General features: G+C 59.7%; 3 protein-coding genes and 4 long non-coding RNA genes across 11 annotated transcripts; 3 read left to right on the forward strand and 4 right to left on the reverse strand.

Annotated features, from left to right (window-relative positions):
- Positions 1 to 6,446: 6,446 nt before the first annotated feature.
- Positions 6,447 to 28,835, reverse strand: ARHGEF16 (Rho guanine nucleotide exchange factor 16). 2 transcript variants are annotated; one of them, XM_067018938.1, is made up of 15 exons: positions 26,991 to 28,835; positions 19,757 to 20,360; positions 17,912 to 17,954; positions 16,618 to 16,787; positions 14,929 to 14,985; positions 14,314 to 14,474; positions 13,113 to 13,265; positions 12,818 to 12,947; positions 12,096 to 12,170; positions 11,680 to 11,772; positions 9,658 to 9,809; positions 9,288 to 9,476; positions 8,362 to 8,435; positions 7,695 to 7,796; positions 6,447 to 7,138 (listed from the first exon to the last, which is right to left on the reverse strand). In XM_067018938.1, exons 2-15 carry the CDS (start codon positions 20,339 to 20,341, stop codon positions 6,999 to 7,001), a joined length of 2,124 nt encoding a protein of 707 aa, XP_066875039.1. In that variant the 5' UTR covers positions 20,342 to 20,360; positions 26,991 to 28,835; the 3' UTR covers positions 6,447 to 6,998. The 2 variants fall into 2 exon arrangements, with proteins under 2 accessions (XP_066875039.1, XP_058917901.1); XM_059061918.2 differs by having other exon boundaries at positions 17,912 to 17,957.
- On the forward strand, positions 13,059 to 15,480 carry LOC136793017 (uncharacterized). The gene is made up of 3 exons (XR_010837728.1): positions 13,059 to 13,279; positions 14,195 to 14,563; positions 14,959 to 15,480. It is a non-coding gene; the product is annotated as an uncharacterized lncRNA (long non-coding RNA).
- An 11,102-nt stretch (positions 28,836 to 39,937) lies between the features above and the next one.
- On the reverse strand, positions 39,938 to 368,150 carry PRDM16 (PR/SET domain 16). 2 transcript variants are annotated; one of them, XM_067018953.1, is made up of 17 exons: positions 367,848 to 368,150; positions 258,523 to 258,872; positions 205,978 to 206,028; positions 88,772 to 88,906; positions 78,955 to 79,057; positions 72,741 to 72,954; positions 70,824 to 70,971; positions 70,240 to 70,393; positions 64,026 to 65,439; positions 60,590 to 60,674; positions 57,644 to 57,813; positions 56,909 to 56,986; positions 51,380 to 51,549; positions 50,936 to 51,110; positions 46,865 to 47,101; positions 45,865 to 46,039; positions 39,938 to 44,679 (listed from the first exon to the last, which is right to left on the reverse strand). In XM_067018953.1, exons 1-17 carry the CDS (start codon positions 367,882 to 367,884, stop codon positions 44,545 to 44,547), a joined length of 3,831 nt encoding a protein of 1,276 aa, XP_066875054.1. In that variant the 5' UTR covers positions 367,885 to 368,150; the 3' UTR covers positions 39,938 to 44,544. The 2 variants fall into 2 exon arrangements, with proteins under 2 accessions (XP_066875054.1, XP_066875062.1); XM_067018961.1 differs by lacking the exon at positions 45,865 to 46,039 and having other exon boundaries at positions 60,590 to 60,677.
- A 698-nt stretch (positions 368,151 to 368,848) lies between these two features.
- Positions 368,849 to 378,018, forward strand: LOC136793019 (uncharacterized). 2 transcript variants are annotated; one of them, XR_010837731.1, is made up of 3 exons: positions 368,931 to 369,020; positions 369,104 to 369,811; positions 377,439 to 378,018. It is a non-coding gene; the product is annotated as an uncharacterized lncRNA (long non-coding RNA). The 2 variants fall into 2 exon arrangements; XR_010837730.1 differs by lacking the exons at positions 368,931 to 369,020; positions 369,104 to 369,811 and adding an exon at positions 368,849 to 368,930.
- A 274-nt stretch (positions 378,019 to 378,292) lies between these two features.
- Positions 378,293 to 386,779, forward strand: LOC136793020 (uncharacterized). Its single transcript, XR_010837732.1, has 2 exons — positions 378,293 to 378,367; positions 386,097 to 386,779. It is a non-coding gene; the product is annotated as an uncharacterized lncRNA (long non-coding RNA).
- Positions 386,780 to 413,326: 26,547 nt separating this feature from the next.
- Positions 413,327 to 414,460, reverse strand: ACTRT2 (actin related protein T2). Its single transcript, XM_059065527.2, has one exon. The coding sequence runs from the start codon at positions 414,458 to 414,460 to the stop codon at positions 413,327 to 413,329; it is 1,134 nt and encodes a 377-aa protein (XP_058921510.1).
- Positions 414,461 to 509,451: 94,991 nt separating this feature from the next.
- Positions 509,452 to 516,976, reverse strand: LOC136793340 (uncharacterized). Of its 2 annotated transcripts, none has more exons than XR_010838532.1 (3): positions 516,902 to 516,976; positions 516,815 to 516,870; positions 509,452 to 509,602 (listed from the first exon to the last, which is right to left on the reverse strand). It is a non-coding gene; the product is annotated as an uncharacterized lncRNA (long non-coding RNA). The 2 variants fall into 2 exon arrangements; XR_010838535.1 differs by lacking the exon at positions 509,452 to 509,602 and adding an exon at positions 516,466 to 516,506.
- Positions 516,977 to 563,658: the final 46,682 nt, after the last annotated feature.

Genomic DNA, 563,658 nt, shown 5'->3' on the forward strand with positions numbered 1-563,658 from the left:
CCCTCCCCTCCAGCACCAGCCCAGGTAGCTGAAGCCTCCAAGGGCGAAGGATCTCACGGGGCAAAACAGGGTGGGTTCTAGAAAGCCCTGTCCCCTTAGACAACTAGTGAACAGCCAGTAGCAGAGGAAACCGAATTAATGGGCCACCGTGTTAAGACTCTGAGGTACATAAATATAATCCATGCCCTGGAAGGGGTTAGGGATGGTGCTGGTAACGTGACGCAGGAAGAAGCAGGCCGAGAAGGACGAGAGTCAGGACTGGGCAGGAGCGTGTGGGAGCTGGAGTCGGAGGGAGGGCGGCAGGAATCAGGCTGAATGATGGGTTTTCCAGCCCAGGACACTCCCAGGAGGCAGCATGGAGGCTGAGAGAGAGAAGATACAAAGGAAAGATCGGTAGAAATGGACAAGGGAAGTGTTAACACCCGTGTGTCTGAAGTCCTAGAAAAAGAAGGTAAAAACCATTGACACAAAGCAGCAAGTTCTCAGGTCCAAAGCTGGATGATCTCAGATGGAAAGCACTCAAAGTGCAAATAAAACAAAATAAAAAAGCCCTAGTCCAAAGAACTCAAAGAATACTAGTGGCAAGGAGAAATTCTACAGTGCCCAGAAAAAAACAAACAGGAGTCAAGAGTGACACCTGACTCCACAGCAGAAACAATGAAAGCGAGAAGATGGTGATGTTGATTTCAAAATGTTGAAGAAAAGATGTCGAAATTTGAATTTCATGGCCTTGAATCATGTATCCCGCTAAACTTGTCATTGAGAAGCAAAGTGGATGTTTATTCTCAGGTGTCCAGGGCCTCGGTGGGCACCACGCGAGAACCAGACATGAAAAAACACTCGAGAAATTTCCCAGCAAGAAGGGAAAGGGTGAGGTAGTCACTGCATTTCCCATATGGCCTAGTGATTAAGAGAATCAAAACAATCACGACGGAAGCCAGGTGTGAGGTGGGAGCTGAGGCAGGTGGGGAAGAGAAAGACACTGATAAGAGAAAGCCAAACCGTAGTGCAGTTGGAGCTGAATAAGAAACTGACCTCCGCAAAAATGCTGGCAGGATGTTTAACTTTCACATGGGAGGGAATTTCACTTCTCCAATGGAAGGCAGGCAGGAAGGAAAAGTCAAGCAGAATAAGAAAGTAGATTAAAGCCTGATTGAAGTTGTTACAGATGATCAAAAATCATATCCCTAGACTTCATTAAACATTCTTCGACAGCGTTTTATTTACGAAAGACATACCTGGAAGGACAGAAGTATAAGTGTACAAAGTAAACAGAAAGAAAGCTGGGCCGTGAGTTTTGCTATTTCAGGGTGAAAAGCATTGTATGTGACTGTATGTAGATATACACACATACGTGCACCAACAGTCGGGGCTCAGATTCGTAAAGCTGTGGTGGGTATAACAGGCAGAAATGATTAAACTGGTAATTTTAATATGCTATTTATAAAAGCCCATACAAAAGCAAGACACAGTAACGAAAACGTTTTAATCATCTTTACACACGTGCTGTGTATACCTATGCCTATTTTCATTTATTTATATTCAGATATGTACACATCTGTGTTTGTCTATGAACTTCACACTCAAAGGATGGAGAATAACGGAACATTTAACAAACCTAAAATTCCGTCTTTGAAGAGTAATAAAGAAGAATATTCTAACAAGATTGATGATTTTTTTCAACATGAAGCAAGAAAAAAAAATACAGAAGATGGGAGGGTTAACTACAGACACAGAGAATAAGACATAAAAGAGAATATTATGAACAACTACGTACTAGTAACTTTGAACACTTAGAAGAATGGATATGTTTTGGGAAAGTATAAAATGCCAGGACCAGTGTGGGTAGAAATTAAAAACGTGAATAAACTAGTAACTTAAGTAAATGCAAATAGTAGTCACAGCTCCGCCCCCCCCTCTCTCACCAGGAACGCCTGGGACAGGTGTCGGTAAAGGGGGCTGGGCCAGACTTCTGAGACACAGAAACTTGTCTGATGCGAGATGTTCCAGAAACATTAAATAGAGGAAATGTGACTCATTTCAGGAGGCCAGTCCCAACTGGGTTCTACAACCAGGTGAGGGCAGTATGAGAAAAGAAAGTTACAGACCTACAACATGTATGCAGAAAGCCTGAGTGAAATATGCCAGCTTCTCAAAAATATTTACAAAGGGCTTCCCTGGTGGCGCAGTGGTTGAGAATCCGCCTGCCGGTGCAGGGGACACGGGTTCGTGCCCCGGTCTGAGAAGATCCCACGTGCCGCGGAGCGGCTGGGCCCGTGAGCCATGGCCGCGTCCGGAGCCTGCGCGAACGGAGCCTGTGCTCCGCAACGGGAGAGGCCACGACAGTGAGAGGCCCGTGTACCAGACACACACACACACACACACACACACACACACACACACACACACACACACACAAAATATATATATTTAGAAAAAACCCAGTTGATCCAATGGGGCTTGGACCTGATTAAAATGAGAGGACAGTTTAACATCAGAAAATGTGTCCATGTGTTTGGGTGACACTAAAAATCACGATGGTCTTGCTAGAAGTAGCATTCGATAAAGTTCAGCTCTCTTTCGGTTGTAAGTTCTTGGAAAACGGTACAGAAAGGCGCTTTCTTGGCAATGGTCATGTGCTAAGAATGTACTAGTTGAGCAGGGAAAGTGATGGATTCCAGCAAGCGGCCCAGGCCTCCTTGCCCCCCACCTGGGCTCCTGCCTCCCCTCCCCCGCGTTGCTGGTCTCCTCAGCCCTGATGTGACAGCCTGTATTTCTGGCCGTCCTTCCACACTAGAACTGGGGGCATGGGCTCGGCTTGTGTCATGCCGGGCCACCTGGACAGGACCTGGGTTGGGCCCTGTAAACCTCGTGGGAAGAATGAACAAGTTCCCTTAAAGATGGAGAATCAGATCATCACTCACTCGTCCTGACCCCAGCAGAGCTTGGAAGACCACAGGCCATACCATCAGGTGAGCAAAAGAAGTAAGAGGTGTTCAGACCTGCGGGGAAGGGACAGACCAGCCTGTCGCTATAGGAAAGCTGAGAGGGCCAGAGACAGATTAGCACTATTATAAGAATTTGGCAAAGTGGGCCATAAAATCATATCGATGGGCTTCCCCAGTGGCACAGTGGTTGAGAGTCCGCCTGCCGATGCAGGGGATGCGGGTTCGTGCCCCGGTCCGGGAAGATCCCACGTGCCGCGGAGCGGCTGGGCCCGTAAGATGTGGCCGCCGAGCCTGCGGGTCTGGAGCCTGTGCTCCGCGACGGGAGGGGCCGCGACAGTGAGAGGCCCGCGCACCGCAAAAAAGAAAAAAAAAATCATATCGATGATAGGAAATGTATAAAACCTATAAAAATCTGTAGTTCTAAAATACTGCCAATGGCCCACTAGAAAACAGAGTACAAAATAAGATCCTGTTCAACGTGGCGACAAAGGCCGGAAATACCGGAATTTATGGCAAGAAGACGGGTGAAGCCCTTCACAGTTTCAGATCTTAAGGGCCAGAAAGTGAGGATGCCGGCCCCGGCCAGCCCTCAGATGGACTTGGTTCCAGTGACGGGGTAGGTGGGTGACAACTGGGGAGGGGGCGGTTTGGGGTCAGGAATGGTGACAATAACAGAGAGCCGGGAGGAGGTGAGTGGGGTTCGCGGAAACCCAGGTGCTCGCCGGGGTGTGGGTGAAGCGGGATCTGCACGTCCAAACACTGGTGCACAGCGTTGCTCCCAAGCGGCAGAAACGGCGGTCCAAGGGCTCTAAGTGAGGCCTGGGGATTGAGGTCCACCAGGCACCGTTGGGTCCCAGGGGCCTTGGAGGCCTTTGGATGCAGTGTAGGCCGAGGGCTGGGCCGCAGTGCCTGTGCCGGCCACCAGGGGCGATAGAGGGCAGCGCGGGGGTGGGTGGGTGTGGGGGTCTCCCAGCAGGAGGGACCCGTCAGGGATGTTCCCTAGTGGTCGGGAGCAGCCAGATGTGCAGAGAGATCCTAAAACTCATGTTGAGTGCGGTGAGAATGAGGTCACAGGAACATACACCCGTTGTGTAAATTATGTCCCCCTCTCCATAGAGGGGAAACTGATTTACAAGGACATGCAGCACATGGGAGGGGGGCCTCCAGGTCCTGGGGTGATGAGCTCAACTCAGCCCCTGATGCTCCCCCCAACAGAGGGCTGGGGGGCCGTCCAGCTGTGTGACCGCCCACCCTGGCCTCTGTGCTCCCACCTCTCTGGGCGGGCGGAGCGTGCCCACTGCCCCTCCGGGCTGGGCACTGAGGTGCCCAGGCAGCTCTGGGGAAGGGGCGCAAAGCCCCCGCTCCTCGCGGCTGCACAGTCACATCCACCCTGGTGCCCCGAGGCGAGAGGCCCCTGTGGAAGGGCTGGGACACCACAGGGTCGTTCCCACTGGACCCCATCTGGACATAGGCTTTGCTGGAGTCGGCTGGGGTCCTAGGAAGCCTCAGTGGCCCTCCGCAAACCCGCTGACCCCACCAGTAGGCGGAGGGCCCTTGGGCCTCTATCTCCCCACTTTGTAACAGGAGGGGCCGGGTTAGGTCCATTCCTGGTGTCGCCCCCTCCCCAGTGGAGCAGGTGTGCCAGGCTCCTCCCTGGGATCCCCCGTTATCTGGACGGGGCCGTGTCACTAGGCACCAACACCGAGGACGTCTGTGGGCCTACGAGGCACAGCTCGGCAAGAAGGCAGGTCCAGCTGGGCGTGGGGAGGGTCCCGGCTGGCCCTGCCCTGGGAGGGGGTCATGATGATGGGGTCATGACACCAGGGCCCGCAGGGCTGGACCCGACGCTGAGCAGAGATGCCCCTCGGAGGGGCCCCAGCAGGCACAGGTGCTGGGGGGAGCCTGGGCGTTCCTCTCACTGCCCGCAACCCACCCTTCTAGGCCCCTCCAGGCCTCACCGCAGCTGGGGCCCTGTGCTTCCCGATTCTGCTGGGAGGGTTTGTGTCCCGAGCTGGCCTGGCCTGGCCCTCCCCAGGTGGGCCCAGCCACCAGCAGTCCCCGTCTCGTGACAGCCCCTCCCCGGGCTCCCAGGATGCCCTTCCTCCAGGCTAAGCATTCTTAATCTCTGCCTCCGAGGTAGAGGGCCTGCATCCACTTTGCAGAAGGAAACTGAACTGAGGTCGTTGACCCCAGGTCACTAAAGCAAGGACGTGGCCCAGGGCTTTCCCTCCAATTAACTGAAAACGTACCTGGCAACCGATGGGCGCTGGGCGGTGGGCTGGCCTGCCCTCCCCGAGAGTCAGGGGTCAGTGGTGAGAAGGAACAGGCAGGATGCAGGCAGCTGGGCCTACACATCGGTGCTGCCCACCTGCTCCTGCCCAGGACACGCACACACATGCACACACACATATGCACACACACACACACACACACACATGCACACACACACACACCTACCTGCACCTCACCCTGGTCACTAGCTTGCCCCACAGCAGCTCCAGGAAAAGAGCAGGAGTTAGCTCACAGGTGGGAAAATGCAGGCCCCAGATTTCCACGTGTCCAGGAAGGAGGAGCTGGGCCTGATCTCTGGTGACCCCACCCCCCAGATCATGCCTCTTTCACTGAGCCTGGCCCTGCACCATCCCCCCACCCTGCAGAGCCCCAGCCAGGAGGTTCCTTCCAGCTGCCCCAGGCCATGGAGGTCACCTTAGAGGTTAAAGGGAGGAGCTGCCCCTCCCTTCTGGTGCTGAACCCCTCCGCCACCTGGTTCAGTGGGCGGGGCTGGGATAAGCTCCACCCCTACCCAGTCCCCTCCCCCTGGCCCAGCGCACTCCTCCACTTCCTCCTGCAGCCAGCCCCAGGGATGGAAGGGACAGAGGGCTGGCCTCCCCGAGTCACCCAATTCTGGTCAGTGGGTGGGGATCCACACCCCAGCTTTCAAAGGAAGACAGGGCCCCAGCAGATTGTCAGGAGAACGCTGGGAGCCCCACCCCAAGGACAGCACTGCCTGAGCGAGAAGGGCAACAAGTATGGTTGTGGGAATTGGGAGGGCTGGCAGGGGCTTCCTGGGGGAGCAGACCCGTCCTCCTCACACCTGGCCCAGCAGCGCCCGGCCACCCAGGTGGCCATCACCCTCTCCTGGGAAGCAGGACCCTTCCTCCCCAGCCCAGAGGCCAGGCCAGCCTGCCTCTCCCTACCTGTGTGTCCCAGGGGATCCTCAGGGAGCAGACCAGCTGGGAGGTGAGGCATGAGAGGACACCCCACAGGGGTTCCCACAGCCTCTGCCACGTCCCCGAGTCCCCCAGACCCACTGGCCAGGCTCAGCCTCAAGGGGTTTCATGGGGACGGCCCGTGACGCTCCAGGTGGACAGATGGGGCAGGGCCAAGGACCAACACAGGGTGACCACACAGAGGGGACCAGTCCCGCCCAGAGCGCGCTGGGAATTTCTCAGGGACTTGTATGGCCTTCACTGGGGCTCACAGATGTGCAAATCCCGGTGTTAAAGAAATACTTTAATGTCTCAAAGTCACAATTCCAGTGCTGGCACTGCAGGGTCACCTGCCGGCAGCTGGCCCTCCTCTGGGAACATGGGGCAGCCCTGGGTACTCACGGCCGGGGCAGGAGGGGCGCAGGAGGGAGAGCCCTCCAGGTCATCCCCGATCTTCTCAGGGCCATCCGCCTCGATCACACGCCCATGACATAACTGCCCTGTGGGTGCACCAGGAGCAGGGCAGGGCAGCCAGGAGCTGGGGAAGGGCGTAGCCAGCAAGCAGGCCTGGCTGGGATCCTCCCAGGGACGCAGCCTGGGGTCAGGGCCGGCATGGCTCCTGAGCTTGCCAGGAGGATGCTCCCCCTGAGGGTGTGTGACCTTCCTCCTTGGAAGTGACCGGAGCCTGCGCTGCAGCCCATGGGGCCTTTTGGGAGGCCAGGGACCTTTCAGGCCCTGAGGGTGAGCCCACTGCGCTGCCTGGAGATGGACTCCACTTGCTGGAGTGTGGGCCAAAGGTGCACGGCCGCAGCGTGGCCTGGCAAGGTGCCAGCAGATCCGGCTACACGTCCGTCTCCACCCGCAGCCGCTCCATCCTGCGCATGTTGCCCTCCACGGCCACGCGGCTGGTGATGCTCCGGGCTAAGTCCTCAGGGAACCAGCCCGTCTCTCCATCCCGCAGCCTCTCGCCATAGAACCATCCTGGACCCGGACACGGGGAAGGTGAGAGCAGGGTCCTGGGCACCAGGCAGGGGCCCCCTGTGTCGGCTCCCTGTCGGAGCTGCTGGTCCAGAAGACACCAGGGCCAGGCATCCCTTGGAGCAGACCCGCCCCCACGTCTTGCCCAAGGTCACGTGGGCACCTGGCCTTCCATCAGGTGCTCGGCCCCAACACGGGACTCAGGGCCTGAGCTCACTCCAACCAGCCTGGTCCGTCCTGTGCAGGTACTTGCAGGGACCACCCTCCCGCTTAGGATACAGAGTGACCAAGAACCCACTCTTGATCCTGCAACTCGGGGACATTTGAGATGTCCCTGAGGGAGGGTACTGAAGGGGGCCCTGGAATCAGGCCCACTGTGAGTACATGCAGTGCCTACTTCTGAGGCGGGGGCACTCAGGGCAGCTGCCCATGCCAGTGTGCTCTGGACCCTTGCTGGGGCCCCCAGACTCTCACTCAGCACCAGCCTGCCCGGCCCCTCCCACCTGCCCCACGTGCATCCCCCAGGACCATCCCCCCACGCCCATTCCCCTGTGCTCACCGTCCTCTTGCTCCAGGATCAGGACCACATCGGCCTGCTGCAGAGTGATCTCGTCCACCTGCTTGGCCAAGTAGGCCTTGGTGATCTCCACCTGGAGCAGGTCTGGCAGGGAGGGAAGGCATCAGGAGCAGGACTATTCCAGGGAGGGGGTGGGCCGGGAGACTTGCAGCCCCAAGAGGGCAGGGCTCCAGTCCCAACACACCCCCTGTGGCTTGGTCTCGGTGGGGCCCAGGGGCCCCCACGTGTCCCAGCAGACGGTCACGTGGCAGCTTCCCTCCCGCTAAAGCTGGGACCCCTCCAGAGGCTGCAGGACCTGCTGCTCCCACTTTCAGGGCCCCAATGCCCGGCACCAGCAGAGGGTGCACCCAGCTTCTAAGGGGCCAGGCAGGGCCCGAGCGGGGTGACAGCTCTACGGGCCAGCCCACTCCAGCTCCTTGGCCTCAGTTTCCCCAGCTACTGAGCAGCAGGGAGGATGAGGCCCTGAGACAGCACTGGGCCTGTGTGTGCAGATGGACACACATGTACCTGGGGCTGGGGCCCCTCACCTGGCAGGTCACCCTGGGGGCAGGCTGTGGGGTGGACAGAACCTCTCCACTCCAGGCCCAACCCCCAACCCCAGGGCCGGTAAGGGGCTGTGAGCCCTGCTGTGTTCAGGGCAGGCGCTTACCTCCTTTGTTAGTGGGGCCCGGCCGCTGCCTCTCCCAGTGCGTGAGTGCTGTGATCCACCGTGCGCAGTCACTCCTGGGGGCAGAGCGCACGTGAGCGAGGCCCGAGGCCGATCCTACCAGCTGACGACCTTTGCTTCACACTCCCCACCCAGTGTGGCGTGGTGGGAGGGTCGGGGTGTCCCTGAGCCCCAGCCTTCGAGGTGGGAAGGCAGTGGGATGAAAGATTATGCTGCCCCAGTGCACTTAGGTGAGCCAGCTGGGAGCTGGAGGTGTTAAGTGGGCGGCTCCTCTGGTCTCCCTGACCCACTGCGCTGGGGGCCGAGGCTCAGGAAGTCACAGGCTCGGGAAGGAGTGGCAGGCAGGCCTGCCCCAGGCAGGCTGACCCTGAGCCACATCTGGCCGGGGACACGGAGTCGGGCAGCGGCTGCACCCACAGGACCCAGGCTGCCCTGTTTCCTGGTGCTGGACCCCAAGCGTCCTGCCCTGTCAGTTTGCTGTTAGGAACACTCAGCCTCAGCTTCCCACATGGAAAGGGGGCCGTCCTGGAGGACGCGTAGAGACCCAGCCAGCACCTTTCTGTGCGCTGGTCCCCCCACCGCCTGACCTCACTGCCCTGCATGGCCCCCACCCTGTGCTCCAGCCCCACTGTCCTCCTGGCAGGGGCCTCCTGCCTCAGGGTCTTTTCACGGCCGTGCCTCTGCCGCAGGCCCCTCCCCAGGGTCCCCATCCGGTGCTCCTCCCCTGCCTTGTTTCTCCTTAGTCCTCTCCCCTTGGACACACAGGACAGTTCAGCCGCGCATTTTGCAGCTGGCGTGTCCCCCTCCCGGGAGTGTGAACTGCTTGAGGACCAGGCCGTCCCTGGCACAGCGCAGTGCCCGGAACCCTGGATCAGGCATCCCGCCCCCACGGAGCCCTCCCATCTTACGCGGAGTCGGAGGATAGCAGGATCTTGCCCTGGCGGCCCTCGCTGTTGTGCAGCAGGGTCAGCTGGAAAGCGTGCGGCACGAAGGAGCTGCGGTTGCCGCCCCCCGGCAGAGAGGCCTCCGAGGGCTCCATCTTCTGGACCTGGATGTGGTCCAGCTGGGCGTAGTCCTGGACCAAGAAGCTGTCCTCGCTGCAGGGAGATAGGCGGTTGGCCAGATGCTGCAGAGGTCTGTGGGCGGCCTGAGGGCCAGCCAGCCGGAAGGATGCTCCCAAGAGCTGGCCCCAGCCCACCTCCCCGGCTCCAAGGCCACGGCTGCTGCCTGCTCCCCATCGCAAGGCCATGTAGCCTGGCGACCACGGGCGGGGCCCACCTCTTCTTCTTGGTGACCACGAGGACGTCGTTGAACAGGAACAGGTAGCATGTCGGCCGGCTGGCGAGTTTTCGGAAAAGCCCGGTTTCTTCCACCACAAAGAGCTCCCCGCGCTTCAGCAGCCAGCGGGAAGCAGAGATCAGTGGGAGGGACTGGGGGCAGAGCGGGGGGACAGGGTTGAGTCCCGGGGGCGTGGCAGGGATGTGCAGCCATGGGGACTGAGCCCTGCCTCTGGGAATGGGGTGACCAGGCCTCCCTGGGCTGCACCGAGGAAGGGAGTGGGGCTGTCCGGGCCTCAGACACAGGGCTGTTCAGGCCGTGGACAGGAGCTCAGGGGGCGGCTGCTCTGTGCCTGGCCTGGGCCCAGACCCTGCGCAAGCCAGGACAGGCCTGTCCTGCTTCCAGCCAGGCCCAGGGGCACACAGGGCACCTACCGAGGGCTCCCCTCAAACCAGGGGGCGAAGGCTGCTCTGGGGAAGCCTCCTGGCCCACCTCACACCAAGCAGGGGGCTCGGCTCGGCTGCTTCTACGCAGAGTGTGAGGAACCCCTGATGTGCAGGGCCACCTCTGGCATCCAGGGGCCTTTGCTGCAAACGGAGCTCCCTCCCCTTCCGCGGCTGAGAGAACAGGCCCGGCTAAGGCAGACACCCCAGCCCCCGCCACGTGGGTCACAAGTCGCCATGGCCCGTGCTCAGACAGCCTCCCGCCAGCAAGGCTGGTGCTCTGGCGTGTCAAGCCGGAAGGGGAGGGGCAGGCAGGGCAGGCTTGGTGGGGACAGAGCCAGGAGGCCCTGACCACCAGCCTCTGCTCCCCTGACACGCCCCACCGGACACCCCACCGCTCCTGGGGCTCTGAGTTCCCTCATCCCGACCTGGGCCAGCTGCTCTCCTGTCCTCATGCCCTCCAGTTTCGAGACACGGGGGTAGAGGGGTGAGAGGCCCGCTCAGGGGTCAGCCAGGCCCAGGGTTGGGTCTTTGCTCTGGTCGGGGGCGTATTTCACCCCAAATGTGACATCTGCTGCCCGGCCGAGGAGAGGCTCAAGACCCCGGCCAAGGGTGTGGGCTCAGTGGGTCCGTGGCCGTCATCACCCAAATGCCTCCTCTGTGAAGCCACCCTGACTCACCCCAAGGAGCCTGCTGCCCTTGTCCGAGCCTCTGTGCCCTCCCTGCTCGGCCCTCCGGCCCCGCCCATGGCACTGGCTCCCATCAGCTCCGGCCTGCCGGGCGGGCCGCCTCTGAGGGCCAGGGGTCAGCAGCTCAGCCTGACGATAAGCTGAGGCCGGGCCCACAGAGCTGCCCCAGGGACCCTCCGAGTCTCCTGCCCCCCCGCACGCCCGCAGGGCTCTGCTGCAGCCGCGCCAGTGGGGGGAGGGGAAAGCAAGGGCAGCGGGGCGGGGCAGAGGCTGCCTCCAGGCCCCGATTCCAGAGAGCAGCTCCCACGTTGCCGGAAGGCCCGAGCTGCTGCTGGGGCAGCCCCTGGACAGCACAAGGACGGGCTAGTCTGTGGGATGGTGGGGGAGCCGTGTCGGCAGGGGTCTGAGCTCTGCCCGCTTGGGAGGAGCTGTAGGCTGCCTAGACCTCCGTCTCCAGAACTGACAGACCCATCCTGGCCCCAGCGGGAAGCCTGAGCTGGCCCTGAGGTCATCCAGCCCCTGCTCCCAGCACAGCTGACAAGGAGCCCGGGCCCAGGCTGAGCCCTGCCCCTGGGCCTGCTGCTGGCTCCCCCTCACTGGCCCCGGGGTCTGCCCTCTGCCGCGACCGCTCTAGGGGTGGGGGCAGAAGCCAGAGAGAGACCCACGGCAGGCCAGGGGGCAGTGGCGCTGAGACCTGAGGCCAAGGGGCACGCTCTCAGGTGGGAAGAGGCCTGGAGAGATCGAGGCGGAGGCCCAGCTCGGGCTTCACCGGCGGGGGGAGGGGCACCCCCAGAGGCCTCTCTCCAGCCTGCACGCCGGGGGGCGGTGACCCCTGACCGCATACAGAGCCGGGCCTGGGGACAGGTCGGGGGCCGGTGGGGACCGCCTACCTTAACCTTACTGAAGTCCAGCTGTGTGTGCAGCGTGTACATCTGTTCCATGCGCTCCATCTTGTGGGCCCCCTCGTTGCACTGCTTCACCAGCTACAGGGCACGCACACGAGAGCACGTGCTGAGGGCCGGCCCACAGCCTGGCGCCAGAGCCCGCCCCACCCCGTCCAGCCCAGCCTGGCCACCCGCGGCCCCGGGTGTCCTGGTCCCTGCCCCGAACCCGGGCTCACCGACTGTGTGAGCGGCCCTCTCTCTGAGCCTCAGTTTCCCCACCGGCACCATGAGGAGCTTGGGAGGGACCGTCTGGAAACCCTCTCTGCCCCGCCCTCAGGGTCTCTGCCGACGGGCGGGCGTGGGGACAGAGCTGTGCGCTGAGCTGGGGCTCGGCGCCGCCTCCCCTACCCTGGACCCCTCACCTTGCTCATGGCCTTGAGCGCACGGCTGGCGGCCTTGTATCTCTCTGGGTGGCCCTGAGTCTTGAGGCAGAGTGTCTGCAAGAAGAGACCAGACGTGAGAAGCCACAAGTAGCCTTCTGCAGCCTGGCTCAGGGGCCTGCCCGGGGCAGGGGCTCCCCTACCAACGCCAGACCCAGGGGGGCACCCAGGCCCCACCCCTTCAGTCTTTGGCTGTGCTGCTCCAGCCTGGGAGGCCCCTGAAGCCTCTATTTCTCCAGCCCTCTGCCCCATGAGCTGGCATCTCAGAGCATGAGCCACTCCAGGAAGCCCCTTGGAGCCCCCCGTCCACAAAACGGGGCCGGTGCCGGTGCCTGGGTCACCCCAGGCCCACGCACAGGACAACTGGCCGAGGATAGGAGGAAGCAACAACCCTTACTGATGCTCGGCAGGGGTCTGGGCGACACCGGATCAGACTCAGGACATGAATGAACCCCATAACCATCAAGTAAGAGAACAAAATCCACCAAGTGCTGGAACAGCTCCCAGCAGAGAGAGTTCTGCGGGCAGTGCCGCTGCTGTCAGTGGCCACGGTCGTTGTGGCGACGAAAGCCGTATTGTAATTGTCCCCATAACCGCACATAACAGACGGAGCTGGCGGGGAGAAAGCCAGGAGGGAGCAATGCCCTGCCTGCAGGTGGACCCCAGGCCACCTCCCCGCCGGGGCGGGGGGGCTGCGCACTCACGTCCGTCAGGAGGGGCAGCCGGGTCACCCTCTGCATGGGCAGGATCAGGAAGGAGATCATGGGCAGACCCCCGCACGCGGGCCGCTGCTCGATCTCCCTCAGGGCCTCGCGGAAGGCAGCGCTGCTGCTTCTGCAACAGAGAAAGGGGTTCTCGGCTGCGGCGGGAGGCGTGGCCAGCCCATCAAGAGAAATCGGGCGGAAGCTGGGCTGCGAGCAGCCACGTGCCCCACGGCAAGGGGCGGAGCCTCCCGAGGCCACACCCCCGCCGGCCCCTTCCCGGCCCGGGGCGGCTCACGTCAGCTGCTGCAGGGCGCGCTGCTGGTAGACCTCGTTGGAACAGTAGGAGACGTAGGGGTGGAAGTGCCGCTCGGCGTGCTCCTCCAGGATGTCACTGATGTCCTCCACGCACACCTGCACCTTGAGCCGCTGCTCTAGGTCCTCGAAGAACCTGTGGGAGCGAAGGTGAGGCCCAAGGGCTGCTGGTCTGTCCATGGCCCTGCACGTGTGAACGCAACACACGCACGCACACTCGCACACACTCAGCAAGGCTCCCAGATGCACCCACACCAGGTGCTGGGTGGGTCAGCTGCTAGGGCCCTCCCGGGAAAACCCCAGGACAGACCGATCAGCTCCTTAAACCTGAAACAACTGGGCACATACCCATGGCCAAATCCAAGGCCACTTCCTGCTAGAGTCTCGCAGATTCTAGCCAGCGTCATGGGGGGCGGGCAGGTAGGACAAAAAATGTGCCACTTCGACTGGATTCCCTGGGACTTGGCTCAGAACTGCCTGGAGCCCCGGGACCCTCTGCCCAGCGCGAGGCAGGGGCAGGGGCTCTGCTCCTGGCAGGTGATTGGGGTCTGACACCTGATCATCTCCCATGCCTCACCCCAGTCTGCAAGGGGACAGGTATGGGACCCACCCCCTCAGGTTAGGGAGGGGACGCTGAGGCTCAGGGCGATGCCAGAGGGTGTTATGGGGTCGCCTAGGGTGCAGGGGAGTGAGGGGCTGGACCCGCAGAGGTGCTACCTGGACCTCGCCCTCCATGGGAGTAAACACACACACACACACACACACACACACACTTGCTGCCACACACGCATGCACACGCACACACACACAGAGGCCCTGGCAGGCCTGCAGCTACACACCCGGCCCCTCCTCCACCTCCTGGCCCTGCAACCAGAGCCCTGGGCCAGGCACCAAACACCTCGGCGCGGAACACGACCCGGGGCTGCAACTCAAGGCCGCCTCCAGCCTGCTCCGTCCCGCGGGCACCTCACGCCTCGTCGTTGGCCCTCTGCGCTTGCATGTCCCCAGGGCCAGCTCTTGGTGGCCGCAGGGCCCGTGAGGTTCTCACGCTCCCTGCCCACCCAGGGCTGCTCCAGACCGTCCATCCGCACTCGCAGACCAGGGTCACCCAGAGCCCCAGCCTTCCCGCCCTCGAGAGCCTGCGCCGTCGGGTGCCGGGCCGATGGGCTGGGCCCGGGCCTGACCTCCGGCTGGCGCTCAGGACGTCCGTGATGTTGGAGAAGAGGTGGTGGTGCTCTGTCTGGGTCATGGTCGCCCGCAGCTCACGGGACTGCAGGAACTCGGCCACCAGGATGCCGAGGCTGTGCTGGTACGAGAACTCGGATGTGAGGATCTCGAAGATGGCCTGGGGCGAGAGCAGAGCGGATGTTGGGGCAGCCGTGCCCTCCAGGTCCTGCCAGGAGCTGCCCTGCCACACAGGGGGCCTGGCCCAGGGTGCGCGGGTGACAAGTGCTCAGGCCGCGGGGATATGATCGGGGGGCAGGGGGCAGGCTGGGACTCAGGCCCCCTGGATAGGACGCTGGCTGGGGCTGTCAGCACGGCTGTGGGGACGTGAGCCCAAGTCCTGGGCTTGCACTCTGGCTCGGCCACTGATGAGCTGTGGCGCCGGCAAGGACTCCCACCCTCGCCCGGAAAGTGGGTAGCGGTAGCCCCCCTAGCCCACAGCCCGGCCGGGGCGTCAGCCGTCGCCGGGTACCAGGAGGCAGCTAATGGGTGAGCGGGCGACGTCCCCATGGCTGTGGCCCCCGCCCCCCACCAGGGTGTCAGAAGCAGGGCCGCGCCCCCCGCCCACCCCTCACCTCCTGCCTCTTATGTTCCTCGGGGGGCAGCTTGTCCAGGATGCCCGACTCCACCACCTGAGGACGGCACGGGCTCGAGTCACGGGAAGCTCGTCCTGTCACCGGACCAGAGCCAGCACGGAGCCAGAGACGCCGGGCTGGCCGGACGGAGCCGCCCCTCGTGGGACACCTGGGACCGCCGAGCTGGCCTGTCCCTGCTCGGTCCCCTCACCCAGGTCTCTCTTCTCCATGGACGCCTCCCCCCTCAGAGGGGCCCTGGGGCAGCCAAGGAAGGTCATGGGCGTCCAGAGGGAAAGGCCTCTCCAGGGGTGAGAAGGGGGCTGTGTCCCACAGAGCTGCCGGGGGCTGGGAGGTGGTGGAGAGACTCAGGACCACCCGGGAAAGCCGAGGGGTGTGCTGAGCACAGGGCCACGACTCGGGCACACCTGGGCCAGGTGAGTGGGCACCCTGCCCGGAGGTGGGGGTGACACTGTTCCAGCATGGCGCACTGCACCGCTCTCCATACCCCAGGCCCCCTGGCCCCCGGCTTCCCCGGCTAGAGGGTGGGTCGCTCAGCCACGGCATGCCCCCCGAGTGCCTGCAGAGCCTGCCGGGGGCGACGCTCTGCAGGACCAGGGCCACCCCAGTTCGTGCTCCCCTGCCCACCGGGCTGGGTGGAGGCTGCCGGCAGCGCTTGAGCTGGGAAGGTAAATCCTACGCCTCCTCGGACCCAGAGGCTTGGCCGAGACACCTGAGCTCAGGTGACGGGAGCAGACCTCCGGTGGCGTTTCTAGGATAAACTATCCTGGATCCCACCCCGCCCCGACCCGGGAGGCCGCGCACATGCACCTCCGGGCACGCAGCTGGCACCCGGCAGGTGGGAGCACACGTGCACTTCCGGAACTTTTCATCTGCCAGCCCTAAGCCCGCCCCGTCTTGGGCCCTCCCTGGCCGGCGGCCCCATGGCATGCAGTGTCCCGGAGCTCGGTGGGCGGTCACGGTGCCTCGACCCCTCTCCTGCCCCACGGGAGGCAAATGAGGAGGCCTGTTGTACCGCAGACAGAAGGAACAGCCAGATGCCCCTCCCTGCTGCCCACCGCGCCCACAGCCCGCACTGCAGCTCCGTCCCTCGGCTGCCAGGGGATGGGGTCAGGAGTCTATCTGCCCCATGGCCAGCTGCGCCCTCCTGGGGTAGCAAGAGCTGCCTCCCTGGGCACCTGCTTGGAGCCCCGGCGCCTCTGTCCCGAGAACCCACAGCCCTGCGGGGCGGGGACCAGCCCCATGTTCAGACGTGGAAGGTGAGGGGGCGCCGGGCAGCGGCCCGCAGCTCCGGCCAGGCCTCTCCCCTCCCCTCTGGCCTCCTCACTTGGACCCTCCTGGCACTTTCTGGGCACAGCGCCCTGGAAGGAGGTCCCCTGTGCCCCCAGCCCCCTACAGGTCAGCCTGAGCAGGGAGCTGAGGGAGGGTGAGGGGCTCCCCCGTGGGACGACCGTCACACACACACGCAGATGACACACATGCCCCAACCCCTCTCCCCCGGCCCCAGCGACCACCCCCACGGGGCCCCGCAGGGCAGGGCCGCTCTGAGGCACCAGGACGATCCCCTGCCAGCTGGGCGCAGACGGGGCGGTCCCAGGAGGCCCCTCCCCTCACCGGGAGGACCACCCACGGGCTCGGGAGAAGGGCCTCTCCCCGCCATCGCAGCCCCACCTCTGGGAGCTGGCTCCAGGTGACCTGGGGGGGCCGGTAGCTCTTGACCACGATGTGCGCATCCGCCTTCTGGGCGCCCTCGGGGCTGGAGGGCTCATCGAGCAAGTCTTCATCGGACTCGTGGCTGGTGTTCAGGCCTCGCTCGCAGATCTCCTGGTAGAACCGGGGATCTGGGGAGAGGGGGTGTGCGTCACCTGCAGGCCTGGGGGCTCTGAGCGGTCCTGGCCCCCCCGGGAACCCACACGCTGAGTCCTCCCGAGGAGGCCCTGAGAGCGTCAGGTGGTACAGGACCCCCCGGAGCAGGCCCCCCGCGGGCCGGCTGGCTCCCATGGCTGAGTCGGCCAAGCCCAGGGCGAGGGGGGGTCATGCCTGCGCAGAATGTGGCGCCGCCTTCAGACCAGGGCTGAGCCAGCACATCAGAGAGTGGCACGGGCCAGAGTGCATGGCCTTGGGGAGGGGGAGCGGGCAGGGGCCGTGCCCAGGTCTCCCGAGGGCGCCGGAGACCGGCTCCTGAGAGCCCCCGAACCCGAGCTGAGGTTTCCCGCTCTCCGGCTCTGCAGCGGCCACGTGCTCAGCAGCCCCCCTGGGTGGGTGCGTGGCACGGGAGGGCTCTGAGGCAACCCCTCCTTGCCGCTCCTTCCCGCCCTGGCTCCGAGACCTGGGCCATCGCTGCTGCCGCCCCGGGGGACGAGGCCCGATCCTGAGGCCTCCCCACGCCCACACCTGTGGCTGTCCACAGAGGCTGGGGCTGGCAGGGAGGGGGCCCTTTCTGGCTGGGGCCCCTTACACCCACTGGCTGCTCCATCCAGGCTGGGCGGGCACCTACCCTCCAATTCCATGGGGTCCTGCTGGCATTCCCCCCACCCCCGCCCCCGGCAGGCTGAAGGCACTGCTCTGGGCCCTGCCACGGCCCAGGTGTCACCCACGGCCCCTGAGCCTTTAACACTGGGTCCCTGCGGCCTGTATGTCTGCACCCCAGGCCCAGGGCCCCCTGCCTGGCCTTGGTCCCACGGGCAGGGCCTGGTGCACACAGTGTGCTTGACAAACATCTGCTGAGGGAGAGTGTGGAGGCTCCGTCTGCCCGCTGCCCCTGGGACAGCACAGAGTCCGAGGGAACTTTCTAGGCCCATCAGAGCTGCAGGGTCAGACGGGCCACCGGGCCGTGCAGTCCCCGGAGGGAACCCATCCAGCACGTAGTTCTCCGCCTCCCCCAGGATGCCCAAGTGAGACCAGCCTCCCCGGGGGCCCGGCCCGGCCGCAGTGCCGCCCGACGGCGCCCCCTGGCCACACTCACCATCCTTGAAGGAGCCCTTGTGCGCGCGTTTCCGCCCCAGCGTCTTCTGTGCAGAGAGACCCAGAGACACGGGCAGTCAGCAGGGAGGAGGGGCTGCAGTCCCGGCACCTGGGCCCAGAGACCAGACCCTCCACGTGTGACGCCACGCCCAACACGAGGGGCCTCCGCCGGGCACGCGGAAGGTGCTTAATAAGCGTCAGCTCCCCGAGGAGGCAGAGGCCAGGGCAGGTAGGACGGGGTGGGATGGAGCTCAGAGCAGGCAGGGCAGGTGAGCAAGGGCTGGGCAGGCCCAGGCGGGCTGCCGAGACGGGATGCTCAGGAAGCTGGGCCTGGAGGGAAGCCGAGGCAGCACAGGTGTGGCTGGGAGATGGCCTAGAAGGGACCCTGGGGTGGGAGCCGGGGCCGCACGAGGGCCCCACGAGCCCGGGACCTGGGGTGGCAGGCAGAGCAGAGCCTGGCAGGTTGGTGTCCAGCCCCAGCACAAGCCTGGGGTCCCAGCAGCTGCTGGTGGGGCTGTAGGGGTGAATTGGGGGCGGGCAGGGCTCTCAGGGCCCCATACCCGGGTCCTTCCAGTTGCCACTAAGAGCCCGCCTCCTTGGCTGGGACACCATTTCCCCTGACCCACAGGTGCACTGGTTCCGGGAAAGCGGGAGCTGGTTTCTCAAAACGAGTTGGAGCCTGAAACTCCCCATGTGCTGGCCTGGAATGTGTGGTGCTCCCAGGCGCACCCGGCTGCTTCCCCGGCTGCTTCCCCGGCTGCCCGGCAGCCCCAGCGTCCCACCCCCTTCCAGCGCCAGGCCCGGGCACCTGCCGTCTCCGCAGCCCGGCCTCTAGCTGGTTCCCACCCTGTGTCCACGCCTCTACTTTAACCCTCTCCTTTCCGGGACCCCTGCCCTCCCCAGACCCTGAGCTCCTGGGGAGCCCCACCCCTGTGCTCTCTCAGCACCCTGAGCACCCCCAGTCCAGCCCACGGGGCCCCGCCACCCTGGGAGCTCTCCCGGGGCCCGCTCACTGGGTGCGTGAGGCCTCAGGAAACGTTGGCTGGCTGCATGAATCAAGCGTGAATGAACAATGGACCCTGCAGGCCCGGCCCTGGGTGGGCGTGGAGGTGCCGGGGTCCAGGCTCTCCCGCGTGCACGCGGGGGCTGTGCCCTGCCTCGCAGGCCACGGGTGTCTCTAGCCCAAGGACAGTGGTCCTCCCCGCCCTGCCCCTCTGCACGCTGGGTCACCAGCATTCTGACAGGTGGTCTGGGCTTCTCCCCAGATCAGGGCCAGGGCTCATGGTCTGGGCAGAAGCCCGTGGCGGAGGAGGCCACCGGGACGGCACCTGCGGGCACAGAGAGCCCTGAGCCGGCGGTCAGGCAAGGCAGGGAGGGAGTGCGTGCAGGGGAGCATCCGACTTCTGAGCTGCCACAAGCCCTCCTGAGTCCCCGACGGGAGCCCCTCGGGCAGACAGACCCCAGGCCAGTCCATATGCTGCAAAGCCACGATTGAAATCTGTCCTTCAGATGGGCTGGCTCCCCCTCGGTGCTCAGAGGGACTTGGAGAGAAGGGCTGGTTCCTCCCCGGGCTCTGCTCCCCGCTGTGGCTGAGAGCCGGGGTCCTGGGTAAAACCTCCAATCTTCCTGAGCCTCAGCTGCCTCATCTATAAAATGGGGACATTCACACTCTGCTCACGGCCTGGCTGTGGAGCTTAACTGAAATAAACCCTCCCGGGAGCCTGCACAAGGTGCGCGGCCGCATGATGATGTGAAGGTGTTTTCGGGCCCCTTCCCTGCCCACAAGCTCCCGAGGCCCCTTGAGGCACGGCCCCCGCCCCGTTGCCCAGGCAGACGAGCCCCCTACCTTATTTTTGGCTGCGGACCGAACAGGAGGCTGGCTGGGCTCCTCGGCCAGAGGTGGGATCTTGGGGCTGAGCTGGACGGGGCCGCCCTCACCGCCGGGGGTCCCCAGCCCCTTCATGGCCGCCCGGTAGGACTGGTTCCTCAGATTTCGTCCCAGCATCCCCCCAGGACCCGTGTCCACATCCATGTCATCCAGGGAGAAGCTGGGGGCCGAGAGGAGCCGGGGGTCCCGCCGGGCAGCCTCTTTGCTGAGCATGGCCGCCCCGAAGCTCTGATGGCGGGCCGGGGTCTTCGTCTTGCTGGACACGGCCAGGCTCCGGGGGATCAGCTGCTGAGTGCCCATCTTGAGGGCCGCCGGGCTCTGTGTGCTCAAGACGATGGTCCTCAGCTCCTGGGCCTCAGGGGATGGCGACGGGGGCACCGGGGTGTCGGGCTGGAAGGCGGCATTGCTCCTGCTTTGCAGGGAGCCCCGGACCATCGGGAGCCCGGACGCTGGGTTTCCCTCGGTGTCGAGCTGCAGCTCCGAGTGGAAGCGGTATTCCAGGAGCTTCTCCTCCAAGGAGCTGTCCGAGTGCTGCTGGGACATGCTGAGTGGCCGCGGGGACCTGGGGGAAAGGACAGAGGTGAGGGCAGCCCTGCTGCAGCCGGAGCCCGAGGTACGGCTGCCAGGATGCGGTGCTCAAAGGTTGGCTTCGCAGCCAGGAGCTGAGCTGCTATGCCCTGTGCCTCACTTTAAAAATCTGTAAAATGGGTACAATAGTAAGCACCCAGCTTCCTGAGGATGCTGGGAAAGGTGGGGAGCTCATACATGTAGCGCTTGAACAGGGACCTGGCCGCCGAGGGGCTATGGTGTCACCAGTGCCAAATAGGTTATCTGTGAGCCTCAAGAGGAGCGGCTGAAGGTTTAGAACCTCATAGGATCAAAACGTATCATGGAGAGAACTCACTCCTTTAATTCTTTCCCATTTACTTTAAATGAGAACAAGGATAGCCACCACTCATACGCTTCCGAACATTAAAATCACAAGGGCCGGGTAAGGGTGGAAGCCTTTTTCAGATGGAAAACTAAGATTCTAAGTCACCCGCCCAGGTGGCCCTGCTGGGAGGGAACCTCAGCTCAGAGCTTCACCACGGCGGCGTCCTGTGCCACTTCCCCTGCGGACCTGGGGAGGACCGCTGACCGAGGAGTTTATCCAGCAAGCTCTGTAGGGGGGAGGGCACGCCCTGCTCTCTCCCACCTGGGTGCACGCAGCTGTAGCCGGAGGGGGCCAGGCCTGGGATGGTGGGCGCCACCAGGGACCCACTGTCTGTCCCTGGACCCAGCCGGCGGGTTCCAGCCCGAGCACACCTCACACACACAGCCTTGGCTCCAGGTGCTTCCCCCTGGAGGCCGGGAAGGTCTGGCCACATGTGGTGGCCTGAATCACGGCACAGTGGGAGCGACTCAGGGGCCCCCAGAGGCCTGGCTCTCCGCCTGCTCTGCTGCCCCAGCTCCCAGGTTCTCGGCTCAAAGCATCCCAGGAAGGTGTGTGCAGCTCAGCCTCCCGGGCCGCAGGGAGGGGCTGCGGCTGGAGCCCTGGCCACGCCCACAGCGGGAGGGTGGCCCACGCATTCCTGAGGACATTCTGAGTCCCCAGGCCGAGGATGGCAGCGGCCACCCCAGGCCTCCCTGGGCGCTGGCAGCCGTGGGTGGGCCCGCACCTCCTTCCTGGGTCACCCTCCCCGTGTTACCTGGGCTGCCCCGTACCCAGGCCTGGCCGAGAAATGGGTTTCTTACGGGTTTCCATCTGTGCAGCCCAAGCAAATGCACCCCCGTGGGCATCCAGGAGACGTCCAGCTCCTGAGTCCTTTTTTCTAGCCACCGTGTATTTCCCACGGGGGTGGTTTACATTGTACAACACGCAGGCGGCACTTGGAGGCCCACACGGAGACTGTGGTGCCCGGGAGCCCTGCCCGCCCCACCCCCTCATTCTTCCTCCTTCCTCTCCGTCCTCCCCATCTCAGGCCCCAGGCCTGAGTCCCCTCCTCTGAGCCCAGGCCCCAGACCCAGCCAGTGGCACACGTCCTCTCCCAGGAGAGGGCAAAGGCTCTTCCGGAGCCAGAGGTGCCAGACGGAGCCTGTGAGGCCAGCCCTTGCTAGGTGTGATCTCGGTTCCAAACAAGGCAGCCACACCCACAGGCCTGGAGTGCCAGCAGCCGGGGACACAGGCCTGAAGGAGGGGGGCACCGTGCCAGGGGCGTGGGCCACTGCCCTGCTCTTGCACGAGATCCAGGACCCGGGCCGGCTGGAGCCGACTCCTGGGGCTGCAGCCGTCGCAGGACCCGTCTTCTTCCTCCCGTTGCCTAGCTGATCACAGAGCTACCTGGGCATAGGTTCAAAGGTCAAACAGCACCGAGAGGCTTATCACCCAAGATAGGCGTCCCCTCCTCCGCGCCACCCTGTCCCCTACAAACCACCACTCCTGGCTTTTCAGCTTTCCCCCAATTTCTAAACAAGGCCCCACTTGCTATTTTGAGATCTAGCTGTGAGCGCGTCACTCGCCCTCCCCGGGCTGTGTGAACGAGGCTCCGGCCCGGCTCGGGCTGGGCCCCGTGGGTGTTTGTGTTAGCCTGGCCCGCCTGGCCGCCCTCTCGTTAATAATTCTCTCTTGTTTACTGGCTGGCTTTCTTCCTGTTAATTTTCCCCCGTGCATTCCAGCGTCCCTGCCCTGGGCGTCTGGATCCTGTGCTCCGTGGGGTCCAAGCATCAGCCCTTTCTCCCCAGGCCCTCCCTTCCCAGCTCTCAGGGCAGGATCTCGGTCCCCTGACCCCCACCCCATATCCTGGTCCTCGCCTTTCCTTCCTCCCTCCCCACTGAGCTGGGGCCCACCCCCTGGCACCTTCCCAAGGCGGTGTCACGGGAGGGAGACCTCTGAAAATGTCTTCTTTATGCCTTTAGAGTTCCACTGGAGATTATCTTCTTCCAGAATGGAGAAGCCTTCTTCCCTTGCCTTCCAGCTTTCACTGCCAACGAGACATCCGACGCCAGTCTGACTTCACCTCCTTGGTCAGGACAGGAGGCTATCTTTCCCCCTGCTCCGCTTTACCACCTGCGGGGACAGGCACGGCGACGGATCCACATTCACTCCCTGAGCCACACTTGTGCATCCTTCCCACCTGTTTTAGGTCCGCATGTTTTCCAGTGCTATTTCTTTGATAATTTCTCCCACCTCCGTTTGCTCTGGCCTCTTTCTGGAACAGCCTTGAGTGAGAGCCCCTCATTTCCGACCTCTTTTCTGCTTCTCCTTCATCTCTTGTTCTCCTTGGTGGGAGATTCCCACCTTTCCACCAAACGATTGTTGTTTTCATGGTCCCACAAAGAGCTCTCTCTTGCTCTTTATGCAGAGCAGCCTGTTCTTGTTTCACGGATGCCACATCCTCTTTCAATGTCCCAGTCAGCTGTCGGCTCCTATTTAGGAGACTGGCATGTTCTGGTGGGAGACCCGTGTGCCCTGTGAGCACACACACGTGAGCGCACACACATGAGCACATGCTTCTGCCTGGCAGGCTCTTTGGAACTCCCCACGGGGTCCGTGTCTGGAGGCTTCTCCTCCAGCCAGCTGGCTCTAAGAGCATCTCTTTCAGCGTCCTCACAGGATGCTGGCCCTTGCCTGGTGTCTGGAGCCAGTGCAGGGGAGGGCCGAGAGCACAGACTCAATGGTGGCCATGTTCTGTGGGCAGCAATGCCACTGAGAGAGAGACCAGACACCCTGCAGTGACCACTCGAGCCACAGAGGCAGGTCTGCTCCCCGGCAAAAGCAGCCCTGGGAAGATCCCCCACCGATGCCCACGGCAGCGAGGCCCGCGTGCTGTCCGCATGTCCCTCTGTCTCCCCGACGAGCCTGTGCGTCCTTCAGGAGCAGGGATGATTTCCTGTTTATGTCCCCACAAACAGCTGGGCTCAATTTGCAAACTGACGTGTGAACGCTGATATCGTGGGCACCTGCCTGGCTCTGCTCTCCCTGGAACCATGCCTTCCTGAAGAGGCCTGGGTGTTCCTTGTGGAGAACTAGCCCACTTGGTACTTTGCTTCAGGCAAGCCGAATCCACCTGGGCAGCTCCACAGTCTTCTAGCCCCATGTGTGCCCCCTCCTGGGTGATGCCCTGATGTTTCTGCTCAGGGTGGGCTGGGGAGGGCCCCCTACGGCTGAGCCCTGGGAACCACAGCTTCTCCCTTTGCCGCTCAGCGGCCCTTCCTGGTGTCCCCAACACATGTGCAGGGGTGGGTAAGGGACACGTGGGGCTTGGGTGGGAGGAGTGGGGGCTGGGAGTCCACAGGTGGAGGTGGGGGAGGGTCTCTGGCAGCCTCAGGTGACCCGACCCAGCCTGTCCGGTCCTATGTTGCACTTGGACCTGCCCTGGCTCTGCATTTCACGCTGGCCTGGCCCAGAGGGCCCCTTGCAGCCCAGCACCCCCGGAGCCCTCGTTCTTCCTGACAGATGGGCTTCCCAGGACCCCGGCAGGCTCAGCACCGTCCCTCCTGCTGCCCTGAAGAACACAGCCCTCCTGGCCCGGGCCCAGGGCTCTGGTCACGGCAGCTCTCACAGCCACCAGGACCCAAACCGCACCGAGCTTGGGACCTGCCACCCCTTGGGTGACGCCACCACAACACCTCCATCTGTGGGACGTCTGTCCCTCTAGGTCCAGCTGACGGGACCCTGCCTGGTGGGGCTCGGCCTCCCTGGCACCGTGCACACGACCCCGTCTTTGCTCAGACAAATGACCCACAATGATGGCCTTGTGTTTGGGTAACTCTGGCCGGCCAGGTTCCAGACTTGGAGTCACATGGAATTTGGGGCAGGATTTGGCTTCGTCAACCATGCAGCGCGTAGCCAACAGTTCTGTGTGCAGGTGGCCAGGGGCGGCTGGGGGCTCTCAACCAGAGCAGCGTGGTCCCCCAGGGGACACTTTGCCGTGTCCGGAGACATTCTTGGTGGCCACAGCTGGGTCTGAGCTACCAGCCTCTTGTGGGCAGAGCCCAGGGACACTGCTCAATACCCCACAGGGCCCAGGACCGCCCACGACACGGAATCATCTGGAACAAATGTCTGCAGTGCTGAGGGAGAGAAACCTCGGTTCAGCTAACTGGAGACTCACCCGCCTCCCTGGGGGTTGGGAAGACCCACCTGGCCGCCCTCAGCCCCGGACACAGCCTGGCAGTGGGTGGGCGCAGTAGCAGGCCTCGAGCTCTGCCCACGCTGAGCAAAAGCCTCCTGCTGTCTCTTTCCTATGATGCCTCGGGGCACCGGCAGGCTCAGCCCGCAGTGCCCACCCAGACAGGCCCACCTGTGGCTCCCACTCCCGGCTCTGAATCCAACCGCCCCATAAACCCAGCCCCCGTGCCAGGCTTGGCTGGCACACACAGTGTTTCCCCAGAGGAGCTCCGGATAAGAAATCAGAGCCCCGACTCCAACAGGTAGCCTGGACAGGTGACCCACGGGTGTCCTCTAAACACCTTCTCTCCCGGTGTGTCTAGCCCCTCAGGGATCTCCTGGAAGGCAGGCATTTCCCTGCTCTGCTAGGTGAGGAAACCAGGGGCAGAGGAAATGTGACCTGCTGAGGTCAGGCTGCCGGTCAGCGGAGAGCTGGGCAAGGAGCCAGGCCCTGTCCTGACCCAGATCACTGCCCCAGTGGGCCAGGTGAGTGAGTGACAACTCATTGGAAATAAAGATGCTGGCAGAGGTGGCCGGTCGCCCGAGCGCGGCAACTGCCACAGGCGAAAGAGAAGGGCAGCTGAGATCCATTCAAGAACTGAAACTAGAATTCCAGGACCCAGGCGCGGGGAGTGGCCGTGCCCTTCGGGTCACGCACAGACCGGCATCTCAGGGGCCCCGACGGCAAAGCCACATCACGCCACCGCCCTCTGCCCCTGGTTTCCCCTCGTGTAGGTGAAGAGCGTCTCCCGTGTAGGGTGAGAGACACCCCCCTGCCCCGAGCCCCTGGGGAACCAGGGCCCTTGTGGAACAGAGATGCCCCTGCCCTGCACAGATTCCTCTCCTGCAGGTGCCCAGGTAGGAGCGGGCGGGGCCTCCGCCAGCTCACTGCCCCCTGCCGGGAGAGCTTGGGAAAGCCCTGGGCAGTGCCCGTGATGTGATGCTGGCTTCTGCGGCCCATGGGCATCGGCAGGGCGGTGAGCGGAAGAGGATCCAGGTGCAGCTGAGTCAGCACCCCCGACCTGCTCCCATTTCACGGAGCAGGAAACTGAGGCCCAGAGGGCTTAAGTAACTTAGGTTACACAGAGCCGGGATGTGGACCTGGGGTCCCTGCCCTTAAGCACCGGGCAGCAGGGGTGCAGGGTACACTGGTCGGCCTGACAAGCACCCACTGGGCCGCCACACCAGGAGGTGCAGACTGTCCACCTCCAGGTCGGATGCCGAGCTCCCGGCCGCCCCCTGACCCCGTGCCCGCTGCTGGGCTGAGGTCCACCCAAATCTCCAAAAGGATCCTTGCTTCCCGGATGCAGAAACGGAGGGTGGGCAGCTAAGCCAGGTGTCCTGGCAGTAAGCGGGACCCACAGCTTTGGGAGCCTAGCCCCGCCCTCCTCCCTTCCCCCTCGTTCTGAGCGGGAAGGAACGCACACCAGGCACACCAGGACCCCTCCCGGCCTCCGGGTCTGCCTACCAGAGTGGGGGAGGAGTTTGTTCCCAGTTTGATGTGGGGAGGGGGGTCCTCATTCTTGGGGCTGCTACTCCTGGTGCCAAAGCAGGTTTGGGCTGCAGATTCTCCAGAGTCGCTGGGGAGGGTCGTTTTGTGTGCACCCTGCCCCACCTTTTCAAAGGTCCTGGGGCTCCCTGGGGTCTCTCAGCCCTGATGCCCCAGTGGGAGCTCTGGCTGTGAGTCCTGTCCAGGGCGAGGGAGTGTCCCCTAGGGCTCAAAGGAGGGGAGGGGGCAGGGAGCTGGGATGCCGAAGCCCAGGGGAGGGGGGTGGGGGGTCAGAGGTCAGGGGCTCTAGGTCCAGCAAAGCTCTGTCCCCTCCCACAGCCCCCGCTGGGCAGCCACCGCGAAGGCAGGTAGCTGCAGAGTGACGCGGCCCCCAGGGCAGGTCTTGCGGGAAAAGGGAAGGGGAGGAAGGGCGCCCTCGGCCTTGCCAGCCCCTCTCCAAGCTTCCTCCCCGCCGCCTCGCCCACCGGTCCCTTCCCAGGCCCACCTCTCTCCCAGGTTCACCTGTTCCCCCCTCACCTGTCCCCCAGGCTTACCTGCGCCGAGGGGCGGAGGACGGAGCTACGAGCTCGGCGGCCGACGTGGGGCCGCTCCACCTCCAGGCTCTGCAGGCCCCGAGCTCTGTCCCGGCCTCCGGGTCCCTCCCTGTCCCCGCCCCCCCACTTCCTGTGCGGCCCTGCGGGAGGCGGCAGCGCTCCGGCCCCGCCAGGTGGGCGGCCAGGTGGGCAGGGCGCGCGCCAGGCGGCTCCGGCGCCGGCTTCCGGGCGGGAGGGGCGCGCCCCAGGTACCTGGCTGCGCAGCCTGCGTCACTGTCCCCACCTGGCCAGCCGGCGCCCACGTGACCTGCAGCCGAGCTGGTTCGTGGAGTCGCCCTTCTGGGACCGCCCTCCGCCCTGCGCCCTCCACGCCCACCACCTCGGGCCTGGCGTCGCCTGCCTGCGTGACACCGGGGCTACCGGGCTTCACCCCGCCGCGACCCTGCATTTCTCCTTACAGGCCGGGCTCTGCTGCCCCCTCCTCCAGGAAGCCCTCCTAGAAGCCGACCAGCCCAGCGGGGAATCGGAGGTTTGCAAGCCCTCCACGGCTGCAGAAATGGCCCCACCTTCTGGATTCTTTGCAGAATGGCGGCCAGAGGGCAGCCCAGGAGCTCTCGGAGAACTCGAACTCTGGCCGCCTTCAAGGTGTCTGGTTTGTTTCCATCACCCCCGTTTTACAGACGAGGTTCCTGAGACCTGCAAATTAAGGCGCTTGCCAGCCGGCACAAAGCTGAGTCTGGACTCCAAGCCTGCCCTTTCCAGGCCTTGTTCAGGGTGGGTCCCCTGGGCAGAGGCTGCAAAAGCCCCCCAGCTGGGGTTTCAGGAATCAGTCTTCCTGGCGCTGCAGGAGATGCTGTGGGCGGGGACAGGTGGGTGTCCACTCTGAGCTTGGGCTGACCTGCCAGTCAGCCTGGCAGGGAACACCCCTGCCATCTGACCTGCCCTATGTCACCCACCACCCCAAATCCCAGCTCACACCAGCCCAGGGTGGCAACAGTGGAGCCGGCTCTCAGCATACTCAGGGACTGCCCGTGACTTCCTCCATCAAGGGCAGAGGCCTCAACTTCCCCATGAGGCCCACCCCATTGCCCACACTCTGCCTATGCAGCCCCCAACTTCCCAGCATTCCCTTCTCTGCAGGGGGAGAAGGCAGCCCAACCCAGGAGACCTGCAGCACCACCTCCCTGTTCAAGGAGCATCCTTCCTGCCCCACGGAGCCAGGTGATGAGCTTTGGCCCAGGAACCTGGAGCAGAAACTTCTAGAGCCATTGCCTGTGCCTGCTGTGTCCCCCGGCCTTTGCTTCCTCCAGGAGAGGGTCTCCAGCCCCAGAATGAGGAGTCAAGTGGAGCAGAGCCACTGCCACTGTTGGAAGCTCCGGGCATGGGGGGCGTGTTTGTTACAGGAGCACAACCTGGTGGAAGCTGGCTGTTGTTGATGCCTTCATCTGGGGCCAGCCCAAGGTCCATCTCCAGCAAGCCTCCTCCTCCTTCCTGCTTTCCTCCTACTTTACTCTTAGGTATTTATTGAGCAGCTACTATATGCTGACTACTATGCAGGGCATCAGAGATACAGCCATGAGCAGAAGTGCCATAATCTCTGTCCTCATGGAGCTCACTGTGGGGAAGGACAGACAAATATAAAATGACAGCCACTTGGGGTTCCAGCAAAGACACAGTGATCAGATCTGGTGGAAAGACCCCTCTAGTAATTGAGGAGAGTGGAGGGTGGAGGGGCCAAGACAGATACCCTGACCCCCATCCCAGACCAAGGAAGCTGATATCGTGCCTCTGCTTGAATACTTCCAGGACGGGGAGCTCACTACCTATCAAGACCAATTATTACATCATCCCTGGTTATCATGTTCTTTAGTCATTCTTTTTAAAATTTATTTTATTTATTTATTTTTGGCTGTGTTGGGTCTTCGTTGCTGAGCGCAGGCTTTCTCTAATTGCGGCAAGCGGGGGCTATTCTTCATTTCACTGCGTGTGCTTCTCATTGCAGCGGCTTCTCTTGCTGCAGAGCACAAGCTCCAGGCGCGTGGGCTTCAGTAGTTGTGGCTCACGGGCTCAGTAGTTGTGGCTCGCGGGCTCTAGAGTGCAGGCTCAGTAGTTATGGCGCATGGGCTTAGTTGCTCCGCGGCATGTGGGATCTTCCCCGGCCAGGGCTCGAACCCCTGCCCCCTGCATTGGCAGGCGGATTCTTCAACACTGTGCCACCAGGGAAGTCCAGTCATTCTTGATATGACATGGAATCCAAATCATTTGTCATCCTGGCATGTTCCCCCAAGACGCTTCAAAATGTGCAAAAATGCCCCTTAAAATGTGCGGGGGGGGACACTCACCTCCTCTCTTCTGGATACTATCCCTCTGTTAATACAGCCCCTTCCTGCCACAGCTCTTGTATGTTCATCCCACGGCACGGAGCCCAGGGCCCTGTATACAGCAGGTGCTCAGCAAGGGCCTGGTGACTCACTGATGTGACCTGAGATCCCAAGACTCAGCCCTGGAGGTGCTGGGTGTCAGCCCCCTTCCCGCCTGTCTTCAGGTCCCTTTTCCAGGAAAGGCCCATGGCCAAATGTGCCACCCCGTGTGATTGCATTTGAGTCCCACACTGGGCTGTGCATTTGGGTGAGCTTCCAGCCTGCCACAGCCCCTTTGCTGAGCCCAGGTGTTGGCAAGGAGGGCAGGGTGCAGGGACATGCCAGCTGGCAGGGCACAGTCTAGCCTGGGCTGCATGCCCACCCTCTCCTGGTGCCGCCTTCCCGGGGCTGATGGCCCTGTGAGCTTGCTGCTCTCTGCAGGGCAAGGGGGCGCTGCAGGCTTGGGGGCCTGGCTGGGCATTTTCTTGGGTGTCGTGGTTTGAAGGGCAGGCCTGCCGGGCACACCTGTGGCCTTCCCAGTCCCTGCCCGACATCAGTGCGCCCACCCCCGAAAGCCTGCCCTGCAGCCGGGGACTGGCTGCCTGTGAGAAGGATGGCGCCCAACAGTCTGCCAGGTGGCAGGGCCCAGGCTGGCCACAGGAAGTGCCCACCAGGGCCGTCGGTCCCGTCTGTGTGTGTGTTGGGTGGCTGAGGGCTAATGGCTGACCCCCTGTGGGCGGAGTCCTGGGCCCTGCGGCCACCTGGGTGGACAGACTGCTTTCAGTCAGCCCTTGGGAAAGGTGGGCACCTGCTGCCCTCCAGAGGCCATAGTGGGTACTACACCCACAAGGCCCAGAAAGCAGGAGGGAGCGGCCGGGAGAGTCCTGGAGGGTCTTGGCTGGTGGGGAGACCCAGGCCCCGTGGGTTCCCCACCCGCACTCGACGCCGTCCTGTGATACCTTCTTTCAGAACCTGGCTTGGTCACTGCAGGGTTAATCCCCGCCCACCCCTCCAGCACCCGAGTCTGGCTCTGCCCCCAAACTGGGAGGCTTTGGGGACCATCTCTCCATCTCCAGCTGGCTCAGTGGGTGGCTGGGGACAGGTGACCCGGAGCACGTGGCTTGGCCTGTCTGGGGCTCTGTATGCTCAGCTGTGAAGTGGAGATTTGATGACATGTGAAATAACCTGCAGTCCACACTCAGGGCTGGTGGCTGCAAGGAAGCAGCTCGAGAGGCCGAAGTGATCTGCGTGGGGAGATGGAGCCGGGGCTGGCCGCACGGCCCTCCTCCTCTTGCTCACCTGCCAGCAGGGGCGAGTCTGTGGAACTCTCCCACCCCGTGGCTGGGACCGAGGGCATGGGGGCCAGGTCAGCCCAGAGCAGATGGCCCTTTGGGACAGCGCCCAGGCCCCTCCTTCCCTGCCTTGGGCCTCTAGGCCGGCTGTGGCCCTCGCTGAGAGCCGAATGGTGCCGTGAGGTACCGTTATTTGGAAATAGGGTCTTTGCAGATGTAATTTAGACAAGAGCATACCAGATTAGGCCAGGCCCTAAATCCAATAAAAAGAGGGAGATCTGGATGTACAGACAGAAGGGAGAGGGTCAGGTGTCGTCGATGGAGACAGGTCGGAGTGATGCGTCTGCAGGCTCAGGACTCAGGGGAGGCCGGCAGCCTCCAGAAGTCGGAAGAGGCAGGTAGAATCCCGTGCTAGAGCCTTCAGAGAGAGCACGGCCCTGCCCACACTTTGATCTCAGACGTCCGGCCTCTAGAACTGGGAGAGGATGCATTTCTGTCATTTGAAGTCCCCTGTCGGTGGTCATTTGTTGCGGTGGCCCCAGGAAGATGGCCGACCCCCTTCCGTCTTGTCTTTCTTCAGGGCTCCTCTGCCTCTGACGAGCCTCCTGCTTTGCTGACTTGTTTCGGTCTTCTTCTCCGCCTGCTGGAAAGCACACTCCACGGGGTGGGGGATGGAGCGCATCTGCTTGTCGTCTCCCGTGTGCAGGGGTGTGTCTGTACCTGGCCTCGCTGAGCACCGTCCAGCAGGCTGGGAGGAGGAGGCCAGGCGGCACAGCCCAGGCTTCACCTGTGTAGCCGGCCGGAGCTCACCCCGCACGTCCAGGCCTCCCCACCAGCCGGGGGAGATTTTCAGCTTTGAGAACTGAAAGGTAGAGGCCTTGCGAGGGTGGCTGCCACGTGGCCCTCCCTCCCCCTCCCCCATGGGAGCCTTGGCGGGGACATCACCGTCCCATCATGGGCTGGGGGCCTTAGCTCCTAGCGCCAGGGACCCGGGGGCGGAGCCTGCACTGACTCCATGTAAGACGTGGGTCCGCGGCGTGCCTGGCCTGCCCAGCACTCATGAAATGAGGGCTCTTTCCCCTCTGGGGTCCCTGACAGGGGAGAGGATGTGGACCCCTGACCCCCATGGCTATCGGGATTTCCTACAAAGAAGCTGACTGTGGCTCCAGGGCTACCTATGGCCCAGGAGGTCTCGCTCTGAGTCTTCCAAGCTTTTGCTCAGCTGCTGGGGCCGCGGCCCAGAGAGGCAGTATCCTGGGGCCAGTAGCCCCCCAGGAGGCCTTTGGGTCTGACTGTTCCTGTGCCCAGGGCTGAGGACGAGCCAGGCTGCCAGGGACGAGTGGGCAGTGCCCGCTGCCTGCCCTTCCCTCCTGGAGCCGCAGGGAATGTGGGGGTGGAGGGAAGGGGTACACAGCTCTCCTTTCTTCTCCGGCCCTGGCATCCGGCTGACCCATCACTCACTGCAGGGTCCCACGGGTGCCCAGTCCAGCCGGCGGGCAGCTGGGAAAGGTCTCGCTGACCTCGGATGGTGCAGCGGCTGTGAGTGGGCCTGAGGACAGAGGCTCCTCTGTGCCGGGGGCCTGGAGGCCCAGGCCGGGTGGGGTCCGCAGATGGGCACGGGGGCGGCTTGGGGGCCAGGGTGCCGGGCGGAGCTGGCTGTCTCTCTGGCCCATGGGGATGGCTTTGCTGAGCAGGACGCTCAGTTCAGGGAGCACACGGTCACTCCTCTGGTGCCCCAGGTAGCAAATGGTTGTTACCTCCTATTAAGCACCTACTGTGTGCTGGAACCCTGCCTCACCTTCTTGAATTCTTAGAGAAATTCCCTAAGGTGTCAATGTCATCATCCCCATGTAATCCAGAGGTCAAGTGTTTGTGCTTTGTCACCTGGCTCGTGAGTGGCCTGGCCAAGATGAGAGCCCAGGTCTGTCTGACTCCAAAGCCCAGGACCCTCTCATAATTAGGGACTTTTTCAGGTTTCCAAATAGGTAAATAATTTTTTAAAATGCATATATCTGCTCCAATTGAGAAGTAAAAACATTATAGACATTTTGGCATTGATACACCTCCCACCATAATCAATAGAAAACTGGACAAAACTACTAGAAACAACCATTTTAAGCTTTGGACAACTGGTGGCTGAGAAGAGTCAGGGAAAAGGAGACAATGAAGTGAGCCCCAAGCCTGCCCAGCTTTCTTCTAAAAGGCAGAACCAAGCAGAGCACAGTGGCCTTACTGAGCTGAGGGGACAGAGATGGGCTTCGGGGAGACCCAGGGGACTGGGACTTGTGGACAGAGCCATGGAGGGGAGGCAGTGACGCTGAGAAGGATCTCCAGCCGAGTCTGGTCAAATGCTATGCTGTGCGTGTGTAGAGTGGGATCCGGGAAGCCAGGCAAAGAACAGCTCCTAACATCCACATGGGCTGAGAGATGCTTGAAAGCCGACTACCAGGATGACAAGGCCTCGTGGACCCCATGGCATTAGATGGAGATCAAAGAAGGCTACTTCTTGGGTGTAGGGTAATCTAACCCTGGGGTGAAGGCTCTTCTACACCTGACATGTCAGAGCTTTGAAACAAGACTCGCAAAGACCAGGCTGGCCTCCAAGTTGTTAACTGCCCATTAGCACGAAACTCAAGATTCTTAAAAGAAGGCCAACAAGATCTAGGGTCTCAACAATTTTGCATTTATAGCCTCCAGCACACAATTAAACATTACTAGACATGTGAGGAAGCAGGACCATGTGACCAAGCAGAAAAGGCAGCCAACAGAAAGAGACCCAGAAATGACATAGACAGTGGAATTAGCAGATAAGCATTTAAAACAGATACTATGATATTTAAAATGGATAACAAACAAGGACCTACTGTAGAGCACAGGGAACTCTGCTCAATATTATGGAACAGCCTAAATGGGAAAAGAATTTGAAAAAGAATAGGTACATATATATGTATAACTGAATCACTTTGCTGTACACCTGAAACTATCACAACACTGTTAATCAACTATACTCCATATAAAATAAAAAGTTTAAAAAAACCCCCAGATTTTATAACTATTCCGAGGATATAAAAGGAGCCTTGACCATAGTCAAAAGAGAAAGTGTAATACTGAATCAAATGACAATTCTAAAGACAAAAATATACAAAATATGAAAATTTTCAAATGTACTGGATGGAATTAACAGCAGATTAGACACTACAGAAGGAAAGATCAGGGAACTTGAAGACAGGACAACATATGCTATCCAAACTAAAGCACAGAGAGAAAAAAGCCTGCGAAAAATAAGCAGAGACTGGCTGATCTGTGAACTGATATCAAGAAGTCTAACTGTATGTGTGACCAGAGGCCCAAACTGGTGAGGGGGAGAACATTTGTTAATTTAAAAAATGGCTGAAAATTTTCCCAATGGGATAAACCCTCAAGTCCACAGATCCAAGAGCCTCAATGATCTCAAAACAGCATGAATCAAAGAAAACCACACCAGGACACACAACAGTCAAAGGGCTAAAAACCAATAATAGAAAAGCTTGAGAATAAAGATGAGAATAACTGCTGATCCATATCAGAAACACCGCAAGCTGAGAACACTGGGACATCTTTAAAGTGACGAAGGAAAACAAAACTGTCAGCCAAGATGTCCATTTCTAGCAAAGTGTCTTTCAAAAATGAAAGTGACATCAAGACACTTTAGGACAAAAGCTGGGAGAATTCATCACTAACAGACCTGCACTACCATAAATGTCAAAGGAAGTTTTTTGGGCCATAAGAAAACGATAAGAGATGTAAATTCAGGTCTGTACAAGGCATAGAAGCCCACTGGAAATTGTAAATATGTGGATAAATATGACAGATTTTTTTTTTTTTCTGTGTGTGTGGTTTTTTTTTTAAAGAATTTTTTGGGATGTGGACCATTTTTAAAACATCTTTATTAAATTTGTTACAGGGCTTCCCTGGTGGCGCAGTGGTTGAGAGTCCGCCTGCCGATGCAGGAGACACGGGTTCGTGCCCGGGTCCGGGAAGATCCCACATGCCGCGGAGCAACTAAGCCCGTGAGCCATGGCCGCTGGGCCTGCGCGTCTGGAGCCTGTGCTCCGCAACGGGAGAGGCCACAACAGTGAGAGGCCCACATACAGCAGAAAAAAAAAAAAAAAAAATTTGTTACAATATTGCATCTGTTTATTTATTTATTTATTTTGACCCTGAGGCATGTGGGATCTTAGCTCCCTGGCCAGGGATCAAACCCACACCTCCTGCATTGGAAGGTGAAGCCTTAACCACTGGGCCATCAGGGAAGTCCTTCTATGTGTTTTAAACAGATTCTTTTCAAGATAATAGACTATTTAAAGCAAAAATAATGACAATGCACTATGGAGTTTTTAACATATGTAGAAGTAAAATATAATAAAAACCCAAAAGACAGGAAGAGAGCATAGAAATATACAGTTGTAAAGTTCATATATTTTACATGAAGTGCTATACTGTCACTTGAAGGTAGATACTGATAAATTGAAGATAAAGCCCAATCCAATACTTAATAATAAAAATCTCAGCCGTATAGGAATAGAAGGAACTTGCTCCTGCCGGTAAAGGCCATCTACAGCTGACATCATACCTGATGGTGAAAAACTGAGACTTTCTCCTCCGTCTCTAGAACTAGGCAAAGGTGTTCACTTTCACCACTGCTATTCAGTGTTGCTCCTCGCCGGAGCAATGAGGCAAGAAAAAGCAATAAAAGGCATACATTTTGGAAAGGAAGAAGTCTAACTGTTTCTCTCTCTGTCTCTCTGTCTTTGTCTCTGTCTCTCTGTCTCTCCCCCATCCCCCCCCTGCCTCCCTTGCTTCCCAGAGGAAACCACTACCTAGAATGTGGTGTTTATCCAACTCTTGCATGTTTTTGCTCTTTTCCTACACATGTGTGTCACCATAAATAGTCTACAATGTGTTTCCTTGAACTTGTAAACTCTGTGAAGTGTAGCAGGCAGAAGGCCTGTACCCACGGGCTCCATGCTGGAAGGGTCCTGGCAGGGCTCGGGCAGCGGAGTGTTGGAGGATGGGCCCACCCCAGATGCCTGCAGCAAGGCCAGGCTGGGGGCCCCGAGCTCGCCCTGGGCTAGGCCACAGGCCCCCCTGCTCCTTCCACCCCCTGATTCCAGCCCGGACACCATGGGCGAAGGGCTCCTCCAAGGGCAGGCTGGATGGCCTGGGGGCGGGCACAGTGGCGGTGGGCACCAGCCTCGCCAGCCTGGGCAGAAAGTGCGTGAAGGTGGGCCAGGGCCTGCAAGACTTTGAGCTTCGTGATGGACCCTTTCCTCAAGGCGCGGGTGGGCGGGATACACCGTTTTCGAAAAATCACTGAACTGAGCTGTAATGTACATAAAACAAGACTGCCCCATTCACATGTACAACTAGACGAGTTTTCGACAAATGCATCGTTGCGTAAACACGATCAGGTAGGGAAACACTACGTCACCCCAGGCGGCTTCCTCAGGCCCTTGGCAGTCACGCCGCTCTCCCCAGCGCCAGGCCCGGGCACTCACCGGCCGCTCCTCCTTCTCGCTCAGGGATCCCGGGCGCACGCAGCCTCCTCCACGGCGCCTGGTGGTGAGCGCTGGCTGCCGGTTTTGTTGGGTGCGAAACCCAACGAAAGGAGCCACGTTGGGTGGCTCCTTTACTGAGGAGTGGAATTCCTTCCTCGGGTGCCCCCCACAGAAGGACTTTGGAGACCGACTATACAGACGACGGCCGACCAGACGTGAACGAGGACTTAGACCTCTGCCCCGCGATGGACGGGAAACAGCTCAGGCAGCTAAACCAGAAGCCCCCAACCGCTCGGCCAGATCGGCCAGGACCTGGTCAGGGCAGGCAGCTCAGTTCGGTCCCTGCTTCCAAGTCAGGACCAGCCAGAGAAAGCCAGGTGTGACCCCAACCAATCCCGTGGGGCGCCCCCATTATAGTCAGTGCCTGCAGATCCCCCAGGCCCTCAGCCCCCAACAGGGCACATCCAGAACCCCCCCTTTCCGCCATGAAGCCCCCCAACTCCTCTGCCCACCTTTGAGTCTCTGCCAATGCAGGTCTGGCCACATCAAGCTCTGAGTAAATGGCCTTGGGCTCTTTTCATGGTGGTGGGGTGTCTTCCTTTATTTCCACGGTTTACATACTCACTCACCAGTGCATAACCTTCAGGTTCTGTCCAGCTCAGCCTATGATGAATAAAGCTGCTGAGAACAGGGACACACGGAGGTTTGTGTGGTGGCATGTTTTCAGTTCAGTGCCTTTTAGAGGCCGGCTCCTGCTCTGCATCGACTCTAAGGTCTGGTGGGCTCAGGAGTCCGGGGGCCACAGCTGGATCCCCGGAGAGAAGAGCTGACCCCCTCCCTTGGGGTTTCGGGTGGGCCCCAGGCCCTCTGCGGGGCCTCAGCTGGTGCCCGGGCTTCCCCATCTTGTAACCTCGGAATTCCGTCCTCTCTGCCCTGGAACTCTGGAGCAAAGCCCGCTTCCCTTTCCTGAATTGGGTGTGAGTTTTGGGGAGGACGCTGCCAGGCGGTGCTGAGCATAAGCTCTTCCCTTCATGGGGACCGCAGTCCGGGCTGTGGCTGGAAGCCTCCTCCCACCCCAGAATCCCCCTCTGAGCATCTTCTCCTGGGCACCTCTCTCTGGTCCCTTTGTCCCCCCACAAAAGCCAGCCTGCGTCTGGCCATTTTACCCTGAGTTAGGACACTTCTCAATTTGGGGGAGACTTTTGCTGTCCCGAGACATGAAGTTACGGATTCTCAGAATAGCTTCTCTGCAAATAACTGACCGTCTCACTTGGCCCAAAATGAATCTGAAGGGGAATTCAAAAGCATCTCTTTTCCCAGAAAACAGATTTCTCATTGACACATTTTTCTCCTGTTGAGTTTTTCCCCTTTGTTTCCAAAATGGAGCTTTTTCCTCGATCCTTTGTGCCAGGAGCTGGGCTTCAGGGAGACAGAGTCTGCTTGTCAGCCTGTTGTGTGTATCTCTGCTCTCTTTTCCTCTAGGGTCTCCCTGACAATAGGGCTCTTATCAGACAGGCTCGTGTCCCGGGAGGCTCCTCTCCCCTCAGCGGAATACGGAGAAAGGCTGCCGGGCTGAACAAAGATGGGAGGGCTGGTCCCCTACGGCAGCCCAGCTGGGAGCTCGGGAGGGTGTGACGGGGTGTGCTGGAGACCAGCACTCAAGCTTTGGGAGGTGTGGCCATGCAGCTGTTCTGTGCTTTACCTCATTTGTCCTCCGAGAACGGAAGTGTGTTTCCCAAAGGGTCTCTGTGCCCGGAGCTCTGGGGTGCGAACCCCACATCTGAACACGGGCTACAGATTGCGGGGTGTCAGTCGCACCAGGGAGGAAATCACCTTGAAATGTTTAACCGATTCCCCCAACCAATCCGTCCCTGGGAACATGCACTTACTTGACTGTGTGAAGAAAGTAAAAAGACTCAGTGCCCAGATTCAGGTCCAGGAATCCTGTTCCAAGATCGACTGCAGTTCCTTCCCTTTGGCGGCTCCTGGCACTGCTGTTTAGGGACACGAGGCCTTTCTCCCTCCCGTTACCTCCTCAGGGTATGTTCAGAGCCCTCCGGAGGCACTGGAGGTCCCAGAATCCATGCTGAGTGAGGGTCTTTACAGCAAACCATCCATCCATCCACCCATCCATCCATCACACACAAATCCATCCATCCATCCATCATCCATTCATTCCTTCATTTCTTTGTGCAAGTTGCCTTCTACTGGGTGTTTGAAGCCAGGCTTTGGGGATGGAGAAATCAATCAGGTCACTTTCCATCTTCACAGTACCCACACCCAGTGCATGTAATAGTTTCTGACTCTGTGAACTGAGAGAGAGGCTAAGGGGCTCCTGCATGTTCTGGGAGCCTGAGATGTCATCTGTTGGGGAGACTCCGGACCCCAGGCGCTTGAAAGCCACAGGAGGAGGGTGCCGCCCCCCTCAGCCCGCGCTCTGGGGAGGATCGGCCACTGGTGTGAGAGTCCTCGGAATTTGGGAACCGTCTCCTGTGGCTTGAGTGGGTGAGGGTGGTGTGTAAAGGGGGGACGAGGAGCTCTGGGGGTGGAGAGGCCGGGACTGTGGGATCAGGCGAGTCAGCAGTGGAGGTCTTGCTTGTGAGCAGGTGTCAGGCAGCATAAATGTCACCTATGGAAGCCCCACCTGGAGATGCTGGAAGGCCAGCCTCCGGCGTCGACCCTCCGGGGAAGCTGCCTTTGCCGTGCCGACCCTCCACCACCCAAGACTCCCAGCCGAGGGGTTTCCAGACATGCCACCTCCGGCCTGGCACCCTCCGGGTGTGTCCACCTCCAGGCACGGCTGCCTCTGAACATGCCTGTGTTGGAGGAGCGGGGCGGGGGGGGTGCAGGGAGTCTGCCAGCAGTGGGTGGCAGGGAGGAGTCCGGGAGAAGTACAGGGACCCGGGCCAGGGTGGGGGCTACTTGTATGCGGCAGGCGAGGCTGGCCAGAGGCTTCAGGCCTAGAGGACCCCTGAGTGGCTCTAATTAACCTCTGGGTCACCAGAAAGTAGAGTGGAGACACCCGTGGGTGAGAGGGTGTGGGGACCCCCTCAGGCGGTCCCACAAGGCCTAATTCGGCACGGAGCATTCACCCTTTGCGGTTTAACGATTCAAGGCCTCTCGGTCAGAGCAGAATCAGGTTGGAGGGTCCCTGTGAAGAAGGTCCCCAAGAGGGAGTACTCAGAAGGATGGGTGCCCTGAGGGCTGGGTCGGCTCCCCCTGCCGCCTGGGCATTTGCTCAGCCTCTGTCCTTCTGGCGACCGCCCGCGGGGCAGGCTCAGGTCTCGCCTGGGGGCAGCGTGAGGGGGGCAGGCCCAGCCGCTGGGGAGGGCTGGCTGGAGTGGAGGTCCCACGCTCAGGAGAGGCAGATTCGAGACTGGCCTCCCCGATGAGCTCCTCCACCACCGACAGGCCCTGGACAAGAGTTCATGGGCGCAGCCTCTGGGGGCGGGCGCACCGGGAGGAGGACACACCTGCAGACCACCACCCTCACTGCAAGGCCATCCAGGGTGGGTGGTGCCCTCTCCGAACTCGTTCTTTTCTGGAAAACGGGAACAGCAAGGGGACCTGCCCTGGCGGTGGTGTCGGGAAGATGGCACGGCGGGGTCTCCATCAGGACTGGTAGAGGACCCCACCACGCCCCAGCTCTCAAGTCCGTCGTCCCCCGCCCTCCCCAGAGGCCTCTGTTGTCCCTGAATGAAGCACGAGGGCACGGAGGCTTAGAAAAGCACACAGATTTATTGCATATCAATCTCATGTATAAATTCATTGTAGCATCGGAAAGATTACATTTGGTATACAGTCCTAGACTACAGCATCAACCTCAAAATCAGCTTCTCCTAGGCTTCATCTTAAAGACATTTCTCTACACAAGTACGTTTTTGTCTTTATCACAAGCATCAGAATGAAATCTGCAGAACCGCTCTCTGAATGATTCCTACCCTTGGTGTCTTTTTTATTTCCTTCTCCCACAGCGATTTCCGTATGAATTAAGAACTGCCTCTTCCACGTGGGCAGTTCGGGACTTCTAGTCTTGAGGATGTAGACCTAATCGCATATTCAATAAGCGCATCTACGGGATTTTCCTTTTTGTAAAAATTTCACGAACAGACACGATAATGACTGCTACACACGAGCCATGCACAGTTTACTTAGAACAGAAGCAATTTACAATCGGGGGACGTGGGACACACACCAGCCTCCTTCTCAATGGTTTTAAAAAAAAACATTATATGAGAACCAGACATTTACATTTGATTTCGTTTTCAACATTATATAGCTCTAAAAGAAAAAAAAAAAAAAAAAAAAGAAACCGAATCTGTAATGTAACAACGGCGAAGGATGACATGGGCTCACAGGTTCGGAGCGTCACCGGCGTGTACACATACAGGTGCTTTCAGTGCCGTATTCTGACACGGGGCTCAGCTTCCCTCGTCCAGAACAGAACAGAGGATGCAAAATGCACGGAAAGGAACTTTTAGGGTTACTTTGTTCACAAGTGAATTGCACATTTGGAAACTCAAGCTGCCTTTTCATTTCATCTTCTTTTATTTTTTTCCCAAAGTGGTCATATGAATCAGCGACAGAAAAGAAATGAAACAAAAACACTGGAATGGCGGGAGAAAAGGGTCGCTCCTTGGAATAACGCGAGGGCGTCTTAGTCACAGCATCACTCATTGCTACAGAGACACAGTTTCATGGCTTTTGAGACCCGGCTGGCCTCCACCGACCAGGAACAGCTGTATCTTCGCATCCCCAGCCGGGAGGGGAGCGAGGTGCCGGCTCCCTGTCCGTCCCCCTACCCCGGGCAGCGGTGTGGGGTGCTCTCCCGGCGGGGTGCTGCCCCCCGCCCCTCCCCCAGGACAGCACAGTGAATACAGCTCAGTAGATTTCAGTCGCTTGGCCGGGGGGGCCGGGGCACGGGGGCTCCGTAATCCAGTGCTTCGAGGCTTCGGGGCTAACACGAGGGATGTGTATTCAGGCAAGTGCTTTGCGAACTGAGGGAACAGACGGGACAGAGAAGGCCAAGGGCCCCCAGGGTTTCCAGGGCCGATCAGTCAGGGTCTGGACACACTGGCTGCAGCCTTGGCTTTGTGCGGGAAGGCCACGCCGGCCGGGCAGTCTCTCAGGCTCACCCCGCCCACTCATCCACACCCCAGGGTCCCAGGCCGGATGCAGGAACGCACACCCCCGGGTTCAGGTCGGGGGGCTTCTGGGTCCCACTCGTGAAGGGCTGGCTGGCCAAAGCGTTGGCAGCCCTGGGATCCTAGCCGACGGTCCTGGGAATGAGAGGGTGTGGGTCCTCGGGGGACTGGGGTTTGAGGGGCGGAGGAGGGAAAGGTGAGGGGGCTTCCTTTCGAATTTCCATTTGGGGGTAACTGTCCACAGTCCAGAGAGGGAAGCAGTAGAGGCTGGACCGAAGGGCCCTGGCCCCGGGCACACCTGGCCCAGTGGGACACCTAGTCCACAGCCCTGACCCTGGCCACCGGCCCACGGACGCAGCGGTCAGCCAGCCAGCTGCTTTGCCGCGTCTGCGCTCCGAAGCTGGGATCTCGGAATTCTCCAGCCCGGGCTCCCTGGCTCCCAGACCCCCACCCCAGAGGGTCCCCCGGCGGCACGTGGAGGCATCTGGGCCCGAGCAAGCAGCTGGTGCTGGAGCCCGGGGGGCAGAGAAGGACCGGAGGGGGGGCCGCTCGCCATGGTGGGGGGCAAAACGCTAAGCTTTGAAACCGGGCTTCACGGATACACCGGCCATAGGAAGTAAGTGCTGTATTTGCTCAGGGGTACAAGGACAGACCCTCCACCCCCACCCCAGGCCGGCCAAGTGCTCAGACCAGAGGAGAAATCATTTTCCGAGGGACAAGAAAGGAGGACTTAAAATGTGCAACTGGGGTTCTTGGGGGAGGAAGAGATAACGTCGACGATCTCACCCACAGGAGTCCGACCGTGACGGTCACAGACAGCGCAGAGCTGAGAGGCAGGGCCGGCCCGCGGGGAACAGCCCCTCGGTCTCCCCCAGCCCAAACGTCCATATCGCAAGAAAGAGCACACACCTTATGCTTTAGCAGAAGAAATCATATAATTTGGGTTTACAGAAATGGGGAGTTGGTATCTGAGGTTGACTTTTCAAAGGGGTCCCATCTCGGCGGAGGGGAAGTTGGAAATTCCTCCACGCCGGGCGGGTCTGGCCGAGGCGGGTCGAGTCTGCCTCCGAGCAGCAGGCGGGAGCCGCCGAGTCTGCAGGTCCTCATGGGCGTGGCCACGGCCCGCTTCCTCCGCCAGCAGCTCCTCCGGCTGCCCCGGGGCGACCTGCCAGCCGGCGCCCACGTGCCAGGTGCTCTGAGCCCGCCACCTCGACTGGCTCTGGGAGAGGCCAAAGCCCTTTCACCGGGACCCGCAGGTCTGTGCGCCCCCGGGGACTCCCCACCGCAGGCCTCCAGCGCGAGGCTGCACCCCCAGCGCCCAGGTGGACGATTGTCTGGGCCTGGAGCGGCCGGACGGTTGGCCACTCCACAGCCGCTTGTATTTTCACACTTTTGTTAGGGCAACTTGGGAGATTTCTTTTTTTTTTTTTTTTTCCTCTTCTTCTCAGGATGCTATTCTTCTTTTTATCTTCCAAACAAGAAAAGAAATAAATAGAGCACTTGTCTTAAATGCAGCTGAAACTCAAATTTAACAGAAACACATGATTGTCTGGAAAACAGGCAGCAGGATTTGTTGGGCGGGGGACGCGGGGTATTTGGCACATTCAAAACCGCCCCACTCCCTGGTTATTGACCACACATCACACGACCTTATTACACGGTTTTGGTCCTTCACTAGATACTTATATTAACATTATTTCTTCACAATAAGAATGTCTAATGCCAAAAATACTGTTAAGGAAGAAATAAAATAAGAAAAGAAATGAATTAGAAAAAATTACAAGTTATATACAGATTAAGGTCAATTCCATCAGGGAAAACAAACGATTACTCGAAATTGGCCCCTATGGGAATAATTTAAAGCCCCTCCGAGTGGAGAAGTAGCCCGGTCCCCGGGGAGGCGCCGTCCCCACGGGGCTGTGCCGTCTTTGCTCTTTGCGGGAGGTCGCGTCTGGACGCCCTTCGTTCTGGAGCCGGGTCCCGCCCGCCAGGAGCCCACACAAAGAGCGAAGTGGCAGTCACGTCCTGGGGTGTCAGGTGCACGTGGAGCTTGGCGGCCTGGAGCGAGGGAGCCTTGGAGCGCGGCCCCCGGCGGCCCCCGAGGAGGCCCGCTTCCTTCCCCTTGTCCGTCTGACCGGGGGTGGGTGAGGGCGAGGGCTGGAGATCCGCACGGGACCGGCAGGCCCTGCCTTCTCAAGGACGGTGGCGGGCGGGCCAGCGCGGGGTGGCCGAGGCGCAGCCCCTGCGGGGAGAACATCGGGGGCCCAGCCACCGCTCCGACCTCCCCCACACAACTGGGAGTCTGGGTGGGCGCCACGGGCGTCACACGGCACGCGACGACAGGCACGTCTCCGGAGTCCCAGCCTTGGGCCAGCCCAGGACACCGTTTCTGATTCCCGGGCATAGTCTAAAACCGCTCACGGGGCTCGGCCCCCCCAACTCAGTGCTGCCCGAGGTGGGGACCCCACAATCACCTTGGCTTTACAAATACGGTCAGAGACAGAAAATGTCTCCGCATCTACAGTATAAAGAACACCCCCAAACGCAGCGCTGGTTCCCAGGCAGGTTTGGGTTTGCAAATAAGCTGAGAATTCAAAGCAATGCAAAATTACTTTTAAAAAACAATCGGCAAGTCACTTTTTGATTTTTTCCTCTTAAAAAATACTGTCTATTTTTAAAACCACATGCTTAAATAGACTCCGTCGTCAATAAGATTACCAAAAGGGTCATCCTTGTAATCTTCATTATAAAAATCATCTGGGCGATTCCCTCTTTAGAGCACACCCAGCTGTCCGTTCCCTCTCGAGACACCACGCGGGCGCCTGGGGGCGGCCCGCCGGCCTCAGTCTGGGGTTCAAATTCCGCCCTCGCCCACGGGCTTGACTCTGCGAAGCAGCCCCCTGCGCTGTGCCTGGACCCTGTGAGCTGAATCATCTCGGACGCCGTCCTCAAGACCAATTCTTAGCGCCGGTGAAACCCGACGACGGATCCAAGGACTCCGGGTTCCGAGTTCTCGTTGGAAAAGTTAAAGTTGGAGCGTGGCGGGGGGCACAGGCGCTGAGGAGAGGTCAGACGCAGGTGACGAGGGGTCTCCTCGGCCCCGGGCCGCTCCGGCTCCCCGAGGCCCTGGCCTCCATCTTCCGCAGCTGGGATTTCTGTTGGGATGCCGGGGGCCCGTGGTGGCCTCGCCTGGACTCTGACCCCAGCCCTTCGGGGGGCGGTCAGAGGTGGTTGATGGGGTTGAAGGCTCCGGACTCTGGCGTGGCTCCCGCGACGTTGAACCAGGCGTCCAGAGGGCTCTGGGAGGAGGCGTGGAGAGGAGCGTCCTCGGAGAGGGACAGCATCATTGCATACGCCTGGCGGGAGAGAGGGCGGGGCGCACACGGGACGGGCAGGTGAGCGGTGTGGGTGGCGGTCCTGCAGACCCCAGGCCGGCCCCGTCCTCTCCCGGCCTCCCGCCCGCTCTGGCTGGCTCAGCTCCGGAGGTAGATGAGGGCAGAGGCGCGGGGGGCCGGCCCACAGGGGAGGAAGGCGCGGTGGGAGGGGCTCCGTCAGGCGCTTGTGCAGAGGGCCACCAGGACCCTCAGCCTCTTGGGGGCACATCCCCCCTTGCAGTCGCCTCCACATCCGCTGGTGATTGGCACGCGTTCCCAGGCAAGCGTGCTCTTTGGGAGGGACTGGGAATGCTGGTAGTTACGGCTGAGACCCTGTCAAAGAGGCTCGGGCCCCACCCGGTGGGGCCTGTCCCCTGCGGACGACCATGGTGGCAGCACAGAGGTATTCTGCGGAAACGACGTGCAGCGTTTCTGAGACGTGCCTCTGGCCTGGAGCCTGGCTTAGCGCACAGGGCCTAAGTAGGCGGGACTGGGGGCCGCTCAGAGCAGGCGGGCTGGGGGGGGTGTCCACCCGAGTTCACGCTCCGGACAGCATTAGTAAAAAGACGAAGACAGACACGCAAACGGCTTTTGCTGAGGCTCAGGTGGGCTGCAGAGAGCTGAGTGAAACCCCGAGCCCCCCAGACTGGAGAGAAGCAGGAGGCGGGCTCCTGCGACACCTATGCTGAGGAACGAGACGCGCCCGGCCAGCCGGGTGCCCGCGGAGCCCGTCACAGCTGCAGCCTGCAATCCTGACCCCCGACGGGGCAGCGTCCCTCGAGAAGAGCCTGGGCTATCATCATCCCTGCTCGGGTAGAGGCGGGGGGAGGCCAGTGCAGCCACGAGGGCAAGGCACCTGCCGTGGACGCCTCCCTCCGGGGACGTGAGGACGGGGACGCACGTGTCCGCGAGCACGGTGCGAGGGAGCGCCCCCGTGACGGTGCCGCTTGCGTTCTACCCCCCACCTCTCCCTGCCCCACCCCACTTGCGGGCCAGGGCAGTCATTTGGGGTCTCTCTAGCCGATGCAGTGGGCACGGGAGGTGTGCCCCAGGCAGACGTGGGATGGCCACAGCGAGAGGCAAGGCTGTCCCTGGTGGAGGGGGCGCGGCTGCCGCCTGCCGTCCAGCCTGGGGAAGGCGGGGGGGTGGGCTCTGGCGGGTACCTACCTGGTTCTTAGCCTGCCTGTACAGGGTCTGTTTTAAAGTCTCAGAATCTAAGGTGGAATTAAGCACATCTTTAACTTCAAATGCTTCCTCAGCTGCTCTGCGGAGATCCAGCCCCTTCCCAAAAGTTGGCATGGGCTCCAAAGCCAACAGACCGCCTGGCCGCTCCTCAACACACCTGCACCAATGACCGGAGAGGGGCCCCCGTTAGCCGGCCTGGCCTCTCGCCACCTCTCTGATGCCCCACGGCTGGCTCCGTGCCCGCATGCGCGCCACGGCATCTCCACGAGCCACATGCACGAGGAGACAGACACACGGACACACGGACACCCGGACGGAAGCCACACGGACGCAGGAGAGCGACGCAGGAGGGAGGTGAGTGTACGTGCACACGCTGCAAGCAGCAGGCAGGGCGCCTGGGTCTCAGGGATGGGGGGCAGCCGGGGACGCCTCGGTTCCCGAGAATCCGGGCGGCTCTGGAGAGGCCCGGGAGGAAACGGGCCGTCTCGGAAAGGCCTCCGGGATCTGCGGGCCTCCCCGGGGAGGATCTCGGGACGCCGGCAGCATCACCGGTGCCGAAAGTAGGCGGCGAGCAGTCGGGACCTGGGGAACGTGGCTGTGGTCCACCTGCTTCCAGAACTGTGGGCGCTCAGCCCCGCCCCTCACAGCCCGCCGGAGGCCAGATGTCACCCTCCGGGTTCTTCCGCAGGGCCGGACACGGCCCGTGGGTCCAGGACCAGCTCCCTCTCAGCCGTCCCCTCCCCCACGCTGCCTCCGGGCCTGGGGAAGCGTGTGTGTGCGCGCGTGCGAGTCTGGGGGGCTGGGGCCCGGCCTCACCCTTGCCTGCACACAGAAGTCCCTGCAGTGGGAACGCCTGCTGGGAAGGAGGGTGAACCCCACTGGGCGGGTGGCAGGTGTGGGAATGAGGCGCCCCCGCGCGGTGCTCGGCCCGGCCCTGCCCGGGTCTCCCGCCGTGCGGGGCCCCCGGGGGGCTGGTGCCCACCTTCGGGTGCGGTCGAAGCCCACGGCCAGGGAGGCGGGCGGCTCCCCGTCCTCCTCGTCCTCGAAGGCGCCCTGGGGCTCCGGCGCGGGGGACACGGTGTCGTCCGGGGACTTCCCCGCCAGGCTGTCGCCGTCCTCCTCCGGCTCCTCCTCCTCCTCCTCCTCCTCCACGTCCTCTGGCTTCCCGCCGGGCAGGCCCGGGCCCTGGGAGGCGCCGTCCAGCTCCTGGACTTCCGGCCTGAAATGACCCGGACAGACTTGGCCACAGATGCCCAGAGGCCGGCGGGTCGGCTCCAGTTGCTTCAGCTCCTCCGCCGTCCCTGACGGCCCCCCGCCCCCTTCGAAGGCAGCCTGGGCCCCGCGGTCACTGAGCCCTCAGAGCCGGGGTCCTGGGTGGCTCTTCCGCACCCTCGGCCCCGGCTGCCATCCTTGCGGAGTGAGGGACTCAGGCAGAGAAGGGAGACTGCTGAGGGCTGGGCGGGGACCGCTGGGCGGCGGGGCTCCTGTTACGCCAGCGTGGACAGCGGGCCACTCAGGGGCTCCGGGAAGGGAGCCACGGCCGGCCCGGTGGGGAAGGGGGCTCTGGGCTTGAGCACCGCACAAGGGGTGCCCTCGGAGAGGCTCAGACACGGGAGGTTTGCTGGCCCAGCCCTGATGGATGCTTTGCTTCTCCCCACCCGCCGTGAGGACACGAGGACGGGGTGGCCCCTCAGCAGACGGAGCGTCTGGGATCCAGGGTCCCAGACCACGTGGACCGGGCTGTTGTCAGCGACGGAAACCCGCCAGGGGGGGTCTCTCCTGCAACCCGGACCCCACCTCGTCTCCCTCAGGGTCCCTGCAGCCGGGAGAGCCTTTCCCACCCTGGGTCCTCATCACTGAAAACAGAAAACAAGCAGCGAGGGAGAGGGTGCTCATTCTCTTTGGAAAATGTCACCAGCTTTGTCTGGTTCGTCTGCAAGTCTGTGACCAGGGGCTGTGGCCACAGGTGGGCTGGGCCCAAGGCCATCTGGGCAGGGGTCCGACACGTGGGCAGAAGGGGTTGGCGAGGGAGAGACACGCACTTCCTGAGCCCGAGTTCGGAGCCCCCGGTCCCCACTCCTCCTGGACCTCACACGGCCCACGGCAGTCTGTCCACTGCTGTCAGGGGAGACTTGGGGTCCCGCTCGGGGCACCAAGGCGAGAAGATACGTCCCCCCCGAGTGGTCACCACCTCCAAATGCCGAGAGGGTAGGGGGCCGGGCTGGGCTGGGGGAGACCCCGATGGCCCTGCTCTCGGCCGTTCCTGTCTTCACTTCTTCTCTTTCCACAGGGAAGCATGTGGATGCTGAGAGCTGACCTGCCCTCCAGGACGGGCAGGAACCCAGCACGTTTCCCTTGTCGCCAGGTGCACGCCCGTCCACCGCGGTGAGGACCCCGGAGCCAGGTCCTGCCTCCCACTCTGGGTCTTGGCAGGGTCCCCTTGGACTGGGCTTGCCGTCTCGGAGCCCACACCCTCGCAGGGACGTGAGAACAGGCCCCACGCTGAGCGCTGATGCAAGCACTGGTGGGGAGCCCTGGGCCCCGGGGCTCAGATCAGCGCGAAGCCCTGTGTGTCAGTTAAGCAAACCTGAGCTCTCTGTGCAGGTTTATACACGAGCCCCTCTGTAGGAGCAGCAACCTTGAACGCTTTGTCTCTGCGTCCCCAAACCCGCCCTGCATAGAGGGTCTGCTCATTGGTGGGAGGTCTGCATCAAGCACCAGAGCTCATTGGGTGGGTACGGGGGCGGATACGGCGGGGACAGAGCGGACAGTCTGGCTGGAGACGGCTTCAGACAGAGAGGACACCAGGAGGAGTGTCCAGGCCTCCACACAGCTGCCTGGGGCGGGGGAGTCTCCCCGAGGCCACCGTACCAGAGCAGCACGGCTGTGACTCAAACGGCGGGGCTCCATCCCTCCCTGTCCTGGAGTCTAGACGTCCCAGATCCCGGTGTCACAGGGCTGCTTCTGCTGCCGGCCCCTCCCCTGTACTCCAGGGGTCCTGCTGGCGATGCTGGGACTCCGTGGCTGGTCGGCACATCACCCGATCTCTGCGGTGTCCTCACACGGTACCTCCCTGTTGCGTGTGCGTGCGTCCCAATCTCCCCCTTTTCTAAGGACACCAGTCCTATCGGATATGGGCCGCCCGACTCCAGTAAGACCTTATCTTAACTAATTACAACTTAAGACCCTATCTCCAAATAAGGCCACACTCTGAGGTGCTGGAGATTAGGATTTCAACATAGGAATTTCGGGGGAGACAGGATTCAGCCCCGGAGTTTCTGGGATCGTAGGGTCAGGAAGCCTGGCAGGCCCTGAATTCTCACTGACGGTCAAGAGAAAGATGCTGGTTCTGGGTGACGTTAGTATCGGCCCCTGATAGGACTGTCAACATCCCACCGCTTTCCACACATTAGCCAACAAACGTCAACCGTGACCACGGTCTCCATTTCCAACGACGTGCGGGCACCTCCAGTGGCTCCCAGCTCCCGGGATGCAGCCTCAGCGGGAGGGGCCAGCCGAGGGCCTGGGTGGGCACGGTGGCTCTGCCCTGGTTTTCTGAGGGACGTGAGGCCGGCCTCCTCTGAGCCCCACTGACCCCCCTCCCCGGGGGCCCCGGTTGAAACGTTCTGCTTCGTGGGGTTAGGACGGTGCCGTCCCCTCTTCCCTCTGGGGACGACCCCTCTGTCTGGTGGCTCTCCTGGAGTGTCCTCCTCGTGGCTGAGAGCTGGGCCTGTCACCCAAGCCTGAGGTGTGGGAGCCGCCCGGCACGGCCGCCCACCCCAGGGAGGGAGGATGCCCCGGGCATATCCTTGTCAGTTCTCATCTGGCTTTGCCCTGGGCACAAAGGGAGAGTCTTTCACAGCCAGGACGTGCCTCGAGGCCTGGCCCCTGGGTGCGCAGGTCCTTGACTTTCTCTGAAGGCGGAGATCACAGAGCTTGGACTCCGGACAGCTCTCAGAGCCGTGGGGTGCTGTCTGAACACAACTCCTCACCCCGCACGCCGGGAGCAGATGCGGGGGGCTGGGTTCCCGTGGGACCGTAGCGTGCGCCCAGAGCCAAGGACGGACACGGGCACTTCGTTGGCTGTAGAGCGGGCAGGGCTGCCCCCAGGAGCGAGGTCTCCACTGCCAGCCAGGGCTCTGGGATGCACAGCCCACGGCCGGCCTCTCCCACGTCCCCTCCTCTGAGCCCGCCCAGGCGCCAGGCGAGATCACCTTCCCGGGCGTGGATTCAGGACTTAGCAGAGCCAGAAACAGTCCAAGTGTCGCGTCGTGCCCACTTGTAGATTTGACAGGCCTTTTTGGTGCCCCTGCTCTGCCCCCAGGGGCACCAGTGATGTGGGGACAGGCCCTTGGGGGGCTGGGTGTCCTGGGGGACCCACGTCACCTCGCTGGGGGTGGGTGGGGAGGGACCCGGGCCCTGGGGCCGCAGAGCCACAGCCCACCCACCCCTCTGGGCCTCTGCAGGACTAGGGGAGCACATCCCTGCGGACCCTTGGAGTTTGGGCATCTCCGATTCGCCAGCAGCTGAGCCGTGGGACGGAGGTGATGCAGAATAGCCTCCGTGCCCTTGAATTCTCAATTCTGCCATTCTTCTGCCTCCGCGTGTGTGTGTGTGTGTGTGTGTGTGTGTGTGTGTGTGTATTTAAAGGGGCAGCACTCTTGCTCAGAAACCTCCTGTGCCTCGGATTAAATAAGAATGTCCTGGAGTTTCAGAGACGTGGCAGACGTCATGGCGGGAGCCGTCACCTGGCCCGTGTCTGGCTGCAAATCTCTTAGCCGTGAGGCCACACTGTGCCACCTAGGCCTGCATGCTGGCACTGCACTGAGAGTGTGACACACGCCATCAGGCCAGGGTGCTCCTTCTAATCACCCCGTGCAGGTGGAGAAACCGAGGCAGAGAGGGGGCGGGGATGGGCGTTGGCTGCGGAGCCCACGGGCCTCGCCCTCTGCGGTGGGCCTGGGGTCCCTGGTGCTGGGACGGGGGACCCTGCTGGGGGCGTGACTGTGCAGAGTCCAGACCTCCCCGGGGGCCCCCGGGACGGGCTTCTTACCGGTTGTCCGTTCGCGTTGCCGCTTGGTTCGTCTCACTGTTGGCAATAAAGTTTCTGATTTCTGAGAAATAGGAGTCTTCCTTCTCATCTAAAAGTGCGTGGTGGTCCGACTCGGAGGCGGGGGAGGAGGTGCTGGTCCCCAGGTGGTTCGTGAGGACCCCCGAATGCTGGCTCGCTGCAGTGAGGGGAGCGTCAGAGGAGGGCGTCCCTCAGCTGAGCCCCTCCCTCCGGGGCGCACCAGTGACGGGGCGGGCGGCCAAGGAGCGTGCGCATTTGAGGTGCTCTTAGGGAACCCACTTCTTAGGAAAACCCAAGAGTACAAGATTCTACGTAGTGAAAAGGGTTTGAGGGGTGACTGCAAGCCTTCCCACAGAACTAGCTTGCGTCCCCTCCCCCTCCCCTCCCCCTCCCCCTCCCACCCCTCCCCACCCGACGGACCCCCACCTGGTCCCTGCTCGTGCTCGTGCTTCTTCAGGTGTCTGTCCAGGTTGGTCTGCTGCCCAAAGCAGCGGTTGCACAGGTGGCATTTGAAGGGCTTCTCCTTGTTGTGGATGTTCCGGACATGCCGCTGGAGGTTGGAGGAGATGCTGAAGGACCGGTCGCAGTACTTACACCTGTAAGACACGGCGCCTCAGCGGAGCCCCTGGCCTTGAGGAGACCCCCGAGGCCACCGGGAGGCGGTCCTGGCAAAGCTGCCCCTGGAAGCGGGTGCTCCCCCCCAGACCCGGGGCCGTGGATGGTGTCGGACTGTGCCCCGAGCAGGTGTGGGGGGGAACCCTCTGGGGCCTGTGCCCCTGGCTGGCCAGCACCGGGACCCTCTGGCGTCTCCCCGCATCTCTCGCCCTCTCTGCTGTCGGGGTCCGCCCCGCGCGCACGCCGGGGCCTGGCGGTCCACGGGGGAGGGCGGCGTGCTCCTGGCGGCCTCAAGGGGGCACCCGCGCACCAGGAAAGATGCTCCTGGCAGGTTTTCCAGGGAAGGAGCCCAGACCCGCTGCCTGCGACCTTCCTCCCTGGAGGAGAACCCCACCCTGGCCTGGTCCGGCCCCTCTCCGCAGGTCCTTGGGCTACCGCATCTCCCTTGGGGCCTCACCTGGCCAGTCCATTAACAGGGCGCGGGGGCTGCCCCAACTCTCCCAAGCATCCCTCAGTGCCCTGAGGTGAACAGGGCTCCCAGCCTCCCCCGGTCAGGTGGCCTCCGTCCACGGACCCCCTTCAGTGGGGGGCGCCCTCCACCCCTCTGCAGGGGCACCCGCTGCCAGGCTGCACGGCACACTTGGGAAATTAGAAAAAGACGCTCTTTCCTCCAGATGCTTCTGTTGTCAGAATATTGTCGTGACCCCCCCCCCCAAGTTCACCAGAGCAAAGCGCTTTACCGACGGGAAGCTGCCATGAGGCACGATTTGAGACACCGGCCACGTGCAGGTCCCCGTGGGTGTGGGGCCTCGTGCGGGCACAGCCTTCACGACCACCCTCGGAGGCCCCGAGGGCGGGGAGAGGGAGGGTGATCACCCACGGGAACTGACAGCGAGGGCCTGAGCAAGGCGGGCGCTGAGAAGCAAGAAACAGAGGGAATGAGAGGGGGAGAGAGAGAGCCGGGGCCGGGGGCCGGAGGGCCCACAGCCGCCCGCTCAGCAACCAGTGCCACCTCCTCCCGGCGGCAGGAGTCCGGGCCAAGGCCGCCCACCGCTCCCACCCGCTCTGCACGTCCAGCTGGGCCTCGGCAGAGGGACTCCGGCTCAGGGGTCTCCAGTCGCACACGTGTGCGCGCGCCTCAGAGCGCCCTTGCACGCACGTGGGGCTCTGTGCACGCTCGCGGGTGCGTGCACACGTGCTGGTGGGCACGCTCGTGTGCACCTGGCCTCAGGGCTCCTCCTGCTTTGGACACGAGCTCCCAGGGAGCGACGAGCAGAGAGGCCGGCACGGCAGAACGCCGACCGGCCGAGCCCTTCGGGAGGCGGAGTCTGGGCAGCCAGTGCAGCGGGGCGTGGGCTCAGGACATCAGGTCCACCCAGAGGGCGTGGCTGGAAGGCGTGGGCACCTGTCCTGAGGACGCGGCCTGGCACCCCTACAGGGGCCGGTGGCCTTGCCCCAGCCTAGCGTACTGGTCACGAGCACTCGGTCATGCGCACGGGGACGCGCCCGAGGACACTCCGGGGCCCCGGCCTCCCATCTGGGGCCGGGCTGGCGGGGGCCTCCTCGGTGCCGCCCGCCCAGAGCCCGAGGCGCCCGCCTGACACTTGACATTCAGCGGCTGGCCCTGCCCGGGGGGTCTGGGCCACCTCAGTGCTCCCAGGGCCCCCGAGGAAGGAAGCCTGAGGCCCCCACTAGCCGCCGCCGGGGCCTGGGAGCTGAGCTTTCCCTGCTCGAAGGGGTGGCAGCTTTATGAAGCTCTGTCCTGGTAGGTTGAGAGGCTCCGAGTTACCCCCACCTCTCCTCCCGCGGGATAACCCCTGGGGAGAGGGGCCCAGCTAGAGGGAGCCCCTACGGCTCCCCTGCTGTGATTCTGGGGCTTCGTTTACTCAGTTCCCGAAGCTTCCACATGCTGCCTGAGGCCAGGCTGACGCTGGCTCCCTCCGCGGCAGATGGGCTAAGAGCCATCCGTGATCTGCACGCTAAGCCCCTGGGCTCCCCCTGGCCACCCTCAGCCTTCTCCGCTCCTAGGTGCCAGGCTGGCCTGTTGGGCCAGCTGAGCTGCCTCCGGGCCCCTGGGTGTCCCTGGAACGTGGGGCCTTGGTTCTCCCACAGCCTCGTGACTTGGAGCCACGTCCTGGCTGCCAGCGCCGGGAAGGTGGCTATCTTGTCTTTCTCAGCCTGCGCTGCCAGAGCAGTTGGGCTGGGGCTTTGAGCCCTCTCCCTGGCTGAGCTGAGCAGAGGTCCTCGGGTGTCCCCTGACCTGGCGCTTCCCTCTCGACGGTCCAGAAAGGAGGGTTTTTACATCCCAGCCTGCACCGTCTCGCTCCCCCACTCTGACCCCGGCACCCCACAAAGTTACAGAAACCCTCCACCCCCAGTGGCACCAGGCTCACCCGTAGGGCGAGTGCCAGGCCAAGCTGGCCCCAGTCCGGGTCTGGGCATTCGCCCCCTGCCTGTCCAACAGGCTTCACACGGGCTGCGTGGTGTGCCCGCCTTGGTCTACACAGGTGCCTGCACACTTAGCCTTCCTTCCCTGTATCTTTGGAAATTCAGGGACCCTCTGCAAGCTCCACGAGCGGCCGTGAATTACCCCAGAGCAGTGGGAGCCCTGAGTACGAAACAGGACTGGACGGGGGGCTCATCACAGACCTGAGACCTCCCACCCCCAACCTCTGCAGGGCTGGGAGGGCCTGGGGGGGCAGCGACGCATTTAATTCGGTCACAGAGTCCTGAATCTGGCCCTCTCCTGGTCCTAATCTAAATAAATGGCCCAGAGAAGTACATTTGAAATTTAGGGGACTGGTGAGCCCAGGGCTGAGGGAGCAGGCTCTCAGAGCAGCTGGGGTTTGCATCGTAAATAAGCTGACAAGTGGCTAGTGAAATTTATGGCCGCGCTGTATAAAATAACACACCGTCGCGCTCCAGCAGGAATGGGAGAGCAGAGACCCGCTGGCCACGGTGGCGGGCAGGAAGGGCCCGCAAGGGGACCTTGCTGTGACCGCATCTGCCGCCGCCCTGGGAAAGCCAGCCGTGGTAGAGACCCAGCACCACGTGGGGAGGGTGAAATGGCCCTCGGGGGGCTGGCAGCGTCCTTCCCGGGACCCGGTGGGGCCACACCAGCCATCACAGGGAGAAACGCCTTTGGTCTTTGTAAAAACCAGGAAAGGAAAGAAAGAAGAGATTTTGAAACCCAGCCCTAACAATAAAACGAGCAAAGGACGGACACCTACGGGCCACCCGTAGCCCCGACGGAAATGGTAACAGGACCTTGCCGGGTGCTTCGACTTAACACACAGTTAGCGAGACGGGGAGCCAGGGAGGAAACGCACCGCACATGGGGAGGTGAGCATCCTTAAAGCCGCGATCCCAGGTCCCTCCAGGAGCCCGTGGCCAGTCCACGAGCGCTCGCATCCAGAGCGTGACTCGAGGCCCCCCACCCCTGGGCAGCAGCTGGGGGGACCCCTGACACGGCGGCTGCCAGGACAGATGAAGGAAGCGGGCCCCCCCACCGCCCCGGTTCCCAATCCAATTTTCATATCTCTCCTCCCACATCTCAATAAGCCCTCCGTGCTGGAGCCTGAAGGAATGTGTCATCAACTGCCCCTCGCCCCGCAGCTTCCCCCGAAGATCTCTAAGCCAGGACACGGGCTGGGCCGGGCAGAGGTGTGACCTCCTCTCCAGCAAACGTATCAGTCACGCTAAGGGGTCTGTTGCTCTCTTGCTTGTGAGGGGCCCCCGCCAGCTGGGCCTGTCCGGGCACACACGCAGCGCACACACGTGGGCTCCGGGCAGGCGGCCGGCGGTTTTCATCAGACCTGGCCTGGGCCGGCAACGGGCTTCTGTGGACAGACCCGCATGTTTTCCTTCTCCAATTCACAGAGTGAGCCCAGAAGCCTCTGTGATGTCACAGGCACAGTCCCACACCCGAAACTCCTCATTGTAGGCTGCCTTGAACCAGAAGTGGTCAGGATTTGCAGCGCAAACTTTCAAAGCAATCATTGTTACCCACGTCGAAACTCACAGATTGGAAAGAGCAAAAGAAATCTATGATAATTAAATCCTTCTAGAAACACGGCCCCGACCCCCCAGGGGCTCTTACACACAACACTGTCCAGCAGTTGGTTCTCCTTACAGGAAACACACGTGGCTCCTTTTCAGGGAGGGAGCCAGGCCAAACCAGCCTCTGTTAAGTTGTAGGTCACTTTTTGAGGGGAACGGGGGGCTGTGGGTTGTGGGCAGGCCGAGGGCACGGAACAGATGACGTCAGCTGATGCTCACCCGGCCAGGGCAGGGCATGGGGACTGTGACACTTGCAGGGGTCCCTGTGTGGCCGCCCGGCCGGGGGATGGGGACACGCCCCCAGTCTCCAGGGCCAGTGGGTGACTCCCAGCTCTGTGCGGTGGCCAGAGGACAGGAATCTCATGTCGCCAACTTAAAACCACACCAAACCCCTTATTCCCGAAGGCTGCTGTTCACCAGACGGCCCAGAACATCGTCCTGGCATTGGGACCAGCATTTCCCCAATTTGCCTCACGGTCACCATCCCCTGGGACTCCCAGGGTTCCCCTGGGTGGGTTCCCCCAAAGCCAGGGCACTACCCTCAGCTCGTTTCCGGCCCGACAAATGCCCCAGGGACCCAGGGGAAAGGCCAGAACGGTAAACTACCATGGCCGTGATCTCGGACCCCTGGCAGGTCAGGGCTGTCTCCAAGCCTGGGGCTCCAAGTCTCTGAAACGGGCTGACGCCTCCACTAGCTGTGAACACGAAGTGCACTGGCTCTCACACCCCCCATGCGCTGTGGCCACACCTCTGCAGGCAGGAGCCCAGGCACCGAGGGGCGAGGTTGAGGGCAGAGGCGGCGTCCGTCCAGGGCGGTCGGGGGGGTGTACGGAATCCCTCAGGACGCCCCACGCTTGGGTGGGACCCGACTTTGCATGGAGCTCCTTTTCCTCTGAGACCAGCCCACCCCGCCTTAGGCGCTTGCCCTGGTCCCCTGCCCAGGGCTGGGTCAGCGATGGCTGCCGGCCATGGTGAGGTGAGCGGAGGGGGTCTGGGTGGTGGTGAGGCTGAGGCGCCCCCCGCCGGACCACCCCTGGGCCTGGCTTCTCCACTCCAGTCGACACCCCAGCGGCAGGTGGGAGGGCTGCTCCTGGGCACCCTTCTGGGTCGGTAGATGGGAACCTTCCGGTAGCCTAACCTTCATAACGCCCCTGGGCGCGGGATGGCCGAGGGGCCAGGAGGGAGGGGCGCAGGAAGCGAGCTGGTGCAAGCATGCTGGCTCCCACCCGCTGCCCGTCCCGTCCGCCAGGAGCCTGCACCCCCCACCGGGCGGGCTCCTACCTGTACGGCTGCTCCCCGGTGTGTGTCCTCAGGTGTCTCGTGAGGTTTGCTGATCGGGGGAAGATCTTGCCACAGTACCTGGAGCGGAGGGGAGGGTGAGGGATGCGTGACGCAGATGCACCGCCGGAGACTCGGGCGCCCAGGTGCTTTCCTGGTGCTGTTTCTCCCACACCTGGGGGCAGGTGGCCTGGCAGCACACGCTGGATTTCAGTCTCTCCTCTGCCCCGGGGCCCAGCTGAGCCTCACAGAGAAGCTGGCCTCGCACCACTGGGCAGACGGCACTGGCCCACCCTGGCCCGCCGGGGCCGTTCCCCCCGCGACTCCGCCGCCGCCAAGCAGTTTCTCAGCCCCGGAGCCCAGCCTCGGCCGAGCTGGCAAGGACCGGCCTGCACCAGCCCGTGCACCTGGGGACGGACCATCTCTCCCCAGCACTGGGCTCCCCGCCGGCTCCCAGAGCTGTGGTTCAACACTGACCGCGGCGCCTCAGCCCCTGGCCTTGCGAATTCCGACCGGCTGGCCAAGGTTGCACTTTCTTGTGCTCACGGGAGCACAGCTTGGTGGGGGTACGTGCATATCTCTGGGGAGTGGCGTCAAGGGGACAACGGGCCATCGGTTGCTACCACGCTGTACCCTGGCTGAGACTGAGCGCTTTCTCCTGGAAGTGCAGGCGCACGGGCCGGCGCGGCACCCGGGGCCACTTTGCCGGGGCCGACCCAGGGGCTCTCAGCGTCTCACCTGCACGTGTAGCGCTCCTTGCCCTTCCTGAGGATGGGGTCCGAGAGCGTCGGGGGCGGGGACCGGAAGTTGAAGGGGTGGGGGGGGAGGGGCTGCAGGGAGCTGCCGGATTCCGCCTTCATGGCCGCGAAGCTCTCCAGCTTCTCAGTCATGGTCTCGATGGCTGACATCTGTTGGCAGGAGAGCGGGAGAGACTGTGGGGCGCCCCCGAGACGCCCCCTCTCTTGACGCGCGGGAACCCGCCCCCACGGGCACCTGGGGGTCCTGGATGAGCGAGAACGTCATGGGCCCCCGGGACAAGGAGGTCGTCGCTGGAACCCGTGGTCTCCTCCTTCTTCCTGACCACTGGGCTGGGTTCTTTCACTTTCTGCGGCCAGCCCTGCTCCTGTCCTTGCCTGGAACCCCGTCACAGTCCAGGGTCTGGGCTGGGGGAGCTGCAACTGACCTTCCCCCGCCAACCTGTGCTGGTTGAGATGTGGGTGATGCAGGCTGCCGACACTTGCAATTACACAGCCCTTTACTTTGAAACAAGCCAGCAAGCCCTGCTGGCTCGACCCCCGGCCAGCACTCCTGATGGCTAGCTTGGGTTAAAGACAGAATTACATCCAATTTTTTTTTTTTTTTCCTTTTTGGAGTGGTGACAAATTGATAGCTACCTGAATCTATCTCAGGTTAAAACATGAATCACGAGCCTGAGGCACTATCAGCACCTAGTGGCAGCAGGCCATAATTGCAGGCAAAGTGCTAAAAGGAAATTCAACAGCCTAAGGTTGGATTCCACTAACTAAATGTTCGGAATGATATAACTGCAACGTGACACGGCACGGGACACGGTGACGCGGGCAAGAGGGGCTGCCTCTCTGCTCCTTGGAGATGCCAAGGTGTTGCCTGGGGGGGAGAAGGGCGTCACCTCCTCCTGGCATTGGTCATTTCCAGCCGGCGGGCCGGGTTCTGAGCAGAATCGCAGGCTGCGGCTGCCCCGAGGCCCTGGGGCTGGCGGACAGCAGAGGGGCGGGGGCTGCACAGGCCTCAGCAGCACTTCTCACCCGGAGAGTGCCCGCTGCAGGCCAGCGAGGCCGGGACGAGACCAGAAAAGGAAGAGCTTTCATTATGCCCCGAGCCCCTCCAGGTTTAGGCTGGTTACAATAAAACACCAGAAAGGGGTTTACAGACAGAAAATGGGGTCCATCCTAGTGGCTGAGGCCTCCCTTGACCCTGGGCTGCCGTCTGGGCCCTGGCCAGATCCGCCCAGTTGCAGGGCTTTGGGCCTCGCCATCCTGTGGGGCAGGCACGCTCCCCGTCAGATGCACACGATGCTGCCAGCCATGGGTGGCCCCACCCATCCCCACTGATGGACAGATGGACACGGCCTTGCCCCTCAGCTGCCATCCAGCCTCTCATCAGCCCCTCCACGGCCTGGACGATGGGACCTGGGCGTACAGACTGCTGTTCATCTGCTTGTGGGTCTCAGTTTTAGCCACAGCCGTGGGAGGCTCTGGGACTCTCCACCAGCCCAGACTCCCCAGGACCCCAGACGTGGTGGGGAGTAGTGGGCTGGCAGGACTGCCTCACCCTGCAGCCCATACACCTGCACGTCGGGCCTCGGCAATGAAAGGCCCCGGCAAGGTCCTGCCAGGCAGCTGACCGATGCAGGCTGGCGTCTTCGTGCAGTGGTGACCCCTAGACTTTGTAGAGGCCACGAGTTCTCCTGTCCGAGTGATGGTCTGACCTCAGACCATTTAATCAGGTGACTTAACTAGTCCTCTCTCCCGCCCCCACCCCTGGCCCTGGGCCCGCGGGCAGGCAGCAGGGGTGGCAGGTGGGGGAAGCGGGCAGCAGGGACAATGGGCAGCCGGGCCCCCGCCAGGCCCCTCTTCCTCAGGCCTGGGAGGGTCTGGCCCGCCTGGCCCGCTCCGCCTGATCAGATATTCCCGGCCTAGCTCCCGCACAAACACAAACACAGGATGTGCCTGGCTGGCCTGCCGGCTTTTTCCAGACAGTCCCGAGGAAATCAGGGGAAGTTCTTAACCAAACTCCGAGGCCCCAGCAAGACAATGGGAGGCTCTAAGTTTAGCTGTGAACCCCGGCAGGGCGCAGGTTCCACAAACCGCGGGGTTTGTCCCAGGCGGGGAACTCGCAGTGAGACAACAATGCCTGGGTCTGGAGTCTGGGTCCAGGCCTGCCCCACAGCTCAGCCCCTGGCCCCCCCGGCTGAGACAGGGGAGGCCCGTGGCTCTGGGGAGTGGGCTGGGCCCCAAGCCGTGAGGACAGGTGGGCACCGGGCCAGGGACTCAGGGGGGCTCCGCCGGCCCTGTCGCTCACCCCGACTGCTGCCACCTCTCTGCTCGCACCCCTTGGGAGGACGCGGCCAGGGGGACACAGGAGTGCCCGTAGGCTTGGTGGGGTCTGCAGCCACTGCCCAGACTTGGGGGCTCTCTTTCCCAGACCCCGGATTCTAGTCTCGACAGGCGGCCTCTCTACCCTCTGCATCCCCGGGTGAGAACGGTCACCCTGCCCACTACGCCCCTGAACCCAGGCCCTGCTTCTCCTGCTCTTTTCCCTTAAGGATCCCCAAGTCCCTCGTACCAGAGAGTCTGCTGGCGTCCACACCTCCCCGGCTCTCTCGTGTCTATTCTCCCTACGTTCAAAATTCTTGCGTTTGCTGCATCCAAGCTGCTGCCCACCGCCCCATGAAAGTTCACTCCCCCTCCTAGAGCTTGAGCCACAGGTCAATGGGGCCCCTTGTGGACCGGGGTCCTTGGCTGCCTCTGAGGGACCCACAGGGTGCCCCCACAGGGGACCACCTTCCTTCCTCACCTGTCCTGGCCCTTCCCCTCCTCCCCAGCCTCAAAGGGACCTGTGGGTCTGCAGGGACGGGAAGCGGAGACCCGCCTGGGGTGTGCGCCTTGGCCCGTACGGACCTTGTGGCTCCCGGCTGGGTCTTACCTGGGGGTGGAAGAGCAGCGGGGACGGCCGCAGGTACTTCTCCTTAAGGGCTCCCACCGGGTCGGTCACCTTCCGCTTCTCCACCCTGCTGGACAGCAACACAGAGGGTTACGGACCCCACCGAGCAGCCCAGCGCTGGGCGGGGAGGGGCTGTGGCCCCCGCCCCTCTGGGTGCCCACCCTTGCCCCGCCGGTCACGAGGTGGGGGGCCACGACAGCGGCCCGGCTTCCATGTGCCCTGTGGCCACACCTCACCTGACGCTGTGGGGACACCTGTGACCCAGCCTCACAGTCGCCTGCCGGAGCACAAGCTCCCCATCACCGCGCCCCTCCCCCGCCAGCTGCTGGCACCCAGGCATGTGATGAATGCTTGATGCTGTGGCCAGGAACCTTCTGAAGGGCCCGTGTGCACCGGCCTCTGCCAACGGGCCCGTCAGCCCGGCGAGGGCTCCCCGAAGCAGAATGTGGAGCGCACGGGGGCTGCCACCCACACCCCACACATCCCTCTCCCTCCCGGCCCGTGGCACGGGCGCTCGGCCCGACTGGGCGGATACACGTGAGTGACCGGTAGGTCTCTATCCTGGGGAGGCTGCAGGGCCTCCCCACGGCAGCCAGGCAGCGTCTGCCTCAAACCTCAAGACAGCTGCTGGAGGTGACAATTCTAGAACATTCCCCAAATGCCAGGACAGCTGTCAGCCACAAGCGGAGGAGGTGGCCATCCCCCCTCTCCCCGCCCCTCCTCTTCTGTGTCCCCAGGGCGCCTCCCTCAGTCTCCCCTGGGGGAGGGGGTCGAGATTGACGAAGTGGGAAGTGGGGAGGCCCGCCGCCTCCCCACAGGCAGCCACAGCTGCGGTGACCCGCCACCTCGCTTGCCCAGGGCCACGCTCCCATCCCTCTTAGGCTCAGCTCTGCCCCCAGGGGACTGGCTGGGACCTTGACCAGAGCAGGACGGGGATGGCCACAAGGGCAGGGGCCCAGAGGCGGGAGCCGCCCGCGGAGCGCAGGCGGCCACAGGTGACCCCACCGAGACCCCAAGCCGGCTCCAAGGGGAGGCGGTGGTCTCCACGTGGGAAGTTGGCTTGAGGGGCACCTTGCTTTGCAGGGCTTAGCAGAGGCCCTGTTCAAAGCTGGACTGAGTTGGCCTTTCAACAAGGCCCCCTGGGGGGCGAGGCGTGGGCCGAGAGGAAGGGGGCCCACGTCGGGGGGGGGGTTGTTAAAGGTCTTCTTCTGCCTTTTCCCGACTTCCGTGTCCAGCGGCAGCCCAGCGGGCTGCTCCGAGTGACCCCCGCCAGCTGACCCCACAGACCCCAGCGGACACGTGCTCTTCCGAGGCGCGTGGCGTTTGTTACCACACCGTCCCCAGCCCATCTTGCAGAGACGGCGGCACGTGGCAGGGAGAGGGGCTGGAGGGCTGGGGGGTTGCCAGCCTGGCGGTGTTAGGGTTCCTGCAACCTGGGGGAGGGAGGATTGTGGGTATACGTCCACAGTCGCTGCCGGGGCGTGGCCTGTGGGGGGTTTCTCTGGAGTCACCCCAGAACCATCCAGGAGCCGAGGGGACCCTGTCCCCTAGCCCTGGGCCAGCCTGTTAACAGGCAGTGACAGTCACCCACACCTTCACTTGGAGGGGAACCTTCCCGACACCATGAGTGTTTATCTTGACTGGGCTTGGGGGGCGGTGGGGAGACAATTTGGAACTAATTCACTCTCGGGCATTTTGCGGGTGCCTGTGTACAAAGTTGGGGGCCAGGCAGCCCCTCCACCAGCCACTGTACTCTAAATCCTGAGGGCAAGAGCCTAGCACACGCCGGGTGTCGGAGGAGCTCGGACAGGACCCGCGTTGGGGGAGCCTGTGGCCAGTTCCTGCCTCGCGGCCTGACTGGCTCCTCCCCCAGCTTCCAGGAAAAGGCCCAAGGCCCTAAACCAGGCCTGGAAGTGGGAGGAGAGGGGCACAGGAGGGTTGGGGTCCAGGAGGAGAGCTGGGATGGGGTGGACAAGGAGGCCGGGGACTGAGCAGGGACAGTTAACCGAGAGCCTCTTGCAGGCCTGCTGGCTCCAACTCCGGAGGCCGGACTGGAAGAGTCCCTCCCTAGGTCTCCAATCCTGCCCCCATCCTCTGCACAAGGGCGGCTCCTCCCGGGGGGCGGGCATCCTCCCTCAAGCCCCAGGTGTCTCCCGGCTCCCCGTGGGTCCCGGGGATCCTTATTCTAACGGCAGGTGCTCCCCGGGCCTTCGGTGGCCACGTTCACCCCAGAGACCCGGTGAGCCGCTGTCAGCAAACCATCTATGGATGGCGTGTTCTTAAAGAAAGACCCAAGGGGGGCATTTTTCATGTTTCCTGTGATGACGCCAGCAGGACCTGGCAGGAAACAGGACGGCAGCAGACACAGGCCGGCCAGGGCCCCGGGTGAGCGCCGGAGGGCGGGGCCCCGAGTCGGCGCCAGAGGGCGGAGCAGGAGGCTGGCCCGTCACCCTCGCCGGCAGCTCTGCCATCATTTCTTTCCAGTGCACCTTTAGCAGAGGCGACCTCGCCTGCACACCCATCCCCGGGCCCTGCCTGGCCCCTGGGGAATAGCAGGCACGCGAGCCAGCCCTCAAGGCGGCCACACGCTCCCGGAATGCCCGTGTGCACACACGCGTACGTGTGCGCACACGGGCCCCTCCCACGCAGAGCCGTGGGCCTGTATCAGGGGCTGAGCCGACACGCCTTCCTGCCTGCCCCTCCGGGCCCCCTCCCAGGCCCGTCCACGGGCACAGCCTGCCCAGAACCCCCAGGACACATGTGGTGGGAGGTCAGATCCCGCTCACCTAACAAACCCGCCTGATCAAACCGTGTCCAGAAGCCGGGGAGGGGGATTCAATTGGCCCCCCACTGGGAAGGTACCAGAGGAATGGGACACTGGTTGGGGGCAAACCTCCCAAAGCGTCCTCCTTCCTCCCGCTCCTGCCACTGGGGACCAGCAGCTCCTCCTCTGGTCTCCCCTGGGCCACCAGGAGCCACAGGGAAGCAGGGATGCTGAAGCAGAGGGAAGAGCCAGGAGGCTCATGGGCGGAGTCTGTGCAGAGAAGGTGGCTGGAGCCTCCAGCCGGTGGATGTCTGGGGTGCAGTCCGAGGGCAGGCTGCCGGGGGTGGCGGGGTGGGGGAGGCAAGGGCTCGAGGGAGGACGGCGGGGGTCTCCCAGCAGCTGTCAGCGAAAGGGAGCCGGGGGTGCCCAGGAGAGCCCACTAGCTGCCCACCCCAGGAAAGGGCCGAGCCGGGCACGGGCCCCAAGCGGCACGGACACCCCAGAGCCGAGGCGCCTGCTGAAGCCGCGAAGGCAGAGGAACGAAGCCCGGTGGGGGGCAGGCGAGAGCCTCCCCTCCCGCCGCCGCGCCCGCCTGGCGGCCCACCTGGGTGGCGGCCCCTCTGCAGAGCGGGTGAGGGCGGGGCATGTTAATACCTGTAGATGGGGTCCATGAAGAAGGGCGACGGCCTGGCGTAGTGCAGGGGCGGCTGCTGGGGCAGCTGCGCCGGGCACGCCTTGGGCGGCCCCTCGCCGGCCCCCAGCCTGCACTCGCCGTACACGTGGTTCTTGCGGGGCTCCCGGGCCCCTCCGTTCTGGCTGGCCCGCACGCGGCTGCCGATGCTCAGGTCCAGCGGCTGCTCTTCGCCCGACGCCGGGGCCGGGGGCGCCTTGGGCGCCGGCAGGACGGGCTTGGCCTCTTTGGGTTTGGTGGTGAGGTCGAAGGGTGACTCGGCGCTGGGGCCACCGGCCTTGAGGGCGTCCCGGGGCGACTTTGGCTCGGCCTTGACCAGCAGGCTGTGCGCGAGGGCGCGGTCTGTGAAGGGGTACAGGGAGTGGGGGAAGTTGGGCAGGAGCTGAAAGGGGAACACGGAGTGGTAGGGCAGCGCGCCCAGCTTCTTCTCCTGCACGCCCATGAAGCCGGGCCCGAAGTACTTCTCGGCGATGGACGCGATGGCCTTGATGGAGTCGCCCGCGGCGCCCGACGCCGTCAGCGGCTGCTCCTCGGGCGGCGGGAAGAAGTGCTGGGAGTAGAAGACGGGCACCTCGCCCACGCTATTCGGGGCGCCGGGCGCAGCCGCGCCGCCCCCGGGCTCGGGCTTGCCCTCGGCCGCCTTGCTCCTGTCCTTGGTCTTGTCGCGATCGCTGTCCACGTCGCTGTCCAGGTCGGAGCCCGTGCCCGTGGTTGTGTCCAGGTCGGTCCCGGTCGTGGTGTTGATGTCCTCGAAGTCGCTGCCGTCTGACAGGTCGCTGCCCCGGGGCTTGAGCTTGGCGGCGAACGCGTCCTCCAGGTGGCTCTCCGGCTTCTCCTCGGGCCCCGCGGCCGCCGTGGCGCCCTGCCCGCTGCTGCCGATGGCGGAGACCAGGGCCAGGGCCGGGTTGCCCATGGGGCTGGGGAGCTTGGCGTCCTGCGTGTGGTTCCGGGGGCTCTTGAGCAGCGGCATGGGAGGTAGCAGGGGCGGCCGGGGGTACAGGGACGGAGGGAAGACGCCCGGGAAGCCGGGTGTTAGCGTGGGGAAGGCGGGGGGCGCCGCCGAGAAGGGCAGGCTCCCCGGGTGCGGCCTGGAGGGGAAGTACTCGCTGAAGCCCAGGCCGGCATGGTTGAGGCTGGGGGGTGGCTTGGCCTTGTCCATCATGGGGCTGGGGGTCAGGGGCAGGCCCGGAGCGAAGAGGCCGCCCGGCGTGTAATGGTTCTTGCCCTCGCAGAAGCGCCGGTGCTTGTTGAGGGAAGAGGTAGTGCTGAACATCTGCCCGCAGTCCTTGCACTTGATCTGCGTGCGGCAGTCGGCGTGCATGCGCTTGTGGCGGCACAGGTTGGAGAACTGCGTGTAGGACTTGTGGCAGACCTCACCTGAAACGTCAGCAGAAGCGAGAAGACCGGCAGCTGTGAAACAATGGGGACCCTGCGCTACGGGGTCCTGGGGGCGGGGCCGGGGCCCTCTGGCCTCGGCGACCGGGGGCAGCGTGTGCTTAGGTACGTGAGCATCTGTGTGTGTGTGTGTGTGTGTGTGAGTGCGCACGTGCGCGGGCATATGTCACAGCGTGTGAGTACCTACATACGCGCTCACATGTATGCGTGCATGCACGCGCGCACACGCGCCGTGGGCACGTGTGTGCTCGTGTACACACGTGTTTACACACGAGTGTGCGTGTTCACACACGTGTGTACATCATACTTCACGTGTGTATGTCATGCGCGTGTGCTCATACGTACAGGTGCACGTGCACCCTACCTGGGACTGGCCTCTGGTGACCAGCACGGATTGGCGAGGACACTCCCGTGCCTTCCCTGGGGTCCCTGGGCCAGCCTGGGTAGGTCTCCAGCTGCCTCAACCTTCTCTGCTGGAGAAAGGGGCCCTGCCGCTCTTTGTGCCCTCCTAGCCCCCGTGAGTTTGCCATGTGGCGCCAAGGCCTTCAGAATCGTTCCCAGAGACAGACAAAGTCGTGGCACGCCATCACATCTGCAGCTGCACCAGCCGCCCAGAACGCGCATCCACCCTGCCTGCCACGTCAGCCACGCTGTTCCAGCAGGGCCGGGGGAAACACCGACCCCCGGGCTAGGTCTCCCTCTTCGTAAAGTTTAAAATGCTCTCAGCTTTCCACCCTCTTTCTGTCCCAGGCCCTGTGACCTGCACCCAGGACAGGAAGGCCTCAGGAGGGACCAGCCCCATGGGGTTCTTAGTCCTGGAGGTTGGGCTTTGGGAGCAGGGGTCCTGGCTGTGTGAGGTCTCCGTCTGGGGGTGGCCTGAAGGTGGAGATGGGAGGGGAGCCATGTGGAGAGGGCTAGTTCCACGTTTGAGAACATCGAAACCTCTCCAAACTGGGATGGAGAGGCCGCACCAGATCTGCTTGCCAGACGCCGGCCTCTGCTCTTAACAGGAGAGGGTGGTGGCGGCCGAGGCCAAACGCCAGGACCCAGAGGCCCTGGGGACCCAGTCTCGGCCATTTTCCCAACGGCCTGTGAGCTGAGTGTCGGCTAACTGCCAGTTTTTCTTTCTGCTCTTGTTTTTGTAACCAGCAAGGGAGGAATGAACACACACACACACACACACGCACACACGCACACACGCACACACGCATGCCCACATGCTGTGTGTGTCTCTCTCTGCAGGACAATTTGCTTCTTAAATGCAGCCCCAGTGGAAACAAGGATTTCAGTGCGTTTCTTGCTCACTGCACACTCTCCGCTGCCTGAAGTCACACGATTCTAGCTGGGAGCGCTGGCCCTCAGATGATCGTGTTCTTTAATCACAACATCTGTTTATATTAACGGCTCGGCCTTCCTGGTCGTCTGGCTTGGCGGGACGTTTTCAAGGCTGGGGGGGAGGAGCGCTACCTCATTTCATCAAATCTGCCCATTTTGGGAGGCGGCTGGTGCAGAGAGGCTGCTCCACGGATGGTCTATAAATACCCACAGGCCTCTGCCAGCCCGAGGGGGAGAAAGGCCGCTCCCCAGCTCAGGGCACCTGGCCAGACGAGTGATACCTTGCTGTATCCCCGGGCCCCGGAGAGGCTCCGTGACACCCTCTGCGCCCCGTAGCAGGCCTCTGTGGCACCTCGTTAGCGGCTGCTGCCATCCTGAGCTTGGAAACTGGCCTTGAGCAGGCTCCCACCCAAGGCAGCTCCCAGGAGGGGCCCCTGGGGCCAGTGGCCATGCCTGGGCACAGGGAGCCTGGGACCCTTGCCTCCCACCCATCCACTCACACAATAAAGGGGTCCTGCAGAGATGCTGGGGCTACAGAGAGGCCTCTGGGAGACTGAGGTCCTTGGAGAGGCAGGTCCTGGCCCTGGGATGGCTGACCGCCGGCTCAGAGCCGGTGACGGGAGGTGGCTGCCTGCAGGGGCTGGAAAAGGCCTGGGCGGCCCACAGTGAACTGGACGTGGGACCAGTGCCTGGTGGATGGTGGCCCGGGCCCTGCTGGGATGCAGAGGGGCCCTGGCCAGTACTTATTCTGATCAGCAGTTTCTTCTCCGGTAGGGTATGTGCCGGGATGCACACACACACACGCACACGCACACACATGCACACGTACACACTCACTCCTGAGAAGGTCCTTTCTAAAAAGAGCCCACAGGAGCCTGCCTGTGTGCACGGGTACACCCTCGCCCTGACCGCTCACACTTGAGTTTCCCGATGCAAGACACCCCACCGGGAGGTCATGCTGCCTTGGGCTGTGTGGTCAGTGAGGCTGGGACCTGGGGCAGGCTTCGGTGCCCATCATGTGCGTTGTGTGGGGGCGCCCAGGGGCCGCCTGGCGGGGGATGCATACCCTTGTGCCTGAGTGACCGGCTGCCGTGAGCCCTTGCTCCCCCAGGGGCCCATCTTTTCTCAGAAGCGCTGCATCGTTTACCCTCTGCTCGCTTGTTAGCAGTGTCTTTTCCAAACCTGACCCCCTTAACCATGGGCCAAAGGATGCTCTGCCCTGGTCGAGAGGACGTGCAGGCTGGCGTTCACGTCTAACCTAACCTCTAACGTTTGCACCTCCCTCTCATACACGGCACCGGGCCACGTCTGGGGTTTTCTCTTTCGCTTTACCCCCTTGGCCAAAAGCCAAGGCCCAAGGTGGGCACGGGGCGCGGACGAGAGGCGGAGGGCCGCTGATAGCCAGCGGGGCCCGTCCGGGCCGCCCCGTGTCCCCCCCATCTGCACACAGAGTCCGTGCAGGCAGCGGAAGCAGTGGGCTCGGACCCTTCCCGACTGCTGAGGTAGGTTCCCAGAACTTACGTTATGACTATAATCCAACAAGACTTCACGAAGCCCGTTTGCACGCCCGGAGAGGCAATGACTTGTAAGCCTGTGGGCAAGTTTCCTTTCCAAGCTTTGCCGAAAAGCTTAGAAACCTATGATAGATGCACTCACGTGCGCTTCTTCCCACAGGCGGACTTGCTGGGCTGCTCATCCTGGAAGCAGGACACGCACCAGTCCCAAAGTCCCAGGCGCCGGCCTCCAATCCCACCCAGCTCACTCCTTCCCGGCCCCTCCCAGAGGGAATGGGCCCTGCTCCCCCCGAGACTCGGATGCCCTCTCCAGGGTCTGCAGGTGAAAGGGGAGGCGGGTAAGAGGAAGATGGCCCCAGTGAGGTGGCCGCCAGGCACAGTGCCCTCTCCCTTTGCTTCCTCGCCCGAGGGAGCCGGTGACCCAGGCAGGCTGGGGGCTCAGTCACCTCTAGCAGGATAGCTGGAAGCTTGGGCTCAAGGCAGTGGGCAGGAGGGGGGCACAGCCTCAGATATTCAACAAAGGCCCGAGAAGCCAGTCAGCATGGCCTCTGTGGGGCAAGAGTTCGGCCCTGCACAGCCCCCAAGTCGGTGAAAACACCCAGAGCCAAGTCTTCAAGCTCCCAGAGTTACCCCCCGACACACACTGACGTGCTGGAGCCCAAGAGGCCCCAGGCCGCCCAGTCTGGGGTCAAGAGCCACAGGCCCCTCGAGCTGGAATCCAGGCTCCGCAGCCGAGCCTCGAGGGCCTGGTCATTTAATGTTTCTACGCGTTTCCTCCTCTGTCAGTTCCCTTCGGCTGGACATAGTGTGGCCCCTGCTCCATAAGATTTTGTAAGGATGCCGTGAGGTCATGTGTGTGAAATGATGGCTCAGCACAATCTCGTGTGGGCAATGAGTCAGCACGATGCTGGTGTGAATGATGAGTTGGTGCTGTGTTGGCATGAACAGTGACTCAGCAAAACCTCGTGTGAAATGAGCCTTGGTGCAAGGCTAGGCAGAGGAGAACCTTCGACATCTTCCAAAGTCCGAGAACCAGGGCCATGCCCCCGCGGTGGCCCACCAGAGCCCCAGGCCCAACCCCCGTGACCTCTGAGCCCTCTCTCCCCAAACGCACCCCAACCTCAAGGCCTCTGTGCTCACAGCCCCCTGTCGCAAGCCCTCTCCCCAGGCACCCCCTTGGTTCACCCCCTTGCCTCCTCCAGCCCTCTGCTAGGACGCCTCTCACCCAACAGACCGCCTGACCTCCCAGCACGGGGACAGGACAGCACCCACCCGGACACCTGGAGAGCCTCCTGACCCTGCACTCCCGCTGCCCCCGCACCCCCCCTCCCCGTGATGTGGCTGTCACGTGTGCCGTTATGATCCGTATGGCTTAGCCTCTGTCTCCTCCACTGGCAGGTAAGCTCCACGAGAACAGGGGTCCAGTTATTTACGCTGGCCCCTGCTGCCCGGGTCGGGGCAGGCACACAGCCCGGGCTCCCCAAAGGCTGCTGGGGGGTGAACAGCAGATCTTGGGGGGCAGCACTGGGGCTGTGATACCTGCTGGAGCTCAGGGCGGCACGTGCGTGCAGGGAGGAGGAGGGGAAGTGGGGGACGGTGGGCTGCTGGGCCCCTCTGCAGGACCCGGGTTTCCTCACCGCCCACCTCTGGCCACTGGAGGGGCGGGCGACGGGGAGGAACCAAGGAGGGCAGAGCAAGGACAGGCGAATCACGGGATGAGAGGGTGCGAGGGGGGCAAAGCGATGGGGAAGCGGTGCCAGGAGGGCAGCCGGGCCGGGGCTTCTCGCAGCAGAGGTGTCAGCAGCTGCCACGAGTGTTTTCTGGACAAACGGGATCCCGCGAGTGGGGAAGAGCCTGGGGGTTTCACGCCTTGGCCTGACCCCCAAACTCCCCCACCTCCCGGGCCGGCAGCCCAGGCTGGGGGGCCACTCACATATGAAAGGTTTGACGGTGCTGTGGATGTGTTTGTGCTGCTTGAGGCCCGAGGACGTGGCGAACGTCTTCCCGCAGTCGGGGCAGGCGTGGGCCCGGGCGCCCACGTGCTGGGAGCGGATGTGCCGCTGCAGGTTGCTGGGGTCCGTGAACACCTGGCGACACAGACACCGTCGAGTTACTCCCCTCCTGTTGCTCCCCTGCGGGCCTGGGTCTGGCCACGGGATGGGGGTCTCCCTGGCTGCTCTGCCCCCGCACTGAGCCTGGCCTGGTGGGTCTCTGCTGCAGCGGAGGCCCCCTGCGCGGCTTTCAGTGGAGCCGCCAGGCCTCCCTTGGCTGCGCTTCTTCAGCAATAATTCTCGAGGGAACTGTGGCCCTGAGGATGCTTGAGACAGGCGCTCAGAAGCGTTCTTAAGCTCCAGTACTTTGACCCATGACGGCCTGTCCTGCCACGCTGGCAGGAACCCTGAGAGCACCCAGGTCTGGCCCTGGGCCCTCCCCAGCCGTGCTACCCGGCCCACTTCCTCTCTTCCCCTCACCCGCATCCCGACGGTGGGGGCGGGGCCGGGCTCGCGACCACGTTACCTTCACACAGTTTTCACACTCGAAGCGCTTGCCGCTGTCGTGGGACATCTGGTGGCGGATGAGGTTGGACTTCCAGTTGAAGGCCTTGGGGCACTGGTCGCACCTGTACTCTCGCTCCTCTGTGTGGATGACCATGTGCTGCTCCAAGCTGCGCACAGTGCACGGGGGTCACCGTGGCCCCCCCGCTCGCCCACCGCCCGGGAGGGAAGGGCCTCGGCCCCGCACGGCCCGCTCCCGGCAGCCCCTTGGAGGCCCTGCCACTGCCGCCTGCTCAGAGCGCAGAGTGAGGTCTGGCAGCCGGTCTGTCTGTCTCCCGCCCGGACGGGGCAAAAGGGGGTGGGCGGGAAGGCACGGCCTTCCCATGTGGGATGGGGGGGGAGCCAGTGCGTGGACACAGCTCGGGCCCTCACCCAAGACCACCCCCCAGGCACCCAGTGGCAGGAGGGGTCCCAGCTCAAGACAGCTTTCACCTTGACGCTAACCTTGGGCCTAAGAAAAACGGGGTCTGGAAACTTCCAACACTGCCACGAGCCCCAGAGTGGGGACGAGGCCCAGGGGACCCAAGGCCACCCCTCTGAGTGACCTGGGGCTGCTCGCCGGCCAAGCCAGACGGAGAGGCTGCCCGCCACGCACACACCACGGAGGTCAGCGGGGAGTGAGGGCGGGGGGCCTCCCAGCTGCTGGGAAGGGGCTGCTGCACTTGGACGAACCAGCAGCTTCGAGCCCCCTCCTCTCGGGGGACATCCTGCTTCTCCTCCTGTCCCAGGTATGACCGTTAATCTTCATGAGCAAGGCAGCAATACATCATGGCCCGTTAATTATGGGGCCCAGCCATCCATTTAGATCAGAAACGCTTGGTTCTCGAGCACCCGGCAGATTGTAGCTTTTCCCCTGTTGTTAATTGTGATTTATGTGTTTATGTAAAGAAAACGCGGACCCTCTTGAGCGGCGCTTACCGCCAAGGGCCTCAGTCGGGATTTGCCCAAACTTTTATTCTCTCAGTCATCCGTTCAGGGTGGAGGGTTTCCCGTCCCCAGGGGGCCACGACAGGATTGGCATTCAATTCTCCGCAATCCCACAGCCAGTTAGCGAGCTGATGGGGTTTTGCTCTGACTCTGCAGGGCTGCCCTGGAGGGTATTCCCAGAGGCAGAGGAGGGGCGCACGTGGGGAAGGTCTGCACTGCTCCCTGGAACACCAGGACTGCCCGGCCTGCTTCTCCCCACGTGGGTCCCCGGGGCTGGGGAGGGCCCCTCCGGCCGTCACACAGCCGGCCTGGCATCTGTGCCCACGTCTGTGAAGTCTCCGGGACAGGAGGGGGGCCCCATGGGAAGCCGAGGCTGGAGCCTGGGGTGGGGGGGTGAGGGGACCCCTGGGTGGCCCCTTCCCGCTCCTGTCCACGGTCTGAGGGCCAGGCACTCCAGGAAGCCCCTGGGCGGCATCTCCCAGCCTGGCCCTGGACCTCACCGCGGAAGTGGCCCCGGGGCCTGACCCCTGCACGTCTGGGCACCTGGCCTGTGTTCCTGACTTCCTCCAAGTCTGTCCCCACAACTCGGCCCTGTCCCCAGGATGGTGGGGCCGGTGGTGGCTTGACCCGGTGACTCGCGGCTCCTTTGTGGACGGGAGGCTCTGACCGGGGGCCTGGCCTTTACGGTCAGAACAGTGACCGCCGCTGGCCTCCAACCGCCAGCTGGCGGGCCTGCTCTGTCCCCAGGGGTGGATGAGCAGGCCAGGGCACCTGCCCCTGAGATATGTCTCCACCTGTCCTTGGAGCTTTGGGCCTGTCAGCCTGGGCAGGCCTGAGGGGTCAGGGGTGACCTCCCCCCTTCTCAGGGCTCCCTCTCTGCCCCCAGGGCAGGCCGACCCTGCGGTCCTTGACTGGCTCCTGGGGGCGGGGCGGGGCAGGGGCGGGGCGGCACCTGTACTTGGTGGGGAACATCCGCTCGCAGTCCTTGCACTCGTGGGCCTGCCCGTCGCTGCCCCCGCCGCCCAGGCCCTCGGGTTTGAGCTCGTCGGCCAGGCCCTCGTAGAGCACGGCCCCCACCGAGCTGCACGCATACTTCTTGTGGCGCCGTAGGTCCAGCTTGGACGGGAAGAGTTCGTCACACGCCTCGCAGCGGAACGTGGGGTCCTCTGCGAGGGAGAGAGGGCGGGCGGTGGGCAGGCGGCCCTGGACCTGCCCCAGGCCCTTGCCAGGCCCGGGGCTGCAGGGGGTGCCTCCTTCACCGGCTGCGCCCCCTCCCACATCCTCCCTGCCCTCCTCCTGGACCTGGGAGAGGCTGCCCCCGGGGACACGGAGGCGGCAGGGACCTGTGTCTGCCCCACAAGAAACACCGAGAAGCGCTGGGCCCCTCCCCGCGCCTCGGGAGCAGAGAAGGAAGCCTGGCCAAGCGCTTTGTGTATGAATCAGAAGAAAGACGGCACGGCTCCAGTGCGTATCATAAACGATTGTCGTCAAGGTCAAACAAATAAAAGGGAGGCGGCTACTATGAAGTTTACGAGGCAGCATCCTGAGGACCCTGCCAAGCCAAACAGCTCAGAGCATGAGTCCCCGGGGAAGGACCTCCGGGCCCATCCCCAGCCCGTGGCTGCCCCGAGATGCCGCTTTTCCCTGGAGCAGGGGTCCCCCTCCCCGCCGAGGACCACCTGTGTTCCCCGCAGGTCTGAACAGAGAACCTGCACGAAAAGCTCCAGCACAAATGAATCGAAAGGTGTGCTGGTGAGTGGCTGTGTGAACACGTGTGCGCGCCTTGTGCACAGCCGTGCAGCTATGTGTGTGCACGGGCGTGCACGTGGGTGGATACCTGAGCACGTCTGCCCCCTTATCGAGGCACCTTCGCATGGATGTGCAGGCATTTCTGTGCATTTGCACTCGTGTTTGTGCTGGCATCGTATGTATTCCTGTGCACGTGTGCATGTGTTTCTGTCTGCCGCCACAGGTGTGCAAATGTGCGTGTCTGTATATCTGCACGCTTACGCGCAGGTGCGTGCAAGTGTGCCTGAGCGGGCACCTCTGCATCTGTGCGCGTTTGTGTTTCCCTGTGCGCGATCACTTGGCACACGTGAGTGGAGATGTCTCTGTGCACGCATGTGTGTCATGTGTACACACGCACATGCATATTAAGTACACAAATTCGTTTGCATGATTGACCATGCGTTAAGTGTGTTTGTTGGGTGTGCACGTGTATACGTGAGTGCAGGCACATGTGTGTGTGAATATGCACTTGTGTGCCTTCGCGTGTCTATAAATGTGTGTGCAGTTGTGTGTGTGAATACGTGTGCATGGGTTTGTGTGTGAATGTTATGTGATTGTACTTGTGCACATGAGTTAGTGTGTTTGTGTGAACGTGGGTGTGTGTATGTGCATTTTTGCGCGAGTGTGTGTGTGTGTGTGTGTGTGCACACATGAACAAGGACCTCTGGGCCTGGCAGTGAGCAGAGCCTTAACCTTGGGCTGGATGCTGACTGAAAGGGCCTGACCCTAAGGGGTGCAGAGGCCAGGGAGCGGGGAGAGATGGGGGCAGGCAGAAGGGGTGGTGCCCCCTCCTTGTGGCAGAAGGGCCACCATCAGCTTCTCAAGACAGGGGCAGCTCTGCAACCTGGGCCTGTGGGCTGGGGGGGGGAGCACTGGGGGGAAGACGGGGGCATGGGAGGACTCCCCGAGACTGGAAGCTTCCCTGAGCCTGAGGGCGAAGGTACCGCTCCTGGCGTCTGGTCACACCCGGTGCCCCCACTGGTGGGCACCCAGAGCCCCCCACGCCCAAGGGGGACACTCCTGTGGGATCCATCTCTGAGATGCCCCCGGGCCTTGGATGACGCCCTTGGACACACACAGAGGCAGCTGTCACCTTCCCTGGGTGACAGGGGAGAGCTGTGGGGAGGAGAGGAGCCCAGGGGACGCGTGCGCGTGGGGCAGGCCAGGCGGGCCCGGTGCTGGTCAGACACAGCCGAGTCCCAGCGTCCTGGCCTGCTCGCCGGCCTGAGGCTGCTGTCAAGAAAGTGCTTGAGCAAGAAGGGGAAGAAACAGCTCGCGCTCAGAGTCTGGGGAATCCAGTTACCACCCCCGGCCCTGCTCTGGGTACGGGGACCTGAGCTTAACTCGGGGCTTAGAAGGCTCTGCTCCCACCCAGTATCCCAGAAAGGCCATCCCTGGACCTGGCCCTGACACGTGCTGAGCCACAGAACAGACTGGAAGGAGGCAAGAGGGCCAGCCGGTCCTCAGCAACCACAGAAGCCCAGGACGGAGGGCGTCCGCGCCAGCGATCCTTGAGCCAGCGCTTGCGAACACAAGGCCGGCAGGACCCTGGCGTCCCCGCCAGCGGACAGCACCACTGGTAACAAGGCACAGGAGGCGGTGGGCGAAGTCGGAGAAGGTTCCAAAACAAAGCCCACTGAGGCCCTGGCCGGTCCTCGGGTGCCGGGGTGGAGCCCCAAACACAACCCCGGGAGGGGGCAGGCGGGCAAGGCGGACGCCCATCACAAGCTGGTCACCTGGCACGTCTGCAAGACGCTGCCTCTAAAACAGGAGGGAGCCTGAACACCGCTTTCAGGGAAATGGCCACTGTGACATGGAGGCGGGGACCCCCCACGTGGCAGGCTCCTCCTGGGAACTTTATACGGTGTCCCCGCCCCCCAGCCCCGCCTCAGTCCGCATGCTTTGTCACTGGTAAACGGAGGAGGCTGGGGGAGGCTGCCTGGGGAGGCTGCCTGGCTCCCCCAGGGACACCAAGAGGGGAGGCGGCAGGGCCGTGTCCCAGCTTCCCGCTGAGGGCATAAGAAAGGCACCCCACGTGGCGTGCGTGTGGGCACGCACTGTCGTCCAGCCGCCCCCCAGGCCTTCCCTGTCCTTAGAAACATGGATTCCTTTCCACTGGGTCTGAGCACCAAGAACAGCATTTTAGAACAGAACCGGATGCACAGACCCCACAAAATTGCTCTCGTGGGCGTGTTCGGACTTCCTGGGCTGGAACGAGGCTGAGGGGGGTCCCTCCCACCAGCATCAAGATGAAGTTAGAAATGCCCGTTTGTATCTTACTCTTCGGGACCCACCTAAGAACCGTCACCAAAGTGGAAATTTGCAAACAAAGACAAGACGAAGGGCCAGCCCCACCCATCCATAGCACTGACCAACTTAGTTTTCCAGTTTGGATCTGGAATTTGGATTTACAATGAAAATTCAGCCTGTTTCTCACTCTGAAGGCGTTTGAGGGCGTCCTGGAGGCAGTGGAGCCAACCGTGGAGGGCACTGTCTCCTCCACACCCCCATCCCATCAGCAGCCCAAGTTTGCTCCTGTCGAAGGACACAGCCGAGGACAGGACACGTCCACGTCTCGCTCACCTGTGCCGTGGTGTGGACAGGTGTCCCAACGACTTCCACGCAGGTAAAGTGGACATTGAATACACACCCAGGGCAAGCTGGACAGGGCAAGAAGGAGGTGCCCAGTCCACGTGGTTTTCACTTTCCCAGCACAAGCAACTCCATTCTAAAGAAACGCTAGAGTATGTTACGCTCTGGTTACATTGTTTATTGTGTTGTATTGCTATATTATATTATATTATGCCTGTCTCATACTTTATACACAATACGATGCATCCTCTTGATCTTTTTTGGTGAGGGGGAAAAGTTAATAAATTTGAGCCTTTCTCAAAAGAAAGGCATACTTGAAAGGAAATGATTGTCTTTATTTTCTCCCAAGAGCAAGAAGTTCTCCTGAAAGAGAAATCTTTCCCCTCTCCATTGAAAGAGTAAAAACAAAATAAAAAGTCCCTGGAACTAATGAATCTGAAAGTGGCTTTTCCTCTGCTCTGAATCACTTGTAGGTAAACGGGAACTGAATTTCTTTACAAAGCTGCAGCTTTGAAAGAGCACTGCCAGCCCCAGGTCTGCAGGGCTGGTGCTGTTTCCCCCAGCGAACTGGCAAAGCAGCCCCCACCCCCATTTCTTCCATGACACCTGGACGTTGTCCTGGCAGAGCCCCTGACCCCAACAAGAGCACGCAGAATCGTGATTCAGAACTGAAGTCTCTTCATCTAAATCCGGGGAGGCCGTGGACCGGGGCTGAAGCTCTATCTTCTACCCAAACCAAAGTAAACCAAGGCCATGGTGGCCTGATGTTTTGTTTGTCAAGTCTCAGCCTCACGTCTATCTGAAGTTCTATCAGCAACTTTTCAAGGCAAAGCAGGAATGTAACAGAAAAATACATCAGTGCCTAATGGCTTCAGGGAACCCAGGGGGACACAATTATGTGGCATCTACATGCTAATCTACCAGACTGGAGTCTCAAAAGCCCTCAAGAGCACACTCCAAATTCCTGCCGTGATAAGGGGCCTTAGCTGGGGCTGGGATAAAAGATTTTTTTATGATAATTATCTTAGTGAGGAACACTTTTACATTCTCTTTCTGTGTGATTCAGAGTTAACTGGGTGTGTGGGGGGGTGGGCGGGGGGGGGCTGTTGAGAGGTGAAGGAGTGATCTTGACAGCAAAGGGTATGGAAAGTCAAATATTTGATGTCGGACTATTATGTGTGGAAAGCAATTAGCCCACAAACGTTTGATAAATTATTAGGAAAATGTCGACCCAGGTTATTTAAGAGTGGGCGTTGGAAGGGGGACAGGAATCAAGGTTTTTAAAACCTTTTGGAAGAAAGACATGTCATCATACAAACGAAACCCCATCACCGAGCGCACTCGTTGGGTTAAGTGGATTTATCTCTGTGCGTTCTGGTGCATTATCTAAGATTCACAGGTCTTTTCAACAATTATTTTAAGTAAAATGAGACCACCCCCCCGCTACCCAGAGCTCAGCCATTCTTTTCTCGATGGCCTAACTAAAACCAAAGTCTAGAGGAGAGCATGCGTAGGGCCGTCTTGCAGAATTGTCCTTCTGTGGAGACAGCCCTTGGAACAACTCAGGCACAAAGTGCTGCCCACAAAGGTGGGCCACGCTCGGGACCAAAAAGGTCGCTCTGCGTCCTGCTAATTCCAACGCCCAGCTCCCTGGCCTAGCCAACCGCACCCCCGGGGCCATGACACTGGAGCCGTCCCTTAGAGAAACTTGCAGTAAGTGGCATTAGTCCTTAACCCTTGGAGTGTTTGGAGGGGAGGGGAAGAAAGACAGGAAGGGAAAGACCAGCCTCCCCCCTTTCTCTAGGAATGGAATCATGAGCTCTGGAGATGGCCAGAAGGCGAGGCTGCCTTTCTGCTCATTTGCGGGATCTCATTCAAGGAAGAGACAAGGTCTACTCAGCAGCTGCACTTAGGGAGTTAACGGACCAGCTGGTCCTCCGCTGCCAACGCAGCTTCCTCCAACCGGACTTCTCCTCTGCGGCTTAAAAACTATTCCAGAATCCCAAGGCTTAACAATGTGGATGAAGGAAAAGCAATCTGGGTTTCAGAAATCCGAGCTTATACGAGACTGTGATTTTCTCAAGCGTCCTCTGGGATGTGCCGGAGCATGGATGAACAAGGAAGGCGAGTATGTCTACTGGACAAATGCCAAGTGACCAACGGAGAAGAAAGGACATTTGGGACGCTTCCCGCAGTCCTGCTGAAAGAGCTCAGTGGCCACCGTACCACCGCGGAGCCCACCGAAGCCCTAAATTTTCCCTCTCACCGAATAAATTTTCCCTTAACCAGTCTCTGGGACTTTTTGCTTTTCACTGCAGATGGGCGTTACTTTCAAAGACACTTATGGCATCAGTGCCCTCTCTTAAATGAGACCGAAACTTTCCCCTGGCACAGACTCTGGAGGAAAAGATTTCCAAGCTGCAAAACGGTTTTGTTTGTTTTTAAGTCATGTAGAAAACAGGCAATGCTGCTGCTGCTAATACTAATTATACAGTTTTTAGAAATCCCCTAGGACTCTACCACTACAGAGCTGTAGGGCAGCACGATACCCATTCACACGTACTGTCAGAAGTCTGAAGTTGTCTGGAATTCAGGGTGTGGCCCATGTAACCCAAGGAAGGAGAAAGCAAAGCGCTTAGGTTGAGAAGTTGTTAGGAAGAGGCTGGTTCTCTCATTTGGGGTCCGGGTGGTGGGCCTTGGGCAGCAGCCGGGGGACCCCCAGCCCCTGTCATGTGGCCCAAAGTGATGGGAGCTCCAGGCCTCTGCTCCTGTAGGTGGGGGCTTACCATCCAGGCTGGGGGGCACCGTCCCCAGGGAGTAGGAGCCTTCTTTCATGTGGACCAGCAGCTCTTCTCCTGGTTCGATGTCCTTAATGACTTTGTAATAAATCTATGATGGAGAAACCAGAGAGAAAGGGTCAGCACTGCCGGCCTTGCTGCTTGAAAAGCTGCATCGTGCACACCCAGCCCGCACGCCATTGACACTGCTCATTGGGGAGGCTGGCCCGCTGGGCACTTGACCTGCCTTCTAATTGCTGCTAAGAGGTTCCCCTTTGGAACGTGACAGAATTCACTGAGAAGGGCTAGAGTCTATTTTTAACTTGTTTGATCCAGATTTTGGATGTTGACAGAAGGGGTGCAGAAGGAAATAGGTGAGGATTAGCCCCAAAGTTCCCAAGCAGGGCGGGTCCTAGAGGGACATATTAGGAAAAGTGGATCTTTTCATCAGGAGTGGAGCCTGGGTTGATTCCCAGGTTCCTTTTGTCGGTATGTATGTAAGACACCCTTTGCCGTCTGGGGGCGGGGCGGGGTCTTCAGGGGGCTCGAGAGTGAATTTGGATGTTTATGAAAGTGACTATGAACGCAGACGGAGGCCCGATCAGCAGGTGTGAGTCTCAGGGGAGCGTGGACGCCACCTGTGCCTGCAGCCAGCTCAGTGCCAGCAGCCGTTGGCGGTCTGAGATGGGGGACACCTCTGAAAACAGAGATGGGTCGGGTGGGGCTCAGGGTAGAGTCTGCAGCCTGGAGCGGGCTCTGAGGGACATCCAGCCTCAGAACTCTGAGCAGCCCCGTACCTTGCCAAGGTGTCCCCTGAAAAGACACCGTCCGCGTGGGAGGCGGCAGCCACGATCTGGAGAACTCCAGCAACTCAGAAGGGGCCTTCGGGGACAGAGCCCAGGGACCAGGCTCCAACAGCCTGGGGGGCTTTGGGAGAGGATGGGGCCTTCCTTGCCTTTGCCAGACCCTACCTGGGAGCCCCTTCCCTCCCTGGAGACCAGGGACACAGCTCCTCTGGGTGGGGGCACCCACTCCTCACGTGAGCAGGGCTGACACCAGGAACCCTGCATCTTAAATGTCAGGCAGCAGGGTGCATTTCTCGCAGGCCAGTCCACCGCCTAGCGTGCCGGCACGTGCTGTTTGGGTCTTTCTTCAGATAACAGTAACCAAGGAGCTTCCAGGAGCCCGAAAGCTCAGCCACGGGACTGGCTGGGGGGCCAGAGGAGGACCCGAGACGAAGTGCCTCTGCCCTGGGAGACCTGGGGGCTGAGGCTCCTCCAGGCCATTTCCATCCGAGGTCCTCCAGCAACGCCCTCCCCATGGAGGACCTGGCGGTTAGGTGTCAGGCCAGGCTTCCCAGAAGCAGCTGGCCTGGTTGTGACCCCAGGGACTGAGCTGGGCACCGGCCTGCCGGTCTCCCCCCCCCACCCCGCCCCCGGGTCCCGCCCTGGGGAAACATCTGGAAGGCTGAGCTTCCTCATCTCTGGTGGGGCCCCTTTCCCCCTTTCCCCCCCTCTCCCCAGGCCAAGTCCAGCTTGGACGCCCTCACAAACTGCCAGTCTCGACTAACTGCAGAATGACACCAATGTGCTCTCAAAGGGACAGCAGAGCCACACTGCGTCCCCAAACGCCCAGCCGGAACACTAGGACGGCGGAACTGCACCCACTAGAAGAATATGCGCATGCGCAGATGGCTTATCAACGTGCAGAGTTCCTTTCCCTGTACACTCGTTAGTAATTTCATTTGGCAACTATTCCGCGGCACGTCCCTAAAATAATGATGAGATTTTGAAAATGGAGACTAGAAACTGTACCATGTTACCTTCTGTAATTAAATCAATTGTTATTAAGCTCCCAGTTTTGTATTATTTTATCTACAAATTACACCGTGGCTGAATCATTGTTTTAAAAACATCAGACTCGAGTCACTGTATTTTAAAATCGGACCCAGAGTGCACCCCACGCTTCAACAAAGCTCGGAGGAGCCCCTGAGCCCTCCCGGGGAGGTGAGTCAGGGCTTGTTAATGCGCAGGAACAATCGCACTTTCATCCCGGCGCGGGGGAGTGAGCGCATCCAGCAAGTGCAGGCTTAATGCGCCCGCCGGCCGCTGAGCTCCCGCGCGCACGCTGGGGCGGGCGCCGCAGCGCGGTGTCTTCTCGAGGGTCCCCGTTAGAGGGCAATGTGGACCCGCCCGCAGCATCTTACCCGGCCGCGCCCCCACCCCCACCCCCCGCCAGCCCGCGAGGGCCAGGGACGCGCGAGACCGGCGGCGCTCTCAGACCCGGTCCCGGCTCTGCGGCGGCCGCATCCTCCCGCGGCCGGGATGCTGGGCTCCTGCTCCCGCCGGGCTGCCGGGGCTGGCGCGGCCCGCCTCCCTCCTCCGCCTCCCCCTCCGACCCCCTCTGTGGGCCACCCAGCCTTCCAGGACCCCCGCCCCACCTCTCCGAGGGCCCTCGGACCTCCAGAACCCCGCCCACCCCTCCCTGGGAGGCTGCCCGGGTCCCCTCCCCCACACCCCTCCCAGCTCCGAGGGCTGCACGACCTCCCGCGCCCCTCCTCCCACGCCCCACTCCGCTCCGACCCCCTCGGAGGCCGCCTGGCCTCGGGGGGAACCGACCCTCCCCAGTCGCCGCCGGAGGGTCTAGCGCGCTGGCCGTGGGATGCAGTTTTGTGCGCAGCGGGCGCCCCCTCCCTGGCCTGGGACCCTCGGGGCAGCCGCCCGGGCGCCTAGCAGGGGCCGCCTCGACTTTGAGCCGCAGTCGGAATTAATCGCTATTATGCTGATCGCAGAGCCTGGGGCGGGGCTGGGGACGGTGGGCGTCCCCGACCTGCCTCCACCCTGAGGACCGGGCGCGGCGGCGGACCGGAGACCACTCGAACTTTCCCAAGCTCAGCCGGTCCGCCTTTGCCAAGGGCGCCGGGGTGCGCGGGCCGCCCTGGTCCCCACAAAGGCCGCCGGCGCTTTTACGACCTGTTGCCAGTGGCACCAAGGTCTTATCAGCCAGACGCGCAGAGAAAGACCCGGTTCCTGGTCTGCGGGGTCGGGCGACTTCCCGGGACAAAGGCCGGGCTTAGGTGGGACTGAGGCCTGGGCGGTCTCCTGGCTTCTAGGGCACCATTACAAATTGCGCGTTTACTGTACCGGCCGGCCCCTTCCGTTCGGGGCCCGTAATAAATTATTATTGCAGCCCCTTAAACATTCCTAAGTCGGTTTATAACCTGCCTTTCACTGTGTGCCCCTCCATGGGTCATATTCAGACCCCAGGGCCAAGTGGGCATCACGGACGGGCTGAGTCCTAAGGCTTTGCACAACAAGAGGGAAGACAGAAGCCTGTTCTCCAGGGAGGAAGGAGCCCTGGCCTCGGATGCCCTTTCGTTCCCAGGCTCAGCGCAGACCTGCCTTTGTCGGCATCTGAGTACCCAGGCCTGTCTCTAAACAGCAGCATCCCTGACACTGTTTAAACTCGCCTCAGTCCTTGGGCTGTGTGGCGAGGCAGAGCTGGAATTTTCTCTCGTTTCAGGATCTGAGGGCGGGGGACCCCACAGCAACAGCTGAGTTTACTAGCGCCAATAAATGTCTGCTCTAAACGGCTTTAAAAAATAACAATGCTAAACAGACCTGATCCCAAGTTAAGTCCTTGTTCAGCGTTTCAGTTCTCTTTGGAACAGCGAGACCTGATTGAACACGGGCGGGCGACACCAGCAAGGGGGCCTCGGGATTCTAACTGTATTTAGTCTGACCCGGCCTAGTTTCTTCCCCTTTTACAATCTCTAGACACAAAGAGACGGCTTCTTGTAGGTGAACGGAGCTGGGAAAAATAAGTGGCCACATTCTCAACAAAAGACGGAGAAACTGCCTGAGAAAAGTTGGGTTTCGTACCGGCCACATTCAGCGAGACCCAGCCTTTTAAGAAAATGAACATCATTTTCTTTTCCCCCAGCAACATTCTTCAAGACAAAGAAATATTTCAAATTGATGATGGCTGACACTTCGGGATATTTTCTCCTTAGAGTTCCTTAAGTTTGTTTCTGTTTTTAATACCAAGTCAGTTTCACAAGGATAGATACTATTTCCAAACATGAGGACTTACGTTCCACAATTTTTATTCCTCCTTAATCTTAGAATTTTAAAATTCAAATAGGTGAAAAACTCCATCCAACCTACACTGGGTAGAAATGACTAGACTGCAGACTTCCAGCCTGTAGGTTGAATTCAGGCCAAAGCCGTGCTCTCCCCTCCCTGGAGCAAACGGTTTTCTTAAAAAACATGAAAGTGGTAAGTGAACTGGACCATGTTTCCCCGCCACCCCCACCCACCCACCCACCCCGGCCAGTTTGAGAAATTTTAAAGGCGTATTTGAGTAAAATAGGTGAAATCTCTTTCACAGTGCTTATCTTAAAAAAAAAAAAAAAAAAATGAAACCTCTCTCCATCCTGGATTTCAGAATTCACTTGTGCTTGAATTTGTGAAGGCTTTCGGTGTGGTGCACAAGGGGCTTTTCACGGAAGAGAAGCACACAGCGAGGGGAATTTGCATTGCTCGAAGATCCTGATGAAAAGCAAATTCGCCCAGTGGCCAGTCTGCCTTCGGAGAGAGGAGGCCGGCCCGAGGGTTATCCCTGGGCATTTTTGGTCTCTCAGGATCCCCGAAGTGGCGAGGTGGGTCCTAGCGCCGCCTCATCGCTTCAAGACCTTTGGAAGTGTCACCATGTTTCTTCATTACTTGCCGTCCCCAAACGTGGACCATCCCTCTCTGGGAAAGTTGTGGACACTGGAGTCCTGAGGCTGGTGGAGGGGTTGAGCATTTGGAGTTTCAAAAAACAGCCCAGGTGATGCTCCAGGATGAAGCAGGGAAGCAAAAGCGTTTGGAGCTGCCGAGGGTCGGGGCAGGTCTTTATTTCCCTTGGACCTTCCCTGTGGGAACCTTTCCCTGGCTGTTTCCGAGCAAGGGGACGGCCAGCCACTCTGGGTTCATTCGGCACCACCCGCAGGCCCCAGGGTCGAGCAGACAATTCTTTCCTTAGGCCGAGAGAGGGGAGAGAGCTCGTCATCTTTGGGATTTGCCACTTTCCTCTCTTCCCAAGTGTGGCTGAAGCCGTTTGCGCCGAAATCTTTACTTTTTGCTGTTATATATTCTGTCACCTTCCCAGAAAGTCAACATTAAAAAACATCTCTCTCTATATCTCTTCTTAGTTGTACAGTTTGTACCTGGATGTTACAATTATATTTGTTATCTACGAATTATTATAGTTCTATATAATATAAAAATGTATAGTATACAGTTTGTACCTAGATTTTTAAATATATATATATATATACATCTAGTATAAATTATTGGTCACAGTTAAACTGTCTTCATCATTCTCAAGTGCCTTCTTCTAATAAAGTATCCCACTTGATTAAGAAGAAAAAAATATACATTCTGGTAAATGATGATAGCCAGTATCGGGAATTGATACCTTGCTCTTTGCCCCAAAGGGGGTCAGTTTGCTCCAAAGAGTAAAATGCAACAGCTGTCTGACTCAAAGCAAATCTGCTATATTTTTTAAGTCTTTTGTAAATTGGTTAAGAAGCGCTAAAATGAATTCCCCATCCTTCTCATTTTCAAACGGAAAATTGTATCTAATTGTTTGGAAGCTACCATTTGAACCGGCCCATCCATTTACGATTTTGAATTTGAAAAAACTGTGGAGGGAGTGATGGGCTGTCCGGCAACAGGGCAGAGCGGGGCGGTGGACGTTGCCTGCCTGTCGCTTAGAATCCCGGGCAGATCGCTCGCCCTGACGCGGGGGTGGGCGGTGGGGGAGGGGAGGTGGTCCACACTGGAGCAGAGGAAATGAAAGCAAAAGAAAATGCCCTGAGCTTTGGCCCGGGAACAGCAGGTTCTCATTAGAAACAAGTGTTGCCTCTCAAAGACAGGGTGCTGCCTGGTTAGCCGTTGGCTCATCTGCTAATGAAATTCCTTTGTTGAACACACTCTGCGAAGGAGATTAGCCTTTGTCTGCTTCCACTTTGGGGAGACTCGGCCCCTCTGCTCAGGCTGAGCCCCTCACTCGCCCTCGGAAGAGGTGCTGGCAGTGGTGGGTTTTCCTCCTGCCCGGCCAGCTCCGGCAGTGGGGGTGCAGTGCGGGCCTCGCAGCCCCTCCGAGGTGCGCTGGGGGCTCCGACCCCCAAGTCGCGCTCCCCAGCATGTGTGTGTGTGTGTGTGTGAGACCCCAGCATCACGTGGTACCATCTTCAGCCCCACCGGCCACCGACATCCTTGCCCTGCTGAGGCAACGCGGCAACAGGACAGGGAGCTGGGCCCCGCGCCGGCCTCTTTGTGCCTGTGCTTTCTCGGGGGGGCACTCTATTTCCAAGCTCTTGTTTTCTTTCTTACCATTAAAACAGATCCAAGAACAGACCCTGTCTGTGTCTTCTGAAACATCTCAAACCGACTTGTTTGCTCATAATGGTGGGAGAAAGAACCACCAGGGGTGATCTGAGGGTCTCGCGTTTTCCAGAAAGAAAAGTGGGAGTTGGAGGATGCTGGGGGAACGGTCGAGCCTCCAGGGTTAACCAAGGCTCCCATGGGCTCTTTGCCTTCTCTTCCTGCTAAGCTGGGAAAGTAAATCAAAGCACCCCAGGCTCTACAGCTATGGTCTGACCACCCCCCAAAAATCCCAGAGGATGACATGTTCCGCCACAGCTGTCTGCTGTGGATGTTTTGTTCCTAGCACCTGGGCCGCCCTAAAGCTTGTGTGGCCTCAGGACCACCTGTGGGTTCTATGCAGTAGCAAACCACAAGTCACCTTTAGGTGATGCTCTGGGTGCAGGGGGACATTCATGGGCCCCCTGGCCTTTGCTGCCCGGGGCTCACCCCTCCAGAGCTGCACAGAGGAGGGCTGAGGCTGGTGCTGAAGCTGGTGCCCAAGGAGCAGGAGTGACGGGCTGGTCACCTCTCCCCGAGGTCCACTGGGGCAGCGACCACTTAGAGCCACAGGGCTCCAAGAGGGGCACAGATGAGGACCTGGGGGCGGGGCCCTGAGCACGGCCCTGCAGTCCCACGGCTGGGCGGGGGGCACGTGGTCAGTGGCCTGAGTGGCTCCAGGGAGAACGAGGCCCGACCGGATGGAAGGAGGCCATCCTGGGGGGCTGCACTGCCCAGTGCCTGGTCTCCCCGAGCGCCCACGGTGCAGCTGGAGGGCTACTAGCTGCTCAGAACCTCACGGGGCATGGGGGGTACGTCTGTCCCCACGGCCCGTCTGGCCACCGGCAGAGGCCGTGCTGGGCTGAGGGGGATGAGACCCCCTGACCTCAGCTCGCCGCCCTACGTGGGTCTCTCCGGAGGACTCGGGACCATCCAGGAGGCCCGTCCAGAGCTGCCTCAAATCCTCTGGCCGCTGTGGCTTCTGGAACGTTCTCTGTAAGACACCCTCTCCTGCCTGGTCTCCTTTGTTCTCTGGACATTGGGGCTCAGGTCACAGTTACGAACTTCAAGTTAGTGGTCTTCTGATGGAAGTCACTTCTCTACAGAATACCATCTGGAAACACTGTTTCCAGAAGCCGTTTTTATGGATCTGAGATCGTCAACCCGGTTCCTTCCCTGTGTCTGTGCTGTGTTGGGAGGAGGTGGTGTGTGTGTGTGTGTGTGTGTGTGTGTGTGTGTGTGGTGGGGAGCAGAGAGAGAGAAAGGGAAATTGTTCACTTAAGTGTGTTTGTGTGTTTGTATGAGTGTGTGTCGTCGGTGAGGGCGGGAGGGGGAGTTCCCTAAGTGCCAGGAAATCCGGGTGGAAACTCTTGGGATTATGGAAATCTGAGACACCCCATTAATATCGTGTAATGTTTCCTTCTCAAAGAGAGGCCTGTCTTCAAAAATCTTTGTTTTATTATTAATATTTCAGGGACGTTTTTCTTCCAGCTCTACACAGGCTCAAGTCGGCCGCTTTGCAGCAAACTGAGTTGCCAACGGTCGGGACTGGGGATGGAAGGAAAGACTTTCCCTGGGCTGCGTGGCCATCCGAGAGAGAGCACGTCAGGTTCTGAGAGACTGTCTACAAAATAGTTCGAAATCTAGCCTACCCCTTTCAAAAAGGTATTTCTAAAATTCACTTCATTCAAACCAACAAATACTGAGAATCTATGTGTATTTCAGAGCAGTTTTCCTATTATTATTAGAGTTTAAAATTGTGTTATTTCTCAAAGGAAAATACATCCCACAAATTGCCCATCTTCCTCTGAGATCTGAGAGGCGGCCATCTCCTCACACCTCTTGGCTCCTGCTTTCCGAGTGTTTGGAGGCCACTGCCAGGCCATTAAGTTAGGAGATGGGGACATTGGTGGGAATCTCGGTTGCCCTGTGCCAGCAGGAATCACCCACCGTGGCCCCAGGAGGCAGGGCAGAGGGTCCTCTCTCCCTCGGAGGATGCAGGGTTTGAAAGGCCCTGGGTGGAGAAATTTTACTGCTTCTGGCCATTTCATTTTTTTAAAAAATAACTTTTTTATAGATTTGTTTATTTTTATTTATTTTTGGCTGCGTTGGGTCTTGGTTGCTGCGCGTGGGCTTTCTCTAGCTACAGTGAACGGGGGCTACTCTTCATCGCGGTGGCTTCTCTTGTTGCGGAGCGGGGGCTCTAGGCACGCAGGCTTCAGTAGTTGTGGCATGTGGGCTCAGTAGTTGTGGCTCGCAGGCTCAGTAGTTGTGGCGCATGGGCTTAGTTGCTCCACGGCATGTCGGATATTCCCGGACCAGGGCTTGAACCCGTGTCCCCTGCATCGGCAGGCGGATTCATAACCACTGTGCCACCAGGGAAGTCCCCAGGCCGTTTCATTGTTGCTTTTGCTTAAATATGCACCGAAGTCCTCTCCGAGCCTGTGAACTAAGACGGGGATAATAAACCCCCATTTTTAGGCTGTTAGAAACACCCAGCAGGCCAGGATGACGTTTGGATGTTACATTGGGTTTAAGCATTCGAGCCAGGTATGGTTCCGAACGCAGGATGGAGCTTGGTAAGCACTGGGGCATAAAAGTGGGGTTAAAGGAAAGGGAACCCATGAGTTTAGGGTATTCCTGTCCACTGGTCCTGAAGAATGAAAGAGTTTGCTACGAAGTAGTTAATTCCATTTGGACCCTGTGTGGAGCTGAAATAAAAGCTAACCTGAAATGGTAATAAAACAAAGATGTCAGAAGACAGGCTTCTCTTTGAGAAGATGCTACGGCTGCAGTTTCAAAAGCTTGCCACATAAAGGCACCTACCAAACATTTCTTTTTTCAATAAAAAATCTGGATCCTTCATTATTTTATGCCGCATCTCACGAAAGTGCAGTCCTAGATACCTGGAACTACTTTTTGTGCCCAAACAGGGCTGGTCACCTCCGCAGGCTAGCTAGGCTGCCACAGCTATTCTTGGGGGCTCTGGGCAGCTGGGGCCTCACCTCAGCCTTCCGGACGGCCAGTGCGGACCCTTCCGGGCCGCTTGAATAAACAGCCATTTAGACACGATCCTCAAGGAGAGGGGTCCGGTTCTCCACTTCTCTCACGGGGGTGGTGTTTGTCGGAACGTGGACCCTGAAGTTTCAGACCCTGCCTGCTCGCGGCCTCGTTTCTTCCCATAAGCCATCATCTTGTGGCTCTCGAGCCCCATCAGCCCCGGGGCAAAGGCTCTGATGGAGCATTCGGGGGTGTCGCTGAGTTCCCGGAAACTCAGCACTGGCCAAGTGTCAGCTAGCCCCCCGCTGCAAGACGGGCGTGGTAGAGACGTGGCTAAGCCTTCATGTTGGCGGCTCCGCTCGATCCATCCTGGTGCCGGGGCCCCAAGGTCAAGGCTCTGCGAGCCCCGGACCTACCTGCTCGTTGATCTGACACATGGTGAGGTTCTGGTCATCACAGGAGCACGCCACGCGGATGTACTTGAGCCAGCTGCCGGCCCCGGCCTGATTAGCGTCCACGCAGAACTTCCTGCTGCCCAGGTCTTCGGAGATCTGCCCGGCAAGAAGGAAAACCAAGAAGGGTCAGCGGCACCCTGTGCGCTAGAGCCGACACACTCTACGTTTGCCGAGCCACGGAGTCTGCTGTCTGGGTGCAGAGTAAGAAGGCAGGCCGGCCGCTGGGCACCGGCCGAGCCTGCGGGCGTCGGCCAGGCCCGCAGCCCACCAAGCCCGCTGACGCCCAGGAGTCTCCGGGAGGGAGCCCGACGCAGAGGTATGAGGACTGCCCTGTCTATTCTCACCGAGCAGATCGCTGCCTTGGCACAGCCATAGAAGTGCCACCGGCGTTGTGAAAACTGCCCAGCAAGCGGCCCCCCGTGTGAGAGAGCGGAGGCCGCTGTGTCCGAGGGCAGAGCCCTCTGCTGAGAGCGCTGGGCTGGGCCGGGGGCGAGCGGTCCCGAAGGTGAAGCTGTGGTCGGGGTGTGGCTGCGTGCGAATCTGGACGCGCGTGCGCCTGTGCGTGCGCGAGTGCCGGCCTGCGCGCTCACGGCGGCGTGCACGTCGCCCTGCAAGAGGGAAAATCATTTGGTTTTCTTAAAAGTGGAAGTTTCTATCTGACTCTGGGTGTTTGCAGCCGGCCAGCCGGCAGAGGCCCCGCAGGCCCGACTGGCATCAGGTACTTTGCTGCTGCTCTTGTTTTCGGAACGCCCTTCTGACAGGCAGAGGCCCGGAGCTTCTCCGGCGCGCGCGCCTCTGAGCAGGTCGTTTCCCAGAAGACCGACCTGACCGCTGTCCCTGCTGAGAGCGCGACGCCCCCAAAGCCGCCGGGCACCGAGGTGGACGCTGCAGGCAGAGCCCCTCCCTCCTGCTCTGATCAGTGCCTGCTCAGGGGCCCGAATCCAGCGCCGTGGAGGCCAGCGGCATGGCGGGCAAGCTTCCTGCGCGGCTGAGCTGGGAGGCTGGGAGGGAAGGAGGGAGGGGCTGAGGCCACCACCACACTGAGGACTGCAAGTACGTGTCCAGGGGGGCAGGAGTGTCCGGAACAGGGTGTCAGAAGGACTCAGTGAAGTCAGGGCGGGGGTAGTGACATGTCTTGGCACAGACAGAGGAGGCCGACCCCAGGCGCACGGCCCCTATTCCCCCCCGGGGGGTGGTCTCTCCAGTGCGGCCTGATGAACAGGTAAGGACCCGAGAAGGGAGGGAGGCTGCCCCTGAGGCCTGGAGAAGAGCCCACTTCTGGCCAGAGAACCAGGATGCTTTGTAAATAGCTCAGGTGCCTCCCAAACGTCCGCGGACACTTTCTAAACGGCTCGGGGTCCCTCCTGGCCTGTGAGTCAGGGAGGTTTCGGGAAGCTGCCGCCTGGCTGTGGGAGGGCCTAGAACCCACCTCTAGTGCACATCCAAACCCCTCGGGCCCCCGGAGCCCACGGCAGCGCCCCCTGTCATGACGAGTCTCTGAGTGGCCGCTGAGCTGACCTGGAAGGGGCCGTGAGCCCAGAGGCCTCCATTCTGACGATTCTGCATTTGGGGGGCTTCAACCAAATGGCCCTAGTTCTGAAAGAGCGCCTGGGACGGTGCGGCCACAGGGAGGCTGCCCGGCCCAGCCTCTGGTCCTCGGCTGCCGGGGTGAAGGGACACGGCCGCTCTGGGACCCATCGGGAGGCCCCTGTGGGCCTGTGGGGGGCCGGCCACACGGGAGAGGCACCTTTCCTGACGCCAACGCCTCTCACGGGCCCCTCCTCTTACCTCCCACCCCCAATGCAGGAAACCCGCAAGAAAGACCCTCCAAGCAAAGCTGTGGGTGGTGGCTGTCACTCGGCGAGGCACCCGGCCGCCTGGCTCCATCACAGGGAGGAAGAGGGGCTGGCCGGCCAAGACCCAGGGACCCCCCAACCTCCCGACCCCATCCCTGTACCTCCCACCCAGCATCTTCACAAGTGGGTGTAGGCGGGCAGCCTCTCTGTCTCTGTCTCTTTGCCTGTGTCTCTCGGTCTCCTCCCCCGACCCATGGTCCAGTCTGGACTAGCAGAGACCGTCAGGGAGGCTGTGAGCCGTCACAACAAGCGCAGGGGGGCCCCGCATCTCCTGTCCCCCCAGAGAGCGTGCTTGACCCTGCGGCTCTCAAAGGACGTGTGGGGTTGGCCAGAAAAGCGTGGGAGGCCGGATGCAGGCATGGCCCGTTGCCTCTCAGTTCCGGTAGATTCTGGGACACTGCAGGGCTGCTGGAAGACCCCAGGCGCATCCCCCAGCCGCACACCCGAGCCCTGCCTGACCTGGGAGCAAACCCACACTTCTGCCGGCACACCCGTGGGCACACGCACAGACCCACCATGGCAGCGCTGCCTCACGGAGAGTAACTTCTGCACGGCCGGGCCCTCCTTCCTGAGCGTCCCCGCTCGGCCCTCTGGGAACAGGCCTCTCTCTCCCCCACGTGACGGCCCTGCAGGTATCTGGACATGGCCCTCGTTCAGCAAACAGCTCCAGGCCTCTCAAGTGCGTCTGAACGTGGACACGGCCGGTGGCCATCCTGCACGGACGCTGCTCTGGGGCCTCCGGCCTGTGTCCGTCCTTCTCGGGGTGCAGGGCCCAGAGTTCAGAGGCAAAACATCCTCCAGGGCCCCCCCTGCCCAGCTCCAGGGGATGTCTTCCCTCTCTGGTGAGCAGCCCCTCCCGGGAAACGTCCCTCCTCCTCAACCCGGAGGACCTGGTCCCCCGGGCCCGACCATCTGGACCACCGCAGGGTGGCAGTTACTTCCTGAAGGTCCCTAAGGGTCCGGGGGCCCCTTCTCCCTCATGGGCACCCTGGCCAGCTTTCTGGGGTGGCAGAGGAGGCCTTGGTTAATGCCTTCCACCCAAAGAGACTAAAACTCTCCCTCTGAGAGGTAGCAGGGAACAGCTGACCTTTCCTCCAGGGAAGGCACAAGAAGCCCTGCCCTTGGGGCCCTGAACCGGCCATGCGGGGCCAGGTTAGGCAGTGGGCCTCACCCCAATGCCAGGACCACGTCTCACTCCCGTCTTTGTGTAGAGAGTCCAGCCCTGTGGGCCACACTTGGGCAGACCTGGATGATGGGGCCGGGGCGGGGGGCGCAGGCGGGAGCCTGGCCTGGAAGCCGCTGCTCTTCTGCTTCAGATCAGAGAAACGCTCCGAGGAGTGGCCCTGGGCCTGGGCCTCGGGCCATGTGGACAGGGTGCTGTAGGCTTGGCTTCTCGTTTGGGGCGTGGATGGGCCGTGCCGTTTCTGATTACAGAAGGGAAGAAATGGGAGTGACGTTTGTCTCTCTCTGGCCTCCTTTCCCTCTGTCTCTGGCCTTCTCTCCAGGGTCTCCGCCGTGGCCAAGCTGGGGCCTCTGGGGTGCTCACACCACGAGCCGCGTGGGCTCGGGTCTCTCTTGGTACCAGCACTGCCCGTTCTTCGTCACTGCGGACCTCCCAGGCAGGGGCTGTTATTGCGCATTTTCAGGACACGAGATGGAGGCTCCAGGAGAAGGGCTGGCCCCGGCCCAGGCCCCCCCACACACTGTCTGAGCCGGATCGAGGACCAGAGAGAGGGTCTCCGTGCCGACTCCAGCACCCACAGGACCCGGCACGCCCTGGGATCCAGAAAGCAGGCCCGGGCCATCACAGGTACCCCCTCCCGCCTCTCTTGGAATGAGACTTTCCGGGGCCCATCTGGACAGGTCATGTCGCTCTCTGCCCAGCTCAGCGGGGCCTGAGGCCTGGCTCGGGCTGTGCTCAGAGCCGCGCCCCGGGAGGCCAGCACAGGTAGACGTGGACGGGGCGGGTGGCTGCAGAGCCCCCGCCCCGGCTACGAGCCCGGTTCTGTTCCCGCACAAGGCGTGAGCCAGGGCGGGTGAGACGGACGGAAGGAGTTGGCCCGGTTGCCCCCTAGGCAACCTCCTAGGGCAACGTCAGCAGGCAGCGGCCTGGAGGCGGCCACGGCCTTGGGGCTGGGTCTCTCTGCACCTCTGAGGTCCAGCTCTGAGCAGTTTGGGGCTGAGCCTTGGGGGTCCCGGAGCCTCCAGAGGAAGCTGCCCTCCTGCCCACTCTCCCCCACTTGGGCTTCCAGGCCTGTCCGCCCCTCGTCCCCCCACCAGCTTCCCCAGCTCACAAATCACCCCCACCAGAAAGGCCGAGTTATGAAGCAAAGGCATGGAAAAACTCTCTTCACCTTGACAATTTTTTTTGCACATCATTTGAGGTTTCCTGCACCTTGGATTTCTGGGCTCACCACTGGGCTGCTGTCTCACGTTTAATGGACACGGCCAGCCTCTGGCCATCTGGGGTGTGCGTGCTGGCGGGAATGCCAACGCATCTGTCATCGGCTGCCTAATGGGTTCCGAGTGGGCGGGAAGGAACGGGCCTGGGAGTCCCGGCCCTCGGCCCTGTGTCCTGCCTCAGCAGCCCGGCTCCGTGGAGGCCTGGGCCTAGCGTCCGCTTCCAGCTCGGCGAGGACCCAGGGGTCAGGTCTCATCCTTATCGCCCTGACCCCTTCTTTAAGTTGATCCGGAGCCACGAGCTCAGCCACCAAGCCGTGTGGGGCTGTCCTACCCACATGCACCCGCAGGTGCGTAACACACACACACACACACACACACACACACACACACGCCAAGATTTATGGCGTCCACGAGTAGCTGAAACAGAAAGTCCATTCTTGTGATGGAAGGAGGTGGGGGAGAGGCTTTCTGGAAACACCTCTGCTGGGTGCAGATGCGGAGCCTGGATGAGCTCGTAAATCCTCTGTCCTGACCCTCATTATAGGGCTTGGTGGCGACATGAACAGCACCAAGGAGAAATGTGGCCGGTGGTAACGGGTCGCACGGCTGCCCAGCAGACAGGAGTGCTGGCGGGAGGGTCATGGGGCCCCACCTGCTCAGGCTGCGAGGAAGGTCGGGGGTGGGGGAGGAAGGGGGGGGGAGGGAGGGGGCTGCTTCGAGGAGGAGCTCATGGACGCTGTTCCTCCGAGATGGAGGCCAGTCTGTCCCCGAAGCTCACGGCGGGGGCTGGGTAGAGAGAGCCAGTGTCCATGCGGCTTGTGCCCAAAGGAGCCGCGTGGGGTCCCTAGGACACCCTGCTGACCTCGATCTCCGTGGGACAGTTCCAGGGCATTGTGGAGGGATGAGGGCCGGGGTCCCTCGGTCTCAGGGACCCAAGAGCACGGCCCAGGGTGGGGATTCTGCAGACGAAGCTGGGGTGCCCGACAGGCTATAGCTGACGGTGCAGCCAGGCCGTGGCCCCAAGCCCCTGCCCGGGGGAATCCACCCATGTTAGCGACGGGCAGGATCTCTCAGCTTAGAGCCCGACCCCAGCAACCACACTCTACGTGTTCGGGGGCCCCAGATGCCTTCAAAGGTCAGACCAGAAACCACTTACACCCCAAGTGCTACGTAAACACCCCCAGCGTTCTCAGACCCTCTCCCCTCAAAATCCTGACACCCAGGTGCCCCGGCGCTCCCTGGGGTTCACAGACCGTCTCCCACAAAACACCCAGATATTCGATGCTGCTACGTTCCCCGGGTGCACGGCGCTGGGGGCCCAGCCTGGAGCCCAGGAAGCGGAGCTCACCGCCGCTGGACTCTCCTCTTCCCTCCCCATCTCCTTCCCCGGCCCCTCCTCCCCTTCCATCGGATTCTTATTGTACTTCCTCCCTTTTCCTTCTTTTCCTCGTCAGGCCGGGGGCTACACGGGAGGGACCAACTCTCCCAGCAGCGTCTGTGCAGTTTGCAGAAAACCAGAGGGTGAGACGGCGGCAAAGCGGAGAGGTTTGGTCCGCTCCGTGCGTCGCCTGGGCTGCAGCAGGACTTAACGTGCCTCATCTCGCCCACAGCACCAGGGGACAAGAGGAGGGGCTTCGGTGAACGCGGGGCTGCGTGGGCTGTTCCGAGGGTCCCTGGCCCTTGGTGTGGCCTGAGCACAGCCCTGCTCGTGGCCCGAGTCGGGTGTTTGGGGGCTCGGCTTCCTCCCAGCCTGTCCCGTCCATCACGGCAAGTTTGCAGGCTGTCTCACCGGCCGTGCGCCACAGCTCTGACCCACCAGAAATAAACGGGCAAATTGGTGACAGAAACTAGTGCCCTTAAGTCTGCAGGGAAATAAATGAATGAGAAGCTTGCTCGGACACAGAAACCCCTCGGGATGCTCGGGGCCAGAGGGGTCTGCTGAAACCTCAGGGCCGGCAGCTGAGACGTCCCTACAGGCAGCCCGTGGCGTGGGTGAGAAGCCTTGCAAAGGCATGAGCGCCCCATCGCCGTGGGGATTCAAGGACCATCCCTCCAGGGTGCTCCAAAGGAAGACCGGACCTCTGACCATAGGTGCCATTACGGATTCCGAATCTGATAACGTGGGCATTTTCTGGGCTCCAGCCTCAGTTTCCCCTTTGGAACTAGAAAGCCTCTTTCCTGCTTTCCATCTGCGTGGAGGCCTGTGGCTCCTCGCAGGGACAGCACACTGTAGGGAACACTTGGTTTGTTCTTGGTAGCTCCTCGAAGACATCCCGAACAGAGCCCCACTCCCACAGCTCTGCCGGGTTCAAGGGCACGTGTGCTGCGGGGACATATTTGTGGCCACGGATGGCTGTGGGCATCTGCTGCTTCCCTGGCTGTCTGTACCTGCTCGTCTGCTCTTCAGAAATGTGCCAGGCTGGGGCTGGGCTGTGCCCACTACAGGATGAAGAGGGTGCTCAGGTCAGAAGCAGGGTCTGCCGGGTAGGTAAGAAGCCCCGACTCCTGGCCAGTCGGGAATCTTCCGTGGGCTGCCCGGGGCCCCGGAGAGACAAACCAGCCCCGGCAGTGAGTAGGAGACGGCCCCCAGCAAACAGGCTCCATCCTGTGCCTCCTCCTTCAAGAATCCTCTGCCCTCAATGTTCACAGCAGCACTACTTACAATACCCGGGATGTGGAAGCAACCTGAGTGCCCATTGACGGAGGAATGGATAAAGAAGATGTGGCGCGTATGTACCAGGGAATATTACTAGGCCATGAAAAAGAATGAAATCGTGCCATTTGCAGTGACGTGGATGGACCTAGAGATTGTCATACTGAGTGAAGTAAGTCAGACAGAGAAAGACAAATATACGATATCGCTTACATATGGAATCTAAAAAAATGGTACCAATGAACCTATTTATAAAACAGAAATAGAGTCACAGATGTAGAAAACAAGCTTATGGTTACCAGGGGAGGAAAGGTCGGGGGTGGGAAGGGATAAATTGGGAGCTTGGGGCTGACATGTACACATGACTATATGTAAACTAGATCACTAATGAGAACCTGCTGTAGAGCACAGGGAAGTCTACTCAACACTCTGTAATGACCTGCATGGGAATAGAATCTAAAACAAAGTGGATATGTGTCTGTGTATAACTGACTCACTTTGCTGTACAGCAGAAACTAACGCAACATTGTAGATCAAGTATATACTCCAGTAACAATTAATTTAAAAAAAAAAGAATCCCTCGGGCCCACCTGTGTGGGGGGCTCTCGCATCATAGTCCGGAGGTTCTTGGGGTGTCCCCAGGGAGAAAGCCCCTGGTCCCCGCAGAGAGCCTGGGCCCGGCCTCAGCCCCCAGCAGGACGGGGCCCTCCTCGCAGACCCAAGCGAGCAGCCGAGCCCCAGGGGCTGCCGCGCGGAAGTGCCTGGCCCCTCTCTCAGTGGGGTGGTGGGCGGCTTTGGCCACCCCCCGAGGGCACTGGTGCCCGGAGGCTCCGTCTTCAGCATAATGCTGGTGGCATATGCTGGTACAAGACCTCTGTGGCCTTTCGGGGGCATTTCTCACAAGCACTGAGGTGGGATTTCAGTTGCTGTGTGGACACCAGGGTCAAAGCAAGAATTTCAGGCTGAACTTGGACCTGCCAAGGAGGGCAAACAACTGCAGGCCCCAGACCTGGTCCCAGATCCCTGGCCTCCCTTTTACTCAACCTTGAGGAGATGGCTGGTGTCGCCAGGGCAGCTCCCTGCCAGATGGGTTCTTGCAGAAGTTTCCATCCCCAAGTAATACAGGTGCAAACCCTGTCCCTCTCTGTCCCCCTGCCCTGGCACTGCCGTGGGGGACCCACGAATGTCTTATGGAGGCCCCTGTGTAACCATGCAGCAGGGGCTCCCAACACACACCAGCACAGACGGCCCAGCCCTGCTCAGCTCCAGCCTCAAAGGTGTCCTTCTCCTGCGGGGGGAAAATGCCCACATCTGGTCCAGCCAACAGCGGCTGGACCTGGGGGCTGACCAGAGAGATTGATACTCAGGGAAGGGTGGAATCATGCGAAGCCATCCACGTGCCAACACCTGGGATGGTTTGGACAGGTAAAGGCTATTGGTGCAGAGAAGCCTCCCCAAATCCTGGCCCGGCTTGTAAAGTGCCCCCCAGCTAGAAAGTTCCTGGCCTCACCACAGGCTGCAGGCCTGCCCCGCTCCCTGGACTGCCATGGTTAAATCGCTAACAACCTGAACACATTTTCAAACCCTGATCTGATTTGAATTTGGGTCCGGAGCAGAAGTCTCTGAGCCTAAAGTCTGCACATAAACGCAGACTCAGCTCTGACATTCTGAAGTGTCACACTTGTGTTGGTTTCTTGATCATAAAAAAGATTGGACCGAAAAAAAGCCCAAACACCCCGAACCAAAGGTTTGTGGCAGCACCCTTGGGAGGGCCGAGGCGGGAACCTGGGCGCTGCCCACAGGAAGCCGTTTCTCTGTTGCTGAGTTAATGCGAGGCCGCCGGGAGGTGTCACGTCCACAACCTTTTTCTGTCCACATTGATGGTCACAAACTGCAGAGCTTGTGACGGGGCACCCCCCCCGCCCCGCCCCCTAGCAGGTGCAGGAGGAATTCCCACAATGGCTTGGCTGCTGTAGACTGAGGGGTGGGAGTTTCCAAAGAGAGCAAAAGCATATGCTCCCAGAGGCCAGGCGTAGGGGGCTGCCCGCACCTTCTCTTGGCCGGACAGAAGCCCCAAGCGTGGGAGCTGAACGCCAGGCTGAGGAGGCCACCAAGGGTGCCCTGGGCTTCCTCACCCACCTCTCTGCCCCTTGGCTGGGATTCTGCTCCCTCCGGCCCACGACCTCAGCCCGGGGCCTTGTGACCCTCAGACTCTCTCAGACGACCCCGTCACTGTGGACAACGGCCAACACAGGCTGCACCTAGGAGTGGCGTCCAGATGCAGCCCTCAGAGAAGCAGACACATTTCGGCGGAGGAAGCCTCAGTCTTCCCCCCCTGCCTTCCTCTTAGACATCCTCTTGTTCTCTGGAGGGCAGAGATGTGCAGAGCCTGCCCTGGGGCTCTTTCCACCCCACCCTTGGTCAGGAGGAGGCAACTACAGACCACTGACGTTGCCTCACTGCTGGCCACCGCTGAGTCTCATTACCGGGTCCCTAGATGCTCCCCTCCCTGAGGGGGAGCCTCTGTTGTAGTCACATTTGTAGATGAGGAAACTGAGAACAGAGGAGTGAAGTAACTGGGCTAATGTTGCACAGCTGGAAAGGAGCAGATCAGCTGGACACTGTGCACTGGCTGCCTGTCTTGCCCCTTTTAGGACCTGTGGGGACCACGTATCCTGGCCAGTCCTGCCCTTCTCACCTCTGTTCTTCCTGAGGATGGTGGCCAAGAGCAGCTGGAACTTCCCTAGAGCCTCACCAAGGACAAGTGTTCGCGCAGGGCTCACTGAACAAGTCCGTGGAAGGATGGATGGTGGATGGATGAGTGGATGCTTGGATGGATGGATGGATGGATGGTGGTTGGATGGATGGATAGATGGGTGGATGGATGGATGGTTGGATGGATGGTTGGATGGATGGATGGGTGGATGGTGGATGGATGGATGGATAGATGGGTGGATGGATAGATGGATGGATAGATGGGTGGATGGATGGATGATGGATGGATAGATGGGTGGATGGTGGATGGATGGATGGATAGGTGGGTGGATGGATGGATGGGTGGATGGATGGATGGGTGGGTGGGTGGATGGATAGATGGATGGATGGATGGATGGATGGATGGATGGATGGATGGATAGATGGATGGATGGGTGGATGGGTGGATGGTTGGATGGATGGATGGGTGGATGGACGGTTGGACGGTTGGACGGTTGGACGGATGGATGGATGGATGGATGGATGGTGGATGGATGGATGGATGGTGGATGGATGGGTGGGTGGGTGGGTGGGTGGATGGGTGGATGGATGGATGGATAGATGATGGATGGATGGGTGGGTGGGTGGATGGATGGATGGGTGGTGGATGGATGGATGGATAGATGGGTGGATGGATGAGGCTCAGAATTCCCCCAACCTGCCTGGACACTTCTGGCTTTTTCTCCAGCTCCCAAGGTGAGATATAAGGATACATTCTACCAAGAGTTGTAAAGGTGGCAGAACACAGGGACACCTCTCCCAAGAGGACTGCCCTGACCCCACACATTGGGGTGGGACCCTCTGAGGGGCTCTCACCGCCCCTGCCCCATCACAGTAAGGACGGTGGTAGACCGTGGTTGTCCTGTCCACATAATTTCTTTCTCCTCCCCTGCATGATGAGGGCTTCGAAGGTTTCATCTGGCCAATGGCCAGGCTACAGAGGGTGCTCAATAAATGTTTGGGCGACCAATAATGAGTAGCTGCCTCAAGACAATGGAGAACTTCCCTCAATGTTCCACAGGCCTTTGCCCAAGGGTCTTTCTTTCCTCCCGTCCCTTGTCGCAGTCTGGACCCTTTTCCTTCTCATTCTCCCACAGATTCCGCTGAGGGACATACAAACCCTCCTTTTAGTCGCTCTCCCTTTCTGGAAATCAGAGTCGCCATTTTCCTTGGATCCAGTGTTACAGTATTTCTCTCCTGTGCACAGTGTTGCAGTGTAATTTTCCCCGAAGTCACTGTGGCGACATCCTCTTTCCAGGACAGAGGCCAGGCTGGCTTGTCCACCTCAGCACCCCGTGGGATCTGGCGCACAGTAGGTGCTCGTAGAAGGTCTGCCGGTGGCCAGGACGCATGCAGCAGGGTTATATTCAGTGCCTCCCCTGCCACTGACTCAGACCCTCTGGGCCCATCCTTCTTCCTTCTCTGGGGGACACATCAGTCTGGAGAAGCTCCGTGACTCATCGCCTCTGTATCAGGCCTCATGTTTTGAAATCAGCTCCTGCAAATAGCTCCAGCCTCAGAGGGACGAATTTAAGCCCCATCACGAGCATTTTGCTCATCGGTCTTTGATGGGCAAAAATGGCCATGGGAAGAGCTCCTGGTGCGGACGGCGTCTGAATGCCTGGCTAGAGGCCAGCTCCGGTTTCCTCCCCCAGCACCCGGGTGCCACATGTGAGAGTGCTGGCCGGGGTCTGGGCTTTGGTTTTGGCTCTGCAGAGAGAGGAGGCATGTTTCTCTCTGAACAGTTGGTGGTAATCGCTCCACCTCCTAGGACTCAGCCGTCATCTAGTGGCTGAGTGGGGAGGGGTCCCGGGGTCCTGGAACTCTAACCCAGTGGGCTCATCCTTTCTCTTGCCCTCAACCCTCCCGGCACATTGGACGTGGAGTCTTAGGAGTCTGGGGTCGTGCTATGCCATTTTTCTGGAGCCTCTGGTCTCCTTCTGGATTCCTCCATTCTCGGGAGCTGTCATCCCGGCCAGAGGTCATTGAGTTGCTCACTGATGGACCTTGACCCTCACGCCAGGCCTGCTCTTGGATGTGAGCTCAGCCTGAGATGTTGTCCTGGGAACCCAAAGCCAGCTTCCTTCCCAAGCTGTGGGCATGTTGGGTCAGACCAGCAAGTTTGAAAATGATTCATAGGCAGAGGTGAGGCAAAGTCAGTCTTGAATGACAAATGGAACCAATTAAATTCAATCGCTCTCCTTCTCTCCCCGTGTTCCAGCCAGTTCCTACAGCCAGTCACCTTTGACGAAATATATTAAAGGAATTAAGAGTATGTCCCCCACAATGATATTACCTGGACCCCTTTCAAGTCCACACCAGTCAAGTGCAAACATCTATTCAAGCCCAGGAAATAGAATTGAAACGGTTTATTAAAAATCTAATCACCAGCATTTATATGACACAAATGGTTCTGAACAGCACCCACCAACCCCACAGCCTCTTCAGGGGCAGCACAATATGCAGCCGATTACCCAGAATTCAAATGGGGGTGTTTAAGAGCCTTGGAACATTTTAATCGGGATCTTTCTTTGTGGATTCTGCTATTGTATTTTTCTCTTTGGAAAAATGCAAAGGATGGGAGGACACATTTTCTTTCCTCCTTTGAGTGAGCTGCATATGACTTATTCTGGCAGATCTGTTTCTATTGATGTTGTCAGGACGTGAATAAAACCCATGGGAAAAGGGAACACCCCGCTTTGCTTAATTAAAGCAGCGTGGCTTGCCCGGCTGCTGTCCTGAGTCGGGACACCTCCCAGGTGACAGGATTGGAGCTCTCTCAAGATGCGGGGCTGCCTGCGTGCAGAGATGCTTCCCTTCGTCCCCAGGGTGAAGGCGGCTGGGGCCTCTGTCTCTGGGGGAGGGGCGGTTGGTGGTCTCCTTTGCATCTTGGCTTCCTGGGTCTCTGGCTCCCACACAGACAGTCAGAACAGCTGTGGGTACAGAAGGGTTTGCTCTGAAGCCTTCCTGGCCAGCCGCAGGCACCCAGAGCTTGATCACAGCGTCTCCAGGGGCCGAGACCCCCCAGACTTCGTCCAGATGGACGTGCTGCAGACCTGGTCTTTGGTGTGACTTCTGAGCTGGGGACTATGTCCTGGAGACTCTTGGCCAGAGCTGCCCCATGTGGTGACTGGCCTCCAGCCCCACGTGGCAAGGTTTGGGGCCACTCTGGGCAGGCAGGCGGTCCTCAGCGATCCCTGGGAGGTTAAGAATGCTCACCGAGCTGGTGGTTTCCCTAAGTGGCACACGGCTCCTCCCCTCTGTCAGGGCCTGGGCTCTTTTCTAGAAGGTTCCCTGCCTCTGTGAGGAGATTCAGCCCTTAGGGATGTCAGATGGAAAATGTCCCTCAACCCCCTTTTCCTTCACCTCTCACTCTCTAAACATACATTCCTTTACTTTTATTTTAAGTTCTTTTTGTTTAGTCTTCCTCTCCACATGATGACTATTTTAAAATTATCTTTTAAGGAAAAATAATCACTTTGATTCTTTCCCAAGTGTTCTTTTTTTTGAAGACGTGTGGGTTTTTTTCCTATGTAATGCCTAATTTCATTTTTTAAAAAGTAATGGACAATATAACAGAATCAAAACATTTAAAATAAGTACACTGACTTCCTACTCCACTAGTTCTTTGTCATATCAACTATGAATTACGAAAAATAAGTTCGTAAATGTAACTACTTTAAAATGCGTCAGTACTTCCACTTTTGTCAATATTTTACATTTATGTCTATATTCTATGGTGGAAATTCTCTCTGAAGACACTACCTCCTTAAAATCTTGAGGGGCACCTCAGAGACACAGTCAATAGCTGACATATAAAGTTGGAGTCCAGGCCTTTGGAATTTCGCATCTCGCTGGTACAGTACAAGGACCAAGGGGTATTTGCAAATGCATCTCCAGCTGGGTGGGCCCCATGCTATAGCATCATGGTGATTTTCTTTAGACTCATCTTTACAGAGGGGCCTGATTCTTGGGGCAGTCCAGGGCGGCTGCCCTGCATAACAGCCTGTGGGGGCTGAGAGGGCATCAGATGCGTTTCTTATGCGTTGCCTTTGTGACTGAGGACACTGGGGCTGATCCTGGCAGGGCTGGGGGGCAGGTCCCGCTCGGGGTCCTGGGCTGTGACCCCTTGGACGCCATCTCTGGGAAAGGCACACCCTGCCAGGTCCGGGCCTCTGCCAGCTGCACCTTGGGAAGGGTAGGGCAGGAGGCGGTGGCACGTGGAGATGCGGCCTTAGGGTGACCGGTTGCTTTGCCGGGTCCACTGCTGCTGCCGCCCCAAGGCACGTGGGTGTGACCCCGCACAGAGGCAGGTCCGAGTCCCACACCCAGGACCAGGCCCCAAAACGACGGCTGGGGAGAAAATCCACCACGCGAGGGTTTTCTGTAGAGGCTGGATTTGGGGATTCACATGGAGCTCAGACGCTAGGCTGTTTTCATGACCAGCTCCCTTGCAGACAGTAACTGGGTTTCATTTGGGGGGTGGGGGTGTGTCTCTCCCACTTTGCCAAGGCCCCTCTCACTCGAGGTCGGCTCTTTCTCCTCCAGTGACTTGAAGAGGATGAGCTTTTTTCCTTTTCGTGTGTTTGGGTGGAAGAGGATCAAATTGGGTTTGATCTTCATCTCGCGCAGCTTCTGGAGGGCCGTCCGTTCACGGGAACCTCAGAGAGTAAGCAGTCGCTTTGGAGAGCCCGTAAGTGGAGACATGGCCCCAAGACCAGGGCGCCTCAGGGCTGCATGAGTTTTTGGGCAACGGACACGTGGGTGCAGCTCTCAGGGAGGTGCTGGGCTGGTGGCCCCGTCAGGTCCCTGCGTGTCCCCAAAAGCCACGTGGCTGTTGGGGAGCTGGGCTGGTGGTCAGCCGAAAAGGAGCTTCTCCCATTGTCCCCACCCTCCTGGCAACAGCTTGCAGTCTCTGCTGGTGGAGACCTGTCCAAATCACGCCCCGCCGTGCAACGCACACGCACAACCTCCTGCCACTGGAAAAGGAGAGGCGACCCCCTCCCCACGACAGCTAGATCCCCAAGCCGCAGGGGCCCCTCTGCTCAACGAAGGGCAAACACCAGAGAAGCCTGCTTCTTCTTAAACGGGTCGACATCTCGAAAACAAAGCAGACGAAAATAAAACACGCCGGTGCCACCCCTCACTCTCCTCCCCCTTGCCACAAAGTTCCCTTTGTGCCCCGGGAGGCTGGGTTGGACCCGACTGGGTGTTCGAAGACACACTTACAGCCTGATATTATGCAACAGGATGGTAACCGCACATTCTAATAAAAAAAATAAACTAAATAATAATAAACATTTGACCTAGAGTAAAGATCTTTCACGAGACGCCCTAATCACTTTGCTGCCCCGACCTCAAGTTTTTTCTGGACCGGCTCCAGGGAGCCCGGGGTGGTGCGACAGCCTTTTTCTTGGAGGGAACAAAAGGTCTTTTTTAGTCCTAAGGGCTGTCAAGTTTATCCAAATATTCTCAGCTTACTACTAGCCCCTTTCTGAATTGATATTTCCAATAAAAGGACACTTTGTATCTTTAAGCCACTCGGCCCGCTGAGCGAGGATGCCGAGGGCAGGGAAGCCCGCTGCACAGCCCCTTCGGCCACCTCCTCGGAGACACAGGCGGGAAAAAGGCGGCCCCAGTGTGATGGGGGGGAGTGGGCCGAGCGCAGGGGTCCAGGCTGTGGGCCGACGGACGGAGAGGACGGAACCCACGGAAGGCACCCCCTGCACGGCACCCTGAGCCAAGGCGTGGCCACGGCCCTGCGTCCCCGGCATCTGTTCCTGTTTTGGCCACGGGCCGGTCTAGACTGAGATCAGCTGCCAAGCATGTTAAGTCGTGAGCACGCTCGGTGATGGAGGGAGAGTTCGTTTCAGCCAGGCTGAGCTGTGCTGTGCCAGGCCTGTGTTCCTGGCAGGCGGTTCCCCGGCCTCACTGGAGCCCACCTTTCACGAAAGGCAAGCGCTGTTCTTAACACCGACCGGCTCCACCCCATCTGCCAGACCGCCTTCCACTAGCCAGCCCCGGGGCCCAGTCCTGCGTGTGCGTGTGCATTCGACTGCGTGTGTACAGAGGCTGTGTGCATGTGTGTGCCTTCGAGTGCGTGTGTACCGTGCATGTGTTCGTGTGCACACGTGTGCATTCCATTGCACGTGCATGTGTGCGTGCGTGTGCACGCGAGTGCACGTGTGAGCACGTGAGCGCGTGTGCACAGTGCACGTGCGTGCATTCCATGGCATGTGTACCGTGCATGTGTGTGTGCACGCGTGTGCATTCCATTGCATGTGCACCGTGCATGTGTGCGTGTGCATGCGTGTGCACACGAGTGCACGCGTGAGCATGTGTGTGTGCACAGTGCACGTGTGCACCCCCACGCGTGCACTCACCCTTCAGAGCGGCCTCCGCGGCCCCACAAAAGGGCACTTCCTTCCCCCCCAGCCTCCTCCAAACGGCTCTGATTAGCGTTAATGATAATTCTCATTAATCACCTTTGGCTGCCGCAGATGGAAGCAAGGCTGCGGCGAGGTGATAGGAGCCACTTAGGCGGTATTTACGACTTGCGAGCACAGTGGCAGCACGGGGCCCTGACACCTCTGGCCCGCGGCTGACATCAGGGCTGACATTTGGGGCTGCCGGCTGCCCGGCACAGGGCCTCAGTGTTTCTTCTTTGTGCCCAACATCAGGGATGCCGCCAGCCCCAGGCCCCTCCTGCTGCACAGGGTGGCAGCTCCTTCAGGGCCGATGGCGGGGGGAGGGGGCCTTGGGGAGTGGGCAGCCTGCCCCCGGGCCGAGGAGGAAGAAGCAGGAGGGGCACGCATATCTGCCAGAAGCCCCCTCCTTCCTTCCCGACGACAGCCGCCCCCCTTCCTCTCCCTGACCCCAGGGGATGGTCAACTGCTCCGGTTTGCACTCCCTTGGACCCCGGCACAGACTCCCCCGCGCAGGGGTGGGACTGCGTCTGCTCCACTTGGGACCCTCGACAGCACACAGCAGGCGCTTGGGGGCTGAGCGTGCAGTGGGAGGGGCTACACTGCCCTCCCGGGAACCTGACCGGAGCCTGCACCCCCCACCCTGGAGCTGCCATCCCGTGCCCTCAGTCACTGCCGAGCCCGGGGGACCTTGCAACTCAAATCACTCGTTCCCAGACAGACCACAGAGAACCCTCCCTCCTGTGACTCAGGGTTGCCTCCAGGGGACCCCCTCCTCGTACAGCCCCTTCCACCGCGTCACCCCCCACTGAGATGCACCCGGTTTATTCTGGGGACCCCTGCACGTTTCCTGTTATCTCCCTTTTAAGTCCACTCGCAGCCCTGCCCTGGGGACGCTCCCTGCGGGATCAGACAGCAGTGGCACAGGTGTGGGAAGAACGGTGCTGGTATAGGATCGGGCTGCCCTAAACCACTACACTTCGCTCAGAAGCAATAAAAGTGTCTTTCTCGGGGCTCTGGGGGCAGAGGGGGATCGGCCCTACTTGTCAGCTTCTGGTCCCCCGGCTGGACCATGATAATTAAAACTGTGCTCCGGCTCTGGTTTCTATAAGGCCCACCTGTCCCCCTGGGCAGCTGGGGGCAGGGGTGGGGGGGATAATTGCCCCGGCAGCAAATAACTATGTTGCCATCAGCGGGGTTTAATTTTGCCCTGGCACCAGGGGGCCACATGCAGGGGCACAGGGTCATTACTAGGCTGTTGCTGGGGGAAGGGGTGGGCAGCAGTGGCCCCAGGCGGTGACATTTTGGATGTAGACATTTTCGTTAAGGTCTGGGTTGAAATGGAAAAGGAGCCATTGCCGAGACCTCTCCAGAAAGTGCTGGATGGGTGGGTGTGGCTGACAGATGAGCAGCTCTGATCCACTGTGCAAACCTGGGCTCTTCGAGGCTGCAGCATCGCCAGACCCGTCTGTGTCCCTGTTACAAGGTCAAGATGAGCTCTGTGGAAGCTGCTCTGCAGGGCTGTCCGGGGTCCACTTAATGACAAACCAGGAACCCCCGAAGAGCCATTAAACCGCCTCCACCCCAGACCTCACACCGGGAGGAAAAACTTCTAAAGCATATGAACTCCCACGCCACGGAGAGAACACGGTGGGTTTGACAGCTGTGCCCTTCCAGAAGCCCACCTGAAGATCTCGGAGAGCTGAACCCATATAGCAGCCTGGTGGGAGCGGACGGCTAGGAGAGCATCACTTAGACCGTCATCTGGGAGCTTCTATGCCCACGGCCACGTGCAGCCTAAACCATGCCTCGAACCCATGGAGAAGATAAAGGGATTCATTCACATTTCCAAAGACCTCCAGGGCTGACTCCAGTGGACGGTGCTGATTCGGGCCCTTCTGGTCCCTAATCCAGTAGCATCTGCTTTCAGTTGAGTGGTTTTTACTGGCGGTAGGGACGGCATGGACCTGGGTTTTGTTTTGTTTCGGGTTTTTTTCCTCCCTCTCCTCCTCCCCTCCCCCTCCTCCTCCCCTCCCCCTCCTCCCCTCCCCCCCCTCCTCCCCTCCCCCTCCTCCTTCTCCTCCCCTCCCCCTCCTCCTTCTCCTCCCCTCCCCCTCCTCCTTCTCCTCCCCTCCCCCTCCTCCTTCCCCGCTTCTCGTCCTTTCTCTTCCTCAGGAGTTTGGTCCCAACATGGAGCTTCAGGAACGTCTCCTCGGGGAGTCTGCAATCACTTCCTGCCACGTGCAGGCCGCCGTGGGAGCTTGTTGGAAGGTGGCCTTTTGCGGGGGTATAGGGGAGCTTATTACGGATTTTTTTCTTATGCAATCCGTGGTGGGTCACACTCTCAGGAATGAAGGCGTCTGCGAATGACACTCAGGCCCCCTGGGAAAATCCAGTGGCTTCACCGAGGGGCAAAGCAGCCCCGTGTGAGGCCTGGGGTGGGTTTGGAAGCCGTGGCTGCCTGGCCTCGCCTGGATTCCTTGGCTCTGAGCTTTCCTGGGCCGTCCACCCAGCGATTCCTTCCGCAGCGGGAGGGATTCCCCTCGAAATGAGGCCCCGCCCCCCTCGGATGTTTAATTAAGGACCGTGTAGCGTGTCCATTTCACGTGGGTGGTTAAACTAGTTGTCAAAGGAGAACAAGAGTGGACCGACCGCAGTTAAGTGGACACCAGCCCATCGCCCACGGGCTGGGCAGCCCCTCTGACACGGACGGTGCAGCCACGCACCTCGGGGTGGGCGGCAGGTCTGAGGCACCTGCCTTTGGCGCCTGACTTGTGAGGCTCAGGGCCCCCTGTCTTCCCTCGGGGGAGCGGGGTCACGAGGGGGCCCTTCACTGGTCCCTGAATAATGCGGCTACAAGTTTGGGGATCTTCAAGGGCTGCTTTCCAGAGAGCTCTGAAGACACACAGCCCTGTGCTTTAGAAAGATCTCTGTATGTTTACATCTATCTAACCGTCTACCTACCCACCTAGCTATCTATCTATACTTTAAATCATGTTCTCAACGCCCTTCGCAACCCAAGGTGAGGCTGTGTTCGTAGCTCCATTTCCGTAAGTGACCGGGGGCTGGTCTTCTGGTGACCGTCCAGCCCCCACCCTACGTCCCTGCCTCCCTGCCAGCCCCCATCTCCTCCGCTCCAGGGAGGCCCCGCCCACCTGCAGAGCCACGCCTCCCGTTGAACTCCTTCCCTCTTGCAGCAGGACCCACGACTTGCGCTGATGCACACCTGTGTCCTCTTCCTGGTTCTCAGGGGAAGGGCTCCCGGGGCGCTCCGTGCACAGGGTGGGCGAGCCCTATGTCACCACATCCCCTCTGGGTCACGGCGTTTTCCGACAAGATTGAGATCAGCACTATAGACGCCCAGAGAGGGACTGAGGCTTTTCCTAGGAGAGGGCGGCCAAGCTCACCAGAGCCAAAAGGAGGCCACTCCAGAGGGGGTGCCTTCCTTCACCTTTCCGTCGGTGTCCCGGGGCTCGCTGGCCACCATTTGGGCCCATTTCCCAAAGTCCAGGACACACCCGCCTTGTTCCTGCCTCCGAGGAAGTTGGGGTTTGGCAGATGTTCTGCCCGGATGAATGTCAGGGTGGCACCCGGTGAGATTTGGACGCCCCACAGACCAGTGCGTGGCTATGCTCCACGAACCCCCCCCCCCCCTCTCTCTCTCTCTCTCAGCATTTTTCTTTCCTTAACCAAACAATGATTTTCCTGGGCGACGCACAACCTGGGCGGGGTTGTTCTGTGTGCTTGAAGCAAGGGCTCCCCACTGCCCGCAACATGGAGAAGTGCTGGGTAGCTAACATCCCGTGCTGGCTCTGGTCCCACAAGGCGTCACCGGCTGCAGAGACCCAGTCTCGGTCCACTCACGCTGGTCTCCCGCTCCCTTGGGGCGATGGGTGCGGATGAGGCGTGTGGGCTGAGGTGGGGCCCTGCGGCGTGAAGCGGATTGTGCTTCAAAGGCAGGGGCTTCTGAATGGGCATCCGTGGCCCTGTCCACCCACCGGGTCAGAGCTGAAATGTGGGGCGAGGGACGCTCTCTTCAAACCGTCCGCACTTGAAAAAGGCTTTTCACGCGGCTCAGCGGCACACGGTTCGGCAGACACTGCCCTGATTGTTGTCAGCGTCTTGGCGCAATCGTCCACAAGTGGCTGGTGGAGAAAAGGAAAGTGCCCAGAAGCCCCGGCCCGCAGCCCTTGGGGGACAGTGCCAGCATGTCTAGCACCGCTTGGGGGAATTTCCAGGGATGTTCCACTTTGGAAAAGCGGAGCAGTTTTGTCCACAGGGGAACTGGGAGGCGCGGGGCGCTGGGGCCGTCACCTCTTGTCACCCTGGGGCAGTCTCTCCTCCCATCGTGGCCCCTGCCCTGGCGGCCCCGTCGGACGCAGCGTGGCCCCTCTGAGCTCTTCCTCCTTCCCTTCCCCCGGAACCCAGAGAGGGTGCCCGAGCGGCGCCTCGTGCAGACAGCCAAACCTCCAGACGTCAAAGTGGGCGCATGGCAGGGCGCCCTCTCCGGCCCCTCATCCCGGAGCCCACGCTCAGGGCAGACCCACCTCTGCGGGGGCTGATTCTCAGTCCAGGACCCCAAAGGCCAGGGCGGTGGGGGCCACTGCGACCCAGGTGAATGCCCCCCACTCGGCCGTCCTTGGCCTCTGCTTCCCTCCGGGGACCCGTGCCCGCTGGAGAGGGGCCTGCCCGCCACAGGGCACGACGACCCGGTCCCAGAACAAAGAGCAGCTCAGGGTCTGGAAGGATCGGCTGCTTGCAGAGGTGACCGGCCACCCTTGCCTGCAAATCCTGTCCACCACGTTTGGGCAGCAGTGGAAACATCCCCCTGGACTCACGTGCCCGGTCCACCCACATCTGGTCATCAGTACAACGCGGTGTCCTGGACGACGAGATGAAAGACGCGTTTGATTCAAATATGTGACACTTAGGGACAGGGGACCGTGGCCCTGCCGACAGGAATGCATGGCGTTAACTACGTTCGTTCGCCGGTTGCTTCTCGCTGGCCCTGGAGCCACCGAAGGGGCCCCGCTGCACCCGGAGGGCTGGCAGCCTTCTCGACTGAGTCATCTGCGTCTTCAGGGGCTGCCTGGCCGCATGAGGTCATGGCCCCTACAAAGGCACATGCTCACGGCCTCAGGTTTCTGAGAGACCTTCCACATCCCACATCCAAGGCCCCTGTCTGATGCCAGCTTCTCAATAAACACACCTTCTTGCAAGGGTGGTGCTTCGAATGGGGGCTGGTTTCCAGGTTTCTGGCTGTCCCTGTTCCCTTCAGTTACACGGAGGACACGGTTTCTTTTTCTTTTTTTTCCCTCTGGGGGAAAACCGTTAAGATTGCCAACAATTTTCTCAAGACCCTTTAAAGGAAGACCCGGGGAGATGGAGCCGTGAAAGTTGGTGAGGGTAAACCATGACGACAGGTGGAGTCGGGGGTGAAACTCGAGCCCCAGAGTAAGTGCAAGGAGAGACCCCTTGCAGGTGGCGCGGACCGCCCCGCATCAGGGAGGTGGTGGCGGCTCCGACGGGGCGGGCCACGGGAGGCTGGCTGTTTGTGCCTCTTCCGGGGATCCTGTCTCCAGCCCTGAGACCCTCAGGGGACGGCGAGGAGACCCTCATGGCCTTGAGATCCACGTGGTCAGGGTGGCCGTGTTCGTGAACTTTAACACCTGGGATAAAGGAGTCCTCCTTCCCGGGACGCCGGCCTCCGCCGCGCGAGGGTTTGCCTCGTGCCCCCGATTCTCTGAACTTCGAAAATGATTCTGAGTTCAAAAAAATGTGTGCATAATTAAAGACTCCAGTGGGCAGACGGAGGCCGCACGCGTAGCTGAAAGAGGACCCCGACGACGGTATTCGCTGCAATCGTGGTAACCTTCTCCTGCTGACAGTTCACGGGGCGCTGGCCCTTGTTCAAGTCTCCACGATCCTCTATTCTAGCACCAAGGGATGTCCACTCCCCTCAAAATGGTCTGAGCTGGGAGCGAGCCCACCTCCTCGCTTGTCGCGAATCGTCACGCACGAGACTCTGCAGAGTCTCGGAATGCGGCGGAAATCAGACCTAACGTCCACTCGTCGGGTCCTGTTACCTTTGGAACCACCTGCACAAGCGCGGTGGTGTCTGTTTCTGGGCGCCGCACCTGGTCTGCAGCCCCTTGGGGACCATTTATCCCTGTTGTCACACTTGTAAAGATGTTCGAGGGCTTTCAGCAAAGGTTGGGGGCGGCGAGGGGGGGTCGCTCCCTGCCTCTTCCCAGGGCTCCGCCCTCACGCCCGCAGCTCTCTGAGGCCACAGCCGGCCATTTCCTACGGCCTCCAAGGTCTTCTGCCTTTGAGCCCCTGGCTGCCGCCCTGCCCAGGCTGAGCCTGTGAGAGGCGGGACCCGGAGTTTTACGGGGACTTTTACCCTCGTTCAGAGACGTGGGACAAACTGCCCTTCAAGGTGGAAAGCGGCCCCGCTGCACTGTGTTCCTGTGTTGTCCACACTGACCCAGGCAAGGGGCCCTGTCCCTGTCCTGGCCCTGGGGACAGACTTGTGCACGAGGGCGGGACATGGGGACCATGGGTACTACTGTCACCTCTTCCTTCAGGTGAAACAGCTTCTGTATCCTCGGCTACGGGCGTCATCTGAAGAGCACAGCGAGATTTACCCGCCCCGCACCTTTCTGCAGCGGCGTTAATACGCGTTAGCGGTTTTGTTCCACGAGGATCACAGCCTCAGCAGGTTTCTCCACCTCACCACTGTGGACTTCGGGGTGCCATCTCTCTCTGCTGGGGGCGGGGTGCATCCCTGGGCTCTACCCACCAGCTCCCAGCGGTGACAGACAGAAATGTCTCCAGATACCGTCGATGTCCCCTGGAAGGCAGGGTGGCCCGCGGTGGAGAACCACTGCGGGGAGAGGCACAGTTGTTGAGGCAGGAGGAACTCTGCCATCGCTGTCAGGCTTCCGGGAGCACGCGGCTGCCTCGGCAGAGAAGCGGCTGCATCATCAGAACGGGTCTGGGTGAGATACCCCCGTGAAAGGCGCCTGCAGCTCTCCTAGGGGCACCGGGCCAGGGCCCACGGGGACAACTGCTTCCTGGACCCAGAGAAGGGAGAAGGCGGTCTGGGCGGGGCCTGGGGCTCTAGAAGGCTCTGCAGGTGAGCTGCGTGGAGGACATCCGCCCAGGCACCTGGTGGGTTTTCTCGGTCCTGCCACACCGGCTGCATCCGGTTGCCCGCGGCTGATGCCTGGGGCCCAGGATGGGGAGAAGAGGCTGCGGAAGCTTCTCCAGCCCAGCCTGGGCTGGCGTCTTAGGAAGACAAGACATGGCCTCCGTCCGGTGCGTGCGGTGCTGAGGGTCCTTGGAAGGATGTGTCTTATCCGTTCAGAAAGCGCAGGCCCCAGACGGAGAGAGAACACCGCCGCCTCTCTTCTGGGCCGTGGGCTGAGCGGGGGCCCGGGGATGGCTGGGCACCGGATCTGCCTGCCAGGTGTCTGGCCTTCCTCCTGGGCCCGGGCTGCTTCTGGAGCACAGGCCGCTCCTCTGTGCCCAGTGCCCAGCTAAGGATGGTGGCGGATCTCGCTGGGTGGGGTGAGGGTCCCCTGGTGTCCCCACGCTGGCCCTGTGTGGGCAAAAGCTGCAGCCAAGACGCAGCCTCTGTATCCGGGCCAGGCGCCGGCCGGCGCATCCGCTCCAAGCGCGGAGGGACGGGAAGTGGAGCCGCCCCACCTGTTTGGAGACCCAGCAGCCCAGCCTCCTGGACCCAGGGTGGTGGCACCGCCTCAGTTCCCTGAGCACCCCTGCGGTGTGGGGACTTTCTCCGCGGGGGGGCGGCCCAGCTTCCGGGACCGTGCCTCCGAATCTGGGCATCAGGGAGAGTGGCCGACACCGTCCCCGGCAGTTGGGGCAGCGCCCCCCGGAGCTCCTGGCTCCACCCCATCCAGCTGCCGATCTGCCCACGTGACTCCACTTCCCTTGCCATCAGTGAGCTCGTCTGTAAAATGGGTATAAGGGCAGTGCCTTCCTCGGGGGCTAAACTGAACCTTAACCAAGAGCACACATGGCACCTGGACATAGCCAGCGTTCAGAGGGCTGGCTCCGCTGCCGCTGTTTCTATTTCTAAATGCCCCGCAAGCGGTCACGGGGCAGGGGCAGGGGTCATCGTCCTCTGGGTTTCTCTCCGCAGTGTTGCCCTGCCGGAGAGCGAGGACTTCAGACGCCTCCTGCCCCTCCCGTCTCCTCGGAGAGGCTGGGGGTGAGCCCTGGCGCAGGCCCCCCTCCGGCTGACCGGACGGCGGCCGCACATCCTAAAGTGGACAGTCACGCGCGCCTGCCCAGAGCTGCTCCCCTGGCAGGGGGCTCGTCGCCGTCAGCGTCTTGGCTGAGAGACGACGGCTCGGCGGAGAGGGGCTGGGGGCTTTGGAGCGATTCCACAAATACCAGACACGCTGGGCCTGCTCAGGGCTGGTGCAACGATCGATCTGCCTGCGGCATGCTGATTTGGGCAAGGAGGTTATTTGCTTAAGATTAGGGAAGTTTTGCTAATGCCACCATGGGCGTCATGGGAAGAGCATACGACTCTGTTTCCAGAAGAGCATGGAGGGGTCTTGGGCCCTGAAAATTGCACTTGATTCAAGGCGTAGGTGGCAGCTGTCACTTTGTCACCGACAGGCCAGTTGTTCTTGTCAGGAGGTGCCCGGAGGAGCTGGTACCCTGTGTCTCTGGCCACGTTATCCTCTGATCTCATGGCCGGGGTGATGGGGGAGAGGAGAATCAGGGATCGCAGGCGCCCTGATCTCCAGAGGCGGCTCATGGCCTGGAGTTTGGGAGGTCAGCCGGGCACCCTGTCCAGCTCTGTCCACGGGGCCAGGGGCTTAGCTTCCTCCTGTTCCAGGCTCTCCTCTGCGTGATCCAAGAGGCACTCAGGCTCCGCAGTAGAGTGAATGCCACCCTCATTTTATGGCCGTGGCCGCATCCTCCCTAATCGGGGTCCCTCCCAGCCACCCCTTCAAGCAAGAGCTGCTGCCGGAAAAGCCTCTGAAACCGATTTCCTGCGAGGAAAGAGCAAGAGCCGTGACGTCCTCTCTCCCGGGCCTCCTGCATATCCCAGCCACTGGGAGCAGTCTCTGTGTGGCCTGTGGGGTGCGGAGGGGGCTGCCCGGGGCTCTGGGCGCCGGCAGGGCTCCGGCCCCCAGACCCTGGGGCACTCGCGGCCTCACACGCACCCCGGGGAGGCTCCGCTGGATGGGGCACTTGAGCCCTCGTTTGCCGGGCACGGAAGGGAGACCAAGCTGCTCCCACCCAGCTGAAGGGGTGGAAATGAAGGTGTGGGGTGCTGGAGCTCTGTTTATGATCGGAGGACTGCGGCGAGACCGGGGGCAGAGCTGGCTGAGGCGAGGCGCTGGGTTCAGAGGAGAGCCCGCGTGCTGTCTCCCCGCCACAGTTCAGCCCTGTCGCTCTGGGCCCACCCCTGCGCGTCTCCCACCAGTGCCCCCCCCCACCTCAGCCCCGCCCCCCGCCTCGGGACCGCTGACCCCAGGGCTCGGCGTGCCCCTCCCACACCTGCGGGTCCGGGTGTTCTGAGGCCCCTGCTCCCATCCCCCACAGCCGGCCCCCCAGCTGGCCCACTGCAGGACGCCCTTTGCTCCTGGTGATGGTCCCCGCAAGCCACCGCCCCTCTGGCCTGCCTGTCCGGGGCTGGGCATCAGAGGCCCCCGTGCCCTTCTCCCTCCGGTCAGGCCTCCCCGGGCTGTGGGATGCCCGCTCTAGCCGGCCCAGACCCGGCCGTGCAGACCTTCCTCCCGCCTTGGCACACGCGCTGCTGGCCTCCTGGGGCCCCACCCGCACATTGGACGCGTGGCCTTGGCCACTGAGAGGTCCCCGCGCTGCCCAGCCCGTCTGGGTATCAGACACGCGACCTCTTGCCTTCTCTATCCCGAACAGTCCTTGCTGGCAGGTGGGTCTGGATCTCGGAGGCCCTGGTCCCAGCAAGCAGTGTGACAGGCAAAGTCGCTTTCCCCTTAGGGTCCCTCCCACGTCCTGTAATTCGGAATACCTGGTCACCTGACTTCGCGTTAATTCTTAACCATTTACGGTGTCGACCGGAACAGTCTCTGGAGACAAGCACCTCAACTAGGAACCAGCTCCATGAGCGTGGAGAGCCCCTGAGAGTCTGGAACTCCCTGGGCTCCACATCTCTCGGGACCCGGTGGCCAGGCCAGTGGGCCGAGCAGCCCAGGCCTCAGCTGCGTGTGGTCGCCAGGCCTCTTTGGCCTCTGGAAAGGCCACTGGGCTTGCGGGGCTGCCCTCGGCTGCCCCGGGCAGTGCAGCTGGCTCAGCTGGGAGCCGGGAGAACTTTTGGGGAGGGGGTCCACGGTTCGGGGCAGCACAGAAAGATGCGGACCCTGGAGGCTGGAGGCCTGGCCTCAGTGGCCACCAGCTCAGCTGTTCTCTGGCCGTCCCCAGACCCCCAGCAGCCTGAGCTTTGGTCATCTACGGCTCTGCAGAGCTCACGGGAGGCCACGAGGGTGAACCGAGGAGGGAGGGTGAGCAGCTTTGCGACCAGAGTGTTCCGCCCACGCGGTCCAGGTCACAACCCCCAGGACAAACGCAGGAGGCCGCCGGAGGGCCTCACGATAGGCACCCCTGGACCAGGTCCACGTCCAAGGCGTGGCCGGAGGTGCCCTGGGCCTGCCCCTTCTGCTGTGCGGGCACCCTGGACGCTGCTGTGCAGGTGAGCGGAGCCCGTGCGCTAAGTGGATCGTCACAACAGATTACCCACCGTCGTAAACTTCTAGCACACCCCACTCGGCGGCATTTCACACGCGGTTAACTTTTACGACAAACTCCAGGAGGAGTGAGGGCTGCGGAGCGGAGGAAGGCGGGCGGGTCCCAGCCTGGGGGCGAGGGCGGCTGGTTGGGGGCCCGTTTGCGAGCTCCCGGGGCACAGGGTGGCTGCCTCTCCCGCCTCCCTCTGGTTCCTCCTCGGGGGCTGCCCAGGTACAGCCCTGAGCCCGGCCCCGCACCGCCCCCAAGGAGCCCCCCCGCCAGTCCTGGGGATCAGCCTGCAGGCTGAGCGCCCCAAAGCCCGCCCTCTGCCTGCACTCAGGTCCCGCCGGGGACGCTGCTGTCCCCTCCCCTCCCTTCCATCCCTCTGCACGGGACGCGGAACTTTCATGCCTACCGACTGCGGCCCGACCTCCACCCTGAGCTGTCCATTGTTCATTAAACTGGGCAGAGGCCCTGGTGGGGACCCTGAAACTGGGGGGGTGGGGAGTGGGGACGGGGGCTAATGTCTGTTTTCAATATGCGGCCAATCACGGCCTCTTTTTTTCTGTTTAGTATAATTTTATACTGGGTGGATGTATTTAGGGCCTGAATGGCTTGACAGTGATGATTAATACCATGCATTAGGAGATTCCAGAGCAAGTATTCGGGAGCTGGCTGAGCAGCTCCGTTCTCATCAGATGGCCGAGCCCGCAGGCTATTAAAAGCAGCAGGAGACCTTGAGGCTTAATCACAGAGGCTGGGCCCGTGGAGGGAGAAGAAAGGGAAAGGAAAAGAGAACAAATGAAATGATAGAAGGAGAGGGAGGAAATGCTACTGGAATCCCGTCCCCCCCACGCGCAGCCAGCGGGCAGGGGGGCGGGGGGCGGCAGTGAAGGGGAAAGGACTCAGGAGGGCATTTAGGGGGAGAAAAACAATTAAAAACTGCAGCCACCGCCAGAGACCGCAACTCTGTGATGGGAAGTCTGCAAGGGGCAGGCGGCGCTGGGCGGGGGGGGCGGGGGGGGCAGAAATAAATCAGCCGGTGAGCGCGAGGCACACAGCCCCGAGCCCGTGGGGGGAGAGGGCACCGGAGGAGGTGGGCCCTCCACTCGCCGGGTCCCCCCCTCCAGAGGATGTGGCCACGTGCAATTCCCTCCCAAGAGCGGCCCCTTTGGATGTGAAGTGGGGTCATCCTGCTCTCGGGATCTGGAAGGGGGGCCAGGGCATGGCTGACGCTGGCACATCTGGGCCACCCTCGGGCACCAGCTCCTCCCGCCCCAGGAGGCTGGATACCAGGTCACAGCACCGTCGGGGGCCTGCTCAGGGAGAGTGCGTGCCTGAGTCTCCACCAGGGACCAGAGCCCCACATAGTGGGCTGGGGGGTGGCAGGGAGCACGGCCCAAGCGGGGTGCTACGGTGCAAAGCAGGACACGGCGTGGCCTAGCGATGGGAGAGCTGTGGTGTGGAGACAGCAGCCAGGGCTGAGGAGCCCTCATGTGCCTCCCGTCTGGGAAGAAACCCTTCCTGATTGGAAAAGGCCAAGTTCCAGGCAGAGAGAGGGTTGGTTTTGTCCGAAAACGAAGCTCGCAGGACCGTTTTCAGAGCCCCTCTGTTTGGCGGGGGAGGAAAGAATCAGTTTGGAGCCAGAGGAGCCCCACCTAGCAGGGACCTGCTCCCCTCGCTGGCATGGGAGCTTGATGGGCCCAGACCCTCCAGGGCCGGGGCGGGAAAAGATGAATACAAGACAATGACAGTCCTCTGAATTTTTACATCAAAAATGCGGGCCACCGGCCTAACTGAGGTCGGAGGTCAGGGAGCTCCTTGGGGACTGTGTGCTGGCCAGCGGCGGCGGCGGGAAGGAGGGCAACCAGCAGCCCTGGACCTCGCCAAGCCCCGTGGGCCTGCACAGCCCCAGGCACCCGGCTTCAGGATGGGGGCGGGGAGGTGCCCTGGGACCCCGAGCGGCCCCCGCACACAGTTTTCTCCCGAAACCCAGCCCAGGCGAATGTGCTTTCGGGTCCAAATCTCCAGGTGGCCCTTCAGACTACCTGTGTCCTGGGCGGGGTCTCTTCCACCTGAGAGGCCGGGGCAGGGGGCCCGCGTGCCGGTCCCTTTTGTGGGTTCCCTCTGTGTGTCTGCCCGCTGCCTGCTGCGCTAGCCTGTGCCCGGCATGCGAGCAGCTGCCGGTTAGGGCCGTCGTGGACCCGGGGGGGGGGGGGGGGAGGGGGGGCACGACTCTGCTCGGACCCTCCCCCCAAGCCAGTGGACACGCTCCTCCCCCGCACGACGCTCCTCCCCCACATGAAGCTCCTCCCCCGCAACACGCTCCTCCCCCGCATGACGCTCCTCCCCCACATGAAGCTCCTCCCCCGCATGACGCTCCTCCCCCACATGAAGCTCCTCCCCCACAACACGCTCCTCCCCCGCATGACGCTCCTCCCCCACATGAAGCTCCTCCCCCGCAACACGCTCCTCCCCCGCGTGAGGCCACACCTACCCAGAGAAGGACGACCGCCCCAGCGCTCAGGGCCCCTCGGTCCGTCTGGTCTGGGAGACCTGCCGCAGCAGCTCCACGGTCCCCAGGGGGCAGCCTGCCCCCCACCAGGTGCAGGGGGCCGTGCGCACGTGCAATGGCACAGACAGTTCCCGCTCCCTGCTAGCTATTTTTGGCAATGGTTTTCTGATTTGTTTTTCTCCCGGGCTTCAGAATAAAAAGAGCTGAAGTGGAGCCCTGACACCTCCTTCAGAGATGGTCCTACAAGGACTGGGGCCGCGGGACCCGGAAGGGCCGGGCGTGGCCGAGCACCACCCAGCTGGGTACAAAAGGCGTGTGAGGCCCAGAAAGAGAACACTGGGCGCTACATCGGGAAGACAGCCGCACGCCCAGAGCTCTTGCCAGGGAGCGAGTAACGGGTCTGGGCTGCCTGACTCTGCTTCCGTGTTGGAGAGGCCCACGGACCCCCAGGCCTACGAACCCGCAGGCCTACGACATGGGCCCTGCCCGAGGGCGCTACCGGCGCAGCCATCCCGAGGCCCTGGACGAAGCCCAGCTGTGCCTGAGACCCACCAGGGCCGGGCCGGCTCCTCCGCTTCCTCTGCCCGTTCACTCTCCCGACGGAAGCCCCCTCCATCCGCAGCCCAGTGTGAGGGGCCCCGGAGCAGCCTCGGCTGCTGGCGTCCCGTGGGCCTCGCCAGACCCTTGGTGCTTTGCCCTTGCAGAGACACACACCTCGCCTGGGCTGGAGCTTTACACTCAAACGCTCAGTGAGCCCGGACCCTGGCCGCAGCCTCTGGCTGCACAGACGAGGAAACGGAGATGGAAGAGGGGGTGGGGGTCAATCAAAGGGCACCCAGCTCCAGAGTGGCGGAGCCTGGCACCCTCGTCCTCGTCTCTGGAGGACGAGCATCTCAGGGTGGAGGCAGGCCCCTACCTTCTGTTCTCCCTTGGCGCTCAGCGCTCGGCACTTGGGGCTCAGGGCCGGGCCGGGCAGAGAGTGAGCCCTGGGCTGGACTGAGCCGAGCCAAATGTTCATGGCAGAGGGCAGCTGAGCAGCCCCAGACCCAGGCCACTGGGGCCGCTGGGCTTCAGGCCCCTCACTCCCCATGCCCATGATAGCACCTGGCAGCGCCGGGGCCCCACGGGCGTTCTGAAGAGCAGAGAACACCCCCCCCCCAGGACAGATCCTGATGGCGCGTCGAAGACCCCCTGAGACCGGGGAGCTACCCTTGACCCGGGAGGCTGGAGAAGGCAGAGCCTGACCCTGACAGCTGCCCTTCCCCAGCAGCAAGCCGGCTGAGGGTTCCCCTTGGCTACGCTGCGACAGGGAGGCCCGCTACGTTCTGGATGTGACTGGCTGACAGGAGTGGGTACTGGGCACCGTCGGGCGGCGACAGACGGCTTGCTTCCCGCGGCTGCCACTTGCTGGGGCCTGACCTCCAGGTTATCAGGGGCCGCAGCCCGGGCGATGACCTCATTAAGCGCGGTGGCCACGTCAGCACCTTTCTGAAGCCTCTTTTATCACTCACAGCGTGCCGGGGCGGCCCCGTCGGCACCTCCTCTCTGACACGGCTCTATCTTATCTCCCTCGGGCGAGGGACCCTCGCTGGGAGCCAGCGAGCAGGTCTGGGAACGCCACGTCCAGACAGCCCGGCCATTGGCCCCCTTACAGGCGGGGGCAGGGCAGCGCCTGTGGACTGCGGGTTTCTGGCCGACAGGATTGTGCAGAAACGCATTGACTTCTGGCTCCTGAGATTCAATAATCATTACGGCGGTTATGCGTGCGACGCCCCAGGCTTTTCCTGCGCACACGGTGCAGGCCCCCTTCGCTCTGCGGCTCACCTGGGCCCGGGCCTGGCGGAGAGGAGGGTGACCGTCCCCGGGAAGAGCCCGGTGGCTGGTGTCAGGAGTCCTGCCTGGGGCGCGGGGGCACCCAGCGTTCAAGGTCACCTCTCAGGAGGGACTTCTTGAGTTCCAGGAGGAGGGCTTGCAGAGCTGGCCCGTGTGCCCCCACCGCCCCTCTCCGCCCTGCCCTCCGCACACATTAGGGCTGCCTCTGCGAGGGCAGCCGTGCCACAGCTCTGATGAAGGGGCTCTTTGTCCCCTGCCCTTGGCCCGAGAGTGGAGGCACGGCGCTGAGGGCGCCCCTCCTGCCGGCCTCTCTTCACTTTCCTTTTGCTTCTCCCGAGGCCTCCGTTCGAATACTAACAAGGGGCCCAAGCGGGCAGCGAACGTTTGCCCCAGAAAGCTCAGGCCTGGGCCCGTGTTGATGGAGGGCCCTGGGGGCCGGGCGGCAGGGAGAGCCCAAGCCAGCGGGTGGCTCCCCGCGCAGCCAAAACCAGCCCGGAAAAGCCTGGGGGCCCCTCAGTGCTCCACTGGTACCCACTCCGTGGAGCTGGGAGGGGGCCTTTTCTCCACCCAGCAGTCCTGCAAGAACCCTGAGTGGCCTAGCCTTCAGCTCGGCTCCAGTCTAGGCGGGATGAGCCACTGAGATACTCAGCCCAGGGTCCAGACCCTCAGGGGAGCCCGGGGCCTGGCACAGAGGACCTTGCGGCCACAGGGGATGGGCCCAGGAGAGGCTGCTGTGCAGGACGGGGCGCTGCCCTCCCTGCAGGGGGTCCGCGGGGCCGGTGCTTGACCACAGAAAGTGTTGGGGCATTTGGGGTGGTGGCCAGGCCCGGGTCTGGGCTGGGGCAGGCTGCAGCTTGCTCACACTGGGGCCCTGCTCCTCTGCCCGGGACCTGCCTGTCCACAGTGGGGACACCCGGTGTCCGAGAGGCACCAACTGCCCATGGAATGGTCAGTGACCCTTCCCCGTGACTCAGGCTCAGCAACTGAGCTCCTGCCTGCATTCACTCCACAGGCACTAGATGAGCACCCACTGTATGCAGGGCTCAGCCCAGGGTGCCAAAGGGGGAGGAGTGGACCTCCCAGAAGCAGGAGGACAGCACTCATCAGTGGGACTTCGGTCACGTCCCCAGAACCAGGTCCACACGTGCACAGCCTCTAAGGGTCTCTCCCTCCTTGGCCTTGTTTCCCACCTGGAATACGGCCCAAGGTCCTTCCAGCATCTGGGCTCACTCCTGGCTGCCTGGTGCCTCCCTGCACGTGCCCTTGGGGTGGAACCTCGTGTAAGATGATAATTCTAGGGTCAGTGGCATGGGAGCTGTCCCCAGCCCCTCCTGCTTTTCCGGGGCCATCGTCTTGAGCCCCCTCCATGCTCCCGGGATGAGATTTGGAAACTGGATCTTTTGAGGTCCTCGAGGAGATCACAGGGAGGCTGTGAGACCTTTCCCCAGGCCCCCCAGAGCCCAGGGCTCCCGGCCAGTGCCGAACTCTTTGGGAGGATCCGGTTGCAGCCCAAACCCCTGAGACAGAAGTCACGGGCGTCTCAGATGAAAACACGGATGCCCCGGGAGAGGGTGGCAGAGCCACACAGAGACGACTGGCAGGACTTGAGCCAATCCAACGGACCGATCAAACGTTCTGTCCGTCCAGCCGCTCCCCACACGTGTGCACGGCGCTCGCTGGACACCAGGGTCGGGCGTGTGTCTGAGCCACCAACCCACGCCTCAAAGCAGAGGGGGCGCTGTGCACAGGAACGAGGAGAGAGCCCCGGCCTGGTGCAGCTGGGGCAAGAGAGGACACTGGACACCGTTTCGAACGTGCTTGGAGGACAGGGAGAGTGGACCTGCTGGCCATCAAGACCGATCTCAGGGAGGAGATGGCTTTGGCATGGCTGCTGGGAGACCGGGGTGGGTGGAGGTGAGAGAAGGAGACCCCGGGACAGAGTGGCAGCGGGGAGGGTCACGCAGGACCCCCGGGCGTCCTCGAAGGAGCACGGGCTCCCCAAGGAGAATGCCGGGGAATCCAGCGGGGGGCACGCGGGGGGAACAGCAGCCCCTCCTGAACGTCTGACTGCCATGCAGATGGTTGCCACCTTCAGTGGGGCAGGCCCCAGCGTCCCGCCCAGGACCCGGGACTCTCCTCGGCCCCCTTCGCCGTGACGGCCACATCAGCCATCCGAGGCTCACCCGCTGGAAAAGCCAACGCCCCCCACGCACTTCACACAGAACTCGTAGCACAGACACCTCCGCTGACGTGCCGGGGGAGGGCACCACCCCTCACCACCGTGGGGCAGAGCCAAAGGGAGAAACAAAAAAGGAAACCTGATAAACAGTTTCCATATCCAACATTTTCCACATTCAATTATTTTTAAATTAAATAATCTCTCCCTAGGAGAAAAAGGAAAGTTCCCGTATGCTCAGCCCTGCCAGGCCTCACAAAGCCCACATTGTGGGCCCTGGTGGAGAATGAGTCTCCTCGGAGCCCGCCCCTCAATGCCCCCTTTCATATTCATGCTTACAGGCAGCCCCTCATACTGCCCCTGCACGGTGGAGACCCTGGACCACAGCCACACGGCCTCTGTGGGGCTCTTGTCAGCCCCCGGGAGCCCGGGGGGTGGGCACCGAGCAGCTCTGGGTGGAGCGAGAAAGCCGCCAAGAAAAACCAAGCTACAGGAGGCAGCACGGAGAGGTGGCCGGGACAGGGGGTCCCGCTGTACCCGAGTGACTCACTCAGAAGCAACAGCTGGAAGGGCAGGGGTTTTGCAAAAGCAGCCCATTGGCATTCATGGCCCGAGTGATCTTGCTACCAGTTGGGGGTCCTTAGGTGCTTAACCAGTTTGAGCCTCACCGCTGCCAGCCGTAAAATGGGAAGGATGTGTCCCCGGGCTGTGGCGAGGATAACGGAGCAAGGGCACCCGGACATGCATGCGGGGGCCCTGGAGGCTCCGGTTTCAGGGATGGCAGAGTAGCTTGTGTTAGACTCACCCCTCCTGCAGACACAAATATACACTGTGGACAAAAGAGTAAAAAAAAAAAAAAAAAAAAAAAAAAGATTCGAAGGCATTAGAGATGGAGTAAAAGCCTTGAAAGAAGTCTGCAATTGACTGGCTTTTCCCTTGAGGCCCCCACCCAGTCCACTTGGCACAGGGCAGCTAGAACTCCAGCAGAAAGCTTCAGTCTTATTGAATTTGGGTGTCAGAAGCTGGGGTTGGCGGCTGCCAGAGCAGCTGGACATCCAGAGAGGAATTCCCGGAGAGGACCTGTAGCATAGACAGGCGGTCCTCAGTGTGCATCTAACCCTCCAAAGCCTGGACTCACCCATGAGCTGCCCACACGCGAGGCATACTGTAGGCACGACAGGGAAAAGCAACAGCTGGAAGGCCAAGAGGGCTGAGCAAAGCCCTCAGCTGCTGCCCACCACAGCAGGGGAGGGAGAATAGGAATTTGGGTCTCGTCAGATTGGAGTGGCTTGGCGAACACTTTTGATTTTTCATTAAAATTCTGAGAGGGCTATGCTTTAAGAGTAAAGCCTGCATCCTGAAGCGAAGAGCAAAATTGAAACAGACACACCGTAACCAAGTGTTAGTCAAGCTTCTGCAAAATGAGCTCAAGGTGAGCAGCTGGTAACTGAAAGTGCTGTTAGAAGGAAAACCAACACTCTTTGGAGAAAGATCACAGAATCTAAAGTTTCTACAATGTATCATCTACAGTACCCAATTCAATAAAAATTTTAAAATTACTAAGTGTACAAAGAAATAGGAAAATGTGACCCTTAATCAAAGGAAAAATTAGTCAAGACAAACCATCTCTGATATGACCCAGATGTTGGAATTAGCAGACAAAAATTTCAAAGCTGCTACTGTAAGTATGTCCAAAGACTTAAAGGAAAATATGACCAGAAGGAATGAGTAGATAGGAAATGCCAAATGGAAACTATAAAGAACCAAATGGAAATTCTAGAACTGACAAGTCCCTGGATGGGCTTTTGATAGCAAGTTGGAGATGGCAGAAGAAAAGGTAAGTGAACTTAAAGACAGACCCATAAAAATTATCTAATCTAAATAAAAAGAAAACAATTGAAACCAAATGAACAGAGCCACAGTGACCTGTGGGACAATATTTGGTATATGTGTAACAGGTCCCAGAAGGAGAGAGGAGATAGGAGATGGAGCAGAAAAATAACAAAAGAAAAGCCTGAAAAAGCACTGAATGCACAGAAATTTAAAACATCCACTAATCGAACAACTCAGCTAAGGAAATAAAAAGGCAAGCCAAACACTGGGAGAAAATATTTGCAATACATATAAATAACTAAGGAATTGTATCCAGAATATATAAAGATCTCCTAAAAACTAATCAACAAAAAGACAAAAAATCCAGCAAAAACGTGGACAAAAGACTTGAACAAACATTTCGCAAAAGCAGTGACACCCAAGGCTAATAGGTGCGTGACATGAAAATATGCTCAAATATCCTTCGTCATCAGGGAAATGCCTCCTGAAACCACAGTGAAATGCTTCTTCATACCTGCTAAAATGGTTAAAATTTAAAAGATTGACAACACTAAACATCAATGAGAATTGGAGCAACTGGAACACTCCACCATCGCTGGAGGGAAAGCGAAATAGTTCAGCACTTTGGAAAACGGCTTTGGCATGTCTTACGCATTTAGTCATACATTTACCCTGTGACCCAACAATTTTTACTCCTGGGTAACTTACACAAGAGAAATGAAAACTTAGGCCCAGAAAATGGTTTGTACATGAATGTTCATAGCAACTATACTCGAAACAGCCCAAATCTGGAGACGACCCAGAAGGCCCACCCACAGGAGAATGGATACACCTGTGATCTATCCATACCATGGGATACCATTCTGTGATCACGAAGAATGAACTTCTGACAAATGCAGCAACATGGATGAATTTCAAACACTATTACGTTGAGCAGAAGAAGCTACCCAAGAGTACAGACTGTGTCGGCCTCCTTTTAGGAAGTTCAAAGACATTTAAAACTAGTCTGAGGGGCTTCCCTGGTGACGCAGTAGCTAAGAATCCGCCTGCCAGTGCAGGGCACATGCGTTCGAGCCCTGGTCGGGGAAGATCCCACATGCTGCGCAGCAACTCAGCCCATGTGCCACAACTACCGAGCCTGCGCTCTAGAGCCCGTGAGCCACAACTACTGAGCCCTCGTGCCACAACTACTGAAGACCGCGCACCTAGAGCCCGTGGCTCCACAACAAGAGAAGCCACCGCAATGAGGAGCTGAGCACCACGACGAAAAGTAGCCCCCGCTCGCCGCAACTAGCGAAAGCCCACGTGCAGCAACGAAGACCCAACACAGCCAAAAATAAAAATAAAATAAATAAATTTATTTTTAAAAAAATTTAAAAAGTAAAACTAGTCTAAGGTGAGAGAAATCAGAAGGGTGGCTGTCGGTCTGCCCTTGGGGAGTATTGACAGGGAGGGGCTGAGCGTGACGGTAATACACGCTACCTCGGTCCTGGTGGCGGTTACATCAAAGTCATCCAAGTGTACACTTGTGACTCGGGCAGTTTATCATCGTACACCCCACACGCGGGGGGCTGTGAGGCCGGGCCACCCGGCTTTGAGTCTCGGCTCTGCCATGGGCTCCGTGGGAGACCGTGCGAGTCTTAGACTCTCTGAGGGCCTCAGGTCTCCCATCAGCAGCACGGGGACAGAGTCAACAGTGAGGATTGTGTTACAGTTGAATGAGATGCTCAGGTCAACCCCTAGAACAGAGTTGGCACCGAAGAAAATGCGCTTGTTTGCTCTTGCTGCTTTTTGTATAGGGTGGGCTGGAGGCCCGTTTAGCACTCAGAGAGTTTTCAGCGTGTTCAGGAGCCGTGGACGCTTCACCCCACAAGCTGCCTTCAGGAGCGGGGAGGGGACTCTCTTCGGAAACACTCGTGAACTCCCCAAGGATGAGGACGGTGTGCACTGTGGATTCCAAGGGTATCTCTGGCGTTGTGGGGGAGGGTGTCAGGGACCTGGGGAGCCATGCTGACCAGGACGGCCCTCGGAGACGCCTGGGTGTGCCGCTCTGGTGGTCTCTTCCCTGCTGAGCAAAGAGGCCGCAAAACATCATAGTAATTTTGGCTGGAAGTGGGGCTCACTCTGGCTTTGAATTGTGAAACTTCCGATCTCTAAGTTAAGAAAGTGTGTGTGTTTTCTGACATCCTGGCTCCTCCGTTTTTGTCTGCTCCACCTGGTGGGCTGCACTGCCCAGGCCAGCCTGACACACTGATGGGGACCGTTGGGCTCCCTGGCCTCCCCGGCGACTCTCCCCTAGAGGCGGCCTCCAGGGCCACGCGCGCCTCCCTAGTTGGACTGGATGCTCCCCGAGTCTCCAGCCCCGGCTGGGCTCGCGGGGGCCGAGTGAGTGCCCGTCGCTGCCTCTGTGCTGCCACGCAACCTAGCCCTTGCTCCTGATGGCTGGTTCAGGCCTCACGACGTCCTCATGCCCCCAGATGCTCGTCTCCTTATAGCGAAGGGGAAGCGAGGCTCAGATGGGGTCACTTGGTTCACGAGAACGTCAGATCGGACGTGACCTGCTCCCCAGACTGGGGCCTCTGGCCCCGCCCCGCCCGGCCCGGTGTGAGGGGGGCCTGACGGGGTCCCGTCGGGCACAGGCTCGCTCACCCCAGCACGGCTGGGTGGTTTCGTCCTGCGGCTGCACGTCCCCGGGGCTGGGCTCTGCTCCTCTGCTCATCCGGAGGGCACAGGGGCACCGCCCTTCGGCCACCGTGCCCCTCTGCCCCAGTGCCTTCGGCCCCTTTGGCCGTTAGCTCCATAAAGAGGCCATTGTTCATCTAGATGGTCTTTACAGACGCACGTCCCCGGCGAGTGGAAACATTTAGTTAATAATTTAACACTGTGCTGTCTGCTGAATTTTCAGGCCCCCGAATAAGATCGATGGAGCTAACAATCGGCTTATTGAGTTTGCCGGTCGTTTCCTGAAGACACAGGCCGGCGTAGAGGGCGAGTCACGGGGAGGGGAGCGGGGGGAGTACCGGGCAGGGAAACAAATGTAGATGGTATTGATGCAAGTTGTCAAAAATAATTGTTTTATTTTCCCTGGGAATGTTCCAGATACCCCCGGACGCGCTGATCCGTGCCGCTGGCTCTCGAGAAGCGGGCGGCGGGTGTTTGCCGGCATTTGGCTGCCCCTCCCGAGATGTTCATCACATAAATGATCGTATGTTACCATCCGTCTCCAAACTGTTTCAGGAGGGGGCAAAGGGAAGGAGAGGCAGTGACCCGCACCCCCTTCTGATGGCCTTTCAGGGCGCTTCCAAGGGGCAGGCTTGGGGGCCTTGCCTCAGAGGGTTGGGGTGTCCGAGTCTGTCCGGAGCTTTGGGGGGAGACTCTGGGACGAATGGAGCCAGGGCAGCCTCGTGGGCGTGTCTGCAGCCTGGAGACATGGGAGACCGTGAGGCTCGGGCAGCGCGGGCAAGACCCCAGTAAGAGCACAGCCGCTGCAGCTCTGCCCAGGACCCGAGGGAGGCCCCAGCCCAGAGCCCCCCCAGCCTTTTACTAGAAGAAAAGGGGGATCACGCTCTGTCCACGAGGACCCTGGATGGCAGATTGCAGAGCATCTCCGTGGAGCACAGCTGTCTGCCCTGGGGACCGTCCCGCAGCCCCGGAGAACGAGGGATGCTTGGGGAGCATAGGGTCCCCAGTCCAGAGCCTTGCCTAGCACTTTTTCCAGCTCCAGCCTGCTGCCCGGAAGAACCACATCTTCCCACAGAACGAACAGGGGAGACTGTCTGCTCCCGGGACCCAGCCCCCTGGCTGGGAGGGTTCCTCCTTCTGGGAGTGGACAGCTCTCGGTTGCTCCGGGCAGTAGGGGGAACAGGCTGGGCGGGCGGGGGGGGGGGGCGCCCAGCCGCATCTCGCACAGCTCTTCGGGGGGCGGGGGCAGGAGGCATCAGCTGAGCCCGACGAGGCTGTCACCTTCACTGTCACTTCGGGAGGCGGTGGGGTCTCGTGAGAGCAAGGTGATGGTCTCTCTGAAGCCCCGCCACCGCCTGCCTGGCCTCCTTGCCCGTGTCCCTTTGCCAGAACAAAACCTTATGGTCCTCTAAGTCCCAGCCCAAGCAGCACCTCCTCCAGGGATCCCTCGAGGATCTGCCAGGTGGAGGTGGACACCCTCTCCACCGTGCTAAGCCCTTTCTAGGGTCCTGCTGACCACCTAGGATGGTCACCACTTGTCCATCCATCTGTCCATTCATGTTTCCACGGCACCGATGCACCAAGGCCTGCCGTGTCTCCCCCCAGGCAGGAGCCAGCGATGCAAAGAAGGGTGGGACACCTCCTGTCCCTGGGAAGGCTGTTTCCGCTGGGGGCAGTGTCCCGCAGAACACGGCTCGACTATCAGCGGCTGGAGGAGAGCATGGCCAGGAAACTGTGCTCCGGGAGGAGAAAGATCAGGGGACACCTCTGAGTGCCTGGAAAGGCAGGGCCTGGGAAGGGCAGAGAGGGGTAAACAGTTCAGAAGCCACCTGTTAACAGCCTTCAAGCTGCAAATCTCCCCAGACAGAGAAGGGCTCCAAGGCTAACAGTCACCCTCAGAATTGGGGTCTTCCCCCTCTCTGGTGTTTGGGGGAGCTCCGCACAGTCCCAGAAGAGGGGCAGAAATGTTTCAGTGGCTGCCCTCGGATGGGGCTCCACACTGCCGCCCGCCCTGTGGACTCCGTCGACCCTCGCTGGCTCCAGACGCACCCCTCAGCTCCCAGCTGGTGCATGCATGCATGTTTACATGCAGGTGTGTACAGGTGTGCCTGTGTGTGCATGCGTATGTGTACAGCTGGTGCATGCATGCATGTTTACATGCAGGTGTGTACAGGTGTGCCTGTGTGTGCATGCATATGTGTACAGCTGGTGCATGCATGCATGTTTACATGCAGGTGTGTACAGGTGTGCCTGTGTGTGCATGCGTATGTGTACAGCTGGTGCATGCATGCATGTTTACATGCAGGTGTGTACAGGTGTGCCTGTGTGTACATGTGTATGTGTACAGGTGTGTGTGTGCCCGTAGGCCTGTGTGTATGAATATGTGTGCCTCTGTGCGTGCATGTGTATGTTCAGTTGCATGTGTGCTTGCGGGGCTGTGTGAATGTGCACGCGTGTGCGCACACACACACGTCTTACGCATGCGGGTGTGTATGTGTGCCTGCACGTGTCTGTGCGTGCACGTGTCACGTGTCTACAAGGTTGTATGTGCAGGCACTCCTGCATGTACGCATGTGTGTGCACATGTATCTGGTGTGTGCTCGTGGACATGTGTGTGTGTTTTGTCTCTTCCCCTCCTCCTTCCTTTCCAGCACCAAAGCTCAGGGTCTCAGGCTCTAGATCCCCAGGTGAGAGCGGGTGGAAATGCAAATCTGTGAGAAACGCTACGTCCTAGGCCACCTGGCATCCTCAGGCAGAGGGCAAATTCATCAGCTGGAACCCAGAGGGCTGTGTGGTGTGTGTCCACAACGTCCACTGCCCCGGCCCAGCAGCGCCCAGCGCCCAGGACTCTGGGTTCTCGGCCCCAGAGTGGACACTTAGCCATCCTCTGGCCTGTCCACTGGGAGGGCCTCCAGCTGAGAGGTCCCTGCCCTCAGAATCAAGGACCCTGCGGGGGATGTCTTGGGAACCCAGCTTGGTCTGGAGGTTTGCTCTGCCCCAAGACTGCAGCTTCAGAAATCAAAGTCCTAAGAACTCAAATGAGGACTGTTCTCCTGAAAAGAAGGGAGGCTGCAGGCTCAGAGAGGCAGAAACCGGATGCTTTCAGCGCAGGCGGTGCTGGGCGCACTCAGAACGTCGGGGGGAGCACACGCCCGCTCCCAGGCAGCCCCCGCCTCTCCTTCCTTCCCCATTAGACTTCCCAGCGGCTGTGCACATGTGCGCGCATACACGCATGTGTATACACACATGTGCGCACATACACGTGTAGATGCACACACATATGTGGGTCCACAGGCACACAGATGTACACCCCCCGCCCAAGCACACGTGCCCTCGTGTACGTGCCTGTATACACATGTACACACACATGAACACCACCCCCCACCATGACCTGCATGTGTCCGGAAGCCCCCATGCAGCAGTTCAGCCTGGTGTCGGACCCTCTGTCCGCCTTTTCCTGCCGCCGTCCTCCAGAGCACAGCTGGTGTGTAACTGGTTTAGTAACACTTGGGGGTACCTGAGTGTAGACCTGTCACAGCTTCCTCTGCCTGCTGCCCTACGGGATCAGGGAATCGGGAATTCCGCGAGGGAGAGTCACAAGGATGTAGGTCCTGACGCGGCCAAAACGAGATTGGGGCTGGCCTGGCTCAGCAAGACCAGACCCAGCCTCCGCCACCCCGAGCCCTCGGTGGCCTGGCCCGCGCGGCCCCTGTGAGTCTGTGAACCTGGCAGGGGCTGCAGGGGCACCTGGGGCAGGGCGGGCAGGCAGGGCCCAACGCGGGCCACGCTGGCGCCTTCTACCGGGACGTGGCACGGAACACGGGATAACGGTGGATTTTGAAAGGAGATGTTTTACTTTGGAAAGTTTATTTGCAGATTTATGTCCGAGGGTGTGTTTTTTTTTAAACCTTAGCCAGAGGTTAGATTTCAGATGTCCTCGGACTTCTCAGCTTCTTTGAAGTCCTATTTATTTGTTTGGATTGGCCAGCCAGCAGCTCAAACACACACACCCTGCTTGGTTTAAGGCCTTGTTGAGTGCGCTTTCGGACCCGCGCCGCGCTGGTTGTGACTGGGTGGAGATCGCGCCCTCGACGGATGGCTTTCCCGCGTCCTCTGAGGTCTCACGTCGTCCCTCACTCTCAAGAACATTCTTTCATCCACTTTCCAAAGCGGAAGCTCTGAGAACGGGCTGCCTGGGAAGCGAGCTTCCTCCTGGGGGACCGGCCCGGCGCAGGCACGTGCCCGCCACCTGCCTTTGCAGAAAGATGCTCGGTCCCCACAACGCAGCCTCCGCTCCAGCCTCTGCACAGGGCGCCGGGGGCTTCCTGCAGCGTGGCTGCTTCTGGTCGGGGCTGCAGCTTGGCGTGAGCCCGTGGGCCTCTCCGGGGAAACGGCCGGCGCCCCTCCGCCGGCCTGGGCTCGTGGCACGGTGGGGCCAGGTCTCCGGCCCTGAGCGCACGGGGCAACTTGCTGCTGTTGGCGGCCACACTGTTTTCCGGGGCTGGGCACGGAAGCTGTGGGCGGAGGGCACAGGTCTCGGCGGCCCTCGTCTGTGGAGTGGGTCTGGGTAGAGTTCGCTGGGGGTGACGAGCTGGCGGCCCACTTCCCTGTGATCCCCGCGGGATTATCGTCCACGGCAGAGCACGCAGTGGGGCTGTGGAGCCCTTGGGTGAAGCTGGAAGTGCCCAAGGTGGCGGTGGGCAGGGGGTGGGGGCACTGAGTCCAGGCAGCTCTCAGCCATCTCCTCCCACGCTGGAGCCTCGCGGCCTCGGCTTCGTGGGCCTGGTGGACTTGGTGGGCCCATCCTGTGTCCGTCCTTCTTTCCTAAGCACAGGAGCTGACAGAGGCTCCAGCAAGCCGAAGGGGTGAGGTTGGACGGGCTAATATTTGATGGTGAGCCTGGGAACCTCAGAGACACCGCGGTGACCAGAACTGGAGGGCCTGGCCTGGCCACCCCGACTTCAGGAATGACCTGAGTGATGTCTAAGTGCCCTTCAGAGAAGGGGAGGGCCGGCTTTGGGGCTGACCCGCTGCCCTTGGCATCCCTCTTGGGCTCCGTGGCCTTGTGATGGGAACCCCTGGGCCCGGGGCTGGGACCTGGGACCGGGGCTCTTCATGGGGGAACTTCCGGGCCTTGAGATGCTCCCTGCTGTCCCTGTGACCTGAGCTTCACGTCGTGTCGGACATGGAACCACAGAGACTCCCATCCTCACGTGTAGGATGGCTCTGCGAACCTGTGTCCATCCATCCAACAGCTGAGGAAGCAGACCCTCGGGGCTGCGGGCAGCCTAGTCACACAGCTTGTAAACAAAATGTGCACCAAGCCAGTTAGACTCTGCGCCTGGGACCTGGACCGCGATGGCTTCCGGCAGAGAGCAGATTCCAGAAGATTCCTTTGGAGGAAGGCACTCCAGGGGCAGGTCTCTCATCCTTAATCTTGTGGCTCAGGTCTGAACCCCCCATTCCCATAATCCCAAAGTGAGCTGGGGAAGCAGGAAGTGCTCCAGAGTCTGTGTTCTGGGGTGCACCTGTACAGATGTAGCCCTGAGACCCATCCTTCTCCATCCAGGCTGCTGCACCTGGTCCTGTGAGCCTTCCTCTGGGGAGACCAGCCCCTCCACTGCACACAGGGTCCTGGGCCTCCCAAGTCAGAACCCTACGCTGCCCTGGGGGGACCCTGATGCTCCTGCCTCACTTGCTCTGGCCCCCACCCCAAGGGTCTACCAGCATCCCCGGAAGGACAGGCGCTCACCTCCTCAGGACACCTTAGCCCTCCTACCCACCACCCCTGCTGCCAGCCTGCTGACACTTTGTCACTATAAGACTACAGATCTTCCTTGACTTATGATGGGGTTATGGTCTGATAAACCCATCAGAAGTTGAAAATATGCTAAGTCAAAAATGCGTGTAGTTCACCTAACCTACCAAACATCCCAGCTTAGCCTCGCCTACCTTAACCATGCGCAGAATATACTCACGCTAGCCTACAGTTGGGCAAAATCGTCTTACACAAAAAAGCCTATTTTATAATGAAGTGTTGAATATCTCTTGCACTTCACTGGCTATTGTACTGACAGCAAAAAACATCATGGCCGACTGGGTATAGAACGGTCATAAGCGTATCCATCGTTACCCTCGTGTCTCAGGGCTGACCAGGAACTTTGGCACTGCCCAGCATCACAAGAGAGTATATACCGCCCCCCCCACCGCTGCCGGGGAAAAGATCACAGTTCAAAATGCAAAGTACAGTTTCTACTGAATGCATATCGCTTCCACACCATCAGAGAGTCAAAAAATGGGAAGTCGAACCATCATAAGCAGGGGACCATCTGTAGTAGGTAGATCATAAGACCCAGCAATTCCATCTCTAGACACACACCCTAGAGAACTGAAAACGGGTATTCAAACCGAAACTTGAACACAGATGTTCACAGCAGCATTTTTCACAATAACCCGCATGTCTAGCAAATGCACAGATAATCCAAATGTGATCTATCACACAATGGAATATTATTCAGCCACGAAAAGGAATGCGTTCCCGACACGTGCCGCAACGAAAGTGAGCCTCAGAGACACTGTGCTGAGAGAACGTCAGCCAGACACTAAAGGCGGCATAATGTGTGATTCCATTCACAGGAAACGCCTAGAAGAGGGAAATCCATAGACAGGAAGTAGATTCGTGGTTGCCAGGGGCTGGGCAGTGGGTAGGGGAAGGGACTCTAGTGGGTACGGGGTTTCCTTTTGGGGGGATGAAATATTCTGGAATTAGAGGTGATAGTTGCACAGCCCTGTGGATGGACTAAATGTCTCTGAACTGTGCACTTTAAAACGGTTAAAATGGTAAATTAATGTAATGTGTAATTTGCAAGAATAAAAAGCCCAATTCTTAACACTTTGGACCGATTTAGGAAAAAATGAAAAACACGAAATTGAGCCTCATAAACAGCTCCAGGACCCCATCCTCTTCAGCCCGCCTTTCTCCCCCTCTCGTGGACATGTCACACCACTGGACCCTCCCAGGCTGGGGTGTGAGTAGCCTGGGGGCCCCCGGGAGCCTGTTTTCCTCCCAGGGCCCCGAGGGGAAGGACAGGGCTCCAGCTCGGCTCGGCTCACGGGCGCGAGGGCTGGCCTTGCTGCACCCAGCGGCCCGCGCCCCTCTGTGGGCTCCTCCTGCAGCCCCGCCAGCAGAGGCGCCATGGCTGCTGGTCTAAGCCGCGCTCCGCCTGTAACCACGGGGCCGCCTAATTGAAATGTATGAGAAACAATTAAGAGTAATTGGAATCAATTAATAGATGATTTTCTTGGGAACTAGTACACAATGTGAGGCAGAATCTAATTACAATTTCCAAGTGCACACATCTCCCCAATCAGGAGCGAGCGTGCTCCCTCGGCGGGCGGGAGAGGCCACCTCTGCACGAGGACCGCTGAGGCGGCGGGGGGGGGGGGGGTGGGCAGCCAAGGCTGGACAGAGGCGGATGGCCCCTCCCGAGCAGGTGGGTCTCCAGCCTGCCCACTGTCCAGGGGGCGCCCGCCCAGCCCCACGGCCAGGCTTTATTTTTCAGGGATGCAGTTGAGCCACTGCCCGGGCGGGGAGGCCACCCCTCCCCTCGTCCTCTGAGACCTGGGGACGTCCCTGTCAAGTGAAAAACGACCCCAGGCCTGGAGTCCCAGAGCCCCTCTGCAGGGGAGCTGGGGTGACAGCTCGCCGCCGTTCCACGGAGCAGGGAGACGGCAATGAGGGGCCAGTTAGCCCAGATCAGAGCCTCCGGGAGCCCAGGACGGGGGACCCAGGGGTGGCGGCCCTCAGCCTGTGCCAGAGCCTCTGCCCAGGGTGCCGGGCAACAGAGAAAGGCTGTCTCTGCCCGTTCCCACCACGGGGTGTCCGGGCACCACGATCCCGCTCGGCAGCTAATTAGGGGATTTGGACAAATGTGTTTTTCCTTCGGGATCTGGCTTACTTCTTAAAGAAGAGGCCCAGAGGAGCCCTTCCCCCACCGCCCTCCCCAATTTTTGTCATCTTTTCAGCCGTCTCTGAGCCTGGACACAAAGCCTGGAGTATTCCTTCGTTCCTTCCTTCCTTCCTTCCTTCCTTCAACAAAGGTGTCTGCGCGCGCACCTCTGGGCGGGCGGCTCCGGGTTGGGGGGTCCCGCCGACGGGCCATGTCCTCTGAGGACGTACTAAGCAACAGACGGGGTACGAAGGGGTTCACAGGACCCCCGCGAGCTCCTTGCTCTGGGGGGGTGCGGAGAAGCAGCCCCATCAGGCCAGCCTGGGGGTTGCTTGGTTCACAGGGCTGAAGCCCACCCAGGCGGGGGTGGAGGCCAGGGCGGGAGAGAGCCCGTCCCCGGAGAAGGGTCCCCACGCTGGGCCCGTTCCAGGCTGGCAGGCAGAAGCTCCCTCCTCCTCCTCGTCCAGGCTGGAGCCCGGGGAGGCGGTGGGCGGCGGCGCCTGTCAGCGAGGGTTCAGAGTCCTCCTTATCAGATGGAACCGGGCGCTGCTCGCCCCCCTCCCCCTCCAGCGCTATTCTCCCGCATTCAGGCCCACTTCCTGTGAGCTGAAAGCCAAGCTCTGGGCACAGAGGGCTGGCTCTTATCTCCTCACCCCCTGACCCCAGGTGGGCACACGAGGCAGCTCTGATTTCTGCCCAGAGCCGCAGGTGACAAAGTCTCTGGAGTGGGGTGCGTGCGGCGGGGGGCGCGGGGGGGGGTGGTGCTCTCAGCTGCTCCTTCTTCAGCCCCACCTGCAAAGCAGGTGCTCTGTTCTGGCCAAAGATCTGTGGGTCTTGCGAGGTCGCACCCTTCCTTAGGGTCTGAACGCGGGTTGGAAAAGAATTTGCAGACACAGGGCAGAATGTAAAGGAGACAGAATCTATTAGAGGGAAGGGTCGCTGCCCCAAACTCACGTGCTCCTCAAACGACCCCCCTCCCCCTCCAAAACCCTCCTGGTTGTTGGCTTTCTCATCGGACCCTTGTGCCCCAGGCAGCCAAGTGACCCTCTCTCTGCTCCGCTGTGGAAGGCGGGAAGAGTGCGTGCTGGGGAGGGGGCTTAGACCGGGGGTTTGGGGCTGGGGGTGGCTGGGGACAAGGCCGAGCCTGAGACCCCAAGATCAGGAGAGCGACCACCAAGCGGGTGGATAGAGACAAAGAAAGCTGCACGCTTTTTAGAGTTAAAGGGCGTCGGGGCTGGAGGGGCTGCTGGGAAGCAAGAGGCCGATGAAAGTAAGGGATGAGAAGAGACAGGGCCCGGCGGAGGGTCGGGCTGGGCGCCTGCAAGGTGGATGTGTGCCCTCAAGGTCACCACCGCTGGCGTTCGGGATACTGAGGTCTGCAGTTCTGGCCAGGCAAGGGTTAAGCACTGCAGTGTGACTTGACAAGTCCAAGGTGAAGTGGGTGGCCAGAGTCTCAAAGGCATCCTTAACCCCTCTTGGCTGAGAATTCTAGCTGTTGTTCTCCGGATAGACCCTCCCATGTCACTTGTCTGGGGAACCAGAGATGCTGGCAGCCAGGCGGGCTCGTGCTCTTAAAGGGACAGTGAGCCCTAACCCTTCCTACCCCGGGAACTTTTGTGGTTCCCCCAACTCAGCGCCTGGTGCATTGCTTCTCAGCTGGGGGAGCCCCACTCAGCCCAGTGCAGATCCCAAGGACTGCCTGCTGGGTGGCTGCAGGGTGGGAGCAGGAAGAATGGCTGCCATTACGGGGGGGGGGGGCGGCGGGGGGGGAGGGGACTTGGATGCTTCGCCACGAGGCGCCTCTCCAGGGTCCCACACAGACTAGTGCTTCCCCGTGGATGCTTGTTTTCCTACAGCCAGAACAACTGCCAACCGGGGCTGGCAGTGGACTGAGAGGGCCCGCCTGGGCTGGTGAGCCTCTGTCCTCCCTGGGGGCCTCCCAAAGACGGGAGGCTGTGCCGGCTGGTGGCCGCCTGCCCTGGGTCCTCCCCAGCCTCCTTGGGTCTTAGCAGCATCTGGCAAACAGGGCTCCTGCAAGGGCCCCCTCCTGGCCAGCCCCTTCCTTGCTCTGCTTTTCCTTTTTGAGGTCAGATAATGCTATAGACAGGCTGCTCAGTGCCTCACCCGCCCCAAGTCCCAAGGGTCAAGGGGGAGCCCTCTGCTCCCTGCCGGGCCCTGTGAAGGTGCAGCCTTGACAAGCCAGCAAGGTCCCTGCCCTCCCAGCCCACCTTCCAGGGCATCACTGACCCCACTCCCCCCGAACCAGATGCCCAAATCCAGACAGGGAGATGCGGTGGAGGGGCAGGGGGGGAGGTGGGTTGCTGGGTCAGAGGGCTTGTGCCCTGATGCTTAGCCCTTCAGATGAAGAAGCAGGAGGAAAGCCCCCCGCCCCCAGTCCCTCATCGCATCTGCTTCCAACCCCAGAGCCCTGAGCCCAGGACTTCCCCATCGCCGAGGACGTGGCTCCCTGCCTTACACACAGACCCCCAAGCCCCCGCCTCCCTTAAGGTACAGCTGGAGTCCAGCCCCAAAGCCACATACTACTCCCCCGCCCCGCCCCAGCCCACGGCCACCAGGAATAAAAACACTGGGCTCCAGAACGGGCCCTGGGTGAGGACGAACGGGCGAGCCGTCTCCCAGGCTGTGCCATGTGGGCTCCTTAGAGCCTGAGGCTGCAGCCACGCCCACAAGTGCACCCCGGTCCCCTCCAGGCAGACCAGCCACATCCAACCTGGGGTCCCTCCTTGCGTCAGCTCCGCCCAAGCCTGCACCCACACCTGACTTGAAGGAAATGCATTTAGGTGCCTTGGTGGACAGCTTGGGACGAGGGGAGCCAGCTGATGGGGGTGGGGTGCACGCTCAACCTGACTTTCCCACCAGAAAATGGGCACAGGAAGCAGCGCTGGAGGAAGGGGGGCTGGGGGCTCAGTCCGCCTCCACGCCTCCCTCCGCCGCCTCCGCAGGTCTCAGCGTGAAGCTGGGGGACAAGCTCTGTGCTTCTTGCCTTTTCGCAGGAGGGAAAGGGGGACACAGAGGCTCAGGTAAAGTGCCCGTGAGCCCGCCTGGCTGCAGAGCCAGCCCACAGGTTCCGGGGCCTCTGGAGTCCTCACCGGGCTCTGACGCCTGAGCCCGGTTCCAGGGTCTGGTAAAGCCCACTCCCAGCAAGAAAGCCTCTCTGCCTGGGACCCTCTTTGTCCCCGAGGAGGGGCTGTACAGTCTGGGGGGGCCCTTGTGACACGGGCACCCACCGTGTCCCGTTGGCACCAGGCAGGACCCCGGGGCTGCTGCCCTTTGAAGCGAGAGGGTGTCTGCATGTTCCCTACCAGCCTTTGCAAGAACCCTGCTGCCGGGCGAGTGATGAAACCTCCAGGCAGGCCGTCAGCCCCCCAGGGAGGCAGGGTGGAGACAGGGGCTTCGGTGCTTTTGTCCTCCTTCCCCCACCGTGACACTTGGCGCCGCAGGGGACAGTTTTGGTTGTCACTCTCATCTGGCGGGCAGAGGCCAGGGATGCTGCCAACACCCGACCCTGCAAAGGACAGCCCCCCAGGACAGACGATCTGAGCCCAATGTCAACGGTTTCCAGGTTGAGAAACCCTGACAAGGAGGCAGAGTCCCATAGCAGGTATGGGGGTGGGGCTGAGCTGGGGAGTTTCTTGGAGTCTCTCCGGGACCGGTCAGGTCAATGCCTAGCCCACACAGATAACCAGCCCCCCAAGGCTGGAGGTGTGGACCCAGAGGCAGCCCCCAGGCTCTCCTGTTGGGGTCCCATTTCCAGAGCCCCTGTTCCTGTTTCCTAGGAGTGCCCAGGAACCCCCAGAGGCTTCCAGCTTGTTTTCTCCCATGAAATGTCTTCTCTGCTCAGTGGACTAAGGGACCCTGTGCCCTGGGCCTGAGTCTCACCCCCACCCCTGCCTTCCTTGAAATGGGGAGACCGGACCATCTGCTGGGACCTGGGTTGCGAGAAAGGCCTGCCAGGAAGCAGGGTTCCCTCTTGAAGCTTGGAGGCCCCCACGCGGGGCTGCCCTGACCCTCTCACGGCCCTTCGCTCTGGGGCAAGTGGGCGATGGTGCCCAGGCAGTGCATCTGGGGACCTCGGCGCCACCCCCAGCACACATGCCCCCCCAAGGAGGACCCCTGTGTCCTCCTTGCTACCGTGACGTGGCTTCTCCAACGCAGCCGGGCTCCAGGCCCCAGATGCCTGCGAGTGGTAGCCGTGTGCAGCCGCGAGAGCCGACCCGAGGTATCAGTAACCAGATCAGCGCCCGGGTCAGATAACTTATTGTCGGGATAAACAGAATTCCTGCCGGGGCCCGCCGCGCCGCGATTCTCCGTCCCGTGTGTGCATGTGGGGACGGGGCGGGGGCTAGAAAGATGACTCCAGGTGTGCGATTCTGGGGGTGGGGTGAGGGGACCGAGGGGATGGATGTCCGAGGAGACAGGAAGGCACACAGGTGGCTGGGGCCCAGGCAGAGGCCGGAGGCCGGAATCCCACGTTGTCCTCGAGAACGACCTCCCTGACCTGGATTGGGGCTATTTTACCCCTGAAATCTCAGGAGGCTCTGGGACGTGGCTTTTAGGGGGCTCTGCTGAGTCAGAAAGAAAAAGAAGGAGGATAGAGACAAAAAGGATTTCAAATTCCCAGCGTCAGCTTTGCAGAGCCTCCCGGGGCCTGCCTGCAGCACCCTCAGACCGTGTCTTCCCTCTGGACTCAGGGGCGTCTGGTCCCGGCCCTCCCAGGCCCCCAGCCCAGTCCGAGAGGCCCTCTCCTGCCAGGGTGGGTGTCTACAGAGGCCCACAGCAGCCTGGGAGGCCGGAGAGCAATTTTCTCTGAGACTAAGGAGGCGTTAGGCCCAGAGAGGCCGAGTGTGTCCTGGTGGGAGCAGGAGACCCCCTTCTCTGTCCCATTCCCAGAGCCCAAGCGGCCTCCCCTGCAGTCTGGCACTCCGGGAGCCCGGCGGGAGGTGTTGGAGCAGAGGATGCTGGGAGAGACAGGCGCCAAGGGCCTGCCTGGTGTGTGATGGGACAGGCGGCCACGTCCCCTTCCTCTGCCCTGGGCTCTGGCTCCCAGGCAGCGCAGAGACCTTTCTGCTCCTCCGATGAGCCCTCGGGGGGCTGCACTCGTGTTTGGAGATGGGGTGACGACGGAGCCTGGGGGCTGCACCCGGGGAGGGATGCCTGGCCTGGCCATCAGCCGTGGTCAGCGGGCCTCCGGGCAGGGCCGCGACTCCAGCGCCAACCCGGCAGCACCCACCCTCCCCGAGAGCTGACCGTGGTCCCTGCAGTGGGTTCAACAGTGTCCCCCTAAAACCCACATCCCCCCAGAACCTCAGAATCTGCCTTATTTGGAAATAGTGTCCTTTATTCTGGGGGCACAGTAGGGGCCTCCAGCTCCACGCAGGGACACTGCCCTCCACCCCCAAGGGGCGTCCCTGCTTTTGTCCACCAGGGAGAGTGCTGGCCCAGTCGGACTGGGCCGGCCCTTCAGCTGCGCCTGCCACGTGGCCTGAGCCTGTCCCGAGAGCCAGGGGCCACCACGGCCGGTGTCCTCTTAGTTGCCTCGTCCTGCTCTGAGCTCCGGGCTGGGGGGCTGGCCACTCCCAGAGCCGGGGCTCCCTTCTGCATGTGTGCCGGAGTGTTCAGAGGCCAGGCTCTGGGGAGGGGCGTAAAGTGGCCCCCCACCCCCGGCTGGCCGGGGGCTTGGCCCAGACCTCTGGAGCATCCGTCCCTGGGGGCACTTTCCCAGGAACTGGGGTCCAGGCCCAGGGGACAGCTGACTGCCAGGCCTGGACTTGGTGTCACGCCGGGTGAAGTCACATGTGGCCCCAGGATCCCTCATGGGGTTGAGAGCAGAGGATGTGGGGGTGACAACAGATTCAAGGGGACAAGCCCCGTGGATTCAGACCCACCCACTCCCGGTGCCAGGTCCGAGGGCCCCGCTAAGGCCTCAGTGCTTGGGAGGGGTCTTCCTGCCCGGCTGAGAGGCCATGCCCGGGAGGGACAGGACGGCCTGGGAGAGACTGTCTGGCTTCTGGCCTGGGCGATGAGGTCCTCTCAGTCTTTCCCCAGGGAATGAAGGAAGGAAGGAAAGAATGACCTGTCAGCTTTGCGTCTCACCACCCGCCCCTGCCGCGCCAGGCAGCAGCAATGTGGGACGTGCGTGGGGAGCTCGGAGGTCATAGAAAGAGGGTGGGAAGGTGACCGTGAGGGTTCGGGCTGGTAACAGGGCGTGGGAGGATGTGGCAGGGGTGACCTCAGAGAGGGGACGCCGGGCGGGTGGGTGTGGGGGCAGCCCTGCAAAGCACGTCCCCTTCCTTGCGGTTCAGAGCTCCCCCCAGGCCCTGCTGGGAAGTCCTGCCCTGTACCCACTTTGTAGAGTGGCCGGGGGGACCTCCGTGGCCTGTCCTGTTGGCACGGGGTCCCCACCAGGCCTTGCTTCTCTGGCCGAGTGTCCGGGCGTGGCCACCCCCTTCGGGCTTCTGACTCGAGGGTCATCCTTCAGCTACAGACCCTCTGCCCTCCCCAAGATAAGGTGGGGGAGGGGATGGAGACCCTCCACACACCTGCACCCCTCTCCCCCCTCCCCACCAGCAGGCCCTTTCCTTTCCATTTCCTGAGAAGAGAAGAGGCTGGTCCTGCAGTCCCTCGCCCGGCCCTGCCTGCGGCCCCAGCCATCAGGAGCTCTCGAAGCTGAAAAGGCTCTTTGACATCATTACATAAGCCATCACATTGTTACAGCCATGCCAGAAGTTGTAAATACTAGCGGAAAAAGCCCTCTTTGTTGACGAAGTTCTGGGGTGTGGGGCCTTGCAGTTTTTACTGCTTTGGATTAAGGGCAATCAGGCCTGATAGAAAGTGCGTGGCCCCAGCCCGGGCACTTCTGTGCCCCTGATGGGGCTTTTTATGACCGCACGATCAGCTTCCAGCGCTGGCAGCGGGGCTCCAGGGATTCCCTGTCCCAGGGCTCACAGGCTCCCCCGGTAGCTGGTGGCAGGTGGGGCCGCCCCGGTCCATACGAGCTTCCTTCTCCCTGGGGCCCTGGGGGATCCCAAGACAGAAGCCCGCAGCAGGAGGGAGATGCTTTCTCAGGACGTGGGCAGGTACAGCTCCCATTCACTCGCAGCCCAGCTTACGCCCCAGCTCCGGCTGTGTGTGTGGCTTGGAGGTCAGAAGCCCGCAGACACCCTGCCCAGCTCGCCTGAACTTTCTGAATTTCCCCGACTTCTTCCAAGTCCAGGTGGCCCAGCTTTCAAAGTTGCCTTGGGGACGGCAGCTATCTTGTCGCCCCCAAACTCACGACTTCCCGCAGCCGGTACCAGTGAGGGACAGGGCTGCTGGCGAGTGCGGATATCTATATCAGACTTCTTAACCTCTGGAATATTTATTAGCTCTTCATGCCTACAAATTACTATCTATCTATCTATATATATATATATGACAGCAGACACCTCACGGAATCCCAAGCTTGAAAAGATGACGGTAGCATCTCATTTCCCTCCAAAGGCACACAGCGCTCTGGCAAGAAGCTCACGGACAACCACGGACCGGCCCCGTACGATGCCGGGATGCCCCGAAGCCAGCACACGAGCCCCTGCCCGCAAGCCTGACAGCGGGTCACAGTCCAGTTTCCCATGAGGCGGGGGCGACCCAGCCCCCCGCACGCCAGCCCTGCCCTCGGCACCCACAGGCCCGCTCGACCCCGCCGCCGCTTGGAACACGGTTTGTTTCTCAGAATCGTTGGAGACGCAGGAGAACCACTGCTAGGTAAACCGAACCACAGCCAGAAAGGAGAAAGTCCAGAACAGAAGCTGCCCCCACTTTAAAAAATACGGTGGAATTTTCTTTTGTTTCTCCGCAGGTCCTCAGCAGGGGGGAGGTTCTGACTGAGGAAGGCAGATGAGCGGACACGGTGCCAAGGGACTGACGTCTGGGGAACGAGACACGGTGCCCATCCAAGTAGGCCGCCGGGGGAGGGGCCCTGGCCCGGGACCTGGCCTGTGGGGCTGGAGGCCACGGGCCGCCAGCCTGTGACATCTGGGCCCGCCCAGGTCTATACAGCAGGAAGGAGCCCAGAAATCAGCAAGGGCCTTGGGGTGTGGCACGGTGCCCTCCCCACCCCCGCCCCAGCTCCAAGGTGGGGACCCACCCACAGGCCGCAGGGGCTGGAGCCGGCTTTGCCCAGGAGTCTCAGTTGTTTTGTTTTGTTTTGTTTTGTTGAACATCTTTATTGGGGTATAATTGCTTTACAGTGGTGTGTTAGTTTCTGCTTTACAGCAAAGTGAATCAGCTATACGTATACACATGTCCCCATATCTCCTCCCTCAGTTGTTTTTTTTTTTTTTTTGTGCGGTACGCGGGCCTCTCACTGCTGTGGCCTCTCCCGTTGCGGAGCACAGGCTCCGGACGCGCAGGCTCAGCGGCCACGGCTCACGGGCCCAGCCGCTCCGCGGCACGTAGGATCCTCCCGGACCGGGGCAGGAACCCCTGTCCCCTGCAGCGACAGGCGGATTACCAACCACTGCGCCACCAGGGAAGCCCCCTCAGCTGTTTTTAAATTCTGCTTTTTACAAGGTGCATGAGATTTATAGGCTCCTGAAGGGAAGAAGGTGATGTAACTTGAGTCAATCAACAGAGCGCTTATCCCAGGCCCGCTTCCTCTGTCTCTGAGCTCTGGAGCCGGCCCGTGAGCACGTGACCTTCACAGAGGCCCCCCCCCCCCCCACACCGCACACGGCCACACGTGTACCACTCACTCCTGCTTCACACCCACAGCCAGGGTCGCGGGCACAGGCTCCCGGCCCGCCACGTGCCCGTGCGGGTGCAGACCCACGCGGAGTCCCCCGGCCGCTGGGGCAGGCCTCGCGGAGGAGGCTTCCACACGCTTCAACAGGCTTCTGCCCCCTCCCCGCTCCCCTCCCCTGATTTCCCCCATTCTCTTCCTCTGTGACCCCCCAAGTGGCCCCTGCAGTGCTTGACTTCGCCCCCTTGGAGCAGAGAGTGGCCCCCCGGGCAATGATGCACATGGTTACTCTGCGGGGTCCTGCCTAGCTGGCGGGGTGGGTGGATGCCCCGTGCGGGGGGGCAGCCGGCTCCGTCCCCTGCGAACTGTGACTCTCCCTGGGGCCTGGCTGGTAGCTAGAAGCTCTTCCTGTCACAGCCAGGGCTGGGCTGGGCTGGGCAGGGCCCCTGAGTCCCCTGGGCTTGGGGAGAAACCTTTGGAGGGATGGATGGAGATCAAAGCACTGGGTTTTATCTCAGCAGGACCTTTGTGCAGAGCTGGGGAGCGTGGCTGCCGCGGGGCGGGGCGGGGTGCTCACGTGTGAGGTTTCCTCTGGATGGCAGGTCCGCACCCTCGCTGCCCGCCTCTGCCCCATTCACGGTCAGATGCAGACTTTGTGTCCTGAGGTGACAACAGCCGTGACCCGGGCCCCCTGGGAGACGAGCCTGTTCCCCGAGAACTCGGGTGCCCAGCAGCCCGCAGGCCCCGCACCCTCCCGGGAGGCAGCCCCAGCTTGACGCTCAACCCGCACACACGTGGGTGGCCACCCGCACAGCCCCGTGTACCTTTGGGTCGGCCCAGGCAAAGGCCACTGCCTCAACGTCCCAGGGCCCTGTAGCGTCTGGTCCCTCACAGGCAGCAACGTATTTTCCCATCTTGGCCCAGTTTAGGTTTCTTTTAACTTGGCACACTTGTGCATTTCATTAAGGCACTGCAGTGCAGCTAACTGACAGTAGAGGGGGTGAGCGTACACTTTGCATTGCTCCGCATCCAGGAAGAAGGAAGTAGGTCTCTCAAGAGATGGTACCTGGCTGTCGTGGCAGTGAGCGCTGAGCACCTTCCTCTAAGGGCGGCCTCGCTACTCCCTCCCTTCCTGGTCACCTGTCACGCGCGGCCAGCGTGTCGCTGACTGACTGGGGCGCTCAGCTGTGCTGTCCGTAGGCCAGAAGGCCCGTCAGTCTAACCCAGCTGGTCCCGCCTTGCTTTCCTGCAAGTGTGGGCAGAAGAGGCCAAAGCTCAGCGGAGAAGCCATGGAAAGCCATAGGAGGAAAAAGTCCCTTCTCAAGGACAATGGCTTCTAGTGCCATGTGGGTGAGCTGGGGTGGCCCTGAGGAAAGACCCGCCCCCCCCGAGCAGCAGCAGGTTCTGCCCCCACTTTGGGGAAGCCAGTAGTACACCGCGGCCTCAGTTTCCCCACCTGCCATTGAGAGTGGAGGTCAGACAGGTGCTCAGAGCCCTCCCTACCCTCCTCCCATCCCTGGAGCCAAGGGCCAGCCAGCAAGACGCCCGTCCCCCCCCCACACACCCTGGGGGGCTTCTCTCCCGCTTGCCCCACGGTCTCCCTCGGTCTCGTTCTTCTCCCTCAGCTCGGCTGGGACCAGGAGGTCAGCCATCCACCCCTGCCCCAGAGGCCGACACCCCCAGGCTGGAGGAGGCTGCACCGTCGGGGAAAAATGCCCACACGCTCGTCAGAAGAAAACAGTGGCTGCCTCTGACTCCCCTTCAAAGGTCGAGGCTCCTTGCCGGCTCCTGCACAGGGAGGAGGACCCCTCCCCCCGTACGCTGGACCTGAAGGGGCCACACAGCCCAGCCTCCGCCCAGCTGCCCTCCCGCTGGGCCTTGGGACCAGCTAGACCCCCGACGGCCGCAGTCCCGCTCGCTGGACACCACCCTGCATGGGTCCCGAAGGAACAATCTCCTCCCAGCTTCCCCGACAGACATCAAAGCGGGACTCGCGGGTCAGAATTCCCGGTGTCGCTTCAAATGTCACGGCATGTTTGTAGCCATTTACTGCATTAAAAATGTAAATGAATTAATTATAGAGCTCGGGGGGCCTTTATTTTTCATTCACAGCTGCATTTTTCTAAGGAAAGTGGGGAGAGAGCTGGCAGCCACTGCAACTCTGTTGGCGTTTTGATTACTTTTTATTGTTACAGATCTTTCAATAAGCGGGGGAAAAACACCCTCTATTGCTTTTTGGCCTGAAATATCCAGATGATGCTCGGAATTTATACGTTTACTTTGTTACTTGCAATTTGGAAATGCGGTTATTGAGATTCCCCATCCTTCGGGGAGTTCAAGGCCATGAGCGTCTGTCTGGCAAGGATGGAACTCAGAAGCCCGAGTTGGAAAAGAAATTAGACACATGGCCCTCCCCCCATACACACCACATACACACACATGCACATGTGCACATACATACACATACACACGTATTGTCTTGACACTTTCTTCCTCACATTTTCTGGTTTAAAATTGTAGAAGAATAAGAAGAAAAGTGACATGGAAAAAAGTGAATTTGAGCCAGATAATTTTCTTAAAACACACACACACACACACACACACACACACACACACACACACACCCCGCCCCAAATCCTCAAGAATAGAAACAAGTTTGCGCAAGCTGTAGGTGAATAGCTCGATAAGACGAAGCAGAGAAGAGCTCGAAAGACGTTCTTACTGCAGTTATTAGAACTCCTATATGTGTCTTCCCTTGTAATTGAATTTCACCGCATAATTTAAGAAAAGCCACACACAAAAAAACTTGTAGCGAAAAACTGGGGTATAATTTTCTTCAATCAACTCTGGCTCATGACTGCAATTACCCCAACCCTTTGCAAGCTTTGCTGTGATGCTCCGGGGACGGGCCTTGGAGCCGCCGTGGGTGGTGTCCTTTCATGTGCCTCTCAAACCGTTCTTTATTGTAAGGTTTCAAATTAGCGCTAGCAGCAATGAGCAAATTTGATAATTCGATCTCAAATTAGTTAATGTAATGTGCCAGTAACCACTAACTAGTGTATTACAAAGAGGAAAATGTATCTTTTTGGAGTTGGGATATAAAGTTAACCAGCCTGTCATTTTGCCTTTGGAAACTTTTTTGGGTCTTTATTAAAAGGAAATAATCCTATAAGCAATGTGCATCTGTCTCGGCACTGGCGGTGTACAGAGGGGCCGGGGAGGGTGTGTGGGGGCGGCTCGGGGCCGCGATGCCCACCCCCCCCCAGGGCCTCTCTGCCCTCAGAGGGCTTCCCCAGTGTGCTGGGCCTGAAGGTCAAGGCCATCAGCCGTCCTGGGGAGGAGCTGAAAGGCAGGAGCGAGATCCGCTTCCACCGCAGCTCCACTGTAGGAAGTCCGGCCCTGACGGGAAATTCCGGTCAGGACCAAAGCAGGATGCTGTGGGGAGCCCAGGGACACCTAGCCCTGGAGACTTCCCGCGGTCCCACACCTTGATCCCAGGACCCCATCTACCCAGGCCTACACCCAGCCCAGGAATGGAGCCAGCACCAAGAAAAGGGCGCCCTTGGCGATCATGGCTCTGGGTGGTCCATCCTGGTCAGCTGGGATTCCCCCCGGGGTCGGTGAGGGTCTCGCTAGGAACATCCTTCTCCTCATCTCATCCCTGTTGCTCCCAGGGCAGGGTCTGCAACATCACAGGATCAGGCAGCCTAGGGGCAAGCACCCTTTGCAAGTGGCCAGAGAGATAGTCTACCCAATGGTCACGCTGTCAAAGCAGACGGGATCAGGAGTGCACGCTTATCCAGCGCATCAGGCGCTTTCTGTGCACCAGGCTGTGGAGAGCCTCCTCTCTGTGTCTGGGCTATTATATACGTCACCGCTTCCTGGCTACACTGTATCCCTCCTTCCCCGTGACGCTGCGTCCCTGCTTCCCGCGACACCGCATCCCTGCTTCCTGCTATACTGTGTCCCTGTTTCTGCTACACTGTCAGCTATAGCTCCCTTCCTCTTCCCAGTTCCCCACTCTCCTGGTTTCCTCCCAGAACTTGGTGTATATCGTTGATATTTAGAAAAGCACCTCTTCTTCCCTGGAAGCTGGATTGATGTGAGTTGAGACATGAGGGATATGAGCTCTTTCAGGCTGGACCCGATCCCTGCCTTGGGAAACGCAGGTTTCTTTGGAATGAGAGGCTAGCTGCCCCCTCACCACCCACCCCCCGCCACGGCACGGGGTAAGCCCAGTAAGTGAAGTGGGAAGGAAGGGCTGGAAAGACTTTCGAAAGCTCCACCATGGCCCTGAACTTGCTACTTTAATCAGACCTGAAAGGTCCCTCCCACCCCCACCCGCCCTCAGTCAGTGACAGACGACTCCGGCCTGAAACGGTTTAAAAAGGAACAGGAGACGCTCTTTATCTGTGTGGCCTGAGCCCACGTACTCCAGGAGAGCCCCAGCCCCTGTCCGGCTGAAAGCCACGGCTTGTTCTCTCATCTGATGGATGAAAGGAATTTGGAAGCCTGATACTGTCCCTGGAGATGTCATTCAAATCCTCGGATACCTTCTCCAGGCAGGGCCACCACCACCAGCCTACGCATCCCTTCCCCTGCCCCCCAAGCATCCTGGACCCTCACCTCTGAGCCGGGCTCTAATCAATAGAAACTAGAATGACGGGGGGTGGGGGCGCTGGGGGGAGGGAGGTGTCTCCGATTGGTAGCCAGGAAAGTAAAAACATGATTAGGAATAAAGTCGCTGGGGATGCTCTAAATTGGGGCTCTTTGAAACCAGCCTGGGCAGATCAGCTTTCCTTCAGGGGGGGATTTCTTGTCAGTTCTCATATAAAGGAAAAGGATGAAAAATGCAAAAGACAAAGCTTGTGGCCCCTCCTCTCCAGGCTGCATGGGGGACAGCGGCAATGTTCTCTTGGCTCATTAAAAAAGTACAACAAAGAACGACAACTGCTAAGTGTTTCCTCTTAAAAAGAACAAAGAGAAAAGCCACAGGTCTTAATGGTTCTTATTGATGGCTTATAAATGTGCCCATGTCCTTCAGCTAGAAGCTCTTCTTTGCCAGTCCTCCTTGGTTTTATTCCAAACTCCCCTTCCACCGCATTCCCCCCCCCCCAATAATAATTCAAACAAACTTTAAAATCTATAGATGCAGCATTCCAGAGTGATGGATTTGCCCCTCTTCCTGAAATTCAAATATAAATCCCCCAGTCTTCTGCAGAGTAACCATGGCAGCTTGATTTATTTGGGCTGCTGCAGAGTTGCCCTGTAGACTTTCAAAAACTTGGAAAGGCAAAGAATGCAGGGAGAGGGAGAGGGGAGAGAGAGCGCGAGGGGGAGAGAGGTGCTACAGTGAGGTCCCCGCCTGCCCTGCTGGAGCTGCCATCCCGCCTGAGAAGCAGGGGAGGGAGGGGACTTTGTTCAGAGCAATCCCATGCACTCAGTCAATCCGTCTTTCCCCGGATATCGCTAATCTGCACATTTCTCTTCTTGTGTGATGTTACCATCGCTTTATCACAAATGGGCTATGAAGACATTTAGAGCTGCTACTGTTGTGATCTACCCAAGATGAATAGGGGCAGAGGCTGAAATGAACTCCCCGCTTCCTGTCCCATCTGTCTGCCAGACTGCGGCTGCAGGTCAGGGCTCTCCTCCCTCCAGGCTGGTAATTGCAAAAAAACGAAACAACTGAACCCAAACCAGAAGATCAAAGAGCTCAGGAGGAGAGGAGGAGGGGGCGCTTTGCTGAGAACACACTGGCTCCGGGGGCGAAGGCGATTAGGGGAAACAACAGCACAAACCCCAACCTTCCTTCCTCAACAAAGCGAGGGACAGAAGGAGAGCTGGCCGACGCGAGTTTGCTCCCGGGAGGGGCAGACTCTCGCTCCCTCCTCATCCTCGCCACCTCTGGCCCACAGGCTCTCGGTCATCTGGTCATCAGATCAGCCACACGTGCAAGTAACTCCTTCAGCCTCCGTGGAGAGACATGATCTCCCCGCCCTCCGCCCCACCCCACCTCTGCCGCCTTCTCTCCGGGGCCAATTTTAAAACCATCTTGGCACACCACGCAGGGCCCAGACGCCCCGTCCTCCTGGCCCCAAACACCCATCCCCTCCCACCACCTAGGACGTGCCCACCACTGCCCTGGCCACCCCGGGACCCAGGTTTTCTGTCCTTAGATTTAAGCGACGGAGGGGCGGCCAGGTCTGTTTTGCGGCCCCCAGCACCCCCGTGGAGGGAGGGTGTGTTCCTGCCAGAGGGTCACGTGCCCCTGAAAACTGTGGTTGCTGGACCTTGTTTCTGGGGTCCCCCACTTGGTGACTCATTAATTACATTTGATATTCAAGTGGACGAAACTCCACAACCAACCAACGTCTCCCCACCACCAGGGGCAATAAATCGTAGCTGGGAGTGCTAACAGCGTTCACATTTATTCCTATTAATTCTTCCTGTTTCTGAATGCTGGGTCGGGTCCAGATTCGCTGCATTACAAGCTTTCCTGCTGGAGAAGCGAGGCCTCTAGGCTGTGTTCCAGTTATAACTGGCAGCTAATACCTTCACACATTCGCAAATCCCAGACCCGCCGGGGCAGGAGGGAGCTCGGGGTTTGCTGGGGGTCAGCAGATTGCCGTGCTCGCAGCCCCTGGGAGGCGATTCCAGCCCTGGGGGCGGAGGGGGCCCCATGCAGCTCCGGGCCAGGGTGGGGGGCTTTGCCAGTGCAGCAGGCCCAAATCAATGATTTCTAACTTGGGGAAAGAAAGTTTCCGTTCCCATTTTCATTTTTCTTCCCACTTCCTTCCTCTCACCTGGATTCTGGGAGGGGGTGGGGCGCGGCCAGCAGGGCAGAGGGCAGTGCGCTCTGAACCACTGAAATGCTCCGCCCTTCCTGACCTACCCGGAGCCATTTCAAATGTCACAGGTACCCAGGCTCTTGCCTCACAAGGGTTTCTTGTAAATTCAGCGCCGAGCGCCTGGATGTTCTGCTTCCCCTTCTGACTCAGGGCTTCAGTGATGATGAATCGTTACGGAGAATGTGGTCCAGCTCCGGCGGCTCCGTGGGCAGAGCGGGTCTCCCTGAGTGTCTCGGAGGCGGCTAGCAGTTAAATTCCTTTCCAACGACTGCTCCCGCCTTAGGGTCGAACCCCTGGTGGGCAGAAAGCCAAGGATGAGGCAGCGGAAACCACATCCCCTGCATATTCGGAAAGGCAGCCATGGCGCTGGAGCAGAGGGCAGAGATCCGCTGGGTCCCCCGGCAGACCCAGCGTGGCCCCCTCACAGGAAGGCGCGGGCCTCCCCAGAGCCCTACGCTTGACAAACGCACACAGCGCCCTTAGGCTGCAGGCCCGAGGTACGTGGGTGCGTGGGTGCCCACGCGTGGGTGCCTGTGTGTTCTGCAAAGCGTTTCTCCCCGGATGTCAGGATCACACGTGTTCAAAATCCAGGCGCACTGTTCAGAAGTTATTTCTGGAAAAATGTTGAATCTCATAGCAGCAATAAAAAGAAAATACTGCCTCAGCCAACATAAATGTCTATTTGGAACAGGCTTGAAAAGCATTGGAATATTTGTGTAAGTTTGAAATTCCAGCCTTCGGAGGGGAGCAGCTTGGCTGTCAGTGGGCTTCGAGGAGGAGGATGGAGGGTCCGTTTCCGAAAGCCCCGTACTGAGCTGGTCCATTTGGTGGCCTGGACCCGCTGGCTCTGGGCTCCCGGACGGGCTCCTGGTGCTTTCCACCGAGGGGGTGACGCCGACGCGGGACACGACTAAGGCGGGGAAGTGGAGCTTCAGGCACCATTAGCGAGGGCAGGGTCCAGCCTCTGGGACCGGCCTCGGAGGAGGAGGGGACAGCGGCCTCTTGCCCTCGGGGCCCTGTGGTCCCCGCGGCCCAGTGCCTGTGCTGCTCTGCTCGTCATGCTGCCTAATCAGACGCACACCTGCCCGTCCCCACGCTGACGGCTTCCTCGCTGGGGCCCCGCACTGACCCCTCGTCTGGCACCGGGGGGGCACGGGAATAAGCAGAGAAGAGCCCGATGGGGGCAAAGGACGCTGGTGGCACTGCCGCTGCCTGCTGAGGGACTGAGATGGGCCAGGCTGAGCACAGGCCCTTTTGCACGTGATCTCATTCAGCCCCCGTAGAACCAGGGGTCCTGAGGGTGGTCCCAATTCACACAAGGGGAGACGGAAGTCAAGATCGGAGCCCAAGTCATCTCTCCAGGGACAGGCAAGCTCCCAGCCTCCTAGGTCTGGACATTGCTGGCCAGCAGCTGCCCTGTGAATCTAGGGAGGGGCCGGCAGAACAGACGCTGGTTGGTGGCTCGGGCAGCCTCTCTGGACCCAGGGGCAAGGGTGGCTCTGTCTGCAAGGCAGACATGGGGCCATGTTGGAAAGAGAGTGAACCCAACTTCCCTGACAGGAGGTGGGACAGAACCTGGGATGAGAGACACCAGCGTCAGGGCTGCCTCTGGGGTCAGGCAGACCTGGGCTCCCACTCTCGCCCTTCCCGGCTGCGCCACCTGGGGGAGCCTCTGGACCTCTCTGTGCCTCAGTTTACCCATGCATTAGGCGGTCAGGTGCGGGTTAAATGAAGACAAATCTGCCATGCTTGGCCCGGTCTTGACCTATGAGTGGTCCTTGCCGATTCCTTGTCTCTCCCCCACGGCACCTCTGACTTCCCTGGGACCTGCCCGCTGGGCCCAGGGATCTCAGCCCAGAAGGTTCCCCGGAGCCAGAGTCGTGCCTTGGAGCCAAGGGCACGAGCGAGGTGGACACCATCGGAGGGGCAGCCTTCCAGGCAATTTGGGGAAGAAATAAAGAATCTCCCTCTCGGCCTGGCTCCTCCTGTTTGTTTCCAAAAGTGAAAGAAAGCAAGAGAGAAAATGTAGACATACCGCGCCTACTTTTTGGGAAAAACAACAAAGATGCGTCCCTGGGGGGAGTGGGGCTGACACTGCAGGACTGTTGCAGGAGGTCTGGTTCTCATTAGCGGGAATGACTGCCCAGTCCCTGCACGGTTTGTGGCGCCTGCAGTGCGGGTTAACCCTTCCCGCCTCGCCACCCTCCGCCACGCGAGCGCGGTGGGCATCTCAGGCTGGGGGAGGGGGTCTCGGGCCAGGTGCAGCCGAGGACCCTGCCGCCAATGAGAGCTCACACTGGAGCTTGCGCGCTCACGCACGCACGCGCGCACACACTGGGACGCTTCTCCCTAGGGCTATAGCTCTTCTGAGGTTCTGCAAAGAGTCGCCAAAATAATTGAAGGGCAGGAGGGAGTGGGAGAGAGGAGGGGAAAGATCGAGGGTGGCGATGACGGGGCCGAGGGAGTCCAGCTGGGGTCCCACCATGACCCTCGGGTGAGAAGAGCTTGCTGTCCGGGCTTGTAGAGCAGGGGCAGCCATGGACTTTGGGGACCGAGCGACTCAACCGATCGTGGCTCTGTCCCTGGGGAGCCTGGACCTCACAGCCGGGCTTGGCCAGGACCCCTTGGCATCCCAGAGGCCCCGGAGGCTGTGATGCCAGGGGTGGCCAGAGCTGCGAGGAGGAGGGCGGGTGCCGGGACTCCACCAGGCTGCCGTCGCCTCACTTAGCCAGGGCGAGGGCGTGTGGCAGTACTGCCGGGGGCTGGGGTCTTCCCGGCTCACTGTGGGCTCCTGCCTTTGGGTTCACCGCTGAGCAGCCTTCTCCTGTATCATCTCAGTCAAGCTGTCCCAGGGCCATGATGGAGGGATCATTCTTGGTGACAGTCACTTTACAGATGAGGGTGTGACTGTCTCATACCCTCAGCTGGGCAGGGGCATGGACAGGGGCAGAGCCCCAGCCTGCGGCCCTGGTGCCTGAGTGTCTAGGCGCCGAGCTGTGCTGTAAAGTTTCAAACCAACAAGGACCTGCACGTGTGACAGTATCCTGGCTTCCTGTTTTAAAATGTGCTTTCCAAGAGGAAAATGATTAAAATACAGTAAAATCCACTTGATGCACAAACGTGCCCACACACTCAGTGAGATCGGGGTCTGGGGGTCCTCGCACTGGGGTCAGGCTTGCTCCACCCCCGTCCCTGCGAGGATACCGTGGTCGGCGGGGGAGAGGCTGCTCTCAGGCTTTCCTTGGAATATGTGGTCTGAACGTGGTGCTGGGTGCCCCTTGCAGTTGCTCTGAGGGGCCCGTGGTAGAGGCGCCCACACTGGGCTCCCTCGGCCCCTACGGTGGGGGTCGCTGAGGGGGACAGTGTGCATCCAGAGCCGTCGGCTTCAGCCCGGTGGGGCCTCAGGCTCGAGAGTCACAGCAAGCTCACTTCAGGCACTCGGTCCCCGAGGGATATGGGAAGGGAATGATGATGATGCTGATGCTGGTGATGATGGTGATGGTGATGATAGTGATGGTGATGATGGTGGTGATGGTGATGACGGTGAAGATGGTGATGGTGGTGATGGTGATGATGACGGTGATGGTGATGACGGTGATGATGGTGATGGTGATGGTGATGGTGATGATGGTGATGATGGTGATGTTGATGGTGATGAAGGTGATGATGATGGTGACGGTGATGATGGTGGTGATGGTGATGACGGTGAAGATGGTGATGATGGTGATGATGATGGTGATGGTGGTGATGTTGATGATGGTGATGGTGATGATGATGGTGATGGTGATGGTGATTGTGGTGATGGTGATGATGGTGATGGTGATGGTGGTGATGATGGTGATGGTGATGGTGATGGTGATGATGATGGTGATAGTGATGGTGATGGTGATGGTGATTGTGGTGATGGTGATGATGGTGATGATGATGGTGATGATGATGGTGATAGTGATGGTGATGGTGATGGTGATGGTGATGATGGTGATGATGGTGATGGTGATGGTGATGGTGATGATGGTGATGGTGATGGTGATGATGGTGATGATGGTGATGGTGATGGTGATGATGATGGTGATGATGGTGATGGTGATGGTGATGATGGTAATGATGGTGATGATGATGGTGATGGTGATGGTGATGGTGATGATGATGGTGATGGTGATGGTGATGGTGATGGTGAAAATAATAATGATAATCATTCTGGCCTCCATTTATTAGGCATCTTCTCCATGCTGAGTGCTGCTGCTGTCTTTTTACTTTCAGCCCTCATTGCTTCCCTAAGATATTTTCTAAGATGTGACGTACATCCACATAGAAGTCAAAAACATTGCCCAAGGCCACAGACCTGGGACAGTGGGTGACACTGAGAAGCCATGAAAATGCTCCCCATGTCTGGGAACATGTGGCCGGACCACGCCCCGCCCTGAGTTGGGAGGGGAGGGGCCGGGCTTGGGTCTCGCACGCGGAGCAGAACTGCACATCCGTGCAGCAGGGGACATTTCTGATGATCTGCATCAGGGCTCCTCCCGTGACCCTTCCACCGTCACTGCTCCAAGGAAGCAGAGGGCAGACGCCCAGGGGACAAAAGAGGGTGCACCCGGGGGAGCTCCTGTCACAGGATGGCAAGTAAAAGGCCTTCCGAAAGGGAGCCAGGTGCTGGGCAGGGGGGCGGGGAAGGGCAGAGCCAGGTTTCCTCAGGTTCTCCCCGTCCTTGGGGTGAAAACCTGGGGTGGGGACAAGTAGGGGCCTGGAGATGGCACAGATGGGATTTGGGGAATCGAGGTGGGGTCGGGGCATTGCTTGGTATTTCCCAGGAAGGAGCCATGGAAAATTAAACCCGCAGAGAATGTCCAGGCCACCTGGCACTAGCCCCTCCTGGACCACAGAGGGAGGCCAGCTCCACATTATCTCCCGCACTGCGTTATCTCTCGTGGATCCCGCCGTCACCCCGCAGCATCACTGTGTGTCATGCCGCATGGCATCCCAGGTGCACTCTTACCACCGTTTGCAAGAGAGGAAACCGAGCCACAGAGACGTTACGTCACCTGCCACCATCACGCAGCCAGGAGGCAGCAAAGCCAGAAGACAAGCCAGCAGTCTGGCAGGAGCTCAGATCTGCAGCCGACCCCTCAATGGGCGGCATCCGGGCCTGAGTTCGCTTCTTCCTCCGTGTAGTGAGGGGATACAGCAAACCCCCGCCCTGAGCTGGGGGCTTGGCAGTTATGGGCGAGCTGCTCTCTAAGAAAACCAGGCAGCAGGACCCACACCGCAAACTCGAGAAGGGGCCGTGGTGATTCGTACCCAGAATGGAGTCCCTCCCCCGGGACAGGGAGGAGTGGAAAAGCAACCCCCACCTCACCCCAGCATATACTGTACCCCCAGTTATGATCTCCTGGTGGGGAGCAGGGCCCTGCACCCACCACTGGGGCCTGATCCACGGATGCCACCCATCCGTGTGGTGTCCCACGTCCTGGTTTGCAGGAGGCTGAGGGGTCTCCTGGGACGTGGGACTTCCAGTGCTAAAACCGCCGCAGTCCTGCGCAGACAGGATGGCTGATTGCCTCCCGAGGCCACGCAGCAGCGTGCCGTCAGAACTGCAGCGCTGGGAGGAGGAGGAAAGACACCGCGGGGCTAGGGACGGGGCGGACTGCCCAGCGCTCAGCGAGGGGCGCACAGGGCCACACGACGTGGTCCCCAGGACCGGAGACGGACGGGGATCAGGGAAGCGAGGCTGGAGCCCCCGGGACTGCTCGGGACTGTATCTGAGGTCGAGAGGTGCTCTCCTCTCCGTTCCCGGGGTTGGGGGGGTATTTGCAGGTGACCCTGCCCTCGGAGAAGGTCACCCCACAGAACACAGAGCAAGACACTTGTATAAGGCCGAGAGATGCCAACACAAGACGGCACCCCAAGAACTATACCTTTTAATCGGTGTATCGTTTGGTATGTGAGTTGTACCTCGATAAAGCCATTTAAAACACGCAGTTTTTGCACAGGGCAATCATTTTTCTGTGAAATCTTTAAAACCTCTCCGAAAAATCCCACACCTGTGTGCAGTGGATTTTCACAGAAACGACCTCCATCTGTGACATTCCTCTGTCTCCGCGTGGCCCCGTCCAGGTGTAAATGAAGTCCAGCCTTTCAGAACCATCAGGGCCTGAGGCGTCTGAGGCTTTCCAGGTAAGAGAGGGTGTGTCCCTTTCAACCCCTCGGCTCTTTTATATGGAAGATTTCTAAAGCAGGTGCCCTGTTCCTGGCCTTCCTGCGTCGTCGTGTGGCTCTCGTTCTACCTTGGATGTGATGCTGAGTTGCCCCGCTCCAAGTGCACCCCTGCGGTCCTAGGATGGAAGACGTCTGCAGTCTGACCACCGGGGCGAGCGCTTCCCTTCTTCCACTTCTGATTGGCGGGAGGCGCAGACCTCGGGAAACCAAGCCGCCTGGAAGTGTGGGAATCTGAGGGAATCTGTTCTGAGCGGGCCCCTCCTGCAGCAAAGGAGCGCCATGGCAGGGACACCTCTGCCCCGAGACTTGGACACTTGGCGGAGTCTGCAGTGACCCGGGCCTTACTCAGCATCCAGCACGTGGACTTGAAGAGAATGGAAAGGGAATCTCCCCAAGCTTAACCCAGTGCCCAGCGCAGGTGGGAGAGCAGCTAAGTGCTCTGTCCATGCATGAATAAATAAACGGCTGGGAAAGCTGGAAAACAGGCTGGCGACTGCATTTTCTTACCCAGAAGGGTTTTCTTCTCCGTCTTGGAACCCAGCCCTGCTCTAAGAGGTGAGGTCACTGGCTGCGTGGCTTCTGCAGGGATGAGGCACCTGTGTGCTGTGGGCCTGCGAAGCTCGAGGGGGCACCCCTCCCCGTCTCCAGCCATGCGTCCTGCCCGCACAGCGGGCTCCGGTGCCTGCTGTCACGCTGCTTTGCTGCCACGACGGTCGGCCACACCAAAGGCTTGTATTGCCTGGCGAACTTCAGCCAAAGTTAGGAGCTACAGGTAAGAGGCCGCGAGCAAGGGAGCAAATAGATAGAAAGAAAGAAGGAACTGAAGATCCACTTACATCTAAGTCGGCCACCGGCCAGGCCCTGGACCCTTCAAACCGGACACCAGCCGGCGGCGCCGAGGGCAAAAGGTGCTCCTTCCTTCCGGCCAGCCGGGGGCCCAGCTCTCCTGGGGTCCTGCCATGCGTGTGCTCTGCACGCGGTTTCCTGCAGCCCCTCGGCTGGAATTGGGCTGTTGCAGCGTCTGTGGGAAGCTCTTCTGGGTGGGCTCTTTGTGGGTATTAATGGAGGTATTCTTGCACAAAAGGACCAAAGTGCTTAACTGCTGCTTGGAAGGTGGGCAGCCTTCCGCGTCCAAAAGTCTTTCCAGCTCAGAGCATCTCAGATGTGCGTTTATTTACCGTCCATCCTGGACAAACCTTTCTCAATAGGGCCCATTCTGGGGGGGTCAGAGTGCAGAGGTCCGGAGGGTACCTGTGCTCTGAGGCCACCCTTCCTTCTCTGGAGGATTCAGGGCCTTGCTGGAAGGCTGGAGGAGGGCGGGTGTGCAGGAGGGTTTATCCAGCTCCATCAGACCAGCTCCCGGGGCAGCCGTGTCCTTTGTGTCGTCCTGAAGGCATGCAGGAGCCTACCTGGGGTTTGGCGAGGACCGGGCTCCGTGTCGTCCTCCTGGCCTGGAGAGCAAGGCCAGGGCCATGGCACTGCAGCTCGAAGGTGAAACGCAAGGCTTGCTGGCACAAAATGAGTAGGCATTTCTATTGGTGTCAACAGGTTAAGGCCTGACAAGAGAAAGTTCCATGGGAAACGGCCTTCCTCCCTTCCTGCTCTCTCAGAGGCAACAATGCTCACACAGACATGCCACCTCCACCCAAGTCCTCGGCCGGGCTCCAGCCACACTGCCCCGAGACATCTAAAAGTTGGCCTCCTGCACTCCCGAGCGCTTCATAAGCAGCCCACACAGGATACACGTCACGCCCGTGGAGATGCTGCCATCAAAGACGGTGACGCCAAGCGTCAGCGCGCGTGTGGGGACACAGCACCCGGTGCACCGTCTTCGGGAAAGTAATACGTGATGCCGCCGTGGAAAACAGATGACGGTCCCTCAAAAAGTTAAACATAAAGTCCCCATATGACCCAACGAGTCCACGCGTCGGTAGACGCCCAAGAGAAATGAAACCACAGGTCCACACAAACGTGTGCACGCGCACATCCATAGCAGTACCATATTCACAATCACCCCAAAGTGGAGACACAACCCAAATGTCCATCGATAGTGCGATGGATAAACAACATGTGGCCTGTCCCTACCGTGGGATATTACGCTACCATAACCAGAACGAAGTCCTGACACATACACGCTACAGCGTACACGGACTCAAAACATTACACTCAGGGAAAGAAGCCGGTCACAAAAAAGCCACATATTGTAGGATCCCATTTATCTGAATGTCCCAGATAGGCAAACCCATGGAGACAGAAAGTGGATTAGTGGTTTCCAGGGGCTGGGGAGAGGGGGGATGGGCAGTGACTGCTAAGGGGTGTGGAACCTCCTTTGGGGGTGATGGAAATTTTCTGAGATTAGATGGTGGTGACGGTCCCACCACTCTATTCTCAATATACTAAAGCCCAGCAAATTGTGTCATTCAAAAGGGCTAAGTTTATGGTATGTGACTTACATGTCAATAAACCTGGTCTATACACGTCGCGAGCCGATCTATACACACGTATACATGTTTACATTTACACAGCTGATTCTCATTATTCACAGATTCCGTATTTGCAGATTCATCTACTTTTGCCAAAATGCATCCGTGAACCCAGACCGACCATCGCGGGGCTTCCTGCCACCCTGAATGTGCGCGGAGGGGAGGACACGCGGCTTCTGCGTCACGCACGTTCCCAGCTGCGGCTGCGTGAGAGACGCTCTGCCTTCTTGTTTTGGCTCAGACTGTTATCAAGCTTCCTCTTCGCAGCCTATTTGGTGCCATGTGTTTGGCATTTTGTGCGTTTCGCTGCTGATTCTCTATGTAAAGTGACCCCAGCCCGGAGCTGAAGTGTGTCTAGCGTTTCTGTGCACGGAAGGCTGCAGTGCGCCCGACAGAGGAAATGTGTGTTGGATGAGCTTCCTTCAGGCGTGAGGGACACAGCACTGCTGGCCGCGAGTGCAAAGTGAGTCCACGTTATAAACTCTGGTCTCTAAACAGAAACACGTAACGCAAGTTATGTATTGACTGGCTGATGAAAAGGTAGCGACCAGAGCTGGCAGGAACCTAGCCCCCAAAGTTCGCTAGGAGCGCTGGGTCCGCGTTCTCAGAGACAGTGCTGGTGGCACTTTGTAGAACTTGACACAGATAAAGAAAGTCGGCTGTATATACATGGGTGCCACCTGCGTTCTCATTTACCGGGAGGGCTCCCCAAATCTGACCTGAGCTATGCCTGTGTGCACCCAACGGCCAGGCACGTGCTGAATGTCAGCTAATAAGGCCACCGGGAAACATGGGGCACGCGTGGTTCAGGTGTGACATGAAGGTCGGGAGGGGGTGCCCTGGACGCTGGGCCAGTTTGGGACGTGGCTTTGCTTTGGGGGGAAGTAATAACCCCCCAGACAGTCTGGTGGAGCCCATTCTCTGGCTGGGCGCCTGTGTGTCTTTGCTGATTGGCAAACGTGCCTGTCCTGACCTGAGTTAACTTTGCCAGCCTCGGGCAGCATCGCAGCTGAGGCTTGAAGAAACCCTTGTTGCAGGGGGCCGTGACCTGCCATCCCATCGGGCTACGCACTGGTCACCGAGATGCTGTCCTTTGAAAATACAAAGACCACGGAGGGCTTGATAATCGAGGGGCCGCTGAAAGTGACCGGAGCCAAACTTCCCTCTGTCTCTAGAGCACGTGTCCCCAACCGTGAAAGCATCATTATTATGTTTTCATGTGCTCGTTCATCGGCAGGTATTCCTCGAACCCTGTGAGGGTTCAGGCTCTGGGGTCAGTGCTGTAGCCTCGTCCCCGAGAAACCTGCTCTGTGGAAGCGGGCTGGGAACAGGGAGAAGCAGTTAGTCGTAGGGATAAGGGCAGAGAGCAGACAGAGGCACCAGGAAGAGGCTGCCAGCAGAAACTGGAAGACACGCTGAGGACCAGGTACAGGACTCGGCGGAGCCGGACCTGAGGGACAGAACCTCACCCGGTGATCCGTGTGCCCCAGGTACAGGGCACCCCGCGGGCACCAGTGAGTGGGTCATTGCTGGAAGAGGAAAGGTGTTCACGGAACTAGAAGGGGATGAGGGGTCTACAGCGTGAGCACCCACAGGCGCTATGTCCCCAGCAGCAGAGTCAACGCCTCGCTGGGGGTGGCGGGGGTCAGGGCAGGAGTTTCAGGAGGACAGAATGGGGCCCTTCATCCCAGGCGGCCCCAGCTGGGCTGCAAGCAGAGCCGGCAGCCCGTCACATGTGTGGTATGAGGGTTCCGTTGGGTACAGACACGTTGAAGCTGCAGGAAAGGCTTGCAGGAAAGTGAAAGGGGAAAGGACGAGAGTGGCCCAAATGTGGCCACAGCAGCACGAGAGTGCGTGTCCTCAGTGCCCCTGACAGCTCCAGAACCGGCACATCTGCAAGACCCCTTCAGTTCTACACGAGCCCCCAGAACTGGGTCCCGGGGTCCAGGCAGGACCCCTGGACCTCCGTGAACTTCTGGGCTGGAAGAACGAGAGTTTCCCATGGGAACCCATCTCTCCCAGAGGAGCCCTCCCACTGCCTCTCCAGCTCACGTGGAGAGAGCTGCCGTGTGTGAACGCGGGCGCTGAGGACAGGGGTGCCACATGGCCAGGCCACTGCCAAAACCATTTGTCGACAGCCTGTGACGTATTAGGAAACAAAGGTCCGTCGTCCAGAGCTGCCCTATCCAATGGGCTCACCGTTTACAGTGAAGACAATGAAGGGAAATCAGATGAAAACTTCAGAGCCCCAGCTGTGCCGGCCACATTCTGCGACTCGGGGGCCACGTTTGGTTCACGGCTACCATCTTGGCCAGCGAGGCTCTAGACCACGTCCATCATCCTATACAGCCCCCTTGCTCCGAGGCCCTGCCGCTGGGGTTATGCCTTCGAGGAGACGGGACAATGGATGCTGTGAGCCACGCGAGCAGGATGCTGGGGGGGGACGTGGGGCTCGGACGGGAGGGGACGTGCCTCCTGCAGCTCAGGGGCTGCTCAACAGCTAATGTGAACCCACTTAAAGGACACGAGATGCTCGATCGCTTTACACTCACGCCCGAGCCTTGGAAGGTGACGGGCTCCCCGGGTCCTGCCCCACCTGCTTCCTTCCTCTCTTGGCTCCTGCAGGCCCCCTCGTGTGAGCTGGTGACACGGGAGCTGCTGGTGGCCTTTGGACGCCATTTGGCCGTGGTTCCCTCTGGGCCCTGTTCCATCCTGGAGTGCTGGAGCCTGGACCGACTTCCTCCCTCGTCTCACCTGCTGGCGCACGTCTTCCCGCTCCCTTCCTGCCTGGGGCAGCCTGCCTCTGACGCCGTCCGCTTCCCTGCTGCCCGTCAGGGGTCCTAAGGGCAGGAGTCTGGCTCTGGTTTGATGCCGAGAGCCTTGCCCCCCCCCATCCTTTCTGCCTGCCTGCCCTCACGCCACCCCCAGCCCTCAACCCCCCCCCCCCACAACCACACGCACGTGGATAGGGCTCCCCGGGTCCAGGACACGGCCCCAGGCAGCGGGATGGGCCACGAAGAGGAGAGGGACACAGTCCCATAGACCCCGGCGCCCATGAAGGCAGGGTGGGGGGGGTCTGTCCCGGCGGGGCCAGCGCCTGGAGCACAGCTGCTGGGCAGGGAGTGGACGCGTCAGGACGTTCAGAGTTGGGGGGCCGTCGTGTCCTCAGTCCCAGATCTGCCCCCCACACTCGGCTCTTCCCCTTCCTTCGGCTTAAAGATGGTGCTTGAGGGATACGTGAAAAGATTCCTCCTAAAAAATCAGTGACCCTCCTTCCCAAGCGCTAGCGTTTAACGCTCTGGCCCTTGCCCCCCTCAGGCCGCCCGTCGGCCCGCGGTCCCTGCACCCGGCACCGCGAACGCCCAGCCCGCCCGCCTCTGCCCTCAGTCACCCTTTACGCGTTCCTCTCAGCCCTGCCTCGACCACAGGTTCCCCGGGGGCAAGGCCACCGCTTGGACGAATCCCTCCGTTTGCGAGGGCCACGCTGGGCAGCAGGAGGCCACCCCCTGGGCTCCTTCGAGGTCCCTCTCGGACCATCAGGACCTGGGGCCCGTCTGCACGGGGCCCGATGGCATCTCGGTGGGGGCCTCAGGCCAGAGCCTTGAGACCACCGGAGCTAGACAGCCGGCCTGAGCGCTGTGTCCCCCGCAGACGGCACTCGGCCCCGACGCCGCGGGCCCGTTTTGACACAGAACTCGAGGGAGTGAGGCCAGGGGCTAGGATTCGCGCAGCCCGTTGTCCGGTATGGTTTGAAGAAGGCCCCCCGCGCTTCGGGGGAGAGCCCGGGCTCAGCATCACAGTGGAGCCGCCCGAGTACCTCCTCACTCCCCACCCTCCACTGTCCCCGGACGCGGACGCGCTCCTGCCGCCCGGCCTTCCTGTGGGCCGAGGGCCACGCTCCAGTTACGCCAGGTCCCTGCAAGCACCGTCGCCCTTGGGAGAGACAGGAACCTCTCCATCGAGGAGGGTGATTTACTCTCCCCTGGGGCTGCATGAGTGGTGCCTTCAGCCTACAGAATTTCGGAAGAATTTGGAGAAAAAAGAGCCCAACGCCCAGAAACCCAGACTAAACAAAGCCTCCAGTGGGCGAGCTGCGGTGCGGGCCTGGGAGCCGCCGCGCGGAGGCCGGGGCCGCTGGTTCCAGGCGGGGCGGTGCCCCAGCCCCAGAGGTGAGGGTGAAGGGGCCCTTTGTTCCTCGGGCACACGTGCAGGGCTACCTCTAATGAGAGTGGGAGCTGCACACCTGCATCAAAGGATGCCCCCTTCCCCTCCCCCGCGGTGGCCACGCCCCCCCGGGGGTCCGAGCAGGGGGCACTGGGGGTCAGCGAGGGTCCCAGATTCGAGCGTGCCCTCCATGAGCCCCTCATGCGAAGTCAGAGGCACCGGTGACGGGAGGAGCCCAACGGGAACTTGCCGCCTTTTCTGGTCCCTGTGACACCCTCCCCCCCTGCTCTCAGAGCAGCTGCCCTCGTGGGGAGACGGGAGTAGAGGTCAGAAGGCAGCAGGCCCTCTTGCCCGCTGTCCCACGTTCACCGTGGGTTCCATCTTAGAAGTGTCTTACCCACAGCAGTCAGGGCTGTCCTACACTGGGGCCCAGGCCTCCCGCATCAGTGGCTCTATAGAGGCAATGACGGCGGACGCAGGGCTTCTGGTGGGGTCGGCCAGAGCTGGGGTCCCTAGAGAGGCAGCTTCCTAAAAGCCAGTCCCCGCCCCACAGGCAAGAAAGTGCCTCAGATAAGCCCAGCAACACCACTGAGGTCAGAGCAGGAGGGCTGGGCACTGGCCCCATGGGCTTAATTGGCTGTTTGGGGACAACCTAGAGGCCTCCGGGGGCCCTGTCCACCGTGATCCTGCAGGCAAGCTGGGAGGGAAAGCCCTGAGTTGTAGCATGGACACCTCTGGGCGTCTTCTGAACCTGCCAGAGGTGGAGCAGAGATGGCGATGGAGAGAAGGTCCAGTCTGCCAGCTGCTTCCTCCACGTGGAAGCAGCCCCTCAGGGCCCTCGTGGAAAAGGCCCGGGGGCATACAGCCCTCTCCATCTTGGGACCCCCCCCACGTCACAGGGCCTCCGAGCCAGGCTCTGCCCCGACACGGAAGCTCTTTCCACCCGCAGCGATGAACCTCTTTACCCGGATCTCGTCACCCGCTGCCTCCCTCAGGTGGGCACACAGGTGGGCTGCCTGGGCCCGAGGGAAGCAGGGAAATGGTCCAGCCCTGGCTCTTGCAGGGAAGCCAGAAGCCCACACCCTATCACAGGAGCACGCGCACACGTGTGCGCTCACACACACACATACGCTCACACTTTCTGAGCTCGGAGCCGTGGGTGGTGCCCTTCAGAGACTCCGGCACCTGCAGGGCCAACGTCAACCGGGAGATGACGCGAAACCCACTAGAGACGGAGCAACGGCCGTACTGACTCCCCACCGCCCGGTGACCGCGGAGCGCCCCGCACAGACGGCGTGCAGGACTCTTCCATAAATCCTGTTCAACAAGCTCTCTTCACAATGAAACACCCTACTATTAGCCCAGACAACCACTTACTCAAAACAAATACTAGTCGTGAGCTGAGCGCAGACGCGGTCCCCGATGATCACCGGTTCCTGGCCTGGGCACTTCCATCTCTCTGTTTATGAAACAATAATGGAATTCTATTTAACGGCATGGCGCCCGGGTTCGCCGCCTCTGATGAGTTCGCATTCCAACTTTGCCCCCGGCGATCAGCTCCTTCCTATTACCGCCTCGTCCTGCTTCACAGATGGATGAATCGGCGCTCAGATAGCAAAATGCAACCTTCACCCGCGTATTATTATCAAAACCAGGGGCCATGGCGATTTTCAAAGGTTTCATTGGGACACAGTGGATGGGCTGGGATGGAGATGCAAATGCGGGCCTGATTACCAGCCCCAGCCCCAGAAGCTGGCGGTGTGACTCTGGGCTTCTGGGCGGCGAGGGAGGCCCCCCGGGACACTGGGCTTTCTGGAGTGCTTGGCTGAGGCCTCTCCCTCCCCGGATGGGACCCTTCCCTCCCCCTCCAGTGAACGCCTCTGGGCCCTGGCCCCATGTCAGGCGTTAGGGTGGGGTAGGGGCTCGACGGGATCTGGCCCCCATCTTCTTGGGGTCACCGGTTCCTGTGAAAACCCAGGCATTAGATCATGCCCCGTGCTGGTAATTAACTGCAGAAAGACCAAGTCCACGTCCATGCGCCAGAGCTGAACGCTTCCATTTGGGACAATTTAAGCGAGGTGAGCTGGAACCCTCCACGCCTCTCCCCTGTAGCGCTCACCACCCCTTCAGCGACCTGGTCCACTGGGCAGCCTGAAGATACTCGATGTGCTGGCGGAGGGTGTCAGCCGGGGCTGCATCTTTGCCTCCGCACAGATGCCCGGACACCTGTCTCTGGGGGTCGCCCCGGCCCCGCGGGAAGCCCGGCAGCCTTGTTCCCGCCTCATCTTTCTTTTAGGGGAGCAGGCAGCTTGTTTCGCTTTCCTTTCTCTCTCAACTCCACCCCCCCCCCTTCTTATCTCCCACCAGACCGCGCGGTCAAGGGTGAAGGTTACGTGTGTGCTACTCGCCAAGAGAGCTCTTTTCAACACTCGGGGAAGCAGATAGCAGTGCAGCCCGGGCGGACTCAACTTGCTCAAGTGCTGTTTATCTTTTCGTGCCCTCTGCATCCCGCGGGTGGAGACTCTGCAGGCCGGGGTGGAGGATCAAAGGCTCCCCGGATGTAGCTGGACGCGGCTTTGATTCCCAGGGGCTAAAAATGCACGGGATTAGAAAGGCCGGTCACCCCCATCACCTCCTCGCCTGCTCAGTCTGGCTCTGCGGGGCAATAATGTGGGTGTTGATTAACAGGCCTAAAGCTCGGCCACAAGATTCCTTCTGGCACTGCCCTTGGACAGAACAACTCCACATGTTTTCCCCTCAATAAATCTATCATGTGTGGAAGGTCATTAGCACGACCTTGAAAGGCAAGTGTCCCGCCAAGACCTCTTCAGCCCAGAGACTCTGGTCTCCAAACCGGCCCTTCTGGAACGCTCACGTGCCTCGTCGCTGGGCTCCTGTCACCGTGTCCGGCTTCGGGCCCCCCGGGAGCCCCTGTGCCGGCCGCGGAGGGAGATACGGGCCCAGGAGGGGCGAAAGCTCCAGGGGCGTCCGGGTGTGTGCCCGGCAGCAGGAGGCGTCTGTTACCTTCCCACAGGGAAGAACTCGGGAGAGCAGGGGTTGGCACCGGGCTCGTCCTCTGCATCCCGCCCATGGGGTCTCGTCCTGGAATCAGGATCACCCGCAGGGCTGATTCGCAGCCCCAGCTGCACCCCGGGCCCCACTCAGCGGGTCTGGGCTGGACCCCGAGAACCTGTCTTTCTAACGAGGTCTCAGGTGATGCTGAGAGCTATAGGCTCCACGTACCCCACGTGTGGCACTTATTTGGAACTTATTTAAAATGGGCCCTGATTGGCCGTAGGTAGCTGGGGAGGTCCTGCCCCATGCTGCCCGCTAGTCAGTTTGCGTGAGGAAATGGGGCACCAAGGGAAAGCCTGGGAGCCGCGGGCTGGGATAAGCACAAACGCGCACGATATCGACTGGACGTCCCCCGGGGGCCCGAAGCCGTCCCTTTACCTCCTTTAACCTGCACAGGTTCCCCAGATGTAGAGGAAGAAACTGACGCTCAGGGAAGTGGGGCCCCCCCAGGGGTCGGCAGTGGGCTGGCGCCGCGGGCGGGTGAGCGTGACGCGGGGCCTCTCCAGGGCCCCGTGTGGCATTTGGCTGGCCCTTCCACGGGGACCCCTGGCCGCTAGGGCTATCTCCACCCAGGCCGTCCTCCACCCTGGTACGCTGTGTTATCGCCGCCCCAAAAGGAGGCCGCGTGGGTCCCGTCGTGCTGCAGAGCTGCGTCCTCCACGCCTGCCTTGCGACACGCCGCGAGGTCCCCACGCTTGCCGGGTGTCCCTCCTGCCTGTCTCCGCGTGGCTGGGGATGGGGACGGCCTCTCCCAGGCCCTGAAGTCAAGAGGCCAGGCTGCTCCTGTCACACCGTGGGACAGTTAATAAGGCCCCTGATGAAGGATGGGGGTGCGTTTCTGCACCACTAATTTCCGTAACTATCGCTCTTTGAAAGACAGCTTGGGGCCTGGGCGCTCGCGGCCCTTCCAGACAGAGCCGTATTATGTGGCCAAGTTCAGGTTTCGTATCCCGTTTCAGGGATCTAATGGGGCTGCCTCGGAAAATTTTGCAACATTTTGCGATCCACAGCCCCTGTCTTGAGTTTCTTCCTCTGCTGAGCGTCCTCCTGGAGCCCAGTTCTCTCCTGGGTGGTGGGGATGGCGTTCCCTCCCCGGCACGGAGCCGACTCGGGCCAGCGGTTACCATTGGAAGGGCCAGCGTTCGGGGAAAGGTGCGGGATCACCCCAGACCGGTCCCCACTGCCGGAGGGGCTGCCAGACTCGTTGGGTCCAGGCCCAGAATGGTGTGAAGAGCACGAGGGAGGAAGGGTGGAGCAGAGCCACCTCTGGGGTAACTGGGCTCTGGCTGCCCGCGTTCCATCCCGGCCCGGTGGGAACCAGAGCACGTTCCAGCTCTCCGTGCCTTGGTTTCCTCATCTGAGAAATGGGTATGCTGAGGCCCCCCCGCCCATCATGAGGAAGAAAGGGGTGACACGTATGTGCCGGGGCTTCAGGGTCTGCAGCGTTGGCAGGCACGCTCTTTTATTAGTCTTTCCCAGTCTCTACTCCCAAATGCCAGGACCCTGCATTCTCGGGGACCCTGCCCAGGAGTCCAGTGTCCTGGTCAGTATCGTCAGGATGCTGGCTGTCGGCTCCGGGGACAGGCTTCCTTCACACCCGGCCTGGCGCCGCGTGGATGGGGCGGGCTGGGTTCGGGAAGTACTGGACACGGAGATGGCCTGGGGGCCAGGGGCCAGGAGTCAGGGCCGGGTCCCGTGAGCTTGCGAACAAGCGTCTGCTCGGCACTTGCACGGCGGGAGCACAGGGTTTGTCCACTTCACCGGCCGCGTGGGATCTGTGCCATCCTCCAGACTCCTACATCCGGGCCTGGGGCTGACCGTCCAGGCTGGGTCTCCTCAGGGTCTGTCTGCCCGCAGCAGCCTTGCCATCGTTGCTGGGTCCCTAGACGGTGGGGGCTTGTAGACCTGCAGGTTCCCCACTGACCCCCTTCCCCACACACGTAGTGTGTAGGACGCAGTGTGTCTGGTGCATACCCCTGTGTCCTGAGACCACATGTCCAAGAGCCTGGCTCCCTCCCACCTGTGGTCCCCTGTTCGGGTGCCTCCCCATAACTGCACAGACGGCCTCCCCTCCCCTTAGTGGGTCTCCACCTGAGCCCTGCAGCCGGTGACCAGCGAGAGCGGGAGAAGGAACCCCCGAGCCCCAGACGCAGCACCCACCCCCTCCTCCCCGGGGATGGGGGTCTTCTCCCAGGGGTGCTGGAGTCCAGGCCGAGGGCCAGCTCAGTGTCCTGCCACAAGCCCTGGAAAGAGGTGGCCCCAGGCTCTCCCCGTCAGGCCCTCCCCACTTTGGAATTGCAAAATCCCAAATCTCCCGGGCAGTGGCCAAAAGCAGGAAGAGAACACCTGTCTTCCCCCTGTGGCATCGGCTGAGAAGGGGCGTCCTGGACCCTGCCCGCCAGCCCGGCCCCTGCCCCTTCCTACAACACGGGCCCTGCGCAGGGAGACAGGGGAGGCTCCCGACCGGCCTAGGCCTCGGGGGGGGTGTCTCATCCACACGCGGAGACCTCAGTCACTAAACGCCCTGCAGCAGCAGCTGCGGGAGGCCGAGGGGACCCAGAGACAGCAGGTGGGCGGCTCAGTCCCACGTCCCTATGGCCGCCGCTGGGCTCCAGAGGCGGCACCCGCTCTGGGCCCTCGCTGGGCTCAGCCCCAACCCCGGTGCTTGGGGCCGTGACCTGCACTTCCCAGGGAGGACGCTGGGTTCGGAAAGCAGACAGGGGGCCACTTTCCCGGCGGTCCAGTGGTTAAGACTCTGCACCTCCACTGCAGGGGGTGCGGGCTCCGTCCTTATTCAGGGAACTAAGATCCCACACGCTGCACGGAGCGGCCAAAAACACAAAAACAGAACCAGAACAGAGAGAAAAGTGCTGGTCAGAAAGCAGACAGGGGACGCCCGGGGTGGGCTTTCCCTTCTCCTGGAAGCCAGCACGGTGGTGAAGAGTAGACAAGGCGGGAGAGAGGGGGTCCGAGCTGCCCCTCAGCCCCGCCCCAGAGCGGGAGGTGCTGGGGACCTGCTGGAAGCTGACCCCGGGGCTCTGCTCAGGGCACCGGACTGGGGGCCTGAGGGTCACAGGTCAGTCCTGGACAGCCGGTCCCCCGCAATGCCAGAAAGTTCACCATGTTCTCCCCGAGGTGAGGCCGGCTGGTCCCCCGGGGATTCGCGCCATCGCGGCCCAGGGTGGACACTGGGGGCCTTGCGGGCAGCCTGCTGGCTGTGAGGGCTTCGCCTCTTTGCCCGTGTGGCTCCGTACAGCCCTGGGCAGACGGCTTTGGGTCCTAGCCCTTCCCGCTTGCTAGCAGGCCAGCCGGGCAGCCCTTGGTTTCCCTCTCCGGAGCGGGGCCTCATGAGAGCGAGCAGGCAGCACGCGAGACGGCGCCGACGCGGAGGCGGATCGGACGGCACCCCCGGCATCGTCGCCGGCGTGGGAGGGACCGGGGGCGTGGAGGCGCGCGCACTCCCTGGAGATCCCCAGGCCCTGCGGTGGACGCGATGCCCGGGAGCCCCGAGGGTCGGCCAGCACAGAGCAGGCGAGAACGCCCACCGAGAGGAAGGAGGGGAGCAGCAGGGGCTGATGGGAAACTGGCACCCCTCTCCGGAACGTTCCGGAAGGCTCACGTGTCGCCAACCCCGGGCTCGCTTCCGTAGGGGGGTGCCCCTGCCGGGCCTGCGGGTGGGGTGGGGTGAGGTCGGGCCATCGCGGGGTGGGCTGCAGATCCTGCCCCCGGACCCGCACACACCGGCCGCTTTATCAGCACGTGCTTTTCATTACTCACAGGACGGAGGGTATTTTGGTGTCTGTATCCACTTGATTCAATTACGGGGACCACGGTGAGGGATATTCCCTGCAGGGGACCGGCGCACGCTCCAGTGCCCGTGGTCGGGGAGAGGGAGCCGGCAGCAGGGGAGGCGTGGGGAGAATGCTGACTCCGTCCCTTCCAAACCCCCGTAATTGACTTTTTAAAAAATGACATTAGCATTTAAATGGTCCCATCGTCGTGAGGGTGAAGGTTCACTGGAATATGATCAATTTATTGAGCTCTTCAAATGTTCTTTGATATTTATTTTCGGATGTGTCACGCACGCCGCAGGGCCTTTCCACCCGCTCTTTGATTCGGCTCGGCTCCCAGTCCCGCACGGAGAGGCTGCCAAGTCCGCCTGCAGGGGGTCTGAGCTCTTCCCGCCGAGGTGTGCCTGCCTCGCCCCCCTCCCCGTGTCTGGGGGGCACCATGCTCTAGCGGTCAGCTGCCCGGCCTCCCCTGCCCCTCTGCCCACGCGCCAGCTGCCCTGGGAGCACTGAGGAGGGCGGTTGGGTGCCCCTGGGCTTGGGGCCGTGACACACCGGATGCGGACGTGGGGTGGGTGCAGGACAGAGCCCTGTCCCACCCTGGGGGCTAGAGCCCTGCCCGAGCCCGGGGCCGGTGCTGGAGCTGAGATTTCTGCCCCGAGCTTTGTGAGTGGGGACCAGACAGCAGCTGCGGGAGGGTCGCTTTGTGGCCTGGGAATGTTTTGCCAGAATTACAGAGATCAGGTGAAAATGTAAAACGACCTAAAGGAGAGCCTGCGGAACAATGGGACGCGGGCAGGAGGGCAGAGCAGCTTTCCCAAAGACACCTGGACAGGTAATCAGAACGTCCAGCTGGCCAGCTGGAGGGGAGAGGCGCTTGCCCTCTGTGGCGTCGGGGCCAGGGGGACAGGTGCCCTGCGCCAGACTTGGCGGGATGGCTGCAGTTCACACACCCACATCCTGGGTTCCCCAAGCCGTCCCGGGGGGGCCCTGAAAAACCTCACCAAGACATGCTCCGGGCTGGCCAGAACTTGGGGGGCGCCCAGAGCGCCCGCTGGCCCCCCTCCCACACCGTCCAAGGTACCCTCCGCCCCCGAGGCTCCGAGCTCTGCCTGTAATGACTGCGCTGGCTGGAGGAAGCTGCCAGCATCCGCCTCCCAAAGCCCAGGGTCTCTGCAAGAGCACACTGCTCTGGGGCTCATGGCAGGCAAGGGGCCACGTGCCACCCGGGCACACTGGGCTTCCTTCAGAGGCTGCAGCCTGCACTGCATATGCCAAGTCTGCTTTGGTCCTTTCCTCGCTTCGCCCTTGGCCCTGGGCAGGACACTGCATCTCCGTGGCTCCCGTGTGGTCTCTGAAGTTCTCTAGATAAAATCTCCTTTCAAGGAGCTGAACTGCAGGCACGGAATCCCCCCCGCCCTGGCCCCAGGCGGGCCGACCGTGTCCCATCATAAGGCCGCGATCTTGCTCTAAAGACCATTGTCTGTGTCAGGACTGTGTCCCCATTCTCCCAGGGTGAGGGTCTCTCTGGGGAACCCAAGCTGTCCCGACTGCTTGACACCAGAAGAGGACAGGGACCCACATGCCAACAGACCGCAGCACCTGACAACAATCCCAGCAGCCTCTCCAGGGCTCCGGTGGCGGGGGCGGGGGGGGGGGCGGTGGTTGGCTGGAGTGGGTGGGTGGGATCTACTCTCTGGGCTGGGTTACACGCCCCCATCGCCGAGGCTGTGTCCGGCCTCTGCAAATTGATTCCCAAGCGTGTGACTTGTAAAATCTCAGCCGACAGCACTGATCCCACGTGCCTTGATGCTTCCAGGGAGGTTACAAATCGAAACAGTCTGAGTTGTGTGTAGCCCGATTTTGTCAGCCCAGGGCCCTGTGCTGGTGTGGCCCGGAGGTTAGCGGGACCGGAGCAGCTCGGAAACGAGGTTCAGTTTGCTCCGAGGCTCCCACGAATGCAGAGCTTGTCTGTCCAGGTCTTGACATCCCTGGAACCTGGAAGGCCGCCCACAGTCTCTCCAGAACCCAGTCTAATATTTCAGGAGAGCGTCCTTGTCCTGAGCACGGGTTGGTTCGTGACTGCGTAGCCCCGCTCCCCGCCCCGGCCCCCAGCCAGTCTGCACCTCCCACGCTGTCCTGCTGCTGGGGGGCCTTGGTGCCCCCCACCCTCGGGAGGAGCCTTCGCTGTGAATCCTGCCCTGGCAAACGGCCCTCCGCCTCCGGAGCCCCCAGGGCCCCCGTGCTACCCACACGGCTGGTCCGCCCAGTGAGGCCCACGTGTGGCGCTGGCATCCACTTGTCCAGCCGGGAAGACCAAACTGTCGCTCCAGGTCATAACTGTCCCTGCAGTGAGTCACTAGAACGATAAACAAATTGCTTCGGAGGGGAAAAAAAATCATCCATTTGCCTCCAGGTGGAAAACTGACATTTTAGAAACCCAAAGAAAAAAACCAACAACAACCCCAAAACCCTCCATAAAGCATCTAAAGATGCTTATCGAATATGATGTCTGAACACACAAAGGCAGTTTCGAACCTAGAGAGGAAATGTGGTCTCCCCAAGCTGGACAGGAAAGCTTTATGGGCTGTTTGTCCGGTCCCTGCTTGGCCTCTGGGCCACCACGGAAGAGCCCGAGGACCCCAGCCCCACAAAATGCTGCACCGAGAGATGTGAGGGTAAAAGCCCGCTCCCATCTCTCACATCCAGAGATGGAGGCGTGCCCCCATCTCTGCTGCTTCCAGAGCTTTCTGAAGTGCTTTCGCTCTCGACAGAATTCCAGGCCACTGGGAAACCAGCTCATCATTTTGGCCGTATCTTCAATTGCTTTTCTACGAAAACTGGCTTAACAGAAGGTCCATATGCCTCTCCCTCCCGCCCATCCCCAGGTAAACACAACCATTTAAATGCTCTGAAAAACACTCATGCTGCAAGAACCACACGGTTTATATTAAAAGTCAGATGGGAGCTGGAAACGCTTGACTCTTTATTTTAAAGGTTCCCCAAAGGCAGATCACGTCTGGGGAAGCCAGGGCATTTGATGCTGGTTTGCAAAGGCTTTCGGGGCTGCCGGGCTTTGGAGACAAGACGTCCCCCAAGCCGGCGATAGAGGGCGCCTTCACCCCAGCGGCTGGCAGCCTGGTAGCACCCCGGCCCCTGCGGACCCGGGCCCCAGCTGCGAGAGGACCACCCCTCGGGTCTCCCCAGGCCTCCTGCTGCCTGCCACACGGAGCAACTGGGTCCCACCAGCCGGGCCCCGCGAGCTTGGGGTCTTGAGGTGCTCCTGCACCCCCAGGCAGGGAGCTGGGTTCTCACCGGAGTGTCACCCCTCAGAACTTGAGCTGTGCGCCCCCTGCCCTGGCACCTCCCTGGCGGGGAAGTCCCCCTGTGGCGGCATCTCGGGGCTAATGTGCACCCACGCCCAGACCACTGGGCCAGATGCCTCCAAAATACAGTGTAGGGAAGAACAGGGGGAAACGCACACGTGCTGATAGCTTCTCCCCTCCACTTGGTCCCCCAGGGCTTCCCCTTTTCTCCAGCAGAGGATGTTACACAGACCTGGGCTATGCTCACCGAGAGATGACCCACTATCGAGGGAAATGCAGGAAAATGCAGGGAAATGCACCGCCACAAGCTGCCCTGATAGGACCTCGACCCTCACCCGGGCCTTGGGGGAAAGATGTCCCCATCTCGGCGCGCCCCGGCTCCTCCCATGCTTCAGACAAATAAAATGTGGCCTGGGGGGACACCAGGGGCGGTCAGTCCACCTGGGGAGGGAACGAATCCAGGTTTACCAAGAATTACACACGCAGCGACTCAAGCCGTGATAACCAAGCTTCAAATCGGCAGACTTCCCAGCCCCATGTGGACACAGGCCGCTGGCTTTCTCTGCAGGTGTTTTCCAGACACAAGGCTGGGCTCCAGGGGGACCTCAGGGACCTTTACTCCTAAGACCCTCCCCCATCTCATAGGAGGCGACCTTCCTCCCCCAGGGTGGACAGCCTGCCGTGGTTGCTGGGAGGGGCAGGGCCGAGGGAGGGGCCTCCCGAAACAGAGGCCCTGGCAGAGCAGGCCCGGCCGACAAGGCATGCCAGGGTCCAGGGTCCCCCAGACTACCAGGGGTGGCCAGTCACCAGCCTGAGCGCCAGAGCTGGGGGCCGCGTCTCTGGGTCAGGGAGCCGGGAGCCTCTGCCCGCCTCACAGACGGCGCCCCCGCCCCGCCCACAGCCTGCGTCCCCGGGGAAGTGCCAGAGCCTGGCACTTACCGACCTCTCCATGGAAATGTCCGCGTGCCAAAGCCAGCCCCAAACACATTCCTCGTCTAGAACATTCTGAGAATACACGGAGCAGCCTGTTTATAGGTAGGAGAGGAGAGCCAAGTTGGATACTAGTTTCAGATGCTTTCCGTTTGCAAGTCCAAAGGGGCTTCCTTGGTAAGAGAGAGAGTGGGTGGTTCCCTGCCGGGGGTGAGGCCCGGGACCTGGGCAAGTGCGGGGTCGATGAATGCATGTGAGGAGGTGATGGTTAGAAAATGGGGCCCTCTGCTGAAGGCCACATCCGAGGACCTCTGGCCGCACGGAAGGCCTAAAAGATGCGTAAACCCCGTGGGAGGTTCGGGCCTGCGTCTCAAGGGGCCTCCGGAGTCTCTGACAATGTCCTGCCACAGAACTTGCACCGGGATCGCGTTCCCACGGTACCCACCCTGCTCCTGGCTCCGTGCATTCATTCAGAAAGTATCCACTGCACACCTACTACGTTCAGGCTGGGCTCTGGGGGCCTGGGACTAGCAGTGACAGAAGAAGATTCCGCCACGTCTGAATCACCAGGCTCTCGGGGGACCCTGCACGTGCCACGGCTCTGGGTTCGTGGCTGACTTGGCCGCAGTCTGAGACACCTCGTCTACACCGGCAGGCCCCACAGGCGTGTCCTCAGGTGGAGACGGAGGGGAACCAGCGGGACAGACGGCAAAATTCACAGTTAAAGGGAACACCTGGGTACCTGGCAGCGTCATTCTGGAGACCGGAGGCCGAACACGCCGGTTCCGCATCCAGTGCCCCCCTCCCCAGCCCGTGCCCAGGGCCGTACCTCAGCACACCCGTACCTCCTCGGCAGCCCGGGGGGCTGATGGCATTGTCCCCACTTCACAGGCGAGTGACTTAGACTTGGAGATTTCGGGGACTTGCCCGGTGCAGAGCTGCTATAGCATGTGAAGAGCTGGGGAAGGTGTGTGGCAGTGCCCCCCACCCCCCGCCTCCGGCCGGAGCAAGTCTCCCTGCTCTGCTCCTGGAATTTCGGAAGGGACCACCTTGGTGACTTCAACTGCACCTCAAAATCCTCCCCTTTGTTTCCAAGTGATTCATCCAAATCCTGCCTGAGTCCCTGAGAGATTTTCCTGCCCTCCCGGCGTGCCGAGGGAACCCGGCCCTGGTTCCTCCTGGACTTCTGCTTCTAAGAGTGAGCACACGACCCCAGGGAAGGCCGTCCACCCTGCTTCCTACTTGCCCCAGGAGCTGGTCCTGCCCAAGCTTCCTTGTTCTTAGCATTGATTTTTTTCAAAGCTAAACGCTTGTTTCAGACCTCAGCAAAGGTTTTAGTTGGTGCCAGCGAGCACTGAAGAAACAGCCCTTGGTGGGAGTTGGGGAGCGGCTGCCCCTGCACCCCATCACATCAAGACGGAGGGGGTGATGGGAGCCCTGAGGTCCTAACGTGGATGCTCCCAGATGTGGGGCCGGACGCTGGTAGTGGGGGGCTGCGGGGAACGGGGGGAGACTGAGAGAAAACCACTTCCTCTGCACGCAAGAGATGAGTCTGCTACGGAGCACTTCCCACCCTCCCAGGTTCCCCCTGCCCAGGTGAGACGGGGGCCCCTGAGTGATAAGTGACATCCTCTGAGAAGGTCAGCGGTCTAGCTGGCTTTCCAGTGATGCTACACCATCCCCCCCGACAGCCACTGCAGAATCTAAAGTGCAAGAGCGCTAAAGCCATAGGGCAACACCCCACGGCAATACCCCAGGGTAAGCGGAAGAGGGGAAGGTCTGAGGTCGATCTCGGCTGCGAGCGTGCAGACTTGACGAGTACGTGTGTACACGCCCGCACTGCCCTTGCCCACACATGCACACGCAAACACCTGTGCGCACAGGTAGGCACGCACCTGGCCACGGACACGCATTCAGCTACTGCCGGCGGCCACTCACTGGCTTAGTGAAACTGAGCTTCTCTTCCTAGAGCTTGGGTGTTTGTCTTTATAGATTAGCAGAGGAATCATGGGTAGTTTTGATTTCCTTATTTAAACGATCTCTGTTTTCTTTCCCCTGCTTGCTTCACAAAGCATATATGTTATTATCACGATTGGGAGATAAGTCAATATTCCTCTTAAGAGATTCGGGATTCCACAAGGTTTTGTCCTAACGGGGCTCATGCTTTCCCGGTGACGTAATGGAGAAAACATCCACCCCCTCGGTGGTGGGCGCCTGGTGGCTCTGCGCTGGCTGGCCCTCTGGGGACACTGCTCTGGGGACGTGCTAGGCACAGGCTGGCTTCCCTGTCACCTCCCCCGGTGGTCCCCGGCCTGCCCTCAGCTCCAGGCCATGCATGGGCCTTTGGGCGGGCTTCCCTCTGTGGGAGCCTGGGCAGAGCCCCCTCGTCCTGCCTCCCTCCTTGTTCCTGACCCCACCGCCTGCCCGTCCTTTCACTCTGCCCTCCCGGGCCTCCTGCAGGACCCACCTCCCCAGCTGCCCCATCTCCTCGGCCGGAAGGGCCCAGCCGGCAGACTTCAGGCCTCTTTCTCAGAGGTTCTTACTTTCCACTGTCTTTTCCCTCCGCTGGCCAGAGACAGAGCTCCGGCCAGAGCAGGTGGGGAGAAAGCCAGCCCAGGGCAGGGGTTGAGGTGCGCGGAGCCAAGGCACCCGGCTGGTGGGCGGGAGCAGCTCCGCCGAGGCCGCCCGCACAGCCACTTGGGCGGGAGGCTGAGACCCGTCCAGCTCGGGCCCTCTGAATGCCCTGCTCTTCGCCTCTCTATAAGGGTCTGACACGAGTGCATTTACCCCCATTCCAGCCGGGCCCCGGGCCTGGCCTCAGGCTGCACTAACCCCTGCTCTGGTCACCCTGCACCTGCCGGACAGAGGGCCCTGCCCTGCCGCTTGGACCCAGGTCGAGACACCACCGCCCTTCTGGGCGGACAAGCAGGGCTGCGGGGCCCCGGTGACCACAGGCCCTTGGGCAGGGGCGGTTCCCACCGCAGCCTCCCCATGCCCACGCTTCAGGAGCCCAGAGCCGCCGCGGAGGTCACTGGTGCAGCTTCCACACCTGCTTTCTTTGCAAAGACGGCACAGAGGGAATGCACAGCCCGGCCCTGACAGCAGCGAGAGGCTGAGGGAGACACACAGAAAGCACACTGTATGCCCAGGTCTCCCCAAGACCAGCTGCAGCTCTGACAGCTGCGGCGGGAAATACAGGGGCGGGGCTGGAGAGCCTATGGGAGGCTTTGAACAGTTCGCGCCCGGGGGCTCTGGGGAGCCCGGCCATCGGGAAATGGGGGTGCCTGGGTAGTTTGTGCTGGGTTTCACCCTCCCTTCCTAGATCTCTGTTTCTAGACCAGCGGAGGTTTTCTGGATTGAGATGCATCTCCCGAAACACACCATCGGTCAATTGACTGATGCATTTGGAAGAGCTCCCGGGGGTCAGTATTCTACGGGTCGCTGAGGACGCAGACCTCAAGGGTGGGCCTTGCACTGAGATGCCCCGGGCAACATCCAGCCGCAGCTCCACAGCCGGTGGTCCGTGCGCGGCCGCGGGGCGTCCTGGCTCACTGTGGTCGCCAACGTGACCCCCGGGCTGTGGGCAGGGGTCTCGTGTCAGCACAGGGACGTCCCAGATGCGTCAAGCTTGCTGACCGTTGCGCCCTGTGCGGTGCACGGCGGGGGCCTCCAAACGCCACCAGGGTTGCGGTGGTCAGTTAAGTGCTGCTGCGGGGACGTCCCGCGTAGACGTGGAATCACACTGGCCAGCTGGGCTCTGCAGGCTGCTGGTGGGGTCCGACCTGCGGCAGGTCTTTATCTCGTCCCCCGTGTGGCATCCAAACGGCAGGGGGCTTGCGGTGCTCGTCCTAAGAGGCGGCGCCAGGCCATCCCTGGGAAAGGACGTCGCGCTGGGAGGTGGTCCACGGGAGGCACCACGGGCTGCTGGGGGAGACGCAGCGAGGCCTCGGAAGATTCTCTCCGCCACGCGGCAGGGACGGGTCGAGAGCCAGGCAAGGACGGAGAGGCCGGCTCTGCCGGGGTCTCGGGGCCGCCGGATGGCGGGGGGCGGGGGGCCGTGATGATCTAGAGGGCCACCTTGATGAGAGTCAGGAAGTCCCCAGACACACAGTTCCCGAGGCCCCCGGAGTCTGCACCCCCAAACGCCCGCTCTGGCCTCTCTCCTTTTTGGGTTACAGGACTCCCCGGCCTGACGGCAGCATCGGCTCACGTACAGCTCCCAGAGCACGGGGCTCACGATCGTAGGAGGGTGAGCGCCTGTGTGTCTGAGTGTGTGCACATGCGTGTGTGAAGGGACTCACCCCCCAGCTCCGGGGGTCTCCCGATACGCCCAGGCCCCAGCGTTGGAGACATCTGCACCCACCCCGTCCCTAAGCCAGTCAGAGGCGTCCCTTCACCGTGCCCCTTCGTCTCTGCAGACAGGCCCAGGGAACAGCATGCCTAGGAGGAGCCTCAGGGGCGTGCACTGCAGGGGGGAGGGGGGGCGGGACCTGCGCAGGGCCCCCGGGGGCCCGTGCCGCTGGTCTGCCCTCTGGCCTCCCAGCCGCCCTCCCAGGTATGCAGGGCGGATGCCAGTGCCCCCGTGGGGAGGGCCAAGCCCACGGTGCTGCGTGGCGTCCCCAGGGGCACCTGGTCCGGGGCAGCCGGCCCCGAGGATGGGGCCCTGTCCCACCTCCCGGCGGGTCCGACGGAAGGCGGACACATCCGTCCGGCCCGTGCCACCCCGGCTGTGGGCCAGCCCCTCCTGAAGCCTGGTTCCTGTCTGTCTGCCGGCCGTCGTGTACAGTGACCACAGGCAGCAGGTGACGAATGGCCGATGTCAAGGCCTGTCATGCCAACGGGGCCCGGAGGAAACGCGAGAGGCTCTCAGAGTGGCTTTATGACCAACCTATGGCCGCCGAGACGATCAATCACGTTGATCGGGGCAGACACGGGAGACGAGAGGCAGATGGCGGCCTGGGGGCCGGGGTCAGTGCTGGGCGGGCGGCCGGCGGCCTGGGGAGGAGGGCGTGCTGCATGCTGAGCCTGAAGGCTGTGCAGGCCCCGCTCCTCCCGGGACCAGGCTGGCCTCGGGGCCCTGGCAGGGCGGCCCCGGGGACGGGAAAGGCCGGATCAGCACGGCGGAGGGATAGTTTGGGTGTGGGGGGCGGTTCCCTCCCCAGGGAGGAATCAGAGCCCCGGGAGTTCCTCCGCGATGGCTTTGTTCACAGACCTGGAGCTGGCGGTGGAGACGGGGGTGGGGGCCAAGCCACTGACCCCCTGGAGGAGGCCCCGCTGCTTCTCTGGGAGCCAAGTCCTGAGCTACCTGAAGGCCGGGTACCCGAGACAGCACGGGGATAGACGTCGCAAGAGTCGGGGCAGCTGGCCTTCCTGCCAAGGTGAGGCAGGGCTGCTGCCCTGGTGTCCGCTTTGCACGGCCAGCTCCCCGGGCAGGGCCAGCTGCTGAGTTTCCAGATCTTCGCAGTTGCCCCCTTCTCGGACGGGTCCCGGAGAGCCCTGTGCGGGCAGGCGCTCTCTCCACCGAAGCGTGGTTTCTGGGCCGTCCCGGGGTGGCTGCTCTGGGCCCGGGGCTCCCGTCGTGGGCGAGTGCGGAGAGCCCCTGGCTAGGAGCTTGGGGCCCGAGGCGGGTGGGAACGGGGGCCGCCACTCTCGCCGTCCAGGCCAGGATGAATCAGACCTTTCTTGGGGAAGTGCCTCCCGCTCAAGGACATTTTAGTCAGACATAATTGCTAGGAAAAATAAACCTGCCTTAACAGAAAACAGCTTTCCAGTTGTTTTTTTCCTCCTTGAAGCCTTTCAACTCCAGGTTTTGGCAAGTCCTGGCTGTGGGTAATTGTCAACACCGTGCAGTGTCCAGAGACCAAAACCAGGGGAGCGGAAATGGCACCCGCAGCTGAGAGCGACCCGGGCCGCAGCCCTGCAGGCACGCGTGTGCTCACGTGTGTGCACACACCCTCGCCGAGCGCGCTGACCGCAGGCAAAGGGGAACTTTGTCTCGGCCACAGAGCAGGTGGCTCGGTGTGCCTTGGAGGCTCTGGTCCCGAGCAGGGAAGCTGGCGGGCCTCCCTGGGAGCGGCCGGAAGGGCCGCTATGGTGCGCAGGGCTCCCCCGGTTTGGGGTGGCTTCCTGGCTCTGCTTCCCTGTTCTCCCGCCCCCCCCCCGCCCCCCCGGTGAAGGTCACCCAGAGTACGGGAGGAGCCCCAGCAGCATCCCTCCTCAAGGAAACTGGATGGAGTCCCCGAGGAACTTGGAAAGAGGGCAGGGCTGGCGCAGCATTTGCTCCACAGCTGCGTCCCAAACTGTCCCCGGAAAGAGCCCTTCCAGTGGCAGGACGGGGTGATGGGGCCGTCGTCAGGAGCAGACAAGCCGTCCGCTGGCACATGTACTGACCGCCGGTCTGTAACTGCCCCCCTGGACGGGCCCAGCCTGACCCTCCTCCTTCCTCCAGCTCTGTCATGCTTCAGGGGTCCTACCGAAGGGGCACGGGGGCGACGGGGGGCCAGGAACACGCAGCTGTGGGGAGGGGTACGGGCCGGGGCCGGGGCCGGGGGGCCCGGGGGACAGGACGCCCATCACTTTGTCATCACTGATGTCCCTTGTTCATTTCCAGGAACTTGTTAGAGGCGCCGTCAAGCCCACGGCTGACAGGTTGACGGTACTCATTGGCTGGGTTCTGGAAAACTCGGGCTCGTTTGCCAGGCAAAATTAATGAGCAAAGAAAGACTTTAACGAGATAATAGTCTATGGCTTCCACGGGGCCAGTCTCCCCATGCGTCGCGGAGCGTTTCATGTGAAATAACGCTGCACCCAAGGAAGCTGAGACGGGGCGCTGCTGGGTGGGTGGGCCCTCCCGGCCCTCCCTGGCCCCCGGCCGGGACGTGCGGTTCCCCTCACCAGAACGCCCATTTCTAAATCTCAAGCCCAAAGGAGCAAATGCACAGCATTTGCGTGAGTCCTGCACCCGAGCCCCGACCCAGGCCCAAGGCCCCTTCTCTTTCCTCCCTGCCCCCCAAAAACACAAAGGAGAAGAATGGAATGGAAAAGCCAGCAATGCGGCAGCAACATAAACCTTTCCTAATGGCCACCAAACTTGCTGAGTATCAGTTAGTTTCTCTGTGCAGAGTCTGTAATAATCACACAGCTCGGAGACAAGGCCGCTCTCTGGCAGGAGCCCCTGTGACAGGGCCTGGAAGGCAGGTGTTACTGTAATTAGCTATTGTTTGACTATGAAAAGTCAGGGCTGATTAAAGCCACTAAGCACAAGTGCACTATTTTGTTTCAAAGAATATTATGAACTGCACGCTGGGGCCCTTTCAGAGAGGGCCTCCCTTCCGCAGCCGGCAGTAATCAAACACGAAATCTGCATAAACCTTCAGGGTTTAATTCAAGCAGAGACCTTTCATTAGAAATATGTTACTTTATGAAATCTGGTCGCCAGCGAGGGGAGAAAAATGTGACTTCTTAAGAAGACTGAATGGCACCTCTTTAGTGATTAACCCCAGATTAATGGGTCCCCACTGCTCGGCCTAAGTCCACTTTATTGCTAATTCATTTAGGTACCATTTCAGATATGCGTGATGAGAGTTACCTGCCAGGGCGACAGGTCTTGGCAAAGCAAGGAGAGCCATTACGGTCAAATCCCAAATCACTCTTTATTAAAGACACTTTAACAAAAGTGTCCTGTATTAGTCTTTCCCCCCCCATCCTTCTGGGGGACTTTCTATTTAATGTACTCAATTAGTTAAAAATTTGGATTCTAATTCGTTAATCAGAGATGGATGTGACTGCTTCACTTTTGGCGGCTCCTCCCTTCCTTCCTCCCTCCCTTCCTTCCTCCCTCCCTTCCTCCCTCCCTCCCTTCCTTCCTTCCTTCCTTCCTTCCTCCCTTCCTTCCTTCCTCCCTCCCTTCCTTCCTCCCTTCCTTCCTCCCTCCCTTCCTTCCTTTCCTCCCTCCCTTCCTTCCTCCCTCCCTTCCTTCCTCCCTCCCTTCCTCCCTCCCTCCCTCCCTTCCTTCCTCCCTTCCTTCCTCCCTCCCTTCCTTCCTTTCCTCCCTCCCTTCCTTCCTCCCTCCCTTCCTTCCTCCCTCCCTTCCTCCCTCCCTCCCTTCCTTCCTTCCTTCCTTCCTTCCTCCCTTCCTTCCTTCCTCCCTCCCTTCCTTCCTCCCTTCCTTCCTCCCTCCCTTCCTTCCTCCCTTCCTTCCTTCCTTCCTCCCTCCCTCCCTTCCTTCCTTCCTTCCTCCCTTCCTTCCTTCCTTCCTTCCTTCCTCCCTCTCTTCCTCCCTTCCTTCCTCCCTCCCTCTCTTCCTCCCTTCCTTCCTTCCTCCCTCCCTCCCTTCCGTCCTTCCTTCCTCCTTCTCTTCCTTCCTCCCTCCCTTGCTTCCTCCCTTCCTTCCTCCCTCCCTTCCTTCCTCCCTTCCTTCCTCCCTCCCTCCCTTCCTCTCTTCCTCCCTTCCTCCCTTCCTCCCTTCCTTCCTTCCTCCCTCTCTTCCTTCCTCCCTTCCTTCCTTCCCCAGCACTGAGTCCATGGCGAGGGCATTGCACTTGGGACGCACACCACCACACATGTGCACATGCTCAGGCACACCCACCCATGTGCGCGTGAGTACACGGGGCACACACGTGTGCACACGCACAGTCTGTCCACCCACACTCACGGACAAATGCCCCCTCCGTCCACACAGGCACACACGTGCCCACCCTTAACCACCACCCACACATGTGCACACACACGTGCGTGCACACACTCACACTTGAACACACGGGGATCAGAGAGCTCTCAGGGCATCCTGGGTAGGATCACGGTAGACGTGGAAGGGGGTCCCCCCCACTCACCACTTCTGCCCCCAAAGCCCCCTCCCACGGCAGAGCATCCATTGTTCTTCTGGCCACTGGGACACCCGGGAGGCAGCCCCCACCCCTCTGTGAGCCCCTTTCACCTGGTTCAGAAGAAACAAGGGATCAGATGGGTGTGAACAGGGTCAGGACCTGCTAAGCCACGGTGCCCCCGCAAGTCCTGCCCTTGGCCTCCTTTCTGCTTCTGGGGAGGGCGCTTTGCCTTGTCTTGCCGTTCCAAAGGCGTCCCCTCCCAGGAAGGCCCTGGCTGCCCCTCTGGCAGCAGCGGACACCGGCTACCTGGCCAGGCTCAGGCGATGGCCCGCCCTCTCCCTCCACAAAAGCCCATTCTGACCCAAGGGACACCCCCGCCCCACTCCCGGGGGTTGGGGAGGGGGAGTCACGGCCCCAAGAAAGAGGGCGAATCAGTGTACACGGGCTTCTCTCCTGCTCTAATCGCTTCCCCAGATTTGATTGCAGTCTTGGTTTACATCAAAAGGGAATCAAATAATACAGCAAGGAACATGGAATCACGGAAAACACCGCTGTCGACGATTGTTGACATTGTTTCCTGTTTGCCTGGAGTCTTTCTTTTCCGTGGAAGAGACAGAGCTCCCCACGTAAGCGGGTGTCCTACTTCGGCTGGGACTCTTGGAGGCCTGAGGGTTTGCCCGGCCCATGTGTCGTCACGCCGCCCCTGGAGCGGGTCCCAGGGACCAACGAGGCTCTCCGCACTCCAGGCCCCGGAGGCTGCTGGGAGAGTGGCCACAGGCTCGTCACAGTGCTCCGTGCTCCCACCTCCATCAGCGGCTGCCTGACGTGGGGTCGGGGCCCTGCTGCCCCTCCCGTCACTCTGTCCTTCCCCGTGTCCCGGACAGGCTGGCGGGAGGGCCTGAGACCTCCTACGCGCTGCTCCCACGCCCTTCCAGACGGCCGGCCTTCGCATACTCTGTTCCCCTCGGGAACGCCCTTCCTGATGGTCTCTACTCCACCCTTCGGGTCCTGCCCAAGCTGCCTCCACCTGGAAGCTTCCGCAGCACCGCCCACACCTCCCTTCAAACGGCCTGGCTGCCCCTCTGCCCCCAGCACCGTGAACTCCGGCTCCGTCCACTGATTTAGGTGAACCCAGACTGAGGACAGGGCCACATAGGCCCCGCGGGTGCACAGAGACGTGGCCAGTGAACAAGCAGATGGACGGATGGATGCAGGGAGACCCCACCCCACCTTGGACCCGGCCCAGAGGCTGGGCCCACAAGGCTCGTCCCAGGAACGCTGTGGGCCTCGCCTCCCGGTGCTGAGGGCACCCTGTGGACGGTAGGCCTGTCTCACTCCACGTGTGGGGTCCCCCGGGTCGGCGGCGGGCTCACTCTGTCCCTGCAGATCCAGTGAGGGGGACAAGGCATGGGGGAGGGACCCCCGACCCTCTCAGAGGAAATGTAGGTCCTGGCCACGCCGTCGGGGCCTCGTGTTGGTGGGGCTCTGGCTGGGGGCCCTGCTCAGGCCTCAGTGCAAGACCAGGAGGTGATGTGACACGACCCATGACCACAGTCCCCGCTATTGGGCCGGCGAGACTCCTGAGGCCTGGCGTGCCCACCCCCCTCCCAGGGCCCAGGTCTGGTCCCACTCTGCCCCTTCATGGGCACAGCTCACGCAGCCACTGCCCCAGAGGGCACGGGGCTGGGGCCGCAGGGCAAGGAGGAGGCCGTGGCCTTGCCCACCGGGTCCAGGCCTGGAACACCGGTCCCACAGCCATGTTAAGGCAGCAGCCCCGGAGCCGGCTTAGTGCCTCCCAGAAACCCGGCATCACATCAAGAGCTTCTGAGTCGCCCTCAACTAATGCACAACTAAGGACACGCAGCCAATACACCAGTTAGTCTAAAATCCGCACCTGTGTCCCAGGGAGACCATGACGATCGGTGGGCCACGGGGGACTGAGCCCCCAGAGTTGGCGTGTCCTGAGCGCCTTCCAGGATCCCAGCCTTCCGCCAGCTCCCTGGAGGCCAGACCCCGCGTGGATGGAGCGGCAGGGTCCCAGGGGAGATCAACAGCTCGGGCTGCATGACGCCGGCTATGCATGCGCTCAGGGGAGAGCCCAGCACCTCTTCCTGCTGAGGTTTTTATTCCTGAGTCCTGAGAACTGCAGGTGAAAATGCATCCAGCCCCTGATCAGAGACGGGGGTTGCGGGGACCCGAGATGCACAGGCTCCAGTCGCACAGACCCCCTGCAGATGAGAGCTGACGACGCGTTCCCGGGCCACGGACAACAGTCCCTGTAGAACCTGCCCTGAAGGAAACTGCGAGCCAGATACCCCAAGGCTGGAGCACTTCCTGGGCTCCGGCCGTCTCTGGAAGCTTCCAGAATCTGCCACCCTCCTGCAGCCCACGAGGGCACTGGGTCCCAACCTGACCAGCCCTGGTCAGACAGCTGCCCCCAAGAGAGCTAACAGGCAAGCGGGGGCACCTTCGTGGGGACTTGGTCTCCTTACAGGGGCCTCGGCTGTCATGTGACGGGGGTAGGGGGGGGGAGCGAGGAGGTGATTGTCCAGCCCATCCCACCTGCAGGACAGGGAGTTGAGGGTGAAGTGTGTGTGGAGGGGGCAGAGAAGAGAAGGAGACTCCTTAATGTCCCCGAAGGCAGGGACGGGCAGGGTCACTCGGCCTCTGAAGCGGGAGCACCCTTTCCCTGCCACCCAGGCCCACCTCCAGCTGCCCGTGACGGACGGCCTGGCGTCGCCCCAGGACCGGAGCTGAGAGGCGCGGCCCAGGCTCCGTGCAGTCCTGGAGGCCGGCTCCGCCCGCTGGCCTCCGTCTCCGGCCGCGGCTCATCGAGTGGTAAGTTGATTTACGGCCACAGGCAGCTCTGAGGCCAAGGCTGAGCCTGGCCCTGGCCCCGGCCGGCTGCAGGACCTGGGTGACCACAGCCTCTCTCTGGGCGGAGCTCCCAAGGGCTACCGTCTCGCTGTCGTTCTTGGATTTGGTCGGCGGTGACTTGAGAGCGACTTCTTTACCCCAGACTTTTGCCGTTTGCTGTCCTCCGAGGCCAGTCAGCCGTCAGGGAGAGTCCCCGCCTGCTGGCACCTCTAGGGTCTGTGAGGACCACAGAAGAGCCCTCCCACCGGGGGCTAAGATGTGGGGGGCGTCCTCCATAATTTGGGGGGATGCTTTCGGTTCCTTCCTCTCAGATATCTGGCCCAGGGGGATTGGGCTTTTGATTCTGACCTTGAGACTTGCGGGACCCCAGATGGGCCTGGCTGCCCGGCCACTGCCCTTAAAAATTAGGAGGACTTCCCCTGCACTGGCGGGGCTGGTGGGGCAGGGAGGAAGCCACACGTCCCCAGGCCTGTCTATCAAGGCTCTCCACCACTACCAGCTGCTCTGCTCCCGTGAGTCCGAAACCTGTACCCGTGTGTCTCTGCTCTCCCCCCTGAAAAAGCGAGAAACATGCCCAAGACCCCCATCTCTGAGACCCCTGTCTCCGAAGTGTCTGGCAGGGTCTGGTGGGCCTGCTTGCCAGAAAAGGCTCGTAGTGGGTGGGAGCCTTCAGTGGGTCACGGGGCCTCTGCACCTCACAGGGCGGGTCTCCGGCCCCAGGGCCTTTGCACCTCTGGAGGAGGTCCAGGTAGTCAGTGGTTTTCCCCCAGCGGGAGGCAACACCGCCCCCCGCCAGCCCCCCAGCCAGCCTCGGAAGCAGGGTGAGGCTGGAGAAGGAAGCAGAGCAGGTGGCTCTGTATGGGGAAGGCAGACGTCTCCCCTCCCGCAAGGCACTGGGGGACCTGGGGGCTGGGGTCCCGGACCCTTCCATATTCTAGGAAGACTAGACTCTCCTAGTGGCCCCAGGGAACTCTTGGGCTGGGCTGGGAGGTGGAAGGCCCACCGTGGAGGACCCTCCAGTGCCCATACCCTTTCCCCACCCTGTTCATGCTCACCGGGAAGCTGAGCGCCGTGGAGGCTGTGGTTTCTGCTCAGGACCATGGAGTTTGCTTTACGAAGGGACGGGCTTGCTCCGACCTGCCCCAGGTAGCTGGGGCCTTGGGGCCGCCCACCGGCCAGGGCTGCCCACCACAGGCTGTAAGTCTCCAGTGGGGCTCCCTCACCCTCAGAGCCCGCCCTGCACAGCCGGATGTCCTGTCCTCTGATACCCCATCTCAGGGCTCTCTTTTAAATGCACGTGTTAATTATCTTGCCGCTGTTGTAATTTCTCCCTGAAGTCCATTAATTAAGGGGTCACGATCTGAGAGCATGTTTACCCAATAAGCTTTCTTTTTAAATTATCCTAATTGCTTGGCGACTGACAAAGACTCCACTCTTCCCCTCTGCCGGTGCATTAGCGAGTGACAAACACACGTGCACACGCGCACCCCACCTGACGCTTGCCGAGGGGCTGGGCCTGCGTCCACAGTGAGGTGAGGGGCTCTGGGAGGCCCTGTTCAAGCCCCAGGGCTGCTGGGAACGTGGGGCCGTGGGGCTGGCAGGTTCGCACCCAAGGCCTGCTCACCACGCGCTCACACACGTGCACGAATGGGAGCCACGGCGGGTCGCGGTCAGGGGGCCTGGGATCCAGGCCAGCAGGGGTGTGGGCGCCTGCTGGCCGCGTCCTAGGGTCAGGGCTGGTCAGCTTGCTCTCGTGGACGTTGTCTGTAAGCTGTAGGCAAACCCGGCCCTGATCTAAGCAGGACCTGAAAAGACAGCTTGGTCTCCCTGTAGGACTTGCTTAGAACCAGCGTCAACGTCCTTCATCCTATGAGCGGGGTTCCCTGTGGGCCGGGCCAGGCCTCGCGTCCCTGCTGGAAGGGCTGGTACCCGCCTCTGCCCCCTCCTCCCTGCTGGAGGGGCTGGTACCTGCTCTACCCCGTCGCAGAAGGGGGAACCGGAGCTCCGGTCCCCCAGGGGTCAGTGGATCGGCCCTGCAGCCCCTCTGCGGAGCCCCTCTCTCCTTCTCAGGGCAGCTCTGGGTCCAAAGAGTGTGGACACCGGAATGTAAAATGGGGCAGCCACTGGGGATGCAGTCTTGCGGTTCCCCCCGCAGAGCTACCCAGAGTCACCACAGGATCCAGCAGCCCAGTCCAGCTATTTACCCAAGAGAATGGAAATCAGGGGCTCAAACCCTGGACCCTGGGTCCCGGACCCCGGAACAAGCACATCCACCGCAGCCCTAGTCACGGCGGCAAAGCGGGGGCAGCTCAGATGGCCATCCGCGGACGAACGGGCAGAGATGGGGCGGTCCACCCGCGCAGCGGACTCTCTCTCAGCCACAAAAAGGAACGAAGGACTGACGCAGGCTGCGACGCAGGTGAACCCCGGAAACGTGACGCCGCGTGAAAACCTTCAGACGCGAGGGCCACGTCTGTGACTCCACTTATACATACGAAGGGTCCGGAACAGGCAAACCACAGACAGAGACAGAGGTGGGCTGGTGCGGGGGGAGTGGGGGTGGGGGACGGGGTCCCCTCGAGGCCAAAATGAGTGCCTGGAACTAGGTAGGGGTGGGGCCTACACGGCCTCACAGATGCACTGAGCGCCACAAAACTGTTCACTTTAAAGAACGGAGTTGTATGTTTTGTGAATTTCACTTCAACAGAAAAGAAAAAGAGAGACGAGGAGATGGCAGCCCCCCGCCCCCCACTCTTTCACTTCTTCCACAGGGGGCTGTCCAGCTCCCGGGGCAATGATGGATCTGCGTCTGCCGAGGTGAGCGCAGGAACCCAGGGCAGAGGGGCTCGGTGCACTTGTTCTGCGGCGGATACGGCGGAGGGGTGTGCGGTGCTGGCGTCCTCTCCGGGCATCCGGCTGTGCCGGGCAAGCCCGCCCATTCCTTGCAAGTTTACGTCTCTTTAATAAAGATTAAGATGTCAGAGGGCCAGCCTTGCACAAAATCCACTTTTATTAACTTCTCATTACCAGCTGAAGGGTGAAGCCCATTTCTGAGCCTCTGAAGCAGCAAGAAGAAAATAGTTATTAAATGTGCGTTTGGGACGACCGGAGCTTACGGCCATTCTTGCTGACTCAGCGCGTGCGCCCAGGCCTCCACGGCTGGACTCCAGTTGACGGGGACCTGGTGAAAAAGTGACCTCGCGGCCTGACCTGGGCTGGAGCCACCGGGCTCGGGATGCAGAGGGAGGAGGCCGGAGCTCGGCTGGCCAAGCTGGGTGGGCTCACAGAGGGGATCACAGAGATGAGGGGCCCGGGGCCCGGGGCCCTGACTGGAGACGGGTCCTGGGGGGGCTCAGGGGGCACTGAGTTCGTGGTGCTCTGCGCTGGCTGGGCCTCGGGTCCCCCTCCAGCTGGGGTCTCCGTCATCTCCCCACCAACCACCCGCAGTTGCCACCCTTGCCTCTCGGGACGAACCCCGCCGGCCTCCTTCTCCGGGCGGCCCCCGGGCAAGGCTGTCACAGAGCCGCTGTCACGCCTGTCATTTCAGGGCCCCCGGACCAGGAAGCCGGTCCTGTTGACTTCACCGCCTCTCTCCAAGGCGACTCAGCGCCCCTTTCCCAGGACCTCAGGTGGGTCCCCTGCACCACAGGTCCCTGGCATCCCAGCTCAGGGGACAATGCTCTGGTCCGGGCTGTTGGCCACACTGTCCCGAGACCAGAGTCGGTCTGGCTCCATCTTTTCCTGTCACTCTCGGCACCAGGGTTCTCCCCACTCTCCTGCCCCTGCTCTCAGAGCTCCAGAGCCACCCAGCTCCCTCCCAGACCAGCGGGGTTCCCATTTCCCGGATGGCCGCCCAAGCCCCAGGCTCCCCCGTACTCAGATGTCCTCTGGGATGTTCCCGGCGCATCTCAGGCGTCAGGGGCACCAAGTGCCAAGCTAACGTCCCCACCTCCGCCCGCCCCACCCCTTGCCCAGGCTCCCCCCGCCAACGGCGCCCCCCAGCTACCCCCGCGGGTGCCTTGGCCCCCTCGTGCCCATATACTGATGCTTCGCCCTCAGAAACACCCCGAATACGTCACTTTTGTCACCTCCCTGGTCCCTCCCAGACGCCCAGCCACCCGCACCCTGGAATCCCTGCAGCCCCCTCCCCTCGGAGCACGGCTTGACCCTCCAGTGCCCGGGACGCCCAGCCTGGCCTGTGGTACTTTTGTTACAACACCCCAAGCAGAACGAGACAGACGGGAGAGGGCCCCCCGGGTAGGGGCCTGACAATCACAGCTGCAGGCTCAGCGCCCAGCTCCAGCCCCGTGCGCAGTGCGTCCTCAATAAACACGTGCAGCGGGAACAGCTGGGGGGCCGTGGGGACGGGGGGCGCCGTGTGCTAGATGGCCACTTGGGAGCTTTGGGCAAAGTCTCACCACCGTGTGCCCGGAACCCTGGTCTGCAGAGGGGGCTGACCCGTCCTGCGGGTGAAGCTGTGTGCTGGGGACAGTGCCGGTGCAGAGGAGGCTCTGCAGATGGGTCCCCCGAACCAGTGAATGAACGGACGGGTGTTGACTTGAGGTCCCGCCAGGCTCTGCCATCTGACCATCCGTTGCTCTTCCAAAGGATGTTGAAGACTTCTCCGCGTTTCTTCCTTAAACTATTTAAGGAGCTGTTTCCCCCAGTATCAGTCGGGCCCGGGCAGGCTCTCGGCGGGGCGAAGCAAGAGGTCTGCCGGGGAAACGGCGGCTGCACCCAGAGGGACCTCGAGCCGTGTTTTCAGGGAGCCGTGGCAGGACACAAGGTGGGGACCCACTGTTGTTGGCACTCTGGCTGGATTTCGGGGGGGTCCCATTGGCGGGAGCCAGGTGAGGAGGTGCCTGGCCTCAGGCCCAGGGGACGGAGGCCCAGTGGCCGGCAGCGGCCTTGCTCTAAGCCTGTAGCGGGACGGCGGGAGCAGCCTTCCCACCACCCGACAGGTGGTCCCGTCTGGCCTGGATGCCCCGCAGCAGAGCAGCGTCGTTCCCTATATATTTGGGATTGTCCCGGAATTGCGGCCTGGGCCTCATCTTCGCACACCCGCGGTAAGGGTGCAACAAAGCCTGGCGAGAGGGGAGACCGGGCCTCGGGGCGATGAGATCGTCGCACCGGTCGGGGGCAACCAACCGTGCTCTCGGAATGGCCTTCCAGCCCTGGGCCTTCGACGCAACTGAAACCCAGGCAGAAGCAGCTCCGGGGCCGGCGACACAGCCGGGGGCAGAGCGCGGCCAGGCTCCAAGCGGATGCTTGAGCGTGTGCTGATGGCGCCGGAGCAGAGGCCGCGCCCAGAGGAGCCGCCGCGCGGGCAGGGCCCCCCGGCCTGGGAGCGTTCCCGCCGCAGACAGACCCTCCCGCCCGCGGGCAGGCAGGCCCCACTGGGACCGCGGTCCATTTTCAAGGAGGGCAGCCGGCTTCAAGGCCTTTTTCCACGGCTGGCGGCAACTCGGAGGGTGTGGACAGACTCTGAGCCGCCGTGCACTGAGGACCGAGCGCAGCACGCACTCCTGTGTCTGTTGTTGTTATTATTATGACTGCTGTCACCGTGAGCGCTTTAGGGCTTCCCTGCAAAGAGCACTCATGGAGGCTGGGGGCTTGTCTCTGGGGGTTCTCTGCAAGCTCTCCTCTTCCTCATGACCCCCTGTCAGGGAGGCCAGCCCCCGACATTATCCTCCAGTTTTGGGGAGAGGGCGGCCGGGGGCAGCCGTGAGGGAGCAGAGGCAGGTGGAGGCAGTGGGGAGGCTCCGACGCAGACTTTCGGGCCCGCGTCACCTCTGTGGTCCTGTCAGGGCCTTGCGAGACAGGCTCCTTCTGGCTCCGCCTCGATGGGCTCCGTCAATCCACAAACGGTGCTGAACCCCTACCCCGGGTTCCCAAGTGCCGACAGAGGGGAGTCCTGGGTCTTCAGGGTCTAGGGACCACCCCCCCAACCCCGCCCCAGGTCAGCCATACACACTGATGGTGCAAACAGACCCTTCCTCGTCTGTCAAGGAGGGGCACGGGATATTGCTAAGAGCACAGAGCCAGATGACCTGAGCTCAGACCCCGGCTCTAACCTCACAGCTGTGTGACACTGCACAGGTTACTGACCCTCTCTGGGCCTCGTTTCCTCGTCTGCAGAACGGGTTCTAGGTGATCTCGAGTGTCGGTCCCACAGCCACCCTTTGGCAGCAGGTGTTAAGTGCCCGAGCTCACTTAGTTCTCTCTTTCCCCGGAAAAAAACCCGCACAGAGCCTTCGGTTCAGCTTTGGGCAGCAGGGCGGGTGGCTTGGAAAGGAAAGGGGACAGAGGGGTGGACAGCACTGTCCCTTGCCATCCTGCCGCCCCGTGGCCCAGAACGGCAGCACGACGCGCTCCCTTTGACCAAGAAGCCAAGCGGGCCGCGGCCCAGGCCCACCGTCAGCTGAGCAAACCCGCGCCACGGGGACACTTCTGAGTTGGGGCCAGGGGGGCCGTGAAGGCAACGCCAGCTCTCCCAGACTCTGCCTCGACCACCAGGCCAGCCAGACCGTCACAGCTCCAGCCTCAGTGCGTCTGTCACCTGCAGAGGCAGGCAGGTCACCTGGGAATCTGGCTCCAGGACAGCCCCGGGCAGTCCCCCCCCCCCCGCCCCACAACCCTGAGGGCCCGGCTGGGTGCGGAGTGTGGCTGGGCGGGCACTGTCCTGTGCCCCGTCCCCGCCCAGCAGGCACTCAATACCCGGCGCTCCAGGCCCTGTTTACCAGAGTGGGGGAGAGGGCCTTTCGCTGCTGTGTAAATAGACTTTCCAAAGGCCTCTGCTTTCTCACCCGTCCAGCTTTCCAAAGGCACATTATGAATCGGCGGGCTTATCAGAAGGGCCGTCTGGCAGTTAAAGGATGTTTCCATGCATTGTGAGGCTGCATGGAAACCGAGTCATGTCAGCCCCAAGGACAAAGGAACTCAAGTGTTTGAGACGCAAAAATATTTTGACCCGACTACATCATTTTTCAAAGGAATCAAGTAATTCGCAGCTCACAATTCACTTGCTATCTCACAGGAAGTCCTGTATTTCTTATTAACTCCCCAAGGCCTGCTTCTCTGGGTGAGAGGTCACCTCGGAGGGCCAGCGTGTGAGGAGCATTTACGAGTTTTCTTTCCGTCGCTTCCTGTTGTTTTTTTCTTCTAGGGCTGCCTCCTGTTTGCGGGGGACTAGCCTCCACGCTGCTCCGAGCCTTATCTCCAGGGCTCTCCCGGACCAGGCACTGGAGCTGGGCACAGAATGTCTGCCCTGAGTTGCGAGGTCGGAAACCAAGGCCCCGAGAGGTTAAGTGACTTGCCCCAGGTCACGCCCACGATGGCGGAGCCAGTACAGGAGGCCCTGGCGCCCTCTGTGGACATCTTCTCCTGGCTCCTCGGTCCCCTCGTGGAGTGACGGTGTCTGGTGGCACCTCGAGGGTTCGTCACCACCATCAGCACCATTAGCATCGTTACCGACGTCTCCGTCACCGGCCTCACCGTCCATCTCCTTGGTCTCACTCTGAGCCCTAAGCTTGTGCCATGCGCTATTTTAAGTGCGCTTTGCACACAGTAACTCGTGTAATCACGGAACACGACTTTGGGGTAGGAACTATTATCAGCCCCGTTTTACAGGAGAGGAAATTGAGGTCCTGAGGTGATAACGAAGTCCTCTGACAGTCTTTTGCCCTCCGAGAGGTTCTGGCCACCGCCGAACCCCCGCAGCCCCCAGAAAGTGCCGTGGACAAGCCTTCGTGTAGGCTGCAGGAGCCGCTCGGGACGTGCTGAGCGGAGCCCCCACTGCCTCTGAAGCTGGGTCTGGGGCCCCAGAGGCACGGGCGTCGGGGCAGTTCAGGAAGTGGTCCCCGTGGCAGCGCAGGGCACCCGACTGGGCTCCCAAGACAAAGGCTGTACCCCGGCCCCCGAGCGTGAGGGGACAGAAAGGGGGCCAGGAGACGCAAAGCTCCCCTCCCACCACGTCCTGGGGGCTCCCAAGGAGGCAAATGATGTGTCGTGTTGGGAAACCACGGGCTCAGAGAGGGCTGAGGGCTCTGAGGAGTATTACAGTGACACTCGGGGGTCCAAAGGTGATTCTGAAAGGAGAATCACGGGTGTTTAGTAAGGAAGCCGGGGTGAGGGACACACGCGTAGCGTCTGCTGTGCTAAGGGGAAGGAAGACGGGATGTGGCAGCAAGACAGGTGGATCCCACCAGGAGAGGTAGCGGAGCTATAGCCCAGGCCGAGCGCCTGCCCTTGGTGCCTGGTTCTGGGGACACGCGCTCTCCCATCAGACACCAGGGACGGCCCAGAGGGTGGCCGGCGGGCTGTCCCTGTCCCGCACGATGCCTCGCGGGGTCCCCCCGGGCTCTCGGTGGGAGCAAGTGTGCCGCCTACTGTCTGCGTGGCCCTGGGGGGGATTTGCCTGTCTGAACCCCAGGAAGACGAGCAGCTGCTTCACAGCGTTGCCGCGAGGGCCCCACACTCTCCAGATGTGACCGGAGCTCGTCACCTCTGCCAGGTTCGGGGACACTGCGGTAAGCACGCAGATGTGGCCTCTGTCTCCCCGGGTCCTGGCCCCAACGTGGCCTGACTTTGCTCACGGGAGACGCGGTCGCTGCACCCCGGGCAGGGGCCCGTCCTCCTCGCCTGCTGAGAACCTGGCATTAAGCCCCATCCTGCGACCTTCCGGTCAGCGCCCACCCAGACCCTCCTCCTGGGTGAGCTTCGCAAGAGGCAGCCCTCCCCCGGGGCCGGTGCTACCTCCCAGGGGCCGCGCGTGGGCGACACGGTACAAAGATGCCCACCGGCCCCCAGTGTACCCACTGGTCCAGACCTTTCTGAGGGCTAATTTGATGTTTTGCTCTCCCTTGCCAGTCCCCTTTTATTGTACCTCTGCATTTCTCGTCCAAAACAGAAATACAAAGGGAGGAAATCTATTCAAAATTCCTCCTCCTCATTTTATTTTTGTAGCTCTCCAGGGTGCCCATGCTTCAGATTCCCTTCCGATAATTATCTGCCCTTTCGGGGCCTTGGTAACCCAGAGCCTCAGGTTTGAGCAGCAAGAAGCAAAAGCGCTGGCCTGGCCGCGGCACACAGGACATCCTCGGTGACGCTGACACCCGCAAGCTTGGCCCGTCCCCTCGGCACCCAGCGCGAGTCGGGAGAAGCAGATTTTTATTATTCATTTTTGTCTTTGAATACCTCTCCTTACTCTCAGCTGATCTATGACGAACAGCACGTCAGACTCTTTCTATGCAATAATTTTCCATCCCCGGCAACACACACATTTCTGTGGCTAATACTCTGAATCTTGGCCATTGCTCAGAAATAACAGAGGCAAGGTTCCAACAGAAAATAATAAGTCTTGCCTTTTATGACTTAATTTATCAACACTAAACTGGAGAAACATCTTGTTAACTGGGTAAGAAGAAACCGTTCGCCAACACGGCCCCGGCTGATGGGAGTGTGGCGTCAGACGGAAATGATGCGTCCCGTCAGCAAACGGAGAGCCAGTGCCGAAGGAGGGATCATTCAAAGAAGGAAACGTTAAGTGAGAAAATGATACCCTCCCGCCAAATCTGTTAGATTAAGAACCCCGCTCCTTCTGGCGCGGATCAACTTGTTATCCTCACAATTTCCCCCTTTCTACAACAGAGAACGCAAAGGAGAATTGCCCAGAAATACGACTCCTTAGAATCGATCGCCAACCTACAGGGGTAGGGCCAAGGCCATGTGGCAAGATGGGGGCATTTCTACCCAAAATGCACAGAGCAAACAGCACAAGAAGCTCTTGGAAGCTTGCCCACCCCTAGGAGGAGTGTCTGACCTGGGACATTGCCGCTGGGCATCACCAGGGGACCAGGGGCACCAAGAACAAAGGCTGTGGCAAACTGTCTGCGCGGGTGATGGGTCTCAGCCGTGAGGGCAGAGACCTGGTGGGACTCAGCCTGGTGTCTCCAGCACCTGGGACAGCGTCCTGCACACAGTAGGTGTTTGAAGGGGTGAGTGAGTGAGTGAGTGAGTGAATGAATGAAGGGTGTTTCGAGACGATGCAGAACCAGACAAAGCACCAGGAATTCCCTAAACGAATCAGTCAGGGTGAGTGAGGTTATGCCCCAATAACAAACAGTCTCCAAAACACAGAGGCCTGACAAAAGCTGCATTTCTGCTGCATGCCTGGCGAACTCACAGGGTGGCTCTGCTTCATCACCTCAGGATCTATCTTTCTGGCTACCGTTTCCGAGGGCACAGAGCGCTGGAGGGTATGATACCAGCTAGAAGTGACCTGCATCTCTCACAGCCATTGGCCTGACAGCTCATCCAACCGCAGGGCAAGCAGAGGGTCCATCCTACCTCGGTCCCAGAAGGTTCAGGCAGACCTGTGGGGGAGCAGCATTGAGGGCGCCCACACAAAGGCCCGGGGAGGAACCCTGGACCGCAAGGAGTTTATAACCTAACTAACGGGAATGCTCCCTGTGGACTGACCATGGTCGCCTCAGCGTTAAGCCCTTCGCCACTTAGAGTGTTGCTATAGGACAGGAACTGTATATGCACTTTATGTGGCTTAACATATTTAATAACGAAAATACCCCATATAGATATTAATTTTAAAAGTCAGGACTTCCCTGGTGGCTCAGTGGTTAAGAATCCGCCTGCCAGTGCAGGGGACACGGGTTCGAGCCCTGGTCCGGGAAGATTCCACATGCCGCGGTGCAACTAAGTTCATGAGCCACAACTGCTGAGCCCGCGTGCCAAAAAAAAAAAAGAAAAAACAAACAAAAAAACAAACAAACAAACAAAAAATAAAAAAAATAAAAGTCACCCATTACATCACTGCAAAGAATGACAGTATTTTTGGATATTTCCTTCCAGACTTTTCATATTACGTAGTCCTTAAATGTGAGTATATATCTTATGTAAGATGTGTGTGTGTGTGTGTGTGTATAATATGCCACTTTCTGAAAAGCCTTTTTTTAAAGAAGTAATAGCCCTCATTTTTTAGAGCAGTTTTGGGTTTATAGGAAAATGAGTGGAAAGTATAGAGAGTTCCCATGTACCCCCCACCCCCCGTCTCCCCCGCCAACAGCTTCCCCTGTTATTATCATCTTGTATTAGTGTGGCCACTTGTTACAGTTGATGAGTCAATAGTGATACATCATCATTAAAGCCCCTGATTGACACTAGGGTTCACTCTTGGTGTTGTGTATTCACTGGTCTGGATAAATATATGATAACATGTATCCACCAGTACAGTATCTTACAGGGTAGTTTCTCTGCCCTAAAAATCCTCTGTGCTCCCACATTCACCACCCCACCCCCAACCCCAGGCAACCACGATCTTTTTACTGTCTCCATAGTTTTGCCTTTTCCAGAATTTCACAGAGTTGGAATCACAGCAAGTGTAGCCTTTTCAGACTGGCTTCTTTCACTTAATCATATGTATTTAAAGTTCCTCCATGTCTTTCTGTGGCCTAAGGGCAATGATGATTATGTGTGTCACCTCCCCCTCCTCTCCTGCCGTCACCACCAGAGCAACACACCCCACGTACCACGCTGGATAAGGAAGAAACTGGACCCAACCATCAGCTTGGAATGAAGCCCAGCTGAGCCCAGACTAGATCAGCCAGCTTGCAGACAGGTGACGATCGATGAGTGTTGTTTTAAGTGTTAAGGGTTTGGGGTGATTTGTTACACAGCGTCATTGTGTAATAGCTGACTGATACACCAACTTCAATTACTCCAGCCCAACCCCCTCTTGCTTTTCTCTGAGTTCAATCATATTTATTGTTCAATCATATTTACCCCAATTCTTGAAGGGTCTGGAGGGCAATACACGGTACAACATGAGACTTAGGAACACTTGCTTTGGAGTCTTGTGGCTGTGGCCCTGGAAAATTCCCGGCCTCCCCGCTGAATCGTGTGGCCTTAGGCAACTGACAAACTGTCTGTTCCTTAATTTTCTCTGCAGTAAAGTGGGAGTAATAGTGCCTGGGGGTGATTGGGGGTAAATGAGCCGATGTATATAAAGAGGCTGGCAGGCTTTCTGTAATGACAACGGTGACCATGGCAGCGGTAGGAACAGCAGCAGCGCCCGGCTCCCAGGGGTTGGGCTCAGGAGGGGACACAGCCTCGTTGCGGGCGAGAGAGGCCCAATTCCACTTCCCCACATGCCCACCCACCCGTGTCTGCTGTCCCTCCTCCCCAACACCCACTCCCCCTGCCTCCCAGGCATCGATCGGGAAAAGGCACAGTCAGCCTGCAGCAACATGAGCCCAGAAGCTGCCTTGGGGGCTGGGGCAGAGGCTGGGGGCTCAGGGCCAGGCTCTGACAGGCCCCACGGGACCCTACCCCCACGCACCCACCTGTGCTACACACACCTGTGCCTCACACACCTGTTGTACACACATGCAGGGAGCCACCCCGCATCTCAGAGAAGTCATGAGCAGAAGTGAGCTGAGAGGCGGGTGGACCTTCCGCATCCCCGAGCCCGGGGCAGGTGCCTGTCGGGACAGCAGGCAGCTTCTCAGGAGGGCTGGGGAGGACACAGACTTCCCCAAGAGTTTCCACCTGCCAGGCAGGCCTCGGAGACCCCCAGACGCTGGAAGGATGAGGCCCTCCCCGCTCTAGCTCAGGCCTGGGCCGAGAGAAGCAGTGGAAGGTTCTTTTCCCCACTCTCGGGACTGGGGGCCGCCCAGGGCCCTGCCTAGAGACCACGTGCCCATGGCCCCCCTAGATCTTCATGGGTGACCATCAAAGGCACAGGGGGACCTCAGGAAGCCGGCTCTCTCTGGAGGCCTGGATGTTCCGCCTGCACCCTGAGAGGGAAGTGACACACAGCTTGAGGTGGCCAGCCGTGGGAGGGGCCCTGAGGGTCCACAGCACCTGCCCGCTGCCGCCCTTGACCCTGGAGAGGGTCGGGCCACCTCGACACCGCGTGTGTGTAAAACCAGAAGTCAGCCTTACACTCAGAACAATAATAATCGCACTGATGACCCAACGGCGACGATGGCAGGTTTTGTAGAGCAAAGGTGAGCGCTGTGGTTTTCCCTGCGCCGCAGGCGGAGGACGCACCCACGAGCCAGCAATGCTGCCGAGGAAGCTTGTGTCTGCTTTCAAAGCAGAAGGCGCTGAGTAGGCCTCAAGCTGATAGAGTTTTCTCTCTTAATAGTGCGGCACGATTTAATTAACTCACCATTGCGCCCACCTGAAGGTGACAGAGTCTGTTGACACCACCGTCTGGCTCCTATAGAGCCGGTAAAATGTAGGCAGTACGTCCTCTTCGCCACCCGCTGCCGGTGGAGGCCACCTCTCCCCAGCGCCGTCCCGCGAGGGCCGCCTGGACACCCCAAGGTGCTGGCGCGGTTTCCAGGAGAGCGAGGCAGGCGCCACGCCTGTAACCTCTGACCCGCTGCAGGTGGTGTAGGGCCTGGCCCACTGGTCCCCTGGCCACGTGGGCCCCCTTGTCCCACACCAGTAACGATAACGGTGACAGCGGCCACAGGCCCCAAGGTCCCTTCAGCTGGCCTGGCGACCAGAGCTGTGCCCAGTTTATCGCTATCCTCCTGATGCCCGGGCCATGCAGGGTTCGGGATTATCATTTCCCCGTTCGCAGGGGAGGAAACAGAAATGCAGAAGTTCAAGTTCAGGGCCTAGAGCCACACCATCCAGGACAGAGTCAGGTTCAGAGGGCCAGGGGTGGGCTGGGCGGAGGCGATGGACCCAGCATGGCCTCCCGACCCGGGTCTCCAGTGAGAAGGAAAGGGTCCTTTGTCTACTTTCCGGGTAATGTACATTTTCAAGTTCTGAATCTGTCCTTTGAAATCAGTGACGTTTTGTCTGCCCTCGCTTGAGGTTTGGGCAGCAAGTGTCAGCAGGGTGGGGGAAGGGCCTGACGACAGAGACGTCACCTGCTCCCCACGCGCCCTGCCAGGAGCTGCGGCTGGACCCCAAGGAGCGGGGGGCCCGCTGCCCGGGCTCTGGCCCCCTCACACCCACCTCCCTCCTCCAGGACCTCCCCCCCAAGCTGCAGCCCAGCAGCCTTTCAGTAGGTTTCACAAGGGATGCTTCACTTATGAGAAAGAAAACCCAGTTCGTTGCTTCCTCAGCAGCAAAAACAGAGGGAAAATTCACCTCTCCCCCGCACCCCCCCCCCACCCCCGGCGAGGTTCTCAGGGTTGGGTGGGTCCCTCTGAACAACCTGCCCGGCTCTGCCTGCTCTGAGCGCCTGCCCCACCCGGTCCTGCTAAGACGAGGCCTTCTTCAGACAGGCGGGTCTGCAGCAGGTAATAAATTACTGTGGAGGAAATTAATTACCTGCATCTCTCCCCAGCTTAATCTGGTGGTTTAGGCTGACTTCAGGGGCCCTTAGGTTGGGCTGGGGGTGGTAAACCCAGCTCAGTTGCTGGGGGAACAAAATGCAAATGCAGTCTGGAGCTGCCTGCGACTTGCCCTGGCCACCCTGCTGCTGTTGGCCCCGTTAATCACCCTTATCTGCCTGGGAGGGGGCCACAGCGCCACGGCCCCCCAGAGGGCAAGTTCAGGTGCCGCGAGGTGGCGAGAGGGCAGAGTCCACCCGGGACGGCTGAGGTGGAGGCGAGGCGGCCAGGGCTTCCAGGCCGCGGCCCCTCCCTCAGGCTGGATTTTCTGCTGGCACCCGAGCCACCAGGGTCACGCCTAAGGGCCTCTTCAGATAAGCGTCTACGGTTGTGAAAAAATGAGGCCTCTGGGAGGAGCAGGGGGAGGGGCGAGAGTTAGACGCGGGGCTGGTCCCCAGCGGCCGAGGGTCCCCAAGGCCACCAGCCCAGAGCTGCTGCAGGAAGGGGACCGGCGGAGGCGGGGCTCTCCGACTTTCTGCGTCTTGGCCCCGTTACACTTCTCCACTCGGCAGCCTTTGATTCAGCAAAATCAAGGATGCAAACTTCTTAGGAGTACTTAGTTTCCATGGCAACCGAAGCTGACCTCAACATTATTGTTCTCGAGAGGGGACTGACTTTACTATATGTTCATTCACTGAATTAATGGACTCCTGGTTCTTTTATCAGCAACCCCGAACAAAGGAAAGGGAAGCATGTCTCCGAAGGGCTTTCAGCCACTGTCCAGCCTTTGTCCGGGGCTTACCGGAACGAAGCAAGTCTATCCAGCCCCAGATTATCAAAATCAACTTGGAGCTGTCTCCTTGGCAGCTAAGCACACTTTGATTTCATAAAGACATAACCGATCCCACATGCAAATTATTAATTGTGAGCCCAGGCCTCTTAGGGCTTGGGACGCTGCTGTGATTTTGATTTTTTTTCAGGAATCAAGCACACTGTAGGTCAACTGCAATTGAATTATAGCACCTGGGTGGCTACTGAGCGTTGCTGGCTGGGGGGTAAAGAGGAAAAGAAAAGGATTTCTGAAACTAACCTCGCTGGCACAGGCAAAGCGTAACAGGGGCAATCAAGCTTGTTCTGGTCCCAGCGAGACCGGCTGACGGCGACGTGTGCTCACTGGCCCTAGTCCGGGGGCCTCGGGGATGGAGCATCTCCCCATCTCTTGCTCCAGCCACAATCCTTCCTTCCCCACCAGGCGGTCCTCACCCTCCAGCCACCTGGAAAATACCTCTGCTTCCTCCAGGGGAAACACAATGCAAAGGAAATAAAACCACGTGAAGCCACACTGATCGCAAATGCCTGGCCCGGAACCCCCGAGGCACAGCCTGGGCTCAGCCTCGCGGAGACCTGGGGCGTGTGATCTTCTCAACTAATTGCTGCACAAAAGACACTTAGCAGCTAGCTGCCTGTCCATCTCCACTCTCACCTTCCCGGGTTTCCTGGCTCCAGGTCATCCTTTATTGGCCTTCAGGTCCCTGGGGAAGGAGCCGGGAGTCCTGGGGCGCCCATTACCGGAGGCGTTTCACCCGGGCCAAGCTGTATAAAACACGCACGTGTAACAGCCCAGCGGGACAGGCCGAGGTCCTCACATCCAAATAATCATTTCACGAATTATCCTAATTATCAATCAATCACCCTATTCGGACGGTGCCAGGTTGGGCTATCGGATGACGTTTATGACCTGTAGCATTTTGTACGGAATAACAGAGAGAGATTTATGGACCTATCATGGTCCCTCTCCAGCAGCAGGGCTTTATTAGCTCAGTTTATTTTTGACTCTCCTTCAAAGCCTCAGGCTCCCCCCCCACCCCCGGCCCGCAGCGCTGGCTGGGACGGCCACAATCTGGGATGCTTCTGAAGACGCACCTTTCTGAGTCTGGTCCAGCCCCAGTGATGCGAATTCCTGATTCATTTATTTATTTTGGAGGGGCGGAGGCAGCGTGGCAGAGAAGTGGGGGAGAGAAGAAAAAATAAAAAGAGAAAAAGAAAAAGGTCACTTCCCTCTTCATTTTCTCCCGGTTGTACTGTATTAACACGTCCTTCCTTTTCAAGACGGTCAAAGAAAACAAGATAAAGCGAGACAATGGGACGGCTGTTGGGGGCCTGGTGTTTCCCCCTTTCATATCACCGGAGAGATTGAATCAAAATTCTTCTCGCTGATACCATCTCCCCGGGTGGACCACACTCTTGTTAACGGATAAATTCAAGCCCTCCAGAAAGTCAAAGAATAAATTTAAGCCTTTTGCCAAATGTCTATCCTATTGGATTTTGATAAGACGGCCATTGAGTCTTAATAATGTCTTCCATCCATTTTCAGCGGGCCCTTAACACGGCTCTTTATTCGTCCCCAAAGCCTCTTTGCCCGGCCTTTTTATTACGGGCTCTGGCGGGCTCTCCAGGGAGCCAGGCGACCCGAGTGATGGATGGACAACTGGCTAGATTATCTCCCGCAGATGTTTGCTCTCCAGGAGCCCCGGGCTTTCCCTCTAAGTAAACAGAGACTAAAGAGAGTCGGGCGGCAGCGAGCAGTCCCCGAGGTCCCAGCCAGAGGCTAGAGAAGGCGACCAGCCCGACCTGCGGCCAGAGTGACTTTTGGGGGGAAGCGCGTGCGCAGCCCAAGCGCACACCTGGGCGGGCGAGCGGCAGCCAGGGCGCCGGCACGGAGCACGAAAGCTCTGGGCTGCGCTGCGCGCACCAGCAGGAGGAGGCAGGAATGCAGAGACGGGGGGTGGGGGGGCGTGAGGTGGGGGCGGGGAGGGGTGGAGACGGATGCGTGGCACTGACGGGGGACCCAGGGGAGACCGGGGAACAGAGGGCCAGGGACGTAGGAGGCCGGCTCCACCGGGTGTGGGGATGGAGGGGACCGGAAGGAGGGGCACAGGAGAGTTGGGTGGAGGGGGATGGAGGGTCCTCAGGGGCGGGGCCAAGCCAGGTGCAGGCTCACAGGCTGCGGTCCCTGTCACTCCAACGCGAGCCCCGCCCTGCGCCGTAGACCCTGGGTTCGAATCCCGCCTCCGCCGCAGAAGTAGGGGCCCAGCTAGCCTCGCTGGGCCTGGATTCTGTCCCCTGTAAACTCTTGACAGGTGGATTCCACAGACCCTTCAGCAACCTGGTTCTTTAATACTGAGAATTTATGACCACCGCTTCCTACAAAACAGCACTGTTTCTGCATGTCTTGTGTCCAGGCACTGATTGAATTAATTAGCCTTCGTTACATTTCACCAATGCACGCCAATAAGGAGCAGGAAGTATGATTCAGTTAATCCTAAAGATGGAATAAGTGATGCTCAGAGGTGTCAGCTGACCAAGCCAAGGCTGCACAGCCTCCAACGCGGCCCCAGCGTCTCTGAAGGGCCCCGGACGTGCGTGTCCCTGGAGGGGCAGAGCCGTGTTCAGCCAGACATGAAAACCCTACACCACAGGACTGATCAATGGGGTCTACATCCCATTACCAGGGAATTCGCTAAATTAGTCCTTAAGAAGCACCCTGAGGCATGTGCGGTCCTCTTACGTCGTAACAAGCCTGTATGTGTCTCCACAGCTGTAAGTGACACACCTTCTATTTGGGAAGAAGGTCAAGGGAACGCTGCGCCGACAGTCCTCCGGCCGCGCGGCGGGACCCCGGCTGCCTCTGCACCCGAGTCTTTCTCAGCCCCTCCCTGCCTCCCTGGGAAGTGACCAGATGGCTCCAGACACCGGGCTTCGTTTTCGATCACCCACCAATGTCACCTGGGTCCCTGGTCCGACGGCCCCTGCACCCACCCCGTGAGTAGCTCTTGGAAGGACGTCTGGACCGCGGTAGCCAAGGCCCGACGGCGCCGCCGCCGTTCGTAAAAGGAAAGGCCGAACAGGAGATGGCCCTGCCTCGGGGGGCAGAGGGTGTGCCAGTTCAAAGGCACGCTTTGCCTCCTCTCGACCTTAACGTTAGACCCGACCTTCCGACCTTCTGCCTTGAACCTCGTCCCCAGGCCATCCCACCTCTCACCTCCGGCCCCGGTGGATGTCAGCCCGTCAGCCACTGCTGTGTGGAGAGGATGACTGTTCCGCATCCTCTCTAGCAGTTAAGACATGAGCTGACTGCAGTCCCTGCTCGAGGGAAGTGGAGATACCACAATTCTCTGAAATGTGGGAAAGCTGCTTCAGCCGCTCTCGCCACCTTATCCTTTAAGAAAATATGAGTTCATTCCCGGAGGCAGGAAGGGGGAAGGGTTGCCCTTGGGATTGACTTCGGAGCCCTCAGATGCGCTTCAAGGCAGAGAGGCCTCAGGCCCCGGGGGCGGCAGGACAGGGAGAGGACACCTTGCCCCAGCTCTGCGCAGACAAAAGGGTCCCCCCCGGGGCCAGACACAGACCACGGTTATGGAGACAGACGAGGCCAGAAGGTCACTGCTGCCAGAGGTCAGCCCTTCACGAGGTCACCGCAGGGTCAGACAACGTCCCCCATTGCACAGTTTTCTCCAAAATCAATATCTCCGGGGTTGACCCTGGCGAGAAGGGCAGGCCCCCGTCCCTTACAGATCGGCCCCCCCAGACGGCGGCTCCCCCCAGAGGCCTCGGCTCTAACCAGCCAGCCAGACACAGGGAGAAAGTTACAAAGTGTGGCAGAACCAGCAAATGGCTTTCTTTTCACTTCCAGACCCGAAAAGGCATTTTCATGATGACGCGAATGAACGCTCCAGCGGTGGCGTCACCTCCCAGAAGAGGTGACGGCACCCCGTGAGCACAGCTCCGCGATTCTGACATTAAGGAAACGGCCCTTGAGGGGAGCTGGGGAGCCCCCGGCTGACTCATCGCCCCGGCCGCCCATGCTGTGCTCTCTGACGCGGTCGGGGTGCCAGGAGAAGACAGACTCTCTCTGCTTTGTCTGGGTGGCGCTTTGAAGCCAAGGTGCCAGGAGAGAGAAGGCTGTAGTAATCCTACCGGAAAACCCAAATATACCGCATCAGCTACCATGTGTGTGTGCGCGCGCGCGCACGTGTGTCTCTGTGTGTGCACGTGTGTGTCTGTGTGTGTCTACGTATGTGCATGTGTACGGATGGCCCGAATTCTATGGACGCTGGACTCCATCTGATGAGCGGCTTCCGGGTTTTGGAGGTGATTTCTGCACCCCACCTCCCTCTGCTGTCCGTCTAACGTGCGGCCCGCGCACGCAGGGACCCGCCTGCCTGGGGATGCCTGCTTTCCTCCGGGGCCGTGTGGCTTTTTCTGGGCCTAGTTCACTCTCTGAACCTTTTGGAACTAATGTTTGTCAACCGGCTGTCACCCATCACCAGGGGACGACGCCCACGTTGACACTTTCTTTCGCTCCATGGTTTTGCTTATTCAGTGCCGTGCCTGAGCCCTCTCTGGAGGCTGAGCGCTACAAAAGGCTTTGTTGAATCTGCAGCCGATTGTGTGTTTTTCCTCTCTATATTCTTTTCACGTGAGTATCCAGTGGAGATGGTTAAATAAACACAACCTTCATTTATTTAATTTCCACACGTCAGCCCGGCCTGAAGCATTCCCACAGGTTCGGGGCTTGTCTCGGTTCTCCGGGACCAGGACGGTTCCGCGAAGTGAGCCCCTACTGCTACACAGTGAAAACAAGCATCCGTCCTAATCACTCGGGAATCACATTCCGCGCACACGCTTGACCGCAGATAACCTCGTACTCGGGTGTACACTGGACGGGAGGGGAGAAGGCGCAGACCAGCTCTCCTACCTTTTGGATGCAGCCCTCCTGGGACGACACCTCTGCGTCCGTCAGCATTTGCTGCAAAACAATTTGGAAAGGGGTTGTTAGTTTCCAACAAAACGCGGTCCTCAAGCTACGGTGGGTTATATATACATCGTGCCAGCAGAGCAAGCGTGCTCTGAAGTCATACGGGTAAGGCGGGTGGCTGCTTCAAGACAAGAAGGAGAACCGGGATCCTCTGTCCCGACAGTGTCTCCGCATTTGTTGCACAGGGATTCGTTGGGATGGAGCCGCCCTGTGGAGCTCAGCCTGGTCCTGTGGCGACTGGGGACAGACTCACACGGAGGGTCCTTGCTGCCCGCCGCACGTGTGAGTAGGAACAGTCCAATGGGGGCACCGAGATGCTTGAAATGTGTCACAGGCTCCCTCCTGGTTTCCTGGGGCGAGCTCCTGCCCCAGCAGTGGGTGGTGGCAGTACCAGGAAGTCCTCCCCCCGCCCATGGGACACAGGCTTGGGACGGCTAGGAGAGACAGTGCCAGCCGCTCTGGGTCTTTCTTCCACCAGACAGCTTTGGCTTGGAGCTTTCCTTGGCTCGGCTCTGAAGAGCTGTAGCATTTTGCCTGGCTGGCATCTCCCTTAACCACCACGTTCCACTCCAGAGGGGTGGCATTTCAGCGACGGGTCCCAGAGCGCTTTCTAAGCTAAGCAAACTGACAAATTAGCTGTATCGATGGGATTTTCCCTTCTGGATCTCAAGTACCCTGCACAGACACGTACATAAATTTGTAATGTCGTTTCCATAAGAATACAAACTAAGATGGAGACTAATATTTGGAAACCAATAAGAGAAATGGGGTCAAATCCAGGGGTTTTATTTCCCCTCCCCTTAAAATGACACTATCGCCTTTTCAAATGACAAGCGTGGAAGAGAGGGCCCGCTGGTGCCCACGCAGGCCAGGTCAGAGGACCAAGATGCTGGCGGATTTGCCCAGGCTCAGCTGTAATAACAATAAGTCATATTTTTAAATGTTGAGAATTCTAACCAAGTGGGGATTTTATGTTTCTTTTAATAGATTCTGAAATTGTGGTTTGGACTGCAACTAGGAGTGAAAACAGAGAATGAGACAGAAGAGGAGGACACGGAGACACCGGGGAGGTCTCCTCAGGAGAGCCAGCTAGAGACCAGGTCACCAGTTACTCTGTCCCCGCTGGCCCGGGCTGGACAGGCCCCGGGGGAGACCTGGCGGCTGAGCTCTGCCAGCAGACGGGCTTGTGTAGCTTCCCTCTCGTCTGTCTGCTTTTCACTCCCAAAGCCAGAGCCTAGAGGGCTGGCTGGAGGCTCGGTCAACGCCGGGACAGGAGGAGAGAGAGGCTGACTGCTTGGATCTCGGGAAAGCCCTGGTGTCCAGGAAGGGACCGCGCTCCCCGGGGAGGGAGATGGACGGCTGTCCGGCCGCAGGCTGCCCGGGCCTGCACCTGGCCCGGAGAGCTTCGTCAGCATCACGCAGAACCGGGGGTGGGAGCGCTGGCCCCGGGCCCTGCGATTCACCAACGCGACCCTTACGAAGGGGCGGCTTGAACCAGAGGGAGAAAAGAATGTGTATTGATCTTTCTAAGCCACGCAGCCTCCGGGGCCTGGGACAAAACCACAGAAGGGGCGCAGCCGTCCGAACGACTCCCCTTCCTGGGGCCGGTCCCCTCATGACGGACAAAGGAGGCCGCTACCCAACGCCCGCCGTCGAGGAACTGGAGCCTCACGACCCAGCAATGCCACTTCTCATCACCCTGCTGCTGTGACTCTTCCCAGAGAAGGGGCCTCAGGGACCCTCCCGGGTGTCACGAAGCCCGGCGAGCGTGCTGACCACCAGGCGACTGTCCTGAGGAAGGTGACAAGCCGGCCTTCGCAGCCGGGCCCAGCGCATCACACGCCCACGCGGGCCGTGCACTCGGGTACGGGCCAGGCTCGCCATTGATTTGGGGGCACCTGGAGAAGCCACCCTTGGGAGACCAGAGAGCCTCCAGGGCTGTACCTGCCCACGGCCCGCAGGCCTGTGCTGGCGGCAAAGCTCTGGTTGGGGGTAGAGAGGCAGACGTTCAAGCCGCACCTTCCTTGAAGGTCAAGACGCCAGCACAACACACCAAGCACAGCACAGAACCCGGTAGGGCCGGGTGGGACCAGGCAGGCCTGGGGTGTGGGCAGTTGAGCTGCAGGACCACAGGTGAGCAGAACGGAGCCCCACCCAATCCAGTGATGCAGGGAGAGCTGGGGCCGTTAAGCCCAACCTGGCCAACAACCGCGTCCAGAGGAAGCCTAACCCTCTGCCGACGACCCTGAAGAAAGAAGCATCCTCCTGACGGGGAGTGGGTTCCAGGACCGCCCCATTCCAGCAGCTTCTCCATGCCCACCCTGATGTAACGGCCCTCCTTGGTAGGTGCGTCCGCGTAACCTCTGCTCTTCACCCGCTGCTGACCTCGGGTGCAAACCCACCCCGCGCACCCCTCCTGGAGCCTGTGCTCCGGCCTTCTCCCCGCCAAGGCCGCCACTTTGTTGAAAAACCTCTTTATTTTGCTCGTTGAGCCCTCGGCACACACGCCGCTGGCCGGCCGGCTGGGCTCTGCTCTCAAGCGCGTCTCCGCACCGGCAGAAGTATTAGGTGTGTTTTGATTCAGCAGTTTAGCCAAAAAAGTGAGGTTTGACCTGGAGCATTTGCTTCTCTTGTGGGTCTCGGTGCCAGGATTGAGCTAAGTGGGGTTTGCTCAAAGCATCTTTTTTGACTCTTAAAATAAATAGCCTCTGTTCTCCAAAAAGTCAGCGCAGAGGAGACACACACACAGACATCCATACGCTCACAGCTCCGGAGTTCTGGCGTGTCCCCCGAGGGGGCTAGGCTTTCTGCTTGGTGTCACAAACGGATCCCAGAAGGCTTCTCTCCCTTCAAAACAGTCTGTTATTAAAGGATCTGAAAACATACCTACAGGAGGAAACCCAGACGGAGCCCCCGACCTCGCGGCTTCCAAAACCAGAGAGAAGTGAATGAATTCCCCACCCCCTGCCCAAGTCTGGCCTGTGGTCCAAGAGGTCACCAAACGCTCTCCTTTACCGACCTCTTCCTCTTGGCCTTGGAGCCCAGGCCTCTCTCTAACCTGTTCCTCTCTGTCCACTGCTGAAGTCGCCTTTTCCACCCAAAGAGGTGGGTGTGTCTGCGTCTAGAAGTGGCTACAAGCTGACTCCAAGGCCCCTCCCCTTGAAGAAGCCTCCACGGGCCGGGCCGGGGCCGTCCACGCAGGTCACTGCTCAGGACTGTCCCAGGAGCAGGGCTGGGGTCGGGTCGATGGGGGACCCCCTCCCACCCGTCCTGGCTCTGAGCCTCACAGTGCAGCCCTCCGGGAAACAGGGGGCCCCAGTCCGAGCAGGCAGGTCAAGACGGGGGCTGCTGCCGCCTCCCCAGCCCCGTGGTCAGCTGCTCTGGACTCTGCATCACCTGCCCTCCGAGGAGGGTTTCGGGCCCAACGAAGCAGTGCCCTCAAATGCACCCAACGGGCTGCCGCTCAGAACTCGTCGAATCCCCCCGTCGCGAGCTCATCTGAATTCCTGCAAAGAACGCCCAAGGCCTCACCGGTGCATCCTCCCTTCCTGGGAAGACAGGCTTTTTAAAGAACGATTCTCATGCTGAGTTTTCTGACCAAATCAAAGTCCTACCATGACAGCCACCTCCCCTGGTAGAAATGCCGCAGTGACCGGTGATGGGCACAGCCCCAGCGTGGTGACAGGAGGACAGCGGGGGCGGCGGCTGCTGTCCAGGCCCCCAAAGGCGGGTCCCCCGTCCTTCTCACAGCTGCCCCACCTGGGTGAGAGCTATCGTTATACTGACTTTTCAGGTAGGAGCTGGAGGCTCAGGAGTTGCAGCGACAGGGCAAAGGTCAAAGAGCTGCTGGGTGCCGGAGGCTGCGTCCAAGCCCCGGCCTCCTGATTCTGGAGGAACCGGGGTGGTGGGGGGGCGGGGAGAAACCACTGGGTGGTGTGTCCGGTGGAAAGGAGCCACACGCCCCGACCCTTCCGACAGGGACTCGCACCTGAACCCCGGCCAGACCATCCCCCCGCCAGGCCGGCCGTGTGGCCTGGGTGGGGTCCCGCTGGCTGCGCCCCCAGGAGCCGTCAGGGCGGTTAGTCACTGGCCAGCCCGCTCTGGCTCCCGAGCAAAGGCTCCAACGGTGTTGACACAAACTCTTGAGCTCTCAACTGGGAGTGGGTCACATTTATTTATTTTTTGCATTAAAAAAAAAAAAAACCCTCAGCTTAGCCGTGTTTGAGCTACAGAAATGATTTTTTTGAAAGGCGCCTTGGACACTGTTTCTCACTTTTATGCCTAAACAGATACTTCTCAGTTCTTTCAAGTGAGATCTCACCCAATGAATGGAGACTCTCTCTTTACTCCTAAGAAAAATATTTACACAGTCAAGTATGGCACGAAAAAGGACCCAGGCTCCTTCAGAGGGCCCGGCCCGAAATGCATCTAGGTCTCCTCTAGGTCTCCGCATGCTGTTTACATTCCCAGCCCGGCATCTCCGCCCTCCCCTCCCCAAAGGCATTTCCCAAGCCTCCCGCTTGGGACCCTGAAGTCCGGGCACTGGGAGCGAGCGGCCTCTCCCCGGGGTGGGACATGAGTGACAGCCAAGTCCCACCTTCCCTACTTTTTCTGTTGGCCAACAAAAAACCTGGGCCCCCTGCAAGGGCTTTATCTAGACTCACCCCAATTCTCCCAGATTCCCCCCCAGACCTCCTCCCCGGAGTGGGGGCCTCTATGTCTCTTGACCTCTGCGGAGTGTTTCGGGGCCTCATTAGCACGAGCTAACGAGGGGCGGACGGCTTTTCCTGGCCCACACTTCCCTGCGTGGCCCCAGCGCTCTGGGCATGGCTTGCCCGCTGTCAGATGTGCTGAGAACACTCTGTGTGCTGGCAGCTCCCGGCCGTGGGCACGCGCCCGTCTGCCGGACACCCTGCCCTGCCCGGGGCTGTCGGGCGCCCATACCTCCCCTCCCGCAGGACAGACGGCTGAGTGAGCGAACGAATCGCGCCCCCTGAGTCCTCCAGGTTGATGGCCTGGGCCGTCCCAGGCCCCCTTCACAGCCTCCTTCCAGAAGCACCCACTGGGCACCTTTGGTCTGCCCTGCCCCATGGAAGGTGCCTTGGAGACATTTAAAGAAATCTTGAAAGCGCGTTGATTCCAGCGTCAGCTCCTCTGGGGAAGAGGCAACGGCTGAAGCCCACCCGCTTCTCCAACAATGCCGACGTGAACAGGGAGCCCCCCCACCCCGAGAAGGCAGGGGCAGAGGCGGGCAGATGAGCTGGCCCAGAGGACAGGAAGGGGCCGCCAGGTTCAGGGAGGCCCTGAGGGCCCCACTGCCTTGGGCGTCCTCAAGTGCCAGGCGGGGTTTCAATTGGCCTCTGAGGGTAAATATGGATGCCGGTGCTGGCCAGGCTGACGGTTGGGGGCCGGGGGGCGCAGGAGAGGAAGGAGGGTCTGCGGGATGCGGGCAGGGAAGGGTGGCCTCGCGTAAGCCCTGGATGCTAAGTGGTGGCAGTTCTTGGGTCCACCCTGCTCCCCGCCTGTTGACACGCCACGGTGGGCTCCGGGGGGAGTGGGCCCACAGCTCAGGCCGCAGGGCCCCGGTTCCCCACCGTCAGCTGGGGGACCTGTCAGAGGCCGCCGGAAGGGACACCAGCGAGATAGCCGGGAACAGAGGGCCGGCCGGGCGCCACGGTGGGCTCACGTCAGGCACTAGAACCGAGAAAAAGCCTCCGAGGGAGAGCTGCCGTCACCCTCTTTACAGATGAGACAGGAGCTCAGAGAGGTAGAGTAACCTTCCCACATGTGCACAGTTGGCGAGGGTGGACACAGATGTCCACCCGCAGGGACCGAAGGCATGGGGCCCGTGGGGCAGGGGCACCGACAGAGGGCCCCTTTGCCAAGGAAAGACCGAAGGCAGCCCAGGTGTGGACCTGCCTGGTCTCTGACCCCCGCTCACCCAGGCATCTGACCGAGCAGGGCTCCCGCTGCAACCGTCTTGCCGATAAAGAGCCCAAAGAAATAAGGGCAGCGCCACCAGCCCCAGCTTCCCCAGCTGCCTTCCAACCCACGAGCCACCTTGTAACAGCCCAGCACCTGAGCCGACCTCACCACAGACACTCCGCCGGCAGACGGCAAGTCCGTGGCCTTTCACTCGGAATCACAGGCCCCTCGGAGCCACCCGGAGGGGGTCCCACCTGTCCCTCCCGCCAGCTCCTGGCCTGGGCAGCAGCCCACCCAGGCCCCCGGGGCTGTGACACATGGCCCCCTTGGCCCGCCACCACTGTGACCTTGCCTTGTCCCCTGCGTCTGATGCCATGGGGACTTGGGCGCACTGGGGGCAGGGCTTGGGCTGGCCACCTTCCCTGGGGGCGGCAGCTGTTCTCGAGGGGACGGGGTGGTTTGCGAGGACTCCTGCTCCCCCAGGACTGCCCCCCAAAGCTATCCCTTTCAAGAGAGGAGAGAGTGCTGGTCACCCCCAGCTCGGGACACCCAGCCTCCGGCTGAGCCGTTCCAACAAGGCTCTGAATTCTCCCCCGGACCACATACAGGTCCCTCACACACTGGGCAGCTCGGGTCCAGGAGCCCAACCCCATAGACACTGCCCAGCCCTTTCTGTCACCACTTGCTGAAGGACGTGGCCGGGGTCCAACCCTGACCTGGCCTAGGAGCCCCTGCCCTCTTGTCCTGGCCCCAGCAGGAGCTCGTTCCCAGAGCTCCTACCTGGGGGCTCGTGTCCGGCTGAGCTCTGGACACAGACAACAGGCTGGGGGCCGGGTCATGAGGGAGCTCAGGCTGGGGCACCGGCTAGGCAGGCGCTGGCAGGAGGAGGGCGCTGGGTCCACGCTTGTGTCAGCAGCCGTGGCACGGGCTCCAGGATCCCCCTCTGCCGGGCAACGGGCTGAGGCCTGAGCCCAGGTCGGCCTCCGCGGGCTCTTGTCCCGAGGAGGTGCGTGTTCGGTGCCCCACCTGGCCTCAGGGGACAGCTTCTCCCTCCTGCTTCTGGAAGATTGATGTCCCCGGAGGAAGTGCACGTAAATCCTAAGAGCTGGGTGATGTGTGGCACATCCGATCAATGGCTCGTGACAGCCATAACTTTCAGCCTTCGGGAACCACCGGTGCTTCCAGGGGCCTCGCGATCGCCAGCTCCAGGAGCTGGACACGCACCCCCGGAAACCTGGAGAAGCAAACAGCTGTTTGTTCCTGGATCTGGTGCCCGAGCTTCCTCCTGAGGGTCTGGGTTCAAGAGGAGAAAGCCAAGAGCTGGAGGGAGCCTGCGGACTCGGGAGGCCTCAGACCCTGCAGGAGAGCCCCAGCTTTTCTAGAACGTTCTTTCACATTCCAAAAGCCCAGTGTCCCTGCGCGGCCGACCCTTCTGCGGCCCCAGAACATTGCTCATCCATCGCGAGTGTCAGGCGCGTGCAGGACCGCCTTCCCGCGGCTTCCCCGCTGTGCTCAATCCCGTTTGCTGAAACCAACACCGGGCTCTGCGCATCGCAAACCAGAGGTGGCTCTGCCCACCCACGCCTGAAAATACATCCTTCCGGGACCCCTGCGGGCCATGCATGACTGGCTTCCGGACCTTCTGATAGCGCTGTACTCCAGCCTCGCCCGGACACCTGGATGACAGCCCATCTGGAGAAGCTGCCTCGGGGACCCTGCAGCCCGGGTGACTTTGCACCTTGGCCTCTCCCAAGGGGGAAAATAAACCGCAGGTCAATTACCAGCTCTACGTGCACGTTTGTCTTTTACTCTCAACCCTTTCTAGTTATAGAAATAACCTGCATATTGACAGAAGCATATTAATGCCCTTCAGCTTGACCCTGCTTATCGATAACTTGTTTGTTAGATGATCCTTAATAATCATAAGTGAAGAAAAAGGGGTCATGGACCTCCAGCAGTGGCTGCTCGACAGATGCAAGTCTGAAAGTTCCGAGACCCAAGGCTGGGATGCGGGTGGGGCCGGGCTGATGCTGAAATGAGGCGACCCTCTCCCACCCCGCCCCGCCCACCGTGGATCCCCTGGGATTTGGGCTCTTCTTGGGCTGTGAATTCCCACGCCTCGTATTGGGGCGTGGGGTCACCTTTAATAACTTGAAGGTGGGCAGGTCAGAGGCGATCACCCCACATTTCAGCACAGAGTTGAATTTCAACTCCCGTCACGACGTCAGGCAGTGCTTTCCAGGGACAGAGAAGTGACACAACGTGAAAAGGCAGCCACCAGTGGTCCCTGTGCTCATGGGGGCAATGACCTGGGGGACAGAAGGCCTTTCCCCATCAAATTCTGGCCGCTTGTCTAATCCTCGCCCTTTAATCATCCCACGGAGTCACTCTGCAAATATTTAAGGACCCTCTCACTCTAGGGATGGCAAACTTCCAAGCCAGAAGTACATTGTTTCGAACCGCGATTATAATACTGTAGCAACGACGGTCATAACAACCCAACTGTCAGCCCTGCGGAAGGCACGGTAATCTCTAATAATCCCCATCTGCCGGCTAAGCTCAGAGAGGTTGAGCTCCTCACCCGGCGTCACACAGCCGGGAAGAGGCCGAGCTGGAATTCCAACCAGGCCGCACCCGAGCCTCTAGGTTGTGCGGCCTCCACAGATCTGGCTCCATCTGGGCAGCGGGTCGGGGGTTAGGGCAGTGAGCAGGAGGGAGGGAAGGATGAGAAAGGGAGCTGGGCTTTCTCTCCCACAAAGGATGTTTCCAATCGGGCGGGGGGGGGGGAGGAGCCAGCTCTGCAGAGCCCGAGTGCCTGGGCTTTGGTCACAGCTGCCGTGCTAACTCGAGGCCACCGTGTGTGGGGTCGGGCAGGAGGTGGGGAGCCGCCCAGCAAGAGCTCACACTTTCCTAATGGAGCCCAATTACAGCAACAGCTGTGCGGAGGAATTCCGCACTGATCCGCTGTGAAAAATGGGCAGCCTTTGGAATCTTAGAGCATCCTTGCAACTGCCATGCAGCCAGGAGCCCCCGGGGCCCGGATCTGCTCTCTGGGGGGCAGGTTGAACCAGCAGAGCTGGGCCAGGCCACCCAGTCCCACCCCGCCTCGAATTTCCACGCAAACCCCGTGCCGCCCCCCACCCCCCGCCCCCACTTCTGCATTTCCAGCTCCGGGTCAGGCACGTCAGGGCGGAGGGAACTCGGAGGGCTTCCCAGACTTGGGCGGGCCCATGGCTCAGGCCGCCGACCCTGGGCACGCCTGTCACGGCTTCCCGGCTGACGTGGGGTGTCTGCTGGACCCTCCTTCCTCAGGGGCCTTGGCAGGGCGGGAGGGGGCACAGGGCAGCACAGAGAACCCCGGCCCAGGGCCGGCTCTTCCGCCCTCCGTACCCGTGTGCCCCCGCTAACCAGCCTTGAATTGCTCACCTGAGAAAAGGGGGGCACACGTGTCGCAGGCTGGCGCTGTCCGCGGCACCCCCTCCTGGGCCGGGGGAAAGGGGAGGAGCCTACAATAAGGGCGCTCAGAAACCACAGCAGGGAGGGAGAGGGCTACCTTGGCCTCTGGCAGGGTCGGCGGGGCAAATCCAGCCTGTGGCCTGCGTCCACGTGGCCTGTGAGCTACGAGGGCCGTTACATGTTTAAAGAGTTGTGAAAATAAAGAATATGCAACAGGGATCGCTTGTGACACAAAAAGCCTGCCACGCTTACTGTCTGGTTCTCTGCAGAAGCAGCATGTGGCCCCCCCCGCCCCCGGGCCCAGGGTGGACACCGTCACCAGAGGACGGAGGTGGGAGGTCTCGTGTCCTTGGAAATGCAGGCGTGATGCTTCCTGAACGCTCTGTGAGCTCAGAGGATGGGGTGGGCAGAGACGGCTCCCCTGTCCCAGGGCAGCTTTGCTCAGTGGCCAAGAGACGGGGCGGCCAGCAAGCCGGGTTCCCAGAACACCTGATCCCGCGAACAGCTGCCGCGCCCGCCTGGCCCCCGCCCAGAGCACATTCTCAGCTGCAGCCTCCTGCCGGGAAGAGATGGTGTGAAATTGGAAGCAGTTTGAGACGGGCTCCGCTCCTTGTCTGTCTTTCCTTTCGCGTTTGTTCTCCAACGAGAAGAGCTCAAAGTCGTCGTGAAGGAAATCTCCAAACACCCACTGGGATGTCCACCTCGAGCCCCTCAGCATCCCGGTCCGATGGGGGCCCCTTCCCAGGGGGGCAGGTCTGGTGGCCGAGAGGCCCTGGTTCACTGAGGTTCCGGCCCGGGGGACTCGGAGCGTGAGGGTGGGGGACACATCTTCACGGCACTGGGGGACCCGGGCGCCCTCGCCCACGCCTTCTGGAGAGCCCCCTGGCTCATCAGGAATGGGCCTCAGGTTGTCACGGAGGCCGTTCTGGCTCTCGAGACCTCAGCTAGGGAGCTGGGTCCCGAAACTGTCCTCTGCCGAGTCCACTTTAGCAGGACGCCGGAGGGACCCAAGCACGTGCCTGCGTCACCTCGGGCCACCGTGACGCCCCAAGAAGTGCAGAGAACGACACACAGACGCCAAAGGCACCCGCTGACCGTCCTGACTTCTGCACAGGGTGTGATCTTACACTGCCTCCCCTCTTCCTAACGCGTCGCCAGCATGTGAGAGGTCACGTCAGTACAGAGAGCACAAGTCACTCCCCTCCGGCCCCCGCGCGAGGTCTGAGATCTGAGGCCTGGGTCACATCTGCCCTCCTGAGGGCCGGCGCCCGGCAGCCAAAAACCTCCGGACACGCGCGCAGCCCTGCCGCCTTCCTTCCTCTTTGCAGTCCTGAAAGCAAAGCACGGGCTTCTGCAGTCCTCCTCTGGTTTGCCTGCAACTGCCAGAGGTAAGAATGGGCAGTGGGAACCCAGTGCACAGACCCCGGAGGAGCGTGGCGTGCGAACAGGCTCCCATCAGGCCGGTAGCAGGAGTGGCCTCAGGCTCGGGCCACGGGGGCGGGGAGGTGGGGTGACACTCCGGTGCTTGCTGTCACGCCTGTCACTTTAACATGACAAGGTCACCCTCCGTCTGCGGGATGGACTCCGAAAACCTATCCCCATTAGCGCCGGAGGTAGAGCGGGCACAGGGGCGTGTGTCCCCAGGGCCGTCTGGGGGGGCCGGGGGGTCGGGAGGGCGCCTGGGGGCCCCGCGGGCTGGGAGCCTCTCCGGTCCTGCCCCACCCCTCTGAGCTGGTCTGCAGGCCGTCGGCGCTGCCAGGGAAGACTGTCCATGCAGCCCGTGCCCGGGACAACATGGCCTCGGGGAAACATTGACCGCGTTCACAGAAATATTCTTGGGGCCAGACGGATTTTTAAAACTCTATTCTTGGAGCTGGGAGATTCTGTTCGGCAGCATAATTGATTTGCTGTTTCCAAAGACTGAGAAGAGAGCTGAGGTGTGCCGGGCTGCGAACCACACAAGGTCTGTGCAAGTACTGCCCGTGGGGGGCGGGGGGGCGGGGGCAGCGTGTCCCACACCTGGAGAGAGACAGGCAGAGATGGGGGAGATAAAGAGTCAGAGGCAGAGAGAGACAGAAGGAGAGAGAGAGGTGGAGGGGACAGAGACAGAGAGAGATGGGGGGAGGGACACAGAGACCCCGCCCTGCAGGGGCCCAGCCGAGGGGGGAGGGCAGGGGGCCCGAGGCCGGGGTCCCGCCGGCAGAGCTCAGCAGGCCTGCGCCGTGCAGGTGGATGGCTCCCGGACAAAGACAGCCTGAGCTCATCAGAGACGAGCATCACAGCTGCACGTGTGCACAGCCTCAGCTGGGCTCGTGGTTTCACCGCTGGGCCAGCCCCCGCCTCTCAGCACTTGGGGCGAAGTGCGAGATGGGCCCCCGTGTTGGGTGGCTCGTTGCCCCTCCTGGAGGGCCCCGCCCCTGCCCCCGGTCCCTGTCCGGCTGGGCAAGCCCTGCACCCTCACGCCTTCCATTTCTGGTTGTTTGGTTTGGTCGAACGGTCTCGATCACGGCACATTCGTGAACGTAAAAGGCAGATCCCTCTGAGCGGAGGCTGCCCGGCTCCGCTGCGTCACCCAGCAGATGGAAGCAGACTTCTGGGCCATTTTCCTCCCCCAGTTCCACACCCGAAGCGGACGTATCTGCGTGGCCCGGTCGGTTCGCTTTCCCTCCCTAGACACCCTGTGCTTCTCCAGGTTTCTGCACCTGCGAGAGGCCCTTGGTCTTGGACAGGTTCCCCGCCTCAGGACTCTTTAGAAGAGGGACGTCCCTGCGGATGGAATCGGTGATGCCAGCTGACGGCGGCAGCCTCGTGGCAGGCGATTCGTTCTCGTCTGGTTTTCCTCTATCAGAAAAAGGGTTTACTTGTATGAAACGATAAAACTTGGGATACAGCAAGGAGGCCCCGTCTCGAAACAGAGGACCGGACAAGTAATAAACCTGACCCCTGGGTGCCTGTGGGGCGGGGGGGGGGGGGCGGGCAGGACGGTGCGCCAGCCCCAAAGCCAACCGCAGACCAGCACCTGCCCCCAGAGCCCCGGGGCGGGCAGCCCGCTGGAGGAAACTCTCCACAGCCAGCAAGGGAATCTGGCCTCTGCGTCTCACCCAGTCGGGTCCCAGAGCTGGGCCCTGAGTCCCCGATCCTGGGGTCCGATGTTGGGCCCACGGGTCCTGATCTCCTTCTGGCGCTGCCCTGAGCTGGCACGGCAGAGCTGGTCACAGCCGTGCCCCTGCTCTCTGGGCCCCTCTGCTCAGCAGCTCATGCCTGACAGACACCACAATCTTTTTACCCAATTTTCCAGCTGAGTTGACTGAGGCCTGGGAAGGTCAAGGAGTTTGCCCGGGGTCACTGGGTAACACGGCTAAGCCTCTGGCCTCGGGACAAGGATGCAGGACTCTGGTTCCCGTTCCCCATCGCTTCACCGAAGACTCTTTCATAAATAATAGAAATAACAGGGCTTCGTTTCTCGCTGGAGGATGAACTCCCCCAACCACCACCAGGGCTGTGGTCAGCACACAGAGCCAAGCCCTCGTGGGGTGCTGGTGGGCTCGAGCAGCAGGTATTAGTTTGTCCCAGCCGCCCAAAGTCCTGGAAAGAGAGTCTGACGCTCGGTACACGCACCAGGGTCTGACGAGTCACCGCTGACAGTTATTAGCCTATTATCAGACGTATGAATTGCCTCTTTCATACCACATGCCTATCCTTCAAGTGCTTTATTAACTAACGTTAACCAACCCAATTAGCAAAAGACACTGTATTTGTGTAATTAGTAACTTGAGGCTTTATTCTGTCTTGCTCTTAAAGAGGAAAGGCACTGGATGCTGATTAGCTTGCACTGTACAATTAGAGAAGAGGTCGGGGCTCCGCCGGGACGTCTGATCCCTGGGGTCCCGTTAAGGTACCCGGCCCTCCAAAGACCCGCGGGGGTTTATGCTTGTGGTGTTTAAGCGTCTCCAATTGCTTCCTTTCGTACCCAAGCTCCTCCCTGCTGTTGGCATGGCCTTCAACGTGAGGAAGGGGAGATATTTATTTTTATTATAAACGTAGAGGCCCGAGCAGTGAGGAACCTTGTTATTAAACCCTCCAAGCCCAGTTTTGCAGAAAAGCTCAAAATCCAACTTTGAGTATTGATTGCAAGGTTTTTTTTTTTTTTCTAATCGGACGCCAGGAGGAACTCAGTGGGGAAAGATGTGTCGGGGCCGGCCCTGGAGGGCAGCTCCTCTGTTTGCGTCTCTGAGCGAACAGGCCGGTTTCAGAGGGGCCAGATGTTCTAGCTAAGAGCTGCAGGCTGCAGGCTGCGTGTGTGCACGCCACACAGGACTTGAGAACCGGGCTCTCATCCCGTCTGAGCGATCGGGCTGCAGGGGGTTCACCAAGAGGGCCCCGTGTTGGAAGTGACCATGGTGCACGGGCCAGGGGTCCCTTTCCCCATGGGAGCCCCAAACTCCATTTTTTTCATTTATTTTCTTTTAAGATTTTTTTTTTTTTGATGGAAACCATTTTTATAGTCTCTACTGAATTTGTTACAATATTGCTTCTGTTTTATGTTTGGGTTCTTTGGTCGCCAGGCACGTGGGGTCTCAGCTCCCTGACCAGGGATCGAATCCACACCCACTGTGTTAGAAGGCGAAGTCTTAACTACCGGACCGCCAAGGAAGTCCCTTCCAACTTTAGCAGTTTGTGAACCTGCAGAGCAAGCTCTGTGGCTCTGAGTAACTGCCCCACTAGCTCTTCTTTCATTTGTATTTCTTTACTATAGGCGCACCGGAAATCTCATAACCGGGGGTGGCTCCCACCATCTTCCTGCTGACCGCCCTTGAGTTCTGGACGGGAAGGAAGGTGGCCTCTGCCTTCCTTCCCGGCACCTGAGTCACCTGAAGGAGGGAGCCGGTGCTTCACCAAAGCATCCTTGAACCTGCCCAGCTGCCCCGCGCCGCCCACACCCCCGGGCCGAGCCATCCTGAACGTAGCTGCCTCCGTGATCCAGGCTGGCTGTCCCCTCACCCCTGGAGCACAGAGAAAGGCCAACCTCCCGCACCAAATTCCATTGTTTGACAGAGGCGACGGTCACCCCGCAGGGCCTGGCGGTGCAGCGCGGCCCGGTGGCTGACTCTGCCCTGCCCACACGTCTGGCTGCCCCAGGAGCTCTGTCTCGGGATCCGGGATCCGACACCTCTGGGGGCGGAGCTGGATTTCCTGCTTTTGCAACCCAGATGCTCGGGCAGGGCAGCGAGCAGACCTCCCTGACTTCATTCCAGGGCCCGTTTTAGAGGGACAGAGCCTTTTTTCAACTCCGTCAAGTAGGATTCTCAGGCTTTTTTTTTTTTTTTTTTCCATTACTTCTCAGAGTGAACTTCAAACGCCTTAAGTCTGAAAGGCTCATCTCTTTTCTGGTCATCCTTGCTTTTATTCCCTGCTGCCTGTTCTCACGCCCTTGCGCGCACACACGCGCTTGCGCTCACACACGCGCACACACACGCGCGCTCACACACGCACACACACGCGCGCGCACACGCGCGAACACACGCGCACACACACGCGCTCACACACACGGACTATGTGCCCATCGTCACAGGCAGGTGGGCACAGGCCCGCCGGGTGTTCACGGAAGGCAGGACAGACGAGGAGACCTGGGTGCAAACACTGCAGAAACCTCTTCAAAATATTTGGGTTTGTCAAAATCCCAAACCGCTGTTGCCAGGCACTTTTCCCGCTAGTGTTTGAGCCCTCGGGTATTTTAAAGGAAATGAAATCCGTGTGTTTCTGATTTATTTATACTTAACTCATCAAAATGCTGTTTTAAAGCACTATTTTGTGTCCAAAATGCCCTTTATGCCTTTTTTCCCTTCCAAACGAAAAGCCGTGTTTTGCCAAGTGTATATGACCTTAAACGCTAACACATTCAAGGCTCTTTCGAAAATCAAGCTCGTGAAGTCCAAACAGACCTGAACTGGAACCGACGCCCACTGCCCCCAGAAACCCAGCACCGGGTGGGCAGGCGATGCCTTTTGCCCGCCTGCTTTCAGCTCTGTGGCTCTGCCCCAAGCAGGGGGTCCACCTGTCCCCACCACTGGAGCCCGCGGGTGCTGTGTCCAGTGGGAAATGAGCAAATTTCCCAGAGACCAGAGTCCCCAGTTCTGGGGTTTTACAGGCCCTCCCAGAGCTCTGGCTGGCCCAGCTCAAGGTCACCTTGAGTGTGGCCCCTGCTTGCCCCGAGGACAAGGGGGCAAATGCTCCTCCCGGGAGAAGCGGGGGCTCCCTGGTCCTGTGGACCCCCAAGTGCCATTTACCCCACTTGTCAGGGCAACTCCTCTGCCTCATCGCCCCCCTCGGACCTGCTGAGAGCAGGCAGCCAGGTGAGCACACAATTCTGATGCCGGTTTAAACCACTTCAGACCAGGACAATATTTTCTCTCCGCTAAGAGAAGGAAACAGTGGCGGTGTCAGCCCTGAGCGAGTGCAGGAGGGGAGGGGACAGAGCCCCGCTTGCCGGCTGGGTCACTTAGAGGGGGACAAGCTCAGGCCTCCGGAGGGATAAACAAGTGCAGCGCTAGCAACGCTGCCCCCTGACCTGTAACACGGGGCTCAAGTGCTATGCTGTGGGTGTGATATTTATTTCTGGCCGATTTCATGCAATGGAGTTCAATTATGAATGTGATTGCTTTTTTTTTGTGCGCGATATCAAATCCTTTATCCTCACAGCATTTAATTGTGTTCCCTGGCAGATTTGTCCCCAGCCCCGAAGATAAACCATCCAAGGGGCAATAAATGTCCCCTCTGATTATTGATGCTTTCAGGGAAATTGACGATCTATTTGAGGGGCAGAGAGCAAGCTGATGTATTACTGCCTCTTTCCCTCACACGAGAGCTTCCCTGAAAGACAAATCTCTTGATTGGTGCAATGGATTTTCTAGTATATTTAACACTTTCCCAAGTGATGCCCTTTTACCTTCATACTTGGAAAAGGGGCTGCAGCTTCCGACGGAGCCGGGAATTCTCCGTCGTCTGCCCGCGGCACTTAAAGTTGAGAAGAGCAATGACGTCACTACTCAGAGCCTGGTGGGGGTGAGAGGGGCCGCTTCCTTTTTCTGGTCGCGCACACCCTCTGTCCCACGGCCGCGGCTGAGCGCCAGGGCCCACGTGACATTCGCATCACGTCTGTGATTTACTGAGAAATGTGTTCGCGGGGTTATGATATTAGTGCGTGGTCCGAATCGTCAGAATTCCTGGGGTCTTTTCCTGCAAACCCCCGGGAAGAAAAGCAGGCCTTGGAAGAGTTTAACTGGGTCCCAAGGAAAAATAACCCAAGCGATTTTATTCTAGATTCAACACCTCGCACTTTGATGGCCAGAACGGCTTTCTCCCTTGGGTCATAATTTTTTCAAATGCGTAGGGGAGGAGAGCGCGGAGCTCACACACCTGTGTGGGGAGGCGCCGCCTCTGGGCTGGGAAGGAGCCGCGTCCAGAGATGAACTTCGGCTCATCAGCATCACTTCTATTAGTCAAAAGATAACAGGTGTTATAAACGCGAGAAACGTTTGCCCCCGCGAAAATCAATAGTGACTCCATAATCAACGTTGTGATTAGCTGTACCCTGGCCACGATTAGCCCAGGCTGTGTTCATGTGATAATTCCCTAACGGCAGAAAGAGGCCTTTATTTTGACAGCGGCAGAGGCGGGGGATGGGGGTCCTTTGGGCCTCATCCTGGCCCTCAGCAGATGCAGCGCACCTGTGGGCAGGCGGTCCCACGGCGCACGCCCGCCTCACACTCGCTTCGGGGGGTCCTGCCGCTGTGCCTTCCATGGCCGATCTGAATGCCCCTCGGGCCTCCCTGGGCCTCTCTGAGAGCAGCCAGCCCCAGGCTTTGCTGGCAGGGTGGGCAAGCTGCATGCACATGTTCTCCAGTCCCCTTTGGATGCAGAATGCCCGATCTTCGGGGTTGGGAAACCACCAGCTGAGGAATCACGGGTGGGTGCACCTGAAGGCACAGAACTGGCCGCGGCCACAGCGCTGAGGGCTGAACTCTGCTTCTCACTACCAACCCAAGGCCCCACCCTGGAAACGTCTGAAGACTCTGCAAAACACCGGTGTCTGGGCCCACCCCCGACTGCTGAATGTCATGGGTGTGGACCAGGAGGGCCCGGGCATGGCGGTTTGTGAAAGCTCCCGGGTGATTCTGGAGCGCGGCCAGGGCGAGAGCAGTTCCAGCCCCGCACGGGGTCTGGGAGCAGAAGGCGGCTTGGCGGGGGTCTAGAACATCCCAGCAGGCTCCACCATCCGAAGCCCACCAAGAAAGGAGGGATGGTGGACGGCGGGCTGAGAGCTCCCACCCCTCGTGGCGGAGGGAAGGAGGGAGAGCTTCCCGGAAGAAAGAGGAACCCAAGCACTGGGCCTGCGTGGAGCCTTGGGAAACGCATCCCAGGCCAGGACCGCCCGAGCAGCGGCCGGCAGGCTGGGGGACAGCTCGCCCCTGCGGGCAGCGAGGTCTGTCGTCCTCGGCTCTTCCACCGGGCTACTTGCTTTGTGGAGGGTGGGCCCCACGGGACCCGAGTGCAAGGTCACGGCGCCTGCCGCTGAGGCCGGCCCTGGGGCTGCATCTTCCCTCCCCGCCTGGGGCGCAGGCCCCTGTCGGGGAGCAGTGAGTTCCCCGCCGTCCACAGCAGACCCCGGGGTCCAGGGAACAGAAGAGTGAGAAGCCAACATCACGAAGCTTCCTGTGCTGTCCTGTCCCCTGACAGGCTCTCCCGCACAGATTTCTCCACACCACGAAAACTCAGAGAGGGGCTCCAGGGTCCTGAGCCTCAGAACAAGGGGAGAGTGATTCTCCACGAGGGATGCACGTGTGCACACACGCGCAGGCATGCGTGCCTGTGCTTGGTGTGCATGTGCACACACGTGTGTCCCCGCTGCACCTGTGAGCACGCGTGTGTGTCCCGTGAGCTCGGGCTCCGGCTCGCTCAGGGCCTGGTGCGAAGGGGCCGGATGCAAAACTCCCATCCTGCCTCTGCTCCTTGGGAACAGTGCTGTGTGCGTTGTGCATCTGAGGCCAGACTTTTTCATGATTGATGGCCTGGGCAGTAACTCTTTATTTTTAGTGAAGAAAATACAGTGCTTATAGACTGGGTCCACTCGGCACAAAGGGGTCCCACAATGCAGGCTCGGGCATTCTTCCCTTATTTGCACAAAGACCATGCATCCAGGCAGCTCTTCGCATCTTGCAAAGAAAAGTCCCACATACATTATCCAGTTTGATTGTCCCTCTTACACTGTGAGGCAGCTCAGCGAGGTTAAGCGACTTGTCTGAGGTCACACAGCAGTAGAATGCACCAGTGCCTGGGGGAACCAAGTCCAGGCCTCTGCTTCCGTCAGCTAGAGGCTGTTTCCCTAAGGTCAGGGTGAGACCGAGGCGGTGGGGCCCTGCTGGCACTCTCTCCAGTGTCTCCTTCTATACTAGTGCTGCACACGGTGGCCTAAAGCAGCGGCCATTCCAGGGCCGGCCCCGGCCTGCGCCATCACCACTGTCCGCCTAATGGACCTCTGGTCTGTAAGATGCTGCCCCCCAGACAGTGTCTTGCCTGCAGGGCTCCAGCATCCTGGTGCAGTGTGGGCGCTCAAACTGCGGAGTGTGGAGCGGCTGCCGGATGCTGGCTTTGCTGGGATCGTGGTGGTTTTCCCAGGGCTGGGCCGGGTCGGGCTAGCTGTCCTCTCTCGCCCAGGCAGCCTGTCTCTCAGAGGTCTCAGCAGGGATCTCCCCCACGCAGGGCAGAGCATCGGCCTCCAGGCCTCCAGACCGCTTGCATCTCTGTGCTCCTGTCTGCCCGGCCGTAGCAGCACTCCGTCCACTGGAACTGCTTCGAGGCTGGGCCCTTCTAGACCATTCCAAAGTTCACCACCCACCTGGCCTTTCGGGTGGAGGAGCACCACGGCAGCCAAGGTGGGCCGCAGGACCTGAGGACGACAGGGCGGCTTTGCTCGGCTAGAGGCAGCTGGCGCTGCTCCAGCGTAGTCCCAGGCCCTGGCGACCTGGTCCAATGCCCACCGAGTGGGCCAGGGGCGGAGGAGCCCACGGGAGGCCTGCTGGCACCCCTGGACTGGCCCTGCAGGTGTGTCTGAGCCAGATCCGGCCCGTGAGCTGCCCCAGCTGATGGCTAAGGTGCCGGGACCCGGCTCCACTTGTGTGAACCGGCGGGGGTGACGGGCAGGATCGAGGGCCCGGGCGCACGGAGGAAGGTCCTCGGAGGGAGAGCCGGCGCAGGCTGGGCTCCGAACAAAGTGCCTGCACCTCCCCCGCCGCCGCTCCGCGGGTACCAGCGACCGCCTGTGCAAGGTGAGGCTCAGGGCTGAGACGCAGGCAAGCTTGTCCTGCAGAGCTCCGCCGCAGGCTCTTAGTGTCCGAGGTTACGTGGTCAATGGTTTTCAGGAGAGGTTCATTATTACCTCGGCGCCGAACATCTGTGGCCAGCACGGCCCCCTCGCCGGTTCCCCAGGGAGCCCCTGTCCCTCCGGACCCTCATTCCACACCGACTCCGTGGACCCCGAGGCCCTCGAGCCCAGAGGTGGGGGCCGGCCGCTCCGGGTCTTAAGGCTCCACCCACGTCGGGGAGACGGTTCCCGAGATCCCAGGGCGGGCCGCCCACCTCCCCACGTCCCACGCCAGTGGCTGAGGGCACGGCCGGGTAAGAGTGGAGGGCGGTGGGTTAGGGTGAGCTCTGCCCGGCAGTGTCGGGCTGGCCCCTCCCCCGGGCCCGTTCAGTTATTAACCCTCGTAGGACATTATCTCGCCCCGAATCTGCCGGGTGCAGAGCTGTGGCCGGGCTCCGGGAGAATGTTATCGTCCTGTTCCCGAGCACCGCAGACAGGCCTGGCTGATCATTAACCGGCCCCTGCTTCTCTCCGTTCTGAAGATGAGCCTGCTGCTCCCGGCCGGCCCCTGCCCTCTCCTCCCACGCTTGGACCCCTTCCCCCGCCCCAGCTCGAGGGGAAAGAATGGGAAAGCAGGTCCTCCGGGAGCTGGCACGGCAGACAATGGGTGTCTTGTGTGAGTAATTTAGCGCTGTGGCCAGTCAATCTGGTTTCTGGGCCCGCTGCCCTGACCCTCTTTAGAGAGGCTCGCTCTCCCCGGCACAGTGTGAAACATTTCCTTTCACGGCACTGACACTCCGCAGATTGAGACGTCAGCCTGGTCCAACTGCAGCAAATTAGCAATTTTTCTTTTGCTAATTGGAAATAAAAATGTTTGCCGAGGGAGCCGTTCGTCGGCATGCGGCTTTCGGTTTCTGTGCACCAGAAGGGCAGCGTTGAAAACGCGTCCCGAGAGGCTGCCCGCCCCGGGGTGCCCCTCGCCGCAAACCCTAAGGGGTCTCAGGGCTGCGGTGTGCGGACACGCCCCTCCCTGGCAGCTCACCTGGGACCCGGGCGTCCCTCGCATCCCGGACCCGTGGCCTGGAGGAGCCGGGCCCCGGGGCCGCTGCCCGCACTTCAGAAAACCATTCGAATTGGGCAGGTGGCAAAGCTGTCGAGGGAGAAAGCCCTTTGCCGGGAGGAGGAAAGCAGAAAATCAGGGGTGAAGAGCCAGGCGGCCTGCACCGTTCCTGAGCACCGGAGCACTCCCCGAGAAAGCCAGCTGGGTTATATCTGATTTCTGAATAAGTGTGCAGAGGACAGCACGCCCTTGCCCCGGCACGCACCCGGGAAGCACCGTCCTTCGGCCTCCAGGGGACCTGTAGCTTCAGCCCCCCTCGGTTCCAAGGGTGGAAAAGAGCCGGGTGCTTAGGTAGAAGGGGACGGAGGCTCCCGCCGGGGTGGAGAGAAAAGGAGGCCTCTTCTGCGGATTGGAACAAAGAAAGAAGAGCCTCAGGGAAGGCCCAGAGCATCCCTTCCCGAGGAAAAGTGGCCCAGGACCCTCAGATCGAGTGAGGCGATTCGGAAATCGGCGTATAAACGGACCCCGACCCCCACCCCCACCCCCGGGCACCCACACGCCTTGTGCCCGGGCACGCGTGTGAGCCTCGGGGAGGCCGCGTGCACGAGTGCATGCTGTGGGCCGGCGTCCGGCCGCTGGGACCCACGGCGACCCCGGCCCCCCCGCTGTCCCCAGGGTCTCCCAGGAATCAGGCTGTAGGGCCAGCGCCTAAAGGGTTACCGTGTTCCCCCTCCCTGTTCTTCTGATAAAGCATTTGACAGCCATGCCTAATAATTCTTTCTGCTGGGTTTTTTTTCTTGATGTCTTTATGTGAATATGAAGCCAGAATGAAAGGCTTTGGGGGACCCCCACGAGAGAGGAAAAGCATGAAACAGGGGGGAAGAAAGACGGTGCGGGGGGCTCCCCGCCGTGAGCCAGGCATCTCCTTTGGCAACCCGCGACTTGGCTTCAGAGGTCCTTTGTAAGTGGAAACGAGTCTTCTTCACTGGGCCACGACAATAGGTGTTTTGTCAGAGGGGGCCGGGTGAGGGAATCGCGGCTGCAAGGGGCTAGCCCCCGGGGCCTGCAGATGTTGGATGAGGGATGATTTATTGCTCCCGTGTCCTCAGTGGCATTTGGCTACCTTCCCAGACCCCAACGTCGGTGACGGAGGAGGGAGGAGGGCGAGGGGGGAGTGGGGACAGGGCGGCACGGCTGAGGGGCCCCCTGACACCTTGTCTTGGGGGGGGGACGGCAGCATGCCGGTACTTCAGGGCAGAGGAGAGGGCAACCCGACCGGTCCCGAACGAGCTTGCAGAGAACTTGACGAAGCCAGGCTGAGGCTCTCAAGAACATTCCCACGTTTTTTTGTTTGTTTGTTTTTTGTTTGTTTTTTTAAGAAAGCTGCACGGGACGCGGCGACAGAGGAGCAGTGACTTGGTGAAAACGGTTTGCTCTCAGAAGCCACCGGCCTGGCCACGGTGGCTGGCGCCCCGTCCACTCCCTGCACCGATGCGGTATCAGCCGCGTCGTCGCCCGGCTCTCCAGTGGCCGCCTGTGTTCCGGCAGCCAACGGCCGGGGTCAGTTTCACCCGAGCAAGGAGCAGAGAGCAGCGGTTCTCCTCGGGTTCTGACCTGGCCCAAACCCGAGAGGCCGTGAACCCACGTCCAACCCGGAGGGCTGTGCCCGTGGCGCCCCCGCTCCCAGCCCAGACCAAGTAAGTCTGGAGGAGGCGGGCACGGTTTCCCGAAGCAGGAGCCTCTGAGCCGTCCCTGTGTCCGCATCGCCACACCCGCCCAAGCCCCATGCCAGACCCCGCTGAGCTGGCACGCCGGACACCGAGCCAAGGAGGTTCTGGGTTGTTGCCAGGGAAAATAAATTGCTGCCGGACAACTCACTCACAACCGAAAACCGCAGCTTCCTCGTGGAATCCCGCGTGGGGGAGAATTCCATCTTGGGCCTCATCCCGTTTTGGAAGGAGTTTTGAAAATACCAAAACTTGGATCGAGGAGCCCTGGCGGGGGGATGTTACATAAAAACAGCATCATCCCTGGTCCAGGGCTGGCTGTTCTATCTCCCTGTGACCTCGCAGCATTCCAGCCAGGGACGGCGCTGCACACCGAGTTGCATCATGGGGAGGAGCCAGCACGGTCCCAGGCGGTGGGTCTGGGCCGCCAGGGGCAGCGGTGGCCCCCGGAAGGGACGGGGAGGGGCCAGGAGGCAGGGTGGGTGGCGGGTGTGGGCGGACGGTGGGCGCCCGTCCCCGGACCGGCCGTCGGCAATCTGTCAGCTCCAGTGTGCTGCTGGCGGCCCCGCGGCCACAGTCGCACCCTCTGCGACATCAAGAACGACTTAAACGTCCCTAGCCTCAGGTTCGGGCCCGGGCCTTCGTTCCACAGGCCAGACCTGGCCGAACGACAGTGTGGCCCACGGCTCCCCGTCCGGGTCCCGGGAGACGCAGAGACTCCCACCCGCACGGTCTGCGACAGGCGTGCAGCCTGCCCGCCTAGGCCGGGTCCAGCAGGGAGAGCCACCCTGGAGCCACGCTGGGCCACACGGCACTCTGAAAGCCACGGGCCCCTGGACGGAGCATATGCCGTGCGTGTCTCCTCCAGGCGGGCTGTCGCTCGGAGAGGCTTCGGTGCTCCTTCCGAGGAGGGGGCCCGGGCCGCAGGGACCCACACGCACGCTCCGAGTGGCCGTCGCCCTCCGGCTCTCAGCCCGTGGCACTGATGTGTCACCGCGCTGGCACGGACGTGAGAACCACTCCTGGGGTTTTTTGTTCGGCGGACAGTATTTGGACACAGCCCGTCCAGCGTCTTGAGGGCCTGGCAACTGCCACATCAGCACAAATATCCCCCCCGACTTTTCCCTGGGATATGCAGACACATTTTTCCCATGGAAAGAGAGTGTGGCCTTTGTGAGGGGGGCACGGCCGGCCCGGATTACAGTAAAGATTAATCCCAAACAAGAGACAAGCAAAATAGACAAAGAGCATCATACACTTTGGTTTTCAATGGATGTTTTCATAAATGTATGAATAATTTAAATTATCATTGCCGAGTATTTATTCGAGTGTTTCAGGGGGAAAAATGCCTCCTCTTTTTTCTCCCTCGATTCTTTTCATTTTTGTCTCATCTCTTTTATGTGCTGCATAGGCTGTTTTCTTGCCATCTGAATCGGTCCGGGACAATGGGATGTATGAGGCTGAAGGGCTGCGGAAGAATGCCGCCCTTGTTGGCGATGCCGTGCTTGACATTGATTAATGAGGGTGCGGACACGGGCAGAATCTCTGAGAGCCAAGGGGAAATCAGAGGGCCCGAGGGCACCCCGAGGCGGAGGGCAGGGCTGGCAGGAGAAGGCCACGGCCATCCCTCCGCGCCCAGTGGGAAAAGGCAGCAGGGGGGAGACCCAGCAGCGGAGCCTCCAGCACCGGAGGGTCCCCTGAGGACAGGGCACCGGGAGGGAGCCCAGGTCCTCCATCCGCTCGGGGAGGGAGACTGAGCCACGACCGACGGTGCTGGGGACAGAGGGCAGTGCAGCCAACCCGCCCTTGCCGGCCGGCTCCCACCCTCCCAGACACGCTGTCCCCCATCTAAGGGGGGCTGGCCCGGAGAGCGCCCCTCCGGAGGGGTCCCAGTGGGCCGCGGCCACGGCGAGGCCTTGATGAGCTTCCACGAGGTACGGTCCACGCATACGTGCCACCCCCAACGGGCCTGGCCTGTTCTGTTCTGTTCTCCTCCACTGGGTCCCAGTCCATCCCCTCCCGCCCTGTTTATCTACTCAGTCTTGTAATAGGAAACAACCCCCGCACCTGACCCCACGGCCGTGAGCTCAGGACGGACCATCAGGACCCATGGAGGTGGCGGTGAGCAGACGGGATGGCGTCACTGAGTGGCCTCGTGAGGACACAGCCCAGTCGGCTGAAATGAATGCCTCCAACGACCAACTGCGTCATCCATCGACGCAGGCCCCGGGGCTTAGTTCTACTGCGGCTGACCTCCCAGGCTGAGGGCCCGAAGGGAAGGTCCGGGAGGCGGACACCCAGGGCGCCACGCCAGGATCTCCGCCCGTGAAAGGGCAGGTCTGCAGCAGAGCTTGGGCTGGGGTCCCCTTGGCCAAGGTCAAGATTGTTGCAACCCTCTCCCCGGCTGTGGCGTTTCTCTTGCCAGGGCCTGACACGCCACGTGGATGAAGAAAGAGTCTGGAGGCAGCGCCCGCCTCTGGAGACGCTCCCGCTTTGGGGGCCACCGCTCTGGCCTCCGCAGGATGGGGTCATGGTGACTCCTGCCACGGCCTCGGGGCCCAGCGAGCCCGACTGGGGCTCCCGCTTTGGGAATGAGCTCCTAAAGCCGCCGTTGCTCTAGGCTCCCTGCGCCGTCCGGCCTGACAGAGGCGCCGTTGCTTAGACGGAGAGAGCTGGGGCTGGGAGCTGCCAGGTGTGGGCCCTCCTCAGGCCTGGAAGTTTCTGGTTTCTGTCCCACAGGAGGATGAAGAAGACGCCCATCTAGTAGGGAAACCACTTCCCCCGCTCATGTTCTCGCTTGGGAAGAAACATTTTCACTGGGTGATGCCGACCCCGCCCCCGGCCCCAGGGCCGGTCGTGCGTCGCGCAGAAACGGGGGCTGCGACGGCATGACCGTGGCTTCCAGACCAACGTGACCAAGTGACCACGAGGCTCAGACACGTGTGCAGGCACAGCTTCCCCGGCCGTTCCGTTTGGTTCGCCGGCCTCGCCCTCTGCTCTGCATGCTTCTGAATTAATGGACCGGCCGAGCGGCCTTGATAATGATCTGGAATCCCAGGATGAATGGGGGGCGGCGAGGTCGTGTGGGAGGGCGCCCGCCTGGCCTTGTGAGTCCTCGGTCTACAGCCTGGCTGTGACCTTGTTTGTGGGTGACCTCGGGTGGACATGGCGTCCCGGAAACCCCGCTTCCCCACCGGGACCCAGTGGATCCGATTGGGAGCTGCTCTGCCTCCTGGCGTCCTGGGGAAACACTAGGTTAGAACACGATGTGCTCAGAGCACGCCACAGACCACGCTCGCGTGTAGCGACCCGCACTCCGGCCCAGGCCGTTCCCCTGACGTTCGGGTGCCCGCTCCCCGAGGGCGGTGAGCACAGACTCCCTACAGGGGACCGCACACCACCACCCTCCGAGCTGAACTGCAGGGCACCGCCGGCCCGCTTGTGGCTTCCCAGCCGGTGACAGTCCTGAGTGGCAAATTACAGCCATCACAATTTTATAATTACAGCGGCTGACGACCGGGGCCCTGCCCCACGCCCCCCAGCAAAGTACGGGGGGCTGTGTCAGCAAATTAAGCAAACATGGTTATATCTACAGCTTGATGGATTTGCCATGTTTAATTCATAAAGATTTGGGTGTTTTTCTTTTTTTTCCCTCCCTATTACCGGCTAATTTGGGGATCCAAAAATCTGTGTTTGTTGGTGCCATTGGCGGTGGTGGCCCCTTTCTGGCAAAGCAGGCGCTGCCAGCGTGGAGGATGGGGCTGGCGGAGGCTTCCGCGAGGCCTCCCGGGGAAGCACGTGGCAAGTGGACAGGGGGAGGGGGGCACCCCTTCCTTCCTCAGGTGACATCGTCCTAGTGCAGGAAGTCCCTCCGGGTCCCCCGCCAGCAGCTCCGTCGATTAGAGCTTTTAAAACAGTGCTGACGGGGGCGGGGGGCGGAGGGCGAGAAATCCAGGGAAGCAAATGCCCGCGAACCCCGTCCCAGGAACGAGGGAGAGGATCCCTGGCAGGGCCGGGTACTTAAAAACGGCCCCCTTTGACGCCGAGCTTCAGGGGGAGGACGGGGAGCCGGGGGGCGGTGACAGAGCCAGGCGTAAGGGCCACGGAACAGCACATGTTGGGTGGGAGCCAAAGGGACACTGCCCGGTTCATTTTAATTTGCGTGGAGCCCATATATTGGGGTAAGGCAGCCGCGACTCGGAGCCAGAGGACAAGCCGCCCTTTGCTCCAACTTTCAAGACTCCGGAAGCGCAGGGATTTGCAGCCAGGACCTCGGGGTGGGGGGAGGGGAACCCCACGAGGATGGAGGGATGGATAGGCTGCGGCCCGCCTAGGGCATCCGCGTCGGGGGCCAGCCCCACCCTGTCCCAGCCTGGACTCCCAGATTCCTGCGGTGTCCCCACTTCAGGCCACCCTGCCCCCACCTTCCACTTGGGCTGGGGCTGGGGTTGGGGGGGGCATCGAGATCACCTGAAAAGGCAGCCCGAGGGTGACCCAAGCCCTGAGCCCCGGCAGGGACAAATGAGAAGCTTAACTAGTGCAAGACGGCATAAAAGGGAGAGGGAAAAGGAAGAACAAAGCTTCCGCCAATTTGCTCTTTTGGGCTTTGTGAAAACTGGCCCCTTTCCCAGCGATCGCCCCCATTGAATGAGGTCGAGCGCGCAGCTCTTCCGCAGCTCTGATGGGTTTTCACGGGGTGGTGAATGGGGTGCAAATTAGCGGAGCCCTCGGGAGGCTTGTTACTGTCACTCCCAAACTGACGTCCAGAGGCAACGTGAGCACTAATCAATCCACAGAGCTCGCCCATTATCGGGGCAAAGGTAGGAAGCTATTTACCGTCTTCCCTTTCACGTGTCGTCCATTTTGCCCACTGCGGCGAGGCGTTCCGAGGGTTCAGAGCAGCGGACGCACACCTTCGCGGCCTGCACGCTCACGCCCAGGCCCTGGCTGCCAGTCCTGGCACGCAAACATGCACACATTCAAGTATGCACATATGCACGAGCACACATGCGTGCGTGCACATGCACACACACCCAAGCACACCCGAGCACACACAAGTTTGCACACGCATGCATGCACGCACGCATGTACACACAAGCACACATGCAAGCACACACATTCAAGTACGCACATGCACAAGCACACATGCATGCACGCAAAGCACACATACAAGTATGCATGCACACACAAGCGCACACACGCCCACATTCAAGTATGCACGCACGCACAAGCACACGTGTGTGAGCACTGCGTGCACACACAAGCTCACACATGCACACACGTGAACATGGATGCACACACAAGCACATACATGGGTTTAAATGCATGCACACACGAGCACATATACAAGCATACACACATTCAAGTACACACGCATGCATAACGACACATGCATGCACGCACATGCATGCATGCACAAGCACACATACAAGCACACACACCCACATTCAAGTATGCACACATGCACAAGCACGTGTGTGTGAGCACATGCGTGCACATGCACAAACGTGGACGCACGTGCATGCACACACAAGCACATGTACAAGCATATACACAGGTTCACATGCATGCACACACAAGCACGTATCCAAGCACGCACAAGTATGAACACACATACACAAGCATACATACAAGTATGCACACACACACACAAGCACACACACCACGGAGGCACCCTGTGCCATTTCCTGCAGGTTCATTGCTCTCCAAGAACCAAGGCTGGCGGGTGGCTGAAATGTGGAGGTAAGCAGCCACGCTGGTGGAGTGGGGCACAGAGGGTGGCCCGCCCTGTCTTCCCACTGCTGTGCTGAATGGCCTCAAGCAGTCCCTGGAAGAGCAAGGACAAGGTTGGCCCTCTCACAGCAGAGAGGGCCACAGTCCCGCCATCTCACAGCAGAAGGACCAGCAGAGCCAAACCAGACTTGTTTTCAATATCGAATCCACTGAAGGTCCCAACTCAACCGAGAGATTTCGCTTTAAGCGAAACCCGTCTTTTCCTAGGGGCCCACCTACTGCTCATTTAAAAATAGATCAAGTCCACGGCTTTTGAAGCTGATAAACTAGGCCTTTCGAAGAGCACAATCAAGCCGACCCTTTATTCATCTCGGGGTTGAGGTGGATGTTTCCAGGGAGGGACTCACACTTATTTCTGATTGTTCTACTTAGAGAGAAATCAGTGCTGACAATGCGACCCAGGGGCTCACGGTGACCAGCCCCGTCCCTGGCAGGCGGCAGCCTCTAAATGATACACACACCTAAGGAGTGACTGAGCCGGCGAACAAACGTCTAATGAACCAATAAAATAAGTAAATGCCTGATGAGTAAGTAAACCAATATACGCTAATAAGTTAATAAACAAGTCTCCACGTGAATAAAGGAGTATACATCTAGTGAGTGAATAAATAAGTACCTAATGAATGACTAGATAAACACATATGTAATTAGACGTCAAGAATAGCCCTTCCCAGAAGATGTGGTGTGTGTATACACACACACACACACACACACACACACACACACACACACACACACTGGAATACTACTTAGCTATAAAAAAGAGTGAAATAATGCCATTTGCAGCAACATGGATGGACCTAGAGATGATCATAGTAAGTGAAGTAAGTCAGAAAGAAATAGACAAGTACCATATGATATCACTTATTTGTGGAATCTAAAATATAACATAAATGAACTCATCTACGAAACAGAAACAGACCCACAGACATGGAGAACAGACTTGTGGTTGCCAAGGCGGGGGGTGGGGGAGGGAGGGACTGGGAGTCTGGGGTCAGCAGATGCAAACTATTATATATAGAATGGATAAACAACAAGGTCCTACTGTAGAGCACAGGGAACTCTATTCAATATCCTGTGATAAACCATCATGGAAAAGGATATGAAAAAGAACGTATATATATGCATAACGGAATCACTTTGCTGTACAGCAGAAATTAATACAACATCGCAACATCGGAAATCAACCATACTTCAATGAAGTAAATTAAAAAAAAAAAAAAAGAATATCCCTTTCCAGCCCCTTGAATCCAGGGCACACATTCAACGGCAAATTCTCTTGGATTTTGATCCCTTAAACTTAGCATATGGTATCTGTTCTTTAGACCATGTCTAGGAAATATTTTATCAGCCTTATCATGTGGCTTAAGCTACTGAAATTGGACCTGAATGTCAAACACACGCACGCGCGCGCGCGCGCACACGCACACACACACACACACACACACCCCTCTGAGAGTCTCCTGTGATGCCCTGGACCAGGCGGCCTGCAGGTCTGGGCTCTGACCTAGATTCTGCGTCTGCCCAGCCTCTTCCTGTGTCTGCAGGATGGCCCACCTCCTGGGCCTCAGTTTCCCCGTCTGTCACAGGAAGAACATTCCTCAGGGCAATAGCTCAGAGCTGAACGGGTCACAGAGACCACGTCACCTGGAAACCTGTCCTACTGCCCTTGCAGTCAGCCAGCCACAAGCCCACAACAACAAAGTTTAACTGCAGAAGTATATGCAGATTATAATGCACTATTTTCTGATAGAATAAATCAATATATTCATCTTCTAGACATTCACACCCGGGTTACTTTTTAAAGTAAGATGATACTAATAATCGCTGATTTTCTGTGGCTGAGAAAGAACAGTAGCCTTAAAGTGTCAGAGGTCCTTCTTGTAAATGTCTCTGGAAAGTGCAACACTATTTCCTGTGCGAAATAAGCCCTTTGCTGCTAATGGGGCGGCGGGAGGATAAATGCTAGAGAACGGTTTGGGACGCCTCACTAGCCAGGGAGGGTAGAAGGCAGCTAGTTGCAGCTACTTTTCTAGAACATCAGCCTTAGCCAGATCCTCTTTTTCTGCCAGTTTGGAAAATTCTGAAGACAGTCCTGGGCCGCGAGACACTCCCGTGGCCCAGAACTCAGGGAGGGTACTAGGCTGGGGTAGGTGGGGCTGAGTCGCCTGCGGTCAGTTGCCAGGGCAAACTCCAAAGCAAAAGGCGCCCCTGCAGTAAACTGGTGTTGCCAGAGGCTCCTGACCTGGGGTCCTGGGAAGCTCACATGGGCACCCTGCTTCCCCGCACCTGGGGTGCCTCCAGCTGAAATGTGTGGCCCCCGAGGGAGCCCTTTGTGGAAGTCACCTCTCCAAACCTCCCCAGGAAAAGGGAGCCTGGGTTGGCTCCAGTCTGTCCAAGGTCCTGACGGGGCAGGTGTGGAGGTCGGGACAAACCCGTCAGCACGCGGGGACGGGCCTCGGTGGAGCTGTAGTCTCTGCTGTTGAACGCACGGTGTTGCCCGGACTCCTGTGGTTTTAAGTGCGACCGTGCTTGGTGAATCCCAACCTAAGGTTTATTTCATGTCCTTAACTTCCTGTCCCTTTCCTCCTCCGGCATATGAGCCTTTCCCAGATCTATGATTCATTTTTCCGGTCACTGGAGCCAAAACGCTCCCATACTTTTGACTAAGACCTTCAAGGCCACGAGATGCCACCCAATGTCCGTCCTTCCCTAGCGACGGTAGCCCCGATCATTCCCTTCTGAGTCGCTTGGATTTCCCAAGATGACCCTGTGTTTGTGGATTCCCCAGAGTTACGTCCAAGGCCACTCCCCAGCCCCCAAGCACAAGGAAGAGGCTGGAATAAGTCACCCCGACTGTGGAGACGCCACCCCGACCCGCATAAGAGCGTGAATGCCCGCTGATGCGAGAGCAAAACGGTTCTGCGAAGAGCACACCAGTTCCTTCCATCACCGAGAGCGTCTGCCTCTGCGTGGGGGTCCTGGCGGGGAAGCCACGGTGGCGTGTGTCCAGGCGACCCAGGCCGGCCACATCCCCTCATGCCATCGGAGCCCCCAGCCCTGCCTCCTGGCCCTGGCACAGCCCTGGGTCTGGATGGGCTGGAGAAGCCTCTCCAGGGCCTGCGGCCTGCTCAGCCATCCAGTGGCTGGATCACAAGCTCATCCGTGTTCAGGACCGGACAGAAGGCTGTAGAAGGGGCAGGAAGAGGCCCCTCCCCTGCTCTCTCTGTGTCTCAGCTGGGGTCTCCTGGATGCCTGCACTGCAGCCTCAGGACAAACGTGGGGGCCCCCACACCGGCCAGACCCTTCGAATAGAGAGCGGGTGATACGCAGGCCAGAGGCCGTGTGGACAAGGCCCCCAGCCTGGCCCCGAGCCCACCGGCTACGCCACCCCCAGATCCCGCCTCCAAGGGGCCGATCGCACACGTTCCTCTCCTGATTCTGGCCGCTGGGCAGGAACACGCACGCGGTAGGAGATCCGAGGAGGGCCAGGGCAGGACGGGGCTTGAGGCGCGGGTCAGGGCAGAGCAGGATGCAGCCGGCACCTGGGCCCCCTGGGAGCCTGTAAGCCTCGCGGGTTCCCTGTGGGCACCTGGTCCTGGCAGAGAGCAGAGGTCTCGGAGGGCAGCACAGGAAACTGCTGCAAAGGACGAAGCCGGAATAGGGGGCTCACGGGCTCCTACTTAAGTCCTGTGATTCTCAACGGGGGGGGGCACGTTGCCCAGGAGACCCCGGCAGTGTCTGGAGACACCTGGTCATCGTGATCGGGCTGGGGGTGCTCCTGGCGTCCAGCCAACTAAACATCCTGTGCTGCCCACTGCAGGGAGTCCCAGGCCCCAAGAGTCAACGGAGCCAGAAACGCCTTTGTGGGGGCCACTCCACTTGCCCCTTCCCCCCCTTGGGCTGGTACCCCTAGGACAGACATCCCGACTACGGGGACCCCCACGGGCTGCAGAGGGACAGGCCCTCTGAACGCGGGACGTGCAGGGCAGACCGTCCCCTCCACGGTCCCGATCGCTGCAACAGCCCGAGGTGCTGGGACCCCTGTACAGACAGGCACGCTGAGGCTGGCGTGACATTTTCAAGGCAGAGCCAGGATCTGAATCCAGGGCTGCGGAAACGGGTCTTGAGGCCACGCAGCCTTAAGGCCAGTGAGTCGGGCAAAGGGCCTTCTGGTTGCTGCTGCCCACAAGCAGGGATCATGACTAAATCTGAAGGCCTTAAAGCAGCGCCCGCTCCTACATTAGCTCTGCCCAGCGACCCCGAGCTTCAAACGCACTTGCTCCCCCCTTGAAACTCTCAATGGAAGCACACTGGCCTCCACGGGAAGCAAACCTTCCGTATCTGCACCGAGAGTGGAGGCCAAAGGCACTGAGATGGTAAAACTAGCTGCTCAAAAGGAAGCTGGTCTTACGTCCATTCTGAGTTTATTTTTGTGTATGGCATTAGGGAGTGTCCTAATTTCATTCTTTTACATGTAGCTGTCCAGCTTTACCAGCACCACTTATCGAAGAGGCTGTCTTTTCTCCATTGTATATTTTTGCCTCCTTTATCAAAGATAAGGTGACCGTATGTGCGTGGGTTTATCTCTGGAAAACATAGGCAGAACACTCTATGACACAAATCACAGCAAGATCCTTTTTGACCCACCTCCTAGAGAAAGGGAAATAAAACCAAAACTAAACAAATGGGACCTAATGAAACTTAAAAGCTTTTGCACAGCAAAGGATACCATAAACAAGACCAAAAGACAACCCTCAGAATGAGAGAAAATATTTGCAAATGAAGCAACTGACAAAGGATTAATTTCCAAAATATACAAGCAGCTCATGCAGCTCAATATCAAAAAAACAAACAACCCAGTCCAAAAATGGGCAGAAGACCTAAATAGACATTTCTCCAAAGAAGATATACAGATTGCCAACAAACACATGAAAGGATGCTCAACATCACTAATCATTAGAGAAATGCAAATCAAAACTACAATGAGGTGTCACCTCACACCGGTCAGATTGGCCATCATCAAAAACTCTAGAAACAATAAATGCTGGAGAGGGTGTGGAGAAAAGGGAACCCTCCTGCACTGCTGGTGGGAATGTAAATTGATACAGCCACTATGGAGAACAGTATGGAGGTTTCTTTAAAAACTACAAATAGAACGACCATACGACCCAGCAATGCCACTACTGGGCATATACCCCGAGAAAACCATAATTCAAAAAGAGTCATGTACCACAATGTTCATTGCAGCATTATTAACAATAGCCAGGACATGGAAGCAACCTAAGTGTCACTTGACAGGTGAATGGATAAAGAAGATGTGGCACATATATACAATGGAATATTACTCAGCCATAAAAAGAAACGAAATTGAGGTATCTGTAGTGAGGTGGATGGACCTAGATCTAGTCTGGCATACAGAGTGAAGTAAGTCAGAAGGAGAAAAATAAATACCGTATGCTAACACATATATATATGAAATCTACAAAAACCACAAAAAGGTTCTGAAGAACCTAGGGCCAGCACAGGAATAAAGATGCAGATGCAGAGAATGGACTTGAGGACACGGGGAGGGGGAAGGGTAAGCTGGGATGAGTGAGAGAGTGGCATGGACGCATAGACACTACCAAATGTAAATTAGATAGCTAGTGGAAAGCAGTGGCGTAGCACAGGGGGATCAGCTCCGGTGCTTTCTGACCACCTAGAGGGGTGGGTAGGGAGGGTGGGAGGGAGATGCAAGAGGGAGGAGATACGGGGATAGATGTATATGTACAGCTGATTCACTTTGTTATACAGCAGAAGCTACCACTACACTGTAAAGCAATTGTACTCCAATAGAGATGTTAAAAAAAAAGAAAAAGAAAAAGAAAACTGGTTGGGCTCCTCCGTCCAGGGCACTCACACAGTAGGGGCACTTGGAGGGGTGGAATTAATGAAATGACCTTGCATTTTGCAATTGCGAATTTCTTTCGCTGTCATAAAAAGGGGATAAATGCGCTCTGCTAGAACTCTCTCTGGGAAGTTCTTTTGGAGACTCAAGCTGGCGGGGCTGGCACCCTGCCCGTGTGTGGACGCGTCCACCTGCCTGAAAGCCTCCTCCACCGAGACCCTCCTTCAGGCTCTGGGTCCCGACTTGGCCGGTGGCTCCTTTGCCTTCTGTGGGCCGTGCCTGCCTTCCTGGGAGCTGGCGTACGGTGGAACACACAGGTGGCGTGGTCTGCTCCGTGCACCCCCGTGTGGGCTGCTCAGCGTCTCAGAAGGGTCCTCGCTTCCTGGACCAGACCCCAGGCTCGAGGGTCCCCTGTGGAGGAGCCCCTGCTGGGGGCTGGAGTCCTCACCTCAGTCACCTCGCCTCCCCTGGGGTTGTTTCCTTACTGTCGCTCCGGAAACAGACTGACGGTCCACAGGAAAGTAAACGGTACACCTGCCATTTCCTACAGCGGCCCGGTCTCCGGGGATCGGGAGCCTCTCGTCTGCTCTGAGGCGGGCAGTGCGGGCTGCCCTGCCGAGGGGCCCTCCCACTCCCCACGCGAGACGTGCAAGTGTCCCCGGGGGCCTCGTTGCCACTACACGTGTGCTTTGCTCAACCCCAAGGGCACAGGTCCAAGCCCACCCAGCGGCCTCTCCTGGAAACAGCCTCGCTCAGCCTGGGACTCGGGCATGGCTGTGGTCTCTCCCCAGCTGCCGGCTAAAGCTACACGGTAGAATCAGAGACCGTCGAAAACGCTCGTGCTCTGCCACAATTCTGTGCTGAGGAGCTCGTGAAGGTTTCCCAGAACAGGGGGTGTGAGGCTAGGCCCTGAGACACCTTGAAAGGGCCAGGACTTGCCATCTACACGGGCATCGTTCTTGCAGGGGCACCTGGCAGCCCCCCCCCAACTCCGTGGCAGGAGGGACACACGGGCTCCAGTTAGCAGGGGCACAGCCAGACTAGCCGTGATACCCCGAGACGAAGCCAGAGCGCCAACAGCCCGATTCCACTCCTAAACACCCACTCTCGGGCGCTGACCCTCGGGGACCCCCTCACGCTCACCGGACAGCCCTTCGGGGCCAACACAGGAGAGGGTGCGGCCGGGCTCGGGTCTGTGGGGGTCAGCGGGCTCTCCGAGGCCACCATCAGCAGCTCTGTGACCCCCGACAAGGTGCCTTGCTGAGAAACGGGGGACAGTGGAGCCGCTTGGTGGCGTCCGGGACACGAGCGAGGTGGGGCGGGCGCTGTGAACCGGTCCACGACTCCAGGAACCCCTGGGGGAAACAAGCACCATCGCGGGCTGGGCAGGGCGCAGCTGGGGCAGGCAGGGGTGGCGGCTGTGCACCTCGCTCCCTGCAAAGCCCCGGAGTCTGGAGTCGGGGCCCTTTGCGTCGCCCGGGCTTTCAGTTCCCCTACGAGAGGGTTAGCTGTGCGGGACCCCGAGGTTCCGGCTGCTAATCCGGCACATGCGGCCTGCACTCCGAGGGTAGCGTGGGCAGGGCGCGGCCGGCTCCCCTCGCCGTGGGGGACCGTGAAGAGCGAATCAGCCTCTCCAAGCGGGCAATTACCAGGGGCCGAGCCAGCCTGTCCTCGGCTCCCCCCGGAGGCACCCCAGCCCCCAAAACCTCACACATGCCACTTTCCTTTCATCTCCTCCAGGCCAGCCTGATAATCAGATCCTGCCTCGTTCCTAATCCTGATTCTTTTTAAAAAATGGATTAGGAAAATCTCATCTGGAAAATTAATTAATGTGTGAATTCAACAAATATTTACTGAGCGTAGCACTTTGTTAAGTATTTATTTTTTACATAACTTGTATGCTCCCCCCTCCCACGTTTGGTTGGCTGGTCAAGTTTCTGGCCGGTCCACGTCTTTAGTTCACGCGTTTAATCGCTACTTCCAATAATATGATTCTCTAATTCAACTATTAAGATATATTCTTGCATACCCAGTCGGCCACCAAAGCACATACTAAACCTCGAAATTTTAAGTGGAGACAGAAATCAGATGGCCTTGCCGGACGACTGGGGTCAGGCGTCCTTGGCGGCCACGGCCCCACTAACCCGGGTGACACAGCCCACGGTCCCCGCGAATCGCAGGAGACGGGGACCCTTTGGAGGCCCTTGATGAGGGCCCAGCAATTGTGTCTGCTGTCATCCCACCGCTGGCACTGGGGGTTATTTTCAATGCCCCATTTTCCCGTCCCCCTAACCCTCCCGTCACTGGCTGTAGGTAAGTACACCCTCCTAGAGCAGCCCCCGCCCCCAGCCAAACAAAAGTGAACTGGCCTCCTCTTTCCCCAAGAAAGGAAGCCGAGCCTTTTCATGGGCTGTGAATGGGGCCCCTCATTTAGGCCGCATTATACCCGGGCCTTCATTTCCCCTTTCCTTCTTTCCCGCATTCAGGGGGGCTCTGACTTCAACTAATTCAATAACAATCCCGCCAGGCCTTCCCAGCTCCCGACTCGGGAGCACATTGTCTGGGATGCAGCCTTCCCCTCGGCCGGGTCCGCTCTCCAATTAGCCAACTGCTGGGCCTTCTGTCCCTCCCCGCTCCGCCCTGCCAGCCGCTCATTTTTAACCATTTCCTTTTGAACCGGACTGCGGAGGGCCTTTGGGGGAGAGCCTGGGGCCGGGTCGGCCGAGCCGGGCTCAGGTCACACTCGTGCTGCAGAACCGGCACCGGCCTCGCAGAAAACGCGAAGACCGGGCGTAAGCGAGCAGCCGGGCTCTGCTGCCCCGACCTCAGCCCACGCCGTCCTCCTGGGCCGGCGGGGTGGCCGAGGCCTGCAGATGCTCCCGCAGCGTCGGCACTGCCTCGGGGCGGGAGGGGCCGGTTTGGGATCTTGTACAGCTTTGGTCCCGACGACCACTTTCTTCTGAAGTGTGCGACACTGCATCTTTGACCCCCAAGCCAACTTCTCCTGCTTGAAGAAAAAGCGCCCCGAGGCCCGCAGGGAGCCGCGTTCCCTCTGGTGTTTTCCGTCGCAGGTTCACGGAGTTCGTACGCACGCGCGCGCGCACACAACGGGGCTCAGCCAAGGCGGGGGGCGGGGAGTGGCCAACCCACTGCCCGTGCTTGTTTCACCGCTGTTACATCTCCGCACGAAAGGCGTCGGAACCGGCTAGAATGTCACCCTGGGCTCCGATTGGGTTATAGCAAAAGGTTGCCATCAACTAAACCCTCCTGGGCCCCCACCGCTCACGCTTCCAATGCAGGCGCCGTCCCTCCTGGTGTCAGGAGGAGACCTGGCCGGGAGGGTTCGGGCACCAGCGTCCACGCGGGGACACGGCACCGGGCGTGTGCCGTCGCTGGTTGCTCTCTCCTACCATACCTGGGAGTGATTCAGCCCAGGGGTTTGCTCTCCGAGGGTCTGTTATGAGCTGAATTGTGTCATCCTCCCCCCAGTTCACAGCTGAAGTCCTGACCCCAGCGCCTCCTAATGTGACCCGATGTGGAAAGAGAACTTACCGATGCAATCAGTTAAGAGGAGGTCATGCCGGGCTGGGTGGGCCCCTGGGACAGATCCTCCCTGAGAGGCCGCAGAGGCACCGTGGCCCTGCCGACATCCTGATCTGGGACCGCCAGCCTCCAGATTCTGAGAGTGGGCGTCTGGGTGAAGCCGCCATCGCTGGCTCTTTGCTGCCACGGCCCTAGGGCCCGGTTGCTGGCAACTCAGGGTGCAGCAGCTACCTCCTCAGTGTCACGCGCCCCAGGCCGTTCAGAAATATTGGCCTTGTGGACAATTGGCCTCAAGTAAAAATAATGGTGATGAAATGGCCTGCAGCCCCGGAGTCCCCGGGGGAGGCCGCTGAGCTCCGGGGCAGCAGCTCACAGGTGGGCGGGAAGAGAGCGGGTGATGGATGAGAGGACGGGGCAGGGGGGGGGATGGGGGGGAGGGGAGGAGGATGACAGGGAGGGACCGAGAGGACACGCTGGGGAGGCACAGCTCCCAGAGCTGCCTGCCCATACTTTGTCCACAAAGTGGCTCATACTTCGTCCACAGGCCGCCCTAGGTGTTCAGAAATACTCAGTATCCAATCGACCAATCGGCCGATTTGAAAACTGCCGTAGAGGGAGAATTCACCAAGGCCACTTTGGCCGTCACATCGTTATTTTCCAAGTCCTCATCATTTGCCAAATCCAGCGTCTGAGGAGCTGGGTGGAGGCGCCTGAGGTATACCTACTGAAGACCCCGCCCGCCCCCCACCCCGCAGCCGCCCCGCTTCTGTGTAACTTCCCGGAGAAACTTGGAGCAAACCAGGGGGCGGCTTTTGTGCAGCATCAGGAGGAGGCCAGCGCGGGGCCGGTACGCATTTGCCTCCGTGCATCTCTGTGGCTTCAAGGCTGGGTAACTCATCAGCGATGAGAAGGCCGTCTAGGGGGGCGGAGCTTCTCTGCGGAAAGACGGTGGCCAGGTGCCGGGGCCGGAGCCGCCAAGGGCCCCAGGCTGACCCTTCAGTCCAGAGGATGCACCAGCCTTGCCCACCCCAGGGAGCAGACTTTACAGAAATACGTAAACGCGACGGTTGCCACGTGGGGCCCACGCATCTCGGCCTGTGCTTTGAATGTATTGAAAATAGGCATTTCTTATTTCCAAGGGGTCCCCTGAAAGGGGCACGTTCGGGTCCTCCAGCGAGGCAGTTCGCAAGGCTGAGAAGACGCGTGTGCATTTCAGCTCACGGTGGAAAGAGAGAGAAAGAGTTCCACGGAAATTTTAACCACCGTGTTGGGGTGGAGGGATGGCCAGGGAAAAATTACCCACTTTTTTTTTCCCCCCGATCCAGCAAAGAAATCTCTCCCCCGCTCTCCACTTCCCCACCTCTTAGAGATCATAGTATTCAAACGACACGTGCCTTCAGGACAATTCACTTCAATCCTTGCTTCACAAGTGGAGAAACCGAGGCCCAGAGATGGGGGTGGCTGCTCGGGCCTCTGTCCGTGGCGCGGCTCCCCCTCGCCTCGTGACACAGACATCTCAGTAACCTGTATGTTTCCTCTTAGAAAACCTCATGAATTTATCTGATGTTTAAAACGAACAACAACAACAAAAGGCTGGACGTGGCCATTCTAACCCTCGTCTACTCAGCGTTAACGGGGCTGATGCCATCTTGATAACAGCATGGTAGGTCCTGGCTGTCCTGGGCTTTTGAAGGCACCTTGAGGTAAAGGATCCAAGAACTGTCCCAGCTCGCACGGGGCCAGGCAGCCAGCAGCCTTGCCAGGTCTCCCTGCATCTCCCCGAGTCTGCCGGATTCTCCCAGCGTGAGGGACGCGTCTGTTTCCTGGAAACGGGTGACAGGAACAAACCCCAGTCCAGGAGCAGGAGTCTGACGTCCTAGGGGGCAGCTGGAAAGCCCTCCCGACCCCCTACCTCCACCCTGGAGGCACAAGGCACTGGCGGGGGTCGGGGGTGGCTTAGGACAGCCGAGCCCTGGAGGGCAGTGGGCCCCTCACTGCAGGGAGCCCTGCCTGGTGGATGTGTGACTTCCGTGGACCTGGAAAGTCACGGCTAAAGCAAGGAAGCCAGAGGCGCTGGGTCGGTGCTCCGGCCTCAACCACCCCAGGGTGCAGAGGTGGGGAACCCTCTGGACCCAGCGCACCAGCTCGGATGGACTGGGAAGCCACACTCAGTAAAGGCGGAGGCACAAGTGGGTAGGAGGTGCTCACCCAGAGCAGGACATGCCCCATCCTAGTGGGTCCAGTTGGAGAATCAGCCTCCCCTGTCCCAGCACAGAGGACCCACCCGAGGGAGCCGCCGCGGGGACCGTGCAGCCCCGGTCCTCGGTGTCCCCAGGCCTCCCTGGGCCTGACCGGCCAGCTGTTTGGGTGAGCCCATCTTCAATGTATTTTATTTTATTTTTAAAATAAATTTTATTTATTTATGGCTGTGTTGGGTCTTCGTTTCTGTGCGAGGGCTTTCTCTAGCTGTGGCAAGCGGAGCCAACGCTTCATCGCAGTGCGCGGGCCTCTCACTATCGCGGCTTCTCTTGTTGCGGAGCACGGGGGCTCCAGACGCGCAGGCTCAGTAATTGTGACTCACAGGCCCAGTTGCTCCGGGGCACGTGGGATCTTCCCAGACCAGGGCTCGAACCCGTGTCCCCTGCATTGGCAGGCGGATTCTCAACCACTGCGCCACCAGGGAAGCCCTTCAATGTATTTTAGATTCCAAGAAGGATTAATAAATACGGAGGTCAATCCAAGAGAGACCTTCAAAAGTTGGGGAATTCTGGTGTTGTCTTCGGGCTGTCAATGGGCCCCGGGTGCCCGCAGGAGCCTCTGCGGTTGGGGCCTGGTGTGGACTGTACGTCTGTCTGGGTGAAGCAAGCGTGGGCGAAGGCAGGGAGTCCGGGCCTGCCGGGGTGTCACCGAGAAACTAGGGGCTCTCCCAGCCTCAGTCCTGCGAGGCCCTTCGAGGGCTTGCTGCCCCAAGGGGCCGTCCCAAGTCCTCAGGGCCGACTCAGAAGCCCCAGTGAGGACCAGAGTCCAGACCTCACCAGGGACTGGTCCCTGAGGGCTACAGGACTGACGGGGGCCGGGCAGCAGAGGCGCCGGAGCTTAGCCGGCCCAGCGGCCCTTGGACAGGCCAGGCCCAGGCTGGGCCACCCTCCTGAACACCAAAGCCGGTTCCTCGTGGGCTGGAGATTGCACCTCTCAGCCCTGGTGCTGCGTGTTCTCCATCCCCAGACGAGCTTTCGAGTCAGTGCCACGAAAGTCTTCCCCATGGCGATGCAGGCTTTATAGACAAGGCATGGCAGCCCCTGTGATAACATCAGTGGTATTTGAAGGCTTTTATCAAAATGCAAAACAGAGCCCTCTTCCGTCTCCCTCCTCAAAGGAAGGCGACGAGGTTCACCTCCCTGAGCTGCCTCCCCGGCGTCCACGTGGTCCCTCCCCGTCATCCTCCCCCCTCCTCCCCCTCCCCCGCTTCCTCCTCTATCCGCCCCCCACCCCGGCCTCTCATCCATCACCCGCTCTCCGCCCGTCCACCTGTGAGCTGCCGCCCCAGAGCTCAACGGCCTCCCCCGGGGGGCTCCGGGGCTGCAGGCCATCTCATCGCCATTATTTTTACTTAAGGCCAGCGTGGCTCACACTTGGTCCACAAGGTTTTACTCCGGCCCTGAAGGAGGCCGGGGCAGGGGGCTTGGCCACCTTGCCCAGGCCCCGCCACCTGCAGGCCTCACCCTCTCTGGCGAGCCCCATCCTTCCCCACGGCAACGCACAGCTCCCGTCCCTGAGGTGCGCCACTGAGAACGAACCAGCCGGGCGTCCTGAGCCCCGTCCACCCCCGCTTGGCAGTGCCCTCCCGGGCCTCCACCGAGTACCGGCTGAAAGGAGGGCTGATAAATTAGTCTAGAGGGAAACAAGGCGGCTTCTACTTGTAAAAGGTCATTGCGACTTTGTTCTGGGTGAGGGTTTATCTCAGCTGCCGCGGGGACAGATAATGCCTTGGGCCTAAATGGCAGAAATCTTAGCTCCACTCCTGAGATGACTGTGCTGATAAGCCAGAATGGACTTTAGAAAGATCTAAATGGGGAAGGAGTGGATGTAGGTATTTTGCAACCTGACTGAACGGGGATGACACAATGGGATGTGCAATTAAACTGGGCATCAGCCCAGAAGGCAGGAACGCAGACTGGAAGCCAGGCAACGGCGCTCCCCGTGGCCCCGCTCGGGGCCGGGGATCCTGGACCCGCCCGGGCCAGCCAGGCGAGGGGCACGGCCGGCATAGAAGGACAGCAGGACGGGAGCCCCGCGTGGCCTGGGCGCTGCTGCGGAGGCCGGTGCCTCTCCTCCAGCCAAGTCCCTGGAAGCACGGTGGCACGTGTCACAGGCGGACAGGCACACAGGCGAGCGGGGCCCGGCGCGCTGACTCCCGCGATCATGACAGGCATCCCGTCTTAGCGCGTTCCCCCGCGGAGGAGCAGACACCACCACCCACACCAATGCGCATCCTGCCGGCTGACTTAAAACAGCGCCTTTCCGACGTTTTCTTCACTGCGCTCTAAACAATATGGGGGCAGGGCGGGACGCTGCCCCAGGACACCGGCTCCGGTGGCCCCCGCGGGGCCTGCTGCCGTGCGCCCAGACTGACCTCTCACCCGGAGAGGCCAACTGGCCTGACCCGGCCTCGATCAGAGCAAACCCAGCCGCATCTCAGTGCCCGGCAGGGCCCCAGAGAGCGGAGGGAGCCCTGCACCAGCGCCGAGCAGAGCAGGAGAGGGTGGCCTGCCGGGGGACCCTCGGCAGCTGCCGGCCCTGGACGGGTGGTGAGTGGCTGCGTCGCCCTGGTTTCTGGCTGAGGCCGAGGTGGCCTGTGACACGCTGAGAGCATTCCTAACGTGGGGATGACCAGCCCACAGAAATTCCCAACTCGAGAGAACCTTTGATAAGCAGGTCTGGCTGCGAGGTCCACACCCTTGTCCCGTGACCCAGGGAGAACTTTTATGGCCTGTGAGGCCTGGGATGCTCATCTGACCCAGCAGGGAGGGAGGCCCGGGGAGGGGTGCACGGCGGGCCAGCCAAGGCCGTGCTGGGTGTCCCCAGGGAGCCTCCCTGGCCAGGAGCTGCCGGCTCCCAGGAGGGGCCACCCTCCCGGCCTGTCCTGCTCCCAGCGAGGCCGCTGCTGGGAAAGTACTTGAAATCATCTGTCCGCGTATATGAGCGACACTGCAGATGCCTCAGGCTCAGCGGGTGGGTCCCACCACTTGCTTCCTGCCTGGGGAAGGCGGGTTCAGCCCAGAGAGGAGGGCGGCCAGAGGCAGCCCGGGCCAAACCTGAGAGCCACCCCCGCTCGGCCGGCGGTATGGGTGCAGACGGAGGAGGCTGAGGGGTACATCTGAGCCACTCCACGCCTTACTGGTCCCCGTTCCCCTGGAGGAGCTGGGGCCCGGGCCATCACCCTCTGGACAGGGTGGTGGGGGTGGAACGCCCGCGTGGGCTGGGGGCTGCTCTAACTGCTGGCAGCTGGCGCGCGGGGCCAGTGCGGCTGGCCCAGTCTCCGTTCTCAGCATGCGTTGGCTGCATGAACTACAGGGGCAAGTGGCGAGGCAGAAGGATGCCGCCTGGGGGTCCCCTGTCTGGTCCCTCGCCCCATGTGACCCTGTGGGACCCCCTTCCCTTTCTAAGGCTCAGGGTTCCCACCTGCACAGTGAGGGGGAGAAATGGTGGTGCCCCAAGTAATCTCCAGGCACGACACAGACGATCGGTGCCCGGGAAGCCCCCCTCCAACCTTGACCATCAGGCCATGCCCTTGGGAGGGGCGTCAGGTCACGGGTCAGTCTCCAGCGGGCTCCCCTGCAGAGGACAGCAGTGCCAGTGGCCAGCTGTCAGGGTGCGGTGGGGTCGCTCCGGAGCTCCGCCAGGAGGACGGTGGGGCCTCCGGGCTGCGCCTGGCTCCGGGGTTGGGGGCAGGGGCGGAGGGGTTGCGGGGGCGGGAGCAGGGAAATCCACGGTAAGCCCCTTTCTTGGGGCTTCCACCCGGGAATGGAGACCTCCCAGTGGCCCCTCTTCCACTGCTAAATAGAATGCAGATTGCTGGGGACCCCCGTCGGAATTCAAATCCACTAGGTAAGGGTGGGGCCCTGAATCTGCATTTTGAAGGTGACTGTGGGATCCTCAGCACCATCGTTTGAGAACCACAGCTCCATGGGACCCAAGCCTGAGGTGAGCAGGTAGAAAAGATTGCCTTTTAGATTCCTGGACTTTGCCCCTCGCAGGCTGATGGCCTAGGCTGGGGACCCCATGCTTCCTGCCTGAACACGTCCCCCACCCCCAGCCAGGTCCCAGGTGCCCTGGGACCAGCTCAGGATCCTGGCTCCAAAGAGGCCGATGGCTGTGTCTGGGGTCCGGAGAATTCCACGGCGGGGCACCCGAGGTGGGGACACTAATGCCTGCCAGGCCCTGCTGAGGTCCATCGGGCTGGGATTTGGGATCTGCTTACGGACAGGACGAGGACCACAGAGTAGAACGCGCCTCGCGTGGCCTCCGTGTTCACACAGCAGGTGCCTGATGAATGCCAGGCCTTCCCCTCTCGCCCACGCTTTTGGGCCACAGAGCAGCTGCCCGGGTAGCCTGCCTCGGCCTCGCCAGCCCTGCCCGGCACAGGGACCCAGGTGCCTTTGTCACAGTCCCTGAACGTGTGAGCCCCATTTCCCTTAAAGAAAAAGGAGGGGGAAGGCAGGAAGAGGTGACAGAGCACCCCCATTCTTGCCAGCTTTCTGGGAGCCAGTGGTCCCCTGGGGAGGCTAAGCTGCCACCCGGAGGAGAAGCCATTTTGCCCTCCTTCCACCTTCCCGCTCACTTCCTTCTGACAAGCCCAAGGCCATTTCCACGTCTCTGGTCCACAGCAGCCCGTTCCAGGGTAAGGGCGGGCTTGTTGTCACTGATGTGAGTGTGTGTGTGTGAGTGTGTGTGTGTGTGTGTGTGTGTCTGTGTGTGTGTCTGTGTGTGTGTGAGAGCGTGTGTGTGAGCGTGTGTGTGTGTGTCTGTGTGTGTTACAGATGGTAAAATACCATTTAAGAAGTTGGTATTCATGGACGTCTCTCGAATATGAAAAGAAAATATTTATTTCCTTTTTCGCTTGTGAATCAGAATATGCTCTATTTAAAGAAAGTACCCTCTGCTGGACTGTGGCTGAGTTATTACCCCTTAAGGAAATAAAGAAGAGCTACCAGGGAGGTATTCTTAGTCAGCTCTCTCCTTTTTCCGAAAATTCCTTATATACCCGTGCCTCGGAGCTGGGCCTAAGATAGTGCAGGATTTCACGGCATTCTTGGGCTAAAAACGTCTGGACCTGATGTCACGGTGCTTGGGAGAGATGGCAGAGGGTCTGCGCTGGGAGCGGCTCCCGAGGAAACGAGAGGGCGTGGCTTTCTGTGTCCCCAGCCCCGCTGCACAGGCGCACCCAGGCCGCCTCCCAGTCGGCCCCGTTCCCACAGGACAGCCCCTCTCGTCGAATCCGGGTTCCTGTTTGACAGCCTGGGAAGAGGTCCCCCAAACCTGTTACCATCCAGCTGTTTCCACGGGGTGTGAACATTCACCGGGCGGCAGCTCACGACTTTGGACGCTTTCTGAATACACACCCCCAAACACATTCAGAAAATCATTCCAGGGGGACAAAAAGGCCCTGCCATGTTGCTCGGTCTAAAATAAAATTCCAGACCACGCAGAAGGAGAGTCAGCGTCAGGGGCGAATTAGCCATCTGGGCAGAGGAAGGCAAAGTAAAGGGAGACTCCGGGATCCCGTGTCCCTGGCGGGGCGGAGTGGGGGAGCGGGATGCTGCCGGGATGGCCCCAGTGTGTATCCTGTGCCACGGAGAGAAAGGACAGAAAAGGTCTGGGACTGAGAATACCAAGCCCTGTGAGTAAGGCCGCCAGACCAGCGAGAGGCCCAGCCTTTACAGCTGAGACCGGTCCTGGCCCCCTTCCCCAACAGGCTTTCCCGCACAGCTGGAATTCCAAGAGCAAACACAGCAAGATGGTCTAAGAGCCAAATACAAAGAAGCAAAGAGGCATGCCTCCGGGCAAGGCCGCAAGAGCACTTGCCGCGGGCTTCAGGGTGAAGAATGCACGGAGGAGGCTGAAGTGTGATCCTTGCACCAGGACGAACGTGGAAGAGAGAGGGTAGGAAGCGTGCTCGTGTGTGTGTGTGCAGCACGGAGCACGGCCACCTGTACTCGGGCCGCAGGGGTGGCTCTGGGACAAGCCGTTCCCTGCAGTAGCATCGCCTGCTGAGTATCTAGATGCCCCCAGCGACCCAACCCAAATCATCTCCCTTGCCTCCTGGGGCCCCTGGCGCAGATGCTGGAGGTCTGGAAGGATTCCCCCCTTCTCTTTCTTTCCAGACTGGCTCTTCTCACCCCCACGGCACATTCTAATTTCCTAGAAGTTTTCACAAACCCAGTGCTCAGGGAGGTTTGTTGGGACTTTTGGTTCAAAACCAGGACAGGGCTGGGCAAAGCAGACACGGCTAGTCCCTCGTCTGGCCAAAGCCTGGCGTCTCTTGGGTGGGATCTGGGCACCTGTTTTTCTGATGCTCCAGGCGATTCCGTGTGAGGCCCTCGGATGGAGACCTCTGCTCTCAGGTCTCAGACACCCGGGAAACATCTGAAGGACAGTCTTGACCTTCAAGCACCAGCTGTCACATTTCGCTCTGCAAACTTGGCAGACGCTGTCTAGAGCCAGGGCTTGCCCCTCCTCCCAGGCTGCGTGGCCCTCCTCTCGGGGCCACCTGGAGCAGCGGGGGGCTGCTGAGCCCAGCTTTCCTCTCTCACCGCCCTGGGGCCACAGGTCCATCCACGGGGTGGGCTGCGGCTGAAAGAGCCGGGGATTCTGTGGCTGTCGGCAGTTCCGGGCCACAGAGGAGGTGCCCGCCGGCTGGACACCAGCTCTGCTTCCACAGAGCTGCTGGCAAATGACATGCCTGCGGGTGCAGACCAGCCGCTGCTGTTGTTGCTGTTTCTCCTGGAGGATGAGCACCTCCTTCCTGAGCGTTGAGGTGCGGCCAGGCCTGGCCGTAGGGGCGCTGGCTGCCTCAGTCCTTTTGAGGCCAGACGGGCGCCCACAGCGCCAGGAGGTCAGTGCAGGGGGCAGGGCGCTGGGAAGCTCAGGCTTCCGGGGCTACCAGGCGCATCCAGGATCTTTCAGGTGACAAAAGTCCAGCACGCGTGTCTGTCTCCAGCTGGACGGGATTTCTCGTTTGGTCCTCATGCGGCAGGGACTAGAGGGAATCGAAGCCCATGCCCCAGAGCCTCGGGAACTCTGTCCCGGGGGTAGGTGGGTGCTTGGTTGTAACAGGAGTCACTGCTGCGTGAGCCCAGGCCTTGGTGGCCTTGGGGACAGGGAGCCCCGGGGTGTTGGTGAGTCGTGGTCGCGTTCAGGGGCGTGGTAAGTTCAGCAGGAAAGAGGACACAGCGTCCTGGCGGCCAGAGCGTGAGGGGATAAATGCAGGAGGGGAAAGAAGTGCAGGCCCGTTCCCCACGGAGACCTGGGGCTCAGATTGCGGCCGGCGCTGAGGTGCCCGCGTGACTGCCCCGGCCAGGCTGGGGCGGGTGCCAGGGCGCAGAGGCCAGCCCCACCCCGGAACTCCTGCCCCTCCCCGTGCCGCATTGCATTCGGTCTCAGCCAATCTTACATTATCAGCAGTGTCTCCGAATCTGAGCGGGCAGGGCTGGGTAGCAGCTTTTGCCTGGAACATCCCCTGCCCTAGCATCTCTGGATGTGCTGGCAGCCCGTGGTCCTCGGGGCTGGCCGGTGGGTCCTGGCCCTCGCCAAAGCCATCCAGGAGGGAGCCCTAGACCCCAGAGGAGCTGGCTTGGGGGCCGTGTGATGGTAGCACCCGAGAGACAGGGCGGCCTGAGGCCTTGGGGCTATTTCCCTGTGACCCTGGAGCTTCCCACAGGCCCAGACACGGCCATTTGTTGATCGAGCAAATGAACATGTATATTAATATTCAGGAACCACAGCCAAAGGGATGAGGTAATCCACTCAAGTAAATTCTTTAGATAATTGAAACCCCATCAATTCACGTTCACGTTTTCCACCAGCTCCTTAAACAGAGGCAGATGCATTTTTTTTCGACAGATGATGCTTGAGTGCCAGCTACAGGCTGGGCAAAGCTCTGGGCACCAGAGAGCCTGCCTTTCGGAGGGAGACAAGTGCTCCACCAAGAAACAAGCAGAACCAGGAGCTTTCGGTGTGAAAATCACTCCTGCCACGTCCCTGTGGAGACCCGCACGGCCTGCCCCAGCCCGGCTGCACAGCCGCGGACCCCGCCTCGGGGCCAGGTGGCACCTCTGAGGAGAGAGGCCTCCACGGCCCGCCTCCCTCTGGGCTGTCACTTGCAGCCACCTCTTAATTAGCAAAATAAACAGCACGGTGATAAATGTCATGATTTACTCCACAAATGACCAAAATCATTGTTTTTCAGACCCCGGGGCAATACAATGCAATCACTGGGTGATTTATTGGGGACAGGGCGAGCGGTGGCCGCCCCAGCGGGCAGGCTGTGTCTGGGGGGAGGGGGCCGGGAGTTCGAGCATCCTCCCGGGCGCGAGGACGGGCGACCTCCCTTTGGGATGGAGCCCATGGGGGCCGTTTCCACACACCCCACGCTCCCATCTGTGTCCAAGGATGCAGCTGCCAGGTCCGGGGAGCGCGCGGAGCCCATCTGTGCTTCCTTCCAGAATGACAGGGAGTCACTTCCTGGTGTCCCCCAAAGCACCCGGTGGGAGTGGGGGAAGGTTTAGACTCCTTGAATGTTCCTGATGCCCGTGTGGGGAGGAAGGCAGATGAACAGCAGGAGGAGGGTTCCAGCCACGGGGCCAACACACACCTTCCCTTTTTTTTTTTTTGGTACGCGGGCCTCTCACTGTCGCGGCCTCTCCCGTCGCGGAGCACAGGCTCCGGACGCGCAGGCTCAGCGGCCACGGCTCACCATCCGCTCCGCGGCACGTGGGATCCTCCCGGACCGGGGCACCAACCCGCCTCCCCTGCAACGGCAGGCGGACTCGCAACCACTGCGCCCCCAGGGAAGCCCGCACCTTCCCATTTTGCTCAAGTAGAATTCCTACTTGAAACAAGGCTGCTGCTGCCACCTTGACCCTGAAGATGCCAGGGCAGTCATGCTGCCCCGGCAGGGACAGAAGCATCGTGTCCCCGGAAACCGTGTGCACCACAAAAAGAGAAAAGGAGATGGGACCCTTGGATTTTAGTTCAATGGAATGGTCCACGATAGGAATTCCGTTCTCTGAGTAGAAGGAAAATTGTTTCCATGGTGTCCCAAAAGGAGGGTAGGAATAATCGGTTTGACCTTGATTTTGAGCCCGTCCTCCGAGGGACACCCACCCTGTGTCTGCGAGGGGCTGTCTCTGGACCCCCCTCTCCTGCTGGACCCCAACTCCAGACCCCACAAGAGCAACCACACCCCGAGCCCGGCCAGGCCACAAAACGCATCCACCACGCTGCACCCCTCGGGGATCCAGATCTATCCAGGCTCCTCCTCAAAGTTCCTTGGCCACCTTCGCTAGAATGTCATTACCTGTTCTGTCTTCTTCAGGAACTAAATGCCGTGTAAACTGTAGTAAAACCGAATCAACCTGATTTATGAAGCTTAATTACCAGCAGGAGGTTGAACATCGACGCACACAAAATTCGGGACCGGACTGTAGGCCCTTGGGTGTTGTCCCCGGGGCCTGCCTCTGACGGGCCTGCGTCTGCCCTGTGGCCTCCCGGGCTGTGACACTTCGGCCCCCACCTTTTCCGAGTGATTGTCTAGGTCCGCAGGCCTGCTTTGGGCCGAGCTGACCGCAGGCCCGGGGACAGCGTCCCGGCAGGAGCATGCGGACGTGGTGAGCTGCCTCGCTTCGGGACTCCGGGGCCCGCTGGAGGCCCTTCTGCGGTCCAGAGCCACAGAAAGATCCAGGCTCTGGAGCCTGGGCTTCCCGCTCCTAATCTCGAGCCCTGTTTGCAGCACAGCAAAGGCGAGGACCACGCCTGCCCTCGAGGGGCCCCTCCTCTGGCCCAGGCGCCGTCACACTCGAGCAGGGCACAGAAACACAGTGAAACATCGGCCGCCTATTTCAGGATGCCAGCGAGTGAGGCTCTTTGACTTCCACCCCAGAGACCCATGGAGCAAACCACCTCGACCTTATGATTTATTTCAAGCAAAATCGGGTTCACCCTGATTTTGGGGGCGCCTGCTTCCTCCTCCCCCTCCTTCCAGCCCGATTCTGCCCTTGGGGCTCGACCACAATGACGGTGACACAAACAGCTGCTCACGACCGCATTGGACGGGACGGGACAGGAGGCCGCGAAGCCCAGAGCAGGTGGTCAGGGCCCGAACTCGGCGAGGAAACAAAGTCAGATCCCGCCGGCGCGTCTGGAACACTACGTGAGGACGTGGACGGAACGATACGTGCTGGTGCCGGGGGGAAAGGTGGCGGTCAGGTCAGGGCCCCGGAATCGAGGCGCTGTCTGGGGGAGGTGCCGTGGAGGGGGGCGTTCCCACACGTACACGGAGGACAAATGATATCGCAAAGTCAACAGGCGCCGGGCAGATAACAGCCACGGCCCGTACCAGGCCCGGCACCCAGGGTGGCGGCGATACGGGCTGTTTCTTTAAAAATAGAGCAAACAGAGGCCTGCATCAGAGCAGACAAGAACCAGGTTGCCTCAAGGTCATCCATCGCACTACCCGTAGGGTCTGTTTACCCTGCAGCGTCTGAAGGCACCTCCTAATTCAATAGTCCAGGCCTTTCTGAGCACGCGACACAACACCCCTAAATTCCTTCCGAACAGCCAGGCGGGAAGGACAGGACGGGCCGTCTGCAAAAAGCCACTGAACAGCCCAAACCTCTCACCTGTCACGTTGTCTGAAGATGCTCTCCTCGGCCCAGTGAGGGCCACCGTGTTGGTCTCTGAAGAGCACACGACCTGCCTCCAGGAGGCCCGCACCTCCCAACTCCTCACCTCCCCCCTCACCTTGCTCCCACCGGGCCGGCCGCTTCTGCAGGTGACCCGACCTTGAGAGGCACACACGGCGTCAGGCGCCTGGGGACAGCAGGGGACGGGCCGGCCTGCACAGTCCAGCTGGCCAAGCTGCGGCCTCCCCAACTCTGGGCTGTTGTGAATTCTGGCTGGCCTCCTCTTCCGTCCATCTGGTCAACCCACTACCCCTCTAAACCTTCAAACTCTACAGAGCTCAGGTTGTCAGCTGGCACCCGGTAGGGGGCTTCTGTGTCCCCTGATGTCTACACTCCATGTGCTGTCACAAGCCACACTCCACCAGCTTGCTGGAGAGTGGGGGCATCCTGCGTTCGGGGCACCCCCATGCCCTTGTGAAGGGCATGGCGTTCTCAGGTCTGCAGCCACTGCCACCGGCACACACACCGACTCAGGCAGCCTCTTTGACCTTTACGGAGGGTTTCCAAAGCTGACGGGCCCGGGGGAGATGCTCAAGGGCTGCTGGGGGTCCAGGAGCCTCCCAGGGGTTAGGAAGAGGCCGTGCACATCTCCAGGGAGCAGCGGAGGCTCCAAGGCAGCCTTCCAAGCTGTAAAGACTCATGAGAGGGGAAAGACAGATCCCAATTCGCCCCTCGCTGTACACAGAACGCCGAGACACACAGTTGGGGAACTCCTCCAAAGCCACGGAGCAGCCGCGGGGAGTCGGCTCCCCTGACCCCCGCTGCCCTGGTCCGCTGTAGGGGGCACGGCTGCACGCCACACAAGGCCCTCCTCCCTCCTTGGACAGCGTGCCCCTTCCTAGAACTGACCTCCATCCAAGCACTTTTAGACGTTGTGAAACACCCAGAAGGAATCTGGGTTGGCATTTGCATTTTCCGTCCAGGCGGGGTCCCTGCCAAAAATACCACCGAACATTGGCCGTGTGGAGCCAGCAGAAAGGCTGCGACCAGAGGGGAGAGCGCTTCTGTGGGGCCCACGGTCCTTATGGGACCACCTTGAAAGCCGCCCCCTCCCACTGGGGCCCGAGCAGGATGCCTCCAGAGGGAGGGCTGCCTTTGGGGGTGTCAGCAGCCGCCCCCGCACCTAACCGGCCTCCCTCTCCTGACCGCACACGGGCTCCAGGACCAGCGAGCCAGGCCCAGATGGTCAGGGAAATGTAAACCACAAGGTGCCCCTCTCTGTGCCCACTCATCTGAGAAGTGAGGGCTGCTCTTAGGGGGCCAGCTGGCCCGGGCAGCCCGGCAGGAGGCCCTCGGCCCGGACGTGCCTGGGGCATCTGTGACAGCGCGGCCACCGGGCGCGTCTCACGAGCCGCCCCCGGCTGCTCCTGCCAGGAGGTGAGCCCCCACCTGAGGGGCTTTCCCGGGAGCAGAGGCTCCTCCGCTGGGAGAGCCCAACCATCTCTGAGGTTCCGCTGAGATTGCAGCCTTAGCACCTAAGATCCAGATGGGAAGCTCGGGGGGTTTAAGACATGAGCTCATTAAAGACACATTTCCGGGAAGCGAGCGGGCACAGAGGACGGGGGCTGCCAGGCAGCTACGAGGCCCTCTGGTGTTTTCGGAGTCGCGTCATGCGAGCCGCGGGATAAACTAAGCCTGGGAAATGTGACATTCGAATGCTCTCTCCTACCCAGTCTCCCGCCCCCGGCGGCTCAGCTCACCCGGCTTTATAAATAGATGGAACACGAGATAAATGGCCGCGATCAATCACCCCGCACGGCAGAGCTCACCTCCCAGCTGAAGTCCACCTCCTTCAGCGCGGCCCGGGGCGCCACCACGTACGGGCCGAACCGCTCCCCGGCCTCCATCTTCTTCTTGGCCCAGATGCCCAGGCCGGCCCCGGGGATGGAGGACTCACGGAGCTCGAAGTCCGGCGGGATGGGGATGTCCTCAGGGATGTAGACGGGGGCCTCGTAGGGCGAGCCTTCCTTGGGAGTGAAGTCCTCGCTGGTGGGGAAAGGGGACGGCGGCCCCATGGGGATGGGGGACATGATGCTGTCCTCGGTCTCGTCCTCGGCACTCTCGCCAGCCAGCAGGTCGGGGTCCGGCCCGTACATGTTATTTACAATGTCGCCGTCACCTGGAGGAGACAAGGCAGCGTCAGGCTCTGCAGCTCGGCTTCCCAGGGTTCAAGGCTCGGGGACCACCCGGGACACGGGCCAGAACAGAACCAAGGGCGCCAGAGGCCCAGGGGTCGCCCAGCCGCCACCCCTGCCTGGGAGGCACGGCCTCTGCTAGGGGCTCCCAGGGGACCGTTCCAGCAGCGTCTCGGGGAGGGGGAGCAACACAGAGCCGGGGGGGGGCTCCCCGAGGCCCCGGTGGCAGCCCGAGGACACACCGGCCCGTTCTGCGTTAGGACAGGGGGGAAGGAGGTGCCCACACTCCACAGGTCGGGGGCAGCGGGGGCAGCCGACACACCAGACACCCAACCGGGGGCTGATGGTGAGGCATTCCTTCCGGAACCGCTTTGTGTCTGCGGCCTTGGAAATTAGGGAACGGGGGCAAGTCCCAAGTTCGTGGGAGGACTCAGAATTTGGGTTACTGTGAAATTGGACCCAATACCTGGGCTGCTCTGGGCAGCTCAGTGGGGTCGGCTGGGCCCCGGGGAGCGTCCCGGAAGTTGCCGATGAACTCACGGCAGCTTAGGACAGAGGCCTGCTGAGGTCGTGAGGACGGGACCCATGGGGTGGCAGGTCATGGGACGGAGCAAAAGGGTCCCCAGCTCGTCTGTCTGCTGCGGGCCTTCCTTCGGGGTCCAGCCCAAGAGGCAGTTGTGCCCAAACAGTGCCACCTAGAAGTTCACCCGAGGGTGGCCCTAGGCACGGAAAAGATAATAAAGAGTGGGCGGGAGAGGGACAGGGAGAGCAAGCGGGTCCAACAGCCAGGAGACCAGCTTCACTCCTCGGTGTCGACCCGAGAGCGGAAAAGAGGGAGGCCGATGGGTGAGGACGCCCAGCAGCCTTAACCCACAGCCCCCCGAGCGAGGAGCAGCCCAAGTGTCCGTCCACAGGGAGGGGGGTCAATGCGTGCGGCCCATCCACACGACAGAAGATTTCTATTCACACAGAAAAGAGAAAAGGATCACCGACACGGGCGGCAACACGGGTGAGCCTTGCAGATATCCCTCAGAGCGAAGGAGGCCAAACACAAAAGGGCACGTGTCCTCCGACTTCATTTATGTGAAACGTCCGGAAAAAGCAAATCCACAGAGACAGGATCCATGTTGGGGGGGAACTGAGAGTGACCGACTGACCGGCAGGTGGTCTCCTTTGGGGGAAGAAAATGTTCTGGAAGCAGGTGGAGGCGGCGGCTGCACATCCCGGTGACCGCGCCCCACGCCCCTGAATTGTGCGCTTGAAAAATGGCTCCTTGTTATATGCTGTGAGTTTCACTCCGTAAAATTAAAGAAGTCAGAGGAGAGTGAGAGGAGGAGAGGGGAGGCCAGGGGTGGGAGGCGCGCGGGCGGATTGCTTGTGGCTCGGAGCCTGCTGACCTCTGATCTAGATGCTTCTGCCCAAGTCCCTCCTTCTGGGACTTGAAAACCTTCGAAAGTGACCCAAACGCCGTGGTCACTTTGGCCCTCGTCTCGCGGCCCCCTCCCTGCTCCTGAAAGGGTCGCCTCCAGGGAGACGGGAACTTTTCAGTACAAGTAAAACGACCTCAGATCCAACGGAGAAGTAACAAAATGTTTTCTTTCAAAAGAAACCAAAGTCTTAAAAAAAAAAAAAGGGTGGGGTAACACATTTAATTTAGCAGTATTCACAGAAGTAATTATTATGCTTTATGTGGCCAACGGTTCCTTTTTTTTTTTTTTTTTTGCAGTACGCGGGCCTCTCACCGTTGTGGCCTCTCCCGTTGCGGAGCACAGGCTCCGGACGCGCAGGCTCAGCGGCCACGGCTCACGGGCCCAGCCGCTCCGCGGCACGTGGGATCTTCCCGGACCGGGGCACGAACCCATGTCTCCTGCATCGGCAGGCGGGCTCTCAACCACTGCCCCACCAGGGAAGCCCCAACGGTTCCTTTTTAATTGACTCGTAGGATCCTTTCAAAAATGCAACAACAGAATGGCACCTATTGCTCCCCCATCATGGGGACCCGAGGCTGTTTAGGTTTGAGAGAGCACCCCAGCCCTTCCTGGGGCTGTGTGCGCACCAAGGTGCATTGCAGGGCTAATTAACATGCCACCTTGTCACGTGACCTGGTGACTGCACAGAGCTCCCAGCAGACTCAGGTAGGCCCCCCCCACAGCGAGCTCCCTGACCCCTCCAGGGTCTGATGCCTTTGCTCCCGGGCCGGCGAGGAGTCCAGCTCTGTTCGTGGGAGGGTGCTGGGCAGAGAGCAGGGACGTGTCCCCATCCCATGCATATCCATCTCAGGGCTCTTTTTGTTTTCCTGGGTTGTTTTTTTTTGTTTTGTTTTCTTTCTGTTCGAATTCGCCTTCCCAAAACTCGTCACCTACTGGAGGAAAATCAACGCTTGAAGGGCACGTTTGACTGACTGGCCAAGCAAACAGCTTAGGAGAGAAAGGTGGTGTTTCCTGCTGATTAAAGGCGTCGCCCACCTCCCACCTTCCGCAGTCACCCAGGTTAAGTGATTGCCGGGAGCCGCCAGGAAAGCCCAGGTCCCGTTCGGCTGCCCCACTGCCGGTGGGGAGGGGGGCCTCTGTTTTCAGACGTGGCTGAGAGGAGGCCTACGGGTGCGCAGAAAACATCTGGAGAAAAGGAGGCGCGCTGAGCGGCCCCCCAGGCCCTGCAAGAAGCAGGAAGCAGCTCGGATGCTGCTGGAGCCCGTGCAGGCAGCACAAACCGTTCCCCTCACGCCGGGTCCCCGAGCAGCTGGGAGGCTGGATGGAAAGAGCATCCTCCCTCGGCCCAGTGCCCCACAGCCAGACGGCCCTCGGGACGGGTGGCCCAGAGGAGCCCCTCAGCCCGGGCTGGCGGGCACTTCCAGGGAGGGGGCATCATTGCCCCCAGCCCCCACCCCTTGCCACCCAGGCCTGTGACCACCGTCACATTCCCAGCCAGTGCTCTCTGGAAGGGCGGAATGCAGTGCCAGGAACATGAGCTTTTTATGACCTTGGGAATGTAGGCTGTACCATGGCATGTTATTTACTCGTCAGGAGACCGAGGTCCTTCACTGGGGTTTGTGGTAGTTTCAGGCTCAGGGTTCATGACTGAGTCCGTCATCCCCAAAGTTTCTCCCGGGAGAGCCACCGAAATAATAAAAACAGGGAGGAGAGGGGAGGGGAGGGTGCAGGCAGCGACAGGAGGAAGAGGAGAGGCACGGAGCGATCCTGAGCCACGGCCACGGCGGTCAGGCCACGGGGCACCTGCCACGGGGGCCGGGGCCCGGCCAGGGCGGCAGGCTCTTGGCGAACTTCCTGCCGAAACCCCGCTGGTGGCTTGTCTGCCCTCTCTCTCACCCAGATCCCTAAAGCCGCCCCTCCACCCCCAGAGAGCCCCATCCAAACATAAAACCCGCGGCCAGGATTTTAGGGTCTGGAGAGAGAGAGAGGAGGTCCCAATAAGCACCACTGTGCCCGACTGGCCGGGGGCAGAGGCTCCCTCCAGTACCGTCCGTGGGGCTGGCAGCCCTGCCATGGCTAAACGAGCAGTATCCCGGGAGGGGGACATAAAGACCCCCGGCCCTTCCCCAGCCCTTCCCTGAAGCTCCAGCTCCTGGTTGCTTGTAACCCTGGAATCAGGCCGATCGAAGCCTGGATCTGCGGCCGGGCGAGTGTGAGGCGGGCTTCTCTGAGTCACTGTGTGTTTTGCTCCGATTCCGCCTTTATTGTGTGGCAGGGTTTGTAGGAGAAGCCCTCGAACCACGCAGGGCACGGGGAAGGCCGTGGGCCGTCGCCAGGAGCCGGGAGTGAGTGGGTGGGTGTGTGGAAGAGGATGCGTGCGTGCATGTGTGTACACGTGAGCGTGTATGAGTGCGTGTACGTGTGTGAGCACGTGTGTGCGCGGTGTGTACGTAAAGAGGGGGCCACGGATCCTGACAGCAGGCTCGAGGTGACCTCAGCCAGCCCCCTGCCTCCGCGCGGCCCTGTAGGTGGCAGGACATGGCTGCTTTTGCCAGGGGGCCGCCCAGGAGGAAAACGCCCCGTGTGGGGGCTGCCCTTCCCCCTCCAGAAGGGGGGCGGCCAGGAGGGTCTCTGCAGGGCGGCGCACTGTAGTCTGCAGAGAGGTCAGGTGTCAGGGTGGACGGAACGTCACGTGCTTCTCAGAAGACTGGCCGTTATCGGAAGAAGATGCTTCAACGTCCCTTCCTAAAAACACCTGCACCCAGCCTCCTGGGCCAGCCCTGTCCTGGGGTGCAGACCCCAGCCTCTGACCTGGCAGGCTGCCCCTCGACACCCCCCTGGTCCAGGTGGAGCGTCTCCTTTGGGGCGGGGGTGCTACACGTCACCCCACAGACACCAGGGTAGAGGCACCAGGACCAGGGGACGGTGTGCTTGGGAGAAGCCGTCTGGGCCCAGAGGCGAGCTCAGCCTGATGCCGGCTGGACCTCGGCCCACAAATGCCACAGAGCTTCCTCCCCTGCACTCCCAGCACGTGCTGTGAGACCCTCCTTTCCTCCCCCGAAAGAGAAACACCCTCCACGCAAACAAAACACACGGGCAGCGCCTTGGGGTAAAACTGAAAAGGCATCCAGGTCCGGGTCTCCTTGCCGGTTCAATTGTGTCTCACCCTCATCGCTGGGTTTAGAAACGTAAGTGGGTGTGTGAATGTCACAAGAAGGCAAAGTGGCTGCAGAGGCTCCGGCGGGGTGACACGTGGCCTGGGGGCCCAGCCTGCGGGACGAGGCAGCTTGACCTGTGGGCCCGAGCACCCCCTCCCCCCAGCAGTAGCCGAGGTGGCAATCGTCTCACGGTCGGTGGGTCAAAAGCAAATTGCCTTCAGCCAACTTGATGCTGACTCTGGATGGGGCGGGGGAGGGGGGACTACCCCCTGCCCCCCGCAACAGGGCAGAAGAGATCCTTACACGAGTGGGAAGAGAGGGACCCCGGGACCCCCATGAGCCGAGCTGCCAAGGAAGGGGACTTGGGGCACTGCTGTCGCACCCGTGCTGGTGGCCGTGCTGGACCCGGAACTCGGTTTTTGCTGACGGAGCTCGGACAGGAGGACAGAGTCCACGGCGGAGTCCACCCAGGTGCTGAGAGGTCACCTCGCCGTCTGCCCTCGGCCTTGGCCTGCTCCCCGTGGACCTGGGATGCTCGGCCCTGCCCCGTGAGGACTCGTGGGCCAGACGGCCGCCTGCTTCCGGGCTGCCGCCTGAGCTCCTCCCTGCCCTCTGCAGCCGGCCCAGTCACCCCACAGACCCCAGCCCCGGAGGCTCTGCCCCCTTCTCAGGCCTCAGAGCCAATGGAACCGCTTCCTGTGTTGGTCCCCAGAGGAGGACCAGGCGGCCTGGCCTGGGCCGGCCGCTGGAGGGGAGCTGGAGGCCAGCCCTGGAAGTGGCTGGGTTCCCGGAGCTGACCCCTCCGCCACGTAAATTAGAATAGACGCACCCGCCCTGGGCAGCGACGGTGACACTCGCGGGAGTGGTGTGACGGCCAGGCCCAGGCTCAGGTCTCCGCTGGCTCCCCCGAAGCCCCTGGCCACCCACATCTCTTTCCAAGGTCACGTTTGGGGCTGAAGTTTGTTACAGACCTCCTCCTCAGTCAAGGACAGGCCCAGGTCGGGTCGGGCCCCCTCGTACATTTTGTGGGCCGCCACCTTCCTGGAGCCCCAGGAGGCCCAGCGCAGGCCCTGGGCCGGGAGCCCCCTTGGCCGTGCTGCATCCCGTGACCTCTGAACCACAGAATCCACAGCCTCACCTCTCGGAGGAGTGGGGTTCTCGTGGGAGACCTGCCTGCCCGGCAAAGACGTAATCCGGGTCCCACAGCGCTGACTCAAGGACACACAGGGACTGGGCACCAAGGGACACTTCTTGAGTCACACAGAGTGAGGTTGACGCTAAGCTGAACTGAGCCGGAAGCTGATCTCAGGCGTGGCCCCTTGTCTGAAGGAGCCCAGGTGCGTTCAGGAGATAATGACAGATCCCAAATGCCCCTGGAGATGGGACCACACGGCGTGGCGTCCAGCCGGGGGTCAGGCCAAGGTCCAGCAAGCTCCACATCCAGAGCTGCCCGCGGGACACAGAGCAGCTGGGGCGGCCGCCAGAGCATTGCCCAGAAGGACGAGTCCGGTCTGAAAGGCAAGTCACCGGCAGAGGGGGGGCGGGTCCTCTGAGCCCCCCCTCTGCCCGCTGAACACCCATGCTGCCCGCTCTCTGCTCCCCAGAGCAGAGAGAGGGGCAGCCGCGGGGCAAACCTGCAGGTTCCTGGCGGGAGCCAGCTGAGCGGGCTGGGCCTGGGGGCCTGGGAAGCAAGACGGACTCCGCCTGCATGTGGGGGCGTTCTGCCCTTCTAGCTCAGGGGTTCTCAGAGCAGGGTCTGGGCTCCTCCCAGACCTGCTGGTCCCGAGCCTGAGCGGGGCTGGAGCAGCCAAGTGTGAAACCACTGAGGGAGCTCAGCAAGGGGGAGGGGCAGCCGCGTCTGAAGTGCCCCGGGATCAGGGTGCATCCAGGGGAACGGGACTCGGAACAGGGGGAGCAAGTCGCCTTAAACCTTCCAGGAGCTCTCCCTGGCGATCTGGATCAGCACCCAACCACACGGCCCCTTTCATTCATCCCTGACCCGTCGCAAGTAGCCGAAAATGTGCCACTTAGCGGGAGAAAAGCAGACCATCACCGCATCGCCCGTAACCCCACCTAGTCTGCGCCTCAGACTGCTTTCCATCAGAAGCACTTGGAGGAAGACGTCTTCGTTAAAGGAGCCACATCCCGGCAGAGCTGGGTCCGGGCCCGGTTCATTCCACCCACCGCACACCCCGCCCAGGCTGGACAGGAAGGAGGGGTTTGCCGAGGGCCTCCCAAGGACAGAGTGAAAGCCTGCCCTTGCCCGGCTTGCAGAGCGGCCTCCAAAGGGTCAGCCGCAGACACGAGGTGCTCACCTCTATTAACGGGTTTTTTGGGGTGAAAGGGGACGAGAGCTGCAGCAGCGTGTCCAAGTGTTCCCCCTTGCCTGGCGTCGCCGGCAGGGACAGGAGCCACAGGCCGCGCGGGACACACTCCGTTGTATCTCAGTGAGACGGGCTGGGCCAGGCCTCTCCGGCCTTTTCAAGGGAAGCCTCGTACACAGAGGCCACCAGACACGGGGCCGAGGACCTTCAGGAAGTGCCCTCTCCAGGATCTGCGGGGGCCCAGCTCTGAAGTCCCTGTCGTATCGATCGACAGCAAGGACCCCAGACCGTGGCCTCTCCCAGGGAGAAGGCAGGCTGGGGCACGGGCACCCCCCATCCCCCAGGCCTGTCAACGCGGTATTTAAAACTGACTGTTCAAAACTATTCTTTTTTCAGAATTAAAGTTACCGTTCAGTTCAACTTATGAAAGGAATATGGTGGTCGAGGCGAAGCCGAGCGGAGAACAGACAACCCCCCCGGTCACAGCCCCGCAACCTCGGGTAGCACGCCCCTGGCTGGCCACAGAACCGTGCAATGCGCGGACCGTCCCAGAGAGGCCACGAAAGCGGACTGGGGGCCACAGGTGGGCCTGGTCAGAGCTCCGTCTGCCTTGGTTCTGCCCACCTGTGTGTGCCAGGTGCCGACGGGGCTCAGGGAGCGCGCAGCCAGCCCCGCGGTTACTCTACTTCCGGCCACGCCCCAGAGGGGAGGCAGAGATAGGGCTTCACCCGTCTCGCACAGCGTGGAAGGGACGCTCGGGGAGGGAGGACTGGCTCAAGGCCACACGGTGAGTCAGGGCCAAGCTGGGAGTGTTTAGACAGTCTTGATCGCAAGCCCTGAGACCCCGTATCACGCAGCTCCAGCGTTCCCACCCCTGTGAGAAAGCACCTTAAAGAGCGCCCGGCCTTTAGTGACGGCCCTCCTCGTGTCCACAGAAGATACACGGGAAACGAACGGGCAAATTTATGGGTGGACGGTTGGGTCGGTAGATGGGTAGATGAGGGGATAAGTCGATGCGCAGACGGATAGATGGGTGAACTCAGGAATAAATACATGGATGAATGGAGGGGAGGGGGGATGGAAAGAGGGATAAGAAGATGGATAAGTGGGTAGATGGATGGTCGAGGGATAAATGGTGGATGGATCGATGGAGTGTGGAATTGTGGTCAATGGATGGTGGATGGATGGATGGGTGGTGAATGGGTAGCGGCATAATGGTGGGTGGTGGGTGGACAGATGGTGATAGAATAATAGTGGATGGATTGTGGATAAATGGATAGATGGTAGATGGATGGGTGGATTGATGGATGGATGGTGGAGAAACGGATGGTGGATAGGTGGTTGGTGGATAGATTGATTAACGGGTAGATAGTGGGTGGATGGGGGTACAGCACATGAATGGATGGATAAATGGATGGGGGAGAGGACAATCTTGACGGCAAGTTTTAATGACGTAGGTGGAAAGCAGGAATCCTCACCACACACCCCACCCCCCCGGACTCTTCTTCCCCGAGATGAAGCCCCGTTAACAGGAGGCTCGAGTCTGAGCGGTTAATCTGAAGACAACACCTGGGCTTGCTAGGCCCAGACCCCACCTCTTGGAAGAGGGCCGGGTGTCTCTCCTGTTGGTTCAGGGCTTCCTTCCCTCCACCCACGCAGGGTGGCATGCCTGGTCCAGCCATGTAGGGGTCGGGGGGCACATCTGTGATGCCGGGGTTCAGCCGCAGGCCTGCCCGGCCCTCTCACCTTCCACCGGAACCTTTTTGGAGAAACAAGATGGGCCTTTGGTTCCCATCCTCTGACTTTTACTACTTGAATCAAGCAGAGAGGAGTGCCGAGTACTGCACCCCTCAGAGACCCCCCCCCCAAACTTCTTCCCCAGAGCCTACGAGTCCCCTTGGTCTGTGAGAGTCGCAAGGACCATCTCAGCTGCTGCTGGAGTGGGAGGGGAGGGACCGAGGGGTGAGCGCGCTCAGATGAGGCGGGTCTGGGGGGAGCCACCGGCTCAGGTGGTGAAATCAGATGCCCTGATTTTGAATCAGGATTTCGGTGCAGCCACCTTCCCGGCCAGCACCACAGGCGGCGAGAAGCCCCCTCCTCGGCGGGAGGGTCCTCGGGCCACAGCCCCACTTCGGAAACTCTTTGCTAGAAAGAGAAACCTGGGGATTGACAGGGTCAGTGTTGCTATTGTTCTCGGGCTTTTAATCAACCGCAGCCACCACGGCGACCCCTCCTGCAGCCCTGGACCTCGGCTTTCGGACGGGAACTGAGAGTCCCCATTCCGCGAATGCCCCTGCCCAGGGCTGCGGCCACCAGGGGTCTCACCGCCTGCCCGAGCTGCCCAGGGCTGCGGCCACCGCGGGCACCGTGGCCCCCGGCCTCGCCCTCGCCTGTCACCGCTGAGCTAAGCCCAGAGCAGAGCGCGGCTGTTATTCACGCGGCCGATGAATAGGGCACCGGGAAAAGACGTTCCTGCAAACATGCTCAATATTAATAACAGTCGGCGGCCGTTTTTATTCCCAAACCCACTCCTGGGACCTTGCCTGCGGGGAGCGGAGGCAACGAGCCCCAGCTGCCGGGCTAATGGAGCTGCACTGTCATCAGGGCCGGAGAGCCCGGGAAGGCGCAGGGCCTGGGGTCTCACCACCCTGTCCCGGCCACTCCTGCGAGGGCCCGAGGGACGGACGCCTCCCCCCAAAAGATGCAAGCTTCCCCCTCCTCTCCCCGTCCTGACAAGATGGCAACCGCTTTCCCAGCTACCGCGGCACACGTGCACTTCCTTTGTCTCAAACCCTGAGCTGGCGGTGGCAGGTCCGGGCCTCCGACTTGGCTGTCACTGCTCCACTGGCCCCCACTGCCTCCGGGCACCTGACGGCAACTGGAGCCGGTGCGACCCCCGAGACGTCACGGCTTGACTTGTGTCCCCCAAAGAGACGCACTGGTGTTCGAACCCCTGGTAGCCGCGAATGTGCCCAGATTTGGAAATAAGGTCTCTGCCCGCGTGGCCAAGTTAAGATGAGGTCATTAAGGTGGCCCCGACCCAATGGCTGGTGTGTCCTGATAAGAAGAAAGAGGGGAAAGAGTCACACAGAGAGACACCCAGGGAAGACGGCCACGTGGTGACCGAGGCCTCCAAAAGGGAGACGGTGAACGTCTGCCGTTGGAAGCCCCCGGTTGCGGGTACCTTGTCGCAGGCACGAACAGCAAGGCTGGGGGGCCCTAACCAGCCACAGTCCGTGGCCCCGGGGCCGCCGTCACCTCCCACAGGGTCCCCCAACAGAAGACCCCCGCCCGCCCCTCTGTTCTTAGTCTACCCGTAGCACCGAGTAGCAGGTCACCGTCTACCCATTTTGCAGATGAAGAAACTGACGCCCAGAGGGTAAAGGAGCAGGTGAGGCCCTTGCCCCGTTCCCCGCACGAGTCTCCAGCTGCTGGCTGGCCACTGCCAAGCTCAGCCGACCTCAAGGTCAGATTCACCTCCCGGGGTCAGCCTCGCACGTCTGGGAGAACCAGAGGTGGTACAGAGGTGAATCCAGAAGGGGACTGCTCCTGCCAGAGCAGGAGGAGCTGCTCCTGCCGCCCTCCCCACCCACGCGCGAGGTCAGCGGGTGGGCCCTGGGCGGGGGTCACAGCCACCCCACATCCCTGGGGCCCCTGCGCCCTCCTCAGCATCCTGCCGGCAGCCTGGCCCCCATGCCGGGGGGCCGCCTCTGAGACAGCTCCGGGAGCCCGCTGCCCTCGGAGGCCCCACCCCAGACCCCCACGGCCCAGCCGAGTGGCCACAGGGCTGTGAGGGGCTCTGCTGGCAGCCCAGACCACCTGGCCTTCCTCAAAGCCGGCGCATGATTCTAAGACGATTATTTCTCCGCGCAATGCTCTGGGGACTCCGGCTCCGGCGTGCCTATTTCAGGCCTCGCATCCACTATTTCCTCCCTGCCTCCGTTGCCCCGGGCAGGCTCTGAATGACTCGCGATGCCACTGTAATTTTGATCAAGGCTTGTTCCCGGTCAAAAGCTTCTTTGTTTCAGAGAGATGTGATTTGGCCTTTTTTCTTCCTCTCCTTTATTCCTCGGTTAATATACCACTTCCCTGAGCCCCGGGGGCAGCGAGGTAGCCCACAGATTGCTCAAATCTCATGTTTTTCTTCCAAATCACCGCCGACTCTCGCTGGCCCCTGTGCTAAGCGCCGTGTGAGCTGGCGGCTCAAGCTGGGGGTGTCCCCTAACCCGTCACCTCTGTACTGTTAATGCACCAGAGGGGCCCCGGGCCCGAAGACGCCCCCAAATATCAAGGGAGGTAGGCTCTACCCACCGACTCTGTAACCTCACATCTGGCAACACCACAGCGGGCTCTTGTAAAAACTGAAATAAACAGGCTCTTGTAAAAACTGAAATAAACGACGCACGGCATAACATTTAGCGCCTTAATTATTTATAAGCACACAGCACAGTGGCGTTAAGCACACGCGCGCTGCTGTACAACCATCACCACCGTCGTCTCCAGAACTTTCTCATCCTCCCAAACCGACACTCTGCCCCCGTGAAACACTCACTGCCCACCCCTTCCCCCAGCCCTGGGCCCCACCCCCCTACTTTCTGTCTCTGTGAGTGTGACTCCTCCAGGGAGCTCACAGAAGCGGGATCACACAGAATGTGTCCTTTTGTGTCTGGTTTATTTCACTCGGCATCGTGTCCTCAGGGTCCCTCCACGTTGGAGCAGGTGTCAGGATCTCCTCCCCCTTTAAAGCAGAATAATCCTCCATTGGATGGATGGACCACAGTTTGTTTCTCTTTCGTCCGACGGTGGACACTTGGGTCGCTTCCACCTCTCTGGTGATGGTGGGTGTGACGCTGCCGTGAACACGGGTGCACAGGGTCTCGTTGGGTCCACAGTGCTGTGAGAATCGCCGTAGCCCACGGCAGAGAAGGTTCTTACAGGCTGTTCCCCCAAAGTGAAGCCCGCTTCTGTCCGTCAGCCCCGCAGCCAGATCCTGGGCTCTCCCTCCCTCACCATCCTGGCTGATTCTCAGGTGCCATGAACACAGACAGGCTCTCCTTCCAATGTGCTTACAGATGCTCTCTGGACCTCAGCCCCCACCCCCCTCAAAGACGGGGGCATCCAACCTGCCCAGAGGTTCAAGGTACCAGCGCACCCCGACGTGAGGACACCGTCATCGCACGATCGCCAGGGGCCCTACGCTGGACAGGGTGCACCAGCTGCCAGCAGGGCCCACGGCCCCGCTGGGCTTCTTCCTCCTCCAGTACCCCTCTGGGCCCCGTGGTGCCCACACGCACTCCTCAGCAAAGGGGGGCCCCGTTCTGCTGGACAGCACGGCCTTGGAGCTCCCCAGTGAATGGGGCTTTGCTCTCTGGGTCTGGGGGGCTGCTCTGGGATTTGGGGTTTGGGGAGGTCCTCATCCAAGCTGGGCTGATTCAGAGGCACCTCCGCCGCTGGAGGGTCCTCGGGCCCCTCCCCTGCTCAGCCAGGTTTTCTGGGGCCTCGAGGCCCAAGGGCTGTGGAGTCCTGGACCCTCCAGACGGAGGAGGGGAGGAGGCACCCAGAAGGGACGTGGCTCAGGTGCCGAGGGCAGCACGTGGCCAGGACGGGCGTGGAGAAGGGACCCCAACAGTCACAGGCGCGCTGAGGGGTGGGCCGGGGTGGGGACGGTCCTCCGGCCCTAGCCAGCCACCTCTGCTGGGGATCTGGGGGGATGAGGCCGAGGTCCCGGCACAGGGGGAGGAGCGGGCCCCCGGCGGTGAGCGTCCTCCGCCGCGTTTCCCCCCGCCTGCACGGCCCCGCCGAGCCAGCACCCCGGCCACGCCACCACACTATTTATAGACACATTTATCTCCTTAGTTCCCACCGACCCAGCCTCGGCGGCTCCGTTCACAGGCCACGCAAGCGGACAAGTGTTGCCCGAAACAGAAACAGCTGAAGAGGGGGTCCCCGTGGCTGGGGTGCCCGTGGGAGGGCAGGTGGGAGGGGCCGGGCTCTGGGCAGGGCGGGTGGGGAGGACACGGCCCCGCTTGGAGACGCCGTCAGCCGGACGCTTGGGAGGCAGAGCCCTTTCCTCCTGGGCTTCTGCTCTGCGGCCTCTGCTGCCATGGGAGCAGGCCTGGCGCTCCCAGCAGCTTGGGGCGCTCACAGTGAGAGCTGGGCCGGAGCAGGGGGCCGCCGTGTCCATTCGCCTGCAGCCCCGGAGCTGGGGCGGCCGGTGGTGGGCGTGGGTTCCCTCCCTTGCTGGCTCCCTGCCCTTCGCTCCCTGCCCCCACCAACCAGGGGTGGGGGGCGTCCTTAGGCTGAGCCCCCCGGAGGTCAGGACTGGGGGCTCAGGGCTTCTCAGCTCCCCCATGGAAAGTGGTACCTTCTTGGGCCTCGGCTCTCAGGGGGCCGGCGAAGACCCTCCCTTTGTCTCGGCCCTGCCCCCAATTCCTCTGCTCTCCTCTCTCAGCTGCCTGGAAGGTAAGGGGCTGCAGACGGGAGGGACGAGGGGTCAGCTGGGGGCGCCCCGTCCTCCGGGCCACGGAGCTAGCGGCAGCCACAGCGCCCCTCCGGCAGCCTCACCCCTTGTAGACCCCGGGGGGGCTGCCCACTTACACACACACACGCACACACACACACACACACACACACACACTCCCACCCCAGACCAGCCTCTAGCTTCGGCAGCCGCCGACACCCACCCTGGCCCTCCGGCCACTTTCTGCCCTAATCAAGACGTTTATAGTTTTAACCATCAAATAAAGTGCTTGACTCCACCAAGCCCAGCCCCCAGCTCAGCGGCTCTGCAGCTTCATTTAGCAGGCCACTGGCGAGAAAAAAAAAGAAAGAGAGAAAAAAATTCATTAATTTTTATTAACAGGGAGAACCATTTGTTCCCTGTGACAATATTTGACTTGTCGAAATGATTTTCACCTCTGCCGTGAGGTGGGCGCCCCCCACATACATCACCCGATTACTCGGAGCGTGCTGGCCGCAGTCATTAGGCAGTGAATTAACGACAGTCCTACCACTATTAATCACCCTGACAAAGGCGTGAGCTCGCTGCTGACCCGAGCGCGGCCGGCCCGGGACCTGCAGCCCGAGCAGAGGCCCGTGCAGCTCCGGGCGGCCCCGGGGGCTGGAGCAGGCACCAGGCCCTTCTGTGCCCGCCCCCCGCGCCCCCGGCATCCTGACACCAGCTTTGCGGGGCGGGGGGCGGGCCGAGAACCGGGGTTTTCTTCCTTGGGGACAGTGTTGTTTTACCGTCACCCTCCTCATCCAGGTGATGACTGACATCCACGTGCCTGCCGGGAAGTTCTCACCGATAACCTGACTTGATCCCCGAGACACAGCCCAGCATTGAGGTCCATCATTACCCCCATTTCATGGATCAGGAAACTGAGGCACCGAGAAGCCAGCACCTGCCCACGGTGCGGCACCGGGACTGAAATCCGGATCTCATGAGCTGCGGCCTCTGCTCTGGCTCTGACCCCCGTGACACGGTCTCCGATGGCCCCAAGACAGCCGCTGCTGGAGGCGGCAATCGGGGAAGCTAGCGGGGGTTTTCTTTGGTTCCCGATAAGCTTTACAAGAATATTTTCGGATTACACGTAGTCAGAGTGGCGGGGCTAACTGGGCAAACCTTAGAAATCTGATGTTCATGAAGTTTACTGGCTCCTAAGGTCCCAAACTATGGGTTTTTTGGAAAAGGATGAGCAGAAAAGTCTCAAGTAGTACAGGAGATGCCCCACTGAGATGAGGGGGAAATAAGGCTGGGAGGGACCTGAACAGGTGGGGCTGGGAGACCCCAAAAGGCAGGGACATCGCAGGCCGGTTCTGGGGATTCCCGTCTCCCGAGAACAGCTCAGCTCTGGGCTCTAGACCCACCGGCAGCAGCCTTGAGCTCCCCTGAAATGGTCCCATGCCAGGTCCTGAACCTGAGGGGTCAGTCCCCAGGGAGGAGGACGGGAAGAGGGTCTGGACAGCACCCTGGGCTCTGCGTTAGCCAGACGGCACACCTGCCTTCGTAGCTTCTCTGCAGAGGGGAGCACTAGGCCCACCTGTCAGAGTCCTGGTGGGACCAGTGACGTGACATCTGCAGAGCACTTGACGAGGGCCGGGCAGGTGGCAGGTGGCCCAGGAAACACCGCCCCTCCCCTCACTCCCTGACACCACTTTTACAATTTTCGCACATTAATCCAATTAATCATCTCTACATCTTAAACCAATGTCTTTCCATTAGCCCAGCCGTCAGATCTGTATTTCAGTCTGGTCTAAACCAGAGTTTGAAAGCCCGGGGGGCGGTGGGGGGGGGGGCGGGGAAGGAGGCACTAACTCCAGACCCATTTGTCTTCTTTCTCTGGACTTCTCATTTTTTATGCTTCAGCAAATTTCCTAATTTTCCTCATTAGCGACTAATTCACAAGTCTCAACAATCTTTCCACCTGTTCCTTTCATCGCGGTGCTTGCGAGATGGGAAATAGCCCCTTGCTCACTTGTGTGATGCTGGGGCCGCTTCCCAGCAGACACGGGGGCGGGGCCGGGCGGCTCCACGGAGGGCGCAGAGGGACCGCAGAGGGGGCACCTTCTGTGCCTCCATCGCATCCCCAGGCGGGCCCGGCCCCCACGGGAGCCCTTGGTGACAAAGCACCTGACCCAGCTCTTCTGCCTCGGGGCCTCTCCCTAAACCCGCCTGCCCCGCGGCCCGCGGCCCAAGCTCCTGGGGCTCCGGGAGCAGTCCACGGGCGGCTGGCTCCGGATGGGGTGTTTCTCAGGAATGCCTTTCTCATAAGGGTGAGTGGAGGCTGCTCATGCAGAACGGAGGCCCGGGGCTCTGGGTGAGTATCCTCCTTATTTTTCTCTTGACAGTATTCTCGGAACACTGCCTCTCAAGCTCGCTGCAGGTAGTAGTAGCCACGCAGTGTAGACCAGCACCGACTGGGCCCCCTCACGTGCCCTCAGCCCCTTCCGAGGCGGCAGGCAGGAGAGGCAGAGAGGGAGTGCTGGTGAGATGGTGTCCGACCCTGCTTACTGCATCCGGCTGTGTGTCCTCGGACAGGCGCCTGCAGGTCTCTGGGCCTCGTGGCAGCATCTAGACAGCACAGTGGTGCCTGCTTCTCCGGGCTGCGGCTGCCCTGAGAGCGAAATGAGCTGACACAGGCAGGGGGGCTTCTGAGCACGCTGGACACCAGAAGAGCTGGCCTGCTGAGCGTCCCACTTCACAGATGAGACCCGAGGTCACTCAGACGGGCCAAGAACCTGGCCCGGGGTGACCTCACGCTTCTACCCGCCTCCCGCCGACGCTCGGGGAGGCTCCGCCCAGCGCACACCACCAGCAGAGCCCCTGGGCCCTGGCGATGCGCAGGGGTTTCCATGGCATCAGCACTTTCTGTTTTAAGGAGAAGCCGCAGGCCACTAGTGACACACGCTCGCGGAGCTGTATCCCCCGCGAAGGTCCCCTTAATGGGACCCTGGGCCCGGTGGCAGCTGGTACATTTGAACTGGGCCCACCGCGGGCCTGGGGACTCACTGTCCTTTTAAGAATTACCCAAAAACACTCTTAGAGCTGCATAATGGCCCATCGCACCTGGAGTGGACCCCAGGGCGTCTGCAAAATAACCCCCGTAATGTCTGCCACCAGCCACGCTGGGAGGGCAGACTGTCTGGATTCTCAGCAGAGTTCTCTGGGAGCTGTTTCTCGTTACTTGCTTGCATCAATTTGATTTTCTCTGCTAAGTGGCAGGCTGTGGAAAAAGCTGGGTTTGGAAATCCATGATTTCCTGGCAGTTAATGAATGTCAGCCAAACGGAAAGCAAGGTGAGGCTCCATTGTAGCCTCAGATCCAGACACAGGAAGGACCAGGGGCTAAGAGGAGGCTCCATCCTGCCACTCTGGCCCCCCTCAAAAGCCCACAGAAGCCCCTCTCCAAGGCGCTTCTCAACTTGCATTTTGCTAAGTGTTCAACAAACCTGTGGGGCAGCCACAGGGAAAAGAAGCTGGGCCCATATTCCCGAGTCCAGGTGAGACCCCATCCCTGGATACAGGTGAGCCCATCCCTGAGTCCAGGTGAATCCATCCCTGAGTCCAGGTGAGCCCATCCCTGAGTCTAGGTGAGGACCCACCCTGGAGTCCAGGTGAGTCCATCTCTGAGTCCAGGTGAGCCCATCCGTGAGTCCAGGTGAATCCCACCCCTCAGTCCAGGCGAGTCCATCCTTGAGTCCAGGTGAGACCATCCCTGAGTCCAGGTGAGTCCATCCCTGAGTCCAGGTGAGCCCACCCCTGAGTCCAGGTGAGCCCATCCCTGAGTCCAGGTGAGTCCATCCCTGAGTCCAGGTGAGCCCATCCGTGAGTCCAGGTGAATCCCACCCCTCAGTCCAGGCGAGTCCATCCCTGAGTCCAGGTGAGACCATCCCTGAGTCCAGGTGAGTCCATCCCTGAGTCCAGGTGAGACCATCCCTGAGTCCAGGTGAGTCCATCCCTGAGTCCAGGTGAGACCCCATCCCTGGATACAGGTGAGTCCATCCCTGAGTCCAGGTGAGCCCATCCCTGAGTCTAGGTGAATCCCACCCCTCATTCCAGGCGAGTCCATCCCTGAGTCCAGGTGAGACCACCCCAGAGTCCAGGTGAGCCCATCCCTGAGTCCAGGTGAGTCCATCCCTGAGTCCAGGTGAGCCCATCCCTGAGTCCAGGTGAGTCCATCCCTGAGTCCAGGTGAGCCCATCCTTGAGTCCAGGTGAGACCATCCCTGAGTCCAGGTGAGCCCACCCCTGAGTCCAGGTGAGACCATCCCTGAGTCCAGGTGAGTCCATCCCTGAGTCCAGGTGAGCCCACCCCTGAGTCCAGGTGAGTCCATCCCTGAGTCCAGGTGAGCCCACCCCTGAGTCCAGGTGAGCCCACCCCTGAGTCCAGGTGAGACCACCCCTGAGTCCAGGTGAGACCACCCCTGAGTCTAGGTGAGACCACCCCTGAGTCCAGGTGAGCCCACCCCTGAGTCCAGGTGAGACCATCCCTGAGTCCAGGTGAGTCCATCCCTGAGTCCAGGTGAGCCCACCCCTGAGTCCAGGTAAGTCCACCCCTGAGTCCAGGTGAGACCATCCCTGAGTCCAGGTGAGTCCATCCCTGAGTCCAGGTGAGACCCCATCCCTGGATACAGGTGAGTCCATCCCTGAGTCCAGGTGAGCCCATCCCTGAGTCTAGGTGAGTCCATCCCTGAGTCCAGGTGAGCCCATCCGTGAGTCCAGGTGAATCCCACCCCTCATTCCAGGCGAGTCCATCCCTGAGTCCAGGTGAGACCACCCCAGAGTCCAGGTGAGTCCATCCCTGAGTCCAGGTGAGCCCATCCCTGAGTCCAGGTGAGTCCATCCCTGAGTCCAGGTGAGCCCATCCTTGAGTCCAGGTGAGACCATCCCTGAGTCCAGGTGAGACCATCCCTGAGTCCAGGTGAGCCCACCCCTGAGTCCAGGTGAGTCCATCCCTGAGTCCAGGTGAGCCCACCCCTGAGTCCAGGTGAGCCCCCCCCTGAGTCCAGGTGAGACCATCCCTGAGTCCAGGTGAGTCCATCCCTGAGTCCAGGTGAGTCCATCCCTGAGTCCAGGTGAGCCCACCCCTGAGTCCAGGTGAGTCCATCCCTGAGTCCAGGTGAGCCCACCCCTGAGTCCAGGTGAGACCATCCCTGAGTCCAGGTGAGCCCATCCCTGAGTCCAGGTGAGACCATCCCTGAGTCCAGGTGAGCCCATCCCTGAGTCCAGGTGAGTCCATCCCTGAGTCCAGGTGAGCCCACCCCTGAGTCCAGGTGAGTCCATCCCTGAGTCCAGGTGAGCCCACCCCTGAGTCCAGGTGAGACCATCCCTGAGTCCAGGTGAGCCCATCCCTGAGTCCAGGTGAGTCCATCCCTGAGTCCAGGTGAGTCCATCCCTGAGTCCAGGTGAGCCCATCCCTGAGTCCAGGTGAGACCATCCCTGAGTCCAGGTGAGCCCATCCCTGAGTCCAGGTGAGACCATCCCTGAGTCCAGGTGAGCCCATCCCTGAGTCTAGGTGAGCCCACCCCTGATTCCAGGTGAGTCCATCCCTGAGTCCAGGTGAGTCCATCCCTGAGTCCAGGTGAGTCCCATCCCTGAGTCCAGGTGAGTCCATCCCTGAGTCCAGGTGAGCCCCATCCCTGAGTCTAGGGAAGCCCAGGTGAACCCCTAAAGCCCAAATGAGCCCAGTCTCTGAGCCCAGGGCATTGCTCACCCCAGGAGATTTCCTGCCTGTGATCAAGCCCTCCCGGGGAAGGGCTGAGCAGAGGAGAAGCCTGCAGCTTCTGCCACCAACCCCAGCAGGCCAAAGCCATGTCTGAGCGTTTCCTCGTGGGCTGGGCCACCTCGCAGAGGCACGACCTTTCCCTGCGGTGTCACGGATACAGGGGCTGGCGGGAGGTGTCTGCAGGGCAGAGACTCCCCCACCTCGCGTGGCTGCGGAGCAAACCTGTGGTCCAAAATACCAGGGTGGGAGAGCAGGTCCGTCAGGGTCCCCCGTGCCCCGGTCCACCCGACTGACCCCCGTGGGATCTGGGCAGCCCCTTGGAGGCTCAAGGCAGTCCCACAGCCCATTTCCCAGTAGCTCCCAACACGGCGCCTCCCTTGGAATTGCTTCCCTGCATCTTCTCCTGTCAACACGGCCAGGCCTGCCTAGGGCGCCACCGACACAGGGCCACGACCTCATTTCTCTTGCAGGTCACCTCGCTCACCCCCGCCCCGTCCAGGCCACCCGCTGCCACCAGCACTTAGCTAGCAATTCCTCACACTTCAGATCCATCCTTTCCAGACATACCTAGCCGACTACACCGCGGAGAAGTTTTCTTTCCGATCAGCAGATCGCTTGCGGGATTACGTCGTGGCCAGACGGAGGCCGAGGGCAGGTTTCCAATTTGCAGAGCGAAAGCCTTTCGCTCACGTGGCACAGCGGCTGCGGCTCCGATGCCCTAACCCGCGAGGCCCCGACGGCCTGTGTGCGTGAAAACCATTCCGGGAAGCTGCCGGCCTCCTCCCCGGCTGACACTGATCGTGTTTCTAAAAATTAAAACACGGCAGCAAAATCCTTCCATTTAAAGAGCTCCGTCTTCTTGAATTGCTGATCACACCGTCTGCCAACACCCCAGGACAACCTACAATTACTCTAAATCACTTTTCAAACCTTAGAAAACCACGAAGCAGAATGATCTCCTGTGTTTATCACACGTTATACTTAAGCTATTGGCCGCCCATCTGAGCGGCATAGGAGTCACGGGGTGGCGGCCTCCGGAGTTTGTAGAAGACATGGGTTGTGGGGTTAGGCAGGCGAGGGCCAGAACCACAGACGAACTGCACCCCCACAATCATGTCCGAGGGGTCGGCGAGGTGGCTGGACAGAGGGTGGGGGCACCCAGGTGCCCGCAGCACCGCCGCGTGGCAGGAGCCACAGCCAGGCCAGGCAGACCTCCCCGCGGAGGCGCCCCGGGGGACACGGTTCCATGCTGGATGAATTGGGCAGCCATTCGTTGTTGTGGGTTGGACAGTGTCCCCCAGATCCACGTGTTGGAGCCCTAACTCCCAGCACCTCAGAGTGTGACCTTGTTTGGAAATAGGATCATTGCAGATGTAATCAGGGAAGTTAAGATGAGGTCATAGGGAGGCCCTAGTCCCATAAGACTGGTGTCCTTATAAAGGCGGAGGTTTGGACAGAGACACACACAGGGAGAGGCCGTGTGAAGGCGAAGCAGAGCTGGGGTGATGTGTCCACAAGCCAAGGAGCCCCAGGGATCACCGGCAAACCACCAGAGTCCAGGGGAGGGGCCGGGAGGAGGAACCAGCCCTGCGACACGTGGATCTTGGACTTCCGGCCTCAAGAACGGGAGAGGCAGATCCCTGCCGTCTGAGCCCCTGGCCTGGGGTACGTGTAGAAACCAACACACCCACTGATCTCACTGATGGATTTCACGTCACACCTTTTAACTGAGCACCCACCGTGCACGGTGGTCCAGGGGCTCGTTCAGGCCGTCGGGAAGGACACGTAGTTTGGACAATCAGGGTTTGCCGAGTGAGCTGCCGGCGTTGCTTAAAAACGCCCTCTGAGGCTCGGTGCTGGGGGCTTCCACGAGCACCCCCTTCCTAAAAAGCATTCTGGACACTGGGTTTGCAGGTCCCCAGGCCCTGCCTCTTGGAATGGTGCCACACTGACCCTCGACGCCCGCTGCTCTGTGTCTGAGACTATAAATCGAGGGCAGCCTCGCCCCCGCCTCATCACCGACTCCGAAGGTTAAGGGACAGCAGAGCTCAGACCCAGGCCGCACGTGTCTACACTTTCCAAATCGCGCATCCTACAGCCGGGTCTCCCCGAACCGCCACCGGGCTTATCCCCTCTTCGGCAGGCGTGCGTCTTCCTGCTCGGCGGGTTCACTGCTGTCAACCCCGAGTTACTCCCTTCCCAGGGGCAGGGTCATTTCTGTCCGAACGGGCTGCTCACGAAACCGGGGTAAACGGACGATGAACAAACGCCCCGGGCAACGGCACGCCACGCTCGGGGGCCCCGCAGCGCTGCACGTTGGGAGTTCAGATGCGCGCCTCGCTTCCCTGCGACACAGCGTTCCATCTTCAACCCGCAAGCCAGCACGTCCATAAAGACAGAAAGTGGGAGAGAGAGTGCCACGCGCTGGGGGAGGGGGTGGCGAGACCGTTTAACGGGACGGAGTTTTTGTTGGAGACGATGAAAAAGTCCTGGGGCAGAGAGCAGAGAGAGGCGGCAGCCGTGCCCACGGGGACGTACTTAATGCGGCGAATCCCACACTCACTGATGGTCGGGATGACATCTCTGTTGTCTATTGCACCAAAATTGGGACGTTCTGGGGAGAAGCTGCTCCCAGAACCCCACCTCCTCCTCCCCATCTCCACCTCCAGCTCCTGCAGAAGAAACCCCACGGCTTCCCCGGGTCACACGCCCGCTCCCCCTCTTCCATCGAGGACACGGTGACTGCACGGGACGGGGAGGGCTCGTAGACCCAGGGCGGCCCCTCCGAGCCCCTCGTGAAGGAGAGAGACCCCTCCACCCACCTCTGGAGAAGCCTGCCGGCCCCGGAGCCTGGCGACAAAGTGCCTTCCGAGCAAGGGGACAAAGGGCACAGCCCAGGAAGCGATTTTAAACCTAATGGTTCCCGTGTCTTTGGTTCAGCATCTTCGGGGCGCCCAGCAGGCCCGCTCACACCGCATCCAGTGAAAATCGCAGGAAGGCCAATGTCGGGGATCTCGTAACAGGGGCAGCACCTGGTCGCGGGATGGGGCGAGCTCCTGTTTTTCTAAGACGCCGAGAAAACTCCCCACGCAGATGTCTGATCGCTGCGGAAAGCAGGCCTGCTGACAACAGCCCCTCCGGGCCGCGCTGGCTGGGCTTTGGGGCCGCCTCTGGCAGCCGGGCGGGCAGGGGACACTTAATTGTGGGCCGTTCGCTGGCAGGGAGCCCTGCCTCTTCCAGGGGCAGCCAGCATGGTAATGAGACAGTTTCTATGGAAATGAGCTTATAACTATTCATTTTCTCCCCATTCCCGACCCATCCACAAAGAGGTTTTCCAAAGTGACCCCCATTTCCCTACCCCCGACATGTCCTCACGCCATCGCCGAGCAGCTAATCAGCCTGAGGAGAAAGGAGAGAGGAAATGCAGGCCTTTGACAAGATGTGGGAAACCCCTCGGTCTGCACTCGCTGTGTCTGTGACCAGCAAACAAAAAGCCCTCGCCGGCCCCGCGGCCAAGTTTCCAGTAAACTTTTCCCTGAGCGCTCTGAGTGCGTTTTGTGTGTGTTCTCTGGTGGGATCTGAAGCACGCCTTTGCCATCTTTTGAGAAACTCTGCAAACCGTCCTGTTCTGCTGGAACGTTCGTGGCTGGCCTCCGTCACCTGTCACCCGGTCCCCGCGAACCCCTGTCCTTCTTGGGACAGAAAAGGGCCCCAAGGGGGAGGGGGGTCAGGGTACCGTCAAGTCCAGTCGCTCACCCCCTTCAGGGTGTCAGGGATGGGGAAGGGGGGGCCACCAATTTCATCGCATTTTCTGTCCCTTTTTAGGGTCTCAGAAACTAGAGGGACAACATCGTCATGGGGAGAGGAAAAGTAAAAGAAGGGAAGCCACCAACCCACAGGGGAGTCTGCCTGAGACGTGGCACAGGGGATCAGACCCGGCCTCTTCCTGGCTGTGTGGTCTCAGGCGGACACTCAATCTCTCTGAGCCCTGCCCCCCACCTGGAAGTGGAGGTGGGCGGGCCTCCTTGGTCATTGCTGACTATTGAGGTCTTGTCATCAGCTGTCCCGGGTACGGCCTGAGGACACTGACCGAGAGGGGTGTCCTGATCCAGGCTCTGTCTGTGCCTTGGGCACGAGGAAGGTGGACCCTATTTGCTCCTTGGGCCCCTGGGGGGGTCCCTGCCTCCTTCCCTTGCGGCCCCCTTACTCCAGGTGGGGATGGGGGGGCATTCCTTGAGGGCCTCTGTACCTTCACGCCTCCGAGATGCCCGCGGGGTGCCTGTGCACAATGGAGGCGCTGCACGGACGCTCGCTGAGCTCATCCCTCCCTCAGGGAGGGAGGGGCGTGACACGGTGTCCCAGGCTGACCCATCAGCAGGTGATTGTGACGCGGGCTGAGCACAGGAGGCCCAGGACTCCGGGCAGGTGGTCTGGCGTCCCACTCCGGCCACTCGCTGCCTCCCCAGCCCCCCCAGATGCCGCACTCTCACCGAGGGCCTGACGCCCGCGGGCCCCCCAGCTCCATGGCAGGGGTGAGACCCCTGGCCACGGGAGGAGGATGCCCGCAGCTGCCCCGGCCAGGCCCTCGGCGAGCACGTGAGGAAGTGCCGAGGTCCCACCCTGCGGAGGGCGTGTGGGTCTCAGCTGATCAAAGTACAGTCCTGAACTGCAGATAAACCACAGGCAAATTTTTAGTCTAAGTGTGTCGCATGCCGGATGGAGGACTCTCTCCCACCCGCTCACCCTGGGCTGTGTCTGGGGCCGCCCCCAGGTACACGTGGGGCCGCAGCCTGGCGCCCAGCTCCCGCAGTCCAGGGGGCTAAATTATTAAAGAAAAGTATCGAACAAACCCTGACACCCAGACTCCTTCCCCCACCCAGAAGCTGGTCGCATCCATTGGATCAACTTCTCCAGGCCTGGGTGTGGGGAGGGCGCCTTCTCAGCTGTTAAAGAAAATGCCAGCTTTAAAATTTAACTGACTCAGCAAAAAACCTAAACTACCAGTGGGTTAGGTACAGGATTAAAACACACACACACACACACACACACACACACACACAATTTTAACTGCCTCTCATTTAAATAATCATAGTACATTTTAAACAGAAAGAAGTTTTCAGATCCGAATTGGGTCGGTTCCCTCTTTGGGAAAGTAGCCCCTTGAGGACAAGACCCAAGTTTTACTTTATCTTGTGTTTCATCTTTGCTGCAGTCAGGGTGCCTCTCAGGGTGCGGCCGAGTCTTTTGATGGAGAACATGGACCATCAAACGGAGAGGAGACCCCCTCCCCGTCCTGAGACGCTGGCCGCTGGCGCTCGTCACTGACGCAGACCAGGAAAGCTTAGACGCCAAACGCGTGGGGGGATGATGATCTCAGGTCGTGCGTCGTGTATATGAAATACTTTATATGTATGACCGAGGGGTTTCCCACATCTTGTCATAATTAATTCAATTTATGTACAACATACAGACACATCATCTACGTAATTTATATATATTATATACATATATCCATCTATAAAAGATAAACACACAAGACTGAAAACGTAAGCCAAGGTTATCTCTGTGGGATGGGATGTGAGATTTTCATGTAAAAAATATGCTTCAGTATTTTCTACAATGAGGGTTCATTATATTTACAATTTCACAATTTTTATAGCAGGTGACAATCTACGTTAAATGTTCAGGTGGGAGAACAGAGTTCCCCGTGCAGAAGCTGCTGGGCCTGCGGCGGCAGAGGGGGCCGGACAGGAGTGGGTGCTGGGTCCCGGGTGGCCCTGGGAGCGTCCTGCAGCACCACCAGCCCGGAAACTGCCCACCTGCCCAGAAACTGCCCACCTCGGTGTCTCCCAGGACCCTCTCCGCTCGCAGACAAGTCTGAGCCACCCACACAGAGCCTCCCGGTACAGCAGCTGACAGGGCGCCCCGTCAAATCCGGGAACTTTTCAGGAGGCATCTCTTCGGGCTATACGGCCCTGCCCACAGAATAGGCCCAAGACTCCCCAAGTTTTCTGTAACACGTGAGCCAGCATTTCTCTGCGATCTCGATCTCTGTCTCTGATCCAGCATCTCTTTTCCGCACAGGTGGACTTGGTCCCTCCAAACTGGACCTAGCTGAGTCTCGTGTCAGTGGGAATCCGTGCCCCCTCCCCACGCCGTTCTAGTTCGGGTGCGCTCAGTGCAGGGCATGGAGCCTGGGGGAAGGGCTGCCAGCTAAAACACAGTAAATACGACCTAAAATGCAATAAATACGATAAAGAGCTTGCTGTACTTGGGGCATACTTCTATTAAAGGTTATGTGCTGCTTATCTGGAATTCAAGGCTAACTGGGCATCCCGGCTTTTCCATCTGCTGATTCCGGCCCCCTTCCCTGGGGATCTGACGTTGGCTTGGGCTCACAGCCACTGCAGAGGGACCTCCCTTTTGTACTTCCTGCTTTGTGAGCCCCCCAGGCTGACCGGGCAGGTGCTGAACCCCCTGTCCTGGAGCCTCAGCCTGGGAGACCGGGTGGCCATGCCAGCCCCAGGTGAGCCTTTGCCTCTCAGACCCCTAGGCTGCCCCCCCTGCCCACCCCAGACCCAGTCGCCGCCTAGAGACTCAGTGACCTGCGGCATATGGTGCCACGTGCAGACCTCACAGCATCGGGCTCCCCGGTAGCATTGGTCCCCTTCTGGACACTGTGGGAACCACTGGTCCCCATCGAGGCTGCTGAGCTCTGTCCCCCCTGGGCTCCCGGAGGCCACGTGGATGCTGCAGAGGTCCCCGCAGGTGCCTGACTCCCAGGAGCAGGTCTGGGGGGAGCCGGGGTGGGGGCCCACCGACCACAGAAGCACCGAGGCTCTGCACGGGTCCGACACTGTCTGCCGCAGAGAAAAATCTCCCCAAACAGGTATCTCTCCCTCTTTCCCACTCCCATCAGTTAAAAGTCATCCAAGTGCGGAGCTCAGGCCCTCAGCGGGAGGAGGGAGACACCGGCAAGCATAACCCTTCAAACCAGAAACACATTCTTGCCTCTTCTGGAGGGGGGTATTGATTTGAATGGGGGCCAGTTCTTCTTGTTAATAACGGTCATCGACCTAAACGGACCCAGCCACAGAAGCAGAAGCAACGGCTACTTGTTTTCTCTGCAGAGAGAGAGATCGGTGAGGATTCTCCGCAGGAATCATCTTTATCACTTCTCCTCCAAGAATAATTTCCCCCAAAGTCACCCCAAATCAAACCGATCACAATTAACATTCAAACCAGCCCCAACCAAACGCGTCGCAACCGTTCCGCCACCCCGGGCCCGGCCCCATCCGTTGCTGGCCAGCAGAGCCCCTCCTTCTGCTGTGACCCACGGAGGTTACGTGAATAAACGGGAGAGGAAGGCAACGAGATATATTAGCTCCGCGGGATACTCGTCGCCCCTCTATCTCTCCTTGTCCAGGAATAGCAGTGATGAATTTGCACATGGCTCTGGATTATGACAGAGCGTTTTCTCTCTTCTTTATTTATCCCTCCTCTGAGCGCCTTGATCAGAGGCCCCAGTGACAAATGCATGAATAAAAGGCAGAGACGGTATTTTAGCAATGTGTTGTAAATCTCCTTCTACGCATTATTAATTTAAGGAAGTCCATTACACCAAACAGCTCTGAGGAGGAAGACGAGGGTAAAAGGCAGGACCGGCCCCGGCGCTTGAGGGTCAGAAAAGGAAAGGAGAAACCCGGCTCTGTCCCCGAACCGAGGTCGGGCTGGTCTCTCACCAAATCCCGAAGCCTTCAACCACCGAGGTTTCACTTAATTGAAAGACGAAACATTTGCTTCCCACAAATGCAAGCACATTTTGCAAAGTGGGAAATGGCACCGTTTGCAATGATCTCATTTCTTCGGGAGCTGGGACGGCGAGGCCCGTGGGCTGCAGACGGCCAGGTGGGTCAGGAAATGCTGGTCTTTTCTGGAGGGAGGAAGGAGGAGAGCAAATGGGGGCGCTCCGGGAGGGAACAGTTCGCTGGCAACAAGGCAGCGCCACCATGAAATCCAGGCACAACCCAAGAGCCGGGCAGGGGTGAAGAGAGCCCGAAGCCAGAGTCCCTCTGAGAGGATGCTAATCGGGGCGGCGGGCACAGCGGTCGCGTCCCCACCCAGCAGCCTGGGTTTTCCTCCCCCATCTTACTTGCTTTTAAAACCCTCCAAGAAAGGAGCCGCGGGCCCCGGCCCATAACCGAACTGTCGCCCAGAGACGCGGGAGCAGCCTCTCCCAGGGACCCTCCTGGGAAATTTGCAGGGAGACCACCAGCCCCGCAACCTGGGGGTCCCTGAAGAAAAGCCAGGACATCCTGGAGGTCGGGGAGGCCACTGCCCGGCTCAGGCCAGGATTCCCACCCCAGAGCTCTGGACCCCACGTCGCAGACCCGTGTGGAGCCGACGGCAGCTCTGGGGTCCGGGAGGAAACAGCGTTTATTTCTAGAAGGGATGAAGGAGGCGGCTCGTGAAGACCCTTCATCCACCCACACAAACAATTCCTTTTGGTGTTTGTGGGATTTTTTAACGACAGAATTTGGGTTCCTTTTTCTTTTGCCAAGATTGATTTTCCAGCAGTTTTCCTAAGTGTTCCTCCCCGGCCCTGCCCGACTGCCCTCACCCACACTCATCCCCCGGGGTTCCAGATGTAAGGGAGTGAGGGCGCCTGGGGTGACGGCCGGGGTGCGGGTCTGCACGTGCTCTGCGTGCCCTCCTCGGCCAAGACTGGCACCAGGGTCCCCCCACGGAGGCGCGAACCGGGATGCTCCGGCAACGAACACGTGCTGAAGGACTTGAGAACCCCGGGCGCCCAGCTGGGACCTTGGGGGACACGGAAGCGGGAAGCGGGGAGAAGCCCCCGGAAGCCCGCTCAACCTGGAGCCCGGGCTCACAGGACGGCCGGGTCCTGGAGCTGGACGGGCCACACCAATGACGGCTGTCCTTCAGCCCCTTCTGACAGCGCCCCACGTGGCATCTGTCTCCCTGAAGCGTCAAGCCAGTTCTGGAGAATGCACAGATGACTCTGTCCCCTCCTGTAAAGGCCCGCCCAGTTGGGACGAGAGCACCCACCAGAAAATGTCCGCCCCTGCTCCCGAGGGAGAGTGCGCCGGCCTGCGGTGACAGCCCCCATCAGCCCATTTGGGGACACGGTGGTGGATGCCGTGCAGATCCTAATGACCCATCCCAGGCAAAGCCCCGGCGGGTCTGCGTGACAGCGCAGCCGCTCGCGGGAAAGCGGTGGCTCTAACGCCAGAAACATACAGACAAAAGGGTTCACGGATCAGGAGAGACGGCACTGGAAGGGGGCAAGAAATCCCAGGTGGATTTGACTTTATGTTTTGTTCACCAGCCTAATTGCGTCGGAAGCTGTGACTTTCTTTAAAGCGGAGCCCGGGGAAGGAAGACTCCCAGCAGCACGTTAAGTCAAAGTGCCCGAGTGCGGATCTCCGTGCAGACGCGCGTGTACTCATTTGAATTTTGCAAGACAAGTGTTGCACGCTATTAATATAATTGCCACTTATAGAAACGGCATATTTACGGAGATTTCTCTATAACCGTGCACGGCGCACCGCCCAACAGTGACAGTTTAATATTCAGCTGGTGTTTACTTAGCATATGACTGTTAATCAGCGTAAATTAAATGTGTACTTGAAACCTCCACTTAAAGCTCTGCTAATTATTTTTTGATCCAAACAGGACGGCCTCTTCCGGAGGGGGAGTCGGGCTCTCCAGGACCAAACATCAGTGAGAGAGACTGTTGCCAGCGCCGAGGACCGAAGGCAGCGGCTCTCGTGGGTGTTTTCCCAGCGGCGAAGGATGGGGGTTTCCCCGTGAACCCCGCTCTGCTCCAGCCCGGTGGCCAGCCCCGTGCCAGGGACCCCAGCCTTCCACCCAGGAGAGCTACCTGCTCGTTGGCTGGGTGAAGGCTGTGCGTTCCATTCCGCCGAACCGCTCAACTGGGACCACGTTCCGGGCACAGGCAGTGTAGCCTGGACACGCGCACGGGCGCACGTGGATACACACGTGGATACACGCGTGCACACACACGTGCGAGCGCAGCCCGGGGCCGCAGGCTCCTCGCCCTGCCCCCCCGCAGCCTCCACCCCACTCAGCACTCACCTCTCCCGTGAACACGAGGATGTGCGGGCCAGGAGGAGGGCAAGGAGGAAAGGGAGGGCAGGCCCGGCAGGAAAGGCCGGGGATGGGGTCTGCTCCCTTCTCCCGCTCAGAAGAGAAGACGCAGGCATGAGCACCGCCTGGGAGCAGCTCTGGCCTGGCCGTCGGCCTCAGGCTATAGCTGGTCAGCCACTCTGGGCTGGTATTTCCTGGACATCTCCCGACTAAAGGCCCTTTAGAAACAGCCTCTGTTGGGGCTCTCCTGGGGCTCAGGAGTCCTCCAGCCCTGGGCTCGGCGGGGAGAGAGGGGCCCCAGCAGGAAAGGGGGGATAACGGAGGGCCAGCCTGAGCCTCTGGGCAAGGCCCATCCTGCCTGAGGACGAGAGCCTCCTGGGGCACTGTCCTTCCTCAGGACGGTGGCCTTGGTGTCCTGGCTGAGTCCTGGCCACCTGGGTGGTGTCTTTGCAGCCCTCTGCAGGGGGCCTGGCCGGGAGGTTAGGACGCACGTGGAGAGCAAACTGCACAATCCTGGAGACCACTGGCCCGTGCTCGCAGAGACCCCAGGGGGAAACACGGCTCCATAAATAAGTGCGTTCAGTGCCGTAGAAGGTGCCACAGTGGACAAGGGCCCGCTGTAGGAAGAGAGGTCACGGCAGGACCCCCACATGCTCCATACCTCCCCTGAGCCTGCTTCTTTGTCAGAGATGGGGATCAAATAATGCCTGTTTAGAGGCCCAACAGGCCGGAGCAGAGACGGCGCCTGGCAGATGAAGGAGCTCAGTACATCTCAGTGGATGGATGGACAGAGAGACAAATGGGTGGACACATGGGTGGACAGAAGGATGGAAGGATGGATGGATGGATGGATGGGTGGATGGATGGGTGGATGGATGGATGGATGGAAGGATGGATGGATGGATGGATGGATGGATGGATGGATGGATGGGTGGATGGGTGGATGGGTGGGTGGATGAGTGGATGGATGGATGGGTGGATGGATGGATGGATGGATGGATGGATGGATGGGTGGATGGATGGGTGGATGGATGGATGGATGGATGGGTGGGTGGATGGATGGGTGGATGGAAGTATGGATGGAAGTATGGATGGAAGGATGGATGGATGGATGGATGGATGGATGGATGGATGGATGGGTGGATGGGTGGGTGGATGGGTGGATGGATGGATGGGTGGATGGATGGATGGGTGGATGGATGGGTGGATGGATGGGTGGATGGATGGGTGGATGGATGGATGGGTGGATGGGTGGGTGGATGTGTGGATGGATGGGTGGATGTGTGGATGGATGGATGGATGGATGGATGGATGGATGGATGGATGGATGGATGGGTGGGTGGATGGATGGGTGGATGGAAGTATGGATGGAAGGAAGGATGGATGGATGGATGGATGGATGGGTGGATGGATGGATGGATGGATGCATGGATGGATGCATGGATGGATGGATGGGTGGGTGGATGGGTGGGTGGATGAGTGGATGGATGGATGGGTGGATGGATGGATGGATGGATGGGTGGATGGATGGGTGGATGGATGGATGGGTGGATGGGTGGGTGGATGTGTGGATGGATGGGTGGATGTGTGGATGGATGGGTGGATGGATGGATGGATGGATGGATGGATGGATGGATGGGTGGGTGGATGGATGGGTGGATGGAAGTATGGATGGAAGGAAGGATGGATGGATGGATGGATGGATGGGTGGATGGATGGATGGATGGATGCATGGATGCATGGATGGATGGATGGATGGGTGGGTGGATGGATGGGTGGATGGATGGATGGATGGATGGATGGATGGATGGATGGATGGGTGGATGGGTGGATGGAAGGATGGATGGATGGATGGGTGGATGGATGGATGGATGGATGGATGGACGGACAAGTGAATGGTTGGATGAGTGGACAGAATCACCCTGAAGCCTCTGGCCCCTTCTTCCCGGACGCCAGGGAGCTGTAGAACACGGCCACCTCTTCTCCAGACCAGACAGGGGGACGGGGTGCCCCAGGGCCCTGAGCCCACCGCCTGGTGAGGGGACACACACCGTGGCTCCGTCTGCTGTGTCCAGAGACAAAGGCAGCGGGACCGCTGGGTGACAACACAGGGGCCTGAGGTTCCGGTGATGATGCCATAACCAGGGGTCAAGGGTGACTCCCACACAGTCACAGCTCCTCATCTGAGGGCTGCCCCTCCCACCTCCCCACACGCCTCGGGGGAGAAAGAGCAGGGTTCTGCTTAGGCTGCAACGCCGTCATTGTGAACCGGCTTCCCCCAAAGTCTTTTTTTTCTCCCATTTGTTTGGAGTTCAAGTCCAGAGGGGACACCCAGATCCCCTGGGGGCAGAGGGCAAGTGTGCACACATGTGCTCGCAGTGGGCATCTGCAGGGGCCGGAGAGTAAACGCCTCCTTCTCGGACAGCCTGGGGCCGCATGTCCACATCAGACGAGGAAACAAGTTCTGGGAGGTGGCCTGGCTCCCCCAAAGCCCCTCCACTAACCAGTGGAAGCCGGGGGTGCAGACTATGCCCGTGTGGTTGGGTGCTGGACTCTGCAGACGTGGGGAGGGATGTCTGTACCCATCCTGGCCGTCTGGGGTGCGTTGTCTCCTTTTAGGAGCTGCCCATCCCCTGGGGACACCACGCCAGCGGATCCCCAGCACTCAGCGTCTAGCATGGACACACCCGGCCACGCAGGCTCCTCGCCAGCATCTCTTGTCCACCAGCGGCAGCATCTTAGGAAACATGTGGGCGCCTGGTCCCACAGAGCACTGAGTGTCAACCCCAAGGACCAACGTCGGCCAGACCCCAGCAGGAGTCTGTCCCAGGCCCAGCGGGAACTGGAATCGGCTTCCAAGGTGACAGCGGCCCGAAGGCGTCTCAGACACTGTGTCTCCCCACACTGGAGTTGGACGGTCAGCCTCACTGCCCCAGGCTGGACTCTCTGTCCTGAGCAATTCAGTTGCCCGAGAAGTTAACTAATATGAACTGTCCGTTTCTCTCTTCCTGGTGAAATAAAATCCGGCAGAGTCTTGGCATAAAAATGGTGTTGCATGCCTGTGGGCCGGTGGCCACTTGAGGTCCCACAGATGCCAGCCTGGCCTTTGAGGCCATTGGCACAAACTCTGGACGGCACGGGACCCCGCCGGCCGGGAGCGTCCACCCACCCTGCAGAGGGGCTACGACGCTGCCTCGGGACCCGTCCCATGTCCCCGACTCGCCAAGGACCCCGCACCGTGGGATCCACAGACACAGACCACCGGCCATGAGTGACACCGCAACCTCAGAACCGTGGGCCAGGACGCAGAACCTCCGGATGGACGGGACCCCGGAGGTTGCTGTGGCCAATGCCCCGGCAGCCTGAAGGGGACGCGGGCATGGAGGGCTTCAGGGACTTCCCAAACTGCGACCGGCTCCTAAGCCGACAATTTTTGCAGATGGGCGAGCCAACGTGGGGGGGGATACGGTGACTCCCCACTGATTGAAAAACAGTCGCGGTTGCCCTGGCTTCCTAGAGGACTTTGGACACGCGCTACATAAAGAGGACGGACTTGGAGATGCTGTGGGCACTGGTGTCTCAGGGGAGCAGGGCAGCAAGTGAGGGGTCACGGTTCCCGTGGGCCGGTGGTACTCAAGCCAAGACCCCTCTGGGCACCAGGGCAGGATGAGTCCGACGGGACAGCGGTGTCGAACGCCAGGGAGGGAGGAGCGGGGGTGGAGCGGGCCTGGAGGTCGGTCCTAGCGCTGCCTTGGGGCAACCCCCAGACCCCCTGCCTTGCCCACCTGGTGTCCAGGTACACCCTGCTCTCAGGTGACTCCCATCTGGATACGCTGATACATAGGGCAGGTCAAGGGGTACAGACTAAGGGACTGGGGGGACTGGGACCGCCGAGATCCCAGGCCCAGCCCCAGAGGACACCCACTCCCCGTGGCTGCTTGGCTCACAGGGCTGAGGACGCGCCGGAGTCGCCCAGGTGATCAGACTCGGTGTGGACCCACTGCCTTAAGGGGTCCAGCCCCAGCGGCGTCGGCTTCTTCTCTTGGTGGCTCTAAACCCAGAGGGAGGCGGTGGAGCACCCTCCCCGGGGGGTTGGGGGGTCGGTCACTTCTTGCTACAAAATCCAGAATCACTCACAGATTCCCTCCCCCATGCCACCCCCCGCCCCCCGGCTCGGCCACAGAAGGGACAGGAAGTTTCTGTGGGCAGAGGCTCTGTTTTCCCTTTTACAGACCAAAATGAAACCGAGGAGCCCTACAAACCACCCAGTGCTCCAGTTCCACTGGGAACAGGACCCGGGGAAGCCGCTACTTGGTGCTTCCGGAGGAAGGGCTGTAGAGAAGCAGGCAGCCGAGGTCAGGAAGCCGTGCAGAGCGGCCTCTCAGCTCTGCCCAGCAGGGAGCCCTCGAGACCCTCGCGGCTCCTTTGCAGCAGTCTGCTCTGCGGCCCGGGGAAGACGCCCTCGGGATTCTCCTGGAAAATTCCATCTCACAGGAGAGGTCTTTGACCCCGACGGTGTGACCTTCCCACTGAAGCCTGGCCCTCTCAAGGTCATTCAAAGTCATTGCACCCAGCAGCCCTGACCACAAACAAACCTTCCTGCTCCAGTCGGAAAGAGGGTTTCTGTCCTCAAAGCTGCCTCTGGGGGCCCGAAGGGCTGCTTTGGACGCTCACAGGTGACCTGAATGTTCCGGCTCATCCGGGGTCATCACAGTGACGCCCCCGCCATGGGTCCCGATTGTCCCAACCCCATGTCACACACTGACCTCACAAGAACGATTTGTCAGAAGAGGAAGCAGGCAGAGAATATTCCATGAATTCAAATCAGTAGAACGTACCTCCTCAAACTGTCCTGAGAGACCCGGCACTTATGATGACCCCAGAGACACTTCTTAAGCTTTCAGAGAATTTTAAGCCTACGAGGTTCTTTCGTCAGATGGCTTAAATCTGAGCAAACTGAGGCTCCGAAGCGGGGGCAGGGACTGCCCAGTGTGGGCTGCGGGCGGTAGAGCCAGGGCTGACCAGGGCATCCCCCATCAGGCGTGCAAGCGTGGGGCACACCTGTGCCGTGGTCCCGATGCCGGTGGAGGCCCCTGGATCCGGCCCGGCCACGCCTGGAGGAAGAACAAGAGAGCAGACGGCGGTGCGCTGGGTCCAGGGAGCGTGTCGCAGACGGCAAACCCGCCCCAGGCCTCCTCCCCGGGCGCTGGGGTCCCAGAGACACGGGCCTCCAATTAGACACAGTCACCCTCCTGTCTGGCTCCTGGGTGGGGACGGCCCAGGATAAGGGGGTGTCGAGGAGGCTGCAGGCTCCTTGGCGTCGCTGGCAAGGGCGGGGTGGGGGACCCAGCAAACACTGAGCCCTTTGCAGAGGACGCTCTGGCCAGAAAGAGACTTCTAGAACTCCGGGGATAGCTCAGCCAGGACACTGCACAGCTCACCTGAGCCTTGAAGACCTGGCATCCACGGGTACCTCAGAGGCCCCGGGAAGGAGCCGACACACAAGAGGGCAAAGCGGGCATCTCCTGGATTCCAGAATCCAGAACACTACTCCCAGGGCAAGGGCTGCCTGCAAAGGGGCAGCCCTGCCCCTCAGAAATGGGAGGGAAGTTCAAGGAGGGGGTGCCAGCGGCTCTGGGGGAGGGGTGACTGACAGCTTCCAACATGTCAGCCCAACGGTGCAGGTCTGGAGGGCCGGCTCCCCTGAAGCCCCGGGCCCCTGGCTTTGCAGGGCTGCCTGGTGATGGTCAACCCTAGAGTGAAAGACCCCGAGGGGCCTCCGCCTGGGACGCTGCTCTGTCCTGGCACCTGGCCTGCTCCCTCCCAGTGGCATGACGTCACCCCCAGTACTCCTTCATTTCCCCGGGATTCCTGCGTGTCCCTCAGCCTGGGGCCCCCCGCGTGAAGCCATGCTGATGCCCCAACCAGCCCCAGCCCCCCACAAGTGCACGAGCTGCAGGCGCCATGCCAGGGCCTGCAGGAGGGCATTCAGAGCAGGGAGGGGCGGGCACGAGGGCCTGGAGAGGAGACTGCCCCCTCGAAGGCCGGAAGCAAATGCTGCCCATGTGGGCCTCTCCGGCGGCGGCTCAGAAGGCCGGCAGAAGAAGTAGCTTCACGGAGCAGAGCCAGCCCGGAATCAGGGCTCCTCGGGGTAGCAGGTGGCCCACGAAGTCAGCATCTGAACGGAGGGATCTTAGGAAGCGAGACAGGAAGCAGACCCTGATGCATGCACGGTGAGCGCGGCGCTGGGTGCGGCTGCAGCAAGTCGGCCCCCCACCACCGGGGGAGCCTGGAACCTCAGGCTTCTGCTTCTGGCCTGAGACCCAGGCTCACGGATGGAAGCCAAGGACGTGCCAGTGACCTGGGACCCAGCGCCCACGCCCGGCACCGCACCGGCGAGCAATGCTGTCATGTGGACCAGAGGCACCTGGGCCTCCCCGAAGAGCCAAAGGTCAGACTGGGGTCCCTTCCTTCACTAGGACACCGCAGGGCCGCGGTGATGGAGGCCAGCCCCTGGAGCCCGCTGCTCAAGGAGGAGAAGACAGGAAAAGAGCAGTAACCGGAGAGGAAGGGGCACACGGGCAGCCCCTGGCCTGTATGGCCTCAGCTCAGCCCTAGCCTCGCCTGGGCCGGCACCGCGGTGCAAAGCGGGGTCACGAAGGCGTCGGCGTTTCCAAGTCTTCCTGAGTCCGACTGCTGGCCAGCAAGCGGGGGGACAGCAGAGACGTGAGTGGGACCGGGGACAGCACGTCGCACACCAAGGCCCACAGCTTGCCCTTCCTTCTCCGGGCCCGGGATTATCCAGCATGAGGAGGCGCCCTCACCTCACTGCTTAGAAGTGACCACGCCACGCACACACAAGTACTCAAGCACATGTATACAGCCCCCCACACGTGCCACCCTTGACCGCAGACTTCACACCAGTTTTAAAGCACGTCATTCGTATAAACCGTTTCCAGTAGGATTCTTAAATGCTTTACATCGTCCCTCAGAAACGGAAGGGGGTTGGTTCCACGACCCCCGCCGATACCCAAATCCTTGGAGGCCCCAGTTCCTTATCTAAAACGGCATAGTATTTACACATAACCCATGCACATCCTCCCGTACACTTTAAATCACTGCTAGGTTACTTCTAATACTTAATAGCAATATGATGTAAATGCCACGGCGACAGGTGCCAGAGCCACAGAGTCCAGTTTTTCCCTTTGGAACTTCCCAGGATCTTGTTCTCAAGTATTTTCAGCCCTTGGCTGGTCGAATCAGCGGATGCAGAAGCTGAGGATACGGTGGGCTGACTGTCCCCCCGATGGTCTGCCCTTCTCAGAGCTTGGGGGGCGCCAGCCGAGAGGCCCTCGCAGTACAAAGTCGATGCTCACTCCCTGGTCAGCGGAGCCCCATCTCTGCCAGAGCACGTGAGGGGGTGTGGTTGATCCCAGGTGCGCGGGAACCGTCAGAATCCTGACGCCGCAGTGCACGTGCCGGGGGCGGGGGGAGGGGGCGTCTGAATGTTTTCCCCACCAACAAACCCTGTCCTGCAGAAGCCCGCATCCCATGGACCTAGAGACCTAGAGATTATCATACCGAGTGAAGTAAGTCAGACAGAGAAAGAGAAATGTCGTATGATATTGCTTATATGAGGAATCTTAAAAACAAAATGATACAAAGGAACTTATTTACAAAACAGAAACAGACCCACAGGCTTGGAGAACCAACTTATGGTTACCAGGGGGGATGGGTGGGGGGAGGGACAGTTAGGGAGTTTGGGACTGACCTGTACACACCGCTATATTTACAATAGATCACCAACAAGGACCTACTACATAGCACGGGGAACTCTGCTCAATATTCTGTAATAACCTAATTGGGAAAAGAATTTGAAAAAGAAAATAAAAAAGAAGCCTGCATCCCCGATCCTCAGAGGCCTTGGGAGGTCCAGTCCCAGCCGGGAGGCCATGGGACCCCCCCGAGGTGGTGGTCCCCTCCTTCCTGACCCAGGGGCTGCCTGACCTCTGGGGGACAGGGCTGCCCACGCGTTGGGCGATAGGGGGCCAGGGCTTGCTCGGACAAAGCAGACCATTAACCGGACCCTGGCTAGACCCGTCGCACTTCCTTAACACAGTGACCGGGAGCCCTGGTGGGTTGGAAGGACCTCGCCACATGGCCGGGACCTGGTCTGGTGAGCTGGAGGCCCCTGCCCGCTGCTTGCAGGCAAGGTCTCTTTCCTGGAGGGTGGGGGTGAGAGATCAGGAGAGGCAGGATGTGCGGGGCGCAGGGGTGCAGCCCCCTCCAGCCTCGGCCCTTGACCACGCAGACACTACCAGTGACACCTGGGGAGGGGCTGGCGAGTGTCGTGCTTTGCGCAGGAGTTTGGATTACTCGACTCTGCTGCCCGGAGGAAGGGAGCCCTGGACGTGGCTGGATTAGGGTGACCTCGGGGAGGGGCGAGGAGACCTGGGGAGGAGCTCCCTGGACGGCGGGCCAGGTGGCATCGGGGTCCCAGGGGTCTGCTCCACGGATGTCTCTGGGGCAGAGGCCTCTGGGTCCCCCCAGGACAAGTGGGAGAGCTTCTCCTTTCTCGAGATGGCAGCCAGGTGAGAGGACTCTCGGGGTCACCTGCCGGCCGTCCCTGCCCCGGACGGGGGTTCATCTGCCTCCACCTGGTGGATGGAGAGAACAGACACCTGACCCAGGTGACTCAGACACGTCCTGCCTTGACCTTCTGGCCCCGGGGCGTCCTGGAACTCACAAAATTTGGGGGAAAGGGGGTGCCCTTTGCTGGGAGCGGCCCCAGGCGGGTCCCGAGTCTTGGCCTCGGACAGGTTGCCAAGCCCCGCTGGGGAAGGGGGCTCGGCTCCCCCGTTTGTCAGCGGGGAGGTCACCGCAGCCGCCTGGGTGGGGTAGGGTACCGATGGAATATTATTCAGCTCTAAAAACTAAGGCCTTAATCCTCACAATCAAAGTCAGCTCTCAGGAAAGAATCCGCAACTCATATTGAGAATAGCTGCATCCCTTCCATTCATTTGCTTATTCGCTCCTTCTTATCGCTCAATAATACATTCGTATTCTACTAAGATGCAAACTATAGGGCAGGGCCTCAGGCCTCCTATAACCATCCTGCTTGGAGCCTCCGTCCCCTGGGCCACCTGCCCGGCTTCCCCCGCAGGCCTCCCCTGGAGGTCTCGGTCTGGCCCGGCCGCCGCTGTGTCTGGCCTCACAGGCTGGAAACGGATGAGCATCTCAAGTGAACGAGAATCGTGGGGCAGGGCTGGTGTCCCTTCTCAGCAACGAGGACCCCAAGACAGGAGAAGCTGGTCCCAGGGCTGCACCCGCCAGGGAGGCCTCGTCGGCCCAGGCTGACCCCACCGACGGCCGGTGCCCGTCTGCAGGCCGGATCTCACGCTCCCTCTCACGGACTCAGCTGCCCACATCCTGGGGCCCCAGCACCTTCCTCTGTGGGCAGTGGCGGCTGGGCCTCGCCTGCTGGTCCCGCGGAGGTAGAACCAGCCTCCAGGGCCCGGGGGCATCCCTCCCACGGTGACGGGGCACAGGCGGTACGAGGGGCCCGTCGCCCGGGAGCGCGGCGGGCACAGAGGCCTGCAGCGCCGAGGGAGGGGCCCTGGCACGCCAGGAGGGGAAGCGGTCGTCTTCGACACCAGCAGGGGAGAACCCCTCCCCCTAGAAAGGCTGCCTGAGTGTCTGCGGTGAGGACCCTGGACTGCCCGACCCTCCCACGCTCCGAGCCGCAGACGCTGCCCCGCACGCTGGTTTCAGACTCAGGGCGCTCAGCCCTTGCCCTGAGCCTCACTGTTCAGAAAAGAGAATCCCAAATGGTTTCAAACACTGTTGTCCTTTTCTTCTATGAGGAGGAGAGACAGGTGGAGAGCCGGGCTCGCACGGGCAGCGGGGAAGCCGGCGCTGCTGCCCGTCCTGACGCCCCGACGGCGGGCAGACCCACGTCCCCTCTGCCCCGCAGCCCGGCACTCCCTGTGAGCCTCGCCTGAACAGCCGGTGAGACCAGGGCGCTCGGGCCGAGGGGTCCCCCTCCGCCCCGTCCTGGAGGGGCCTCGAACCAGCCACGTGGCCTGGCAAGGCCCCGATACAGCGACGCACGCTCTCTTTTGGCTTTTATTTAAAAAGACAGGCGGCCGAAAAGACAGAGTGCAGGCTTCTGCGTGTGGGCGTGTGTCCCCGTGTTCACCAGCCCCCGTGTGATCTAATGAGAAACATAGCCGGAGCCTGCGTCTGAGCAAATGTTTAGGATTCCCTAACGGAAAAGCTGCTACCGATGGATCGGGGTGCCGCCGAGGAAGCCCGGGGGCTGGCCGGGGGCGCGTGATGCCAGGTTACCCCTCGCCCGCGGAGACTCCCCGGGCCCGGCCGACGAAGCGCTTTGCCCGCAAACCTTTGCTGCCGCTCTGCTGGCAGGTAATTATGTGAACGTCCCGGTCCCCCGTGTTGGTGCCGCGTACAGAGGTAAACGCCCACTCTCGGGGGCGCGTGCGGCTCGGGGGCACCGGCTCCGGGAACCCCCCCCCCCCACACACACACACACGACGCACAGGCTGTCTGTCCTGATGCCCAGGCCAGCTGAGGACCACACGAGTTTTAGCTACGGCCTTCGAACGTCTGCTGCTGCTGCTGAGAACACGCCCTCCTCCTGGGCATCCGCGAGACCCAGATGCGATTTTGAAAGTGAGATAAAGGACGTGGGCAGAACTGTGGCCGAAGCTGACCTGGCCGGCACTCACCCCAGCGCCCGGGGCAGGGCTCCCACGCTCAGCCGGGCAGCAAGTCCCGAGCTTGTTCACAGATGTTTTCACTCGATTTTGTAAATGCGCTCCAGGTCTAAGACATCGCTGTTTGTTCTAGAAATCAAAAGGTCTTGCCTGGCTGTGAAAGACGCCTGGCCACCACCCGCCCGAGCCCCTCCCCACCCCTTCCTGGAGGACCAGACCCGTGAATGCGCCGGGGACGCGGGGGCGGGGGATGCCAAGACTTTCGGTTTCTCCCGAGCTTTGTCTTACAATGCGCTCCCCGCTCCTACAGGCTGGAGGTTTGCGTTTGGCTCAAGGCATGGTGTCTGTCCCCACGGCGGCAAATGCACAGTGTGACTCCAAATGTAAGGAGGCACTTGCCCTAGTTGGACGCAAGGGCCACCGGCTCCTGGGGGCCAGGAGAAAAGTCCCCTTCCACAGCGACACAAACCTCCGCCACAGGACGCCTGGGCCAGGCCAGGTCCTTGCTCGGCCACAGCGCGACCAATTTCAAGTGCTGTCACCACCACGAAGCTAAGAGGGTGGCAACGGATCTGAGTCTCAGGAAAGTTCTGATGCGTCCCACCGTCTCTGTCTTCCTCCTTCTCTATTTCTCTGTTTCCCTCCGGCCCTCAAAGATCAGGACTGGCAAAGCACAACAGAATAAGGCTATTTATTTCCACAAAATTTATCATCCCCTGAAAGGGCCGCAGTGGCCAGTGTATTATTTACGCCTTGTCGGGAGCCACCCTCCACTCCCTCACTCACATCCCCGGCAGGCAGCCGGGGGCGGGGGCGGGGGGAGGGCGGGCAGGAGGGTCCGGGGAGAGGCCAGGCCCTGCTTTGATATCTCACTGATAACGTATTGTACAATTAGATCAATTTGACAATTTCCATTATGGCTGATAAAATATTTATCGAGCCTTGGAGATGATGTCTGGTCTCTGCACCATTTGTTCTGCTAATGGGGGGGCCGTGACGAGGCTGCAGACAGAGCTGGGGGCGGGTCCTCATCCCCTCCTCTCCATTAGGTTTGCAAATTGCCAGCACCAGTCGTAAATTACCACCCAGCCCCGCGAGATTGATGCCAGGCTGACAGGGTAGGTAGGTGACTTGTGATGACATTGTTTCATGGAAGCATTAATCATGGCAGAAAGAGGAAATACCCTCAGATTGGCCCATAAGTCTAAATATTAAGGAATGAGAAGCAGGCAGCTGGAGGATGGTTTTAGCAAGAGCTGGAAACTGGGAAATGAAAAACATTTTCTATTATTTAACAAATCATCTTAATAATTCCCAGTGTTTTTGCTTGGAGTTCCGGGGAGCCCAGCCTGCAGGGACCAATCGTGCCGTGCTCTCTCGCCATCCCCGATGGTTCATAAAACGTGCCGGCCTCCGAGGCCGCCTTTGTCGCCGGATTTCCACGTTGGGGGAGAGGGGTGAAAATCGGGAGTAAAAGCCCGTGTGGTGTCGCAGGCTGGGGCCGCCTGCCCGGCCGGTGCCTCCACGGCAGCGAGGCTTTCTCTGAGGTGATGGATGTCGGACGCAGCCTCGCTCAGGCCAAGCCCATCGGAGAGCCGCCCGCGTGCTCCGGAAACTGAGGCGGGGGCACCAGATGGGCTGCGGGGCTCGGGATGCAGGGAGGGGGTGCTCGGCTGTGGTCCCCCCCTACGACCCACCATGCGGGGCAGCCAGCGTGCCCCACGCGCTGCTTCGAGGCCACGAGTGTCCACGCTGGCTCGTTTTTACAGCGCTGAGCTGGGCTGTGCTGGTGAAATATCGCTGCACAAGATAAATGGCCCTTAATGAATTGCCCCTAAGTTAGAGAGCCGACGTGGTTTTAATGGCAAATGAAAAATAAACACACCAATAAGTGAGTGAGAACGGTGGTCGGGGGCCCGTCCTCAGCTGAGACGGGTGGGGGTCGGAGAGATTGGGGTCCGAGCCCAGACCCTTGGCCTGTGCCCTCCCGAGGCTGCTGGGCTCATCCTGAACTGGGGGCCCAGTGGGAGCCCCCGGTAGCCACGTTGCTACTCGGAAGGCCACAGTGCAGAGTAATTAAATTAAATTGATGCTGTCCCTGCTTTGAGGCCACCCTTGATTTAAGGCCAGAAAAGGAAGCAATTAAATTTAATAAAAACCAGGTTCCTAAACAAAGATACAAGGCCGGAGCGCCATCCGGAGACTGGTCCGCCCGAGGGGGACACTTTGGGTGCTGCCGATGTCGGCTTTAAAATAAAAGACATAACCTCCTCCCGAGCCTCTTGCTAACACGCTGCTCTGAACGCCCGTCCCGCTAATGACTTTGTCAAAAGCCAGAACCTACAGTCCTCTTCGGGGGGAGACTCATCAGCAGGCCGAGTGAGGGGACCCGAAGCCCGCGTGTGTCTGGCAGGCGTCATTAAAGGTGGACCGTGGGGGCTCAAGGTCAGGGCGCACGGTCCCCTGGGGGACGTGTGAGGGGACGGCCGAGACGGGGGATGAGGAGTGGGAGGTGCAGGCGTCCTGGCAGGCTTCCTGCTGAGCCCCCGGCGGTGTCCGCGTTCCCGGGCCCCCCACCTCGACCACACTCAGCCCAGGAGCTCTCTCTGTGATGGAGCAGCTCCCGCTCCTGCACTAGCACCAGAGGTGGGGTGGGGGGACCGGAGCGGCAGTTTCTAAAAAAGTTCTCCGCTCTCGCGAGAACGCGAGGAATCACAGCCCAGCAGACAGAGGGTGAACCACAGCAGGACAGCTGACCGCGCCGGCCACTGTCCATGGTGGATTAACGGCGACTGCGGGCTGGCCCTCCCCTGTGCGCCCCCCAGCACGTGGCACTGCGGGACTGCGCCCCGGAGGGGTTCAGTTCAGGCGGGTCTGGGCCCCAGCTGGAGCCCTCCCCCCCATAACCAGCTAACTGCTGTGTCACCTCGCTCTCCTGGCTGGGTGACCGGCATTTGCAAAGCGAGTCGTCTGCTATCAATCTGCTGTCTGCTTTGGGCAAAGGGGCAGGTGATTCATTATTTAAACATCAGTCCCCGCACCCCAGGGTCACCGAGGGCGGCGGCGCAGCCCTGTGCTTCCAGGGTCCTCACGGAAATGCATGGGCTTGGTGCGGGGGGCGGGGGGGTGAGGGGGGCGTGGTGAGGAGTGCCTTGTGCTGAGTTTCCCTGAGGAGGTCAGGACTCAGGATGGGCAGCAACGGTGCCAGGCAGGGCGAGAGCACAGGACATCCCTCTCCCCCGGCCAGTCGGCCGGCCAGCCCCTCCGAAATGGGAAACGCAGAGAAGTGCAAATGCGCTGTGTTTAGATTTACCAGCCAGGATAAGTCACGGGAGACACACTGCATCTCTGGGCAGCGGCTCCGAAGCTGTCCCAAGAACAGAAGCTCCATTATCTCATCCTAAAGGTCAAAGTTGAACGCCCACAGCACCGGGAAAACTAGTCGAGGGGGAGGTAAGAGGGCAGCGCAGGGGATGGCCCTCGTCACTCCTCCTCCCTACAAAAGGACGACGAAAGAGCAGCAAAAGGAGAAAAGTCCCAAATCCACCAGCCAGCCCCAATCCGGGGAGCCAGCTCATCCCCCAAGATTTTCCAACTGAGTAACCAGATGGCCACGTGCCCCACCCCACCCCATGTGTAGCTGGAAGGCCTGTGCCCTGGCACCTGCTGGGCCAGAGCAGAAAAGCCTTCTGGAACTTTCCGGAACTTTCCAGAGCTTTCCGCGCCGAGTCTCTCCCACCTCCCAGGGGCTGATTCCGTTTTCTGAAAGGACGGGTCTGTGACAGGAGGTCAGGCCCTCTTGGTTGCCCCCGACTCCTACGCAGGTCTAAGTGCCAGGGTGACGCACAGCCAGGTCTAAGTGCCAGGGCGACACCCGGCTGGCTGAGCTTCGGCTCGTTGGCTGGATGGGCCCAGGCACCCTAAGGAGACGCTGAAGCTGCCGCCTGCACCTTGAAGAGGACACAGGACAGAGGCTCCAGAACACGCGTGGCTCTGAGGGTGCAGCCTTGACTCGGGGCAGACGCGGGGTCCGAGCCGGCCTTCCTGGGGGACAGGGCAAGCACAGACCCAGACACGACCTCAACCGGGCGGCCCGACTGTCGCCCCAGCACCTAGCATCTCAAGGCTGGCTCAGCAAATCATTCTTGTAGCTAACTGATGGGTTTGGCTTTCAATTCTCTAAGAGATGGATGGAAAAAAGCTTAAATGTCAGATGATGTCGAACTTGCGGCAGGTCCTTTGGATTTTACACAAAGCTCAGGATGGATGCGGCCTCACCCTTTTCCTCCCCGAACTCCCAGATCACAGTTCTCTGACGGGGAAGATGGAATAGGGGTTGGGGGGGGACACACAAAATTACTTGAAAAGAAGTTTAGGGTTTTCCCCCTTTTCCCACTAGGCTCCACCCTCCCTGCTGTCCACGTGACCAGTGGCCCTCGTCCCCCAAGGGGTGTCCTGAGACATCTCAGCCCAGAAGCCACCAGGCCCTGCCCACACTGGACAAGCAGGGGGGGCTTCTGGTGGCTGTGCTCCCAATGGGAAAATTCCAGGGGCTTCTGTGAAGAGCGTTTTCTTCTGCACCTGGGATATTTCCATGAACCCACTTTGTAGGAAAGCTGATTCCCAGCTGCTGTGTGGAGGTGAGAGGGGAACTCAGGGTTCATGTACTCGAGAAGGAAGCCTTCTCGAGTCTTTCTTTGTTCATCACAGGAAGTGTCCACCCTCCTCCACCTACACGAAGCCACCTCCTCCAGGGAGCCCTCCAGGCCTCCACATCCACCCCAACTCGACTCCTAGCACCTCCCTGGCTAGCAGGCCAGGCACCCCGGGAGGAGGCTTCACTGCCAGAACATTCTGGGATCTTTGAGAGAAACATCCTAAGGACTCGGCCTGGGTGGCTGGGGACAGCACCGGTAGCGTCCTCCAGGCAGCCGCCACTGTCCCCAGAACTTATCTCACACATGATGAGGCTTTGCGGGAGGGAGGGGTCAGCTTTGCATTCCTCGCTCCCTTCACGACAGGCTCACGTCTAAATCTGCACCGTGTGACCCATCTCACATGCTGGCTCTCGGGCCAGGTGGCTGCGAGGTCAGAGAGAGGGGAGAGGGGCCCGGGGGCCGCCCGAGGGTGCTGCTGCAGATACGGGCCTGCCCTCGGCCCCTGGAGGCCTGGCCTGGCAGCAGCCGGCAGCAGGGGCCGTCCCAGGTCTGATCTGCACATCCCAGGCCAGGGCTGGACGCCACCTGCCTGCACGGCCCGGTGGCCTCTCTCTGACTCAATTTCCTCATCTGTAAAGTGGGATAAGACTCCTGCCGCCGGCCCTCCCATCCACCCCATTTGCCTGATGACCTAACCCTGCGAAGAACCGTCCCAGGGCTGAGACCTCCCTCTGCCCCGATCCAGAGCTCCCCTCGGTGACTTGGGCCAATGTGAAGGCTGCAAACGAGTCTCCGGCATCCCAAGCACTGGGGCTGCCCCATCACCCATCACAGGACAGGAAGGGGTACGGACTGCAGTCTGCCCCAAAGAGGGGGCTCTCGTGCTGGGTGGCGAGGAGCCTGCAATCATCTACACAGCAGTGTGTTTGCCGGCAGTGGGAGGTGGGGACGAGGGGGGCGCAGGCAACGCCTGCTAGGCCTGTTCCTCTGTCTACACCCAGTACCGGGAGCCGCTGCTCAAAGAAACCAGCATCTACGGCCTGGGACTGCTCGGGGGCCCTCAGAGCTGGCCCATCAGAGCCTTGCGGACACAGGGACACAGCAATCACGGTGCCCAGAACTAGGAACCGGCTTCTGCTCACTCTGCAGCCCATAGAAACAGTGACCATAAGGCACTGGGGGGCAGGGGCCCCGGACACGGCCAGGCCCCGGTTCAAATCCCGGCAGCGAGCGCTCTGGAGACTCTGGTCCCCGGAGAAACGCCCCCTGTCTCCCCGGCCCTCCGCCTCCGGGCTGTAAGATGGGTGACCCCGGGGCTGAGCTCCCTGCACGCTGTGAGGACACTGGATGGTGTGTGATCCCCGGGGGGTGTCGCTCGGGGCCTCCACCTTCCCTGCCGTCTGCCAGCCTGGGTGGAGGGGCAGCCCCTCTGTGCCCAGCCCCGCCCCAGCCAGTGTCCTGTGGCTCTGGGGACAACGCCGGCCAAAGAGGCTCGTTGCACCTGGACGTTTAATTTCAACTGCTGTTAAATGAGAGGCGCCGCCCTGGTGTTCACTGTCCAGGCTCACCACCCAGCACCCCAGGAGGTCCTCCTGGGGCCCCCTCCCCAGGCCCTGCCTTCCCTGGGCCACTGGAGGACACTGAGGAGAGTCCCGGGGGATGGCACCCGGGGGACCCAGCCAGAGAGCCAGGCGAGGGGAGGGGAGGGGAAGGGAAGGGAAGGGGCAGCGGGGGTCTGCCTCAGGGTGGAACAATGCCAATACCTGGTTCTCGGGGTAACCCAACCCTATAATTACGCCGAGCCCCGGGGGTGTGCTGGGGCCACAAGGCCAGCGCTCGGAAGGCGGCCGGGGAAGAGACCCTTCAGTTGTCACTGCCACGCCGGGCACGTTGCGTCAGGCGTGCTCCGGTTACCGGGCTCACAGCTGGCGTGTTACCTGCCCGCGTGGAGGGGGAGGGCGCGGCTGGAGCATAGAGCCTGCCAGGCTGGGCCCCGCTGGCCTTGGCCGTGGCCGCTCGGGCCCCTGGCGCACTGGACGTGCTGTGACAGCCCCTTCCCGGCGGCGCGATCTCATTGTTTGCCCTCAGATAAGAAATGGGGGCTCGTGTTTTCTTTGCTTGAGAAAATGTCGGGCCCGAGGATGGTGTCTGCGAGACAGGAAGAGCTGGGCGCAAGGGAAGGGCCGCACCGGCCCACGCTTCCCCCCGGGTGCCCCTCCCCAGGGTCCCCACCTGCTCCCGGCCCGCCCTGGGGGGACGCAGGCTGGGGGCCCTCGTGTCTGGCGCCCGACCCCCAGGGTCCTCCAGGTCAACGTGGGGCCCACGGGTTCACCCTCCTTCCCGGGCAGAGCAGGGCCCGAGCCCTGGGGGCTCTTCCTCGGTTTCTGGGGTGCTCTGCAGCCCCCCAAACAGATGGGCGGCCCACCTCTGCCAGGACGATGCCCATCCTCCCTCCCACCCTGACCTGGCAGGAGGCCGGTGTGAGGACGTGGGGCCCCAGGCCCCAGCCCATGGGTGGCCGGCAGCTTGGCCGTCTAATCCCCCGCTAATGCGACCCGATTCCCTCCACCAGGGAAGGTGGGTCCCGGGTGCGCCGCGCGGGCTGCGCCGCCGGCCCCTCCACCGAACAAAAGGCCGCCTGTTTGCTGCCTCTGCCCCATCGCGGCTTAAGGACATTTTTGTCATTTTTGACCAGCTAATGTCTTGAAAAAGAAAATAAGTTCTAATCGCTTTAAGTTTAATCTTCACTGTTTTGAACACTCTAGGTGCCGATGCTGACTTTCCTGGACCAATTAGGTCCAGGCGCGGCTGCGTGCAGCTCTTTTCCTGCCCCCCACCCCCGGCCCCCGCGGTGCGGGCAGAGATGCCCTAGTAGTTGGCGTCAGCCGCGGATGAGACCCCCGCCCCCATGCCCTGTCCGGGGGCCCCGTATAGCGCTGCGCTCTCAGGCCCGACCGCCGGTGCGTGGTCCCCGCCTCCCGGCCCTCTGCCTGGCGCGCCTGCCGGCTGCCAGCAGCTCCTCTGCCAGCCAAGTCCTCGTCTTTAAGAATCAAGATGCGTGCCATGTCCCAGGGAACCTTCTGGGCTGCCAATCTCCTCCCCCGCTGCTGGCCTCCTGGCCCTTCCCACACAATTCCCATTATTTGGGCAGAGGCTGTGGATGGGCCTCCCTCCCCATCGGCCGTCAGCTCCAAAGGGCCAGGCCTGGGACACACGCATCTCCCGCCCCTGCACCAGCCCGGGGCCCATCGTGAGGCTGGGTTCTGCATGGCAGATCACTGGCCGAGTGGTTTCGTGGGAGCCGTTACCCTTTCCGCAAAATGGAGCCAACGACTCCGTGTGTTGTGGGTTCTGTAGAAGTCACATGAGATCGAACGCAATGGCCGGGTGTCTCCCGGGGGCACTTGGTAAGGCGAGGGGAGGGCCCGGAGTGGCGGGTGCTGGGGGTAGCAGCTCGGGACCACAGGCGCTCAGTGCGAGGACCCCCATCCCCCAGGTCAGCTCCAGCAAAGCCTTCCTCTGGGGAGGCCCTGGCTACTCCCCCCCGAGGGCCCGGTACCAGGAGCCAAGGAGAGCCAGCCCCGCGAAGCATTCCGGTGTGTTTCATCTCCTCCAACGCCCAGTCAGGACGTCCCCTCTGCTCTGTGTGGGGAGGGGACGAGCGTGGCCACCACGCCAGAGCCTCATACCCACCCGCCCACCCACCAGTCAGACGCACGAGGGCTCGGATCACCGATGAGGCCACACCTGCCGCAGGTCTGAGGGCCCAGCCTCTCCTCCCGGGGCGGTTAAACACTGCTCGGGGCTAATTACAGGCCTGTTTTTCCGTAAATTGGGGGCAGGAGCACAGTATCTGTGTTTGCAAGACGCAGGAGCCACAGGCAGCCTTGCCAAAGCCACCCCGTGTCCCTTCAGGAGGCAAGGAATTCTTAAGCTGGCGCTCCCACCTGTCCCACCAGGCTCTCCTCAGAGAATGCGGGACCAAAGGGTCACTTTGCTTCAAAGATAAGTCCTGTTTCACATGAATCCTCCTCTCTCTCTTAGGAAGTGGTAAGAGTACGGACAGGATGGCTCAGAACGTTCTGGCCTCCTGCTGGCTCCAGGGAAGCCAGATCCGTCAGAAAGACAGGGGGTCGTGATGGGAGTAGGTGGAGAAGCCCCCTCCCACCCTTTCCCAGCATCTGGGGTCTGAGGTGGTGAACTATGCAGGATGCAGCCCATCTGCTTCTTGGAGCATGTGCTCTCCTCCTCTGGAAGGCTCTGGAAAGTTCCAGAAAGGCCTCTGTGGGCTGGACCCTTAGGGCCCAAGGCACTGCTCTGACCAGGCCCAGGCTTCCTGTCCACCCCCCAGCCAGCAGCCTCCTCTCCTTTGTCTCCTGGCCAGAGGAATCTGGGCAGGGACCAGGGCCCGTGTCCAGGTTCTGACGTTTCGTAAGCATCGTCGAAATAATAAGACGCTATAACGACCGCACATTTCTCCCCGCTGTGTGGCCACATCGCCCTTCGTCCCAGTTCCGAAATTGCCCTCGCCCTCCTCGGCGCCCCGCCTTCCAAGCTGCTCACGCTGCAGAGACCCAGCCCCAAACGCTGACAAATAAGTTTAAACCTTTAAAAAGTGCCCTTAATGCCCCATTGTGCCCTGGATTGCTCAATCCCCAACTATATAATTAGCACATAAAGAACTCTCTCCTCCAAATTAAATGGCAGTAATTGGGTTTTTTAAAAAAACTAATTTAAACCCTAAACCCTTTGGAAAAAAAAATTGTCATTGTTTACATATTAAACGGACTAGCATTTTAAGTATTATGGGGCTAATTTAACAGGCTTATCTAGGACGTGGGCCTCCGCTCTCATGAGGAAGGCGGAGGGGCCCAGAACCGCGGGGCAGCCCTGTCACTGGGACAGAGTTCAGGGTCAAGGTCATCTTTCGGCCCTTGCTGAGCTGGGAGCTGCCCCAGCCTGCAGCCACCTCCCCCGGGCGCTCAGATGGGGAGCGGACCTCACGGAGCCGGCACAGACCAAGGGGCAGGGGGCCGGCACTCCCCCAGTGGCACAGAAACATTTGCTTATTGTTTCTAGAATTGCCTCATTACATTTACTTTCTGCATTGGAGTCAGCGGAGGGGGTGTAAGGATTTGAATTAATTTCACTTAGAAACATTTTATTTTCACGCTGAAAAAATCCTTTGAAGTAAACTGAATGAGAAATGGGCTAAGACGGCTATGAGCGAAAAGACAAAATTTTTGTGAAAACCTTTTTTTGAACAAAAACACAAAAACTTGATTAAATGGAGACACATATCATGTTCTTAAATGGGAAGGATTAAAAATCATAAAGTTTTCTATCCCCTGAATGTTAACCTAAAAATGGAATAGATGACAAAATAAATCTCTGTTGTTTAGCTTGAAAAAAATGACTCCAAAGTTTATCTCGCGGTTGCGGGGTGGGAATGTAAACCTTGACAATGACGATAGATGTTTAAAAGAGAAGGGGACCCTCGCTCTTTCACGAATCCAAATATTCGAGATATGGCGCAAAGAGAGTACAAATAAAAATAAGACAGCTGAGAATGTCGAGGTGGGGTGTAGACAGGCGGGAACACAGAGCGGGGTCAACCACGCACTGAACAGGGGGCAGCCTGGAGGGTCACAGCATCTTCGCTGCCTCCCAGCAGGACCAGCCGCCTCCCTCCCTCCGTCCCTCCGTCCCTCGAGCCACGCATCAGAACGGTGACCCACGGGTGCAAGTTCCCAACATACGCTGGGAACCCACGAAAGGGCCGGAAAGAAGCAAACAAGAAGATCTGCATCATCTCACGCGAGGGAGACGGTGTGAAGGGGACCGAGGGGTCCAAGTGCACAACAGTCACGAGTTGACATAACATATACAAAAGTTCTGCGCCACAAGTGAAGAGGTACCCAGCTCCCGACAGACGGAAGGTGAAATCTGTCTGTCATGAGCTCTTGAAAATTCAGAAGCTGAAGCTGAGGGTCCCCAAGGGAAAGGCTGGCCGGGGGGGCGGGCAGAGGAGGGGACGTTGAGTGTCAAGTCCCAGACATGCCCACTAAGTCGGTGGGGGCGTTGGGGTACCGTCCACAGCTGAGGTGGCCGTGAGGAGAGAGGCGCCTCGGTTTCCAAGGCTGACCAAGTGCCCGGGCTCTGACGGCACAAGGACTCCGCCCCGCCCCTCCTGGAGCCCGGAGGCTTGCTGCTGCCTTGGGGGCTCGTCCGTGGCCTGCCAAGGGCGTGTGGGGATGGGGGCACAGGTGGGCGTGGACTGACCCTCGTGGCCTCCAGGGAGAGCCCGGCTGCCCACAGGCCCCAGGGACCCTGGGGTCAGACACACGTCCCGGGACCCAGGGGACCACTTAGCGGTGGGTGTGCGTCTGGGGCCTCAGCGCCTTCAATCTTTCTTCAAATCATTCTGGAGACACTTCTGCCGGAGCAGGTCCTCTGCACGCGAGCGCAGCCGGCCCTCGGTGGGCGCAGATGGCTGTGACCCTCCCGCGGCCCTAAGGTCAGGGGCACCGGGGGCTCCCTGAGGCCAGGCTGGGCTCCGTCCTTCCACAGGCCTGCTTTGTGTTCTCTTCCTTTATCGTCTTCATAGAACGAGGATCCTTATCTCATCAGGAGAAAACTGCCAGTAACTGTGATGTAATGTATTATATTAAATAAATTATATGTAATAGAATAGAATAAACTAAATTTACATGCGTATGCTGTACATGCGTGCGTACATACATGCACATACACGACACACAGAGAGAGGAACAGAGAGAAGAGAATTTGTCAGTTTGGGGCAGGGCAAGTCTAAACCAAATCCTTTTGCTCTTCCAAGAGTTTCTGCTCTGCAGGGTTTGGGACCCAGTGCCTACGGAGCGCCCCACCCCCGCCTGCGGCACAGACACCCTCAGGCCCTGTCCTCAGGCTCTCCCACAGCCACGGGGAGAATGGGAATCTGCCGCAAAGGCCCCTGGGCCCCCATCCGGTCCTGGCTCTGCCCGTGAGCATCAGGATGGGTCCACGTGGGTTTCAAACGCAAGGGCGCTCTGAACCTGCTGCCCTCTGCACTGGTCGCAATACACAAGGGTGCACACGCGTGCGCGTGCACACACCCCAGGTGCCCCCCAGCTGCTCCATCAGGGCGTGCAGACGGCCCCCACGCCAGGAAGGAAGTGGGCAGCGGTGACGACGCCCCCCACCAGCCCCCCCCTTGGTCACCCTCCCCTCATTTCACACGGCCCTCCCACTTTCCAGACAGGACATCAGGCTGGTGACAGTGGTGCCAGGCAGGGGCCAAGCAGACCCTAAATCCCAGCAGGGCACTGGCAGGACTGCAGACAAACATGACATCTGTCTGTCCAGCTCGTTCCCGTGGAGCCCAGCTCGGGAACCTGGGCGGCCCGGTGCTGTCACTGCCCAGAAAACACCAACTGACCGCCCGTGTGATTCACTGCCAGCATAAAGGAGTGAAGGGGCAAATCCCATACTAGTCTCAAGCCCGCTTTACCTACGACAAAACAGGACCCGAAGTGGACTTCATGGCCCCAGAGTTTTCCGGCACAAGGCACCCAGGGTCGAGAGCTGTAAACAGATTGCTGCCTGTCACGCTGGATGCTCTTTGCTTCCCTTTTTTTTTTTTTTTTTTTTATGAATCTTTATTGGAAGTTCGAGGGATTTTTTTTTGTTTTGTTTTGTTTTTGTTTTTGCCGTACGCGGGCCTCTCACTGTCGTGGCCTCTCCCGTTGCGGAGCACAGGCTCCGGACGCACAGGCTCAGCGGCCACGGCTCACGGGCCCAGCCGCTCCGCGGCACGTGGGATCCTCCCGGACCGGGGCACGAACCCGCGTCCCCTGCATCGGCAGGCGGACTTTCAACCACTGCGCCACCAGGGAAGCCCTTTGCTTCCCTTTTGCTAAAGATAATTTTTCTACCAAATGCCAAGTACACGTGGCAGGGAGAGCAATCTTTCTTTCTATGTTCAAGCACTCAGGAGGGCTCTTTCTCAGAGCTGATCCCTCAGCAGAGGGGCTGACCAGGGGGACAGGAGGCTCTGATTCAAGCACCGTCTGAAGTGGATGGAAACATACCGGCCCGTTCAGCAGGAATTAGCCATCTAGGCAGGAAGCCGGGGGGAAGCGTCCCAGATGCCGGGAGCTTCCCGACAAGGGCCAAGTCCAGAGCCTGACTCTCGGCACAGAATCCCGTGACCACCCCATCCAGCTTTCTGGGCTCCTAAGTGAGCCGCCGGGCCTGACAGGCCTCCCCGGACCAGGGTCTGCTGGCCACTTCCCCACTGCTTTCTACTCACAGAGGCAAACCTGCCTGCTTCTGCCCAGGGGAGCCGGCCAGCCCTGACCCAGGTCCCAGCGTCCCCTGCCCTGCGGAGAAAGGGCCGGGTCTCGCACACAGAGGTAGTGCAGTGGCCTGGAGCATCTATATTTGCTTAGCAGCACGTCTTCCAAAACGAAACCAGAAACCGGGCCTAATCATCTGAGCCCGATAAGGATTCCCCAAGTGCCCAGGAATCCGGGCTGCGCTACGCTGGTAACCAGCATCCTTTCTCTGCAGACCCACGGCTCCTGCAAGCAGCAAAATGAAGTGCATTGGCTGCACCCACAGAGTTGAGGGGTGGGGAGGGATATCTATCTCACGAGGGCATCGTCTGGGTAAGATGATATCTGATGTAGCAAACAAGAAAAGCAAAGTTCAAGAAAGCAGCACAGATCAGCTTTTGGCCAAGTTTGTGCACGGCTGTTATGCATTTTAAACCACCCGATGCCAGATCGTAGCAGGCTCCCCTTTGCCAGAAACCGGGAGGGTCAGGCAAGGATCGCAGAGGAGCTCAGAGATTTGTCTTTAAAAAGCACGGTGCTGAAATCTATTTTGAGTTTTGCAAAACAAGAGGCCGTCGGGCCTATCTCCCTCCCTCCATCTCTTCTCTCTGACCTTTCCCTTTTCCTTTAAAGCTGGCCTCCCAGCCGTCGTATCCCCACCACCGGCCTCCAGCCCCAGGCCTGGTTGGGCTGACCAAGGTGTCGGCACAGGATCCCGGCAGCCGTGTCCAGGACCACTCGCTGCCCTGCCCGTTCCGGCTCCAGGGCTTCCCAGGGCTTCCCAGCCGAGCCTGGGTGAAGCAAGCTCCCAGCCCTCCTAAGTCTGCCAGAACACCCGGGGAGGGCATCTGGGGACTGCAAGCAAGTGCTGGGCCTGACATCGGAGAACCTGTGCCCCGCCCCTACCCCATGCGCCAGCCACACAGAATCAGGAGCCTTTCTGGAATGTTCCTCGCACCTCCCTGCCTCTGCACCTTTGCTTGTGCTACTCCCAACACCAGTCTGGGCTGGGAGCCTCCCCTCCTCCCCTCCCTCCGGAAGCATCTTCCCTACAGTATAGGTTCCACGCGAGGCCCCAGGGGCTGGGACCACTGGTCTGCCTGTGCTCCCGCCCCCCGCCCGGCCCTCCATCTCCCACAGAGCATCAGCCAGCGCCCCTGGCCTCCCAAAGCCCACCTGGGGACCTCAAAGCCACACCAGGTGCCAGAACTACTTGTTTCTGAAGGCACCTGCACAAGGGCAAGAGAATCTGGATGCCGCCTGCAGGTCACCGGGCCTGTCACTCACTGGGCAACTGCCATCCGACCCTCAGGCCTCACCATATCCATCTGTACAATGGGTCCACTAGGGCAGGCCCCGCAGCACAGGGAGGAACTGAGCCACTGGGAGCCGGGAGGGACTGGCGGAGGAGGACGCACCCTGGCAGCTGGGCCGTTCCCAGGCACAGCCGGGCTGGCCGGATGAGGCCCCGGGGACCTACCACCACCTCTGCCGGCCGAAGGAGCTGGGCCGGAGAGGGAGGCCACAATGGGCCCCTTTCTCCCCTAGTTGATTGAGACAGTTCAGTTGAGAATATTTAAACAGTTGTACATTCACAGATTGCAGCGAGGGGCGAGGAGACCTAAGGAGGGAGCCGGGGATCAATGCATAATCAGATAACTGCCCGCTCCCCGGGCTTTAAGCGAAGATCAGCCACTCAGACCTCTAATTCCTCCTGCTAATTAAGCAGCCTGTTAATTGCTCTCGGGGCTTGTAATGCCTGTCATTATGCCTGTAAGAGCCCGCTGACAGCAACGGGCCTGAGGCTCGGGGCCCACAAAGGAGCGCGGCCTTTAATGAGCCCCCAGAGCTGGGACCCCGCACCATGGGCCGCGCCTCCCCTGGGTGCCTCGCTCGCTCGAGGGGCCCGGCACGGAGGGGTCAGCGCCCCTCACGCCGACCAGACGGAGCACAGATGCGGGACTCGCCAGGGCGAAGAGCAAAGGAGAGGCGCCCGGAGCCCCGGCTCCTTCCCTTGAGAGCCCTGCCCGGTCCCAGGGACCGCATGACGGCTCCCCCAAAATTCACAGCTCCCCGAAACCTTCTCGAGGGCCAGCCGGCGCAGCGCTGGGTCCGTATCTTCCGAGTGCACGTCCTGCTGCGCCGGCCACGCTGCCCTTTGGAGCCTCCAGGCAGCAGCTGAGCGGCCCGGAGCAAGTGGCCTCACCTCTGAGGCCTCAGTTTCCCGTGTGACCTGGTGCTGATGGTGCTGACCTCGGGGGTCACAGGAGACCTGGGGGGCTGAACAGCTCCCAGCCAGATATAACACAGAGGTGGGCCCACCCCCCGCTTCCGCCCGTGTCAGGGGGCACGGAGCCCGGCCTCCGGGTCAGCTCTGGGGGGCTCTCAGGCCCAGAGCCCCAGGCCTGGGCTATGCAGTAAGAGCCCTGACCTGGCCCGAGAGATTCCAGGCCCCCGAAGCCTGCTGGCAAAGGGAGGACGGGCCTTCCCGAGGAGGTACGCTGCCGGGAAGCTCCCATCACAAGCCCTGCTGCCTTTGGCCGCTGAGGCACGTGAGCAAGGCCGAAATGCCGGAGCCGCCAGGCACAGCGAAACTCGGCCGGGTTGCGTTTGGTTTGGGTCTGCTGAGCGGGGTTTTCCTAGACGCCCACAAAGAGCCACAGAGAACACCAAGGACCCAAGGGACTGGGGGAGGGGACACTGGCAACTCTGAGCACAGGGGTGGGGAGGCTGGGGTGGGGGGCAGGGGTCGGGGTGCAGGGGTGGGGGTGCAGGGGTGGGGGTGCAGGGGTGGGGGTGCAGGGGTGGGGAGGCTGGGGTGGGGTGCAGGGGTCGGGGTGCAGGGGTGGGGGTGCAGGGGTGGGGAGGCTGGGGTGGGGCAGCAGGGGTCGGGGTGCAGGGGTGGGGGGGCAGGGGTCGGGGTGCAGGGGTGGGGGGGCAGGGGTCGGGGTGCAGGGGTGGGGAGGCTGGGGTGGGGGGGCAGGGGTCGGGGTGCAGGGGTGGGGGTGCAGGGGTGGGGCAGCAGGGGTCGGGGTGCAGGGGGGGCAGGGGTGGGGCAGCAGGGGTCGGGGTGCAGGGGTGGGGGGGCAGAGGTGGGGAGGCTGGGGTGGGGGTGCAGGGGTCGGGGTGAAGGGTGGGGAGGCAGGGGTCGGGATGCAGGGGTCGGGGTGAAGGGGGGGCAGGGGTGGGGAGGCTGGGGTGGGGTGGCTGGCCTGCGTGTGGGCGTGGCACTGCCTCCTTCCGGGGCTCCTTCCTTCCTTGCAGGTCTGCCCCGGGGGAGGGGCCGCAGACCCCCGGGCTGGGCACAACAGCCAGCGTGGGTTAGACACCACCATCTTGTTAATGTCCTCCCGAGGTCTAGAGGGTCACTGCGGTGCCAGGAAGCCAGTCAGAGACCCAAGCCCTCACTCCTCCTTCCCCGCCGGGGGGCCAGGCAGGATGGCCCAGTGGCATAGCAGCCAGGCGGGGCCTGGAATGCGGCGGGCGGCTGCTGGTACAGCCAGGGGGTCGGCCTTGGCCCAAGGGCCCTGCTGTGGCCTCTGCCTCTGTCCTGCCTGGTCCACTGTCTGCTAGCGGACAGTGGTCGCTTTAGAGGTCACTCGAGAAGATGGCCCCTGGCGAAGGTCACCACTTGCCCAGCCAGGCCAACAGCAACGCAGAGAAGCTGCAAGGGCTCAGAAGAAATCGGGCTTCCTGCCAGGGCCCCTGCACCAGCTCCACGGGTCTGGGGTCTCACACCTGAGGCTGGGAGACCACTCCCAGCGTGGGCACCAATGGCAGAGACAGAGTCCTGTGGGAAGCCTGAGGAGGCAGAGCCGTGCCCACCCGTGCGGTGGGGGCTCCGCGGCTGGGACTCTGGCTGTGAGCGTCTCCCAGACGCTGCCTCGTTCAGCCTGACAAGGACGTGAGTCCTTTTCTCTCCCCCACACGAGGAGGGGTAGAGCGACTCAATCCACATCTCACCACCCCCTTCTCCCAGATCCCAACTGAACTGACTGGACCCGTGGCCTCCAGGGAGCACACAGCAGGGCCCGGACAGGCTGCCCCCCGGTTCTAGCCGCGTCCACGTCACCTAGGAGCCGGACGCCGCTCTCTGAAGGGAAAGGCAGTAAAGAGGAGGGTGGGAGTTCAAGTCACAGCGTGGCGCCTCCTCCAGGAAGACCCCGTGGGCTCCAGGCGCTCTCCCCCCCCATCTGGGGAAAGCATTTTACCTCGGCCTCCTACCTCGCTCGGGGGTTTACAGACTTGACAGGGGCCTCGAGACACACCGCCCTTAGCTCCCCCATCAACGACGGCCTCCTACAGCCGTCTCGCCAGCTCTCCCGGGCTCCCCTGCAGGTGTAGGCAGACAGGCTCCCAGACACGGCCGGGTGACATTGCGCAGGCCCTGGTCTCACGTGGGAGGGGAGGTGCCCGGCACCTGGGATAGGGTTCCGAGCTGCTTCACGGTAAGCGATTCAGGGCTGGGAATCGCAGAGGGGGAGGCAGCAAAGACGGGGAGCCCCTGACTGTGTCCGGCTATGGCCACAGCCGACACACAAAACCTGAGTGGATCCTCCTCCACGTCTCGGCCGTGGCACCAAAGACGGCAAGTAGCCCAGAGGGACGGATGGCTCCTTCGCGCGGTTCACTGCCGGAGCTCCCGGCCCACCCTGCACCCTCCCGGGCCTCGGACTCCTCTCGCCCCTCCTTCCAGAGGGCCCTCCCTGGCTCAGCGTCTGGGCCACTGGGAGGCTGGGAGCCTGGTTTGAATTTGCGTGGCCGGGGCTGGTTCTCATTGCCGGCAGCCGCCTTCCCAGAGCCCCTACAGGAAGATTCAACCTGTTCAAAGTAGAAATAAAATAAAATACAGCGGCATCTCTCCACCCCTTATTAAATTAAAAATTCTGGCCAGTAAGGGAAACCCCTAAATTTGATTTCCTTTCCTGGACTGTTTTTGGTGGCGGGGGTCAGAGTCTGGAAGAAGGCAGGACTGCGGTATTTGTTGGGTTGAGACGGTTCATTTTTTTCACTCGTATAATGATCCTTTCTTTCCCCAGCCTGCACGTGAGCTACGTTGGCTCTGCCCAAGCCCGGCGCTCCTCCACGAGGTGCACGGCACTGTCAAGGAGCCCGGGGCTGGGCCCGTCCCTCCGAGGGGCGGTCGAGGCTCCTTGAAGGTGTGGGAGAGCCGACTCCTCCTCCGACCGGACACCTGAGCCTCCCGAAAAAACCTGCAGACACTGGATTTTCCCAGATCAGTGCCTTTGGGGGTTCACTCCCCGCAGCAGCCACATTTGACCGCCTCGGGGAGGAAAGGACGGGAGGCTGTGCAATCAGACAAAGAGGATGCTTTGCAAAGAGAGTTTCGGGGCCAAGGTATCGGGAGTCGATGAGGAATAGTCAGATGGCCTGTTTTCCTTTTTCCCGCGTTGGATGGAGAGGTGGGTGGGCAAAAGGTGGGCAGGGGGGAGTCCTGACTGTGCTGCCACCCTCCTGGCCGCCGTGGGGCCCCTGACCTCCTCGGCATGTGCAGGGAAGGGGCCCGCCGTGAGCAGGGCTCCCCTAATAGAATCCATATTCCGCCGGGTGCGCGTTTAATATAAAAGATCTGGCGATACCCACCGTCCGCCCTGCTCTGGTCCCACTGAAAGGCCTTTGTTCGGGGAGATTAGAGAGGGATTTGCTTTCATTTTTCACGATGTTTCACTCACTACATCACCGAGGTTATTGACGTGGCTGCAGCCCCCCCTCCCCTCACAGCCCGCCCGGCCCTCGCATTCCAGGGTCTCCAGAGCCTCGGGGACAGGGTCCTGGCTGAAGGGACGCCTTCCCTGGGCCGGCTGCGTCCGGCCGGGCTGCAGGCGGCCGTCTAGGCCAGGCCACCTTCCCCCCGAGGCTGCATGGCGGCCCTCGGTCCTGCCCCGTGTCCCTAACCAGGCCCATCCTCCCCTCCTGTCCGGACTCACATCTGTTTCTCTGCACGCCCTGGCCATTCTTCACTGCCACCCTTTGTCCCCGACTCCCGGGTCCCGGCCGGGACCTGGGACACACTTGGGCCAAGCATCAGGGCCTGAAGGCTGGCGGCCGCACGATTCCCGCAGGTCTCGACAGAAACGGTTTTGTTCCGGTTGGGGGCCTCTGCGTTACGGCTTGATCTTACTGTGTTTTGTTTTAATTAAGAGCTGATCTTTTTCTGAGCCCATTCCTGAAAATAGCTCCATGTTGCCTTCCTCCAGGACATAAGGCTTTTAAAATAAGAGTCTTTCTTAGAAAACAAATAATGTTGTCTCCCCACCGCTCCCAGGATCATTTTCACGGGCAGATGCTGGTGCCGGAGCTACTGTAACCACCGGGCCCTGCTGGGAGGGTGGGCTTCTGGGGCTCAGGCCAGCTGAATCCAGCACGTGGAGGCCCGAGGCCGCCCTGTGGCCGGCGGGCTTCACCGGGAGGCCGGGCTCCGGGTCCTCCACTGCCCTCTGCTCACAGCCTGCACCCCCTCCCCCAGCCCGGCCTCCAGAGCCCGGGCACTAATTGCAGCATTTTCCTGCACAACAGAAAGAAAGAGGAGAAAACACCCACTTATGTTGTCCCAACATGAGATTCTGACATGTTAACAAGTTTATTATATCCTGTTTCTAATCTAAACACAGAACGAGTTCTCTCTGCAGAAGTGGGAAGTCGGCCCTAACGGTCTCTGGGGCCGCAACCTCCCTTTGCTCCTGGCCCGGGCTCGGCCCGCTGCCCAGGGTCCCCTGCTCTGCCCGCCGGGGTCACTCCCACGGGGCCCTCCGCTCCTGGACCGCCCCCAGCACCTACCTAGGCTCTTCCCACTGGAGGCTTCAGAGGCCCCAGCCCACCCCGTCCTCCCTGGGCTCTGCAGGGCTCGAGGGGAGGGGCCAGCAGTCAGAGGTCGGAGCTTCACCCTGGCCATCCGGGGGGCAACGACCCTTTGAGGTCACCCGCTAGAAGTGAAGGACAAGCATATGCACCAGGGGTGATCTCGGGGAGGAACAAAGCCACCAGCTGCCCTTCAGCTCCCGGCCGTCCCATCCTCCGGCCACACCCCGGGCAGGGTGGGTGCCCCTTAGGCCTGCGGAATTGCACCCCACTCCTCAGCTTTCTTTATGTTTTGTCCATCTCCTGGCCGCTGGGGGTGGACAAGGAAAACGGCCCCCTGAATGCAGCCCAAGCGCATCAGATGCATCCCCGAACCTTCCAGCGCCCGGGGAGGGGGGGGGGTGGCCGCCAGACTGTGAGTGGTGGCGGGGCGGGGGGACACTTGATATTTGTGGAACAACATGATATGAGACCAGTGAGGAGACATCCTACAGATTTAATCCATCCCCTTAATTACTTGGATTTCAAGCTGCGAACTGATAAGAGCCCGGCGGCAGGGGCTGGCCTATCATCGTCTTCCCACAGAGGCTCAGAGAAGCACCTGTGGACCCAAGCCAAGGATGGGCAATGGACGGCTTCAGCCACCGCCGCCCCCCTCCCCAGCATGGGGCCCCACATGCGAGGGGGCCGCGCCCCAGGTCCCCCAGCCCTCGGGGAGAGACTCTACCGCTGTCTGGTGGGGCTCAGATTCCAGGGCAGACAGGCAGAGCTGCCAGCCAGGAAGGTGGGCTCCCCGCTCCCCTCCCCAGAGACCGGACAGCAGCCGAGACCACCAGGCAGGGCAGGGGTCCTTCCTTCCTGCAGCTCTGGGGGCTGCAGGGAGCGGGGTGCACCCCTCCCCCAGCCTTCGCCCTCCCCCACGGCCTGCAGATGGGCCTGTCAGCTGCTAAGTAAGAGACAATCCAGCGTGACCAGAGGGCAGGCCTTTCTCAGCTTCTGGAACAATTTTCAAACACTTAACTCCATGGCTTACATTAAGGAAAAGGATCAGTCATCAAAATCTCATTGTGCAGGCACGAAACCCTGGCACCCCCTCCGTCCCCCGTGTTCCCCAGTCCCGGTGCTCGGGTTCCTGCCAGCCTGGCTGCGCTGCCCCAGAACCCCGGCCGCAGCACGCTGCCCAGCCCCGCCGCCCTGGGGGCTGCAGAAAGGACACAGAGCAGGGGGGCCCCCAGGGAACGTGCCGCCGCAGTCGTAGCCTCCGTGCCGAGGCCTGGGGCCCACTGAGGCCGCACCTCGTCCTGCTTCCCCCAGCCCTGCCCGGACCAGCGGGGAGGCGGGGGCCGGACCCAGAGCCCCCCTCACCATGTGTTTTCAGAGAAATGACTTTCCAAGCCGGTGTCCGCAGGAAGGTAATTAACCAGACCCCAGAGGGCTGAGCCTGCAGTCGGGTCACCTGCCTGGCCACACAAAGAGCCACCACCGGGCCAGGCCGGGCTGGCCACGGCACCCCACATGCACCAAGAGGAGGGGACGGCTTGCGCTCCTCCACTGCACCGCTAAAGGAAGCCCCGCTAGGGTGAGAGAGGCGGCCGGCTGCGGAGAAAGGGCGAGCGGGGCTCAGCCGGGCAGGGCCGGCCACGTGAGCCCCCCGGACCGTGGGCGCCCAGGTGGAGTCACGAGGCCCTCGGCTGAGAGAGGCACTGAAAGCAGCGCGGAGGCGGCCCGGGGCGGCCCGGGGGTGCCCTGGCCACGCCGCTCCCACCCCTCTAGGCCAGCCAAGCCGGTGGTCGAGGCCCTGCCTCGCCTGCCTCACAATCAAGCAATCCTGAGAGCTGAGATCGCGCCGACGCAGTGCCTCCCTCCAGAGACCCGGGCGGGCCGGGCAGGGGCTCTTCAGTGCTCTCTGCGATGGGAGTCCCCAGTGCCACCCGGCCACAGAGACACGGCCCGTGGCCGCCTGTCCACGGGCCTGCACACGCACACCAAAGCACGTGCGTGCACAGACGCTCACATGTGTGTGTGCCCCCAGCAGAGCCCCTGCATGTGGACCTGGTGCTCACGTCCCTTGGGGGCCCCCTCCCCACGTGAAGCCTCCTGCCCAGTGGCTGAGATCACGGCAGCCCTGCGGTCCCCAGGACGGTTCGCTGCCCATGCACGAACGCCATCCTGACACAGGCCAGAAAGCCACGCGGGAAGGTTCCCGTCTCCGAGCGCGGCCGGAAATCTTCTCCAGGAGCGTGGAAGAGTCGGAGGCCCAGGTGCCACAACCCAGGCCCTCCTGTAGGTCAAAGCAAAGCACAGGAGCCTGCTTACAGCTCCGAGAAGAGCAGCGAGTGCTGGGTTTATGGCCCCATTGAGGAGTCAGGGCAAGGGGAGCTCAGACGCCTACAAGGACCACCCGGTCTCCGGTTCCAGTTCCCACGGCCAGCATGAGGCCATCCGTGCCTCGGCCCTGCTCCCCACGCTGGAGATGGCCGAGCAGAGGCCAGAGAAAGCCCCGGGCTTTTCCGTGAGTCACTGGCTGGAAAACAGAAGACAGTAGAACGGGCCTGCATGGCAGCCGGCGGCAAGGTGGCTCTGAGCTCTCCACGCCCACCTGGGCCCCACGCCTCCACCCCCCCGCCCCCCGCCAGCAGCTCTCCCTCGCTGCCCGGGGGCCGGTGATGCTGGGGCAGGACGGGAGAGGGCTCCGCGGCGGACCCCAGTGGGCTCCCAGCGGCCCTGCCCGGGCTCTTGAACCCCTGGTTCCAATCGGCCCCAGCCCTACACGGTCTAAAGAAGGCCAGGGCCATGGCCGCAGGAACACGGGGCTGACACTCCGGGCCACTGCTGCCATTTGTATTTAAAATGGCCTTAAACCTGGCCCACCCGAGGCGGCCCTCACGGAGATGGGTGTGGGGAAGGAAAGCCCAGGAATGAATCATTCCAAGAGGATGTGAGCTGGCAAAGCCATGGCTATAAAAACTCAGAGCAGAAAACCTTGGGGTGGGGAGGGGGCGGGGTCTACCCCACAGAGGACTGGGCTCCCCCGATAGGAGACCCTGGCCAGTGGCGCGGTTCTGGGGGAGACTGTCACCGCCCCCCCCCCCACAAGCGACCGCGGGATGGGCCTCCTCGTCCATGTGGCGTTGGAAACTCGCTCATCCCACACTCAGGACGGGCGCGGGCCCAGAATTCCTGGTGGACCCCAGGTGTGAGTGGTGTCGAGACCGTGGCTGCTGCCTGGGCTGTGGCCAAGTGAACGGCACTTTTCTGGGCTCCGTTACACACACGTCCACGTCCACGTGCTTCTTCTGCAGGGTCTGCTGCGGAGTCGCGTGAGAGCCAACAGAAGCCACGGTGACCTTTCCCTCCCGATAGGGGTGGCCCTCAGGGTCAAAGCCCTAAGCCGAGTCACCTGCCAGGGTGTGATCCATGGGCAGAGCCAGCCTGGGACCCAGGTGTGCCAAACAAGCAGACCAGCGGGAAACTGCTCTGACCCACCTCTTGCCCCAGGTCAGCCCCCTGGCGGGGAGACCCCCATCTTACCCGGCCTCGGCTTGGGACGCCCCGGGCTCGACGGGACCGCGCGCTGCCTGTAATCAGAGCCAGGGCTGGGGGCCTCGTGGGGCAGCCTCTGTCCCAGGCAGGGAGAAAGAGAGGCCTGACGGGGCCTGGCCGGGGAAAACCAGGCTCCACATCCCGGAGTGACCAAGCCCAGACCAGGGCTGCTGCCCGGGAATGAGGTCAGTGGCTCCCAGGCCAAGCTGCCAACTTGGGGGCGAAGAGACCATGGAAACGGGCTAATGGGCCACCCTCCCCGGTCCCCCGGCACCTCCCCCCCCCGCAATGCTCACACGCACTTCTGTCCTCGGCTTTGGTTTTGGTTTTGGATACAGTTAAGTACTCAACGCAGGTGGCGCGAACACCCCGGGGGACGGACACAGCGAGCGAGCCTCTCTTGGGTGACCCTCTAGCAGGCAAGGGCGCCTAGGGGCCTGCGACCATCCTTCTACGGCTCCCGAGGAGGACCCGGCCTGGCGTCCTCCGGGTGGGGGCCCTGGCCACACACCCGCCTGAAGTGTGCACCTGATGTTGAACCCAGCCTCCTGGGGAGCCCCCGGGCAGGGAGGGGCTGCCACAGAGCCCCCCGGGAAGGCAGCCTGGACAGCGGCTCCCAGTACTGGACACAAGGTAGAAAAAGGCCTCACCGCCCAGTCTCTGGGGAGACCAGAGAAGAGACAGGTGGAGCTTTGGGAAGCCCAGATATGGGAGTGGGCATCCGCGGCCTGGGTGCCCCTCCAGCGCGCTCCCCCCGCGGCTGGGAAGGCGGGCAGGGCTGGACCCTCGGGCACCCCCCGCGGCGACATGGGCTTGAGGCGAAGGTGGCGCTGTGGGTGGCGCGCGCGGACTGCCGCCGTCGCCCCTTTGTCCTCGGAGCGCGACTCAGGCGGCCTCTGCCTGATGGAATATTGATTCCCAGAGCGCGGAGGCCGGCGTGCCATCAGTCCAATCTGCTCTCGAGCTGACACAGTCCCATCATTTGTCATTTGCCCTGTCCTGCTGGGTTTGTTTAGGAGCTGGGGGTGTTTGCTTTATCTGCCACTTTCCAAGCCTCCCCCCACTCCTTCCCTGACAGGCGTTTACGGGGCCACCACATTCTCACAGCCCCCCCCGCACCCCGCGGGGACGGTTGTCCGGGCCTCCCCCCCCGCCCCTCCCGTGAGGGTCCTGTTAGCACAGACCCATTTGGCCCCATCATTCCACAGCAAGCGTCTCCCAGTGACTCAACGAAACGAGTCCCACCGTCCTTTTCAACCACCATGGCAATGGCGAGCACAGAGAGGCGCTGCTCTTGACTCAGGGTCACACAGCGAGGAAGGGCTCAGTTGAAGCTGAGCGCCGAAGTCCTCAGGCTGCAGAGGCTGCACGCGAGGCACCGGGGGTGCCGTCACCCACCAAGCACGGGCCGGTGGATGGGCGGGCAGGGGTGTGACCAGAGGAGCGAGAGGCCGGGACCAGCTGTGCAGACCGGACTCCCCCTCTAACCAAGGGTCCGAGCCGTCCATCCGGCATCTCGGTGTCTGCAGGGTCCGAGCCGTCCATCCGGCACCTCGGTGTCTGCAGGAGCTTTCTCTCTCCTCCCCCACCACCGAGTTCTGGGCTCTTTCTCTTGTCCCACAAGGCCGTCCCGGTGGCTGGTTTGGAGGCGGGAGTGATGCCTGGTTGGCGGGGCTCAGGGGACAGATGCTGAATGGGGACCACAGTGCGGGCGTCCTCGTGGCCCAGGAGCCCAGCACAGGGGCAGCCAGCTTTCCCTGAGTGTGACCATGTGGTTGTGTGTGTGCGAGCGTGTGAGTGTAAGGGGTGTGTGCGTGCGTGCGTGTGTACACGTGTGTGAGTGTAAGGGGTGTGTGCGTGCACGAGCGTGTACACGTGCGTGAGTGTAAGGGGTGTGTGCGTGCATGAGCGTGTACACGTGTGTGTAAAAGGGGTGTGTGCGTGAGTGTGTACACGTGTGTGCGCATGCTTGCGTGTGTACACGTGTGTGAGTGTAAGGGGTGTGCGTGCGTGAGCGTGTACACATGGGTGAGTGTAAGGGGTGTGTGCGCGTGTGCGTGCGTGAGTGTGTACACGTGTGGGGGTGTGAGGTGTGTGCGTGCGTGAGCGTGTACACGTGGGTGAGTGTAAGGGGTGTGTGGGTGTGTGCGTGCGTGAGTGTGTACACGTGTGTGCGCACGCGAGTGGGGGTAAACGCCGCTGTCTTCAAATGACACTGACACTCTGACATTTCAAAGGAACATCTCAAAGCCAATCTACATTTTAAAAACCTGGCAAATTTGTTGCTCAAATTCCTCCACACATTACTTGGTATTTAAAAACAAAATCAAACAAAACATTGGCAAGCGGAGGAAACTACTCCAGTGCTTGTCCCCGCGCATCCTGAGTGTTTAAAATAAAAGAAGGAGAAATAGGAAATATTCTCAAGTCAAACTCTAACTCTTTACATCCGGGGCCCCGGAGCTCGGAGACTGCTGAGGGTGCAGCGCTGACCCCTCCCCGCCCAGACCCCCCGACACCTGCAGTGCAAGGAGGTGCTGGGGGCTGTCGGGACCTTGGGGGCATCCAGTGGGTAAGGGCCCGGGATACCCCTCAATGACCACGATGCCCCAGACAAGGGATCTTCCCTAACAAAGCACCCACGGGGTGAGAAGCCCCGCTGCAAAGCTGCCCCCACCCCCGGCTGCTCCCCTTTCACACCCCACCTCCCTGCCTTGTTCATAAGCCTCTGCTCCAAACCACCTCCCTCCTGTCCCTCCTTCCCACACCTTTACTGAGCACCTACTGCGTGTGGGTGCTGAGTCTCTCTGGGGCATTGAGCCCCCATCACAGCATCTCTTTTCCTCCCACCCTTCCTCCCCACCATCCCCTGGGCCTCCCTGGCCTCCCTCCTCCGGCCACAGCAAGACCACGGAAGGCCGAGCTCGGGGTGGGGGTGTGCGGGTGGAATGTTCTCGGCCCTCTGTAGAATCCAGACACCCAGACCCTCTCCAGGGGGCCTCGGGTGGGAACGGGTACAGCTGTCCAGACAGACCCCAGGGAGCGGCTCTGAGTCAGTTCTCGGGCGGGCTCGGGGGCCGGGCGGCCAGGGCTGGTGCTGTCCGGGCTGCGGAGGGCCCGCCTGGAAGTGGGGGACAGTCCCGATCTTCTTAACGGTTTGCTGAGCCTGGAGTGAGGGGCGGGCCCTGGGCTGTGCCCTTTGCACGCCTGACCTCATAGTCCCCACGGTCCCTTCCCACCAGGACACCCCGCTGGCGGCCCCATCCACCCAGAGGGAGCCGCCCTGCCCTTCACCTCCCTGAATGGCTCCAATTAGGGGCACTGCAGACTCAGATAGATGCGTCAATAAGGTGTGACTTCCCCCTTAGTCACCGGTGCCCGGGCCCAGAGCAGCTGCCCGGCCGCCGGGGAGGGGACCACGGGGGGCGCAGCGTGGACAGTCATCGCCCGGGCCCTGGGCGTGGGGTTCGAGCCTCCGGGCGCTGAAGTCATCAGTAGCAAAAATAAACACCCGGGAGCGAGGGGCCGGGCCCATAAAAGCAGGCGGTGCAGCTCCCGGCTCCCGAGAGCGCGGAGTGTTTACGAGCCCGCCGCCTCCCCGCCCCGTCCGCACGCTGGGCTCCGGTTTCATTTTATTTGGGGAAAACTTCTACTGCAGCAAAACAGTGTTCATGACTAAAGAAAAGCAGAACGCGGAGGCCGGGCACCGCGGCCGGCCTGACGCTCGGCGCTGCGTTTCCTCCGAGCGGGAATTCCGAGACAAAGGCGGCTCTTCTCTCCGTTCCCAGTGGCCTTTGTCGCCAGAGGAGAAACGCTGGCTTCCTCAAGGTCTGTTTAATCCTTTCAAGCGATGCCCCGGATCCTACTTTGCCTTTACCTAAGACCATTTTGGTATTTGCTTCCGATCCCCCCAAAAATAAAGGAAAAAAAAAAAAAGAAATGACAAGGAAATCAAGGAACTTCCCGAGCTGGTAGGCGCGGATGGGGCCGGAGTTTTATGAAAGTCTTTTCTATTTACTTCCCACCTAGATAAGATCTTAATCACAGCCCCCAAATTATCGGCGCTGACATTTGTCGAGGCCGGGCCGCTCCCGCCCGCCGCTGGCCGTCAGCCTTTCTTCCTGCCCCCCTTTCAATGCGAGTTAATTTCGAGAACATGATTTATCTCGCTGGGCGAGCAGCGCCGAGGCGGCCCACCTCGACAAAGGGCGGGCTGGGGAGTGAATTGCAGCCGAGCTGTCCGGTGATTGGGTTCCGTGGGGAAGGAGAATAGGCAGCAGTATGTTGCCTGATGTGATGCTGGGCCTTTTCAGCCCGCAAAGAAAAAAAGATTAGGCTTCTGACGGCGGGGCTGACAGGCGAGCTCGGGGCAGGAGACAAAAGGCCGGTACCTGAAAGCCGGACCAAGCCGTCCCCCAAGGGGGGGCGTGTGCCCCAACCCGCCTCCTCTGCATGTGCTCAGGCGGCCTCAGCGCCCTCCACTGACCGCTCCCCACCTCGCTCTTGCCCTCTCTCCCTTCTCCCTCCCCCCTCCTCCTCTTCTTCTCTACCTCTTCTTTCCACTCCCTCCTCCCCCTCCCCTCCCCCTCCTCCCCACCCTCCCCCTCCCCTCTTCCCTCCCCCTCCCCCTCCCCCTCCCCCCTCCCCCTCCCCCCTCCTCCCCTTCGCCTTCCACTCCCCCCTCTCTTTCTCCCTCCCCCTCCTCCTTTTCCTCTCTACCTCTTCTTTCCTCTCCCTCCTCCCCCTCCCCTCCCCCTCCTCCCCCCCCTCCCCCTCCTCCCTCCTACTCCCCCTCCTCCCCTTCCCCTTCCACTCCCCCCTCTTTCTCCCTCCCCCTCCTCCTCTTCCTCTCTACCTCTTCTTTCCTCTCCCTCCTCCCCCTCCCCTCCCCTTCTCCCCCTCCTCCCCCTCCTCCCCACCCTCTCCCTCCTCCCTCCTCCTCCCCCCTCCTCCCCTTCCCCTTCCACTCCCCCCTCTCTTTCTCCCTCCCCCCTCCTCCTCTTCCTCTCTACCTCTTCTTTCCTCTCCCCCCTCCCCCTCCTCCTCCTCCCCTCCTCCTCTCCGCCCCCTCCCTCCTTTCCTCTCTCCCTCTTTCTCCCTCCTCCCTGCCACCCTCCCCACCCTCCCCTACAGCCCCAGGTCCTACAGAGTCAGGTCACTGCCTGGCTCTCAGCCCTCCGGACAAGAATCCCGCCTCTGTGTGCAGATTCCTCCCCGTCAGCACCCCCTCAAGAGGGAGAATCTTGTCCATCGTGTCCCCACCCCACCCCCCAGCTCAGGGAACACACAGAGGCCTGTGCAGGCCAGCTCCCATGGTCCGCCTGTCCCCCGGGGATCTGGCAGGGCAGGCTTTGAGCACAGGCGCAGGGTGCAGGGTTCCAGCTGGGCCCAGGGTTGGGGTTTGACACTGGCCCAGATGGCTGCCCTCGGGATGCCCAGGACCCTCCAGGGCACAGACAGCATGGGGTCCTCCCCCCAGCCCAAGGCCTCCCTGGCCTGCACACTTGAAGCAGACCCGCTGGCCTGGGGCTATGTCCTGGCCAGCGCCCCGCCACCATCCTGCCCAGACACCATCAATCTCTGGCCTCTACTGATTTTGACATATCTCCCCCTGGGAGCCGCAGGAGGGCGAGGACTGGGCCACCGTTCTCGTCCACTGACCAGCCCATGTACTGACTCCCAGCCTGTGTCCACTCTCATGATCCGCACCCACCCCCCTCCCCGCCACAGGGTCCTTCTCTGGAGGTGACGGTGCTCGGACCTGCTTCCTTGGCGCTCTGGCTCCCAGTTAAAGGTGCTAAGCCTGCCACATGTCCTGAACCTTCCCTCCAGTACCACAGGAATCCCACGACTCAGACACACCATGCTAGGGGAAGGAAAATTCACACCAAGCCAACCGTGACTTCCTGACAAAAATAAACCATCTCTTTGGATGTCAATTTGCAGGACTGTGAGAAAAGGCCTACTTTAGATCCACCGTGTTCACTGAAATATGCTAGTTTGAATATTAGGGAGACAGAAGAGCCTTAGGTGGGACACAAGCAGAGGAACTCTGGGAAGGGCCCCCCCAGGCCCCCCAGTTTCCGTCAGCACAGCCCCAGGCTGCCCGGAAGAGGTGTTGAGGGGGGCGGAGCCCGGGACCTCGAGGAAGCCCCAGGACCCAGCACAAAATCATCCTCTAAGAGGACAGTGGTGTCCCTTCCCCATCCCAAGGGACCAGCCCAAGTGTTCACAGGGAAGCCGGGCCCAGGAAGGCAGGCTCCTTATGCCCAGCAGAAACCTGGGGGTGGGGGGTGCCTCGCACGCTGGCTCCAGGCCAGACTTAGGGTGGGTTCCAGCATCATGAAATCTTTGCCTCGTGTCAGACAGACCAAGTTCAAGGCCGGACCGGGCACAGGCCACGTGCCCGAGAACCGGTCAGCCACGCCCTCCCCCAGCTGCTTCTTCACCTTCATGGGCGGGGGTGGGGGTGACGATGAGTGAAGGAAACACTGCCTGAAGCCCCCCCCCCCCGGCGGGACCCAGCGCTCGCCTGCGTGGTTGCCGTGCAGATGATGTGCTCCTCCTTACGTCAAGAGCGGGGGGTGAAGGCCGCAGTCCCAGGCGGCCACCTGGAAACGGTGAGCCTGGGACTGCGCTGCATCTGGGGGGACGATGCCACCACCCGGGGACTGAAGCCAGTTTCCGGGGTGATGAGCTTCCGCCCAAAGCTCTCATCACAGACGCCGTGCAGATGGTGTCTGGGGACACTTGGCTGTGGAGACCCTGACCGCAGGACCTCAGATGGGGCTAGAGATCCTCCCTCCCCACCCCCTCCCCCGGGGTGAATGCCACGCTGGCCATCGATGACCGTGGTTCCCTGCCCTGATGCGAAGCCGTTCCCCAACCCCTGCTCAATTAACCCCTGGCCGAGGCCCCTGGTCTAACGGCTTGTGATGCGTCACTCGGCCCCCGGGAGCGTTAAGTATGAGACAGTTATTAAAAGCCAGTTGAGTTCTGCGAGCTCTGTGGAGCGGAATCACTTTAGCATCTGTTTAGAGAGCCACGCTGGGTATTGGCACCAAGGAGGCATGAAATCACGGCCCCGAGTCCCTGGGGGCTGCAGGGACGGGGCTGCTGCCAGTGGTGCCGTCGCTCGGCTGATAGTACAGCGACAACAACAGCGGTAATAACGATAACGCAGACAAGTTCGCGTCCACAGCGACCGGTCTCATCCAAGAGGCTGGCCGCTCATCCACCTGCGAACGCTGATGAACTCAGGAGGTACCCATGGTCCCACCACAAGGGAGGCCTGAGACATCCAGAGGGAGGGTAAAAGCCCTGGCCTTTCGAGGGTAGCACGCACCTGTATTTGCAATATATGTGACTTTATTTGACCCCGCTTTTAAATGTTGTGGCACCTTTTGGAGCCGTCCACGGTGATCCTGGGGTGATGAGGGGCTGCTGCCCCTGATTTCCTGTTCCAGTGTCCCCTCTCCTTAGGTGCAAGAAGAGAACCATCACCTTGCGCCCGGCCCCCAGCCTCCTGGCCGCTCAGTCTGGCCTGGAGCGGCTGCCCTGGGGACCCCGTGGCTTCGAGATCCGTGAGTGCAGACCACGCTGGGCCTCACAACCTCGCTGTGACTCGCCGCCCTCTCGGGCTGGACCCCGGTGCCCGGCACTGTGTCCACTCCCATCCACACGTGCCTGTGACTAGCTTACGGCAGTTACCGTGGCCGTTCCATCAGGTCCTGAGCATCGGCCGCCACAGGGGCCAGCTGACCCGTGGGAAGGGAGAGGAGATCCAGAAACCAACCCTCGGTTTGGTCTGCGACCCTGCCGGCGACCTGGTGACATCTCAGGTCACAGTCGAACACTGCCACTCTACAAACCAGCTCAGATAGTGGCTGCCCACGTGGAGCATAAAATAAAGTCAGGTCCTGACCTCACACCGTATACCCAACCCCCAGCAGAAGGACTGAGGGATTTAAATACAGAAAGCAACACTTCAAAACTTCAAGAAGGAAGTGGGGGAGGATCTGACCTGGGGAGAGGGAAGCAATCGTTCACTAAGACACAAATGCAGCGAGGACAAAAGAGAACACTGATCGCCCAGGCTTCCGCGTTCTCCCTCCCTTCGTCCAACAGACCCGCATCCTTGCATGAGGTGGGCATGTCCCCAAGCAGTACAGTCAGTTTGTCCGGGCAGGAAAGAGCTTGGCAGGGCCAAGACTGCCTTACAAAGGCAACCTCGGTAGTGCAGGTGCCTCTGTGGCTCCTCCTGCACGATCCCGCCCCACCGCTACCCCTGAGTGCAGGAGCCACAGGCACGCGCTTACGACCTCTCGGGGAAGCCCAGCAGCCCCAGGCTGGCCACACGGCTGCATGGCCATGGGAGGCTGGCGCTCGGCCAAGCCCAGGGGCAGAGGGTGAGCAGAGACCTTCTGGGGGCTGTCCTTGGGGAAGCGCGTGGGGTTTGGCCAGCAGAGCTCCTCGGGATCGTGGGTATCTCTAACAAGGGAAGGTGGTTCTAAGATGTTAGTCCAGCGGGGAGGACAATAGGGGCTGAAAATCCAATCCGCCCGGGGCCGCTTCCCATAATTATCGTGATACCCTACCTGGGTTGGCCACAAGCACAGCCCGTTGGGGAAATGGGCTGAGACCAGAGGAGCGAGCCCAGCAGGTACCTCGAGCCTGCCGGTGTTAAGGAGATCTGCAGGCTCCCTGTTGAGCATTAAATGATATATACTTAAAGGATTGCTCTATTTACATTAGAATTAGTCCAGCAGACTGACACCAAGGAATTGCTGGCTTCCAAATCCCAAGGCCAGTAATCCCCACGTAAGCCTCCCCTTCTAAACCACCGGGGCCCAGAATCACGAGTCAGCAGCCCCCCAGGGCCGGCTAGCGGCCGGCTCGCAGTCCTTTGCCTCCGCCCCTCCCCGGCCAGGCTGGGGTAAAAGCCAGGCTGCAATCCACCAGGTTGTCCCCACCAAGACCAGCAGGTCGGGGGCCCTCCCAGCAGTGGGTTTCAGGAGCCCCAGAGGGTGACCCTCTCCCTCAACACCAAGCAGCTTTGCTCTCGAGCACACGGCACCTATTCGGCTATGCCCCCCACACCCCTGCTGCCTGGGCCCCAGGACCCTGAAGCCAGAGCAGCAGGGTCCCTCAATGCCCACAGGGCTCCTACTGTCTCCGGCCTGACGAGGTCCGGGCTGCCCACTCCAGGCCACAATGCCAGGCTCGACCCCAGGCCACCTGACCCAGGGCCTGCCCCCCCACCCCCGACCACTGAGCGATCCTGCCCCTCTGACCAGGGCAGGGACGGGAATCTGCTCCCACTCGCTTCCCATCAGCTGGGCCGGCAGGGCTCTGCTGGCCCCCAGAACAAGCTGTCAGGGGGCTGCGCCTGCCCGGCCAGCCACATCAGACCTGCAGACCCAGCTCGTGCGGCCCACTGGTGCCGGGTCAGCGATGGCTCTGCCTCCCGTGCTGACCCAAAGGCAGGGGCCGGACCTGCCCCTCGGTGTGGCCCCGCAGGCCGGGCAGGGCAGGGCAGAAACCTGAGGGTGTCCTCCCTGCCCACAGCCCACACGCAGCCCTTCCCCAGCTCCTGTAGCCCCCGCCCCTCCCCCTGGCCTGACAGGCAACCCCTCACCTGCACCCACTCAGGCACCTCTATTCCCTGTGCTGGAGCCCGCGGGGTCTTTGACACATAGGACCGGGCTCGGGTTACCACCCGTGGGAAGCTCCTCTGGTGCAAGCTTCCGTTACACCTCGAGCAGAGCCAAGCCGGGCACCTCCTGCAGGCCACCCACCGGCCCTCCTCAAGGGCCCCCGCCCTCCAGCCCCTCCTGCAGCTCCTCCAGCGCGTCAAGCTTCCCCAGCCCCTGGGGGCGGTTTCCTCCCTCGGGCAGCCTGAGTGTCTCCTCCAGGCTCTGTTTCCGACCGCCTGCCCGCCTTCACCCGGAGAGCCCGGGCCTGGTCATCCTCTGGCATGAACACATTTGCAGCCCACTGGTGGCGCCCTCCCTGAGGGCTGCTCACCCTGCATTCCCCACGCCCCGCGCTCGTGCCACGAGAGGAGCCGGCCGGGCTTTCCTCCGGGATGGTTCGTGCCCCAACCCTGCCAGCCGGAAACCGGGGACAGCAACCCCAGGGGCGGAGGCTAGGCCGAACTTGCAGGACGTCCCCCAAGTGGGAGCCGAGGTGGAGCCCCAGGGGACACACGGAGGACGGTCCAGGCAGGGAGGGGAGAGGCTTGCGGCGGGTGGGGGGGGGTGTCCCTCTCTTGGTCTGGCTCCCCTCCTGGACGTTCCGTGGCCAGCTTGGCCTGCGCCCTGAGGATCTCGCCCATTTCCGCCCCTTCTGGGGAAGGGGAGGGGCAGGGGCTGGGCCGGGCCCGTCTCGGTCTCCGGGAGGGACCTGCAGCCCCTGGAGGGGCTGATCCGCATGCACGCTGCTTGTGGGCCGAGCTAGGAATGTAATTACCGAGGGGGCCGCGCTTGCCCAGGAATGCATTTGGAAGGTTACCATAGGAATCGCTGGCCTATTCTTCCCGTGCGGCCTAATCACGGTCATGAGGAAGGGATTGGGGACAGGCCGCGGGTTACACCCAGGAGACGCGGAACAAAGCCCCCCCGCACTCACGCCTTAACCCTTTGGGGTCCAGACCAGTGACCGTGGGTGGCCCACACCCTCCCGAGTCAGGTCCAAGCACGCTGCCCCCCGCTGTGCTTCCAGAAGAGTCCACCGGCCGGGACAGCACCCAGAACCGCCCAGGGTGTGTTGCCCACCCAAGCGCCTGTCTGTGAATGGACAGCAGGAATGAGGGCTGTTTAGGCCAGAGGTGAGCAGCCAGGGCCCTGCTCTGGGCCTGGCCGTGGAGGAGGCCGGACGGCCACGGTGGCCCAGAGCTGTGCACGGGATAAAAAGGACACGGGCCCTCGGTGCCCAGAAACACGGGGATGTGGGTTTACCCCGGGGGCAGGGCAGGCCTGGAAGGCTGGGCTGGGGGAGGCCAGCGGGCAGCGGAAGGACCCGGCCCCCGCTGCCCGGTGGAGAGCGTGTGGCCCCATGCCGGCTCCCGCCACTCAGTGCCGGCGGGCGCTGGGGTGGCCCTGGCGGTCTGGGGAGGCGAGCCGGCCTGCCCTCCTGCCCAGGCACCCCCGAGCCAATGCCTGTGGTGCCAGCTGTTCCAGAACAATCCGTCGGGTCCCGCCCCCACCCCTGCACCGCCAGTGCCTTCCTTCTGACGGACTCACCCTGACCCCCGCCCCCATCTTTCATCATGCCTTCCACGAGCATTTATTGAGTGCCTACTGAATACCAGAAGCTGCTAGGTGCCAGAAGGGACAGGAAAACCATCTGGCGGGGCGGGGCGGCCACAACCTAGAAATGCAAGGTCAGAGGGCACCATGGGGGGGAGGGGAGAAGGCTTTAGGAGAGGGGTCTGCATGCAAGAAGCAGCAGAGGTGAGACGGGGGTCTGGGATAGGCCATGAGCTCCTGCCTGTGGCGGGGCCACAGCCCTGCGGAAGCTGAGGGCAGTCCGGCGCTTCTCACCTGCCCTGCATCGGCTTCCTTGTTCCCGCACCCCTCTCCCCGAGGGGGCTGAGGGTCTCTGGGAGTCAGCTTGGGCATCCCACCCTCCTGGACCCCTGGCCGGTGCACACAGCCCTGGGCAGGTGGGCCGACCAAGGAGAGAAGGTAGTTCCCCGGGGCTGGGTCTTGGGCCCCTGCTTGAGGGCTCCCTCCTTCTGGAGGCGTCGACACTGTCCCAGCCCCTCCAGAGCTGTCCGTCGGACGCCCCCCATCCTGGGATGAGCTTCACCCGCTTGCAGCAAACACGAGCTTCCAGAAGGGCAGCCCCGGTGCACGGAGGCTCCCGCCCCCCACCACCTCCCAGCAAGGACTGCCGTCCCTGGGCTGCCTCTGTAAGGCCCGGCTTGCCTTCTGGAGGCCGCCTCCCAGGTCCCCACAAAGCCGCTTGTTAGCGGGTCTTCTGAAAAGACCGGAGGGGAGAGCGTGCGCTCGGCCCCCCGAGCCACGCTGTTCTCAACAGACCTCGGGGGACCCTGTCTCCGTGGGATCCGCCGTTCAGCGGTGACCCAAGGAGCTGTGTGCTGTCAACACGCCTTCACCGGGCCAAGGAGCAGCCTTGGGAAGAGGAAGGCAATTTGTTTGTGAATTTTGCCCTTTGTTATGGAAAGCTGTTGGGCTTTAAAAAATTGTAAAGGTTTGAACCGTTAACTCCCAGGGCAGTCCTGCCCTGTGGATGGGGAGGTTTGAGGATGTGTTTATTTCTTTAAAAAACAAAACAAAACAAAACAAAAAAACATACAGAATTGTTGTTAAGTAGCCGTATGCAAATTTCCTGGGGCCTGTTGATTTTATTCTCTTGAAATCTTATTGAAAAGGCTCAACCCCACAAAAATGAGAAAAATTGTGCTCTCCAGTCAAGCCCTGATTTCCATGGACGTTTCTCAGGTTCAAGGCCTCTCTTTTAAGCTCTTTTGGCCTTTCAAAAAGGAGCATTTGTGCTAATTGCAGATTTCTCACCCCCTCTCACGGGCTGCCCAGAGGCCCGATCATGTTTGGGGGGCTCTGCGGTCAGGACACCCCCACGTGAGCCGTTCCTGCCTCATCCCCCCCCCCCCAAGGGCCTGGGCGATCCTGTGGGTCCATTTGCAATCTGGTTTCTGGGGTTGTGTTGGAATATCGTCACAGACGATGGTGCTTGGAGAGGCAAACCAAATGCTGTCTCAGGTCAACACAGATCGTGGGGAAGGGCATTGTTTCAGGTCGAATTATGACCCCAAAACTTGTATGTTGGCATCCTGACCCCAAGACCTCAGAGCGTGACAGTATTTGGAAATGGGGCCTTTACAGGGGTGACTAAGGTAACATGGGGTCGTAGGGTGGGCCCTAATCGCATGTGACTGATGTCCTTATAAGAAGAGGAGATGGGGCTTCCCTGGTGGCGCAGTGGTTAAGAATCTGCCTGCCAAGGCAGGGGACACGGGTTCGAGTCCTGGTCCGGGAAGATCCCACATGCTACGGAGCAACTAAGCCCGTGCACCACAACTACTGAACCTGTGTTCTAGAGCCTGCGTGCCACAACTACTGAAGCCGCATGCCACAACTACTGAGCCCATGCGCCACAACTACTGAAACCCACGTGCCTAGAGCCCGTGCTCCGCAACAAGAGAAGCCACCGCAACGAGAAGCCCACAGGCCACAACGAAGAGTAGCCCCTGCTCGCCGCAACTAGAGAAAGCCCGCACGCAGCAACGAAGACCCAACGCGGCCAAAAATAAATAAATTTAAAAAATTTATTAAAAAAAAAAAAAAAAAAGCAGAGGAGATAAGGACACAGACAAACACAGGGGGACGACCAGGTGAGGACACAGGGAGGAGATGGCCGTCTACACGCCGAGGAGAGAGGCCTTGGGAGGACCAGCCCTGCTCACACATGGATCTCAGACGTCCAGCCTCCAGGACTGGGGGAGGATAAATGTCTGTGGGTTAAGCCGCCCTGTGTGTGGTGCTTTGCCAGGGCCGCCCCAGGAACCCAGGACAGGCTCAGTGAGGGGCCAGAGCCACCCAGCCATCCTCTGCTGCCCGACCTCAGGGTGGGGGAGGATGTGTTGGATGCATCCGGGCCCCAGACCGGGATGAGCCTGCGTGGGTGTCACCACCGCACAGACACGACCCGGTGGTTTCTGGTCTGAAGGAAGGGGGGTATTCGGCGCACACGCGTACTCTCACTCCACCGTGACGCTATCACTCACGTCCAAAATTATTGGCCAGCGGGGCACGATCTCATCTAAAGTAAGAAGAAGGGGAGGAGCCGGGTGGGAAGCCGAATGTTCTAGAAAAGTCTACGTCGGACACAGCTGTGCTTCGCAAGCCGTCCTGCTGCACGAGCTTCTGCTCTGCTCTCAGCTCATGAAATTCTGCAATAGGAAGCAGCCTGCTCATTCAGGCGATGGCTGAGGTCCTCCCTCCAAGGAGCGGGGAGGGGGGGGGTTCCAGAAATATCTACAACAGAGCATCAAAGCCCATGAACCTGGGAAACTTCACACCCAGCACAGAAAACCCCGATTAGCACTTCCCCAAACACCCAGAGACCAAGACGCGGGGCATTCTGAATCCAGAAGTGCCTTCCAGGAGAACAGCCAGAGGTCCTCCGCCTGCTGGTCAGATCTAGGGACAGGGTCTTGAGGCCCGATCGCAGACACTCTCAACCAAGACCCCCCACGTGACCTGAACCCCCAAGCCCAGAGGTGTCCGCCGGTGACAGCTTTTGCTCCCGGCGCTAAGGTCATTCCACGACTACGTCTCGGGCAACTGCTGTGTGTGCAGCCAGCCCAGCTGAGCCTCCAGCACCAGGGAGAGGGACAGCCCCGGGGGCGCACCTGCAAGCCCTCCCTCCCTGAACATCTCCCCAGACCTGCAGAAAGACGGCCGTGGGCACCTCGCTCCACCACAGATCGCCTGGGCGGCCTGGACACGTGGCCTCACGCCAAGTTCTGCATCTGTATAATGGGCATTACCTGGGCATGCTGACAGCCATTGAGTGAGGCATCACTGTGGCCCGGGGATCCCCAGGGGCTCTGGGGTTCCCAGGAGGGGCTCCTACTCCTCCCCCAAACACATCTTGTTAATTAGGCCCCCCCGTGCAGTTCAGGTTTAAAAGGAGCCCTGTTGCTAAAAGTGTCAGGAAGCTGCCCCTGGATCCTGCCCCTCTGCCTTAGATGCAGGGGGCGGATGGGGCAGCCGGGGCCGGCCGTGCTTTGAGGACAACCCCCAGCCAGGGGGTCTCTGCCCCCACCCATGGCTCCACTGCTGGGTCCACCTGGGCAGTGCGGGCTTGGAAGGCACAGGGATGGAGTGGCTCCTCTAGGAAGTTCCAGGTGGCTGAGGTCAACGCCTTCGCAGCCCAGTCTGCCCTGAAGACCCCTGCCGCTCCTGTCCCGCCGCTGGCTCTCCCTCTGACCCCACCAAGCTCGCACCCTCTCTGGGGCCCTCCCCTGGACGGCTCTGCTGGGGACCCCAGGGCTCCGGGCCTCCTCTCCCCAGTGGGTGAGGTGCGGGTCCCAAGGTGCAGCGGGGACCTCAGATGGAGCCCACCCTCCCTGCAAGGAGGTGCCACCCCACACAGCCCCTCCCGATGGCACCAGCTCCGAAGGTGCCCGGACAGACGCATCCAAACACGTCCGCTCACGCTGCGGAGCGGCCGCCATTCACACAGATAAGCCCCTTTAGAAACGAGGGGGGATTTAATTCAGCGTCTGAGTGACAGCGCGAAGATTTATCCCCTGCCCAGACAATACAGCGCTGGGGCTTTAATCTCCCCCAGACAATGCACTGCGGCTCGGCCCTCATCGCGGGCTTTTCCCACGATGCTGGTGATTAGCCGAGGTGCCCTGGATGAAGCACTATCTCTCGGGAAGCGTGTCTGTGTCTCCGTCATCCAGGCCGGCGGGGAGTGGGGGGAAGGTTGAGCCCCTCTGGGTAACGTCTCTGTTCCCCCAGCCAGAGGGGCGCGGCCAGGGTCTTCCCTCCCTGGCCTTCCCAGGTACCCGGCAGGCCCAGGTGAGCCCAGGTGAGCGCACACCTGAGCAAGAGGCTGCTTCCACTCTGATCACAGCCCCCGCGGATGGTGCAGCTCTCCCAGCTCAGGGTGGCCTCTCCCCAGCTGGACACCTGCCCGGGTCCTGGCCCCTTGTAGGGGCCCCGTGGCCAACGCTTCCCCCCTCCTCCTACTGGAAGCTCCAGCCCAGAATATCACCAAGTGACAAAGTGACAAGGGTCACCTTGAAGCGAGCTCCTCCCTTTCCGACGGCCCAGCCTCATTTGCTACCTCTTGGAGAGGCTCCAGCCCAATCACCAGGACCACCTGTGGTGTCTCCCCTTCCCTTGGAGGGTGAGGACCACGTTTATCCATCATCTTCCACCCCCACAAGCCCGAGCGCAGGCAGGTCCACGGACACAGAGTCAGCCAGGATCCCCCACGCCCTTGCCCTCTGAAACGCCCCAGGAGGCCTCCCACTGACCTAGGCGGGCATCTCTCCTCCTCAAGGGAAAGCTACCAGGGGGCTTGTTCCCGAGCAGACGGGGTGAGCGGGGGCTCCCAGAGCGCCCGCCCCAGAAGAGCTGGCCCCGTGCCCTTCTCCAGGCCCGAGGGATGCCACGCGGGAGGCACCTGTGAAGGCCCCGCCCACCGAACGAGGGTGGCTGTCTGCGGGCCGTGCGGGGATCCGCGTGAGGGTGCCGCCCCCATCACCGCTCCTCTCAGCAACCCCGCCCGCGGTGCGGCCTGCGGACAAGAGCTGCTGCTTCACCTCCTTCACTCTTTCTCGCGTGCCTACTAGGCGCCAGGGCCCCGGCCTCCGGCTCCGCCCCCCCATCACCTGACCCCACCCCCCGCCCAGCCATTGGGCCCCCAGGAGCCAGCCCAGCCCGCAGGACCTAGCCCTGGGGTCTCTCAGGACCGGGCTGCAGAAGGCCCCGCCCCCCGCCGGCGCCTTCTCCCTCCCCCATCCCCTTTACCTCCCACGGCCCCCTTCCCAGGGGAGAAGCCCCAGGGAGGGGCTGGTCTACACGGACCTGTCATACCCTGGAGAGCCCGCCTCTGCAGAGATGGCGGCCGGCCCATGGCTCAGTCACCACGTGCCCCAGGCGCCACTTCTCGCTGGGCTCACTCCACACACGTGCGGGGGCCCCCGTGGTCCAACAGCCCACCGCCTGGCCGGCCCCGCTCAGCTCTCGCCCGTCTCCAGGACACACGTCCCTCCACGCAGGGCCAGGGAGGCGGGGCGGCCCAGCCTGGGGCCCTGCGGGGGCGGGGGGGGGCGGGGGCACCGGGCAGAGAACTTAAAACAGTAACAGGAGAAGCTGTGCGTCGTCTGCCTTCTATTACCACCATGTGCAGCCACTCCGAGCACAGTCAGGGGTCCGGTGCCCCTCCCCGGGGACCCTTAATCCGGGCGTCCCCACCAACACCAACACGGCGGCGACACAGTTAGATGAAGGCACCGAGAGCTTCACCCGCGCGGCGCCCTCCCCCTCGCCAGCCTGGTGCTGTGTGTGGAGAGAGCCCTGCCCCCGCCGAGCACCCCCCCCCCGAGGTTGGGGCGTGGGATGTGGGGCGGGCTGTCGTGGCTCTGCCTTTCCACAGATGGCGGCACGCCCTCCGAGGTGGAAGTCAGCACCGACCTCAGCTGTGCGGCGGGGGGAGCCGCGGCAGGCCCCCCACGCCCCCACCTGCGTTTACCAAACCACCTGGGGATGCCCTCTGAGTCTAAAACCCAGAACCGTGAAACTGTCCAACGCAGAGGCCGGCAGTGCTAAGCGTAAAGGTTATGAAGACGGGGTTTCTTCCCTTTTAGGAGTAGTTGTGTTAAAGGTAAAGAAATGAATCAAGAAAACCATGATCATGGGGCCTTTCCTGGCGGTCCAGTGGTTAAGACTCCAAGCTTCCACTGCAGCGGCACAGGTTCGATCCCATAACAGCCTGCAGGCCGCGCGGCTCGGGCAAGAACAAAACAAAACAAAACAAAAACGTGATCGTGATAATTACGGGGTTGTGACTAAAATCGTTTTTGTTGCATAAAGGAGAGCGGAGTTCAAAATGACCGTCACGGGTGTCAAACTCCAGGACGTGATGCTGCCCCGCAGCCACCTGCCCAAGGCCCGCCACCTGCAGGGCTGGCTTGGCCTCATTCTCCCCAGATCCTCCTGACCCTCCAAGCTGGCGTTCGGGGGCCCCCCAGCCCTGTGCCCCCCTCTAGTGGGACGGCTGGGCCTTGTCTCTCTTTCCCATCATGCTGGCCACTCCTGAGGCCCGGGGCACCCTGACATGTGCCCAGCACACAGTGAGCGCTCACAGAGGTCAGCCAAGTGGCTCATCCTGAAGAAGCGGGGAAATCGGGCGTCTGGCAGAGGGGGTGACCTTGGCCTTTCCCTGGGCACAGCCCCCAGGAGGCCAGCCACACCTGCAGAGCTGCTCCTGTGCAACCCTGCGCCCTGCGCCCGGGCCCCCCTACGCTGCTTTGGGAGGCAAGGACCACCCCAAAAGAGCCACCGGAGGCAGGAAGAGATGCCCTACAACCATTCCCTGGACGGGTCTTCCTGTCAACAGCCTCGCCTGAGCCAGTTCCTGGAATTTCACTGCAAAGACGCTCAAACTGAAAACCCAGCTGGGGGTGCCCACCTGCCCCTCCCCTCGCCCAGGCTGGCAGGCACAGGTGGGTCCCCTTTGCTCTCCCTCCTCAGTGAGGCTCTGGCCACTCACCAGCACGTGCCAAGTGCCCTTTGCCAGGTCCCAGAGTTAACATGGGTAGGACACGGCACCTGCCCTCCGGGACCACACGGCTGGGAGTGCAAGGAAGCGGCTTCTGCCTGGGCTGGGGCAGAAGAGGCTCCAGAGGGCAGCCCCCGTCCACCCAAATGAAGTCAGGACTCTTTGAAGAGCTTGGGAATGACCTTGGCCCACAGGGAAGCTCTCTGCTCCCCAAGACCTGGCTCCCCTCCTGTCCTGGTGAATCCCTCCTTCCCAGCCAGAAGGGGGTTTGCTGGGAGGCACCGGGGCGGAAGTGGCCATGGGGACCCAGAGGCCCCTGCGTAGGCATTCAGGGGAGGTGGCCAGCAGGGACCCCCTCCCACCCAGCCTGGGGGTGAAGCCTCACCCATCCTGCCCCAGCTTGTGGCAGCACCAGCCCAGAAGAACCCGCTGGGCTGTGGCTGAGGCAGAGGAGCCTGGGGAGAGGGCTTCCCACCTCTGGGCAGCCAACCTGGTTTGGGGAACCCAGCGCAGTGCAGGGAAGCTGCAGCCAGTCTGCAGGGCCCTCGGCCGGGGTCAGGGACATCAGCGGGACTCGGGGCAAAACTCACATCCCGGCCTGGGTGTGCCCCTTTGCAAACTGGGAAGGACCCTTGGCTTCACTGAAGCCTCCTTGCCCACGAGGCGAGCACCGACAACAAAGGAGGCTGGGAGGCGGGAGCGGGGCCGGCTGAGGCCGGGGGGCCGTTACCAAGAACTGGCCCCCGGAGGGGCAACTCAGACTTCCTTCCCGAGAGTTGGGCTCCTGGCTGTTGGCTGCCCGGACAGAGTGGGGGTGAACTCCGCCGTGGATGGGGACCGTGCCCGCGTGTCGCAGGGAGGGGCACCGAGAGGAGGGGACGCCGGGCCGGGCGCCGCAGAACCCCCCACCCCAGGTCTCCGCGCAGCCCCGCGTTGCCACGGCGGCTGCAACAGACCCGGGAGTCCAAGCACCTTCGGCTTCGCCACCGGCCTCCTGCCCCGTGAGCCGTGTGCCTGGACCACCCCGGGCATCTCTGCCAGTGACCAGGCACGTGGCCCGTGCTCCCCACCAGCGCCCTGGCTGCTCCAAGGAACCTTCTCCGACCCTTTCCGCTGAGCCTGTGGCAGCCACTGCCCCAGCCCCCCAGCATGGCGCAGTGGCCATGTCTCCAGGACCCCGAGAAACTCCCCCTGGCGAGACGGGGTAGCAGCACCGGGACGGAGGCCCGCTGGGCGCTGGGAGTTTTGGGGGTGATGCGTTTTTAAGATCCTTTCAACTGCGGTTCGGGCGACAGTGTTTCTGTGAGATGAGAGGACCCTGGCCAGCTCCTGCCTGATTCGCAACCTCCAGGGAAGACCGAGATGCAGAGGTGGCAGCCTTGCTGCTACCTTAGTATTCCTACTGTGGAGGATGGTGCACTAGAGCCCAGTGGAGCCTAGTTGCTCCCAGCTGCCCCGCCCAGGGAGCATCCTCACCCCTGTCCTGTAGATGAGGAAACAGACTCAGGTCAGGAAAGTTGCCCAACGTCTCTCGGCCAATGAAGGACCCATCAAAATCCTGGGCTTTTCCAGCCGAGCCCCAGCCTGTCCTTCCGCTCATCCAGCGACCCTGATACCCTTTCTCGTGACCTTGGCAATGCAGGCGGCTTCTCTGAATTGCTCTCTCCTCACGGCGGGGCGGGGGGGTGGGGGGAGGACGGGCGGCGGCATCACTGACCCCAGCCCTGGCCTCACTGAGGGTCCCCAGGGACGCACACCTCGAATGCCCTCAGACAGACGCATCTCTCCCAGGGAAAACCTGACGATGGAGTGAAGAGGCGGCCGGCCGGAGGAGGACGCAGGCGGGGACTGGCATGGCACCCTTTTAAAACGCGGCACCAAGTAACCAGCACATGGCCCCGCTGGTCCATCTCAGTGGGCTGCAGGGCAGGGGGCCCACGATGGGGGCAACTGAGCTCGCCCTCCTGGCCACTCCAAAGGAAACCGAGGAAGCCCAGCGCCCTGCAGGGCACCCACCTCTCTGCCTACTCACCATCCGCCCCAGCTCCAAGGCCCAGCTGCCTGCTCCGGAAGCTTCCGAGGCTTGCCAACCCCAGGCCCGGGCCCCCTTCCTCTTCCGGGCCCCAGGACGGCGCTGACGGTGTGAAGGCAGGGATGGGACTGAGGGAGGCTAGGAAGGTGCACGGGGCCGGGAAAGAGGAAGAGGCCGGACCAGAGGGGAAGTGCGGGCCAGTGAGGGGCTCTCGCCCCCGCCGAGGTGTGGGTTCTAAAAACAGACCCTCCCCCTTCTAAACACACGTCCCCGGCAGCCCCTCCTCCTCCAGTGACCTCTCGCCTTCCCAACTGATGGTCCGACTTGGCCGGGGCAGCCAGGGCAGGAGTAGCAGCGAGGGTCCCGTGCAGGGTGGAGGAGAGAGGGGGCCCTTCCCCTCCAGTGGGCGACTCGGGGCGCCTGGTCCAGGGCGTGGTAGGCCCGGGTCCACCACACACCCAAAGCGGACAGGTCGCAGGACACAGCGGCTGAGAGGCCGCAGGCCGCCCTTGCCCAGGCGGGATGGGAGGGCGGGTCCGTGGCGCTTCGCAGGGAGGTGGCCCAGGGACAGGGCTCACTGGGCATTTGTAAAGCAAACGTGGAGAGGGAGGGTGGCTTCCCCACCTTCCCGCCGCTCCCACCCTGACCCGGGTTCCATCCTGACACCTCGTGCCTGCCATCAAGTTCTCTCTGCCGAGACCAAAGGATCTTCTATTTAAACCACGGGCCATGGAGTGGGGGACGGTGTGAGGAGCCCCCAGCCAGGCGCCCCAGGGCACCCCCTGAGCAGATGGTGCGCCCCCTGGACACCCCAAGTGGAGAGTCCGCTCCTGCAAGTCCCCTCCCCACCCAGGCCCTGCTGCCCACGGCACCTGCGGGGCCAGCCCCGCCTGGAATGGGCACAGGGTCCCCAGGGGCTCTCTGGACAAGAAGGCCCAGCCTGGGCTTCGTCCCAAATGCCACTGCTGAGCTGGAACCTGGACCGCCGGCAGCAGCCGGGGCCGCAGTGGCCCCCCAGGCCAGCCCTGTCCTCTCACCGAGGTGGAAGCTGTGCCCAGGGAGGCCCCGGGCGGGGCCAGAACCCAGCCTCCCTTCCCGCGGCTCGCTGCCCGGCCTCATGGCCTCTGTTCGCTTTCCTGAACTAACTGCAATGTTCCCCAGACCCCGGGGTCTTCCTCCTCCTCACCCAGTCCCGCGTCGCCGGGACGCGGGGCTGCTCTCGTGGGCGCACGTGCTGCTTAGCTCAGAAAGGCCCCGGGAGGCATGAGGCCTGGTCACACGCTTCACCACACCCCGAACTACTGAGAACACACCCGGTTCTCAGTCGCTCTGCTTTCTCTTGTGCACCCCAGAGGGTGAGCCCAGGCCCCTTCCGGGCGGGCAGCCACGGTGTGTCCAGGCCACGCTGACCCACCACAGGGCTCCTGGGCCGCGGATGAGAGGGTTTTGCTGCCTTCTCACCGCAAGCGGGTGGACGGGGCAGCAGGAGACCCCGACCGCCCGCCGGCACGGCTCCCGGCACCCCGGCCGGCGCCCAGCAAGGATGACCACGGGGGCCCCTGGGCTCAGCACGTCCCCGGGCCAGAGGAGCAGCAGAGCGGGGCCTGGCCATCTGTGCACGGCACGTGGGGACGTGGGAGGGGCCTGGAAAGGCAGGGACCCCAGCCCCCGGTCTTGCTCCGGTCCTGGCTTTGCCTCACCCAGCTCGGAAAATTCCCCAGGCTGATGCAAGACACCGGGGGTTCCGTACCTCGGTGGTGCCCGCAGCCCAGGGAAGAGCAGGACGGAAGCCCCTGGCCCTGCAGATGCTGTCCCTGCCCCCTTCCTGGCCCACGGGACCCTCACGGCGGGGGTGGGGAGGCGCACGGCCTGGAGTCCCCGCGGGATAGCGCCGGCCGGGAGGTCTCCACGGGGTCCCTGCCCACTGGAGCGGGAATGAAGGGGCAGGTGGGGTGAGCCGGGTGTGCCCGGAAGGCGCCGCATCCTCCGTCAGCCGAGCCCGGGGGGTGCCAGGGTGGGCCACTAAACCGGGCTGTTCACACCCCTAAGTGAACCGCTCCAGCATGGGAGCCACCCACCCGGCACGGCTCGCTGGGGCCCAGTGCGGGTGACGGCTGCCCTCTGCAGGGTCCAGGCCGGGCACTGAACCTGTCAGGGGCTGAGAAGCACCGCCGCCTGCACCACAGCCACCCTCAGATCCCCAAACCTCCCTCTGATCCACGGATTCGGATCCTGAGACGGGAGGCTGGAGAACCCACTGTTTACTTAACATGGATTTATTTTTAAGTCAGTCCATTCTGAAAATTCCACAGCTGCCCTAGATGCTTAGGAGCCAAGGGGAAGCAGCAAGGCAGGCTGGGAACCTCAGGTGTGCGTGGGTCCGGAGCCCCCGCTGTCCCAGGTGCCCTCAGGGCCCCAGTGCCCACCCCGCCCACGCGCCCCGGGCCCTGGCACTGCGAGTTCCTCCTGCCCTGAGCACTCAGACGTTGGTTTCTAGGTCACCAGCAACCACAGACCACACTGGCTGTGGCCACTGCTTTTCTCCAGACCACGGCCACTGGCCGGAGCCACAACTTCTGTTTGGCGCTTCCTGGAACACAGCAGCCTGACCACCGAATCACACAAGTCCACATTCTGCGGTGACTTTCAGAAATTCTCAGCGCGCAGGGAAATTTACCAAGGACTCCCTCCTTGACCCACCCGCTTAGCCAGGCTGGGCGTGCCCGGGCCTGCCACCCCACCCCCGCCCGGAGCACCCCCGTCCTGCCCTGTACTTTGGAGCCCGTCTGCACTGCCCGCTGCTCTGCTATGGTCCAGGCAGGGGCTGACATTTGCCCCGAGATTCAACGGGCATCTAACGCTGTCTGCCTCTGACCCCAGGCTCGCCTGGGCCCTGGACAGGACCGTGGGTGGGTGAGAACACCCCCGCCCCAGCCAGGTCAGGAGAAGCAGTGACCAGGGGCGTCAGGGGCAAGCCTGTCGGCCAGGGCTCCCTGCTGCTTCTGGGCCATCACAGAGACGAGCTGTCATCTCCAGAGGCAGGAAAATTCCTCCACAGAACCCAGAAAGCCCACTTGGCCCGAACTTCCAGCCGCCCACTGCGTCATTCGGATCACCCACTTCAAAGGTGCTGAGATGGCTACAGCGGCAAGCCTTCACCATCTTCCCTGAGTTTTAAAGGTTTTGCCCTGAGACATCACGGCCCCCCTGAGATAAGTGGAGACTGGCCCCGCCCCAGCCCCGGGGCAGCCTGGGGACCCTGAAATATATCAGCCCCCCACCTCACAGCACAGTGCCCAGGCAGGGGCTGCCCGGCCAGAGGGAGGAGGGCTCCACGCCAGGTGGCATCCGACCCGGGACTCATCTAGAACCTTCTGCAGAAGCCCCGGTGGGAGGCCCGGCCGTCCCGACTGCGTTTCCATTTCCCACTCGCGGACCATAGGCGGTGAGCATCCATCAGGATTTCTAAAACTAAACGGCACATTTTACCCTGGAAATGAAAGGGGAACTCGGAACAAAGCTCGCAGACTACCCCTTGGCCAGGCCTGCAAAGCCGTCTCCCCGGACGCGCCGTGCCCTGGGTGCTGGCGGCCAGCTTGGGGGCCCGCAGGGTGCGGCGGGAAGGCTTAGGACGTGCGGCGGGAAAGGTGGCTGAAAGCACCCAGCGCCCTCTGCCTCGGGGTCCACGCTGGGACCCCACACCACGCCGTCTCCACTGGGACACCTCTCCCGTCCCCTTGAGGGTCTGGGCCCAGCTCCAGAGCCACAGGATGGAGGTCTGGACTTTCAGCGTGACCTCCGGGTGGGGGGAGCGCCTGCACGTGCCCCCCACAGGGGGACCTGTATGTCAGCGTTCGTCGGCCACTGGCCCCGTCTTGTCCATTATGTCGGGGCCCACGTCCCCTCCCCAGGAGGCCTTCCCAGACCCCCCTGCCCAAAGCTACTCTCCCTGCCCGGCTCCTCCTCATCGCCCCGAGTTTCTCGGCAGTTCTCACAGCTGACCACTTGTCAGTGCACTCGCCCTGGGAGACAGGTCCCCGACGACCGGCCCCTACTCTCCTGCCCTGTTCTCAGCCCTGATTCCATGGCGCACACAGCAGTGGCAGGTGGCGGCCACTCGAGAAACCTGTGACCACTGAAAGCAGGCGGCCCTGCCCGGGGTGCCTGCCGTGTGTGTCCACAGCAGGGATGACGCCTTCCCGTGTGTCTGCGGGAGGGACCACACAGCGCGTGTGTCCGTGGCGGGGACGGGGGACACCGAGGCAGGAGCCTGCAGGCCCCCAGGATCGGTAAGAGCTCAGGGAGAATTGGTAGCGGTGTCAGCCCCGGCGCCCTCCTGGGCCACCTGTCTGGGGGTGGCCACGTCCTGCAGCTCCTCGCCAGGCTCCCGGAGACAGGGGAGTGACGGCAGGCTCTCGCACGAAAGCGTGGGAGGAGGGGTGGCCGTGGCCCCAGACTTTCTTATCGACTCCCACATGGGTCCGAGCATTTCTGAAACTGGAGGCAGCCAGAAAGAGGAGCTCTGGAAGAAGGAGGAACTGGCCTCGTGGTGCCATCCGCTGTGGGAAGCCCAGCACAGCCACATCCAGGCCACCTCCACCCCCCACTCCCCGCCCCCGTCCACCGCAGTGAGTGTCATGTGACCAGCAGGTCTGGGCCTTGAGAGCTAAGAGCTCCTTCCTGACCGGAGCCCCGACTTCAGGGCGGCCTTCGGCGGGGGGGCCGAGACTTCTCAAGGCCACGACCAGGCCTCCTCCTCACTCTGCTGGGTGTCTGTGGACAAGAAGAGACTGCCGCTGCCATCGTGGTCTTGGCCTGTCCCGAGAGCCCCATGTCTGGGAGTCTCAGAGCCGGGGTCTCGGGGAGGACCCCGGGGAAGCTGCCCTGTCCGCCTCCAGGCTCCCCGCAGACCCCACACAGGGGTGGGGAGCGGAGATGGGCACCCCCAAAACCCCGGGAGCCTGAGGAGCCGGGCACGAAGCCTCTGCCTTCAGCCCAAGGGTCTCGTTCACGTCACGTCCCCCTCTGCTCCCGAGCAGGGGTGGCTCTGCCGCTTCGGGAAACCGGGATCAGGCACCCTGCCTAGTCTCTGGGGAATGCAGCTACAAGGAGAGATGCTTTTCGATTTGAGATCGGGGTGCCTCAGCCAGAGGCCAAAGGTGTGGAGGATTTGAGGTTCCAGATGAGAGGTTGCCGTTTGCATCAGAGGGAACGGGGAGCCCCCAGGCCACGCCCGGCGTCCCCCCAAGCCGCAGGTCCCAAGGGCCGCCCTGTGGCACAGCCCAGGATGAGTGTCAGGGGCGTGACCAGCCCGGCCCCCTCAGGGTGCGCCCCTGGCCCACCTCTCGAGCGGACACGTGCCTGGCGGGGGCACAAGGGGCCGGCCCGGCTTCTTTGGGCAAAAGGGCCACTTGATTCCTGAGGGTTTTCCGCCGTTACAGGGGTCGCCCCACGTCCCCTCCAGGACAGCGATGTCTCCGGGCTGCTTCCGAGATGCCAGCGACTCACCCACCCTCTCCTGGCGGCAGGGGGACGGGCCGTGCCCGGAGGATCACCGAGGGGTAGAGGAGCCGGCTTTGAACCCAGGCCCGTCTAGTGCAATGCCTGGGTCCCTAACTGCTTGCCACGCCCAGGGGAAGCCCTTACCTTCCTGACCTCCGGGCTGTAACTTGGTGGGTGCTTTTATCCCACTTAGGCTGTGGGCACGTGGGCAGCCAGGAGAGAGCTTCCCAGACATTCGGAGAGGCACAGGGGCCCCCGCCACCGTCACCGAGGAAATGAGTGGACGGACAGGTGGACAAATGAAGGGACTTCGAGCCCTGGTCTCAGTCCCTCGGGTGCTCTGCAGGTGACCGGCAGGTGTGGGAAAGCCAACGCGAGCGTGTTCCTACTTGCGCTAAATCAAAGAAACGCCCATAGGGAGTGGGCTGGGGCCTCGGGGTGAACACCAGGATTAGGCTGGGCCTGGAGAAGATGTGATACGAGAGGGGAATTTGCCCAAACGCTCAGGAGAGGGTCTGGCCCGCGCCTGGCGGGCACTTCTGCCTCGATAGGGAAACTGTTGTATAAAAAGGCTGATTGACCAGCATGCATGTTCTGGCCTGGGGACATTTCCTCTCTCCTGTACGGGAACACAGGCAGCTGCTGTGCTCAGAGGGCCTCTCAGCGCCTCCAGCCCCGTCGGTGAAGCTGGCAGACCCCCTCCAGCTCCAGGTGGGTGGACGGGCTCCTCTCCAGCCCACTCTGTGGAGGACGCAGGCCCCCGGCGGCGGCGGCTTTGGTGCACAGGGACACAAGGCTGGATAGGAGAGGAGGCCCCGGGCCCGCGCGTTTCAGAGGGTGAAGCTCGGCTGCGATCTCAGCCGGGTACCACGGTGCAGGCAGCAGGCATACAAAGAGCTACGGGGTCCACGCACGTCTTCGGGCAGGGGCGGCACCGGCACAGGTCACCTCCGTCTGTCCACGGCAGGGCCACGCCTGTGAAATTCCCTAAGGCTGTGGCCCCTGGCAGGGGGAGGACGGGTGAGGTGACAAGCGACCAAGTGCTGCGCACCCCTAGAAACACCTGCATCTTCCAGGCGCACGTGGGGAGAGGGTCTCTTAGTCCTTCTGGAGAGGGACTGGGGTTCTGAAAGAGAAAACCATCCCAGAGCGATGGGAAAAGGCAGGGGCCGCTGAGAGGGCAGCACAGAAAGCTGGCCAGGGCTCGGGAGCTGGCATTCAGGCACCACTGGCCTCATTTCTTCCATTCTCACCCAGAGGACGGGTCATCCACCTGGGGTGGGGGCTGGGGGAGGGGGTGGACATGGGTGGCGTGGGGAGCGTGCTGGGGGTCTCCCGTACATGCTCTCCATGCCCCCACTCAGTGCCACCTCAACCAAGAAGCCGCTGTAAGTTTATTCAAACACACGAGAACCCACATGGAGAAAAGGCCGTCTAGGGGGTGTTGCCGTGGGTTTCTGGATCGTCCTCAGTGACTCCGGCCCCCGGACCCCAGAGCCCGGCCTCCCATCTCTTCCAAGAGGGGTTTTCTCAACCACACAGACCCGGCGTGTACACACCGCACGGAGAGCAGCAACCGAGGTCACGGCTGGAGTGGTGGAGAGAACGTATAAAATAGACGCGGTCCTATTAGAAGTTTCGACCTCATAACTCCCCGCTGCGCTGCCGGCTGGCTTTAGAAGGTGAGAGAAACAACATTACAAAGCGAAATGAGGGGAGAAAAAGGAATGTAGCATGAAGGCCAAAGAGCAGGGAAGTCACGGGGGGACGGAGGAAACACAGCTCGCGGAGAAATTCAGTCTCATCTTTGCTCAACCGCAAGCGGGAGGCCGGACCCCGGTGCCACCGATAGAAACGTGCCTCCCTCCCTGGAAAATTGATTTGTCAACAACCAGTGACTCATCCAAAGGCATCTCAAGGTTGTTTAAAAAAAAAAAAGTAACGATGAAAACCACAGGCAACGGCTTGCACGACCAAGAAACGTTTTTTGAGAAAAGGGGATTCCAGCAACAGTGAGGCTGCTGGATGGATGGTCTGGAAAGGTCGGATTCGTAACACCCAAGGGCACACGGGGCATCCCTAGCTAAGGACTTGTTTGCAAAAAAAAAAAAAAAAAATCAAAGTTGGTTTAAATCTTCTCCTGTGATCTAAAAACTCCCTCCCACAAACCCAAGAAATGTGAATTTCCTCATTTGGGGTTGAGTTGCCTGCCAAGTGCCAGGAAGGACCCTTGACCTGACCCCGATGTGGACGGCGGTTCCCCACTGGGACCCCCGCGCCATGTGAGTGGTACACAGTGACCCAGAGCGTGGAGCCCGGGGGGCGTTCCCAGCACCACGGCTTCTCGGGCCCTGCAGACCGGCCGCCCAGGTGGGAAGCCCCCCTCCCCATCCAGCTTCTGTCGCCAGAAGACGGCGGCCCTCCAGCCCCCCCACTTGTATGGGTGGGTCGGCTGACGCAGGTGACCCCCCTTTAAGAAGCAAACCTCACCTTACCCTTCACCTCCAAAGGAGCAGGCGCTTCCAAGGAGGGGGCGGGCGGTGTGCAGGTCCCCCCCAACCCCGGCCACCGACCGGAGTCCCGTCCCAACTGCAAACACGTGGTGCTGGTCTGCAAGTTGCCATTGCTCAGACCTCGCCTTCCTCTTTCCTTCCTTGTCCCCCCACCCCCCACCCCCGACCAAGACTTTTGTTAGAGGAGAATATCATGTTTAGATTGCGGAATTCCATCACTTAATTGCCTCACTACTGGAAATTTCAGGAGGGTTCTCATTTTTCGCAGAAATCTCCAGGCGCAAGCACATTTCTGTAGATCTTTTGCCTAATTAACAGCAAACTCATAAAAATAAATAAATAAATAAGGCAAGCACTGACAGATTACGCAAAGAACCCTTCATTTGCTCCAAGAGGAAGCCTCGACAGTGGGAGAATTCGGTAAATCCTCCACCCGAAAGGTCTCGGGAGAGGACGGAGGTGGCTGGGCCTGGGGTCCGGCCCCGGATGGGAGGGTCTGCTCTGCCCAGGCTCTGGGGCCCATCGCTCCCGGGTTCCAATCCGCGGCGCAACCGGATCAGCCCCCACGGCTCTCTCTCGGGCCTCCTGCTTCCAAATAGACCAGCACGTCCAGATGAAAATGCAGCCTGGGGAGGAGGTCAGGCAGCTGGATGGCGGGTGGGAGCCAGGCCAACGACCGGGGCTCGAGGTGTCTCTGTTCTGAGGCTGTGCAGGGCCGGGGGCGTGCGGAGATGTCTCGTGGGGCGGCCTGGGCTCTGGGGGAGCCTTCCTGACCCAGAGGGCCAGGCCCCGCAGCACTGGATGGGGGCACTGGGTGAACTTTAGCTGCAGCATCAACTCCAGGCTGAAGGGATGCTGAGCCTGGGGGGACAGAAGCAGTGACCCCGGAGTCCAGGCCGGCTGCTCTGGCGGTGAGGCCCTGACGTGGACCTCGCCAGGCAAGGGCCCTGTAGTTTACAGAGACCCCCGTATGCACAAGTGTTCCCTGAGCAGGCCTCAGTTTCCCCGTCTGCCTTCTCCCTGAAAAACGGGGAGCTGAGGTGCGTAAACAACAAGGCGCTCTGGGTAGACGGCCGCCCAGCCGCCCCAGGCCGCCGTGACCCTCAGCGATGCCTGTGGACACTTCTGAGGCCACCCTGAATCAGGCCAGAGGAAGGTGCCGGCACCGTGCCCAGACCAGCAGATTTGTGGTCAGGTGCAGAAAGCCTCAGAGCCCCAAGGACGCGAGAGCCCTCACGTCAGTCAAGCCACGTGTCCGGAGCGCCGACTCTCAGGGCCTGTGCCCCCCTGGGGCCCCACGGGCCTGGGCAGGGGGATCCCGACCGAGGCCTCCTACAGGCACCCTGAGAAGACCTGCCGTGGGTGCTGCTGGGGCCCCTGCTGGCAAGTGAGCCCAGGGGCGGGATGCTGATTTCCAGGAGGGACAGGCAAGCTGGCTCCTGATTCAACCACAGGCCCAGAAGTTACGGGTCACCTGTGTCCCAGATGGAACACTGGGCTCGGAGAGGCTGCATGGCTCGGGTCTCAGCTTGCGGGAAGCAGGTGCGGGATTCGGGAGGGGTCTGTGTGAGCCTCAAGCCTACGCCACCTGCCCCCTAACAGCCAGATGGTGAGCCCTGATGCCCCACCCAGACGGAGAGTCAGGAAGGAAGCTGCCCAGCTCCTGCCCCGGTCGGTCCCTCCTTCCTGCACCCATCCCGGAGCGGTTTGGAATCACATTCAGCGAGTTGAAGCTCCCACATCTCTGGTCCTCCCAGGCCCTGCCCTGTAGCCGACCAAGTTCATCCCTGGGCTGTGGAATGAATTCCACCCAGTGAGGCAGAGACCCCCACCGCTGCAGCTTTAAACACCCTGGGGTCCTAAACCCAGCGTACCGCCGAGATGCCGGTGTGTCTTCCAGACGGCGGTGCCACCTGCGCGGGTGTGGGATGTGCCCAGGGTCCACCTGGACTTGCGTTCTAGAGTCAGGAGTGGGTCCTGGGCACCAGCCCGGAGCAGCTGGATGTGCCCACGGCCACTGACAAAGATGGGAACGATCTGGGGAGAGATGGGGCAGGAAACGGGGCCTGGAGCTTTGGCAGAAGTAAATCCCAAGCAGCCCAAAGCCCAGCCAGCCCTTGCAGCAGGTGTGCGGGTCCACCCGATGCCTCCACCCAGGAGCCCGCAGGCTTCCTGACTGCAGCTCACAACGGGCACCCAAGAGCTCCCGGCCCGAGAGGCGCCCCGTCTGCCCTCCCCACAACAGCTGCATCCACTGGGCCCCGCACGGTGACTCCCCCCGAGGGAGGCCCGCGAAAAGCCCTGTCTGGAAAGTAAGATGCTGCCCGGTCTCTCCAGACTTTGTTTTTTGAAGAGGGCAGGAGCCCCGGGTACAGGACCCGACAGACGCGGTCTGGACTCAAATTCTCCAGGGCGAGGGTAGAGCGGACGGAGCCTCCCTGGCTCAAATGTCCTGGGCCAGCGGCCTGCACTCTGGGGCCGCACCTCAAATTTCGGCGACAGAACGGCCACAGAAAGCAGTCCGCTTTATCGGCGGCCTGCGCGAGCTCTATATTGCCGTGGCCCACTGCCCCCGGCATTCCATGCCTCCCAGGGGGGGGCAGATAATCCCACAAAGGGCCTCATGCCAGAGCCCGACGTTGCAAAGTGCTTTCTCCAGCCACTGAGTGCTTTTGACTCCATCAGCGAGGGGTTCGCAGGAATCTCCTTACTGGGCCCCAGGGTTCAGATCGAATGTCCCTTTGAAAGGGCCAGAGGGGACCCTGTGCCCCTGCTCCTGGGTCTGCGTGACACCAGATCCAGCCCGTCCTGGCTGGGCTCTTGGAGGCCACTGCCTGTCCCGCCCCAGAGGGTAGGGCCCCCAACCCCCCAGAGCCTGTGCGGAGGAGGGAAAGGCCGTCCCCCGGGCCGGCAGATGCCGAGACCCCCTCTCTTGTAGGGAGAGCCCACGGTCCGTGCTTGGACTCAGTGTCGCAGCCTCCCTCCCCTCTCGCTCCGTCTACAGGACTGTGGGACCTCGGAGGCCCGGTGACAGCCCCCTGAAGGAGGGTCCCCTCCACCTGCCCCAAACATGCTCCTCTCTGATGTCGATGTGTCAGCCTCCTACATCGTCCAAGACTTGAAAGCAGAGCCTGGCTCGTGCGGTCACGTCTGTGTGCACGGAGCACTCTGTGTATGTGTGCACAAGTATATGTGTGTGTACACGTGTGTATGTGCACGCACTTGTTGCATGTACGCGCTGCACTGTGCGACTTGTGCGTGTGTGCCTGTATGCGTATGTGCACGCGCACGTTGCGTGTACCTGTGGGCATGTGTGCACACGTGTGCATACCATGCACTTGTGTCGCGTATGTGTGCTGTGTGCGTGCACAATGCAAGTGTGGGCGCCTTATACGAGCGTGCCAGTGCACGTACGTGCGTGTGCCTGTACACACGTGTGTGCGCACGTATGTGCCAGCTCACGCGTCAAACTGACGACGGCAAAGCCCCAGTACCCCATGGTTCTCTGAGTGAGTCCTTGGCGTGTCCCCCTGGGCAGCAGCGGAGCCGCAGTGTCAGGGATCAGAGCATCAGCTGGATGTAACTAACGGCCCAGCGAGGAGAAACTCTTCCCCCCTTTCAGCACTGGGGCCCGCCACTCAGCACCACAAATCCCTTGGAACTCACGCAAGCGGGGGAGCCCAAAAGACAGGGTCTGCTCTAATGCTTGGAGGGGGTGCGCCCCCCTCCCCAGGGCAGGAAGCTTGCCACGGCCCCCAGCTCTACTCCTCCCAGGAACTCGGCGGTGGGGCCCCCAGCCCAACAAAGACACCCACCCGGTCACACGGAGAGCACAGCCGCCCCAGACAATCCCCAGCCTTCCGCGCGACAGTGACTGAACGCCTCCGCTGGGCCCAGGGACGGGCGCGGAGACCCGCCCAGTGTTTCACATTCGTCTGCTCTGCACTCGTCACAATATTGTCTGCACGAGCTTTGTACTCTGTAGGCCACATCCAGAGGTCCCCCGGGGAGACTGCTCGGCTCCACACAGTCACACACAAATCTGCCTTCTGCCAGGTGCCAGAACATTCCAGAAACCCGAAGGAGCTGCTAACACTGACAGCCTGGACCCTGCAGAGAATAACAGCAAGAATAACACCGCGCGGGCTCAAGCACCCTGCAGGCAGTTATCCCAGCCTTCACTCCCCCTCCAGCAAGTCGGGGCCTGGTTCCCCCAGGTCACCGGCTTATGGGCAACCCTCTTCTCCGACTCCGCCGTGACCAAGGGTGGCTCCAGATGAGGACAGGCCACTGTCCCTGTGATGCAGGTCCAGCTGGCCTGGAGGTGCTCCTGGAGACTGCAGGGCCCCACAGCCTTCCATCATGCCCCCCCACCCAGACACCCCCCTGTCCACCTTCCCCTCCCCCCGGTAGCCTAGGGCCCCAGGGCCAGACTTCCACCCCAGTGGCCGACACTCAGCCCGCAGGTGGGCCCACCAAGTTCCTCTGGCTCGGTCCAAGGTCAGCAGCTAAGGTGATGGAGCCACGCATCCCGTTGGAATCTGGGAAGTGAAGACAAGACCCAACCCTCCTCGGGCCCAGGGCTGGGAGCTGGTGGCATGGGGCCCCTGGTGATGTGCGCTGGGGTTTTCCCCACATCCCCGGGGCACCCTGGCTTCATGGCCCAGTTCTGCCTGCTGGCCAAGGGCCCTGGAGGCCTCTATCTCCAGGCCAGGCAAGGCGGGGAGGATTCGGCTTTTGTCACAAATTCGGTGAGCGTCGGGGGCTTCTTTAAGCGGGAAAGTCGTCCTGGCCCCGGCCCTTCCCACGCACCCTGCGGCCAAGCCGTGCCCACTGCTGGCGACCCCCACCCCGGGACGGGAGCCAGCATCGCGGTCACAGTTTCCCAGGAGGCCCACGTCCTGCCAAGCCCAGCGCAGGCCTCGCTGAATCGAGGCATCTCCGCACCCCCAGGCCCTGCAGGTGAGGCCAGGTATTATACTCCGTCTGGTGGATAAAGAATCAGGGGTTCTTTGTCAGAAAACCCAAGGCTGCGTCCTCCACGCCCGGCCCTCCCCCCATCACTCTGCCACGCCGAGGCTGTGGGTCAAAGGGGGGTGTCTCCCGGGGGAGGAGAAAGGCCCTGGGCTGCGGCAATGGGCTTCTCACCCTCGCCGTGGCCATCAGCCCCCCTCCCCCTGTGAGTGGGGGTAGTCTGTCACGATCGAGAGGCAACCTAAAACCGCGGGTAAACGGAGACCTGGGTTCCCGATCCAGGCTGCCGGCCGCAGGGACCAGTGGCTCGGCCGAGATGGGCCCGCTCCGCGCCACCGCCGTCATTAGCAGATGAGATTCGATAACCAGCAGCAGCCTCGAGCAGCTCTATCTAACCTTCGGAAGGTAAGATTAACACCTTCGATGGAGAGAAAGTTAAGACTCGGGGCCCCTTCGCTTTGCAAGTCTGACTCCCAGCCGTGAAACGAGAGCCCCCCTTGGGCCGGCGATCTGCCCGGAGATTTCTGAGCAATCTTAATTTCCACTGGTTTTTTTTTTAAAGCCCTTTTGTTCACAAGGACACTCAGCCAAACGTGAGGCCACCGAAACTCCACCCACCCACCCCCACCCCCCGCGGGGACACTCTCCAGCGCACGCACGTGCTCAGTAAAAACGCATGGGGGAGCCGAGCATCCGGGACCCAAGCCCCCCGTCTCAGCCGGCTCGCGTCTCCACAGGCTCCGGGGAAACGCGAAAACCTCCCACTGGCCCAGGGTTACTTGTTGCTGCTCTGATTTCATTGGCACGGAAGAAGACAGGGACCCCCGTTCCTCTGGCCGGAAGCCTGTGAGAAGCCCCCTGGTCAGAAAGGGCGCTGGGCTGGCTCAAGGCTGCCTCGGCCCAGCTGGAGGAGCAGCCGGTGGTGCCGTAACAAGCGACACCGGTGCGGTGGGCGGCACGGACTTTGGGGGGGCGGGGGACAGGGCCTGGCATCCTGTGGTGGGGCTTATTTTTAAAGTCACGTCAAATCACTTCCAGGGAAAAATTGATCTGTCTCTGATAGCTTTTCCTCCTGCTAACGTGATAAATAAATAATTAGCCACATCGTCCGTCGGGCTGTTTCATTAAAGAAAAGGATGGCTGGATGGACCGAGATAGAGAAGCCGATCAGAGAGACGGAGCCCGGCTGTAAACCCGCCACACACACCCCCACCCCGCAATGTTTTATGACACCATTTGTATCCTGTCAGTCACAAGCTTTATGTTCAGCCCAAGCTGGGAACTGAATACCCTATTCAGAGAGGTACTCACGGGCGTGTTATTGCAATTTAATATTTTTGCACACAGACACATCATTATCTCGGAACCTGACACTGGCAGCATAATTCTGTAATTTTTCAAGAGGCCCTAATTTTTCTAAATGTGAGCGTGAGGGCCCGGGATTATCTAAACAGCCCCCGCTCCTCTTTGTTTCTTCTCGGGGCTTATAAACTGCAGGAAAGTGCTCACACGTCGGCCTCTCTGCACCTTTGAACTTCTCTCCCGTCTCTGCCCACACTACAGCCAGCTGCAAACGGCTCTGGGCCGGGAGGCCCGGCTGCCGCAGCCCCCGTTCCAGACGCCGCGGGGAGCTAAGTGGCGTCGGAGGACAGCGACCGTGAGGGGGTCTTTGCAGAGCACAGGGGGGCAGGAAGGTGCAGCGCAGCTGACGAAAGAGAACAGCCTGAGGCTGCGTCTCATTCAGACAGCAGAGCCAGGCTTGCCCAGGAGTGCCCGCATGCGTGTGCACACACAGCTCACACGTGGATGTGTCCGCACACTCCCCCGGACCACCTCGGCACGTTGTCCAGATGAAGGGTGCACGTCAGGGGCCGCGTCCCCCTCGAGCTGCATCAGTTCTGGCCAACGGAACGCTCCCCTGCTTTCAGGCAGTTCAAGAATGCACTGGCTTTTCCAAGGGTGAGCTGAGAGTGATTTGCGAAGAAGGCCGGCTTCCCAGGAAGGCATCTCGGGACGAGCAGGTGGCAGCGAAGAGGAAGGTGGCACAGCCCGTGCCCCACGCTGGCCGCTGCAGCCCCAGGCAGCTCGATGTTTCCCGAGCAATCGACGTCCTCCCGAAAGGGACCCCGGGGGCCTTCAGGCAGCCTGGCCTTCTTCTCCTCACTGACACCGCAGAAATAGTACCCAGGACCCACCTTGATCTAACCCTGGCGGCAGCAGGGTGGCGCGTGGGGAGAGGGGTGACCCACAGCCACGTCTGAACTTGGGGGCTGGTAATGGCTGTCAGGTCAGCACAGGCCGGGGACGCTCATTCCAACACAGTGAGGACCTAATCCTCTCGCTTCCCCGGAACCAAGGGCGGAAGCGGCCTCTGTGGCAAAAACATGAATTCTAGGGATGTGGCCTCACTCTGAACCTTCAAGAGGAAGCGTCACCTGAGGGCAAAACGGTGCCAGGGAGCAACGGGGGCCCCGGCTCATGTGCGCCAGGGAGGAGGGAGGGGCCCCAATGCTCTCCTGCGGTCAGCACTCGGGCTCCCCCGGTGAGCATGATTTTCAGTCTTTGTTTCCATGTTTTAAGGACCGAGGTGACCAGGCGTCTCTGAAGAGGCTGTTACAGCCCATTGAGCAGATACAAACGTCTGAGCATTTTTAAGTGCCCGCCCCTTCCCCTCGGAGAAGCAGCTAGACAGAGCAGCTTAGATCGGAGACTGTTATATGAATCCATATCTCAGCATAACATTGACTGCCAGCACCTGAACACACACACGGGACTAAACCGTGACCCAGGAAAGGTCCCCGGTCCTATTCAGTCCCCATCCGTCATTGCTTGACCCAGGCATTTCCCTCCTGTGCTGAAACGCTGGAAGTGCCCTGCCTGCCATTGGTACTGGAGAAGCACTGCACAAATTGCATCTGAGCCACTGAATTTAAGGGCCAGGGGGCTCACGGAAGCAACGACAGCTACGGAAACCTCCTCTCTGGCATCCCTCGCTCCCTCCCTCTCCTTCTGGCCTTTCTGACTTGAACTAGAGAAGTTGGTTGGGAGTTCTGTCACCCCTCCATCAGCACAGAGCCAGGGCTCGGGAGGCCCGAGAGAGCTTGCGGCCTCCAAACGTGCTGAGCTGGGGGCGGCCTGCTGGCTCACTCCCCTTCGGAACAGTTTGAACACAGAAGCCCAGCCCCCAGGCAAGGACCTGCTGGCCGGTGGGGGCCAAGAGGCAGGTGGGGGCCAAGAGGCAGGCGGGCGCCTGGGACTGCCCAGACTCAACCTCACTGCCCAGGGCACGGTGACATCACCACCTCGTCCTCCAGGTGGGCCCCCCCGGGCAAGCATCTCGCAGCTGCCTGGGGTCCTCAGGCACGTCTCGGGGCCCGGCACACAGTAGGCCCACAGACAACGTTCAGGGATGAACGGACAGATGGAACAGAGCAGCCAAAACAAACAGAAGACCTGAGCCTGCAGGACGTGGGAGGCCTCTGATGAGAAAAGAGCCGGCAGATGCCACCAGCTGTTGAAACCCCGAAGGCAGATGTGAAGATGGAAAAGGCTTGGTATGGCTGAGGGGCCGGGAAGGTGGCTGGAGGGAGGGGCCCGGCCGGACGTCAGGGGCCAAACGGACCCCAGCACCTGTGCTCCCCGGTTTGAAGATAAAATCACGAGCTAAGGACCGTGTATGCTTTATATCCTGGCTGAACTGGACGGCCGGAATCGAAGTATCAAAGTGGATGCTTTGCTGTGGCCCCGAACGGCCCCCACGGAGGCGGGTGGCCGTGGACCAACAAAGCATCTTCCCAACCAGGCCCAGGAGGTAGAAGTGACGCTCGGTTCTGACTGTCTGTCTGCCTGGAGGGGGATGTCCCGACTCAGCCCCACCCGGCCCGAGGACCCTCGCCTCCCAGGCAGAAGCACCTCCCCAAACGCCATGGTCCCTTCCAGAACCTTCTGTGTGGTCATGCCTGCCTGCAGCCAGGGAGGAAGCACACAAGGCGCAAAATACCCACGCGTCCACACCCCGCAGCCCCTTGACCGAGTCACAACTCACGTTCACTCTCCCGGACGGCCCCCCCTTCCCCGGCTTCAAAGGCGAGGGCTGGCGGTCCTGAGCCGAGGCCAGCGTGGCGGTCGGGAGGGGGACACAGCCCAGCCCAGGGTCGGAGAGGACGGAGTGCGGACTCTGGGGACTGAGAACTACGTCCCGCCAAGCCCGTCCCTCGGGCCGACTCTGGGGTGAGGTCCCCCTGCGGCCTCAGGAGCAGCATCCATGGGGCCTAAGGGCAGAGCCTTGATGTTTGCACCAAGCATCCAGCTCTGCTGTTCTTTCTAAAGTAGGAAAGTGGACAAAGCCACTCACCTCTCAACGCGGCAGACCCTGAAAAGAAAGCAGACCTCACGCCTGACGTCCAGCCTGGGCTCATGGAGTCACAGTGACACGGCCTGGTCCCCAGAGCCAGGGATCTCAGGAGATCCAGCCTGGGCCCTCCCGGCCCTGCCCCTCCAGCCACGGCCATGAGAAACAGGAGGGGGCTTCAGACCCAGAGAGGAGGCGCCAGGGTCTCCCTCATGCCTCACCATCTCTCCACGTCAAAATTCATTATGGAATATAAATTTTATGTCAAAAATAAAATCTAGCTAAATCCATCCAGGGGAGTCAGGAGGCTAAAGGGCAGGGTGATAGTTTTTAATGTGGCCAGAAGTGCCCAAGTATGTTTCTGGAACCTTCCTAGGAAACCCCTGCGTGCGTCCCGGGAACCCCTCTCCTCCCACATCAGCAGGACAGCAGCCCTGGTGCCTGGCTTCAAACAGAGCCGCCTGGGGTCTTTTCTTCCTGTTAATTCCCCTTGGCACTGCCTGGGGCTGGGAGGGAGACAGACCCCCAGAGGAAGCCCGTGGCGCCAGCACAGGGCCAATGACAGTGGGCACGGAGGCTGAGCCCGTGTGTCCTGCCCCTCCCCACCCCCGCACTGGGGAAGCAGAGGCTTTAGAGCACGACTCAGGTCTCCCTGAACAGCACCTCAGAACCAGGAGGCGGCCGGTCAGAGGAGCCCAGCACTACGCCCACATCCTTCCCCACAGATGCATCTAAGCATCTCCAGCCACATACCTGCGGGAGGGAGGAGCAAGCATCCCCCCATCACCGGCCTCGTCACTGCAGAGAAGCTCAGGCTGGGCCGGGACTTGCGCGGGTAACTCGGCTCCCAACACACACACTGGGGCTCTCACCCCCCCCCAACGCACCCCATATGCTGGATGGGGTGCAGACCAAAGGCACACACCTTCCCGGAAATTTGTGACCTGCCGAGAAGAGGCACAAGTCTGGTGAATTTCCTAACCGAGTTCATTCTGCAGAATCCTCACGTCAGGTTCAGAAAGTGGGTATTCGGGGTGACTGGTTGTCTTTTCGGAGGTGAGCAGAGCAAGGGTTGACCTCACTTCTCCAAGTTTGAGCCCGGGAACACCGTCCACGGAGTGGTTTTGCTCCCATGCCTGTAAAGCCCGTTTGTGGGCCTCTCCTCCCACCTGGGGGGCCCGGAGGGGAAGGCTGGGCACATATGCTAAGGGCTCTGCAGCATCTTGGGGTCCCCTCTGCCCCGAGGCGAATTTTCGATGAGCCTGTTGCTGCCGTCAACCACTCCACCGCAAGGGCAGGGCCAGGCCAGAATGAAAAAGGGACCCGGCACTCATCAGATTTGTTTAAGTACAGGCTCCACTGTCTCCACCCTGAAAGATGCGTGTTTGGGGTTGAGAAAGGCACACGCGTCAGATGGAAAATGTGCACGGGTTAATGTGGAGCCTTATTTGGAGGAGATAAAATATTCACCAGGACCCAGCCATGTTTTAAAATGATTATAAATTATTTTAACAGTGCATTTGCAAAGGGTTATAAAAACAGCCATAATATATTTTTTTCCTTAGATTCTAGAATTACCAGTGTGACAGCTAATGCAATAATGATTTGTTTCAAATGCCAGTGTTTAAGCTGTATAAAGCTGATTTTATACATTTTTCCAGTAGGCCGCATTGTAGTTAATGAAATTAAACACACCAATCGCATTTGTCCCCAGGGGACGAGGAACTGAACACACCACTGGTTTATTTTTTTATTAAAATAAATTGCAGCCGGCAAGATGGACTAATTGCATACAGAATTGAAAAAGAAACATTCCATTGATATAATTAAGCCAATTTTCATGGACAGAAATAGTTATGGTGGATATAAAATAAGCAAAGCCTTCACCAGAATCTGACTTTCTTCCTTTTTTTTCCCGCAGAATGTTAACTATTAGGTAAATATGTATCTCGGGCCAGCACACTCCTATCTGCGGCCCCGGGGCATTGTTCCCAGGAGTCCAGGGAGAGGCTGCCGGCCTGGCCAGAGCGCCTTCAGACCGAGGAGGATTGGATGGTGAAAGCCGGAGAGAGGAGAGTGGTCAGAGCAGAAGAGGCCACCCCCGTTGCCCTGGGAGCTTGGGAGCACTGTCCGGCCTGGAACGGCCACCGTGGCCCTGGCTGGAGCTTGTGAGGTGCTCAGACGTGAGCAACAGCGGCCGATTCCGGGCTGGACCTGAAAAACTGCAGCCGCTGGCTCCTCCGCCCTGTGGGTCAGGTCCACGGCCACAGCTCCTCCTCTCCCTGACTGCCTGGTGGGGGGGTGGAGGCGGGGAGGATTATTTCCCTCCAGATTTGCGGTGGGGGTAGGGGTGCGAGGGGGGAGCCAGCAGGTCCTACACCACCTGCGTTGGCTCAAGGGAAAGGCAGTAAGTGGGGTGCAGACGAGGCCAACCCCTGGTCAACACTCCAGCTCTCCTGCACCTGTCCTTGGGAGAGGACACCCAGAGCCAGGGGCTGGAGACCCTATAGCAAGGCCTCTGCCCCGCCTGCGTGGGGAGAGCAGAGCGGAAGAGTCCAGTCCCAGACGGAGAAAGAATCCAGTCTGAAGGAGGCGAGTGCACAAGGCACCCAGTTGCATTCACAAGCTGTAAGCACATGGATGTCTTACTTGCTTGTTAAGAACAGACATGTTACAAGCTGACCGTTGGCCCTGGGAAAATGCTTAAAACCTGACACATCAAAAAAAAATAAAATCAAAGAAAATCCTCGGAATTAACTGCAGCCTGCAGTGCCCTGGTGGGGGGCGGGGTGCTAAATAAGAAACCCTGGAGGGCTTTAAGGAACATTCAGTTTCACCATTAACTTGCTGTGTGATCTTGTCGGGTTATTTGACCTCTCTGTGCCCTGGGTTTCTTACCCAGAAAAGTGGCGCCGCCGGCTAGCCACACTTTACCCTCCTCAGGGTCAGTGAACGGGGTGGGTCGTGCCTCCCAAGCGGACCACGAGCACCTTTACGGGACCGTCGCCCCGAGGCTGCGGCGGCACGGAAACACGGGCAGCGGCTCAGGCTGCAGCCCGCTCGGGCCTCCCCGCAGGTGCGTGCCAGAGTGCACGGACCCCCGCGGCAAGTTCGGCGAAAGGCAGGGCTCGTTCCTGGAAAGCCGAACCCCCAACCCCGCCTCGGTTTTCCCGCACCGGCCCGACTTAGACCCAGCCTTCCGGGCCCGCTGCCGCGTCTCTCCGGGCCCAGGTCCGCGAAGCGACTTGGAACCGCACACGGTCTGCAGCCCGCGGAGTCTGGGAGAGGGTCAGCAGTCGGGAGGGGTGAGGAGCCCGCCCTCCTCATTCCAGGAAGCCCAGGGAGGCGGGGACCCCTGGGGCCAGACTGCGGTCCTGGAGGAGGAGGTCTGGGCTGAGACCAGAGGCTCGGCGAAGCCACCGCCAGCGACCCTATGCGCGGTGTAGACGCGGGCGCTCCTTGCGCCGCGCCGTAGTTGCCGCGACTTTGTGCGCAGAGAACCTCGGGCCGCGGCGACCATCCGCTCAGCCTGGGGACCCCCGGCCCAGCCCGGCGCGTCTGGAGCCCCGGGCAGTCCTCGCCCGCACCCGCGCCCGCAGCTAGGCCGGGTCGGCTCCCTCCACCTCGAGAAGTTTCTTGCCCGTGCGCGCGGGGACGGCGCCCAGGCTGCCCCTAGCCCTCCTGCGCCGGCTACGTGAGCTGCAGCGTCCAAGACTTGTTACACGGGTTTGATTCAAAACCTGATAAATTGTATTTAACGCTATTTGAAATTTTTAAACGAAATTATTCACAAGATTTTTAATCCTGGACAATTTTTGTTGAAACTCTAATTATAGGTCACCTTAATTACCAGCCCAGCCCCCAAGGATCCCTAATTGCCTCCTAATTGAATAAAACAGGGGGCTAATCGCACCCACGGCAGCCCAGCGAGCTGGCGCGCCTCCCCCAGGGGCTGGTTGATGGGACCCCCGGGGCCGGCCTCTCCGCCCCGCACCAGGCCTCTCAACAGAAACGGGGGACTGGGTCCCATGCCCTGAGCTCTGCCCAGAAGGGAGACGCCCGGTGCGTAGGGGGCCACGGGCGGGGAGGGTGGAGGAGGACCGGCCCGCACCTGCACCACGCCCGCAGCCAACGGGAGCAGCGGGGCGGCCCTGAGCGGCACAGGGTGACTGGGGACCCCAGGGCAGAGCGGGTGCCCTTCCCCCAGGGAGCCCGTCGGGAGGTCACTCCACGAACAGGGCTCCCCCCTCCAGAGGGACCTCGGCACCCCGGCACGCCCGCGGGGCCCCTGGCAAGCCAGAGTCTTCGGGCCATCCGCGCACCGCCGCGGGGCACCTGGCCTTGGCCGCCAGCCCTGCACCCCGCCCCTCCACCGCAGCCTCCGCGTTTTCGCCCGAAGCGGGGTAAGCCGCCAGACTCCCGCTGGACATTTCCTGGCACTGCTGCCCTACCAGGCGTCCAGATGGGAGGCTGCTGTCCGGCTCCTGGGAGAGGACGAGTGGAAGGGGCAGGCCTCTGGCCCCCCCCACCCCCGAGGGTGGGAGAAGACTGGGCCCAGCAGAGCTGCAGCCTGGCCTGTTTCTGCTGGGGAGAAGGAACAGGCTGGCAGCTCAGCCTACAGCCAGGCTCCCCCCACCCTGTCACACACATCAGTCTCCAAGGAGGCGCACAGAGCCTTCATCCAGCAGAGGCAGTGCCCCCACCCACACCCCAGGGGCTATAGGTGGCAGTCAGCAGCTGTCTGGAGGAGACTCTTCCCAGGCCTGAAATACGCAGTGTCTCGGACTCCGGGGTCTGTCACCTCGATGGGGATCAGGCCTCACGGGCACTTCCATGAGGGCCCCCTGGCTGGATGCTGTTTGGGGGGCACATCCTTCTTCCCACAGGGTCCCTACCTGCCCACCTGGCTCCCAACAGCCGCAGAAACACGAAGCTTTTGTGTGGCATTTCATTTCTAAGTGTCGGGCAGGGACAGACGGCCCCATTTCCCCACCGGCCAGCAAAGCCTAGCTGTGTGTGAGGGGACCCTGGCCCCGACCTGTCCTCACCCCACTCAGGCTTCCCAGGCTCAGCTTGAGATGGAGGGTTTCCCAGCAGCTGATCTGTAGCCCTGGCCTGAGTGCCCCAGTGTCCTCTGACCTTACAAGCTCAACTCACAGCCCCCAGTGTGGGCCCCAAAGTTGCTACCAACTCAGCCAGCACGCAGACCCAGCGGGAGAGATCCCCTGGAGTGGGGTCCTGGGGAAACACAAACAAAATTAGAGCCCCAGAGGCACCCTCTAGGGCAGCCCCCCAAGCTCTGAATGGGGGGGGTGGGTCACACCCCCGACCTGGCTGTCCTTCCATGCCTGGCACACGGCTGCAGGCACATCCCAGTCCTGCACCCTGGACTTGTAACCGTGACCTCTTTCCCTTCTCCCAGCCCCCCGACCCTGGCCGGGATGTGGCTTGGAGGAGAGGTTCTGTTGGTGGCACTGGGTCTGCCCCACTGCCTCAGATTCAGGTAGTGGAGTCAGGTCCCTCGGGACGCCCACATCTGCTTAAAATATTGTCCAAAGAAATGAAATTTCTCAGTGGATCCAGTGATCTGTGTCGGGCAGGCGGCGAGGTCCCACGCCTGCCTGGGCCACCTTCCTGGGGAGGGCTGGGGGCCGGCCGTCCTGGCTGTGGAGCGCAGGCAGGAGGGGTTCCCACAGCTCGCTCCAGGGTGGCTCCAGCTGGGTCTGGGCCTGACAGCCCTGCTCCGCGCTGGCTTTTTCTCAACAAGGACTCCCAGGAAAAGAAACCTCCGTGCTCTGCCCTACCCTTGGGTCCAGTTCTCCCGCCTCTGAGCCGGGCTGCAGGTCGCTGCCAGGCACCCATTCTAAGGTCCTAGGCAGAGCCGGGCCGGGAACCTTCCCCACCTGGCTGGCGTGGAGTACACAGAGAGCTGAGGGCCAGACGGGTAGCCGGCGGGCGTGCGACGCTCGCAAGTTGCCGCGGCCGCGCCGAGCGCCCTGAGCCGGCCTCTCGCTTGCAGCGAAGGCCCGACGAGAATTCGGCCGCTTTCCACTTTCTCGCTCCTGCTTCGGGCCCTTCCTCGGGGAGAGCCTGACCCGGGCAGCCTGCCGCCGGGCAGCCGAGTCACTGAGGAGATCCGCGGTGCACAAACAGACCCCGACACGCACACGAACACGCACACTCGGCGCGCCCGCCGGCGGGCAGATAGCACGCGCACCAGCCACCGAACGCGGGGCCTTGTTCGCACCAAGAGGGGCCAGAGGTCACGGGAGGCCGGGGAGGCCGAAGCCACGAGCCCTGGGCCGAGGAGACCGGCTGGAAATGGGCGCTTCAACGAGGGGCCCCGAGCGGCTGCGGGCGGAGTCCAGGGTCGTCCTGCGGAAGCTGGGAGCTGCTTTTCCCCCGCGGGCCCGACGCGAGGCCTACGACTCGGGGGGAGGGGGCGGTGCGGCTGAGCCGGCCGAGCAGCGAACCGAGAGGGTAGGAGTTCTTCGGAAAAGTGCCGCGAGTTTCGCGCCCCCCGGGCTCACGCTTGGGGGCTCGGCCCTGCGTGCTGCGAGGCCCGGACGGGCAGGGTCGGGCCCAGGAGGACCGGACCGATCGGCCTGGTGGTCCGGCAGGGATTCCCCAGGGGAGCAGGCCGGGCGCCCCTTCTGCGGGTGGGCGGCCGGCCGCGGAGGAGGGGGCGGCGAGAGTTGGAGGAGCCGAGAACGCTCGGGACGGCGCTCGCCGCTTCGCTGCAGCCGGGCCGCGGCCAGCGGGCTTCGGGAGCCGCGCTCGCCGGGCCGCGGCGCCGCCGCCCCCACCTGCCCGCCTCTCGGGCCGCAGCCCCGGGCCCGCGGGCCTGGCACCGGATGGCGCCGGCGGCCGGGGCGCGGAGGGCGCGCGGGTGGCCCCAGGCGCGGCGGCGGGCTGTGGGGCGGGCGGCGAGCGCACCAGGCCGGCGGCGAGGACCGGGCTGGCGGCGGGCTGGGCGCGCGGAGCCCGGGGCTCGGCCCGAGACGGAGCGAAAGAGAAAGTAAGACCGGGGACCGGGCAGTCTCGCCGGGGGCAGCTCTGTCCCCGCCGGGCCTCGGGGCGGTGCCAGGCGAGCGGGCGCGGGAGGGTCCGAGCGGGGCCGAGGTCGGCGGCGGCGGCGGGGAAGAAGGCGGCCCAGTGGGGACTCTCCTGCCGGGAGCACCGGCGCCGGGGCGGCCGCGCGGGCTGCCGGAGTCGCGCAGGAGCGCCCGCCGCCGCGCGGGGCACCAGTTGGGAATAAACTTCACGACCATAGTTCCAAGCCCAGGAAAACGCCTCCATTTTGCTCCCCCAGTGGCTGTGGCTGTCCTGCCGTCGCCACCCCTGCCCTTGCGCCCGAGGAACCGGGTGGGCGCCGGCCCGCGCCCCCTCCTCCGCCCCCTCCCCGGCTCGGGGTCTCCCTCCTCTGCGCCCGGCTGGCGGACGCCAAAGGCGGTGCTCTAGCGCCCACTATTTCAAAAGCCCGGAATATGATTTGACCAGGACTGAGAGCCACTCGGAGAGAGAGGGAGAGAGCGAGCGAGGAGGAAAAAGTTGCTCTCCCCTTTCGTCAACTTTTCGCTAACTTTCGCTTTTCGCTCCCCTCCACCCCCAGCCCTCCCCCTCCGCCCCCCTCCCCGGCCCCCACCGCGCGCCTCGGGTTCCCGGGCCCGAGCGCTTGACACTGGGGGGGGGGAGGGGGTTCGGCGAGGAGGGGGCCGGCGCCTTCGGGGAGCGCGCGGCCCGGGCGCCCCGAGCCTCCGCGCCGAGCCCGGCCGCCCCGGAGCGCGGGAGGCGGAGCAGCCCCCGGGCCGCGCGGCCGATCCGGGGGCCGAGAGCCTGAGGCGCGCCGGCCGCGCCCCGACGCGCACCCCTGGCCCGGGCGCCCCGGCCCCGCGGCCCGGGCCCGGCGGCGCGGCGCGGCCGAGCGCGGGAGACTTACTTTTGGCTAGCTTCCTCGCCCTCGCCTTGGATCGCATGGTGTCGGCTCGCGGAATCTCTCTCCTCCTCCTTGAGTCCAGAAGCAGCTACACACTATCTTCATCTCCCCAGCATTGTCAGTTTGGACACCTTCGCACATGCGCACAGAGCACTCAATCTGACACCCCTCGCCGGGGCCAAAAAAACTTTGCAATGTATTCATCATCCTCATCGTCGCGCCGCCGCCGCCGCCGCCTCCTCGGCGCGGGATTGGGGGGCTCTCCTCGGCCTTCCTGGTCTTCACCTCACTTATCTCTCTCCCCCCTCGCCCCCGCCCTCCCCCTTCCTCCCCCCTCCCTCCCCCTCCCTCCCCCCCTCCCCTTTCAGCGCAGCTCGGAACTGGCCCTTTAAGAAAACATTCCGCGCTCGGCGCTCCCGCCCGGGGCCCGCACCCCGGACACTTTAAAAGGACCCAGGTGGCCCCGGAGGCGAGGTGACTATTCGCCCCCCCCCTTCCCCTGAGTCGCGTAGCGCTGCTGCTCCCGCCCCAGCTGGGGCCGAAGATGGAGCGCCGGCGGCGTTTGTCCCCGAGACTTCCTTGAATGAGGGGGCAAACGCGCCGACAGTTCGGACGCGGGTCTGGCTGGTTTTGCTTCGTCTTATTGCATTTTATTACTAATTAAAAAGCTTTGCGTTCACCGTCGCCCCGGCCCGCTTTCCTGCTGGCTCTCCCCTCCGCCCCTGCCCCTGGCCCGCGATCGCCCGAACCCGGCTCCTTCGAAGCCCCCTTTGGGCCCCGCCGCCCCCCTCGGGCCTCCCCGGCCCCCGCCCCCACCCCGCCCCCACCCCTTCGCCCCCACCCAACCGCTCTAGCTTCGGGCTCCGCGGCTCAAAAACAACAGCGGCAGCGCCGCCAGCTCCGCGCTCCGCCACTGCCCGGGCCGGCGGGCGGGACTCGGACCCGCCGCCCTCGGTCCCGCACGGAGCCGCAGGGAGCAGCGCGCCGGGCACTGGGGAGGCGGCGCCGGGGCGGCCGTGCCCGCGCCGGGCGCCGTGCACCTCGCCGCCTCGGGCGGCCCGCTCTCTCCTGCCTCCGCGGCCCCAGGTGAGTACCCAGCGGCGCGAGCGCCCGAGCTGGGCCACCTCGAGCGACCGGAGCCTCTGGGGACGCGACCCCTCGCCTCGCGCGGCCCAGGTGCGTCTCGGGCGGGAGAGCCGGCGGAGGCGCAGGTGCCGGAGCGCTGGCGGAGCCGACTGGGCGTTCCTTCTTGCCCACAGCCCTCAAATTCGGAGGGGCGGCGGCGGAGGGGCCGGCTGGGCGCAGGCAGTGTGTTCCGGGCCCAGGGGCCTGGAGGGGACGGTGAGAACTGCTCGCTCGAGTATGTCTGGGATTCGAGAAGGAATTGGAAGCAAACGGAGGCGCTGAGCCCCGCGATCTTTCAAGTACCAGGGTTCTGCCAGGCTGCGGGACTTGGAGCTGCCAGAGAGTCTCCCTGAGCCGGGGAGGGGTCGTGTGCGCGGTGCGGGGTCTCTGCCGCCCTGGGTGGGCTCCGGGCCGTGCCCCTCCCCTTTGTTGTGCAGTGAGACCAGTGGCGCCTCCGCTGGGACCTACATACGGAACCCCGGCCCCTCGCCATAAAAGAGGTGAACTGGCAGTGTCCAAGGAGCTGCCCCCGAGACCCCGGGGTCCTAGCAGAGGCGCCCCGATGCCGAGGGGCGCATGGCCCACGCTACCCCAGAGGAAAGCCCGACGGAGCCCGGCTTGTCAAAAGCCAGCGGCGGCAGCGCGCTGGGCCTTCCACCCTGGCTTCTCCGCCGTCCTCAGCCCCTTCCCTGCCGGGATTCGAACCCCGACGGAGCCCCCACTGCTGGGGGGTGGGGTGTCCAGGCTCGCGCCCGCTCGCTCGCTGCCCCGGACGGAGAAGGCGCTCTCTCTGACCGGCCGGGATGCCCACTGACCGCCGCCTCTGTTGTTTCCGGCCCTCGGTGAGTGTTGCCTGCGGTGGCGGCCCCGAATTCACCGTCAGCTCAGTCCCCTGGCCCGCCGCCCTCCGAGGGCCTGTGGCTCGCCGCCTCCCCCTCCCGCCTCCCGAACCCTGACCATCTTTCCTCAGGGACTGGGCAGAGAACCGCCGGGCTCGCAGGGTCCCTGGGCCTTGTAGCCAGGCCCTCCGGGGCTTGGAAGAGAGTCCCCACGGGGGGCTAGGGCATGGCTGCAGGTCCTCGTGGGCTCAGAGCCCTCTCGAGCCCAGGGTGTGTGTGTGTGTGTGTGTGTGTGGTGTGTGTGTGTGTGTGTGTGTGTGTGTGTGTGTGTGTGTGTGGAGGGGTCGCTGGGAGAGGAAGGAAGGGAGCTGGAGCCCCCCGCGCTGGAGCTGTGTCCCTCACCCAGCCCCGGCAGGCTCCAGCAGAACCGCTCTGGGGCTCTGGCCCGAAGAACACAAACACAGCGTCACCCTCCTGCCTGAGCACCCCAGATTCTCCCAGCCAGGTTAGGTGTGAGGCCTGCGGGGAATGCAGTGGCTCCTGGGAAGCCCTCCCACCTGCAGAGAGAGGGAGTCCCTTCCCCACCCCGACCCCCAGCTTAGCACTGCTTCTCCCACCCAGGTGGCAGCCAGCAGGACCCCGTGGTCAGGAAGGCCCAGCCTCTTCTGGGGGTGCCCCGGCTCACTCAGGCCTTCTCTGTGCTCCCTCCCTCAGCTCACAGGGTGATTAAAATTGTGGAGCAGCCTCCAGACTCTGGGGCTGCCGGGGCCCAGGAGAGGAGGGCAGGCGTCCGGGGAGAGGGCCTGGCTGTGCTGTCTCTTGCCGGTGTCCCCTCGGGCCCTGGAGGGTGGGGAGGACTCCAGCTCAGAGCCTGCCTGGGGAGGGGAAGCTAGTGATCAAGGATGACCAGGAAGAGAGTCGGGGTGCCGCCCCCGCCCCCGGGTGCTCTCTCGAATCAGCGCCATCAGCTTGAGAAGCCGGGGAGGGCCGTCCCCAGGGCCATGGCCCTGGCCAAGGTTGGGTCCCGGCCTGGCCAGGCCCTGCCCCCGCGTGGTGAGACTTAGACCCGACGGAGAGCAGGTCAGGCCTCAGGGAGAGTCCTGAGGAGCAAAAGGGTGGAGCAGGGAAAATCAAATGCAGGTCCTCCGGGGGCGCCAGCTCTGTGTCCTGCCCCACTGACAGTAAGAGACTTGGGGAAACCGGTTGGGCCGGGGGTGGGGTGGGGGGCTCAGCCAGAATAGGGAAGTTTTCATTTCAGTGGTACTAAAAGGTTTAAAGGCTGTTTTCAAACTGAGCTAAGCTTTGGGGATTCTGGTGGCCAGGCCAGAGCTGGGACCTGGGGACTCCGCACTGGGGTGGGAGTCCGCAAGCGCCTCCCACCCCGTCCCCGGTGCCCTCGTCAGGGGCTTCTGTCCCTGCTTGACAGTCCAAGGCTGGTGATGTGTGGGTCGGTCAGAGTGGTGTGCTCTACACCCTATGGAGTTTGGGAACAGACTTCAATGCTGCGGTCTAGGGGACGGGAGGGGGGACTTTTACCCCCAACTTCTCCCGCAACCTAGAATCCTGCTTCAGGCCAGAGCTCAGCACACTCCCAGCCTCGCCAGCAGGCGGGGAGGTGCAGCTGGAGACCCCAGACCAGATGAACTCCTTTGGGAAAAGGCTGGGCTTGGGAGAGAGCAAGTGAAGTTGGTCCTGCAGGGATATCGTAAGGCTCGTTGTGGGCCTCAGGGCTCCCGGGAAGCCCATGTGTAATAAAGCACACTGGGGTATCGTGCACCGCCAGCGTCCACACTGCAGGGCGAGAGGGTCCCTTTGCTCGGCCAGGAAGGGGCCCCATGCCAACCGGAAGAGGCCGTGCCTGTGGAGAGGAGGTCCACATCGTGAGGTCTGTGGGCCTGGAGGTGCAGGGCCAGAGCCGTCCAGCGGCCCAGCCCAGGACCTCAGGCCGGGGAGCCCCTCCGCAGACTGTGGCTGCGGGGTGGGAACAGGCAGGCGACGGGCCAGATGCACTGACCCCGCTAGGTTCCCGCTGCTTTCCTCCACATTGCCCTCTGTGTTCACTGAATTTGGCCACTGGGTCCAGGCACTCGGTGTCCTGGCTCCATCGGGTGACAGGTCAGGTTCTGTTCACCCTCCAGTTTCTGTTCAGAAAGGAGTGGCTGAGAGAATAAAAGCAGGCTCCCTTCGTTTACACGGGGACCCCTCTCGGGAGATCCGGAATCGCCCCAGGAGGTGCCCAGACCACCAGTCCTCGCCCCACCCCCGACTTGGGGCCACCGAGTCCGGCCGAGATGGGGCTCTCCCTCTCTGGGCACACCCTGCCCCACACTAGCTGGAAATGGCTCCCATTTGAACAGAAGGAGACCACGCGGGATGCTTGGGGACAAGCAGTATGGTTCCCACGGCACACAGAAGAAAACGGAAATGGTCTCTGTGGCCAGCAGGGGACCCAGTCCGGGACTGAACGCACAGGGCTTCCAGCCTGGGGTGAACAGTGTTTGGTGCAGCATGGGGTGGGGGGGCACAGGCAACCCACAAAGCCCTTTCCTCCCCAGCCAGGCCTCCACACTGGCCCCATGGTGGGTGCTGCCCCAGCACCTCACCTCAGCCCCAGACTGGGACCACGGGAGCCTCCCTGGACCCTGGGGTTAATATTTCAGACCTCCTCTTGCCCCTCTTCCTACCCCAGGCCCAGAGACACTCGCTGTGACCCAGGTAAGTTTAGAGGCCAGAAGCACACAGGACCTGATTTCTGGCCAGCGAGTTCAGAAGCTGTGTGGCGCCTCGGAGCGGAGGCCTCCCGGCACCCACACCCAGTCCCTGGTTCTGGAGTGGGTCGCAGAGAGGGTTGGGGACGCTCCCAACCAAGACTTCCCAGGAATGTGAGCCATGTAGCTGATTTCGAACAAACCCCAGATGTTCAGAAGCCTACTTCCTTCTCAGGCAGGAGGATGCTCTCTCTTGTAGACGGGCAGCCTCTTGGGAGGGCCCCGGTGATTCCTCTGCTGGGATCTTGGAGATCTGGCTAAGGCCACCATCTTGCAGGAGCGCAGATGCCCGCCCGTAAGGGGCGCCTGGGGTCTGCCACGTGCTTTGGGGGGAATGTGATCAGGAGTTTTGTTTTCTTTTTTTTTTTTTAATTTAAGAGATGGAGGCTGTGGGCTTGAACTCCCTCGTTTGAGCCAGGTGGGAGTTGACTCCAGTATCTCAGCCCAAACCGGCACCCCAAGAAGCGCAGGAAGTCCCTGGCGACTCGTTCCGCCGCAGCGCGCAAAGCGGGCGGGACTCAGCGGCTAAGTCCCGGGGCTCCAGCAACTGCGCGCGGGCTCCGGCTCCGGCCTCGGCCGCCCAGAGCGGTAAACGGAATCGGTTTCCCACGCTTTCCCTCTCCATGCCAGAACTTTTCAAAACCCGCTTAAGAATTCCGTCGTCCAGTTTGCGCGGATCCTGAGCCTCGCGTTCACCCCGCCCCGCCTGGAGAGAGGACCCTCGCGCCGCCCTCACCCCCGGGCCGCCCGCCCGCGCACGTGGGGAGCAACTTCGTTGCCCTCAGCGCCCTGGCCCTGCGGCGCGGACAGAGCCCCGCCCCGCAGAGGTGGCCCTGCGGTCGATACGGAACGCTGCCCGCGTAGACGCGGCCGCCGCCTGCTGCTCCAGGTTCCGGCTGCGCGCAGGCAGGGCCCTGGCAACAACGAAAACGGAGAGCCGCGTCGCCTTCCGGGCGTCCGAGTCCCGCGAGCCGCTGGGTGGGAGGTGGGAGCCCGCCCTCCGCCCTCCGCGTCGCCAGCCGCCTCAGGGACGAGCAGACTCCCCCATCCACACCTGGGTTTGCCAAGCCCTCTCCCCTGCGTCCTCTGAACCTTGGTCCCTGCCCCTTACACTCCGACACCCTTCGTCTGTAAACCAAATTTCGCCTTTGGTCCTGCCGCCTCCTCCCAAAGTCACCGCGGAGGAGGATTTCTTCACGCCTCAGTTTCCCCATCCGTGCAATGGGGCAAAATACTCCTGCGCCCCTCCCAGGGTTGATGTGGGGTTGGCAGGGAGGGCGGAGGATGGAAAGCGCCCGGCGGGGCCTGGCGCCGCCCACCTTTTGGGGCTCAGAGGTCGTGCCCAGACCAGAAGGGGCCCACGGTTGCTCTTGAGCGATCGCTGCCCTCCCCCTCTTCTGCCCCCGCCCCCACCCCAGAACTCCCCTCTCCCCGGAGCGGTGGCCGAGGTGCGAGGGTCCCTCTCGGCGCCCAAGCGTCTCCAGTCTCCGCTCTGTCCCCGGACAGGGTTTCCCTCGCCCTGGGCGGTTCTCTCAGTTTCCTTTGGGGCCCGGATGCAGGGAGGTTTAACACAACAGGCTCCAACTCTTGGGGTGGTACCACCGGGCACCCAAAACCTCACACAGGGTGGGTGCTGGGGATGCCGGGGGAGGGGGGACAGGTGAGAGAAGCCCTGATTCCAGCTGAGCTCGCAGAAGGGAATCTGACCCCATCCCTCCTCCTCCCCACGCCGCGGGGGGTCGGGCTTCTGGGCGGGGCTCCGGGCGTGACCCTGGGCTTAGAGGTTAGCCTTAAACTAGCCCAGCTCGTGGTGAGGAGGGAATGGGGACTAGGGGAGCCGGGGAAGGGCACGGCCTGTTCAAACGGTCCAGGCTGCCCACGGCTTCTGGGCAGGACCAGTGGAGGACCGGGGAGTGGCCAGGGGCCGCCAAGTGGACACACCCTTGACCTGCCACTAAGCCAGTCATGGCCGGCGGCTCTCTGAACCGGCGAGAAAACGGAAGAGACCAGGGCCGCCCCAGGCAGGGGAACAAATGACCTCTTGTGCCGAGTGACCCGAAGCTGATGGGATCCGTTGGGGATTCCTGTCCCCTGGGGCAGGGCTGGCTGCTTCTGCCCCTGGCGCCCAAGCCCAGGACCAGGGGGCTCTCGGAAGGGAGCAGGGCACACGCAGTTCTTGCCTCCGCTGCCCCTGCCGGCGCTTCTCCCCCTTCTCTCCCTTCTGCGAGGGCAGTGGGGCTCGTCCTCCCTCTCGAACCTGCACGAGGTTCCCCGGTGAAGGAAGGAACGGTGGCCGGAATGGCAGGGACGAGCTAACACAGGGCCCCGCGCCTGCAGCTCAAGCAGGTCAGGGGTCCTCACTGAGGACTGAGGGACTAGGGCAGCAGCCCCTCACTCATGGGGCACCCACCCCCCACGATATCAGTGGAACTGTGATGCTTGTCTTGCCGGGTGGGGGCAGAAGAGGGGTCGCCTGGGTGCTGCCCTCCCCACTCACTAACACAGGACGCCTCCCCTGCTCCCCGAACGACAAGCAGCCTGCAGGGAGGAGGGGGTGCAGGAGGAGCTCAGCTTAGAGCCACAGCTCCTTCCCCATCCTACCTGGGACTCTGGGTCAGCCCCCCACAGGCCTCCTGGGCACCCCAATTTCCTGCCGTGCAATATGGGGTGCTGTGGGCACAGCTGCCTGCAGGGGCGGGGGGGCCTGGCACCTCCTGGGAGCTCTTGGGCTCTTGGATAGGGGACTGCTAATGGCAGGAGTCCATGCACCCTCTGACCCCTCCCCTCCCGGAACCAAGGCCTGCTCCCAGTGCTCTGAGTTGGATTCACGGAGGGCACATCCTTGCTCCCTTGGTGGACACAGAGGGCAAATCGGGCCAGGACTGAGGACGGGGCTCCCGGGAGCCGTGGGCTCCCCTCGCCCTGCAGCTCTTAACACACTCCCAGAGTCAGGCCTACCCTCTTGACCTTGGTCTGGTCAGAGTGGAGGCTGTCCGAGGGCCAGCTGGTCTCCTGGCACCTGCCTTCAGTGCTTCTCACGGGCCACCACCTGCCCCCTGAGAGGCCAAGGCTCTCAGACTGTGTGCAGACCTAACATTCATTCATTCACTCACCGATGTATGGCCAGAGGCCCCGGTAAGGCTGGTGCTCCTGGAACTTGCAGTCGCACGGCGCGGGCTGAACGTGAAGCCTGTTCCTCCAGCAGACCTGCAGCTTCCAGAGCATCTGACCCTCCCCTCCCCTGCTCCCCCCAGGGTCCCGGAGCCTGGCCCACACCTGGGCATATGCTTGGAGCTCAGTGAATGAATGAATGAAGAGGGCCGAGTGAGTAGAAAGTGACCCTTGGATACCTGAAGGCTAATTTCAGCCCAGGAGACCAAGGAGGCGTGGGCAACCTTCCAGGCCATGGCAGTGGAGGCGCAGCCCTGTGCTGAGTGCCCTGTCCTTCGGCTGTCCTTTTTCAAAAAGAGCTGCCCTGCACTCAGCAGCCTGTGCCAAGGGGCAGGGACGACACAGCAGTGAGCAAGCCACCCAGGTCCCCTGCTGCAAGGTGCAGGGTTTGCAAAAGGGAAGCCCACTTGCTCTGGGGTGGGTGGGGTGATGGAGGCAGGGGACAGTGACAGAAAGAGCATGCTCGGGAGACACGCGGTCTCTCCACGGGGTTCCCTGGCCTGGGCTGATGGAACCCGGGCGGTGCTGGGGCTCCTGTACCCGGCGGCGTGCTGGTGGCCGCCCAGCTCACTCCCACCCCTGGGCTGCATCACAGTGACAGTGCGTGTGACCTTCATGAGAGCCCCGCCCCGGAGAAGCGCGGTCGGGAGGAGCTGCTGCTCAGAGGTGCAAGGACTTCCCACGGGGGTGGGACAGTGGGGGCCACCTGCTGGACACAGATCCCTGTTCCAGGTGACACACAGCAGGATGTCTTCGGGGTTTGCGGAGGACAGACGGACACACCGCCGTGGAGGGAGGGGGCTTCGTCCGGGACCTTTCCTGGGTTGCATGTGGTGCCGGGATTGTGAGCTCCAGAGGGGCCTCTGGCCTTTGGGTCGCCATGTGCTCCTGACAGTGACCGTGTCCAGAAAGACTCAGCCACGTGGGGCTGGTATTTTCTCAGCGTCCAGCTGTCACTGAGGAGTCAGACCAGTGGCTGCTGCCACCCAGGACCATTCTGGGGCCGTCCCCGGGGCGCAGACCAGTGGCTTCGGGTGCCCAGTTTGGAGCTAACATTTCAAGCAAGTCAGGCTCAGAATCTGGGCTTCTAGGAAGAAATTTGCAATCATGAAATGTGTCATTTGAGAAAATATATGTGTCAGTGAAGTGTGCGCTGAGCCTGCACCACATGGGACATAGTTGTTCTAATAAACATGAATAAGCCAGTTTTCACATTAGAGAAATAACAGTTTCGAGTAGAAATGTGGCACTTTTCAAAGAGGTTAATTAATAAACAGCAGGTAATTGTTCATGGCACATGGTGGCAGAGGGTAATTTTCATTTTAGAGCAGAGAAGGGCCAAATGCCCCGCCCCGCCGCAAACTCAGATTTTTTTGTGTAATAATCACCTTGGCTTCACCTCCGCCTTTAATTTTTACAGCTGGAGCTGTTTATCATTGCTCCAACTTTCGCTAAAAAGGAAAAACTATCACTTAAACAAAGCCATTGAAAACTCAGCATCATATGTGGATTTCTTAACATAAATAAATCATACAAACCAAGATTTATGTTCTCCAAATGATGTCATTCGCTGAAGGCTGCCTTCCCAATCAAATCAACAGTTAGTGACTCTCCTTTTGTGTGTGTGCTTTTTGCAAAATAAGAAAAGCCGCTCTGGCATCCTCATTGCTTTTTTTCTCCGCTCTACCCAGGACATCAGAAAGGTTTCTCCCCGGATCAGCAGAACCCGGTCTAAAAGGTGACCACAGATCCAACGCCACAGACTGCATTTCAAGCCTTTGTTTTTGAAACCTCAGTTCTGAGTTGAGAGACTATCAAAGCTTCCTGAAGGGTTTGTTCAGACCCCAGCAGAAGTTGAGGGCCCTGTGGGTCTCCCAGAACCTAGGACGAGAGTCATCACATTGAAATGAATGAGGAAGATGAAAATCACCGCCAGTACTGCATCCGTACTACGGAGGAGTGTTCGGCCACAGCCAGGAACAAAGCCCTGACACAGACCACAGTGGGCTCAGTGAATAAAGCTAGTCAGACCAGGCCACATAGCGTACAACGCCACCTACGTGACATGTCCAGGATGGGCAAGTCCATAGAGACAGAAAAGGGACCGGTGTTTGCCAGGGCTGGAGGAGAGGGACGTGGAGGCGACTGCGTCCTTAGCACAGATTTCCCTCTGGGAAGATGAAGATGTTCTGGAACTAGATAAGCCACTTCCAAGCAGGGAATGTCATGCTATGTGAATTGTATCTCAATAAATCGGTTATTTAAAGGTCACTACTGAGTACGTATGTTTCAAAAGCTTTATGCTCATCTTAAAGCTTTTTCAGTTTTGAGATGAGCATACCCGCAGGGTATGGCGTGAGCGCTGGCCCCAGCTCCTGGGTGAAGCGTAAGCACGTGAGCATTTTCTTCAAAGCTCTCCGTGCAGCCCCCTTTCCCTAACTGCGTCCCCTTCCCACCAGCCCAGAGGTAACCACCCCCAGGTTTCTGTGTTAACCGTCTCCTTGACTTGATTTCCAGCTTTATCGTGTGATATAGATCCTGAAAATGTGAGTCCAGCCACAGAAGCTTTTACTCCAATTGAAGTGAGTGAGGAACATTAAAGTCATCAGTCGTGTGGTGGGTACGTGAAACGTGGTGAATCCGAACTGTGACGTATTTCTCAGCCAGCGAAGGGAATGAAGTCCGCACACCTGTTACGGCATGGAGGGCCCTTGTAAACGTGACGCTCGGTGAGAGGAGACAGTCACACAGGGCCACGTATTGTATGACGCTGTTGATATAAACTGTCCGAAGTAGGCAAATCCAGAGGGACAGAACACGGATCAGTGGTTGCCTACCTGTGGAAGGAAAAGCAGTGGCATCTCAGCAGGTGAAGGTTTCAGGAGATGAGCCAGAGCACGGTCCGGCTCCAGCCCCCCGGGCGTTGACAGGAACCCTCAGCTGGAAGCCAGCAGGACAGTAAGGCTGACCAAGTCAGGTGCCCAGTGATCGCAGTGTGGGTGACATATCCATTCAAGAACACACGTTCATTGTACACCTACTATGTGCCGGGGCAGCCATAGCCCCAAGGGGATAGCAGTGACTGAAACAGACAAAAGACTCTCCCTCCCCCACCACCTCCCTTGCTCGTGGGGAGGGAGCGTTAAGCCAGATACGGCGGGTGGAAGGCTGCACTACTGTGAGAATAAGGAAAGAGGAGAGGTGAGGGGCTGGGGGTGAGGAGCGTGCAGTTCTCAATAGGGAGGCCTGGGGAGACTTCCCTGAGGTGGTGGCATTTGAGCAGGGATGTGAGGGAGTGAGAAGGGTGCCATGTGCACATCGAGAGGAACAGCATTTGGGCAACAGGCACAGCCAGTGCGGAGCCCAGAGGCAAAAGCACCCAGTGCTGGGGCAGAAAGAAGGAGGGAGAGGAACAGGACATCAAATCAGGGGGTAGTGGGCTGGGGGAGGCCGCAGACTGAGGCTGTGGCTGGAATTAAGGTGGTTAATCAGCTGACCTCGAGGTAGGGAGAGCATCTCCTGGGTTACGTGGCTGGGCCCAGTGTCATCACAAGGCTCCTTAAATGTGGTAGACGGAAGCGGAAAGATTCAGATGGTCTTGCTGGCTTTGCATATGGAAGGGGCCAGGAGCCAAGGAGAGCAGGCAGCCTCTAGAAGACAGAAAAGGCAAGAAAATCTATTCTAGACCCTCCAGAAAAGAAAGCAGCCTGACCAATGATACTTTGATTTTCACCCAGTGAGACTCACTTCAGACTTCTGACCCGCAGACTAGTAAAATGGTAAATTAAGCTACGTTACAGCAACCACAGGAAACTCATACAGGGGTGGGGTGGGGGGACAGGAACCTCATCCATCTGTGGTGAAGACAAGCTGGGTCCAGATAAAGGTCTGAGCCAGGCTCTCCAGAGTTAATCCAGGGGACAGTGGCTGCGGGGACGTTGGTCACGGCCGTCCTCACATCCGGCTCCTACTCACTCTGCTCCAGTATGGACCAGTTGTCCTCGACATCCCACCCAGGGTCGTTATCCCCTAGGGAATGCCTTTGGATCTCCTGCTCCCTAGTGCTTGTATTTTCTTGGCTTACTTTCTCACTTTGTGGAGCACATCCTGCAGTAACTTCTGGTAAACTGGAAGATACATTTCATTTTTAGGACCTCACATGTCTGAAAATGCCTTTATTCTTCCACCACCCGGAATGCTAGCCTGGCTGGGTATAAAATTCTAGATTGGAAATGATTTTCACCCAGAATGTTAAGAGTTTTGCCCCACTGCCTTCTTGCTTCGAGGGTAGCTGTTGAGAAGTCCAAGGAGATTCTGTTTCCTTATACTTGGTACGTGACTTGCTTTTTTGTCTTTGGAATCCACAGACTCTCCTCATTGTCCCAAGTGTTCCTCTGTTTCACAATGACGCACCTCAAGAGTCTGATTTCATCCACGGTGGGTTCTTTCAGACTAGAAGCTTACGTTCTTCAGCTCTAGGGACGTTTCTTTTTTCTTTTTTTTTTTTTTTTTGGTGGTACACCAAAAAAGGTACGGGCCTCTCACTGCTGTGGCCTCTCCCATTGCGGAGCACAGGCTCCGGATGCACAGGCTCAGCGGCCATGGCTCACGGGCCCAGCCGCTCCGTGGCATGTGGGATCTTCCTGGCCCGGGGCACGAACCCATGTCCCCTGCATCGGCAGGCGGACACTCAACCACTGCGCCACCAGGGAAGCCCTAGGAACGTTTCTTGAAATGCTTTGTTGCTGATTTTCCACTGTTTCCTCTGTTCTTTGCTTTTGGAAACTGATAGTTAGCATGAAGTCTTCTTCTGCCCATATGGTCCGGGTGTCCTCCTAATGGCTTTGTACTACTTGTTTCAGTCTCTGCCTTTCCTCCCATATCTGCTGATCCTTGGCTGTCTGCCCGTGATCCAGAGGGTGTAGTACAGAGCTGATTGGAAGATCTGAGAGGGCGGGGGGCTGTTGCCTTTGAGATTCACAGAAGGGTGGTCCTGGGAACCCTTGCTGACATCATCCTTAGGGAACAATCTAATTCTCAGTGATTGAGGCAGGGGTCTGGCTGCCAGTCTTCTGGGGGCCACGCTGGGGTGAAGACAGGGGTAAGGCTGCCTGCATTCCAGGGAATAGAACTTGGGGCTTTCCTGACATGGGGGAGGGGTGGCTGGAGTGGGAGGGGATCTAGGACTCGAACTTCCTCACAACCCCCTTTCACGTCCACTTTCCTGACCGTAGCCACTTGTGCGCCCCTCATTTAGGGGTGCTTTTATGGCCAATCCTGAGATTGGGGGTACTCTCTGTCCTAAATCTGGTTAAAATCTCACATTTCCACTCTCCATTCATGGCTGTGTCTCTTGTTGGTGACCCAGTTACCGCGGCTCCATGCAGTTCGGCTTTTAGATACTTGTGGTTTCTCTGTCCTCTCCACCTCGTGGGTAAATGTCTTTTTTTTTTTTTTTTTTTTTTTTTTTTTTGTGGTATGCGGGCCTCTCACTGCTGTGGCCTCTCCCGTTGCGGAGCACAGGCTCCGGACGCGCAGGCCTAGCGGCCATGGCTCACGGGCTTAGTTGCTCCGCGGCATGTGGGATCTTCCCGGACCAGGGCACGAACCCGTGACCCCTGCATCGGCAGGCGGATTCTCAACCACTGCGCCACCAGGGAAGCCCGGGTAAATGTCTTTTAACATCGCTTTATTGTGGTTGAAGTGGGTTTGCAGTGAGAGGACTGTTACATGTGTTTAATCTGCTGTCTTAACTGGAGGCTTTTGTGGCTCTTTTAGAGACGCTGTGTCCATTCTTAGGTCTGGGCCTGGTACTATGCAGGGTCCAGCCTCTCCAAGCAAGCTTTCCTGGGTTCTGATGGGTTAATTCCCCAGAGCCTCCCCCATGGCACATTCCAGCAAAAAAGACTTGATCCAAGAAGTCTGTTGGTTCCACTGATGTGTCCTGGGGTGGGGGGACCTTCAGGGACATCAATTGAAATATTAACAGCAGTTTTCTCTGAGTGATGGGATTTCAGGATATCATAACTTTTTTCTGTTACGCTTATGTGCATTTTAATTTTTCTCCAGGCAGTATATATTAGTTGTGTAATTGTGACGATGTTTAAAATTAAGAACAAAATCCTGTCTGTCTTTTGAGAGCCAGCGCAGACATCCTGGAGCTTCTCCTGGCCCCACTGTTGGTACTGCCCCCTCACTGCATGTGCGAGAGGGGCATTAATACAACTTTATTTTCTAAAGATTAGCTTGATTTCTCAATCAGAGCCTCATTTCTGTCAGGGTGTGGAAGACTGGGACACACCCTGAGCTTGTGACTCAGTTTCCTGCTTGTCTCAGATGGGGGAAGGAGCAGCGGGGCTTCGAACCTGGGGTGGGGGAGGGGGAAAGGGGGGCAGGAGTGAAGGTTCTGGGGAGAGCTGCCCCTCCCCACCCTGTGACCTGTTCGGGTCTCAGTTTCCTCACCTGCACATGTGAGAACAGCACCCACCTGTGGACTGTTTTGGGGTGAAGGTTGCTGATGTGTGTGAAGGGCTGAGCATCCTACACAGAAAATTTACCGTCTCAACCATTGTCAAGTGCACAGCACGGTGGCATTAAGCACACATGCACGCTGTTGTGCAACCATCAGCACCATCATTTCCAGAACTTTCTCACGGTCCCAAACTGACACTCACTCCCCACCCCACCCCCACCCGTGACACCCATCCTTCTCCTTTCTGCCTGGACGTGGCTCCTCTAGGGACCTCACACGAGTGGTACCGGACAATATTTGTCCTTTTGTGTCTGGCGTATCCACCGAGCACAGCATCCTTGAGGTTCATCTGTGCTGTAACAGGAGTCAGCTTCTCCTTCCTTGTCGCGGTGCCTGTCACCGCCGAGTGAACTGGACCCCCCTGGGTCAACCGTGCGGCCGTGGATTGACGCTCAGCTGCTTTCACCTGCCGGGCTGCCTTCGACAATGTTCTTCTTCTGCATCTCGCTTGTGGCGTGGGATTGCTTTTGTCCCTCTGCACAGGGTGGGGGGGGTTGCAGCCCTCTTCGGGGGCGTCTTTGGGGGTGCAGGCACTCCATCACGTACCTCTGTCTTCTCCCTCCCGACTCTGAGCTCCCGGAGGCCGCACGGGGTCTGATCTCGTTTGCCCCGGTCCCCAATGGGTGTGAGGTAGACACCTCCTCCGAAGCCCCCACTCATCAGTGGACAACTTTACCTCAGAGTCAAGATTCTACTCACTTTCCAGCTGGGGCTGGACCCCAAGGGGTGCTGGAGACTCCGGCGGCTCCCAGGTCACGTCCTCCCCTCGTCCTGGACCCCAGGAGGACACGGGGGATGGGGCAGAGCCCTGCTGGGGAGGGTGAATTGGGAGCTCTTTGCTGAGGGGCTTGAGGGCAGAGACTGGCCTCCATCCACCCACTGAAAATTGGGTCTGTCACCCCAAAGAAGGCTATGCTGGCCAGAGCCAGGGGCGTGGTCCCAGGGCTCCTGGCATCTCCCCCCAGCATCCTCTCCTACTCTCTCCACCCCAGGCCAGGTCCTCGGCCTCAGCAGCCTCCAGGGAAGGAAGGCTGCACCCCAGACCCCAGCGTCTCCTGAAAAAAGTGACCCTTGGAAAACCTACTAAAACGGGGCTCCTTCCGGGCGCCAGGCATCGGGATGTTTACAAGTGCCAGGATGAGATTTGCCTGAGATGCGGGATGCGGGCGTCACAAACAGAGCCACAGGCAGCACGCGTGCAGGACAAAGGAGGACTTTGTAAACACAGACAGGAGGTGCCGGGGAAGGGTCCTTGCGGTGGAAGCAGCCTTCCAGGGCACCTTGTAGCCACTGGGGGCCACACCAGGGGACACACCCACCCAGAGAGCTCCAGACTTTCCATTCTACCAGGGCAGCCCTCCCTGCACGTGGACACGGAGGATGCGGCCCCTTGGGCGCTACAGGAGGGGAGTTTACCAGAACTGCAAGGCCATCTCCCCCAGGAAGCCCTCCTGACCCTCTCCAGCCAAGTGGAACTTAGCTCCCATTCTTGGTGCCTCCAGGACGTACATGGGCTGCAGTCCCGAGCACAGGAGCAGCTGCGGTCCCGTGGGAGGGGATCACAGGCGGACACCCACCCTGCTGGCTCAGAGAATGGGCTCCAGCAGAGGCCCTAGTGGGGCTGTGTGGTCAAAAGAGACCCGAACAGAGAAGCACGTGGAGGCAGGCCGCCTCGCACGGAGCCCTGGAAGAAGGATTCGGGGGGGGGGGGTTGGACTTCCCCTCCCTGTAGCAGGATGGGCCATCTGCCCCTCCCTGCTGGCCGCCTGGTGCTCCTTCACCAACCCCCGCCCTCCACACCCGGTGATCCCACGCCTTCTCCAGGACAGGGCACCGGGAACTCCGCAGGGCCTTGAACACTGGTTCAGGAACCCTGGTTCCCTCCGGGCCTGGGGCAGCCAGAACAGCCATCCCCTCCTCCTCCTGCACCCCCCTGCTTGTGGACACGTGAGGAGCCCGAGGGTCCACCCATCAGGGCTGCCAGCCAGGAGGGTGCCATGGCCAAGATGGCGGATGGTGGTCTGGTGGGACCTGGGACACAGGCCTTATTCCCCACCAACAAGGGCAGCTATTTTCCATTCACAGTAACCAGCCGCGATCTGTACCCTCTGCTGCCTCCTCTTCCAGGCTGCCCCCATCTCTCACCTGCACTCTTACTGCAAACGCCTCCTGCCTGGTCTTCAAACTATTATCTCCGCCCGTACATCTCTCAGGGTGTCACTCAGAGAGGGGGCGGGCTTCTTACCTGTTTGATGTCCCTTTATTCTCCAATGTCTGGCAGAGAGTGTGACACATGCGAGGTGACTGATAGTTTTGGATGGATGGATGGATACGGGTGAATGGATAAATGGATGGATAGATGGGTGGGTGTATGGATATATTCATGGAGGATGGATGTACAGATGGGTGGATGGATGGACCACCTGCCCAGTGAACGAAGGAAATTGAGTTTCACGATGAAACTGGGAATGAACTGGGGAAACTGAGGCCTAGCGGGGGGTGGGGGTGGAGCTTGCTCAAGGTCACAGGGCACAAAGGCAACAGAGCTGGCCCAGGACCCCAGACCTCTGTTTTCCCTGCCCAGCTGCCTGCAGTGATACGTTTCACCTTGACAAACAGGCAGGACCCATGTCTTGTGTCTGCCATTGGCCCCAGGGGGGCCCAGGACCTGCCCCTCCTCCCCTCTGTCCATATGCACCTGCAGGAAGCACAGCTCTCCCGTCTGCCCTCCCTGGCCATGGCACGCTGGGTGGAGGACCCAGAAAAGGAAAGATGGCGCCCACTTGGGGTTGCTGATCAGAACAAATAAGATGATAGGCTTGAAGGGACCAGGCGAACGGTGGTCACATGGCACCCGTGCCCGGCCCCTCCCAGACACTCTTCCCTTTCCCCCTGTTCTGCTTAAACTGCCCTCAGGGGTCTGCAGAGACCTCCGAGTGGTCCATGCTCCATCCTCATCTGCTTTGTGCCCCGGCAGCATTGCACGTGCGTGTCCAGCTCACTCCTAAAACCGGACACCCCCCACGCCCACAGCCTTGCTGAGACCCCTCCCTGTGACGGGCTCCTGGGTCGGCAGAGCCTCAAGTCCAGGATGCTCCATGGTGTGCAGGGAGACCCGGGGGAGGCGCCCTGGGATGTAGGATTCTCCCATCTGTCCGCCTTTCCTGCACACCCTGCCCCTGCGCAACGCACAGCCACGTGCCCAGCCCAGGCCCACAGCTCTTCCCAGCCCCACGCTGACACATTCTCCCTCGTGTGTCCCTGGGCCTCTGACCTTGCCTGCCGCAGGGGCTGATGATGAACCTGGCTGGGCCTCCAAGGACCCTCCAGGGTCAGGGTCTTGGGACCATCCCTGAGGCGCACAGGCTGCCATCTTGGGCTGGGGTTGTCCCCGGCTCTGGGGGGCGTGGCACAGACTCCCCCGGGGTCTTTGGCCCAAGAGGGGACTCCCTGACCCATCAAGGTCCCCTGGAGGGTGGCCCCAGGCTCTCTGTAAACGAGGCACTGCAGAGAACTGCCGCCCTGGGCTCCGGGGTTTTTATGGGTTTACCTTAAAGATTTTATTTCCAGAAAAAAACCGAAAGCAATTAATCCAAATTACAGAGTAGTCATTTGCAATAATATTTGCTTTAAATACATGTATTTTTTTAAACCCCTAAGCTGTGAGCCTCCAGTGAGTTCGAGGTGAAGGACACCTTGAAATAATTACATTTTTTTCCTCATTTTACGTTGTGAAAATGGCTCAGTCGGTTTGGGGAAGAATTGTAAAATGGTCACAGCTGACTCACTTATAAAGGCAACGTTACTTTTTCTCCAGATTCTGCCAGAATCACCACACTGCCTCAAAGGTGGATTTCTTCCAAAGGCACCTCAAGCGCTGGTCCAGCTGCCTCTTATCCCAGCCCTGAGCGGCCAGGAGATCAACCCCCCTCCCGGAGGCACTTCTGCTGGGTGGCATCAGGAGACCAGGAAGACAGGGGTCCAGCATGGCGGGGTCCATGCGCTGGCAGACACGCCAACCACCCTACTGTGTGGGAGGAAAGGGCCCCAGGTTCACCTGCTTGCTTTGTCTCAGTGATGATTGGGGAACTTTCCCACTGGGATAAGTGCAGCCCAGAGAGAGGGCAGCCCAGCCCAGCTAGCACCCCCTGGCTAATGACCATGAACGGTGAGAGGCTTAGACACTTGGAAAATGAGAATTCACTAAAAGATTAGATTGTGCTCAGTACAGCATCAGTACCTTCAATCGTGCTGGGTCAGAACACCTGGCTTTGGTGCCAGTGAAGCCCTTGAGCGCCCAGGGGCCTTGGGCAGGAGCTTTCCCATCTGTTTCCCCAGATATTTTATCATCCAATGCCTCCTCCCCAGACTTATGACTTGTAGATGTGTTCCCCCAGGATTTGGCGTGCCTTTTCATTTTCTTAACAGTGTCTTTTGAAGAACAAACTTCTTAATTTTAGTAAATTAAAATTTTAAAATAAAAGAATGTGAAAAAGATTATATATGTGTATAACTGAGTCACTTCGCTGTACAGCAGAAATTAACACGACATTGTAAGTCAACAAAAATTGACTTCAATAAAAATTTTTTAAAATTTATAGTTTGTACTTTTGTTTCTGTCCTGTTTAAAAAAAATCTTTGCCCAACCCAAAGCTGCTAAGATTTTCTACTGTGTCTTCTCTAAAAGTTTTATAGTTTCAGTTCTGTTTAGATCTGGGATCTATTTTGATTTCATTTTTGTGTGTGGTGTGTGGTAAGGGTTGAAGTTCCTTTCTTTGAGTATGGGTGTCCAGTTGTTCCAGCAACATTTGTTGAAAAGTCTATGATTTCCACCACTGAATTGCCTTGGCAACCTCATCAAAAATTAATTGACCAAATATGCGTGGGTCTCTTTGTGGACTCTGCTCCGTTGATCTAGGTATTCATCCTTCCATCAATGCCACACTGTCGTGATCCCTCTAGCTTTATAATAAGCCTTGAGATACCATACAAGTCTTCCAATCTTTTTCTTCTTTTACAAAATTGATTAGGTTACTTTAGGTGGATTGTGTTTCCACATAAACATTAAAACTAGCTTGTTAATTTTCATGAGAAAGCTTTCTGGGATTTTTTTTTTTTTTTTTTTTTTTAGTGTTATTGCTTTGAATCTACAGATCAATTTCAGGAAAATTGTCATTCTAACAATACCGAACCTTCCAATCCATGAGCATGGTATATCTCTCCATTTATTTAGATCTTTAATTTATTTCAGTGTTACTTCGTAGTTTTCAGCGTATGAGCCTTCACATTTTTTTCTTTTGGTTAAATTGATTGCTAAATACATAATTTTTATTCTATTGTAATTTTTAAATTTTCCATTTCCAATTGTTCCTTGTTAGTATGTAGAAGTCCAATTAATTTTTGTACATTGAACTTTTGTACATTGTGATCTTGCTAAACTTATTAGTTCTTGTAGATTTTTTGTAGTTTCCTTTAGATTTTCTACATAGATAAATATGTTATCTGCACCTATTTCTTCTTATTAGTTCTTGTAGATTTTTGGTAGTTTCCTTTAGATTTTCTACATAGATAAATACATTATCTGCACCTATTTCTTCTTAGGTGAACACTAGTAGTTTGTGTTTTTCAAGAAATTTATACATTTCATCTTAGTTTTCAAATGTATTAGCATAAAGTTGTTCATAGCATCCTTTATTATTCTTTTATTGTCTGTAGGCTTGGTAGTGATGTCCCCTCTTTTATTTCAGGCATTGATAATTTGTGTCTTTTCTCTTTTCTTCCTGATAATTTTGGTTAGAGATTTATCGATAAACCTTTTCAAGAACAGGTTTTGGTTTTATTGATTCGTCCTGTTGTTTTCTATTTCACTTATTTTCTCTCTTACCTTTATTATTTCCTTCTGCTTACCTTGAATTTAATTTTTCTTCATTTTATAGTTCTTACAGAGGGAGCACAGATTATTAATTTGAAATTTTTCTTCTTTTCTAATATAAGAATTTAATGTTACAAGTTTTCCTCCAAGCACTGCTTAACTGTATCCCACAAATTTAAAAATATTGTGTTTTCATTGTTATTCAGTTTTAAATATTTTCTAATTTCTTGTGTGATTTATTTTTTGACACATGAGTTATCTAGAAGTGTGTTGGTTAGTTTCCAAGCATTTGGGGATTTCCAGATATTGTCTGTTACTGACTTCTAGTTTAATTCTCCTGTAGTCAGAAAACATATGTTGCATGGTTTTAATCCTTTTAAATGTATTGGGACTTGTTTTATGGCTCAGAATATGGTCTCCCTTAATGACTCTTTTATGTGCATATGGAAAGAATGTGAATCTGAATAAACCTTTATTGAAGTTAATATAGCATCTCCTGCTTTCTTTTGGTTGGTGTTTACATGGTGTATCTTTTTCCATCCTTTTACTTTTAACTTATCTATTTTGTTTTGTATTTAATGTGAGTTCCTTGTACACAGCATGTAGTTGGGTTTTGATTTTCTTTTAATCCCATCTTACAATTTCTTCCTTTTAATTGGAAGGTTTAGGCCATTTACATTTAATGTGGTTATATATATGGTTGGGTTTAAATATACTATGTTACTATTTGTTTTCATGTCTCATTTCTTTGTTCTTGTTTTCCTGCCCTCTTGAATTAAATGAATGTTTTCAAATATCCATTTTACCTACAATATGGGATTATTAGCTATACCTTTTCTCTTTGGTGATTCCTGTAAAGTTTGTGTCTTTACATTGTTAAATTATCAAAGTGCTTTCAAAGAATGTTATACCACTTCACTTATGGTGTAAAATCCTTACAGTAGGTTTCCCCTTTTGTTTCCATTTCTTCTCTTCTGTCCTTTGTGCTATTGTCATAAATTTCACTTACTTATAAAACTTTTAATACCTTGTCATTATTTTCCTCTGAGAAGTTAATTATGTTTTAAATTTTAAAAATTCAAATTAAGCACTCTTTTATTTACACACATATTTATCATTTCTTATATTCTTTCTCTGTGTAGGTTCATATTTCCATGTGGCATAATTTTCCTTTTGTGTAAAGAATGTTATTTAACATTTATTGCAGTGCTGGTCTACTGACCATAAAGTCTCTCCACTTTAATTTTGACTGAAATATTTTGCTGTCACTTGAAAGATATTTTTCTTGGGTACAGAATTCTAGGTTTCTTCCTTCAGTACTTTGAAGAAGCCTCTCCATTGTCTTCCAGCTTGTGTAGTTTCTGACGAGAAATATAGTTATATACTTATCTTTGTTCATTGGTACATAATATATCTCTTATTCTCTGGCTGCTTGTAAGATTGTCCCTTTATCTCCTTAGCAATTTGGTTATGATACACTTGGGTATGGTTGTCTTCTTATTTTTTTCTGCTTGGAGTTCATTGAGATCCTTGGATCTGTGAGTTTACAATGTTGTTGTTGTTTAATGAAATTTTTAATATTTTCAGCAATGATTTCTTCAGATACTTTCCTGTCCTTCATCTCCCTCATCTCCATCAGAGATGCTGATGACATGTATGTTAGACCACTTCTGATTATCCCACTCATCACTGTTACTCTGTTCATTTTTTCAGTCGTTTTTTCTTTTTTTATATCTATAACTTTGGATAATTTCTACTGCTCTCTTAAAAGATCCCATTGATCTTTTTTCTTTTTAAAAAAAAATTCTGTAGCATCTAATCTGCTTTTAATCACATTCAGTGTATTTTTCCATTTCAGACAATGTATTTTTTCATCTCTAGAGGTTCATTTTGGGTCTTTTTAATCTCTTCAATTTTTCTCCTCATCATATTTATGTTTTCCTCTGCCCTTTTGATGACATAGACTATACTTACAATAGCTGATTTAACATTCATTTATTGTGTTTCTATCATCTGTGTCATGTCTGGGTCTATTCTTAGTTAATTGGTTTTTCTCACGGTGATGAGGAATATAGTCCAGCTTCTTTTCAGGCCTGATAACCAAAAATCAGACTGTTATTTTACTCTTCAAGAAGTTGCAAACGAGCACACAGAGTTTCAATATACACCTTGCTCATCCTGTCCTAGTGTTAACACTGTACATCACCTTGGCACAGCTGTGCATGCCGGGAGGTTCACCTTGGCACAATGCTTTTGATTTATCTTTGCACTTCATTTGAATTTCACCAATTGTGAAAATGCGAGAGACTCTGGACCCATCTCTCAACTCACCAGGAGCTCTGGGCTCGGTTTAGATTCCCCTCCCTGCACTGCAGCCTGGAAACTCTCTGCAGACAGTGAGCTGGGGCAGGTGGAGTTATACATTTATTACAAACTCAAACAGACACAGTGCCTCACACCTGTCTGGGACAGAAGATATATTTTGAGGAGTGCCATGAAGCTCCAGGGACCTCCCATTCAAGGCCACATAGTGTCAAATCCTGTTACCAAAGACTTGTTCCTTTCTACTTCAAAAAGAGGAATGAAAACCTTCAGAACCTCACTACTGCTGTATTTCCTGAGGGAGGAAGGCAGGAAAAAAATGTTGGTGGAATACGCACCTGCTGTGAGGTATGTTTTGCACCTACCTCTCACTGAATCTACCTTGTCCCCCAGAATACACCTGAGGCAGGTGCAACAATCTACCCTGTCCCCTGCACACACCTGAGGCAAGCACCACACTCTACCTTGACCTGTGTACATACCTGAGGCAAGTACCACAATTCACACTTTGTTCCCTTCACACACCTGAGCCAGATATTGGGGTACCCATTCCCCAGGTGAGGGCCCTGAGGAGCCTTTCAGGAGTTCACCCAGACCTCAGAGCTACTGAGTGCAGGCGTCTTTCTGGCCTTCCCTCCAGGGAAAACTGCTCACTCCTTCAGCTCCTCCAACGTTGGGGAGAAGGCAGAGCATTGGGAGGGTGGCAGGGTCCTAGAGCTCAGAGCCCACCCCAGACTCGCCTCCTTCCAGGAGGCTTCCCGCCCACTGCTGAGCCATGCTGGCCTCAGGGAGCACGTCCCCCTGATCATCTGGCCCCTAGTGAGTTCCCAGGTCTGTCTTCATGCCCAACTGAGATATTAAACAAGGAACTTAAGGAAGACTTTGAGATAAAATGGACATGTTTCTGGGAAAATACAAAATGCCAAACCTGGCCCAAGAAGAAATAGAAAAATTAAATAGATCAAAATTGGGAAATAAAGTCCTTACCCTTCTCAAAAAAGAGCTGTATGCCAAGACAGTTTACAGGTGAGTTCTTTGAAGGGACAGATAAGTCATATATATATATATATATGTATTTCTAGAAAATAATAAAAGAGGTAAAACAACCTGTTTCATTTTAAGAGACAGGTGTCAGTTTGGTGCTAAATTTGGATCAGGGCAACAAAAGGAAAGGAAGTAGAGGCGTATATAAACACAGACAGGAAAATCTTGAGTAAAACATTGGCTACCTGGATCCAACCATGTGTTTTAAAATATACACTCACCAGAATAGCTAAAGTTGAAAAGACCAAACACCGCATGTTGGCGAGAATATGCAGCAGCCAGAACTCCCATATAGTGTTGATGGGGTATTTGGGGGAAAGGTATGGTGGTTTCTTATAAATCTAAACATACGACTACCCCATGACCCAGAAATCCCACTTCGAGATGTTTATTCAAGAGAAATGAAAACGTGTCCACAAAATGACTTGTAAAAGAATGTTCATAGCAAATTTATTCATAATGTCAAAAAAACAGAAACATCCTATATGTCCTTCAGTGGGAAGATGATCAAACCATCCTTGTAGCAGTGAAATCAGTTGGGCCCCCAATCCACCCAAAGACACAGCGAACCCCCAAACCTTCATGTCATCTGAAAGAAGCCAGACACAAAAGGGTACCCACCACGTAACTCAGTTTACGTGAAGTTCTGGAGCAAGCAAAACTAATTAGGATGAAAAACTCAGAGCTCTGTTTACCTCTGGGGCAGGAATGTGAGGGAGATTTTGGGGGTGACTGTTTTGCATCTCCTGGGTTTGGGTCACGCCCAGGTGAGCGCATTTGGCAAAGTCATTGAATGTAAATTTTACTACAAAAGAAATAAAAAGGACCTTGCAGGAATATTAAACTCTAGTTACGGATATACCTGCTGCAGTATTTAGGGGAAAGTGAGCTGAGGTTTGCAACTTACCTTGAAATGCATCAAAAAATAAATAAAATGAATTATTGGATAGATAGAGGGAGAGACGAATGGATAGCTATGTGATAAGAGATGTTTTGCAAAATATTAATATAAATGGTGTAAAACATTAGTACATTTTATTAGCTGTATATTAATCTCAATGGCAGGTATGTAGGTGTTCATTGTAAAATTCAACTTTTCTATATGTTTGACAATTTTTGTAATAAAATGTTGGGAAAGATACATCATGATCAAATATTGTTTTATCTTAGGAATGCAAAGATGGTTTAAATTCAGAAAATTAATCAATTCATATTAAGGGACTAAGGAAAAATTAACAGGTGTGGAAAGAGCATTTGATAGAGGTTTATCTCTTTCTGTCTTTCTAAGGGTGCCCAGAGAACTGGGAACAAGAAGAAGCTTTCTGGGACTTCCTTGGTGGCGCAGTGGTTAAGAATCCACCTGTCAAGGCAGGGGACATGGGTTTGAGCCCTGGTCCGGGAATATCCAGCATGCCGCGGGAGCAACTAAGCCCGTGTGCCACAACTACTGAGCCTGCACTCTAGAGCCCGCAAGCCACAACTACTGAGCGCACGTGCCACAACTACTGAAGACCGCACACCTAGAGCCTGTGCTCCACAACAAGAGAAGCCACGGCAATGAGAAGGCCGTGTAGCACAATGAAGAGTAGCCCCTGCTCGCCACAACTAGAGAAAGCCCGTGTGCAGCAATGGAGACTCAACGCAGCCAAAAATAAATAAATAAATAAAATTAAATTAAAAACAAAAAGAAGAAGAAGCTGTCTTAACTTGGTGAAGGTGGTCTTCAAATAACCTAGAGCAGGCGTCTCTTGTCATGGAGTTTGGAAGCATCCTCTTTGCCCTCAGGTGCAACACAAGGATACCTGCCCCTCCACCACCACGACCGCTCCGTGGAGCTTAAGGGTCCTGACACCTCAATCAGACACCAACAAGAAATAAGCATCTAAGAACTGAAAGGAAGGAATTGACCTATTGTTATTTGTAAGAATAAAGATAGAAAAACAACATAAAAAGAAAAACAGGAAAGATCATCTGTCTAACGGTCATCCATATAAGAGTCCTCAGTAACTAAGGCAAACAACATCAGCAACAACAAAATAATAAGTTAAGCGAGTTCAGTAAGATTCCAGGTTAGAGATCATCTTACAGAAATCCTAGCGTGCCTCTGCATTGACCGCAATCAATTAGAAAAAGTAATAAAAAATAAGATGCCATTCACGTTAGAAGCAGCGTCTCCCAGGTACCTAGGAATCAGTCTAACAAAGAACTCACAAGACTTTTCGGGGAAATGCTTGATCTCTCTTACAAAGCATGAAACACGATGGCTAGAAGTGAGGTGGACAGGACGACGCAACATTGCAGAGAGGGCCGTTCTCTGTTTCATCTTTCGAGTCCATTCCAGTCCGATCACAATCTCATCATTATGTTCGGAGGATCTCATTAATTTACTCCAACATGGACGTGGCTGAAAATAGTTAAGACGTTTTTGAAAAGAAGAGCAAGGCTACTAAACACTAGACCTCTACAGAACTACAGGAATAAAGGAAGTGAAACAGAGCAAGGTGTGAACGTGGCGTGGAGAACAGAGCTTGGAAAGAGGCCTAGGTGACCACGGGTGTCACCTCTGGAGAAGGGACAGACAGTGGCGTGAGCGCATTTGGAAAAGAGACTCCCTGTGTGGAAAAAAAAAACAACCCCTTGCACACATGCTCTTCGGCCAGATCAAGTCCTGGGTGTGAATGATAAAACCACATCAGTTTTATTAATGGAAAGAAAAGTGGGGCTGATATCTTTGTCATCTTGGGGCAGTAGCGAATTCTTCCATTAGACCTATATCTTTCCCTATAGCTGGAAATTAAGGGATTTGGCTGCATTGAAATTAAAAATTTAAACAGATATAAAAATACAAAACAGATAAAGATATCTGTCCAGTGAAGAACACAGTGGAGAAAGTTCACAGCATGAAGAAGCTACAGCTGAAACAACTGGGTGATTATTTCAGAATATAACCTGAATTAGGACAAGCTACCGCTGAAAAATTCAGAGAAGGGGTAACTTTAGAGGCCAACACATGCGTGGAGATTTTTCAAACTCAATAGTAATCAGACAAATGCAAATTTTAAAAAAGATTTTCCACCTCACACCCAACCAATTTGCAGAAATTTGAAAGTCAAATAACTCCCGGCGTGGGTGAGAATGTCGGGGGGACCCCTGTCCTGTAAGGGGAGGGTTGGACGGGTTGGGTGTCCAGAGCGGAATCAGGGAGAGCTTAGTGAAACCACTCCATCAGCCGTTGCCCAGTCCAGGGACCTGCTCCCGGGTCCACGCAGGGTGCCATGGGGTTCCCGCCTCAGGGGGACAGTGGGTGTCCGCCGGTGGGGTGGGAGACAGGGAGGAAAAGCCGTGGAACGGCCAGAGACAACGGTCTGGGGGTTGATGCTGGCAGGTGGATAAATCTTTAAAACCATGCTGACGACTGAAAAGTACATGAAGCCATGAGAAACCAACAGTACAGGAGCAAGCTGAACACACGACACACACACACACGACACATACGCACATGTACACACCACGTGCAGCACAGAGCCCTGGAAACAGCCCCCTCCTGCCCCCATACCAGGGGCTGGAAACTGGGGGCCGTCGAGGCGGAGATGCCCCCTCTGGGCTCACGGCGTCAGCAGCAGGTGAGGTGCCAAAGGGACCAGCCGGCCCCAGTGCATCTCAGCAGGTGCCAGCTTGGTCACAGACCATGAGAAGGCCTTCCCTCGGCCTCCCAGCCATGTGCCCCGGCTCCAGGCCTGACTCCCCTGGGGCACAGAGCCCTGGGTCCTGGCTCCTGACCTGTCCAGGCTCTGAGCTGTGGGGAGAGGCGAGGGGCAGGGCGCTTGGACCGTGAGACCCACCCCCACTCCCGAACGCTGCTGACTGGGGCTCCAGCTGGCCCTGAAAGTGGGTGGTTCCAGCAGGTGCAAAGGGATCTGAGACCCTCCCTGTTACTGGATGTTCATCCTGACCTGCCTCAGCCCTCGGTCTATCTCTCAGCCGGTTTCCTACACTTTCTACCTTTTCTACATTTTATACACGAGGAAGCAGAGTCACAGAGCGACCAGATAGATGACCTTCCGGCAGTGACAGAGCTGGTGGCAGCAGCCTCGGGTCTGGAGCTGTTGGACCCGAGGCTGCTGTCCAACCCCATACCTGGTGCTTAGCTGTCCTCAGCCACTTCGGTAGGTGAGGAAAGTGGGGTCAACAGGGACAGGGAGGAGACCCCGGGGTCTGGAAGCAGCGGGCGGCACGGGGGCAAGGGCCGCGGGTGGAAGTGGCCAAGAAGAACTTGGTTAGGCGTCAGGGGTGGGGGGACCGTCACTAACGCTGGGCTTGGCAGGCCATGGCCGAGGCTCAGAGGAGCCCCGTCAAGGAGGGGGTCCTGGGCGGGACGGGGTCTCCCTGCTCTGCTGTGGGTCTGGGTACCTCCAGGCCCGTCCTCCCCACCCCCAGGAAGAGGTCCTTGGACTTGGTCTTGCTGAGAGCCAGAGCTGCCAGGGCCTGGTCACTGAGTCCTCCCACAGGCTCAGGCACCCCATGCAGGGGCGTCAGGTCCCCCCAAGAGCCTGAAGCATTACCTCGGCCCCTGATGGCTGCAGGCGCCCAACCAGGCTGCCCGGGCTAGAGTCCAAGGCCTCTGGGACGAAGCATGGCTGAGGCCCCCCAGGCACAGCCAGCGGCCACCCCTACAGGTGTCCAGCAGTAACCCCACCCCAGGCTATTAATGGTGTGATTCGTGCTTTCCCCTCCTGGGCATCACCGAAGAGCTCAAAGCACACTTTGGCCCTTGAAATGTGCTCTTTGTCGGGGGACACGAACAATACTTGCAGCTCAGCAGCGGGCAGAGAATCCTGCTCCCTTTTACCACGACCCAACTGTGCTTCCAGAGACGGATCGGCTCCCCTGCCCGCCCTGCCGGCACCCCAGGCAGGGATGGGCACGGGGCCGGCCTGTGCCCGGAGGTGACGGGCCTCATCTGGGGACCAGCACTGGAAGGGACCAGGTCTTCATCCAACCCCTTGGCTCTGCCCCACGAAATAGCCTCTGTCTCCCAGCTAAAGGTTTGGGGCCGAAGGTTTCCTTACACCCGAGACAGAGAGAAAAGCGTTTAGAATGAAAGTGGTTGTGTAATCCTGGCGGAAAGAATGATTTTGGTCTCAAGTAATCCCCAGCAGAAACGCTGGAGACGTTTCAGACTCTGGCCGTACACGCGCTTCAGCTGGGGAGGGGGCCAGCTGGACGGGGTTAGGAGGAGAGCAGCCGCAGGACAGCAGAGCAAAGTAAGTCCTGGAGTCATCTCACCGAGCCTGGCTTGGGTTTCCTTCTCTGTCTTCGTATATGGCTTCTAGGAAGGAGGGTCTTGACTCCTGGACGGTCTGGACCGTGAGATGTGAAGTCCAGTCTCCTCGCACCACGTGGCTCTGGGCCTGGGGACCCCTCCTCGCCCGCCCGTCGGCGCCCCGGCTGATTGCGGCGAGCGGGCCCGCAGCAGAAGATGCTCTGTGGAAGGGACGGAGGGAGACGGGCTGGGACGCTGCTCTTCAGATCCTTGGGCAAAAGCCAGAGCGGGTGCCCCAGGCTCGTGGGGTCAGGAGCAATAGGCACCCTCAGGCGCGCCTCCAACACCCGTTGTGAGAAGAGACCTCTTTCTCCAAGCAGCTCTGTCCTGGAAACTTTAGATTCAAGAGCAAAGCGGGGACCACGCCTACAGGTCCTGACGCCTTTCTTCCGGGCTTGGCCCACCAGGGGCTGCCTCCCAAGGGGTGAGCCTGAGCTCCTGACCAGGGAAACCCTCACCCCACATTCTCCCCACAGCCCCTTCGCCCCTCCGCCCTCCGAGCAGGTCTGCAGACCCAGCGCCTGGGCATCACTTCTGAGCATCTGCAGCCCCCGCGCCCCCGCCCCTTGCCGGCTCCTCCCAGGACCACCAGGCCTGGGGCAGAATCCGGGTGGGAACACACGGCCGGCTCTAAATACTGGTTCCTGTCATTGCCCCGTGGGCGCCCAGGCTGGGGCGGTCCTGCCACCCTGGGCACCCCTGACCCGCCGGTGCGCCAGACCCCCGCGGTGCGCTCAGGGCCAGGTGGGAGGGGCCCGCGTGTGTGTGCGCTTGGTCGCCCCGCGCGCCGCCCTGATGCAGTGGGACCCTCAGCCCCCGCCCTGCGCTGGGCTTGTTGGGGAAACCCTGCCTCTGCAAGATGGTTCAGGCCAAGCAGTCCGTGTTTTTACTGTCACTGGCTGCTCACGTGCATCTAGCCTGCAAATCTCGGGCACTTCATTTGCATGGCAAGGAATGGCCCTCCCAGGGCCCAGGTGCAGTCCGGGCCCACCTGGACGTGGAGCTGACTGCTGTGGGCCTCACTCCGCGGTGCACACCTGTGTGTCTCTGCGTGTCTGCGGGTGCACGCGTGTCTCTGTGTGCATGTACACACACGCGCGTATGTGTGCGCCGCATGCCTGTACACGCGTGTGCACGTGTGTATCTCTCTGCGGGCAGATGCGTGCGTAAATGTGCATCTGCGTGTGTGTATCCCACCGCAGCCTGCAGCGCACATCCACACAAGTTGGGAGGCCCCACAAGACGCAGGAGGTGACGGGTGAGAGGACCGGGGCTCAGGGTCGGGGCCACTGGGTCCTCACAGGCACTGAGGGCAGAGTCACAACCCAGCAACTGAGTCACGGGAGATCCAGCAGCCAAAGGGATCGCTGAGCTCAACTGCTCCCCAGGCCCGCAGCAAGTTATATTCGTGGATTGCTTTCAACAATAACAGGGATTTTCCCCCAAATCTGGGCTTTGCTGTGGTTTTGTGGCAGAAATTAAACTTGTGTTTGTGTTCTGAAAGCTTGACACCTGCTTCTTATCCACCAGCTTTCAGAAAAGCGAGATGGTTTCCTATGTCTTGCAAAGGGGCTGAGCCGCGTGGTGTGAGGTTTGTATCAGTGTCGTGGGGAACTCGGGGCGGCGAGGGCTGGAATCCAGCCCCTCCCCGGACTCCTTGGCGGCCGGACATCACTTCCTGTGTGTGTCACCCTCGGGCACGGGCTCCTCTGGAGACTCAGAGATCTGAGTGCAAACGGGAGGAATTTGGCCAGCGCAGGCACAAGGGCCACATGTCCACAACGCCCACGGCAGAGACACGACCCAAAGCGCCAAGCAAAGCAGGCTTGGCGGCCTGTGGTGAGCGGGTTTGCGCTCAGCAAAAGGACCCCACCTCTGAACCCAGGATCCAGCAGCCCCGCAAGGTCTGCCCAGCTCAGGCCCCAGGGCTCTCCCAGGGTCCTCCTGGCCCCCTGCAAGGTGGACACGCTCAACAGCAGGGGTATTTTGAGCAGAAAGTGTGTTGCACTAAATGTCATAAACAGTTTCCACTGTGTTCTGTATTAGTAAGGGTCCTCCAGAGAAACAGAAGCAATAGGGTGTGTGTGTGTGTGTGTGTGTGTGTGTGTGTGTGTGTGTGGAGAGAGAGATCGGGGAACTGGGCAGCTTCAGCCCGAAGGCTGTCTGCAGGCTGAACTCCTTCCTGTTGGGGAAGTTCAGCCTTGGTTCTAGCCAGGCCTTCGACTGATTGGGTGAGGCCCTCCACAGTCTGCAGGGCAATCTGCTTCACTCAGAGTCTGCTTAGATGTTGATCTCATTACAAAGCATCTTCCCAGCAACGTCTGGACCCATGTGGGACCTGACGTCTGGCACCACGGCCTAGTCGAGAGGACACAGAAGTTTGGCCATCACAGCTTCTTGCGGACGTGCCGACACGTGAAGAGTAGAAAGCATGCTCTGAGCCCCACATTCAGCACGGAGTTTCCCAAGAAGACAAAGGCAGGAGCGTAGAAGCACGCTCACCAGCCCCGGGAGGCCTGACCACCTGGCCCGGGGCCCTCGGGCTTCGGGGGCAGGAAGAGCCTTCAAGGCCGAGCACGGGAGGGTGGCCCCAGAGGGGAGAGGACGGGGATGCTTGTGCCTTTTCCTTGGAGGACCTGGTATTTTCCTCCCGTGGGCTTCCAGAACCCTCCCCCCGCAACACAACCACCCCTGGAATGACCAGACGAAGAGTCTGAGCCGCAGGGAAGCTTGGGTCCCAGGCCCCGGGGCTGGGACGGCTCCCACTGCAGACCCTGGGAACGGCTCACAAAGGCAGAGATGCCGGGTAAATGCATCACGGATGCGTCTTTCTGTCAAGGGCGAAAATCTTTGGTTTCCGGTGGCACACACCACGGTCTGTCTGCACGTCGTGAAGGAAAAGCAGAGAACTCTGGGTTGGACGGAGAGACACGGACAGAGGGGCCAGGGAGCCGCCCTGGAGAGGTGAGGCCACGAGTCGTAGATGGACAGGGAGGAGGGGAATCAGGACCCCAGGCCCTGGACAGGCAATCCCACCTACTGTAGGTGGACAGGGAGGGAGGGGTCTGGGAGCCACCCCGGGGAGGTCCATTGCCCTGCTCCAGGCTCACGAGCCCCCTCTGGGAGGGTTCGAAAGGGGTCCACCGAGCCTTCCAGCATCGTTACTTCCCCAGGGATGCCCAAGCTACTAACCAGAGCAGCGTGGGGGCGAGTGGGCCGGGCCCCGGACCGAGAGCCCGCGGGTGGCACCTCTGTGACGATGGCTGGATCTGGGGCCAGGGCTCTCCCTCAGGGGACGTGCCCCGGACCCAAGGAGGACCACTGGCCTCCCAGAGTCTCTGCAGGGGCTCCCCCAGGTCTACGGTCGCCTCCGATGACCTGCCCGTCCCTCGCAGCCCAGGAGCCACACCTCTTGCAGCAGGACGTGTTGGGGCGGCTTGGGTGTACAGCCAGGGGGTGTGGGTGCATTTCTGCCCCTGCACACAGCTGCTGGTCTGGGAGGGTCCTGTGTTCCAGGCTCCCCTCTTTCTGCTAAAAGAGGACAAAGGTTGCTTGGGCCAGTTGCCTCCCCACTCGCAGAGGGGACCACCCAGGGCTCTGAGCGCGGAGGCCGAGGACACTGGGGGAAAGTCATCGGCTGTGGTCCTTCCATTGCCTGGTGACCCTGCTTGGAGCTGAGACGCCGGGGCCCCCACCAGGACAGAGGTGTGCGGGTACCAGCGGGGCGGGGCTCTGACGGGGAGCTGTGGCCGCCCCCCCCCCGGGGCTCCCCACCGAGCTTCCGGCATCAAGGTGGGGAGGGCCACACGGAAGGAGCCTCATTGGCCAACGTCTCTGCAGCCCCAGCGGGTCCCCGTGGGACCCACAGCAGGCTCTGGCGAGGGTCCGAGGGCGTGCTGCCCCCCGCTTCCCCAGGGCCTTAGAAGCGAGCTGCTCATGGGCTCACAGGTTTTTCTGGTTAAGCTCCTTACCGCCCACATGCACAAGCCACAGCCAATGTTCTCAGGTCTTTATAGAGTCTCACTTCCACCTTCTGATTGATGCTCGCGGGGATGTTTTATGTGAAACACTCCCGGGCCCCTGTGAGATAAAAGGCCTGCCCTCCGGCGGGATGGAGTGTCTCCCTCCTTCCCTCATCTGTCTTCATAAAGCTCTGCTTCCTGGCCCCGCCGGCCTCCCGCGTGGGTGGAGGGGGGTGTCCATGCTCGATGCGGGGACCACCTTGGCCTGTTCTGCCAGGACTCCAGCCGGGGGCGGGGGGTGGGTTTGGCGGTGCACGAGGAGCGCCGAGTTCCTCCTCCTCCTGCTGACCTTGCAGGGCGCTGTTCCCTGCCCCCTGGGGCGGGCAACACCTCCCCGAGCCACTCCTGTCGCCTCAGAGAAGCACTGGCCAGAAAGCGGGGAGCTCCCTCTGTCCAAAGAGGGCCCTGCACGAGGGTGCGAGCTCCCTCATGTCTGCACCTCCTCCCTGGGCCTTCCCCATCATCCTCGCACTCGAAGCCCGGACCTGGGCCCCTCCGTGGCGCCTGGGCATCCCCCCTACTGCGCCCTCCATAGGGCCCATTGGGGGGGGCATCCTCCACGCTCCAGGTCCTTACCAGGCTTAGGGCACCCCGCTGAAAGGGCCGGCGGGGTCCCCATCTTCCCCGAATCGCGGGTGGCACCTGACCCTCCGCTGTGAATTTCCAGGCTGTGAGCCTGGGGTCGGGGCCGCCCTGGCTCCCGTCGGGACCTCCGGGGCCCACCCGGCCCGGCCTGGAGTCGCTGCTGGGCGAGCGAGTGTTAAGTGAGCAGCCTGGACTCGAAGCGTCCCTCGGGCGCAGAGGGAGGAAGGCAAAAGCCTCTCCATCCGTGCCCCACAGCACGGGGTTTGTGGGCGAAATGTCCGCGTCTAGCGGGGGGAGGGGAGAAGCCTCTGGAAGCGCCACCCCCGTCTCCCCCAGGGGGTTGGGGTGACCCTGGGGCCGGGCTGGCCTCAAGCGGCCTGTCACAGCACAGACCTCCCGGCACAGTCCTGCCGCGGGGAGGCTGAGATCCGCGTGCGGCCCCTGCCCCGCCTCCCCGGCCTCCCTCTAATTGGGCCCAACGATTTCACACTCTGGAGCCTGTCGGTGCTTGTTTTGGCTACCCGAGCGGCCCATCCTCGGCGACCCCGGGTTGCATAACTGGGAGGTATCCGCTTACTCGGGCTGACGCCTCTCGCCGAGGCCTGAACCGGGGCCGCGGTGAGTGGACCCGCCCCCCGTGCTCCCTCCCTGCCAGGCGTCTGGTGGGGTCCCCCGTGGTGACCCCCGACCCCTTGGGCAGGCTGGCAGCTGTGGGGGCCAGGAAGGGTCCCCTCTGAGCAGAGTTGGCCGACGCGGGTGGTGGCCGGCCGCGGGGTTGCCTCCGCCCTCCGCCTGCATCTCTGCACAGGGCCACCCCCGGCCCTGCCAGCACGGAGGGCCTCTGGTCGAGAGACAACTGTGGGGCCGGGAGCCAATCCTAGAAGCGCCCTGCCTGGTGTCTTGGTCCCTGGCCAGGCCCCTCGTGAGTAGCGCCTGGTGCCCCGGCTGCAACCCCTGCGGGCCCTGGATGTGGCCCAGCTGCCCACGTGCGAAGCCATCCCGGGGTCCTGGGCCCTTACAGCCCGTCTCCACCCTCTTCCCTCGGCTCCTGCCGCCAGAGGCCGAGTGACGGAAACAGGAGATTTGAATAATGGGAGAAAATTATTATGTCTTCGTGCGAGCTGGAGCCCAGCCCTGTTCCCTGTGAAGGTGATAACCAGGGACGCCGTGTCTAACGTTTCCGAGCTCCGAGCCGGGGCCGGCGGTGACAATAAGAGCTTTGTTCCCAGGGTCGGGCACTGCCACCGGCACGGAGCCCCAAACACACGGGATCAGCACACATGGGGAAGGCAGGACCGGGAGGTAGGCGTGGGGCATCCCCAGAAAGACGAGAGCCGCGGCGGGGCTGAGAGCAGGGGCCGGGGGGGCGCCCGGCCTGCTGCTGACGGTGCTGCCTGGGGCTGCGACGGGGACCGGTGGGAGGGTCCGGGGCACCCTTGGTCGGGGGCAGAGGTTTTCGTTTGCAGCAACGCTACGAGGCTGGAACTGGCCCTGGCTCCCCTGCCTGAGAGCAGGCGAGGGGCCCAGGAGTTCGGGACCTGCCTTAGGAGGTCACCTCTTGGGACGAGAGCCGGCTCCATGCCAGGTCCCAGGGAACCAAGAGCCACCACCTTCCGGGGAGTCGGGTCCTTGCTGCAGAGCCCCTGCCCCGCCACGAGCAGGCTGGGGGGCGGGGGTGAGTGGGTGTGACCAGAGCCCCCTTGGACCTGGCAGGGACAGGGGCACCAGCCCCGGGGGCCCACCGGCCAGCTCAGCACCGTCGAATCCCAACCAGCCCAAGCGCATGCCTGCCGTTCCCGCTCAGACGACCCACTCCCCGCGGAACATTCTAGCAACGACTGGAAGACTGAGACTCAGCCCCCCTCAGCCAGCGCTGGCCCTGCCTCCCTCTGTCCTGCTTCAGGCCGGCTGGGCAGGAGGCTGGGGGCAGGGGACCCCGGCTGTCAGTGCCCTCTGGGCCCGCCCCGAGGCCTGGCCACTGTGCCCCTTCCCCTTATTTGCAGCTTCAAACACACCTGCTCGTCCCGGGACAGGGGTCCGCTCTGGCCCGTGCCCAGGGCAAGTTTGCGGCCGGCAGCAGATGCCACTGCCCAGAGCACGGCCTCTCTGTGCTGGGCCCCGGCCTGCGAGGGAGGAGACTGAGGCGGGACCCAGGCCTCGGTGGGACTGTCCGGCTCCGGGCTCCTGCCTGGAGCCCTGGGCTCTCCTGGCCCGGGGCCTGGGCTCTGATGGCACCTGCTGGAAGCACCAGGTTTTGTGCAGCCACGCGGCATCTCCCGCAGTCCCGTGTCGACCCCTAGCTGGCCCTCAACGCCCCCCCACTGCCGCCCCTTTGAGCCGGGGCCCTGGGGCCGCACCCGTGGGCCTGTACCGCCAGGGCCACCGCCACCCAGAACCCGGAGCACCAGGCGGCTACACGGGTCCTCCTTTGGGGCCCTGGCGGCCTGAGTCCGGCGCGTCCCTTCTGCGCGTCGAGACCGTCAGGCTCTTCCACCCCGGGGCGCCTAGTGTTCCCAGGGCGGCTGGGCTCCCCTCCGAGAAGGGCCCACCACGTGGGCCTTCAGAGGGGTGAGAACGGGGTGGGGCGGGGGGGGGGGGTGTCAGGATGGGGCTGCCCTGGGGGAGGGTCCCGGCTCTGTGTCTTGCCCCTGGCCCCCTCCCAGTGGCATCGTCTCCACCAGCATCCCCCGATTCTCTCGTCGGATTCCTGGGGTGCAAGGCTAAACTCTTAAGCATCCGAAGATCCCCCTTGCGGGGAAGCTGGCAAGATGTACATTATTCAAGCTGTCCACGGTTGTACCTCACTTCTTTACCTGTCTCTCGTGCACGCAGGGGCCCTGGGATCCCGCCATCCTAGGGCCAGAGGAGCCCCGTCTCCGCGTTGGGGAAAGGCGGGGGTGGGGAGAACACAGGGTTTGCAGGGCGACTCAGGGCCTGAAGGTGCCCCCCTGCCCCACCCCTACCCTCACGCAGCGGTTGGCTGTCCGGCCTCAGGCCCCGGCTCCGCGGGAGAATGGACCCTGTGCAGGCTCAGCCTGTCTGGCTCTGTCTCCTCCAGGACAGGAGCTGGGACCCCCTGCCCCGCCCCAGGCAGCCCCCTCTGCCCGAAGGCCCTGGGGAGAGCGTCCCATGTGGGTCTCCAAACGTCAGGGCAGAGTCTGGGGGCGGGAAGGGCACCAAGCCCGGGCCTCTGGACACAGGCTCTGAGGCGCTCGTGGTCTGGACGGCACATGGTCCGTGCAGGCGGCAGGCGCTGCACGCCGTGGAAACCGCTCAGGGCTCTGGGGCCACCGCCACTTCGGGGCGGGAGTCCGCATGCAGAGCCTGCTGGCTGCCGGACTTGGAAACCCCCCGTCCTTCCCAGGCTCTGGCACTGGACCCTGATGGGTCCTTCACAGCACACAGCGGAGCCGCGAGTTCGACCCAAGCTCACATCTCTGCCCGTGGCCCCGTCCCCTCCTCGGCAGCTGCAGCCACCCCCGGGGGACAGAGCGGCGTGGCCGCTCCCTGCAGGCTCACCCCCTCGGGCAGGGCGGGGCACATCCAGGGCTGCCATAGAGACCCTCAGAGTGGAAACTGTGGGCCCCAGGGACGGGCAATGTGGACACACAGGCCCCGGGGGTTACTCCAGCGGAAGCTCGGCCCACCCCACCTGAAGGTCAATGCCAGGACGCCCTGTGCCCATGGCTGGTTGCTGAGGCGCTGGGCAGAGGCCAGAGTTCAACCGCAGGGAGCCCGCTGGTGACCAGTCCTGCCTGGGAGAAGCATTGTCAGGGCCCAGGGAGACACCGAGCTCCTCAGAGGGGACCCACCACCTGGAGGGTGGGCCACAGCTGAGCAGAGAGGAGCCCCCCGCCGAGCAGGGCAGCTGGGCAGCTCTGGGCATGACAGGCACGTCTGCAGCCGCCGTCATGCTCCTCGGCAGGCCCGGTGGGTGCCTTGGCTGCACGTGGCCCCTCCATTAGGATCGGCTGTGAATTCGGGGGCCTCTGTTCCCGGTGGGGTGGCCCCTGGGAAAGACATAGCCACACCTGTCATACTTAGTCCCTTCTGGGGGCTGGCGACCTCTCCTTCGTGCACTTAGATGCCCGAGGGCATCCTCAGCTCAGCCCTCAGAGGAGAGTCCCTTCTCCCACAGGATCCTGGCACCAGTAATGTCTCGCCCCCCAGCTCAAGTCGTGCAGAGGGCCCGGCAGTTGTCCTCACGGACATACACAGTGGCCGTCAGAGCCTCCAACTATCCACAGTGAGGCCTGGGGTTTGGCTGAGGGGTGGAGGACCCTAAAGCGCCAGGTGCCCCCAGACCTACTGCCTCGTAATGACCCGATTCTCTCCAGGACACGTGGCTCCTCCATCAGAGGCTGGGACCACTGGAGCCCCTGGTGACAGAGGTGCCTTCGGATCTCCTCTATGACGTCCCAGGAGGTCGCTGTGCCATGGGCCACACCCCATGTGGCCGATGGGGTGCTTGAGGGAGCACACCTTCAGCCTGAGTCCCACACCAGGGCGGCACTGCTTGCGTCTGGTTCCCACCATGTCACGTGGTTTGGGGGGTACCCCACAATCGTGGCCAGGATCTCTCACGGAGCCCGTTTCTGAGTCCCCTGCAGAAAACTGTGCCGCTGTCCAGAGTGAGAGCGGGGTTTTGTGGGGGGTGGAGTGGAGCGTCACAGCAGGGGCCACGGTAGAGTACGGGGCGGCCCTGAGCACTGTCCACCCTCAGGACACGGAGGGGCCTGGACTTCAAAGTCATACCACTGACCTTCAGGATATGAGTGGTCACCTCTGGCAGGGCTGGGAGAGAGGCCCTCGGCGGGGAGATGGAGGGCCTGATGTCATCTCGGTCCCGCTGGAGTTACTGGCGGGTCAGTCTCACTCGGAGCCTAGGTTATGCTCGGGCACGACCGGCCTCCGCTCCCCACATCCTCCTCTCCTGTCCGTGAATTTTGAACCTCAAGCAGAGCTGGCCGGCCTGCAGCATTCCATCCCGTCTTGCATCCATATAGTGCTTCACAGAAAGATCTGGGTCAGGACCAAAGGGATGGGAAGGGGTCTGAAGAGGCTTCTGTCAAGAGGTGTGGAGTGGGGACCCATATCTTAGAAACAGGAAAACTGGCTGAGTTCACTCCTTGGCGTCCTGACAGGCAGGGCCTGAGGAGCTCAAAGCCCGAGAAAGGCTTCTCTCCCCTCCTCCGGGACTTAGCCCACGCCATCCCCAAGCCCTGATCTTTCACATTAGACATCTCCAGGACAAAGAAGGGGTCAAGGGCTTCCCTGGTGGCGCAGTGGTTGAGAATCCGCCTGCCGATGCAGGGGATACGGGTTCGTGCCCCGGTCCGGGAAGATCCCACGTGCCGCGGAGCGGCTGGGCCCGTGGGCCGTGGCCGCTGAGCCTGCGCGTCCGGAGCCTGTGCCCCGCAACGGGAGAGGCCACAACAGTGAGAGGCCCACGGACCACAAAAAAAAAAAAAAAAAAAAAAAAAAAGAAGGTGTCAAGCTGTGGATGGGAAGGCTGAACTCGGGGCTACTTTATTTCTCCTCCCTCCTTAGCAGCAGCCTAGCCTGCCTGACACTCCCCTGGAACCTCCCAGCCCCCTCAAGGAAGCCAGGATTGGAAGTCAGATCAGTTTCAAAGCATCTGATATGGATTCTGTCAGGGAGTTGGGGAGCTACTTTCCCTCTCTACACCCCAAGCAGCGCCCCAAACTGAGTGCTGAAGATGACCTAGAGGAGAGAAAACCACTATTGCCACCACCATACCCACCATCACCGTCACCACCACTATCATCACCATCATCACCATCATCATCACCATCACCATCATCACCACCATCACCATCATCACCATCATCACCACCATCACCATCATCACCATCATCTCATCACCATCATCACCGTCATCACCATCATCACCATCATCATCATCACCATCATCACCATCATCACCATCATCACCATTATCACCATCACCACCATCACCATCATCATCACCATCACCAACATCATCACCATCATCACCATCATCATCACCATCACCAACATCATCACCACCACCACCACCGTCATCATCTCACCATCATCATCACCATCCTCTTCATCATCACCATCACCATCATCAGCATCACCATCACCACCACCATTATCACCATCATCACCATCATCATCACCATCGTCAGCACCATAGCAATAGCAGCAGTAGCAGCAGCCAACATATGAGAAGCAGAGTATCCTTTCTTATGTTTTATTTTATTTTATTTTTTAATAGCTCTTTAGTGGAGTATAATTGCTTCACAATACTGTTAGTTTCTATTGTACAATAAAGGGAATCAGCCATATGCATGCACATGTCCCATATCCCCTCCCTCCTGAGCCTCCCTCCCATCCTCTCTGTGCCACCCCTCTAGGGAAGCAGAATATCTTGAACAGAAAAAAAAAAAAAAGAGAGAGGTTTTAGTTATTTTATTTAAGGTGCAGTTTGGTAACACAAGGACAGTCTTGGGTGGAGAATGGTGGAGAAAGAGCCCTGGCCTGGGAATCTGGGCTGAGCTCTGCTCCCAGCTCCCTGAGCCTTGACATTCTCTCCTGTAAAACAGGGATCCTGAAGGGGAAGGTGTTGAGGGTGGGTCCAGTGGCCTTCTCCAGGTTCCCCTGTGACCTTCAGGTATGACGGAATGAAATAAATACACTACCCAGGAGCCCCATTCCCCCAGGTCCTCCCTCTGACAACTAAAAGTCCTGGTAGTAACACAACAAGCAAACACAGGAAGTGTCTGGAAGGCAGGAAGGTGGTAGGCTGCTGAGGCCTGAGGACTTGGGGGGCTCCCTGGGCTTCCCTATCATCACCCATATATCCCCACAGGGCACCACGGAGGCCTCCAACCCCAAATCTCCAACAGGCACAGACAAAACACTCCAGGTAAATCCTGTTCCCGCGGGCAGAGTGTGACCTAACAATAGAATGCCTTTGGGGAACGTCCTCGTCCTCCAGCCGAATGCCCAACACCACGCCCCCGCCCTGTGGTTTCAGCGGGCAGAGTGGAGAGTTGATCTAACGCACCACTCCACCTACTGCCCACCTCCAGGGGCTCCAGTTCCCCTGCTGGGGTAGTGTTGGTGGGCTCCAGGGATGGACTGAGGCCCAGCCACAGCCGGCAGCCACGAGCCCGGATGAGGTGGTGTGGGCAGTGTCTTGTCAGTCCCGCTTCACCCCCACCCCTTGTGTCTGTGCCGTCCTGCAGGGGCCTGACCCTCTGCCTCACCTAGCGTGAACACGACGGAAGGCGGCAGGGGGAGGCGGGCTAGTCGACACTCTGCCTGACACTCTCCCCTGGGGTCATTTAACCCCCAACTCGGGGGCAGCGAGGCAAGAAGGGTTAGTGGGGCTGAGAGGGGAGCTGAGCCTCCACCCCACCTGTCTGTAAGAAGGCTGCGTGACTGGTGTCCACCTTGCAGCGGAGGTGTCGGTGGGGCCCCCTGGAAAGCTGAACACAGCCACACACCCGGCCCTCACCTCCGCTGCCCCAGGGGGAAGATTGACTAGAATCCGGAGTTTCAGGGCGTTCCAGATGTTCCGCGTAAAATAAAAAATCACTTACCGCCCCGAGAGCCAGGCAGATCATAATGTGAATGCGAAAAGACAAACAGCAGATGTGATTGCCGGAGCGCATGGAGATGAACCAGATGTTGAGGTTATCTGGGTAAAGGTTTTAAAGCAACCATCATAAAGACATTTCAGCAAGCAATGACCAATCCCCTGAGACAAATGCAAAACTGGAAACTCTCAGCAAATAATTAAAAGTTATAGAAAGAGAACTAAGTGGAAATTGTCAAACTGAAAAACACAGCTCGAATAAAAACGTGTTGGAAAGGCTCAGAAATAGTGTGTGATGACAGAGGGTAGACTCGCCGACTTTCACGACAGGTGAAGAGAATTTACCCGACCTGAAAACAGAGTAGAAGACTGGAAAATGATGCAGAGAGTCTCAGGGGTCTGTGGGACAAAAACAAAATTGCAAACTTGGGTATCCTCAGAGACCCAGAAGGATAGAAAAGACAGTAGACTGTAAAAATATTAGAAGAAATAACAGCACAAACTTTCCCAAGTTTGACAAAGGACGTGTCTGCAGATTCAAGAGGCTGCATAAGTCTCAAGTAGGATAAAGCCAAAGAAATCCATGCCAAGACACATCATAATTAAACTTCTGAAAACTAAAGACAATGAAAGACTCTTGAAAGCAGCCGGAGAGAAATAACGCATTACCTGTAGGGAAACACCAATCAAACAATAAGATTTCTGATCTGAAACCACAGAGGCCATGGAGAAGGAACCAGCACAATATTCTTCAAGTGCTGAAAGAAAATGGTTAACTGTGAATTCTATATCCAGCAAAAATATCCTTCAGGGATGACGGGGAAGTAAATACATTCTCAGAAGTTGGCAACTACGAGAATTTGCTGCTAGCAAACCTACCCTTAAAGAACTGCTAAGGGAAGTTCTCTTAAAAAAAAAAGGAAATAGGGCTTCCCTGGTGGCGCAGTGGTTGAGAATCCGCCTGCCGATGCAGGAGACACGGGTTCGTGGCCTGGTCCGGGAAGATCCCACATGCCGTGGAGCAACTAAGCCCGTGAGCCGTGGCCGCTAGGCCTGCGCGTCCGGAGCCTGTGCCCCGCAATGGGAGAGGCCACAACAGTGAGAGGCCCGCATACCGCAAAAAAAAAAAAAAAAAAAAAAAAAAAGAAAAAAAAAGAAATAATAGCACAGGGCCAAAAGGTGGCTCAGAACTCCAGAAAGGGCAAAAGAACATGGGATTGGGTAAAAATAGTGTTAATCATATTAGATTATTCCCATGAGTTTCTGAAATCCTTTGAGGGTTGAAGGAAAAACTTAAGACAATTCTATTTAAAAGTTGGGAGGGTAAAGAGACCTAAATACACTTCACTCCAAGCGGTAAAAATGTTATTACCAGTGGGTGGTCGTGTTTACTCAGAGCAATCAATACAAAGCAGTACACTCAAAACCTTAGCAATAAATCAAGACGGATTCCTAAAAAGTGTTCTAGTAACCCAGAGGAAGGGGTTACCGAACCAGGATCATTTGCCCAAAGCACAGCAAGCTAAACGCTGAGATGCCGAAGTCTGCAGCAGAGAAAAGGCTTATTCACAAGGCAGCCAAGCGAGGAGATGGGAGAACCAGCCTCAGACCAACCTCCCCACCGCCCCTCGCCAAAGGCTGGGCGCTTGAGATATTTATGAGATAAAGAAGCAGGGTGGTCTTAGGCACGGGGAAAGGTGATTAGAGGTCGGGAAAAGGTGAGGTAAACGGTGTTCTGCGCAGGCATATCTGAGTCACATGCTTCCTCATGGGATATGTGTTCAAAAATGTCGGCGCTTAGCATGATCCGAGGGTGGAGTTTTGGGCCCCCTGACGTCAAAAGGTCACTCATCGGACACCTGCACAGGCCCGGTTTTATGGTCAGTGGTCCAAACTAGTCTTAGCCAGCTCGAGCTTGAACTAGACACAGCTGACTCCAACTTTCTGGCAAACAACTCGAGCAAACACCTTATTGTTTGGGCTACGTGAATCTTGGAGGGTGTGCGATTTGCAGTAGCGTAACTACGTGAGAGCAGGCTACAAACAGAGGGATTTTTAGCAAAGCTGTAAGACTAGCCCAAGAATTTCTGTTGGTCACCAGTTTCTGTTAACCCTATGGGGCACGGTTTCAAAGGTGAGAAAAAGGAAACAGAGGAAACAGGAAACAATAAAATGGCAGACTTAAGATAGAACATATTACCTTAAATGTAAACCGTCTACAAATGCCAATTAAAAGACAGAAATTGGTGGATTTTTTTAAAAAAACAACCCAGCTATATGCTATCCTCCAATACACTATATGCACATTTCAAATATGACATAAGTAGTTTGAAGGTAAACACATGGGAAGAGATATACCAGGCAAACATTAAAGACACAAACACACACAATTTAGATAGATGGGTTTATTTCATTCAGGATGAATTTCTTCAGTAAAATTTCCTAAAAGTAAGATTTCCCCTCCCTCTGTACCACCTCTCATTCCTTCCTTCCTTCCCCCACCAACCCGTGGAGTCTTCCCTTCTGTTTTTCTTTATGGCTTATAACCCCATAAAAACTCATATTCACGTATATATGTACATACCAACGTGCACAGGTATACAAGGGAAAGTGCCATTGCTTTTCTTTAACAAAATAGGGGGGAATCATTTTATAAAGTCACCTCTGTATTGTTGTTGGTGGTGGTCTGTATTTTTAAATAAAGTTTGTAATCCAATGGACACACAAAACAAAACTGCGTTGAGAAAAACAGTTTCATAAATTTATAAGTGTTAGGAAGTTGGGGGAGAGGTCAAGGTCACAGGAAGAAGGGAAGCCAGTCTTTTGTCGAGTCTCTTTGTGTGTGTGACACTTCCAAATTGTGGGAGCAGGGACCGTGCTGTAAGGAAGCGCATTTGTACAAATGAGTGACAATACAAAGTCTGAGTATGAAAATAAGATTTTCTCTGAAAACACATTTTTGGCACAGATTTTTTTTTAAATGTAGGTCGGGGAATTTGATTTTTCCGTTAGTATTAGATATATTTATATATCTTGTATACTTATATATGCACACATCCTGAGTTCTGCCTATTCCACCAAGAGAGCAAATCCTTCCGTTTGCTCTTTTCTGATCGTGAACTGTGTACATCCTGGCTGAATCAAAGATGGTGGCGGCAGAAGAATTAAGAGAGGTGACATCCAAACGAGCAAGGGGAAGGGAGGGTGGGGACAACACAGCCCAATGAAATGTTCCTTAACCCCAAGGTTTCAGCAGAAGTTCGAAGTCCTGCGTGAGAGTCTGCGATGTGTGTGCGATGTGTGTTCACGTACACCAAGCCGTGCAGAGTGTCACAGCCTGTCTTCACTGTGCAAAAGTCCGAGTCACTAATTGAGTGCAAAGGCAGTTCTGTTTTGTTTCTTAAAAACGAAAACAACAAAAAAAATTCCACTGCCCTGTTCCTTTTCTCCAAAAAGAGGAAAGAGAAACCCAGCCTCAAGGTGTCTGCAAGTCCATTGGTCGGTGGTCTGTCCTTGGGCTAAATGTCACGTAAACATACTAGCAACACCACCGCCCAGGGGCAGCTCTGTATTTTCCACTTCTCTCTCAGTAATATTTTGAGAGAGTTCCACCCCATCGATGTGGAAAAATTCCCTGTATGCATAATTTATTCAAATGTGACTTTACTGATGGCCATTAACTTTGTCTCCAAGATTTACCCCCAAGCAGTGCTGTAAACATCTTTGAAAGTAGAAACATCACAATAATCAAGCCCTGATTCTTAAGCTCCCGCTGGGAGCGGGCGCTCACAGAGCCTTACACAGACGGGGACCTCTGCTGCTGACAGCCCCATCCGCCCAGGACAGGCGGTCCATTCCACCCAGCTGCCCGGCCCCATAAAAGCACAGTGGCAGCCCTAAGGTGCTTTCCCAGGGGAGGATTTCGTGACCTCAGAACGGGGCGGCATTCCTGCTGGTTCCTGCCCCGCTCCCGACCCACCTAAGACACAGGTTTAAAATACAGAGTCCAGGCTCTGGGCAGGAGGCCTTGGCCCCTGCTTTGGGCACAAACTCTACAGACGGACACTCAACTCACGACCCAGGGCCTTCTCGGGAGAAACGGGGCTGTTGGGGGACAGAACCACGGGAAAGAGATCCACCAGCAGGGTCAGATATTATTCTGGTGGGCCCGAGAATGAACCACGCCCGACATGGCCAAAGACTGCCCCGTTCTGGCCTTTACTGAACATCCGGCGGATGCCAAACGGCGAGCTCACTTCCCGCTGCAGCCACCCCGTGCGCGGGGCCCTCAGAAGCACCTTCTCTGGACCACGGACGTCCCAAACTCCTGGAAGTCTGCAGAGGTGACCCACATCTGCTTGAAGCTGCTCAGGGAGGTGACGATGGAGGCTCCGATCCACGTGGAGAAGCAGCGGTCGGGCGGCGCTGTGACCTTGATGGGGGTCCCCCTGGAAGCCACCCGCTCCAGCTCCCTCAGAAGACGGTCATCCAGCCCCCGGAAGAGCGTGGTGCCCCCCGACAGTACAATCTCCCCGTAGAGCATCTTCTGGATGTCGGCGTCACACTTGGTGATGCTGCAGGAGACCATTTTGGAGAGGCCCGGGCTTTGGACGCCCAGCCGCTCGGGCGAGAACAGGGCCTCGGGCGCCTGGTACAGCTGGTCCCCGAGACGGATGACGTTGCCGTCGGGCAGCTTGTACTCCCGGAGCACCTCGTCCGACCTCCGCGACAGCTCCTTCTCCGGCTCCAGGGCCGTATAGCAGAGCTTCTCCTTGATGTCATCCACCAGGGCTTTGTCCAGCACGCACGGGAAGGTCCTCCCGCTGGCCAGCAGCAGCCGGGTGAGGTGCTCCGTGATGTCTCTCCCCGCCACGCAGAGCTTGGTGACGGCGTGGGGCAGGGGGTAGCCCTCGAAGATGGGGACGGCGCAGGTGACCCCGTCCCCGCTGTCCACCACCAGGCCCGTGATGTAGGCCGAGGCGTAGAGGGCCAGCACGGCCTGGTCCGACAGGTAGAAGGCGGGCACGTGGAAGCTCTCAAACATCACCTCGGCCATCTTCTCCCGGGTCTCCCTGGGGTTCAGCGAGCGCTCCGTCATGAGCACCGGCCGGTCGCTGGCTTTGACCCCCAGCTCCCGCTCGAAGAGATGCTTCCAGAGCTTCTCCATGTCGTCCCAGCCTGTGATCAGGCCTCGCTCGATGGGGTAGTGCAGGTGTAAGATCTCTTCCCAGTGCAGGGCCTCTGCCCCCACAAAGTACTGCTTCCGATCGGCCCCCGCCGAAGGCATCTTGAACTTGGGGTGCCCCACGATGGAGCAGACGACATGGCGGGGCCCAACCTCTCCAGACAGGCCCGCCTTACAGAGCCCGGAGCCATTGTCAAAAATAACAGCCGGAGAATCTAACACATGTGGCTTAGACATGCCTGCGGCGTCCTCATCTGCAATTCGCCAAAATGAAGATGGAAGCCTCCTGGGCCACTTTGTGACGTATGAGGCTCCTCTGGAAGTTTCGAAGGCACAGGATTCCACGGTTCTCGGGGCACCTCCCAGGCAGGGCTAGCAGACGGCCGGTCCCCGAGAGCACTCCATCCCCACCTGTGGATCTGCTCTCCTCTCAGGAAGCCCGGGCTGCTGAGGCCTTTTCAGGGATGACGTCCCATATGTAACAATACAGCCAAGGCAACCATTGTCCGCAGCCAGCATCAGAGGGCCTTTGGGGGTGGGGGCTCAGAGTCTCTGCCCCCACCCCCACCTGGTGAGGCTCCAAAGGGGAAGTCCAGCTGTTCCCGCAGGCCGTGTTGAGGAGCCTGTTGTGGAGCCTGGAACCAGCGAAGCAGCCCGGCCTGGGCCAGCCCATAAGACTGGCATCTCTGGCCCTCTGTTTGGAGAGAGCTGCTGTTTGGAGGGTGACAAACACACTTCTCTTTGCTAAAGGGGAAGACCAAGCACCAGGCAGAGATCCAGGTTGGAGGAGCAATGCCCAGGGCTCCGACACAGCAAGCATTCACAACGTAGTTTTGGAATGCAGACTCCTCCAGGAAGCTCTCGGGGATTTCTCTTCTCTTTACCTCATGAACCCTGACTCTGTCTCACAGGGTAGCTGCTAAGCAGAGCCCTCTGGGCCTATTGGCTCTCTCTCCGGGCACATGTACCCCTGCTCTGGCTTGAGGTCAAGGGCCCTCCTTGCTCTCTGCAGCGCCAGAAGTGCTGTCACAAACAATATCCAGTGGTTGTGGGTTGGGAACCCAATGGCCTGTGAAGACAGGGATCTGAGGTTTCACGGGTGGGTGGCGGGGGAAGCCCTGATTGCAGCCCAGGACATCTCTATTTTGGGCCTGTGACACAGTTGGCCAAGCAGTGTCAGAAGTGACCAGGTGACCAAGTCTGAGGCTGAGAATGAGGCCAGGAGGGCAGTGAGGCTGCAGGTTTAGCCAAGCCCACGAGGGCAGGGGGCACCCACTCCAACCTCCCGGAGAACCCCTCCAGCAGCCCTGCAATCACACCCTGGGCTGGTTTCCAGCTCAGGGGGAGAAATTGGGAGGGAGCTCAGACTAGGGAACCAGGGCTGACTTTTTTCTTGAGGAAAATGGAACCGGTCTTGGAGAACAAAATGCTAACTTGGTGTTCTGTCACGTCCGAAATCACCCTCCAGGCCAGCTCCTCCCCAACCAGAAAGCTTTCCCAGGAGACCACCTCCCCTCCAGGTCCCCTCACCTCCCTCTGCGGGTGGCTCTCTCTGTGTGTCCTGCCAACGCTTCTAAACCCACCAGCAAAAAGTGAATAAGTGCTGTCATGTCGGGTAGGTGCACGGCGTGGGTGTGTGTTATAGACACGTGGTGTAGACCTGTGACATGGACGTGCAGCTTTGTGGGAACCCCTGGGGCTCAGCCTGGGGGGAGTCAATAAAGACTCGGTATTACTGAGATTCTCCCACAAAGGACACCTCTACATGGAAGTGGAATCGGATGCACGCTGGGGTTGATGCTGAGAGAAGACGCGCCCCCCCAGACTATACAGCCCTGAACCACAGCTACCACTGTGGGGGCCTCTAAGATTTGGGGCCCAACGTTCAGGGGAGCATGTGTGCCTGGAGGCTGCTGGGTCGAGGACGGTCCTTAGGGTCTCGCGTGTCTTGGGGGTTCCAGCCTGCTTACATCACAAAAGCCCTATGCGCTCGGCTTCTCAGGCTTTGCTAGAACTTTCCCATTGTTTCCAAACACTCCCAGATGAATCAGGAGGAGTGTGACCTCAAGCTTTTTCAATTTTGGCCCTAAAAGTGGCCCACGTGGCTGGTGATGTAACCATGGGTGCAGAGGTCAAACGCAGGGGCGGGGCCCTTCAGTGTGTCCTGGGGGCCCAGGGCTGGCTGGGGCACGGACATTTGCAGGGGGACAGAGCAGGGGGAAGGACAAACGTTCATGCAAAGCTCGGACCGACCAGCTGGGTGGGGGGTGTTCTGAGGCCTCAGCGCACCCCGCAGCTGTGACAGCACAATGTGTAACAATGTCCCGGGGCGGCCGGCAAGACCTGGCCCAGGTCCCACGGGCACACGCAGCCCGCTCCCCGTTCTCTGCAGGCCCAGCGTGCGTGACAGCCAACAGGGCAAGTCCAGGCCCTCCACCAGCTGCCCAACCTGTAGCGGGCAGTTCTCAGGCAAGCTCAGACCCTCGAGGACAGAGCTGTGAAAGCTGGGCCATCCATCAGGGCTGAGGCTCCAAGCAAGGCCATCCAAGGAGTCCCGGGACCCCTTTTCCTGAATGTCTTCCCTCTCCCTGATGAGCCTGGGAGAAGTGCAGCCCTTCACCCTGGGTCTGGGACCCCAGCCACCCCTGACCACCCACGACGATCACGGGCGTTGGGTGCCATGCGCCCGGCAGAGCAGGCCCGGGGGAAGTGGTCACCGCGTTGCTCCTCTCTGTGCACCTGGGCAAAGGAGTTCTCTGCTGGCCGCGGGGCCAGCTGCCCTGCCGCATTCCTGCATCTGCTGTCAGAGCCCTGCCCCAAGCCCCGGGAAGGCTTCTGCGTACCGATGTAAGTGTCTGAACCGGCTCATAGATTGTCCATCACCTGGAGAGGCGGGAAGGCTCTAAGGACCCCACCCCCAAGAAGTGGGATACTCCCTGGGGGGTGACAGCACGTGTGCACTGAGAAAACCAGTGGGTTTATGAGCTACGTGATGTCGTGTTGGTTTCAAGCTCTCGCCCCGGGACAGAGATTCCACGCCGTGGTGCTCGGGTGCCCAGGAGTCTCTGCTCAGCCTCCGTCCTCTTCCCCGTCTGCTGCCCCCACCCCTCCAGCCACCTGGGTCAGGACGTCTGCGAGGGGCCTCGTGCATCTCGGTGCAGGTGTCCACGCCGATGGCCACAGCTGTCCCGGCCCCCTCAAGGGATGCGATGTTTGAGCATTCGCTGCGGGGGGTGTGTTTGCTATTACCCCAGGCACGCTTGCCCTCTCCCGACCCAGTTAGAAGCCTCCCTCTGGGGCCGCCCTGCCCCCACCCCGCGCCGGCCATGCCTCGTAAATCGCTTGAACGAGTTTATGGGAGAACTGGCCGTAACTCCATCTCCCTCCGCAGGGCAAGGCTCGCACTGTGATTACTCTTCAGGGCACTTGTTTCCGTCCTGGGCAGGAAGGCTTGCTCCGGTTCTGCCCCAGCACTCTCACCCAGCAGCAGCCCCCCAGCTCCCACACGGCCCCCAGGCCCGCGCCCTCGATGGGAGGTGGACAGCGACTGGGCAGCCACATTTAGACTTGGGAGTGGGTCGCCCTGGGTCTGCCGGGCACCCCTGCTTCCCACTCTGCCCTGGCGACTGAGCCTGGGCCAGCCAAGCCCTGGGCCAGGTCTCCCCGTCTGTCCCGTCCTCACTCATTCCGTCTGTCACCGATGCCCAGAGCCTTGGCCAGTTAGGGACCAGCAGACTGGACGTATTGGTACTAGTTGACATCTGGTGGCCAGATCCTGCTTGCTGAGGGCCTGGGCCCGTGTTAGCCGGCAGCCGGAAGGAGCAGGGCGACTCTGTAGATGGCAAGATGGGTACTGCTCAGGCAAGAGAGAGGACAGTGTCTGTGTTAGAAGGCGCTGGTGAGAGCCCGGGGGCCATGGGTGCCTGCAGGTGCCCCCGGGAATGGTTTCTCTTCCACCTCTTTGCCCCGGGCATTCCCAGAGGAGCCCAGAGCCCTGAGCACTCTTCCTGGGAGCCCAGCCCCTTTGAATCTCTGAGATGGAACTCGTGTCTCTTATGCACCCATCCATTTTCCATCCCCCATCCTTTCGTCCATCTACCCATCCATCTACTGTTCATCCATCCATCCACCCATCCATCCATCCATCCATCCATCCATCCATCCACACCTCCATCCATCCACCATCCACCCACCCATCCACCCATCCTTCCATCCATCCACCCATCCATCCATCCACTCATCCACTCATCCATCCATCCACCCATCCATCCACCCATCCATCCACCCATCCACCCACCCATCTACTCATCCATTCATCTATCCATCCATCCATCATCCATCCATCCATCCATCCACCCATCCATCCATCCATCCATCCATCCACACCTCCATCCACCCACCCATCCACCCATCCTTCCATCCATCCACCCATCCATCCATCCACCCATCCACCCATCCATCCATCCACCCATCCATCCACCCATCCACCCACCCATCTACTCATCCATTCATCTATCCATCCATCCATCATCCATCCATCCATCCATCCATCCACCCATCCATCCATCCACCCATCCACCCATCCATCTACTCATCCATTCATCTATCCATCCACCCATCCATCCATCCATCCATCCATCCACCCATCCATCTACTCATCCATTCATCTATCCATCCATCCATCATCCATCCATCCATCCATCCACCCATCCATCCATCCATCCATCCACCCATCCATCCACCCATCCACCCATCCACCCATCCACCCACCCATCTATCCATCCACCCATCCATCCATCCATCCATCCACCCATCCATCCATCCATCCATCCACCCATCCATCTACTCATCCATTCATCTATCCATCCATCCATCATCCATCCATCCATCCATCCACCCACCCATCCATCCATCCATCCATCCATCCCTCCTTCCATCTACCCACCCAATCCATCCCTCCATCCATCTAACCTCCTACTTAATTATCTCCCCTCCTCCCATCCCTCCCGCCCTCCCATCCACCTTTCCTTTCTTAGTAGCTGAACTGAGCATCCGGTCTTGTCTCTGTCCACCTCCTTTCTTGGTGACCTTTGGGCTTTAGCAGAGCCTTTTGGGTCCCCACAGTTGCCAGCACAGCACCCGTGAGCCCTGCCTGCTCTGTTGTCCTCTTCTAGCCAGCTGGGGCAGAAATGACACGACTTAGGTCACTCCTCTCTCAGCCTCCCATGAGGCTGGCTCACTAAACTGGACCAGATGGGGCAGGCCTGGCCCACCTCGGCCAACGTGACACCAGTGAAACTCGGTGTTTGTGGAGAAAGAAGGAGTTGGCAGCCAGCTGACATGCTCTGGGGAGCTTAGTAAGGCAGCCGTTGGTGGGGCCATCCACGGTCCAGCATCGCTTAGTGGACACCCCACTGAGTGGTTGAGCAACACAGACCCATTTGGGCACGAGGCCATCTGAAGCCAGACCACCAATCACCCCCACCCCAGCTTTTTGCCCCTCACTTGCGTGGAACCCTGGTCCTGAACACTCAGAAAATTTTTTTAAAGTATATTTTTGGGCTTCCCTGGTGGCGCAGTGGTTGGGAGTCCGCCTGACGTTGCCGGGTATGCGGGTTCGTGCCCCGGTCCGGGAGGATCCCACGTGCCGCGGAGCGGCTGGGCCCATGGGCCACGGCCGCTGAGCCTGCGTGTCCGGAGCCTGTGCTCCGCAACGGGAGAGCCCACAGCAGTGAGAGGCCCGCGTACCACAAAAAAAAAAAAAAAGTATATTTTTGTTGGAGAAACTTTGGAAAACACAAGAACAGCATTACAAAGCGGATAAAAAGTACCGCTGACGCTACCTCGCTAAGCCCTGCTGGTATTTCGCTCTGCTCCTTGGGGAAGAGCTGTGACTACATGCCGCCTCCCGCTGGACTGTCTCATGTCCGTCAACTTGCCCCCATCCTGCGGGTGCAACCAGTCTTCCCACAGCTGCTTCTCTGGGTCCGTGCTCCCAGGGTGGGGCCCGCCACCCGCCCCACCCCACCCCGTGGGCTCCCCCCGTCCTTCCCACCCCGCCTGCCTCACTTTCCGCGGTGACGGCTGCTCAGGCCCACCCAGAGTCCTCCGACAGAGCCCTGGGAGACCCCATGGGCGGTGGGGTTTGCCTTGCATTCCAGGAGCTCCTGGTCATGCCTTGAATTGGGGGTGCTGGTGGCTCAGGGGCCAAGTGCCCCCAGAGCTGTGGGAGAGGATCTGAGGCTGATCACCCCTCACCTGTCATAGTGGGACCCCTGTGAGAGTGTCCATGACCCGAGGGCAACGGCTTTCCTTGTTCGTTGCTCATCTGGGTGGAGGAGGGTTGGGGGTGGGCAGTGATGGTAGGAGAATGTGGAGGGGCCTCAGACTTCACCTGGGGCAGCTCCCCTCCCCTCCTCCTTCTAAGTGGGTCTCACGAGGCCCCCCACCACGGTCAGAGCCAGCAGCAGCTACCTGAGGGTCAGAGCTGCCCCCTGCCCCGGACGCTTGAGCAGATGTCAGCCGGGAGGGTCGCCCCCCCGCAGAGGTGATCTGTGTGACCGCGGCCTCCTGCCGCTCCCAGCCCAGCACCACCTGCATTACCCCAGGGGGCCTGGAGGTCTAGGGTCCCCGCCTCACGGACGGGCAAGAGCCTGACCCACCTCTAGTTGCAGGTCCAGGGAGGGGCCAGCGTGGGGCTCCTTCTCTGGCTGCCGGCCTCCTGCGCGTCGCCACCCGGGGCCCAGCGCATCCTCACCTCCCCGCTCACCTGTCTAATCCTCTCCCTGCGCAACCTCACACCCCCACTCCCAACCGGTGCTGTGACAGGTCCCTGGTCATTCCGTTCCAAAGTGACATCGGGCTTTTGCATGCCGGTGGGAGTGAAGGGTGGAGGGCCCTTCCCAGCCCCTCCCTGTGCATACTGTTTACTACCTGGCCACCTTGTTGTAGTGTTTGCTTCTGCGACTTGTGGGCAGTCATCTGGGGTCAAGGGGGCTGTGACAGGCTGGCCCCTCAAGCCTCATAAGCATCTAGGCTGCTGATGCCGTGGAGACCGGTCACAGCTTCAGAGGACACGCGCCTCTGTGGCCGGAGGGAGGGGACCAGCCCCACCCAGCCCCCAGCCGGCAGCAGACACAGCAGGCCTCCCTGGACAGGTGATGAGCCCCACCTGGGCACATGCTGGGCAGAGAGGTGGACCCTCCCCTGGGACAGGTGTGACTGCAGCCCCAAGGCTGAGGTTTTGGGGATCCAGGTTCTGGCTCCAACAGGACAGGGGACCCCCTCAACAGCTCCAGGGCTCTGCGAGGAGCCCACGAACCTCGGCAGGCTGGGAAAGGCAGCCCCTCAGGATCGCCTGTCCTGATGGGGCTGTCGGGTGGGTGTCGGACATCAGGGACTCTAACCGCGTGGCCCAAGTGTCAGGGACGTGGATGCAGGTTTTTTGGCCTTCCCAGCACAGCCCACTGTGGTCCAGAGACCCGGGACTGCCACCTGGGGGGGCTGCCCTCATAGCTCAACTTCTGTAACTGAATGCCCCAGGCTGGGCAGCTCACACGGCAGACACTTAGTCCTCACAGCTCTGGAGGCTGGACGTCCGAGATCCGGGTCAGTTCCCAGTGAGGTCCTGCTCCCTGGGCTCCCGCTCTGTCCTGATGGGGCCGAGAGGGCTAACTCTGGTGAACCTTCCTCTCGTTTTAAGAGGTTGATTTACAATGCTGTGTTAGTTGCAGGTGTACACGGCAAAGTGAGTCAGTTATACATACACATATACTCATTTTTTTTCAGATTCTTTTCCCATAAAGGATATTCCAGAGTATTAAGTAGATAGAGTTCCCTGTGCTCTACAGTACGTCCTTGTTGTCTATCTGTTTTACATATAGTAGTGTGTATATGTCAATCCCAATCTCCCAATTTATCCCTTCCCCCACCTTCCCCCTTTGGTGACCATAAGTTTGCTTTCTCTGTCTACGAGTCTGTTTTGTAAATAAATGCATCTGTATCATCTTTTCAGATTCCACATGTAAGTGATGTCGTATATGCTGTTTGTCTTTCTCTGTCTGACTCACTTCACTCAGTGTGCTCTCATCTCTAGGTGCACCCATGTGGCTGCAAATGACATTATTTCATTCATTCTTTTTATGGCTGAGTAATATTCCATTGTGTATATATATATATACACACACACCACATCTTCTTTATCCATTCATCTGTTGATGGGCATTTGGAAAATGCTCAAACCAAGACAATCAGAAATGAAAAAGGAGAAGTTACAACTGACACCGCAGAAATACGAAGGATCCTAAGAGGCTACTACAAGGAACTCTATGGCAATAAAATGAACCGCCTAGAAGAAACGGACAAATTCTGAGGCCCCATTTTTGAGAGGTGATGGAGCAAGTCCTAAAGGGTCTCTCTCCTTGCCGGGTGTTATGAAACATCCATGTGGAAAGTCAGAGGGGGGTGCGGTTAGAAAGGCAACACCCGCCATAACCGTCTCCTCCAGCTACTGTGACAAAGGACCACAGCCGCGGGCCTTACACAGCATATACACTTCTTATCCATGGGTCTGGAATCTGGGCGTGGCTCACCTGGAGCAGTGGCTCGGGCCCCTCAGAAGGCGGCCGGCCAGCCGCCGGCCGGGGCGCGGTCTCATCTGAAGGCCGGGCAGGGAGGTGAGGACGGCTCTGCTTCCCAGCTCACACACGTGGCCGTCGGCAGGGCCTCGGTCCCTCGCCGCGGGTGCGTCCCTGGGAAGCCTCGCAATGACACGGCAGCTGGCTTCCCTTAGAGCGATCCTGGGTGGGGGGACGGGGGACACCCAGGACAGAATCTCCTTTATAACCTGATCTCGGGAGGGATGTCCCATCACCTCTGCTGTTTCAGAAGCGAGTCAGAAGCGAATCAGCCCAGTGCCGGCCAGGGGACGCTGTGACTAAAGGCACACGTGCCTGGAGATGGGGTCATCGAGGGCCATCTTGCAGGCTGCCTGCCCCGGGCACCGACCGGAGCTCCAGGACCGGGGTGGAGGGTCGCCGGCAGGCAGCTCAGAGCCCAGCACAGCATCTCCAGCCTCGGTTTCCTCGGCCCAGCAGGGATGTCGCCTGATGTCTGGCAGCTCAGGGCACTGATGGAGTTTAAGAGGAAAAGGGTGTGCGGCCATCTGGGGAGAGCAGGGGACACAGGTCCACCGGCGGGGGAGCCGCCTCGCCGCCTCTTCTGGGCCCCTCCTGGAAGCCTCGCTCACGTAAAACACCGCCGCGGCCACTCCTTATTGCTTCAAAACGCTATGTCCTGACCTAGGACACCCCCAGGGGACCTAGGGCCCCCAGGCCCCCCCCCCTTGCCCCCCCACCCCCGCATCCACCAACCGCCCAGGCCTCCCTGGCCGCACAGTCTCGGAGCTGCCCGCCGCACCCCCACCCGTGCGGCCCTCAAAAAAGAGGTCTCCCGCCCCCTGCTGGCGCCCCGCTGGAACCGCCTCGAGATCCGGGCCGGTGGCGGGGCAGCGGCAGGGGGCGGGGCCGGCGCTCGGGAACAAAGGAGGCTTGTTAGCTTCATGCAGGCGGGACACTGGGGGAAGGAGAAAAAAATCAATGTTTGCTAAATAGGAGAAAAAAATCACCCTGCCTCAGTGGGGAAAAGGTTTATTTTCAAGTGTATTAAAGTGATTACCCAGAGGAAAAGTGGAGCAAATGAACAAGTGTGTAGAGTGGTGAGTCGCCCGTTTTCCCAGGGAGCTCTGAAGAGCAGAGCTTGCACGCTGCCCGCCCCCCCCCCCCAAGCCGGACACGGCCAGGCTTTCGGTTTTAAATAGTTTATAACATTTCAGAGGCAGCGTCTAAGTGAGGGCCGTCCCTGGAGAGGCCCTGCAGACCTCTGCATTTAGCCAGTGATAAATAACCCGGCGCACGCAGGGCCCGGAAGGATCCCAGATTTAATTCAAATAATTTAAAATCTAATGTTGAAAGAGCTCTTTGCATTCATGGGCCGTGCGCGTTTCCAGCTGGAGAAAGAAAAGGCTTTGTGTTCTGGGTGGGGGCAGGGTGGCAGGCTGGAACCCAAGGTTCGGGGACTAACCTTTTTACCATGTGCTGCTTCCAGCCCGCTAGCCAACATTTTTCATATTGTAAGTGGCATCGGTTCTGAAAGCCAGACGTGGGGGGAACATGTTTTACCCTCTCCATGGAGTTTCGCCTCCAGGTGAAAGGATTTTTGTCCACGGCGAGGCTGCTTCCTCGCAAGCCCACGGCGAGAAGCGGAGGGGCTGCCCCCTCTCTGACGATGCTCGGCCCTCCCGGGCAGCTCCCGGACAGCTCGGGTTTCTAGATGGAGGTGTCTCGATGCGGACACGGTCCCCTGCGGCTGCATGCCCTCTGGGGGCCCGTAGAGCAGTCCCCATCATGGTGGGGGGCCGGGGCCCATCCGAGGACGGAGCCCCCAGTTGGCCTCGCCCCCTTCCGGCCTGATCCACACATCAGGAGAGTGGCCAGGGCCACCAGCAGATGGGTCCCAAGAGACCGGAATGGTGGCTGAGGCAGGCCGGAGAGTCCACGCTCAGCTGTGAAGGATGTGGGAACCTGTGTGTTGTGTCTTTGGCAGCCCAAGAGTCACAGCCACCAAGAGCCTCGGAATAGAACCGTGTTTGGAAATAGGGTGTTTGCAGGTGCAATCAGATCAGTGAAGACGAGGTCACGTTGGATCAGAATGGTCTCTAGATCCAATGACTCGTGTCCTCGGAAGAAGCAAAAGCAGAGACACACAGGGAGACGGCCCCGTGACGGCGGAAGCAGGGGTGACGTGTCTCCAAGCCAAGGACAGCTGGCAACACCAGATGCTGGGGAGAGGCACATAGCAGAGAGTCCCTGGAGCCTCCAGAAGGAACCAGCCATGCCCGCACCTGGACTCAGACCGCTGGCCTCCAGACCGCGGGAGAACACGTTTCTGTGGTTTTTAAGCCCTCGGCTGTGGCGTTTTGTTACAACAGCCCAGAAGATGCACAGGACAACGGTCAGAGGTCCGGGCTGTGTACCTGCAACCAGCATCCATCTGTTGACATAATGTAAACACAGGTGCTGTGATGGGTGACAAGAAGCGTCCCCTTTGTGAGCTGCTTCCCTTGCACGAGCTGCTCCGAGGCAGCGCCGGGTGCCCTGAGCCTGCGGACACACCTCTGCAGCAGCTTTCCCTGCAGCCGCGGAACGTCGGTGGGGATGAAACACACCCGGCAGCTTGCCTTCCTAAAATGACCCATTGCCCCCGTCCTGGCTGTTCTTTTTCTTTTTAAGAGGATCTACAGGACCTTCTCTTAAAAGGTACCCAAAAGGCAACCTCTCGCGTTCAGCATTCGTTCCCAGCTTGGGTGGCGGACGCCCTGGAGCATCCTGGAGGCGAGGGGGCTGGAGGAGCTCTTGGCACAGGGAGGCATCCCCCCAACTCAGCCCCAGGCCGCATCTCACGGTCCCCCCGGCGGCGTCAGACTCTGGGCAACCGGCCACAGATCTAGGGTGCCGGGGGCTGGGGACAAGATTTCTGTACAAATAAACACTGCTGGCCTATCAAGAGGGAGACCTTCCAGGGCACTCGGGAGAAGCCTCGCTGGGCAGAGCCAGGATCATGTATCTGAGATCTTGGTGGTGAGTGGTGGGGGGGGAGGGGTGCCCTCCAATCACCTGGGGTTTCCTGACCCAAGGCAGGGAGAACCACACCCCCAAGCCGCCTCCCCCAGTGCTGTCTCTGCCTGACCCCTTCCCGGCTGACAACCGTCGCAGGGCTCAGGGAACGGCAGTCCCGGTTGGCGGGCGCAGCAAAGCCTCCGGCCAGGCCGCTGCCGCAGACGGGGAAGGGTGGTGAAACTGTACGGGATCAGCCGGTGCCGTTGCCGCTTCTGTCCTGCAAGCTGAACAGAATCCGCGGCCAGGCCGTGTCCAGAGGCCGGAGGCCGGCTGGACCTGCCCACCCCGCACGCTCGCCATCCTCCGGATCCTCGGGCTCGGGGGTGCCTCTTCTCCCCAGTTTGGGGACTATTTCCTCCAGATTTCTGACATCTGCACGAAGGCGCGGGAGCCTCGTGGACCACCCTCTCCACGTGTCCTGCTCCGCAGGGCAGCCACAGCCTCCTGCGACCGTGTCCATCGACAGGCCCGGTGCCCCAGGCCACCGGGCAGTAGCCACATGCGGCTGGCGGCTGCCAGGCTGGACACGCCTGCGCAGGCCTGCCCACCGGGGCACGGAGGTCTGTGGACGGAGACGTCTGGGGCCACGCCTTCCAGGATCACCCCTGAGCTCCCCGCCCGGCGTCCCCCGACCTGGCCGGTTAATCGGGGGTGTGCCCGTGTGCGGATTTTTTGACTTTAGCCTCGGCTGGCAGAGGTGGGGTTACCACCTGCCCTAGAACTTGCACGTACTAAGACTTTTTCCCTGTTTATCTGAAACGCAGACTTAAGTTCCGGGCGTCCTGAACTTGTACGTGCAAACCCGGCCACCCCACGTGCGAGCGCCCAGCTCACAGACATGGGCCCTAAGCTCTCCGGGGTGGGCGTGCTCGTGACTGGCGTTTTCCTCGTGGGAACCTCAAACACGCAGCAGCACCGAGTCAAGAGCTTTGCCCCATCCCGTCGGAAAGAGGCCGACGAGGGAGGAACGTGAGCCTCGGGAAGCCCGGCTGGGGAGAGCTGTGCCCCCCGGGCATCCGTGCCAGAGACATGCCTGGAGCTTTCCAGAAAGGAATTCAACCTAAAAATGGAAACCGGCGCCCCTCCCCCACGCCCCCGCCTGTCTGTCCAGACTCCCAAGAGAGGGACCACTGGGAAACCAGCAGCAGACACTTCAAACAGTCACACCGCACTCGCCATTCTCACAAGGGCCGGGAGGTAACCATTACCCGTGCTCGGGCCCTTATCACCACGTTCCCAAGCAGCTCGGTTAGCCTGAAACAGCCAGACCCAAGAGGCCCGGGAGCTCGGCAGGTGCCAGGAACCCGGGACAGGGTCTGCCGCCCTGGGGGAGAGCAATGGTCCCGCCTCCCCTGCCTGTGTCCTTCCGTGGCCGAATCTTCGAGGATGTTGTTTCAAAGATTTCGTGCGGACCAGGCCAGTGCCCTCCCATTGCACCACGGCATGTACCGAGCCCCTGGCTGAGCGCGCTGGGGCCATTCGGCAGGGGGCGAGGTAACAAACACACGTCCAGGTGGTGTCGGAGCCGGGTACGCGAGGCGAAGAATGCGAAACAGAGTTCGGGGCGAGTGGACTGAGGGACAGGTGGTTGCAGTTGTCTCCACTGAGCCGAGGCCCCAAAGACAGACAGGGGGCGCCATGGGGGAGCTGGCAGCAGAGCGCTCCAGCATGGCAAGGGAACAGCACGGGACGGGCAAAGGCCCTGGGGCAGGAAGGACGTCATCATCCCGAGTTCTCTGCTGACCGTTAAAAACTGGCTCTTGAATTCAGGGTGTTTCCCCATCGGCCTTGACCTGGTAAGTAAAGAGGTCCACGCCGGGGGAAGCACCACACCCAATGCCAGCAGATGCCGGGGGCCGCCAGGCTTTGGGGTCAGGGTTGGGCTGGGCTGAGGCAGCCTGGAGCCCAGGGCTCGGGTCCCCTCGTCTTTAGCCCTTTCTCTGTTTTGTGCGGCCAGAGCCGGGGTCCTCTCCACAGAACATGGCCGAGTGGCCTGGCCTTCCGAAGAGGGAGGCTCCAGGGAAAGCCGTCACCCCCACTGAGAGGCCTGAGGGCCTCCATCTGTAATGGCCAATGTCTCAGCTTTGTCAAGTGGCCCCAACGCCCTGGCTTGGGCCCCCCCGCGTGTGGGCAGGGGGCAGGGCTGGTGGGCCTGCCGGGGCTCCTCTCCCAGCCTGAGCGTCGGGCTGAGCTGGAGGGCAGCTGAGCGCCCGATTCACTCTTGCCTCCCAGGAGCCCATGAGCATCTCCGCAGAATGATGGGCAAAGGTGGGCTTTTCTGTAAGTGGAATTCATTTTGGTTATTCGCTCGGCCTCCTAAGAGTGGATAACTTCCCGCGGTGATGGCTCTGAGGTGGACGTCCTTGGACATACGTCTCTGCACAGGGGTGTCACCTGCTCCTTACGATCAAATCCTTGAGGTGGGATTTCTGGGTCAGACTCCCCCTTAACCACCTGTCTGAGTCAGTTCAGGCTGCTTTCTTGCTGTGTCCGGACGTAGGAGATGGGGCGGGAGGGAGGGCAGGAGGGAGAGAGAGTGAGTGCCCTGGTCTCCTCTTCCTCTTATCAGGGCGCTAATCTCTTCATGGGGTCCCACCCTCGTGGCCTCATCTAAACCTAACCACCTCCCAGGGGCTGCACCCCGACTCCCATCACATCGGGAGCTCGGGCTTTGACGCTTGAATTTGGGGGACACAGTGCAGCTCATAGCACAGCGCCAGCTGCAGAGGGATCGAGGCTGTAGCGCTGCCCCCTGCAGAGGTGACACTGGAGGACATGGTGAGGGGAGGCTTCCTCAGGCAGAGCTTTGGGTGGAGAGAGAAGTGGCCCAGGGGAGGATCTACACGAACTCGTGGGCAGTGGTGAACGGCTTCATGAGCTGCTCGGAGGACCGGGAGGAAACCGACTAGAAGAGAGAGGACGAGCAGTTCTAGGGAAGCGGCGTTTGGATGGACCTTGAGGAGGGGCCAGAGTCACACGACGATGTCCACCAGGGGCACCGAGCAACCCCGTGGACAGGACGGCTGGACCCGTCCTCAGGCAGCCTCTGTCCTCGGCCATCTCTGTTTCGGGCAGAGCATTCATGGATGAAGTAGGCATAGCAATCGAGTTTGAAGCTACCGTCTGGACTTCTTCTCACTGCGGTTGATGTAATTCCACTATTGCTGTATGCCCAGCTCTCAGTATCAGGGACTGACCCTAAGTCCCTGTCATGACACCACAACATCCCCCGAAGATACCAGCCAGCCACTCGGTGGCCAGTTGGTTACATGGAACCATTTCCATGCTGGAAAGTCCAGGGACTCATCCTGATGGATTGTGTTCTAGGTATGGGTTTGCTTTTCCTGCACGTGGGATCTCCTCGGGCACCATAGCCAAGAGCTCAGAGTGTCCGATTCAGTAACAGAGGGTCTTGACCCATGTTGCCTCTGACCACGGTCCTACTGGTCCTACCATGTACCAACACCATCCAGAACTGGCCAGCCTGGCAGAGAGATGGATGGGCCCCTCTCACCATCACCCCAAGCGACTCACTTTGGGAATGTGAACTTCCCATCCTCACACTTTTGGCTCTGTGGTTCCCAGAAGAACACATTTCCACCAGGGATTACAGTCGTAAGAGTCCCACTGAATTTAGGACAGTTCCCTCTAGTTATTCGTGCCTCATTGTACCACTAAGCCAGCAGACACAAGAGAGCCATTGCCCTGGAAGGAATACTTGATCCTGACCATTGGTTGGGGGGACGGGGGACTTCCGTACAGCGGGATAGGGAGGAACACGCCTGGCATGCATGTGATCCACTGAGATCATTCGTATGAGCTTTGGGACTCCAGTGCCCAGTTTTAACTGTAAATGGGCAAGTACAATAACCATGGCCTTAAAGGGCAGAGTAGCCAGGACTTCTAATGGGTCCCCTCGGTAGTCAAGTCAGCTAGACCCGGAGGAGAACTAGTTCGGGGGAGGACGTCTAGAATAAGGAGATGATGAGTGTCAGTGGTAGTCTTGAGACCCACTGAGGCTGTGGGGCTGTTGTGTATCACACTGACTGTCTTATAACCTTTCCCAGGAATTAAGACCAGGCTCATGGAGAACCTGCGGCTGGATGAGGTGAACTTACTGTGGGAAGAGGAGGTGACTCTGAGCCTGCGAGGGCGAAATGTAGTAGACCCTATTGGGGCCCCTCTCAGATCCTCGATCAATGGCGCCGTCTCCCCATTGCCTGAGTGCTGGGTGTTAATGGCTTATGTTGCCTCCTTCTGAGAATTGCTTTCAGGTGCCCTAGAAGTTATGTAACCCCCAGGGGAGAGTCCTGGCCAATGACAGTAGAGCATAAAAGGAGAGACCTTGGTCTCTGCAGCACACTCTATGTTCTGGAGCCCAACCCCTTATGTTGCAGAGACTCTGCTGAGACCACAAGGGACCAGATCTTTCCCTGCCCTGCTTCTGCCCCTGCCTTGCAGGCTTTTGCTGGTTAACATGTCCCTGATACACACAACTGCACCCGGGGTCAGGGGAAGTGGACTCAAGGAAGACACTTGAGCTGACCCTTGCTGCTTGCTGGGAGACTAGAATTTTCCCTATGAAAAATGTGTCAGGAAAAACCATGGTAATTCCACTCTGCACTCCAGAGTGAGAAAATCCTGTGTTCAAATCCCAGATCTGCAACTCTGTAGCTCTGGGGCCATGAGCAGCTCCCTCCCTTACCCTCTTTAACTTTCATTCTTTGTAAAGTGTGGGGAATAATGGAAACCCCAGGAAACTGAAAGGTTTAAATGACATGGTGCCCATAAAGCACTTAGTAAAACACCTGCACATGGGTCGGCGCTCAGGGCACAGTGGTCACTGATGACATGGCTATGATAACGATGACGGAGACATTTGGTTCTACCATGTCAGACTCCACCCTCTCACTGGTCTCTCTAACAATCAGATTTGAGTAAAAACAGGGCCCCAGTCATCTAAATGCCTGGAGCTTAATCCCAGCCACTCTGTGGCTTTCTAAATTTAGAGCTTATAAAATTACTATGCGGTTGGAAAACAGGGAAAAAGGAGAAAAGTGGAATTGTGTGAATATACATATTCAAATGCTGGGGTTGAGGGAGATATGATATTTACGTCCTGATGACTGGGATATTCCCAAATATTTTTCCTAAGAAAACATCAACCCTCTGAACAATTCCACCACCTATTCAGTCCTTAGTCTACACATCTCTCCCTGCTGGATTTTGAACCCCATTAAGATAGATGCATTATTTTCACCAAGGGAGAGTCCTTGGTAATCTGGTAATCACCCTCATTCCCAGCCCATAGAGTTCCCTTATAGAAATAGATCAGCTTCCAGGAGTACCAACTTCATCCTGACCTCTCTCAGGGCATACCCTCTGTCTTAGTCAGTGTTAACTGCTTAGCAGACCACCACAGCCTGGGGGACTGATAAAGAACAGACATTTATTTCTCACAGTCTGGAGGCTGGAAGTCCAAGGTCAAAGTGCTGGAAGATTCAGCGTCTGGTGAGGGCTCATCTCCTTGTCAATAGACGGCTGTCTTCTTGCTGTGTCCTCACATGGTGGAAGGAGTGAGGGAGCTCTCTGTGGTCCCTTTCATAAGGGCACTAATCCCATTTATGAGGGCTCCACCCCCATGACCTAATCACCTCCCAAAAACCTCACTTCCTAGCCTCATCACATTAGGGTTTAGGATTCCAACGTACGGATTTTGGGGACAAACATTCAGTCCATAACACTCTTCTTCTAATATCTCCTGGCACCTGCTGTAGTGAGCAGACAGTTTCGCCACTGAACTTTGGTCTATGAACGTTCCACTATTTCCACTGACAGAGCAGGCTCCTGAGTCCCTAACAATAGTCCTGGAAGCTCTAGGCTGCTGCTTCAGGAAAAGTAGGTCCCTTTATGGATACAAAGAGGCTCTGGGACTACAGGAGGCTCCCTTAGTCCTGGCTGTCAGCAGCACCCAAAATAAACACTCCCCTCCCATCACATCAAACACCTCCTGTGAAGACGACAGATGGACTGGATGGTCCTGAGGAACCCTGGACCCAGGTCAGACTCTCTCATCTGCATGCAGGATAATTGTACTCACTGTCTTCCTCATGGTTCAGTGTTTCCTGCTTGTAGCTATTGCATTTTGGTAGTTATATGTGTATGTTTATGTGAGCGGTAAAATAGAGAGTGCTCCTTTTTTTTCCCTAGGAATATTCCAATCAACATAACCTGAGAACACTTCTGAATAAAAAATAGCTTAGAAATGCCAGGCAAATATGATACACATCTTTTAAAAGGAGAGCTGAACTTGCTGAAGAGTAATGGAAATTTCCATGACCTAAAATAGTAATTGAGGTGAGCGAGCACTGTGGCTGCCTGGGGGCTGGCTCCCAGATGCTGGTCTTGATAGGGGGCTTGAAATGGGCTCCCAGAACAGGGGATGAAGCCCATAGGCACCAAAGGGGAAAGTGTTTGGACTGAGACTTCTGCATGAAGCCATGGTCCCCATACAATCTCAGTGAAAGGAATGAATATGAACAAAATCCACCTAGCGGCACACAAATACTACAAGAAAGCTTGTCATGCTTTACCTTGACTGAGATGGAAATTTTTTAAATCTGAAGAGAAGTATTTTCAGAATGGTGCAGTAAGAACCTCCAAAACTCTGCTCCTCCATAAAAGCAAGGCGAACACTTGCAAAAATTACCAAAAACAACTTCTTTAGGACTCTAGAAATTCATCTAAGTCCTCCAATAATTTGAAGAGCATTTCTTCAATAAAATGGTTGAATCTTAAGAACAGAGAGCTTTGTGGCATTTTAACTTGCCCTACCCCATTCCCTTCTCCCAACAGTGTGATGGCCTAAAAAAACAGCATGTCAGTAACAATTGCTATAAAAAAACAGCAGCCCAACGGGCACTGGTGGGGGAAGTTCCAACATATTCCTGGGAATCTAGAAATCCACGTACATGTGCAAGGGGGTGCACATGCCCAGGAAAAATCTGAGAAGGCCCTAATCTCTCACCTCCAGCTGAATTTGGGGCTCTGTACAAGGAGGAATTGAAGGCTAAGGCAGAGTAGTAACCTTCCTGCTGGAGCACTGAAGTGCTCTCATCAGAGTCTGAGAGATTTATTGATCAATGGTATTCAAGAAAATCTCTGTCCAAATATTCATTAACCACTAAGCAAACCAAGCAGAGACTTCAGTGGCCACAAATGACAGAGAATACAGACTTTATAGAATTTGTTCAGGAAAGTCACTAAATAAACAAACAGTAGCAACAGTAAAAACTCTAGGGTGACAGGAATCTAATTTCCAGAGTTGTCACACTAGATCATCTAAAATGTTCATTTTTGAATTTTTTTTCTTTTTTGGCCATTCTATGCAGCTTGCAGGATCTTAGCTCCCCCACTAGGGATTGAGCCCAGGCCCTTGGCAGTGAGAGCGCAGAGTCCTAACCACTGGACCACCAGGGAATTCCCCAAAATGTTCACTTTTAAACAAAAAATTATGAGACTTGAACAGAAACAGCACAGTGAGGTCAATAAGAGAGAAAAAAAGAGCAGTCAGTAGAAACTTCCCCTGAGGAAGCCCAAGCATTGGACTTACTAGGCAAAGATTTATTTTTTTAAATTAATTTATTTTATTTACTTATTATTGGCTGCATTGGGTCTTTGTTGTTGCATATGGGCTTTCTCTAGTTGCAGCAAGCAGGGGCTACTCTTCATTGCAGTGTGTGGGCTTCTCATTGTGATGGTTTCTCTTGTTGCAGAGCATGGGCTCTAGGCACACAGGCTTCAGTAGCATCATTCAGCCTCAGTAGTTGTGGTTCACGGGCTCTAGAGCGCAGACTCAGTAGTTGTGGCGCACTTGCTTAGTTGCTCCACGGCCTGTGAGATCTTCCCAGACCAGGGCTCGAACCCATGTCCGCTGGATTGGCAGGCAGATTCTTAACCACTGCACCACCACGGAAGCCCTAGACAAAGATTTAAATCAGCTACTATAAATATGTTCAAAGAACTAAAGGGAATCATGTCTAGAGAACTAAAGAAAAACATAAGAATGACATCTCACCAAGTAGAGAATGTCAATAAAAAGGTAGAAATTATTTTTAAAATAATTAAAGAGAAATTCTGGGACTTCCCTGGTGGTACGGTGGTTAAGAATCTGCCTGCCAATGCAGGGGACACAGATTTGATCCCTGGTCTGGGAAGATCCCATATGCCATGGAGCAGCTAAGCCCGTGCACCACAACTACTGAGCCTGTGCTCTAGAGCCCATGAGCCATAACTACTGAGCCCATGAGCCAGAGCTACTGAGCCAACGTGCCACAAGTACTGAAGCCCACGCACCTAAGCCCATGATCTGCAACAAGAGAAGCCACCTCAATGAGAAGCTCATGCACCACAACGAAGAGTAGCCCCTGCTCGCCACAACTAGAGAAAACCCACATGCAGCAATGAAGACCCAATGCAGCCAAAAATTAATTATTTATTTATTTTTAAAAAGAAATTCTGGGGTTGAAATTATAATAACTGAAATGAAAAAAAAATCACTACACAGGCTCAAGAGCAGATTTGAGCAGAAAAAAGAACCAGTGAACTTGAAGTTAGGTAAATTGAGATAATCCATTCTGAAGAACAGAAAGAAAAAGGAATTTAAAAGAATCAATAGAGGCCCAGAGACTTGTGGGATACCATCCAGCATGACAGCATACACATAATGGAAGACACAGAATGAGAGGGAGAAAGGGGCAGAAAGAAATTTGAAGAAATAACGGCCAAAATTTCCCAATTTTGTTGTAAAACTTTATACATCAAAGAGGCTCAGGGCTTCCCTGGTGGCGCAGTGGTTGAGAGTCCGCCTGCCAATGCAGGGGACATGGGCTCGTGCCCCGGTCTGGGAAGATCCCACATGCCGCGAAGCAGCTAGGCCCATGACCCATGGCCACTGAGCCTGTGTGTCCGGAGCCGGTGCTCCACAACGGGAGAGGCCACAACAGTGAGAGGCCCGCGTATCACACACAAAAAAAACAACAACAAAAAAGAGGTTCAGTGAACTCCAAGTAGAACAAACTACAAGAGTTCCGCCCCAAGATACATCATAGTCAAACTGCAGAGAGACAGAGGCAGTGTTAAAACAGCAAAAAAAAAAGATGACTTTCCATGAGACACTTTAAGTCAGAAGACAGTGAGATCACATATTAAAGCACTGAAAGAAGCATGCTATCATCCAAGAATCTATATCCAGAAAAGCTACCCTTCAAAAATGAACAAGAAATTAAGACACTCCAAGATAAACAGAGTGAAACAATTCGTCACCAGCAGACCTGCCCTACAGGAAACACTAAAGGAAGTTCTTCAGGTTGAAATGAAAGGACATTAGACAGTATGTTGAATCCACACAAAGAAATGAAAAGTACTTATAAAGAGAACTACAAAGGTAAACATAAAAGATGGTATAAATGTATTTTTTGGTTGTAATTATTTTCTTATTCTATTTGATTTAGAAGACAACTGTGTACAATAATACTTTTGAAACTGTGCTGATGGGCTTAATATGTATAAAGATGTAATTTTTACAACAATATGGCAAAAAATGAGGGAGTGAATAGAGGGAGCTATATAGAAAAGCAAAGTTTGTGTATACTATAGATAATAAATTAAGTTGACATTAATTCTAACTGGCTTACAATCATTTAAGATGTTAATGGTAATCCCCAGAGAAAACACTAAGAAAATATAGTAAAAGAAGCAACAGTAGAAATAAATTGGCACACAGAAAGCACCTATTTTACACAAAAGAAAGTGGTAATGAAGGAACACGGGAACAAAAATGACATAAGATATATAGAAAACAAACAGCAAAATCAGAGACATAAATTTTACATTATTTGAACTACACTTAATGTAAATGGATTAACTCTTCTTATCAAAAGGCAGAGATTGGCCTTTTGAATAGATTTCTGAAAATCATGATCTAAATACACACTGTGTACAAAAGACACATGTTAGATTCAGAGACACAAATAGTTTGAAAATAAAGGGATGGGGGAAATATACCATGCAAAACAGAAATCAAAAGAAAGCCAGAGTGGCTATATTCATATCAGATAAGACAAACTTTAAGACAAAAATGGCATGAGAAACAAAGAAGGACATTTTCTAATGATAAAAAGAATCTGTCAGGAAGACATAACAATTATAAACATATCTTTCTAAAAACAGAGCCCTGAAATACATGAAACAAAAACTGATGGAATTGAAGAAAGAAACGGACAATTCACAATAATAGTTGGAGCTTTCATTACCCCAGTTTTGATAATGAATAGACCTGGGAAGGAGACCACCAAGGAAATGGAAGACTTCAAAAGCACCCTAGGACAACTGTACCTAACAGACATCTACAGAACACTCCACCCAACAACAGCAGAATGCACGTTCTGCTGGGTGCACATAAAACATTCTCCAGGGGAGACCATACGTTAGGTCATAACACAAGTCTCAATAAGCTTAAAAGGACTGAAATCATACACAGTATGTTCTCAGACCACAATGGAATGAAAGTAGACATCAGTAACAGAAGAAAAATTAGGAAATTCACAAATATGTAGATATTACCCAACACACATGGATCAATGAAGACATCACAATGGAAATCAGAAATTACTTTGAGATTGGTGAAAATGAAAACACAACATACCAAAGCCTTATGGGATACAACCAAAACAGAAAATAGCAAGAAAATTATAGCTAAAAACACGTATATTGAAAAAGAAGAAAGATCGCAAATCAATAACCTAACCTTCCAACTTAAGACACTAGAAAAAGAGGTGCCAACCAAACTTAATGCAGACAGGAGGAAGGTGTGATGGTTAATTCTGTGTGTCAACTCCATGGGCCACGGGGGGCCCAGAGATTTGGTGAGATGTGATTCTGGGTTTGTCTATGAGGATGATTCTGGAGAGGTTCACATCTGAATCAGTGGACCCAAAGCAGGCTGCCCTCCCTGAAGTAGATGGGCCTCATCCAACCAGCTGAAGGCCTGAATAGAACAAAAAGTCTGGCCCTCCCGTGAGTAAGTGGGAACGCCTCCTGCCTGACCACCTTCAAGATAGAACATCGGTTTTTTCCTGCCTCAGGCTTGAACTGAAACACCAGCTCTCTCATCACTTCCTGGGTCTTGAGCCTGTCAGCTCTTGGAGCTACACCATCAGCTCCTCTGGTTCTCAAGTTTCTTCCAAACATTTAAAAAAGAATACTGCCCAAACTATTACAAAAAAATAGAAGAGGGAATATTTTCTTTCTTTTTTTAAAAAAATTATTTATTTATTTATTTTTGGCTGTGTTGGGTCTTTGTTGCTGCGCGGGCTTTCCCTAGTTGCAGTGAGCGGGGGCTTCTCTTCATTGTGGTGCACAGGCTTCTCATTGCAGTGGCTTCTCTTGTTGCAGAGCATGGGCTCTAGGCACGCATGCTTCAGTAGTTGTGGCTCACGGGCTTTGTTGCTCCACAGCATGTGGGCCCTTCCCAGACCAGGGATCGAACCGGTGTCCCCTGCTTTGGCAGGCAGATTCCTAACCACTGCATCACCAGGGAAGTCCTGGGAATATTTTATTTCTATGAAAGCAATAATATCCTGATACTAAAGTCAGACAAAGACATTCCAAGAAAAGAAAACTAAACTAGAATCTAGAAAAAACAACTAGAATCCTTTATGAATATTGATGTAAAAACCATCCAAAAATACTAGCAATTTGAATCCAATGACATAATATAAAGAAGCTTATACACTATGATCAATGGGAATCTATGTGAAAAAAGTAAGGCTCGTTTAACGTATGAAAATCAATTAATCTAATACAGCAAATTAATAGAATAAAGGACAAAAACAGCATGATCCTCTTAATAAAGGCAGAAAAATAATTTGACAAAATTCAACACCATTTCATGGTAAAAACACTCAACAAACAAGGAATATAAAGAGATTTCCTCAATCTGATAAAGGGCATCTATGAAAAATCAACAGCTAATATCATACTTAACACTGAAACTCTGAAAGAGTTTCCTTAACATCGGGAATAAAACAAGGATGGCAGCTGTCTCATCACTTCAGCATTGTACTGGGGGTAATTGCCAGAGCAATTAAGCAAGAAAAAGAAATGAATGTCATCCAGTTTAGAGAAGAAGCAAAACTATATTTATTCACAGATGACATAGTCTTGTATATAGAAAATCCTAAGGAATAGGATCTATTAGAACTAATAAACAAGATATTTGTAGGATACAAGATCAATGTACAAAAAGCAATTATATTTCTATACACTAGCAACAAACTCTCTGAAAATGAAATTAATAAAACCACTTCATTTATAATAAATAGCTTCAAAAAGAATGAAATCCTTAGGAACAAATTTAACAAAAGATGTTCATGACTTGTACACTCAAAATTCTAAAACACTTTTGAAAGGAATTAAAAAACTAAATAATGGAAAGACATTTATGTTCATGGATCAGAAGACTTAATATTGTGAAAATGGCAATATTCCCCTAATTGATCAAGAGAGTCAATGAAATCTCTATCAGATTCCCAGTTGGCTTTTTTTTAAAAAACAGTAATTGACAATCTTATCAGAAAATCTATATGCAAATCCAAAAGAACCAGAAGAGTCAAAACAACCTTGGAAAAAAAATGAACAAATGGGAAGGAGGGGCATGTCTTAAGGACACAGGAACCAATCAAAAGAGCTTTCAGTGGCTAAAGCTGGAACAATTTGAGTAATATAATAAATAATAATGGTATTAGATTAAAACCCAGAGGGGAAAATATCCATGGGTTCATAAACAAATGATTAAATAGATAAATAAATGTGGGAGAATAGGCAACTCTTCTGTTCAGAAACATTTCAATTAATAAATGTAAAATGAATGGATGGAAATTTTAAAATAATCATTAGAAAACCACAATAATCATTGCTGTAGGCAGGATCCATCAATAAAAGCTAAAATTAGTAGTTAAAAGTTTAAGGACAAACAGGATATTTGTATAGCCTCAAAGTATTTCCCCTCAAATATATCCATTAGTTACAAATGGAAAATAGTAACTTTACAGTGTAAAACCTGACAGAGACCACCTTATCCAAGAGGTCAGGGTTAACATCATCTTTCCTAAGATATAGTGACATCACTGCTCCCTGACAGCATGCACTGAGAAGGACATAGCATTTTTGTGACATTCTTTCCTCAAAATGCCAAACTCCATGTAATCATGAGAAAACAAAAGAAACTCAAGTTTGTAGACATTCTTCTAAGTACCTGACATGTACTCTTTAAAAGTGTCAACGTCCATGAATGACAAGGAAAGAGAAGGATGTCACAGATTGGAAGAGACCACATGCCAACTGACCACAGTGGATTGGATCCTGGAACAGAAAAAGTGCATTGGTAGGAATACTGCTGAAACCCAAAAGAGGTCTAGAATTTAGTCTTTTTAAAAAACTTACTAAAAAAGAAATATAAATATCAGCAAAACTCTCTTACCATTAAAGATAATGCAAAATAGACCCATGAAACACACCATTAGAATCACAACATTTTAGAGGGTAGTATCCAAAATATTCAATAAATAAAATTTCCAAATCTGAACACTTTCACAAAATACTAACAAAGAAATAACCCCCGCCAAATCATTTAACAAAGCTAAAATCACTTTGATAGTCAAGAGCAGACAAAGGCAATACAAGAAGTGAAAATTATAAGCTAAATCCACTTATGAACAGAAATTTTTTTTTAATTCATAAATAATACAGCCAAAAATTAAATCCAGCAATATGAAACATGCAAACAAGTCAAAGACAAACTATCATTACCTAACTGGGTTTATCAGAGCAATGCAAATGGTTTAACATTAGAAAGTTTAATTCACATCAGTTACCTTGAGTATTAATTGGGCTTAGGTTTAAAGCATTTGACAGAAAAGTCAAATACGCAGTAAACACATAAGGTTTAATTCTCCCAGGGGTGGAAAGAGGCCATCCATAGCTAGGGTGGAAGTTCCCTTTAGGAGGTTGTCTGAGGGTTCAGGCTCTCTCTATTTTGTCCTCCCCACCTCTAAGGTGTGACCCTCAGCAGTCTGACCCAGGAAGATTCAAGACCACAACCACATGTCTATGTAGGACAGAGGCCACAAGAAAGATCAGAACATCCTTATGTGCACAATCCTGAAACTGTCCATTCACTTCAACTCCAATGAGTCAAACTGTTGTCATGACTATAGCTAACTGCAAGGGAGGCTGGGTGGTCATTCTGGGCAGAGTCATCCACTGAGCTCACAACCTGCAATTCTACTGCTGTGAGAGAACAAATGAATTTCCATCTACTTATTACACCATCTCAGAGCCCAACCTGTGTCAGTGATGTGTGTTCCTCTCCCTGGATCTGGGTATAACACTGGGAGACCCATCATCCACCCCCGACACAGCCAACCCACAACAGCGTGAACGAGAACTTAACTGCAAGTGTGATTAAGGTGGCAAATCAGTAGATCGGGAGATTTTCCTGAGTGGGCCTCACCTACTCACATGAGCCCTTGACGGGAGCAGCGCTGTTCTGGGGGAAGAGATCTGGAGCCTCTTCCATTAGAGAGAGCCATTATACATGAGGGACAGTCTTCATTGCTGGCTCTGAGGTTGGAGGGGGCCACCTGGCAAGGACTTGGAGCCAAGACCAGACCCTGGCAGCCAGCCAGCAAGAAAACAAAAGCCTTTGTTCTGCAACCACAGGGAACTGATTTCTGCCAACAACCATGAGCTCCAAAGAGGATTCCAAACTTCAGAAAGGAGCACGATCCAGATGACACCTTGACTACAGTCTTGTGCAACCCTGAGCAGAGAATGGTCAGGCTGTACCTGGATTCCTGACCCACAGAAGCTCTGAGACAATAGGTGATGTTCTCAGCCACTAAGGGTGTGGTATTTGTTATGCAGCTTAGAAGACGGATACATGTCCCATCTCTGTTTACAACTTCCTAGCTCCATGCTTATTTCATCCTCATCCTCACAGACTCAGGGAACAGAACAGAGCACAGAAACAGATGCACACTTACAAGGACACTTGCTTCTGACAATGATGGTGGGACAGAAGAGTAGGGAGAGGATGGTATTTTTAATCAGTTGCGCTGGGTCAACTGGATAGTCGTACAGTGAAAAAATGAAACTTGGCCCTTACCTCACACCATGCAAAAAATATATATTCTAGGTGGAGGGCAGCTCTAACTGGGAAAGGAAAAACAGTAAAGCTTCTAGAGGGTCTTGTGGACTATGTTCATGACCTCACCAGGCCAAGACTTTGAACAGGGCACCCAGAGTACTAACCAGAAGAAGAAGATTAATAAACTGAATTATGTGAAATGAAGGGATTCTATCCATTACAAAAGACAATTATGGGAGTCAAAAGAAGCGAGAGCATGGGGCAGGACCTCTGCAGCAATGTAAGTGACAAAAGGATGGCTTCTGGAATCACAGGGAAAGTGCGCGGATCAGTAAGTCTCAGCAGGCAACCTTACGGAAACATGGCGCCACCGAGCCAGGCTCTTCATGAAGGTGGAGTGGCAAATGGCCAGAAAGCATGAAACAATCCCAGCCTTTTTAGCCTCCAGGAAAATGCAAATTAAGACCACGGTAAACTATCCCGGCTTGGCTAAACTGGCTGACAAGGCAAGTCAGCAGGAACGAGGAGCAACAGGAACCCTCCCGCGTGGCCAGAGGGACCCACCGCAAGTTCATGCCCCAAAGCAGCGGCACACAGGTGTATCCACAGGATTGTGGATAAGACCCTTCATCAAAATATCGTAAAACTGGAGACAGCTCGGTAGTAGAATGGATGGATAAATAATTCATTTAAACAAGCGAATGTTTCAGGGGGACAGAGACCCACTAGCACTTACACCCTGCAGGAACCCACAAGACTCACCCACAGAACATGCCACGTGGTCCCTCCTGCCTGAAGTTCAGAAACACAGGATGAATCCACGGTGTCATGTCAGGATAGTCACTACCTTTGGTGCCAAAGGCGGGGTCATGACGGGAAGGACCCGAGGGGGCTTGTGGGGTTCCAGAATGTTCTGTTTCTGGACCTGGGTGCTGAATACACGGGTGTGCCCACTTTGTGAAAATTCACCCAGTTGCACATTTACGACTTTTGCGTTTATTTTTCTGTATGTAGGTTGTCTTTTAATAAAATGTTCATTTAAAAAAACACAAGAGAAAGCAAAATGACAAAGGATTCCAGTAGAAAATTGGGTAAAAGCTATCAGGGGCTTTTACAGGGGCGGTAACACGAATGCCTGAACTCCCGGCAGAGATGCTCAAACTCACGAGCCCCGAGCGAGCTACTCATCAGAGCAGGAGTGACAGGCCCCCAGAGCCCAGCCGGGCACCGGAAGAGGTCTGCTGACACGAGTGCTGGGGACCTCTGTCACATCGCCAGCAGCTGGGGGCACCCGTGTTGACGCAGCGCCCCCCAGCGACCTGGCAAGTGTCGCAGGTGAAGACACGCGTGCCTGGCAATCCCGCTCTGAAGAAGCTCACTTGTGGGCGTCAAGGAACCTTTGCAAGAAGGTACGTCTTAGCATCGTTCACAACAGCAGAACATGGGAAGGGCCCGGGATGCCACCCCGAGGAGAGGGGGCGAAGCTGGGCGGGGGGGGGGGGGGGCTCACACCCACCGACCGGCATCGTCACACAGCAGTGCGGTCGCGGCCCCGGTCATCCCTCGGGGAAGCCGACACCAGCATATGCCCTTCAACCAACACGCAAAGCAGAGCTGAGCGTGTGACCCTGACCGGATGCAAGCCAGGCCTGGGGACGGTCAATGCCACACCGAGAGATGCTGGGGGACACAGAACAGGATCGAGGGCCATCCGTGGGACCAATGTGACAAAGGCGGTGTCAGTGTGAGTGGGGATGGGGGTGGCATGTTATCCTCCATACTTTTTTCTATGCTGGAAAGATTCCATGCTTCTGAACAATCCTTTGAAGAAACCACAGAAATGAGAACGATGGTGGCCTCAGAAAGCGCCTCGACTCTCTTCTCCCTGGGGAGCCTCCTGCCCCATCGCCCACCCTTCTCAGCCTGAGGGAGATGGCAACTCCCCGGGCAGACCCGTCCTCCAGTCCCCTTGCCGATTTCACACCTGGGGCTGCAGCCACAGCCGGTCTCTGGGACTCGGACTGCTCATCTCCCCCAAGGGATGTGTGTCGTGGGGTAGCTTCCTAAAGGGGCGTTTCGGTTCCCGAGGGGAACAGACCTGAGTTCTGACCCCAGCTCCCCAGGTCGCCAGCTCCCCAGCCGGCGGTGACTTCCTGGGCCCCTCCCACTGTGCCCTCACCCGGAGGACCCCCTCAGTGAGGCAGGCAGAGTGCGTGCTGGCCCGGGAAGCCTCTGCCACCACCAGAGGGGTGACGGGCTGAAGGACTGTCATCCAGCCGGACTCAGGGTACAGCTACCTGGGCCATGGTCGTGGTGACGCTGACCATTCTCATTGGGACCCTGGGCAAGTCCCCCGCTGCCCGAACAAAGGAAGGCCTGGCAGCAGGACCCCGAAGCTCGCAGAGTGCTGGGTCCGGGTTCCCACAGCAGCGGCCTTGGGCAGGGGTCACAGGAGGGCCACCACCCTGCTTGACCTGTATTTCCCTGGCCTGGGGCTCTTAGAGGGCAGGAGAGGAAGGCTGGCCAGCCCCAAGTTAATGGCCCCTGACTCTCACTTCCTCAGGTGTTAAGCCCCCCTCCCCTCTGCCCACTAATTATCTGGAGGTTTTCCAGAGCCCTGAGCCTGAGAAGGGATTTCTTGGGGGATTTAGTTTGGACGGGGAGCCTTTCCTGCAGGAAGGGCCTCCAGGTGCTGGCCCCCAACCCCAGACAGAGGACCTGTTCTTCATCTCGCCTCTGTGCGCATGCAAAGTGTATTCACCGACTTCCTGGTCCTTCTGGCCTCCATTGGGCCACCAGCCACCAGCACAGGCTGCGCAGCCACCCCATAGCCCGTGCACCAGCCCATGAGACTGTCTCATGTGCACCCCAGAAGGGAGGGAGTTCATGAACCAGCTGGACACTTAGTAGGAGCTGCATAAGTACTAACTGAATGGATAGATGTGTGAATGGATGGATGGACTTGTGTGTGGGTGGACGGATGGGTGGATGGATGGGTGGATAGATAGATAGCTGGATGGATGGGTGGATGGATGGGTGGATGGATGGATGGATGGATGGATGGATGGATGGATGGATGGAGGGGTGGATGGATGGGTGGATGGATGGGTGGATGAGTGGATGGATAGATGGGTGAGTGGATGGATGGATGGATGGGTGGGTGGGTGGGTGGATGGATGGATGGATGGATGGATGGATGGATGGATGGAGGGGTGGATGGATGGATGGACGGATGGGTGGGTGGATGGGTGGACGGATGGGTGGATGGATGGATGGATGGGTGGATGGATGGATGGATGGATGGAAGGGTTGGGTTCTACCTGAAGCCAAGTTTTCCTCCTGAGACACTTGTTTAGATAAATCCTACCAACCACTCCCCCATGCTCTCAGGAGTGCTAGCAAACCCGAGTCCTTGCTGGCCAGGAGGCCATACTTGGTTTAGCTTTTATGACAGAAACAACACTGTAAGAACCTGAGGCAGCTTCCAGACCTTGATCAGCCGGACCAGGGGTGCTGTGGACGGGCTGGGTGGCTTCAGGGCCCCTTTCAGGCTCCCTCTTAGCGGTGTCTGACGTTCACCCTGGCAGGTTGGGGCAGGCAGGTGAGGGGTACCTTAGGACAGCGAGGAGATAGGCTCTTCCCAAGTCCCAAGAGGAGCTGGGAGCCTCGGACTGGCATCTTCCTCGGAGACAGTGGAAGGCGGGACAAAGCCCATTGTGCTCAGCGGCGGACTGGAAGCTGTGTGACCGCCGTCAGCCGTGGCTCTGGAAGCTCCTTCGGGACGGGAAGACAGCTAAGATAGTAAAAGAAGGAGCGCTCCTGGAAGAGCGAACGCAGGAGTATGCGAGGCAACAGTGCATCGGCGGGGACACAGGTGGCGTCTGGATGGGGAGGCTGCCTAACTAAGGGGAGGCCACGTCTGTGGGACCCTCGGTCTTGGAGCAGGTTGTGCAGATGTCCGGGAAGGGTGTGGACCCCAAGGTCTGGAAGGGCCTGAAACTTCAGCCCAGGGGAGAGGCAAGAGCAGTGTCCACTGGGACACAGTGAGCCGAGTGGTGGGGCGTCTTGACTGCAGCAACGACCTCTCGCCCTTGGAGGTTTGTTAAGAGGCCGTCGCCGTCTCTGTGCAGAGTATTAGTGAGTTCTGTATATGCCAATAAAAAAATAAAAGCCACTATTAAAATGAAGCCCTGGCACATACCTGGTTTCGATCACAGAGGAACTGGCCTTTTGCACTGGAATTTGCAGCATCTGTTCCAATTAAGCCTCGCTTTTCAGCTTAAAGATATTAGCCTGATCACTCGTGTTCTGTGTGGACATGAATAGCGCATTGTCTGCCCCGAGCAGCGCTGCAGCGGCACAGACACCATTAAACAGCTTGGCAGCCCAATTAGAAGTGGAGGTGGGCTGGTGGGGGTGGGAGCGAGGATCGACCGCCAGAGCCAGGCTCCTCGTGGACACAGGTGGAGCGACCGCTAACGTGGACCATGTGTGGCAGGGTGGACTCTGCGACAAGCACAGACTTAGCCATCTTGACGCTGGTGTGCCCTGTGCCCGAGCAAGGCGGCCGGAGCAGGGAGCAGACAGCCCCCCTGGGGCCTGACAGACGGGCGTCTGGGCAGATGGTGTGACCCAGAGTTCTCACGGAGACCCGGGCAGAGCTCACAAGCATGTCTGCCAGCTGCGCACGAGCCCCTCCCTCCCCTGGTGGTACATGAACATACTCGCACACATTCACACACACTCTCACATTCTCATTCACAGGCTTTCACAGGTACATACACACACACTCACATGTACACACACACACACACACACACACACACACACTTACTCACGCATACGAAACTGCAAGTGCCACACCATCCCCACCCCCACCCCCTGTGACCAGCACATTATCTTATGATTGCCTTTGTTTCTGCTTAAATGCCAAACTTAGGAAACATGTCTGGGCAAATTCAGGGGTCCAGTCAAGAAGAAAGGGTGTTTGAAAAGATGGATGGATGCGTGGATGGATGGATGGGTGGATGGATGGATGGGTGAGTGGATGAATGGATGGATAGATGGGTGGTTGGATGGGTGGATGGATGGGTGGATGGATGGATGGATGGATGGATGGATGGGTGAGTGGATGGATGGATGGATGGATGGATGGATGGATGGATGGATGGATGGGTGAGTGGATGGATGGATGGATGGATGGATAGGTGGGAGAGTGGATGGATGGGTGGATGGATGGATGGGTGGTTGGATGGGTGGATGGATGGGTGGATGGATGGATGGATGGATGGATGGATGGATGGATGGGTGAGTGGATGGATGGATGGATGGATGGATGGATAGATGGATGGATGGGTGAGTGGATGGATGGATGGATGGATGGATAGGTGGGTGAGTGGATGGATGGGTGGATGGATGGATGGATGGATGGATGGATGGATGGATGGATGGATAGATGGGTGAGTGGATGGATGGATGGATGGATGGATAGGTGGGTGAGTGGATGGATGGGTGGATGGATGGATAGATGGGTGAGTGGATGGATGGATGGATGGATGGATGGATGGATGGATGGATGGATGGACGGATGGATGGATGGATAGATGGGTGGATGGATGGATGGATGGATGGATGGATAGATGGGTGGTTGGATGGGTGGATGGATGGGTGGATGGATGGATGGATGGATGGATGGGTGAGTGGTGGATGGATGGATGGATGGATGGGTGGATGGATGGATGGATGGATGGATGGATGGGTGGATGTATGGATGGATGGATGGATGGGTGGATGGATGGATGGGTGAGTGGATGGATGGATGGATGGATAGATGGGTGGTTGGATGGGTGGATGGATGGGTGGATGGATGGATGGATGGATGGATGGGAGAGTGGGTGGATGGATGGATGGATGGATGGATGGATGGGTGGATGGATGGATGGGTGGATGGATGGATGGGTGAGTGGATGGATGGATGGATGGATGGATGGATGGATGGATAGATGGGTGGATGGATGGATGGATGGATGGACGGATGGATAAATGGGTGAGTGGATGGATAGATGGATGGATGGATAGGTGGGTGAGTGGATGGATGGGTGGATGGATGGATGGATGGATGGATGGATGGATGGATGGATGGATGGATAGGTGGGTGAGTGGATGGATGGGTGGATGGATGGATGGATGGATGGATGGATGGATGGATGGGTGGATGGATGGATGGATGGAAGAAAGGATTATGCATCGCTGGCTGGATGGATGTGATGAATTTATGTGTGTGTGTATGTATGTGTGGTGGATGAATGGACGGATGGACGGATGGATGGATGAGGAGTAGCTAGGTAGGTAAGTAGAGCTATGTGATGGAAGATACTAGAAGCCAATATAATGGAGTGGGATTCTGATTATTTCCTGTTTCTTCCTCTCACTTTCTAGACTCTGCACATTCTCTATAGCAAATACACATTACTTCCATTATCTGACATAGACAGAGATTCCAGCACTAGTCCTCTCATTCCAGAGACCAAGGGGGAAAGAATCCTGATGCACCAAGAAGCTGGCCTGTCCTCGCACTTGGTTTTGAAACAGAGGGGCCTCTCTCTCCTCTGGCTCGGCTGGCAGCCTCTATGACATCATCCCTGTGGCGTGTAACTTGAGAAGCGTGTCAGGAAGCGTTGGGACTGATTGATCACGCGTGCTGGTGTCCTCTCCCAGGAGGCCTCGGGGCAGGTCCGATGGGCAGCTGGCCGCGTCTCTCAGCTGTGCTTAGGCTGAGAGCTGAATCTTCACCCCACGGGCAGAACTCTGCCAGTGAGCCTGGGATGATCACATTTCAGACGAGCCAGCCAGAGCTGGCATCAGGGCGCATCCCTGCTAGGGTGTCCCCCGCCCCCTCTCAGCCCAGCCCCCTGGGTGGGCTGCAGTTGCTGCTTCTTCTCCGGACAAGACAAGACGGATGGTGGGGCAGCTGTGAGAGGCCGGCCGAGGCGTCAGGGCAGCCGTGGCTGGACGGCGGGGTCGGGAGGTGGACAGGGTGCAGGCAGCCTCCGCCACGCGCTGGAATGGAGACAGCCGTCCTGTCTGATTTCTGTCTGAGGCCACACGAGGGGCAGGTGCATTTGTGAGGCCTGGGCAGTGTGGGTTCTATCGGGGTTACTCCTTGACGCCTTTGGTGCCGAGGCTGTAAAATAGGACCACCGTCTGCCCCGGAGGGTGGCGTCGGGACAGCATGAGAGCTCAGCTCCATGCCTGGACAGGAAGGGACTGGCCAGGGGTCCTGTCTGGCCCCCTGGGACAGGATTCAGAGCTCCCATCTCTGGTGGGTTTCGGGGATCACGTGGATATCCCACCCTGGGACAGAAAACCCCCAGCAGGAAGGCTGCGTGGGACACTCTCCCTTCCCCCGACTCCAGTATCGTTTCTGTGCCCCCAGCGGGCGAGGCTCATGCCCAGGAAACGGGCCGCTCATGACATGGGAGGGGTCTCTCCTGAGGTCCCCTGTTACTTTTTATCAGGCAAGCACTCAGGACATGGGTGTCCCAGCTAGGATACCCCAGAATCCCTAGTTGCAGAGATGCCCGCACGCCTGAAGCTTGCAAGTGCATCCTCTGTAACCTCGGAAGTGCTGGGGCCAGGCCCTAGGGGGCAACCCCTGGGCCTGGCGAGGGCTCCTCACTGCCCAGAGCCCCCCTTCATCCACCTCGGGGTCTCCAAGGCGATGGCTGGAAGAACCCAGGAGTCAGCAGCCTCTGCTTTGATGCGTCTTCCGGGCTTGCCAGGGAGGATGGAGGGCCTGCCACCGGCCCCTGTGAACACGCTTTGGTGTTTTTTGAGCAACACTCTTCAGACTCTGGGCCCGAGTCCCCACAGCCACCGGAGGCACCTCTGACCACCTGGCAGAAGGGCCGAGCCTGGACCAGGCGCTGTTTTGAGCCCTCACGCCAACTCCTGGGGCCAGAAATCACCCTTGCTCTCACTCCCCCCTGGGGGACCTGGGGCTCAGAGAGGTGAAGCAATCTGTCCAAAGTCACACAGCTTTTAAGCAGCAGAGCCAGGACTTGAGCTGAGCAGGGCTGTCGTCTCCCCCAAACACGTCCTCCCTGGCATCAGGTCGAAAGGCCCAGGCCGGGCCCACTGTCCCTGCCCCGCTGTGGGGCTGGCCCGCCGCACCGTATTAGCTAATGCAGTGCACAAAAGATGTTAAAGAAAAAAATCAACTTATGATAAAACTGGCGTCTAGTTCAGGGCAGAGACAATTGCCTTTATGTTCAAGAGAAACGGGGAGAAAGCACTTATTGAAATTTCTGTCTTATGACTACCCAAGGAGCTATTTTCAGACACTGTTCAATGTTTTTTTCTTCTTTTCCTGGAGAAATCCACCTTCTCTCTGCCCCGTGTGTGCCAGGCTCGGGCTGGGAGGGCGCACGTCTGCAGGGCCCGCCAGACCCCCACCTGGCACCGGCTATCCCAGCAGGGTCCCCTCCCAAGGGCCGGGGCGAGCCGGGGTCCCCAGCATGCCTCTCCGAAGCTGCTGAAAGGTGAACTTTGGAGGCCTTGAAGGCAACGTTGCCTTCCCTCCGTGGTGGGGGGAGAAGGGTCAGGCCCCCCTCGCCAAGGCAGTTACAAAGTAAACACAGCCCCCAAGTCACATTAAATATATTAGGAAAACACACGGCAGGCGGTGTGGATATTAGGTCATTTCTCATAAATATTAATACCGGAGTTTTCCAACGGGCAAAATTAACGAAACAAAGATGCCTCTTCACTTGCAACCTCATATACTAGACGTCCCTGGAACAGACCCAGCAGGGAGGGGAAAACCGAGTCAATTCAGCCCAAAAAAAGGCTTCCCTGCGCTCGCATGGAGGCTGCCCGTTGAGGTTGGCAGGAGGCGGGCTCTCCAGAGCCTGGAGCTGACCGGCCAAGGTGGGCGATGCTTCAATGAGAAAGGGCGAGCCGGGGCCAGGGCTCCATCAGGCCTGGGAGCTGCCCCTCGGCGGACTTAGAGCATCTCAGCCCCAGCCCCCCAGGCACTGGCTCCCGCCCCGCCCGACCGTGTGTGCAGAGATGCTGGTACCACGCCCCCTTTCTGCAGGGAGTCTCTTCTCGGGCTCCTTGGACCACCCCTCAGGGCCAGGACCCCATGTACCCCCCCGATGGGGCTGGCCTTCCGAAGCCCCTGGTGAGGGAGTCCGTGACTTCACCTGCATTCTGGCAGCATCCAGACTCTGCGGCCTCTCTCTTCGGGCTCTGGTCACTGCGGTCCCCCTGTGTGGGCCCCAGGGTGTCCTGCAGGGAGAGGGCCCGGACGCTCTGCCCTCATCTCTCCAGCCCGTTGGCCCAGAGGAGGCCGGAAAGGAGCAAAGAAAGGTAGTCGGCAGTGGCCACGCAAGCTGGGGCTGGGCGCCAGGCCCGCCCTGATTCTCCAAATGCAGCCGTCATGGTGGCCGCGCCAGTAGCTGCCGCCTGGCTCAGCCCGAGCGGATGGCAGCGAGGAAAGGACCCCGGGGGGAAGAAAACCTCATCGTAAAAACTAAAAAGCATCTGCACGGACTGGCCGCACAGTTGGTGGAGGAGCCCAGCAAGGCTCTTCGTCTGCAACGAGGGCCACGGGAGCACTGGTCCAGGGGCCTTGCTGCCCCAAAGCGGGAGGAGCCTGGAGGCCCCGTGGGGACCCACACACTGAGGCCGGGCCCGGCACCGGCTGAGACTCAGGCGCTGGAACCAGGTGGACGTGGCCCAGGTTGTGTCTGTGTTGCCTGCCCGCCTGGAACAGGTACCTAGAGGCCCTTCACCTCTGATGATCTGCTTCCTTTTCATTTGAAAGGGTGCTTGTAAAGTTCGACCACTGAACACATACCAAGAGACTATGTTCAAGATCTAGTGACTCAAACCAGGGGACCCGGGGGCCTTTGAAAAGCAGCAAAGGAAGAGACGTTTGGAAAAGGTGCGTTGCCTACAGAAACACAGAAGCATAAGGAGGACAGCAGAGGCCCTGTGAGGAAGACAGCGGGGAAAGTCCTGGAAGGAAAAATCCCGCGAGCTCACAATCCCACACCCAGTGAGAACAGCTTTCCAATGCAAAAGCGAAACGAAGGCCTTTGCGGACAAACAAAAGCTGGATGAATTCATCGCTGGCCACAACTCACACCACCAGCAACATTAAAGGGACGGAACAGCTGACAAACTTGACAACAGGATGAATCTCAAAGGGGTCCCTCCGAGTCAAGGAGAGCGCATCCTGAGTGATCCCGTTCGAACACAACTCGAGGAAACACGAACCAAGCTGCGGCGGTAGGACGCAGACCGGCGCTTGCCCGGGGTCGGGGGAGGGCTGGCGAGGAGGGGAGGTGACATGGGACGCAGGGGGACTTTGGGGTGATGGGTATGGCCAGTCTTTATTATGGCGATGGTTTCACAGGCATATACCTATGTCAAAACTTAGAGTCACATGCTTTAAATAGTGCAGCTTCCTGTACGTCGACTATATCCCAATAAAGACCCCCCTTGAGCTGTTATAAAAGAACACAGGACGGTGCCTGACATGTGACAGTACACAGCCTGTAAGTGCTGACATTGCCCCAAACCATTTACGGTGGGGGTGAATAAGTGAATGAATGAGCTCACCCTCCACTAGCTCTCGTGTGGGCCCATTTCGCAGATGGAGCCCAGGCAGGCTGAGGTTCAGTGGCAGGCGTCTGGCCCGCCCCCAGGGCCCTCCAGGAGAGGTGCACCCTTATCCCAACACCACTGCTTGGAGGAGCCCCCGGGGAACCTCCCTCTTGCTAGGTTATTTTTGGAGCTGTTAATGGCTCTGTTTTCCTTTCCAATGAGCTCAAATGTTCCACTGGCCCAGACCCCACCTCCCGTGCCATGTGCCCAGAGCCCGAGGGCCCCCTCTGGGCATCACTCTCCCTGCCTTGGTTTACTCTCCTGTGTGCCCCTCACCGTGGCCGCTGCTCTTGGATGAGATGGTCAGGAGGGGAGCAGTGCCTGCAGGGGTCGTGCGGGAGACGGGAGATCTGGGGGCCTCCCCCCACCAGCCCCAGCCTCTGCACTGCCTCCCAGGCCAGGGACCAGGCTTAGAGCTCGCCTTGGACCCTGGGCCTGGGCCGTCCGGGCTCTGAGGACTTGTCAGTCGCCGTCCCTAACACTTGCGGGGAAAACTCACGCAGCATTTTATTAGCCCAAAGCCGCTTTTCCCCTCGATTTCCAAAACCCGGTGTATTTATAAAGGAAATTTAATCGGGTTGTTTTTAATTCTCTCACACTTAACTCATCAAAACGCTATTTGGTAAGAGTGAGACCAGACCAAGGGTTTCTCCGGAGTTGAGGTCCGAGGGCTGCACAGGGCTTTGCCAAACAGCCGGGTCCTCCCTGGAAGGCCACGTGGGGCCGAGATGGTGTTTCCTTCAGCGGAGTTGCCTCCTGCCCTGAGGAGCCGGGAAAAGGTCCCACAGGGGCATAGAGGGGGTGGCCCTCCCCAGCCAGCACGACCCCCCCTTCCATCGCGCTTCTGGGATAGAACATGGATCCAGCACCCCAGGTTCAGCCCAAGTTCGGTCCAGCCCCCAGCTCTGAGGCCAGGTGGTCCAAGGACACAGAGGGGGACGTGGAGGCTGTGCTTCTTTTTTTTTTTTTTTGCGGTACACGGGCCTCTCACTGCTGTGGCCTCTCCCGTTGCAGAGCACAGGCTCCGGACGCGCAGGCGCAGCAGCCACGGCTCACGGGCCCAGCCACCCCGCGGCATGTGGGATCTTCCCGGACCGGGGCACGAACCCGCGTCCCCTGCATCGGCAGGTGGACTCTCCACCACTGCGCCACCAGGGAAGCCGGAGGCTGTGCTTCTTGCCCACCCGACGGCCCCCTTGAGACAGAAGGCGTCCCCAGGAAGGAGGGGGGTGGTGTCCACGGAGGCCCGGCATAAGCCTGACCTCCGAGTCCAGGAGGCCGAGCCCAGGGGGTGGACATCTCTGCTGTCCGCCGACGGCCAGGAATGCTGGTCAGCCGTGTGTCCAGAACACAGCGTCCATCCATGGAACACGCTGTCCACAGTTGGTGAGAATTCGGCCCTGCTGACCCTCCTTCTGCCGGGAGGGGTCCAGCTGGCCATGCCCGGATGGGAAGGAGACAGCAGGAGCACCGTCCCCAGCCAGAGGGCAGGGGACACCCATGAGTGTCCGAGAGAGGGACCCAAGACAGCTAGGCACCAACAGCCCTCTGCCCTGAAGTGGCTACAAAGCAGCTGGAAATGGCGTGCGAAGCATTAGCAAGCGAAGCACGGGGTAGCCCCGGGCAGAGCAGGGCAGCCAAGGAGCCGACAGGTCTGAGAATCCAGGTGTCCCGGCAATGTTTGCTGTATCGGGGTTGAGAGGGGCCGGGCAGCCGGACCCCAGGCCCGGCAGAGTCCTGGTGAGCGGTGGGAGGCCAGGGGAGGCCCCTGTGTTCTGGGCACGGCCCTGTCTCTCCTCCCGCTGGCCTGGATGGACACCCCGACACCCCAGTGGGGACGGGACACAGGCAGGAGCAGGCACTGCTGGGCTCCCCACACACGCACGCGCACACGCACACGCACACATGCACACGCACGCGGACACGCACGCACACACGCACACACTTCACACCCTCGTGATGCACTCTCTCTGAGGCCCCCTGGTCCCGCCTCCCCCGACTGTCCTCCACGCCACCAGCTCCGCCAAGTATGCAACTGGGGCGGGGGCACTGCCTCCTGAAGGGTCCAGCCCCCTCCCCTCTCAGAGCCTATTGGCCACTCGGTGTCCAGTCCTGGGCTATCCTGCCTTCCCTTCCTTGTCCCCCTTGACACTGGAGAGCAAAGAGGGGTGAGGGGAGATGCTGGGTGGCAGAGCCCCCCACCCGTGAGGACTAGGCCGGGGCGTCTCAGGGCTGGTGCTGCGCCCCCCCCCCCCAGCGCTCACCCAGGCCGGAGGTCCAGCCGGGGCTGCCAGGAAGGGTCCAGGGAGTTGGGAAGATCCTGACACCCCGCCCCTACCCCCAAGGAGCCCCGAGTCAGCTGCCCTGGACCCCCGCCCTCCCCAGCGCTGCCCAGTGACTCCGAAGACTCCGCAGGGGTCGGTGGGCGTGCTCAGACGCTAGCTGGGGTGCTCTGTCGAGGGGGAGGCGGAGCTCTGACAGGTGGCTGCAACCACCCTTGGGGCAAGTGTGGACCCGTCGGCCCGGCACAGGGGGACTCGGGGCCTCGTGGAGGACACCTGTCTTCGCTCCTCAGCCCACGGTCCCCTCCAGCTCCCGGGTGCCCTCCTGGCCCAGCTCGGGGCCTGGCTTGTGCAAGGCCTGGGGACCTGAGGACACACTGGCTCGACCCTGCCTGGGGGGTAGGGTCTCAGTCCGGTGGGGAGGTGACCGGAGGCCCAGCAGGAATAGTCCCGTATGGCCAGTGCTGGGACAGGGAGGGACAGGGTCCCGAATCCACGTGGCGGGTGGGGGGGGTGCTGGCGGAGAGGCAGGGACAGCGGGAGGAGGGGAGGGGCTGGTGACTTAGTCTGGGCAGCCAGTACCAGCCAGCCCTTCCGCACGCCCCCGGCTGGTGGGCAGCGCAGGGCAACGGGCAGCCCCTGAGCGGGAGGCGGGGTCTGGCTTGGGAGGACGCAGTGGCAGCAAGAGCCCAGGGGTCCCTGAAATGCCTCCAAACTCTGGAGGCCTCCAGAGCGGAGGACAAGCCCGGCACGCCTGTGAGCTTGTGGGCAGGCCGGCTTCTGGGTTTGTTGCCTGTCTGAGATAAAACAGGCCCTTTGGAAGGAGAACCAGCCCCCAAGTGATCATCCGAACGGCTCCCCTTGGCCCTGGGGCTTCCTCCGACCAGAGGGCGTTGGTGGGTGAGGACAGGGAACCGGAAGAGACCCTCCAGGCTGCTCACCGCAGTAGGCTGGTCCCGCACAGGCCCCAGGCGCCCTCTAGCCCGGAGACCCGGGGCTCCTCCCCACCAAAGCAAGTGTCCCAGGCCCCCCCAAAAGTGGCCTGCCTCAGCCAACAGGAAGTTGACCTTGGTCCAGCCCCGAGGGCCCATGTCCACCCTCTGAGGAAGAAGGTGGGCAGCTCCGGCCAGGGTACTGGGCAGCTGGGCCCTGGGGGGCCACCGTCCACGGCCAGCCCGACCCGAGGGGTGAGGGCCGGAGGTGGCCGTGGAGGCCACAGTCAATGGCCTTTCTATTCCACTTGACTTCACCTCCTCTGAGCGTCCGTCCGCTCTCTCCCTAATAGAATTACTCTTATCTGCAAGTGATTTAAACTCTAAGGTTTACTGAAGATTTAAAGAGTGTGAACACAGTTGGAATGTTTTAAACCAACAGTACAAGTTGCATTTTAAGAAAATAATTAACTCCCAGGGGAGGTGTGGGTTTTGGAGCAATGACAGACTTTCAAGGCTGTCTTCCCTATATGGAGTTTCCAAATAATAAAATATCTTTGATTCCCTGCTGATGTCAGACGAGAACCTGTTAGTGTGCAAAGCAAACTGTCATTTTTTTTAAAGAGGGGCCATTAGCGTCTTAAAGACGCAGGAGGGGCCTTCGTGGAGGGCACAGGGTCTGGGGAAGGCCTGTGCAGAGCGGCCTCGGGGCTTTCGGGGTCTGTCGGCCGCGTGCCTTCTCCTACAGGGTCCCAGGCCTCTCTCCTGGGCACACAGAGCGCCCCGTCCCCAGCCAAGGGGCCACCCCGCCGGCCACAGCGCCGTGTCCCCTAAGCGCAGCGGCGGCGCTGCCCATCCAGGCCCGGGGAGGGTGCGAGTCTCCCCAGGAGGGGCCCAGCCCTGGAGACCTACAGTGTGCGCTCTGGGACCTGGCCTTCGGCGGCAGCCCCTCGGGGATCCACCCCCGGCGCTATGCTCACACTTGACCTTGTATAATGCCCAGCGAAGCGCTCTCATCGGATTTCATTTGCTGCTCACGAAAGCCGGAGGGGGGCCCATCCCATTTCGCAGACTGGAGCTGCAAGGCTCCAGGGGGCTCGGAACTGCCGAGAGGGGCCCAGGACGCAGGAAGCCGTGTCCGCAGAGCCCAGCCAGGGCTCCCTCTGTGGCCCCCTCGTCCCACCCTCTCCAAGTTTGGGCTGGCAACGGGTCCCGGCCTTCTCACCGGGTCTCTAGCTCCAAGGACGGAGTGCAGGCCGTGGAGTCAGGACTCACTGCTGAGCCCAGGCAGGAAATACGAACACCGGTGGCCTGTGGAGGTGGGAATGGAGGGAGCAGATCAGGTTGGACAAGCAGGAGGGGCCTCCCTGCCACAGCGGCAGCCCAGTCCAGGGCTGGTTCACACCCCCTGCATGGCCTGCGGGGAGAGCCTCACGAGATCCACCCGCCAGCCGCCCCCAGGGTGGCGGCGCCGGGAGCTCAGTCAACAGATACGCGTTGAGCCGAGTTTCCGTCGTTCCCGTGCCGTGCAGGAGCCCCCACGTGGGGCACCCGGCCAGGTAAGCGTGGCTGCCATCACTGCTGAGAGCCTGGGGCCGGTGTGCCCTCCGCTTTGGCCGGGGACAAAGCGTGCAGAGTCTACAGTGCAGACCCCCGCCAAGGACGGGGGTCCTGGGGGCCCCGGGAGAGCCAGCCCCTTCACAGCATCCCTGGGCCTTCCTGAGGCCCTCGGGCCACGTCTGGACTGCCCAGCAGCCCCAAATCTGGCAGGGCCAGGGGGTGAGTACAGACATGCTCCTTCACACAATTCCTAAGATGCAGTCAGAGCATATGCTGGGGCAAGGCTGGCGGTCCAGCGGTCCCCACACCCTGGCTGTGTCTGGACGCCCTTGAGGGAAGCCTGGAGGGTCTGTTCTGCCCGGCACCCCTGAGGGAGGACTTCGGAGAGCTCTGGGCCGTCCTGGCCCTCGCTCCAGCCCCTCCTCGGAGGCAGCAGCTCCTGGGGCGGGGGTCCGAGGGGGGACCAACCCCTCCCCGCACAAGCCCCAGGAGCAGGCCTGCCGGGCGGGGTGGCAGGTGGGGAGAAAGGTTGCCATTTGTCCAGTTCCCTCACACCTCCCGGCAAACCTCCACTTCTCAGGAAAAATTCTTTCTGGTAATTTACTTGCAAAACATTTGGCCATAACACCCAGTCGAGAGCGGGTGGCGGGTCGCAGACTGTTTAATTCTCCACACCTGGGTCCTGTCCGGCCGTGTCACACGGCCCTGCTGCCCCCCTCACCCCCCCCGCCAGCTCAGCCTCAGCCTCTGGTGGGGCGGGGGGTCCCGTCCTCAGGGCCCCGGGCCCCGGGAGAGATCCTGCCCTGGCCCCTCGGCCGGGGGCCCTGCCGGCTGCCCATCAGGAAGAGTCCATGTCCTGCATCGTCTGTGAGGTCACAGGCAGCAGAGTATCCCGGGCTCACCTGGACGTCTGCACCCAGTGGGGATGAGAGGCCCGGGAACCCGGGATTCCTACCCCACACAGCCAGGTGGGCGCCCCCGGCAGCACCAGCCATGGGGCACGACGCCAGGAGAGACCCCTTCCCATGGGGCCGCCCGTGAGCATTGCGCCGAGTCTTCGGGAGCCTCATGGGAGCCTTGGTTTCCAGGCATCTGAGGGACAAGAAGACGTGCCCCCGTGACCTGGGGGGCAGATGCTTCTCTGCCGGCCCCAAGGCCTCATTGCTGGGCTGCTCAGGGGAGGAGAAGACTTCTGGCAGCCAGACACCCCAAGACACACACACACACACACCCCCGTGGAGAAGGAGGGCAGCCAGACACCCCAACACACACACACACACCCCCATGGAGAAGGAGGGCAGCCAGAGGTGGCACCTCCCCAGGCTCACAGCAGGTGGCCACTGTCCTCCAAGGTCAAGTTCAGTCACCTCTGTGTGGTGGGAGTGACGGATACTCGTGGCCCAGGCTGGCCCGGGACCCTCCCACCTCTCAGCCCTTAGCCCCTCCCCCCAAAACCAAAAACCACTGGAGAACACTAGTGCTCGGAGGCGGAGAGCACAGCTTCAGGGGCGGGTGGACGTGTGTATCCGGGGGGAGTGGGGTCATGGCCTCACATGGGACGTGTGCCCATGTGCCTGCATGTCCATGCGTCCCTGTGTGCGCCCGTGGGCGCGTGCGTACGGGACATGGCGTCACATAGGCGCACCCACGTTTCGGTGAGAAAGCAGATCAGCATTTTGGAGGGAGGGGAAAGGGAAGGAGAGGGAGTCCCAGGAGCCCTCGAGATCGGGCATATGGTGCGGTGGGCTCAGGGGTCACGTTTCCCACCACCACCACCGCTGCACCCCGAGCCTGGTCCCGGGCCCCTGAGGGGACATTGGGCATTGAGCACTGTCTGGGGACGTCCATACTCACTCGGACCCTGGAGACAGAACACAGAGCCCACTAGGGAGGCACTCAAGGTCACACAGCTGGGAGGGGCGTAACCAGGATTCAGCCCTAAGCTGGGGGCCAGGCTAGCTTCCAAGGAGGCCAGAGACCACCCCCCAGACAGTCACGCAAAACCTTGGCCCACCAGGGCTTGGGGACATCCCAGGGACGCAGGGACTTTGGGGGCTGCTTTTGCGGCGGAGCTTGTGCGACCCCAGCCCCGGCCTCGGAAAGGTCAAGGCCAACAGGGCAGGGGGTTCACCCCCAGGAAAACTTGAGGCTCAGCTGGGCTTGCCCACTGGTACCGTCTCTCTCTGCTTGGGAAGGCCGGAGGGTAGAGCCTTTCCCCCTGAGAGATGGGAAACTGGGACTCAGAGAGCCTTCGTTAGGACTCAATTGCAAGTGACAGACACTGCAACGTGAACCAGCATCCGGCAGACAGACCGGCCCCACGGCTGCAGTTCTGCCTTCCAGGGTTCGTGGCTCAGACAAAGCTGCCAGCGCCGGCGGCTCCGGGGTCTCAGCCTCCGGGAAAGACCCTTTCCAGACCCCTCTGCCCCCTCCCGCCACGCCAAATGGGTTTACAAAGAGCTGTGCGGTGCGCCAGCGAAACTACCGTGACCATTAAGGGATTTAACGACAGTTTTGCCCAATACCGGGGATTTGTTACGTCTCTCGTTACCCATTTTAGTAGGCACATGGCCCCGCCGTGGGGCCCCGCCTGCAGGCTGCCCTCTCCTCTGCTGCGTGTGACTTTCATTAGAAGGCGTTCTATGAAGCCGCCGATCACAGCTCCTCGGCCAGCCCACTGCCGGGGCTCGCGGGCATGGTGTCGTGCGCTGGGTGGCCGGCGAGCGCCCGCGGGTCTCTCTGCCCACCCTGTGTGCCAGGAGAGGGTCTCGGAGCCCGGACCCTGCCCCGCCCTGACGCCTCCAGATGGCAGTCTGCCATAGCCACTCCCTCGGCTACGCGACCCCAGAGGAGCCCGGGCCTCTGCTCTGAGGCTCAGCTTCCCCGGGTGTGAGAGGATAAGCTGACAAGTGACTTTTCGCGTATTTTAGCAGTGGGATTCTGTTTGCCCACAAACCACCAAATAGCGTAAAAACAAAATGAGGGCAGAAATGGAGCAGATTCTGTAGAAGCAAAGCTTGGCCACCCTGTACCCACCCCAGGAGGACGTGGAGCACCCCCGAATCCCCGGGGGGAGGTTCGAAACACAGCCCGAAGCCGTTGGGTCCAAGGCCTGTGGGTGTCCCCAGCTCTATGACTTGAGCCGAGGGCACTGCAGCCCCACCCTGACAGCCAGCCTCGGGCCCTGGGGCCCTGCCAGCCTGCAGGGCCCCCCGGCTGCAGGGCCCGGGGACAGGTCAGGGCCCGGCGACGGCTGCAGGAGGAGTAGCTAATTCCAAAGGCTGAGCTCCAGCTTCCAACAAGCGAGCTCCACCCCCCGCGGCGTGGCTTCCGAGCCCTCTGTTGCGAGCTTGGGCCACCGTGGACACAGCCCGGATGAAGCCTCTGCTTACAAATGGGGAATGTCGCCTCCCTGAGGGCCTGCTGGAGGCGAGGCCACCGTAGCCGAGGTTAATTCCTGCCAAGAGGTTCCCAGACGAGCCAGACAACAGTTGGAAGGGGCTGGTTGAACAGGCACCGGGGGGGGGGGGGGACGGGGAGCCCCTGGTCCTTCCGGTTGCAGAGCCAGAGTCCCCTCGGGCACCGACAACGGGCCCGGATGGTAGTGGCCTCCGGGTGCCCAGAGACCCCTTCATGTGGCCAGGGGCCCTGGGCAGCCACCAGACGTGGATCCCATTATCTGGACTCTGTGAGCCGCGTCCACACCACGACGACAAGGGGCCGCAGCCGGCTCTGTTGATGGCCGGCTCCCCCGCACCTGGCGCAGTGCTGGTTCCGAAGATGCTGGTGAATAAGTGGCCCTTAAGAACTCAGCGGTGGCGCCGGGGCGAGGGCCGAGGCTGCTGTGTGCACGGCAGGTGTGCAGAGAGGGGGCCGGGGGGCCGTCCCCCGGGTCCCTGCTGCCGCTGGGCCTCCAGGACGTAGGGACAGCAACCACTTCGCCCCTTATTCTGGAAGGATCCCCGGGTGTGGACACCTTCCCTGAGGTCACCTGGTCTGCCCTCCCTTCCCCAGACAAAGGCCCGTGGGACAGGAATCTGCCGAAGCCAGGAGAGAGCGGGGGACCCAGCCCAGCTGGGACAAGCTCCCCGCACCCCTCGGAAAGCAGTGAAGGGCTAAAGCAATAATAAAGCCTCTGCCGCTCCGGCACTGCCTCCTGATCAGGTTGCCCGTGGCCCGGCGATCGCGCCCACAATACCTCGCATTCATTACGCCCCTTAAAAATGGTGTGTGCTGCGTCTGGAAGACAGGAAGTGGCCGTCAGTCTCCCGTGTAAAAGCCATCTGAGGTCCGCGGACCAGGCATGTTCTCAATCAGGAAGCAGGCAGTAAATAAACATTTATGTCCCGCGGCCGCGCGCACCCGCCTGCCCCCGGGCTACAAAGGGGCACGGAGAGCGGAAATTTGTTTAGTCCTATAAAAGCACAGGCCATATATCAATAGATGATTAAAAATGGAAACATGGCTGGCTAATGGACGGTATTGATTTTAATAAGCGTTAAGTACATGGAGTTCAAAGATAAGGGCTGGCGGGCCATCTCTCCACGATCTGAAAAAGTGACTCACTCAAGGAAAAAAAAAAAATTCCTCTTTTCCAAATTGAAACTTTCACCTGGTACATCAGGATCTGGGGGAGTGGTTTCCAAATCGGCGTCCATTTCGGAACATCGAGTGTGACGTGAATGGCGTATTAGATTATTTCTGCCCTCAGGTCGAGCACGCCGCCCTCCAAACAGTAGCAGCGCAAACTCCAGGCGGCTCCGTGTCACGGGATCCGGCCAGGACCCTGCAGTGCGTCCGAGCCCTGTCGGGGCCCACCCTGGGCTGCGTAGATGCTCCTGTCCGCCCTGGGTCACCCCCTTTTGTTGTGGCACCGCCCGGGTTCCAGGGGTGCACTCCCATCATGGCAGCCCGGGCTGAACAGCCCACACTCATGCGAACTTTATTCCTAAACCCGAAAGTGGCCTGGACACCCCGGGGCTCTAAAGCTGCACTAAGTCTTGTACTGAGTGCAGATGTGCTCTGGCTCGGTTCACATGACGACGGGCAGGAGGGGGGACCCCCACAGCAAGGCAGCGGCTCCGGAACCCTGAGACGGTCACGGCAGGCAGGGGGACCCCAGGGCCCCGTGTGCCCTCCTGCCTCTCAGCTGCACGGCTGGTCACTGAGTGACCGCTCAGCAAGTGCGTCCGGAGGGAGGGGCGGGCTCCACCCGGGCATTCACCGCCTGAGGGCTCTGCCAAGGCCAGCCCAGAGGTCACCTGCTGCCCCACAGAGACGCGACCATGGCTCTCCCAAACTCCAGGCTTCCCCGACCGCCCGCGGGGGCTTGGGGGACTCGCTCCATCCATAACCCTGGTTCTTCTCACGCCGCGGCCATGAGGGGGCCCACAGAGCTCTGGGCCCTGAGAGTCGCGAACACAAGCCAGACACCCACCCAGAACATCAGGTGTCGGCTTGGGGCCCCCTTCCCGGCAGCAGAGGAAAGGACGGCTTTGTGACAATGACCAGACTGCTGTCCGCCCATCCGCTCGGCCCTTAGCCAAACCGGGGCCAGGTAGCGGCCGGGTGGGGTCCGGCCAGGAAGTTCCCAGGCTGGGAAAGACCACAGGGCATCCTAACTGTCCCAGGCAGCCACTTAGAATTTTCTGATAAATTATTTTGTCTCTTGCCTGCTTTCCAGGCGACCTCTTTGGCCTCCAAATGTCTTATAAATCATTTCCTCTTGAGTGGGAACCGAATTCTACCCAAGTCTCAGATCCTAAGTTGGGTGAGCTTCTTTTCCAGGGAGATGCCTCCTCTGACCCCACTGGCTGGTCAGGCCCAGGCTGGGCCATGGGGTGAGGAACAGGTTCAAGATGGGGATGGCGTGGGGGGTCCCTGGCCCTGAGGGACAGATTTTCTTAGAAAACTGGAAGGTAAGAGTGTAGATAGGCTGGTCCTGGTTGGGGGAGGGGTGCGTCTGTGTCTTGGGGCTGCCGTAACAAATCACTACAAACTAAAAGTTTATTCTCTCACAGTTCTGGGGGCCAGGGCCATGCTCCCTCCAAAACCTCTGGGGAAGATCTCTCTGTCCTCACGCGGCCATCCATCCACTTTATGCATCTCCTCTGTGAGTCCAAATCTCCCTCTTCTCATAAGGACAGCCGTCACTTGATCAGGGTCCACCCTAATGACCTCATCTTAACTTGATCACATCTGCAAAGATCTTATTTCCAAATAAGCCCACCTTCACAGGTGCTGGTGGACATGAATTTGGGAGACACTGTTCAACCCATTACAGGGGGTCAACCAAGTCTCCCTAGAGACTGACCCCCTCTACCCTCCATTCCCCCAAAACGCTGGTTCTGTCCCACAGTGGGGGCTCTGAGCACAGGCACCGGGGTAATCTGTCTGTGCTGCAGGCCCCCCCTCCAGGCTCCCCCCTTGCTCTGCTGCCCCCCAAGCTCCCAGGGGCACTTTAGTCCAACCTCAGACCTCTCGTCCTTCAAGCGTCCTTTTGCTCCTCAACTGCAAGTCTTGGCCTGATAGCCCCTCCTCAGAAAGGCCTCCTCCCATTGCATCCCCAGAACCGTCTGCTCCTTTTCTCTAGTTCCTACATCATAATTTGTAATGATACATTAGGTTATTTTTGTTCCTGTAACACGTGAGCTTCACTAAGGCACAGACTTATCTGCTTGTTCACCATCATATCCCTGAGCCAACATGGTGCTTGATTAAATGACCACTTGGGAAATAGTCAGTGAATGAAGGTGTGGAAAGATGGATGGATGGATGCTGGATGGATGGGTGAATGTGTGGGTGGATGAATGAGTGGATGGATGGATGGATGGATGGATGGATGGATGGATGCTGGATGGATGGATGGATGAATGTGTGGGTGGATGGATGAGTGGATGGATGGATGGATGGATGGATGGGTGAGTGAGTGGGTGAATGGATAGTTAGGTGGTTGGATGGGTAGATGGGTGGATGGATGGATGGGTGACTGGGTGGGTGGATGGGTAGATGGACATACGGGTGGGTAAGTGAATGAGTGGATGGATGGGTGAATGAATAGATGAATGGATGAATGAGTAAACAGATGTATGGATGGAAGGATGGATGGTTGGATGGATGGATGGATGGATGGATGGTTGGATGGATGGATGGTTGGTTGGATGGATGGGTGGATGGATGGATGGATGGATGATGGATGGATGGATGGATGGATGTGGGTGGATGGATAGATGGATGGATGGATGGATGGTTGGATGGATGGATGGATGGGTGGGTGGGTGGATGGATGGGTGGATGGTTGGTTGGATGGATGGATGGGTGGATGGTTGGTTGGATGGATGGATGGATGGATGTGGGTGGATGGATAGATGGATGGATGGATGTATGGATGGATGGATGGATGGTTGGTTGGATGGATGGATGGATGGATGTGGGTGGATGGATAGGTGGATGGATGGATGGTTGGTTGGATGGATAGATGGATGGATGGATGGTTGGTTGGATGGATGGATGGATGGATGGATGGATGGATGGATGGATGGACGGTTGGATAGATGGGTGAGTGAGTGGACAACTGCCTTACTCAGTGTTGCCTCTTCAGGTCCAGCACAGACCACTGCACGTGGAAGGTGTTCAGGGAGCAGAGGGTGATGGAGGACACAGAAAGAAGGAAGGAACATGGTGGGTAAGTAAGAAGGTTTGGACCCTCACATCAAGGTAACAGAAACAATCACAGGGCATCAAGCTTCCGCTCCACCTCTTGAGACTGGAGCAGTCGTGCTTTCACAGAGCATAGCGCATAGCAGCCTCAGGCACTGGCTGCCTGAGCACATTTGTGAAAGATGCCCTTAAGCCTATTTTCACTTTGCTCCGGGGTCACAATGCAGCTGCTCTCCCCACTAGGTAAGGTGACACTTTTTGGGTTTTGCCCTAAGACTTCCTCTTCTTCAGAGTCAGACAGTTTTCCCATAAAGGGCCAGAAAGTGATAGTTTAGGCTTTGTGGGCCTGAAGGACTTGACTCTGCTGTCGTGTAGTGAAAGCAGCCATGGGTAACACTGGACAAGTTGGCATGGCTGTGTTCCAACAAAACTTAATGGACACAAGCTTGAATTTCATATGAAGTTCATGTGTCATGAAATGTTATTCTTCATTCTTTTCAGCCTTTTAAAAACGTAAAAAACCTCTCAGATCATGGTCCATTCCAGAACAGATGGCAGGCCAGATTAGATCTATCGGCTGTCATTTGCCAACCTCTAGCCTAGAGGCAGGGCACTTGCTTTTTTCCCTAATATTCTACAGTTTGGTGAAGATGTGTGTGCTCATTCCATAAATGAGGAATCTATCAAATCTATCAAGATTTGACAGACCGCGGGCAGGTTGCCCTCCGCGTTGCCCCTTTCCCGACCAAAGTAAAACCCACCTACATATGGTCAGCACCGGCCATCACGCCCGCGGTCAGCAGGCCGGTGTGGTCTGGCTGAGCCGTCCTGGGCCCGGCTGGGCAGCTCTGCCCAGGGCTGTGGCCGGGAGGCTGTGCTGTGTGCCTTCTGGGGCCTGGACCGCAGGACACGTGAGGCCCGGGCCCGCTCCCGTCAGGGTGTGTGCCCAGCAGGTGGGCGGGAGGCCTCTGCTCAGGTCACACCTCCATCCAGAGAAGTCACAGGGCCCAGCACAAAGTTCACAGTGGGGGCCACCCCGCACACCCTGAAGAGGAGGGGTGAGTATTTGCTGAGCAACAAGCCAAACTGTCACATATGTTCTTGTTAGTTTCTCTAAGTGACTATTAATTCCATTAATAGCCCGTGGGCCCTGCATGCCCGGAGCTGTGTCCACGCTTCTCGCCTCCAGAAAGCACTGAGCAAATATTTGTTCGGCGAGAGTGACACCCAGATGTCTGTTCTCCCATCCACATGGTATTATTGGCCCACTTTCTCCCCGGCCTCCTCGCAGCGGCTGCGCTGGAGGAGGGCACGGGAGACACCCCAGCCTCAAGATGCCTTCCTGTCGGTCCAGCCTCGGCAGGCCGCTCAGCTGCCCCAGCAAAGCACCACGGACTGGGGGCCTCAACGAAGACATTTATCCTCTCCCAGTACTGGAGGCTGGAATCTGAGATCCAGGTGAGGGCAGGGCTGGTTCCTCCCCAGGCTCCTCTCCCTGGCGTGTAGACGTCCGTCTTCTCCCCGTGTCCTCACTTGTTCATCTTTGTACGCGTCTGTGTCCTGATTTCCTCTTCCTACGAGGCCACCGGTCCTTGAATTAGGACCCACCCATAAGACCTCATTTTACCTTAATCCCCTCTGTAAAGACCCCATCTCCAAGTACAGTCACGTTCAGAGGTCCTGAGGGTTAGGGCTTTTCAACCTATAAATTGTGAGGGGCGGGGACACAGTTCAGCCCGTAACACAAGAGCTTGCCGAAGAGGTGGGCTCTGTCCCCCAAAACAGAGTTGCGGGGACTCCGAGGGTTATAACCCAGCCAGGCCTCTAGCACCCCACAGCCGCCCACGGGTCTGTCAGGCCCTTGAGCGGGTGCAAGAAACGTGCCCACACGGATGTCTGGTGAGACACAGAGGGAGAGCCAGAGCCCGGCTGCTTGGTTGCCGGTCGCGCTTGTATCTTGTCTCTAAAATGCCAATCATCGTCCCTGGATTGAGGACTTGCGTTTCTCGGCCAGCGCAGTTACTTGGTGGTCACGACCACACGTGCACACCCCAAGGCCGCAAGCCCGGCCTTCCCAGCTCAGACTCCTTGACGGCAATTTGAGATTCTTGGAGAAACGCTTAGCAGAGGTGGGGGCCGGCACCCCAGCCCTGGAGCGGGGGTCTTGATGAGAAGCAGGGACCAAGAGGGAAGACATTCACAGGACACTCGGGGCCCAAACCAGAGGCCAATGCCCCACGAGAGGGGAGAGCCCCCCGCGGGAACACTCCCACAGGCGGGTGTTTGGCGGGTGCTGGTGAGGCCTGTTTCATGCTCTTTGACTTAAAATGGGGCTTATGTCTGGAAAGGGGTTAGGAGAAGTCAGATCTCTCTGGGAACCTCATTAACACCTTCACGTATGCCCCGAGGAAGGCTCGCAGGTGGGTGATCCCAGGCCCCCGCGAGACAGGTGGCGGGCCACCCTAGTGCCGCAGCCCCCGTGGCTTCCCGGCCCACCCTGCTGCTCCCTCCACCTGAGTCTGTCTCAAAGAGCCGAGGGTGAGGATGCTGATGTCCGAACGTTTCGCAGCTCTGCTCAGACCCTGGACACCTCATGGGCAGCCGCAAGTCCATTGCCAACGCTAGTACCTGCCGCAGAGGAGAATTCCATGAGGAAAGGACAGCCTGGGACGCAAGCCTGCTCAGCCCACATGCCGAGGGTCCTTTCGAGGTCCTCGCTGGGTTGGGGAGGCAATGTTTATTTGGCCCAGCTGTCAAAGGCTTAGCAACAGGCCAGCCCTGTCACCTGCAACAATTCCAGAAGGCAGATATCCCTCCCTCCCCCTTCCCCGGGTGCCCCGGGAGATGGCAGGCCAGGGTCCATCCAAGGGCCGGGGGGGGGTACAGACCTGCCCTGTCTCCCTCTGAAAGCTTCCCTAGACTGGGGAGAATCCTGCAGGAATCCATGAGCAAGCCTCTCCCACGTGCTGATGGTCAGAGGCCGTCTCCATCACAGATGACCGACCAAAGACTCGGTTACCAGGTGAGGACGTGGCAACGCCCCGTGTGAGCTCCGGCCGCCTGGGCCGGCCTGGGGGAACCATACCAGCTCCCCTAAGGCTGGGTCAAGGAAGGCACGATCCCCTCCTTAACAGCTGTAGTTTTAAAATTGTATCACTTCCCTCCATGTTTTTAACTGAACACTTTGGTTAGCTAAACATGTTTTGGCTTAATGATATCTAATAAATTGTAACTTAGAGAAAAATCCAGAAGAATGAAAACACCCAGGTACGATGTCCATCTCTCCCTTTGAGTCTTTCGGGGCCCATCCAGCTTGGTGTCCTTGGGTGGCTGGTCTCACCTGCCCTGTGTGTCCCAGCCAGGACGGGGATCCCAGGGCTCCGCTGGGCAACGGGTCAGGCGGAGCACACAGCAAACGTGTATGGGGCTCCCGTGGGGGCTTCCCTCCATCTTTTGATTCTCCTAGCAGGAGAATAAAGCTGTCCCGCCTCCTCTGACGTTTTTGGAACTTCTCACTAACCGACATTTGCATCTCTTCTTTACTGGCATCTCTTCTTACCTCTAGTTAAAGTAGAAAGAGAAAGTGCAGTGACAACAGGCTGCCTTGGGATTTCTGAAGTGAATTTCTTCTATAATTTATTTTCCCTGTCAACCAACTGGTCAGTCCTTCAGCGCTGCCCCTTGCCTGGGTGCAAGAAATCAGCACATATGGGCCCTTCTTGCTAACCCTGGGATCCTGCCATGATGATCTGGCCTTTCAGGACTCTCTAACCACCACTGCCTGCCCCCATCTACGTCAGTCCCCAGGACCAGCATCCTTCCCCTGCCCCGGCGATCCCCATGGCAACCGCGCTTGGCTGGGATGGTGACAGTCACACCTTGAATAGAGCAGAAGGTGGCCCAGGAGGCCATGCGCAGGCCGGCCTGGCTACTTCACCTGGATGCCCTGAGCTCCTGGGGAGGAGGAGTGGACTGTTCGTCCACCCGCCCCGGCCAGGGCACAACCCCGGGCGTGCCACACACATCCTTGTCATCAGAGACAAGCCTGTTTATTGCAATGCTTCCAGCCAACAGCAGTCACGCATCTTCTAACTCAGCAGACGCCCCCACCATGGGATGAAGACGCTGTCGCTCATGGGCATTCTGGGGAAGGACAGATTCCCTCCACTGGGCTCCAGACCATGAGGTTGCCCAGGGGTCAACATGAGGAAGCAGTGCTGTGTCCAGTCCCCTCCCCGACTCTGCTACCCATCAGATGAGGTCCTGGGGACATGGGCTCTGCCCTGCCCCATGCAGCGCTGACAGAGCCGGGCCTCTCTCCTGACCGGGGCCCAGGGTCCTAGGACTGTGCTATATACCGTATATGGATGGTGTCCCTATACGGGTGGCTCTGTATCTCTACTCTGACAATTGTCTCTTTGTCCTTGTAACTATATCACATTGCTTAAGTGCTGCAGCTTTATAAGACTGCTTTATCTGTGGGGCCAGAATTCCCTCTTTGTTCTTCACAAGTGATTTGGCTCTTCCAAATTCACTGATTTCCATATAAATTTAAACATTAGGCTATAAGTTTCCACAGAGAAATGGATGGGATTTTTATCGCGGTTGCATTGATTCTGCAGATCGATCTGTAGCAGTAGACTTCTTCACCTGAGTTTTCCAATCTATGAATATGATATACCCCTTAATTAATTCATGCTTTCCTTAATTTTCCTGATGGTTTATAGTTTCCTGTGATAAAGTTTGCATATCTTTCACTAGATTCATCACAGCATTTGATATTTTTGATACTATTAAAAATGGCAACTTCAAAAAATTTCTATTTTCTCTTCATTGCTAAAATATATAGAAATGTTTGATAAACTTACTTATTAACATTCATGATGAATCTATAGACTCTTTTAAATGTTTATTTACATAATTATATCACCTATAAATTTTGACAACAGTATATCTTACTGTCTAATAGTTATAACTTTTATTACTTTTTCTTGCATTATCGCACTAGCTAGAATCACTAGTCTAGAACTTAACAGAACTTGTAGTAGCAAGCATTCTTGTCTTGTTCCCAATATTGGAGAACTTTCAACAATTCACCATCATGTGTGATATTTGCTGTAGGTGTTGCATATTTACTTTGTCAGGTTAAGGAAGCTGCCTTCAATTCCTGGTTTGCTAATTTTTTAAAATTATGAATGGATATTGAATTTTCTCATATGCTTTTGCTTAATTTATTGAGATTATCATGTGATTTTCACCCTATTCCATTTATGTGCTTAATTACATTGATTAATTTTAAGAATTTTAACCCAATTTTTCTTTCCTAGAAAAAAAATCTAACCTAGTCAAATTATATTATTTTTTTCTTTTTCCTTTTTTTTAATTGAAGTATAGTTGATTTACAATGTTGTGCCAATCTCTGCTGTACAGCAAAGTGACTTAGACACATATATACATTCTTTTTTAATATTTTTTTCCATTATGGTTTATCACAGTATAAACCGAGTACAGCTCCCTGTGCTATACATTAGGAGCTTGTTGTTTATCCAAAGTTATATTATTTTTATATACAGATGATTCTGAGTTGATTAATGTTTGTTTAGGATCTTTGAATCCAAATTCAGAAGTGACGAACAATAGCTCTGTGTGACATTTCTTGTGATGTCTTTGTCACTCTTTGGTATCAAGATTATGCTGGGTTTGTAAACCTAGTTGAGGAAAGTGACCTTTTTTCACTTTCAGTTGAAAGTGACTCTTTCAATACAAGAGTTTGTATAAGACTGGCATAATTTCTTAAATGTTGCAAGAATTAAACAGGCAAGTTAATTTGTACCTAGAGTTTTCTTTGGGGGAAGGGTTTTAACTACAGAGACAATTTCTTTAACAGTTATACAATTGTTTAGATTTTCAGTTTCTTCTTATGATGGTTCTAACTTTTATATTTCAAGAACTTTATTTCATTCACATGTTCTAATTGATTAGCATTAAATCTTTTAAAAATGCTTTCCAAATCTGTAGTGATTTTTCCCTTATTCTTTCCTAACATTGGCTGTTTGCACTTTTTGGTTTTCTCTCTCTCTCTCTCTCTCTCTCTCTCTCTCTCTCTCTCTCTCTCTCTCTATCTATCTATCTATCTATCTCTCAGGCTTATTAATTTTATTAGTCTTGCAAAGAATCTATTTTGGGCTTCATTTTCTAACCTTCATTTTCTATTTCATCAATATCTTCCCTTTATCATTTTCTTCTTTTTACTTTTTTTGGAGTTTTTTTTAATGACTTCTTGAGATGACTGTTTATATAATTGATTTCCTTTTTTTCTTCTTTTTCAATGCACTTAATGGTATAAATTTACCTTCAGAAAATACTTTGGCTTCATACCACACATTATGGTGTAACATATTTTTGGTTGTCATTAAAGTCAAAATATTTTTATTTCCAAAGGAATTGTTTTCTTTGACTTGTGAGTTATTTTAGAATATCTTTCTTAATTCCCAAAATTTCAAGGTTTTTATTATTGTTATCTGTTTGGTTTGTTTTTTCTAGTTTAATTCCACATGATCCTGATCCTCTGAAATGTTTTTAAACTTCTATTATATATATATATATAATATATATATTAGCATTTGGAGGTGTATGGCATATCCATGTCCATGAGGTTAAGCTGCTGATCATGTTGTTTAAATCTTCTGTATCCTTCATGATATTTTGTCTACTTGTTTAATTTGTTGCTGAGAGATTTGTATCAGGATCCACTCTGAATCTGTCAGTTTCTTCTTTTAATTCTATCAATTCTTGCTTTATTTATTACTATTACTATTTATTTGAGACTATGTTATCAGGTGGCTTTGCATTTAGAATCCGTACATCTTCACAGTGAATTGAACATTTTATCAACATAAAATGCCCACCTTTCTCTCTGGTAATGCTCTTTGCCCTGAAGTCTACTTTATCTGGTCTCAGTGCAACTGCTCCAGTTTTCTAATGTAAGTCCTTCCTAGCATATTTTTTTAAACTTTTTATGTCAACTTGCTTTTATCCTTATATTTAGATTGTAGCTTTTATAAATAATTTATACTTGGATTTTTCTTATGTAGATTTTTATAAACAAAATGTATTTGGATGTTGTTTTTATTGAGCATGACAGTTTTTGTTTTTTAATTAGAGCACTTTATTTGCATTTAATGAAAGTAATGATATATTTGTGGGTAAATATATCTTTTCATTTACTTTCTATCTGGCCTGAATGATCTATGCTCCTTTTCTTCTCCTTTCTTGATTTTTTTTGGATTGTTTCAGCTTTTAAAATTAACTCATCCCCCATTATCTCATTATTTATACATATATTTCTATTCACTTAGCAGTCACTCTAGAGATTACAGCATCCATCCTTGAAGTCAAGGTCAAAGGACAATGCAAAGACATTAGAATAGTTTAATTCCATTTTATTCTCCCCAACTTACATGTTTTTAGATTATGCATCCTAACCATATACATATGTAAAACCCCAGACATTGCTAATTTTTGTTTATACAGTCCATTTTCATATAGATTAAACCATATGTTTACAGTTTGCAGTGCTTTTTTTTGAATATTTCACTGTTTCCTTTATTGAGCATCCACTGGTGACAAGTTTTCAGACTTTGTTTGTCTAGAAATTTCTTTATTTGCTTCCTTTCTTGAAATACACTGTATAATTCTAGATAGACAGACATACTGGTTCATTATTGTTGCAATATCTTCCCAGTGAAGGCGGATGGGCGATGGCTCTTCACCACGATGATTCCTCCACCATCTTTTCATAGCCCTCCTCACATCTGTAACCTGAACTTTCATAGATCTGTTTGGGCTTTGTAGGACTTCTTCAATCTGTGTTTGGATGTATTTTGTCAATTTTAGAAATTTTTCATCCATTATCTAGGCAAATATTGCTTCTCTCTGTTCTCTCTCTCTCTCTCTCCTTCCCCTTGGATGCAATTAGAAGTCTGTAGCATTGTTCACTTTATCCCCTAGGAGTCTTAAATTCTCATCTGTATTTTCCATTGTTTTCTTTCTTCCTGCTGTAGATTGTTTTTTCTCCTATCAGTCTTCCAGTTCTTTAATTCTCTCTCCATCCGTGTCTAATTTGTTGTCCAATGTATCCATTGACTTAATGTTTATTATTATATTTTTAGGTTCTTGATTTTCATTTGGTTCTTTTTTATAGTTTTTAGCTTTCTGATAAAATTCTAACTCATTTAATGTTTGCGTCTGATAATCCAATATTTGGAGCTCCTGCAAGTCTGTTTATATTTCCTATTGTTTTCTTGGTTTTCATTTACATTGTTTTATCTCCTCATATATCTAGTTATTTTTTGTCGAGTCCCAATCATTATATTTTTTAAATAACTAAAAATAATCTGAGGCTTAGAATTATGCTATTAATATCTTCCTCACGAGAGGACATAAATTTGTTTCTGACAAGCAGGAGCCACTCTAACCCAGGACCACCTTTTAGTCCAACTTCAGGCAATGAGATGATTTGCAGATTCTCAGTCTCCCAGCGAGATGCTGTGAGAGGAGAGGCAGCCCCAAACACTAAGCGCCCCTTGACTATCTCCTGCATTATGTTCCTCTAATTCTCCACTGCTTTCTGGACTCTGATTCAAGCTGGTTTTGTCTGTCTTCAGTGGGAGGGTTGGTCTGAATTACCTATTTGCTTTTACTGTTCACAAAAGTCTTTCTCTGGTCCACAGTTCACTTTCTGACGCACGGGCACAAAGCTGTGAGGCCCGAGGCATTGACTGAGGCCAGAGGGGAAACTGGATAGTGAAGGAGATCTTCCCAATAGGTCTGGGCACTGAGCACCACCAGGAAGGGCCAGTGTAGCCAGGGGACCACGGCAGAGTGGAATTCAGCTGTGAGTCTGGGTGCAAGGATTCGCATGGCAAGAAATGGTAAACACAGGAATCCCTCACATCTGCCCCTCAGAAGCTTGTGCTCTGTCCCGCCTGGTCTGCCACAGCTGCAGCATCGCCGGCTGACCACAGCCGCCTGCTCATGGTCCCCGGTCACCCAGCTCAGACACCATCACACCAAACCTCTGGGTCTCATGGCTGAGGGGAGAGAGAGAGGTGAGGGAAAGGTGGAGTGAGAGAGAGGGAAAGAGGGAGGGAATGGGTAGAGACACAGATGTGGAGGGTGGAGAGGAGATGTTTGGGCCGGGAGAGCAGAGCCTGGAGACCGAGAAGCACAGAGCTGGGAGAGGCCTGGGCAGAGAGAGGAGATGCCAGAGGAAGAGTGGCCGAGAGGTGAAGAAAGGCCACTTTTGTTCCCCCTGCCGTCGGTCAGGGCCTGCCCCCCACCTCCATGCCTCCCCATTTCCAACCCCCTCTCCTTTCTTCTTGTTCACATCACCCCAGCTTCTTGGACCCGGCCTTGCGGCCTAGGAGCTCACCCCATCTCATCTGAGCCCGGGTCTCTGCCTCTGCCTCACCTCAGTGGCGAGGTCCTGAGCGACCCTCCCCCTCACCATCCCCCCTACCCTGATGGGCACAGGCTGTCTGTCACCTTGGACACTCAGGACCCAAACAAGCTTCCCCAGGGCCATGATCTCCATATAGGGTTGACAAGGCTGCCATCTCAACAGCAGCTCACCCCCACTTCTCAGCTACTTTTGACTCTGGATGGGGAAGCACATTCCTGATGCGGGGCAGGGGGTGAGGGGGGAGTAGGCGGGTCCTGAGAGCTGGAGGGGGTGGGGGCAGAAGCTCTTCCTCCCGGTGGGTGTCTGCAGCTCAAGGCTATAAACAGCCCCCACTCAGACGCTGGTTCCCCACATTTCCAAGCCACCAGGTCAAGGGAGGCCGGCTCCCCGGCCACATGTCCTGCCACCCACCTCCCACCCACGCAGGTTTGCTCTTGGTGGAGGCAGGCAGCCAGCAGCTCTGAGGAGCCGGCAAGGGCCGGCCGAACTCTCTGTCTCCACGGCTGCCCGCGGTTTTCTGGGCAAGTCTCTGATCCTGATGGCACTTCTGGACCCGCCGCGTTTCCACGCGCCGGAATTCCACCCACGCAGTTGCTTGAATCCACCCCCCACCTCCTCACTAAGGGCCTCTGATGGCACCGAACCTGCCTTTTTCCCACCCTACCCAGGGCTGGGGATCCAGTTTCCATTCCGAGTTCGCCTTTGAAGATGGCATCGAATGCATGTGACCCAGAGGCTTGTCTCATCCCACAAGTATGTTTCAGCTCAGAGGTTACCCAAAATAGATCTACGAAGGCTCCACTTAGGCAAAGTGAAGATGCAGGACTGGTTTGAGTGAAAACAAAGCCAACCTCGGTCACTGCCCCAAACAACGCGGAACATTTCCTGCGATTTGGGGGGAATCCCTCGGGCTCGCGGGTGTGCGTGCCTGGGCTCTTAGGAGGGAACAGACGCCCGGAACAAAGTCCGGGCTCTCTGGGCAGGGAACCCTCTCAGGTGGGCCACGCAGCAGCTGCCTGGGCTGCCTCTCCCAGGTTGGGTGCTGCGGGCCCAGCAGGAAGCCAGGGACCCAGAGAGCCCAGACTTGTCCTCTGCCGCCCACCTGCCTCCCCCCACCCTTCAGATGTCCCCCCCCACAGGCCTACATTCCTGCTCTTCCTCCCTACTCTCTCCCTGCAAGACCTGTTTCTTCCCCGAAGACAAGCTCACACCCTCCGCCTGCTGACAAGGCCAGCCCCCGTGAACCTCCAGGGGCGCTGCCCCAGGTGGAAAGCAATGGGGCAGGGATTTGAGCCCAGCCTGGCTGGTGGCGGATTCTCTGCTCATCACCACTGCCCTACAGCTTGGGGCAACCCTGGAGCGGGGGGTGGCAGGCCGGGGGGGCAGTGGCTCACAGGACAGACCCAGCAACGTTCCTGCTTGACGGCCGGGGAAGCACTCGCTCCTCTTTTGCAGCGAAACAGATATACGATTGGGTAGATTTCAAAAATCACAAGAACGGGGCTTCCCTGGTGGCGCAGTGGTTGAGAGTCCGCCTGCCGATGCAGGGGACGCGGGTTCGTGCCCCGGTCCGGGAGGATCCCACGTGCCGCGGAGCAGCTAAGCCTGTGAGCCGTGGCCGCTGAGCCTGGGCGTCCGGAGCCTGTGCTCTGCAACGGGAGAGGCCACAACGGTGAGAGGCCCGCGCACTGCAAAAAAAAAAAAATCACAAGAACGTGTGAGCTAGGAAGGGAAGCTACTGAAGGCACCTGTTGGGAGCTGTAATCGTTTCCTGGAGCTGCTGTGACAAAGTGCTGCGAACCTAGTGACAGAAAACAACGGAAATGGATTCTCTCTCAGCCGTGAAAGCCAGGATCCCCCAGTCAAGGTGTGGGCAGGGCTGCGCTCCCTCCGGAGGCCCAAGGGGAGGCCCCTTCCTCGGCTCTCTCCAGCTTTGGGAGGCCGCCTGCAAGCCGGGGCGCTCCTGGGCTCGTGGCCGCATCACTCCGACCCTGCATCCCTGTCACACGGCCCCTCACGTGGGTTAGGGGCCCCCAATCCGACACGACCTCATCCTAACTAATTAAATCTGCAGAGCCCTGATTTCCAAATCAAATAAGGTCACATTCTGAGTTTCTGGGTAGACGTGAATCGGGGGGAGACCACGTTCACCCCAGCACAGGAGCCATCGGCTCGTGGGTACCGGCCAGTCCGCAGCCCCACAGTGTGACTGACTGACATTCCCCGCCTGCGCCAGCAGGACCTAGAAACAGTGCCCTGGTTCTCAGCACCAGACCCCTTCCCGGAGCAGGGCTGTGCTTAGGCTGTGAGCGCAGGGGGAGGGGCCGCCAGGCTCCCAGGCAATGGGGTCAGCAGCTGGGCGTGCCTGGCAGGGACATGGAAGTAGGGCCTCCCTCCTCCCTCTGGGCTCCCGGCGTTCCCGGCCACCCGGGCTGGGAGGTTAGTGCGGCACCAGAAGCCAGCCCTGCACGGACAGCACGTGATACTCGGTCCTGTGCCCGCCAGCACCAGCCCCCGTGCAGTCAGCCCAGCCCTGCAGCCGGGACCACTTCCGAGCCAGTGCCAGCGCCCCCGATGTACGAAGACGGCCTCGGTGGTGTCGATGAAACATGCAGCCCCGTGCTGACCTGGGCAGGCCAGGTGAGAGCCCAATGATGCTCACAGACAGATTCGAGGGGCCCTAAAAGGCTCAAAAGATTGCTATTTGCTCAACTCCCGAATGCCCACGAATTAGCTAACTACACACGGCTACCTGGTAGGCACACAGCTGGCGAGGAGGCCTTCTCGGAAGCGTGGGCCGCCGTAATTGATGAGGGTGATATCCTTTTAATTGCCTGCGCTCAGGTGGCTTGGGCGGCGGCCCCGTGCCCGCCCCGTCGCCCAGGGACCGTGGAGAGCAACAGGTGCTCTCCAGGGAGGCCTGTCTGCAGACAAGGTTGCCTTCCCCAGGAGGGGCCCAGCCAAGGGGAGGTGTTACCGGGCACACGTGCCCTGGAGGTTATCCCACTGTCCCGGGAGCGGAGCTGAGGCCGTGATCCCAAAGAAAGGTCCCAACGCAGCTCCCCAATTCCCCCCCAACGCCGTGCCCACTCACTGTCCCCCCGTCCCTGGCAGACATCTGCCTCCTGGCCTCTTCCGCCCGCAGGTCTCCCCACGGCCTGGACATCTCCCGCCTGGGCCGACCCTTGGGGTCTCAGCAGAAAGGCTGGCTCGTCCGAGGCATTCCCAGACCTCCGGTCAAGCGCCCCCCTGCGGACCCCTCTCTCTCTGCCCTGTTTGTTCTCTTCCCCGCACTTAACCACAAGCTGTAAGTATCGGGCTTCTTGTCCAGCCCACGGGGGCGGGGCCTCGCCCAGCCCCACCCCCTGGCTGGCCCTCACCCCCAGCACATGGCTGGTGCTGAGTGGACGGCCGCTGGAAGAGCACAGGGTACAGGCAAGGGGCCCGGGGGGGCCCCGCCCACGCCGGGGCTCCCAGGTGACTGAGCAGCCGCTTTGCGCTCCGAGGACTGTCCGCCCCGGGCTGAGCCTGCCACGCCCCAGGCTCTGCTCTAAGCCTCCGCGCGGCCCCCTCCCAAAGGCATCCACCCCACGCAGGGCTGGCGTCGGGGGCGAGACCTGCAGGACCCGGGCTCAGGAGGGCCACACGTGGGCCTCTTTTCACCGTCTTACACACCGCCTTGACCTTGTGCTGAATTAGTGCGGTCCAATGGGAGGATGGGGGCTCACTGCCCGAGGGGTCTCAGCCCCCTGGCCCCCGTGCCCCGGTTCTGCCCAGTGCCCCTCCCCAGCCCCGAGGCTGAAGTTCACCAAGCTTGGTCTTCGGAGCCTCTGTGGATGAGCAATAGTTGCTTGAGGGAGAGAAGACAGGTCCCCAGACGACACCGAAGGCTCCCTGTGCGGCTGCGGCTCAGAACACACGGGGCGGGTGGTCCCCGGGTTCCCGGCCTCTGGGGGCGGAAGGCGAGGGGTCGGCCTCTGGGTGGGGGACCTCGAGGATCCTGGGGCGCAGGCCTGTAGGGACATCCTCAGGGTCTAGTGGAAACCAGGAAGGCGCCAGGGGTCTTGGCGGGCACGGTTCATTGTTCTTTTTCCATAAAATCCCTTAAGTGGCAACTGGCCTTGAAATTGATCCCTGATTAGAGCCGGTTGGAAGCCACGTTGAATTAATGATGCGGCCAACAGCCGTCTTTCCCCAAATGTTTTTTATAGCAGCAGTGGGGTGGGGTTGGGGGTGTAGAAGGGGGACAACTTCAAATAAAAGAGGTTTGGGGCCATGTTATGTTTTGCTAATATTTGAATTTTACCTGAGATTACTTTTTCTCCCCTATTTAATATATTGTTTTAAATGAAAATTCCTAATAAATCTTGAGAGAACTATGTCATAGCAGAGCTTAAAAACCGTAGTGCCATATATAACAGTTCATAAAACATTCTACCCAAATAGCCAAAATTGTAGGGCGTTTGGACCAGAAGTAGTTACCTCCAGGAACGGCCTTTTATTAGCTACTAAAATTAAGAAAGGGCAGTGCTGTTTCTCAGCCAGATAATTAAGGACCGTTTTCTCTTTTTTAATTCTATAAAATGAAACTTCCTGTTTTAAAGGTCTGGAGAGGCCTTGGGCAAAGGGTCCAGGGATGAGCCCTGAGGGCAAAATCAGGGAAACAGCAAGGGCCTTATGTGCCCAAGACTGTAAAACGTGGGGCTTGGAAAAACACGCCGCAGTCAGCAAAAAATTGCAGGTCATAAATCAGAGATCCATTTTTTCACGTCATTTTGACTAATCCATTAAATCGTGGTGCCCAGGGCTCCATCAGAAACAGAAGCTGCAGGCGGCCCGCACCTCCACCTCCTGCGTTATTCAAGGCCCATGAGCGGTGGCCCAGGCCTGGTTCTGGGGTCGGGCCAAAACCAGACGGTGGGCAGCAGGGCAGCCGCTGTCCTGATGGGGAGTCCCTTGCTTTAAGCCCCGAGGGTGACGGAGCCGGAGGGGACTGAGGTTCCTGAGGCCGCAGACCCACCGGCAGCTGACCGGTTCCCAACTCCCAAGAAACTCTTCCTTGGCACGGCCAGGGAAATAAATCTTAGATCACACCCCAGGCACCTTAATTTGATTTCATTTTGGTTGTTTGGGGGCCTTTTTGCTTGTACGTAGACAAATTCTTAATGAATATTTAAAATATCTAACAACACAGACAGGTGGGCGGCTTTGCGGTCACAGACAGACTGACAGGACAGTTCTCTCCACGAGACACGGGCTGCAACGCATCAGGCCCATGACGTGATTCTCCGCTGCTTCCCGAAGCCTCCTCCTGCTTCTGGCCCTCCAGTGGGGACCACATAGGTGACCCGCCTGGGGTGACTGCCTGCCTCACCCCCATGGGCTGCTGCCGGACCCAGAGCCAGGCTGGAAGGGGGCCGAGGGGCAAAAGTCAGTGTGAAATCTGGAAGCGCCGCCCATGGGAGCTAGGGTCTGGGTACCCGGCCAGCGGGGGAATGCATTTCTCACCTAGACATGGCGGGGGTCGGGTGCGGGGGGTGCCAGCGGATGTTCTGGGACAGACACGGGTGGTTGAAACAGCACCGACGGACCCGCGGACGCGGCTTTTCATCTGGAGGGAGGCACGGCTGGCGATCTCAGCCCCGCGGATGGCGGCCTCCGGTGCTTTGCCGAGGGGCCCGCATGTCTGAGAGGGGTGGACGGTTTCCGTCGAGTGGGCTGAGCGCTCCAACCCGGATGCCCGTCAGGGGCCCAGAGCTCCAGGGCAGCAGCCTCTCACGGGCTGCGGGGAGGCCGGTCACTCCCAGCCCTGGACCCCTTCCCTCCCCAGGCCCATCCTGACCACAGGCTCCCAGAAGCTGTAGGCTCACAGCCCGCCCTCCAGGCCAAACCCTTCTGCACATTTACGGAATTGCACATGTTCATTTTCATGACAAAATACTTGCTAAATCCTAAGAGGAGAATGTAAGTCTTTTATGTGGTTATTAAGATTTCAGCCGAGTCAGGTTATCCGGTGTCATACCTCTGTATAGACGCTTTTACCCCAGATCACCTCTAAGATAAAACCCCGCTCCTCTGTCCTGGCACAGCGCACTCGGGGATGCCCCCCAGGCCAGTCTGTGCCAAGAGGGGTCCCCGGAGGAAAGCCAAGTGCCACCCACACACTGACATGCACACACACGTGCTCACACGCACGCGCACAGTAAGACAGACCGGCGCGCGCACGCACACACACCCCGACAACACTGACGCACGCGTTCACACGCTGACACACGCGTTCACACGCTGACACACGCGTTCACACGCTGACTCACACACACCCTTGTTGGGAGACACTAAAGAGAACTTCTAAATCAGCCGCGCTCCGTCCTCCTGTTCTGAAGGCCAAGGGCTGTGCTCGGCTCTGATCCCGCCTGTGAAAGGCCCCGGGCTGGCAGGGTCCTAAGCCCCCCCCGCCCCCCGCCCCATGCAGGGCCCCCAGGGGGCCTTGACTCTGTAGAAGGAGTGACAGAGAGAGGGGCACCCAGGTGGGGGCGGACGGCCCAGCGGTTCAGGGGCCCCTCTGCTCTGCAGGCCAATCCCACCCGCCCCCCAGGGTTTCTCCAGACAGGGGCTGATGGTCAACCAAAGGGGACCCAGCCCTGGCACGAACAGGGTTCCCCGTCGGAGGGTTTATTGATACGGAAAGTTCCATAGATGTGTTAATAACAAGCATTTATTTATTTAACGGGTCACCTTTATTTTTAAAGTAAGGTTGCATGAATATCAGACGGCGGTGGGGGGGGAGGTCCGAGGCTTGTCTGCAAGGGGTGGTCTTGGCCCAGCATCGGCCCTGAGATGCTGCATCGCGGGGTGTGGCGTGGGAGAGCCAGGGCGGAGAGTGGCTAGTGACTTCACGGTAGCTACATGTAGGTGTCTCGTGGCAGCTCTGTTCCTCTGTCTCTGTCTCTCTCTCACCATTGAGTGCGTTTCCTTCCCAGGGTTGGAATCGTGCCCCCAAATGGACATCAGTGGTCCCCACACTGGTGTCCTGAGGGCCTGTGAAAGTGGGTGTCCGGAGTGAGGGGGGTACATCAGAGGCCGTGTCCGGGAAGTGACTGGCCATCCCGTCCCTGTGTCCCCGTTGATGGCCTCCACGGCTCAGTGTCCCCAGGAGCCCCTGCAGGACCGATCCAGCTCCCGCGGCTGAGCCCGCCCCAAAAGCCGGGAGAAAGGCCGGGCTGGGCTGGGAGGGCCAGTGCCCCCCAGCACTTTAATTGGCAACAGCCAGCAGACGCAGCCACATCTGCGGGTCATTTCAAAGACAATAAATCAGGAACTTTTAAGACTGGCGCCCTGCCAAGGCGGAGAGAGGGGCTAGGATGATGGCAGCTCCGCGGCCCTGCATCCAGGGTGACTCGGAGGCCAGAGGTGGCGGGACAGGGGAGAAATGGATGAGCTTTGTCTCCGACAAGTCTTTGCGGTCAGCCCGGGGCTGGAAGCTTATACAGAAGGAATGTGCCCTCGGTGAAAGGAAGGGCCACACCGAGGGGCTACTGGGTTTGGAGGGACCCTTGGCTGTGAACACAGCTCCCAGGGTGCCCAATCCAGAGGGCAGAGGTGAGGGGGCCCTCAAGGGGCAGCAAGGCAGGACTCTCCGGTTCTGAATGGGGAAACTGAGGCCAGCAGGGAGGTGACTTGCCAAAGTCGCTGGGCAGCCCCAGGACAGAACGCAGCCCCTGACTCTGCCCGAGACATGTGGGCATATGGCCCCACCCAGAGAGCCGGGACAGAGCACACCCAGGAGTGAGGGTCACCGGCGCGTGGCCGGGCGGCATCCCTGGGAAGGCTGGCGTCCTGCAGGGGCCCCACCACCGGCAGTGACACAGCAACACATGAGAGTGAGGCCCACCTGCCCTGCCCCCAACCCAGAGCTTCCCTCCTTAAAATCCAAATGCATCTGAGGGGTCTGCTTTAGAGGAAACCCATTTTAAATCACCATCATTATAGGTCAGCTCCATTTAACTCCCAATAACTCTATGAGGGAAGCCCTATCAACTAAACCCATTTTACAGATGAGGAAACTGAGGCTCAGAGGGTTTAAGGGACCTGCCAAAGGTTATACAACTAAGTCAGTGGCAGACCTGGAATCAAACCAGGAGCCAGCCCTCCTTCTTCTCTGAAAGAAGGGAGACAGGATTAAAAACTGGAAGCCCGATTCAGGAATCCAACTGCTAACCAGGAGGGCAAACAAAGGAAGCTGGAGAGACTCAGGAAGGAGAATGTACCTGCCCAAGACATAGCATCATGAATTGTCATAATACTGGGGAAAGATGCCCTTAGAAGTTTCGAGGGCTGGGGTGGGGGGAGCAGATCATATACAAATTATCAGGAATAAAATCAGGAAATGAGGAAACATTTTCAAAATTCTGAAGGAAGTAATTTCCAATCTAGGATCCAGGATCCAGGCAAACACACACTCAGGAGTGTTGGTAGAATAGAAACAATTTCAAAGATCCAAAGGCTTCAAAATTTTACTTTGCATGCGCCTTTTCTCAGAAAGCTACTTGAGGATGTTCTTCAGTAAATCAAAGGCATAAACCAAAAAGTAGATTCAATGGGACTCAGGAAATAGGGAATCCAAAACCGGAGACAAGCAGAGAAATGCCCAGGGTGATGGTGAAAACAAGTCCCAAGACAACCACTGCACTGGTGACCTCAAGATGAGGTGAGAAAAATGGTTAATAGCACCTCCTTTCCTTCCCAAATATGTCCCAAGTAAAATAATAACTAATGAGCAACCAAAACAGCATGAAGGGGAAAAAAAGGAGGATCCGAGAGGTCAGTTCCAAGAAAATAAATAAGTGAAACACAGAAAGTGGAGATATTTGGCCATTTTTAGAGAAATCTTACAGCTCTTTAATTAGTAACAGCTGCATAGAAACGTATGCAAATGAAAATATAAGGCAATTGCTAATACAGGCAAATTTAAAAGTTGCTTAAGAAAGGAAATGAAATCATAGTTCTTTCCGTGGCTTAGCTGAGAATATTATCCACATGTTCATAAGAAAGTAAACCCTGAAAACTGATGTAATAAAAAATTGTGGGGAGACTAAACTGACAGTTGTATGTGAAGAGGGTTAAATCTTTATCCTCTGACAGCACGAAGGCAACAGGACGTTGTTACAATTAGTTATGTGATGTAAGGTATAAACATGTCATTTTAAAACATAAAGATAAATTCAGATAGAACTCTGAGGAGGACTTCCCTGGTGGTCCAGTGGCTAAGACTCCGCGCTCCCGTTGCAGGGGGCCCAGGTCAGGGAACTAGATCCCGCACACCGCAACTAAGAGTTCTCATGCCACAACTAAAAGATCCCTCACCCGGCAATGAAGATCTCTCATGCCGCAGCTAAGACCCGACGCAGACAAATAAATAAATATTTTTTTTAAATAAAAAAACACCTCTGAGGGGAGCGGAAATGGCTGCTTTGGGTGGCAGAAATCAGAGGCTGATGAGAAGTGGAAGGTCACCCACTCTCCTTATTAGCCTTGTACTACGTAAGTGTGTAATTTTGACGAAATATTTCCATTTGTAATTCAGATACAAAATAAAGCAATAGAAAAAAGGAAGAAAGTGGAAGACGACAGGGGCGTGCTTCACTTCCGGGCCATCTGGAGGCCCCCCTGCTGTGCGGGCCTCTGAGCATTTCCTTCTGGGTCATGAGGCTCTAGAGGCCCTCGCAGCTGTCCCCACCCAGCTGGGGTCTCGTCCTCAGAAACACAGAGAGGCCAGAAGGTAAACGGATTTCCAGCCACAGTGTGGGGAGTTGCTGCTGCTGACAGACCCCTCTCGACTAGAAGTCGAAGGTGGGAATCCAGGCCAGGCCATGGCGGGGAGCCAGACAGAATATCCCAAGAGCACCATGAAGCCTGGCCTCCCAGGGACACGGCTGGGGTGCAAGGAGAGACACACCCGCGCCTCCCACGCCCACCTTCTACGGCGCTGAGAAGAGGCAAACGGCGGATGTCGGATCTCAGTGCTCTGTGACCTCTCCCCCCGACCCCCGCGGCCTCACCCCCCTCCACGTGCCGCTGAACTGGTGTGGGCTCCAGCTCCGTTGTAAACTCCAGAGGAAAGAGTGGACCGTGATGCTCTTCCCAGGACACGGGCCGGCCAGCCAGCCCTCTTTCCACCCTTCCTGCAAGCCCCCAGCTCGTCCCCGCAGCAGGATGGATGGCGCGGCCCTGCCGTGTGCCCGTCTCCACGTCCGTGGATGGCCCAGGACGAGTGGGGACAGACAGGAACACTTGTCACCGACCCTGCAGATCGGGCACAGCAAACGTTTCTGCAACACGTGCTTCCCTTGGCGACGTTCTCCCTCTGGTGTCCCCTGGGAAGGGACTGTGCAGCTGCTGCTCGCAACAGGGCTTGGGCTCCCTGAGGAGGGGGCCGAGCTGAGAGGGGCTGTGTCGGAGCCCCGCACCGTGCTGACTCCGGGCTGGCTCTCGGTGAGGCTGGGCTCTGGGGACCGAGGGTGGGCTCCCAGCTGAGCCTTTGGGCCTGGTACGCACAAGGCCCCTCCTGGCAGCACTGGGAGACGGGAGCACTGGCCCCAAAGTGTCTCCACCTCTCCGGGTCCCGGGGCCAGCTACCATTTCTCACCTTGCTTAGCAACAGGCTTCTCTCCGGGAGTGACCAGGCCGCCTGCTGAAGGGTGTGTGGGTGCGTGGGTGGGTGTGCACACGTGTGCGTAATGCGTGGGTGGGTGTGCAAGCGTGTGCGTGCACCCATGCGCGTACCGGCATGCAAGTGTGTGCAGTGGCCCCGGAGGTGCTAACTGAAGGGTCAGGAAACGGGGCAGAAATGGTGAAATGAAGATACAGAGGACAGATATTCCTTTTCACCCTCAACAGATCACTGACGTCCCCTGAAACTAGGGGGCGAACCTGGGCCTACCGGAATCCGTGAGGCTCCTCGGAGGGTCTCTGCACGGGCATCTCCCCCAGAGGCAGAGGTCCTGCCCCCAACCAAACGTGGCCGTCTAGCCAAGCGGGCCCTTTCTTCCTCATCCACGTCTCACGACAGCGGGAATTCCCACCTTCTTAAAGCAAAAACAACAGAAACACTCAAACCCGGGGGTCATGAGCAAAGCCCTGAAGACACCCATCCTGTGACCCAGCACGAGCCAGGAGGACACTGATGTCACTCCCGAAGCTGGCGTCTGTGGGTCTTTGCTCTGAGACCCGAGCATCTGAGCGAGCCCGGCGGGGCGAGGGCCCAGGATCTCCAGACGCCTCTGCTCCCGGCTGCCACCTCACCCTCATGCCCTGGAGCGGAGCTCTGCCCTGGGCAGAGCCTGGGCAGTTTTGTGAGCCTGCACCTGCATCCTTCAGCTAGGCCCTGTGCAGGTCTCAGCTTTGAAGAAGAGTCTTTGGAATACTGGACTTACACACTTTTCCTGTTCTACCTTCACCTAAGCCTGGATAAGCAGAGATCTCACCTGTTAGCTTTTCTTTATAAGGTCTTCCACTACTTGTGTCTTCTATTTCTGGCTTGGAGGCAGCTGCTGCTGCTTGTGGTAGAGATATAGAAAATGGTTTTGTAGGTTGCTTAATAAATGATAAGGACCAAATAAAAGTTTCTGATCAGCCTAAAAAAAAAAAAAAAAAAAGTCCTGCGGGCTTGGAGGGGCCCACGCTGTGCCCAGCCCAGGGAGGAGGCTGGCACTGAGCTTTCTTTCCTCGACGCCTGCTGCAGGAGCATTTCTGTGCAGGCCCACATTCCAATATCGCTAGCCTGGGCCTGGTGTTGAAAGACAGCACAAATGATAAATTCAATGAGAAGGAAATGGCTGAGGGCCCCCATTCATAACCCAGAGTGCAAGGCGCCGGGCCCATGAATCTCCCCTTGAGCACTGCTGCGCTCATAAAGGTCCGATTCACGCCACAGCCAGCCCTGCGGACCTGCCCAATCGGGATTTACCCCCAGCGGCTGGGGGAACGGAGGCTGGGGGGTGGAGGCTGGGGGCAGGGAGGCTGGGGGGTGGAGGCTGGGGGGTGGAGGCTGGGGGTGGAGGCTGGGGGACACACACACGTGGCCTCGCCTTTGGCCCGTAGTTCCAAAGGGATTTTCCCTCTTCCTGCCCTCCCCCACTTTCTTACCCAAATAAGAGGGTGATGGTCACCTCACAGGACCCCCACCCTCTCCTGGCCTCTCGGCCTCTCTGGAAGCCCTGGCCCAGGTGTACAGAGAACACTGAATTGCAAAAACGTGTGGCTGGGGCAGCCCACCCCGCCCCCCGCATGGCACTTTTCCTGGGCAATGAATTCAAGCGCGCGGGGAACGCCAGCGCGAAGAGCGGGGCCAGAAGGGGGGGTGCTCTGTCCCCCCAAACACGCGCCCGGACGCTTCATCTTCCTCCTGGGTCAACGCAGCGGTGGTTTCGCTCCGACTCCGAGGCTGTGGTGATGGCCCCTCGCCCACCGGCCCCCATCAGAAGGTGCACTTGGATCACTGGGTACAAGAATCAGGCCAAGGGAACGGCGAGTGGGCAGAGCGGTAAATATGTCTTTCAACAATAACTGAGTCTCTTTTAATCTTCGCTTTGGAAGGATTCGGTCATTTCAGGGTTAAGGTGATTTAGTTCAGGGCTTCCCCGTCTCCCACACCCCTGGGACGTCTGGAGACCAGGGCGGCCCCAGACATCGGGTGGGTCCCGGGCATCTCGAGCTCCAAGCTGGTGCCTGTGGATGTCTTGGCCCCTCCGACCCCTTGGCGAGGAGGTCCACCCCTGGCTTGCGGTGATGCCCCCACCCGTCCGCTAGCCTGACCCTCTTTGCTGCCGTTGCACGATTGTCCCTGGTCACTGCAGGCTTTCAGGACTTCGGGGTGGCCCCGGGCACACTCAGCTCCTGTCTCCTCTGCCACCTCCCCTGTCTGCCCGGGCTGGGGGCTCAGGCCACCCCTCCAAGACAGGGGCCACCGTGACCCGGGTGCAGGGCAGCCTGGCAGGGGAGGGTCAGGGCTGAGCTCGGGGGCCTGCCTCCCAGCGAGCCCTGCACCCCCAGGTCCACCTCATCAGGAGTAGAGGGACGGGCCAGCACCGAGGGGTCCAGTCACACATTTCCCCAAACCCTCCGCGAACCGAAAGGCCAAGAATTTGCTGCCTCAGTGCAGCTTGATTCTCCGGCTCACCCAGTACATCTCCTCGGCCCTGCGTTCAGGTCCGGCCCCCCAGCTGGGGAAGAAGACGGGGGGTGGCGGGGTCCCCATCAGTTAACCCGTCAGGACGTCACCCCCGATCCCGTTGACACATCTGTGTCCGTGGAGCAAGGTCTGGGCTGAGAGGAGGTGAGACCGTGCGATCGCGGGGTTCGCAGCCCGGAGGGTGGAGACGGGTGGGGCGGGGGCCCAGCAGGACGCCGGTGGCTCGCTCCGCGGGGTAAGCGGAGGAAGGCTAGCCTGGCGTCTTGCACAAGACGCGGGAGGGGCCGGGGGAGGAGGGGGCAGCGATGATACCCCCAGGGCTCGCAGCAGGGGGGCCCCTGCGTGGGACGGGCAGCTGGCAGTTACGGGGCGCGTGGGGAAGGGACACAGGGAGACCCGCGGTGCCTCCCGCTGGCCGAACCCAGCCAGAGGCAGAGCCGGGAGCCCAGGGGCCGCCTTCACGGCCAGGCTCCCGGCCGCCCATCACACCCACCTCGGGCCCCGGGGTGAGAAGCAGGCAGAGACAGGCACAGGCGGACCGGGGGCCACGATGCCCCCCACCCTGCTTCTCAAAGTGGCTCTCATGCTGCAAAGGTGGCGGCCACAAAGAGGGGGGTGGAGCTGTCGAGCACGTGACTGGAGGCCGAAGCCTGCCCTCGGGGTGGGCTCGGCACCCCGTGGACCACCGGGGCAGGGCCATGCCTCGCAAAGCCAAGGAAGGCGTCAAACCAAGCAGAGAACCTGCCACCCCGAGCTGGGCACTCCTAGCGGGCCCAGAACGTTACCCGAACGCCCAGCGGGCTGGAGCCGGCTCCTGGGACCTCGTGCAATGCTCCTGAGGAGTGACAGAGGCTCTGAGCCCCCGGCCACCGTGTGGGGCGAGTCCTGGGGCCGCGTCGCACGGCACCACGGCCCGGCGCAGACGGCAGGGAGCCCTCTTTCCCTGTCTGGAGGCGCCTCAGGGCCCCGGCCCCTGCCCTGGACTCCGGTGGGCTGCTGGGCGATCCTCGGGGCTGCTCCGCTTCTGGACGCGTCACCCAGCTCGGCTCCATCCTCACACGGCCTCTCCCTGTACTCGTCTACGTCCACATTTCCTCCTTTGCAAGTCCTACTGGGTTAGGGCCCCCCCAAGGCCTCGTTTTCACTCGCTCTTTGGCAAAGCCCCTATTTCCAAATAAGGTCACATTCTGAGGCACTTCAGACTTCAAGGTGGGGACTGGGGAGCGCGATTCAGTCCACAGCCGACGCCGAGGAGCCCCCAGTGCACCGGAGGCCCTGCCCCCACAGAAGGGCCTCCACGGAAGGAGCAAACCCAGGCCCAGCTCCCCTCCAGTAGGTCCCGGTGACAGAGCCGGGCCCACCCAGCGTGTCACAAGGGTTTTGCACCCGAGCTGCAGCGAGGGAGCCTCTGTGTGTGTCCTGGTCCCCAAGACCCCAGGGGCACAGGACCCCGGCCGCTCCAGGCAGAGGCTGGAAGCAGCACACAACCGCAGAGCCCGCCGGGACGGCTCAGCCGCTCCCCCCGTCAGGGCCAACGCGGGACCCGCTGCTCGCGGCCCCAACGGCCAAATTTGTCTGGGCTTTCAATCACCCCGATGATTCTGGAAACACTTCTGATGAGGCGGGTTGGGTTACAATCACAACTTCTGACTTCAAGAAAACAGAGCCCCGGAGCATGCTTTCCGCTTTCTTTCCGACATTAGCAGCTCACCCGATACTTACGCTGAGGTTCCAGTTTCCTGAAAGCCGATGACGCGTTGGAGCCCCGGGGCCGGAGGCCGCCCCACGTGTAATGAGCAGGTACGCGGCTCCGGCCAGGATCACAGACACACACGCGTCGCCCGGGCCGTCATTTTCTTTCATTACCCACTGGGTTGGGTTTATCTGTCTTTTCTACCTGAGAAGCTTCCAGTGTAAAAGATGAAGAGAGCGTCCCCCTGGAGCCCGCTGTGGCCTCACCTCACTCCAGAGGTCAAGGGCGGACGAGAAGCCCCGCCCCACGCCCCCACACGAGGAATCCAGAGCCGGCGGCCTGGCCAGCGTCTGCTCTCAGCCGAGGCTGCGGTGCCCTGCTTCATCTCTGCACTAAGTGGCCTCCAACTCTCTCCGCCTTGGTGTCCGTCACTTTCCCAACGGGCTCCAGAACGGAAGCCCTCAGGAGAGGGCTCGCTGCAGATCAGGGGCCCCGGAGCCCAGAAGGGCAGGCTCCCCGTTTCTAGCAAGCACCCACCGCCGGCCTGCGGCCCCACCGAAGTGACGGATGTCTGAGAACAGAGACTGGGGCACGGGGTAGCAAGACGAAGAGAACTGGCCTTCTCTGTGCACCTGCCGCGCTCCTGACCTTGTGTCCTCAGAGCCCTGCGAGCTGCCAGTGGAAGAAGGCCACCGGGTCCGGGGAAGGGAAGGGGCGACCACGGGACACGGCGGGTGGGCAGGCGGGAGTGGGTCCCAGATGGGTTTGCCGGGGGCGGGCGGGCGTGCTACGGGCGGGGCTCCTTCCCAGTCTGGGAGCCGAGATGCCGAGCCGGGAGCTCAGAGGGAGGGCAGCGGGGCTGAGAAGGCAGGTACAGACACACCCACACAGCGCAGGCGCTTCTGGGGGCAAGATTATTCCCTGTGATCCCGAAATAGTGGATTCACGGCCTGAAGCCCCTGTCCACACCCAGGGAGTGTGTGAACCTCACTTGATTAATGCCAGTGCGTCAGCACTGTGACAAATGTCGCTCCTGATGCAGGATGCCAACAGTGGGGGGAGGTGGACAGACCCCTGCACTACCTGCTCGATATTCTGTAAATCGGAGACTGCTCTGAAATACAGTGTCTACTAACTTTTTTAAGGCGAATAGACAGGCTCCTGCCCCGCCCCCAGAAGCACGCAGTCGCAGTAGCAGAACCAGACAGAGGAAGAGAGAGAAGCTGCCATTGGGGAGCCTCAGACCGAGACCTGGGGGCCCCGGCAGCCCTCCTCACAGGGCATCTGCCGGAAACCAAGGGCTCTGCTGTCCAAAGGCATCCGGACCCGCCCACCTCCTCCAAGACCCCGGCCTCAGCCCCCACTCGAGTCTCTCACACCCCCCGAGCCGTCCTGGGCCCAGCAGAGGCCCTGCCCTCGCCGAGAGGTGGCCCAGGGCCAGGCACAGCCAGCCAGGCCCCATGCTGCCCTCCACCTGGGGCTGGGGATTGAATGAAGCAACAGACCCACCGGAGCAGCTGGTTGACATGTGTCCCCCCGGCCTGGAGTCCCACAGGGCCACACTGGTGTCCTCACTCTCCAGGCCTCGCCCACTCCTGTCCTGGGTCCCCATGTCTTGTCCTGGGTCTCCAGTCCCTGTGCTATGTCCCCATGTCCTGTCCTGGGTCCTCCAGTCCCTCTTCTGTGACGCTGCCCCACCCCACCTGGCCATGGTGGAGAGTAAAGTCCAGACCGTCCCTCAAGACCAGGAGGGACACGCACAGTGGGAAGACCGCGTGGGGGGCGCAGGGAGAAGACAGCCACCTACATGCTGAGGGGAGGAGCCAGCCCCGCCCACACCTGATCTCAGACCTGGAGCCTCCAGGGCTGCTCAGTCATGTTTCCCAGCTCTTGTGTCTTGATATTCCGTTCAGAAAATCAGGAAGACCCAGATCTGAGAAGCACACACTTGGGATGGAGCAGGAGGGCGGGGCTCGTAGAGCCAAAAGCCAGCCCAGGGCAAAGCTTGGGATGCAGGGACCAGCACGATAGAGCCCTGCGGGCAAGAAGATCGGAGGTTTAGACTCTGGAGCCACCTTGGGCACTGGAGGAAGCGACAGTCTCCGGGGTTAGAGGTCACTGACATGCAGCCACGTCAAGCGAGTCCCCTCACCTGATCGGCGGTTTTACAAAGCCGGGACTTGAATGCCTCTAGTCTGCACACACCCACTGGTTGCAATAATTCCCATGAACTCCTCTTGCCTGATGTGAGACACTTTACACATTTATGCTACTTGCCTGGCTCGGAAAGGACGTTCACCCTGCCTGACGGGTTAGCCAACCAATTGGTTCCTCTTTTCATACATTCGTTCACTCGGCAAATGTTTTACTATTGAATAAGTGTGTCCCCTAAGCAGGTCTGGCTGCGAAGTACTAGGGACTGGACAAGACAGAGTGCCTGTCCTCCGGGGATGCATAATCTGGCAACAAGGCCACCGTGCCGTGAGAAGTCGCAGGTGCGGGAAGAGCCGAGACCCCAACCTCAGACTCGCCAGCCCTGCCACAGCCTTGGCTCCTGGACCATGAACGTCCAGAGTAAAGGGAAAGGATCCAAAATCTGAGCCCTTAAAAAAGAAAGAAAAAGACCAGGAGGGCCCTGCGCACCTCTCTCGCCCTCCCCGGGTTGGGGGAGGGGAACCCAGCCCCAGGGGGCCCCATACCTTCCCAAACCCTCCACGCCTTTCACACCCGGCCACCTCTGCCCACAGCTGCCCTCTGCCTGACGGAAGCCCCCTCACTCTCCCAAGCCCGGCCCTGCATCCCCTCTCTCTGCAGCGTCTGGCGGGCCCCAATTCGGCATCGGCGTTCCCTAGCCTGCTCCGTGCCTCCTACACTGGTCTGCAAGCTGAAGAAGGCGCTGCATCCGCAGTGCTAGCCGGAGTAGGCACGCGATCAGTGTCCACTCAGAGGATGAGTACGGCTGCTCCTGCCCCGTGGGCCCCAGGCCGGCTGCCCGGGCTGCTCTGCGGCCCGTCTCTGCTTTAGGGGGTGGATCGTCTTGAGCCGGGGCCGGCAGACACATTTCCCCGCTCCGTGCCGGCCCGAGAGCCAGAAGGACGGCCGCACCCCGGGCCACACAGAGGCTGAACGGCCACACGAGGCCCCTGCCCGGGCAGTACAGGAGCCGCCCTGGGAGTGACCGGCGCTCCGGCCGGGCCGGCACAGGGCTGCCCGTGACCTGCAGGGCTCCTGTGCACAGCAATCCCGCCCCGCACTCCGCGGCCCGCGGCCCCCCAGCCCAGATGTTCTGTGGAGACACATCTGTGGGCCGCATGTGACCAGATGGTCAGCAGGAACGGGCCCCCGGGCGGGAAGACCTGAACAGCAGAGCCATAAAGGCTCTCCCACCCTGGATGTGCTCACAGGAGAGTCCGCATCAGGCATCATAAAAATATCATGCCTGCTCACCTGGGATTTATAACGCAATAAAATGTAAACAAACAGCTTTTTAGATCAAAGTAGCATAAATAACAGGCGCTCTGGCTTCTGGAGCAAAGTTAATAAATCGTGGGGTTTTCAGCTCAAAACCGTTCTGGCATTGACACCTCCCAACCTGCCAAGCTGGGGAGGGGGCGGCCGCAGCCGCTGGCACACGTGTCCACTTACAGCGCCGCCGTCGGGACCCCGACCCACAGGCCTCGGCTGCCCGGGGCCACCCTGCCCCGCCCAACTGTGGTCCCACACGGGGTGCGGGGAGGTCCAGCCTCTTAATTGCCCCCCGATCTAGGCCAGGCTGGGGTTCCCTGAGGACCATCCGGAGGCCAAGACCAACCGTCAGCGCCCCCAGCTCTCCGCCAGGTCTCTGCCTTTTGAGCTGGAGGCCTGGGCTGCCTGTGTTTCCCTAAACAGTAACCAGAGGCCATCCTGGCCCTCGGTCCCCTCATCAACCATCCAAAATCCGCATCTCCTTAGGGCCTCAGAGCGACTCGTGAGCGCCCCTGAGACGCCCCGGGATCTCCCCGATCCTCTGTGTACACGAGGCAAGTCCACAGGCGGAGACGTGTGCCCACTTTTGCTCCCGTCGGGGGGGTGGGCGGTGGTGAGGGGCGGTCAAGGACGGACCTTCAGAAGCCAACTGTTTCCTTTCCCAGCTACCGTTCCTCCCGGGCAAAGGGCTTCACCGCCTCCCAAGAGGGACTGCTGCTGGCCCTGCCCGCCCCGGGGGTTTCGGGGTCCCAGCCCTCGCTCCCTCAGGCCGTGACCTGCCCCGTGGGGTTGGACCGGTGCTGGGAGGGAGGGACCCAGACACTGGCTTTACAGGTAGGGGAGCCAGATTTAGCAAAGAAAAACACACGGTGCGCAGTTATGTTTAGATTTCAGATGAGCAACGAGCAACTTTTAGCCTGAGAACGCTCTAAATATTGCACAAGACACGTGGCCAGGGGCTGAATTGAGTCCCCCCGAAAGGTTATGTTGGAGCCCTATAACCCCCCAGACCTCAGAATGCGATGGTATTGGGGGATGGGGTCTTATAGACCGAATTAAAGTGAGGTCGTTTGCGTGGGCCCTGCTCCAATCGGACTGGTGTCCTTATAAAAAAGGGAGGTCAGGACACAGGCCCAGGGGACGACCATCAGGGCGCCAGGGAGAAGACAGCGTCCACGCACCAAGGAGAGTAGGCCTCGGGGGCCCTGCCCACGCCCGGCCTCGGACTTCTGCCTCCAGGACTGGGGGAAAGTGAACCCTGCTGTTTGAGGTGCCTGCCTGTGCTATTTGCTGTGACAATCCACGCACGCACGCTGATACCCGGGGTTACACTGCGAAGTCGTCTGTCGTTTCTTTACACTAAAATTTAACCGGGCCGCCTCCCCTCCCCCCTCCAGATGGCGGGGCCTAAGCCTTCCCCTCAGTGGTCTCCAGAGACGTCCCCCCGGTCCCAGTGCAAACCTTGAGCTCTTCCTGTGGCCGAGCCCTGCTCGGGTTTGGAGACGAAGGCTCACACCTGGGGTATAAGCTGTGGCCTCACCTCCGGCCGCCCACGGCCGCCACACGGGGCAGACCGCCCATTGCAGACACCCGCTCTGTCGCTGGTCGGCTGGGCCGCCCCCCGAGCCACCCGGGCGGGATGTCAATGTCCACCCCACCAGCTCTGGAGACGGGGGTGGTCCTCAGGACTCTCAGTGACATTCTAGGCTCTTCCCGAGTTGGGAACACAGATGCTGGCCGTGGGCTCAGAGCAAGAGTCGTGGGGAGGAGGGGAGTCAGGGCATCAGAGGTCTGGGAACAGCCGACTGGACGGGAGACACCTGCTCTGAGCAGCCGTGCAGCCCAGGAAGACGCTATTTGCTGGAATTCTCCCTGGCACGACACAGCAGCAGGCAGCGGAGGGAGGAGAAAGGAAGGGAGGGGGCTGCACCATCATCGGACCCAACGCGCTAGAAGCCGCAGAGCTCGCCTGGACCGGCCAACGGAGCTTTGGTCGCAGCCTCCAATCTTCTCCACGGGGCTCAAATGGATTACCGCAGTAATTATAACAGCAGTGGTTCTGTGAAGACAGCCCAGGGGTCCGTATTTATTCTCTGTCTCCATGATTTTCATGCCGTGTTTGTTCCGATTATGAGCGAAAACGCGGTCTGTCTCACCCGCATCTCTGCAAAGCTAGCACATTAGTGGGAACGTCCAGCTGGGTCCCCGTGTCCCCCGGGCCCTGACAGGGGAGCCCACCGTGAACTGGTGCACCCGCGTGCGTGCTCCGGACCTGCACACGTGGGCACAGGCTCCCCTGGGCCCCGCTCGCTCCAGGGAGCGGGATGGACCGCAAGGGGGGCTCCCAGAGTGGACTGTGCTTCGGACACTAACCATGTAGAGACTGTTCTACTGCCAGAGAAGACTCCGTGTCATCGAGGGACGGGACCAGTCCAGCCACGCTCCTTCCCCTGCCCTACCGGGCACCCAAGCTCGTGCCTGAGGACCCTGAGAGAGGCGCGGCTGCGTCGCCACCCCCCATACCCAGGAGGCTTCCGTGAGCGCTGCAGCGGGCGATCTGATTCCAAATGTGCTTGTCTAAAAATATCCCCTTTCTGTGTATTTTGACTCCAAGCCTGAGAACACGAACGGGTTTCCGTAGAGAGCAGGAGACGTGAAACCTGAAACATCTTGGAGTGATTTGGGCGCTTTCTTCACGGGACATTCTCTCCTGTTGTAACATGATGGGGTTTCTCCTGAATTTCAAACATCGATTTGGCCGAGTCGAGCGGAGTGTTTGGTCTTCCAAACCGTGAAGATCGGAGACCGTAAACTGTTGTTGCTTAAATGTTTCAAAGCATAACATTGACACCGACTTTTGCTGTAAAACAATCTGGGAAACGTAACGGCCCTAAGATGTTTTACGCAGCGTAGCAAATCGCTCCTGACACTGGGGTGCGCGGAGGCCACTGCACCATCGGCTCCGGGACGGGAAGGCGAGCGGGGCTGGGGCGCCCCGTGGCCCACCGTTAGGGTGTGACGGCCTCTTGGGGGGTCACTTTTACGAAGTGACAGGCGCCTTGATGTGAGGCGTGCTCTCGGAAAGAGAGAGTGCTTTTTCCTCTCCTTAAAGGGGCTGGGGATGACGGACGCACGCACACATCCATGCTTCTGGGTCCCTGGTTTCGTGTGGAAGGGACGCGGCAGCTCGCGGACGCCCTGGAACTGCTGAGAACGTGAAGCGTGTTCCTGTCCCTCGGAGGTGAGCTTGGAATCTGAAGCCAGATCCCCCTTTGGAGCAGGGCCCGCCTGGATCGGGGGGATCATGGGACGCTTTCTACCTTTCTACCTTTCATCTGAAATCAGTTGATGAGATTTCATTTTGTGAATTTCACATTCTGGCTGGGACTCTCTGTCTTAGAGGCTAAAATCCTACACCACGGAGATGAGCGTGATGCTTCCGCAAGGCTGGAGGGCCGGGGCTCCCGCCTGCAGCGTGGCCGATGGACCAGGTGGGAGCCCCGCCTGCCCGGCCCCAGCCTGCAGCCGCACGTGTCCCTCGCAGGCCAGGGCCCTCTTGTCCCCAGGATGTCCCACTCTGTCCTCATGAGGGAGGGGCTGCTCCAAGGCCACCTGGAGCCTGGGACCTGCCAGCCCCTTCCCCTCCTTCTTCCCCGCAGAGAGAATACTCAAGAAACACAGCACCGCCCACTGTCTGAGGACGAGACTTTCTGCCCAACTCTGGACCATCCTGGCTCCACTGACACCAGGAGGGCTTGGAGGCACGTAGCTGCTGAAATTCTCAGAATAGCCTCTTCTCTCCTCTCTGAAACGCCAGCAACCCAGAAGCAGACCCTCTGAGACGTCAGACCGGCCAGGTCCCAGGAGGGATGGGAGGCCCCCTCCTCCGGCACCCAGGCGAGGGGCTTCCAGGGGTGTCCGGCCCTCAGGCCCGAGGCGGCACTGGAAGCGCCCCACGCTGGGAGCAGCTGCTCAGTCCCGGCCCCAAGTTAGCCCTCGGCCCGGGAACACTGCTGTCCCAGGATTCCCCAGAATCCCTCACTGTACACTTGGGATGGTGCCGAGACATGGGCTCCACGAGGCCAGCTGCACCCAGAGGGGTCCACCGGGAGGAAAGGCACCCCAAAATAAAAAAGATCCGCGTGAGGTATAGTTTCATAAGAGTTTTTTAAAATCTCGATATAATCCCAGACTCCCATTTTTCGCCATGAACCTGTCCAAGTGAATAAGTGCACTAAATAATTCTATAATGGTAAAAAAACAAACAACAAAAAATGCCATTGATAGCATAAGGCCCTGAGTAACCTTTCTCACCCTAAAAATACAGACCCCTGGACGGAGGAGCTGGGGACACACAAAGCTGTCCCCCAAGGCAAGAGTCCCCTCAAGTGCACGCGCGGGGCAGACGAAGAAGCTGAGGCCCAGGGTCACCTCCTGTAGGAAGGGGGAGGGCCCTGGGGGTGGGGGACCCACCGACGTCAGCCAGTCCTTGGGGCTCGGGGACGGGACAGACTCCTCCTCGGGAGCTCAGGGCGGGGAGGCCAGAGAGCCGATCAAACCGGTCCTGCCCTGAGCCCAGGTGAAGCCCCACATGGAGGGGAAGACTCAGCACCCCCTGCCCCCCCCTCCCCGCCACACCTGCCCGCCGTCCTGGGGGCAAGGATGGCTGGGGCGCTCGAGGGTCAGGAACGAGCAGACGTGATGAAGGAGCCAGGCCACCGGGTGCAGGTCACTGGCGGGGACAGAGCAAGTCTGATCCCGTCCACCCCTCGGCGCTACCTCGCCCGCCCCACGTGGCACCGCCATTGGGCACCGGGGCAGATCCCGTCGCGGCTGCCTGACATCTGGGAGCATCTCTCTCTAGTCAGGAAGGCGTTTTGTCTTTCATTCCAGTCTCAAGTCACTTCCAGCCTCGGCCCCTCCTACGTGCGGTGGCAGAAGAGAAGCAGTGCAGGGCGTCTGGTCCAGAGTGGGTCCCCCCCAGGGCTGCAGGGTGAAGGGGTCAAGGGAGGTGGAGGTCACCCCGCCACCCGCCCCTCTGTCCCCAAGGCCGAGCTGTGTGTCTTCATCCCTGGGTGGGGCGCTGTCGCCCGCTCCTGACCGGGCTCGAGCCCCCCCACTCCTTCTAGAACAGGGGAGCATCGGGTGTGAAGGGAGGGGTCCCCGCTCTGCAAGGGCCTCCCGCCCTGGAAATCCAGAGCGAGGCGAGCCCCGGACCCCATCCCTCGCGTGACCCCAACCTCCTTGGATGAGCTTCAAGCATCAGCTCACTGAACCCCACGCCGTCCCCGGGGCCTCGGGGGCTGACGGGGGTAAAGGTGGCATGGAGGCAAGGATGGGCGCCGGCTCGGCACCCCGAGCAGGACGTGGCCCAGTCCTTGGGCAGCTGGTATCGGTTTCCCATTGTTGCTGTAACAAATTTCCATAAACTCGGTGGCTGAAAACAGCACACATTTATTCTCTTATGTCCCAGATGTCAGATGTCCGACACCGGCCTCCCAGGGCTGCAAGTCCAGCACCCTGCCTTCCCCATGACCGAGGCCAACCCCGTCAGAGGGGCCCAGGCCCGGCGAAGAGGCGTGACTCTGGGGCCGAGTCCAAGGTGGGCAAATACACACACACAGAGAGTAGATTTGCGGTCGCCAGGGGCTGGCAGCGGGGCAGGGAGTGGTGGTGAGAGCTGAAGGGAACGGGGCTCGGGGGTGATGGAAACGTCCTGAAGTTGTTTGTGGGCGTGGTAGCGCAGACCTGTGCACATCCTGGAAGCGCTGAGCCGCGCTTTAAGTGGCTGCGCTGTGCCCCCTGCCAGTTACTGCTCCAGAAAGCTGTGGAAGGAATGGTTGCTGTGGGGACGGAACCGTGCTGATGCCGGGACCCCCGCCCCGGCGGCCTCCCCACGTCCCACCATCACACCACTGCCTGGCCCTGCGGGTGGCGGATCGGCCCTCAGCTCCCACCCAGGAGTCTCCAGGGCAGGGCTCGTCCCGGGTTCTTTCTTTGGTTCTTTGCACGAACTCTCACCACTAGCTAGGGTTGCCCGATGATATCCGGGACGCCCAGTTATTTCCGACTTTCAGATCAGCAACACTTCATGTTTTGGTGTAAATATGTCTTGATGTTGTATGGGACACACTTGCATAAAGCATGTTGATCTGAACTCAAATTTAACTGGGAGTCCTGCATCTGTAGTTGCTAAATCTGGCCACCCTGCCTGGAGCCCTGGGTGGGCGCACACTCAGATCCCAGGACCCCGAGGAGGGCAGATCCCAGAGGGGCCAGCCGGTCGGGATGGAACTGGGCCCAGCAGGTCCCCGCCCAGGATGGACGCGGCTGCAGTGGCGACCGCTCACCACCAGGGGGCTCCGCGTGCCAGTGCTTCCTGGGCACCCCGCTCCGCACCCCTGCCCCAGACCTAGGGTCTGGGGACCAGAGGCGGGGTGGGGGGGAGCCCCCTGCAGGGATGGCTTTGCTCCCATGTTTCCCCAGCTGTGTTGCTGTGGGGAGCTCAGCTCCGCCCTTCCCTCCGTGAAGCTGCAGCATCAGCACGAGATCCAGGGTGGGGGCCCCCAAACCTGGGGGATCCCCAGCGCTCAGCTGAGAGGCTGAAGCAGAGGTTCCCGGTCAACACACGAGGAGCAGGGGCCATGGAGGTGCCCCCAGTGTCCATTCTTTATTCTGTCCTGTTTCTAAATGGGTTTGAGTCTGTTAATTCCTCAGAACTTGGCGACCTCAGCTCACCCTGGAGGGGTCCCTGTGGGCGACCCTGCCCTACCGTCCCCCCATGGATCCCCGACTACTCAGGACACAGCTCCCCTGCTCCCAGCTTGGGCTCCAGCACAAAATTCGTCCTCATCTCTCCAAGGCCCGAGCTGGGGCCCGGGGACAGGCCGGGACAGGGGTTTCAGGTCCCCCTCCTCCATCAGCTCCCCCCACCTCACCCCAAATAAGCATCTAACCTGTGTCCACAGTCCAAGCATGGCTTCTGGAAACCGGCAGGGAATGTCCTGCTGCCGCAGACAGGAGCCCACCCGCTGGGCAGAGAGGAGGGAGGGCCAAGGCCTGGACGGGCAACGGTGACCGAGCTTGGGGCAGCCCTTCGGGACCAGCCAGGGACCCCGAGTCAGAGGACAGCCAGAAAGGAGGGCGGCAGCGAGGGCTCCGAGCTGCTCACGGAGGCCCGGAGGATGGGGCTGGCGGGCCTGATGTGCTCAGAGCTGGCCAGGAGTAGGGCCAGGAGGCGCCACGCCTCTGGGGAAACTGGGTCCTCAGGGACCTCAGGGGGCTGCAGCCAGGCAGCCAGGTTCAACTCCCGATTCCCCCACTTCCTGGCTGCGTGACCTCGGGCAAGTCGCTTGACCTCTCTGTGCCGACCTCCGCGTGGGGCAGCTGTGGAGCGTGGTGAGTTAACTAACTTGCATTCGGCTGGTAGCGCCGTGCCCGGCGCAGCTGCATTGAGAGGGACGAGCCGTGCTGCGAGCGTGAGGCCCCGGGCTCTGTGGCCGGAGCCCACGGGTGGCGAAGCGTGGTCTGGGGGAGCCCTGAGCCTGGCCACACTGGTCCACCAGGACGGTGGGCTTGGCTGGGAAGTCAGGGCTGAGGGAGTGTGTGGTGTCAGAGGGCTCACGGAGGGCAGCTGCGAGCAGAGGCCGGCCAGGCCCAGGTGTTGTCAGGGCGGGGGGGGGGGGGGCTGGGGGGCGTCCCCAGACCCTAAGCACAGGGAGGGCGGGACTCGGGGCAGGGACACCGCCTTCCCGCCGGCCCCGAGCCAGCCCCTCAGCAGAGCCAGGGCTGGCTGGCGGGGCGCTGAGCCGGCCCCCTCCACGAGGGGTTTGGGGGTGGCGCTCACATCCCCACCCGTGGGGGAGACCGGTCCACAGCTGCCTGGGGAACCGGCTGTCACGTGGGCTTTGCTGTGGGCTTTCTCCTCGCAACTTTTGATATTTGGGGCCCACTTTTATATTTTAACGCATGTTTTATGGAAATATTTATGCGCACATGTAACACACAAAACGCTGCTGTAAAGTCATTTCGCCCCAGTGCTGCTGGAATACATGATGCGGTTAGTGTAATCATCGCACAGGGCTCTCTCTGGCCGCAACGAGAATGGTCTGGGCCCGCTTTGGCTTCCGCGCCTACCGGCTCACGGATCCTGCCTGGAGACGGGCCTGGCCTTGGACCCCTGATGAGGTCCTAAGAAGACCGCTAAGAGCTGGCAACCCATCGGGACACGCCTCGGGTTCCTCACTTGTCAAAGGGCAGCTGTGTACCCTCTGGGCCACTCTCTTCTGACTCAGGAAATAGGAACACATGTGACAATCCAGGGACAACGTTCCCGCCTTGGCTGAATGGCCTGTTGAGAATTCCTACTCTGACCGACAAATCTGTTTCCAGGTCTGGAAGTTTCTTCCCGCCAGGAGCCTGGAATTCCGCTCTGACCAAGGACACGCCTGGGCCGTCCTCAGTCACGAGACTCGAGAACACATGGTCCCTGTGGTCCGACCTGCCCACCGGCCTGAAAGGTGCACAGCTCGGGCTGGTCCCCGACACGAGCGGGTTTAAAAATTAATGCACGGACATCGGAAAGCCTTCTTCAGCCTCGGAAACTTTCTGCCTCTCCATTCTGGGGACGCCCAGCAATGAATAATTGAGCGGTCACACCGTGAAACCTCTTCGCGGGAAGAAAAAAGAATTATCATTAAAAGCAGCGCTGGGGGGCTTCCCTGCTGGCGCAGTGGTTGAGAGTCCGCCTGCCGATGCAGGGGACGCGGGTTCGTGCCCTGGTCCAGGAAGATCCCACGTGCCGCGGAGCGGCTGGGCCCGTGAGCCGTGGCCGCTGAGCCTGCGCGTCCGGAGCCTGTGCTCCGCGACGGGAGAGGCCACGACAGTGAGAGGCCCGCGTACCGCAAAAAATAAAAAAAAAAATTAAAAAAAAAAAAGCAGCGCTGGGATTCCAGGAAGGTGGGTAACAGAGCAGAGCAGACGTGCAAGTAAACAGCCCCAGGGGACCCCAGGCGGGGACCTGGAACAGAGCGAGGGGTCACGCTGGCCAAGGGCCCGACCCACTCTCCATCCTGCCGTCCGCATCTGCAGGATGGGGACCAGCCGGTCTGTCTCCTGTGGGCAACGCGGGCCCCAGATGGCCAAGATGCCAGCGTCCACTTGGAGACTACTTCGGTGGCAGGGTTATTAGCAGCAGTAGCACAAGGGCCAGACCATGCCCGGAAAACCCCACCGCCTCCTAGAAAGTTCCGCAGGAGGTGTGACAAAGGCCACATTGACTTCAGAAAGAGGGTCTGTCGGCCCATCCAATTGTCCTTTAACCAGGTACTGACCACTGGTGGCGGGCACGGGGCAGTGTCCACCTGACACCCATTTTCAGTTGAGAAAAGGTGGGTCAGAAACAGCTGTGCTTCCCCAGGTCACCAGTGGGGACAAGAGCAGAGAACAAGCCAGGTTTCCTTCCTCCGCACCCACCACCTGCAGAGTTTGGAGTCGCGAAGACCAGAGGGTCAGGATGCACGTGCACACATCTCGGTCGTCTGCCGAAACATCTGTGCAAAGGCCGGGGGCAGGCCAGCCCTGGGCCAGACCTTCAGCACCTCCTGCACATAACAAGCGTGGAAAGCGGCAGGATGAACTTGTGAAAACCGATTCCCCAAATCTCCCAAGATCTCACAACTCCTCCCCCGTTTCTGAGATGCAAGAGACCAGGTGTCCGCGTGATAGAAAATGTGAGTTGACTGGAGAGACCCTGCAGTTGGCATGAGGCTGGGAGGTGGAGCCTGGGGGTCCCCAGCAGGACCCCCACAGAGACCTGACCGCCCCCCCCAACACACACACACACAGCCCACCCTCAGACAGAGGGACCTTGGGCAGGTCGCTTTATCCCCTCGGCCTCAGGCTGCCTGCTCGTAAGAGGCCTCGGAAGGGCTCACAGTGCCCTGGGGCCCAGGGTTGAACTGTATCCCCCCCACAAAAGGCGTGGCGACGTGCCCACCCCCAGTGCCTGTGAACACAATCTTATTGGAAGATGGGGTCCTTGCAGATATAACCAGGTCAGCATGAGGGCACTGGGGGGGGGCCCTGCCCTAACACGACTGGTGCCCTCATAAGAAGACGAAACCGTCACAGGGAGAAGACGGCCACGTGACAGCAGAGGCAGAGGCTGGGGTGATGTGGCCACAAGCCAGGGGACACCTGGAGTCCCCGGAACCTGGAAGAGGCAGGAAGGATCCTCCCCTGAAGCCTTCAGAGAGGGCGTGGCCCTCTGGACGCCTTGGTTTCAGACTTCCAGGCTTCACAACCGGGAGAGAGCAAACTTCCGTTGTTTTTAGCCCCCAGCTGTCGGGTTTGTCGTTCTGGTCCTGGGCGACTCACACGGCCTGGTGCCCAAGGTACACAGTGGGCACGAAATAAACAAGGGGTGTCCAGGTGTTCCCGAAACAAGGAATGACGGGACAGATAGGGGTAGGAAGGGAGTGCGTCTGGGGCTTTTACAGTTTGCCCGGGGGTCCCTCCTGCTTACTGTCTGCTTATCTTCCCTGGGCTTTGGGGAACAGGTGCTGCAGCCGAGCGCTTCAGCTGCTCACGCTGGTGGGACGCAGGCCTGACCCCGGGGGCCCACAGCCGGTGGGGTCACAGGGACAGGCCCCAGGGGACCCACGCTGATGGGGGTGCAGAGACCACCGCATGGGCCACCATCCAGACCGAGCCCTGCACCCCAAGAAGTGGGCCAGTCTGCAGACAAGCTCACATGCAGCTCCCTGCCCCCAACCCCCAGCTGCCCCAGGGAATCTGCATCTCCTCCGTTTTCACCGTCACCTTTCTTTCTTTATTCATTTTGGGGGCTTAAATAAGTGCTTCCTTTTGTTCCCAGCAAACAGGTCTCCCACATTTTTGCACGTGTTAAATATTCACGCACGTAAAAGAACTAAGACACACATAGTTTATTTATTATTTAGGGCACTTTTTCTCCGGTAAAGCAGAAACCCCACATCTGAAGGGGACTTTTACATTTTATTTCCATTAACGCCTCTCGTTAAAGTTTAGAGCCTGCTTTGTCCCCGTACTTGAGAGCTGATATTTCCGTCTGTCAGGGAACACGATTGTGCTTGTCGACATGACAGGGAGGAAAAAGAGCAAACAGGAAGGGAAATGCCAGCCTGTCAGCTGTGTGATGGGGCCAAGGAAATGCAGGCGGCCCTCGGGTCAGGACCGGCCTTGGGAACAAGGCACCAGATCAGGGCCGGGGGAGGGGAGATGCCGCCCGTCTCCATGGTGACTCGGGACCAGAGAGTCCCGGCCGGCTGCCCACCAGCCTGGGTGGCCGCGGCCCCAGACCCACGCCCAGGGGCCCGAGACAGGTTCGGATGCAGACGTGTAAGTGCCACGCGTGGGGGGGCGAGGACTCAGCCCGTGTGCACGCCCAGAGCAGGGCTGCGGTTCTCCTCGTCCGCCGCATCCACGCTCAGGTGCACAGAGCGCGGCCGCTCACACCCACGCGCCCGCCAGGCGCGCCCCCCGTCCCTGGGTCTGTGCAGGCAGCCCCATGCGCGCCAGGGCACGTGCTCTGTCTGCGGGCCAGAGGGGCCCTGGGCCCTGAGTCCTGGGTGAGCCCTTAAAGAGGGTGCACGCATGTGTGTAGGAGTATGTGAACACGTGTACACATCTGAGAAAGTGCGCGCGTATGTGCGTGTGAACGTGTGCACTCATCTGTACGTGCATGTGCACGTGTGTAGGTGCGTGTGCACGTGTCCGTGCGTGCATATGCACACACGTGTGTGTGTACAGTCTACGTGTGCCTGTCTGCTTATGTGCACACGTGCGTGCATGTGTGTGCATGTGAATGTGGGTACCCGTCTGTGTCTGTGTGCATGTGTGTGCATGGGGACTTTGTCCGTCTCACCCCCTCCGTCCACTCTCTAAATGCCTTGGGAAAGATTCCAGAACAGACCCAGTAGAACGCATGGGGAAGGGGCTTATTTCCCACCCAAAGGGCCTCGAGTTTCGATGCAGGTGTTTGGGGCACAGAGAACTGGGGACTAGTTACGTCATTACACTACCCGGGTCCCACCCGGTCCGGGTTGTGCCCAGGCCTTCCCAGACCTGGGGTCTCCTGGAAAGGGCTTCCCCTGCCGGGGGCTGAGCTGACGGCACCCAGGACCACTGCCCCTGCAGGCAGCACCGCCCAGTCCTCCGAGGACGCGGCCACGGGGCAGGCTCCGCCCCGCTCACACCCACCAGCACCCAGGGGACTGAGCTGGCCACAGGGTCCTTCCTGGTGGGGACGAGGGGCTGGGCCCGTGTCTCCATCCTTCTCAGGATTTTCTGAAGAAATAGTTTTTGCCTCCTTCTGGGATCTCCGGAGGCCCCAACAGCTAGGGCAGGGCTCCCAGGCATTGTCGGGAATCACGGCCGATGGCCAGCCTCCCTGTCCCAGGCCCTGATTCTCACCATCAGAACCAAATGCTTGTTTGTAGAATAAAGCCTCAGGCAAGAGCGAGGGGGGCGGAGAATCCCCCACCGCCCAGCCCAGCCACCCCTGGGCCCTCCCGAGCCACTGGCCTCCAGGGAAAGGCCCTTCGACACTGGAATCGGTCGGCTCGGGAAGCTTCCCAGCAGAGCCTAGCAGACGCGGATGGCGTGGGAAGAAGAAGGCGGCCCAGGAGGCGGACGGCCCAGGTGACCTGGTGCGGACAGCAAGACGGCCCATGCGTGGAGAAGCCTCCTCGGGCAGGCAGGGGGCGGGCAGCAAAGGCAGGGCAGGGCCCGGGCTGGTCAGCTTTCCCAGGGGAGACCCTGCTGGGGGCGGGCGGAGAGCGGCACTGCCAGCCACGGGCAGAAGGGCCCGAGCTCACCGTGCCTCAGAGGAAGCAGACCGCCTGGGCCACCTCTGCCCGTCCGCCCCTCGGACCCGAGTTCCTCCTCCCTGCTCCCTGCCCTGGTGTGGACAGCAGCCATGGCACCCGTGTCCTCCGGCTCCCAGAAGGCTCCATCCAGTGGGAGCCCATGCAGGTGACAGGAGGGGCACGTGAATCAGGGGAGCTGTCATCTTCCCCCGGCCGGGCTTGACCCGCCCCCAGGCCCCGGCTCCTCTGACGGCTGTCCCGACCCCTCATGTTCTTCTATCGCAGGCACCTCTCTCTGCCCTCACCCTCCAGGCCAGGGACAGTCAGGTCCTGCGCTGCCCATATTAAATCCCGCCAGGTCTGGTTCCCGCCAGGACACTGCACCCCCCCAATCTGTGCCCCTGAGGGCCAGTGCCTTTCCGAGAAGGGCAGTTGTCCCAGGAGGCTGGGGGCCAACGACAAATGTGTCCCCAAGAGCTAGCTCTGGAGCCAGAGTGCCGGGGACTGGGGGACTCACCTCCTTCTGTCCCTGGTCCTCCCCAGCAGGCCCTGGCCAAGCTCTCCAGTCCTGGGAGCCCCCACGCGGGGCCTGGCTCTCATCAGACTGGCCCCATGGGCAGAGCCAGCTCTGTCCCCGTGGCGGCCGTGCAGGGGTGGGCCGGGGTGCTCTCCACCATCTAGCATCTCAGGGGAGGAAGAGGCCAGAAAAGCTGTCATGGCACCCCTTGTCCCCAGACTTCCAGCTCATAAAGGGTGGGCACGGCCCCAAGGACAGAGCAGGGCATGTGACCACATGTGCAAGCTGAGTGACCCCAGCCAGGGCTGTGACCCCTCTGGAGTGAGAAGTCATGGCCTGGAAGGCGGGGGTGGGAGGGCCATGGGGTCCCACGAGGTGTGGAGGCTGCCATCAGCCAGCAAGTGGACAACATGGACACACTGCATGGTACGCCCTGACGTTTGAGTTTGATTGTGTGGCGTGCCCGCCCGGTGTGGACCCACAGCAGAGGGCGCAGAGCCGCGGCATGGAGCGCTGGGCTTCTGGACGGAAGCCCAGCTGGGTGGGAAGGATGCAGCCCAGGGCAGCTTCTCCTGCAGGACAGAACCACCATCCTGGCAAAGATTCACCCAAGGGCAGGGAGCAACACTGCTCTTCAAGGAAAGTAGGGCTGCATTCGATTAGTGATGTCTGCCCTGGACACGGGAAGGAGCCATAGTGGAATGAGAGACACCTATTGGCCTTTCCTGCCCTAAGGGCACAGCCCAGCACAGGGCAAAGGGCTGGGAGGTCATTTTTTCTGTGTTGTCTTCCCGCCAGGCTGTGAACACATTCTGGACCGTGACCTGGTTGAAGACACCAGCATCTGGAGGGCTCAGGGAATGTCTGCTGAGTGAATGAATGAAGCCACCCATGAAAGGTGTCCGGGGAGGCACTGAGTCCCTGCCAGCGCCCCCATCTCCCCTTCCCTGGTCAGCTAAGTCAGCAGAGGTCCCTGCAGGCATAGGACAAAGCTGCACAATGGGAGGAGAGCTGCCAGAAGCTGGGCCGCGTCAGGCAGGCAGGGGTGGGTCCCAAGGCCGGGACCAGGGCTGTTCAGGGTGAGGCTGGAGCCGGGGCCTGACGCAGCAGAGACACCGTCTCCCATCCCCCCGCCGCCTGTGGCTGCTGACACCAGCCTCTCCCCGCTTCAGCTCAGCGGGAAACACTGGAAGCATCACCTCTAATTACTATTTCTCACGCTCAATCTTTTTTTCTTTTTTTTTAAAGAAAGACTTTAGGGTGATGACAAGGATCTGAAAGAGACGTTCACTGGGCCCAAATGGTACCAGGGCCCCTGCCAGGGATCTCCGTGACTCCGGCCTGAGTGGTCCAGCCTCCAGGACACCACCTGGAGGTCCTGCAAAGGAAGCCTGTAATTAAGACGTGCATGGGCTTCCCTGGGGGCGCAGCGGTTGGGAGTCCGCCTGCCGATGCAGGGGATGCGGGTTCGTGCCCCGGTCCGGGAAGATCCCACGTGCCGCGGAGCGGCTGAGCCCGTGAGCCGTGGCCGCTGAGCCTGCACGTCCGGAGCCTGTGCTCTGCAACGGGAGAGGCCACAGCGGTGAGAGGCCCGCGTACCACACACACACACACACACAAAAGACGTGGACACTGGGGACAGTCAAGCTGAAGGCCCTGGCTGCCAGGATGAAGTTAGCAGCCCGCCAGCTGCCCAGGAACCCGGTCTTGAGGCAAAGCGGGCAGAGGTGCAGCCTCTGGGACTGACCCTCTGAGGGAGGGCTGCCAGCAGGCCGCATGCACCCTAGTCACCCTTAGAGGGGTGGCCGGCGGGTACAAGGACCACGCCAGTGACAAAATCCCATTTAGAGAAGAGCTGCCTCCATCCGTGGGATGAAAACTGCCCCCTGGGAAGAGCCACCCGGAAGCCCCCAGTCGCCCCTGAGGTCTCATCGTCGGGTAAGAGGCTTTTGCTCTGGTGCTGCCTTCCTCACTCAGCACCTATACCTCCCGCGCCACTGGACACTGGACACTGGACGAGAGCCGCTCTCCGCATCTGCAGAAAAGATGGGAAGAGAAGCAACTTCCCGCTGCCGGAGAGTCACACGAAGCCGGGGCCCCCTTGGGACCCCACACGTGTGCACACGCGGGCAGCCGCTCCGCAGCCCCTGCTCTTTGTCTCCGGTGGCCTCCAAGACACCCAGCAGTGGCTCCCGTTGAGGGAAAAGGCGCATCGGGCCCAGCTCGACGGCAGACGCGTCGTGCCTCCTGGCTCTGCCACACCCTCTGAGCGCCACCTGCCCACGGAGGCGCATTCCGTCCCCCGGGCGGCGGGCGCCTGACAGGTGGGTGAGGAATGCCGCGGTGGCGAGATTTATTGAAGAGCAAGGCGGCGTCCGGGATGCTGCTGGCTGGTCCTCCCACACTGAATTATCTCTGGCAGAAATAAAAATCAGCAGAGCGCTGGATTTAGATGGGCTACGATCTGTCAGCAGAAAATTGGACTGTCACCAGCGTGCCATGTTCATTTTGGCTGATTAAAGAGATATTAATCTACTGTCACTGCTACAGCTCTGCCAGCAGAGCTAACAGGCCACGGAGGCAGGGCTGCCTCGGGGACAACAGCAGACAGGGCCACGCAGCACACGGATCTGCTCCAAGGCCACCGTGCCTGGGAGGGGCTGCCGCCCTCCCCGGGGACAGGACAGGTCCCTGGAGCGGTCACCGGCACCGAGGGCACAGAACAACCGCTGTGCACTCGAGGCTTCGGGCGCCCCAGTTCCCGAGCTGCATCTGCTCTTCTGAGGGGTGGACGCCTCCCCACACTTAGGGTGACCCGCAGGGCCTGCCCTCACCTGCAGAGAAGGGTGGGAACCTGACCCACAGCGCTGCCACGTCTCCTGCCAGGCTCGGGTCCCCGCTGGCCACAGGGTCGATGGGGCCAAGCAGACGTCAAGACGGTTCAGCAAGTGCGGCTTTGCGGGCTCCTGGAGGCTCAGACCCACAGAGGAGACCCTCGCCAGCGGTGCCCCCACAGGCCCCAACGGGCTGCTCAGAGACCCAAGTCAGAGGCTCCGTCCACGTGGACACAGCCCAGGAGCCGCCGCCACACTCCGTCAGCCTGGCGCCCTGGCCACCGGCGTCCCACCTGGGCCAGAACGGCCTGGAGGAAATGCACTGGGTGGTGCTGTGGCACCTGCTGAATACCTCACCAACCCAGCTCCGCTGGGAGTGCCTCTGGGGTCGGGTCCTGTTAAATTAAGACCCACACAAACAACCTCATTTTACCTTAATTATCTCTTTGAAGATCCAGATACAGCCGTGTCCGGAGGCACAAGGGCTTGGTGTTTCAACATGTAAATCTGGGGAAATAAAAATACCCACAACTCCTCCTTTTCCTCAAACCTCGTCCCTCCTCTGAGCAGCGGTGGTTTATGGGGGATGAAGCCCAGCCTCTCTAGGGTCACCTCCTGGGCATCACACAAGCACCAGTGCGATCCCAGGCGTGGGAAGGGGCCCCTCGCCAGCTCCCGCTGAGTCCGCGGCTGAGCTAATCGGAGCTTGGGGGCAGTTCGCCTCGAATTCCTCACAGCCGCTCCATCAACATCCAGGCCAAGCGCTGCGGTGCGTGGGCCACATGAAATATTCAAGAGAGTTCTATTATTGAATTAACTATTTATCTATTTATAATTTAAAAGATGCACGCCCCGCCGCTAACACAGATTCCACACCGACTCTTGATTCTGAGAGCCACGGCGCGCCGCGGCCCCCGGGGACCCCCAGGGGCAGCCCCCGCCCCGGAGGGCAGGGGAGGGCGAGACGGGGGACCCAGGGCGGCGCCTGCCCAGCGACGCCTCCTCTGTCCCGAGACCTAAGCCACGCTGGCCACGTGGCCGCCGCTCTAAAAACTCGCCGAGACACACGGCTGACGCACATCGGCTCATTCGGGCCTCACCGGCCCCCGACAAGCTCGTCTTTTTAAGAAAAGTACTTTTTCTTAGAGCAGCTTCAGGTTCAAGCAAAACTGAGGGCAAGGCACAGAGAGTTCCCAGATCTCCTGCCCACATCCCGCCTCCACACACACCGTCCCTGCTGTCGGCGCCCCCGCGGAGGATGCATCTGTCACCACCGGCACACCTGCACCGACACGCCGTGATCACGCCGTGATCACACCTGCACCGACACGCTGCAGTCCACAGCCTGCACGTTGGGCTTTCCTCTTGCTATTGTACATTCTACGGGTTCGGACAAATGTAGAAAGCCACGTATCCGTCATTATGGTATCAGAGAGAGTGTTTTCACTGCCCTAAGAACGCTCTGCTCTCTGCCCGTTCATTCCTCTCCACGAACCCCTGGCGAGCCCTGGTCTTTCTGCCGTCCCCGGAGACTCTGGACTTTTCCGGAACGTCACAGAGCCGGAATCACAAAGTGTAGCCTCTTCTCACCTGGTAACACGCACCTAAGTTTGGAGGCAGCTGTTCTGGTTCTGGCTGTTTTAAAGACTCAGACCGGAAATGCAACTCAGCCAAGGTCACCCATGGGCCCCCGGGGGAGCCTTGATGCACCCCCTGCTCCAGACCCCCTTCTGCTGCCTGGTGGCCCCGAGGGACACTGGCACACAGAGGCCCCAGACCTGGCCAGACGCAGCTCTGTCGCGGGCAGTTTGGACCCGGTCTGCAGTGCTCCGGCCGAGGCCTGACCCCGAGTCTTCCCCAGCCACCCTTCAGAGCTGGCGCAGTGCTGTGCCAGCCTCTGCGGAGGGGACAGAGAGGACGCCAGAGCTCCCTCAGCCCCGCCCTCACTCCCAGGACCAGGACTCGACACAGACGTCAGGATTATGGGGGCTGAATGGCACGCACTGTAAATAATCACTGTTTTAAGACTCGCACATCGAGCCCTTAATGGCGTTACTAGGGCTCAGGATGAAGTCCAGGAAGATAATTACCAGCCTATCGGGCTCCAGTTGGTAATAACATCTATTAAAGACGACACGCCAGGAAAATCCCTGGATTACAGTGAGAGGGGCTGTGCCCCAAGAGAGCCCTTCTGTGGAGACAGGCGCCCCCACACGGCCTCCCCTCCCCGCAGTCAGTGCCCCGCCCAAGACGGGAGCTCGATGCACACCATGGATGCACCCCACAGAGGGGTACCCGGCTCCGGCTGGGGCACCGCCGGGCCCTCCCGCGGAGGGGTCTTCTGTGAGCACCCCAGGGCAGCCTCCTCCCTGCCTCATCCGTGAGTGCCGTCCAGCCTTGAAGGGACAGCCGGGGCCAGGACACCCTCTCCATCTTGAGGAGCTAGAATCCTGGCAAGAAAGAGACGGCCTGGGCCCGCAGGAGAGGGAGGGGAGGTTGTATGGCGCTGTCTACAGGGGCTCGGTAGGCTGAGGGCCCAGCAACGGGTAAAGGGATAAAGAAACTCAGCAGCGGCGCTTTTAATCCCCCAGGAGGAAATAGGTCCCTCTCCAGCCCTCTGACCTCAGGGGCCAAACTCCCCGGGAGGCCAGGGGGCAGCACAGCAAAGAGGGGTCCCTGCAGGTCAGCCTCGGGACACAGGGTCAGGTGGCAGAGGAGGACAGCGGGCCTGCAGGGGCTGGAGGGCAATGTCCGCGGGGGACGCTCACCAGCTCCGATGGACCTGTCACCCGTCGGTCACTGGGGGACTTGCTGGTGCCCAGCAGCTGCAGCCCCAGCTTGTGCTGAATTTCGGGTAGACCCTGCCGGCTGGTGGGCAGGGCTGCCCTGTGGCCCGGTCACTGTGGACTGCTCAGTGGGCCTGGGTCCGTCCGCTTGGCTCCAGCATGCCCAGCCCAGGGCAGCGGTTGAACCGTCAGAGGACCGACCGCCCCCCACCAAGATCCCCTGGGCCTCTGTCTGCGTGGAGGCCCCACACCGGCGGCTATCGGAGGGGAAGGTGGGCGGGAAAGCCAGGTGCCCGGGCTGCCCCCTGAGCGGATGACCGGATGAATGAATGAGTGAATGGATGAGATGCAAAGGACCCTGGGAGTTCTGCAGACGGAGCCAGCATCTCCGTGCCCCCAGCCAGTCTCTCAGAGACACTGCCTCCCAGTCGGGGCCGGAGCCCGCGCCCCAGAGTCGGAAGGCAGCTGAGGGACCCCTTGTGGCTGAGGGGCTGCCTTTCTGGAGAAAGAAGACCGCCAACCAGGTTTACGCCACAAAACGCATCTTCCCATCTGCTTGCAGAAGCAGAACGGAATGTTTCCAGGGTGCGTGTTCGAGGTTTGCCTGTGCTCGTCTGCACGAAACCCTGGGAGTCGGCCTGAGAGCCTTCCAGGGGCTCATCAAGGCTGTGTCCACGGTCACTTGGGGCAGCACAGGGTTCGAATGCAGGGGCCGCGGTGAGAGGAGGGGCTTGCGCCTCTGTCTGTGGGGGTCGGTTTCTCCGAAGCTTCACTCCCATTACGAAGGGGCTTGATGAGGCCAGCTCACCTGGGAGCCGAAGGAAGGGGCTGCACGTCTGCCCCGCCCCTCCCGTGGGGCTGCTGTTGGGCAGCAGACGGGGAGGGCGAGGCCGTCTCCCTGCCAGTCAGAGCCGCCTGGTTCCCTTGGACGTACCGCATACCTGTACCTGCACCCCTTCATTCATTCATTCATTCATTCAGCAAATACTCCCCGGGGCACCTGCCGGGCCCCAGGCTCCGAGGCAGGTCAGGGGAGACAAAACAAACAGGGCACCTGATCATGGAGCCTTCGCCTCTACGGAGAGACCGAGAATCGGCAAATGAAAGAGAGCGGAGAGTGCCCTGCGGACAGGACGAGGCCAAAGCCACAGACATGACGGGAAAGCGTCTCCAGGGACCTCGAGTGCAAATCGGGAGCAGAGCAGCCAGGGTGGACATCAGGGCAGAGGGGGCCCTTCGGGGAAGTGGGTGTGGGGTGTCCCGCACCTTGGTCGGGGGCAGGGGGCTGTGTGCTTCACGGCATTAAGTTCTACCTGGATGATAAAGAGAGGACGGGAGGAAGGAAAACACCAGGAGATGCGCTGGGGAGAGACCAGGGCTGCACTGGATGGGAGTCGGGGAAACTGGCCCCGAGGACACGTCACGGTGTCGTCTGACTCTGAACAGCAAGGAGGACCCTGTCCTGCAGAGCCTGAAGCGAGAGCAGTGGGGGGAGGGGGAGGGTAAGCCCCCCGTGGGCGGGGACGGCTCTAACGGAGCCCGGCCGGCGGACCCCCGGCCTCCCGGCGCCGGGCCCATGATGCTCTCCGTCTTCTCCCTCCGAGGCCCGTGCAGAGGACGGTCCCCGCGTCACCGCCCCTGCTGAAATACGCAGGGCGGTTCAGGTTCTCCTGACTGGATGCCGTGCCAGCAGTGACCCGAGGATCCAAACTGCCCCCGCTGAGGGTCTGGGACAGCTTGACCGTGTCCTTGCCAAGGAAAACGGGCCCCTAGCAGCCTATGCCCCACAATGGCTTCACAGCTAATGGAACTATCACCTATGTTCCTTTCGAAGTCGGTACCTTGGGGACCAAGTGGTGGCCGCACTTGACCATGACGGTAGGAGTGGCCACTGCAGGGAGGGGGCGGGGCTGACGTCCATTCCCAGGGGAACTTGTGGGGCTGCTGAGCGGCCCCGGGGTCCTGGGTAGTGGAGCAGGGACGTTTGGATGGACTTGGACAGAGATGAAGGTCCCGGGCTCTGCGTCTCAGAAAGAGAACCCACCCCCACCCCCAACCCCGTCAGAGGACCTCGCCACCGTTGTCAGGAGACCCTGGCGGTTCCATCAGGCAGTCGCTTGGCAAAGAGCGCCTGGTCTCCCCGCGATCCAGCTGCATCCCCCCTCTCGCCTCTGGGCCACAGCTGAGTCAGACCTCGGCCTCTCTCCTGACTTAAATGCCCCAAGAAGAGGAAGGTTGGCTACAAGGTCTCCAGGCAATGGCTTGAGAGCCGATTTTTCAGGTGTTGTCCCAAGGATGAGATGCAAGGTCAATTCCATCTGAGTTTCCCGACACGGGTTCACTCACCAGAGCTCGTGGACTTGCTGGGTTGGCTGGCGCAGCTCCAGGAGTTTGGCGGCTGGCACACAGACCTGGCCTCAACTGCGGCCAGCAGCCGAGCTGAGAACTTCACATGCAGCCCACACCCCACGGCACCTGGGAGCTGGCCTGGGAAAGGAGGCCATCGGCGAGGGGGCCTCTGCTCCACGTTCCGTGTGTGTCAAACGCCCCCGCCTCCCTCTTACGAGGACGCTTGTGAGGGCTTATAGGGCCGACCCGGATGGTTCAGGACGGGCTCCCGTCTCAACATCCCGGCCTCGATCCATCCGCAAGGACCTCGTTCTCGGGTTCCAGGAGGAGGACCTTGCATATCTCTGGCCGTATTCCAGCCTGCCGCACGCACTGCGGCGGGACCCCGATTCCAGTGGAGATGACAAGGTCCTGAAGTAGCCGCAGCCGGGCCACCGACAAGCTGGGGACAAGAACCGCGCTGGGCCTTGGATGGAGTGGCCACTAGCAGGGTTAGTGCCCTTTGTCATGGCGACTCGATCCCGGCATCTCGTGGGACAGAGTAGGCGTAGGGTCCGGGGAAATGTGACCAAAATCCACACGACAGGACACCTCCCTGTCACTGCAAGAGTCGCACCTGTCACCCAGGTCCCCTGAAGCCAGTTCACAGTCTGAGTCCCATGCTGAGGGCAGGAGGGGACCTCCAGGAAGGATCCAGAAACACCAACCCAAGAACAAACTCTGACCTGCCCCAAACAGGCCTGCAGGCTATTAGCAGACTGTCTGTGCTCCCCAAACAGGCCTGCAGACATTACAGGTTCCTGGGGACCCCAAACACCACGGCATCCCCCAGCCAAATGCTCAGGTGACACAAAAGAGCCAGCCCTCATCCACCCAAGTGGGCTCTGTGGCCTCAGGAATTGGAATATACATGTGGGAGGTGGACGGGTCTCAGGGAAGGACCCTGGATAAGCTCTTCTCAACCTCCCAGCCGAGGACCTTCTTCATGGTGGGGCCGTCCCGTGCATAGCAGGGCATTTTGCAGCATCCTGGCTCCTACCCCACTAAACGTCAGCGTCATCCCCTAGTTGTGACAACCGAAAAGTCTCCAGATGCTGCCAGATGTCCCTTGTGGGGGAGGGTCTCCCGCAGTTGAGAACCACTGCTCTGGATTATTCTAAATTTAATCGGGTGATGAGCCTTGGTGCATTTTCCAGTCGTGGAAACTCTATCGAGAAAATTAGCAAAGCCCCGGGCGGGACACACTGTTGATTTGGTGAGCGTGTTTTTCCTTGTATCCACGTGGAGCATTTGCTCCCACACGGCGGATGTGACCTCCCCTTTTTTTTTTTTTTTTTTTTTTTGCGGTACGCGGGCCTCTCACTGTTGTGGCCTCTCCCATTGCGGAGCGCAGGCTCCGGACGCGCAGGCTCAGCGGCCATGGCTCACGGGCTTAGTTGCTCCGCGGCATGTGGGATCTTCCCGGACCAGGGCACGAACCCGTGTCTCCTGCATTGGCAGGCGGATTCTCAACCACTGCGCCACCAGGGAAGCCCTGACCTCCCCTTTTTGATCCTGTCTTTGACCCCTGTTAGTCTCCCACTTGATGCCATAATCTTATCTACGAAGATCTCCGTCACCCTGAGGTCCCAGGGCATCGCGCTGGTCCACCGAACACACACCAAGTCCACCGATCCTGATGACCGGGAGTTGGCAAATGTCTTGGATGACTTGGTAGGATCCATGTGCACCAGAGGGGGGGTAATAAACTCATGAAAACTGAAGGGTCAGATGCGTGGATGAGGTTTCTGGGGGACCACGGTCTGAAACATGGATCCTCAGAGGGGAAACAGAAGCCGCCCCTCACGAACTGTGCCCGGAAGGAGCAATGCCATTCGGAGAGCTCTCTGGATCTTGGAAGCAAATCAGCCCCCGCTCCCCCACTCCCCCCAGGAGTGGGCTGCTCCTATTTCCAGGACGATCCAGAGGTTTCCAGCTTTGAGCGGGGCCCAAGGCAAGAGCTGTGGATGTGGGCCGCAGGACACTCTGCTCTGCTGACGGCATCACCCGGCACTTCCAACAGCGATGGAAGTGTTTGTAGCAAATAAGGATGCTGCTTGGAATCCCAGAGAAGCTGGAACCAGGAATCACAGTGCAGAGACCTAGAGGGTTTGGAAGCAAAGTCATGTCTCCCCCGAGAGTAACTTGTCCTTTGCAGGATGACCTCCTGGTCCCCTACTGCGCCCCAGACCCAACGCCTGACTGTTGACATCAGGTCAGTCTGAGCTGCTCACCACCCACTGGGTGTTGCTCGGGCCAGGAGACCGTCAGGTCAGGCACGGCGGCGCCAATCTGCCACCGCATAGGAACGGCGTCTCGGAAATCCAGCCGGTCGGGAAGGGACAGAGGTGCAGAGAGGAGAGGTGGCCAGCACTCCTGAAAAATGCATCCTTTGCCCCTTTGTCATCCTCCCCCACCCACAGCTTCACGGGGATTTCCTCACGAGTTGTGATGGAAGGCAAAAAGCTTAGGCTCGGTTTATGCATGGTTCTGAAAGCGTTTTCTGTCACCGGCCAGCAGTAAATTAGAGTGCTGCGGCCCTAATCCGGCTGGTCCCGAAGATGGAGGGGGAGGAAGCCACCCAGCGGCCGAACACCCAGCACCATATGTGCTTGTCCACTTTATCAAGACAGAGAGGCGGCCACGGGAGGGATGGACACCAACTCCAGAGATGCCAGAGGTCTACCAGTGGTTGCCAAGCATGACCCCGGGCTTAGAAAGAGGACGCTGGTGACCCGGAATCTGCAGGAAGGGTCCGGGGTGGCCCTCCTGGAGCAAACACAGCTGCGAAGATGCTCTTGCCCCGTCAGGTGCACAAAAGGGAGTCCACGCAGACAGAGGAGGCTCCCGGGATCCGGGCAGAGCCCTTGGCGGGGGGGGTGTCTCCCCAGCCGCCCTGGTGCCTGCCCAGGGTCCCTCACGGAGTGGCCGCGGCGGCAGGGAGGGTGACGGTGGTGGGCTGAGTTACGTCCCCCCGAAACATACACACAAGTCCTAACACCCTAGTACCTGTGACCATGACGCTTCAGGGGTAGGGTCTTCTTTGCAGATGGAACCAACTTAAGATGAGGTCATTGGGCTGAGCCCTAACCCGACGTACTGGCGACATTCTAAGAAGAGGAAAAGGCCACGTGACGACAGAGGCAGAGACTGAAGTGAAGTGGCCGCAAGCCCAGGGACACCTGGGGCCACCGAAAGCAGGAGGAGGCCGGCAGGACCCTCCCCTGGAGCTCAGGACGGAATCCCCTGGATTTCAAACTTCTGGCGTCCAGACTGTGAAAGAACAAATTTCTGCCGTTCTAAGCCCCCCGGTCTGTGGCACTTTGCCGTGGTGACCCATGAACAAAGGTTAGGCTCGGGCTCATTGATGCAGCCTTCAGGCCAAGGTCACCCCCATTGCCTCCGCCCTGTGACTTACCTGCCCAAAACAGAAGCTCCCGCTGGGACCCTCGTGGGGCACATTTTCCTGGGAACCTGCGCCGCCCACTGGTGTCTGGCAGATGACCTGGGCCTCTGCCGTCACAGAGGGGCAGCGAGTTGTCCCCCCCGGATGGGGACATGATGCCTCCGCCGCGATGCCGCAGAGGGCTCTGCTGTCCGTGGACACGCGTTACACGCCCTGCCCCGTCCTGGCACTCCACCCAACACTGCTCCCGACCAAGGACGCCCATTCATGGTAAAAGTATGTGGGTGGGCTCAGCGCTCCCACTTCTTTGGTCCCCGTCACGTCCAGCCTAGTGACGTCTGCGTCCCGGTGCCGGTTGGGCCGCCACCCCATGAGAGGTTGGGCCTCTGTCCCGGGGCGTGACTTATGTCTTGAATCAACAGGCTGCTTGTCCCAAGGCCAGATTCCAGGTCCCAGAAGCCAGGGGCAGAAGAAGTGGTGCCCCTCACTCACCTACTAACCCAGGACCTTTGCTTCCCGACCCTGCGGCCTCGGTCTCTGCCGGTTCACATGCCCTGATTCCCGAGAGGGATGCTCCCTCCCGTTGACATAACGGTGGCTCCGCGGAATAGAAGTCGAGACCGGCAGCCGGCCTTTGGGGCCCCGCCCACCCCGAACCAGCTGGCCCGGTGACAGTGCGTGTGCCGCCGGGGGCCGTTGACGCCACCTCCGAAGGGGACATTGGAGGAGGAAGACTGGGCCCCAGGGCCCTCCCCAGCGTGGAAGTCAGTGGAGAAGCACAGCAGCCGCAAAAGGCAAAAGCAGGGTGCCCGAGGGTTCGGACCCTTTAACGAGGTCAGACTGGGTCACCCCACCCGGAGAGAACCCCGGCCAGCTGAGGTGCCAGGTGAGCAAAGGAGACAGAAGGAGCGGAGATGGTGAATGTGGGCTGTGCCTCGGGATCGGGTGGGGAATCCAGCCTACAGCCCCATCACATCCGCGTGCCTTCTCACGCAGGCGTGTGCGTGTGCGCGTGCGTGTGCGCGTGCGTGTGCGTGTGCGCGCGCGTGTCCTGGTTCCATTCCCCCGCGCCCTTCCTTTCCCACTGCTATTTGATTAACGTACAGAGGGCAGTGGTTAACTTGACAATCTGTTCTATGACTCCAAAATGTTCACATACAAACATTGATTCCAAAACATACAAAACATATGACATCACAACTGAACTAAGAGAGAAACTAACCTTGCCAGAGATGAATGCCACCATTGTCACCAGGAAGTGGGTGTCAGGATGCTGGGATTTTGTCGCCCCTTTAACAAAAGGAGGTGACAGTGTCTCTGTTTTTCCGACGGGTAATTGCATCTCGTCAGGCAGAAGCACCCACCGGTCGCCATGCCAGCCGGGGCTGGACGCACATCCGTGTAAGGGGGGTGCACACACGGGGAGAAGCGAAAGGGAGGCCCGTGCTGCCCGCCTGATCTGTTGTCTCTGGGCTCCCAGCCGCCCGTTCACACACTGGGCTGCTGGGTGAGGACCCCGCCGACGACGTCCCCCTGGCCAGCTGGCTTCCTGTGAGGCTCTGCCAACTGGGGCCCTGGAGGGCGGTGGGGAGGCAGGTGTTGGTGGAGAGGATATTCATACGTCACTCCTGTTACTTTGGCCCCAGGCGCTGGCCCCTGGTCCCCTCGGCCACAGCTGATTCTGGCCGCCAGCTTCTTTCAGCAGAACCAGCCCGTCGTGCCTCACAGGGGCACCAGCGGCCTCCGGAGAGGCCCCTGCTGAGGAGAGAGACGCCCCCAAGCCCATGGGCTCCCCTCCCAGCTGCTGGGTCCCGAAGACTCACGCCTGTGTCCCTGCAGGTCCTGCCCCCGGGCCACACGCGTCACGCCCTTGGGCCTTCCCGGCGCTCCTGAAGCGACGCCTCCATTAAATCCCTGAGCCTCTGTGCTTCCAGCTGGACCCTGGCTGAGCAGACCTCCCGGCTCGGCATGTGGGAACCTCGGGGTTGCACAGACAGGCTGTGCCAGACGCCCGGCCGGCGGAAGCCATGTGCCTCAAAGGCTCCGTCAGGAGCTACGACAGTGCCTGCTGGAGGGGAGCCATTCATAACCAACCCTGATGTCGCTTTCCATGTGCCCTCCCCGAAACGCACCAGCTCACATAAGCCTCCCAGCAGCCCATGAGGCCCACTGTGATGGGCTGAACCGTGCCCCCCGGATCCACGTGCTGAAGTCCTAACCACCAGGACCTCAGAGTGCGACCTTACTGGGGCTTAGGGTCTCGGCAGATGCGATCAGTGAAGCGGAGGCCCTGCTGGAGTAGGGTGGCCCCTAATCCCATAGGACTGGTGTCCTTCGAAAAAGGGGATTTTGGACACAGACAAGCACAGGGAGATACCGTGTGAGGACAAAGCAGAGCTGGGGTGATGCGTCTATAAGCCAAGGAGCTGCAAGGACAACCAGCAAACCGCCAGAGTCGAGGCGAGAGGCCTGGGGCAAGTCTTCCTCGTAAGGGGGTCAGCAGGAACCAGCCCTGCGGCACCTGGATCTCGGGCTTCCAGACTTCAGGCGGGGAGAGAGGGCTCCCTGCCGTCTGAGCCCGGCCATAGGGCCGTGTGACCCGGCCCCGGGACGCGCCACACACGGCGCCCCGCCCGTACTGGAGGCATCTCAATGCCCAGGGTTTGCTGCGTGTCTGCAGGTGACCCGCACTGGGTGCTGGGTGACCTCCACCTGCCCGACAGGTGCCCCGACAGGCACCAGCACCTTGAGGACGAAGGTGGCAGGTCCGCTCGAGAGGTGAGGGCTCTGGGTGGGTCTCGTGGGGGACATGGCCCCCAGCACCTGGAACCGGGGGCCCCCACGAGAACATCCACACGGGGCCCAGACTCCTGCCCTGCAGCAAATCGGGGCGAACTTCCAGGGGCCTGGGGAGGGCCTGGCTGTCCAAGGGCTCCCACACAGAGCCCGTTCCCACTGAGGCAGCGACCCAGTGCAGACAACACAGCGGACACCCCGGGACCCCGAGTCTGAGCCCCTCTCCCCATCACCAGCTGGATCTTTTGAGGAAGTTCCTTAACCTCTCGACCCCTGAAGGGACAGTTACAACCAAGACCACGACTGCAGCCATTCATAGGGTCGTCACTGCGCCTCGAAGACAAGGGAACAAGGGTCTGGAGAGAGCGGTCTCCGTGCTCCCCGGGACGTGCTCCCCAGGACGTGCGCCGGGCGGCGCCAGCGGAGGATGTGGGCGCAGGTGCTGGAGCTAGCGGTGTGGAGCCGGCCGTGGCCCCCTGGGCTTGGAACTGTCCATGCAGGTCCAGGGATGCGGGGACAGGGTGGGGGCCAGGGCTGCCCTGGGCGCCGTCGGAAGCCCCATCCTGGGCTGCAGACCAGCAGGACCTGGGGACCACAGGCCCGAGGGGCCTCACGCTGAGGACGGGAAGTCAGAGCGGGGCCAGGCCACAGCTGCCCAGCCGGGGGCCACCCCCGCAGGGCCCCAGCGCGCGGATTCGCACTCCAGAGGCTCTTCTAGGAAGTGAGTCGGTCCGAGGGTGGAGCCCTTCTCAGGTCCTTGACAAACTCAGCACCGTGTCCCCAGGAGAGGCTCGGATGGTGGGGCAGCCGAAGAGAGTCTGCAAGGCCAGCAGACTGAAAGGCCTCAGAGGCCCAGTGGCCCCCCGGGTGTTGTGTGTGCGTGTGTGCGTGTGTCGTGTGCGAGTGCGAGTGTGCACATACATGCGTGAGCCTCTGGGGGGCGCTTCTGTGCATTTGTCAGGTCCGTGCCCATCCGTACGTGTGCATCTCACGAGTGCGTGTGTGGCCGTGTGGGTTGCTGCATGTCTTCATGCTGTCGCGCTCAGAATCGAAAAGAGAGAAGAGATCCCCTCTCTCCACCGCCTCCCCACCCCCGACATGGATCTGGCTCCCTGCTCCATGGACAGCAGGCCTGGGGGTCTCTGAACGGAGCAGAGACGCCTCCCTCCAGGCCCCCGTGCAGACCTCCGTGCGTCCAGAAGCCCAGGCCCCGACGCGTGCTGAGTGTGGGCCAGGCTGCACATTCGCTCCTCTCTTGTCTGCACCCTGGCCCAGGGACGATGTGGAAGCTTGGTGGCCAGAGCCACCCGAGCTCAGAATCCTCCCACAGCACCTTCCCCAGAAAGACCCCACTGGCAGGGCCGCTCACGCAAGGCCAGGCAAGAGGACAGCCCAGGGAGGGGCATAGAAGGACGGCAAGCCAGAGAGAGGCTGGATGGGGAGGGGGAGCCGGCACCCCCGTTCCGTGCCAGCAGGCTCCGTGGGGCCTTGGGAGATGTCGGGCTCTCACTCCGAGTCTCAGACTCCCCACCTGATCCGAGGGGCGGCCGGGTCGTCCCAGGCCTTCCAGAGCCACGCTCCAGTGATGGCGTGCGAGGGGACGCCCTGCAGGCCTTGCCTTGGGCCGACCCCGGCTGTGGACGCGGTCCCACCTCCAGGCGAGCCCTGACTGCCAGAGCTCCAGGTCTGGAGGGGGCAGGGCCTGCCCGCCCACCAGGCCACGGTCTCCCCCGCCTCCCCACCCCCTCCTGGCAGCAGTGCCTTCTCTCTGCTTTCCTGGGCTGTAGCTCTCGGCCTAATTATCTCTAACCTTCTGTTCGAAGACCCCTGTCCTTGCCTGATAAAAACCAGTAACTTTGAAAGCAAACTGGGTCTTAATTTTCCTTGACAGCCCTGCTTGAAGCATGCAGGCCGAGCTGGGGTTTAATTAAATGCACATTCGTATTCCAAACAAATTAAGTACAATTAAGGACCCCGAGTTATGGGTATCTATCACTCTGTGATGTTTTTGTAAAAATTACCCCATCGAGATCAAAGTCGGAGGATCCTTGCCTTAATTGCTTCATTAGGGCGCCGTGCACCAGGCTTCGAAAGGACCGGCCCTGGTGTCTCTTTGGGAATTACCCAAACGACGGCTCTCAGAGTAATTGCTTCCATATTTCTTTCTCGGAGACGTTCCGGCCTCCACGGATCAACTGCAAGGGCTTCAGGAACCCAGCTCTGCTCTGGTCCCCGCAGCAGCAGCCGAGGCGTTTTCGTGGCGCCTGCATTGAGGCCCCGCTGGGCCGACTGGTGGGTGGGCTGCCCCCTGCCCTGCCCTGCCCACGCTTGGCCTCTCGGCCGGGCAGCTGGTGGCCCAGGGGGCACGGCCCAGGCCAGCCCACAGGTCCCCCAGACAGGCCGACATGCACCACACGGACCTCGACGGGTTGGTGTCCCCCGCACAGCCCGATCCTGGCCTCCCTGCTGTGGCTCCAAAGCCATGGAAGGGGGTGAGGGCCCCCTGCTGGAGTCCCAGGCCTGTGGGGACCCAGCCACTCGCGTGAGGCGGCAGGCAGGGGCCGGGCAGGGTCGGGAGCCGTTAGTGCGGCTCTGAGCCTTCGGAGAAGGCCCAGCAGCCCTGGCCTCCAGCCCCGCCGCCACTGTACATGGCCCTTCCACCCACGGGGCACCCTCGCCTGGACCCACTCGGAAGGCCTCCTGTACCGCCAGCCCCCGAGTGGGGGAACGTGCTTCCGGGTGACCCCTCCAGGAGAGGGGAGCAGGGCCTCCGCAGGGGTCCCGGCCGCACGGCTGTCAAGGGAGGGCCTCTCACGCCAGCCCGGCTCCTACCGGGACCCTGCGTGGGTGCCGGCAGCTGGGCCAGGACTACAGCGGCCCGAGGGCAACGCCCCAACTAGAGCTGTCAGATAAACAAGACGTCGTTTTTAGTACAAGTATGCCCCGTGCGGCCCTGGGGGCGTCCTCACACCCCAAATGGCTCACGTGTACCTGAAATCCGGGCGTTCCTGGGCATCCTGCATTTTATTTCCTTGCATCTCCCCGTGCCCCGCCCCGGCCAGAACATCTGGAAGGGGGGGTGGGGAGGACACGGACCCCCAGGTTCTGCTGAAGAACTTGCTTGTCCTCCACAGCACCCCGGCCTTGGTGGACGAACGCCTGACGGGCAGCACGGTGGCTGGTTCTCTCCAGAGACACCCCAAGGCCTGAGGGCACCCGGACACCCTGCCCTCCAAGCTGCGCCTGTGGCCTAACCCAGGGCCTCCCTGCCCAGCAGCTCCTGCCACCCACCCACTCCTCAGAGCCTCCTCTGCAGACAGGTGAACCAGCGCCCTCTTGGACCACAAACTCTAGGACTCTTCAGCCTAAAAAAGAAAAAGACCCCATCACATCCCGGGGCCCCCCAGATTCCCTTACTCACTCTCATCTGTGAGCCCATCCCATAAACACTGGCCAGTTGTGGAGGGTGGAGGAAGAGGAGTCGGGAGCGGGCTGCCAGAGCCCCGACACCCTCGGTCACTGCTGGACCACGAGCTGCCGGGGGCACAGACCTCAGCCCCACCCGTCCCTCCCCAAGTCCGCCCTAAGCCTCGGCCACGGGTCTGGACGGCACCGAGTGCATTAACTCCACACCACGCGTCCTGGAAGGTGCTGGCCGCATGGGGGACATTCCGTCAGTGCCGCATCGCAGATTGAGAGTGGAGGTTTTAATCCCAGGACCCCCAGAAACAGAGCAGAACTCGTTTGGTGGGAACGGAGACGTCGAGGATGGATATGCTCTCACCTAAGGGGGCGCGAAGGGTGCCCACGTCTGATCCCGGGCACCGCAGCAGGAGCGGGTGGACGCAGGTGGATTTCCAGGGCCAGCAGAAGAGCAGTTGCTTCTCGATGGTGTCAGGCGGCCCTGGTGCGGACTCTGCCCTAGACTGAAGACCCCGCTGGGGTCCCAAGCCACCACCCACAGCAAAGCTGGTGCTCACAGGATGCCCCGGTTATCGGGGGAGCACTGGACCCTTCCCACAGACCAGTCCCTCGCCCAGGGCACCCGCTGCCCACTGCCCGAGCTGTGCCCGTGCTCAGGACTCACATGAGGCAGAAGAGGCCCCCCGTGTGTCTCCGGAAACCGTCCTCACGGCAGGAAAGCGACGGCTCTTAACCCGCTCTGCAGGGAAATCCTCGGATGCCAGAGCGGGGCTGGCCCTGCCAGACCCTACTGCCATTGACGGCCCTGTGTCCCTATAGCTGCAAGCCTGCCCTTTGGGGAGGCCATCTCCGCTCCCTTTGCAGGGAGTCAGACATGTGGACAGTGCTTCCCATACTGTGTTCCGTGGAACACTAGGGGTTCCACAAGCAGTGAAAACATCAGCATTTATCCTCCCCTCCTCACGTTAGGGCTGGACTGAGGCTGGATGCGGACCTTCTGACATCCTTCTCACAGCCCGCCTGTGGGGCGGGCGCTGCTAAAGCCTGCGGAGGCTCAGAGGTTGAGCGGCTGTCAGTCACGAGGCAGGGAGGGCTGGGTGGGAGACGAACGGAGCTGGCTTCCAGGACAAGGCCCATCCCAGCAGCCGCCCAGGTGGGGCAAGGCCTCTCCCTTCCAGGTCCAGGTGCACACGCAGAGCTCCTCCTGAGGGTGCATCTGGAGCCCAGGGACTGGAGCACCGTGGCTCCTGGCCAAGCTGGACCGTGATGTATCATGGGCGGCCTAGGACACCCGCTGGGCCCATTGCCCGCCAGCCAGCCTCACGCTGACGTGCTAATGGACTATACACATTGTCTGTTAGCAGAGCAGGGACGGGCCCGGGGCTCCCGCCATGAAACTTTACGTAGAAATCCAAACAGGCTCTGAGATGGGTCAGCGGGGAAGCGCCTGGGCCCGCCTGCAGGTGAAGTCTCCGCATCGAGCCAGAAACCCCTGCAGACCTCTCTGGGGAGCTGTCTCCACAGAGACCCCCATGTTCCCATGGAGGGCGCAGCCCAAGAAGGGGTGGCCCGGCGTCTGGACGCGCCCCTCCGGCTCCCCTTGGAGCTCTCTGAGGTCTTGTTGAAAGGGCCCCCCACCCCCCCTCGCTCCCCCGCCCCCTTGTTCTGGGGCGAGAGCCTTGGGTGGCCCCTGGTCGAGGCTGCCAGTGGCAGGGGTCCCCCCTCTCCCCACCGCACACAGGACTGTCCCTCCTGGACCGTCAGCACCACTGTCAAGGGAGAGGTAACCATGAGAGGATCCGCTCCCCCTACAGCAAGACTCCTCACACCAGGGGCCCCACGGCCCCCAACCCCACCCTCCTCCCCCTTTCAACTCCCAGCCAGGCCTTCAGAACCACCCAGCCCAGAACAGCTCCGGCAGGGCCGGTGGGCAGCCCTCCCCCACCAGTCCCTCCTCGGCTTCTCCATCCTCCCCTGGCAGCCCCGTGGTGGCCTCTGACATAGGCCATGACTGCCTGCAGCTTGGCCCCCAGCGCCTACAGCTGCAGGATCCCTAACCCCCTCTCTCCTTGGCCTGGCCGTCCGTTCTAGGTCCCTTCCTCTGTTCTCAGCGCCCCCCGCTTTGTGTGGGGTCCCCAGGGCCCAGACTTGGGCCTCATCCGTCTGCACTCAGAGACTCCCCTGGGCTCGGCCTCCAAGCCCACCTGCAGGTGTGGCCCAAGCATCCAGGACCAGCAGCCCACCTGAGCCCTGACTGTCCCACCTGAGCGTTGGGTGCCTGCCGGGCCCAATGCCAGGGCTGCAGCCAGCCGGGGTGGTCCCCCCAACACTGTCCTCAGGCCAGGGACAGGTGACAGGAAGGGGCTCCCCCACTGCGTGCCTGACTCGGGGGCCCACGGAGGAGACTCCCCGCCCCACCATCCCAGCACAGCCCACGCCACCCCCTGCCCACGCAGCCCCTAAGGCTGCCTCAAAAGACACTTTCCCCCGAGGAGCCCTCAGGACCCCGAACCCGGCAGCCCCCCAAGACCCCCAGGACCCCCCAGCCCCCCAAGACCCCCAGCCCTCAGGACCCCTGACCCCTGACTGGAAACGACACTCCACCTGCACCTGCTGCCGCCCCAGGAAGGAGCTTGGGGGCTGGAGAGAGAGAGGCCAAGCAGGAAGCCCTGCCCTTGACTTGGGGGGTGGCCGGGCCCCCGGACCACCTCCCATCCTGCCTCAAAGTGCAGCAGCCGAGGGAAGGTTCCGGTCATGGCGCAAGCTCTGGAGACCTCACAGGGATGGCCTTTCCCTGCAGGTGGGGTCCCTGACATTCTGCTGGCCGCTTGGAGCCTGTACCTCAGGACCCCGAGGCTATCCCCGCTGGAACGACCCCCAGCGCCACCCCCACTTGTCGTTGATGATACCCCTGCTGTGTCCTGGGTGCTGGGGACACAGAGGACCCCTTCCCTGCCCTCAGGGGAGGTGGCGCCTGCCGGGGAGAGACGCCGGAGCCTGGGCGCCGTCCTCCCACCTCCACACCCACCCCTCTGTGTCCAGCGCCACCTCCATCCTGGACCCTCTGGTCATAATGCCCAGGATGCAGCTCTGGCGGTGGCGCTGGTTTTGCCCAAATCGGGCATCTGGGGTGCTGCTGGGGGTGTCTGACACATCCTACGTTACACCCATGCCTGAGTCCTCCTCCTGAGGGCAAGCACAACTTGTGACTTGCTTCTGGCCAGTAGAATATGGCAAAGGCGCCAGGAGCCACTCCCTCGAGTAGGTGGCATTAGGTAAGAAAGGCTCGTCTGAGCCACCCAGAGTGACACTGTCCTGCTGACCTTGGAGACGTGAGCTGCCAGGAGAGACCCCCACGGGCTGGGGCTTTTGGTGGCCTCTAGGAACCTGGAGTGGCCCCTGGTCTCCAGCCAGCAGGAAGACAGGACCCTTCGCCCTATAACCACAAGGAAACGAATGCCTCCAGCGCCTGCAATAAGCAGGAAGCAGCTCCTCCCCGAGTCGAGCCCACAGATGAGAGCGCAACCCGGCCGACACCGCGAGTGCAGCCTGGAGGGACCCCGAGCAGCGGACCCAGCCAGGCCGTGCTGGACTCCTGACCTCTGGAAACCGAGGTGCTCAATGTGTGTTGTTTCAGGCCGCTCAGCGTGCAGGGCTGTTACCCAGCGCAGACGCCTGCTGCACAAAGACAAGGCCGGGGTGGGTCCTGCCGGCGAACGCCAGGTGCGGAAACCGAACAGGCACCCTTCCACCAGGAGTCCCGGGGCTCCGTACCTGCTGCCCTCCCGGGGGTCAGCGGCTACCTCTGCTCGCCGCCCCCCACCAAGCCCGTCATCAGAGCCCAGCCCGGCCCACACGCTCTGCTGAGAAACTACCTGGAGGGCACGGTCCACCTTGCCTGGCCGCCCACGGGCCAGGCTGCCCTCCCCCCTCCCGTCCCCCCGGGCCTGCCCCCGCCATCCCGCCCTCGGGACACCTGTCCTCCCGCTGTACCCCTCGCAAAGGGCTGCCCTCCCTGCAAGGTCCACCTAGATGCCCCTCGTTTCTGGAGCCTGGGGGCCCCCACGCTGGGCCCCGGGCCCTCCTTTGCACACCGCGCGGCCCTCCGCCGCAGGGTGAGCCTGGACATGGGCACACAGTGCCCGTGCCTGGTGCAGCCACACGCCCTCGGGGGCCCCCGACGTATGCCTGCTGACAAGCGCACGGGGGGTGGTGAGGAAAGGGGCAGAGCAGCGAGTGCACAATCCAGTCCCACTCCTGAGGCAAAATTTGGGCAGAGCAGGGGCTGCCGGAGGCTCAGGAGCGGCGTCCGAACAGGTGTACAGGTTAGAGCCAGCGGCGCCAGGAGGACGGCACAGTGCCTGGGACAGCTGCGGGGACACAGAGGAGCGGGCGTCATCCGCCAGGCTGGGCCATGAGGCCCCTGAGACGTGCTGGGAAGGAGGCTTAATTAAGAGGGGGCTGGGCTCCTCCGCCAGAGACCCCAGGAGCCCAGCTGAGGCTGAAACCGGGCATCCCCACGGGCCCTGCCAGTTTCTGTGGCCACCTGAGTGGTCTGGCCAGGGTCAGGGAGGGAGGGGATTCCACAGGACACGGTGGCGGTGGTCTGCGGAGGGGGCCAGACGTGGCCTGGGGAAGAGATATCTGGACAGTGGGCAAAAGCAGCAGAGGGGACGTCAGAGCTCAGCAGCAGGGCCTGGGCTCCAGGGTTTGGGGGCCACCAAGAGTTTAGGAAGGTCTTGAGGGGCGTTTGGGGCAGGCATAAGTTCACCCAGGGGTACGGGGCTTGGGGGCCTCACAGCACCATGGAGGATATGGGCCAGGGGCGCTGGGGGTGGGGGCGGGTAGCCTCAGGGTCCACTCCAAGGTCACCAGCAGGGGTCACGGCCTCAGGTGAGAAATAAGGCATTTTGGGTAAAGAAATGTCACGAAGGACTTCCCTGGTGGCGCAGTGGTTAAGAATCCGCCTGCCAATGCAGGGGATACGGGTTCGAGTCCTGGTCCGGGAAGATCCCACAGGCCGCGGAGCAACTAAGCCCGTGCGCCACAACTACTGAGTCTGCGCTCTAGAGCCCGCGAGCCACAACTACTGAAGCCCGCGCGCCTAGAGCCCGTGCTCCGCAACAAGAGAAGCCCGCGCACCGCAACGAAGAGTAGCCCCCGCTCGCCGCAACTAGAGAAAAGCCCGCGCACAGCAACGAAGACCCAACGCAGCCAAAAACAGTAATAAAAATAAAATAAAGATGTGTATCTATAGAGGCTTATATTTTTTTAAAAAAAGAAAAACAAATGTCACAGAGGGAGGAGGAGTGGCCAGAGGGGGAGCATTTGGAGCCCAGCCTCCCGGGGGGGGGGTCACTCCATGCCCCAACCATGGTCTCCTGTGACCCGTGGGCAGTGGCCATGGGGACCACCTCTCCCTGGGATCCCACAGTGAAAATGGGGGTGCAGGAAGGAGGCCCCCTGGTGAGTCAGTGGAATAATTAGGGGGCCTCTCACGCTGTGTCCTTGTTGGAGGACATCTGGCCCTTCTCACGGGACCCGTCAGACTCATGCTGGGGGGGACAGGGGGGTGGGGGGAGCCCCTCACCACCCCCCCAGCAGCCTCTCCTCAAAGAGGATCGGACGTCGGAGGTCTCCACCTGCCCCCAGCACAGGGCTGGCCCAGGCTTCGAACGTTCACAACACAGGGAAGGGTGGTGTCAGGTGGTCTGCTCACTGGCTTCCTGAAGCCCCCGGCGGGGGCGGGGGGGGCGCAGGGGATGTCCTGTGCTCTGAGTCCATGCCTGGGCGCACCCAGGGGCTGACACAGGACCACAGAGGCCAGACCGGGCCAGGCAGCTCCGACCTCACTACCCCTCCACCCCCGAGCTGGCACTGGGGTATTGCGGGTGAGGGGAGGCCGCTGCCCCCAGAGGGAGACGTTCCAGTGGACGCCGGGCATGGACCTCGACCCGTGTGGGAGTGCAGGACTGGGTGACCAGGTGTGTCGGGTGCCTCCCCCTCCTGCCCCCTCCTGCCCCCTCGTTTCCCCTCCCCCTCCTCTCCACCCACCCCATACTCAGCCCTTGGTCAGAAGGCCTAGCCTCGGTGTGACACGAACCGGGAAGTCACTTCTGGCCAGGGCAGCAGAGGTGTTGGAGGGAGGGCTCTGGGCTGGGTCAGGTTCCGCGGGCCCAGTCGACCTGCCGGGCGCTGAGGATGGCGCCCACGCTGAGCACACACTCGGCGCCTCCGAGGATGGATCCTGGGGGGACGTGTGGGCTGGGGGCAGCGGGCTCCTCGGTCGAGGGTGGGGCGATGGGGAGGGACGGCGACGGGCCCCGGGCGGCATGACAGCTGAGCCTGGTGTTCGGCCGGGTCAGCGGGTGGCCGTGCAGAAGATGAGTCCCCGGGCGGCAATCATTTTAAGTGTCAGGGAAAGTCAAGGTCGTACAGCCCTGGTCTGTGACGATTTCTGACCACAAACAAATCTATGTGAAAACGCTCTCCCTGGGCACCAGCGCCGACGCACGAGGAGGCTTAACCCCTGTGTGTCCGGGCGGCCGGGGCAGTGGGGCCCAGCCACCCTCCCCCAGGTGGCCACGGAGGCCGTCCCTTCGAGGGACAGACAAGCACAGCCTCCCACTACCCCCATCCAAAGACCCTCCCACCCCAGCCCAGAGAGCAGAGGGCCTTCACAGAGAAAACGCAGAGGCTCCGCGAGCCTTTCCACAGGGGCCTGCCCTCCACCTCCAAGCACCTCCCGAATAGAATAATGAGATAGAGGAGGACCTCGGAGCCTGGGGTGGGAGTGGCAAGTCGTTACCATGGTTATTTATTCGTTTGCTCATTTAGACCCCCGCCCCCTGCTCGGTTCAACCAAGATTTCAGAATGGTCTCCGTGTGTTCGCGTGAACCAGTAATAGATGCACCATGAACACAGCCAGGCCCCCACCTCCCGCCCACCCCCACCTGCAGCCTCCCCTGTCTAGGCATCCAGGCGTCCGGATGAATAAGGCCCTCCCGCCCCGTGCAGGTCCCACATGGCTCGGCTCTGGGGAGCCGAGGGCCCTCCTGGGCCCTGGGCCCTCCGCAGGCAGCATCGGCCAAGCCCCGCACTTCTCTGCGGAGAGAGCCGTTGCTCCAGGCTGGCCAACACCCAGGCTGCGTTTCCTGCCCAGGACCCTCAATAAAAACAAGGAAAGTGCTTCCCACGCGTGGTGTGTTGAACACTGTCCCCCAAATCCACGTCCACCCCAAACCCCAGAATTTGGCCTCATTTGGGAATTGGGTCTCACAGGTGCCATTAGTTAAGGATTTTAAGATGAAATTATCCTGCACTTAGGAGGAGCCCTATTCCAAGGGCTGGTGTCCTTATAAGAAGAGGAGACAGTCACAGAGAGAAGACGGCCATGTGACAGCAGAGGCAGAGGCTGGAGGGATGTGGCCACAGCCAGGGGACACCTGGAGCCCCCAGAACCTGGAGGAGGCAGGAAGGATCCCCCTGGAGCCTCTGGAGGGAGCCCAGCCCTACTACACCCTCCTTTCAGACTCCTGACCTCCAGGCTGTGAGAGGATCAATTTCTCTTATGTCAGCGCCCCCCAGTCTGTGGTACTTGGTTCTGGCAGCCCAGGAACTAGTCCCGAGGCTGTGCAAGGCGCCGCTCCAGGCCTCCCTGTGCAACCTCGTGGGCCAGGTCGGTCCTGTCCGTGCCCTGTGAATTCCCACAGGCATCAGGGTTCCCCTAAACACCCCACCCCTTCATGCAGAAGTCAGCAAAAACTCTAGGAAATAGTTTGATGATAAAACGTCCACCTGGTACAGAAGACAGGGTCTTCCTCTCTCCTGCACCCAGAGCCCAGCACCCCGCTCCCCAGAAGACAGGGCTCCCCCGGCTAAACACCCTCTTGGAGGGCCCCCGTGTGGAGGTGGCCAGGCAGACATGGCGTCTGGTCTCCTGCCGATGGGTGGCGGGGCTCCAAGTAGCAGCGGCGAAGGGAAGCGCGTGATTTCCACGGGGAGACCCGGAAAGTGGGCACCGCCAGCCAGCGACGGGCAAAGAAGAGGACAACGTCATTCCCGACTCCTGAAGGGACTCGCGCTCCATCGGCCACGCTGGTGCAATGACGGACGTTGCGCGGCTTTACCTGGAGGGGCCAGGCCAGCTGCCCCGGTCGCCCGGCGCTTCCCGGCGCCGGGCCATGCTCGGGAGCCGGGCTGCTATCCACAGGGTCACGCGTGTCCCTTGTTGCCCCTTCCCTGCAGGTGGGCCTGAGCCATAACCGCGCCGCCCACCTGAGTGCGCGCCCCTGCCCTGTGCCTCACTGGCCGACATTGATCACCAGTGAAACCCACCGTCGGAGCTTGATTGCCACTTGTTTTCCAGAATGGTATCTTCTCAGCCTTGAAACTACTTTCTGTTCTGAAAATTGTCTGACATCTGAAAATAAGCCGTATCCGAGGACAAACGCTGGCCGGTGTAGCCGCGACCGAGGAACCACACGAGCAAATAAATGAGTTTGGGGTCTGCTGATCGGGCTGACGGCGAAGCTGGGACAATATTCCTCCCCAGGCACGCTCGTACGCCAGCCTCTGCTCAAAGCCGGCCGAGGCTCTCTCTGCCCCCAGCACTGAGCACAGGGTCCTAAGCTCGACCGCTTGGACCAGGAAGCCAAATCCAGTCCAGTGGCTGTTGACCTCCGGAAGCAACAGCTCACACAGGTGGACAGAGGGGCCCCAACCCAGGAAGCGGGGGCCGGTGAGAAATTAAGGAGTGGGCTTCCTCAGGGCTGGCACTGACGGCCCTGGGTTAGCCCGTGATGGGCACGTGTGGGCACACGTATGTGCATGCACCTGGGACACACGTGCTCACACCGGGCCGGCGCAGGCACACACAGGCACATGCATGCCCGGGTCACACACACGCATACAAGGAGAACACATATGCGCACATACAGGATTCATACAGGCACACACATGGGGCACCGGGCTGCACGCTCATGGGGCACAGGGCTGCACACACATGGGCTACAGGGCTGCACACACGTGGGGCACCGGGATGCACACACATGGGACACCGGGCTGCACACACGTGGGGCACAGGGCTGCACGCACATGGGGCACCGGGCTGCACACACGTGGGGCACCGGGCTGCACACACATGGGGCACCGGGCTGCACACACGTGGGGCACCGGGCTGCACACACATGGGGCACCGGGCTGCACACTCATGGGGCACAGGGCTGCACGCACATGGGGCACAGGGCTGCACACACGTGGGGCACAGGGCTGCACACACGTGGGGCACAGGGCTGCACACACATGGGCTACAGGGCTGCACACACGTGGGACACAGGGCTGCACACATGAGCTGGAATGTAAACGAAAGGTGCCAAGAGGACAGCTGTGGCATCCCTAGGGGCTGAAGCCTCTGGGATCTGGGCGGGCACGTGGAGGGAAGGAGCCCAGGACCTGAAGGGGCAGACAGCAGCCCCGAGGGTGCATGAGCCGGCTGTTCCCACGCTTGTCCCCATGCGGCTGCTGAGAGCACCTTCCCGTCCCTCAGGAAGAGGCTCTGCTCTCTGGAGAGGCCTGGCCCCTGCCCGACTGGGCCCCACGGGGCTCTGCCCACAGGCTGGCAACCACCCAGACGGCAGGACACACTGGTTGGCACCCAGTGCCGCCATCTGCCGTGTGCTCGGGGCCCTGGGCGGTTCACGGTCGGGAGAGGCCATGGGTGGGCCCCCAGCTCAGGTGTGCGGGGGCAGCTCCAGCGCGGAAAGGGACTTCCCACGATGGCCCAGCAAAGCCGAGTCCCGGCTCCAGCGTTCCCAGTGGCTGCCCTTGACCGTGGGAGGCCCCCCAGCCCGGGGCACTGGAGAAACAGGGGGACGGGGTGGGGTGCGGCCGAGCGCAGCCCCAGTGCCCAGGGCGGGGTCCCGGCGGGGTCCCGGCCCTACACCCACGCTGCTTCTGGCAGCAGCTCCGCATCCCCCCGGCGAGCACCGGCTGGCCGGCCCCCTTGCTGTTTTGAGGCTAGGGGCACAGCGGCCGAGGCACCCTGTCGCCGGGAGCCAGGCAGGGGGAGGAGGGCAGAACCTTCAGAACTAATGTCAATTTTCTGCATCAAATATTTTGATAATTAAACAAAGCTGATCAAGAGAGGCAAGCAGCGCAGCTCCGGAGCTCAGGAAGCAGCCCATTAAATAGAGGCCCGAAAGCGCCCGCGGCGGCAGCCCCAGATTAATGACTCGGCCGTAATAGATTTTCCCAAGCTCAGCCACACGGGCAGCGCGGCCAGGAGGGGCTCGCAGCCCCAGCCCAAGGAGGCCGTTAAAGGGGCCGAGACAGTAAATCAAGGAGCCCACGGCCGACCGGTGGGACTGTCTGAGCCAAGGTGTCCCCCTCCCCCCCGAGGTGACAGGGTCTGCGATCTGGGCGACCGACTGGGGGCCCCCTTCAGACCATCCGGAGATGGACGTCCAGCCCCAATGGACACATGGCCAGAGAGACAGCTCAAGGAAGACACCACTCCCCTACCCCCACCGGGTCACGCCCTCCTTGGAGGGCACGCCGTGTCCACGGTGACGCAGAGGGGCAGACCCGAGGGGCGCTGGGCCCTGGGGCCCCTCGCCAGCTGCCCCCTGGTCCGTCCAGGGGCTGGTCAGGCTGGATGACACTGCCTGAGGTCTGTCCCCAGACCTCGTCCACCTGACTCCCCTCCTGCCCACGTGGTGGTGAAGTATGGAAGCCAGATGAAGGAAGCAGAGACCTGATAGGATCACACGGCAGGGATAGGCTACACTGGGGATATTTTCCGGGGCTGGGGGTACTTAGGGGTAATGAAACCCAGGGCCGCTGAGCAGGGAGGGCAGGATGTGCTCTGGGGGCAGGCCCCACGCGGCCCTGGCCCCGTGAGGCAGCTGTACCGCGCAGGACGGGGCAGCGCCAGGGGCACCCGCGGAGCCCCCCGCGGTTCCTCAGGACCCGTCGGTGAGTGGGAGAGTGGGAGCCACCTGTCAGGTGATCTCCGAGCTCACAGCGCTGGCGCGTCAAGGGCGCTGCCTGGTTTGGGATCCTCCTCTGCAGACCCACTCCCCAGGTCTCGGCGGGGGGACTTCACACACGCGGAGTGAAGAGACCGTATGCCGCTCCCGGGGCCCTCGTTCAACGCGGGCTCATGGGGCAGCCGTGTGGGCCGGGCCCGGGAAGACAGCGGGGTCAGGGGTGGACCCCCCCTGGGCCCCATCCTGTGAGGCTCATCCGCTTGCGCTGGCCGAGAGGAGCTGGGCAGTGGTCCCCAAGCACGGCCTGCGTGCTACCCCCAGGTACCCGGCCCTGGCGGCAGGAAGGGGTGGGGGCACGCTCCCCTGGGGCTTGGCAACTCTGGCCCCGAAGAAGCTGCAACAATGCGGTTTCAGCAAAGCATTCCCTGGGGGTGGCAGGCGGGGCCGTGGCGGGCTCCCGACTGGAGGTCCCAGAATTATCCAGTCTCCCTGAGCCTCCTGGTCTCTGAGCCTCCCCAGGAATGGCCGGCAGGTCCTCGGTCCCTGTCCAGTCTGGTGCTCAGGATTCCCCGGCCAGCCTCTGCCTTCTCGGGCCCCAGGCCAAGGGACTGGCCGGGGTTGCCTGGGCCCATGGGAGGTGCGGGGAGACCCTGCTGTGCAGCGAGAGCTCCCCGGGGACTCAGCTGCTCCTGCTTTGCCACCCCCTTCCCGGGAGGAGAGGCTCCAAAGGGTGGGTGTCCTTGCTCCCTGCCTGGCCTGGGGTCCCTCCCCCAGAGCCGCAATGCTGTCCACTGCGGCCCCGGGACGCCCCCCCGCCCCCCACCCCCGGACACAAACGCCGCCCAAAGCTGCCACAGCGTCCCTCCGCCCTGTTCCACCGGCCAATGCCCCCCCCACCGCCCCCAGGGCTGTCTCAACTAAAACCACTTGATCTCTGCAGTTTTCCATCCTTGAGGAGTGGAACCTCTCCGTATCTGCCCCGGCAGCCCTCTGGATACAATTTCTCTCCGTACAGACACATTCTAATTAGAATAATTTATCCAGACTGTGCTCCAGTGTCTAACCCTGCAGGTCAGCAGAGCCGGCACAGGCTGAGGGGGGTTACGCGACGGAGATGCCAGTGGGAAGGCGGGCGCGCGAGGCTGCCTGTGCAGGACCTCCCGTGCCTGCAGTGAGTGTGCACACGTGTCTGTGCGTCCCTGTGTGCACGCGGCTGGACCGAAGCCCAGGACCAGCTCCGGGAGCCTGTCCAGGGTGGAGACGGGGTCACGGGGCCCCGGGACAGCTGCCTCTTCCCGTTTCATTTGTGCATCTAGCAAACACGTACTTGGCACCTATGGTGTCCCCAGGATTCCCCTGGTGAATGAACCAATCCAGTCCCCGCCCTCGCTGAGCCCCCACTGCGGTGTCTCATGGGGGAGAGGGGAGCAGGGGCCGGGCAGCTGAGAGCTGGCCTGCTGTGGCCAAGTAGCCCAAGGGGCGGCCTCCAGACCCCCACGAGCCCTCTGCCAGCCACGCCCTGCCTTCACCGGGCGTCACGGCGATGTGTGTGAGGTCACTGCCAGCCCTGCGCTTTCGCAGAGGCTGTTCCCTCCAAGAGGGACTCCCTTCCCTGCCTGGTTCACACACCTCCTCCCGTTCGCCACCACAGCCTGAGAGGCGGCAGCTCCACCGTGGGGCCCCCAGTCCCTCAGGCTGTGCAGACCACCTGCCGTACTACCCGCTTCCTCCGAGTGCGGGGAGAGCTGCTCTGGAGTACTGTTGTCCTCCTATGTCCATGTCTCCGAGGACCTCGAGCCCACAGGAGGGGCTCTCCCCATCCCCAGGGAGCACGGAGGCAGGGGAGCTTTGCCTGGGGCCCCCCCCGAGGGTGGGCACCAGGTACCACATTGCCCGGTGGGCAGTGGTCGCTCCTCCTCCCCTGGCCACCTCCACCCTGCCCGTCCGTCCGTCCGTCCATCCACCCGTGACTGAGGTCCAGCCCGGGGTTCCCTTAGCAGCAGGCCTCCCCATGGGGCCTGGGCGAAGAAGCCAAGGGGCCGGCGCCCCTACCCACCCCTCCGCAACATCTCTCGGGGGCCGCGAGGGAGGGCTTGCTCTGAGTTAACCAGGACCCCCACTTCCCTGAGCCCCCGTCTCCCCACCAGCCCCGTGGGCACGGTCGAGCATCCCTGGGAAGGGGGCCACGGCGGCTTACGCGCCTAGTCCCACAGGGCCACGGAGGTCAGGGAGGCGCCGCCCCCACTGCGCCCGCCGAGCCCTCGGCCCCGGCCGGCCTGTGAGGGCAGCACGTCTCCATGGGCGCCCGGCGTTCCTCGGGCTCGAGCCCACGGTGGCCGGTCCCACCGGAGTACTCTGCCCCAGGGGGCAAATCGGCGCAGCCCCGCCGGGGCTCTGGAGGGTCTGCGTGCGCCCAGGGGCCCAGAGACGTCCTGACCGGCTGTGGGCTGTGGGCCGGCTGCGACAGTCACGCAGCGTGGCCAGTGCAGCAGGGCACAGCGGGGCAACGCCCCCCACCCCGGTGATGAGGGCGCAAATGCACGGCAGAGGCGAGCATTGAGGTCCATGGGCCCCGCTCACCTACCAGGGGCGGGGGCGGCTGGTGGCCGCTCAGGTCTGCAGTGGGTGTGGCTGCGGAGCTGAGGGCCCCTCACTTGTCTGCCCCTCGGCGTGACGTGGTCACGGGCAGAATGCCCAGGAACCCAGGGTTCGTGGTAATAAAGGACCCAGAAGGTCCCAAAGCTCTGGAACGAACTGCGGCTGGGGCCCATTGAGAAAACATAAGCCGCGTCTTTGGGGAACAGTCAGACAAAACGGGGGCCAGGGAGGCCGTCCAGGGAGGGAGGGCCAGGCTTCCACTGCCAGAGCCCCGGGCTGGGGCACGGGGGGCCAGACACGCGGCCAAGAATTAGCAGGCGGAGGACAGGGGCTGTCCTGCACAGAGCCGGGGTCTGGCGCAAACCCAGACCTCGGCCACCGGGAGCTCAGGGACCCAGCAGTTCCCTGAGCTAGGACCCCATCTCTGTCTGAGTCAGATGCAGCCCCACCTCCAGGCTGCCACCTAGAGGCCCCACGTCCCAGCCACCCCAGGTCTAGATGCTCCACAGGCCCTCCGAGCTACGGCCCCCGCCCGCACTGGGGGACCTGGCACCCCACCCACCCTGCTGCAGCTGGAGACCCCGCTCAGGGTCAAGAGCGGCCCCTGAAGTCTGCCGGGGGGACGGCCGAGCATCCGGCCACACGCAGCGTCAGCCCATACATCATGTGTGCGCCCAATCACCCTGTCACCGTAACTACACAGCCGCGCGGGCAGTGCCATATTTCTATTGGCTGTGACAGCGGAAATAAATCGGCCCCGGCCAATCCTCTGTGGGCAGCAGCCCGTAGCGCGGAAGGTGTGGCCAACTGAGGCGGGCGCTGAGAGCCAAGCGTCCCCGCGACCGCCACCACTGACAGAGGCCACTTGCCCCCTGCTGCCCCCCTGCCCTAGCAGTGATGCCTGTTTGGGGTGGGACTCAGGGCTTCTGACTGCGGCCGCCCAACCCCTGGGATCCTGCACCGCCCCTACCCCTGTGGCTCCACGTTTTAGGTTGTCACTTGCTGGCTGTGTGACCCTGGGCCAGTCACTGACCCTCTGTGGCCTCCCTTTCCTCCTCTGCACAGCGGGTGCCGATGCCCCCTCCCCCACCACTGTCCTTGGACTGAACGGCGACTTTTGCAAGCATCACTGCCGCGCCTGCAGCGCCCGAGGTGGGAACTCGATAAACCCCTCCGGGCTGACGGATGCCACCCTCACCGCAGGGTCTCTCTGTGCCCCTCGACTGACTTCCTTTCCCGCCTGGGCCCCCCGCCACTGATCCCTGAGACCAAGCCCTGGCCGCACCTGGGCCACCGACGCCAGCACAAAGGGCCAGCCTCCTTAGGCCAGGCTGTCAGGAGTTGCCCCCAGGTTAAGCTGGGGGGGCCCGCCTCCATCTCTGAGACGCCCCAGGCTCAGGGCCCTGCACCACAGAGGCTTGCTGAATAATAACAACAACCCCAGCACTAATCGCCAGCCCTCACGGGTGTACGCCCTGCACCCCACCGCCCCGCCCAGGCCCCCGGTCCCCCTCTCAGCGAATCCTTCCCTCCCAGGCAGCTCGCAGCGCAAGGGGTCCAGCGGCCCGGTGCTGGGGTATCTTCCTGTGTCCTTTTCCCTCCCCTAACACGGAGCCTGTGCCCAGGCCCAGGACTGCTGGACCCTCTTAGGATTGCAGCAGAGCGGCTGCCAGGGCGGTGCCCGGCCAGAGCGGCCGTGCCCCCTCCGTGTTTCCTGCGGCCTCTGTCCTCAGACCTTGCCCCAGCTTCACCTTGTGAACCCCGTTATCACACCTCCATTTCACCATTCTCCCTGGACCCCAGCTCCTCCCGATGGTCCCCGACGCCGCCCTCTCTGAGTCACCCTGACCCTCCCTGGCCGGCTCAGCCTGCTGGCCTTCTCCACGCTGCCTCTGCTTCCAGCTCGGGAGCCCCAGTTCCGTGGCGCGCGGGGCGGGACCAGCTCGGGCCTCACCACTCACGCCCAGCGGGTGTCCCGGTGGGCGGCACCCACAAGACCTCAAGTGGCCTTCTGGACAGCTAACTAAGGACCTTTCCACGGAGCCGGGATGGAGGCTCATTTACTGAAGATACTGCAGGACAAAGGGAGGAGGTGATATCAGAGCGCGCTGTAAAAACAGAAGATGACACCCAGTTCATCGGGCAAAACATTTCAACGCAAGAAACGTCCCGTGGAGGTGCTCCGGCCATTCTAGGGCCGGCCAGGGCCCCGGCACGAGCAGCCCAGGGGAGGGCGGGTCCCCTGCTGTAAAGATGCCTGCAGCCCGCAAGGGGCCGGGACTCCGGCCACCCGCGTGCCCGTCCCCACAGCCCAGACACCACGGTTCCGCAGGAGCGAAGTGCTCCAGGCCAAGGCCACCGAGACCCCACAGGAGCAGAAGCGCCCCCTGCCCGGCATCTCAGCAGCGGGTGCGGCCGCCCCCGGGCACAGCCAGGCCCAAGGCCTCTGCCCAGGTCCGTGGAGACCCCTGGCCTCAGCAACAGCCCGGCAGGCCCGTCAGTCTCTCCTGCCTCCCTGACGGGGACACCAACTTCGGGGTGCTCTGCGCAGCAGCCCAGCGGCCGCCTTCACACCCCTCCAGCGAGAACGCCGGCAAACCCGCAGCGGCAGCTGGCAGAGGGGCTGACTGTGTGGCGGGGGGTGCCAGCCCCTTCCTCGTCCCCTGGTCCCCTGGGAGGGTCCTGGGCGACCCGTGCCCCGCCGGCCCGCCCCGCGCGGAGACAGAGCCTCATCCGTTTCCATCCACACCCGATCCCGGTCCGTGCGGGCCCTTCCCCATCCCCGATAGATAATGGTTTAATAAGCGATCTGTTTTTTATTTAAGGGGTCGGCAGTAAAACCGAGATCACATTTCTCACTTGGTGGGTCAAAAAACCGCTTACGCTCATTTCTGCAATGTAAAGCGACACTCTATCAAACCAAACATTTCCAGATGTGCCCAGCTTGCGCCGAGGTGCGGGCGGCAGGCTGCAGGCTGAGCGGAGGCCGGGAAAGCAGGCTGGGAACACCACCTACTGGCCGGGAACCGGTCCGTCCGCGCTCCTTCCTGCCCCGGGGTCCTGCAGCTGCGGCAGGTTCCTGGGGGTCGGAGCTCTGGGACCGGCCTTCCACCAGCACAGGCCAGCGGCCAGCCAGCTCCCAGGTGGGGGCATCCGGCCGGCCGCCCAGCCTCTCTGGCCACCCCCTGCCCCCCACCGACCACCCCAGGCCACGGCAGCTCGAGGGGGACCTGGAAAGCCGTTCTCCCAGGGGAGCTCAGCTGTAAGCAGTACGGGGGACAGACGCAGTGTCCGATAGTCCTACGGAAACCCGGGAAGGGGAGGAGGCCCAGGAGGGACTAACGCAGCCCCAGGCTGATTCGAGCCCCTAGTCTAGTGTCTCACGTGCCCAGGGCTGGGCCCCGCACTCCAGATTTGCTCCAAAGAGACTGATGGGTCTTGACCTAGAACAGCAAACTCCCAGAGGGCACGGCACACGGGCAGGGCAGCCTGGAGTCCACCAGCGGCCCCGTGCCCAGCAGGCCACAGCCATCACTCACTCTGCGGGCCCCCCGCACCAAGAACACGGAGCCAGCCACGGGGCGGCTCCCCAGAACGCGAAGACGACAGCAAACAGCGTCTGCGGCTGCAAGCTTCCTGAAAGCTACCAGATTCCGGCTCGTAAACCGACAGGCTGCCCAGGGCGACAGACGCCGCCAGGAGTGAGGGAAATGCTGGAGCGGCTTTGCGAGAGGCTTCCGGAAAGGCCACGGTCGCAGCTCCTGGGCCCACCTGGGCCGTCTCCCGGGGTGACCACTGGAAACACACTTGCTGTCAGTCACCCTAAAACGGATTCCGCGGCGCCCCCCGCGGTGTGTGCAGTTTTCACTCTGAACTAAAACCGCAGCCAACTCTAAACTTAATAATAGAGTTATAAACTCCTGAAAGGGTCTGGATGGCTGACCGACCCCAGAGAGAAGAAGGGGGCTCTATAAATAGAGATCCTTGTAAGCAAGTTTCGGGATTTGGTCCAAAGCTTGTTGAATTACCTTTCGTGAGAGCTCCGTGTGTCTGTGTCGGTCCCGGCTGAGGCTGGGTGACGGGGGTGCCAGCTGGACTCCTGTGAGACCCTGCCCTGCAGGACCCACCAGGCTCTGCCTTCTGGAGGGGTCCCCACCCCGGAACCCGGTCCCCCACAGAGGCCCGGAGCCCGCGCCAACAGACAGACCCCAGGCGGGAGCCGGCTGGTCAGCAAGTGTGATCCTGCCTCCAGATGCGGGATGGACCCCCGGTGTGCCCAGCCAGGGCGGCCTGACCAGAGACTACGGGACGCCCGCCACACCCCGCCCCCCACCCCCGCCGCCAGATCGCCCAGACCATTCGCTCCCGGCCGTCCCATAAACGTGCATAACGGAAGATCCCCGGGGGGTCCCTGGGAGGACGGTCTCCCCCACACGCCGAGGGGGCTCTGAGAGACCCAGTGTCCCCCCTCCTCTCTCTAATGTTGAGTTTGCAGGACATCTGCTGGCAGGTGGCTTGTGCTCACTGGTCACTCCGAGACCAGCTGGCAGAGCCGAAACCGTGAGGTCACGGGAGCAGAGCCCTCCGCACCCCAGAACCCCTCGGCTGCCCTCGCCAACAGCTGCATCCCTCACTCAGCCGTCCCTCGGGGACCCCCTGTCCTGTGAGCTCTGACCTGAGGTGCCCGGGGCACCTCCTCAAACAGAATGTCCTGCTGCCACCTCCTTACCCCCCATCCTATCCACATCTCTGAGCTCTGCCCCCGAGGGTCACTTCGGGGCCCTCCCTCTGCATCCTGGGGCTTAAACACCCTGATGGAAGGAGACTGCGGCGGAGACCATAGGCGTAGGACCTGAGGCTGTTCCCGCAGCAGACGCTCCCTCAAGCAGCCTCCTTGGTTTAACACCCCCACCCCCCACCGTTCTGGCCGCCCCGCCTACTCCGAGCGGCTCAGCGGTGGATCTGGGCTTTCTTCATCCGCTCCCCCTGCCGGCCGGCCCCACTCTCACCACCAGCCCCCCACCCCCAGCCCCTGGCACTGAAGGCCCATCTGGACCGCCTGATCATTCTCCGTATGAAAGTATTTGGTGCATTTTGAAAATAAAATAACTCAGAATGAAATTATTTTTGCTTTGGTCACAAACGAAGGCTTCGTGCTGGCCCTTTACCTGGGTGGCTAAGCCTTACATCACCCCAACATGCAGCACCTGTCACCCCTGCACGGAGCAGAGACGCTGGGGGGGCCGAGGGGCCCACCGAACACCACCCAGCCCCTGGCTGGCGGGACACAAGGGCAGTGTTGAGGGCCTGGGTGTCCGTGGCTAACCCATGAGTCCTCACAGGGTTGCACCTCTGAGAGTTTGCACAACCCCTTAACCCCCCAACCCTTGAACCCAAGTTCCCGCTCTGTCCCGGGCCTGGGCAGAGGCTGGGCAGCTGAGGAAGGAGTTGAAGGGGTCACCCTTGCACAGGAGAGAACTCAGCAGCCCGCTGGGCGGGTGCAGGGACTCAGAGAGGAGGGTCCAGTCTCAGGCTTCCTGGGGGGCTTCCTGGAGGAGGAGGAATCGGAAGAGCAGGCAGGGCTTGCACCTGCGGGGACAATCGTCCTGGGGGAAGGAACCCTGAATGTGGCCTGGGGGCACCTCCGGAAAAGTGAGAAACCCAACCCCAGACAGATGGACGACAGGGAGAGGGCCGCACCTGGGCCGGGGTGTGGCTGGGCAGGTCCAGTCCAGGCGTGGGGGGTGGAGAGGTCCCATGAGTGGACTGGGATCTGCGTTCCCGAATTTCATGTCACCTTTTAAATAACGCAGCAGGGGACGAAGTGAGAGAGTGGCGTGGACGTATATACACTACCAATAGGGTGGATAGCTAGTGGGAAGCAGCCGCATAGCACAGGGAGATCACCTCTGTGCTTGGTGACCACCTAGAAGGGTGGGATAGGGAGGGAGGGAGGGAGGGAGACGCAAGAGGGAAGAGATATGGGAACATATGTATACGTATAACTGATTCACTTTGTTGTAAAGCAGAAACTAACACACCATTGTAAAACAGTTATACCCCAATAAAGACGTTAAAATAAATAAACAACACAGCAGTTTGGGGCACCACACTTTTCAGGACCCAAAACACCTCCCCCCAGGTGGCACCCAGGGGGATCTCACAGCAAAATCAAGTTCGTGCTAAAGTGGCATTTCAGCACCCAGGAGTGGGGACCGGGCGATGCCTTGGACTGGGTACCCAGGGGCGGTGGAAAAACCCAGGAATCTTTCCCAAAGCAAAGGGACGGTCAGGCCTGACCTTGACCTCATCCCTCCGGAAGGAAGGCGGAGCCCTCGGTCCCACCGTGCCTCCCCCCTGCCCAGCGGAGGTAGGGAGCGTGACTAATGTTGGCCCACCTCCCGGGAGGGACTCTCTTCAACTCAGAAAGCCGGAAGCAGCGGCTCACAGCTACCCAGAGACGCCCCTCCCAGAGAGAAGCCAGGGGCAGGCTGGACCCCGGGTCACTGACTCAGAGGTGCGCGATGGCTTGGGGATGGTGGGGTCGTGAGGCGTAGATTTCACTTCCCGTGCACCTGCCCTCCCAGGTGGGACCCACTGGGGGATGATCTGCCATCGCTTCCCCTCTGCCTGGCTGCCCAGTGCTTGTCCCCAGACAGCCCCTGTGACAGGCAGAGAGGAAAGAGAGGACTCCCACCCCTCGGCCGGCACTCTGACCCTGCCCACCTCACCCAGGAGCCCTGGGCAGTGACCAGACCCAGGGCTTCCCTCCAGAAAAACATGTCCAGGAAGGGAGTCTTTTAAGAGAGGAGGGCTTCAAAGTCCTCAAGATGCAGCAGAACTAACTCCGCCTCAGGGGGTCAGGGAAGGCTTCCTGGAGGAAGAGGCATTTAAGTGAAGGCCAAAGAGCTCCCCAGGGTGAGGGGAGGTAGAGGGAGGGCAGTCAGCATCCAGAAGACCTGAAATCCCGGGGAGGGCTAGGGCCAGAGACAGCTGGTGGGGGTGGGGATAGGGTAGGCAGGTGAGGCCCAGGTCAGGCCCCACCGCCTCCTAGCGGGGGAGGCCCAGAGCCTCACTTCCTCTATGAAGGGGTCAAAGCCGTGCCAGCCCAGGAGGGAGCCGAGCCAAACTGAAGTTCCGGCATCGAGGCCAAGGGCCCGGGGTGCTTGACGCCCACACAGAAGGAACTGTCGGTTCCCACGCCCTCAAGCACCATGCCCCCCCCCCCCCGCTCCTGAGGGCAGAGGCCGGCTCTCCGCAGGGTGCAGGCGTGAGGACGGAGCCCTCAGTTGCCCCGTGATGCCCAGCCCCTGACGCCATCCTCGGCAATGAGGAGAGGACCCCTGGGCCCCTCAGAGCCCCCAGCTGGATTGAAGACGAGCGCCCTCTGGCCGACTGCTGATGAGGGAGGGGCTCCGCGCTCCCGTCCAGTGCGCGGCCTCCTCCTCGTGTGCGCCTGAGCCAGGACTCTGCTCCGCGTGGCGGGGCCCTCGGGAGCCCCCGGGGCTTGGGACCTGGCGTGGGTGTGTTTGGGGCCAGAAGAAGGACCCTGGCTCCAGGGGCTGTGGGGGTCCAGCCCAGGCCAATGTTACTGCCCAACACCTGCAATGGGCCGACCTGATTCTGGGGGCTAAAGGACCAACAGAAAAAAAGCAAGACGCCCCTGGAGCCCGGAGAGGACTGAGCGTCTGGGCGTCCTCCTGACTCCTCCCCTCCCGCGTGCCGCCCCCAGCTCAGGCCTCGAGGCCTCACCTGGACCACCCAGGGGGCCACTCACTCTTCCGGCACCTTCGTCACCCCTCCTCCACAGCCTCCGCTGGCTTCCCGGGCTCAGACCGACGGCCGCCCTCCACCTGCGCCCGTGCGCCCCTTCCCCAGCTCGGAGACCCACACCTTTCTGCCCACGGGACCCCCACCCCACATACCCCCGACTCTCTTTCTCAGCTCCGGGCCTTTGCACACGCCGAGTCCAGCCTGGGACCCACTCCCTCCGTCAGCCACCAGGGAGAAGCAGGCCCCTCTAGTGAGGAGGCCCCCGGTCCAGCGCCCGGCTGTGACGCCCACCTCCTTCCAGCCACCAGAGGAGACCTAGCCAGCCAGGACCACGAGGCCAGTGCAGCAGTGCCAGACCCCAAGTCCACGCAGAGACCCTACACCAGACCCCTGGGGGTGGCCACCACCTGCTCCCCCCGCTCCACTGGGCGACACCTCTCTCTGCGGCTGGGGGGCAGGGGTCCGGCCTCTGCTGATGAGCTGAGTGCAAACTCGGCAAAGCTCTGTCAAAATATTTTTAGCATTTGTTCTGTTTAAAAGACCCTGAGGTATTAGAGTGCACTAATCTTTAAAAAGGTTAATTTATTCATAGAGATTTTGACAGAGATGTATGGCGCGGTACAGCCGCGGCCCTTTCCCGGGGGGAGCGCGCTCACAGAGAGCCGCACGCAGACGGGCCGGACCCGTCCACCCAGCGCCAGGCCCCTCCCCTCCTGCGGACCCCCCGGCACTGGCTGGACCACCCCCCTTCGCTCGCTGGCCTCTGCCCCATCTTGGGGGAGGGGCTCAGAAGACGGCCCTCAGCATAAAAGGCAGGGCCCGGCTGAATCTCAGGCCACCTCGAGGTCCCTAACCCTACTTCCTGTGATTCGAGGGCCACTGAGAAGCCCCCTTCTCCAAAGCAGCCCCCCATCAGCCCCCCCCAGGGCCTGGGTTGCACGCCCTAGTCAAGCCTGCGGTGAGCATTGCCCCCAGGGCTCCTTCAGGGTGTTCACAGCCTGGAGGGGAGGGCAGGTCAGCCTCTCCCTGGCGGTGGTCCAGAGCCAGGGGGCCATGGGGACCCCATGGGCAGAGCACCCACCCTGTCACCACGGCTTCTGGGAAGCAGGCGGCTCTGGGTTTGTGTGTTTTTAACAGTTTGTGGGACACCAAGATCAGTCCCACCCCAGGGCCTTTGCACCAGCCCAGGACTCCTGCACAGACCTTCCTATGGTGGCTTATCCTCAGCATCCTGGCCTCAGCACAGACACCACCTCCTCCAGGAAGCCCTTCCTCACTACCCGGGGATCAGCCCGCAACCTGGGCCCCGACATTTCACTGTTTCGTTTCTGTCAACTGTCCTCTGCAAGGTATGTGTCCATCTGTCACGTGCCTGGTCCTGGCGGCCCCTCTGCGGAGGGTAAGCACGAGGTGTGGGCTTCTCGTCAGCTGCTGTGTCCCAGCACCAGTTCCAGCCCAGGACCTATTCTCAGAGGCATTTGTAGAATCTGAGGCTGTGAATGCGTGTCCACACGGCTGCCCGGCCTCCGGAGGCCCCTCCCGTGTGCTGCTCCTGAGCTGGCCGGGCCGAGGTGGGTGACCATTGCCCCGGGGAACATGCAGAGCTTCCCGCCCCTCTTCTACCAGAGGGACGCGGTGAGTGGCGCCTCCGGGTATGGTCTCCCTGCTTCTGCAGAGCTGCTGCCTGAGACGGAGCCCCCAGGACCGGCGCTCCGCCTTCTCCGGCTCGGCGGTGCCTCCCCCTGGGTCACCGCCTTCGTCAGGCCCGCCGCCTCCCTGGGGGACACTCGCCTGAGCCTGGACAGCGCAAGCCGGTGAGCCGGCCGGACCTTCCGCAGCGGCCCGGCCAGGGCCGGCATCCGGCTCCGAGGCCGGCCCGCACCTGACTCTGGGTGAGGGCTTTCCTTTCTGCAAAATGGGTCACCAGCTGGCGCGGCGGAACGCACAGCCCCGAGCCTCGAGCGTGACGGAAGCTCAGCAGACGGCAGTGTGATGATCGGGGAGCCCCGCCAGGTGCAAAGTCCCCTCCTCCGCTCCCGGGGCTCCCCAGGACCCGCTTGCACCCGAACCCAGAGGCTCACAGCACCTCCCCCGCTGTCGTCGGGCCACGGGGGCCGCCCGACGAGCCTGCCCCCCACAGGGCTCCCCTCTTGGAAACCTCTCCGTGTCCTTGAAGCGAAGGGCAGCGCAGGGCGATATGGGAGACAGACGCACCCCTGGGCCGCGGTAAACAAGGCGGGAGAGGGCGGGGATTGGGTTACGCCGGTGAAATATCGTAAAATAAATACAAGGACGGTTGGTATACTTCAGGTAAATTAGCCTGATTCAAGCTGTCAGCTTTAGGAAAAATCTAAATAAACAGAGCTTGCCGTTTCCTCCCGGCATAGGAAGGGGCGAGGGCGCCCAGCCGGGCCAGGCAGCCATGCTAATCCGTCAACCTGCGGGCAGGCAGCGGCCTCGGGCCGAGGGCCTGGGGGCGCGCGAGCCCCCACAGAGGCGCCCGCTCACCAGGATCCCGCCCCCAGGTGCGCAGCCGGGGCCCCGAGTGCAGCCGAGCCTCCGTGGGGTGGGAGCGACAGGGCCCCCACCGGACTCTCGGGGCGCCAGGCTGCAGAGTGGGAACAGGGCATCAGCCAGCGCGGCGCCCTGCAGCGGGATGGGGTCCGGCGCGCCTGGTCCAGCTGACCAGCTGGGGGCGGGGCCTCAGGAGGGTCACCCCACCCTCAGGGCCTGGGCTTCCTCAGCGGTGAGACAAGGGCGGCGGTGAAGATCCGGAGCTCCCCGGGGTTCACAGTGGAGCCTACCTCTAAGGAGGCCTGGCTGAGGTCACCAGCACAACAGCCGCTACTCTGGCCACTGCATGACAGAAGCAGGGCCAGACGGCCAGCCAGATTCAGGCCGGGGCTGGAGGGGCTGGCCGAGGCCCTGGACACCCTTCCCACCTCACCACCCGGCCTCCTCCGGCATTCAGACTCCGGGGCATCTGCCTTTCCGCAATAGCCATCTCCCTAGGGAAGCCTGTCCAGAGCTCCAGCCACAGACCGAGAGGGTCGGGAGAGTCCCAGGGGCAGGGCTGACCCTGAGTGAGGGTCTCAGAACCACCACTGGGGCAGCATCCTGCCCTGCCCTGCCCTGTCTCTGTTTCTCTCTCTCTCTCTCTCTCCATCTCCATCTCCGTCTCTGTCTCTCTCTCCTCCTCCCCCTCCCCCCATCTCTCATCCCCAAAGCACAGCCATGCTTCCACTTCCCTTGCTCCATCAAGGGCAGGCACACCTGGCTTGAAGGCCGGCCAGGCACCAGCGCCCGTGTGGTCTTGGAGCGGTCACCTTGGTCTCATGGGAGACCCTTGAGCTATGAAAGAGCCCCTTTGGAGTCTCCAGGGGACACAGGGCTATGTCTGCATGCTCCCAGGTCCCGTCAGTGCCCGGTCACCCCTCCCTCACCTCGGCCTGTCCAGGGCCCCCGCTGGACAGGGGTGGGAGGTTCATGCCCTCCACCCGCCCTGATGACAAGGGCACCTCTCCTGCTGAGAACCCAAGACCTGCAGGGGTCAGGCAGCCTCCGGGTGCCCCCACCCCGTCCCCAGAGCCCCATCTGCAGAGGATGGGGTCTGGCTTTGCCAAGCCGGCCAGAGGCCAGGAGGAGCCCCGGCCGGCGGTGCAGGGCAGGGGAGACCAAGGAGCCGTCACCTGGGCCGTTACGCCTGGGGGTCTCCCTGTGGGGTGAGAGCCGTCCCACGGCCCCACGAGGAGCTGAGCGCATTTGTGGAGGGGCTAAACCGAGGGCACCCCTTGCCCAGGCACTGGGCCCCTCCCCGGGTGACCCTTGGGAGAGGAAAGGGGTGTGAGTGGGGATGAGGCTCGAGCTGGCCCCGTCCACACCCCCAGCGGGGCTCGTGCCGGGTGAGGCCCTGAGCCCTCCGTAGGGACCCCTTACAGTGCGAGCATTTTCTGAACTATGGTTAGTAAAGGGTCACAGGTCAGGGGTACGGAGACCACCCCACCCTGCACACACTGGGTTTCTGAACGGCCGTAACGGGAGATGCTAAATGCTCTGCTTCCATTGGAGGGGCGTGCGTCCAGGAAGCGGAATTCAAGTAGAAAGTCCCAGTCATCGGCTTCAGAGCCCGAAGGGCCGCCCAGCCCCGAGGTCAGGAGCTCAGGATCCAGCCCCGCGCAGCCAGGCCTTTCCCGGGGCGGGATTTTCAGAGCCCCCCGATCGACATGGCCTTGGCTCGAGGGCGCTGGGGTCCGTGGGCAGACCCTCGCTTGTCCGGCCGGCCTGACCCCCCACACCCCCTACCCTCCTTAGCCCTGAGCCCCCGCACGCTGGGGCTGGGGGCAGGGGGCACTGGGGGAGGATGTGAGAGGTCCTTGGGGCAGCCGGGAGGAAGCGGTTTGATCTTTGGGATGGAAGTTTGTTGATATCCATTTCCCTTCCTGGGGAAACTGTAGTCCATCTTAATTCAGGGAAACAGGCCGGAATCAGCAGCCCCACCCCCAGAGACAGCCCCCCCCCCCGAGGGTCTCAAAGCCGAGCCTGTGTCAGGGCGTTGGGGAAGAGGAGCAGGAAAGGCCCCCAGCGGGAGCTGGGGCTTTGCCCACCCGAATGGATCAGGAATCGCACTTGCGTTGGCCTGGCCGGGCTGGGGTGGGTCCATCCCCAGGGCAGCCTCCCCCTTTCCAAGTGCAGACTCGCTGTGTAGCGGGCAGCCGGTGGGCACCTCTGGTTTGGGTTTGCTGCCACTTGGCTACTTTCCAGGCTGGCTTCTCAGTGACGCCTCGGGCCACGGGAGAGGAGGGGAGGGCAGAGCCACCCCCGGGGAGGCCCCCCCACCCTCCCACTGCAGTGCATGTGGGCTGTCCCTCACTGCCCGGAGGTAGAGCTGGTGACCCCTGGCCTCCTTCCCTCTCTCCCTCCTGCTGGACCCAAACAGTCCTCTGTACAAGTCACAAAATTCATCAGAATTTCGGGGAGCTGGGGTCTGTGACAGGGAGTGGGGCATGGGCAGTGGATAAGCAGAGACCCCATGCTGGGTCTGCAGTCACAGCCGAGGGCCCATAAAGGGCTGCAGGCCCCAGACGCTCCTGGGACTAAAGCCAGGGGCCGACCAGGTGACCCATCCTGAGCCAGAAGACCTGCCCACTGGCCCCTGCCCGAGACGCCCCAGCGAGCATTCACCACCCCCCGTCTCACCCACCCATGGAAAGAAGGCTTCAGAGGGCCCAGCTTGCTCCTGCAATACAAGCTGACCTCCCCCAGGGGCCTGGGTCCCAACCTGAAGAGAACCTCCTTCCAAAACCTCCCCGACAGCCTCAGGCTTCCCCTGGCCAGAAGTGTTTTGTGGGGCTGTGGCGGAAACCCCAGCTCCGTCACGTCGACCGGAGGGCACTGGGCCCCGGGAAGCAGCGGCTGGGGAGACGGGGCTACCGGGCCACATGCCCGCACCCGGCAATCGGTTCACATCCACAGCGCCCAGAGCCCGCTTGCCAGACGGGGGAATTGGGTATTTATCGCGGGCTATCGCTAACAAATCGATCATTACTGCGTTTACTTTGAAGAATTTGCAGCTCAAAGCTTGACACGCTGTTGTTTCAGCCCCGAATGAGCAGAACCTTTCAAATCCCTGATCAATCGCGCCTGAAGGTTTACACTAAATTTAACAAATGAAATCTGTTCCCGGCCCCACGCACTCAGCCGAGGGGCCCCCGCCCCCGCGCATGGCGTCCACTGGGCTCCGAGGACGGGTCCAGAGGTGGGTCAGGGTCAGCCCGGCACCCAGGCGCCCCAGGTGTGAATTGTGGCACCAACCAGAGCGAAGATTGCCCCAGTGGGTGGCACTCCTGTCCCTCGCTCCCGCCTGATAACGAAATCGATGCGCCCTCTCGGCCGGGCAGGTTCCAGCCTCTCCAGGGCGACGCCCAGGATGATGGAGAGTAAATGAACTCTGGTGATCGTTGCCCCAGAAAACACCTGTCCTGCGGGCTGGGCCCGCCCACGTCCTCCGGCCCTGTGCACAGACACAGGGGGCCGCTGCTCCCCGCAGCCTCCCAGCTGCACGTGGTGACGGGCAGGCGGGGCTCCTGGCCTCCCGGGCTCCCTGGCCGGGCACTCAGGGAGGCACTCGTATGGGTGGGTTTTGCGTGGGGTCACCCTCCCTCCGCAGGCCCGGCTCCAGTGAGATGGTCCTTTGGTGGGGGCTGGGGGACCGGGGGTAAGTGGAGGAGGGCGGCCGCTGGTCAGAGGAGAGGCCCTGCCCACCAGCAGCTAAGCTGGCCTTTGGGAGACGGGGGGGTGGCACCCAGGGCCGTGCCGCGTGTTCCAGGCGGCACAGCGTCCCCAGCTGGCAGGACCCCAAAAGCAGGAAGGCTGGTCTGTGCCCAGGGTGTCCTTCCGCCAGCTCCCTGAGAGGTCGGGGAAGTTTCTACGTTCTCTCTCAGAGGGAGCCAGATGTCTCTGGCCCGAGCTTGGCCTCGAGAACCAGAGCCCCGGAACATGTGCCAGCCTCCATCCGGAAAAGGGGCTGCCCGGGCCTGGACGTGACCCCCGGAAGAAAGTGCCACGTCACTAAAAGCCAAGATGTCCGGACCTCACGGGGCCAGTGTCCGGAACCCTAGCACTCCCTCCAGGGACACCTCGCCCAGGACCGGGGCCGGTCACCCTGTGGTCCCTCCCCACTTCCCCTGCCCCGAGGGAGGGGTCTTCCTCGGGACTCCTGGGTCTCCTGCCCACCCGAGCCCATAGCCGACTCTCCTGGGGGTGGGAAACAGCTCTTGGGACAGGAGCACTGCCCCGTGCCGGGGACATATGCACAAGAAAGGGACAAAGGAGCCACGGTTCCTGACACCCAGGGGCGGCAAGAACTCGGCGACCGTCTGTGTCCCAGACACAGGAGAGAAAGCCCTGCATGACGGGTTTTGTTTAGTTTTTAGAAGATCACTGAGCAAGAAGCTAAACTGAGAAACCCTTCTCTAGTTAGCAAGAAGGGGGGTGGCGTCCCATAGGAGGGGTCTGGCCTGCGGACATCGGGGGGATAGCTCACCCGCAGCCTCATGTCAGGGTCCCATGGACTCAAGCCCACGTCCGGGGCTTCCACGTGGCTCCCAGCCACCAACGGACAAGCCTCCTTCTCCTCCTGACTCTCCTGGCCTCACCACCGGAGAGGGAAGCAGTGTCCCCACAGGAGACGCGGTCCTGGTGGCTTCCCAAGACACAAAGAAGCCTGCTGCTGTCCCTGCACATCCAGCCACGTCCCCTCCAGACCCCACAGTGCAGGGAGGGGCGGCCCGCGGTGGGTGCTGAGGGCCCGTCGTCCGCGGCCCCAGCTGTGTGGCCACCAGCCTCCCGCAGCCCGGCCCTGCCTGGGGCTGGACGATGTGGAGGGTGGAAACCAGCCCCGTGGGGACCCATCACAGCGCAGACCTTCCCCTCCACCCCCAGCCAGACGGAGGCAGGAAGGAGCTCCGCGCCCCGTGCAGAACGGGTTGTGGTGACACAAAACGTGTGCTCGGTGGCCCGTCACACTTTACCCCGTGCTCAGCCCCCTCCTATCCCGCTCCCAAGTTGACAGGTTGGTGAGATCTCACCCACAGGTGAGGAGACGGAGGCAAAAAGACATGTGATAGTTTGTCGCAGGTCGCCCAGGAAGCAGGGGACCAAGCCAGGACCCCAGGTGAAGCCCCGATTCAGGACCCCGCCCCCAGCCCCCAGCCCTGCATTCAGGCTACCCTGAGTCCCAGGAGTACCAGGCGCCCCCCGGAGCCAGGAACCAGGGGGTTCCTGCCCCTCCCACGGGAACCAGCACCCAGAGCGGGATCTGAGCCTGGACACCGCTGCCGTGCTCACTGGGTGGAACCGGGCGGAGGATGCCACCAGAAGTGGAGGCCACTGCCCCTTGAGACCCTGACAGAGGCCCCCGGGGCACTGAGGACGTGGCCCCCCGTCTGGGCTGTCTGTGGGCTGTAAGTCAGATCCTCTGCCTCGGCCGGCGGCCTGCTCTTCCCGTCCCTCTTCTTACAGGGCAGGCGAGGAGCGGACAGCCTCCTGCCTCAGCGTCCGGCCTCAGCCTCCCCCTCAAGCCATCCCGCAGTCCAGGGGCAGCCTCTGGGGTGGTACGCGCTTCAGGGGACCTGGGACAGTTCCCTGGCCCCAGTGCGCTCAACCCCCGCACTCAGGCCTGACCCCTCCCTAGTTCGCGGGGTCAAAGAGGTCCACTCGCTGACCCCCAAGTGGTCTTCCGAGTCCTGGCCTTCCCTGTCCCCTGCCCCCCCCATCACACTCACCTGTCCCTCGAGGTTCAGCTTAAGTCCCCATCTGCAAAGTCACCACTGGCTCCCTGGCCCCCTGGGTCTCCCCACCCTCAGCACCTTATTGCACCAGACCATGTTCCCAACTCTCTCAGGGCAAGTCCAAATCTCTCCACAGTCCTCTTAGCAACCACCCAGACAGCTGTAGATATGTGTGTATTCGTGAGTTAGTACACACATATATGTACACAAGGGTAAGAGGGTTAGTATACATGCCTATGTATACATGGGTTCATATATGTGCATATGTATGCATGAATTGGTGCACACATGTATACATGGGTTAATGCACACGCGTTTATACGTGAATGAGTACACACCTACATGTATACACAGGCTAGTGCACACATATATGTATATGCTGGTTAGTATGTGCATATGTATGCACAGCGTAGTACACACATGTATGTGTGGGTTAGTATACATGCATGTGTATACAAGGGTTAGTGCACATGTATGTGTATACAGTGTTGGTATACATGCATAATTTACCCAGTTCTGTAGCTGCAAGCACCTCAGCATCCAAATCTTGGTTTCTAATTCATTCTCCAATAAAGGAACCAGGGGTCCTCAGGGAACCGGATGACTGTAGGGCTGGAATGAAGGAAAATACAAGATGTGCCTGGAGCACCTCATAGTGCAGAGAATAAGACAGTACTTGAAAAACAAAAGTGTGGGGCATGTCGAAGGGACACAGACTCAACTGAATGAGCTTCCAGCAGCTGAGGCTGGAAAAACGTGAGCCACAAAATAAATCACACAATATTGGATTATAACTGAAAGTATAAAATAGATGTCTATGAGTTCATGGTGATACAAATGAATGAGAAAGAAAGAAAGAAAGAGAGAGAGAAAGAGAGAGAAAGGAAGGAAGGAAGGAAGGAAGGAAGGAAGGAAGGAAGGAAGGAAGGAAGGAAGGAAGGAAGGAAGGAGGAAGGAAGGAAGGTTGGAAGGAAGGAAGGAAGGAGGAAAGGAAGGAAGAAAAGAAAGAAAGAAAGAAAGAAAGAAAGAAAGAAAGAAAGAAAGAAAGAAAGAAAGAAAGAAAGAAAGAAAGAAAGAAAGAAAGGAAGGAAGGAAGGAAGGAAGGAAGGAAGGAAGGAAGGAAGGAAGGTTGGAAGGAAGGAAGAAAAGAAAGAAAGAAAGAAGGAAGGAAGGAAGGAAGGAGGAAGGAGGAAAGGAAGGAAGGAAGAAAAGAAAGAAAGAAAGGAAGGAAGGAGGAAAGGAAGGAAGGAAGAAAAGAAAGAAAGAAAGAAAGGAAGAAGGAAAGGAAGGAAAAAAAGAAAGAAAGAGGGAAAGAAAGAAAAAGGAAGGGAGGAGGAAGGAAGAAGAGAAAGAGGGAAGGGACAAATCTTCCTGGCTGAGAAACACCACTTGTAGACACCCCCCGGGAGGTGGAGCTTAGTCTCCACCACCACCCCCACTTCTCACCTTACAGAGGAGACACCTGGTAGATACCACCTTAATTAACCAGATGGTCCAGGCCAACATGCCCCGTGATGTCATGTGACCCCAGGACCCCCTGTGATGTGACAGAGGGGCACCTCACCTCAGAGATGTTCTTCCCAAAACCCACAACCCCAGTCTAACCTTGAGAAAAACACCAGATAAGCCCAGAGAGGGGACTTCTTCCAGGACACCGGGCCAGTCTTCCTTGAGGCTGATAAGGTAGTAGAAACAAGTGAAGGCTGGGGCTGTCACAGTGCAGATGAGACCAGGAGACAACACAGCTGAACGGCCCTGGACGGGGCTCTGTCCTGGCACGGGGGCACAGTAACAGGTGACTCGGAGTAGAGTCTGGGGTCCCGTGCCAAGACCCTGGCAGGTCTTCCCGTGACGTGTGCCCATGGTGATGTTAACAGAAGGGCAGCAGGGTGGCAGGGTGGGGACGGTCTCTAGGATGACCGGCCAGGGTCCTGGAGAAGGTCCACCAATCTCAGCTTGTCCGGTGTTCTTCCGGCAATTACACTGGAATGATGGGGTTTTCGAAAGTATCCCCAAAAGAGGAGTACATAGGAACTTCTGCACTCTCTGCAACTTTTCTGTTCATCTAAAATTACTCCAAGATTAATTTTTTTTAAAAAAAAATCACCCCATGGGCTTCCCGGGTGGCGCAGTGGTTGAGGGTCCGCCTGCCAATGCAGGGAACGCGGGTTCGTGCCCCGGTCTGGGAGGATCCCACATGCCGCGGAGCGGCTGGGCCCCTGAGCCGTGGCCGCTGAGCCTGCGCGTCCGGAGCCTGCGCTCCACAACGGGAGAGGCCACAGCAGTGAGAGGCCCGCGTACCGCAAAAAAAAAAAAAAAAAAAAAAAAATCACGCCAGCACAGTGGCTTAATGGAGCCAATGCTCAAAATCTAGAAGTTGCCAATGGCCTAATTGCTACTGATTCACACCCTGGCTCTTCTGGGCACCTATTGTGCACCGGATGCTGGGCTCTCCAGGGGGACTGAGGTCAGAGGCTGCGGGGACCGTGGGGCCAGGCCCTGAAGGACTGGCAAGGGCCCTGGGCTTAGCGGACATTGGCCACATGTCCGGTGAGTGGACTCAGCAGACGCCAGGACAGTGAGGGTCTCCAATGATGCCTGTCCCCCACTAAGGAACCAAGGAGGCCACAGATGCCACCAGGACTGCATCCCCTGGCTCCTGAGACAAAGGCGGCTCTTGGCTGGTTTTCAGGGGTCCCGGAAAACTGGTAGGGCCCCCCATCCAGGAAAAGAGGGGAAACGAGCGACCTCCAGGTGCCCCACAGTGAGCTCTGCCCTTGGCCCCCAGCAAGTCGGCTCCCCAAGCCCCGTGTAAAGATGAATGATCGGCCCCATCTCGAACGAATCCCATTAATGACTGTCGAGTACATCTATACCTTCACCAACAAACTCAGTCCGCGAATCCCCAGCGAGGCTGGGTCCTTGATTAATGCTAATGGCTTTTCTCACCAGCTGTGAAAATGCATTTTCCATAATTTAGCTGTCATTACGATGGGAAGGATTTATAAAACACAGGCGCACACTATGTGCTTGAAGGCCTGGAGGGGAACAGCCCCAGGAGGTGCCAGGAAACAGCTGGCCCTGCCCCCTGACGTGCAGGGGTTGCCCCGGCCCCACCTGGCACCCGCCTCTCGCTCCGGGGCCAGGATGCAGTCCAGCCTCAGGGCACAGGGCCTATAGGGCCCACCACGGAGCACAGAGCCTCTCCCGGGGCCACAGGGCAGAGGGCGGGACAGAGACCCACCGGCTGGGAGCAGCTGCCCCGCCACCCCGCCTCTCCTGGTAGGAAGGAAAGAGGGAAGGACGGAAGGTGCCCTCCTTGGCCTCTGGGTCCCGGAGCAGCGCCGACGCCGCGGCCGCGGATGGAGCCCCAGGTGATGGGCCGGTGTCTGGCGAGGGCAGCCTGAGGTCCAGTGCCCCCGCTCTCATCCGGCCCGCAGGGCACAGCCTCCCGTCCCACCCTGAGTGGTTTCTAGCACAAATGAATATCTGAAAAGGGCGCGGGGGTGGAGTGAACGGGGGAAAGACCTCAAGCAGAGCCAGCATCGAATCAATTAACGCGAGTTCTTCCGAGCAACGCCGTGCATGCTTTGCCTTCAATTAGCGGATCTTGCCGGGGCCGCTGCAGGCCCGGAGCCACTGCCACGGAAACTTTCCCCTTCTTGTTTTAATCTTCCACCAAGCCCGGCCTTTCGCCTCCAGCCCGTCTAATTGAAACTAATCTTCGCAGGCAAGGCCTGTCTCTTCCCCCTAATCCTCCTCCGAGGAAGTTCACATGGTCCCAATTACAGCCACACCGGCCTCTTTTATTCCCGTCTGCATCTCCCTCCGCCAGCCTCCCTTTTTGAAAGTCTGCATTATTAACTCCATGCTTGCAAGTTCCTGCCTGTCACGGGGCCGCGAGATGCTATCGCGGCTGCGATGGATAAGGTTACCACGAAAGCATTTTGTGGATTACGTTTCGCACAAAGGCGATAGAGGGCATGATAGCGCAGAACCAGTGAGTTCTGTGGGCGGAGGGGGAGCAGAGGAGTCTGGCCTGGGACCCGGGCTCTGCCGCCCGCAGCCCGTGGGCCAGAGTCGAGGGCATTTCTGGAAGCTTCCTGGAGGGGCGGAGAGGGAAAGGGGGGAAAGGGCAGCCCCACAGGGCAGGACTCTCCGCTGTTGAAGCAGCTCAGCCCCAGCTGGCCCCCGATGGCGGGGCTGCTGCAAAGCGGGAGATGGGGTCTCTGGAGCTGCCCCAGTATTACCACAGCCAAACGGAAATCCTACATTTCCAGGCTGTCAAGAATGTCAAGTTTCCGTGCTCAGGGCTGGAATCCCATCACCGCCCTGTGGGCACGCTGGCTATCGCGGCCGATCAGACCTCCGTTGGCAGCTGGGATGTCTCCGATTAATTTTTTTTTTTAAGAGAAACTGAAATAATCATTACTTAATGAAGGCAAGTCCCCAAACCCGGGGTCTAGGAAAGAGAAATGATGAAATGGGCCGCACTGCTGGGGACCAGGTGGGGAGGGGGGGCGGGCAGAGAGATAGACCCCTCTCGTTACAGACCAGCTCGGGGCCCGGGCTGAGCCACAAACACCACAACTCCGAGAAGAGGCCCCAGTTTCTGCCCACTACCTTGCAGCGTCTTGGGTGAGGGTCTGCTGTCCTTGACCTTGATTTATGGGCTGCTTCGAGCTTGATCATAAAATGAGAGGCACATGCATCACTCGCCCACCCCCAACACCCCCCCCCTCCGTGCACACCAGCTGTGGCAGCCACGGCTACCCTAAAACAGTTCACAGAGTGGAAGGAACTCCCTGCAGGAAAGTCCCAACCAAGACCCCTCTGGGTGGGACCCTCCTGACACGCTTCCCTGGAAGCCTCCGCCCTTCGGGGCAGGATGCAGAGCCCTGGATCGCAGGATGCAGGGCCCTGGATCGCAGGCTGCTCTGAGCCAGTTCCTCAAAGCTCCGGCTTCCTGGGCCGAGTGAGACTGCATCCCGGGCAAGCCCTGACCAGGGCGGCACACCTGCTCGCTGCCCACCTCACCCCGTCCCCCAGAGCCTGCTGTGCCACCCCATTAGGCCCCGGACCCAGACCTGGTGAGCTGCTCCTCCTCATGCATTTCTGTCCTGCTTCCTGCAACCTCCCCTTCACAGAAGCCCACGGACTAACGCAGGTACCGCTCCGAGCCTGGCCTTCTCACCTGTGTCCTGGAGCTGTACCTCCCAGCCCAGGCAAGGTGCAGACCGGGTCAGAGAATGTCCAGCACAGCACCGCCTAGCCCTGGGCCTGAACGGGAGCACACACCCCCCCCAGTGAAGTCATTCCCCTCCTTCCTCTGTCTGTCAGTCTTTTGCTGCCTTTGGGCCTCCTCCAGGCAGGAGCCGGTACTGACCAGAGGCCCCGGGAGTCACCTCATGAATGGGTCTCAGCTCCCAGTGGGGAGTGAGCCCCCGACAGGAGGACCAGAGCCCCTCCTTGGGCTGTGTCTTAGCATCCCAGCCCTTGGCACTGAGCGGACATCACCTCCACTCAGCCCGGTGTTCTCCTGGCCTGGAGGGCAGGGTGGTGGGTGGGGAGAGGAGACCATAAGACTCAGAGATCCTGCTCAAAAGCGGGAGAGAAAAATAAAGATCATGAAATACAATGAAATGTCAGGACGGCTAAAATCGAAGAGACTGAGGACACCAAGTGCTGACAAGGATGCAGAGCACTGATTGCTCAGCTAAGTGGTGCAGCCGGCCTGGAACAGTTTACCAGTTTCCTTTCAAGTCAAACCTAAACTTACCATAGGACCCAGCTATTTCACGCCTAGGTATTTACCCAAGAAATGAAAACATATGTCCACCCAGGGACATGTAAGTGAATGTTCAAGGCAACTGTATTCCTAGTAGCCCTGCACTGGAAACTACCCAGAAGTCCATCAACAGGGGAATGGATAGACACCCTGTGTTCCATCCATATAATGGATACATGCAATGGATATAATGTATGAACATATGGTAGATGCATGCAAGAGCTACAATGAATGGGTGAATGTAGTAGATACATATAGATACATGTATCAATATATACAGTGGGTGGATATATACAATAGATACAATGGATGGTTACATACAATGAATACAATGTGTCTATATATAATGGATGGTTATGTGGTAGATACATATTATGGATACAGTGGATACATTATGGATACAGTATATACATTGGACATGTACAATGGATACAATGTATTAATATATACAATGGATAGATACATACACAGGATATAATGGATAGCTATGTACAATGGATACCTACGGTGAATACAGCGTCTCTAATGACGGCTTCTATGGTGGATACACACAAGGATACAATGGTGAGGGTAGAGCATCTGCTGGAACAATGTATGGATATATACAACGGCTACCCAGCCTTGGAAAGGGTGAACTACAACATAACAACATAGATGAACCACAAAATAATTATGCTGAGAGAAAGAAGTCAGACCAAAAAACACACATACTTCTTCTCCACTTGTGTAGAACTCTAGAAGAATAAAAACTAATCTATAGTGATAGGAATCAGATCAGGGTGGCCTGGGGTGGAAGGTGAGGGGGCATTGTCTGCAGAGGATGGAGAGAACTTTCTGGGGAGGTGGCAATACACTATAGCTTGATTGGTGTGATGCCTTGTCCTGAGAAGTCAAGACTGGCTCAGGGTCACCCAAGGCGGAGCAGGGTTCCCGCCCCCACCCCTTGGGTGCTGCCAGGTGCCTCACGGTGCCAGCCCCGCGCTCCACGCTGGTGACAGTGATGGCAAAACGGACCCATGACGCCCACGGCCATGAAACAAGACTGAAGATGAGGAAGCGGCGAGGAAAAGTGTGCTTTGTGTGTGTGGTGGTAAGTCTAGGAGGCAAATGGGCAGAGTTTGGTGAGAGGATAACGGGGACAGCTTCTCCAAGGGGGCGCAATGCTACTCTGAGGAGGTGGCATCAAGCTGGACCCAAAGGACGGGAAGGAGTCAGCCGGGCAAAGGCTGTTTCCCTCCACAGAGCCCAGGACAGGGGCAGGCCCGCGAGTGCCTGGGGCAGCTCTGGGCTCCAGACGTGCCCAGAGACCAGCGGACAGGACGGGCAGGGGCCCCAGACCACAGCCTGTGTGGTGATGAACTGGAGCAGTTGACGCAGGGGAACCAGCCAACCCGATTTCCCCGGGACTGAGGGGTCTCCGGGAGGCAGCACTTCCTGTTTTAAAACTGAGGCAGTCCCGCTCACCCTGGGTGGGGGACACGCAGGTTTCTTCAGGTCTCAAAGGGCCACTGGGTACGAAAGAAAGACTGGATTCTTTGCAGCTGGGCTGGATGTGGGGGGATGGGGCAGCAGAGCAAGAACCAGGCTCCAGGGAGGCCGCGCCTGTGTCCTGAACAGGGTCAGCGCCTCCTGCTGAGTTGGCTCCAAGCCCCCGCCCCGGGCACTTGTCTCCCCGGACAGAGATTCTGCGGGTCCCAGCCGGCCAGCTTCACGGCTGGATAATGGGATCACTAGGGATGGGGGTGGGGTGAGAAAAGCTTGGGGTCAGGAATAACGTGGCTCTTTCATTCAGGCAGCAGATGTCATAGGGACCTGACTCTGTGCAGGCACCGTCCCAAGTCCTAAGATGGAGCCGAAACGGGCACTGGGCTGGCTGGATGCTGGGGCTGCGCCGGACACAGCTCAGGGCGCAGCTCGGCCAGGGGAGCCGAGACACAGAGGCGAAGCTGGGCTGATGAGTCTTCCCCAGGTCAACGTGAAAATGTCCGCAAGTATCTGCTTCCTGTTCTTAAGAATAACAGCCAGTCACGAAGGTGTGAGGAGCCAGACTTGGGGGGACCACCTGTTCTCGCACAGGCTGAGGACGTTCTTCCAGGAGACGGTGCTACGGAAGCATCACAACCATCCATGAGCTCATGGCTCTTCCTTTTTTTTTTTTTTTTTTTTTTTGTGGTACCCGGGCCTCTCACCGCTGCAGCCTCTCCCGTTGCGGAGCACAGGCTCCGGACGCGCAGGCTCAGCGGCCACGGCTCACGGGCCCAGCCGCTCCGCGGCACGTGGGATCTTCCCGGACCGGGGCACGAACCCGCGTCCCCTGCATCGGCAGGCGGACCCCCAACCACTGTGCCACCGGGGAAGCCCTTCCTTTTAAAAATATATTTACTAATGAACAACGGCTAGTTTTTTTTTTTTCAGCAGACATAAGCAGGATGTACATTTCACAACTGATGTAGCTGATGTCAGCCTTTCAGCAATCCTACCATGTTTCTGATGTGTATTTGTCTGCTCAGGCTGCCATAACAAAGTATAACAGATAAGGTGGCTTAAACAACCGAAGTTCACTCTCTCCTGATTCTTGAGTCCAAGATCAAGGTGTCAGCAGGTTGGTCTCTCCTGAGGCCTGTCTCCCTGGTGGGCCGACACCCATCTTCTCCCCGTGTCCTCACATGGCCATCCTCCATGTGTCTCTGTGTCCTGATCTCTTCTTCTTATAAGGACACCAGTCACATTAGATTAGGGCCAACCCTAATGACCTCATTTAATTTAAACACCTCTGTAAAGCTCCCATCTCCAAATATGGTCACATCCTGAGACACTGGGGTTCAGGGCTTCCACGTAAGAATTTGGGGGCCGACACACTTCAGCCCACTTCTTGATGGTGCTGGTCTTTCTCATTCTTTGGGAATCTGGAAACACACCGTCTCCCCTCCTGGCTGCCACATGCTTAAGTCATCATAGCCAGCAGAGCAGCACTTTCATGTTGAAAAGCGCGAAGCAAGCAGTGGCAGGAACCGCTGTTTATCCGCAAGCCCTGGCCCAGGTCGGTCACATGGCTGGGTCCCGCCAATAGCGATCCGGAGAGTGGGCGGCCAGGCGGAGCCCTGATTCCTCTGCTCCCTCCTCTGGAAGCAAAGGGCCCAGATGGCTTGTTGCAGAAGCGGGCAACCTGGTCCCTGAGGCCACCTGGGGACTCCCACTACGGAGAGCCCCCCAGATCTTATGGGATGTGACAAGAGCAAGAAACAAACCCGGGCTGCGTTGTCATGAGAATTTAGGGTTTACGTTTTAAGCCTCAGATAGCCCAACGATTCCAGCTGACACACAGAATTAAACTTTACATTTCCAGCGATTATTCCCAACCATCTCTGAGATGAGACCCTAGACGTCTCCCTGGCCTCACCCCAATCCCGGGCGTTTCTGAAAACAGCATCATGTTGGAGGATCTGCGTATCCCTGGCGCAGCCCAAAAAGAAAGAAACTCGCCCGTGTGAACTGAAAACCCAGCCCCAGATGGGAGTCTCTGGGGATCCCTTTTCAACTCTGTTCTCTGAGACATGAATTCCCTAGGGACCCTGATTAAATCCATGTCTACACCTTAAAGATCTCATGTGGTGGAAACCACTGCTAAGGTAGACCGATAAGGGGGAGTGGAGTAATTAGCGGTGTGGGGGTGAGAGGCCAGGGAGGGGGTGGCCAGTCAGGGCGCGTCACAAAGGGCTGGTGGCCTGCATTGCAGCCAGGCAGGTGGGGAAGGGGCCCGTGCCTTCCTGAGATAGCAACCCGGCCTGGAGGCACCAGGCAGGTGCTTACACGCTTTTTGTCTTTTCTGACCCTTTCTCTCCATTAAATTAGAAGTTCGTCTTCACACTGTAAGTCATCGAGAATGGTAGATGAGTTTGGCAGTTCTAAAGGAAAATTCTGGATAGTCAGATAAAAAGAGGACCGAGAATCTGGCAGAAACTGTTTGCTAAATTTTACTGAGTGCTAATCATGTGTCGAGAGCCTGTTCTCCTAATGCTTTGCCCACATTTAATGCCCACAACAGCTCCGTCAGTAGGTATGTTAGCATCCCCAGTTGAGGGGTGAGGAAACCAAGGCACAGGTGAGTAATGGGGGTCGGGGGTGACTCGGAGAGAGGCAGCCAGAGTCTGGAAGCCCAGCTGATAGCACCAGCTTGTGCCTCTCGCCACGCTGGACGTGACATTGGAAGAAGCCCGTAAAATAGACGGAGAGATGATCAAGGCCAAAGAACTCCCAGCCCATCTTCAGTTTCACATGACTCTCAAGGCGGTTCTCCACGCTCCGTTGCAGGATCGGGATGTCCTTCCAAAATAAGCTCAATATTTGCAGTCAACCTATTTCTCAGACAAATAAAGAAAACAGAAAAGATCCACTTTTGGTAGTTGAATCACATGCACCACAGTTCAATTTTGTAAAGAAATAACTATTTCATGCTCAGGACTAAAATAATTTTAATTTTATAATACATTTACTATACAGTATCATACATTTCCCCTTCCACTATAGCTTTCAGCCAGCCACTTCTCCTCCCAACGTAACTTTAACTCTGGAGGACGTATATTCCAGACACACAACAAGAAGAGGGTGCCATGTGGTCATGGAAAGAGAGATTGAAGGGAAGTAGCCACAAGCCACTAGAAGCCAAAAGAGGCAAGGAATAAAATCACCCCTAGAATTTCTGGAGGGAGTGCAGCCTTCTCACCACTTTGATTTTGAACTTCTGGCTTCCAGAACTGTGAAAGTATAAGATACTATTGGCTTTTGGCACTTCCCCCACCAGTTTGTGGTAATTTGTTATAGCAACCCTAGGAAACTGATACCCTAGGCCAACCAAGAGAGGAAAAATAAAAACAGGCAATAGAAACAGACCCACAGGTGATCCAGATACTGGAGTCATCAGAAAAAGGATTAACAAAGGCATATTTAAGAAAATAGAAATTTTCACCAGAAATTTGGAATCCATGAAAAATCATACATGGAAATTCTAGAACTGAAAAAAAAAATGCCTTCAAAGGAACAATAATAGGACTGACAGTGGACTTCTTAACAGAAATGACAGAAGCCAGAAGACAGTGTGAGTGTTATAAAGTGCTGAGATAAAATAACTGCCATCTTAGAATTGTAATGTAAGAGAAAATAACTTTAAAAATAAAGGCCAACAGTTCCTTGAAAAGTTAAAC

This window comes from Kogia breviceps, chromosome 1 (assembly GCF_026419965.1).
Source record: "Kogia breviceps isolate mKogBre1 chromosome 1, mKogBre1 haplotype 1, whole genome shotgun sequence".
NCBI lineage: Eukaryota > Metazoa > Chordata > Mammalia > Artiodactyla > Physeteridae > Kogia > Kogia breviceps.

Excerpts from the sequence above, each read along its gene's own strand:
- ARHGEF16 (XM_059061918.2), bottom strand. The coding sequence starts at position 20,341 with ATGTCCCAGCAGCACTCGGACAGCTCCTTGGAGGAGAAGCTCCTGGAA. Across the intron at positions 17,958-19,756 it reads GGTCCGCAGCCAAAAATAAG|AAGACGCTGGGGCGGAAACG; the intron begins GTAGGGGGCTCG and ends CTCTCTGCACAG. Across the intron at positions 13,266-14,313 it reads GTCCTGAGCGCCAGCCGGAG|GTTCTTCGAGGACCTAGAGC; the intron begins GTCAGGCCCGGG and ends TCGCTCCCACAG.
- PRDM16 (XM_067018953.1), bottom strand. The coding sequence starts at position 367,884 with ATGCGATCCAAGGCGAGGGCGAGGAAGCTAGCCAAAA. Across the intron at positions 65,440-70,239 it reads CACCGTCAAACCTTTCATAT|GTGAGGTCTGCCACAAGTCC; the intron begins GTGAGTGGCCCC and ends CTGACGTTTCAG. Across the intron at positions 51,111-51,379 it reads CGAGCACGAGCAGGGACCAG|CGAGCCAGCATTCGGGGGTC; the intron begins GTGGGGGTCCGT and ends CCCTCACTGCAG.
- ACTRT2 (XM_059065527.2), bottom strand. The coding sequence starts at position 414,460 with ATGTCTAAGCCACATGTGTTAGATTCTCCGGCTGTTATTTTTGACAAT.